Raw genomic sequence first — 418684 nt, forward strand, 5'->3', positions numbered from 1 at the left:
TTCTCACCAAGTATCACAATTTAGGGGAGTGCCAGAGAGGAGTGAGGTAAAAATAAGGGCCACCCTAATGAACCCGTGACAGTTTTCGCACAAACACCCAGGGCCGACGGATCAGCCCGCTGGCAGCGAAAGGGCTAACCCTCGAGGAAGAAAACGATCTTTTCACGATCGCCAGTCACGTTCGATGTGATTTGCGGAAATGGCACAGAAAGTGCTTCGTGAAATGCGCGCTCGTAGGTATCGAGAATGTGGGACACAACAGAGTAATTAAGAGAAAGATGATGTAAGGTCCGCGGGATTGTCGAGGAACATTAGAAATTTATTCGGAGTATGACAACTGTAAATCGTCTTTGAAATTGCTTTCGTTCTGCGATCCGCTGTTGGACACCTCAACGTTCGAGATGAAGAACGTCAAAAGACGGATCTCGTTAGACTGACGCATCGGTTCTGTCGTCTTGCACAAACGACTCTTGAATTTTTCAATTCGTTTCAATGTTTTCTTCGCACCCGGTTAAAAACCTTCGGTCAGGTTGATGGAAACGAACACTTTTACGCTTCTCTGGTTGAATTTGGAGCAGATACTGCGGTGACTGTTAAAAACAGTTCAAAATGGTAATTCGTAAAATTATTTCTGCGGTCTTATCTGAATCGTCTGATTCGTCGCGGTTTTCGACTAGCAGCAAAAGCAATTGTTAAGCGAATTAAAAAATCCCAAATGGATTTAAAAGAGTAGAAGTAGGACTTTAAAATGTGGCGAGACAAATTTCTGAGAAATATTTCATTCCCGGACAAAACCGCGTCTGAAGCGCAAGCGACAGGGCTGGGCGCGTCAATTGCGAAGGATCGAGGTGCGCGAGTTGAAATCGCGAAAAATTTTGTAACAGTCGCCGGGGGCTTCGGGAATGGAAAAGCGTGACCAATTAATTTCCCCCCGGACCGGAAGTCGCAAGAAACAGAAACGAATAAAAGCGTCCGGTTTCCCCGGTTGCTCGCGTAAGCGTCGCGAGCGAAGATCGTCGCAAGAAAGGAAACGTTCAACCGACCACGCTGCTCGCCTTAATTAATTAAAAGGAATAGCTCTAGCCATAGCGTCCTAGAGGTAACGTGTACTATTTAAAACTAAGATATAACCGAGGATCGAGTTGTTGGATTAATTAATCGACGATGATTCCGCCGGAGGGTGTGCCGTGTGTAATTAGGCGAAACGGCGGGGAAACGTAATCGGGACAGTCGGCCATTTGTAATCGTGCACGGGCAGGCTTTCCGTGCGGTTTCTCAGCGGAAAATCAAGAGTCCCGGTTTAACGACCGTCGCGAAAAATCGCGGTCGAGAAGTTTATTACCGGAGACTGACAAAGCTGCGCGATTTTTTCGCTCCTCCTGTAAAGTAACTGCCCGTTTAATTGGGTCCACGGCGCGCCGAGATATTCGTTCTTCCATGTGACGAATCGCGTTCGTTTATTACGGGAGAAAAAGAAAACTGTAACGTTGTGCTTTTCTTGCTGCAGCTTCGTTAGCACAGGAGATTTTTGTAAAACATTGGAAGAAGTACGTGTCGAGAGGCCACGAGGATTAGAACTGGCCGAGTTAAGATCGATTCAGTTGATCCAGAAGACGGAAAGTCTCTGTTAAAACCCATGGAAGATTCTCTTGGAAAAAATACCGTGGTCGCCGTTCGGCGAGAGTTAATGTTTTGGTAAATAATTTCCCGTCGATTTCTAATGGTAATGTACAGTGCACAATGTCGCTCGCATAATTGTTCGCGCACCGTTTACATAGCTTTGAGCCACAAACGATTAAAAATGGCGGATATCGCAGTTACAGGCCGGAAATCTTGAGGAAAACTGTACCAAATATTTTCATCGCTTTTTATCGTGTGCAGGACGACGTTAAACAATTTCGATGAAATGTTCAGGATGTATACAACTGATTTGAATCTACAAGATGTATATTTTAAATTTTAATGAATGCAATTGTTTCCAAACTTTTTTTTGACGAAGTCGCCTGGTCCACTATTGAAAAAGAGTATTCTGCATGGAAAGGGTGCGTGAACAATTGCGCGAGCGACGGTAGGTCAATGGTAACATGATGGCGGGAATTTCGCCAGCGACCGTAAAGATGGCCGACCGTCCGCGAGCGTTGGATTCCGTTCAAGCTTTATTTCGAAGCCGATGCAAACCAAACACCGTATACGTGTATATAGTTAATTGATTCATATTCAGCGGCAGAGTAAGACCGCTGTGTCGACCGTGTCGCCGACGACCGATACGTTGATCGATCGATCGTCGCTAAGCTTCGCCCCTTTTCGAATATCGTCGAAACCTGGAAGCCGTTGGAAAGCTGCTCAGAATCTTCCGGGCGCATCGATTCTAATTAATTTTGGACGGGGCCGGGTTCTCCGTTCGATGGTTGCCCCGTCGAAATTTCGGAAAGTTCACTGCGAGCCAAATATCCGTGAAATCGAATGTACAGCTTTCGTGAGCTTCCAACTGCTCGACCGTATTCACTCGAGGACTCCCGAGGAAAACGGGGACACCCTCTCGAGTCGTATTCGCCGCATCATTACGCATACGTGCTGATCTACGTGGAGAAATGAATTAACGATCATTGTAACGACAGAAGCGCGTCAGGAACGACAAACACACACGCGCACGGAAGCCGCGTCCTTCCGCGCGCCTCTCACTCTAATTTTCGGACCAATGACGTTCCGTTTTCTTGTAATAAATGCGTAAACGATCCCGATGTGTTTTCTTTCTTCACCGAGTACGCGTCGTCTCCGTTAACAACGCTTATTGGATTTTCGAAGAACTGAAACACTCTGCTTAATATGCATAGGTACGCTTTATAAAGGCAACTCTTAACCCTTTACAATTTTCTTTCTATAATAATTACAGCTTTAAGAATCTCTTACAATTCAAAGGAAAAGAAAATTTATATTTATTTTCTCTAATTTTGGAATTAATTTGTCCACTGATTTATTGATTGTGCCAAAAAATCTTAACTTTTGTGGATTTAGCTAATTTAGTAGATTGCGAGGGAATCGTTATGGTTGCTGATAATTGGACCGTGGAGCTTTATGCAAAATGGAAATTTTTTTTATTTGATTGTAAGGGATGATGAAAAGGAATGTTTCGGCGAGTAAGTTTGATGCTATAAATGCGTAAAACCCGCAGTCTGTTAATAATAAACAAGGTTAATAGATTCCACAACCGAGCAAATCGACTACGAATATTCATTTAACGTTATCGAACAACTATCTACTGCTACTAAATTATTCAAGGTTTTTTCAAGCTTACGATAACTTGCGATAAAAAATAGATTAAATTATTTTAATTATGAAATAATTGCAATGAGCGAAAGCAAAAAAGACTATGACACGTGGTCCACATTTATTGAATAGCAGCACGGATTTCTGCAAGTGTTAATGGAAAAATGTCGATGATAACGTGAAATTGAGCGAACAGGCGGTTTTTTGCAGGTTCGTTCACGACGACGGTGAAGGTAGGTCGAAATCTATTTAAAAGATCGGTTCGAGCAGGGACGATAAAACTTGGTTTAATTACCGGCTTTTATTTCCCCGCGATGCGACCCCTCGGTTGAAAACGAACTTTAACGTGCATCGCTGTCAACTTCCGGGAAAGAACTCCCACTCGGCGAATTAAGACATCTCCGAAATTCATTAGAGGTGACGCGCGCTAATTGACCTTTCTCTCGTTACGAATTCATCGGTGCTCGTTAGTAGTCCGAACGAGCTGCCGCGACGTATTTTTAACGATCTCGTTGAAATATTGATAAGGAACTGCATACGCATCGACTCAAGTGGAACGTGAAACCGCGGACCACATCGATTTCTTGATAAAAACGATTAATTATCTCTTCGTCTGGAAGCTTCCTTGCTCGCCAAAATTCTGGGTCAGTTCGGACCCATCTCTATGAACTGTCCATTACATTAACATAAAACCTAGAAATAATAATCGCGTAATATTTCATTTGGAAAGAACACATAAAAATAACAATAATTCATCTTTACTGCATAGTCGTAAATTAAAAAAAAATATATTGTACAAATAAACGGGTCTGAATGGACCCCGGATCGGCTGCGAGATGATTCGTCGTTCGAGACTCGAAGTGGGCAGTAAGCCCGACGGCGTAAGACTAATGAAACCTAATTTATGTAATTGCATTTGCTTATAGCCGGAAGTTTATGGCTTGTTCCGAGGGCAGGCTGTGAAACTCGCGGAATGAAAATTATAGTGGCTCGAACAGTTTTCCTTGAAACGGTTTGCACAATGATTGGTCTACGCCAGCACAAGCATGGCGGCGAACAACTCGCATTTCGGGAGGGAGGAAACCGTGAACAAGTGGAACAAGTTTTCCAGTAGAAAACCAGCTGAAACGGTGGCCCCAACCGACGCCAACGTCGACGGCAAAGTGAGCGTGACGCGGTAAAAATAAACGGTAAGGAAGTAAAAAAGTAATTGTTGTAGTTTTTTATGTTCTCCAGTGACAACGGCTCAGCGGCGGGTAATTGCCATTCGGCCGAGCTGTCCTATTACCAAAAGGCGGTCTCGTCTCCCATGGCCACATCCTCAACGAACGGCTTTCCTTATTTTTAACCTGACGGTGCCACCGCACCACCCTCAACCCTATGGTTTTTTAAAAAGTAATCAATTGTTTAACCCTGCCGCGACCCTGGAATCATTTTGACCCAATCGCCTTCCCTCAATTTTTACAATATGTTGTCATATTTCAAAAAGTGCAACACGATTTGCTGTGTTCCTACAATTACTTTTACTGAATCATCCTTTGTTTAACTCCATGATAATATCTTTTAATTTCATTTTTCCATTTTTACACCATGCTCTTGTACATCTGAAACGTGTAACACAATTTTCTGTGTCCCCAGAACTTTTCTAACCTTGTCATTTACTTTTTTTTTTGTATTTCAGTCTTCAGTTTTTGAATCGTGGTCTTAGAATCGAGAAACGTTTAACACGATTGCTACCGATGCACACGTCTTTCCTTACGTAACATTACTTTAAATGTGTAATTAGCTCGATAGCCGAGGCAGAGTTATAACATACCAGTTATAACATATAGAACATACCAGTTTTTCGAACTCTTGTTAAAAATTTCCAAACCTCTGTTCGTTCAGTTCTGTTTCGCCATATTTTTTATGGGTTACCAAATGGCGAGGGGATTTAAAAGTTAACTCGAGACGCTTCCTACAATGGACACCCGACTGAGAAAACGCGGTCGCCTGATGGCGGCCCTTTAAGGACGCGAGGCGTACTAACGAAGGAAGTTTGCCGGATGTTAAATTAGTTTCGAAAGAATAATGTCTGGAAGGCGGAAGATTTTATCGTTTGAAAAAAGAAACAAGTGTCATCCGTTCCGAAAGTTTTGTATCGACCAAAAAATGGCTTCGAAGTTCGTCTGGCAACAGCTTTGGGGGCAGGACATATTATAAATAACTTTCGTTTTATTACAAGAGGTGCAAGAACGGATCAGGTTGATCTAATTGTTTGCAAGAACCCCTCGGTAGTTTCATTTTCGTTTCTTCCCAAAACATATTGACACTGACGTGCTCTTATTAACCGCTTGAAGGACAAGCTAGGTCTTGAGAGGGATAAAGGATGGTTTCTCACGCTCGCCATTCGCAAAATATGAAGAATGTACTCTTAGTTCTGCGAAAAATATTTTCAAAAATTTATTCGCTGCTTTATACTTTCAGAGTAACCAAAAATTTTGTTCAACAGAGGTCAACAATTTATCCTGAAAGGGCAGACACAATCATTTCAACTAATACTGGTGAATCAAATAATTATAGTCAATGAAACTCGACAAAAATGTTAATACTCCAGATAGATCAAGAGATCCAGGTAATCCAATAACACAAATACGTTCGGTCGTCTGCAACATTTTTTCTCTATTTATTAACAAAGCGCAGAATCACGATCAATCGATTATAAAAACGACTATAAGTGGCTTCTGTTTAATCACAGTTGCATGCATTTTGAATGATCGTTGAAGTAAGAGCATATGCACAGCCGAACGAATTTATGACACAATCGTTCCGTTCGTGTTTGAGGGTTGCAACAATTTTTGCTGAAAGAAAAATTTCCCTGGCAGGATTCGTGCGCCCTTTACGGGAGGACCGCGACAAATTGGCAAGGATTAGAAGAATCCTTTGAGGATTCCCGTTTCTTTGCGACGATCCGAAAAGTTTGAGGACGGGGGACGAGGCCAAAGAGATTCGAAGAAGATGGAATAATGGTATGCAAGAAATGCCAGTGTCCATCGTCAAAGGAGGAGCCGACAGGAAACGTGACGGGGTTGTTGGCCGGACTTCGCGGCGTCTACGGCTCAAGTATGGAGGCTCAGACCTCATTAGAACCGGCTTGCCCTCGGCGGAGCACGCGGTCACCACAAAATTCCAGACCCTCGGAATGTTTAATTAAACTCCGCGAAGAATGCCGGGAATTTCGGACGAGGCGCCGCGAAGCTCGTGCATCATGCGAGTGTCACCTCCATCGATCCGCGGCATCACGTCGACGCAACAACAATTTTTCCGCGGTTAATACCGATCTTTAATTAAGAAACCAGGCCAGGATCTTTTTCTGTTCGCGAATGAAATTGGTGAGCACAGTTTTACACGTTTTTTTTTTAAACAGAAACCTGAACTATTAAAAACGGTGTTCGTTCTTGTGAAAATTATTTCTTTTAAACAATTCCTGATCTGTCCTTCATTTCCCCAAAAGAAAATATGGCCACCGTAATTGGAAGCCATTCTTCAAGCGGCATAAGGGGAGACAATAGCAAGGAGGGAATGGGAATGTGGAGATCTGTTCGAGACAGGAAGTGGGGGAGAAATAAGGGGAAGGTCGAGGCCGAACAATCTTCGTCGTAAATAAAATCCGGTTGTTACGAATGTCCCCGACGGTGGCCGCCGTGAAATTCTCACCTTCTGCCATAACCGCGGCCAGGACCGGGATAATTCACCCAATTCCCAGGCACATTATCTCTGCGCCGCGAGGCTGGGAATTTCAGACGGTTTCTCGTCCTCCCGCAGCGAAATTTCGCAGCTCGTTCGCGGTTATCGTTGCCAAGCACCAAGATATCTGCTATCTATTTCCCCGTCGGGAATCCGCGTGACGTGCTTCGTTACAGTTTCTCCACCCCCGTTAAAATAAAATCCAACCCCGCCGGTTCCTTGGTCCAGAACGGTTCCCGCGAGCATCCCCTATCCGCTCAAAGTGATTTCCGTTAACCTCGGACCACGATGCTACTTTATTCTTTTCCCATCCGATTACTATTCCCAATTTGGCGTATTCTATTGCATACGCGAGCGCAAACTTCCCGCGTGCAGTTCCCGGGGGATACCGGTGTCTGTATGCTGAAATGGTCTAATTGTTTCTGTGGAACTTCAGTTGCTCGAGCTCGAAACGCTGTGATCGAAAGAGGATCGCTAGATCTTCAGAGAAAAATTGGGGGGAAAATATAGGGGGATGATTCACCCCTGGTCTCGTTTTGACACTAACCGTGCCACGAACCTGTGAGATGACCGGTTTCACATTTTTTCTGTACAATCTATTTTATACGCACGATAGACAATTACGATGTCAATGTATACAGTGGTGATTATGATACATAGATTATGAAAAGTAGGTCTGGTTGTCTTCAGATGACGGTATCAAATTTAATGAGCAAGATACCCGTAGAATGCAATTGATTATTCAGTAGGTGGTACGATACATGCTAGCGAGAGGTAATTACGAGGAAATATTAGCATACGAGATGGAGCAATACATGTTGCATAATTGATAGTTCTAGTTGGAGATATTTTTAGTTGATTTTATTCGAGCGAAAGCTGAAGCGTGCAGTTATAGTGAGCGCATTCTCTCGGAAGCGTGCGACGGGGAACACAGTTTATGTCTTTTAGAAACCTAATCATTCGGCAGCGGTGCATGTGGCCTTTTGAAGCATTATAATTTCTGTATATTATACGCCCCTGGTTATCGCTACTGATCTAACTTCGCAACAAATTGCGCGATTAAAGTGACTCGTACGACTACATTAGTCCGTAATTATATCATAATGTAGCGACTATCTACAGTGTACCATCTGGAATATTTACTTTACAACTTTCGTTGCAATTGCGCTTTTTACAAATTCTACGCAGTTTTTGCGTTTCTCGTAAATTGTGCAAACCGTGTGAATTTTATGAACACCGTGAACCTTATTGTCAATTTACTGTCCGATCTTGTTTAACTTTGCAATCTTTATAATCATTGTTTTTTCGTAACTATATGAATAGTTCGTAAGTAATGAAATTTAAAAATTGTATGAACCTTGTCACGAATTTTATGAATTTTCCGAGGCTTTATGCAAAATTTTGCAACAATATTCGCAGTCTATTTACAACCTTTATAATCCCTGCGAACCTTATTCAATTTAGTGATCACACCTTTTTTTTTTTATTTTTATACCTTGATCAATTTAAGGGACTCAAAACGAGAAGCTATCGAGCAGTGGACATTATTTCCTATTAGCTAGCGACTCCTTAGCATCGCACTAGCAGAAACAAGAGAACAGAATATCCTGCGGTGAGGACAAAACCACGCCGCTACAGAGGGCGAGCCATAAACGAGGTAAAATCGCACCGCTAATAAGGACGAGTCGTTAGACTGTTAGCAAAAGACTCTACAACATCACACGAGCATAAACAAACATAAACTATCACTGACAAATGGAGGGAAAATCGCGCCGTTATAGAGAGCAAACCGTAAACGAAGTAAAACCGTGCCGCTACCGAGGGAGAGCTGTTAGACTATTATCTATCAACTCCACAACATCACACGATTATAAACAAAAGTAGCATTAACGGGTCACGGTGAGGACAAAACCACGCCGCTACAGAGGGCGAGCCATAAACGAGGTAAAATCGCACCGCTAATAAGGACGAGTCGTTAGACTGTTAGCAAAAGACTCTACAACATCACACGAGCATAAACAAACATAAACTATCACTGACAAATGGAGGGAAAATCGCGCCGTTATAGAGAGCAAAACGTAAACGAAGTAAAACCGTGCCGCTAACGAGGGAGAGCTGTTAGACTATTATCTATCAACTCCACAACATCACACGATTATAAACAAAAGTAGCATTAACGGGTCACGGTGAGGACAAAACCGCGCCGCAAACGAGAACGAGCCATAATCGAGGTAAAACCGCGTCACCAACGCGGACAAGCCGTTAGACTATTACCTAACAACTACGCAACATCTCTCGAGTATAAAGATAGATATGAAACGGCATCGACGGATCACGGTGGGGACGAAACCGCGCCGCTAGGGAGGGCGAGCCGCAAACGAGGTGAATCAACCTTTCAAACGAAAAAGCGGCTCGGTATCGGGCAGGAAACCGCGCGTGCTCGAATAGGAGCACGTGAGTCGCGCCACATCGACCTCTTCGAATCGCAGAGGCGCAAGAACACGCGCAAGCGTGCTAATATACGGTGCGTCATGGCCGAAGTCATTTTATCAGGCACGCCTCGAGTAGGATGATTCGAGAAGGAGCCTCGCGTTTCGCTCGGCGTAGCCTAACAGTCTAGCAGAAAGACCGTTCGCAGAAGTGCGCGCGGTAAAAGGAACAGGGATCCACTGTACACGGGCCGCGAAGGCCGTGCTGGCGCTCGCATAACAGCGTTAGGCGACTACCGGTACGTGGGTTCTCTTCTCTCTTTCTCTTTCGCTCTCTCCCCCCTCTCTCCCTCTCTCTCTCTCACACACTCTATACGTAGAGTGACGGATTGAGAAATTTTTGCTCGACAGTGTCAGCACGCTGCTCGTCGAGCCAGGACGCGATCGCTCGACGAAGCTAATAATCGTACTACTCGATCATCTCGGCTAATCAATCCGTGGCCAGACAGCATGGGACTGATTCTACTGTGCGCGAGAACCGCCTGGTCCGTCCGGTGCAGTGCCAATTCTACTTAATAGATCAGCAATCGGACTGCGGAGGTTTGCGTCTACCGGTTTCTAGCATTGTTGTTGTAGATCAATCTTGACTGCGTACACGTCGCTGTGAACAAACGCTTCCGGCGGAGGAAGCATTAGGTTGTAGCACGAACACGTTCGGTTGTATGTAAGTATAACGAAAACATGCGTTCGAAAAAATTAATGGCAAATGCGCACGACCGTGATTGGTAGACTGAGGATCTGTGTGCACGATCAGAATTGCGGAAGTCAATTCTGGGAGACAGAAGTGAAATTAAATATCTTTGAATCATTCGAGTCGAGAATAACATGCCAACGTCATTCTTTTAATATCTTTACAATTTGTATTTGATCACTGTTGTCGTAGATGCATAAAATCCGCAGCGTACTGATTAGCAAGGTTAATATGTCGCTTGGTTAATAAACATTGAATACAACCGAACTCGTTTACGTTACGACCATACTTATTGCGTTAACTGATTTATTTATTACTCCTAAATTACTTCTTATATTTTTGCAACGGTCAAGTCAGCTCTTTGTAATTTCCTGGTGGAAAAAGAAAATTTGTTGAGTTTGATATTGACAATTACAAAACGACGAAGACATTTAAAGAATTTAAAACCACTTTTGCATTATTTTCAGTTCTTTAATATTATTGAGAAAATAACTGAATGCGGCTCCTATATTTTCCTAGAAATCCACAGTCTGTTAATATCAAAAGAATTAAATGTTTTGGAGATCTCTTTTGAAATATTCGTCACGTGTCTTTGTTGTATGCCGTTAAGCACTGGAATTAACCAATCGTGTTCCACGTTTTTGGTATCGAGCACATTCCGTATATTTGGAAACTGTTCAAGCCAATGCCATATATAAACGCTTTTGCAATCGCTGCGACACGGACACGCGTGTGTACGAATCGAAAGAAATTTATTGCCTGGATTTGGTGAAGGTATTTCAGCATCAGCCCGCCGGAAATCTAATAATAGTCGTTTTAATGACCGTTCTATGCCTGAAGGCAGATCATCGTTTCCGTTTAAATAATAGTTTCGAGGAAAGTTATCGTGTTACGGTGTTGCAAACAACTTGTAGGCTTGCGAACAAAATTGCTACGTCCGCACTTCAGCAAACGTCCGCAGTCCGATAATAATTTTAAGCTTGACAATAGATATGCAACTGTTATCGTTAACAAAGAATCAACGTAATAACAATTCGTAGTGCGAAATTGTTGCCTGAAAAAAATTCAATTCGGCAATTTAAGCATTGCGAATTTGAGATTACCAGCAAATTGCTCAAAGTTACTATAAAAACAAATTGAGTACCTTTAATTAGCCTCGTAGAGTCGATATCAAAATTTTTGTCTAATTTCTGTAGGTTATCGGGCAGAAATTTGTATTTGCATAAATATCCGCAAATCTAATAATCAGTATGGAAATCTGTAAAAATAGTTTGACGACGTTAGGCTTTCGTAATAAGTTAGTGCCTTGCGTCGTTGTTATCGACTCCAATAATTCAATTATACTTCGAGGGAACGAGGCGACGGTGTTGTCGTTATCTAGATAACCTCGAGATAATCTCGCAGACTAGCGCCGGGTCTTTTACGAGATGCAATGTAATCATTGCACTTTGCAAAAGTGATTAACTATACTCGAACCTAAAAATCCTGTGAAATATGACCCAGACATTTTTCCGAACTTTCAAGAAATTTCAGAAAAAGTAACTCTCACTGTGCCACAGGCTTCCCGAATATAATTTGTATTCACTCGTTTAAGTATGCAAATTGATATTATATACACTGCAGATATCTATGCTAATGCACATTTTAATAGCTTTTAAACCAGGTTGAGGAGTTTACCTGCTTCGTTAAAAGTTCCCGCAAGAAACGCGATCGTCTCATTCAATTTCACTGAATGTATAAATTTGATACTTCAGCCGACTTAAATTAAACGCTTCGGCAGGCAGTAAATAATTTAATCCTCTAAATTGGCATCGCCGAATGCGATTCGCTGAGACGATTGTTATTTATTGCTTCCCCGAAGCAACTTTCTGGACAACGAAAACCGTCCAAAATGCAAACAGCGCCAATTTAACGATCGGTTTCGCTGCGTCCTTGATCGTCGGGTCCGAGGTTTAATTGCTCGTCACGACGTTACACCGTATCATATTGATTATCGATGAATCCATTGATTACAGATAAACACGTGTTTGCAGAACGCTCGTCGATCTAGCAGCGACATGATCGCCGACTAACTCTCGATCGAGAACACATTCTGCGTTTCCGGTTCGCATCGGCCAGGCAAAATGGGTGGCCGAGATCACAACGGGAGCCTCTTCACCTACGAGACGCTGGTGCACGCGATTTCCGGGGCCGCCGTAAGCATGATTCAAATGCACCCTTAGCACTCGAACGGCGGACTCGGGCGCCACTAAAAATTGCTGCATCATTGTTCAAAATGTTTCATGTTTAACCCTTTGCGGTCCGACGTGTTTCTCGTGATCCTAAAAGTATGGCATTTTTAACGAATGCAAAGTGAATCGGTAAAATAACTGGCGCAAAAATAAATCATATATTGCCGAACTTTAACCGTACGTGCAAAGGGTGAATAAATCACAATCCCCGCGCGAAAGAACTCGGCACGTTCGTAACGCGAATACCTTTTTGCAGGGTAGCGTGGTCGCCATGGGGACACTTTTCCCCCTGGACACCGTGAAAAGTCGCCTACAATGTGAGTCGATTTACACCGTTCGATTCTCTGATTTACCACCGACAGTTTCTATAACGATCTCTCTCTTTTTCACAGTGGAGGAAGGCCGAGAGGCGAAGAACACGCTGGCGGTGATCCACGATCTAGTGATGAAGGAAGGACCGTACGTATAATTTCGTAGAGCACACACGCGCGCAATCAAACAAACCGGGGGACGATAATTGCTGAAACAATAATTGCCTCGAGCTCGCATTAAACGTTTGCGCAGTCGAGTTTGCATTAGGCAAATCTCGCTTGGCGTTTCTTTGTAGCACTCCAACAGTTGCGCAACGGGCTTCGGGAATTCTTACACTTCGGATTTTCTAACTTCTTCTTTATATAATTCTTTGTTTTTTTTTTTTTTTTTCTTTGCAAAGGTACACGCTGTATAGAGGAATGGTACCGGTTCTGCAGAGTCTCTGCGCCAGCAACTTTGTTTACTTCTACACATTCCACGGGCTGAAGATGCTCAGGAGCCAGAGGAATCAGACGGCTGGGAACGACCTTATGGTTGCGTCCATTGCTGGTACTGTTCAGAATTATGATAACCAGACAGCGGATCTATAGATAAAAATGTTCTGAATTGCAACGAACTGGAGCTAAATATAAATTTATTTACTTTCGTAATATATTTAATAGATTGGGAATAATGCAACATAAATTCTTCTGACGCTTTTACTGTTTTAGATTACACCTAGTCATCTTTGTCATAAGTGCATGAAATCCGTTGTTTTATGTTCCTATTTCACAATTGTGGCTGTAACAGATACAGAAATAGGAAAATAAGAACAGCTGAGATAAAAGATAATGCAGTACAAGAGTTTCGAGAACAGTTATTTCATTCTTCATTTAACGTGATAATTTACGGTATATCCTCAGCACAGTTTCATTGTTTCAGGCATAGTCACTGTCCTCACGACGACACCATTGTGGGTGGTGAACACGAGGCTAAAAATGAGAGGTGTAGGTCTAGACTCAGAGAGGAACAACAACGAATACAACACGTTGTTAGGTAAGATTCTAAACAAACCGCGAAAACTCTTCAAATCCTTTTGTCTGCATAATGTTAAATTGAATTACTAAACGTCACCAAAAAAAGTATAAGCATTCACGTAAAAATCAAACTGTTCTAACAACAATTTCATTTATCAAAAGTAACAAATTCTACAATTTCTTCTTTACCTCTACGACATAACGTATGGGGCAGACTACAGTCCAGTTACCATAAATTTGTATAAATCTACATTTCATTAACCCTGCGTCGTTCATGATTATGTAATCACCGTTTAAAGGTCTCCGGGGTAATGTCCAAGTGCCTATTGCATCAATTTAGAGTACGACGAGATGAGTCTCTAGAACTTATAATCACATAAAGTATTTAAACTCGGAGATACATTCGAAGCCAGCGATTAATGTCAATTGCTAAGGTGACTCTGTTTGCTCTTGCTCTTCGACGCTCTGTAGTCGAACCTCCATCTTGTGTTTCAGATGGGCTCCTTCAGATATGGAAATACGAAGGTCTGGGAAAACTGTGGGCAGGGACTTTGCCCAGTCTGATGCTCGTGACGAACCCTGCTATTCAGTTCATGACCTACGAGAGCATCAAGAGGAGGATCACCGCGTCCTTGAAAGGCGCGCAGCCTCCAGCATGGATGTTCTTTGCCATTGGTGCTGTTGCCAAGACGATTTCCACCGCGCTGACTTACCCGTTGCAGTTGGTGCAAACGAAACTTAGGGTGAGTCGGGAATTTTTATTCGGGCAAGGCTCTCTTCACACTTGAGAGCTTCTTCGGTTGCCCCTGGGAGCAATAGTTTGGAGCAGATGGCGTTAAACGGGGGAGTGTCCTGAGTGGGCGTGGTTTCGTTGCTCTTGACTTTATCTGCAGCTGGGACATTGCCCCATAGAGCAATGAAGACTATTGAGGGTATTTTGAAAGACTAGAATTCCTTAAAAGAGTTTTAAAAGACTAGAAAAATCTAGGAATATTGTTATGTTATTTCCAAGGTACCAGAATTATTTTTAGGCAGTCCAGTTATCACAAACTTATCAAAATTATTAATGGTACAAACAAATTTTTATTTGGTTTATTTCTATTCTTGAGTTAATGCAATATTATTTACAAAATTGTTCTCTAATTTTCAGCAAGGTTACAAGTATCCGAATCTTCCGCCCGACGCTGGCACACTACAAATACTTATGTATATATTAAAGTAAGTATCTAACGTTCGCATAGTTCATTACAATAATTAGATTGCAGAACGCGAGTAGAAAATAATTTGCATTAACAGTTGGAGAACGAGGAGATTATTCAAATAATGTGTTTAATTCGCTAGAAATAGTTTTCATTGATCGATGAACGACTTTTAATTAAAAATGTAGTTTCCCTTGAGTCAATGAATTCGCATTCGTTCACAGGAAACAGGGAATAGCAGGATTGTACAAGGGAATGGAAGCCAAGTTACTCCAGACTGTGCTAACATCCGCGTTGATGTTCTTAGCTTACGAGAAGATATCGCGATTCGTGATCCGTATCCTCCTGCACAGGCCGATGTTGAAAACATAATCCCACCGATTCTACTGAACTGTGCTGTGCGGTGATTACAACTGGACGATGTTTGCATTTTTATCTGATAAATAACGAACCAAATAAACTGGATGGGAAGATGTTAATCCCGTGTTGCTACCTGTGAACTCCGGAAGGAAATCCTTCGTTAAATTTTACAATAATGCATAAATAAAGTGAACTTGTTAATGCTGTTCAACTTCCGTACTGTGTGTTCGCATTCTTTGTCTCCTACTTTCACCAGACTCGACGACAAATGACGTAACAAAATGTTGAGTGAGTTGTCATTTTGAGCACCCAAAAATAGTAATTTTTTAGAGCTAGCGTTAATCGTCCGCGGCCATATTCGCGCGCAATCGTAATATTTGAACGGGCGATCGAGATGGCACTGGAGGATCCGGCGAAAAGTCTTCTGTTTAACCAAAATACTGTGAACGCGATACCATCGGGGAAGAAATCTGGCTGGCATGTCGACGTTAGTCCGTAAGATGTAACAACGAGCACCGGGAATACTGGCGAACCCGAGGAAACTGCACTTCCGATTTCAGTCGCACTTCCGCCGGAAACCGAGGTCGCCATTGCCGCAACAGGCGGAAGAAAAGACGTCAGAATGGACCGGTGATGGAAACCCGAGACCCGTAACCTCTGTCGACCAAGGAAGCCTGGCCTTGAAGAAGATCGAAATCGGGTCCTCGAACGCAGTCCTGAAGCTCTGGAGCAAATTGAGGCCGCGTAGGCGCACGAAAAAACGGCTGGAACCGGAAACACGTGGCTCGATCGCTTCCGCGTACGTTCTCATATGCAAATTCGTACTGTGAATCGAACTCGAATCCCAACAGATTACTGGCGATTTAATTTAATAAACAGACAGCGGATGCAAAATAAAAATTTTCTAAGTTTGACCGTGAGAAATGAAAATTAGATGAACATGTATTAGGTTGTCTCGAAAGGTTCTTTCGCAATGTGCGCACATTTAATACTGTTAAATAACACGAGCATGTACAAAAAGACGTGATCATGGGTTCATTACTGTTTTATATTTCTCCAGACTAGTTTTTATTTATTCGTGCCATTTGCCTTTTTACGAGTCCAGTTTGAATTTGCATCGAACGCATTAATTGAAAACGAAACGAGCTTTTGGGACAGCTAAATACTTCTTCAATTTTTCTAATACCTCCACACTGTTTTTCACCCGTCCATTATTGTCGTTAAAATCTGTAGTCTGCTAATATAATATAAGAATTACGCAGAACTCGATCTATTTTCGTTGAAAAATTAAATTAAATTTTGTTTCTTTTAATCGAAGTTCCCGACAATGTCAGAAATTACTTTTTTAAAATTTCCGTGTTTTCTTAGTCGGAATCGTCGCCATGTCGAGAAAACGATGAGCGCGAGATCCCAACGCGGGCTCGGCGATCCGTCGCCGGTGAAGAAGTTGGCCACGCCTCGTTTTGGCGGGAAAGATCGTGGACAAAAGATGCCGAGTATCACGTACGATTATGACGCCGCCGTCAGCCAGCCGGACGTGCCTAATTTCCTCGATTTGAAGAAGAACGGTCGCTACCCGATGGTTAGTGGGTTACCGGTTAAAAAGAGGGCCGTGAAAATTCGCGTCGGAAGCCGATTTACGTCAAGAAAGAATTTTCAGAAAAGATATCAGGCTCCGGGGACGAAACGAGTGAGATATAACGCGCGATCGCCAACGGTCAAGGCTGCCGATTGCACGAAGGAATCGGTGGCGTCTGGAACATCCTACGACAAGAAGGACGAGAAGGAGAACGTCGGCAACGACGTCGTCGACGTCGACAATCTCACCAATTTCTTGAAGGTTCGATCCTTCGAATAATCGATGAAATTGTTGGTTCCCGAGATTTTAACTTTGAAAGTCGACGGCATCGAGAAATGCTTGCAGTGGAAGGGGTGGAAGTTCTAGCGTATAATTAGTATCTTACGATCTTCTGATTTATAGCAAACCACAGAAGCTCAGAATCTGTCGTACAAGATCACGACGATCGAGGTGATCGGCAAAGGCCACAACGATCAGACAGTTGAAAACGATGTGGAAAATGAGAAGGCGAAGGAGAACGAAGAACCGGTAGAACATAAGAACATTGAAAAATCGCCGGTTCATCCAGTTAAAGGCAGCCGAATTCCCAGAGCGAAAATTGTCGCTTTGCCGGTCCAAACGGTGCAGGAGTTTCGTTCGGTACATAGATTAGAAATCAAATAAAGAAAGATTATAACTAAAGTATGATCTATATGCAATAGGGTAAGAAAACCACGGCCAGCAGAAAGCTGAAAGACTGCACGAATGCGAAATGTCCTCCTGGTTGCGACCAGAACAAGTCAGTTCAAATCTTTCCCTGAATCATTTCAATAATTACCAGTCTATAAAAATATGAATCGATGAAATGTTCAGTATAAATTTACAGCATCGATGTACCAGAAAAAGAAGCGGCGGTAAAGTCCGATCAAGTTCAAGATAAGATTAAGAACGAAGAAGTTCATTCGGAGAAAACTGTAAAGGAGACAAAGTTGGTTCCCACGTAAAAGATTGTAACAAAGGATAATAATTTACTGATAATTGCCATGTTTTTTCCAGAATAGTCTGGGACGACGAGAGAACTTCGGAAACGGAGGCGGAAGGCACTCACGCACTGTCGCCGACCGACAACTCCACACCCATCGTCGACAGCCTCAACGATCCACAGGTTCTATCGATCTTACAGAATCTGAAATTGAATTGTCCTTGCAAGACCTGCACGAACCAGAATTTACCGTGCTCGAGTCGACCGGATGACGACAGTGACTTGAAGAGTTCCTCTCCGGAGGAATACAAGAAGAAGAAATGGTTCCGCTAATTTATAAAATTATAAACAGAACCCTCCGATCGCGAAAACAATTACTTTGAAATTTTGGAAAGCATACAAACGATGACCTGTTCTTTCGAGAAATTTGTAAAAACAAAGGATTGTTTAGCGTTTTGGTCGAAGCGCCTCTACGGACTTGAAAATTGTAATTCGATTCTCATAGTTCGTCTCTTAACTATGTTCTGACAGGCCTCTGAGACATCGCAAGTACATCGACACGAGCTCGGAAGGGACTTCGTCCGACAGGTACAACGACAAAGAGAGAAGAAGGAAACGGAGTAAAAACAAAATGAAAAGTCCGCTGCTTCTTCACGAGAAAACCAGCTCGTTGATAAACGCGAACCCGAAAGCTTCGAGTCGCCAGCGATCCAACTTCTCCTTCTTCAACACCCTCTTCGACATCGTCTTCTGGCCGTACGTCTTCCTGAAGTCGAACCGTTGATCGAGTATCGCCAATTTTCAGTGAAGAAGAGCCCGATCTCTCGTATCGAGTCGCAGCAATAATGGAAATAACCCTCGGGTTCCTTATTTTATTAATACTCCACGCAGTTGTCTTCCTATACTGCTTACCTCTTGATCTACTGCTTCAAATTGTACGATACCTTATTTTGTAAGCGCGGTATACCTTTTACAATGGAGACTCATCTACATATTTTAATATTATGACTGTACGATCCTTTGCCATCGTAATTTCATTTTTTCACGTCTCTCGTTCACCGACAGCCGGTGTAATAATAGTGCACGAGAATTTTTCGCGAAGTCGGAAGGCGGTCCATTTTACATGATACAGTCGTCGAAGCGATCAGGTTTCTGAAAATATACTTTTACTAGGAGATATATGTACAAGTTCGAAATATATTTTTGACGATGAAAGCGTGGGTGTTACAAATGCAAGTAAGCTTCGGGTTACTGGATAAACATGCTCCCAGTAGAATTAACAATTAACCCACGAGGCTAACGGAGGATGGCCGAAGAGCAATTATTTACAAGAATGTTAGCGGTGAAGGTTTCTATGATTGTCGACACTTTCGTTACAAAACCGTTTCGTTCGCAGTAAAAAAGATCTGTCGCACACAGACAACACGGGTACGCTCACGCGACTAAAAGAGCCATAGTCGAGAGGGGACTTCCTTCTCCGCAGCTTTACAACGCACCGATTGCTGAAATTGGTAATTGTTAATCACGACGTACAATCGCATACTCTCCGGTTTCTCCGATGATTACCTTTTTTCGTGGGCGTTGACATACTCCTGCGGAGTTTCTTCGAGAAGAAGGACAACGTCAGTCTGTCGTAGAGGTTCTCGATCTCCTGCACGGTGTTTTCCAGGATCTGCGTGAGAGCTTTCTCGTTTTGCACCAGAGCTTTGTCAGCGATCAGGGACAGGTGCAGGTAGCCTCGATAAGTTAACAGTGAGCATCCAATTCCAGTGTCGACCCTGAAAATAGTTCATTATTTTATTTTGCGTTCGACCAGCAGAACTCTACTGGAAGAATAAAATGAAATAAGAGCGGAGATATTACCTGTTTGGTATCCAGAAGGCAATATTCTTCACCGAATGCCCCAACACCTTAACTTCCCGAGGACCGACCAGGTTGCTGAACACTATGGTGCTGTGGCTCCTGACGATCGGTCGCATAAACCTCTCCGGAAGCACTGCCGACAGGAACTTCATCACCAAGAAGTTGACCATGTAATCTGGGCTCTTTTTGAGCGCATCGTGCGCGCTCCTAACGCCCTCGAGCCGTTCCAAAATTTGGCTATTCTCGAGCGGATTCGCAGACGCTTTGCCTCCTATTTTCGAGATGCCGAGCGGCAATATGCCGACTGAAATGTTGTTCTTCAGGGGAACATCTTCGCTCCAATCTTCTATCTTCGCTGGTAGAACGACGCTCATTGCGTCCGGGATAGGTTCGTTCGTCTGAAAAAGTAACAATTCTTTGACCAAACAAATTGAAGGTACAGCAAAGCTATTGTTTAAATTCTAGCCAAGTTCACTGCTTAACACATGCACACCGGATGACGCATATATATGTTTTTAGATTCTTCAAGGTCTGTTCTAGAATTAATGGATAAATGGTTCCATTTATGTTCAGATACGTTATAACAGATGATTTAAGAGTCAGACACATTATTTGGTTAAAAAATTGCGTAACGTCGCGAAGTCTTGCGAATTCGCTCAGCTACTGTGTCAGAAATGACCCGGTGCTGTTGTGTCACGAAGATAACGAATTTAGGGGTTGCGTACACGGACGAAGTGTTTGTGTAAGCCAACGGACAGAGCAGCCAGTAGAACGTCCCCGAATCTGGATCCAGTGATGCTCTTTATGTTCTGGATCTTGGTGAAGAGTCTCTGGTCGCAGGTGTTCTTGAAATCGTCTTCCAGCCAATAGGAGACGATCTTCTCACCTGTCAGCTTTGCTCCGTGGAGCGCACTGAAACAAGACCACGCAACATTGCTCCTCAAACTATCCCTCAAACGAAAAGTCCAAGAGAAAACTGCCAAGCGACCTCTTATCCATACTGCGGAAAGCCTGAGCGACCAGGCAAGCAGGACTCCCGACGACGATCTTCGTTAATCTCGTCAATCCCTTTACGTTTTTCCACAGAGTCAGAAGAAGGAGCCTCAAACTCTCCATCTCGTTGTCAGCGAGTACTCTCAACTTGCTCTTCGCATCCTCCCAGGTGAGATTTTGTAGAAACTTCAATCCCTCCGAGAACCGGACCACCAACACTTGCAGGACTTGAGAGAACACCGTGAAATGGATGAACGGCATCGAAGCGGACATGACGTCTCTCTGCAAAGAACCCCGTAAGCTTCTGTCCCCGATCAAAGAAGGTTTCACGGGATTGGTCTTCCTCTGTTCCAGGCTCTTCACTTTGAAACTCGTGTGCTCCACGTGCACGTAAGTCTCCTGGACCGATTCCTTGTCGACGATGACCTCCTTGAAGAACTTCAGCAGAGCCATGCCGTCCCCCAACGAATGATGGACCCTGAAAAGGACAGGGATCTTGATCCTGCTGGTCAAACGTTCCTCCAATCGCCGCAGGTAATGGTGACTCGACCTGGGGCAGCATTTTCCGACCAGGATCTCCCAAGAAGCGGCGTGATCCTCGGGAAGAGGCTGGTTACAGACGTTCCACAGGATCCTCTTCAGGTGGCCGTTGTAGACATTGTCGCATGACCCGTCGCAGCTGCTCCTCTCGTACTCCAACCACCTGACTCGCTCCTTCAGGTCAATCTCCTCGCTTCTCTCCCAATAATAGTAACCGAACCTCTTCTTCCTCTTGTAGAGAAGCTTCTCGTGAAGCGAAGAGAGGATCCGAGTCCTGACCAACTCCCTGAAGCTGTCCAGAAAGTTTGTGTTCGAATGCCTGGCGTCCTTCTCGAAGATCAAGAGGATGTTGCTCACGGCTAGGGCCGAGGGCTCCTCTATGGCCCAGATGCTGTCGGTCCCATCGAGCAGACCTGCGTACTTCTCCTTCAGCTGAATCCTCAAGACGACATCGATCACACGGCGATAGAGATATAGGCATAGCAACGTCAGGGTGATCGATGGAGCGAGAAGAAGCGAGAAGATTGTCAGAAGCACTTGGTATATTTTCGACATGATTGCTTCCGGTAGCTTTACACTCGAGGACTCTATGTGTCGCAGTGGCTGTGTGTTGGTCCTGCGAATTTTTTGGACCTGTCAAGAATGCGAATCAAACACTTTAAATACATTAAATAAATCGATCTTCCGAATTACATGAATACTGTTTCTTAGAACATTTTATTTGATTAAAAGAGCGTGTACCGAGAAGCTGAAAAGTAAAATGTAAAATGGTCGAACGAAGTTGACCTCGACGTAACTTACATGGCGACCGAGAGTGACCTGGCTCCGGAACGGTCTCGATGCTGTTCAGCACCAAGTAAGACGACTTTCAGCAGTGTTGCTCTTTTTATAGTGAAGCACTGGGCATCGATCGGCACTGATCCAATTTACCGTGACTCTTTTATCCGGTTATTACCTTCGGTTGCATAATTTTGGTGTCCTTAAACATTGGCCCCGCGTTCGGGAACGCGACCTGAACGCCTGCTCTTTCCCTTTACGTGCTAAAAAGAAGCAACTGTATGGCTTTACAGATTCTTCTTGCCTCCGTTCTTCCTTTCCGTTCTACGACGTGATCGAAGCTTACAATTTTCCTTTCGAGTTAACTGCGTGTCCTTTCGATGGAGACCGCGCCGACCCTGATGTCGCGTCTTGCTTCCTGCAAGAGGACCCTCAGGAGAGAGTTCTCGTGCGCCAGACGATCGCTCCGTCGAGTTTCTTGGGCCAGCAGCATCTCCTTGCTCGGGTTCAGCGACATAGTCATTCTCTCTGTAGTCGTGCCACTTGCTTTCTTCAACATGTCCTAACGAGTGAACATTTTCAACGTTTCAAACCGGTTCGCTATTAAGACTGCGGATCTTCGTGCAAAATAAAATGTGCCTAGCAGCGGTAACTTAATAGTCCTATAAAAATTAAAGATTAACTACCAGGGGCTTCTTAATCAATTTCTCCTAATGGCGACAACAGTTTCATTGGTGAACGAACAAGTTTCTACTTTTTCGGGTGCAGCACAATGTTTAAAAAATTTACGCTTCTGGTAGGTAATCCGTTGACGCGGTAGTCCCGATTTTCTCCGCGGTCGTGAAACAAGATTCGCACGTATGCCCCATATAAGTCTTTATTAGATATTGCAGGGCCAATGCAATTGTTCCGCAGCCTTGAACCACTAATTGATTTTGCTTCAACCTGTAGCGTCTCGATGGAACCTCGCAGCAGGGTTTCCTGCTCATCCTTCCGTTTCTTCAGCCTCAAATACTTCCTGCAAACATTTTCGACGGCTCCGTTGCTCTCCGCGAGCCTCTCTCCGAGAGCTAGCATCTTTTGCTGAAGGTTGTCGACCTATATGCATTTCATCGGTGAACATTAACACGCGATCATGCAACGATTTAGATCCGGAAGTAGACGTACCTCTGCGCATTTTTCTTTCAGAAAACGATTGGCGGTTGCAAGCTCTTCCCTCAATCGGTCGTTTTGCATCAGCAACGAGTCGTATCTGACCAGAAATTTGGCTGTTTCAATAATATTCCTTTCTTTCATTAGATGGTTAAACTTTAATACTTCTGATGCCAAGTTCTTTGAACTTCTCTCTTCAAGGACTCCGGCAACGCGATCTCGTTCCCAAGCCGGATGTCCGTCACGCTCTGCCTGAACAAGTCTGCAAGATTACTATTTTTACAGTCACGAAGTTCATTTTTGTCCGAAACTTTACGTACTCAGCATATTCTGGCTGCGCTTGTTCGCTTTCTTCAAGTCGTCCGCGACTAATTTGCTCTTCGTCTTCAACGTCGTGTGTTTCAGCCACTGTTCAGCCTCGAGGCTGCGGGACACCATGAAACTTTCCTCCAGAGAGTTCACCGTATCGCGAATACCGTTAATCTTCGTGACGTAGTCCCTCTTGGAAATCAAAATCTGTTGCAGACGCGTGTGTTCCATGATTTTCGAAAGGTGGTTCAATGTTTAGGCAGTAGACGTTAATTAACGCTGATCATCAACTTGACAACCGCTCGTGGCAAATTGAGGACCAGCGTGAACGGCTTCAGAGTAGTTGAACAGACAACGGATAATTCTGGTAACACTTCATTGGTAGGACACTGTCTTTTGTTTGCATTTTTATTAATAAATACAGATCCTTATCCCAGTTTTAATCGGTATTAGACCAATGAATGGACGAGGTATTATTGCACACAATCAATATAACAACAGAGATATCAACTATCATATTTATTAAATTACATATGTAGTTTAAGTACGGAAGAGAAGTCAATCTGTGACGATCAACATCATCAGTCAGCACTCACGCGTGAATCGCGTGCATCACGTCGACTTCCGATCTGTTTTAACGAAATGCAATCATGAGAGTACAGATCGGTCAACGTGCGAAGAAATGCGAGTTACAAAAGTTCATTCGTTGATCACTTTGTTAATGGACACGGCTGTGCCGCGTACTCTTTGAAGCTCCCATGAATATTCTCCAAGTACTCTTGACACCGGAATCTGGTGTCCTGTAAAACGGCGAGCAAATCGGTCTTCGACCCGCTATTTAAAGCCTTGTTGTAACTCTGCATAAGATCCATGTCTATTTGGGTAACACCGTCCAAATATTCCGCCATTTCTCTCGCTATCGTGACGTGGCCTATTAATACCTCCAGCGATGGCTCCCTTCTCGATTCTCTGAAAATAAAAATCCGCATTAATGCGAATGCCAAATTTCAGAGTCCGATCAGTTAAATTCAAATAAATTGTGCAAAATTAACGGATATTCCATTCGCCCGGTAAACTGTTTTACCGATCCAGCCATGTGACCTGAAAGTAGCGAATTATTGCGAAAAAATTCTCATCTCGAGGATGCGCTTGATTTTAGTGGAATAAACTTTGGTATTTGTAATATTTTGCAACCGTGTATCAATGAGTTTTACTTACGAACAACTTTCCGCCGCCTTGATAAAGTCGCAACAGGTTTTGTACAAATTCAGGCAGTTGATGCTATCCGTAAGTTCGCATTTTTCCAAGTATCTTTCAAAAATCTTTATGCCTCGCGGATGAGATAGGGTTTTATGTATATTATCTGTGATGCGGTCTAATTCTTCGGGGCTCAGACCGGAAGTGCACTTTCCGATGCAACCGACTACTTTGGTAGATAAGAAGTTCGGCATGCTTCATACCGTCTGGAAAAAAAGAAATTATTTAAAATTTATTATTTAACATTTAATTCATTTATAATTTACAAGTTAACGAAACGAGTATATTCGAGCGTATAATAACGATGTTTCTATGTAGGTTACTTACGCGTACGTACCGTGCGATAGACTGTATATACACTTAGAGTACATACGAAAATAAGACCGCAAATTTATTTATCGGGTTGATAACGTTTCTTTAAGGAGTGTAACATGTTATCGCTCGACCAACCCAGACCCAAACAAGCGGAGTTATTGATCGGAATTATCAAGGAACCGGATTCACAGTGGCTGCCTGTGTGTCTTAATCGACCAACGTTGCGTGTCTTCAACGACCGAGTTAACTTTCGTTCACAAATATTCTTATTTAACCATTCGAACGTAGCTCATTAAATATACAGTACATTAACACCAAACAAAACTGTAATCTTATACTTTGTAATTAGAATACAGTTAACGTATACTTTACGGAATATTTGCATAACCAACAAACTATGTAACCAACAAACTAAATTATTTTACACGCCACTGTAACATGTCATGGATATTGTTTATATTGTATTACGAATTCTTTAGCCGTTAAGCGCCTTGTTAAAGATGCAGCTGCCCCATACAACCTTTAGAGGGGCGGACAGGTGCTATAGTGGCCAGGGACAAACTTGGGAATTTTGTGTAACATATTGGTTGCGTGTATATATCAATTTTTTGTAAAGAAAATTCAAGTTTTCAACGGAAAAATGCCGATCCTCTAGAAGTTAAAGATTAAGTCAATGAAAAATCATATTTCAGTTGATACCTGATAGAGCTGTCTGGCGGTTCACCCTTGAAGGTTGTACAGCGGCGATACACGGAAAAGGTGATCGTTGTCTAATTCCATGAAGTCTAAATTGTAGCACTTCGTTGTCAAACTACAGCGGACCTGGTAGAGTAATACTGTCAGTCGAGGGTTTACCGAACGTATGTAGACGTTATTTTTAAACGGAACGAGGAACTCACCCTGCGATGTTATTCGTGCAGCGCTACATCGACTGACGCGGACCGCAACACGCAACGCACTGATGATTGCTATTGTCCTCTCTGGTATAGTCAACAACTGGGAGCGCTGGTTTCGACCACGGAACGCTTGGTGAAGCATTGAGTTTCCCCTTTCTCAGAAGCCGTTATTTAAAGTACCCTCTTTTGTCAGTAAATAAAATCTTCCAAATCTCCGACGGTGACCTTTCGTTCTTAATTGAACTAACAATTAAACGTTGAAAGATTTTTGTAGAGGCGACAGGTCGTATTTTTTTCTTCACTTGTAAAATGTTTAAGCGATGTATAAGCGATTTTATTTCACATGCGACCAGCACTCCGCAAATGGTATTTATCATTCGAAGCACGATGGGTGAAGTAACTGCACGTCACTCGGAATGCGAGGCATACTCACGAAAAGCGAACAGTGATCTACATATGTATAAATACTGTCGTAGATACAGAAAAACGCAATGTTTAAAAAATTTAAAATAGTCTTTAGCATAACTATTTTCACACGTATCTTTTTATGTATGCATGAACTCGTTTAAAATTGCCGCCATAAAATACGCGGGAAAGTGTAATAGAATGGTAGAAATGTACAGCTGGGTTTAATTCGATGGAATAACAATATCTAATTATTTTATGGATTCGAATTTGATAATATTTGATAATTAATTGTAATTATGGATTCAGAATTTCCTGATCCGGATGAAGAATTTGATTTAGCTCACGAAGACGAGTACGAACTTTTGAGAGAAATTGAAGGTAGGCAAAGTATAACCTTGATCTCAAAATTTAATTTCAAATTATTTACTTAATTTTCTGCGTTAGTAATCAATTATAAATATTTCATTCGAAATAATGTATTTGCTTTTATATATTTTAATTTTCGTAATAATGTCTTTATTTTAATTAATGTACTATCACATTATGTAAACAAGACAATTTGAATCTGTCAGTTTATTAGTAATTAATTTTAACTATTGTATTGCAGAAATTGAAAAGAAGAAATCGGAAATATCACAAAGATCGGAAAATTTACTTAAGGTACCTAAAGAGAAAGACGAATCCAATAATGCAATACCTAGTGTATTGAAAGAATTAAATACTCCCACGCCTAGTGTGTTTAAGGAGTTAAACACTCCCACGCATAATGTCTATAAAGAATTAAATACTCCTATATCTAATAGCCATAAGGATCTCTGTACCCCTGGTACTAGTAAAGACTTTGACTGCTCCAATAACTTTGTGTCAGAAAGTATAAAAAAACGGAACTATGATGACCTGTTTGGCGACATTTCTGATATAACAGATCTGAATGGTTATGGTAAGTAATCTGTATAATTTTATATTATTATATCCATCGGATTGATTTATTTAAATGTATTTTTAATCACCACAGTTGATATCTACGAACATAAAGAAAAGAAACCACGCTGGGATCAGCCTCAAGAGGTAATCAAAGCAGTGTTAGGTGCCAGAGAAAAATTCCACGAGCACAATAAAGGAGTGACTGTTAAAAGAAAACACTTTGAAGAGTATGCAAAATACAGGAACTATTTTATTCACTATTTTAATCACTATTGTATTCATCAATTGCCAATTTCATGTAGGAAAAAGGACACAATGTCTTTAAGAGTTCCACGATGGAATTTTGTTGCTCTAACTAGACCACATGATGCACAGCGTATATACATCAGAGTAAAAAATGATGCAGTACCCAGTGTGAATAGCAGTGAACATAAATTTTCTGATCTACTGCCTATACCTTATAGTCAGTTGAAGGCGGAAGCTGAAGAAATCGTAAGTAAATAAACAGAAGTGTTAGAAATATATTGTACAATTTTATTATAACTTTACAGATGGTACAGAATGCCAAGCGTATTAGTTGTGAAACTGTTGGAAATACTTCTACCACAGACGATGTGCAGGACTCTGAACTGTGGGTTGATAAGTACAGGCCAAGAACTTATATAGAATTGCTTTCAGATGAGAGTGTGAACAGACATTTATTACATTGGATAAAACTCTGGGATAAAGTGGTATTCAACCGAAATTATGTTGAGAGAAAAAGGAAGAAACAACATTCGATGTTCAGAAATAGGCAATTCGTCAGTGAAAAGATCAAACAGGAAAAAGATTTTGAAGAGGTAGACAGCAATGGATTCCCAATTCGAAGGATAGTTTTGTTAACTGGACCACCTGGATTGGGAAAGACCACATTAGCTCATCTGGCAGCTAAACATGCTGGCTACAACGTGGTGGAAGTTAATGCCAGCGATGAAAGAAGTCCTGACGCCTTTAGGTAAATTCACGAAAGAATGAAAGAGAATCGGTACTATTATTAATTTGCATTTTTAAACTCAGACAGGTCCTTCTTTCATCGACGCAAATGAGAGCAGTGATGGGAAGCGAGCGGCGACCGAATTGTATAGTTCTAGATGAAATCGATGGGGCACCGGCAGCTTCGATTGAGCTCTTACTCCAATTTGTGCAAGGTAAACTAGTCCAGAAAGGTAAAAAGGGAACGGGGAATAAGCAATCAACTACTTGCAACCGGCCTGTAATATGCATTTGTAACGAACCGTATACTCCTTCATTAAGGTGACTTTGTTTGATTGATTAACACTCGCACGGCCATCGGTGGGTCTCCTCAAACCCAGACATTTCTATACTACCATTTACGTAAAAATGGTTATTTAATTCATTTATTTTATAATGTATATTGGAGTGCACTATTTTTAAAATGTTTGCTTTGGAAATATTTATAAAATATCTCATCAGTATTTATACATTCTACATTCGTTGTTTTCCTTGAATTATTGCTCAAAATGATAGAAAGACGTAAATAGCAAAACTTTGATTTCTGGGTCTAAAAAGACTTACCGACGGCCGTGAGAGTGTTAACGTATGAAAGGATAAGCATCAAGAACCAGACATACATTAAAAAATTATGCACAACAGACCACTCAGAATAGCTGCGCTTATTATACCAGTACCGGAAGTGAGTCCTGCGAGGCTGGCAGACAGATTGATGGAAATATCGCGAAAGGAAAGCCTAAAAGTCAATCCAGATGCGCTTTTGAAATTAGCAGAGATATCCGGTTGCGATGTTCGATCATGTTTGGGGGCACTGCAGTACATGGGCGGCGCCAAGTTGGGAGACGATTTGTCATTTGCGTTGAAAGACAGCAGGAAAGGATTATTCGACTCATGGAAGCAAATACTAGCAATACCTATGAACAGGGCTGGAGTACTTCCTATTCCAGAGAGAGTTCGTCTTGTGTTGAAAACAGTGCAAAACGGTAGGTTCTTGCTCGTAATTAATAGACTGCGGATGTATAATAACTACAATAAGTTCGAAATAATACATCCATACTTTTAAATTTATATAATCTTGCTGTTCTTTCAAATTGCACCTACTCATTTTTACATAAAATTCGAGTCTAATAATTAATATGCTGAGCGAGTCTTATAATGTTGCTACAAGACTCATCTTGTGTACGTTTCACTAATAACAATTTATATCTTGTTTCAGGGGAGACGGATAAATTAGCACAGGGCATATTTCACAATTATCCAGAAATCTGTTCCGACAAACTGAACAATGTATCTCTGTGCTTGCAGTGGTTTCAGTTCTTCGACGAAATATTATCTCTAGTTGCAAAATCACAAGTCTGGTCGGTTATGCCATATACGAATTACGCGTTTATCTCGTGGCATTTATATTTTGCCAAATCGATAGCCGTTAAATTATCTTATCCGTCTGTGTCATTCGAAGTAAGAAGTCCGAACTGCAGATGTGATATCTATGCGACAATTTGTAAATCTAATTTATAAATTACAGATGCACCAGAAGCAAGCGAAAAATGTAGGAATTCTAACAACCGTTTATAGAAGCAGCGGGCGTGATGTCATAACATTGGCAGTCGATATTGCTCCTTTTCTACCGGACCTATTATGCCCACGATTACGAACAGTATCTGGGCATCTACATTCCGCCAAAGAACGAGAAGACATTGCTCGTTTGGTGAATGTTCTGCTCGAGTTTGGTTTGACATTCGCCCAAGAGAAAACGATCGATGGGACCTATGACTATACGCTAGATCCGTAAGTTGACAGATTACTACTAAAATCTTGCTTGAAGAACATCAATTTCATTCATTCTTCCAGGAACATATTTGAAGTTGGTATTCTACCTCAGTGCAAACATCGTCGAACCCTTGCGTACGCGGTAAAACAAATAATTGTTCAAGAGCTGGAAGCTGAACGCTTACGGCGTGCCTCGAATGCATTGCTCAAGACAAATAGTACCTCAGAAAAAAAAGATAACAATAACGTGAAAAATAAAAATACAACAAAGGTAGCAGAATCGGAAACAAAAACGAAGAAACAAAACGAAATTGCTAAGTCGCCCACTTCTGCAGGAAACCCTAAAAAAATTGAAGCAGAAAAGAAGGAAATTGTAAATTTGATCTACATATATTGTTTTTATACTTGTGCAATTTTTTGCAGATACCATATTAATGAAATTATTTTTTGTTATAGGTTTATAAAGATTTTTTTGGGAGGATCGTCACGGTGAACGAAGACAAGCAAAAGAACAAAGACAAAGAATCAAACAACTCACGCGATATTTTAATGAAAACTGGCATTTGGTACAAATATAAAGAAGGTTTTAGCAACGCTGTACGTCGAAAAATCATCATGGCAGATCTCCTATAAATTGTAACATATTATATTTTTATAAAATATTGACAATAAACGTATTTATTTCATTTTATTTATGTCTTATGTAACACAATTTGAAATTCCCTCGCAAGCAACATACTGGTGAAATATCGTCTAGTTATTTCGTTTTGCACCCACCGTAAACTCAATAATTACAGCAGATTACAGGTTAGTTTCACGTAGGAATACCAAATTTAACTCCGGTAAACATTACAGTCAAGTGTCAGTGATTTCAAGTTCTACCGCAACTATATAAATATTGTACGTAATTTTACAAAGTTTATTACTAGCAATTACAATTGTTATTTTGAATATGTATTAAGACCATCAACACAATCTTATGTAAATGAAATATTGACTAACAACGACCGCATGGCATTAATTTTTCATAATAAGCGCAGTTACATTCTTGTATAAAGTACGTATTTTTACTTGAATATATAAAATCCATTTTTTCTCTTGTAGATTGTGGATTGTTTTTGAATTTCCTTGGAAAATGGATGTACAAAGAAAGAAGAAAAATTATTACCAAAACAATGGTAATAACCAGAAGAGACGTAAACAGTTCAGCCTAGAACCAGGTTTAACGGGTTTTTTATGCACGTGCAATTTTCGTGAGAAAGATTGCGTACGGGATGCTTATAAAATACTTAATGAATTTGCTGATCAAATTTATGGATCAGAAACCACAAAGGTACGGTGGAAATCAAAGAATTAACAGTGGCACATGAAAAAGACTCTTTTTAATTCAAGGACTCTAATAACGATAACACCAAAGCTACTGTAGCAGAAAATGATTCTGTCAGTGATAAAGAACAAGGTGATGATGATGATGACATCTCAACTTCTTTGAGCAAAGAAATCAATGAATTAAAGGCAGTACACACAAAATTTCAGGTAAATTCAACGAATGTCATTTAACAAATTTAAGTATTTAACAAAATAATACATATTTGTATTCTTCTTATCAGGTAGTGGATACCGGTGTAAAAAATGTAATTTTCATAAGAAGTTCTTTGTCAAATCCTCTAGAGCTGGTTACCAAAATTGTTACAGAATTAGACAAAACTAAAGAACACCGTACAAGATACATATTAAGATTACTTCCTATCGAAGTTGTATGCAAAGCATATATGAACGACATCAAGCAAAAAGCAGATTCAGTTCTTGAAAAATATTTTGCTCAAGAACCAAAAACTTTTAGTATTGTATTCAAGTATGTTTTTTTCCAGAAAATCTATAAAAATGAAAGTTATTTTTAGTTATAAGCATACTTATACAACTCTATTGCAGTCGCCACAGTAACCATAGTATACATAGAGAGGAAATTATTAAGGATCTGGCTGAAATAATCAGCAAGAAGAACCCTGGCAATAAAGCGGATCTGAAGAACCCAGAACTTGCAGTGATAGTGGAAGTGATACGTGGTGTCTGTCTTATATCTGTGGCCCCAAATTACTACAAATTCAAGAAATACAACTTGCTGGAAATATGCAACGTCAAAGAACCTACAAATAGTACAAATGTAATAACAAATAATGATTTGTACTCGGTACTCCTTATTCTACTAAACTTTTTAATATGCGATCATATAATTGTTATTTTCAGAAAATAAAAACTGATGAGAGCACAGAGTCAAAAGACGAAGAAAACGATTCAGAGGACAAGGAAAGTTTAACAAAAGATACAATTACTGACAATACAGAATCAAATAATTGATATAAAGATTTATCAATTGATAACCATGTAATAAATGTAACAGTAATTAGCATTGTACAATTCTATTTTTAAATTGTTAACACGTTAAAATTCTTTTCGTAATAAGTTTATATTTTATATACTTAATAGTATTTTGTAACTTTACTTTATATAAAAAGAGCGTCTTACATATGTAAAAATGTATGTAAAATATAGCTTCTATCTTAATAAACGTTTGCACTACAATAGCATAAATTTTTCGTTATTGAACATATATGAAATGATAAGAACTATATTTTATATTTAATTTAAAAAGCGCTTAAGAGAGGAAATAAATCATAGCTGCAATTTTTACTCATTTAATGCTATATTCAAATAGATGTTGTTGAATGAAATTGTACAAGGTCCCATGGTGTAATGGTTAGCACTCTGGACTCTGAATCCAGCGATCCGAGTTCAAATCTCGGTGGGACCTGTATTTTTTTTCGCTATTTAATATTATCGACATATATTAAAAAATATATGGAACAAACAAAAATACATAACTAGCTGTAAATGATAAAAATGATTATTTTATTAATAAAAACCTTCAAATTAATATCTCAGTAAACGTTTGCATGAAAATTAAATATAAGTACTATTTGTTTGAATGCTACTCACGATTGTCTTAAGTTAACGATACAGTACTTTATTTTATAACAATTACAAAATGGAAATTCTTATATTTTTATTCATTATTTTGAAGGAATACATATAACGCTCCGTTTTCAACGGTCGACCGCAAATTACAAAAGCATAGAATAAATACTTAATTAGAGGCAAAACTCGTCTGAAATTTTTTGTAAATTTTCAAAACATGCATGTCAAAAGTTTTGGTAGAAGCTTCGCCTCTAGTTAAATACTCTGTGACATACGAATGTAAGGTTATGTACCCTTATAGACTGACGTTAATTTTTTTCAAAATTATTACTTGAATCAGTGTTAAATAATAATTTATAAAAAAATAGCGAATATGTCGGGGAGAAAAAACATCCAAGGAGGATTTCAGGCGGTGAGGCTCTATAACATTTACTTTTCATTCATACTTTTCATGGTTAAATTGCTTTCCTAACCTCTATCATATTACAGGATTCTGACGTTTATATTACATATGATGATCAACAGAAAATTAATAAATTCGCAAGACTGAACGTGAAATTGCATTACTTTAAAACAGAATTGAAAATGAAACAGGTATTAATAAATTTGTCAGTAACAAACGCTTCATATTACTTATAACCTTATTTGGATATGCACAGTGTTGCATACACTAAATTGTAACGCTTCCTACAGAACGATTTAAAAAATATGGAAGATGCCAGTGACGAAATAGTCCTATTAGATGAAGACGCAAAGATACCTTATTACATCGGTGAAATTTTTATTTATGAAGATATGGAGAAAACACAGGTTTGTCAATCTCTAATCCATTTAGTTTTTCAATTTTAAAGTACAAATTTATACATTATTTACTTCTTAAATTCTTATTAAACTTAATTTTTTTATTACTTGAAACGATTAAAAACATTTCTGAGCACAGTACAAATGTATTTAATGATATAGTGATTCTCCGTAATTTAAAATGATATGTGTCGGTAGGGTTACTTAGAAGATATCAAGGAGAAGAAGAAAAAAGAAATTTCGAATCTGGAAAGCAAGTGTAGCGACATGGAGGGCACCATAAGTGACTTAAAAACTCAGTTATATGCAAAGTTTGGTAGTCGTATAAATTTAGAAGCAGATGAAGACTGATCTAGTCAAGCATGCACATAATTCTTCCATGATGTGAACTAAGATTGTTTATGCATTATTATTCATTTATAAATTGTCAAATTCCCATAGTAGAACATGCATTTTATTATTCACACTATGTACAGGTAAACACTTTCACATTTTACTTATCTTATATGTATAATCATTAATGTCTCCACATATTAATTGTTACTATGTGATAAACTCTTAATAAATTTATTACACTCTTTTTATATAGTTTTTCTTATACTTATTCTATCTCCCCATAACATTATTTTACTATAATTATAGAAATCTTAAATAATTATATGAGATACTCAAACAATAAAGAAAAATTTGTATTGTATTTTAGGAATCAGTTACTTATTCTTTATATAATAGTTAACTACCACAATTGTGTATGTATTCGTTTGATTAAAGGTTGAATTCAAGACAGTGGTAACCGTAGCATGAAATTTGGATGTCTGCCAAATTGTTCTCATTACAAAGTGCTCATGCAACGTGACAGAAAAACTACCTCCTTGTTCTATATTTGTGGAATATTTTTAAATTTTATATATTATGGTCTATCTTAATATTGCTATCTCATACTTAACGCACTTCTAAAATCAAACGATGTATATAATCATTGAAAAAGTATTTAACAAGTAGGAAGATATGGATGTTAAAGAGTAGTCATAATATAATAAACTGTAAAATTTTAACTACACGTTGAAGCATGTAACAATATAGTTTTATGTTTAACATGCTACAATATTCAATATGTTGCCAAAAATTTGAAAATTACTCATATTGACTTGTTTATAACAAAACACGTGAACAAAAATGAAAATGTAATATTCTGTATGCGTTATATCACTAATTTATGACTTTAACGAATGATTTAAAACGTGGTTACACAGTCATACAGTTTCTGCCTTCCCTCTATCATCTGACTTGAGGTAATTTTAGTTTCACCTCTCAGTTTTGCTTCTGCCAGTACATAGTTCACTACAGTTCATTCAGTATCCGCTTATGTTCTGTAGGGGAAGTTTGTGAACAATTATTTTGTCTTCAGCTGATAAAAACAATAATTATACAACAATAAAAAAGAACCTATAATAAGACAATTGCGGTATAATCTATTTTATATTTATATCTATATTCAATTCTTTAATTGAAAGACATAAATCGATAAATTTTTTGTGAAGTATCTTCTCTATAGAAGCAGTAATGATGGATATGGATACAGCAAAGAAACTAGTATTAACTTTAAAACAAAGTCACACATCACATGGTGGATATGGTTTACAAAATCAGTGTGAAGCACTCGTTGGTCATATTTTGCAAAACATGTTGAGGTCTTCATTACCCACTTTAGTTCCTGAAACGAAAAACGAAGAAGATTCGATCAGCTACAGAGAAGAAGGTGACAAATATTTATTCATGAATATAGAATTTCAATTTCGATAGTATAATTTTATGAACTTTTAAAAAATAGGAAACCAGCATTTTGTGATGGGTGATGATATCGAAGCCATAAAATATTACACAATGAGTTTAGCATATGCGAACAATAATGAACTTATGTCTCATGCTCATGCTAACAGATCAGCGGCTTTATACAGAAAACAAATGTTCAAAGAGTGTTTGATAGACATTGATACCGCTCTGGATCTTGGATACCCGGAAGAAAAGAGAAAGAAGCTGAAAGAAAGAGGGGTGAAGGCTATGGACGAAATAAAAAAGAAATTGAAGATTAAAAAGGATGATTTTATTGATCCAGAGAAATTAATGAGCATGTGTTTATCAGAAAAAATTATGGAGGAACCTATAACTGTAAAATTCAGAAATGGAAAAGCCGGAAATCAAGATGCATGCAAAAATGGACATGTTAATGGAAATGAGGAAAATTCAGTTAATGGTTCTAGTGCTCCACCAAGTAATGAAAAAAAAGAACCAAGATATCTAGCAGATGAGGGCCCTCTAAAATTAGCTTATGGTGCTAGTAAAGAAGTTCCTGCTGTTAGCGACGGTATTAGAATTGCTTATAATGAAAAATACGGACGTCATTTAGAAGCTACTAAAGAATTTAAACCTGGCGACATTGTCTCTTTCGAAGATCCATATGCGCATATTATTTATACACAAAAGTAAACGATTTCTTTTCAATATAATATTTGTAAAATTGTAAATTTATACGACCATACAAGATATCTCCTATAAACATTCTTCAAATATTAGAAGACAGCAGAGATATGTGTTACGGTCACATTAATTTACAAGTACAAAAATAATTATAATTTTGTACTTGCAGGTATTATACACATTGTCATCATTGCCTATCAAGAAGCTACAATTTAATTCCGTGTCCAAACTGCCCAATGTCTGTGTATTGCTCAGAAAAATGTAGATCTATAGCATGGGATATGGCACATGAATTGGAGTGTCCAATTCTATCGGTTCTAGAAAACTTGTTCAATGTTGACAAAGACAAGGTACGAATGCTTACCAAAATTGTTCGTTTTTTGATTGTAGTAACAGCAAAGGGCAAAAGGATTGCAGAGTTGCGTGGAGACATGAAAGTAGCAGAGTGTAATCCAGGTAAACAAGAGCTTTCTTATTTTACAGCTAAAATGAAAAATATAAAGATATATATAAATCATGCTTCAAACACACAAGAAATCATAGGAAACTACAGTCGGAGACAAAGTTAAGTGGACACCCTTTAGAAACTAATCACATTTTTAAAATTGGATCAAACGACTTGGGTTTTTTGAGATGTTAAAAGGATTAGTTTACTAGGTAATCTATTGAAAAATGAGTTAAAAATAGCTTTGTGCGTGTACATAATTTATTTAGACCTACAAAAGGCATATTTTTAATTATGGGTACTTTTTTCTTCGAAAGTTCCAGCAATAACAATTTTAAACAAATTTTTTTTACACATTATCTAATAAAGTAATTATTCTAACATCTAAAACAAAACTCAAAACATTTGATAGAATTTTGAAAAAATTATTAGTTTTTAAAGGGTACCTACTTAACTTTGTCACCGACTATATATTGAATTATAACATACTGTGCAGGTATAGATTTTATAAAATATTTCATTTTTGCAGACGATAGAACTGCAGGGTTTACAGATGAAGGTATATTCGACAGTTACAGTTCACGATCTGCTTTGAGCCTTGCAACCAACATGACAACAAGACCGCTCATTGGAATCAGCGCATTCGCCTGCATCTCAGCCCTTGCTTCTATCCTCCTGGCCACACAGACTAATTTCTTCTGCAAGAAATACGAAATGGATCAATTAAATGACATTAATAATGTGCCCGAGTTACAATTCTGTGGCAGCCTCATGTTTCGCGCCTGTGTCATAATGTCTTCTAATTGCTTCACAGTAATTTATTTCATAAATACGTTGAAATATAAAATACAGTTCATAATACTCATCAAAAATTTAATAGAACACAAAATGAAAACTTAATACACCGATCGAGTTACAGTTTCTAAAACTTATTTTCCAGATACAACAGGAGCCAGGAATTAAAACCGGCTCGGGGCTATATGTAGCGCATAGCTTATACAATCACTCCTGTGCTCCGAACACTTTTCGTCATTTTGAGGGATTGACAATGATTACTCGTGCTCTGGAACCAATATATCCTGGAGATCAAATATTCACTGGCTATGGTGCTGCATATGCACATATGCCAAGATCTGAAAGAAGAGAGAAAATAATGCAGGACTATTTCTTCGAGTGCAACTGTCCTGCTTGTGAGTCTGACTGGCCAATGTATAATGAAATTCTTCAGAACCACGTTGGTTCCATCATGAAGAACAAAGAACTTGTAGAGAAACTAAAACCATATAAACAGAGATTGGTAAAGAACATGTACGACATTGACGCTGTGAAATCTGTTCTCGGTATTCTGTACAAGGAAGTGTCTCAGCCTTGCGAAGAGATAGTACACGCAGAACAGTACCTGAAGAGTTATTATTTAGGTAGATTCAATCACATGTCAACATAACACGTTTTTACGCTTATTTATACTGATATAGCTTTGCTTACCTGCTGATACTTAATACTATGCTTACCTACATCCTGCAAATCACATTTACTTATATAGGATATATTTCACTTTGTGCACTGATTTGTTTTGTCGCTTGATAACATAATACAGCTACGTTTGAGTTCAAAGCTTATACCCCTTAAGGTATGTAAAGAATTAATGTACTAGGTTTACAAAACTGAAGTTCGGTTAAACAGACATGTATTTTCTTGTTTCTAGATCCATGAGAGTGAAGCGTCAACGTTGTACTAAGTTATTAATAAAAGACAAAGTATTCCTAAAAACATTTTATTGATGTTATACACGATGTTTGTCTAATTCTTGACGTAAAAACTGTGCAAAACTTTCTTCATGTAATACATTTATGTGAATAAACTGATTGAAAGTTACGTAATAATACAGGATTCATGTAAATCATTCAATGATCTTTACTTTTTACTTTCTTTATGACAAGAACACCTGTGCTATCACAGATGCGATAGGAAACACAATATTTCATAAGCATCGTAATTTATTAGAAAAATGAAATGCTTTCTATTTATATGTATATGTATACTTTTACATTAGACAATGTTTACAAGGCTTATAAATTTGCCCACATGTTTTCTTTTGCTAAACTCAATGGAAGTCGTAATTACATGACACATTGTAGTTATCGACAACACAATCTTTTGGAACTAATAGAAGCTATAAAAGAGACCCAAGCGACAACGGGAATTCATAAAAATGATAATCTAATCAATTCTACACACTAAATTGGAAATAATAATTGTAGTAAATGATCAATTTTCTTTATAATCAAATTGTCAATCACTAAATCAATATATTACGTATTGAAGTAATCTGTTCATTAAAACAAACTATTCAAGCTTCAATGAAGTGCAGTATACAATTATATTCTAAACTTGTTCTTTAATACCCAAAGTATGATTCATGCCTTGGTTAACGTTATAGCAATAGGAAGCAAAGGGGTAAAAATAGGCATACAGTTTCGACTTGAAAATCATTAGATATGCAGTATGCGCTCGATAAGTAACTGCCAGATAAATAGCAATTTAAGACACCCTTCATTCGCCCGCATGTAAAATTGTTTTATTAAAATATTTTCACATTTCATTCAAATATTAGGTTGCAACTCATTTTTTTCAAATAAAAAGTTACCATTCCACAATAGTAATAATTATTTTGTGGCTGAAGAATTTTCAAAGATTTAAAAATCAATTTTATTTATTTATTTTTTTTTTTTTAATGGAACTGCATATCTTTTCAAATAAGTCGAATCGTGAAAATATTCTAATGAAACATTAGAATACAATGTCAAAGATTACTAATTCGTGAAATATTTTAAACTCTTATACAAAATATCTCACAAACTTCAGTTCCATTTAAAAAATGAAAGTTAATCTTCAAATTTTTGAAAACCCTTCACCTATAAAAGTTATTACTATCACGTTCTGATCCCCCTGTAATCATATAATTTTTGAGAATCAATTTGTTTAATATCTCTAAAAATAATCGAGATAATTAAAGTGATCAAACGCGTACTATACATCTAATACACAATGTCTCATCGGTTTATAATGTTATGAGTACTAAGTTAAAAGTTCTGTCCTTGGAATGAAAGGATTGAACGTATAAGCAAATATCAGAGTACACCTATGATATCGCGAATCATACAAACAATATCTACAGCATTTCATTGTTATTTGACATACGTATTATTTTGTTAAATAACCGTGGAACGTCGAATTTTCATCACATATTTTTCATTATATCCTTATGACAGATTTCAATACTTGTATAATTAAACGTATTATTCAAAATGTTTTTACATCCTGCAATTAAACATATACTACAAGGCAATTTTACATGATTCAAATAATTTCCAAAACTGATCTCATATTGATATATGGAAAAATATAAGAATCAATCATTTTCATTAGTGGTTGAAGCGAATTAGACAAGAAAGTAACAAAGAACAAACCTCGTTAAACAACAGTGGAATACTGTATAGAACTTGTGAATCCTTATAAATCCTATGTTCAAAAAGTGTAGTATTTTATGCACGTATAAGCATGCTAACACATCACCCGAGATGAATATCAAAACCACTTGATGTTAATGACGATATTAACTAGTTCCCGGTATACTATCAAATATAGCATGTAGAATATTCATTTCATTAAATAAAAATGAAACGAGATTTCCTGCTGGAGGAGACAAAACGTGATAAGAAAAATATATGATTGAAAAAGAGAAAAAAATGATCTATTAAAATCGGCCGATATTCGAGAAAGCGGCAAACAGAGGTGTCGGTGTCGTGGCCGGTTGCTGATCGCCGATGCTTTTGAGCAAATTGCCTTGCAAAAGACTGTCAAGTGCCTTTTGAACTGTCGGATCGTTAAGCAGAGGTGACGGTGAAACTCCCGTAGTGGTAGTTGTCGTGGACGCTGTTGTGGCAGTTGATGCTGCTGGCATAACATGATGTACTCATGTAGTTAGCGGTTGTGTAATACCAGCAATAAATATATTTGAAGTTCGTTCGCTTTGATCACTGCATCATGTGGGAGACAGGCACAGAAACACTACACGCACTGAGAACGCGATTTAAAAATATTCCAAAGCGTACGAAGTTCATCTTACAATCGAATCACTTACGTTCAACAGTCAGAAATTTTTACCCCTATCTATTTGTCTAAAGTATTTAGACAAAACGTGTCTGTACAATACTTTCTATTCGAAACTTCTCTGCTAGAAACCTCATCGAACAACTTCGAAAGGAATTGCTGTTTTTTTTTGGACATGTTCATGAAATGCGCACAAACAAATCCAAAAAAAATGTAAAAAAATCGAATCGTTCTCCGAATTGTTGATACGTTTCCAAAAGGACCTTTTTAAATGTGCAAAACCGTGCTGCAGAAGGTCTATGAAAATATTTCTCGCGCCGCGAATAATCGGATATCGATAATTTTAAAGAGAAGAGAAATAAATGTCACGGTTACAACACGTGACTGTTACGCGAAAAGTGAAAAAAAAAACCGAGAAGACTGCACTTATAGCGTGCATGTTGTAACGTTGTGAAAGTTTGCTGGAACAAAGACTAATAACTAACTTTGTCAGAATGGTTTCCTGATCATAAACACGTTACAATAATGCGGATCATGTAAACAATCTTTGAGTATAGAATTTTTTCCTTGAACTTCGAAAATAGAATATTGTAAGTTTTACCTGATCCCCAGGTAGCTGGTGGGACAGGTGTTGGTGCAGATGTTGGAGCTGGTACTGGGCTGGGAACAGGCGCCGTTGAATTTGCTTTATTACTATTTAAAATATTAAGTATTCTCGATTGCAGTTCAGCTTGCTTGGGGTCGTTGACTGCTATCGTTGTTGTCGTTGGCAGATCTTTCACGTCTCCCAATTCCACTTGCACTTGTTCCTCTCGCTTAATCTCGAGGTACTTTATCACGCGATCGTACTGTAGTACTGTTAATTGGTGGTTATCGGCTAACATGTTTAAAAGAACTTGTATAGCGTCGGGATGTCGTTCGTTCGCAAATGGTGTGTTCAACGGCACAGACCGACCGCCGGCTTTGTAATTGGCGAAGTCACGCGATATTAAATTAATGGCATCTTCGACGAGCATGTTTCTGTGTTCTACATGAAAATTTGAAGTTTTGTTAGTATAGAAAATTACGCGGTCGTTAAGGTACTGGAGTAAATACCTTGTGGTAAACCGTGCAGAATATTTAGCGTCAGCGAATGATGTTCTTGATTGACGGGCGTAACTACAACAGCATACAAACACCCACGACTTGCTATATTTCCTAAAACCCTACTGAGAAGTACATCTTCGTTCGGAAACAGTAAATCCACAGTTAGCCCAATCTTTTTTAGCCTCGCCTCAATGCTCTCTGCATACTCCCTGTTATCGTAGACAACAATTGGAGAGGTAATCCGAATTTATTTATTTATTTATCAGGTGTAAAGCTAAATGAATTAATCATGACTCTAACAATGATTGTAGGTAAGGTATTTAGATGTTAAAAAATGACCTTCATGAAACTTTACAACCTGTTCTAAAGAACACACACGTTTTTATACGTACGTTAATGCTTTGTTGACAACAATAATCTCACAGTCATTCTTTTCAGTTGTTGTGTTTGAATACTCACTCGTGCTACTTGTGTTGCTAATGGATAAACCAATAGAACAGTTAGTAACATGTACAAAAAATATTACCGATAACTAATGCTTTAACTTACTTAAAACTCATGTTCATATCTCTTGGTCCGTTATTTTTGAAATCTTCGTAACGATTGTTACTATCGTTAAACGAGTCTCTATTAAAATTGTTGTTTCTTGGTCTATCTCCCTGTTTATGATCCCAATCTCTACCACCTTTGTCTTCTAAACGAACATTCCTGTTCATAGGACTGCGATCCCTGAAGTTATTTCCTCCCGAATTGTCTCTATTTTTATTACGATTCTTTCCAGCTCTATTACCTCTTGTTCTACCTCCTCCACCACCACTGTTCACTCCTCCACCTCCTCCACCGCTTTGATTAAGATTATTCTGATTATTCACATTTCGATTTTGATTCCCTCCTGGTTTATTTTGATTTCCACCAGGCCCGAACTGATTACCGCCTCTGTTCTGATTACCTGGACTAAATTGATTATTCCCTTTATTCTGCATCATATTATTAAACTGATCATTTCCATTATTTCTGTTTTGATTTCCAAACTGATCATTGTTCTGATTTCCATCATTGAATTGATCATTTCTATTTGGCATGTTGTTTCCTTTTGGTGTATCGCTCATCGATGCATCAGAACCAAAACTTTGGTTCACATTGAAGGAGGAATTTCCTCCAAAACTTCCACTACTGAAAGAGTCACTCCCAGGATTGAAATGATTGTTATTAGAATTAAACTGATTATTAGGACCTCCTTGAGGCTTTGGCCCAACACCTGCAGATTGACTGTCTTTCTTTGCTGGTCTCACATCTATTTAAGACAAGATAAGCATTTAGCATAAACATTTTAGTGCCATGCAGCATAGTCATGTCGCATAATGCCAGTGTTTGGTCACAATACTTAATTGGTAGCACAAAAATTAGGAAAATAGTTCAGAAAATAGCAAGATCCGGCTTGACATTTCTCGACATAGAAACAAAACAGTGCAATCGTGCTACCTGACACTATACGACATGTTTTCGAAATAACCCCTGGTATTAAAAAGGTTAAAACTGTTGAGAAATAGACTACGTCCAAATACTCAAGTGAAAGAATCTTTTAAATAAAGATACCTATTCTTCTGCCTTTGAACATAGCACCATTTTCATTTTGTATAGCTTTCTGTGCAGACTGTTCCTCTTCGAATTGAACAAAACCGAAACCTCGATTTATCGCCGAACCGATAACCTTTCCATACTTTGAAAAATGTTCCTCCAGTTCATGTTTGGTCATATCATCCGTTTGCAAATGACCCACAAATATGCGGCAATTCACGGTAGCAGGATCCTTTAACATTCTCACACTCATCTTAACGCGATTTGTCTTTCAAGATCAATTCTTCGCAGAAAGAAATATCTGCACAACGTTGATTTTCATTCAACTAATAAAGCAAATAGAGGTTAAATTACGATGCTGACGTTTACTTCTTCCAATCTATTCCACTTAGATAGATTTCGATCAACACGATAATACAAGCCAACGCACAGTGATGCTGTATTTTTAAATTCGCTCTATTTTGCCTCCATTTGTTCATAGGAGAATAATATTGTCGAAAGATTTCAAAACAGGAGCCGTCAATCAACAATTGAAGGCTGAACGGTTCATCTTATGATGGCGTGCGTATACGAGACTTGCCACTATATACATATATACATGTGTGTCTGTTTTCAAACACGCGAAAGAACATTAAACTTACTCCACGTTCTTGTTGCCGCTCTTTATGCTACAACCAGTCTGCTACAACTGAATATATCAGAGGTGACACTCTCGTTAAGATCTTCAATGTATATGTTACCAAATTTAGCGACCTTCAAACCCTACTTACATACAACGTTGTCGGCTCTTCAAAACCGCGGCAATATTTGAAACGCAATATGGTACAAAACTACCGCAAAGTCTTTTGAAAAGAATATTATCACAGACGAGGAATAAGGATAGACCTATCATCTTATGGGACTTCATGTCTCGTGTTCTGAAATATCTACTGTTCAAAAAATCAGAGATTTTTAGAATTATTCGTTTATTTTTTCATATTCGCGAGACTTCAGTGACTATATATAGCTATTCTTAATTTTAATTCCTACCACTGAAGATGTGACACGAAAATGGTAATGGGGTTACGTGACCCCAAAAAAGTGGGCCACAAAAATACATTGGATGATAGGTCTATATTATACCTCATCTGTGATATTATTAACCCCCCGCGAATCAGACGGGGTTAAAGTGACCCCGGCGGTGTTAAAATTGCTATTTTGAAGTGCACTAATAAGAAGAAGTTGCAAATTGTTCATTTTAAAACATAAATCTTCGTCTTATTTGGATCTGATCTTATTATAAAATCGACGAAACACAATTTTAAAGTGCGTTTTTATTCAAATAATATGTAGATGGATAATGGTCGAGGTAAAATTAACCCCACATAAACAAACATTTACTTTACCGATGCTAAATTAGCCGCGCATGCGCGAAAACACCCTTCACATATCTCACCACTGGCCACAAGAGTATTAACAGAAAAAATATACTGTGTCCCATCTGAGTTGGATCGGGGTGTTCCGCGTCCTAGGGAAAATTCTATAGGGGAGAAAGGCTAGGGACACAGGTCCGTGAAATGTTGGCTAGACTACAGGTTGTTTCGTTGGTTTCGACACAGCTCGCACGGCTACGGGACGGCCAAGAATAGCAAAGAGCACGCGAATCTAGCCGCCTTGTAACCGAGTCTGGGGAAGGCGACCGACCGCTCCCTCCGTGGTCCGTCAGAACAAGCGACTATTTAACGTAAAATAATTTTCATCGCGCGACACACGCGATCCGTGTTCGTAGTCGTATATGGAGGTAAGAAGCGGAAAACGGCGGTTTCAGCGTGTCGAATCACGCAAAGTGAACTGAATGGTGTAGTGGCCTCGGTGAAGTAAGATCCAAAAAACGCGGAGAAGAGAGAAAGAGCGAGAAAGAAAGAGGGAGAGAGAACGAGAGAGAGAGAGAGAGAGAGAGAGAGAGAAAGAGAAGCACGTAGAAGAAGGATAGGGGAAAGAGAAGAAGAGACCGTGCGAAGTGGTTAGAAGGTTCTACGAGTGCGATCGTGCATGTTTTCTCGGGCAATGTCTGTCGAGAGTCGTTCGAGCTCGGCCCTGTTTAAGAGGGCTGAACAGCTCAAACGTTGGGAACAGTCCGAGACAAATCGTGAGCCGGCCCTACCACGTCAGGTCGCGCGGAAGATTAAATTTTCCGCGGACTGCGTATTCCTAGCAGCGTGTGCGGCAGGCGACAAGGAGGAGGTCGTACGATTACTCCAAAAGGGGGCGGATATCAACACCGGAAACGTAGACGGTCTCACGGCGTTACACCAGGTACGAGGAGAACCGTCTCTTACTTCTATCCCCCTTTCTTACGCGCCTCTGTTTATACACCGACGATTCCTTCCGATATACATCTCTGTCTATACAACACGCAACTACTTCCGACCGAGTTTTCCCAGTGTTCGCTTTCTCCCCCTATGTTTTTCTTCCCCCTCAATCGTAAATTCTTATCGCAAGATGGCTACTACATAACATACTCCAGCTGTCTAATTTAAGTGCGATCGCTAGCAAAACTTTTCCTCCTGTACTATCGATGTCACGCATTTAACCCACGGACGACGGACCGGCGCACCGCGGTACCAAGATCCACGATTCGGACCCACGCTGATCATTCTATGGCACCGCGGTGCGAAATTTCACTGAATTATTGACACTAGAAACTACGGAGCAACTACCAAAATCATTCGGTTTCAAAACCCCTGCGAAAACGATCAAGATCGTGGAGACTCCGTTTGACTTTCATTGTCACGGTTTTAGTAGACAATTGAAATTAATTATGCTGTTTACTCGGCTATTTGATGTTTTACATTTTGAAGTAATTCTTTCATCTTATGAAGTATGAAAGAGTGACTTCAATACGCGATAGTATCTTTTCACCAATGTATACTGATTTAAGGATGTTAGGCATAGTGAAAAAATGATCAGGCTAGAGAGTAATTAACTCAAGTTCTACAACTATTTGCTTTATAACATCTTCGATACTACCACATCTTCTAGCTATTAAAAAAAAATTCAAACAGAATTACTAAATTCATATAATTTTTACTATGCAATTAACTTGTTCAAGACTCTCTGAAAATGCAAATCTTTGTCATATCCTTTGTTTATCTATTTGTTTACTATACCTATTTTTCTTTCCCTTGTAATTCCTAATTAATCCTATTAATAATTATTTATAAAAAATAAATAATTCCTTATTACTAGCTGTATATGTAATACTGTATGAACAAACGAGTACTGCAACTTTTGGCATAATACTTAAACTATTGACACTACTAAAATAAGTTGAAGTTAGGATAAGGCTTAAAATAGCCCTGTAAAAGACGCCCGTTTTGATAGTGGCTTTAACTATAAAATCATCTAATTTCCCACAAAGATTAATGTGTTTAATCTTAAAAGTTTTTTCTTTTAACTATAGATGTATATACAACAATAATTATACAAATATATAAACGTATGTGTGTTAAATAAAATGTACACATTAATAAAAAATTGTGTCCATATTTTAAGAAAAACAATGATGCTCATCAATTTTATATAGAATCAAAATCAGCAAATTATTACCAAAGACATTATCAAAAGATCGCATTTTCATAATAATTTTTATTTAACATTTACACTAAACAGAAAATAAAAATTATTCAACATTCATGAATGAATTCTGCTGTAGTTATGTAATTACTGAATGCAATCCAAATCATTCATAAAATTCTTTGAATCGTTCTGTGGCAGACAAATGATTTATTTAAAAAATGTTTCTACACTGCAACATTTTGTATAGAATGAGTTCTATTTGTTACTGTTATTTAAGCAAAGAGGAAGTTTAGGCATTTCATGGATTTGCGAAAATAGAATGTGAAAATACATCAGGCATCAAATGCTATTTATAGTTCTCTGTTAGAAGTCAGAGGCTGCAGTATCTGTATTCTATGTGTCCTCTGTCTTCAAATGTTATTATATATAACATCCTTTTTCGTTTAGTTAGAAAGTCCCCTTCCAAATATTCTTTGCATAAATTTTCCAATTTCTATACTAAAACTGATAGAACAAGCAAACACCTTGGCATTTCTAATGCTCTTGTAGATGAATAAATTGAATATTCGAACAGTATACTTTCTTTGAATTCTTTTTGTATCAATCTCTTATATCTTGTGTTAACTCTCTATTTGTTAACTCTCGAATGTTATACAGCCGCATAACATAAGCATGAATAAGACTTTATCTTTTATCAGCACTTGAACATATCCTCCATGACTTTTCTTCCTCGTACATCTAGATATATCATTTAATTAATATGAAACAATTTTATATTTCATATCATTCGTTTAAACGATTATGTCTTACAGTTGAAAACGATTATGTTTTAATTGTAGGCCTGTATCAATGATGATTTGGACATGGTCGAATTTTTAGTAGAGAAGGGAGCTGATATCAACCGTGGTGATAATGAAGGATGGACACCACTGCATGCAACTGCGTCTTGCGGTCTTATATCTATTGCTAAGTTAGTTTTTATTTTTCATTACAATTCTACCGAGGCATTAAGCTGTAATGATGCTTTTAAACAAATATATACGTTTTCTAGATACTTAATAGAAAAAGGATGTGATTTGGCAGCAGTTAACAATGACGGGGAATTGGCTCTTGATATTGCACAAAGCAACGAGATGGAGGAAATGTTACAGGAACACATAAATGAATCTGGTCTGTATTTATAATTATTTTGTGCAAAAAGTATGTAACAATGAGATTTTTTCTTAATGAAAATTATTTCTCCATAGGCATAGACTGTGATCATGCTAGAAGTGAAGAAGAGAGGTCGATGCTAAATGATGCTAAAGCATGGCGATCGGGAGCACCAGGAAAAGACTCGGTTCATCCTAAAACAAGAGCTACCGCGTTACACGTTGCAGCTGCTAAAGGCTATATTAAAGTTATGAAGTATGATTATTTGATTGCTCTATCACATTAAATTCCAAAGATGTTTAAATAGTTTTTGGAATGAGCGAAATTTCTATTTATTATTTATTACATCCGAGATTCGTATCTTTCAGCATTTTACTGCAGGCTAAATGCGATGTTAATGCCCGGGATTGTGATGGTTGGACACCCTTGCATGCTGCAGCGCATTGGGGTCAATTCGAAGCCTGTAAACTTTTAGTGGAAAACTTTTGTAATATGGACATTAAGAACTATGCTGTAAGGTTAACATTCTCTTATTCTTTTAACGAAAGATTATCGTCTCATTCACGATTTCGCATTGGCAGGACCAAACTGCATTTGATATCGCGGATGCGGATATATTATCGGCCTTAAGTTTCCTAAGAGACAAACAGAAACTAATGATGAAATGGTTCGTACACGTAAATAATTAATTGCCGTTCGCGAAAAAGAAAAAAAGAATTGCACTAATTGTATTAATTGTTACAGTGTAACGACGAGTAATGAAAATACGATAGCAACAGAAGAATCTGTGGAAACCTTTGAAGAAGAAACGCCAAATGAAGTTAAGAATGTCGAATTAGAAATTCAGTCTGATAAAGAGAACTCTAGTACTGGAACAAACAGTGATGTTGGTATGTTCGTCATTCGTACTAGTTATTACAGTGTTTGGCAGTTTGCATGTTCACATTTCAACATTTCAATGAATTATTTAAATGAAATACTAAAAGGTAATGACATTTCTAAGCTTACGTGTGTACAGAATGTTCCAAAAGTATTACCAGGCTCCAGGGACATACTATAAGAACAGTTTGTAGTATTAACCGTTCCATTTTTGATGCAGTAGTTTTGCGATTAATATCCCAGTAATACTGCTAGAACACTCTGTGGATAAAAACGAGCCAAAATACGTGTTACGATTTCTCAATCATTTTTTTGTGCTGCTATAAATATAATAGAACATTAAACCTCTGTAATAAATAGTTGTGTATTAATCTTCATTGTTGCAGAAAGATATATTTATGTTTTTATATGAGTAGACTGCGGATTTTTATGCAGAATAACAATTGTCTGAGCTAATTGCAAGATATATGAGCTACATAGATATTTTTTTCTTTCCTGGACCTGGATCCATTTTGACCCAGTATTTGAAAGGTATCGCCTAGCTATTCAGCTCCTGGTGATGAATTTCAATTGAAAGTTAAGTTTTGCGCCCAATCCATTCACTTTTGTCACAAATGCATAAAATTCGCGGTCTACATATGAGCTTATGGAATCAAAGATATGTTGATGCAAAGAAGATTAGGATTCCAGGATTAACATTCAAATTTATAAATGATTGGGAAATATTGAATTAGATAGGAATTTTTGTTCCTTGTAAAGAATGTATTACACACCGTTCAGTTTCGCCAGTCTATTTTACTTACCTTAACAGCAATTTGTATTTCTTGTAACAATGCTGCATGGACAGAAGCGACACGTGAAACAGATATGGAAGAGAGTGATGGTGAAGGTGAATCTGAGACTAGCTCAGAATCACATTCTTCCACTTACTCCAATCAATCTGATAAGTCTAACGAATCAAACCACTCTTCATGTCTTACAGATGACGGTGAGTTTTGTCTGTAAGGCTGTTTTTACATTATTAAAGTTAAACTTCAGTTGCATGTATTATAAGATACATTACTACCTTTTCTCTATTCTATCTCACTATAAGAGTGCTCTTTCCTGAATCGAAACCAAGTTTCTCTACTACATAAATGGATAATCGATTATAGTTTCCTTCTTTCCTAGAGACATTTTATTGTTCAAATCAATGCTAAATTCATTGTATTCGTTTTACGTTTACAGAGAAGAAAAATAGAGCGAACAGGGAGGAAACAACCCAGAACAATTCATCTATTACTGACTCGAATAAAGTTCCTAATCAGGTAATGTTACTTTGCCCATACACATTTTAACACTTTATCTACCGGCAGCTTATGTCCATCACGGCACTTAACGTGTTAATAATATTAAAAATATTTTGAATAGGAATTTTTAGTGGCTTTTCAATAATTGTGCTGTACCAAAAGAAAGCTCAAAAATCTTCTTTTACATAATAATTCCAAATTAAATTATTGCATTACGTTACGGGGAGATGATTGGTTGGTTTACGATTGCATTTCCTATTGCTGTTGAAAGATCTATTAAAAATTCCTTAGCCATGAACCATAGACGTTCAAAAATTATGAAATAGTCGCCGGTAGATAATGTGTTAATTATATTTGGGTAAGTCCGTCACGTTATCGAATTTCCAGGCTCCAATAATGCCTCCAAAACAACAGACTGATAGCAACGAAGAAGGAGTGATACCATCGTGGCGGCGTTCACGTTCGTTAAGATGTAGAATACAAACAGATGCAACGAATTCATTGTCCACGAGTAAGTTCTCTCGTAAAAATTCTGTTCTTTCACCACAATCGTTTAGCAAAAAACTGAACCGCTTTCTCGTCTGCAAACAGAACTCGAAGAGAAGGACAAAAACATCAAATCGCCAACCTTGTCGAACAAATTGAACACTGAGCCTGACGTGGTATTAACTAGAACGCATAGTTTTGAATCAGACGAAAAGTAAGTTGACACCAAAAAATCGACCGTGTACCTCGTTTTCGTACTATTTCAAATTTTGCCGTTTCATTTAATACGACTTGCGAAATTCTCTAATTTCTCGACAGTATTTCGTTTTCTCTCTTTATATACTACTAGACTGCGGATCTTTATGCGAAATAAAAATTGTTTGCATCGATTGCAAGTCCTAGGAGCCAAATAGGAATTTATTTTTCTCTTCGATGATTTTGTGAAGTCGTAAGAGGATGTATTGATATTCTTGAATTCATTTAACTTTTTTCACCGTACGAAATTACACTCACCTAGTCTTTTTTGCTATAAATGCATACAATCCGCAGTCTATACATTACGATCAGTGTTAGTTTTAAAACGAAAAGAGTACGCGCGTTGAAATAAGTTCAATGTTTAAAAATGGTGCGTAGTACGTATATATTGTCGAGCTTTTATACGTCTAGAAAACAATTAGTGTAGTCGTATGCATGGCATGATGCATGTTATGCAGGTTCTATGAGCAGTACTTGGCATTACAAGCTCGCATCAAGGCGCTTTCCTGCCCTACTCTCCATTACTACAACGCAGCTACTCCTACTCACACCAATACTACGACTCGCTCTGCATCTCTACGCGAAACCCACAGGTGCGCACGTTTCATACGTGGTATATATTAATGCTTTTCAGTAGGTATCATTTTAATAGTAACTATACATAAGTACTACAAACGAGAAGATGGTCACTCGAAATTTACCAAAGTGTTGTATCAAAGGTTCGCACAATCCACAAATAGCTGTTTGAAAATTTGTGGTCCAAATCCTAGATGAACCCTAGAATGGACTTTAGAAATCTTTAATGAAGAAATCTTTAGAATGGATGAATCTTTAGAAAAATTTTGAACTTTTGACCAATGTTCGCAGAAGAATAATGCACTTTGAAATTACGATCACAAATTTTGTGGACCTTATACATTTTCTTTTACGCGCGCGCGCGCGTGTGTGTATGTGGATCGTTCATTTATTTTGTGATCATTAATTTACCAAGCCTTCCTCATTCCTTGCTTTTGCTTGGCTTAAATGAAACGAACAGTTTTTGTATGTACATTGAAACATCAAATATCAATCTGACACAATGGATTTGTTTCCGAAAGATCAAAAACATCGGGATTGATTGACTGATTGATTGATTGATTGATTGATATATATATATATATTGAGACTCAAGTAACTGAACTTAAAGATCGATTTTCTATTCACGTGATGTAACTCGTACTGTTTTAACTTTAGAAAAAAAGAAGCAAAATTAAACTTGGAACTATCAAGACTGCCACAGGGAAGCAATACACTTTCACCAACATCCACATCTAAAACAATAGTGCCGAGCACACTGCCAGCTACTACAGCTACAGCTACTACAACTGCCACAACAACAACTACAACAACAAGTCCTATTCCAGCCAATCAGATGCGCAGGTAAATATTAGACAAACTGAAAAGAGAACAAAAATTTAAGTGACATTTATTCTTATATAAGTTGAAAGAAAGAAGTAATGAACCGGGACGTCAGTCTATCTATTGTTGAAAACCGTGTAGAAATTTGAGTAACAAATTGCTTAGTCGAGGGGAACAAAAACACTGTTAGAATTCTAAAAGTCTGATGTCTCCGAGAAATCATTATTTAGCGTATATTAGAGTGCTTTTAAAATTGAAGTTCACGCATTCATATTTGCATCGTGCGATGTTGTTAATGTGGCTGAGTAGCGTTCAACCAGTGGAAGCTACGACCACAGTACTATCGAGTGCAAACAATTCGGTAGCAGTTCCGGGAACTCCTACTACACCAGGAGGGAGCAAGCTAAGTCCTGGAAATATCTTCAAGAACTTGTTCAAGTGGGTACCCTATGCCTGACATGGGAAGATTCTCTCGAAACGTGTGACTTTGCATATATTCTACAATATTTCTACACACAATGTTCAGTTATTGGCAGTGGCATGGACGGTTGCTTTGCAGTGTGATTATTTCTTTTAGTTGCATACATTACATACAATCCTCGAATATTACTTGCCCCAATAACCACTGCCTTGTCTTTGCTAGTACAAAGTAATGTTTCTAATGTTTGGGAACAATGTTCCCACTGAAAACACATAATCTGTCGAACTCAGTCGATAGCGTCACAGCTTTAAACTGATGGTCTGTTCGAAATCTTAACCCCAGCAGACAGGATACATTTATAATTCCAAATGGACGGAATCGTGAATAATAGAAACAGAATGAATATTAACAAATTGCCCTTCAGTGTTACAAGAACATGATACATCAGCATGTTTGAAACATCTTGAAATGTACCTCTGTCCACACGTGTATGTACCACTTATGAGTTCGATCAGCATTGTTGTTTTTTAATGTTACACTATAGTTGCAGCATTGATACGCGATTACAAGCGACAGCAAAACAGCAGAATTATTTCCATTGTCGTACACAAAAGGCATCGTTGTTTTATGTGATATCTGTGAACACTGCTTATGGATTTTGTTTATAATAATGCTTTTTCGAATTTTATTGTACTATTCATAAGAGACTTTCGTACACGTTCTACAAATATTACCGTGCTTTGCTGGTTTTAACGATGCGTGCCCAATATCTGTTTAGATCGTTCGTTCCTCCTGTTCGCGATGAAGAGAGTGAAACGCAAAGAAAAGCTCACGCGAAGAGGGTGAGAGAGACTCGACGTTCGACTCAAGGTGTGACTTTAGACGAGATCAAGAGTGCAGAGCAATTGGTGAAGAAAAAGCAGCAAAATAATGAAGTCCCTTCGACGATATCTTCGACACAGGTGAAACATCACAACATACGCATCAACAAAATTTGCTTTTATTTTAAGCGTTTACTTTAACTTAGAACGTAACTGTGGGAATACGAATTATGTCCATATCAACATTTACGGCAGCAACAGTCATGAAATACTAAATTTCCTATTTCACAATAACGAACGCTTCACATATATTTATTCATTTTTTTTTTCTTTCTTTTAACCAACCCAGCCTACAACCACTACCAGCAATACAGCCTCAATTACAGCTACAATAACAACTGCAACCCCTACTACAGTGACTGCGAATAAACCCTCTGAGGAACTTAACTTGCCTGAGAGGAGGCCTTCTTGGAGGCTGAAGGTAGATAACGGAAGCAAGGTTTGTGATTCGTACTGTACTTTGCTAAAAGAGTCAGAATTTTATCTTGAAAATAAACAGCTTACTTCTATATTTCTTTTCTTAATTTTGGACTCCCATACCCCCTAAAGGGATGCCCAATTTTGGACGCTGAAAACGTAGCGACTTTAGCGTTTATTTTTCAACATTAAGTTTACGGGACTTGTCGAAATGACACGTTCTAATATTTTTAGTTTACGATAATTGAGACTGTAAAGATGCATCCACGAGGAATTATTCGACAAATTTATTTAAAATGTAGTACACACGAAATTTAAAAGAAAACTTGATTGTTCAGTTTCAGCTGGAAGATGCTAGTAATAGGACTTCGACACTACCTAATGCAGACACTACAACGGCGTATATGAGAAGACCTTCGGCAGGTTCTAGTGTACCCAGACCATCATCAGCTCCGATAGAAACTATTGCAACAAGCAGCGCAGAAACGACTGTAACATTGCCACTTAGACGATCGTTGAAACAGCCTGAAGACAAGGGTATACATACCAATAATATCAGGGTCGTTTGATTGGATGGAGTTTATAAATCAGACTTTATTGATTTGTCTCTGCTGATCTGTTTCAGAACAAGATAAAGAAAACGACAGCAGAAATGCACAAGCTACGCAGGCTGTTATACAGAGGAGACGAAGACCTAAAAGACGATCTACGGGCGTTGTTCATGTTGATATGGACGTTAGTAGCATTTATTACAGTAAAATAATTATATCCGCTTTAACACGTTGACTGCCGCGGTAGTCATCCGTGACCGAAGCTCTTGACTTGCTAAAAAACGATTGTTATAAAATCATTGGCAATGAATATCAATTTTTTCTTTCTGAAATGAACTAAAAAGGTACAAACTTCATTACCCAGTGACTAATAATCATTATTAATAATTCTGATCGTTTATAGGAATTAAATACACAAATCTTGCGTAAAACAGATAGCATTCGTGTGACAGTCAACATGTTAACGACCGACAAATATTTAATTTCGTTGTCTTTATGTCTTTTAGAACAATGTATTTTCCCTTAATTTTACATTTCAATTTTTAAAATAGCACTCACACGGAACAATTTGTTTATAATAAATGTGAATTGTTGGTTTATAGGAGATTGATCCTGAAAAACAAGACTTAACCGCTGGTGGTGACTGTGATGAATCTAAAGTCAATCATAACGAGGTAAGTTACTCAATTTTCTCAATTATTTTTTTTTTTTTTGGCTATGCATAATATCTGAAATGTTTATTTTACTCGATTTGCATAAAACAAGAAAACGAAGCATGCAAAGTAAGTAATTATAAATTGAAAATTAGTTTCTGAAATACGATTATAAATTTTTTAGTAACAATCTATATGAGATATTTAATGTTCTCGATTGTCTTTACCAAAGAAATTTTTATTCAAATTAATTGTAGTAGTAATTCTATAATATATAACTATTATAATATGAACGCAATTTAGTGAACCGCAGAAGCTTTGTGTTATTTTTGGGTTAGTCTCTGGGAAGATTAACCTCTATTCGTGCATGCTTTGTTAAAAATAGTATTCCATTTCTTATCCTCCTATATACCATCCGACCATGTATTAAAACTAAATGTATAGGTGAACATTTTGTGTGATGCCATAATACTTAAATTCCTCATATTTTTATTTTATACCTGAATTATATACTTTATAATTTAATGACTGTTATTATTATGCTATATATATTTTTATGCATGTATCCCATATAGTATAAACATTATGGGCTTCAAAAATAATTAAAAGTTTATTGAAATATTGTGCTAATAAACAATCTATTTTTTTAAGAAGTCAAAATTTATTTGAATAATATAATGATTGTAATTTAAATAATGCTAATAATAACAATTAAATGTTAAGTCCAATGGATATTTCAAGAACAATTTGATGAAATGAAATAAGAGTTAAAAATGAAAAAAAAATTGATCATGAACGTGGCCTGGCAGTGGCTAAAAATATTCCATCGACATTTGGAACGATGTGACTCTTTGACATTTAGAGCAGCTTGAAATGTATTTATTTATTGTTTGCATTATAGAGTTCAGGACAGTTAAATATATGAGGAAAAAACAATAAATGTGAATAGATAATTAAAGTATCCATTATATAATACATCACATTTAACAGACTTCATCAATGTAGTACTATATAATTATTACGATTAAATTAATTAATGAGCTTTGAAATTTTTTATATTAACAAAAACGAATGTACGATTCTTTAAAAAATTTGAGAATATTTAAATAATTGTTCTGGTAAAATATACATTCCTCGCGTAATTTGATATGTTAATTAAAATTGCACGAGAAAATGACAAATTTCATAATGTTAAGTAAATGCATAAAATCTCTTAGGAGCGTAACATCAAATATATTTATTTTAAACCACACAACTTTGATATTAGTGTAAGTTTGTGTATGTGACCTATAAATAGCATACCAAACCAATGCTTTGGAGTAAACTGGCTGATGTCTTAAGTTCCTCCACCCAATGTACGTCAGTCAAATACTGACTGTCATTAGAACCAGACCGTTTAAATCCGTGTATATCGCGGACCAAGTGATACAGTTGTAAAATTATAACATTGTTGTGGTCTTTTGTTTTCGTTTAAAAATAATATGTAATAGTACAGTAACAACTTCAGGAAAACGTGTGTCCAAGCCAATAAAACTCGTGACGTAATTTCATCAAGTAAACAATGTCATCCTATAGAAAGAGATCTCAAGGAAAGCCAACAACAGCTGCAGGATTAAGAGCTCAAGCATCGGCAAATGGAAGTTCGATTTTTGGGAATAGATCGCGAAGTATAAGTGGGTTGTTTCCTTTGAATCAAAATAGCTATTCAGGCCTGCTTGGCATCAATGGGACAAGCCCTGTTGGACTACCAAATTTTTTAAACAAAACCACCAAATCAAATGATTCGTTCAGAAAGTCTCCTTATTCGAACTCTACCAGCAATTTAAATTACCAGAACCCGTATACGACGTATGGTGGGACCACGTCAGGATATGGAAGCATAACTCTGCCCTCGAATATTGCATCTTTACGCTTAGCACCTTCCACAAGTTACAGTTATTTAAACCTAAATCCGAACAGTCACTCGCACGTGCAAAGAACCGAAAGCTTTAACAAAACAAAGTCAAAGCCAAATATTCAGATTGGATCTAGAAGCTCTAGTCTGCAAAGTTTAGCCAGTTCCGAGGGATACATTGTAAGAGTTATGTTACTTTTAGTGAAATAAATCGTCCATATTGTCGTCAAAAACTTTGTGAAAAAAAATCGTACGATATTCTACCTAGGCTCAAATTGAAAGCCTCTACTTTCACATTTCTGAATGTAATTTTTCTCAAAACCGTTTTATGTTAGAAAACAGAGAGTTGCATCCAAAATATTTCACAAACGACTCCACAGAGTTTAAAACATTTTTTCGCGATTTATTTTAAATTGATTTTATGGAGGAAAACCCTGCCTTTACAACAAGCCTTGAAAAATTGATGTATGATTTTTTGTCATCGACCTCTAACTGGTGTGCAGTGTGTGTTCAGTGTATGGTATGTACTCTTGTATGTATCATTTGTTTACAAACTTTTTTATTTTGTAGAGTGGAAATGATCGCTCCGGAAGATCCAACAGACTGGGATCCATATCATCGTTATCATCGGAGACACCCTCCATGTCAGCTAGAATAAAATCCACAACGTCTGAGAACGGTGAGCTGGATTACAAAAAGCTGTATGAAGAATCTCAAGCAGAAAACGAAAGGCTGAAAGACAAACTGAGGCGATCGGATGAACAATTGAAAGAAACCAGAAATTTGTTGGACAAAGCGCAGAGCGTTCAAAATAAAACTGTTTTGTCTGAGGCAGAAAAACGGGAAAGGAGAGCAATGGAAAGGAAACTGTCGGAAATGGAAGAGGAGTTGAAGGTAGGGATCGGATTGGCATACATTTCTGTATTTCCACTTGTAACTTTTATTCATTACGCTAAACATATAAAGTTTGCAAATATACCTTAAAAAAGAAAGAGAAGTAAATCGTGAGGTATCAATATAACAAGACTTGTTTAAAATATCGTGATATATATATATATATAATATTTATATATGTTATCATACTTAATGAAAAATTGTTTTAATTCTATACTCCTTAGTTAGATTGCACGTCACAGTTTTTCTTTTCTCTTATATTATGTTTTGATTGTTGCGGCTAAATATAGAGGGAAGGTGCCAGCATTTCTGGAGTGGTTAATTCGAAAGAAAAGGAAATAAAAGAAGAAGAAATGAGAACATTACGTGGCTTTGATGCATTGCTTTCTTCTTTATTTGCCATTTCTTGGTGCTTTTATTTTTTAGTATCTTTATTGAATAATCACGCTTATTGTTTATGCAGTATAATGGTTTTTAATTGGCACTTTTGTACTTCCTTTTGATTACTACTTCCGTGTGGTTTTCATTATCCATATTCTGGTTGGGTCGGTACCAAAGACAATACTGTATCACAGTTACCGCTCGATACGTAGCTGGACTAAGGGCTCTATAGAGACGGTTACTTATCGAGCGCCTGCTGCATATCATTTAGCATAACAAGTGTTTCATAGACATTTCTTCGTTGTCTGGTGGGGGCTTTTTACGAGACAAGCGGACATATGGGCTAATCGTTTCACTGTTTACAGCAATTACAAAAGCTCAAAGCTGAAAATGAGAGATTGAAAGCCGAAAATCGGGCACTTACCCGCGTCGTATCCAAACTCACCAATACTACTAAATAGGTAAAGGACATAATGACAGCATCTGCGTTAACAGTGTACATCGTACTCCACGTACAATATTAATTCATTAATTAATTGATTACTTACGACTTTTTTACGTTCTGATCACGCAATATTAAAACTTTGAAACGATGTCGCTCACTGACTCAATCTTATAAATACAGCTTCGCAAACTGTACGCGAGTCTAATTACGAGCATTACTTAAAAAAGAAATAAACAAAAAAAGCGAATAGTTTCGTCTCGAGGAACTTGTAACAGCTTACCATGCAACGATTTGAGGGCTTGCACAAATGACTGTTTCCTAATAGAAACTGTGCTATGATTCGTTATAATTACACTTGTCTATTATTACTAATTATACTTACAATGCTCAACTTGTACGTTGACAATGTGTCCTAATTTTTTAGAAAAAATTGTGCCTATTGAAACTGGTTAAAAGAGCATTTTGTTTCTAGGAGTAAGAAGTTACGACCTAGTCAAGAACTTTTTGAGTGAAATAGAATTTAATATATGTATAGAAATTTTTGAGTGTAAACAATTTCAAACTATTGGTCACATTTTTCCAGCCAATATTTTGTAGTTTATTTATACTCCCCGGTTCCTACATTTTAAATGTGTTTTTATTCAAAGGGAGTTTTGCAGGTTGTAAACTTCTTTTATTAGTTACCCATAGCAAAATTTTTTCCCGTTTCGATACGAAAAACGCAGACTGTCCTATACTAACAACAATTTATATATTTACAAATACATTCTTCAACACAAGCTGAATTCAATACTGAACTTCGAATGCAAACACTGTTTCAATTACACATTACAAGAACACAGTTTGTTTTAGAAATAATCCTCCCAATTTTATAAAAATGATTGATAATTCTGTATTGAACACATACTTAAACAGTTTAGATATAATGATTAGAAGGATGAGCCTTATTGTGACCGAAGAATCTTTCAAATTAGCATAGATTTACCTGTCCCCTAAGAAAGCATGTTTAATGTAAAATTATTTTTTCACCGCACTTTGCATTGTTTAACAATCGTTTCTTACTGCTCATATTATGTGATTCACATATACATATATGTCATTTAACGACCGACACGATCTGTATTCCATTATAATATTTAGTAACGGAATATTTGTATAAATTGTAGATTACACTGAAACGTATTTTTCAATTTATACAGTGATATATTTTTTGCATTTTTACTACATTTATTGAATAACTATTGTGCAAAGTCGTAACTGGAATTGACGATATCTTATGTAAGAAAGTAAAGAACATGTAACAGTTGGAGTTCAAATATTGAGGTGGTACAATACGTTAATAGTAGGTCGACATTCAATTGTTTTATTTGTTTTTCTTGTGATGCGAAGTTATTATTTATGGATATGATAGGAAATACAAACTGTTGACTATGTAAGTGGATTTCAAATTCTAAAGAAAAGTATTAGAAAGTTAGGAAGACGAGCTTATGTTTTGAAGTTGAATTATTTTTTTCATTTTTGCGTAGTATTAAAATTACACCTGCCTGTTACACTTAACCACATACGTTTGGTTTTAATGCACCGATTGTTACACTGCTAATATAATTTTTTACAGCTCTAGTTGCAACAATACTCGCTTGTTTCCCGTTTCTTTGTTTAATTTCTTTTTACGTTTTTTTTTTGTCTTTTACTTTTGTGAGTATTCATCTGACCCATTCTATAATGGCATTGTCTTTGTAAATCTTTTTTGTAAAAAAAAAAGAACATCATTGAATGGTAACATAAATAAAATAGTTTATACATTTTTTTCTAGGTAATGGACCAATTAAAATGCGAAAACCAGAGGCTAAAAGATGAAAATGGTGCCTTGATCAGAGTAATCAGCAAGTTATCCAAATAACTCCGGTGGTTTTGAAATTAAAAAAAAAGAAAGAAATAAAGAAAAAGAGAAAAGTCTGCATAGCGTTTCTTCTATTGCATTACAATTGCATTGAATGAATTGTTTTAGACAATAAATTATTACGATCACGATTGCTAGTATTCTTGCAATGTATATTTACGTCATCACATTATTGATGAATTTATTCTTAACGCTAGTAATTTAATTTATTATCAAGCAAATTATTTCGCGTGGCTGTGCCAAATGCGAAAAAGAGACATTGCTCCTATTCTTAGGATTGTGAATAGCTGACCATGAAGGATCTAGAGTTTTTACTTTTTCTCACACATTTTAACTCTTCCTCTCGAAGATAAATTTCATGGTTCATTTTAGAGCCGACGCTTTACAAAGCAAAATGTACTTCATTTGAATCGATGAAAGGCAAACGTTCATGACTATTTTTTTTTTTTTTTTTTTTTTTTAAGAAATCACGTTATCGATGTTAACTCTTTATAAGGACATTTTGTAAATATGTAATAGATAAAATGATAATGTGGCATTTTAGAAATTAATAAGAAGAAATTTTTTACTTAATGAAAAAACACATCAGAAGTATATATATATATTAAATTTATTGTATAAACTTGTTTCCATAATTGTAATGCAAAACGAAAGCATTCGTAACATGTTGCGAAGTTACAGTAGAACAATAAAAAGGAGTGAATATTAAGAGGATGACTTTGATGCTATTCAAGTGGCCTTTTCCAGGAAGACTGCAACTTATAATCCTTCCAACATCGCCAATTTTACAATGAACTGAAAATTCTTGTATTAAACGTTCTATGTATCTGTTTAACGTATTCTTTTGCAAAATGTCAAACAATCAAAATTTTTCATAGAAAATATGGTAAAAGATAATAATGGTTTGTGACTGGTATCAACGACGAATTATTACTTTTAATAACTGATTTAATGTATCGCATTGGGAAAGAAAGATGTTTTTCACTTTTTAGGTAACGATAATTGTAATGCGGTTTTAGTTTATATAACGAAAACGAAAATTAAAATGTTTATAGATAACAAACGAAAGAAACAAATGACAATGCGTAGGCGACATGTTTTTTAATGATGTTATATTGTAAAGAATTGTAAAAAGGATAAGTCGAAATAGCTATTTCATAATGACGTTTGTTACAGAATAACAATTTTTGTGTAACTGTTTACTATATAGGTACCTTCATTGTATTGTATAATAGCAATATGTATGTGCTTATTGTATTTGAGAAAAGTGTTTAGATGAGAGCTAGCATCACAGTATACAATACAGTATACAGTATATATAATTGGAAAAAACGATTACGTACAACTTGTGATAAGCAGTTCAATCTTTGTCGAATATTTTTTATTCTTAATGACTACTTATAGCGTCATCTCTTCACTGTAAATATAATAGTAAAGATATCTATAAATATAACGCATAAGGAGAATACATTGTTCATAATATAATAAAGAAACCTTGAGTAATCGTAGTGAACGATTATAAACTTCTGCCAAATGTACATTATCATGTCGTCTTGCTACGACGACACAAATGAAATTATTCTTTAATAATAGTTTATTAATTTGATAAAGATTGTTCCTATTATCATACTTTGTACCGTTTTAACGAACATGTCCCACCCTCAGGTATTATGTAGATCAACGAGTCATTGAATATGGTCTGACGTTTTTTTTTTGTGAAATATTTTACGATTTAATTAACACTGTCACAAAATGAAAACTTGTGCTGATTTAGACGAAATTTCGATGTTACAGAGGAGACTGACCTCGCACTAGTCTCCGATTTGTTAGACCACAAATATTTATTTCTCATTTGATTTTGTATTTGTGACTACGATTTATAAAAGTAAATGCTAGAAGAAAATTAATTACATGTTTTATATGATATTTTAAATGTGAAGATGTGTAAATATGCTAAAAACAAAAAATAGACGTATTCAATTATTCATAGAGTTATTATTTAAAATACCATACTTTACAAAACAATACAACCTACTCGATTAACTTAACAACCTCGTAAAAATTTGTGTAACTTGAGCTGTGTCTGCGCAGTCATTGGTAGCCTGAAGTGCTGCATGTATAAATTTCTTAAATACGTTCCTTTTTCCACGCTTATACTTCGCAACCAGTTTTGGATTTTTCTCCAGTATGTCTAAACACAATTTTTCCAATTCTTCTGGATCTGCTATTAGGAACCAATTATTCTCTTCCACAATCTTTTGAAAATAGAACATAGTGAAAACTGGTTATTCTTTACGAAATATTTTATATTTTATAACTTTAATACTTTCAATCATTCTGCTTACCTGTTTCGGTGTTTTCCCCGATTTCTGATGAATGATATGCAATATTTTTTCAAATATGTTGTAGTTTATTTGTTTATTTTGTAATAAGTCAATCATCTCTCCAATATAATCGACATTGTTAATTCTAAAATTTAGTATAACAACATTTGATTAACAAATTATCAGTGTAAAATTAACATTATATTATTCTTTTATTTTACCATACTTACAAAAATTTGAAATCCAAGTTTTCATGCTGAATATAACCTAGTAGTTTAGTCATTAAGACTTTTGCTACTAATTGTGGATTGCGTTTTTTATCTTCTTTGCTTAAAGTATGAAATAGTTCTAATATTTCTATATCATTCTAAAATGTAGAAGTCAAAATAGTTATTATTCGAGTTTATCATCAATTTGTAAAGATAATAAATGAAAATATATTTCATATGCATTGCCGCCTCGCGAATACAATTTACCATTACTACTAAAATCATATGGGGTGTAAGATGAGAATCCATCAATCTGTTTCTTATTTCTTCTGGCAACTCGGGCAATTGCTTTTTCATTGCCGGCACATTAACCAAGTTATACTTGTTTTCCGTGTTTTCGTCGACGTGTAGGCGTAGAAGAGGTAAATTTGGCTCGGGCATAAAACGGTAGTCCTAAAATTGTTTTTCATTCATTTCATAAATAATGTCCGTATTCACGTATACAGAATGTTCTGGCACGCCCGGAATAATGTTGAGCATTATTATTGACAAGTATATACATTACATGATCATCTTCTTTTTCACGCATGACGATTGTCTTTTTTTTAACTGCATCCCATGCTCGAGTCTCATTAACTACTCGACCTCCGTCGTTTAGAATCGATATTTGCCTTTTTATTTCATACTCAATAGCGTTACAAACGGAACGCACACTTCCAATATTTTTTATTTCTGTACGAATACCCAAAGGTGCATTTTCTTTGCTTACAGAAACATTTGCGTCCACTCTCAGTGCACCCTCTGTATTTATAAATGTATAATATAATGAATCCGTCTATAACAATTGATTACTTCAAATGTAATTAGAGGTGTGCGAGAACCTGAATATGCTATTCCAATATATTTGAGAACCCGACTCGTCTCGACCCAATGCCTTCTCAACACGCCCCTACCATCGGGTTCTCGCACACCTGTAAATATAATAATAGTTTATAAATAAATAACCTTCCATTTTACATGAACATGTGCCTAATAACTGCAAAATCAATGACAACTCCTTTACAAGTGCTGCTGCCTCCTCTCCATCCGTCAGATCTGGTTCAAAGACCAATTCCATCAGAGGTAATCCGGCACGATTAAGATCAATCAAACTCCTATTACAGATTCAACACAAGAATGAACTGTTACCTCCAAGTATACAGATTACTGTCAAAAACAAGAATTCAATATAACAAATACTTTCCAAGCTCTTCATAGTAGTAACTTCTTCCACTGTCTTGCTCCAATTGTATTTGCTTAATCCTGGATGACTTTAAATATGGTTTTTTATGTACCGATGGATTGAACACGAAAAAATTAATTTTCCCATTCATGGCTAAGGGCTTTTTGTGTTGCGTAATTTGGAATCCTGCCTACATAGAATAGTTTTTGCTTTAACAACTATAACTAACTGGATTTTATTAATTTTTCTATTTTAATGTATTGCGTATAATGTCAATTATAACGTTTCACTTCCTTCCAGAACATAGTAAATACTTACAGGTAAATCAGAATAAAAATAATGTTTTCTCTCAAACATTGAAACATTCTTTAATTCACAAGACAATGCCAAAGCAGTTAATACTCCGTTTTCTACACATTTCTTATTTAATACCTATAATAGAAATGCAATATAAAAATGTAGGAAAAATTCGGTTTTTTAAAAACTGTTTGTTATACTTTACTGGCATTGTTCCTGGTATTGCACAATCGAACAGTGACACACAGGAATTAATTGGACCATTGAAGTTTGCTGCAGCTCCAGAGAATAATTTCGAAGTTGTTGCTATTTGTGCATGAATTTCTAAACCTATTGTAGGTTTCCATTCTGACCTTTATGAACACATTATATTATTTTTATATATTGCTTTCCATTTTACAATACATATACATAACTTTTTTGATATACTTACAGGTTTGTTGAGTTAAATCTTTTGCATATCTTTTTATAATACTTTTTCATAAAAATACGGCTCTTTCTACACAGCAACATTGTTTCGACTTCCCCAATTTAAACGAAACAATGAAAAGGTATTTTTATACCTTACTAACAAGTAAACAGTTACATAAAACATTATCATTAAAATGAAAGTATAATGTAATTAACATTATGTTGTATGTAAGATCTTTTGTCGAACGGTAAAAAGAATTTATAATTATAGAAATAAGCGTGTATATTTACCTATTTTGTTTTATTTTAAAGTTCCTCTGTCTATTTAAAAAACACTAACCGAGTTACTAGATTTACTTCAAGTAACAAACATTAGTTCCGTAACGCGATGTTATTATTTTGTTCATTACTTGACTAGAACATTTTTTAAAATATAAGTATTTTCTGAAATCGAATAAAAACATAGTGCATACATATGGCACGTGATGGCAAAGAAAATACATTGATCTTCACAAATTCGCTGTCAGAGGGCTTTGAACACAAAAGTAAATTCTCACAAGTTACTCGTCGAAATCCAGTGCTGCATTTGTATCAGAAATTCTTTTAATATAACTACTGAGAATATATCTACATTTAAATGTAATCGATACTGACTTTATTAAATGCATTTTACTAATAAATTCAAATAATATAATCCAAGTATCAAATGTTTAGGAAAATACATTTCTTTTTGGGGTTAAATTTGGTTACGCTTATCTCTAAAGCAATTCTACTGTGGCGCTATCATATGGTCAAAAGTAAAGTTTGAAATCAGATTTATTAAATCGATACACGTCACATGTTCGGACTTTTTGTTAATGTTTACATTCTTTACGTTTAACAAAAAGGGCAGTGCATTTTGAAAATTAAATACAAACTGTTGTATTAACCGTTGCATTATTCAATTACAAGATATAATTCAGTCATATATGCTTCAGGGTATGTAACGCATATAATAAGTTTATTATTCTACTAGTTAAAAGATCCTCTAATATTAAATGATATTATTTAACGTTGTCTGCACGAATGAATAAATTTGTATAAGGATTTTTGTGAAATTTTCAGATGACAAAGCTAATGGAATGGCTCTTATTTGCAACCATATTTTTTGGTGTGTGGTTCTCTGCAATTACAGGAAACATTAATTTATCGTTTATTCGAGAATGGCATCAAATTATAATTTTTCTGCCTCTGATTGCTTTATCCTTATTTGGATCATATGCGGTCATCACTGTCTTATACAGAGTTTTTACATTTAATAATTGTGAAAGCGCGGCTGTTGAATTGCAACAAGTAAGTATGAGAATAATTGAAGGATATTGAATATTTTCTATGAAATTCTTTTTCATTCAAACATTATCCTTAATTTTTCTAGCAAATCGAAGAAGCCAAGGAAGATCTTCAGAGCAAAGGTGTAAACTTAAAAGGCAAAATTGCCTAAATATTTTTCCACTAGCTAAGTAATGTGTCAATATATATATATACAATTATCTTATATACGTGTCATTTGTACAGATTTTTAAAAAATATTTTATAAGTACGAAAATAGCAAAACTTGTGTAATAAAAGTGTTTATGTTTACAAATAATATTAATCAACATAACAGAACAGATCTAGCTTTCATGTGTTTATTAAATGAAGAACAACGCAGATTGAAGGTGTATAGTGTTTTACTTTAATATTTAAATTTAAAGCATTTATTTATTATGCTACAAATAAAATTTGATAAATAACAAAGAATGTGATTTTGCTAATTAACAGTTTTGTTTTTAGTGTGTATTAGTTTTTGGCATTCAACATGTAAAGAAAGTTGAATCAAAAAAGTATTTTCTGTAATGTCTATTTCATGCCTTAACTCTTCGTAACAGTGGAAACTTTGAGATCGTTTCCAAACATTACTACATTAGTAATGGTAGACTTATCCTTACAATGAAATATTAAACTGGGCTAAATATAAACTATGTGTAGTCCATTTGTATAGGAAGGAATCTTACATACACGAGTATGCATCTTTAAAAAAAAAGATATCAACAAACTGCAGAGTCTTAGAACTTACACACTTCTCTTTAAATAGCTATATGTACCAAAAACAGGGAGACTAACATATTCGTTTGTGCATAGACTCACATAATTTTTATTTATTAAATATGCAACCTTTCAATATTATTTGTTTTACATTGTATTATATCTCTAATAAAATTTTTAATATTGGTACTAGTATTTTCAAAATTCAAACGGCTCCTAGTAAGTTACGTATTATTATATTAAGGCTACAGTACGTTGAATGCATTCTCATAATATTAATAATCTCATCGCCTCCACTTTTATAGAAAGTTAATTACAAATTTTCTTTGTAGATTCATATTTCTCATAAACTGCCTTGAATTCGTCTGCTTTTTAGATACTTTATATATGTTTATTACTTATTAACTAGTCATAAATTATACGAACTTCTGTTTTTTTTTCCTTTTTAACGAGAAAGAATGGTTTAATATTGAGGTCAAGAACAGAATTTAAAAAGATTCGAATGCGTCTGTTACTAAGATTTTCATTTTTTTTTTGTTTAAGTATTTCTTACATTTTGTTAGTTTATCATAAATGAAATGATTGGTAATGTTTTATTGATGAACAGCTGTCTTCTTAACTTTTGTTTAAAAAATACAAGACTTTTTTATACATACATACATAGGCGCAAGTTATACGCAAGTACACACATATATACATATGCAGTCATACATATACGGATGCACTTACATAATTTTTATATCAGAAAGCCTATTAAATGTACAAAGTATATGTGTCGTACACATATATACGTTTTGGATATGCTCTAGCAACGTATACAAATTTGCATGTATGTGCGTCATTGTATTATAACTTCAACATATAAATACAGTAGCGTATTTATATTTTCTTTATAATAGTTTATTAAACAATCAGGCTTTCTTACATAAAAATGTAATTACACTGCTCCATATATTTAGAAAACAAAAATTTTTTGCTGTAGGGCAATATCTCAGACTGCAAGGATGGATTATAACACTGATGCAAGCTATTCAATTTCAATCTCAATATAAATATAAAAGTTTATACTCAGAAATAAGATTATTTAAAACTACAAATAATTTGATATGTTGAGCAGTCGGTAAAAAAGAGATTTGATTAAATTTGTAGGATTCGCCAAAACTAAAGCTGACACAGTCTCTAGTTAGAGAATTAATAGAAAATAATATAAATATGTGTGCATACTTATATACAAAACAAAGTTTACCAGTCGAAAGTAATAAGTGGCGCCTGTGTAATTACCCACCCTATATCAGTCATTTAACTCCTTTATTATGAAATCAATGAAGTGCGTTGCTTCAGTCATCAACACTTTGTGACAGCAAAAAGTTAGCAGCAAGATTCTCATTTTTTTCACACGCAAAGTAAGCTTGTACAACTAAATGTTCAGAAAAGCCTAATGCTTTCAACCTCTCAATAGCTTCCTTATCTTGTGGTGTTACCTGAATTATACCGTACCCGGGGCCGGCGCCGGCGCCGGCACCGGCACCAGCACCTGCTCCTGTTCCAGTTCCAGCACCTGTCCCAACTCCAGTCCCAGCCCCGGCTCCAATTGCGGCTCCCAATCCTGCACCAGGTCTTCCAGTTAAAGCACCAGGAGCAGTAGCTGATGTAACAGACGATGCGGAGACCGGTGTGGTCCTTGCACTTGTACCACCTGTTGTTTCTACTACTCAAAAATAAAAGGTATAAAATCCTTGAATGTGTAAATGATAAAGGTGTGCAAGAACCCAAATATGCTGGGAAATCCCGAAATTTTCTAGAACCCGTCCCGATCTCGGATAACATTCTCCGACCCGACATTTCCACATTCTCGCACACCTCTAATAACCGAATTTAGATATGCAACGGGGACGGGGGAAATATTGATAGAATACTATTTTATGCATACGCTAACTGTGCACTTTCCAGTGTAATATGCAAGAAAAACTAACCAGGTTCGTTAAGCATGCGCACGAATGCTTCTTGATTTTGTGAAATAAGTTGTAACAGCGCAGGATTAGTTTGACCAATTTGTTGAAGCACAGCATTCAGGAGTTGAGGATTCTGTTGAATAACTTGACGCATCTGCTGAAATTGAGGCTGCATTCTCAGAAATGCTAGAGGATGATGGGCATGATCTTGAAGCACTTCTTGTAGTTCTGGTGGTTCTTCTGGTGGGTCTTCAAAGAGCTGAGCTGGTATACCTGTTAAAAGGTATTCGACAGCTCTATCAGGATTATTGAAGCTGGCTCTTAATGCTTGTTCCACTTGATCACGTTCATATCTGATACAAATTAGATTTATGAGACAAGAACTCAAAGAAGTTGCAATTAGGAATTTATAATATGCAGGTGTTCAAACTTATATGAAACAGACCACTGTTTCTTAAAGTATTGAAAATGTAAAAGAAATTTAATTTTTATACTACACACTAGTGATGGTCTCTTCCATGTAAGTATGAACACGCTGTATATTTTTACAATATAGATACCAACCCCATGTCCATGATGTTGTTTACCATAGTGTTATATTCTTCACCCATTAACAAGGCACTTTCGGCTTGACCTCCAACATTTTCAGTGGTAGTAATTGTTTCTGATTCTTCCTGTACATTACTGGCAGGCTGTGGTGCAGTTTGAGTAGTCGGATTTGTACTAGGTGGTGGCGCCGTTGAGCTAAGACAAAAAATAAATATATTATTTACTACAGACACATTTTGCCAAAACTTAAAAGTGTAATATAAAATTCTTGCAAATATTATATTATACCTGGTTGTACTACTTTCTTCTTTATTGTCACTTTCTGTATGTTCTTGTTCAGCAGTTGGAGGATTACTACCAGTTTTAAGCTTTGTTACCATAACAACTATGAATTTTGTCTCATCTATATTATATTCTGTTAGCGGATGATCATCCGCTAATATTTTTCCTGTAAAACGAGCAATACGATTACACAGTAACAAATTTACAAGTCATCATCACAAGAAACAATAGAATTTTAAAAAAGTAACTAAAATATGCTACAATTTCATAAAGTTCATTCTCAAAATTTGTAGCGATTAAAATAAATCTACAGAAAAGTCGGAAAATTGCAATTTTATGGAAACATTTAACAAATCGATTATTAAGAGAAAATGAGGTTATGTAAGACGTATCGCTTACCAGCATATATTAATTTCTGATGTTCAGCTGGGAAACCTTTCTGGGTTTCGATCTTTTGTTTCAGATCCTTTACCTATAGGAAAAATGTAGTTAGAATGTATATTACACTTCACGGAGTTACACATTTTGCATTCACTATATTCGCCTACCGTTTGCGATGGATCAATTTCCACTGTAAACGTCTGTTGTTGCAAATTTTTCAGAGTTATAATCATGTTGAAAGAGAAAAAAATTAAGACTACAGTGCCAGTTGACGAAAGAAACTTTGAAAAATCTTGTGTAACAAAGCTACAAAGATGTTTTGGTAAAGATCTTTTCGGCGATGAGTCGGCACTGCTTTGAGCAGCTCACAAGTGCCTAACTCGTGGTAGTATGCAACTGAAAACATATGATGACATTAAGCAGTCTTTTCAACGATGAACAGTTGACTGTACAAGGCGTGTACTAAAATAAGATTGCTTTTTAACATTAATTACGAACGTCCTTACCTTTAAGTTCACTTTCTTGAATAATAATGTAAAATTACTTTACACTTAAATATATGTTCAATATGTTAAATATACCGTAATGCCTATATGATATGTATATATTCATTAATAATAGTGATAACCCGAATTTTATTTTGATATGAAATGTTCAGATAACAGATTAAAAAAGAGAGAACGTTAAATCAGAAAACAAAATGATAAGCGGATAGTTTGTTAAAGATTAATATTAATTTTTTTTTATTTATTCTTTTATTGAGTTGTATGTATTGGGTTTATCTAAAAAAATATATATTCATGGAGATATGCAGGGTGTCACCTAACGTTTGCACCTCAAATATCTTTGTTGTTTCTAAAGATACGTAAAATATGGTAAGGACAAAGTTGAATGGTACAATGGGGCTGACACGATGCCAAAAAATTTTGTTTTTGTTATTTTTTTTAAAGATATCAAGGTCACCTTGACTTTTTTAAATGAAACCACCCCTTTTTAAATACCTATAATAATAGTCCCTTTCATTAGGAATTCAGTGACTATATTATTCCAAGTTCATTCAAGGTCAAAGACAGAAAAAACGTATAAGATTTAGAATATGAAATCAGAATACATTTATCACGGTTGAGACTTGTAGCAAATAGTAAAGACACTATGGTCGTAATTAAAGTAAACATACCAAGGTCCTTCAATGTTATAGTTATTCAGCATTCTTATTTACTTATTTTTCTTATTCTTATTTACTATCAGTTACTTCAGTTTGTTTCCAAACGCGATTCCGCTATGTCTTATTCAATGACTGAAAAGTGTGATATGATCATGATTTACTCTGAATGTAGACAAAATGCAGTGCAGGCCCGATAACTTTATGAAGAAAGGTACCCCGAGCGAAACACTCCTTCTACACTCCTTTAGACAGACTTTCATTAATACGTACAGGTTGTTTCGAAGTACTGGAAGTCTACATGCAAGACAGCACAAACTGACTCACCCTGTATATATATATAATATGTATTAATAAATATAAGAATATTTTTATTTATACATTTATACATTCATCGGTGACTAGAGTAGAGCTACAAATATTTAAAAATGTCTGGAATATACATAAATGTTACATAAAAATATGTTACACACTAAGTAAATCTTAACAATGAATTAAGATACTCAATAAGGTTTATTACACAGGTATTACATAAACACAGCTTTTCACGGAAGAGATGATGATCTTCATATAACAATAATAAAATCTTTGGCTATAACAAAGGAAATCAATTTACATGCTTTCATGGCTAGTAACAATTCTATTTTGAGTATCTCAATATGTGTACATTTAATTAAAAATCCACTTGCTGTTAATTATATTGTTGTAATATACAATCGTATATATTGTACTGTGTACACATTACTTTTAAATCTTTTCTTTTCATTATTTTTTGTACATATGTATGTAAAAAGACAAGATCTAAACGTTATTACACCTGTTATTATTATTTTTAAAGTATATATATATTTTTTTATATACAAAAGTAAACGTCCAAATAATAGACAAAACGTACATTATAAATTTAAAGAATTAATTGTTGATACAAATACAATAAAAAAACTTCTTGTTGAACTGTTTTTTAAATATCTTTTAATCTTTTTAAAACAAGGAATACTGTCTTTTGTAACTGTTTACTATATTTCGTTTCATACATTTACACCATAAGAAAAACTATACTAAAATATGTTCTAGTAACACTTACAAAATAAATGCAGAGTGACCATAATGCTCTTCAAACGTTGAGAACGTCTATGTGCAATTATTCTTGGTACGGTGTATTTGGGGTCACGGTAATCATCTCTGTTACACTACAAAATAAATGTTACTCGATTATATAAGTTCCTCAGATAACTAATTTCAACAGTATATCTTGATTATTAATGTTAAAAAAAAACAGAGAAAATTGTAAGCTGTATATAAAGAGCCAAGAAAGAAATTAATTCATTCGATGCAAACAAAAGGTTGTAATAAAATTTATAACAAAAAGTTTGTTATTATGAAATAAAATATTTAGATTTTACTCTTCAAATGAATACATGCTACATGAATTTTCATTAATTTCTACGTTTCTACAAACTAATTTGTAATATGGATATGTAACAAACTGATCAAAATTCAGTTTTTCAAAGTAACATATTTCAATGAGTGAACAGAAAACCAAACGGATTTTACAAAAAATTATTTTAGCTTCATACATAATACATGAAGCACATTTTTTAAGCAAACGAAGAACAAAAGACAAAGTGAAACATATACATTGCAGAAGTTTTAATAAACATAAAGAAACATTCAGAATAATTGTGAACTGAAATTTTATATAATCTATATATAATGAATTGGAAATAGTATATTTGAAACGTACTACATGCACATAATCTAAATAATTAAAATTACATCCCCAGGACCAACTGTATAATTCATTAAAGAATGGACATTCCAGACAAATTGATAAAGCCACAGCACGAATAAAACGAGTGTCGTTAACATTCTTACAGAATTAGACGTAACACAATATGACAAACACTTACAAGAACAATTATGGTGCCCTAAGCATACTTTCTTGCAGTCATCTTTACATTAGTTTGCTGTATAACATACATTACATAATAATTTATTGTCAACTTTGAATCGAAGATACATAATTTTATGAACTTTAGTTCATGAAGTAAAGCATAGTGTAGAGAAATATATGTTTAAGAGATATTTTTAGTAGTTTTAGTTGATACAAACTACTATTTTTGATACACTCATTCTTCAAGTTGTTAATAAAAGTTCTGAAATATTTTCTGGGATAAAGAACGTATTAATACTGTTATGAAAATGCAATCGTTGTCCCCTAACTGTTAGGTTTTTGAATTCTTTCATTTTTTATAGAAAGATTTTAAGTTCTAATTAAAAGCCTCTCTTAAGCATAACACCACTTAGTGACAGGAGAAACAAGAAAAATATAATAAGGTATGTAATATTTATCTTTACCTTTTAGAACACTTGATGTGTATTACTAATAATATGAGACCTAGTAATAAACAAATACATCCTACAACTATGTAAGCAATACCAAGAAATGGATTTTTTCCACCAAGAAGAGATGTAGTACTTAAAATCATTTTTTTCTTTCCATCAAAAGCTGATACAGAATATGCTACAAAAAGAAGATATATATTTTAAAACTATTCTTTTACACGTGAACCAACTTACTTGTTTGAAATAATTTCTACTTACTATAATTAATAGTAAGTTTATAATCTCCTTTTACTAATCCATCAGTGAACCCATTTACTGCATCGTCTACCCTACGATAAAGTTTTCGAAAAGTAGGCAAAGCGGCAGTTCTCATCCAAACAATTAAATCTTCATTTTGAAAACCATTATTACTCTTGTCATCTGGATCTAACTCATAGATATATTTATCCCAATTTTTTGGCTTTGCATATCCCTCGAATGCTTCTTTCAAGTCACCTTCAGGGTTTTTAAATTTAATGGCCTTATCTGAAGGCCAAGCTATACCAGTTCTTAATAACGGCACTTTCATTCTATGTCTCATAGAATCTAATGATAATTCATCACTGAATAACGAATTGGCAATGGCTCCACATGGTACAATTGGTTTACCTCCATCATAGGCGAATGGCTCACAGTCATTAGAAACTATATCGCTTAATTTCCCTAGTAGTTGATTATCATCACGTGACTTAACGTACCTTCTGTGATTTTGGTAAAAGTTAGTCAAACCATAATACATATAAATCTTTCCATTGAAATCAGATGGTAACTGGAAGTTTATTTCACAAACACAAGGTGTTGGAGAATGAGGCTTTTCCATAATATAATCTGCACATTTGTAAGGTATACCCTCGGAGCGAATATAGTTCGTAGAATTACAGTCTGTATAGTCTATAATATATTCTTTAACTTGATTAGAAAAGTAAAGCAATCCAATCCCTACTGGTATAAAAGCAATTCCTATTACAAAAAATGTTGGCAGCACAGTCCCAGCTGTAAGTATTGGCTGCCAAGCAGGTAAACGTTGCTGTTTGAATGCACTGTCTGTTTAAAGGAAACATTAAGTTATGACAAAATATCAGTGTAATTAATACTTACTAAGTAATAAAGTTATCATGTAATAGTTTAAAAATGTGATTTTCATTGTCTAATTAAATTATTTCGAATCGGATAACGGATTTTCATGTAAATACAAAGGTATATCAATTAATTTGTAGAAATTACTGTCAATTTATTTAATTCATTAGAGATTCTTTTAGGTTCGACGTAAAATGAGAAAATCAGTATGTTTCATAAGACTTCTTATCATATCAAATTTCATGGAATAAAATGAGTATTCTACGTATGAAGTACTTTTTTAAATGCGACAAACACCAAATAAAGTTGTAATTTTTATGTATTAAACTTACCCGATGGTTTCTTCGTTTTTGGTATTGAACTTACTTCACTGATGGAAGTCATGCTTCTTAATTGAAATGTTCACTTAATATTACTATTTTCAGCAATCGAGTGTTGCCATTTGTATTTAGAAAGATAATTATTAGTATCAATTACTCATCAGACGTTTCTAATGTATAGAACATATATATATCTCATGGCATAGAACATCAATGAACAGAAACAGGCACGATATGTCAAAACTTGAACGCGCTACTATACATATTGTATTGGCATTGATTATGCACTTACATACTGCTCCAATTATACACTTATAAATGACGCATTTGGAAAAAAAATACTGTAGGTATAATTGTTTTACAGTTCTGGTTACTGGTTACTGGTTTATTTTTCTCTTTATATTTTTTACATAAAGATGGCGTTGAAGAGCTTGAGCTCTATCTGCCCAATACAAACCGGTCCTTATGTTAAATATATATATTTTGTGGAATTGTAAGATTGAATGTCCGTCAGACCTTTTTTTTATAGATGTGGTCAGCTTGCTCACGACATTTCAATATCGTCTGCTATCTCCTGTCGACTAACCTACGTACAAATTTGGATGTTAATGCCCAATTTTGTATGTAAACACAAATTATTAAAATTCATTTTAGCTAGGCGATAAACAAAATATAGGCAAATACAAATACCATGTTTTATAAATTGATAAAACACCAAAGGATTGTTACAGATTTATATAAGAAATATAACATACGACAAATAATATCATGTAAAGATTTACTAAAATTTAAACAGAGTGTCCAGTATTATTGCACTGAAGCAAAATCGGCGAAAGAAGAAATTTGTAATGTAGGCACGATAGGACATGTAGATCATGGTAAAACAACACTAACAGCTGCTATAACAAAACATTTATCAGAAATATATAAGGATTGTAAATATGTATCGTACAATGAGATTGATAAAGCACCCGAAGAACAGAAACGAGGCATCACAATAAATATTGCCCATATTGGGTATATGACTAAGAAGAGACGGTATTCTCATACAGATTGTCCAGGCCATGCTGATTTCATTAAAAATATGATCAGCGGAGCATCGCAGATGGAAGGTGCTATTTTGGTAGTTGCTGCTGATGATGGTCCCATGCCACAGACAAAAGAACATTTATTGCTAATCAAACAAATTGGAATTAAACATGTTATTGTATATATAAATAAGGTTATAAATATTTGTTATGGACAATTATATTTAAATTATATAAATATTTTAGGTATCTCTAGCAATAAGGAAGTAGCTCCAATTTTTACGCATACTGTATTATATTTACGCAAATTACCTTGAAGCAGAGCTGCTCCCTTATTGCAGCAGCCCTATCACTGTTTACCTATAATGTATATCAAATTGTCCATAGGTTGATTTAGCAGATGAAGAAATTTGTGAACTCATTGAGATAGAAATTAGAGAACTGCTTTCTGCATATGGTTTCAATGGTATAGACACACCAGTTATTCGAGGTTCAGCTTTGCTTGCTTTGAATGGAGATAAATCGGAAATTGGAGTTCCCTCTATAGAGTTATTATTGAATGCTTTAGACAATATTCCAACACAAGAAAGAGATTATGCTTCTCCTTTTATAGTACCTATTGATAATATCTTCACTGTACCAGGTAGAGGTACAGTTGTAGTTGGAACAATGGTAAAGGGTACTATAAAAAAAGGAGAAGCAGTAGATTTATTAGGCTTCAATGAAAAGATGTCAACTTATGTTTCAGATATTCAGGTGACAATTTAGTTATATTTTGATATGTGGAATTTATCTACTTATTAAGCTGCTAACAGCAACAGGTAATTTGTAAATGTTTTGTTAGATTTTTCGGAAAAGTGTGCCAGTAGCACAGGCTGGTGACAATATTGGCATCCTATTAAGAGGTATTAAATTAAAATCTATACGCAGAGGAATGCTATTATCTAAAAGCAACAGTTTAAATCTTACTAATCACTTTGAAGTACAGTTTTATTTATTATCTGAAGAAGAAGGTGGTCGTCGTAACTCGTTACCAGTATGTACTCTTACAAATATTATGTGTTACAAATTTACTTTCAATCTGGATAATTTATATCTAATTTTTGTAGTTGAATGGATTTTGTACAATGATTTACTGCTCAACGTGGAACGTGTATTCTCGTTTCGACTTTTTATTGCCAGCTGGAACGAATATGTTAATGCCGGGAGAATTCGCAACCGCCAGGTTAACATTATTGTTTCGCATGCCTGTGATAGATGGTCAAGTCTTTACTGTCCGCGAAAGAAATCAAACAATTGGTACAGGAAAAGTCACGAAAGTATTGGAGGAGATACCAGTACACAAAAGAAAAATGCACCAAGTCAAAGTTAAGTTTGACGAAATCTGAATCATAAAATTATCTTCCAAGGATCAAGAAAAATATTCAATTTAGTATAAATTGGAAGATTGCCAAATTAGATCTAGGCGTTTGAAACTGTATGAGCAAGTTACAAATGTGAATTTAACATACATTTTAGTGTAAAAAGAAGCAATGTGCTTCCATGGTAAGGAAAATAAACAACACAGATTTGAAAAAATTCTAGAGCTTTATTACTCATCTCTTTCTGACACTTCTCCCGCTTTTGCTATGTATGAAATTTTATTTCAGGAGAAGCAACCGCTGGTAATAACCAATTATGATACTGTATAACGATCAACATGTAATGAGTACAAGTATTTGTGTAGTACTATCGTGTTTAGCGTTCGATTGTGGAATTCTTTCTTCGTAATAATATTTATAATGTGCAAGTGGTATACATTAGAAACTAACATGATAATGAATATCATTTGCACATGTCTCTTGCATAGCAGAGAAATATTATTTATTTATACTGACAATTTAATCTGAGAACGATGCAAGGAAGTCGGTGACGACTTTCTTCAATTTCGCGTCAGAAGCTTCGCTAATAGTATTTTCCTTGGCGATGGTGTTCAAAAGGTCTCGTTGGGAAGATCTGAAACATTTGAATGTTAAATTAATGCGCATTCAAATAAAGTAAATTTAAAAGCTACTCGATTAGCTACCTGACGTGTGCAAGGAATTCTTTTTCAAAGGCAGTGATTTTTGAGGGTTCCATTTTGTCGAGATACCCACGGACACCACAGTAGATAACAGCTACTTGTTCTTCAATAGCCATGGGCACTGAAAAAATATTACAGTTCTATACACATCTTATCATTCATTCATTCGACCAATACTTCCTTCAGCTTTATTGTGTATACAGCATGTTGACGACAAACATTTCTAATACAGTTGGAACATTCACTACTACATTTGAAGACCATCTTTGTTCTTTACAATGCAACGTTATATTTTTATAACCATAGTTAGCAGTTTTTTAGAGAAACAGTCATTTATACTACGAAGCCATATTATAATATAACATATGAAAATTTGCTCTAAAAGAGTATATTCCATTTGAAAAACGAAAATGACCTTCGAATGTTTGAAGTGACTGCACCCGTAAAAGATGGTTAGTGTTTAGTGCTCCTTCACATGAAGATACGTCGGTATTGCGATTCATGCGGTATATGAATAAGTATATAACATATGAACAAATGATCGAAACAAATACAAATGAGACTCGTATTTTCGTATGAAAGGACTTTTACCAAGTAATTCATAAAGTAAAGAACCTTACCATATTGTCCTTGTTTCAAAAGCTCTGTCAATCTAACACCACGGTTCAACAGTTGTTGGGTTGCAGCGTCCAAGTCAGAACCGAATTGCGCGAAAGCTGCTACTTCACGGTACTGAGCCAATTCCAGTTTCATGGAACCAGCCACCTACGATGCAAAATGTAATTAATGAAAAAGAGATTTATACAATTTTTATCACATATGTAGACAATTACCTGCTTCATGGCCTTGGTCTGGGCAGCAGAGCCGACACGGGATACTGACAAACCTACGTTAATGGCGGGACGAATACCTTTGTAGAACAATTCCGTTTCCAAGAAAATCTGACCGTCCGTGATCGAAATGACATTTGTGGGAATATAAGCAGACACATCACCAGCCTGGGTCTCGATGACGGGCAGGGCAGTTAATGAACCACCTCCCAAACTTTCGTTCATTTTAGCCGCACGTTCAAGGAGACGAGAGTGGAGATAGAATACATCACCAGGGTAGGCCTCACGACCTGGTGGTCGCCTCAACAACAGAGACATTTGTCGGTAGGCCACGGCTTGCTTGGACAAGTCGTCGTAAATGATCAAAGCGTGTTTGCCGTTATCTCTGCAGAATGAAAAGTTGTAATGATACATTTTTAATTAAATACTTTTCATGTCTATTCCAGAGAAGTTTATGTAAACTGATAATACCTGAAGAATTCTCCCATAGCACAACCAGAGTATGGGGCCAAATACTGCAGAGGGGCGGCATCGGACGCAGTTGCAGAGACAATGATGGTGTAACCGATGGCTCCACTGTCTGTCAAACGTTTTACAATTTGGGCAACAGTGGATCTCTTCTGACCAATGGCAACGTAGATACAGTACAACTTCTTCTTTTCCTCTCCGCCGTCGTTGAATCTCTTCTGGTTAATGATGGTATCAATGGCAAGGGCTGTTTTTCCAGTCTGTCTGTCACCAATGATCAACTCACGTTGACCACGACCAATGGGTACTAGGGAATCCACGGCTTTGATTCCAGTTTGCATAGGTTCCCTTACAGATACCCTTTAAAAAAATATATATAGTAAGATGTATGTAATAAAAAATAATTGTTTACCTCTTTCACAGTTGCTGATGCATATTTACACTTTATATTTACTAGGATTTGATCATTTGGATTTATAATTACTCGCATAACTTACACGAAAGTAAAAATGTTCTAGAATGTATTGGATCTCTATTAGTTCTCTTATTATTTATAATCACAGGCTGTGAAAGAGCTAATTCTCATAGTGAATAATGACAATTGTGTTAAAAAAAATAAATACCTAGGGATGATACCAGGTGCTTTAGTACCAATACGGAATCTCAATTTGTTATTAAGAGGTCCTTTACCATCAATAGGATTACCTAACGCGTCTACAACACGTCCCAACAGTTCTTCACCCACTGGCACATCCACAATAGCTCCAGTACGTTTGACAATGTCTCCTTCCTTAATGTGCCTGTCATTACCGAATACGACAACACCAACATTATCGGGTTCCAAATTCAGAGCCATACCCTTTAACCCTGAACTGAATTCTACCATCTCATCGGCCTGAATATTCTTCAGCCCATAGACACGAGCAATACCATCACCAATGCTCAGTACCCTACCGGTTTCTTCAAGATTGGTCTGCGGTTTCATTAAAAGTAAATATCCAATTAATAAAATCCATGGAAGTAATGTACATGTAAAGTACTAAGATGTCGCCAAATATTACATAACATTTTTTCAAATCAATTAATAATATAAATCTACATGCTTTTAACGTGTTTTTAATGAATGACAGAATTCCTGATGTACCTTAGGAGATGTACCAAGTATACGTTCTTCCAAAATGGAAGAGATTTCTGCAGACCGACGACTGCAGGATACATGGTATTTGCAGGAGGCAATGCTGGCAGCAGGCCATTTTACCTATAAAAAAGGTTTTTAATTTATTATTGTTACATCTCAGATGTAACACAATTCAAATGCTTATTACATAACTTGGTATACTTCTGTTTATGTAATAGACTACAAGCACAGTACTTTTGACAAAAGTAATACAACAGTTGTCAACGAATTACGACAAAGATCCTTGTTAGTCAATGAAAATAATTTTTACTTTACGAAGATAATAATTTGACGAAACACTACACGAGTTCGAACAAGTTGTCCCAAGGTGGAAAATGTCGGCGTGTTCGACGGAGCAATTCTTCCGTTAATGGATCGGTTAAAAAAGAATTCGAAAGAAATAAATTACCTGGATCGTAGCGTTCGGTAATTGCCTCGCTATCGACGAAGCCAAACGTAGGGAGAGTTGAGCCATTTTGGTGTGTCGAAAGCCCGTCAATCGGACCACGAATTCAGAAACGAAGAACGGTCAAGACAGGGACCAGCAGAAGAACGTCCCGTTCAACCCCACTCTGACATCCACACCGGCAGGAAGTCGATATCCATCGACCTGCGCCGTAACCTCGAATCCAGATGCATGCATTAATCCATAAACTACCGTATACTTCTCTTAATATTCTGTGCGCAAAGTTTGGCGTAATTTATATATCAAATAAACTCTTATGAAAGGATACACTCGACTAACGAATATTCAATATACAAGTTTCAGCATATTAGATTTTGGATACGAGGTTATACGCAGTAGCACACTCCCAATATAACGAACGAGCGCGAAATTCGAATTCGAACTGTATATTACTGTACAACCAACGTATAATTATTATTTAATAACATAGAACTTAGACCTGCGCTTGTATCAGATAATTATTTTTAAATATCAATGTACAATTAACACCTCTAAAACAAATGTCAACAACTTTTTACCAAAGGAGTAGACTTTCGTTTGTTTTAAAATAATAATTGCGACACGATTTTTTTGTGTATAATAAATAATAAAACTGTATCAAGACATTGAAGTAGGTATGAATCATGCAGTTCAAAAAAAGGGGGGTTATAAAAATATATAAAGTATATTGCATACTCGTTACAAACATTTATAAGTACAATACATAAAACTGTTTCTTTCATGTGTCATAGTTTGTAATTAATTAATAGATTGCAGATCATTCTGCAAAATAAAAATGTTGTGCATCAATTCTAAGAAACAGGGACCAAGTAAAAAATTCTTTCTTTCCTTAATAATTTTAGTATCTTGAAAATGATACATTGGTATTTCTAAATTCTTTTCAACTTTTCTTTATTTTAAATAGTATCTATTCATTCCTTTCATAAATACATAAAAGCCGCCGTTTATTCATTAATTTTGTAACATGTTACAAAAATATTATTATTGGACAGTTTTGCATTAACTGTATGTAAGGAACGTGCAATGTTCGCAGTCGGACATAAAAATATTCAGACATAATAGGGTCGATATCGCAACCAGTTGTAGTAATAGTTTAGTAATAATAGATTGTTTTAATCCACATCTATTGTTAACGATGAAGCTTTTTTTGCATGAAAAATAAATGAGCCTTTATAAAAATGAACAATATTATGGTTGGTAGAAACTGTCAAATTGTCAGGTTAAGTTGGCCGAATATGGAAGCGTCATTGCATCGGCGCTAAAGTTTGTTATTGTCGTATCGTATTGATTATTGCTGTCGACCGTGTTTAGAGATACCGACGACGATTTCGAGTGAAAACAAATGAATAATCAGCAAGAAAGAAGTGAAAAAATATTAAAAAACTCGTCCATGCAGAAAGACATTCGCTGTGTTCTCAATAATTACAATTCGGCCGTGTTTCTTGCTCGAAAGCAGCAGGTGATAAGTCTGGTAATTCATTGTTTACAATTTATACGAAAGAAGCTACAGTCTGTTTTAATTAAACAATACAGGTTACAGGAAAATGAAGGCTGATTTGTAAAAGAAGACACATTCGAATGGCACTGTCTACATTGGAACTGTTTATCTTTTATTAACAAGTACCTAGTATCATAAATCTAAAAATATGGATGGTGCCACTGAATCAGAACTTATAGAGAAACTAATGAAAGAAGCTGAAAGTTTAAAAATACGATTGGAGGAAGAACGACAGAAATTAAATGATATTACTCGTAATTGTTATATTAGCTTTGCCTAAGAAACATGTCCTTTGTAATACATATTTGGGAATTGGATTGTGACTTAATTCATATTATTATTTCAGTTGCTAGTGTCGCGGATAGGCTTGAAGCAATCAATTGTACCACTGTTAAACCACGTCGTGTTTTAAAAGGTCACCAAGCGAAAGTCCTTTGTTCTGATTGGTCACCTGATAAACGACATATTGTCTCTTCTTCGCAGGTCAGTGGCCAGTTTAATTGTTCATGTATTCCATGAAATATTTCTTCACATAGTAAATATTTCAGGATGGTAAAATGATAATATGGGATGCATTTACAACAAACAAAGAACATGCCCTTACTATGCCAACAATTTGGGTTATGGCTTGTGCTTATGCTCCAAGTGGTGCTCTTGTCGCGTGCGGGTATTAAGCATGTTTAAGATTAAAGTCAATGTCAAAACAACTGGCCACTCAAGGTCACTTTTTTGACGGTATACAAGCGACGTGTAGGTCTTTCCTCACATGAGATGTTTTGGTATAGAAGATGAGCATAGTACCCCTGCATAAACAGTTACCTTATAGATACTATAGTTTAATTTCTCCTTCATGACCTATAGTGATCAATTGACTTTGGCATAAATTTTATCTTTTTGATTTAATAATGGTGAATTGAATTTTATGTTTCTTTTTTGCAGGGGACTAGATAATAAAGTTACCGTATATCCTTTGAGCCAAGAAGATGATGTCTCAATGCGCAAAAAAACCGTTGCTACGCACACATCTTATATGTCCTGTTGCGTGTTTCCTAATAGCGATCAACAAATTTTAACTGGTAGCGGAGATAGTACGTGCGCTTTATGGGACGTAGAGAGTGGACAACTGTTGCAAAGCTTTCTCAGGCATTCCAGCGATGTTATGTCTATCGATTTAGCGCCAAGCGAAACCGGTAACACATTTGTTTCTGGTAGTTGCGATAAAATGGTTCTGATATGGGATATGCGCACCGGTCAATGTGTTCAAAGTTTTGAAGGACATCAGTCTGATGTTAACTCTGTATGTCTATTCTATATACTATTCGTTAATATACAGGGTGTTGGTATAATATTTATTATATGGAGCGTCCCACTAACTCTGTTACAAGGCAATATATCCGCTATTTTTTATGCTCCGCGAAATGTCAAAAATACAAATTATTTGGTTTGTGAGCACATATTATGGTGGGAATCATTTCTTCCTCAAAGTGTTTTTTTTTTCAAGACGTCAAGGTCATCGATGTTTTTTTGTATGTAACTTCATATTTTTATTACTATAATGTGATAGCTGAGATCAAGGCGAAATCAATTCAGTTAGTGGGACACTTAGATTTTCTGTTCAAATTCCATCGTACAAGGAAGTAAATGAATTTCGGTTTCATTTTGATTTGTAGAATCATCCCCTAAAATATCGATTACACGAGCACCTTGTATACATTACTTACTCAGATTAAGTTAACGATATTAGGAGTAAATTTTCTTTTGGAGTTTAGGTAAAATTCCATCCCGGCGGAGATGCCGTTGCAACAGGTTCTGACGATTCAACCTGTCGTCTATTCGATTTACGCGCCGATAGAGAAATAGCTGTTTACGCAAAAGAAAGTATAATATTTGGGGCAAACGCTGTTGATTTAAGTGTTAGCGGACGCCTGCTCTTCGCCGGTTACAGTGACTACACTGTAAATATATGGGACACTCTGAAATGCCAACGAATTGCATTTTTGTATGGACATGAAAACCGAATATCATGTTTACGGGTTTCCCCGGACGGAACTGCCCTCTCAACTGGAAGCTGGGATTCGACTTTACGAGTTTGGGCTTAGTTTCGATAAGACTACACTTGCCATTTCATTATACTGTTAGATGAAACTCAAAACATTTCTTGGTGCAAAATGTAAATCTTGGAAACCTACACAATGAGATTACTACATGTTGATTTTAAGTACAATACTCTGCAGAATTACACAATACATGAATTGTTGTAACATAAGAGTATTGTTATAGTCATTACACAGACATTATAGCAAATAAGTGAGATTAGAAATCGTGATTGAATGTCACGATTATAACAATGTGATAGTTTGACATTAATAATTTTTAGGCTGGTCCTAATTTATAGGAAATTGCGCGAATAGTATATCTATTTAATCGAATATGTTATTACCCTATATAAAACTTAATAAAAGATTGATTCATGCATACACTACTCATGTGATTAATGATATAATGTTTTATTTTTTTTTTATCTATTGTTCTGCATTACAATGAAATAAATTTTAATTGTATAGCAAAGATATTTTATTCTACAAATGGGGTCTTTTAAATATCGAATCGATTTGGTAAATGTTTTCATTATAATATTGTTAATGAAAAAAAATTTGATTCATCAAATAAATAACGAATATTTAACCAACTCTACCCGAAACAATATCACTCAAAAATTCAATAACAAATCGTGTGACTAGGAATCGGCGAATGTGAGAGGTCTCGATCCCGATGACGTGGTATGGTGTCCGTACGTGTAGCACTTGCTGTACGTATAATGCATAAATGTGGGGTAGTGTACATGTTGCACTTTTGCTGGTAGCGTTTGTTCTCGCGCGCGCGGTTTCCGAGTTGAGTGAATAACCCTGCAGATATACATACGTCTGTACATGTATATATATACGCGAATGTCTGACGGTGCATTTTACCCAAGTTTATAGTCATAGTTGACAAACATTGTAATAGTTCAGTTTATGAATTAACATACATCCACACGAAGTAAACACGTTGAAAAAATTTAAAGAAACATGCCTCAATACACGGGTGCGTATTGCGAAACTTCAAATTTCCGCAAGTCTAACCTAACATTTTTTGCATCGCGTTTTACCGCATAATATTTGGTTGCCGACCTTTACAATGTTTCTTTTCTAGTTAAAGTAAAATGGGGGAAGGAACTTTTTCCCGATGTGGAAGTGAACACGGACGAAGAGCCCATGTTGTTTAAAGCACAACTGTTTGCACTCACAGGAGTGCAGCCAGAAAGACAAAAAGTCATGTTAAAAGGAATAACATTGAAAGATGATGACTGGGGTAACATCAAAATAAAAGATGTAAGAGCGTGATTTAAACTATTTCGATTACCATTTTTTATCAACAATAATAGTTCGTAAATATCAAAAATTAGAAGGCCAGAATATGATTGGTATGATTTTGCAAGTTTTCACTTTGTTATAGGGCATTACTGTGTTAATGATGGGTTCCAAAGAGGAAGATGTACCTATGGAACCCATAGAAAAACCAGTATTTGTTGAAGACATGAACGAGTCTGAATTAGCTTCAGTTTTAGGATTACCAGCTGGTCTAAAGAATTTAGGAAATACCTGTTATCTTAATGCAACTATACAGTGCCTGAAAACTGTTCCTGAACTGCGAGATGCTTTAACTAATTATTCAGGAGAACTTACTCCCACCAAGAGTTATGCACATAATATAACGGCTGCTTTGAAAAATCTGTACGAGCGTATGGACAAAGGAATGTTTTACACACCCTTCTTTCTTGTGGAGCTAATGCACATAAGGTTTCCAAGATTTGCCGAAAAATCTGAACACGGAGAATTTCAGCAACAGGATGCCAATGAATGTTGGACAGAGCTTGTTAAAATGTTGCAACAACAGTTACCAGCAAAGGTTATTATAAAAGCAACTATTTTAATAAGTACTGATATCTAGATTCAAGTTCGGGTACACGAGTTACATGCTCAACATTTAGATAAAAAGGCAATTAAATTATAAAAAAGTTGTGCATAAATAGTTCAAAAAATATATTGCTACTTGTCTCATGAGAGAATTACTTTTTGTAATGAACATAAAATGGTTGCAGGACAATTCTGCACCTCCAGAAGATGAGGGACAAAGTTGCAAGCCTCGATCACTGATTGAACAATTTTTTGGAGGGACATTCGATACAGAATTAAAATGCGTGGAGTCCGAAGATGAGCCGCCTACTAAAGGGAAGGAGGAATTTTTACAACTAAGTTGTTTCATATCGACCGAAGTCAAGTACATGCATTCTGGACTTAGGAATAAAATGCAAGAACAAATCACAAAGATGTCCTCGTCACTAGGTAGAGATGCTGTATATACGAAAACGGTAAACGAATCATGTACAATGTGAAAAGAAAGCTCACGTTTGGAACAATGTCTCATGTTTAACGTATATGGTAATTTATTTTGTAGTCAAAAATTAGTAGACTGCCAGCATATTTAACTATCCAATTTGTACGTTTTTATTATAAAGAGAAGGAAGCAATTAATGCAAAAATTCTCAAGGATGTTAAATTTCCTCTTGAATTCGATGCCTTTGAATTGTGCAGTAATGAACTTCAAAGTAAACTTACGCCTATACGCGAGAAATTTAAAGAGCAGGAAGATCGTTTACTAGAAGAATCGCGACAGGCAAAAGACAAACCTGACACAGAAATTGAGAAAAAGCCAATGAAACAGGAACCATTCTGGTTTCCAAATGGTGAGAAATTTATATTTAAACTGTGTGTAATATTTAGATATCTGTAATACCTGTAATACCTGTAATACCTGTAATACCTGTAATATCTAGAACAGTATTTTTAAATTCTTCTAATATTTTTACCGTTTCAAATTACACGTACTCATTTTTGTCCTAAGTGCATGAAATCCACTGTTTAGTAATATCTTTTCTTTTCATATTATCATTGCATTATTATAATTACAGATTTAGGATCAAATAATAGCGGCTTCTATACATTACAAGCAGTTTTAACGCACGGAGGACGATCAAGTAGTAGTGGTCATTATGTAGCTTGGGTGCGACAATCGGAAGATAGTTGGTTCAAATGTGATGACGAAAATGTTAGCGCTGTAACGAACGAAGATATACTAAAGCTTAGCGGTGGAGGTGATTGGCATTGCGCGTATGTCCTTCTTTATGGTCCAAAAATTTTAGAAGTACCTGAAACAGATACCAGCGAGGATACAGCCGCCAAGTAAATCTTGCGTAACAAGGAAACTGAAACGACCATAACAAAAGTTTCCTTCCTGTATCTATCAGAGGAATGCATTTAAAAACCTCGAAAATTCCCAGCGCTATTGTACCTCCATACAGAGGGCCACATCTTTCCGTTTTATACTTAGTTCCAGGTACAGGTTTATTGAACACGTCGAAGTCCAAAGAATTCTACCATTTCTTTGTCACTTTTGTGTTGTCCTTCTTGGAAGGGAATTGTAAAGGGCGCAGCATTTCTTTTCGCGAAAATACAAAAGATTACGGGTACATTGTCGACTAACTGTTATAAAGGAATTCTGACTCCAATATGTTGTGGAGAATTGTTTTTGCATCATACTTAATTAGAATTTTCAATTTGCCAAAATATTGTACGATATATATTACATACTGTTTAAATACATAACACTGTATGCTACATCTCTTTTTCTGCCCACGTCCCCTTCCCTCCCTTCGTCCCTTACTACACTTTATAAGATAAGAGGATAAACGAGGAAATCTGATAATGTAATAAATGAATTTTATACACGTACAAATGCAAAAACACGATACGATATACTTTTACGTACACACGTATACAGGAACACTTGTAAGGTAGATAATTCGAAGCAAGTAAGCAGTACTATCGCAGATATTGGCAGTTGCAGTCGTAGCGTCAAAGTGACCATGTAATTTTTAGCAAAAAATAAAGAAAGTGCGACGCGTGCTATGATTTTCTTAACACACGAATGGTTAAAGTGAATTCTTCGAAAAAATGAACTCGAAGTCATCTTTTAGGGCAACTATACGACATATCTTCCATAAATTTCTAAGGTAATAAATATATAATCTATCGATAACATAGATAAGCATTGTATCGTTTAACAATTTACTGTCACACAGTTACCAACCATTCAAAACATGGAATATATTATCGGTACAAATATTTTATCAAATTGTCAGACATAATATTTAGAAATCTAATCATTATTTGGTTTGATGGCGATACAATAAACCTTTTAATTTGATTTTTATAAAATATATCTCGATCTTTCTTGATATGTCTCTTTCTCTTGTCGTGCATTCTAGAAAAAATTTAAAGGATGAAGTATAAAACGAATAGCAAAGGAAGGATTGCGTAACTTTAATAGCCTGTATATATACATAAAAACTCCTAATGTTTTCATACTTCTTTGTATCTTCTGGTTTTCTATCATTTTCCGTAATAACAAATTGTGCCAAGAACTTTTCGATTTATATGTTTGAACGTACGAATGTGATAGCCTAGCAGTTCCAGTTATCGATAAGATAACTATTAAGTAGTAATTCCGGCGATTGTAATCGAGGAAATAAATAATTTTGATAGTGTATCGGTAGGTATTTAGCAAATCAGGACGAGATTATCCTAAGAAGTTGACTTGGCTTGGGGATGGTAAAGGTTCGGCCGTGTTCGTGTTCGCAGCCGAACTCGTCCGAAAGCTGCATTCCGCTGGCTACCTTCACCATGGGTGTTTTCACCTCTCCGTCGGTTTCTCGTGAAAAGTCTGTTCGTCTTTCGCGTTCGTTTCTAAAGACGAGCAAAGCGATCGTGGAGGTGTCTTGAAACATTGCGCGGAATAGATTCGTCCTGTAATTGTACGTCTCGATCGTGAATCGTCCGTGCGTACCTCGTATCGCGATCCACGGTATCGCACATGTGAGAATCTGAATTTTGACGGATTCGATTTTAATGCAATGGCGACATCGTCGCTACTTTCAATTATGTTGTTCACATCGTGTGCGACGGCTGTTCGCTGTTGTGCTACGCGAGAGTCGTGTTGTAGTACGCCGTCAGTGTTAAACTATTGACCATAAGGAAGAGGAAAAAAAAAAGATGATCTTCCGGTGTAAGAGAATTTATATCGCTCGGGAATATTATGTGACGCACCGGTCCGTGAAACAAGTTTAAATCGAGCGGGCAATATTTACCCACATATAGAAGTGTTTCTTTTTCCCTCGGATTTTCTTTGTATAGTGTTTTCGCCCAAATTTTTACCACGACCTGCTCGTTATCGGTTCGTTATGGTTCGATCGATAGTCATTACCCTTTTATCGTGCGCGTAAGAAACTAATCAGAGCCGCTGGCTCGAGATCAACGTCTGGATTTTATCTCGTGTGTCTGTTCAACATCATCCGACACTTGTGTTTCACCCTTTTCGAACTACATTCAGGGAAGACGCGCCCACGCTGTTTCGTTCGCGATCGAATAGAAAAAAAAAAGAAGAAAATAGGGTATGCTCGTACGTACGCACGCATAAATGAATCTTGCAGAAACGATTCAAACACGTCATTCCAGCGGAAGCGTTTAAATTAACATCTATATCAATTCAAGCGATTTGTCATTTCTCTTAACAAAGTGTGAACAATCATAGTGGCACAGACCGGGACCGTATGTGTAATTCGATATACTCGAGATTTCGGCTCCCTTGCAAAAATACATTTAAAATAGTCGTCTTTATTGTCGCTACTCTGTATTCGTAAAAATTAGTTGTTTCAATGAGAATTTTATAGATCGAGGGGAATGTTGAGAAATATTGATAGAAGCGTTTCGTGGAAATATTATTCCGAATGGCTGTAATAGGTAACGATAAATATTACTTTAGCGATAGAATTGATGTGGTGTACCTAACCTGATATTACGAAAAAAAGGCTTATTATGCCGTCAAGCTGGGATCAGCGCGAACTCGACGAAAATGCGTACACCGATCGAGCATACCTCTGTTTTTATGTGTCGGCTTGTTATACACCGATAGGCGATGGAAAGTGTCATTATAGTGAGTGAGCGACCGTCCGAATGAATGCTCGCGCTCACTCTACTGTGTATTTTCAGCGAAACCACTAATTAATTTCGAGTGTTCGATATTTATTGTACACCAGATGCTCACGGAAGAGTCGCAAGTATCTTAGGAAGAAGAGAAAAAGCTGAGAAGCTCTCGAGAAGAAAGATACGAATTTTACGTATGATCGACGCATTTTAAAAAGACATTTCCACGATTTAACCGTAGTGATTTTTAAGACGAAAGGTTTTCGAAGCCAAAGGGCATCTTTTGTGTGCTCATTGGTACAGTCACGCTGCGCCCAACATAAACGGACTCGCAGCAGTGCGCGGACAATGTAGAACTGTGTCGAAAATATCGAGACATGTGCGTTTTGAAAATATCGCGTTGTTGCCACTGTATTCAGATATCCATGCAGAAGGATCAAACGTGAGAGAATATTGGAGGCATACATAAATTTCGAGAATCTCTAGATTTCATGACGCACAGTGACAGCTGATTTCTACAGTGGAGTTACAAGTACGATTTAAAAAACCATGGGTAATTGTTTCAGTAGCCCAACAGATACCGAGAAAGAGAAGCCTGATAGAATAGGCAATCCTAACATAGAGGCAGTCGCGTCTCAAGCTAGTCCGGTACCGACCCCTCCTCCGGATCCTATCAGGCCTATGCCGCAAATTCCAGATGCGGATGTGCCGACTGCAAAAATTTTTGTTGCTTTGTATGACTACGATGCACGCACAGACGAAGATTTAAGCTTCAGAAAAGGTGAACACCTAGAGATTCTAAATGATACTCAAGGAGATTGGTGGCTAGCTAGGAGTAAAAGGACTCGACAGGAAGGCTATATCCCTAGCAATTACGTTGCAAAATTAAAATCGATTGAAGCAGAACCGTAAGTTAAATGCACTGCTTTCTTAACATTAAAATAATTATTTTTATTGTAGAATGTTGCGTTTCGGAATAATGGATTATTGGAAATATTAGTAATAACAGAAACTACTCTAAGTAATAATTAAAATATTAGAATTTGATATAGCATAATATTTTGTGAGGATATTATATTTTTATTGCAGTAAACGGAAGCAACAGTAAAATATTGATATATGTGGTTGCATTAAGAATGACAGTCACGTACAAGTTTACAGTTATATATTCAAATGATAAATGTTTCATGTCACTGTATGGGCTGCATACCATCATAGTATTATTATTAATCGAATTTTATTATTAAACATCTCTAGCAAACTGTTCAATTTTCTTTGTTACATTTTCACCTAATGAATTTTCTCTCTATGCAGTCAGGTAGTCAATGTGACCTTGCTTTCACTAACAGTGGCTGCATTAAATCTCGAGTTTTATTAACTCAAGTTGAGCACCTCTGGCTATCAGTCAGTTTAGATAAGCAATGCTTCCTTTTACTTCTTCCTGTATAACTGTAAATAAGAATTAATAATTTCTTTTTAATGACCTGTATTAAAATTCTTATTTATGGTATCTTGAAATGACACTGTGACACTGTTATTTATGAATGTGCAACATGTTATAAAATTTGAAAAATTATGAATTTCTATAAAAAATATCATTATATTTAATTCTCACCATTGTCTAATAATTAAATTTACGTTTGTCTATTCATATTATTATTTTATAGATGGTACTTTAGAAAGATCAAACGAATCGAGGCTGAGAAAAAATTGTTGCTACCTGAGAATGATCATGGTGCATTTCTGATTAGAGATTCTGAAAGTCGACACAATGATTATTCTCTTTCAGGTAAACTAAGCTTTTTTAAATTTTGCTCGGATCAATGGAATTTAACTATTTTGTTATTTTAATATTTTTCTAGTACGCGATGGTGACACGGTTAAACACTATCGCATTAGGCAATTGGATGAAGGCGGTTTCTTCATTGCTAGGAGAACTACATTCAGAAACCTTCAGGATCTTGTAGAACATTACAGTAAAGATGCTGATGGACTTTGCGTAAATCTCTGCAAACCATGTGTACAGGTAAGACAGATTTTCTAATTAAATTAATATTTTTAATGATCCTATATCATATAAATGGAGTTTAGACAGCTTGCTGCATGTATGAAAGTGGTTTTTAATAATATATCACTATTATACTAAGAAATATGATGTACTGCTTAATTATTATTCAATATTTTACTAAAAATAATTACATTGTTCAACACTTATTTTGATTTTTAACTTTTAATTAACTTTTCTTACAAGAAAACGATATCTACAGACCTTTTTTTCTTTCGTGTATAGTTTTGAAAAAATTGATTTTCCAAAAACCACATGTGGAGTTAGTAGTTGAGAAAAAGTTAACATTTGTTGAGCAATGTTATCAAGGGGTTTCTCCAATTGTTTTGATAAAATTTTAGTAATTTATGTGGACTTTCTATTCTGGAATATAATAGCCTTGCAGAAATCCCTTGATGTTGAATGTAAGCTGGATATAATAAGATGCTAAAAGTGAAAGTAAGAACATGAGTGCATGATACTATTGATCTTTATATTGTACACAAGCATACAATATGGTTAATTTTGTACATAAAATAAATGAAATAATATCAATATTTGTACCTAACTTTTAAGTTACACTGAAACATGTATGGATACATGCAATATACGTGTGTAAATTACACACACATATGTGTGTATTACATATTTATAGCACTGTCTAAACTCCAGTTGGACTTTGCTCAAGAGAAATCACATATAGTCTAGCTAATATAATAATGATCAATATAATGGTGAGAGAGAACTATTTGAAAAATATTTGAGAGCAATGCATATTGGACAAAGTCATATTTTAGGATATAGGATGAATTTTTAAATTATTCTACACAATATTATTATGTATAAGGAAGAATAATGATTTATTATTAAATTTCTAATTGGCTTTCAAGGGGAACATATATTGACAAAAATCATATATAGTCGATTTATTACTACAATTTATTTTTGTAAAATATTAAGGTGTGAAAGCAGCTTTTAGTTTGATGAATAATCTTGCAAAGTTTGATCTCTGAATAGACTTTGTTTGTTTCTCTGTTATTGCTTACCCTACCTCCCGCTGGATTTTCTTGGTAAATTGAATGTCCCAATATGACATAACATGTTAATTTTTCATTTCAACGTAAACGCTTATCCATTATGTCTTTGGCCTGTACATTCAGCACAAGCCCGTCCTCTATGGATTCATGTTTCAAAGACATTAGATCGTCATGTTTCATTTAGAATAATTCACTTGTTTTTATAATCTTAATCTTGCTGAACTTCATAGCTTCTTCTTAGAAGAAAAGGGATTGAAAGCACACATCTAAGAATGAACAAAATCTATGTACATGTGGCTGTATGTGCTCCTTCGATGTACACTAATCGAAATTAGTCACGACAGTGCGCGGTGACATATGAATTTTTTAATGTGGAATATAATGGACAATGTACCGTCGTTTGTGTGCTTAAAATCTATTTGATATACAGGATGTTTCAAACATATATTCACAACTTTCATGCCGAATCATCATCTACAATGTCTTTCATTAAGGAGTGCACAAAAGAACAAAGATCCAAAATGAAAAGGAAAAATGTTATTATATTATATTACATTATATACATATAGTAAATAATATATTTTGTACAGATACACGAAACATCCTTTATATGAAATCTAAATTCATAGATCAGTTTCTAAACGTGCGCGTTTTAGAATTCTTTCTTGTGTCTGTACACGCATAAAAGAATTTTAAAACATACTTTCTTCTCATCTAATGAACTTTATATATTTTCTGAAAGATTTTTATCAAGCCATCGCACAAGAAAATTTCATGATACAAATAAGGAAGCATTTTTTGTCTGTCGAATTCCATTTTCGAATGCTCCCAATGACTGAGATTTTTCTTAAATTTTTACAAATTTTTACCTTTCTCTATTTCATAAACTCTTTCTACTTTTCTAAAATGTTGTGACTTTAAGGCATTGAGAGCATTTTATGTTGCCAAGGTAGTTGACGTATGGTGCTACATTCTTCTTGATAATATATATGTATATATATATACATGTATGTATACAACACAATGGAAGCAATCGTTAGTATATGAATTTATGTCTTGTATTGCATATAAGTGTTCAATTACTAAGTTCCTGGAATTATATGTAATGACTTTACATTCTCGTCTATAAAAACATACGTATTAGCGACTTTCTAAAAGTATTGTTGTACATAAAAAAAAATAAAGATCCATTTACCACACAACTCTGAGATTACACTCCATACATGCTAGTTACCACATGTTATTCAAACATCTTTCTTTATAAAGACCATGTGAATGTCAGAAGGCATGAAATTAAATAATCTAACACTCGCTTATGATCACTTGCATCCTGCCATATAGCCACTGGTTCTCTTTAGTTTCTTCTTTTATTGTACAATCACTAGATTAGATATTTTAATTTAGCAAACTATCTCTACTCGCTGTTTGTTAATTCTCATAAAGAGCGCCTCACGAACTTAACAAGCAGTTACGCAGCCTAATCGACATCTTTAAGGGGCTTCTTATTAGGTTTGTATTAAAAATTGAAGTGAACGCTCAAACTTTTTTCAAGGACCATTAGAAATTTGGTTGATACACACTTAAATTTTTTACATCTTGTTCATTAGTGTGCAAATTGTAAAAAAGCATCTGTTCTATAGTAACACCATTTCATTAAGAGAGACATTTGAATTCAGCAACCATTGACTGGCCCGTACTTGATTTTGTTGATAGGTTGAGAAACCTGTTACTGAGGGTCTGAGCCATCGTACACGGGATCAATGGGAGATTGATCGTTCGTCTCTGAAATTCGTGAGAAAATTGGGACAAGGCCAATTCGGAGAAGTATGGGAAGGATCATGGAATAATACCACCGCGGTAGCAATAAAAACGCTCAAGCCCGGAACCATGGATCCTAAAGACTTTTTGGCGGAAGCACAAATCATGAAGAAACTTCGTCACGCGAAATTAATTCAACTCTATGCTGTGTGCACTTTGGAAGAGCCTATTTATATTATTACTGAATTGATGAGGAATGGTAGTTTGCTAGAATTTTTGCAAGGTAATAAAAACATATCTGTTCAACGATATAGTTGAATTATTCAATATGTTATACGCTACAAATATTTCTGCATTTAGGGAAGGGCAAAACATTGAATTTGCAACGACTGATCGATATGGCTGCGCAAATTGCAGCCGGCATGGCATACCTAGAGTCGCAGAATTACATTCACAGAGATTTGGCTGCGCGTAACGTTTTAGTTGCAGAATTGAATGTGGTGAAGATTGCGGACTTCGGTTTAGCTAGGTTGATCAAAGAAGACGAGTATGAAGCTCGCGTCGGAGCCCGTTTCCCTATTAAATGGACTGCACCCGAAGCTGCGAATTATAGTAAATTCAGTATTAAATCTGACGTGTGGTCGTTTGGTATTCTTCTTACTGAATTGGTGACCTACGGCAGAATACCGTACCCGGGTAAATCATTTTATATTTTATTATGGTGCAGTATGTACTCGCTCGTTGCACAGAAACGGGACCGGAATTTCAGGTAAGATCCAAGGTTTTTGCAATGAACGAGGAATCGCATAAGATTTCCCACCAGGTTCGTGTAAAGGGCGGGATCGGTAGTGCAATGAGAGAGAACCTACTGTACAGTGTTTTTCCTCCCTAACGTCGCGAAAAATAAAATACTTGATATTGTGTTGTGCAGGTATGACAAATGCTGAAGTACTTCACCAGGTCGAGCATGGTTACAGGATGCCATGTCCGCCTGGTTGCCCAACTGCATTATATGATATTATGTTAGAATGTTGGAATAAAGACCCAATGAAGAGGCCAACCTTCGAAACGCTTCAATGGAAGCTCGAAGATTTCTTTACCATGGAAGGTTCTGAGTACAAGGAAGCATCAGCGTATTGAGGCATTAAAATGAAGTACTATCTTTTGTTATAGTATGCTCCGTCACGACACTGACAAGACATGATAGGTATTCTATATATGTACATGCAACGAGAAGAATGCAGATTATTACAATTAACAATTTATTCGGGACACGGATGTTTGTGATATTTCAGAGAACAGTTTATATTAAACGGTGGTCGTCTTTTAAACGGAAGGTGACGTCGTTTATTTTTTTAGCGATTACACGGATTGCTTTCATTACATGTTCTGGTGGCTGCCGTGAAATTTTAGAGCGAGTTTGTCAATTTACGAGTAACTATATACAAGAACTAAGATCAGTACTTGGACGACTTTTAAGAAGTTAGCGGCAACGTTTGAATTTCTTTTACAACACATTACTGAACGTGTAAATGTCGGATATTAATAGTATCTTTAGGCAATATTTGTGGAAGTTAACATTTTTGAAGTAGAAATTTGTTACCTATATCAATCTTGACGAGATAATGCAATTGTCAAAAATATTACGTATATTTGATGTAGGCGAGATACCTTCGATGCACAACCATTTTGAAACGATGTCTATATTCCTAAAAGAGTGATTTATTAAAATTTGAATTATAAATCTATGGTGAGACGGATAGTTATATGTCTATACTTATCATTTCTTTTGCGGCCTCATTCCCTTTTCTATTATTCGAAACTAGCTGCTCACTTTAAAGACATACAAATTCCAACAATTGTACTAACTACAAATTTAACATTCAAGCTTGACAAGCGGTTTAATCCGTGGCGATACGATGAATTTAAGACGAGTATTCTCACTTTCATTGCCGGAGGTATTTGTTTTACAATCTTGCTGAATATGTCAACTCTGAGAGAAGTTTCGAACAAGTACATGCTAAATAGAAGCAATGCATCTAATCGAGACATTCATAATTGTTCATAGTAAAAGTAGTAAATGTGTAAGATAACGTAAGAAAGTAGGCGAGGGTATTAACGTTAATGTTGCTAGAAGCATGTACACTGACAATGCCCTAATTTCTGACTCCATCGTATTGTAATATGTTTTAAATTTAGCAGTACAGAATTAGTACTACTATTAATTTTGCACTAGACCAAGTCCTCCTATTGATTAAATTTTTTATTTTCGAATTCTTAAATTCCCATTTTTATATATTTGTCTATTAGATGTAACGCTATTATTAACTTATTAGTTCGATAATTCTCGTGTTTTATTAATATTCTATATTTTGAAGAAAATGATTTTACAGCTAAACCGTATAAAATTATGCAATAATTTTCCGTATATTTTACGTATGCTTTTAGAGTAAACATGTTATACATGCTTTAGCTTATTTGCATTTTTTTTATAGAGATTTGTACAATGTGTTTAATATTTATTTACATATATTCTACTGCAAAAATCTTCATTCTTATATTCTTACATTTATGGTATGTATTTTGTTCCATTAGGTGTAAAAATGAAGTCTTAATTGATTTATGAAAAGACATAAAAAATTCGTCAAATACATATTTAGGATTTGGTGTTGTTTGTTTTTGCTTCTTACTCAAGTGCATATGCTTCATTGACATGAAAAAATGTCTTGTCGGAGACCACTGAAAATTGAATATATTATAATGATGTGAAGAATATATAAACATCTATACTGCCAAAAAAAAAACAAACAAACCGGGCGAACTGTGTTTTTATAGTGTTTAGAAACAGGTGTTTTAAATGCGTTGTTTCTTTGGAAGTTCTCCGATTATAACCGGAAAAATAAGATTTCATGTCAGGACATATTAAGAGTTAAATGGAGAACTGTATTATCGTTCAAACCGAGTATTCGTGGGTCTTTGATTACCTTCTTGTGGTCACATGATAATTGAAAGTATTTTGTCACGTTATTATTTCGAAAAATTATACTATATCTAGCAAATAATATTAAAAACGAATGTTGGGAACGATTTCAGAAATCATTTACGTAGGGTATGTGAAGCGATTTTGTACAAAAATAAATTTTTATATAAGCATATATATTTATATTCTGTACAGTTTTATTTTAACATAACTAAACTCTCTTTTATATATAGGTTTCATCGATGCATATGATATTTACGCGATTTTTATACAACGGGCTCAATAATTTCTTTATTGACATTTTTCTTCTTAATTGAAAGAAATAAAAAGCAGAGGACGTAGTGCTGCATACGTATTAACTAGGTGAAATATCATGATCCTCTGTGCAAGAAGATTGTTGAAACGAAAAAGAATGGGAAAAATTGTAATGTCAATGAAATAGTATTGTCATTGAAATTGTTCGTACATAAGCGTACCATGTAACAATTATTATACATATACAACTTTATAATTTTATATGTATGCATACATATACACAATATGCATAAACATTAGATATTGTGTAATTACCTATACATACATTACATACATAAACATGTATATATGAATATGTATACGTTTATATGTATACATATACATATATCGTATATTCAGAGATATTACAGAAAGTAATTTTAACTTCCTTCTTTGTAATTTTTTACATTCCTCGCCGCTTTTCCTTACTTCCCGAACTGTTCTGTGTTGCGTATCTTTTTCTACAAGTTAAATTATATTTTTTAACCATCTACTACCGACTGAATTTCACGAAACTCATTTATTTTGATTATACATCTTTTTTTTTACTTCCGATGCTTATTAACAATTATGTGCTGCATTTAATGTTTGTTGTAAATATCTTACCAAATATATTCAACGTATGTATAAAATCCGAATGATATATTTTGCTTTAATAAACTGTTAGAATCGCAAAATGTTACCCTGGTATAACACAATATTATTCCCTTGCCGTTGCAAGGTATAAATAAACAGTCTTTCGTAGCATTATTTTGTCATGTACCGTACTTTTAATAACACGAGAAAAAAAAATGACTAGCAATTGACTAAAATAATAACTTGCCCCTGCGGTCGCCGTCCTCGATGACTTCAATTCAAATCCATTGTAAACAGTTGCCAATTACGGCGAGCGTAAAATGGGACCAATGAGAGATCGGTCACGTGACCGACCGTGCCGCCATTGCGTTGTGTGTTGCTTCTGTTGGCTTCGGTCGATTCAGTCTGCTTCAGTCCCAAGCCGCGGCGGTTGGCAACTGTTTTGAAGCTTTCGAAAAATCACTAGGGAAAGTCACTGAACGGTCAGCCACGGCAGGTGTCTCGTACAGGTGTTCAGTCAGCTAGCGGCGCGTACTCGCGTGTCCGGTGCGTGCGTTGCTCTTTCGACGAGACTTATTTTCCATTGAACGGTCCCGCGAGTAAAAACGGAACGCGCGGCGCGCGCGTGTGTGTGTTTTATTCGAAACTCGTGACAATGTCTCGGTCGCGGTGTGAAGTGGTCGAGTCGAAATATCGGGAAAGGTGATCACGGCTAAATAACAGAGATTTTCACACGAATGAATCAACGGCAGACATCGCAGGATATGTTGTAGCTGGATATTATGCTAATCACGTTACGGTCAGAATGCGGGAGGAAGAACTCGAGATATCGCTCAAGGTGATCAAAAATCCGATTTTCATCCCTTTCTCGATATTCTACCGGCGAGAACAGTCGGTTCCCTCCGACGCCCGTGCGAAACAACACTTTTTAATTGGCGCGCCGCGAAAGATATCGAAACACCTTATATCAACCTTTCCTCGATAAGGGGAAAGTACATATTGTTTACACGCGGTGTAACCACTCTTTCTCGCTAACGAAACAGAAAAGGTTGAGAACTAAAGCCGAGAGTGTCGACTGTTTCGCCGGACGCGGGTATATTTCGCGAATGTTTGAAATCAAATTTCGGAAATGCGTATGCGCAGTGACAGATCTGCATCCTAATGTGGTGTACACAACGAAAGCCGGTTGGGACGGGCTATAGGTTAGGAATATGAAACTTTCAACTTCTCTGGCTTTTTTCCTATGTTCCCCGTCGATGAAACGAATAATAATAATTTGCGCAGAGTAATACTCACGAACGGGTAGATAGAAAAACGTTATACGGATTATCAACAAATATTGCATATAATAGTAGACAAATGTGGGGAAAAAAAGAGTGGGACATTTAAAAACGTGAATATCGGTTAATGTTTCCAGTGCGCATCGATGCCATTATTAGATCATTTCCACTCGAAAGAGAGAATGCTATGCCAGAAAGCATCTTGTTTTTACTGGTGCCCGTAAAGACTGTAATTATGTCGAACAGCTCGTACTATGAAAATTATGCGATAGTCGTGCGTAGTCTTGCTTCAATGATTGCGGTTTATCTTTCAATTGCTATAACGGTACACACTGACATTTTCATAGGGTGCGTTCATGTAAAACCACGCATTACTTTTACTCTTCTTATTGTCCACGGCTGAAACGAGCAGTTTGTGCGCCCGTACGTCGTTACATCTTATTTCGTCGCCTAGAGATATGCAACGGAATTGACTATCTCGAGTCGAATACCGATTCTCGAGGATGAAATTTCAAAGACATAAAACGCTATGTTCGAATTCCAAGGACCACGAAAAATCGGAAAATCGAAAAATTTTCTGTTTTATTAGCACGTCATAGAAGCGATCAGAGTTATTAGTGACAATCGTTAGCTACTCTATGCTTGTATTAATTACATGTACTTGATTTTAAAGCATAATGAATATTAAAAAAAAGATATTAAATTTGTTTTATTAAAATCAGTTAATATATGTGTTATATATCTCTTTTTAAATATTCATTATGCTTTAAAAATAATAATATAATAACTATTGTATAATTAATATAGACACAGTAATTGGTACCCCCACAGTAATTGGGTTCCTTACCCTTTGGGTTTCTTTCTTTTTTATTCTTCGTGTTTGAGATCAACCATTACATGTCGAACCAATGCCCCATAAATTCGCTTAGGGCGCTGTTACCTGATGAATCATGTGCTGGACACGTGCGACTGGAAACGATTAAATAACAAAATGCATCCGAACGCATGACACATAGGATTATCGATTTCTCGGTGAATCGATTGTCCCGTCAATCAGTTTATACCAACGACGGATATTGGCATTAAAAAACGATCGGAAACATCATCCGATGCAAAGTTGATACGGCTACGAAAAATTATAAAATTAATTTTTAAAATGTATCGTAATTTCTTAGGAGAGTGCGAATAGTTCCCGGCTTTTTCAACGGACCCCACAAATTCCGGCCCTGACTCGAACGGCAACGTGTGATCGCCGTTATTCAAAAGCGGAAAAAGTGTCAGCCGAAAAAAAGCCAATTTATGGCAGTTATTAGGCGTCGTTCGATGTTCCACTTAACTGTCACGGGATGACATCGATGGAATGCCCGTCGCGTTGATGAATAGACCACTCGATATATATATATATATGCAAATTGAGATTCTTCTACTCCATTTTTTACCCGTTTTATTAATGGTCACCAAATACTGCGAATCGAAATCTTTGTTTTACCGTGTTCCCTGTCGCGTGACGTATGCCATAAATTCATAAAAAAATCTGCCGATGAAACCGAAGGATGGGGGTGTTCGAGAGGTTCGCACGATTAGTATACGAAGGTTTAATTGGTGTTGCCGCTCGTTTCCAATAGGTATCGCCGTTGGAAATAGTAATTAACCGTTCGCAGGGGAGAACATAATTAAGATCGAATCATTCTCGATGATACGACGCCTCGAATATTCATCGAAACTGTCGATGTTCGGCTGAAACTTTTTAATATTAACCATATCGCTAAGGTAAGGGACCCAATTACTGTGCCTATATTAATTACACTTCAAGCATAACCAATATCAAAAAAGAGATATTCAATTTTTTTCCATTAAAATCATATATATATGTTATATATCTTTTTCTCAGTATTTATTACGCTTTAAAAATAAGTATAATTAATATAGGCACATTAAATGGTACCCCCACAGAAATTGGGTCCCTTAACTTATATCCACGCAGATACGCCATCGCCAACATGACAAGAATCGAGCGTGGTCGTATTTAACGAGTACGAGTTCATTATCCGGACGTCGTCGAGTCGCGCTGAATATTTTTCACGGCGAATGATCGACGATGAATTCGATCCATTTCGACAACGTTAGTTCAAGAAACGGTACATTCAATTTGGCCATCGGCCGTGTGTTCGCGGGAATACTTTCTGCGGCCTGCCTCCGTTTATGATAGCTATAAAAACGCCGAGAATGTTTGCACACGTTCGCGCAAATCGGGTTGCCGCTTCGTATAGTAGTTATTCCATAATAGCGTAGGATCTACGATGCGATACGGACTGGTAAAAATGTTTGTTGTCCACATCTATTACAACGAGCAATATGGCGCGACGGTGAATAATGAGAAGTTTTCGTGAATAACGGGGCGTCGTGTTTCGCTCGTGATCGAATCGATCGAACTAGGATTCTCAGGGGTGATTCCCGGTTAGAATTTTTCACGCGTGGTACTTGAAACGGAACGTTATAGCCCTTCGAAGCTGTTTGCAGTGGGATCTCGCGTGTAGATATATCGCGGAAGACAAATTAAAAAAAAAAAACTATGAACGATTTCATCGCATTGCTTCGTGTACAATCAAATGTTTGCTATCAAGCTACGAATGTCTTCAACAGTAATAAATCTGACAGTATAACATCGACGAAAATGTAATCAAGAAATACATAAAAACGTGCATGACATTTGGCGGTAATTAAAGCCAATTAATCTCGCAAGCAAAATTATGATAACACATTAATTGATTCACGAGGAGAATCGGTATGTTAACGAGTCTCTCGAAGGGCGAGAGAGATTCTCGTTAAATAGGGCACCTCGATTTGTTTATCTTGTCGGCAGTCACTTTTCGAGCAAGTTCAATGTCCTCCCGTGCAAGGTCATTCAAGGTCATGCACACATAACGAAACGTCCTTCGGAGCAGATGTCGAGAGGTTGAAGGACGAAGCGGTTTACATATAAGGAAAAGAAGATAACGCTAGAACCGTTTCCGAAGAACTGTCCGAGCACGATTACGGAAAAGACAATTAATTAGTCCAGTTGATCCGTGTTTTCAGATTTTTTATCGCTTTTCGAGATTAATCGAGATTAATGAATCTCGATCATTTTTCTTCGCTTGGTTCACAAAAATTTCTGCGCTTGTCATCTTACAAGAAATTACTTTATTCAATGCGAGTCGACTTCAAGAAAATTTATAATTATCGCCTTGGACGTTGGAAATTAATACAGTTTTCTTCGCTCGATTTTAGGGAAACTTTAAAGAACGGGATAATATGATATCTGTTATTCTCCAAGATTTTTATGTAAACGCGAAGCGTCAGAAAGCTTACTTCATTTTTATAGTCTGCTTCTCTACGTGTAAACACTGGCAGGTTTATTTTCGTCTTGAATCGTTCGTTAGCCGAGTACAGGTGTACTCGTGCACGTGTGTGTGTTGTGTACCGAAGTTCCAAAGGGGTGTACGGACACTCCGAATTTACACAGAATGTCCCTAAATTTACATGTTTCTGGAGAGGCCGCTGTAGGTTTATTGGGGCGTTCCTTTATATAGCGGGTGGTCCCTAGAAACGTATACCCTTGTGTTTTTTTGAGCCCATCTTATACATTTAATATTGTACTACTTCCAACTGGTTAGAATGATTAAAAAAGCAAATAAGTGTCTTGCGATCCATGCGGACAATTTTTATTTCGCATAAACATCCGCAGCCTATTGACCACTGTAGCTGTGAACGAAAAATAGGGCAAGGGGTGAAAGAGTGTACGAATACTCGATGCGGGTCACTGTATCGACAGAGTTTTAGCGTTTCGCTACACGCGGCAGTATAAATCCGTAACAGCGGGCTGGCGATAGTGGTCGTTCGAAGTGATCTGGTTTTAATGGGTCACCGTGTACAGTTCTACAGAAGCTCGATTCGGAGGACCGGTTCAGGAGGACACGCACGGGCCCTTATCGACTTAACCCACTTCCTCGGTTTGGGCGCACCGTTATCTCGAATTTGGCGGAATTATTTACAGTACAATGCCTTCGGCCAAACCGACGACGATCCTCGAGATTCTTCCTTCTTTTTCTTTTTTTACTGATTTCTACACGCGACGGGAACGTGTTGTTCACTCGGAACGAGGCGTCGCAAACGATGTGAATATGCAAATGGGAAGATTCCGATGCGCGCATATTTATTAATATATATTTCCTTTCTGTCTTCCTCCTCCCGGGCCCGGGCCGCTCGAATATCGTTAGAACCATGTGGATTTAATGGGTTTATGGCAGATCCGAGCCATAAAGTTTCAGTGTAGTAAAAAGTCTGATAAAATTTAATGAGCCTTTTATTTTATACGGAACCCCCGATCGAGGTCTTGATAACCTAAACAATTTGGTGGCTGGGTCGCCGTGCTCGTGAAGTCCCGTTGCGCGAGTTAGAAAAAGGACACGGTACTTAATTGCACCAAAATGAAACCCTGATATTTCAATAGGACTCACAAGCCTGTCGCACGAAGTAGACTAATTATTTCAACGTATCATGGTAACATCTGCGAGGATGCACGAAATCAGTCGTACAGAAAGAAACCGAGAATCGTGCCGCCCATCGTCCTCGAAGAGTTAAAATAATTAATGTAGCTTCAAACTATAGTCGGATGATATGCCGGGGCTAAATAAAAGCTCGCCTAGGTATCTATTAATAGAACAGGCAAGTCCGCCCGGAATTATAATTGCAACTTACCAGGGAAAAAGCACCGCATGAACGGCGAAAAGGCAGCCGACGAGATTGCAACATTGCAGCAAATTTTCATTAGGCATAGCAAGGATGGGGGGATTAAATTGTCTCCGGATGGTCGCGAGCGGATCGTTAGGGAGTTTAATGGGACGCTGAAAATAGAGTTGTCGAATGACAATTTGAAGCCGCGGCGTTTGAACGGTGCGCGCCCGTCCGTAGTTAAGAGCCCTGACGCGAAACCTTCGCGAGCTATTAATTAAATTAAACGTATCGCAATAAAGCGGGTAGGCTTTCCGCGAGGTATCGGCGGCGCGAGAGCGTATTCGTAATTAACCGCTTCCTCCGTTTCTTCCGGCTGAAATTGCAGCCGCGCGGCTGGTAACTGTACATGAAAAACTGTTAATCAACCTGAAATCACGAAAGCCATTCACACGCGTGGTTCGACCACTTTTCCCCGTGTGTGTCGCGGCCATTGTTCGCCATCCTCGTCCGAAGAATTAACATGGTCGCGGCCGTAAAGAGTCGGAGAAACGTGCGCTATCGATAATTCCATTCGGACAGGTTCCCGTCGTAGATGTGCGTTAACCATTCGCCGAGGAATGTCGTCAAATAGACGGCTTTCACCCGTGCTTTTCTTCGGACAGCATCCGCGATCCGTATCTGTCGTAACCAGCGGAATCATTTCTCTGATTGAATCGTCCTTACAATGCGTTCAAATTACGCGTTCCGACGAATCATCGACTTCCACTCGCAACCGACGCGGAGCTATCTCGATCAACCGATAATTACCATAGTCGGAAAGGAACAGATTTCGATCTCGGCCGGCCGGCAAAAGAAATTTTTGCCACGAAGGTTTCGGTAGATCGGCCGACGAAACCGTGGATTTGCTTATAAGCACGGACCGTTAATTGCAGATATTGAGGATAGCTGGGATTTTAATGGTGACATCAATCATCGAAAGGAGGTCGAATCTGCCTCTGGCCGGTGACTCTAATGCTTATGAATATTATCGTCGCGCGTGGCAAGACGGTGTTTTATCGCGATCGGCATTAATAATGAAGTAATAACACGACTTCTCGTTTCCTGGTTTCGTTGGGTAACGAAGCGATTCGTCTGCGGGGCAAGTCGAATAATGCGAACTGTCTAATGAGAGATATGTTTAACGATTGCTTGACACGACGGGGAACTTGTTCCTCGTGTGTAACTAACTTTGTAGCTTGATAGCGTGTCCCAATGTTTATTAACAAGCACGTAAGGCCGCCTTGTTGAAAACCAGCGCGGTTCCCCCGCGTCCTCGTCAATCACTTTCGACCGCCATATTGGAGCTGTTTTGGTTGTCGCGTATCGATCTAATTAATTAATCGGCGCTATCGATTTTTATTATTTACGTTTCAATGACATTTCTGTTGCGATAATTCTACTTCCCTTTTCACTGGCGTTTCTCCGGTTTTATTACTTCCACCACGCTTATTATTGTCCAGCATCGTTTTTGCTGCCATCATCACTCCCATGAGTTTCTCTCCATGGTGTTTTTCGAGGGAGCGCAATAAAGCTTTTTCTCGGCTTTCCCGCGTTATATGGTTCGAAGGCTCATTAACGCGCCAATAAAAGTCCCTCGGAATCGAAATGATTTATTTCATCGTGTAGTAATTGAGGTGTCAAGAATTACGTCAGCGTCTACTCTTACAACCTCCCTTTGCACGCAGAACGTTCCAAGATAGTTTCATCCATCGTATTACCACGAGAATGTATCTTCAAGTCCGTATAATTAATTTAATTACTATAATAAACACCCCTTCAAATTACACGAACAATGAATTACTTCAAAGTGACGCTATCGATCGTTCCAATCGGATCGATGCGCTGTTAAATTATTTTAATGCCGCTCTCCACTATTTCAATGTAGCTGACCCATTTTAAATTGCTCATTTTACTATTACGATGATCGTAAACACGATTTCGTGGGAAATCGTCGACTAAATTCACTCGTGCGCACACAATCGGTCACGCAATGTCCCAGGGAACGCACTATTATAATTATAATTACGGAACACTCCGTTCGATCGCTCGGTATTTTTACTGTTTAGAAGGTCTGCGAATGTTTTTGCTATGTTTGCATTTATTGCTACTGCCTTTTCCGTTACTGTCGCCACACGTTCTCTTATTGCCGCTATAAGTCCCGCATCGGTTCTTGCGTCTTCCGGCAGAGTTTATGGTTGTTATTTTAAGACCGACCGTTCGTAAACATCGGTCTATTTGTTTTCAACTATTTTACGAGTAAAATGTCCGGATTAGATTTACGTTAACCAAGACGAAATAAATATTTTCTCGGCTAATGCTTGCAACTGAGAATGACATTAAGTATTATTATGTAAAGAGAGTGGACCCGTAGTATGTAATGTTTGAATCTTTATTACCTTATCTATCGCAAAAAAGGATCAATTGGAAAATAACATTTTAGCGTTCAACGCGCGTAACTTTCTCCGTTTTCGCAATTCTTATCTCACTTCCCCTGCGTTATTCAAATTATCCTGAATTACGGGTAACAACATTTATTGCTCGTCCGGGGTTATTATATACTTTCGAACATGAAGCGCGCCACATCGATTTTGATTACGCGACCGATTCGGCTCGACACGTATCACCGAATTAACAGCCGACATTTAATCACGTCCGTGGAAAGTCTCTCGCGAGAAATTCACCGCGCAGCAGCACCTTTCCCTTATTCGTGCCCGACCTATGGCTTTTAGAAAGTCCATCTTCGTGATAGTCGGCGAACAGCCGTGTAACCATCTTCAATTGAATCGAAATTAGCCCCGGTAAAGAAACGCCGGTGATCTTCTGACGATTAGAAGTGATCCGGAGTGCATGGGTAATCCCGACAATAATTCTTCCACTTAGTATATCAATCCACGGTACGTTATTAATTCTTGCGCGAGCATACTATGTTCCCCAGTCGATACCACACTGTTAATCATATTTAAAGATGTTGTACGCATCGTTTCCTCAGCGAGTCTAACAATTTCCGGGGGTTGGGGCGAGAAAAGATCGAAAGTCGAAAAATAAGGAGCAACCCAGTGTACTATACGAACTTTCGCATCTTTTTCAGTGACCGTAACAAGGAAACTATTTTTGCGCAGGTGGTGATAGTCGGTAACGGCGCCGTAGGGAAATCATCGATGATCCAGAGGTTTTGCAAGGGGACGTACACAAGGGACTACAAGAAGACGATCGGTGTCGATTTCCTCGAACGGGAGATCGAGTGAGTAAACGAACACGGGCACGAACCGATAACATTCTAATCTGTTTTCTGAACCGTATAATTCGCGGCGAGGATTTTTCGCGTATCGGCGAACATCGCGGATCGAAAAAAGAACGATCGAGTCGGACGCGGTCTTCAATGTTCGAGCAACATTGGCGGGAACGATCGTCGAGCGTTTCTGCCCGACGTAATCGGATCGCATCGCCGGATCTTTATCGATCTTCCGAGAAAAATCTGCGCGAACGGGTTCCGAGCTGGCCAATAATGGGGATGTCGGTTTATATCGATCAAGAAAAATGCGTTTTCATCGGATCGAACTAGCCTCGACGAGGAAATTCTTCTGCAACGAGAGTCGCGGCGCGCCTTTCCTTTTTTTTCGCGAGCAAATTTCTTTTGTTTTCGCGCGAGTTGATCGTGGAGCGATCCTGGGATCTCTGGCGATCGGGGGAACTCGTTCTCTGTTCCTCGAAACGCTGTCGATCCCTTTTCTCGGTGCCCAGCTGCTGTTTAGGTCGAATAACCGGGTGATCGTATTAGAATGATTTTTTCGAAGTGAATAGGCACCTGTAAATAATATTATCGTTAGACCGATGATTTTTATGCAAATCGAAATTTTCTGAATCGGTTACAGGAAGTAGAAGCCAAAGGCATGACTTAATCATTTTTGCCCATAAAATCCGCAGTTTATTTATTATAATTTTGCATCTAAACGCATCCTTATCCTTTCCGACAATCATGTTCGACCAAAGTGTAAAGGATTTGTTATTATAATAACGTACTCCGTTCTCAACATTATGCCAACTACGTAGCGCGGATCAAACGAACTGAATTTATATTAAATATTAATATTAAAAATGAAAGGCTGAAGTTAATGGTCCGCGAAGCAATTATTTGCTAAACCCGTGTTTAACTTGTTAGTCTTCGGTATCCGTCATTGTATTTGGCCGAAATGCCCGGGAGGAACCCGTCGAAAATATCTCACGAATGGTGGGAATATTAATATCCGGAATAGAAAAACTGATTTTCATGGTGCTGAAAGTGTAGGAAGAGAGGTGGCGGCCTATGGTCGGACCGTAATTAAAGAGTGTGTTAAGGAAGAATGCATAATAGGTGTACGCACCACGGGCATGGTATACACACGCGTTCGCCAAGTTAATTACGTTCCACGGGAGACGACCCACTCGCTCTCGTCCTCTTGCCATTTTCTGGAAGATCGGCGAACGCGTTCCTCAACGTATACAGGGTGTTTCCGAAATGTACAATCGACAACAAATCAACCGCAAACGCAAAAATCCGCAGAAACTCCAAAACCGGCTAATCTGGCTTCACCAATTTCTCGAAGAATCGACTGAAACTGTTGTTTAATTTTGAATCTGCTCGACTGAACAAGTCGAACTTTTCGAATGGAATACAATATTTATTCCGTAAATAATAATTTGTAAAAATATCCATTCAATTCTTTGTAGAATCGCATAGATGAAAACAGACTAATCTACATCGACGATAAAAATTGTATCGTCAGTAGAAAAGGTGAGCAGTGAACAGACATTCATGTTCGAGGATTTTACGAAAAGCAAAGCTTCAATACGAAATTATATCTTTCTGTTATAATTAGACTGCGGATTTTATGGATTTATGATAAAAATGGGCACGCACAATTTAAAGCAGCGGACATATTGAAAAGATTTAAGGACATCAGCGTATTAGTTTCAGTTTAATAAGATAATTAAAGGAAGAAAAATTTTTTTATTTGCCTCCTGCGTATTGCAACGAATGCAAACATTTTGTATTTTGCATAAAGATCCGCAGTCTAGTTATCATTATTTTAGAAGCACCTTGTATATAGAATGAGGTGTTTTCCTATTGATTTTAAACTTGGATCGCAGGATCGTAAAACAGAGAGTCTCCACTTAAGTTTCTTTTAATCTACGTGCTACGATGGCTCCTCCATCACTCTTCCATCACTCTTCTAATTGATAATCAAGGGGAAACCATTGATATTACACTTCGATCAGGTTTCGTTAACGAAAATTGTTCAGACTGATCATAGGTTCAAGTAGAAAAGAAACGTTGTACGAGGATACCGATCTTCGTGGTGGTATGATAATGGAAAACGATTTTAGTTCATCTCGCAGAAAGTATACGTAGAAAAGACAATTTAAAAACCTAATTGCTGAAAGTGCAAGTGACGCGAATCTCCTGTATCAGATCCAGTTATGGCTCAATAGTATCAAACGTATTTTTAGGAATATCTTGAAAATCAGTTGACAACGTATTTCAAGGTATGGGACCGAAGGTGGCGTGAATCACCATCAAGAAGAGGACCACGATAAGTGAAACAGAGATTATTTCCGATTCGATCACGCACCGAGGATAATTCCTCTAAGGAGCTGTAAGGAGTTTCGTTCCGTAAAGCAGGCTTGTTAAAAAAGCCCGAGTTGTTTCGCCGGGCAAAACGAACGCTCGGCGTTCCGTGGCAATGGTAATGAAAGGGGAGCGGGAGGGGAGAAGAACGAAACGAAACGGACGGGGTCTGATTAGCCGGGATGAAATGGAAACGGCGAAACACTTGCGTTTTTCATAATGTCGTCGGCCGCGGCCGAGCGTGGACTGCCGCGAAAATCACGCGAACCGGAAGGTCGCGCACGAAACCCCCCCACTCGCGAATCATTATAAAATGTTTCTCGCTGAAAGAAAGTCCCCGCGTCGCGACGGCGACGGCGACGACGACGACGACGACATTACATGAAAACAGAGAGGTCTGTCGTGACGAAGGTCACCGCGGTCGGTGTCCCGTATTTCAAACGCCGCCAGATGCGTATGCATGAACCTCTCTGTTTTTTAACTTGTTAAAACTTGTATTAAATTGTTTTTTACAATTTTCTTCTTTTTCTCCGAGCGACTCCGCCACTTGGAATGATCGACAACCATGTACGAGTGCGATTTTTTTCTTTTCGTTCAACCATAATGCGCTCGCATGGAACATGCGCGCACTTATCGGCCCCATTACCTCATAACCTACGCGCTTAGCGAAAATAGTCGTCAACCCTTCGAGCAAATTTTTGGTTGATATTAATATAAGTTTAAAATATTAATACAAAGTTAAATTATATTTTCAAAATTATACATATTCCATTTCTTACCGTACCAGTGGACTGTATATACATTAGTGGACTTCCAATTACCCAGTAACCCTTCGAGCAAATTTTTCAGCAAATTTTTATTTTTTAATTTTTCGTCTAAACGGTTGATATTAATATAAAGACAAGTTAAATTTTCAAAATTATGCACATTCAATTTCTTACCGTATCAGTGGACTGTATACATTAGTGGACTCCCAATTACCCGAACCATCCAGTTGTCCTAATTGTTTTGTCCCCCCGAGCGGTTTGAATAAATGTCCCAGCGTGCTCGAAAACCGTTCGGACGAAACTCACGGTTGAAAGTACAAATACCCTTTACATATGAAATTGGAATAAATTCAGTTATGCGTGTATTCGCACGCGAGGTAACATAATTAGATTGGACAAAGAAAAAGAAAACTCCGAGAGAAACTGGAAGAAATGTAAATGACCGGTTCGTTACGGTACGATTAGCAATCCCGCAAATAAGAACGCCGTAATGAATTCGGTAAGGAATGAATGACCGTGAAGAGAGTTGTCCGAGATGCTTCGTGTGGCTGTACGAAAATACTTTTACTACCTAGTTTAAAATGTACACAAGGAATAAAATTAATTGACTCGGTTAATTGCGTAACCAGCTAGAAATCGTTTCGTTCCGAGTCGAATTGCCTTCGACTTCGAGCATTAGTCGAAGCGCTAGCTTGAAATGTTCGCTTAACCTTCAGCTGGGAATCGTGTCGCCGGTGTTACACGCCACACGAGGATAGATGATGGCAACGCAGGATCACGTTGAAGCGATCGTGTTAGCGGATAAAGCGTCGAGCGTGACAACAGGCGACTTCAGCCGCGAGCTCTCCGCGATCTACTTGAGTATCGCGAAAAAGGGAAAAAGAGAAAACTCGGCCGCGTTTCTCCCAAACGGAGCCATAACTCGGTTGCGCGATGAACCATTATCGCATTCCGTTATTTAATCGGTCAGGAATCCGTGCCCCGATATATCCGTTCATTACGTTGTACAGTTACCGTGTTTTCATTAACGCCCGCGGACATCGATGATTCTCATCCGCCGCGTCGAGGCCTATTCTTCGTCGGAGGCCTCGGTTCGATGACTTCCTGTTTCGTTCAGTCTGGACCTGATCGGCGGAGAAAGAGACCGGAGGCAAAAATTAATTAACAGAACCCACCGAGCTATTTGCAGAAGTACATTCTATCCTTTCTAACTGGAAATTGCAATTTTAACTGAATGTGGAATAAACTGAGCGAGCTGATCTTCTACAGATAATTAGACTGCGGATAAAAAATGTATTGCTTCATTAATTTTAATCGATATTCTTAAATTCTTCTAAACTGTCTACTGCTTTAAATTGTCCTTGTTCATTTTTGTCGTGATTGCATAAAATCCGCAGTTTGGTTACCGCAAGCTAGTTCAAAATAGCCTAAGCCCATCGAAATGGCGGATTTCCGATTTTTTCTTATACAATTCGTGAAGTTATAGAAATTTTTTAATATACTTCTTCTAAAAGAATCCTATGAAATCTGAACAAATTCAGCGCTGTTGCTGTTATAAAGGAATATAGATAAGTCTCGTTTATGGCTCGGTGGTTCCAGCGTTAATCAGGAATTGATAACTCTGCAAGTTTGGAAAGAGGAAGCCGCACCGGGAAGTACAATTTCGGCTGTCTCCGGTCCCGAGCAAGCGCTTCCGGTTGTTAAGCTTTCGCGAGGAACGAACGCCCGCGACAGTCTCACGGTGTAAATTCGTGTTGGAAGAAAGGGGGTCGCAAAAAAGATGCGCTTTCCTTCTGAAAAAGGCGAGCTCTCGCACCGGCAGCCTATAGCGGGCGGGCGAACAGAAGCAAACGTGAATCGGGAAGTATCCCACGATTGCTGGCGCGTCGGGACGAATAAGAGGCGCATTTCTCAAGGACCCAGAAGCGTGCAGCGTGCTCCTGGATAAAGGCTCCACGGAAGCGCGGCCATATGCAAATAATTCACGCGCGGTCGGCTATCGACGGAATTTCGATGGGACAACAGTGGCGAATTTATGGCGACGTTGGCCTACAGTCGACGAGACAACGGAATTTACAGCTGTACCAGTCTCGTAACTCAATAGCGGATAGCCGAGAGTGTCGTAACTTTTAACAGAATTCAGGAAATAGGGGATTATGAGCTAAAGTAAGCCGTAAATTTCCGAATTCTCTGCTTGCGTAGCCTACCTGTGACTCGTACGGTTCTAGAACTCCCAGAACCACCTTGTTCAGAAATAGAGTTCCAAGATTTCAAAATGTTCTGCTCTGTGAAAGATTGAAGTATTGTTCAAGGACTTCTATAGCGTCAGTTTGTTCAGAAATGGAGGATCTGGAGCTCAAGTGGTCAGCCGTCCTCGGCTACCGTTTTCGGCGACGGGAGGCCGGAGGGCGGATGATCGTCTATCTGGTATCACCCGAGGGGTTCGTCGTTCTCGGTAACACACTAACCAAAGCATTGTCTGTTCCTTAGGGTGGACGGCGACGACGTTAGACTGATGCTGTGGGATACCGCGGGCCAGGAGGAATTCGACGCAATCACCGCGGCTTATTATCGCGGCGCCCATGCCTGCGTCCTCGCTTATTCAGCCACTGACAGAGATTCCTTCGACGCCATTCCTTCGTGGAAGCAGAAGGTACGACTCTTGCTGCACCAGCAGACATACACGCCGCGGCGAACCGGTGCAAGCACGTTTCCGTAGGTAGTCACGACGGATGGTGGAATGTGAAAGTGAAGGTGCCATTAAAGCAAGGGGGCTGATTTTCAGTCGCTCCGCGTCGCCACGTTTCCATTCCCGCTGACGCTAGATATCAGTCCAGCCGGGAATGCCTTCTCTACGAGCTGTCCTGCAACCGATAATCTAATCTCATCGCTCTGCATCCGCGATCATAACGCGGGACAAGATTTATCCGCCACAAAGTCAGCTTTGCACCTCGACTAAAACGACGAAACACGTTTTTCTCTTTCCAGTTGGCCGAGCAAGGCTTCGCTTCAAGATCAACATCGACTGTCTCGTTTGATACAATATGTTTCTGGAATGATAGAGTTTTATGTATGTCCATATTTGAGGAGCTCGGGAGCCGAGCAGTTTTCTTGTACCAGTTTATTTGGGCCGTAGCGGTTCAGTTTTCTTTTCTTTTAAATTGATTTATCATAGCACAAACCTTCGTATGCACTGGCAGATTTTACAGTTTTCGCTTTCTTCGTACAGTCGACGATTTCGTAATTGATTCGCACCAATCTCCTCTGGTTCGTTAATTGAGGAAAAGGAGATATCGAAGATGAGCGAACTGATTTATATGTAACGACCGAATAGAATTCTATGAAGTCCAACATTTTTCTTCGTACCTTTTCAATATTCCGAGCCGAGAAACGCCGATCTACCTGCAAGTCGGACGTTACCGTTTTCGAGAACCTGTAGCCCGCGTATAATCACGAAATAGAAATTCTTCTGGCCGGGATCAATAATTGCCGAGGATCACGAACGATTTGCTCCGGAGCCAGGGCAGAATATCCTCTTGGTTATGTGGCGCAAAGTAATTTGCATCGACGTGTACCGGTGTACGCACGGGCGAAAAGAAAATACGACTGCGAATCCCGAAGACGTCCGAGATCATCGGACACGCTCTCGAATTCCTTTCGTAGAAACTTGCGCGTTCGCTTTTTTTTTTTCTTCGACTGTCGGAGAAACTGGCGGGAAATAGTTGCGGGGCCCGAGCCTTGAAACATGCACAAATCGCTGGGGGATTCTCGTATCCCGTCATCGTGTGTCTGCGTTTCCAGTGCGTGTCCTCTTCTTTCCGGTTGGTCGTGCGCTGCTCCAAATTGTTGCCGGTTGCTCGATTTGATCTGATAAAATACTCGACGCGGTCTCTGAGCCGCCGTCGTCTGGTCGATTAGGTGCACTCAATCACGGTAATGCCTCGGTACATGCGAAAATGGATGCTGTTTCTTGATTTTTATTGCGCCGCTAGAATCGAACGCAGAACAGGATAACGCGTAAATAAATCATCGGCACCGGCGTACCGACCAGGCAACACCAATTCACCGACAAAACTATTTTGTTTTCTAATTATTCTTTTATGAAACTTGCATCAACGCATTCGTGATACTTTTCTGATTAACGTGACTCCAAACACGACACAATTTGGATCGTATTTACTCCATGACACGGTAGCGTCTCGATTATCCGAATTAATCAATTGGAACATACGTGTTTAGATGATAGAACAGTTACACCTAGCTGTAGCGTCAGATTTGCACTATAAATCGTGTTGTATATGATTCGCTATAAATTAATTTTTATAATGGAGAATTGAGACGCTCAAGAGTCTGAGAGATATTTAGCTGCTCCGTTTCTCGTTGGCCACCCCGTATATCGAGGCAAAACATGTAGCCGAGGAACGAGATCGTTCTTATTTTATTCAGTCTTTTACTGCTTACTAATTGCAACATGAACTTTTCTTCGATTCTACAGTTACTTTTTCTTCAGAACCGCTCTACTCTATTTGTACTACTCACAGTGGATCGCTTAAGTTACAAAATGGTGCTTAACACGTTCTAACTTTTATACTGATATATTGCCAGTAAATCGATCTTTATTAGGATCCGTAGGTTGCTAAAGTGTCGAAGGACTAATTGCTACAAATAAATTTGAACTTTCTAGTTTCGAATTCGTTAAATTAATTTGATTTCGTGGGGCATTTTTGGTACTTTAACAATCCACTGATCGGTGGTAACTAGTCTATTAAAACATATCATGAAAGAAAATTAATTTCTATTTTACTCCAGTTTGTAGCAATTCAGGTAAATTTTAATTTTTCATAAAGATCCACAGTCTAGTCAACTTATTAGAGTTATTAAAGGAGTAAACAAACTTTTCATAAATTCTAGTAACTAGCTTGTAATTTTTATTTTGCATGAAGATCCGTAGTGACGACGGAAACGGTTGCATTAGCCTTGATCATCATAGGGAGCTGAGTATTTACCAATCCGACACAGATAATTACAATGATGCAGAGTCAGGGTGCCGAATGAGTCCTAGTTACGCGACAGAACGACTACAATGGCGAAGATTCGCATAAGCACATGCGATCCATTGATAGGGGAGCGATGATAAGACGAGTTTCGTTTCGCAGGTGGAGAACGAGTGCGGCGAGATTCCCACGGTCCTCGTGCAGAACAAGATGGACCTGGTCGACCAGTGCGTGATTGATCCGTAAGCGTGGCGTCTGGTTTCTTTAATTGAACCGTGTAATTTCGAGTAATCTCGAGCAGAGCAAATGTTCCAGGGACGAGGCGGAGAGGCTAGGTCGGGCGCTCGGCTGCAAACTGCTCCGGACGTCCGTGAAAGAGGACGTCGGTGTCATGAGCGTCTTCCGGCACCTGGCGTCGCGATGTCTCCACGAGATGCGACGCTGCGACGACGATTATCAGGACGACCTGAGATTGTACTCGTCCGGTCCCAGGTCGCCTTCTGTAATAAGTAAGCATAACGCAATGATCCAGAATTTCTTCGGAAACAACGCTAATCCAATGAGGAAACTTTCTTTTTGTTTCGCATTATTTTACCAACCTATTTGCGACAGTTTTATGATTCAAATGAGTCCAAACACGATACAATTCTATTGTTAAGAGTACATTATACAAAAAATATTATCGGCGCTGGCGAGAGTTCAAGGGATAGTGTCTCTACACGACATAAGCGACATTTCGAGCGAGATGGTTTTCGCATACATGTATCGAGACATTACTGTACTATGTTGACCCTGGCTGCCAACTTGCCTGTCAACTTCTTCAGCTCTCGACGACACACGATGCGTCTCACGGATAAGACGACGCCGTGTAAACTGCAACTGAACCGCAAACGTAACCCGTTGCAAATTGAAGGAGAATTCAATTATAGCAGAAATTCGCATATCAGATTACACGGAATATAACGAGGGCTAAAGCAACGACAGTGAGCATCGAGTAGTGTAGCCGTAACAAATTTGTAACAGGGAACAATGGTCCGATGCCGGTTCACACGTGGTCGATCCGACGCAGTCGTTCACCAGTCGTTTAAGACCATAATGGCTGTGCGAAAAGAACAGTACACTTTCTTGGAAACTCCTCCGTGGAGATGATGCATAATGTATTAACCGTGCCGGATACGCACGCTTGTACAGCTCGGCTCGATTCTGTCCCTATATATACTTCTCTCCTAAAGTATATCGTCATCCGCGGTGCCACAAAGATTAAAGATCGACATCTTTATGCGTTCAGGGTTCGAAAGAATTTTCGAGAAGCAATAAAACACAAAGTCTACACGATCGTGTACTTCAGTTCAGTAAAAATCAATATCAGACACGTGAATTGAATCGTTTCATTTTTGAGGTCCATTTTGGAAGCCCGCTTAGGAGCGAGTTTTAGGAGAAATATTAATGGACGGCGGATCTTTATGCGAAATAAAATTCTCGCGCATCGATTGCAAGATATAGGGGAGCTAAATAAAAATGCATTCGTCCCATAAATAAGTGCAACCGAAAATAATATATCAACATTCTCGACTGTTTTAAACTGCTTCTGCCCATTTTTGTCATAAACGCGTAAAATCCGCAACCTAAATCTCGAATTTCTACGAAAAATTTTAATTCCTCTGCAACAAAAATGTATAAAATAATCGAGGAAAGCAGCAACGGGGTCGGCGCGTGAATCTAAATGGACATAACAGTGTTTAAAAAATGGTCCAGACCAGTTTCGCGATATTTTTGCGAGAACATGAGCAATTCTCGGAAGGACTAGAAAAGTGTGTTGGCCCGTTGACCAGAAATGGTACTTGAGGATTAGCAGCTTGCCAATTTTAGAAGTCGAGCAACTAGCAGAAGATAAGATAAGGGATAGTTGGCCCAGATTTGCCAGGTGGTCTGCCCTGGTCAGTATTTGACCCGCAGTCACGTGTGCGCTGGTGTATATAGATCAGCAGGTTCTGTTTCGCCTCGAGCAGGGACGCATTCAATGAACCGACTGGACAGGTGTATGTATACAGGGTGACGGAAACGAAGACAGGATTTTTCGATCGGCTCGTCGCCGATTACTCGCCCCGATAGATAAAATATTTAATCTAACCGGTTCGCTCAACGAAAACTCTCAACGACAGGCGAGAGACGCTGTTGTACTTGCATTAGAAGAGGATGGTATTGCGCGTTCTTTCGAATTTGAATAGCAGTCCGATGGGATATTTCTAACTGGATAACGTGCTAACGACCGAAACTGAGAGTAAATTGCGAACACTTTCTTCGGCCGTTAAAGAAACAAAACTGTGTCAACAGTATCAGAGCATTTAAACCAGCTGCTCTAGTTTCTATTAGGTCACCAAATGTCCGATTTTTTAACATTATACAACCACAAATTTTTTCCTATCTAAACTTATTGATCGAAGTAACCACCATCGTGATCAACGTGTTGTAACGAAATTAAAGTTTTTTCATTTCTACCTTCTGAAACAATTATTGTTACCCATTTAGTCAGTTCGATCATCCTCGAACAACCAGAATTTCTCGAACACCCTCTATAATTTCACGGTTTAACGACCGTGTTTCGTGCCGCTCGAAGTTTCCGGTTTCCGGTAGCGTTTCAAAAGTCGATCAAAAATATATAGCGTTTTTTTGCGTGTGATATTGGGGTTTGTAGATGATCGTGAACACGGAGGATCGATAGCCGTCGGGATCGCGCCCGAGAGTCCGGGGAGTTCGAATGCGCTCCTGCACGGTGTGCAAGTACATCTTCGGATCGCGTGACTGCTACCATCGATCTTGATTCTTGAATAACGCGCCGGTGTTCGTGTCCCTTCTGTACACGTGAACACGCGCACACACGCGCACGAATAACATTTTCCGCCGGCTCGCGGCGGCTGCCGGGCATTGCCCAAAGGAAGAACTTTTCGCTTTCTACGATAACCCGATCGCTAAGACCAATTAACTCGTTCTTTGTGCTCGAGCGTATATCGAGCAACTCGCGGGCTCCTTTCAAAATTTTATTCACATTCGTGGGCTTCGAAAATACATATTAGTTTATTCTGTTTCGAATGCAACATATCCATTTGAACCAGGATGGTATATGAAAAATCCTCCGGAAGACTTCGTAAGAACCCTTAACACTAGGTTTACCATCTTACCTAAGGGACCCAATTACTGTGGGTGTACCAATTACTGGGCCTATATTAATTATACTTATTGAATGTAGGCTTACAGCATATAATTTAGAGAAAACCTAAAAAAAAGGAAAGAAATAGAACATTGTTGAAAGAAGTTGTACGAATTGTAAGTGTAAACTTAAAGTGATTATTGTTATTATGAAGCCTAATTGATAGATCTAGTAAAGGAATAAAGAATAAGAAACAAAACTTGCAGGACGATGTAATGTAAGAATCAATTTATTCATAAACAATATAATTATACAATTAACTGCCTAAACGTTCACGACCTACACAAATGATCTAAAGTACATCGATTAAACAGACGTTAACATCCGTCGAAACAAGCGCCATGCCTTTGGAATCTATCCCCGCTCTGCCCTTGTTGCTCTCACTGCTCTATCACATTTAGTACTCGTTAGAAACGACGTTAGGGTCCCATACTCTTTCCATACCATTGTACATCTTCATTAGTACGTTTAGCGTTAAATTATTTGTTACTCGTACTTAAACACTTAACGACCTACATGGTGCATTATAGTATTAGTACTATGAAAGAGTCTGCCGCCCTGTTCTAATCGCACGTACTGCACAATAAATACGTGACGTTCGGTGCTCTATAAGTGGACCACACCATAAACTACTTAAAATATTTCCAGTATTGTATAGAATAAAATAAAATTGTGATGTCTGTGAACACCGTTACCCCATGTAAACGATGTAAAGTAAAACGATAGCTACGGAGACAATGTATACTTAACATTGATTGTGGCATTGTACGTAGTGAGACAAAAAAGTATTCGTACACTGCTAGTGTTCTCTACCAACTGATAAACACTTTAACTACTGGAAGCTCATTGATAAATCTCAATTTTTTCATAACTCTACTATAGATCGAACAGGAACTCGATAATTTCCTTTTAAAAAATAATCTCAAAAGAAATAATTGAATTCTATTGTTCAAGACAATTTACTAGTGTACAATTGCTATCGATTTTTTAAGGAATTATAAAGTAACTACCAGTAGGTAAAGTGTCGATACCATTTCCAATATTAGATTGAAAATTTATACCGAATCTTTTGACAAGAATTTAGATTTATTATAGTGTTTCAGCTTATGAAAATAATTTTATATCTTGTTACATTAAAAATGCTATTGTCAGTCGACTGCGAGGGACAAGTAGTGTAGAAATATTGTTTTCTCCCATTGTATCCATTCTAAAAGAAGTTCACATAATCGTCGGGATGTAAGAGGTTGTACTATGAGCTGTGATAAAACAATCCTTTCATTCTGTTTCTCGGTTTATGAAAATATAAATATATGTATACGTATTCTAGGTGCTTTTAGTCCTAATGGATCGACGTGCGGCCGGAGTACAGCAAATGGTACGATTGTTTTACGGCCAGGAACCAAGGCAAAAAACCATAAGAAGAGGAATTTCGTGAAAAACGCATGTAGGCTACTTTAGTCTCTGCGTGGATGAATGCGTGAAAAAAAAGTTCACGAATTAATCTCTAACCCGTGTACAGACTGATATTCATATTTATGAGAGATGGATATGAGCCTACATGCACTGTGTAATTAATTTGATAATTACGACTGATCATGTAGTTGTAATTGAACGTGCTGCATGATTTCAATGATTACACTGTCTGTCCGGTTCTTATAGACTTTCATACACTATATTCCGAGCGTTCAAATTCTATAAGAATCGTCTATTAACAAATTGAAAGAAAATATCTATGTTAGGCAGTGTTATCAAAGCGCATTTAGTGGCGGTAAGCTGAGAAATTCGACTCGCCTTGAGACGATAATTTATATTAATTGATGCAATTACTGTGCTTTCCTAAGAAGAAGAACAAATATAGAAATTTAGAAAGTTCGCACGATGATAAGAATAAAATTTTATATACAAAGAATCTTATGCATTTTTCTACGTAGATGACTTTTATCGAATTTCTTTAAACTCACCGACACTATTATAATGAGTGCACTATGTAAATACTTGTAAGGTTAATCTCCACTTCAATCTGAAGCATACGTCAGTATCGTAATCGTTTAAGCCAGTTTCGCAGAGACACTTCATATTTCGAATCAAGTAAATATATTATTTGTATGCGTAAAAGACAAACGTTGACGAAGAATACAGTGTTTTCTCTTTTTTATGCATGTTGAGTCAATATAATTGTACCAAGTGATCAGTGTAGGTAATATATATATATATATATATATATATATATATGTGTGTGGTAAAGTTCTTTTTGCTAAAAATATGTTTAATATTAAAAGATGTTTTTAAATCGTTTTGATTTTTTATAGACTTTAATTTATATGTAAACAGATATCAATATAATGGCTAACCAAATATTCTACGTTATAAGAAGAAGAACATTATGTTGTTGCAAACCAATTTTCCGCGAATAGTAACAACGAGAAATAAATAAACTGAAATGTTACGATTTTTAGAGAGTTTGTTTCAATCAACACCTTCAAAAGTATAAGAGAACAATAAGTTTCATAAATATTAATAAACGCTGGCCTATTTTAGGTGTAAACAATACTTTATTTCTTTCATTCGAATCACATAAGGAAATGTATTGTACACTAATCCTGGACTTGAAACTTATACTAAAACTGAAAGAATGTACTAGACATAAATCATATTTCAATTAAAATTATAAAAATAAGTGAACAAAAATTGTACGAATAACATGGTCTGCCACTATCTTTAACAATAAACTATTTAGGTACGTAGTGTAAAATAAGAAAAAATAATTAAGTTGTTTGTTACGTAAACTACACATTCCTTTAAAACCATGCCTGGTCGTACATACATACAATCCTCATACATTTTCTTCGTCGTTTTAATATGCAATAAATTTTCCAATTTAATAGTCTATAATACTACAATAATTGGATATAATATTTATCAGGATGTAAAGAATTCGAAAGCCAGATTTATAGTGTAGAAATTGTATTCAATTTCTTTAATATGCTTTTGTAAGTTTTTTTAGTAATAGGAAGCACAAATAATTTAGAGTAATACAAAAAAAAATTGTTATTACAAGAGCATATTGACATGACCAACCAGCAGTCACATATTCATGATATTCACACAAAGATCATATGATATCCGCGCAACTCTACTAGTGCGTGTGTGTGTATCACCGTTTTTAGAATTAAAATAAAAAGAAAAATGGACAAAAATATATTTTAATTTACAAATGCCAAACCATTAAGGTCACCCTGACATAAAACAGATGTATGCTCTGCACACAGATATTACACTGCATTAAATTTCTAAGAAGGCTATTTGTTTCACCATAATTTCATTGATTGCAATACTATAATTATTCATTGAAAAGTTTTCAAACAATTGTCAGAATATTCATGAAATTTTATAGCAATTTTATCACTACAACCTACTACAATATGCAAATATAAAGTGGACAGAAGCTTAGTTGTACAATGGCGAGTATATTATTGAAAAATTATGGTATATGTAGAGAAGACACAGTTTCCATGTCTTAAGTAACGACTTCTTCTACGTTTACCATAAAGCATCACCATTGAATTCCCATCAAGCACCCTGGTTTAATTAGCTTTTATTTTCATCAAATTCTCGTTAGAACAATTAATACAAATTAATTGTTCAGTTGAAAACTTATCCTTTGCCTTTCTCAAATGCATCGATCAAAGAATGCCTTCATAGTAGTTGAATTGTATGCATCTTATCAATGTAATCCAATAAACCCTGCAGTCTCTTCTTTATCCGTTTTTGATCCTCCATGGTACATCCAAGAATAGCAGTTTCAAAGGTCTTATCTGTCAGTCCATAGCCGTGTGAAGAACAAGCATTCATAAAAGATGTACAACGTTGCCGAGTCATAGACGGATCATCTCGAAGACCAATTATTAAATTGTCGATCAGGTCATTTACCTAAAAGTAATCCATGTTAATTGGATCCAGTCGACAATATGTTAGCACAATATAAATAATACACACCTGATGTAATGCTTCCTGCTGAATTTGATCTCGTTGAACTTTCACCAAAACATCGACTGTCAAACATCGTACATGCAATCTCTCTGCATACCTCAATACATCCTCTCTATCGGCTAGATTGAAAATTAATATTAAAATGTCATTTAGTAACATCGAAAATTAGAAGTTTGACAAGGAACAAACGAGAACATTTTCGAATAATATCAGGAGTATTGTCAATCAGATTTCTAGATATTCTAGAAACAAACTTTGTGTTTATCAGTACAACTTAATACAGGCACTCACTTTCATGTAGTCCTCCCAGGATTTCATTGTTTTTAAGCGTGTCTAGAGTTGTCAAGAGGATGTCTTTCTCCTCCTCGAGCCGCCAGGCATCCTTCCTCAGCTGTTCTACATGCACTTCGATTTGATCAAGGAGATTGACTAACCTGTCTTTCGGTTTGCCCGGACCATCACAATCAGCGCTTTCTAAAATATGCGGCAACGGACTATCCATTTGTTATCGAATCCCCGAAACTATTTCTCAACGAAGCAACCTGTCACGTTACTCGACTACAAAGCGAAAAATTCTATTTGGACTGCAAAACCAGACGTAAATGCGTCTTTTGCGAATTAATTTCTGCCGTCGCAATCCTTTGCGTACACAAAAAAGATGACTGACGGAACACATACACTGACATACACCAACGGAAAATTACGCAGACGGTGTTGTCCATATCAGAATTGCGACTTGATTTGCCGCCAAATTTAAACGGTGTATTCCGTGCAACCACTTTATTTACACCTAATAACTTATAGACTGCGGTTTTTATGCATTCATGACAAAAATGGATAAACAATTGTGTACCATATTTTTTCCTTAATTTTTTTTTACGTAGAATTACCCTCTGGTCGGTTGTACCAGAGAGGATATCCTCTCTCGTTGTACTACGATTTTTCATCCACCCTTTATATTTTGAAGAAAAGATACAAACATATTAAATGTTACTATTTATCTCTCCTTTCTGGAGAATAGTAGAAAATATACATAATTATGTTCTTTATTTTAAAGAATTGAAGAGACATGAAATTTCAAGCATGAAACTGTCCTAGCTTAAATATTTTGTCACGGATGGCGCTAAAGCTTTTTCGAGCAAATTCGTCATAATACAATTTAAATTTTAATTAAAAACGATGCGATGAGTAATAATTAATGCATGATATTAATTTTGATAAATTCAATAAATATTTTTACATCGTTTATACGATATTTCATCGTAATTTCAAAAAATGGAAATACAAATTCTCTTAAGCTTTTGTTGCTGATTTGATGCGACATCTCTTTTTCCGGTGTTAACTCAACGGGGTACGTGTTGGTTTAATACTCCGTTCCACAAAATCCATATTTTATGGAAAAATCCTTTTCTATTTCGATTCCAAACTGTTAACGTGTGTTATATGACAATATTTTTTGATATCTAATATAAACATTTTTATGATTTAATAATATTTAAACTTTTTCTTACATTTTCCAGGTAGCCCAATTTGCCCTACATCGGATCACCATGGTGAGTATTAAATTTCCACTGACATTATTATCAATATTTCTTATTTGAGATGTTACTTTATTTTATTTCATCATCTAAAACATTCGTTTTGACAAATTTGATACATGTTACAAAAAAATGTGTGCGTACGACTTAACCTCAATGAAATGACAAAATATTTTTGACAAGTTGTATGTAACTATTTCAATGATTTCAAATATTATTACAGCCACGTGAAATCAAAGAAATTAAGGACTTCCTCTTGAAAGCCAGGAGGAAAGACGCAAAATGTGAGTGTTTATATTGTGTCATTTTAATCATTCGTACGATTACTAATTTACTAATGTACTGTCTATTATGATACAGCTGTAAAAATCAAGAAGAATGCTGACAATGTTAAGTTCAAGGTTCGCTGCTCCAGGTTTCTGTATACCCTTGTAATTACAGACAAGGAGAAGGCAGAAAAATTGAAGCAATCTTTACCTCCAGGTATTTATTGATTCAAATTTCATGTAATTCTAAAATCGTTGCTTCTTGTTTAACAATTCATCTTTAATTTTTAAGGTCTTCAAGTGAAAGAAGTAAAAAGGAGTGAGCGCATGTAATTAATTAAATAAAATAATTTTTTTAAAACGTACGTATGACTATTTATTTGCTGTATCGTTATAACAAAAAATTAAGGATACTAAAGGGAAATAAAAGACATGATCGTTAAGAGATACTAATTTGTATATCTCATATTGAATTACATTTATATTTTAGACTATCTTGTTATTATAAAATTTTGAACCGGTATGGAGCATGGTTGATTTAAAAATTCTTTTCTTCTATTAAACATGCATTGATAAATATTGTTTCTTTTCGAAGGTGATGTGCACATTAATTTTAGTTCGTCGTATGTGTCTGTGCAAACATTTCCACTGTTACATGCAGGTCTTTGATCGTAAGGATATATTTGGTGATAATTCAATTTCTTTTGACACTGTCTTGTACTATGTTTAGATCTTTGCTTTAAGTGCCTTGAAAGGGGACAAGCTTTTCTTTGACACAAATGAACTTGGTGCTTCAGGTATTGAGAAAACAACATTCCTAGTTCATTGAAAGTTTCACTTACTTCTGATTGTTGGTCTAATATTGCATGAGTGCCTTCATTGCTATGGACTAGACTTTCGGTTAATGTGGTGAAGTCTCTAGGAGAAAAACAATTGTTTATGCTACTTCGTACTGTGGGAGATATAATACCGTAAGTAACATTTTCATCTGATTTTGATTTTCTCCTAGGATTCTTTATTTCTCTGAAACAATTTAACTGTATATCTACCGATGACTTCATACTCTTTAATTGTCTAATGTACTCGTACAGTCTTATTTTTGATTCAGTTTCTTGTAATTGTTTTGTTGAATTTGAACCATGTTTATCTGTTACATAGTCAGAATTTTTTCTTGATTTAACATTTAATATTTCTGAATTATTTCTAACGATTGCTTCATTGATTAATGGATATTTAATTTTTACAATATTTGTAGTACACGTGCTTGATGCTGTAGATGGATTTATAGACCTAAAATATATACAACACAAAATAATATTTATATACACATGAACAATCCAATTTCATTATAATTTCTTAAAAACCTTTGAAGATTTTCGAGTTTTAAGTTCGGAAAACTGTCCAGCCTGTTTATTACAGAATCCGAAAAATATTTCGAATCACAAGTTTTAGATGTAAAAGAACTCGAATTTCGATTTTCATGTTTATGCATGTCGTCATTAAATGAGTCCGTATCTTGAAATTTAAGTTCAATTAATTTAGAACCTGTGTCGATATGTTTTTTATAATAGTCATCAATGATTCTCGAATTCCATTCGCAGAACAACATTTTTTCATCGTGTTTTTTTATTTCAGACGTTTCTGAAAATATTGGTTTCGTCAAAAACTTTAGATCCGTGTCTGAGAAGCAAATACTTTTCTCATTCTAAAAAGAAAAATCATTAAAATGTAATAGACAGAAACACGATTAGGGCAAGTGAGAGTTTATACCTTGTTATGATCAAAAAGTGTTATACTTGGAGTACTTGTTTCATTATCTTTATTTTGTTCTAAATCTTTGATATCCCTTTTGTTCAGTGTTTCGCTATTTGTAATTTTAGATTTCGTGGTAGCTGATAAGAAAGATGCAGCAGATATTTTTAATGATAATCGTTTTCTCAAATCTGCACTATTAGTGATATTTTCAGTTCTATTTCCACTAGGGTTGAGTAGTTTTACTTTTTCCTATTAGTTTATTTATCATTTAGTATTTCTTAATATAAATATTCTTACATCGTGTCGCAAAAAAAGAATATGGTATTCTAAAATATTTTATACAATACCGGTAAAATTGTCTTTAATTCATAATCCGTATTTTCATGTTGCCTATTTCTTTGATTATTAGACTTTTTGGATCTTGATGTTTTACATGCATTTAAACATAGGGGTTTCGAGCATAATTCATTGTTGTCTTCGTTCAATATAGGCATACTGTCGTCAATATTTCTTTCCTTGTTTTGCCGTGTAAGACACCTTTGTTAACGTAATTTTAGGATTGCACCAATAACTGAATACAGACATAGGTATAGTAAAAAAATATAAATGTGCTATATGTGTTTAAATGAAACAGTGGTGAACCTTTTACAAATGGAAATAATTCGTCCATGAATGTACCAGTAACAGAATATGCACAGAACTATTAGAAGCAATACGATGAGGACTGGAACCCATATTGTCCACAAGTATCCCAAAAATGTTTCTGACTCATCAAGTTTATAGAATTTTTTTCTGGTTTTATATACTTCCATTCCCGTTCGTTTGAGTTCTACGCTATAATTGTACATTAATTAGAGCTTCAAATAATTTTTATCCTTATACAATATCGATGCTTACCTGTACACGTGTAATAAACTTTTATTACCATTTTCATCACCGTTGTGAGACATGAAATGCTACAGAACTATTCAAAACTGAATTTAAGAAAGATAACATGTTTTTGTGTATAAATTAATGATAAATTTGTTTACACAATACTACAATATTTATTTGTGCAGGCTTTGCGAGTACATGTATTTATTTTTCACACGATTAAAAATTAATGATTACGGAACATTAGAGTTACAGACAATGAAGATAACTTGAATGTTATTTTTCAGGAAACATTGCTTAGAACTATACGTAAACGTACCTTTTTACACGATTAGTTCTTAGTATTGATATGAATAATGTTTGTAAATGTAGAAACGTTATTCGAGGTTTGAATTTTTATTATAGCTTCATCTTGAAACAAGTTATCATGTTCATCGTTCATTCATAAAACAGTAAATGCATTTTCACTTGTTATATAACATACATGTTCACAGTATCACTAAAAGTAATAGTCACCGTGAAAGTATAATAAATACACCTTTTTCGCGCTTTGATACTTATAAAAATGTGACATTTATTAATAAAAATAATATCCCGATTAGAAATAGAAACATTCGAGGCTCGCACGTCTCTATCTTTTTGTTTTGTTTATATAATGGCACTGCTTAATACAAACTGTAATTTCTATGACAGCACATCGAAGGTAGCGAAACTAAATAATAAACGTTTGTATGTTTCCGCTCTATCTAATTACCCTCGAAATTACGTGTTACAGCACGGACGATTTTATTATATCCTTCTATTCGTTACAAATTATTTTATACATTGCACTCCTTAGTCTAATTGTAGCCAATTACTGACTACGAGGTTCTGTTTCAAATGAATCAAGTAACATGCTTGATTTACATCAAAGTAAAATGTCCGTTTTAAGGATATTCTAATCTCTAATACATGCATAACATTCAGTAAAAAAGTGTTATACAGTATTTATTTTTTAAACATATTCCTTTTTCAATACGTTTCAACATGATATATGGAAATATTGATTTCATAGTATGAAAATTATAAGTAATCTATATTGTCGATGTCTCATGAAATTTGCTGCCCCTGCCCCTGTGCTATCCCATGTTATGAGACACTGACAATAACTAATATTAATTTTTACAATGTATAGCATCATAATATGATTTACTAGACTTTATAAAATTGAAAAAAAGTAAATGAAATAGCACAGTTTTAAAGTTGACATTTCATAGTGTATAGTAAACGAAGCGATATAATATGTACTTAAGACACACACAAACAATATTACAGTTAAAGTGCTAATCTTACTTTAAAATTTTATAAGGTAGAAAGTCACTTATATTTACTGTTTTGAAGAAGTATTACTTTTTTTTTTAGAACGCTACAGATTCTGTCTGTGTCTTGACATGTTTGCGACTACTTATTCATCACATTCATGATACGTAGCTCTATAAAAAGAAAATAAACATAAATTAAGAGATACAAAAAGAAGAAATCATGAAAATAATAGGTAAAACAAATTACCTTTGCTTATTCATATTTCGACGTGATAATCTTCGTCCATGTTCGTGTGTGGTTAATGTGTATCGCTTTGTATGAGGACGGTTTGTCCGGAGTTCGCGTACATCTGCGGTTTTAGCCTTTTCTACCTTTTGCATAAACTTCTCGATGAGATCAGGACAATTTAAGTTCTCTTCTGGTTCCCATGTATCATCTGATGGTGAAAATCCTTTCCAACGAATTAGAAACTGTTTTGTCTTGTTTTTCTTAAAATGCACCTCTATAATCTTTTCAACTTCAAACTCCTTCTGGTCATCTTTATCGTTCTTTGTTTCGTCCGAAGTAGTTATCTCTTTGTCTGAAATCAAGTAAATATTAAATAAATCAACTTCTAACAACCCCTAAATAAATACTGGGATTCACAAAAAGAAATTTACCATTTTCTGATAGTTTCTTTGCATTAACTTTAGACTTCTTAGCTTTCTTATCCATTTTCAAAGATTTAGCTTTCCCTCCTTTTGGAGAGTCTTCGGATTTTTTGGATTTATCTTCTACATTCTCCAAATCCTCAGCCAAAAACTCTTTGATCAATTCTGGACAATTCAAATCCTTCTCCAATTCCCAAGTGTCTGAATTTTCATCGTACCCTTTCCATCTGACCAGAAATTGTCGTCTTCGTCCTTTAACCAAACGTTGTCCAACAATTTTTTCTACCTGTTCGACAAACGTATTTTATATTACTAACTTAAAAAGAAAAATAAACTTCAGCTCCCGGAATGATATCGATCGTCAATGATAAAAATCATATATGACGCTACGTATTATTAAACAGATCGAAATGTTTACCACAGGAAGAAACGTTTATGTTTCATTTGTATAAGTGAATTTCTAAAAGTTTCGATCACATTAGCTGGACGTGACTGTCTACTATCAGAGATATACTTGGATATATTACGGTTGCATAAAACGTAGTCAGCCTACTGACGCGGTCCTCGGTTGCCGCGTAAATATGTTAGAACATATATATATATATATATTTTTTTTATATATATATATACATAAGCGCGAAAAAAATTAGAAACAAAAACGAACCTCGTATTCTCTTTTCTCGTTTCCGTCTTGTCTTATTGAGGAGGAAGCTCTCGAATCGTCCTTTTTAAGACGCTTGTTCGCTCCACCCTTCCCGGTATTCTTGTTTTCATCTTCTTCCATGACGTTTTCCTGCGCGTCCTCTTCGTCAGCTTTGGCGGCATTATCGTCGATACCTTTGAGGCTATGTCTGCTACGGGAGGGCCGTTTCTTGGTTGCACTTCTGCGCGACGAGTCCATGGATTCACCGTCTTCTCTGCCTTTCTTCATTTCGTCGATCTCGTTAGCCGCCGAACGCCTGCCGCCATCTTCCTCTGAGTCTCCTTCGCTCATCGTTTCGGACTTCCTACGTTTACTCTTCATACTCAATCTTCGCATACTATTCCAGCCGGCGACAAAATTCGATTTTTCCTCGCGGATTACGTTTTAAACGCTTCTAAAAGTCGTGCGTTCCCGTTTGAATTGTTTTTTTTTAACCGTTTATCTTATAAACCGTTTCCACTTCGTATTCCTGTAAACAATTCGGAATGGCAATACAAACTTCTTGCGCAGACGTGCCGGAGCAGATACTTCCAATCCAACGCGGCAGACGCGGATCACTGTTCTATCCGTTGGGATATCAACAAATTTGAAAACCTTCCCCCGACTATGACCATTCTTACCGTCAAAATTCATGAATTTTCATTTGCTATTACAAAAGGAAATTTCCCGCCGCGTGAGTTTCACAATACAATGCTCGAAATTAAAACCGGTAGAAGTCCGGTTTTTATTTGTGTGAAACCTAGCATATGGCGCCATATTTTTCCCGGCATTTTCATTCTGACAATATATCGATCGAAATAGCAAGATTTGATGTTAATGCATCGGTTTCATCGATAATTCAATGTTTCGACACAACTTTGTTAATAATATTTAACTGTAATAATTAATTCCAATGCACAAGTCCGAGCAGAAGTTACAAAATCGGGTAAATTTCTGGGCTTCCGCTTTCTGTATTTACAGAGGATATGTCGATTGACGATCTTTTTCTGCTATTTCTTAGTCGAGTACAAATTATATATTAAAGATTTTGATGCTGAAAATTTTTTCTTTACAGTACGAAATATTTATTTCATCAGGAACGACAACAACCCTTCGAACGTTGTTAATGTTCCAATATTGCGCAAAGTTTGAGACTACAGCCGTTACTGTTTGATCAGATAACTTTCAATGCTCTGTCTTATCGAATAACGGTGCTCGTCTTATATATATATTTTAATTTCCTCTCTGTATATACACATTACAGGACTGCGGATTTTATGCATTTAGATCGTATGCAAAATAGTAAAAACTTTTAAAGAATTTAAAGATAATGCTGTCCTATTTTATTAACTTGTTTTTATATCTTGTTCATTGAAGTCATCAAATAATTTAATGAAACCGATATAACGTTTCGTATTGAAACTGAAATGTAACAAGAAAATATATTCACGTTTTATTTAAAAAATCTAATTTTTTGATTTTGCATTCATTTGGTTTACATTGATCGGTTTATCATGTAATCATCTTTATGTAACTTCATCGCGACCCTTATCAAGTCTATAAATCGGAAGCAATACGATAAAAGCATAGGCGAAGTATCTTGTTAAATAACTGCTAACAATTAATTTATATTATATACAATATTATGAACAACACATTATTAAATCGATATTTAATAGAGTATACGAGTGACTTTGGTTGCTTTGGTGACCGATAATAACATATAGTATCACTGTCACTGTTAGGACACTATTTCGTCTGCATTACTTTTTTATATACCTTTACCGTCCGAATAAAATTTTTTGAAAATCATGGCTAATAAATCCGTGACCACGTATGAAAAACCTCTACCACATATAGGTAATTATAATTTGTATCTATTTATACTTTCTATTCGTATTTTTTACAGATTAATGTTTAAATCATTTTGTGACTGAAATATTAATGTTCCATAAAATAGGATTACCAGATTGGTATGCTAAACAATGGGACCTTCAACAAAATGCAGATGCCCAAAGTGCAGAAGCATTTGCATTGAGGAATTCAGGGAAAATTATTCAGTCAGAGACAATGGTGAAGACTATATGGGATACATATATGAACAATGCTCGCCTTGCTGATAGGCAAGTGATACCTTGTGTTATTCCTAAAAAAAAAAGAAGAAATTCACAATTTTTCATGTTTATAGGGTAACAGAATTATCAAGATGGAGAGATGTGCTTCAGAATCTGTTAGACAAACTGTTGTCGGAGATTCGTTCTCTGAAAGATGAAAAGGCTGATGCAGAAAAGGAACTAGAAAATTTAAATTATTCTTTACAAGTAACAGCACAATGTATTTCTATGAGAGACTGTCGTAGAGGAACAGAGCTCACATACGATGAAGCTGATACAGAGTTGAAAAAAGAACTTTGTGTTATAGAGAATGTGAAACAATCACTGACTAGCAGGTACGATATTAGTATATAGATGATTACAAATAGTTTCAAGTGTGTTAGGTCAGTGCAAAAGTTCGTGCCCGATTTCATATTAAAATACAACAGGGATCGGGCACGAATTTTTTTACTGATCCAATATTTTCTACAGAATCCAAGCTGCATGGGAAAAACTAAATCGTCTAGAGGAAGTTCGATTCAAAGTATCATTGGAAGTCGAGGATAAGGATGAAACCATAAAAATAGATAAAGAAAACCTCAGTTTGGATCGCACATGTGCGAACATTAGTTATAAACCAAACGCGCTGAGGACTCCAAAAGAGTAAGGACACTGCTTTTAACTCGTACCGTGTCAATATGTTCGCAGTATATTATTTTAATCTTTTGTTTTTTTTTGTACGACTAAAATATAATTATAGTCTCCAATAAAACTTGATAAGCTATTGGTGTCATAATAAGCAGTTTATTGAGGCTTTTTGTTAGCACCTATGTATGGCAGGATAAATATAAAATAGTAGCTTTGCTTTACAGTGCAATATCTTATGAAGCTTGGTTGGAACACTGCCAGTATACCAAAACGTTAGCCGATAACGAATCGAACGATGTGTACAATTTCCGCGAGTCTATGAACGTTATGCGAGAACGCGCACGAAACGATATCAAGGCTCAACAGGATGTAACAGACTTCAGTTTAAGGAAAAGAATATATCAGACACAGAAAGGTCGTAACGAACTGGAATGGCAGAAGCTTAAGGTATACGCAGCAACCGCATCTACACGAATAGAGACTGCCGACGAAGCAATTAATATGCAGGTGTATCTAATTGCGATTTACAGATACAAAAAGAAATGGAGACCATGCAGAAAGAAATCGTACGGCTGGAGGATGCATTGTTGCATAAGGCTGATTCGATCAAATGCGCAGAAACAAGATTAGAGAATCGCACTTATCGTCCTGGCTTTGAGCTCTGTCGTGACGAAGTAGACGGCGGTTTGAAAGATGAAGTATTACAGTTGCGACAGACTGAAAAAGATTTGAAGAATACTCTCATCGACTCTAAGTAACTGCGCACAATTGCCACAACGTACCAGTTAATATGGCTGCCCAAAATATTTTTGTTACTTTTAACGATATCGCGAACTCTATTGTTTTCAATTGAGCGTTTGAAAGATGTTTTGGATGGACATATTAATTGCAACAGGATGGATATGCAATAATAATTTTCATACAGTTATTCTATTTTATATTTATATTCTTTTTTTTCAGAGGAGTGTATAATAATCTCGAAAGTTTGCTTCTAAAAATTGAGGGAAATCTGGATGATAAAGAACACTCATTAGCAACGGATGTGATGTGCTTAGACATGAGAGCAACATTAAAAACCGGGGATAGAACGCGGTTACCTAATGAAACGGACCGCAACATCGTTCTCACGCGGATGGAGAAGGAAATACCACTCGAGACTGCATAATGTTTATGTACTTCTACTGGACAGAATTCTGCTTAAACATATCAAATATGATTGTTTTTTGCGTCACTCAGTAATATATTCGTCCAACGGGTTTCACTATATTTTATTAATGCTTACGTATCCGTGTTCGCAACATCTGGATCTGCTTTCATTAAACTGTATTCTGAAATAAACGAATCCGTTAGCCCTGGCTCTAATGTCTTCACTGCTCTTCTGTGTAGGTCTCCAACTTTTGTTGGATCGCCATGTTTCATTTCGAATTTAATGTAATCTATCCAGACACTCGTGTCATTTTTGCCAAACTGTAACGTTGACATATCATTGCATTTTCTGAGATGCTTCAACGATATTTCAGGTTGCATCAATTCTAGTTCCGCCATCTTCTTATGCATTTTAATGGAAAATGGTGGTTGTAAACAGAGATTGTCATAAACTTTCCGCGTCGCTTGTATGCCTGAAATAAATATTTCGTGTAATATAAAAATCACTAATCATAATTTCATTATGTGTACAGACTTTTTGTTAGAATCAGCCACTCAATGTAAATAGGTTTTATTTCTTGAGCTACATTTGGGTGTCCTTGTAAAGCTGCTTGGAATACTTCTTCTGTTCTTTCAGGAGTTTTAGCTTGCATGTGTAATATCCTCATTTTCCACAAAGGTAATGATTTGTCTCCAAGAATTTCAGTTACCTATTAGATACATTATTATACATGCCAATAGGCAGATTTAGGGTTGTTACAATACATGATTTAAATATTTATACCTTTGGAAAGATAGCTTCAGCTTCCTCTTCTTGTCCAGAGGCCAACAAGTACCTCAGTCTAGCATGCCATAAACTTACACTGTTTGGTATAGTCTCTGTAGCATTGCATAAAATTTCTTTTATCTTCTTTACAGTACTTTCATCCTTTTGCTCAACATTTAACATGTTAACCTGCGGGAAACAATTATGAAAAGATCGAAAAGTCATTGTGCACTATATTGTTAAGTAATACAACAAATGGTAATTGCGAGTGTTACCAACCCAAAGCAAATAATATTTTTCTTTCAACTTTTTTGCTTGATGAGCTTGCGTAAATGCAGTTTTTAATAACTTTCTTTTAAAATTGGGCAGCGATCCATCTTTCTGATTGATTTCTAACAGACATTCTATGTACAGGGTCCACATTTCTTCAGTTTTAATTTTTTTAAGTGCTGTTTGGTATACTTTATTACAAGATGTTATGCGATCTCTTAACGAAGTCTGTTCTGAACTATCAACTTCCATAGCATCGTCATCAAGAGAAGGCTGAACAAGTCCTTCCAATTCTCTTCTTGCCATTGTATCCCACATTAGGGGTTCATGAGCATATTCTTGAATCATGTCACTATTACAGAGATTAAAATGATGCATTTATATACCCTATTAATGCATTGTTTGTCTTTGCCTACCTAACAATTTTATTTTGTAGCTTTTCTGCATTACTGTGCTCCTTTGTAATGTTGAGCAATTCTACTATGAACTTAATATCCTTGACACATTTTGATGCTTGTTGATATATAATGTAAGCTCTTTTTAACCCTATAGTCATGTCATCTTCTGCTGCTGATGTAGCTGCAGAGTCACTGTTAGTTTCATTTTTTTTATCGTTAGACGACGCCTCATCCAATTCTAATCTGAATCATATATATATAGTTACTAACGATGTACACAAAATTTTTAAAAAGTTGAAAACATTTCAGTATGTGTACCTGAAAGCATCTGTAAACAATAATTGAGAAGTCGGGTGTATATGCAATCCTCTAAGCAGAAATTGACGGGCAGTCTGCTTGTTTTTATTTTCTTCTAGCTCCCAACGAGCAGCAATGTGCCAACACTTTGGTTTGTCTTGATGTACTTGCAACATTCTGCCTAATATGTGACTAACACTGTTTTGAAAATGCTGTCAAATATCATATTATACTTGCTCATTAAAAAATAAAAATACTTTGTAGAACTGTCATTATTTGGAAAAATACTTACAACATGCTTACAAAATTTTATATAAGCAATCCAGAAACGTATGTCATCTTGAAACTTAAATATTGCATCTTTGTACAAATAATTAATTTTATTTGTAATAATGTGATCGATCTCCGATTTTTTTTGGTGAATGCCGAATTTCTAATAAAATTACAACACTGATTACTATCTTCTTAAAAACTTCTTAAAAACTATAGAATACTTACATCTCTACGTTGTTTGATCAACTTAAGAAGGTCCATCAAGTATTGTATATATCGCAAATAGTCCTCTTTAGTTTTCGAATGTCGCTGAATTTTGTACTCATTTTCCTTCAATTTCTTTGCGATCCCCCTATAGAAATATTTTATGAGTATTTTCAAATAAACAACATAGATGACCAGTACCGAAAGATAACCTGCTGTAGCTACCGAATTTCACTTTTATCAAATAATTTGATTTTCTCCATTTGTTCTAATTCGGGGATCATATCCTCGCATCGTTTCTCTACAAATTCCGCCATCGTTACTTCTGTTCAATTATCTGGTACACAAGTTAACAAATTAGAACTTTTCAATGCAAGTGTAAAGATTGTTTCATGACGATCAACCACGTTGTTGACGGTTTGATCTGATGATTGTCAGTACAGGTTACATCACGGTAGTATCAGCATAGATCAAGAACAGAATAGGGCAATCACTCGATATACTTTTTTATCACACACTGTTAGGCATAGACTAGACAGAAGTATAGATGCCAGAGAGAGCTGCCCGGCGGGGAGCACGTAATCGTGTATGGGGTTCAGAGTCGTATCTTCATCATTTATCATAGGTATATGGTCTAAACCTTTCGTGGATCTAGTTACAAGATTTATTGTTCGTCAGAGTAGAGGGCGTAAGAAATCTAGTTGTTGTTAACGATGTCGGTATTTCAGATCGTGAGACACGAAACCCCATATGGTGATTGGTCTACTCCTATACCTCGTCTGCGCTTAGACAGAGAAGAGTCTGGTTAGGTCTGTAGACTCATCAACAATCCTCTCCTCACTGAATCTCCGGATGGGAGACCGTTATGTAAAGCAGAGGAGCTGGGGTACGGAGAAATCTCTTGAAGATACCTGTTACCAATTGGTCCTAAAGTTTACCGCTAGATAACGATGAACTTAAATTACTGGACGTTACCATGTGCGATAACACAGTTACCGACGCGCAATCCACATTACATGTAAACATTAATATTGTATTTTAACACAATCATTTTATGTAAGAATCAGCAACGAATAAGTAAAGAAAATGTAATGAAAAGACGTCTCTGCGTATATAGTTATTGAAGCCTTAATTTTTCCTTAACTTCCGACTTGTCGTTGACTTATACTACTGAATTTCGTGCCACCTCTTTCAATATCATATTCTCCTAATACAAATTTCGATTTTCGGAATTTTCGAAAATTTTTCGCAATTTTCGGACTTCTACTAGGAGAACATGACAGCGAAAGAGGTGGCACCAAATTTTCGTGCCACCTCTTTTACTATCATATTCTCCTGATACAACACTTAATTTCCCTAATTTCAAAAACTTTGCTGTTCCCGGAATTTTCGAAGACATTGAAAGTGGGAATAGAAGAACACATTAACTGTTGTAACTAATATTCTTTATTTCTCACTAAATAAATTACAATGTTAAGCATGTACATGTACAAAATAAAACTAAAATGTAGCATGGTATGGGTCGTTTTGCATGCAGGTCGAGTGGTAGTGTACAGGTGATTGTAGCTTTTACCATGTTTAGTGCTGAACGCGAAAGATGCTCGCAGGAACATAAAGAGGAACGAGAGTATACGAGGGAGGACGAGGTATAAGACACAGACTTTACACAGAAAATTACACCAATTTTCTTGCGAGAAAGAAACTAATTATGACTTAATTATTAATTTTACGTGCTTATAATTTCAGTCGGAAGTGGTTGATTGGACTATTACTTGCACGCAACCTGTACTACTGTAATTTATACAATTCATGTGGTAGTATAAAACAAAATGCATTTGTCTGGATTATCTGGAATATGGTAATCATACACAAGGGGTTAGCGTTAGCCTATGCATCCGGTTGCACGGGCACGCATTTCTGTTTCCTTCGTCTCTTACTCCTCGCTTATTATCCGTGTTCTTTCTCGGTCCACTCTAGAATATAATACATGTGTGCCAGAATGAGAGGACAAGCAATACTACACGAGACACTGTAAGACTGTAAAGAGGCGTAGAGTTCGCTATTTTTACAATCAAATAGTAACAATTTTTTTAAATTTTGCAGGGTGATCGAGGGTACATACCCTACTATATCCAGAATTTTACTGGTGCTAAAATCGCCGCGAATGCGCGAGAAAACCTGAGCAAAATCTCATCGCTGATCGGCGGGGGGCCGGGTAAAGAGTGCCGCCGGTTTTCCGCGAAGATCGCGGATTTCCTCCGGCTGCGAAAAAGCGCGAGCATTCGAACAACGAGTGTCTCGATAGATAGATCGGGAGCTGTCGGTGTCGCGTAATAGAAAAGGGAGAGGGGCCAGAAAGAGAGACGTAGGGAGAGGGGGAGAAAGAGAGATGCTCCCTGATCGGCGGGTGAGCAGTGAGGGGGATAAAGCAGCGCGCGCGATAGAGGAACGCAGAAAAGGGAGAACACGCGTGTTCTCGAGTGCACAGTGTGTTCGATCGCCGGCAGACAGCGGCTCGTTTTATGCTGCCGCTCACTACCGTTCACGTTAACGTTCGTGTTCCCGCTGTCGTTGTCGTAAATATCGTCTGACAGAGAGGGCCCGGTGGCCATGCCCGCGACAATTCCGCCAGCGAGCACGCGTTCCAATTGTCCCGGACTGTTTTGAATGGACGCGGATCGGATTCGCTCAACGTGCGTTCCAACCGCGAGCCGAAACAACGAAATAAAATTCGGTGCGATCACATCCGGAGCTGTCACCGAAACCGGAGAGATTTACTGACCTGTTATTCGACGACCTTGAGGTGAGCGACTCCTAGACCACGGACGCCGGTTTCTCACGAAAGTGTACTTCCTCTGCGACCGCGACACTTTCACGATCGTTTTCACGCAACTTTTACGACCGAAAGACTGGTTTAATTAGCCGTAAAAGTTTGCGGCCCTTTTATCCCGTTGATTCAGACCAGGCCAGTTTTTAAGTAATTTCATTTCACGAATTAACTGTGGTCCCGCCCGAGAAAAGAACACGATCAAAACATTATAGTGCCGCTATGGTTGCCGCGTGTCTGCAATGTCATTTCCGCGCACAATAATCAACGACGATGACTGGGAGCGTAAATAAACATACGGCTTGAATCGCCACAAATTCTTTTGGGAAACATGTTGTTAACGCAAAATGAATCTATTTACCGAATTTCAGCTCAATCGGATTTGACCGATTTTCGGAACTTTGGCCTCGGATCTGTTTCGACTGGTTATGCTAATCGGAGGTGTATGGCTACGTCGAATTGGATCTTGGAGAAAATGTTGTGCTACCGCTCCTGATTTATTTTTCGATAGACGATTTTCGGCACACGGGAGCGCAAAACGACAATGATGTTTGACCGACATTTTCGTAACGAATGCTCCCGACGTATAAACTAGTTTAATCGTAATTGCGCACGCCACGATGGAGAAAGTTTTTTCGCTGACTAACCGGATAAATGCGTGACATAAACAGTTGATCGTACGGGGCCTCGATCACCGGTAACTCGGACGGGCAAGGATTTGTCTTTTTATGTCTTCCGACCTCCTTGTAACGGGTAATTAATTAGCTTCGAACGTGAAACGTCCACCGTTACACTGAATCATCGTGGAATCATCATATATGGTTCACTGTGTTGGCAGTTACGCGATACTTTATCTTCGAAATTTCCCGATTAAGATTCCAAGAGGTCTAGCATTTTTTGTACCGTGCACGTGGAAGCAAAATTCAGTTCGATGATGTAACTTCTAAACGCCGTCGTTGCAGATTTCTGTATCGGTTGCTCAAGAAAAAACGCTTAGGATGCACTTTATCTTACAACGTGTTTACCAAGCAAATTCTGGCCGGCAAATGATTTTTCCTGCTACGTTATACAAGGTGTCCCGTTTGGAGTTTCGCACGCAATTATTTCCCAAACTGTGGCTCGTTTTTAAAAAATATTTCAAATAGAACTCACTCTGTTTCCGGGCGAGATGGAACGGCGCTGAATGACCTTGAACGACCTTGGAAGACGGAGACGTCATAAGTCAGTGGATTCGTCTCGGGACATGCATACCTAAATAAAAACATACAGTTCCGTATAAAAAAAAAAAAAACAGAGGTCACTTCCTGCGGAAACAGACTATATTTTATTTAAAATATTTTTTACAATATAGTTTGTTTCAATTCAGTATGTTTTCAATTTTCATTGTAAGCACAGATGGAAAAGTTAAAAATCACGAACTTCACTGTTTTCTTCATAATTCCGTTCGATAGCAATTTGAAAATAGTTTCTTTTGCATATTACCTAGTAAACGAATCCTTCCAACATCTCAAAAGAGCTCGGGTGGTTTGGACCAATCTTCAAAAACTTGGATGCGCGTGTGACCCATCTGCAATTTGTGGGAATAATTAATGAATGCTTGCCCATGATACAAATTGTCGTTGTGATACCCAAGCACACTATGAGTAATGGTCTTGACAGTTCTGTCCATAATGATATACTTTAAACTGAAAAGATGCGATAGCTGGCTGTCGTAATATCCTGACTGCGAGTAACGCGAAGCGATAACGCCTAAGGTTTTCAAAGAGCTCTTTTCACGTGTCGCAGCGATGAAAGAACTAGTGTCGATCTCGATCGATGCGTCTATTTTTGGTGATTAATCAGCGGAAGTTATCGGCACACCTGTTCAAGATATTTCAGCAATCTTCGAGTATCGATAGCGATGGAAAAATTCACACCGGTCCGAAAAGTGCTGGCTGATCTTAATAAATAATTCGGGGATAAACAATTTCCGTCCGGCGCTCCTGTAATTGCGCACAAAGCTTCGCGTTCCAATACTTGTGCACACCTGGACGTGTTTTACATCTTCCGACAGTGAAAGTCGGTGACTGCATCTTTTAGCGGTTGCTTTGTGCGCGCGGACATTATGGCAACCCAAAAATCTCGATGGCTTCCAACGCTCCAGAAATTACCAGCTCGATTTAAATCTTTGCACTCGAAGCTATTTTAACTTCAAAAGAAAACATTTCTTCCGAAATTGTGCAATTTACTCATACAATACTGAAGTGTTTAGTAATTCAGTAAACACAAATAAATGTAATAATGTAAAAAATAGTTTGAATAACGATACAGCAATTTTTAGTGGCGCCTTACAGTCGCCATTCGAGTGCTAAGGGTTCAATCGCTCGCGCAGAGTTACCAAAATCACGCGACCCACGTGCATTTTCAACGGTATCGGCGGCCATAATTGCGTGTCGGTGTCGTCTCGCGAGGGGGATCGAAGTGGAATATAGATCGAACGTTCGGGAACCCGCGGATCGAGATCGAATTCGCGCGAAACGACCGATTGAACTTTACGCGTGCACTCTGCACGCGGTTTATTTAATCGTTCCGTTATCGGGGTTGCGTTTAAAGGGGATGCAATCTAAATGGTTGTTGGAAAGATCTACTGGGACGCGCGACAATATGTTTTTCGTAACCGGGATACCACGATATCGGCGTTCCTATTCTTCTTAAGAGTGCACGAGATAATGGAGCGTGGAATTAGATGTTCCCCGAGCGATACACTATACCATACCGTTTCTCTAGGGCAGTGAAGTAGCCCAACGAGATTAGTCGATCGATCACCGTGGACGATTATTTTAATTACAATTTCTATAAACGCGCGGCCCCGCTATCTGTCTCTGAAACTGCTACTGTTATTTAAAGGCAATCGAAATTTTCGCAGTATTTTTTCATCCTTTTATCTATTACGTGCTCAAATTCCTTCGGGGCCTTTTTCTTGTGTTGTCCATTCGAAGCCTATTTATTTCTTTTCGTAAATGCTATTTACTTCTTTTTGTGAGGACTGTTTACTTGTTTTTGTGAAGATCATTTCTTTTATTTACATATGTGCCAATTAATTCTGTCCTCGTTCCTCGCACGTTTGTTGTTCATCGGAAGACAATCGAAACGGATTGACGTTCTTTTTGTCGTTTTGACGTCCGTTCTCATTGTTTGTCGTTTTTACGTCCGTCCTCATTTTTTGTCGTTAACAACGGCTTGTTTATCTTCAGTTTAGTGGACCAACTATAATTAATTGCTGATCCTTTTACCCGTGAATTTACTACCTAGTTGTAGGTAATTAAACGCGTAATTAAGTACCCTGTAAACATCGTTTTTTTTTAATTTATTTTTTGGTCAGTTCTTGAGTGGAGTAGAGCGAATTTAATGATGAATTTCTAAAGAAGAGTCAATGAATTATGAAAGTTAGTTCCTACATGTGATAATTAGATCAGTAATCGAGTTCGCTGCTATCGTCGCTGTTCTTTTTTCTCTCTCTCCTCGCGGGAGATAATTTTTTAATCGATCTCGGAATTTCTCGCGTCAAGTGGGACACGATTGGAGAAACACCGTCGTGAACCACTTGCTCGTTCGTGGATGTTAATTGTCAAGAAAAAAAAATGGTTAAACTATTCTCTTCTGTTTAACGATTTTATATATTCCTTTCGGGATAATTACCGCATAAATGACAACGGCGAAAATTCTAAAGGAGAATTTATTTAGCATACTAAAATTGTTGATAACGCGGTGTGCTGAATTTTATGTTACTACTGCACAGTGCGGTTCTATGTAAAACACAACGAATCCCACACCGAGCTTTCCATGCCATTTTTGGCACGCGAATTCTCCGAATCCGCCAAGCATACTCCTCCGGTATCTCACAAAATTATTCCTATAAATAACAACTTGCGCAAAGTTCCGCGATTCAACAGAAATCCCGGATGACGAAAAATGGCGGAAGTCGTTTGAAACTTAACCCGAGATTAAGCGTTATCTGCGCTGAAAGTTAATCGGCAACGTTTCGTTTGGTCCTTGATAAAATAAGAACAACTTATCAAATTGATTTCTTGCGGTGGAACACGACAATTTCTAGAATCGGTCATCGGGGACCTAAAAACATTGACTTGCACCACTTGGCTCTGCGCACAACTCAAATTCGCCTGTTTTCGACAGCGTATCGTCCATGAAATATTCAACGTATAGCGGCAGGAAAAAAACCCCGTATTCTATTTTCAGTCACTATAGACGTTTACAATTAGCGGCGGTATTAGATTGTCGATTCATGCCTCTTCAGAAAAACCTGTTGACACTTCGTGTTAGTGTTTCCTTGCGAGCAGTTATGTATGTATCATACTTGTTTAGTAATTAGTATTTCGGAATACTAACGATTGTAATCGATTTTTTGAAAGTCATCGCCGCATTGCAGATTTTTACACAAACTTTTTTTGGTCTACTGCAACTATGGGCACGGTAGGTGAGAATGATAGCTGGCCACGTGAAAATGCATTCTCGCCCGCGGAGGCGTGGCTTAGTACCCGCAGGGGCGTGGCTTCGTGCCCAGGGCGAGAGAATCGCTGCCCGTACGGGCAGTCGTTGGACACAGCTCTGACGTAGACACTTTCCCAGGTTCTTTCCAAGTGGCAGTTAGGCTTCATTCATGCGTCGAGGGGAGTGAATTTTTTTTCAGTTCGCCGGCAGTTAGTATGTTAAAATTGCCACAGACGTTATCCCGCTGGCAAACGTAACTCTCTCGCATGCCTCTTACATAAGGAAGCGTATCTCTGTTATTAATGTAACTAACGGTGTAAAAGCTACTCAATTGTTGGTTCGCTTCGCGTTCTCTTGACAAGTGGTGTTCCGCGCGCCGGTGAATGCCGCTCGCGTTTATTGTTCGCAAGAATAATGCAACTGCGTAAGACCGACCCCCGGGGAGCAATCCAGCTGCGTACGTTTCACTTTGAACCCGCAGGCACCGATGCACTCGGTGCACTCGGTTATGTATCCTCTCGGTGAAAGTGTCCTTGTTGGAAACCCAACGCTGTCCAGGAACCGCTTGAACACAAATATTATAACTGAGCTGTCATGCGTGAAAACATGCTCGAACTTTTTATATTTAAAAATCATTCTAGATTATAAAGAAACGGGATTACACGGAAGATAATGCTAAACAATGCTCACTTCGAATCACGATGTGTTCCAGATAAGTGTCCAGATCTAACCACAAGTTATATTATTATAGTTAAGTACAATTAATATTTAATTAAAAATGATCGAACGGAGAAACAATAAGAACATTGAGCAAATTACTTGATCGGAGAACGCGGATAAAACGATCGTGTATAAGCTCGAACAATAAAAATATAATTGGTTCTGTCGCCGGTCCATTAACATGTAATGATGTCATGGTAAACAATTGATTCGTCACATTATCATATAATTGTAAATATTTAAAACTTTATTAATCCCAGTTTATTTCCCCGTCCGATTCCAATGAGAAATGATTCATCATTCCGATGAATTGTTCGGTTTCCGTACAAAGTTCAAAAATCATTCCAGCCGCGAATGATTAACACTGGAATTACATCGAAACACGTGTTTGGCATACACTTTCAAATTCATCCTGTCTAATTGCGCACGTAAATGTAATTATGCCATAGCTAATTATTCCTGTCATGAAAAATTATTAGACTGCAGGTCTTTGAAGATCGAGTAAAAACTTGCTCCTTGCATTAACATCATAACATTATTTCCGATAAGAATGCGAGACTTTGTCCGATTCCGGGTAATCGCGTGCGCGGATCGAGCGCACACATGTTAATCGGATGGCGCGTCATTGTTCGTCCTACCCTGCTGTTTCAATTAATTAAGCACATGTTAAATAAACATGCCAGATACGCGTAACAAATTATATCGCCACGAGGAGCGAGCCGACGCAATGGACCAAAGTCGATGCAGCTGGAAAAGAATCCTACGCTGAGTCAGACGATACCGTAATTATCGGTGAGCGTGCAACTGCATGATAAGTGAGCGCGATTAGCGTTGCTAGTTTGCATTTTCGGCACATCCTGCGATATCGTGGCGTTTCCATTCAGTACACCCAATTTGTTCAATTAATGATTATAAAACCTGGTTTGCCGAATTGTTATAAATTAATTTGTCGAAGGTGTTAATATTATTTTGGATTTTTCCGCCCAGGGCTGTAGCCCCTATAGCCCCCCCCCCTTAAATCCGCCACTGGATGGCACACAGTAGTTGAATAAGGAATAATTAATAGAATTTAATGTATAATTAAAAAGACAGAGTCTTGCAGAAATGGGACGCATCGGTCTCGCAATGCACGTAAAAACGCAAGATTTATCGCGTTCATGCTTGTAAAGTCGTGAATCATAATGATTTATTACGTCGGTGGCTCGACGTCACCTTCGGAACCCCTATTATCGTGTTTCCTTCGACGGGCTCCAGAGTGAAACAGACGGCAAACGTTATGGTAATTTTTTCGTCGGAAATGGCACATCTCGATGGTTCGAAGAACTTATTGTCTCTGCGTAGGTCCTTACAGCTATTTGAAGTTATAAAAATGAAAGCGTACTGTCGAAAAAGCTATCATTGGAAAAATGGTAACTATTGAAAAATGTGTTCGCACTCTGTGCAGTAACCAGATTCCAATCGATGTGATGCAATTTTTATAATGATCTCGGTGCATGGACACTGTGTACAAAGAAAATAAATTTCTCCTTCCAATCGACCTTTTTTCTTTTATTTTCGAAGACTGGAAATCGCACGAACATCTAGGGCAAGGGAATAAAGTAACAAAACGGGAAGGATAAATGTTGCATCATTTGCATACCCAATTATGACCTGGGCAGTGTATGGTATAGGCAAGCTTACTATAAATTCCAAGAAGAAGATAACCTTGGCTGGACCAGTTACAGTCACAGAATTATAATTACGGTGTATAAATTTTGAAAATGATCGCAGAAGACTCTTAATACACAAGATAATCGGCCCAGCCATATTTCCTCGAGAGTATCAAGCCTAAAAAGGCAACGGAGACGCCACGAAAGACAACATTTCCATACTTTCCGCATAAAACAGATTCGCATGTGGTTTCACTATACAAGGGCGACAACAACTACCAGAAGCTAATATATTTTATGGAATACCGGCAGAGAAAAAGTTGTTCTGCTGGTTTTTCCAACGATCATGTTTCTTCGAATATGGCTATTTCTTTGCTGGTCATCGTATGCTCGTGTTGGAATTCATATATATATTCTGAGTACGTTAATTACGCTGTTTATGCTTCCGCAGAAATTCATTTGTCTTACGAATGTTCGTGTGACGTACGTACAATTACTTCGACGAGCTACCTGTAGTAAAACGCGTCTGTAAACAAAGCAATTGATTGATATTTGACATATAGAAGGATTAATCTAATTCCGCTATTGATCGGCTATTACTAGTCTCCGTGGCAAATGAATGAGCATATTATTCAGTTTTTATTTCTGTTAATGAGTGTTAATGAGTTACAACAGGCAATTTTCTCACGTAATTCTCATTAATTTATGTTCGCGTGGAATTACTTGCGTTCTCGTATACGTATTACGTAGCATGCTAAAGATCTACGACATCAACGCGTAGCAAACAAGAAGATCTGTTTGAATCGTAGCAGGTTGGAAAGTAGTGCAGAACAACGGATCCTATGGTCTCTTATAGAAAAAGATTCTGATCGGACGCGAAGAACACGGTTTTTATACGTTCCACCGATTATTCTCGAGATTCATTGTTCGGTAGAACAGTTAGCTCGCACGGCGGAAACAGCGAACGTTGAACTTGAATTCACCGCGTTCCGTTGAAGCGCCGTGAATCGGATCTGCGATGATCTCCGTTGGACTTTCATTGTTGATTCATTGCGAGCGATAAGATTCGCGGGTGTACTTCGACCAGCGATATTGTGAATCACAACTATCAACATCCGAACGAAACGGCAATGAGGAATTAATAAAAACATTGTTTACCGCACGGTGCACAATGTCCTAATTTGTCACGAAGCAGATAATGTCGTGAAGTAAATCGTACAAATTAGCACAGAATTTCGTTCCGCACTTTGATATTGCATTAACGAAGGACAAAAAGAAGCATAGCATTCGGTTCTTTTATCAGTTACTTGTAACTGTAACCCGTCGGTCACAGAAGTCATTCGCGGCCGTAGCAAAAATAAAACGGAACAAACTATTGTGAGGAGGTCGGTGACCGGTGTTTTCTCCGCGACAGAATTTTCCCCGCCGGTCACCGGTGACCGGCGCGGTGTTCATAGACGTGGCTATTAGACACAGACATAGACGCTTTATTTACATTCGACTTTCGTCGAATAACACGACGCAAACGTAAGCATCTTGCCGGTCACCGGTGACCGACGCTATATTTATAGTCATAGTCATTAGACATAAACACAGACATCTTATTTACATCCGAATATCATCGACTAACACGACGCAAAAAGAGGAATCGCGCCGGTCACCGGTGACCGGCACACAAGCAGCGTCGTTTTAGTTGTAATTGTACAGTTTTTGTTGGTGAAATTAGTTTCCGTGGGTATTACAGTATACCTAACGCGAGTTCACTGGCGGTCACAGGTGTCCGACAGTGCTTTTTCTCTGCACTCGGAAAATGTTCAAACCGTTTTCTAAGTCTGATGTTTTCGGTGAAATTGATATCATACCTAACAAAAGTTTGCTGCCGGTCACCGGTGTCCGACAGTGCTTTTTCTCTGCACTCGGAAAATGTTCAAACTGTTTTCTAAGTCTGATGTTTTCGGTGAAATTGATATCATACCTAACAAAAGTTTGCTGCCGGTCACCGGTGTCCGACAGTGCTTTTTCTCTGCACTCGGAAAATGTTCAAACCGTTTTCTAAGTCTGATGTTTTCGGTGAAATTGATATCACACCTAATAAAAGTTTGCTGCCGGTCACCGGTGTCCGACAGTCTCCTCTTTCGTTGTGGCTGAAAGATGTCTAAACCGTTCGGCGAGTCGTTTTCGGTGAAACGAGTGCACTGGAAATTCATGCGGATCGACGTAACTAGAGTTCGATTCCTTTCTGAAACAATGACCGCCGCTTAATTCTATAAACAAGATTACGGTTATCGGCAGCGGCGATAGAGCACTTTGTTCTCTTTGAGGAAGTTTGCTCAACGGTCGAGCGTTTCAATGTCGTCGATGCCCTCTTAACATCGCCGCACACGCGTTGCTCCTCCAGCCCTCTCTCTCTCTCTCTCTCTCTCTCTCTCTGTATCGAGTACGATTGCACGGAGTTTCGAGTTATTTATGATCCGATGATCGTTGTACAATAGCAACGAACAAAAACGCCGCTGATAACGGGCTTTCGCGAAGCGGGAGAGCACGCGCGAATCGCGAAGCGTCATTGTCCTGTATCTTCCTATTCGATACTTTGACTGGCAACCCAGCAGTCTCAAAAATTAAGGTACTGATTACTCGACCTTCTTGAATCTTCATAGATCCTAATCTGCTGCGATACGCCGGATTAACACAGATAATCGTTGTTAAACTGCACTGGTCTTTGCAGTGTGCTTGCGCGGATCTTTATGCAAAATAAAAATTTTCTGCGTCGATTTGAGGACACTCGAGCTGCACAGACAATTGTTTCACCTATTCACTTTTGTCATAAACGCATGAAATCCGCAGTCCAGTTGCAGTATTTCCTCTTAGTCTCTATATTGTTGAGACGTCAGTATGGACACGGTTGCAGATTATACGGTTCTATTGGTGCAATAATATTATCGAACTTTTCGTACTCGCGGAGGTTACGCAAGTATTATAGAAATCGGTATGCCATTAACGTATCGGGAACGTTTAATGTTCCTCCATGTCCAGGAGTCCGGCGGCTTACGTCTTATCGTGAAGTTCGATTGCAGCCACTTAGCGTCTGCTTGCAGCGTAATTACGTGCCACAGCTGTAGTTGCACATGGGTGTGCCCTTACGACAGCCACGACTACCAATGAAATAAAAACGATGAATTATTTAAAAATTTGATATACCGCGCTTGGTCGAGCGTCATTAATCTTTGTTCAATCTGCGCGCGGATTACAATTCTCTCGGGAAGTTAAACGGTGCAAGGTACATAATGTTTCCTAAAAAAATTGTTTGCGGACCTCAAAGCAAGAAAAAAAAAAATTGCGATGCGTAGATGGCGATGAATACAAATGAACGGAAACGATTGGCTTGTCGGATTTCACAGAAGATAACGGAAAGAGGATTCTCCGTGTTTCGCGTCTAGTCACGGCGAAGGAGCTATAATGTGTAACGGACGTGTTTGTGTCCCGGAAGCCGCACAAACTTGGTGTTGACACCACAATGAAAATATCCGGTTATGGTAATCGACTGGAGTATCGGGGTATCCTATCTCGGCCTATTCTTCGGCCGCAAACGTAATCCCTCGGGCACGTGGTTTAACGAGCGAAAGTTCCAAGTCCACGAACCTTTGCGTCTCGCGATCGTGAATCGATTAATCTAATAATCTAATCTAATCGCGGATCGGGAAGAAGCTCTCGCTAGATTTTCGTCGGAGCCGCGCTCGCCAAGTCCATTCTCTGCCGGCCAGGCAGGTACGGTGTCGCTCGTACAGTGATTCGAAAACGTTCTCGCGATTAGGCTCGTCTTCGCGTTGACCTCTCGATCGTTTGGCCTTTTCGTGCGACACACCGGAACGGGAATTGTTCAGCGTCGATCGCGCCCCGTCGATCGATTCGTCATTCTCGGCCGGCCATCTTGAACCGAGACAAGGACGAGCGATCAATGTCGAAGGTGAATGAACCTTTTCGTTGGTCTCTTCTTTTACCAACCACGGAAACATCGTTAACCCATTTGCATCATTAGCGTATATATACGCTCAATTTTCCTGGCCACTATCACCGGAGCCGTATGCGTACGCTCAACTTGGTTGGTCACTATCATTATTCGTTAGCTAAAAAATAGAAACGGAGGGTATTGTTGGAGATGAAAGTAGTAAGTCTGATTTTTTCTTATAATGCTGAAATATGAAGTTCTTTTACTCGTAGTCATTTTTGTACTTAAATATAATAAAGAAAAAGTTTGGTGATCAAGGCCTTCATTTCATATTTCCTTATGATGCAAATGGGTTAACGATGCGAATTTTCGCGCGTATCTTCGAGAGGCGAAATGGAAAGCATAATCGTCGCCAGTAACGGTTTCATGCATTTTTCTCCGTTTTCTACGGCGTATGCGATCATACGTCGAAGACCAATGGCGGGAATTGTGTCGGAACGTGAGAAAATCAGATTTATTATTGTTTCTAGTCTGCGGATCTTTATAGAAAACAAAAATTTTCAATTTCTCTTAATTATTTGATTGAACCTACTCAATTACCTATCTACCTCTAGTCACCTACTCATTTTTGGCATGAACGCATAAAATCCGCAGACTAATTTTACAAGTACTGGAAACAAAAGCATGACATTTATGACATTCTAAATATATCTGTGTTGACGATTTTCTATCTTCGGCGTCACAAACTTGTTTTCCCGAGCGTGGACATCTCAAAGTGCATTATTCGACCGTAACGTCAACTATCAATTAGCAGGCATTGGTTTAGCATGGTTGATTAATTAGCTCGCCCCGCTACCAACTTACTTGTTGTTGACGACGACGATGCTCGGCTAGATTAAATTTAATCGTGTAGTTTACTGTTTGCAAACGTCTTCCGTATTTTTCGGTGAATTCTAAACGCCTCGGATTTCTACTGTTGAAGTCGCCGTTGACAGTGACACAAAACATACTTTAATCTCGTGACGGTTCTCATAACGCTCGATGGCCTAATCGAAGCAGGTCAAATCAGTGTTTAGGAAATCGTTGGGACAACTATTTGGAATCGTGGATTACACTGCGGATCTTTCTGAAAAATAAAAATATTTTACATCGGTTGCAAGTAATTGCTTTCCCTCTTGAATCACTTCAAGTTGCACCTATCCGTTTTTGCCATAAATGCGTAAAATCCGCGTCGCCTAGCAGGAGCTCATGACGCTTCTGCGTTCGTTATTCGTTTCTTCGCGGCCTGTGAGAAAACGATCCGCAGATTAAGGGGTTAACAATAACGGCTATTTCCTCTTGTTACAGTCGCGCGGTGCTGGTTCCCTTATGTTGAATTAATCGCCGAGCGTGTTCAACCACTAATACTTCTACGGGGCACTCGACGAGAGCTCAAACGAACCGCGCACCACCATGGAGGTATTGATGCACGAGGCCAGCAACGGCCAGGGAATGAATGCGGACAGTTCATTCGGTTATGAGAAACAGCTGGCCATGGAGAGGCTGCGAGATCCTCGGACAATCGGCAATGGAACACGGTTCATGGAAACGGCCGCGGCCGACACGGTCGCCATCTCCTTCGAGAAGATCACCTACACGGTGTCCCTCGGATGCAGGAAAGGTCAGTTCAACGTCGAACACAGCACAACTCCCAAAGGATCTAGACTCTAAATCTAAAGGGCCGTGCCCCACAGTAATTGGGTCCCTCACCTTAGAGTACAAGGGAATTGACCAATTTTTCGGAAAGAATGATTTTCTCTAAATGTGCACCTTAGTCAAAAGTACAAATTCTAGTTGTAGTAATTTTCCGAGTATCATAACGAGAAGGAGGATTTAGAGGCATACATGCAAACGCAATTGAACTGCATATGCGGAGTCACACTTTCCAAATCGTTACACAAGCTCGATAAATCATGGTTACGTGGACGAGAGAAACTTTTCTTTAAATCTCCGCGTAAGTCCATCGACGCGTATCTAATGTCTGGTGATCGTTGGTAGCTCGTTGCGCAGACCCGAGTCTTGGGAATACCGTTATCAATTTCTCTTTTAATCTACCATTATACAATGTGTCGTACACGATGTTACATCATGGTAATGCTTGAACTTTCACATCTCTGATACCTATTTTCCACAGTTTAGGATGTTTCTTCTAGTCATTCTCTATTGCGCATCATTAAATACGATACTGTGTTCAGATTAATGAATCGATTGTGCTTACCTTAAATCCCCCACTACGTTTCTGTTGGCTCTTTCAAGCTGCACTTATTTATTTTCTCCGCCCTCCTTCTATCAGTTCACTTACTATACTTTCAATCTATTTCTATCAATTCCCCCACTCTTTTTCCATTTCCCATTCTTTTTCTATTCGTTCCCCACTCTTTCTTTATTTTTCACGCTTTTGTGCCCCCATTCTATACTTCCTACTTTGTTGTATTAGGTTCCCCCACTCTCTCACTATTCTCTATTTTTTTTTTCTATTAGTTCTCCCAATCTTCCTCTAATTCCTACTTGTTTCTACTGATTTCCCACTCTGTTGCCACTAATTACCGCGCTCCTCCACTTTTCACTCTTTTTGCATCAGTTCCGCCACCCTTCCTGTATTCCCCACTCTTTCCCCATTAGTTCCCCCATCCTCTAATTCCTATTTTTTTTTCCATTAGTGCTTCCACTACCCTTTCATTAGTTCTCCACTCTTTTGTCACTAATTCTCCCACTGCTCCTCCATTAGATCCCTCATTCGATTGTTATTGATTCCTCCGCTCTTTCTCTACCGATCCCTCCACTATATCGTCATTGTCTTTCTCACCCTTTCCGGATTACATTCTTCACTCCGTCTGCACTAAATCTCTTACTCTTTTCCCATCGATTTTCCCCTATTTCTCCATCCATTTCACCACAGTAATGTTCAGACACGTGTAGCCAATTGTTCATCATTTTATCAAACATATTTTTAGAGCCGTTCTACACAGATCTACCAATCTTCGTATTGTCACTACAGTTGAAAATCAATTGTTACTACAACCTATTACGTAAACCAAACCATATTAAGATGCACAAGAATGCTAGTGATTGTTACGATAAACCGTTTTACTCTTGTACCATTAAACAAGTCGTTCTGCTTTTTTCGCGCGACTTCTATGGGCATCGAGGTGCGGCGCTCGACATGTTAAACAGCCAGGAGTTTAATTTAATCGCCAGATTTACATGATGAGCCACCTACATGGCGCTTTCCATCATGTTCGGTCAAGGTGGACCACTGCGCCGCCATAAAGGTCCACTTTCTCCATCGCTTGATCGTTGACTAAATATCAACATTTCTCCTTAAACTGAAAATTGTCCGCATTTTTACAGCTGCCTCTATCTCTGCGACAAAAAGAGATCGTAAGGATTAATGTTACCAACGAGGAATGTAACCGCGAACATGTTTCTAGCACGTAACCCCGATAAATCCACGGAAGTATCGCGCGGCCATCATCGTAGCATGACGTGTTCGCAGGTCAAAAAGAGATCTTGCACGGGATCAACGGAAGACTTCCGGCGAGGCGGTTGGTCGCGTTGATGGGTCCATCGGGAGCTGGGAAGTCAACGTTGCTGAACGTTCTGTCGGGATACAAGACGACCGGCGTGCACGGTAACGTCCTCGTGAACGGACAGACGCGGGAGATGCACTCGTTTTGGAAGTGAGAGCCGACTTATTTCTTCTCTTCGAGTCTACCGAACTAGAATAATTTACTCGGACGCCGCGTGGCAAACGTTTTCTGATCGTGTGCAATTGAACGTCGCAGATGCAGCGCGTATATCACGCAGGACGATCGGCTGGAGCCGTTGTTGACGGTCATCGAGAACATGAGGGTGGCAGCTGACCTCAAACTGTCCACCAAGATCCCGCGATACGAGAAGGAAACGATAGTGAGTAACGTTCCGAGGCCCGATTAGCTATCAATATTTTGAACTGCAACCGTCCCCGCACGGACACACCGCCGCGGATTGATAAGATAAACGGTTACATGCTCGCGGAATATTGCCATTGTTCGGTGTTCAAAGTCGCTTAACCCCTCTGTGTACAGTACCGTAGCTGTAACTGTCGCAAAGGTCTCCACCGTAACTGTCCAAATGTTTATCTCCACCACCGGGGGACCCCCCTTGCAATTAGTCGGGCGGCAAACACGATAACTAGTTTAATGAAAAAAATTGATACGTCTGCAAAACCAACAATTTTTACGATTTCGACAAATCCTGCGTCACTACAACATGTCCTTTGCATATCCCAGCGTGACAATGTTTCGCCCCTTGCGTAAAGGATCTAAAGTGTAACCCTTCGAGTCAGTGAACTCGGCTCGCATACTTGTTCTCAAATAAATTCCGGTTTTCGCGTGGGTTTCGCGGGGACAGAGAAATGTGCGAACGTTTCGCCCGAAATGTTGTACGCCGCCGGTTAGGCACGCTCGTTTGCATATCTCGTGGAAACTAATAAATTGTGGAAGTCTGGAACTGGAAAGGTGAATGTTATTTCAGATCGAGGAGATCCTTAAGACACTGGGCCTACACGAGCACATTAACACGCGAGCGGAGAGACTTAGTGGTGGACAGAAAAAGAGATTGTCCATTGCTCTCGAGCTGGTTAACAATCCCACCGTTATGTTCCTCGACGAACCAACCACGTACGTGTAATATATCACATTATCTCCTAGAATCTCTCGTTATAACGGTATAATCGAATGTTTATACCGTTACGGCTAGACTGCGGATTTGGTGCATTCGCGAGAAAATATTCTCCTCAATTTACTGGAATTAATGGAAGAGGAAATTAATTTTTTTTCAACTCCCGCCTCTTAAAGTTGTTCCCGAAAATTGTGTATATTCCTGTCCTATTCGCCAATAATTAGTAGACTCCAGATTTTATGCATTTATCACAAAAATGATTGGGTAGTGTGCCTATACTGATATTCATTATGCCTTAAAAACAAGTAATTGGGTCTCTTATGCTATTAATATATTATTTTGACTAGATTCAAGAATTATCAGTGAAAAATATAAAAGCTCCTGTGCCTTGCAATTGATACAGAAAATTTTGGTTTGGCATAAAATTCCTCAGTCTAATAACTAGTTCCGTGCAGAAGAGTTTATGGAATTCTCTACTTTGAGAAACATTTGTTTCTATAATATTTCCACCAAGTTCCACCTAGTTTCCGGGTAATTATCCTTGGAACTTTCGTTGGAAGTATCAAGTCTCGAAGGATTACGTGTTTCCACGTCGAAGGATAGTATTAATTAAAGCGTGTCTAGACATTGATTTATGACTCCCGCGGGCAAAAGAGTGATGAATGATGATCAGCTGCAACAAATGATCCCGTAAGTGAACCAAATCGTGCAAGATCTTCTCTCGTCTTTTCGCAGGGGGTTGGACAGCTCGTCTTGCATGCACGTGGTGAATTTGCTGAAGCTGCTGGCGCGTCAAGGAAGAACGATTGTCTGCACGATACATCAGCCCAGCGCGTCCCTGTTTCAGCTGTTCGATCTGGTAATGATGAGATCAAGGAGTCATTATCTTCTCTTTGACTTAGGGTGACCCGATTTTTCGGGATTCATCCTGATCGTAGTGAAATCAGAATTTCGTTTGAATCCTGTTTCCTGTAATCGACGCAGACAATTTATATATCGCATAAAAATCCGCGGTCAACTAATTACGTTTGAACGGCCCCATCCGGTGACCCGGTCTCTACCTGTCTCTTTAGTATCACGAACGTTTTGTCACTTGAATTCTGAGGAGCCTTTCTACATTTTCGAGCGGTTCAACGTGTCATTCATATTTGCTAATGAGCGAAGCATGTTATCAAAGCTTCCGTTCCCTTGACAGGTTTACGTGCTGGCGAAAGGGGAGTGCCTCTACCATGGTGCAACCGATAAGCTGGTGCCTTATTTGGAAAATATCAAACTGCCGTGCCCTATGTACCATAATCCAGCGGATTACAGTACGTACTTTTTACGAAATTGAATGGCATTCGAACTGCGGACTTCTGTACGACGGATCTTCTTTAATTTAACGCACGACAGAACAATTTGCTTCAAACTTGGTGTGCCATTATCCCCAGGGTACTGACAACGATTGCATGCAATCATTTTTTCGTTTATCCCCAAGGTCAGCAGAAGGACGAAATTACGCTGAAGTACGTATTTCGCTGAAGATACAAGGACTGTAACTTTTCATCGATAAAAGATATTGACGTGTGAAAGATTAAGATTGCGTCAAAGGTTCAAGAAAAAATTAGATTTTTCACGGCGTACAATTTTACGTTTCCCTAATCTTTTTGTGCACAGCTTCCTCGCGTTTCCGCATCGATAATTTTCAATCTAAAAATTTTTAAAATTGCAGTCCCAAGAAAAGAAAGATCTAGGAAAAGAACTCAATAAAATACGTTGGTTTCTCGAACAGTAGAGAATTGAATAAATAATCATTTAACTTTGTACTTCGCCGTTTTCCGCGACGTTAATCGTCCACTAATGAGAATCTATAAGTCAGTGATTATTTACGAAGATATTCTGCACGGTTTCCTGTATTTCTGATTTCATAGTAATCGAATTGGCCTGCGGCGAATACGGAGATGACAAACTATCATTGTTGATATCCAGCTCTCAAAACGGCAGGAACACGGAGTGGTTCAACACTACAGACATAGACGCAGCGAATCTAAAAGGTATGCAAACAATCTTTTTTTTTCTTCTTGTTCGCAGTAATAGGCGGATGTTACTACGTTTTCTCCGTTTTGCAGCGTTGCATCCTTCGAGGAAGAACATCGACGATAGTGCCAGTCTGCAAGCGACTTCTTTGACGTATCAAATCAGGATCTTAATGTGGAGGGGTTTTCTTATGTGCAAAAGGGATACGGTAAGTTTGCATTATGTTCGTCGGACTTGCCAGAACCGCTGCAATGATATTTTAATGGCTGGCTGGCTGTTCAAGTCTGACATCACTGGTCCAGACCAAACACTTTCTTGTGTTTACTTATTTGCACGCCTTCACTTTCTCTCGCGCCGTCTATTTGTTAATTACATTATCGTGTGCAGAATAAACGTGGCAAACGTGACTAAAACGTTTTATTTCATAGAAATAATGAGACTGTGTTTATTTCAACTTTCTGCGATCTTTGTTAATATATCTGCTCGAGTAAATAAATTTATTGAATCGTTTACCGACTTTAAACATTTAAGATAATCGATGTTTGTTCAAAACCGTTGACCTTCGTTGCTTCGGTCCCTGAAAACAGCTTTGAAAAATGCTTCTTTATCGCAACGATGATCAACGTTTTTTTTTTTTCTATAAATTATTACATGCGATTTTTTGTTGAGATCGCTCACGAGGAACTATAATTACCATTGCAGACTCTAACGCACTTGCGAATCCTAGTCAACATAGCCGTCGGTTTCATGCTCGGCTCAGTGTTCCTCGAAACTGGCATGGATGGTGCCCGAGTCCTAGATAACTATAATCTTCTATTTTCCATTCTCATACATCACATGATGACCACGATGATGCTTACCATAGTCACTTGTAAGTAGACATTATAGCTTATTATATATTAAACCTTATTGAATAAAACCTTGTTCATCGCGCTAACTGCGCACACCGTGATAGATTATTAATATAAACCTACAAATACAGTGCAACATGAATGTATTAATATGAACGAGTATTAACATTTTCTAGCAAGAAATAAAATGTAGAATACGCGAGAAGTAAAGTGCTTCGGTTTTGCAAACTTTTTAGCATATGAAAAATATGCAACTAGGACGAATCGATTAATTCAACCGATCTCGATCGATGCTAGGATATGCACGTATTGAAATTTAATTTTTCACAATTTCTGCCACAGTTCCCATGCAAATGAGCATCCTGCTGAAGGAGCACTTCAACAGATGGTACAGCCTAAAAGCATTCTACACGTCCCTAACGTTGATCGACTTGCCACTGTCGATATTCTGCTGCCTGATTTTCACGCTGATAGTGTATTTCCTAACGTCGCAGCCACTCGAGATGACACGGTTTTTTATGTTTTTCTCGATCAGCTTGCTGGTATCTTTTATAGGTCAAGGAACTGGTCTCATGATCGGAGCAGTATTCAATGTAGTTGTAAGTGTGCTTGCTCTGTACATAGATCGATAACGTCACGAAAATGTCGCCGAACTGAAACCGGAAATATTGCAATTTCAGAATGGGACGTTCCTGGGACCGACGTTATCCGTACCGATGATGATGTTCGCCGGATTCGGTGTGTCATTGGGCGATATACCGAGCTATCTGAAATGGGGTACATACGTCAGCTTTCTGCGATACGGCCTGGAAGGGTAACATTTCCTAATTCTTATTTCTATTTTGTGAAAAGTGTTCTAATGTTTCATCATCCTGTTGACATTCTTTTATAATTTTCACCAGAGCCTCTACGGTTTTATTAACATTCTCTTTTACGTGTGCAGACAAGCTCTGAAATTAAGACTAAAGAGTAAGACGAATCATTTGTCAATTTGCAGGTTCATCAGTGCCATATACGGCTACGATCGACCGCTATTGGACTGCAAAGCGAACAACAACTTCTACTGCCATTACAGGTACACGTCGAAGTTCCTGTCGGACATTACTATGGACGCGAATCAATTTTGGAACGACGTAGCGGCGCTGGTCACGATACTCATCATAACGCGAGTCGGTGCTTATCTGCTCCTCAGGTGGAAGATCATGTCCATGCGATAGAAACCATCGGAAGAGTACGCTAATCGAGCTCGTTGTGTTCCACGCGACTCGTGTTTTGACTGCCCACCGTTTCATCGTGATATTACTAAATAACTGTTCCCGATCGTTACGACAGAGAAGACGCGACACGAACCTATTTATCGTTAGCTAGGATGGGGGACTCAATTACTGTGGGTGGTACCACTTACTGTGTCTATGTACTTTTTTTTAAAGTATAGTGAATATCAGAAAAGAGACATTAAATTTTCTTCATTGAAATCAGTTAATATATATATATTAACTGATTTCAATGAAGAGAATATATATATATACATATTAACTGATTTCAATGAAGAGAATATATATATATATATGTTATATATCTCTATTTTAATATTCATTATGCTTTAAAAGTAGGTATGATTAATATAGGCACAGTGATCCCTTATCCTAGTACAATTTAACTTCAGGTGTGAATCCGGATAGTTTTGCGGCTTAATGTAATTGAAACATTTTTAATAACTTTCAAGTAGTCTCGCAAGGGAGCATATACCAACGTAATGCGACTTCGATCGATTTTGCGAAAATGACAATACATGTACGCAACTTTTTTAAATAGCAATCTGTATTTTTATACTTTAAAGTCGCCTAGGTATGACTCCTTGTTAGAGACGACCAGTCGATTTCAATTAGGGATTAATTGAATAAATAAAAACGTGACTAGTGTCTATTGTAATTATTAAGGCATTTAATTGTAATTATCTTGACGCTCCGCCCGTACTGTAAGGCATAATTGCGAACAACGAATTTTTAAAATGAAGACGAAGTTGCTACCACGAGATACGAATGTTAGGCTTAAGTTTTAGGAAGAGTACACCGAGATCCAGGAATATTCCTACGTCTCGGATACTCTAACGAATTCGCTAATCTTTTCGAATCGAGATATATATTTCCGCACGTTATCGCAAACGATTATGCTCCTGTGTAAGTAACGAATTAGGTGCAGTCTGATCGCAGAAGATCGAGCGTGTTACAAAGTAAATAATTTAGTGTAATCTAAGGTGATATCACTCCGGGACGATATCTTCGGAGATCGAACGTGATATTTAAGAATTGCTCAACGAAAAGTCAATTAGCAAGACGTGCGAGCTTCTTATTGCGGCGATTTTCCGTCGAAAATGATGGGAAACGTTCGCGCGTTAAGTAAAACTATTGTATATAATAACTATACAGGGTTCAATATCGATTTAATTATTTACCGAGCTACTTCATTATTTCAATTCATGCGTCCAACTTTCAGCCACATTATGTAAAAAAAACTTTTGTACGATTATTTTGTTAAGATTTTTATACTGATGGGACCAAAAATATAATTATTCATCGGTTATTACGAGCCTCTTTCATTGCCTACCACACCCGATTCGTGATCTTGAGTTGAAAGAAAATCAGACGAAACCTCGATTAGATGAACTTATTATAGCGGGACGTGCATTAGTGTTTACAGAAATGCTGAACTCGTAGTCTTATTGAACTTTTGTGACGCATCGAGAATTTTACCGACGAGAACGAACTCGCTTATCGGCAGTGTCGTAACCCGCTCTTAGTATCACGCATTACGCATGTTTTCAACAATGTAGAAAGCATTTAATAATAGACAAGTACTTCGAACTGTTGTTTTGTTAATTTTATGCTAACTTCAATGTTCCTAATCAACGGCACAGAAACAATGAAGCACGAGTATTTTTTTAAGCATTGTGTCATACTAAATGCGTATCAAGATCAGCATGCGATGATGCAATCAATTTATAAGCATTCCTGATGTACGATGTTGAGATCACTTAATGCTACAGATAAATTATGTACATGTGACTATGATTATATATATATATATATACCTACATTTAATGTCGTGTACAATCGCATATACGTTCAAATATAAAAAATACATTTTTATTAGATTTAATCTTCTATATAGTATAGTCTAATTAAATATAATCTAACAAAATATATGTAAGCACCCATTCTTTTTGGCACCCATCGAATGAAAATGTTTTAAATGCATACTAACTTCTGGCATCGGCTTCAATTACTGTTCAAATAATTTAAGTTAAAATCGAGGAATCGTTATGAAGTTTTTCGACGTAATAATTATTCCGCGATGTTAGAGAATCTTTCGGTGAAATAATACTTATTTGTTGATATTTATCAGCGTCTTATCTCTTAGCCACGTGCGCTTTCCACTTCAGAACTAGATAAGTAGCAACCTGCAGACATACTACCCAACTGCACAGAGCAAGTATAGCCGTGAGAAAAGACACTGTTGGCATGTCCATCGCCTCCAGGATTCTGTCCGGAAGACGTAGTGGACAATAGACTTTCGAGCATGGTAGCCTTTGCCTATCCCCATCGTAAAGTGCTTGTAGAATACCTTCGAACGCATACCTGCAAGTACGACGCATGATTCTTATGCATTCTACCTAAACCGAAAGCACTCCAAAAATTCTCTTTTCGAATCACAGACTATATCAAATACTTGAGAGCTAGACTATGCCAAATATTTGTGGCTAACCCTAAATATTAACCGAACTATGATGTGTAGAAATAACGACGCTAATTAAATATAATCAAATGCTTTTTATTTAGAAAAATACTTTAACGCCTACAAGAACGGAATAAGTGAAATCTAAAGTTACAAATCACGTATCATCTAATGTCACTAGATTCGAATATTTTGATGTTATTTTTTACGAAAACTTAGTTATCCAAAATGAAAAATTTTGGAAAAATGTAAAAAAATAAGAAAATGCTACAGTGTTAATAGCAAAAATAACACTCCTACAAAACATAAAAAGTTAATAAGAAAAAAATAAAAAAGAAACAGAAAACAAATAAAAAATAAACAAAAAATATGTAAGAAATAATGAAAAAAACATATATAAAAATTAGTATAGAGTGCAATCATCGTACCTGAAGAAACTGATGGTGCATAATGGTTGAAGATAGCTCGCCACCTCGCTGAATTTCAGGAAAAAACCGGCGAAGAGAATTATTGGCATGTTGACGGCAGGAATCAAAAATACTCCCAACTGACAAAAAAAATTAAAAAATATTAGCGTACCGTATTAGCAGGCGAGGTTCTATTATTTCTATAATTAAAATAACGTAGGTCACTGCGATTCGAATTGCCTTGACCAATTGATTTGTATGCGACCGTGGAGAGATATTTTTTACTGACATCAGCATATTAAAACACAATGTAACTATCATGCAATTAATCGCCAAAGTCAAAGTTCCCGTAAAACTCGAATAAATTCATTACTTGCTGATGGAACGCAACGCCGACGAGCATGCCCGACGATTGTCCCAAGATCGTTGTCAGGATGCAGATCAACCATATGCGGAAGAGCCTGTTGCATTCCATGAGTTGACCAGTCATGTAGTATGTTATGAAGATGAACACGGAAGGACAGAGTAACTGTACACAAATAAATAATAATAATGACTGTACTGTAACTGTTGACATGAAAAATTAGTGTAATCGCTTCTTATTAGCATTGGCTTACTTGCAACGGCAAATCCGACACAATCTTTGCTACATAGTATGACCTCAAACGGTACCAATTGTTCAGATACTCTCGCAAGAACACCATAGCCTCTATAGGAACTGCAAACAAAATGTACAATAACTACTGGGAAGAGAGTAAAACATCTTCTAATGAATGGGCTAATTTCTAACTTACACATTAGCACAGCCGGCATGGAGCTCGAAAAATATAAAAACAGCAGAATGAAAAATGTACAAGCAATGTTGCTATTTACTCTAGCAGCGTCGTTACCGGTATCGTAAAACACGGCGCCTAGCAAAAAAGCTACTACCACGTGAGCGACGAACCTGAGCTTAGTCAGTGTCTAAAAGTTAAAAGGCAACATAGCAAAATTAAAAAATATATATATAAAGCTGTGTTCACAATGAAGCAACATCGAGCAACTTTTTGTCGCCTCTTGTTGCCTTCTTCTTCTTCTTCTTCCATTCGGTAAAAGAGGAAGAAGGTAACAAGAGGCAACAAAAAGTTGCTCCATGTTGCTTCAATGTCGAAATAGCTTTATAATATGGTTAACGTTGCTTAAGTGTACAATTAATTAGCGCATTGGATGTAACCGTACTAACATTGTCCCGTTTGTTACAGATCATTCCTCTCATTAACAGCACCTTCAACTCTAACCACATAGGCGACTTTAATTTGGTCGCACTACTTTCGATTTTCGGTGCATCGGTTGCATCTGAAACTGAAGCGCGAATCGCGATGAGTAACAGTTACAATGCTCGAAAGGTCTCACATACCTAAGTCACTTAAAAATTAATTGTTACAAGCATTCCAAATATTTGGTAAAATCGATTGGTCTGACCCACCTAGGTACATGAGACCCCTTTTAATAATTCAAATTGCTTTCAAGTACTCATTGCAGGACGCCGGAACGATGTTCTGGATTTCTGATAGTTGTTGCGACTTATTTCGTACAGGTGGTCCAAGTCACCGCCCCTTTCGGCGGTTACGACCTCTAAAACTGTTTACGCAGTAAACTATCAGTGTGAGGAGTTGTTGAATTCGAATATATTGCGACTTGAGTGAATTACCAAATTCGGCTATGTTATAAAATTGCGGGCATACATATTCCGCCGCGTGGAAGGTAGCTAGAACATTGTCCCAGGCACCACAGTAGAACGATTTTCCCGCGTGAAGGACCAACAGGTCGTCGAACTTTGATATCATCCGACTGCTGGGTTGGTGAATGGTGCAAGCAACCGTGCAGCCGAGCCTTGCCATTCTATGCAGCAGACTGATCACCTGGACAAAATGTGATTTTATTAAAACCGGCTCCACATGATACTCCACACACTAGTCACTAGACTGCGGATCTTCGTGCAAATTTCCATAATCGTGAGCTGCTTCGTGAACAGCAGGATAAATGCAAAACATCTTCTATCTGTTGTCAGATTTCCTCCAGACGTTACAGGCGTTTCTTTGCGTTTTGCAAATTTTCGATACAAATGCATACACAGAAACAAAATTCTACTGGCTTTCTGGTTAGAGTGTAAAATTATGGATTTGTATACACGTCCGTTGTTTAGCTGTGCAAATTTCCATTAATTACTGTAAAAGACCTGCCACGACGAGGTGCTGTCAAGGCCGCTGGTTGGTTCGTCAAGCAGCAACAGCGATGGTCTCGTCACCATTTCTATGCCTATCGACAGCCGTTTCTTCTCTCCGCCGCTCAAGTTCTCCACCATTGTGTCCAAACAGCTCGGCAAATTCAGATTGTCTGCTATTTCCTCGACCTGTTTAAACATACATATATTTACGTCATGTTTATTGCTCTTACCGGTATTGCATTGAAACATCATCATTTAAAATCACAAGACATACTATGATAGATGATCTTTTCTAACGAAGGAGGTATTTATAGTTAAACGTATTCAATAAAACAGGCACGCTGCGTTCGATTAAACGCTGGAACAATAAAGACTGACAAGGAATGATCTCGAAGCCGATCATTAAAAAAATTATAAGTAAAGTAATTATATCATATATAAAGAATTAACAAGTATTTCAGCAGGCGATCTTCCGCTTCAACTTTTTCAAAATTCAAAAATTAAAAATGCTCAGTCCTCGTTCCGTATGCAATATTCGGCAGCATTAACCACGACCTCGCGGACTTTTATTAATCCGTCTTGAGCTTACGATTAAATTGAAAGCTCGTCGGTCACGGATCCCTTGGACTTTCAATCGTGCAGCAATGTAGAGAGTCTCCCGCGCGGTAAGCAACGGCAGCAACGCGAATTCTTGCGGCAAGAAACAAGTTTGCTTGCGAAAAGTATCAGCGTTCCATTCCCGATCGTTCACGGTGATAGAGCCTTTCACGTTGGCCGACTTCAGGGTAGAAATTATGCGAAGTAATGTCGTTTTCCCAGCGCCGGACGGCCCCATGATTGCAGTGAGTCGTCCCGGGCGAAAACATCCGTTGACGTTCTCCAAAATTCTTTTTTTGCCTAGAAAAAAATAATTTTTTTGCTGCAATTATTACCTTTCTTATATGTGTTGCTTAGCATGCTCACGATCAAATACACAAGGGCATGCACACACGCGTCATATAAAAATACAAAAAAAAAACCAAATTCTAAACCAAGTTCACTATTTTTCGCACTTTTTTTGCATACGATTTAACAATCAATTCTGTAGTTCTTTGTGTGCACTGAATTCGTAAATCTTTTCTATTGTTACTTACATTTTCGGGGAAAAATGATTGCAACTGCAAAATAGATGCAGCTGAAAATCTAATCGGTTGCGTCAAACGTGCATAACAGTTGAAAGCAGACGATTATTGTATCACCGTTAAATGTGATTAATAGACTGTGGATTTTAGGCGTTTATCAAAAAATTGAATAGGTCAAATTTGAAATGGCCGGTGAATTGAAGGAATTCAAGAATGTCGATAGATTCTATACAATCGATTAAAATCATTAGAGGACGAAAGAATATTCTACTCGGTTCTCGTTTTCTGCAATCGATGCAGATCATTTGAATATGCGCAAGACTCGTAATCTAACGATTAAAAATATGCACAATCATCTTCACTAAGCTTCTATTGAACATTCGAATGCGTCGTCGAAGTGCCGCAATTAATAACCGAATATGACAAACCGTTCAACGTCATTAACGGTTTACCGCAGGCATTAATCATTTTCTTGCGCGTGGCACAATGAATTGTAATGAATTGTGTGACGCAATTAAAAAATAACCGTAGCGAAAATATTCTGGGGAACTTTTCTCAAATAATTTTTTAATATTCTTTAATAGGCCCGTACAATTTTTTTGCAACTTCTAGAATTATTTCCTTGAGCCTTGCCTTTTGTCTAGAGGCCTTGTATCTTTTTAATGGGCTATGCAGTATCAATATTAATATTACGCGAAACCTAGATACTGTGTCCAAGGTGCATTGGATAAGACTTAGACTTTGACCTCAGCCTGAGCTTTAATCAATGTGATTTTCTACTGCAACCGGTCAATGGTAAATATACCATTAATACAAGTTGATACTTTAATCGTGAGCGACTAACAAAGCCGGATGAATGAAAAATACGAATAAGTTAACGACACAAAATAATCGGCATATGCTTTGCACGAGCATTAACAACACAGTTTAACATGCATTTTATTCTACACTCCAAGAAGTGTTATTATTCTGAAAAAGACTCAACTTATATTTTAATGTGGAATTTCTAAGAATCGAGGATCATGTATTTCCCGTGAAAAAATTCTGTGAGAATTGTACGGTAAAAGAAAAAAGAAAATCGGGCGAGAATCTTCCGCTAAATTGTTCCCCACTTGTTGCCCAACAACGTGTACCGTAAACCGTAAGTACTTTCCTTACATGCGCAAACGACTTGCCTTTCTTCCGACAAACCTCGTACGTGAGATCGTCGAACTGGACGTGCATGTTGGTGAACGTTCGCGTTTCAGGATTGAGAAAACTCTGATCGTCTTTCAAGTCGATTCTGCATTCCTCCTCCGTCATACTAACGGTCACGTCGCCGGTCGCACCGTTGTGATTGTGATTGCGCGCCTCCATCTCGTTTCTTTGTGTTTTCGTTTCTCGATAGCTAGCTAATCAGCCTCAGTCGTTTCGGTTGTCAGTTGATCCATTGGTCGTTCGAGATAAACGGCTGAAAAAAAAGCCTGTTGCATAGTACTCGGCGTACGTTACCGGCAATTTCTGCGAATCGAATTTCAAATTATCCGTGAAATTCGAACGAAGAAATATTATCGTAGGATGACAGCCTATTAACCCATTTGCATCGTAAGGAAATATGAAAAGGAGGCCTTTGTCACGAAACTTTTTAAAAATTATAAAAGTACAAAAACGACTACAAGTAAAAGAATTTCATATCTCAGCATTATAAGAAAAAATAAATTCAGCGTATTTATATGCTAATGATGCAAATGGGTTAACAATCATTTTCGAACAATAGACAACGTCATCTCGATTGTACGGAAACGGAAATTATGTCAAGCGAGCCACAGAAATTCAGAAAACTGACTCTTGGCTATTGCAAGACAACTATCGTGCACTAGCTCCGATCGTAACAATCCAGTTTCGCCCTTGCATCCGGTGAGATAAACTCCGAGATAAACACCGGACCGCAACAACGTAGACGTGGTTTGTTTATGTTGCTCTGTTTCTCACAGGCAATTCAGAATTCCATAAAGAGGATAACCCAGAGGGAGGGTAACTTTTCCCCTCGATTCGTGCTCCCTCCCCTCCTCTGGTGACACTGGACATAGTCGCCAGATCAAGACCTGCTCCCCCACTCTAAGTTCCCCCTCCTTCACTCTGATTCCCCACGCTGCTGCGGCCCGGTCACGTGACGCGTTCCGTCTCTGTCGTGCATGACGCACAACGTCACGTGACTAACCCGGTATTGGCAGAGAGAGGGTAAATGTTCCCCTCAATTCGTGCTCCCTCCCCTCGTCTGGTGACACTGGACATAGTCGCCAGATCAAGACCTGCTCCCCCACTCTAATTTCCCCCTCCTTCACTCTGATCCCCCCACGCTGCCGCATGATGCACAACGTCACGTGACTAACCCGGTATTGGCAGAGAGAGTGTAACTTTTTCCCCTCAATTCGTGCTACATGTTACTCTATGCATGTCGGTAGTTGAGAATGTAAAAAAAATTGTTGTTTGAAGTATACTGCTTATTACCAATAAATTTGCTTACTAATTTCTGTTTGTAACGGTTCGAATGGTTACTTTTATCTAGGAACGATTCCGTCGCGGTAACGCTGGTACATATTTATGCATCAGTGTGATCATTATAAATCTTAATTTTACGATCCGTGCAAAGAACTTAATTAACCCTTAGCACTCGAATGGCGACTGTAAGGCGCCGCTAAAAATTGTTGTATCTTTATTCAAAATATTTTTTACAATATTAAATTTGTTTGTATTTAATAAATTACTAAACATTTCAGTATTGTACTAGTAGATTGTACCATTTTCGTATGTATGTATAACATGAAAAGAAAAATATATAGAAGGTAAATATATTCTAGGTCGGAAGAAATGTTTTGTTTTGGAGTTATAACAGCTTCGAGTGCAAAGGGTTAATTGGCCTCGAAATCCTTTCCACAGTAGTATATATATATATATATATATAAACAAACGATGTATCTTCCAAACGATTTCCGGAACAGCAATTTTTTGTATCTTCATCGACCTAGTCTTTGATATTCAATTTAATAAAAAAAAAAACGCACACACAGATACACTGTTGTGTCTTGCACCGGCTGCTTACGAAGTCGAACGATTATTTTTTTACCGGTATTACAATAAAAACTAGACGATCACTGTTCGAAGTTTATGGTGAGAAAAAGTAGCGACACTGTCGTCGCATAATTTAATTGCAGCAACAACCATGTTTGTTCATTTAAATACGTTGAAATATACGAATAAAATGTACGGTACGCCAGAATATAATATACAATAAGACATATTATTTCATTTAATAGTTACGACCACAATTTAAATTAATTTTGATGCGAATATGACATACATTTTATTTTTATATTATTCTACAACCACTTCCCTGTCTCTGGTTGTACTAATTCCGTATTCTGGTCACGTGATTGTGGATTCAAACAGGTAGCAGCCTTTTGTTGTCATTTCTCGAGGAACTTGTAATGCTCACAACACATCTCTGCTTAACCAGTTAGCTGTTGCGACCACTTTGAAAAATGTGTACCTAAGTTGCGTCGCAAAAATTAACCGCTGTTTGAATTATAGCTGTTTTGACGAGTATACTCGTCATGACACAAAATATTGCCATTTCTTCATGACGTGTATACTCGTCAAACACAGTTAACTGCTCAAGAAAAACGCGTTTCTTAAACTTTCTGAAAATAAACGAAATTTCTATCCTGGCCTCTATCTACTACCAACTGCCTATGAATACGTACGTAACTGTTCAACACGGACGAGAAATATGTCATTTTGTTGTTTAATACTAGATTTACGGAGGACTATATATTCATCTTTGCACCTTTATAATCTCAATAATCGTAGATTAAATATATTGGAACGCGTTCCGTAAACCTAGCGTTAAAAATGAGCTCGTGCGCTGAACATTGCTATTTTAAATTTATTTTGAATTCGTGTGAAGCAAACTTACCAGATTGTGTGAATAATGGCAGTTAACGGCAGAATATGTCAGTGACATATCAGACAAGAGTTCATTGCTCCGTGGTAGACTTTCTCCCGCCAGGATTTCACCTAACCACCCGAAAAGTCTGCGGATTCCGTCACCAAACACAGTGGCTTACCCGATCATGGTTGCTCGAAACCCGCCAATCAAAGTGGAAATAGATTGCGGATGAAACAAGCACCTCAGACCGCGTGTTGTTTTGTGGAGGACAATCTCGAACGAACCGGTTGATCCGACGCGAATGAGTTCGTTGTAGCGACTGCCGATTGCCGCCGGTTTCTCGGCGCAACTCTCTCGCCCTGCGTATCACGACTACACTACATTCGTAATTCGACCTTGATTTGCGATTAGATGCTTGCGCTTCGCTTCTTCAATACTAATCGGGAATTGTAGACTATATATACAAACGTTGCATTCGCAACACTCCCACCGAGAGAACTGGAAAAAATCTGCGAGCGAACTGGAAAAAATCGCGATGGTGCCCCTCCCCCCACGTATGTTTACGTTTACCGCTGAGTGGTCGACTATCTTTACCCTAGCGTCGCGCAATTAGAATCTTTAAACAAATTGGAAAATTGTTTGGACGTTGCTTAATTCGCTCAATGAAAATGATTTTTTGTACTAAGCATTGATAAGAGGAAGAAAATGTCCCGTCCCACTCACAAAGGCAACGACCTCAGCAGAAGTGGAAGATCATCGATGAACAGGTGTTGCAGCTTGCAGCTAACAGTTGACTTTGATTTTAACGAGCTTTCATACGTCGGTAGTATAGAAGCCCCTAATGCTGTATATGAAATATTAGCCGTAGTTACTTGGTAGTTTTAAGGATATAAATAATTAAAATTACGTACCCTCCTAATGCGTTTGGAATATAAACGCCGATTAAACAAGCATCGCTGGTGCATCGGGTCACCGGGAAGTTCCTGGGTTCGAATCCCCGTCGAAGAAATTTTTTTGGCAATTTTATTACGTTAACATTGTGCAAAATGCAAGATGATTCCGTTGCACCAGCATCGCGTTGTATAAAAAAAAATAAACATTGACCTCAACTCATTGGTAGTAATAAAACAGACAGTATCGTTTTTAATAAATGACAAGTAACAGATGTATTAAATCATTGTTATCACAGTGACTATTATTGTAATATGTATTCATTCACCCTTTTAAATCGTCATGATATCGGTAGGAAATAACGACACCTTTTTCCGATTTAAATTTTGGTAACACGCTAAAAACAAATTGAAGGAGGCTGTGGGTGGGTATTCATTTAATGTTCCCTTTAAATACGAGATGATGCAAATACAAAAGATACAGTTAATTATATTCTACATATATTAAACGTTCGCTCTCTTTCTCTCTCTCCCTCTCTCATTTTGTTTCTTTCTTGATAATCAGTATCAACGTGATTCGTACAAAAAAAAAGAAAAATATCAACTCTTATCGTTTAAAATAAGACACAGCATCAAGAAAATGTCATTGATTCACGATACCATGCTATCTCGAGATAAGAAGAGTGTTTCTATCTACTGGGGCACGTGTGTTTATCATGCACGTACAATGTATAACAATTCGCGATATTGTATATGTGTGTATAGATATATATATATATCCATCGCATTTGTACCAAAGTGCAATAAATGCAACGGTAATGGTTTCCTTTTGGCGAACAGTCTTGATATGACATTACATATCATTTTACATTGCACGAAATACATCTCAAATAGAAGGTCAGTCTTTCAGAAGAATTCATTTACATACTGTTCTATTTGCACTAAGCTGAACACAACACGTATCTCAACCATAGAAAATCTGATTTCACAGAATCTCACGTTGATCAGTTTCGATTTACAATCGTTTCTCCAGTTTCAGTTTCAACAACGCGAACGCCCCAATGTCCAGCACGAAGTATAAGCTTGTCAAAACGATCATGCAGAACCAGTAATCGGCTTGTTTCATGTCCACGGCACTCAACAGTTTCTCTGGCACTGCGAAATGGCAATATACGTCCGAACACGACAGCTTTGGCCTGTTGTAACTGTAATTAGAGAAGATAATATTGCGTTGATTGAGCATCATAATTTATTGCTCAAGATGAACACACCCACTGTGCTATGTTTATATCGATGATAAGATATCGGTACCTGAGCTAAGTTATAATTGCGATCATCAATTGATACATTAGAAAAGAAGTAATAGAAAGAGAGAAGTAATAGAAGTACGAAAGTAGATAATTTGCAAACAGCTAATAATATTGGCAGCATGGGGAGTTTAAGTGTAGTTGATAGAGATGCGCGAGAACCCGAAGATTTCGGATCGGGATGGGTCGAGAATTTTATTCGAGATCGGGAGGGGTTCTCAAATATATCGAGATTCCGGAAAATATTTGAGAAGCCAACCCGTCCCGACCCGACATTTTCGAGTTCTCACACAGCAATTGAGCTAACTAACAAGCTCAGTTTAATACTGAAGCGTTCTTACCCATAGATAGCAACCATTACACCCTCAAAACCGTACTTAAGAAATGACAAATGAAACAGCCAGCGTAGATACGGATGAGCATCTCTGAATTGAACAAAGAATCCGCTAAATATTAAGAAAGGAAGAATGAAAAGAGGTCCGAAGATCATACCATGCTGAAAGAAAACAAAGTGGTCTACGTATTAACGGAGCATCAATAACGCCAACATAATTACACGATCATTAAACGAGAATCGTAAACAACGATGTGACTCGACCTTTTGCTTTGCTTATACAGACCTGTAATTTCATTCCAGTTCCAATTAACAGACCGATCATTTGAGCAACCATACTAATGGCGAAGCACATTAAAACGTAGAGACAGAAACGTCGGAGTTCCAACAACTGATCGCTCATGTAATACACTATGAGAATGTACATGGAGATTGCCACGAATTGAATGGGAAAATCGGCCACCTTATTGGCGATGTAAATAGAGGGCAATCTGTACCAACGATTAAAGTGTTCACGCGTGATAATTGGCAGCTCCGAGGGAACTGTAAAAGATAAACACTAATGACCGTTGGGGCGAAATGACAAAATGGACAGAACAAATTGCAGGTATCAGCCGCAGCGGCGCGTTACAATTATAGTCTTACACGTGGTGACGGTCGCGCTAAAGGCACTGAACATGAGAAACATTATGTTGAAGAACAGAAGATTGAAGTTGTCCAGGACGTACACCGCATCCTGTCCAATCTTGAAATATATTGTCCCAACGAGCAGAGCTATTACAAAATGCATTGCGAGCCGCGTGAAAGTTAATACCTGAAAACGAAACGATACACATTAACATTTTCGGGTTCTTGCACACCTCTACCACTATTCTTACTAGAATATTTTTCAAACGATTTACCTTATCTCTAGACAGTTTAATGGCATTTCGTTTGAGAAGAATGAACACCTGATTCAAAGAACTGATAGCGTAATCGGAGGAACTTTTGGCTCTGGCATGGATAGGATCCATTTCCATCGGGTGTCGTTGTCGAAGCGCTTGAAACGATGCTGTTACATTTAAAGCGATAACTTCCTCCTGACAATTGACGTTTATATTGCTCGTTGACCTCCAAGCGTTATTTTTTCCATTCTCAATGGCTTCCACCAATTCTGGTACGTATTTGCCGTAATCTCCGTTACAGATTTCCATCACTGCAAAAAGGATGACGAAAACGGTTTGGAAAACACGCTTTGGCAAAATACGATGTATCACACTTGCGATAAATTAGTATTTGTAGAAAAAGTAGATCGACGCGCGAGTGCATGTCGAAACACGGCGATTTCCATTTACTTACAATAGTCAGCTGGATTGTAATGCGTCGGGCATTGCAATCCGAGGCTGCTCAAATAAGGCACTAAATTCTGCGTGCTACCACTGTAGACGCAACTTCCGTCAGCGATCACATAAAGGTGATCTATCATGTTCAGAAGCGAAGCGCTCGGTTGATGAATCGAGCAAATTACCGTCTGCCCCGACTTCGCCAATTGCTTCAGCAACGTTATACAATACTTTGAGGTGACGCTGTCTAATCCGCTGAAAGAAAATAGACAAATTTCAAATGAAATACAAATTAATAGCATCAAGGTACTGGGTTTTATCCATCCCTTTTTTAAACAATTTTAATGAATTGGAAATAATACAACAGTGTCATTGGACGCTTTAAATATTTTCTCTGTTCTTGTGATTCGTCTACGCATTTTGATAAAAAATGCGCGAACTCCGCAATCTATTAATAACTTAATAAATATTGCACCGATAGGCAAGATTTCGACGTATCTATGAATTTGCATACTATTGTAACATATTCAGCTCTATGCAATCAAATTTCTCACAGTTTTTGTACTGCGAAGAGTACGATGAAAAATCTTTTAAAAAATTCTTATCGAATAAAGTGGAGAGTGTGTTCTGCTTCTAGATACCTAGTAGGCTCGTCGAGGAATAAAATTGGTGGACTATTGAGTAATTCCAACGCAATGGCCAATCTTTTCCTTTCCCCGCCGCTAAGCCATCCTGTACGCGTGTGACGAGACGTGTCCAGGTTCATTGTGACTAAAATTTGGTCTATCTGAAAAACAATACGCGATTATTAGTAGGGAAGATCGGGGTTGACAGTAACTTTGTAAATAATTTAATATCTATTACAGCTATTATAGCAAATTTTACTACAATTTTACTACAACTTTACTACTATTTTACTACAATTTTACTACATTTTATTACAAATTTTACGTTACTCTCAATCAAGTTACCTTCCGCTTCTTCTGTTGTCGGCTTATGGAAAGTTTAAGATCTGCAGCAATGACCATGGCTTCCTGTACGGTCAGCAATGGCTGCAAATTGTCGTCCTGCATTATATACGCAGACGATCTTTTAAATTCAGTGAGATTTCTGGTCCTCGAGTTCACCATTATGTTCCCGCTCACGCCAACCGTTCTGTAATTTAAGAGATTCCTGTTTTCATTCATACGAGAACACGTTTCTCTTGTTCTGTTTTGGGACGGTACACCAATTCATTCAATGGACCCATTCATTGAATTTCAGTCAATGGCCTCGATCATTCATTGCTGGTCCGATAAAGTATAAACGGCATGATTTAAAGCGTATTCAACCTACTTAATAAGTCGCTCAAAGTAGCCACGCATTCAATCGTTTAAATCATCTTATCGTTCTGTAAAACGTAATTCGGACTGATTGAAGTTGAATTAAACGCTCCGTACAGTTCATTGTTTAACAATTCAATTTTCTCATTATATGCCACCTAACACTCGGAGGTATTAACTCTACCAAAAAAAAAAAAATGTCTCGAAGAATTTATCCATTTTTGTTTCTAAACTTACAGAAATTAAAAACAAAACTATATAATTGAAAACTTCCTATTCCTTTAAACAAATAATTGCATAGTTCGCTCTAGCTACTGAATCTATTCATAGACTTTTCAATGATCATATTGTATCTGATAGAGGCTCGACAATTTTCTTTTCAACAATATGCGTAATCTTGAGAGCTCGGAGATTACGGTTACTCGAGATAATTTGCGCTTTTAAAGTTGAAAATGATGTCGTTTTCTTGAACAAATCCTTAATTATTAATTGTCCTTAACCGTTCTTAATTTATTAAAAAAGAAAGTCCTCAATTTGTTTATCTTCCTGTTGAGAAGCGTTAATTCCTACTTCAATCGCGACACGTCGAGCGAACAAGAACACAATTTATTTCTTGTTTACCGCAACCCGTGCGTCAAAGCGCGATGAAAACACGCGTTTATCGTTCTTCCACAGAGTTTAAAAGATTTCTTTGGTCACCCAAGGTTTATCGGTGATAACCGTATTACCACGAGTGAAAGACTCGCCGTCGGGTATCACAGTGCCGACGTAAAGTCAGCGGAAATGCAAACGATTGTGCGCGTTCGATTCAGCGTTCAGACAGTTTTACGCGTCGCGACTCCTTTATCTAATCGCTGCCAGAATTTTGTTCAGCCGCTCTCGATTAGTAACCCTCAATCACAGAGTTCGTATACTTACTACAGATCGGACGGAATGCATTTCTGATCGGCGACTTTAACGATCGCACATAAATATCAAGACATAGGATAGGGGACCGAATCACTGTCGGGGTGCCCATTACTGTGCCTATATTAAAATTACATTTATTTTTAAAGCATAACGAATATTAACATTTTTATATATAGATATTATACTTTTTTTACTTTTTTTTATATGTATAGGCACAGCAATTGCTACCCCACAGTAATTGGGTGACTTACCCAATTGCAGGACGAACATATTGAAGCCTAATTTGTTTTCACCCACCCTGTACGTGAAATAAGAATTTCTCTGGGGGATAGTATAGCACAAGAAGTCAAACTTTTTGACAGAGATAAATTTTTTTCCTACGACCGATAGATTTAAATGGTTTTTCATTTTGTTTTTCGATGGAAATGTGTATAGGTTTCGTAGGAAATTTTTCAGTATTTACTAATTTCACTGTAAGATATCTGCATGACTTTGAATGGTTCGCGGAGACGTACCGTGCATAAATTTACGAAAGGAAACGAAATAAAACCGACCGAGTAGGAAGTATCCCTGACCTTCTGGGGTCAGTGTTTCGAGTGTTGCCTTTTAAAACGATCAGGCTTTTTGTTGAAAACTCTCTCAGCACATAACTGTGCCAGGTCTAATGACCCAGATCATCGTCGGTACTTCCTCCTCGACCGGTTTTGATATATCTACTTTTGCAAATACCTGAAATATACGCGAATTCATATGTAGGACACATTCACATACATGAATTCAAACGGCCCAATAAATTCACGATATAAAAAACACTCGCCTTCGCAATAGTATTTTGCTCCGGGTCGTGTCAAACAATTTACTTTTTGTGTCTCTACGTTCAGAGCGCTCCTCAATCTCCAGGGCGCCCTGCTCCACCAATGCAAAGAAAAGAAACGTAATTTAAATTTTATCTGCTGACGTCAACCGATAAAATGACGAGGGTTAAAAGAAGTGGTTAAGGGGCAAAGATGAATGAAGAGATCAGCGACTGGTTCCCGGAACATAATTGTGAACCCTTAAGTGAGCTTTCAAAAATGCAATAACTCAATTAATATATTTAACCTCTTGCACCCCGTTTGCGTCATTCGTAATCTACTGCTCGACAATAATGGTACCAATACTGTTCTAATTTACATTAAATGTAAACAGTAACAAGTAAATAGTTTCAAGTTCCTCTCCACAAAGTATTGCTTCGAAAAGTCCTACAATATTCATTTCTACCATATTGGTTGATGGAAATTAGTTTTCTTTTGTATCTACATCTTCGAGTAATATCAGATTTGAGTCGAATCATAGTGACCCTTATTGTCCGCTTAAGGGGTAAATGTTTCGCAGAATCCGGCTCCGTCTTTGAAAGCCAACAAGATGAACGTTCGCGGATTTTGGAAAACCCGACTGAAAGAGGATCAGGCCAATTAACTGTATGGCAATATTTTACAAACATGGTAAGGCTAACTGTACTAACACGAAGCCTGCCAGCACGTTCAGCAGCGTTGACTTTCCCGCGCCAGACAGTCCCATGATCGCAGTGAGTTCGCCAGCTCTGAATTCGCCGCTCACATTCTTCAGCAACTCCCGATTCGCTGAAAACATCAATGGGAATACAATAATTATCTAATAGCAAAATATACGAAAAATTAGTCCCGCGAAAAACCACACCCGTGAACGGTCTAGAAAACAGTGTGGAACATCTTGAGTATGAACTGGGGCACATTAACATTCTCATTCCGCGCGCACTTAGCTAGCCACACCCTTTTTCAACTTACCCAGTTATGCGAACCTCGCGTCCTAATCCCGTACAATGTTAATTGAAATATTACATTATAAACGTAAAAATTAAATTTTTACTTGTAGGAAATTACTAACACTTCTGGAATTTTCTTTTAAATAATAATCTCAGAATTACTCGATAGCTTGTTTAGAAGATCCTGAATTATTTATCTTCGATTTACAAAAGACTTCGGACGCTTCTAACTACTGTATGTTTACTTATATACATTTTTTCAAATCATACTTGGTCTGCATATGGTGATCTTCTTATCGTTCCTGATCGAGTAGCTACTAATACCATTTTATTGCCACAAAGTAAATAATTGAAGTATGTTTTCAAAGCACTTGATCAAAGGGACTCCTCGAATAAATTACGAGATAAGGGGTGTAATGTAGGCATATTGGCGCTTAGTATAGATATCCGGCCCTAATGGATATACTCGCATGGATGGAGTGGGCTATTTTCTGATTTAAAAATAGATAAAATTCGAGAAATCAAATAAAACATATTTTTGTTTATAAAACAAAGTAAGGGCCCATAGTAAGGGACTCAATTACTGTGGGGGTACCAATTCCCGTGCCTATATTAATTATACTTATTTTTGAAGCACAATGAATATTAAAAATTTAACTTTTCAGGCACAGTAATTGGGTCCCTTACCCTAACTGTATTCGAACGAGGCTTGCTAAATATGGCTAGCTACTAGCTCCTTAACATAATGAAGCTAAACGAAATCTTAAATGCAATATTATTCAGTTTTTGACATGTACGAATGTCAACGACCAGATCACACTGCAAAAAACCGATTCTCGTCCGATCATCGAAGTTAAACAGTGTTGAGCGTGGTTAGTACTTGGATGGGTGACCGCCTGGGAATACCGCGTGTTGTTGGCACAATTTTTTTATTTTTCATTCATTCTTATCTTTTAAAACGGTAGACACCATTGCGTAGTTCTTTTCATCTCGTTTTCAGAAATTAAAAAATAGCACAGTTACGCTGACGGATTTTGATAACAGCGACAATGTGCCAAAACTCATCCAATGGCATAAAAATGCTTGGATACCACGGCATGCACGTCGTCAATTTTTGGCCTACTTCTAACCGCTTGTATTACCAAATATCTGCATAATCTCGGCAGCTCCTGACCAGCGCGCCTTAGATTGAACCTTCCTCTTTCGAACAAGCCCTTTACCAGCGACAAAATATTCTTATATAAGGACGAAAACTTGAGGCACGTAAAATCATTTTTTGACGGTAATGTAGTCACTCTACCTTATCGCGAATTTACAAAGACCGGGCCCAGAGACAAGGATTTTTCTTAAGGATCTTATGATGAAGGCGCGAGGACAGTGAAAGTGTCTATTAGTTTTCGAGGAGAAATACCGATTATCCGCTGAAACCAACAGGCTTTCGCGATATCAGCCTTTGCTTTCACCGTGCAGAACCCGTGCATTTCTCTCATTCAGCGAGAGAAACTCCAGAATCGAAGAGGACGCCTAAACTCCAAAAGACTGGAAACACGGTCAGATCTCGACAGATCCACGGCCACCGGTGACACGAGAATCCGAGAAAAATGTCACGCAAACCTGTACAGCTATTACACGTTGCCCATCCGATAATTAGCTGTTAATAAAGATTCGTGACAACGACGTGTCCTCACAACTAATTCACCATGTCCTGTTTGCGTACTGATCCAATGTCGCGGCATCGACGTTCCTCGATCATGCTACCGTGAAACTTCGAACAACTGGTCGAAGTGTTTAAAATTCGAACTATGAATCCCACCGGATATTTCGAACTATTCGAACATTACTTCTTATCAACAGCTGAATTCTTATCGCTAATCCTCTGCCGCGACCGAACACCAAAGAACTTTCAAAACATTGTTTTTTTGGTAACTAGCTGATTTGATAATTTCGATAAGAGCTCGTATAATATGTATACCCACGAGGCCGGTAAAATGAGTTTAGAAATGATTGGGCAAGTATCTCTGGCCGATAAGTCAAAAATGGCTGCGTTTACGGTGCTTGATAAGACTGGTATTCAATTAGCGAAAATTGTTTCTCTTCGAACGCATTCGATTTAGTTTGAACTTTATTTTTTAGCTTCTTCGACTACCGTACTCGGGATTATTTTGACTCGGCATCGTCTAGGGTAAGGGACTCAATTACTGTGGGGGTGTCAATTACTGTGCCTCTATTAATTATACTTATTTTGAGAGCATAATAAATATTAAGAAAGTGCTATTGATTTTAGTGACAAAATTTAATATCTCCTTTTTAGTATTCATTATGCTTTCAAAATAAGTAGAATTAATATCAGCACAGTAATTGTCACCTACACAGTAATTGGGTCCCTTACCCTATGTGGACCCAAGGATTACCAAGTGTGGCAATGATATTAGAAATTAGTGTTTGTCGAACACTCGATGTTAAATAGTCGGATAAATAGTGGCGTAGAAGGGAGAGGAAAGCGAGGGCAATAGAAGTTAACCAATACTATGAGATTAACAAAGAACTCCGTCATACGCATCGCGAATACTATGATAGTATAGCAACGTTGGAGAATATGCGAACTGTTCCCTGGGCAGTTGACCACGAGCTTAACAAGGGTCCCATTCAATTTGTTACAGACGATACGCCGGCGTGCGTAATATATATTTTTTAAAAGAGTTCTTAACCATGTTTATCCTCGTGTCGTTCCTCCAGTGGTCCAGGGTTAGTAAACTCATAACAGCCCGACAACACACGCGCACATCTGCGACCACTATTGTGCACACTGTCTATTTATACCGCTGTGGGACATATTCTCCGACAGCATTCGGAGCTGAGTACTAAAGGAACGCTCAGCGTATGTTGCCCTCCAAAAATAACTGCGATACAACCGTAAAATCAAACTGTGTCACCATTTTTCACATCTTTGTCCCTATCTCTCAATATGCAATACGTTGAAGGAAACTTTTAAAGGCAGATTTTAAAAGGAAGCTGTTTTATTGGCCGAAAATTATAAAATTAACGCGTTCGCTGCCGGCATTTTTTTTTTTGCTATAAAACGTACCTCCTTTATGAAATATTGAAACATTTTAACAGAAGAAATTAGTTAAATCATTCGTTAGAATATACTAGAATTCAATAGAATATACTATAACATATCAGACTATACTAGAATATATTAGAATATACTAAAATATACTATAGAGTGCTGTTACGGCGTAACAACCAATCATAAACCCGGACCCCTATTAAGGTACACCAGAAAATGTAAAATTTTGAAACTTCCCAAATGCCGGTCAACTAAATCACTTTATTACCCCGACGTGACGAAAACGAATATTAGGAGATTAAAGATCACTTTACAATACGCTAAATTGTTATAAGACCGAAACCCGGCAGATGGTCAATTTTATGACCGTAACGCACAATACCGTCGCGTTACCTGCGTAAGGCACCCCACGCGGTCTTGAGCCGTTGCAAGGAAGTTTTAGCCAAATCAAACTCCTTCAAAAACCGACCGCCTACAATCCCCATTGACCAATCACGATCTACCGACCAGCAAACCATCCCCCAACTCAAACTCCAAGTCCTCCAAATAAATCATTCCACGACATCAGAATCGATCAGTCCGTCCACCGGAAAACACCTACCGTTAAATCACATTCACTCACTCTGTAACCTAACACCTAGTCGTTTATATTTTTATAATAAAGTTAAGTTATCAGTTCTTCGAATGCACCTTATTTATTAAGGTGGATGCGTATGCATCCACCTTAATTAAAAATAAATATTCCCTCGCCGTTAAGTCAGCGAGTGAAGCGGAGCATGCAGTGAGAGTTTCTCTCAAGATTAGACAACCCCCTTTTGCTCACGCCACAACAAGTGCCAGAATATACTAGAATATACTATAATATATCAGAATATACACTTGAATATGCTAGAATATATTAGAATATACTAAAATATACTATAGTGTGCCAGAATATACCAGAATATACTAGAATATACCATAATATACTATAATATATCAAAATATATAAAAGTATACAAGAATATACTAGAATATACGACTGTAGAGCCTGGGAGTACGAATGTTATGTCAGCACCCATTCTCAAAGGCTCAAAGTTTAGCCGCGAGACTCAATTAATTATGACAAAACGTGTCACGCACGAACGAGAACGACGACAGATAATATGTTAAGTGTATCTTCGGGAACGACATCATTATTGACGAGTTCAACGTTTCCCATTGCGTCAATCTCTGGCGTGCACTTCACCCATGGACGACCCACTTGTTATTCGAGTCAATTGTAACAAGCTGTACATTATAATTGTTACAAACGAACGCCTCTTCGCCACGTAACTCGATCGAAAATGACGTTCCACTTGTATCGATGCTAGATCATATCGCGGAGCAACTGTTTCTAAATGCCCACACTTGAATGCGTCCGATCGAGTAAGTCGATTACAAGACAAATTTAATTACAGGTAATTGTTTAGCGTTTTCCGTTTCATTCAAGCACGTACGAAGGAAATGTTTAATACGAACACATTTTACTTGTACGATAGAAGAGCTATGTGTGCGTTTATCATTCGATACGAGATCTATTTATAGACGATTTCCGGAAAAATTATGTTTTCATCACGTCGCCACGTGTACTTACTCGCATATTCATTATAGTACCGCTGATGTAAATGGCATTGCGTGTAGACCTCGGTATCACGCTTGTATGTCGGCTACGTGCACATAATGCTAATTAATTTTCGATAATGGATACCGAAACTTTTCGTACAGCAAGTCGATCCATCGTTACAGTATTTTGCTGGATCGAATAGGAGCATGATAATTGATCATTTCCAACCAAAAGAGATCATTAGATGATACTTTACGCAGGGTCATTTATCAGTGTACGCACGAGACTGTCATTGCTGTTAAAAAATTAAGAACCTCCCAATCGTCAATTTCCAAAATGATTTACTCAAAATGGTTTACTTACAATTTAAAAAACAAATCAAAATGGTTTACTTAAAATCTAAAAATGTCGAAATGTCGACAAGAAGCGCGTTAAAAAATATTCAAATATATGTACAGTTACACATCCTGTCGTAAAGTTCTAACTCTTCTGAGTTCTTAAAAAGTTATTGCATTTTCAAACGGTGTACAAAGACTCTTTCGCCTGACTGCAAATAACGTTTCCATGAATAATCTCGAGCGGTATCAATGTAACAAAGTGCAATTGTAAAAAGTTTCACAACTTCGTCGTGAAGCATTGCAGAGTGTCTGCGACTCGATGCAGAAAAATTAGGGATCTGTGTTACCGACGTTTCTAAAATAAGAACCACGCGCCGCGGGGATTATACATATATAGTGTTACGATTAAAACGAAGAGAACGAACGATACTCACTTTTGGACAGAATCCAGGGTCGCGCGGTGTAGGAGACATCCTCGAAGACTAGAAATATCAAATCGTTGATGTCCATCGCGTCGTCCAATTTTTTGGTGCTGGTCGGCGCGTTTTCCGAACTACGCATGGCGTGCCTCAGCTGCTGCTGCATCTCGATGAGTACTTTCGTGCCCATTCTCTATCTTTTTCCCGGCACAGGCATTCGAGTGTTCGTCGGCGCGCTTTCTCCTTCTTTTCCGAATGCTCGGCTTTTCCTATCAGGCTCGCTAAATACACAACGAAATGGTTGAGAAAGTTATACATACCAAAAAAAAAGCGGCGTGCACGCGCGCGCGCACGTACACGTAGGAAAAAATTAACAGAGAAGAGGCCGAGGGAACTGGTTATTGCATTTCGCAACCGATCGTGGGCGGTGTTACGGGTTTCGGGCCGAGAGAGCCACGTTTGGACACAATCTCCCGATCATCCGACGACTCGCTCGCGACATGTGACACACTAATTGCTGCACGGTATCAAACAGTTTGTACTGCGATACCAGCGCACACGCGGCGAAAGTATCGAAAGAAATGTTTCCACAATTTATGACCGCAGCTGCTGCCGCCGCCGCGCCGGTTTTATTTAACCCTTCTGCAACATTCCTGTCCACGTGACCCCAAAATTAATATTTTCTTTCGATCGTATCGTTCGTTGCAGAGACACACACCTCTGGCGAAAAATAGGGTACACCCAATTACCCAATTAAGATCATTTAATTTCTGTTTCCGACGACTGAAGAGAACGAATACAATTTGCCATTAGGAACACAAAAGATTGACTAATGAGAAAAGATTGATGTTTCAAGAAATTGATATGTAAAGGATCAATTTGAAAATTGCGAAGAACGCACGGGGAATTTTAATCGATTACTTTCTGCCAGGGTCGGCACTAATTAGTTCAATACCACCCGGTTTATATAAAAGTGTTTCCCCTTTATTGAATATCAACTTTGATCCGCTCCGATACACAGAACATCGATGTAACTACCTGACGGGTGTAGCCTGGTTAATCTGCATTGCAAATAGTCGTTTCAGACAATACCGGAGCACTCGACGCGAACTTAGTGTCCCCTTTAGAAGGAATAAACGTAATTTCTGGACTGCGGATTTTATTTAACTGTAAGAAAAGCGAACGGGTGAAATACAAAACAAAGGGAAATTTCACTCGTTCAAATCACTGAATCATTTTCGAGAAAAATTAATTTTTGCGTTATTTATGCTTCTCGCAATGGGCTTACGACATTTTTATTTTTCGCGAAGATCCACGGTCCGGTGAATTCCGTGCGAAAATCTGTAGAGGGCCGAAATGTTCTCCACGTGCCAAAGTTTGCGGTCCGAAGGGCATTCGAGATTTCAGGCTGTTGCTGTTATCGTTCCTCAGGAGGATTTAATCCGCGCGATTAACTCCGCGCGAGTCACATATGATTCACTACAATGCTTCGTTATCGAAGCATTGTAAACTCGGTTGCAAAGCCGGTTTCGCTCGGACCGTCTTGCACACGTTTCTCCGCGTCCTCAGCGCACAGGCGCGCGTCGTGTACTGCATGCGAAACGCTTGGCCAAGGAACGGCAACCATAATCGCAAAAAACAGAGGTCGTCTTCGACGGATAGTGTTCGAGTAGCGAGTCTCTCGTTTTACCTCATTCGCAGGTAAATTACTGTTTACTTGCTCTTTTTCCCCGGATTTATTTATATAACGACGCGAGACGATTCTTCGTTGCAACCCGCGGTTCTGGATATTTAAAAAATCAGTTCCGGTTTGCTGTGTGATTAGCACCAATACATATTGCAAAAAAGTGAAATAAAGATGTCATGGGACAGTGGTCGCTAACGAGTAGATTGCAGATCTTTATGTAAAATAGAAACTAATTGTAATAACACTGGAGCCAAGTAAAAATCGTCGCCATCAATTCTAATAAGCAGATGTTTATGCATTTTCCAGATCCTAACGAAATTTCCTACACTGAATGGCGCAAAGGACCCAATTACCGCGTCTATATTAATTATACAATTCTAACAATTCCGTCTTCTATTTCTGGGATTCGCGGCGCTCGAAATGTTCATCAGTTAATAACACGTTCTGCGTTAAACTGAATAATTTTCACCGCGTAACAAGGTTTCCGCCGCAATAATGCTTTTGTGAATTTTCTAGTGGAATTTCATTCAAGGTCATCGCCTCGGGACTACGGTGATCCCTTTGAGGCTTTACTCCCACACACCGTCGAACGCAGGCGATGGCAGCATGTGCAGCGAGGTAGTAATAATTCTCTATCAAATTCGCAGACTACAGTCTGGTTTCGGACCGCGAAATCAAGTTTTCGAATTGATTGTTGTCTAGTGCCACCGTGTCTGGCAAAAACTTATTTGTCCGACGTTGAAGAGCCTTGCATCGCACGAGACTTTCGTCGAAAGCTATTGTATACAGCGTCGTACAGGCGATCAAGAAGCTGACCTTGTTTGAACCGTTTTCGCACACCTCCGCACTTGTACAAAGAACAACACTGGAAACGCGAAGGCGCAGAGGTCGTTTGTAACGTATTGGTTAGGCTCGCGTTGCAATACTGTCGCATCCGACGCGAGACAAAGCTTCATATCTCATCCCTACCTCGTAGTTAAAAACCAGTTAATAATCAAGCACGTTGGAATGTATCCGTAGTGTGGAGCACAGTTGACAGAATCGTCTCGTGTGGTTCAATTGTCGCGCGGCGAATTGCTACACGAGGATGCACACCATTTTTCCCCAAAAATGTGTAAAGCATATAAAAATATAAAATATTGAATGTTCCATCGAGTATTTCATTAGAATTTTATTAAGGTCCACACCGGATTTGAGAAAAATTGAAACATGCAAGAAAGCGCTTTCTGCCATGACAAGGGACCCAATTACAGTGCCTATATTAAAGATACTTATATCTAAATTTTGTTTCATTAAAATCAGTTAATATATACGTTACGTATCTATTTTTTATAGTCATTATGCTTTAAAAGTACGTATAATTAATATAGGCACAATAATTGGTACCCTCACAGTAACTGGGTCCCTTAGCCTAGCAGGGAAGAATTTCTATTCTTACTTAAAGTTTAGACTAGCTTTCTAAGAAATTTTTTCTTGATAGAATATAGATTAGGATTTTTAAGGCGTGTTGAAAGATAAGCGCCGGGCGTGTGGGCGCTGGTAAAACACTTTTGGGAGAAATGACGAATCCTTGTAAAAATAATCCCACTGGTTAAATTTACGACGGAGCAGTGCATATTTTGCCAGTATTTAGGACTTCTTGATCCTCCAAGGATTTTTAGTCTCTTGAAAGGTCGTTGACCGAAAAGGTACAGTGAAAGGACGTAAACGTTTTTCGGTTGCAGAGGTAAAAAAAAAAAACAAGGATCGTAAGACCGGGGTTTTATACTGTGGTAATTTCGTGCAGCAGTTTTAGGGTGAACGACGAGCCACCTCGGCTTCAGCGAACGGAGAGGGTGCGAGTTTCGAGTGTACCTTGTGGGTGTGCTTGTGCGGATAAGATTGTATGGTCTGTCTGAAGAGTATCGTCGGAGCCGGTAACGGACAATGTATCCTTACTCATTCACCGTCGTTCTCAAACTAAAATATTCTCTAATTATATGTTAAATGAATTCAGCACGCGACGAACCTCTTCGATCAACTCGTACGGTAAACAATTAACGAGGACTGCTGATCAACGCGTTCGCAGAACGAACGGTTGATAGTCACTGCTGTACGGTGTCGGATGACCATTTGGTGGTGCGGATGTAGGGAGCGTTACGAAGATACGATTGGATTTGTCAACGAATACCGAGCGAAAAGAATCGGCGAGGGAAACACGTCGAGAGCAACGAAATTTTCGTGTATTATTTTTTCATGACTCACGGAAATAATCAGCGAAATGGGTGTTATCTGTTTTACCATCTTTGCCTGTACCTGGAACTCTATCGGGTTGTCTGATATTCGATATCCTATAGTTATCTCTTCCAGGATGCTTCCTTGATGTCTTTGTAAACATTCAACGTTGTATTGTAAACGTGGGCACACAGGAAAATCACGGGGAAAATGGAGATTCGAGAATGAGCTTCGTTGACAATAGTTTGCGATAAACCGAATTGCTAACACGTGCAAATGTTTGTTAATAAATACCCGTTCGTGATTCATAAATTGGTTAATGTAACCGCCGTTCTGTGCAGAGTCACCAGATCAAGACTTGTTCCCCCACTCTAATTTCCCCTTCTACCGCGCTATTCCCCAGGCTTTCGCCCGGTCACGTGACGTGTTTCGCCCCTGGCAGAGAGGGGGTAACTTTTTCCCCTCGATTCGTGCTCCCTCCCCTCATCTGGCGACACTGGTCCTGTGTATGCCCAGGGAAAGAAAATCGCTGCCCGTACGGGCAAATGCTGAACAGCTCTTCAATTCATATCGCACCGATGATAGGAAGCCGTCACACGACCGCGATAACAGAAGTTGTCAAATTATTCTTAGATAAAATAGCAAGTCCGCGAGTTCAATGAACGAAAAATGTTCGCAGTATGAATCTGGACAAACAGTGTCAGTAACGGAGTGTCTATATGTCTATATAACTAACGATAACCGAGAATAATATGAATTGTTATTAAAAGACTACCGATTTTCATGTATTTATGAAGAAATTAACTGGGTGAAATATAAAACAGTGAAACATATAGAAAAATCCAAGAATATTGCTACATTGTTTTCAACGTAAAAAGACCATTAAGGAACGAAATGAATTTTTATTTAACTACTGCTTTCCACAATCGATGCAGCATATTTTCAATTTGCATAAAGATCCTGGTTTCTGAATAAAGAAAAACATCTCGCTCGTACTAAAATCTTCGCTACACATTCGGACTATGTATTCGAGATTGATAAAAGGAACTAAGCAGATGACTTATTCCGCGATATGAGAATGTGTGAAGTGACAATTAAGAAATTGCGAGGTTGATTATGCGAAAAATTGCTGGCATGTTTGTACTTCATCCGCCACTTTGAATAATGTATTCCTCGAGATACGATTCGAATGTTTTCGAATGCGAGTGTCGGGACCGATTATACTATAGTTCGTGTCTCAATTGTCGTTCACACGGAAACTTGTCGATAAGAACATAATTAAATTACGATTAAGAGAAACAGCTTCTCGTGTGAAAACTGCATTACGGTTATCGCATTTTGCGACGAAAAATGCTCGTTAAATATACAAATCGAGATATCGAAGAAAAATGGACTGTAGACAGTTTTTATTCTTTAACCCTTTGCACTCGAGTGGTGACTCTGAAGCACCACTAGAAATTGTTGTGGCATTATTTCAAAGAAATTACAAAAAACATTACAAAATATTTGTAACATTACAAAATTTTTATCCAATAGATTACTAAACATTTAAATATTATATGTGTACATCGGATCAGTTTCGTATGAATAAAATGAAAATATTCTAAGACGGAACAAAAATTTAGTTTTAGAATAAAAATAGCGCCGAGTGCAAAGGTTTAATAGCGTCCCCCCTCTCTTTCTTTCTATCTCTCCCGCGTAACTGTCGTAACGATGCTAATAAAAAACGAAATTAATTGTAAGAGCTACTTACGCAGAGGCGAGATGGAGTCTGCAGAGAAGGTTAGCGCAACGCTCCTACGCAACGTCCATCTTTAATCACAATATCCGCGGATCACTGATTTATCACACTGTGTATCAAGTCGAAGGGAGTTCCGTTGTGCCGCGACTGAAAAAGAGAGACCACACCGGTCGACGTTTACAAAACAACGTTGTACAGGTCATAGAGAAAGATCTTGAAACATGCAGGCTACACAATTATCGATCAGCGGAAAACGGTTTCTGTCGATCCGGGAAGCGCGCGAACTGCCTACTCTCGTAGCTACACGTGCCGACACAACACACTTACGCGACTCGTTCCAGAAGGGAGAGAAGAGGGTGGAACGCATTGGTGCGCGCCAAATCATAGTCCAGATACGCGGGTAACGAGCAAAGAATTTATTATATCTTAAACCGTGCTTTATTTATCAAATGCTATCGTCTTATAAAGCATCCATCAGTTCAAGAAATCGATCGGCGATGATAAAGTAACAGGTGTGCAGTTCGAACGGCGGAAAGAAAAAGCCGGCGGACGACGCGCTTCAACGATCTTTTGTCACTTTATCAAAAAATCTCTCGCGATGTATGCACAGCTGTGCCGCGAGTTTTGTTCTTTTATAAATAAGCGTTTATCTTCGCGGAATCTTTATACGTCGCAGAGGTGAAGTTGAAACGTTGGACTTTCTTCGGCTGTGAAGATTGCGACCGTCCGCGAACTTTGTTATAAACAAGAAGGCAATTATGCGATTATACCCGTTCACTGGACAAATAAGACTGCTCCGAAAGGAAAAGCCACACACGCATCGAGCCGCGACGATGCGATACCATCACCCTCGACGCACTCGACGACGACTGAACCATAAGCGCCTCCTATCTGCCCGCGCGTCCTTGTCCCGGCACATGTTGAAAGTTAGCTCACGACCGCGCATGCCGACTGTCAGCCGCTTTATAATCACATTCAAGAAACTTGTATTATAGATTGACGGGAAAGCTCTGTCCGTCAGATTGTAACACCACGTTTATCACTTTATCGGCGGACGTCCATAAGTCGGCGCCATTTTATTTCAGAAATTCAGTCCTTTTCGCTACGAAAGACAGAAGTTTTCTATTCACTTGCGATTTTCATTTGGACGTGGAACGGATACGCACGTACCGTTTACGAACCTTACCGTTTTTGTACTCTTACCGAGCCTGAATCGTTCACAGTTTCTTTGTTCATTCAAGTGCTCGGACCCAGGTAAAACTGATAGTTCACATTGACCGTACATTGTTCGTGTATTCTGCGTATTTTATAGAGGTCTCGCTTATTTAACACTAGGATTACGGGACCCGTCAAAATGACGGGTTCTAATATTTTTAATTTACGATTATTGAGATTGTGAAGATCCATCTACGTGGAATTACTCAACAAACTTATTTCCTTAGGTATATATTATTTAAAAAATGGCTGAAAACTTGGATAGACACATTCTTCTTATTTTTATAAAGTAATGTAGCATACTCACTTTTAATGCTCCGTAAACCTAGTGTTAAACGGTCGGGATTATTAACATAATTGTTGTTGTTGGGGTTTTAATAATAATTTGTTAATTACTTGATAAAGAAGTGTACACCTTGCACTTTAATTTAGTTCATTCCAGAAGGAATAAACTGATACACTCAGGACTACGGTAAGGGACCCAATTACTGTGGGGGTTCCAATTACTGTGCCTATATTAATTATACTTATTTTTAACCAGTTAAGCGCGTTTGACGTGTATACACGTCATCCAACATTCTTTCTCATTTTGCTTTCCTTTGTTCGTAAAATTTATAATAGCGGCATTTGGCCTGCATTCGACGTATATACTCGTCATTGCTTGATTTTAATTCCACAGTTAACTGGTTAAAGTAGAATGAATATTAAAAAAGAGATATTAAATTTTTTCCCATTAAAATATTTTTCCATTAAACTCTTTTGTAATATTCATTGTTGTGGCGTGAGCAAAAGGGGGTTGTCTAATCTTGAGAGAAACTCTCACTGCATGCTCCGCTTCACTCGCTGACTTAACGGCGAGGGAATATTTATTTTTAATTAAGGTGGATGCTGAATAAGGTGCATTCGAAGAACTGATAACTTAACTTTATTATAAAAATATAAACGACTAGGTGTTAGGTTACAGAGTGAGTGAATGTGATTTAACGGTAGGTGTTTTCCGGTGGACGGACTGATCGATTCTGATGTCGTGGAATGATTTATTTGGAGGACTTGGAGTTTGAGTTGGGGGATGGTTTGCTGGTCGGTAGATCGTGATTGGTCAATGGGGATTGTAGGCGGTCGGTTTTTGAAGGAGTTTGATTTGGCTAAAACTTCCTTGCAACGGCTCAAGACCGCGTGGGGTGCCTTACGCAGGTAACGCGACGGTATTGTGCGTTACGGTCATAAAATTGACCATCTGCCGGGTTTCGGTCTTTTAACAATGTAGCGTATTGTAAAGTGATTTTTAATCTCCTAATATTCGTTTTCGTCACGTCGGGGTAATAAAGTGATTTAGTTGACCGGCATTTGGGAAGTTTCAAAATTTTACATTTTCTGGTGTACCTTAATAGGGGTCCGGGTTTATGATTGGTTGTTACGCCGTAACATTCATTATGCTTTCAAAATAAGAATAATTAATATAGGCATAGTAATTGGATCCCTTACCCTGCAGTGAACGTGTTAAAACAGTATTCTGCATATTTAATCGCTAAAGCCATAAATAAAATGCGTTCTCGTATGGATGCTACCAGCATCGCGCTGATTAGCGATTGGCAGTTTTTAATGTGAAATGCAACGAGCACAGTCGCGTTTATATTGTTTTATACGCAAACTTGTTCGAATCTGTCCCCCTGTTCCGTCAGTAAAGATTTGAACGAGTCCGAGCGTAAACGAAATCTATCACTATGCATAGCACTCTCACATAGAAAGCGTCGCCTGCAGCTTGATTATTTTCGTAATGTCGGGTCGCAGACCTTATCTCTAATGTGCTTGTTTGAATCTGTCGCACAGACGCTACTAACTAAATCTCATACATTTCATCCGTAACATTAAATTATTCTATTCACGATTACGACTATTTCCCGTTGCTGATTAATTTTTGTTTTCTTTATATCCGAACACGCAACACATTATATTTTCCTTAAAATAAAAGCGTTTTTATGTATGCATGTTACATGTATACAAATAATTTAACTCGTGTGCATCATATTTATATGTTGCTAGCTGGTTGTAATCCTCGCCAACTCGACAAGGTTACCCGCAAAAAGTTTTCTGGTATTATTTTACCCGTGTGTCATTCATTAATGCATCTCGAACGTTCGTGCAAATAATATGAGAAACTTATTCGAACGTTTCTACTTATCACGATGTTTTCTATGATTAATATTTTTGGTAATAGAAAGTATATATAATAAGAAATTATAAATTAACCATAGATAAACATTTGTTTCTCTTTCGTATTAATATAATAATTCAGTAACATCTATTATAGCTACCTATGTTTCTGATGGTGTTTTGGTAATTTTTCAACTCTGTTGCTCGTGCTCCCTCAAATTATCCGAATTTTGAATGATCATCCTTACCGAACAGATCACCAGGCAATAAGTGCATGTACGAGTTGTTGCGTGGCGCTGCCTGTACAATAAAACGCGAAATGTGATAAAACGCACAGTAATCAAACTGTACGGTAACTGTAACGGTAGTTTCTTAATTTTTCTAACTTCTTTAGTGTTTATCGATCAAGAACAACAAAAACAAAGTTCCTAATAAAACAGCTGTATGCAGAAGAGATCATTCGAAGCAACGAAAAATATCTTATAAACACATGCATCACTTATAACGTTGTATGCACCATTCACTACCAAATTTCTGCAAATTATTTTCTTCTGCTGTGGTACAAACATTCACCGGAATACTAAAAAATGTATGAAATAAAAATTTTCTTGTTTAAATTACGGTACATACTATGTATTCTTTATTTTTCACAGTTTCCAGTTATCCGAATGCACTTCTAAAAGTGACACCGTTCGCACTAATTATCATCGACTTTGTGGAAACTCTTCGAACCGATGGTATACGCTTAAATGTTTACGTAAAAGCATGTACGTGACAAAATGCAAAAATTTGAATTTGCCGCTTTGTGCGCACGCGTGGTGTTCTGGCGTCCGTGGATTGATAGAGCGTCGAACGCCACCTTTATTAGTGTTACATGAGACGCGCGGGGTATAGCGTCGAATGTGTCAAATCGCAGAATCCACGACGATACTTGGTTGAACATGGTGTTTATACAGGAAAGGTGATTGAATTCACGTTTTATCCCGACGTAAGTAATGCGCGCGACCTGGTGACGATGAAATCTGTGAAAGTTCTTGTACGGTTTCGCTAGCGACAATTTTTTTGTCGGTCAATAATATTGCCAGCACGAGATTTCGCGTCTAGCCGTCGTATCTGCGGCGGAAAGCCAACTGGAACGAACGGAACGTGTCACGGATATTGTTGATAGCAGCGATTCTTATGTTTTCTCGGTGTCCCGTTGTTTTTCCGCCGAGATATCGGCGACATGTTGGTCATTAGAGGGGGCAGTTCTTGACAATAGCCATCATCCATTTTGTTTATGCACCTCCGGCACGCTTCGTTCCAAAAACATCTCACCTCGCGCACACATCAACTCGTTTTTTCGAATGTTATTCATGAAAACATGAAATTTACGGACAATTGATTCGGCCCGTTTTAACCATGGTTACTATTCCGTTGATACTTCTTTTTGTGTACGGGAGTAATTCATGATAAAATGATGCAGTCGTGTGTGCGGGTGTGCGGGCGTGTGGTTGTGTGTGTATATATGCACGCTAGCGTGTCATGAATGTACGGGATGTTTTGATTTCGTGTTTATCGTTATGTGTCACGAATCGTGAATGCAATTTTAATTACTATTACCGAACGTTTCTGTTGACTGTTAAAAACTAATCACATTCATAAGTTTGTGTCATAATAGCTTTCGGTGACACATTATTGTTGTTTTTTTCTTTTTAGATGATTACCTGAGAAGTTGTACGCATATTCATGTACGCGTTGAGAATACTCATTGAAATTTTAATGCCGACTGTGACATTGAATTTGTATTTGTTTTTTTCAGGTATGTAAATTAAGGAAAAATGGTTAGCAACATTTCGCGGGGTACCCCCCGCATTCAGGTCTTTAGACCTACGTACGAGGAGTTTAAAGATTTTACCAAGTATGTGGAATACATGGAAAGCAGAGGCGCGCACAAAGCAGGTTTAGCAAAAGTGATTCCACCTCCCGAATGGATTCCACGGAAAGGAGGCTATAATTTGGACAACTTGGATTTGACCATTCCTGCACCCATTTGCCAGGTGGTTACTGGCAAGCAGGGTCTGTACCAGCAAATTAATATACAGAAGAAGTCTATGACTGTGAACGAATATAGCAAACTGGCTAATTCGGAGCGCTATAATACTCCACGTCACTTCGACTATGAAGATCTGGAAAGGAAATACTGGAAGAATATAACTTATGTGGCTCCTATATACGGAGCAGATGTTTCTGGTTCCTTGACTGATCCGGATGTGAAAGAATGGAACATTAATCACTTAGGGACGATACTCGACTATGTGAACAAAGATTACGGTATATCTATCGACGGTGTCAATACAGCGTATCTGTACTTTGGAATGTGGAAGACCACATTTGCATGGCATACAGAGGACATGGACCTGTATTCAATAAATTATTTACACTTTGGTGCTCCAAAGACTTGGTACGCTATACCCCCAGAACATGGACGAAGACTGGAGAGACTCGCCAGTGGTTTCTTCCCATCGAGTCATCAAAGTTGTCAAGCATTCTTACGTCACAAGATGTCTCTTATTTCTCCTCAAATATTAAGACAGTATTCTATTCCGTGCAATAAGGTAAGCATTGTCTTCTTTATCCATCTCTTATTAATCCAATATGCACACATGATAGTCATATACAATGTGCTAATGTTTTTTTAGATAACACAAGAGGCTGGAGAAATAATGATCACTTTTCCTTACGGCTATCATGCTGGCTTCAATCATGGATTCAACTGTGCCGAATCCACCAACTTTGCTACACCACGGTGGGTAGAGTATGGAAAAAGGGCTATACAGTGTACCTGCAGTAAGGACATGGTCAAAATATCTATGGACACCTTCGTGAAACGTTTCCAACCAGAAAGGTAATGAGATTTCCACGAGAATACACACAGTCGGGGACAAACTAAGTGGACACACTTTGGACTTGTTCGCTACCAGCATTCGTTTTGCTGCTTACCTTCTCTGTTAAAATGTCCTTAAATACAACGTACCACTTGTACCACGTATTTTCCATTGTTGGGGACAATTTGTTAATTAAGAACACTTAATTGCAGATATGAATTGTGGTTGCGCGGAGAGGATATTGGTCCACATCCTGAAGATCCTAGGCAGACAGCTGCGCCCTTGCCGTCTCAGATGGACCTGCTATGCAGTAACAGCAGTAATGGTCAATTACCACAGAGTTATTTAAGCGCCGCACCTAAGAACAAACGTCACACGATACACAAAAAGAAAAATATCATGGCGACGAATCCGGATGTTGATATGGAAGAGCTAGTAAATCGACCGGATATCCCACCGGATGTCAAGAAAGTTTTACAAGACCTTGAATTAGAAGAAGCCGACGATCAACCCGACGAGCAGCAGCTAGAAGTTTTGGAAGATATTTGGCTGAAGGCAGGAGAAATGGGTAAACATGTTTGCTGTGTACTTTCTTACCAAGTTTGTGTTTTTTAATGTAATTGAAATAACTAACCGCCGAACAAATTAATGTAATGAATTGTTTTTGCTGTAGATGTGAATGAAGCTACCGTGTACGACGACGGCTACAACCGTAAGAAAAGTCGTAAGCGTAAGAAGAAGAACGCAGAGAAAGAGAAGAAGTTGAAAAAAGACTCTAATAAGAATATTCCAGGGTCTGTAACAGTGAAGACTGAAATTAAACTTGAGCCTGACGATGACTTGAGCTTCTTGTCTCCGTCGTTCCCGAATCAAAGCGGCCATTTGGAAGACGAAGAGCGTTCCTCTAACGTTATACCGGGTCACGATAACATCATTGAAAGTATAAAAGTGGAGGACGCTCCGGACTTCTCCGAAATCGCTGGAAAGCCAGTTAAAAAGAAGAAGAAACATTCGAAGTCTGGCGAACCAAAAAAAGCGAAATCAAAGGGTTCTAGTAAAAAGAAGAACAAGCATGTGAATATGACCATCTTCGACACTGGCGAACCTTTGGACGTGTCCGACGCTAATGTGCAACGGCAGTTAATGGCCATGCCTAGCCTAAATCAGCAAAAATCTTTAACGGTGAAGGACGTTCCTATCGTTCCAGGGCAAGGAAGTCAAGTTACCGGAAACATAATTTTCCCTAGCAACGAACCCGCTGTAAATGTTGCAAGTACACTTGTAAGCTCCGTGTACGGTGACTCGAAGGGAAATGAAAAAGTTATAGATTCTGATTTGGACGAACGAATGAGTGTATTTGCGAAGAACGCTAAGAAACTCAACTTGACTATCGTCAAGTCAACGCTATCTACGCCAGCCATGGTGAAAAATGTACATCCTTCGGATCAAGCGAAGCCTGCTAAAATCGACAAAGCTGTGGAGTCGGAATGTATCGGTGATGACGCTAAAGTGACCGTGCAGGAGGTAAAGCCGTTTAATCAGACCAGTTTTAAAAGCGTAGGCACAATTTCAACCGAGAGATCTAATTATTCAAAGAAGGATATTATAAAAGCTCCGCGGTTGAATGTACTGAGCGCAGCGTTCAATACACCAGCCATCGAGGGCTCTTCCAAAATTAACGTTGACAAACCTTCGGGAGAAGAGAAACATCCGCGTACAGCGACGAATAACATTGTAGTTTTACCAAAGCCTTGGCCTATCGCCAAACCCCACGAGCCTAAACTTGCAAATATCATGTATTTGAACCAGTGTTTTTCTAGCCCACCGATTTTACAGAAAGAAGTACCTACGCAGGAACCAGGAAACGATTCTAAGAGTCTAGAGTTGTCGAAACCTCTCGTTTCCCCGGGAATTCAAATGTCACGGCTTGAAGGATTTTTCACGAAGAACGCAGTCTTGGGTCAAACAATCACGCAGCCGATTACTTGCCACAGTATTAACAGTCCCAGCACAGACGTGAAGGTTCTAGGAAAGAGGTCAACGACTGACACGTCGAAAATGATGGCAACAAAGTTCTGGCAACTTCCAAGCGGTAGTAACAGCTTGTTTTATTCGAAGGACATCAACACGGATGATACGCCGATCCAGTCTTCTGCTGCGAATTTAGATTCCTCTCAGATGTCTACCTCGTCTTCGTTTAGTCTATCAAAGAATATCTTCTTGCCTTCAGCCTCGAAGTGTACGAACGTCTCGATAAATCCCCAGTCTTCGATGATGTACGACTTCAACAAGAAGTACTTGCAGAAGCCTAACCTGGCCACCAGTTTAGTGGACTCCTCGTATCTGAAGATCTTGTCGAAACCGAAGGAGTCGTTGCTGCTGAAGAGAACGTTAAACCAGAAGGTTGAATCCTGTAATCGAAGACTTTTCGGTAAGAGCACAAGCACAATTGTCAGTAACGTAAAGACTGTGTCCACTCAAGTAGACAATCCGTTGGAAATTAGTCAACCCAGCCAGGTTCTGAACACTGTAAGTTTCAACGACGGTTCATCGCCCGGCGCGAATCCGTCGACTTCAGAATTGCAAGCTTCGCAAAATGTTACCACCATCTCGCTCATTAAACGGGGAGATGACGAAGATAATGTTGCGGTTCAGGGTAACCAGCAACCTCAAAGCATAGATAAAAGTTTGGAAGATATATACGCGAACATGCCGCCATTGAAACCCATCAAATGGTCGACGTCCAGGCGAAAGTCGAAAGAGAAGTTGAAGAAGGCGACCACTAGGAAAAAAGATACACCTGAGATGGTTGCGCCAATGCTCAGTCAGGAAGACACCAGTGTAACACCTAGTCCCATGGATAAGCCACCCTGCGTTTCTCATCGTGTTTCGATGATACCGGGACATATATCCGACATGTTGTTTCCCTTTGTTCCGAACAACGACTTACTCAAGGCGTTCAATGACTATTGGAGCGCTCAAATCTCACATTGCGCTATTTGCGCACCGTTTACCTCGAGTTACAATGGACAAGGCAGGCTGATGCCAGCAGACTGGAAATACTGCAAACCCACCGTCTTACCAGAAAGCTCACCGATATGGGTAAGTGTAGTATCTCTAGTAGTAGTATCTAAGCAGGTCAATATATTAAACAATATTTTTCAGCATAAAATTATTTTCAAAGTTATACACACACTTTCAAATAAATGGAATTATTTACTATTTAAAATACTATTTTACCCAACACTGGGCTCATCTTATATTGTACTTCGGGATGATTATCTAAGTTGTTTTTTATTATCTAGGTGTCCGCAAATATATTCGTCGCGAACTCGAAGGAACAAGTGGTGGAACCAGACAATGATAAGCTGCTGCGTTGCAGAGAATGTCATGTGACCGTACATGCATCGTGTTATGGTATTACCGTAGTGCCCACGGATATACGAAATTGGGCGTGCGATAAATGTAAAGCCGGTAAACAACAGGTGGTACGTAGGCTCTGATAATGTTTAGCGAACAGAGAACAATTTCGTTTAATGCCGGCAATACGGTTTTTTTATGGGTATATTTTTTTGGCAGATGTGTTGTTTATGCCCCATGCGTGGCGGTGCTGTTAAACGTACCAGTGACAGTAATTGGGCACATATATTATGCGCTCTCCTATTACCAGGAGTCACATTTAAGGATGCTGTCAATAAGGATCCGATCAATGTACTAACTATCAAACCTGACATTGTTAAGCAACAATGTTGTTATTGCGGCCAGACGGACGGGGCATGTCTAAATTGCAGCCAGTGCAATAACCTGTTTCATCCGTCTTGCGGACTAATTTCCGGCGCAATGTTCTCGATACCCGTCTACAATTCACTGGAGCTTCAGGTATTTGTAAACATGTTGACGTTTATGGTTGAATGTTGAAAACTTGAGGTCTTGGATATTTTTTTCGTAACGAGTGTTTTTTGCAACAAACTGTTTTACTGTTTTTGGTTTTTTTAACTTCTATGTAACAACGAAATTTATTTTTAGGTAACTTGTGACGGACACGATGACGGAAAGGAAAAAATTCCAACCATCCGACAGGGTGAGGTTGTTTGGGCGAAACATCGAAATTCCCGATATTACAAAGCCAAAGTGGATTCGATACACGACACTCTGTTTTATATGGTCACGTTTAGTGACGACAGTTTCAGCGAGGATCTGTATCCATCAGATATAACGGTACGTTGATGCTCCTAAGAAATTTTAATTACCCATTTACCAATTTATTTTACCCATTCCCACCAGCGGCTAATTATATATAGTTCTAGTGTCTTAGTTATGTGTAAAAATTAGTTACCATTCTTTGTAGAATTATGATCCTGGAAACCAACCGCAACGGGGTGCTGCTGTCGATGTGAAATGGACAGATGGGAAAATGTATACCGGTATCTTTGAGGGTACGAATCACAGGATCATGTACACTGTGAGTAATGAGACCATTTATTTTACTTACTTAATCGTGAACAGTCTTTTATTTGTAATTACGTTTCTTTTTTTTTTCATGATTTAGGTAACCTTCGAAGATGGTTCGCAGCTGGTGCTGAAGCGAAACGAGATTTACAGTTTACAGGAAGACATGCCAAAAAGAGTGCGTTCACGTCTGGTATGTTTAGTACTAAATTAATTTTTATGCTACGACAAAATAATTGAATGTTACCCTAGAGAACGGTTCACCTGCTTCTTCTTTGCTTTTTATCGTATCTTCTCATTTTTTTTCTTTATTTCTCATTGACCACGATCGACTCAAAAGTTCACGTTTGATTTTTCTGTTTCAATTGGTTTCATTTAAAGTCTTATGCGACCGAAATGAAGCACCGGCATCATCTGTACGGCATGGAGGATGAATCCGAGGCGCAAAGAAAGGTGAAACAGTCGAAATATTGTGATTAAACGCAAAATTCTATATGGCCCGATGTAAATAATTAATAGAGACAAGTAATAATTAACATATAACTGTAAATATTACATAACGTATAATGTACCTATTCATTCGGTCTCTCTAAAACGTTCCCTGGAGCAGACCAAGCGGACAAATCTATGTTTCACTTAGTTCTCTTCGTTTCTTTTATATTCTACTTTATGTTCTCTCTTTCGTTCTTTCTTTCATTCTTTCTTTCTTTCTTCTTCTTTGTTTCTTTATCGATTTAACACCGATGCGTTCATCGGCGTCACTCTTTCCTATTGTTTAGTACTTTCTGTTGCTTGTGCCTACTGAAAGAAGTATTGAAAAGTAAATTGAAATTCCTATTCGATTACGAATTTCGAATTATTATTCATTCGGATTAAAGATGATTTTAATCTTACTCAATGACGTATACATGACAAAAATGATGGATTCTAGGATCCAAACAAGTATTGTTAAACGAAAAAGATGAGATACGTTTTCGTTTATGCATATATGGAAATATTGGGGAGAATTCGAATGGCGGGCACCAGTAACATTTGCATTAGATACATCTTTCATCTGATTGAATAATTAATATCGCAACGTTTTATTAATATTTAAAAAAGTAAAAGTATTATAGGAACCGCGATATGGATCACGCGTCAATGTAACAAGCGTCCCTTTTGTGGCTATAAATAAGCACGTTCAAGTTTTTAACTGTTTATCACGTAACCAAGAGATAGTGCAGAGATCTCCTCCGCAGCATAAAACAACACGTAGGATCTTTCTGACCCCCTTGTAATTTACAAGCAGCTGTCTACACAAGTTTATATCGGACTGCCTCAAGGCACAGATCAAAGAAACGTTTAGAAGTCCTCAAGATCAATTTCTGTACATATATAATAATCAAGATACGGTATAAGATGTATGTTCTTAACTTCTTCAGGGACACCGACACATATTTGTACGTTCGTTTAATTTTTAAATTAAAATCATTCTCAGTAAAACAGATTGTCAGAGAACAACAGAATCACTGCAGAATCGTTCAACGATAAAAACAAAAAAATTTGCCGTAGAGAAGCACTAATAATCTTCTAATCGAACAAGAAATTATATATATCTTGTTTAGACTTCAGAAATTTCGTCCCTGAAGAGGTTAAACAAACAGTCCACGTGCGTAGTTTAAACGGCATTTTTTACTTTGTTTTACGGATAAGAATCGAAAGTTTGAAATATCTGGATGTTTGCGTTGCGTATGTCCGACTAAGAATCACAAATACTTGTAACGTCTTACTGGAAACGTTAGTATAATTAAGCGGAGTGCTTCTGAAACAAGATTAGCTTCTTTAGAGGAAGTACGTTTAATATAGAATGGAGTAAAAAATGTCCTGACAACGTAGCACATTTTTTATACCATTTTGCATTTTTCTTAAAGGGAGACCACCTCTTGGGATCACTTTGTTTCTAGAAATTATTCATCAGCATACGTTACGTTCAGGAAGAATTCAACCGTTATTAGTGAAACGATCGACAAATAGTTAAGGCGAAAAGCAAACATTTCTCTTTCAATCATTTCAAACTGAAATGCAATTTTGCAACAGTCTATCCGAAGACATAGTTTGTGTCCTACGCAAGTTCAGTTGAATTTTTCACCTATGCTTATAGTTTCAACGTTATCAAAGTGGTGATAGCTTTCCTCTCTGTATTAAGAACTTACATTACTTTACACGAATTAGATTTTTGTATAAAGTAATGTAACATTCTAACAGAATATTCAATAGTGTTCGCTCAGGACTTCTGGATTCTTCTGATGCAACGTATCGCTTAAAGTCATCATCAAGCCGAGCACCACTGATAATAAGCTTCAGTACTCGATTGCGCACGTGTTCATCACCGATTAGTCTGCGAGGGGAAGAAAAACGAAGTCTTTTTTAAATACTAAACCGAGGCGACGAGACGTGCGTCGTCCTTGTGGGCGCCTTACGTTCAGTACGCATTAGCATTTGAAATCATATGAATACTCTCCGGCGTCCGTTTGAATTGTTTCTGTGGTACGATAACACCCTTGAATGTTTCTTCTGTCACTCACTTCTTCCGTTCTTCTGCGTTCTCGAATCACCTAGACCCGCAACCAGCGAACGTTCGACGAAACGCTAACGTGTATGTATGTACATTTCTAGAGGGGATTCGTCGTTCGATTTAATAGTGTTCATATGATCTCCGAAAATTCGTTCCCTAGATGTTTTATTTATCATGAATAGGCAATGCGAAACAAACGATAGTTCTAACTATAAAAAGATGTGTAATTTATCCGAAAGACAAATTATCACTTCCCTCGGCCACTTTATATGCCTGTTGATTGAACTAGGTCGCGGAAGTTGTATTAGCGTTCTATCTGTATATGATAATAATTAAAAGGCCAAAAAAAAATGGAAAAGTTAACAATGTATCCGAATTGTAGAAACATAATGGATACAGCGTACAATAAAAACTACAAATATAAAACCAGTTCTTTTTCTCTTTGTAGCATATAAATAAATTCTACAAAGTTCGCCATGCGGCGAAGGAAGCTCCTGCAACATAAAACAAATTTTTATTGGATTCCACAAGGTTACAAAAATATTATGGACATCGGCAGCTTGGTGGAGGAACTCTCGACTTTTGATAAAAAAAAAGTACGTTTATTGATTAGGCTTTCACACAACCTATAATACTAAACATAACATTTACAGTGGAAAGATCGTGTCTCCATCGAGATAGATCGAGTAAGAATGTTTAACGTGCCTCTCTCCACTCGATTGTTTACGACGTAGTTTGTTTAAAGCTTCGCGTACATCACTTTTCCAGTGTCTATTGGGATACCAACTTCTCTTGGTAACGAGAAAACGAATTTCCTTCGGTACAAAAATTCTTGATAAAATGAAAACGGCAATAAATATTATAAAAAGTGAGAATCTGAAGTCTGACACCTCATCGTGCCCTTGTCGCCCTTCTAACTTTACAGTATAACGCGTACGATTCTCCGTTTAAATGTAGTATTACATTTATACAATATTGACTTGAAATTTAGACTTGCAGGACATCCTACATAGTAATATAGAAACGATTATTCACGTGCGTGTGTGTGTGTGTGTCGGTGTATAGTAATCTTAAGTAACGTTCTAAAACCTTTTAGTCGATTTCTTCAACTACTCTTTATAAATATCATTATTTGATTAACTCTGAGAAGATCTGTAACAAATATATCACATACAACTGTTAGATCTATTACAAATACATAAGAAGTGGTTTTCTTCAATCTTTTCCTTCTCGAGGAAGGTTCTCATTCATTCATACAACAATCTTACCAAGGCAGTTTGCCGTTTGTTACTATAGTAATTGAACATGTGTCTCATAGAAGAAAAAGTAATGTTCTATCAAAAAGTAATATACAATGCACCGATGTTAATATTATGATCATTGTAGTATCACGTATCGTTCATGCGTATGTTCTGATTGTACTCTAGGCACTTAGGCACAAGTGTGACCCCCCCTCCAAAAAAAATTCTACTCTACGATCACGCGTTTCTCGTGACCGCGATTTTCAAAACGGTCATAGCCGCAACAAGATAATTACGACGAACATATGGAACGTTTAAGTGTAATCGTGATTGTTACCCGGACCGTTGCACGGCAAATAACGGTTATGGTACGGAAAAAATAATAAAAAAATATGTTTCTCTCGCCTTTATTACAACGCACGCCTATCGCTCGCGTAACATATTAACGTACGTTCGCTAACAACGTCTTTTTCGGCAACACAGCCTTTTCAAATGCAACGTATCCCCCTGCTACTGGGAAACATATAATTTCAAATAACGATCTGTACAAAATAAATTTGATTTTCTTCAACGCGAAACACAAAAATACGGTCGTCGCGCGTGCACGATGCTAGCGAACGTGTTACGGTTGAAAAGCTTTCGCGAACGTATCATTTTACGAAAGTCTTGAACCCGGGGAACACGGACACACGTTTTGACAGAAAACGGTGTAATAAGTTAACAGAGGCCCGTGGCACGGTGATAAATCTAAAACCGGATGTTTTACGTGCCAGTAGCACGATTAGGCTAACGTTCGGCCGTTAGAACGCGTCCGGCATTTCCAGTCCTACTTTTACTTTGCATTCAATGCCGGCACGTCGATAGCGGGAGTCTTCTCGCGATTAACCCGTTGTACTAAGATTTATCTCACCGGTTACCGGCGATGACAGCTTCTTCCTCGCTTATAATTCCCTGGAAGGAAATTAAAGTGTATACTTATCCTAGTATATTCTCCAATATCGATAACAACAAAATAGAAGTCTATTAAAGGAAATTAATAAGATCCACATTCAGCAGATTCTGCTCGAAACCTTCATCACGAGTCCGTCTATAGTACAAGGGGTTAATAAGTACGGTATAATTTCAGTCGTCTCACTGAACAATTTCGAGCGATAATCAGGGCAAGGGACCCAATTACTGTGCCTGTATACTTATTTTTAAAGTATATAAAGTAAATTTTTTTCCATTAAAACCAGTTAATGTATATGTTATACATATCTCTTTTTTAATATTCATTACGCATGAAAACTAAGTACAATTAATGTAGGCACAGTAATTGATACCCTCAGAGTAATTGGCCCCCTTAACCCTATCCTCCCTCCGTACTCGTCGAAATAAATAGCTTTTCCCCATGCGCAGTGTCAACATCCGTCGCGTTTGTCAATTTGTTCGTTACGGTCCCGAGAGGAACTCTTGTTTCAGCGTCGTGTCGCGCGTCTGTGTACACACAGATTCATCGATAGCAATACTGGAACACCGAGATCGGTAGACCGGTAGTCTTTATCTTCTGTTCAGCTTGCACCAGAGCGCGCTGGCCGTGAGCAAATGCATCAGCACGCCGATGCCCACTATCAGGATCAGATTGTTGATCACGTTAGTGTCGGCGATGTCCATCTCTTTCAGGAACTGCGTGGGCTTCTTGTAATGACAGTAGAAGTCGTCGCACTTCAGGTCCATTCGGTCGAAACCGTAGACGGTGTGCAGAAGACTGTGAAAACTGGCGCGGAAGTACGATATGTGGAACATCCAACGGAACATCAACGGCGTGTCCATGTAACGGATGCAAAATCCGAAAACCGAGAACAGCACCGCCAGTATGGGACCGGCGAACACGGCGATCTGAAAGTACACAGACAAAATGTGAGACATTACATTTAAAAATAATTTTTGATTGACACTTTTGCGAAATACAGTGACAATTCCCGGGGTGTTTGCACATGTAATGATTTTATAATAGTAATGTAGGGTTTTTCGCGAATATCTCCGAAACTAAGCTAAGTGGAAAATGTTGAGATTTATGACATATCGAAAAACCATCGAAGTCTGAGGGTAGCTACACCGAAGGGACCCGTAACACTGGTTTCGCAGCGGCATAGCTTTGCTGATATAGTACCAGTGTCAGGATCACGCGAGGGTGTAGTGTCCCCAGTCTTGTAACGTAGAGGGTGGAATAATAAGTCGATAAAGCGCATACCTTCACCGGCGTGGTGGCTCCTATGAAGAAGCCCCAAGCCTGAGCCGTCAAGCTGGCGGCTATGCTGACGACCATGAAAGAAATAATGCGAGGTGTTTCGACCGGCTGTCCCGTCAGCCAGTAGCTAACAGCCAAATAGGTCGCCGCACAAGCTGCTTGGAATGGTATCTCCACCAGCAGCATGCTGATGTAATACGGCGCTAATCGATACCATCGGTTGAAGTGTTCCCTCGAGAGGATCCGCATTTCCTGCGGAACTGAAAGAAAGGGAACTTTAGTACATGTCCGCGGGGTATAACGTTCGCGGAACAGAAACGCTTTTGTGATAAAAATAGTAGATCGATCCGGAAGAACTCGTTCCTGCGACCGTTATATGCACAGACGCACCCCACCAATGCTTAGCTGTATTCACTTTCTTTCGAGCATATCAACCGTGAAGTTTAGACCACATTCACCTTGAAACACTTTCCATAAAAGAGCAATAAGAATGAAATAAGAAAGTGGCTGGCACGATGCGGTCCGCTTATGGCACCAATTAAAAGAGACACGCGGCGATTATACGTATACACCGTGTGCTCCTTAAATTTGTGCTTTTGGCAGCATGACGAGCAAAACTATTTTAATCAATTCAATTGACTCGATCAATTAAACTCAACCGATACAAATAATCGGCATTAGTTATATCGAATGACCAGGTCGACTCAACTGACTGAACTGGATTAACTCAACCGGACAAACTCACTCAATTCGCTCGATTAAATGATTGACTAACTCAAACAATGCAAAGAAGTGACTCGATTCACTTGAATTAATGGGCTCCATTAACACAGGCTGCAATGACTCGGCTGGTTTAATTCGACGAGCAGAAAAGCCACTAAACTGGACCAACAAAAATTGTTCAAGTAAGCAAACACACGGAAAAAGTAGGACGAGTTACTCAAAGCGACTCCAGTTACAGAGCCAGTGGCTCTCCATTCGAAATCGATAATCTGTGTTCTGAAACGTTAGATCGTGAAAGCATCGAATGCTAGCGATCTCTAAAAAACAAAAAAAGAAGAGACGTGTACGATAAGAGTGAACGGACGGACGCTAGGCTCTCCCCGGGATTGCGAATAGAGATATAAACGTGTTCTGCGTATCTTGACCTAGATTTCAAGCACCTAAACGATGCGGCAAGCTCGAATCCCGACGAAACCGTTACCGAGGTCTTTCACACCGAGTTCGTGGCGATTCGCGATCATACGCTGCTTATATTATCGAAACGACGAATCATTGCGCGCACGCGAACGCCTGTCCATCCGTCCGTGCATTGTTTTCTCCCGCGGCATGAATCGGCTGCGCGCGAGCGCGTGAAAAATGTTGAGCAATTCCGAGATCCGGTTTTCGGCGACCCAGTCGTAAAAAGAAGAAACTGTAATTTATGAATCCCGGTCGCTGAATTAATAACGATGGGTTGCGGATTGCTTAACCGCGTGTCGCCCGCTTGGTGCAATTGGTGAGGCTAATGGTTCGTTATTTTTTATGGCACGCGCTATTATCTTGATAAATTTCGTAACAGGGCCGTCAACTCTAGGTACCTACAGGCAAGGGTAACAGCCATTTTTCCTGTGTACACGATCAGCAACAAGGACCCGTAAAGGTAGACGTAATTCGCTAGGACACCGTTCGCTCTGTAACCGCTTCCCATGTACAGGTAACCGAAAATTACACCGATCAGCAGGTGGCAGAGAAGTCGAACCACCAGCAATGTATAGTCCCTCTTCAGACACAACAGATGCCTCTTGTAGAGCAGGTAACACTGTGCGAGGAATCCCGCAGGCGAGGGTGGTTCCATGGAGTTGTCTGAATCTAGAATTGTTAAATTAATCGTCTTGTCAACGGACTGAAACATTTTTTGAACATTTTTGGTATACATGTACAGGGTCGGCCACTCGCGGGCTATTCAAACAAATATTACATGATTTCCAGACGGAAATGCAATCTTTTTTTCTGTTTGCTTTTTTAACAAGATGCGAGGGTCACCTTCAGTTTCTTAAAAACTGAACGCTGAATATTTCTGAAGCCTAACATTCTGCTTTCTAGATGCATAAAATCCACGAACAAAAGAGAGTTGAACTGCAGAGGATCGTTTTTCTTTTTTTAAATATTCGTCGAACGAACCTTAAGAGAGGTGGAATGTGAAGAGAGGAGAATAATCGCGCAAGGGCGAAAATAATGTACCTGTATTTGGCTTCGTCGGGTACGTTTTTACCGTCTTGTCGTCCATGCACATGGACTCGGCGGCGGCTGCCAATTTTTCAACGCTGATACCGTAATCGCCTATCGCGACCTCTAACACTGTAACACACCGTTGTCCTCGTGAACTATGGCTAACCAGACGGTACTAATTTCGACAGGTTCCAAGGTGTAACTCACGAAAGTCGGCCGGATTGTGGTAAGATGGGCACTCGACTCCGATCGAGGACATGTGTGGCAGTAACGACTTGACTGGACCCGAATAAATGCAATAGCCGCTGGCGACGCAGTAAATCGCGTCGAACATCTCCAGGAGCAACGCACTCGGCTGGTGTATCGTACAAATGACTGTACGCCTCTCTATTTTAGCGAGACGCTGTAAAAGCGCGATGCACTGGCTGCAGGACGCGGAGTCCAAACCTGAAACAAGTATCGTCTTCCTGTAATCGAGTCGTTTCGTCATTGTGTTCTAGCTGTAACGTTCGCGAAAATATTCCGCTAGCAGTGCAACTGGTATATTTATTGCAGTGTTTACTTTTTTTAGTAATCTTGCTTTAATTGCGTCACTGGATTCGATTAGCCCACGCAGTTCTGATTACCTTCAGATAGGTAAACCTTAGTCGTGTTATCCTACCCATTCAAGTTATTTAATTGAATCAAATGATAAATGATACTGGGGAGAGATTACTCAATCACTCTTAACTAACTGAATCAGCTCGTTCGAGTTTCTTATGTAATTCGACTAGATTAACCAAGCTAAGTAGGTCAACTAAGTTAATCACTTTGGATTAACTAATTCAAGTAATTCGACCAATGGAATTATTGTAGACGAACTAATTCGAGTGACTCGAATGACTGAACGTCATTGCAGACGACTTAAATCGAATGACTCGATTGACTTAAACACTATGGACCAGCTGATTCAAGGGACTCAATTAATTTACCAATTGTAGATGAGACGACTCCAGTGACTCAACTAACTTAACAAATGTGGAGGAGAGCTGACTCGAGTGACTCAATTGTTTTACCAATTGTAGATGAGACGACTCAAGTGACTCAACTAACTTAACAAATGTGGAGGAGAGCTGACTCGAGTCACTCAATTGTTTTACCATTGTAGATGAGGTGACTCAAGTGACTCGACTAACATAACAAACGTGGACGGGATAACTCAAGTGAGTCAATTAATCTACCAATTGCTGACGTGCTGGCTCAAGTGACTCAACTAACTTAACCATCGTAGATGACTAAACCCAAGCAACTCAATCGACGTAATGTAGACGAATTAAATCGTCTTAGTTACATCATCCACCTCAAGTGATTTGACTAACTCAACTGTCGTCGAGCGATTAGCGCAAACGACTCATCAATTATCTCGATAAATTGATTTCGACTGACTCGATAAAAACAAGGTTTCGCCTCGGGAGGTGCAGCGATGTCCTCGAGCTGTGCGACGAGAGCAGATAAAGAAGATCAGAATAAATCGTTGTTCTGTGTGTGTGCAGCTGAATGATAAACGCGGTCGACGTGCAACCACGTACGAAACCGGCATTAAATAATAGAAACTATGCATCACGATCAGCGAGAAGATGTTACGAAACCCTTCGGTGTGCCTCATCAATCAGGGACCTTGTGCGTTCTCACGTGAAGCGAAACTCCGAGATGCATATTCTTTTATCGGTCTTGTAATCACGCGCAGATATTTGCCGTCCGTTTTGCCATTTGTCGCGCGTGTATGTATACGCCGGTCATTTCCTTTGTCCCTACGTTTCCACCTTGTCACGTAGTTCAGTCTTATCATTAGCCTGTCGGGATTGCTACGGCTGGCTAGTAACTCGATGGGTGACTTACACAAGGCTAGAAACAGCTCTCCTCGTTCAATATACTTAAAAGTCTCTCCCGCTTCTGTTTTTTCCCATAATACACCGTTTTGAACGCATGTTTTACCGTTATTATTTACTACGGATAGTAAATAATAAGCGGTACCGGCTCCGCGGTACCTGTTCGATGGAGTTATTCTCACAATTGTGTTCTTCCTATTACAACTTTTAAATCGCCTTGGCAATACATACCGCGAACTTGATTAATCGTTTTCTCCGAGAAACGCATTACGAGTTATACTGGATGTCCAAATATTTTTCTGAACGGTTAGCAATGCGGGATGCATTCATTTCTTCGCGTCATCGATTAATTAATCTGTCCGATTGAAAATTCATTCATTTTTGTGTGTTTGGATTCTACAGAATCTCCGATTAAGACCCTGGCGATTAGAATCGATAAGAAAAATGATTGAGAATGCTCTCCGCGCTCAGATACGCAGCTTACCGAGGCTAACTTCTTTGCGATTGTCCCCGACCTTCGGAACGATTTCAATCGATTTGCATTGTAGAACACCATTATCTGGACAACGCTAATTACACGGAAATAATGACACCTGTGCAGATATAATCGATTTACGTCATACGCAACAGTCGGTTCTCGTTCTAGCTGTTCATTTTTCATCAAGCCGGCGCGCGACGTAACATTGAGCAATAACCGCGGATACAAAGTTGTGCAAACCTGTTTTGTCCGAGACATTGAAAGCACAATGTGTTCAAGACGATGTAAATGCGATTGCCGTGTCGTGTCGATTAGATTAAACGAGAAGTTATCTTGTTTCGTTTTAATTGTGCTGTTTATGCGTTTCCCGGTCGCGCGGCGCGCCATGCTGTGAACAACAATCGGGCCGATCGTTGTTCGATTTTGATCTAATTGCTCGGTGGTTCAACTATGTAAATGTGAACAATAACCCCCGATTATTTAAACCCTATTATACATTTTTTTATTGTCGTCCCTCATTTAAATGCCGGCACTGTGCGCCCCGGTCAGATTTATTTATCGCGAATTTCGCGAAGTTTTGTAACATTACCTGTTGTTGGCTCGTCGAGGAATAATACTGAAGGATTGCTCAAAAGCTCCAGGGCGACGTCGAGACGTTTCTTTTGGCCACCGGACAATTTTCCGCACAAAGTGTCGTAGCAGTGGCTCAGCCCTAGTATCTCGAGCAGCTCCAGAACCTGAGAAGGAGCAACGCCTTTTGTAAACATAGCGATTCTTAATTATTCGAGTGACGTTTGGTAAATATATTTTTCGTTAATATTAGGTCGTCCCGTAAGTTCGTGCCGTTTACTCTTGTACCATTTAAATTCTAAAAATAAAATATGTAATCACCCTTTCACTCCACAACCTCTTCTGACCTTTTTGGCAAAGACATCATACCGTCGCTATAAAATTTCGGCGGTTTTTCATTACAATACTTTTCAATGGTGAGTAATATAAACATATCCAGGGCACGAACTTATGGGACGACCTAATATTTTGCTACCGGAGGCCAAATTGGATTGTACAAATTTCTAATCTTGTTTGGTGAAAATAGTTTTAAAAAATGTACGGAACTGTTTGGAAAACACCAACCAGTGCGTGAACTTGTTATACTGCTACAAACTTCGTAGTACTGCTGATAATTCAAGTCAGAGAATAAGCCGCTTAAAACAGGAAAAAAGTCGATCTGGCAAATTTATGCACTGTGCACGATTATCTGCATTCTACCGATCAGAAATATGACTGGTCGGATGACTCATGCGACGATTGACTCGCAAACAGTCACTCTTAGCACTGCTAACATTTTGCGATGCCACTGGCAACACCAATTCAGCCGTTCAACGCAGTGTTTGTGAATTTGTTTACGTTGGTTTCTTTTATCATACTACGAATAGATGTAGTATTGATACTGTGAGCCAAGGATGGGCATTTTTCTCTCAATTGAGACAAGACCCCTTCCAGTGAGCGCCGTTACCGTGGGGCAACGAAGACGGGGACGTCAGATCAAGACTTGTTCCCCCACTCTAATTTTTTCCCCTCTATTCGTGCTCCCTCCCCTCACCTGGCATCACTGGTGGGAGAATCGTCACTGCTTAACCCCTAAAAATGAAAATGTCTATAAACCTGAAAAAGGCTATATTTTATTCTTGAATAAATAAGTGTTATAGCTTACAATCCCATATAAATGATAAATATCAATAAAACGATTCTTTTTTCTTTGCTTTCACATTGTCATTTTCAATTCTCGATTATATTCGAGTGTGAAAAGTTATAGCAGCATAAAATACAGCGCCGCTCGAATTATCTCGAGTGTGCACAGTTAAGGGGTTAAGCTGATCGCGAACGTCGCTTTGGCGGTGTCAATGGAGCAGAATGCTTTGATATTTTTTCCAGCAATGCAGTTTGTAGTTCAGATTGGTTCGAGTGTGTTTTAGGTGGAGTAGAAGGAGATCGGAGACCGGCGTAATTAAGATAAATTTCGAAGACTAACTTGAGTGTGCTTGTAGGCCGAGCTGATCGTGTAGCCGAGTTTCAAATGAGCGGCTAACGTCATCGCTTCGCCGACTGTGATCCTGGTCCTCATCAGGGCGTCCTGCATTATGTAGCACGAAGTTCTCTTCCACCCAGCGCTGTAGGGCATCCGAACCTTACCGTTCACCAGAATCTTCCCTTGGACACCCTTCACTCTGCAACGTGATCGGTTTTCTAAGTATCCAGCGATTTCGACACCGATCGCGAGAACGTCGGCACCACCAAACGAGCTTCGAATGAGTTTACAATTGCAACAAAAAATTGATTCGACTCAATTCCCCGTTGCTATATCCTCGAATTCCTCAGACGCATCGAGGACACGTTTCGATATAATCGCATAGATCTTGAGCAATCGTGGCTGCCGGTTCAAGCAACACGTCATTCTTGCACGCATTACAGCAGTTGCATAAAGATTGATCTCTTTTTCGAATAATTGTAATATGTAAAAGATAATGTAAATAATGTAGAAAATACTCTTCGTTGCTCCAGCAAAGACTGAGAGCTAATTCAATGTTTTATACTCTGAGCATCAGCGATTCAAAGCAAAAGGGGCGACAACAATTTTTTTACGAATTTATATAAAATAAACATTTTATATGCCAATCGCAGATTAGAAGAACAGAATAATTTTAACCGAAGCGAAATAAAAGCAACAACAATTTTTTGCGAATTTATATAAAGCAAACATTTTATATGTCAATCGCAGATTAGAAGAAAAGAATCATTTTAAACGAAGCGAAATAAAAGCAACAACAATTTTTTTTTAGGAATTTATATGAAGCAAACATTTTATATGTCAAACGCAGATTAGCAGAAAAGAATCATTTTAACCGAAGCGAAATAAAAGCAACAACAATTTTTTACGAATTTAAATAAAGCTAACATTTCTGTATATTACATTTTAATTACAGGTTCGAAGGGAAAAATAATTTTAATCACGGACGATCGAAAATACAAAAAGTCCGTGTGATTTACAAATATCCGCGAGAGATCACGAAGCAAGAACATTGGTAATAAAAATCGTAGAAAGAAAAGCAGTTACAGTTGCATTAAAAGGTGACATGTTAGATGAACGACATGCGATGAAACAGTTATGTTCTTTGCATGAATGGTGTCGATCTGTTAATAAGGAAACAATAAAAAGTTGTTGCCGAGAATCCGGTTCTAGGATTTCAATCGTGCGATTGGTTGTAAACGTGACAAAAAGAGCCTGAGCAGTAATGAAGATCGATAATTAACGTTTATTTCGAATGATTTAATATCTGTTTATCCGATGGAATCGGTCACGGTGAAACAAATGTCGAGCAATTCTTCAGTCCCCGTCTAAAAAAGTTTACTCTCCGGTCACACGATCTTGCCCTTTAAATTCCTGATCGCCTCGGCTCGTTCGTTGTTTATCGAAGACTATGAAACGTCTCACCTTTTCGCGACATTTGTTCCTCTTATACTTCTTAAAGTATTTTAAAGTATCGCGGAATACATTATCGACCATAAAATTCTCGTTACCGGTTTAGTAGACGAAAAAAAGAAAGGAACAATGATATCGCATGGCTAATTAATACCATTTCGATCCGAGTGGACGTTAATCAGGCGTAAATCTTCGCAGAAGCGGGTATAAACATTATGCTAATGGGGAGACAAGAAACATCGACGCGACCGACGAAACGCATCGAAGGACAGGTGTCTCCTCGAGATGTTACGGTTAACGTGACTGGAAATTTTTTCGTTTGATGACCGGATCATCGAAAAGGCGAGCTAGCATAATTCGATGCTGTTTCGGCGAATTTTATTGCCTCGGGAAGACATTCTACCGTCTAGGAATTGACTGACGCTGATCGCTTGGTCACGTTCGCATTTAGCGCGAAACGGCTTGCATTATTCCTGGGCGAAACTCGGCTGTTAATTTTTCGCGGAAACAATTCCTCCGTTCATCAAGCATGCTTCCACTGTGTTCCTCTGATTCGTCATCCTGCCCACGCCATTCGTGTTCCGGCCATTTTTAATTGAACATTCTCCAACGTTAAACGTACCATTTAATGCTTTCAGTATTTTATTATTGCGAAGTTCAAGGAATTTCTTTACTCAAGCACATTGGACAATAGAAACCCGTGCAACGCGAGCAATAAATTGAGATTATGTAAATGCATCTTTTGTGCCAGTAACTGTACACAGTCTTTTTAAACAGTTCTTGTTACTGCACATTTGTTCACACATGACACACACGTGCGCGGAGAATGTTTTCTGAATTTCCCGTCTCTTGCAATGACGCTAAACGACCGATAAGATTGAACTTACAATTTTTATATCTAGTAAAAATGATAGCAAAATTTCCAGCGGAGAACTACCGCTGTTGACAGGCGTCAGTTTTTCAATGATCATGTTGCTCTTTTCAGTAGAAATCACGTGTTCACCTGATTCCCATGGAAGGCACGTACCTGTCCGGTTTCCATGTAAATCAACGCTACACGTTAGAAATTCTCCGAAAGATTCTACGGACGGTCGCCTACCATTACCGGCGCGAAGTGTTACGTGAATATCTCGTATTCACGCTGATAAACAATTACTATTCCGCAAGAATAAATTTTCGACAGTTGCGCGACTGTTTACTTCCTCCGCTCGGCTCATTATATTGGATTCGTAATGATCTTATCGTTGTTGTTTTTCTAGAAAAACATTCTGAACTGAATTCGGTGGCGAAGTGGGGTCGGTGTTTGTCCGTTTATGGCACGAAGTATAGCTGTCGTTTATGATCCAATCAAACGCACAGTCAGCGCGTTTAATGCGCGCCTGCACAGCTCAATTCGTTGCAGCGATGCAACCAGTGTTCCGTTTAAGACGAAATATTTAGAGAGTATAAACAAGCTTGAAGCTTCAATCTTTAATTTAATTATAGGAACCCAGGAGACTGCTAACTTTAGTTAATTAAACTATCATCCGGGGTAGGTAAAACGAGTGGGTAATTATCCCCCAATTACTGTGGGAGTAATTAACTGTGCCTATGTTAATTACACTTCTTTTTAAAGCGTAATGAATGTTTAAAAAGAGATACATAACATATATATTAACTGAATTTAATGAAACAATTCAATATCTCTTTTTTAATATTCATTCTAGTTTAAAAATAAGTATGTAAGAACAGTAATTGGGTCCATAACATTTGTATTTGATCTACTCATCTTGATCACAAATGTCTAAAAACCGTACAAATATCTGAGAAAAATAAAATTTTTTTAACACACACAGGTCATCGATATCGAGCTGCAAATAATTCCACAAAAAATTGTTTTGTTTCCATTGAAGAAAGTGGAAGTGACCTCGAAATTTTCGAAAATCCTTCGCCCGCAAAAAACCTTTTACGGCCCCCGTTTTCGGCGTAGAATTTTCATATAAAACGCTTCTGCGTGTCTTTAAAGATAACAAAAATCTGCAAGATTATCCTGTTTTGCGCTAAGACAACAAACACGCCGTCGTGCTTGGTGGTTTCCAAAGTGGCGAAGTGGAATTTGTAAAATGTAAAAGGAAGACAGCGGAAGGAGAATAACCCGAGAACGATGGGTTCACGACTACCAAGGGCACTGACCCACTTTCGGCGGTCTGAAAGGTCGACGGTTCCCTAGCGAGCACAATGGAGGAGCGATTACAGTGCGTTTAAACGCGTCGTGCATCGCTCGAAGCGTGTTATAGACCGAACGACGTGTACCCGTATGAATAATGAAGCTCGCGGCGAGGTTTTAATGGTGGGCGTTCTACGATTAGATCGATGACGAAACAATATGTCGCACCGCGGTCACCGATGACCCAGCGCATATTACGATATGCGGATTTCCGTGCAAATCGAATGCTCGTGCGTAAGCCGAATCGAAGAATAGTAATCGGTCCCCCAATCGAAAGGCTCTTATCTTTCCCCAATTCAGCAATTCCACAAAAACAGGAGCTACAGTTTGCCATAACTCACTATGCCAAGCGTCCACAGTTCACGGAAATATTTTTGTTTCGTTTAGAACAGAACGAATTTTAGGAATTTTTCCGGGCAGAATACTAATCGATCCCCTAATCGATAAACTGTTATTCTTCCCCAATGTATCATTCAGCGACTCCACCAAACAAAGAGGCTACAGTTTGCCATAATTCATTATGCCAAATTCTTACAGTTCACTAAAATACTTTTGTTTCGTTTAGAACAGAACAAATTTTAGGAATTTTTCCGGGCAGAATACTAATCAATGCTCTAATCGATAAACTGTTATTCTTCCCCAATGTATCATTCGGCAATTCCACAAAAACAGAAGCTACAGTTTGCCATAACTCACTATGCCAAGCGTCCACAGTTCACGGAAATATTTTTGTTTCGTTTAGAACAGAACGAATTTTAGGAATTTATCCGGGCAGAATAGTAATCCCCTAATCGACAGGTTGTTATTCTCGCCTAACGTCTCATTCAGCAATTCTACAAAAATAGAAGCTACAGTTTGCCATAATTCACTATGCCAAGCGCCCAAGACAGAAGGCCATAGTTTACCAAAATGTTTTAATTGCATTTCATTAGGGAAGGAACAATTTGTAGAAATTTTTTTCCGGTAACATTAATGGACCGTCTGTCTGAACGAATCGCTTATTTAACAGTTCATATACTGTACAAGTTGTAGACATTTTTTGGCCATAAATTATTTTAAAAAACGCTCGAAAGACAGCCTCATTATTGGAGGACGTTGAGTCAAAAAAAGATCATCGGAAATATTTACCGAGAAGATTAGTGGACTTTCTTTTTAAACGAACACCTAATTTAAAAGTGTATACATTATACAATTCGTATAAAAATTTTTTCACGATATATCAAAAGATGCCCGAGGTGTCATCCTCGCTGTCGGAAGACGCCGTTTCATTAATTCTAGAAAAAAGTTCGAGAAAAAGTTCATTAATTCTTTTAGAAGAACTTGTTAAATATCGCATTTTTTCAGATCTTAATTCTTAGCTCGACTGCGAGGATACCGTTGTGGAATGTCCAATTGATTTATCGGAGTTGAGTTAAAAACTCGAAGACCGCAGCTGAAACGTTGCGAGTTACAAGGACGACGTAGTTAGGCTACGCTCGAAGGTTAAACGCGAGAACATTGTTGTAGGATCACTCGATTAATTCATTGGGACTGCGTTAAACATTATGAAAAAAAACACTGTTGCATTAGAGTTGACTTACGTGTAGCCAGCCAGTACGTTCAACAAGGTTGACTTTCCGGCGCCGGAGGGTCCCATAATGGCGACCAATTCGCCAGCTTTGAATTCCCCGTTGACGCCATGGAGAATTTCTTTGTACTCTGCGGCAGAAAAACAATCGATTGTCACACTTATACCGAATGAAAAATACAATATTATTTTTTAAATAATCTGTTCCTCCAACACCATACATATTTCACTCGTCGAGATTGTAATAATTTCGACAAACCCCCACAGGGTCCACTACTTCACTCCAATTTATTGCAATTCGGGTAGAAAATTTTTATTTTGCTTAACAAATTAGACACTGACACATTTTGATCTGAAGAATGTCAGTACTGATCAAGTTTATTAGAAGATGGATTCTTCATGGATACATGGCGCCGGTAAAATTTTATTTTGACACAGATCGAGATTCTCTTTATTTCATTCTGCCCTGAAAAATCATTTCCGCCGACGAAAGAAATTTTTGTGTAATAATTCGCACTGTTTGTTCGCACTTTGACAGATTGTCTTATAAAAACTAGGATAAGCGTGACTTCAACAACCAGTTGTTTCGTGTAATCACCCGTTCGCCTAGAAAACTGAACAATGTCAAGGCGTTCTTTAAATTCTGTGAGTTAGCAACAGAGCGCAAGTTGCACGGTAGATGCTAATAACATGGGAACCGAAACGTGAAGTATGACAGAGTTCGTTGTGTAATGCGATACAACCGCCTATTGTGCATCAGCGATCGGAAGCCGAGCACTTTTGCGATGCAGTTACTTTTTATCCCACGGTCCAACGATTCGTTTCCAGGCGAACGTCGGTGTCGTCGCGAAGAAAAAGAAACAAAACGGAAATCGATTAACACGATTGCGTAATAACTGAGATTTTCTAAATTTTCAGAATAAAATCCTGATAAAAAAATTCTTGTCATTTTACACTCGAAGCAGAAGCGTCGTTTATGGTGATTTCGGTGTAATATTTTGTTAGTTTTATGGAAAATACTGCTCGACAGTGTTTCGAATTTAACGCGGTTGAATCCTCAGTGTCGAGGAAAACTATTATTTCCTGCTCGAAGAAGAAGGCACCGACGACATATAAAATGGATTTACAGCGCTTCTGCAAATTGGCTTTTAAAAATTCAAATTGCCACGAACGTGCGCTGGCTCGTTAAGGTTCTCGATAGTAAAATAAAAACTATACGCAAATGAAACGGAACGATAGTCGGATACGTTGCCAGTGTAACATGATTCACGTAACGCGCGAAATTCGGCCGTTATCGCGAACAAATGTCATCGCTCGCGACCCTCGATAACATTCCCGATCAGTATGACAACTCTCTTCCGTAAAAGAGGAATCGTGGATAGAAGCCAGCGATAACGGACAGTAGTTGAAATATTTTCGAAAAGGAGGGGACAACGGCGGGACAACGAGGGCAATTGAAATAATCAGAAAACGAAGAGACCATTACGAGAACGGTAAGAAGGCGAAGAAGTTGAAGAATAGCTCGAGGACAAAAAAGCCCCGGAAGAATAGCTCGAAGACGAGGGTGAAGGAACAACGGAAAATAACACAAAGACAAAGCAGAAACAAGTGCACGATAGCGGAAACAGAAGAGCGCAGAGAGAAGTGAGAAAATGGAGAGACTCCAAGTGGGCCTACTTAGGGAACCAATTACTGTGCCTATATTAATTGAGCCGTTTATTTTGAAAGTGGCCTAAGTCCATTTGTCAATTATTTTTTGTTGCCCGTAATTACGTGTACAAATTCAGGTTAGCTGTCACAAACAACATTTGCGGTTAAGTGTATTTAGAGTATACACGATCATTTTGGACACATAAGTTTTCGCAGTCAGTTCAATAATTAAAACCATCACTTTGAAAGTGGCCCAAGTGCAATCCATTATTGATGATGTCCGAATGACAGGTAATAACTTTGTTCTAAATGAAATGAGACAAGAGGATATCGTATCGACAAAATTTCTCGAGGACGCAATTTTTAAAAGGGTAAAGAATTCTAACGGAGAAACTATAAATTGGTACACCCACAGCAATTGGGTCCCCTACCATAGGAGACGAAAAAGGAACAAAACCAGAAGGAGAGAGCACTTGTGACTTTCTCTAACGAAGAAAATTCGTTTTCTTGTACCAATGGCGCGGACAATACATATTCATGTTATTGGTTTTCAATTAGATGGTATTTTTATGGCTGGAAGCTTTCAAGTTTTTCCACCTGTTGGCCATCGAGTCGCGAAGTGAGAGTGACACAAAAATGTTCGATTCTCGCAGAACTGGTTTCCACAGTCGGTCTAAAGTTTGAACACCGTAATTGGCAATCGATCCACGCCGCCACGCTATCCTTGACTTAGGAATACCGGTCAGATAGAATTCGTGTGCCACCCACGCGGCTGACCTGCATACCAGATCACGTGGGAAGAATCATGCTACTTCGGCACGTTCCATCGATTAAAATGATCGTTTATCATGCACCGTCGAGCCCGCTTGTCGACACATCGTTTCATGGAACAATTAAAGAGTAGGTGAAAGTACAATCGGAGAATCGCGCGAGTCCAACATTTTTGGGACACCCGGTAGAAACAGCACTCGGGAAATTAACACTGGATTTACGGGACCAGGCAAAATGACGGGTTCCAATATTTTTAATTCACAATTATTAAAGATACATCCGTGAGGAATTATTCAACTTTATTTGATTGAGTATATGTTATTAACCAGTTAACTGCGGAGTTTAGTTTTAAAAATCTCTCACGTGGAATTAAAATCAAGCAATGACGAGTATACACATCGAACGCGGGCCGAATGCCGCTATTATACGTTTTACGAAAAAAGGGAAGCAAAATGAGAAAGAATTACAGTTTTACTCGAATTAAATTAACAATTCATTAACGTCAACCGCACCGCAATATAATTTTTGGATTGACGTGTATACACGTCGAACGCAGTTAACTGGTTAAAAAGAAATGGCTAAAAATTTGGGAAGCACATTCTTGTTATTTTTATAAAGCAGTGTAAAATAGTCACTTTCAGTGCTCCGTAAACCTAGTGTTAAGCAACAATTCGCGAATACATACTAATTTCAACAGACCCGCGCGTTCGTTCACACTGTACCGTGTGTTCAGTAGATTCTGTTCGAAATCTTCAGCCATTGAGATCGTTAGGCGATTCCGTCGCGTTGTTACCGCGGAAACGTAAAAGAACGTCGCTCGCCGTGTGCGGTCGTCCGCCCGCGTTTAGAATAATGTTATTCCGCTTCCGTTTGGAGGTCGATAAATACGTGACGACACGACGTTAGCGCGTGACGACAACGCGTGCATTTCATGCGAATAGAGCCGGTATGCGAAATTCGATTCGCCGGCATGCGAAATTCGATTCGCCGTTGCGCCGTCTATCGGAAAAACTGCGCTGACCCTACGAGAAATGAAACGCTTACGCCGGCGATTATGCGAGAGAGAACCAAGCGCGTTGAAATATGTGATAGAGGACTGTCTTCAGTGGTAATTGGAGAACACCGAGATAAGAAGACTAAGCGAAAAAGTGAACGAGAAGTTACGACAATAATTTTGTAGTGATAATATTGATATAGAAGCAAAGCGATCATTTAGTTGTATAGTCGAAGTAGGATAGATCTAATAAGGCAAAATCTAATCCAGACCTCGACGTGACCTTGACAAATTGCAGATTAAAAAATTATGGTAAAAGTGTTGTAACTTTCCTGTCGTATCACCTTCGGTAGTTGTATTTGTACTTTGTATATAAACGTAAAGTATGTAATAGATAAACTGCGGATCTTTAAGATGCATTTACAACAAAATTGAGTAGACAAAATTTGAAATTGCAGGAAAATTTCCAAAATTTCAAATAACAATATACTATTTCTCATCTATTAAAACTGGCAAGTGAACAAATAACATTCTACTTGGTTTCTGTTTCTTGTAATTAATGCAGACAATTTTTATTTAGCATAAAGAATGGCCACTGAGATTGACGATAACCTAAACTAACTATTACCACCTACATTTTTATCTAACTAGGTTTGACAGCAAGTGTCCGCCATTGTCGCTCATATTTTCAAAAAGGATGCCAGCGAAACGATATCGCGTATTTAGTGTGGGAATCATGCATCCCCGATTATTCCCTTTTCCGTGTCGCGACGTCGCATCGTCGTCGATGACGTACTTTTTCCTTTGTTAAGCGGATGCGATCGACTAAACTTTGCGTACAAACGATGATTCGAGCCGCATGCGCGGTGGCAACCATAAAAACGCAGAGACATGGTATGTATTCGATGGTGATAAAACGCGCGATTTATCTCTGCACGTTTGGAATATCGTGCGGGAATATCTGCGTCGTGAGTAAGCAAGCCGCAACGGTCGCGTTTGAATAAAATATGAGCGGCAAACTACTTCGACTACTCAATGATCCAGCCACGAAAAGCTTGATGGTCATGTCCACCGTGTGGCAAACGAAGATAATCAAACCTTAATTACTGTAATTCTGATGCGATTGTGTCCTAGAATTTCTTGTCTGTTCTCCGATATTCTTCACTTTCTCAGATACTAATTTTTATCAAATTCTCGGACTTTCGAATCATAGAAGTCTCCATTTTTAAATTCCCAGATACTTAGATCCTCAATTTCTGAACTCTCAGACTCTCAACTCCCCAATTTTCAAATTCTCAGATACCTGGATCCTCAATTTCTGAACTCTCACTCTCAACTCCTCAATTTTCAAATTCTCAGATACCTGGATCCTCAATTTCTGAACTCTTAGACTATCAAACCCCAATTTTCAAATTCTCAGATATCTAGATCCTCAATTTCTGAACTCTTAGACTATCAAACCCCAATTTTCAAATTCTCAGATACCTAGATCCTCAATTTCTGAACTCTCAGACTCTCAACTCCCCAATTTTCAAATTCTCAGATACCTAGATCCTCAATTTCTGAACTCTCAGACTCTCAACTCCTCAATTTTCAAATTCTCGGACTCTCAACTCCTCAATTTTCAAATTCTCAGATACCTAGATCCTCAATTTCTTAACTCTCAGACTCTCAACTCCCCAATTTTCAAATTCTCAGATACCTGGATCCTCAATTTCTGAACTCTCAGACTCTCAACTCCTCACTTTTCAAATTCTGAGATACCTAGAACCTCAATCTTCACCTTGCAAATTTTCACTCTCAGACTTCCAAATTCTCAAATTTTCAGACTCGAAAATCCTCAGACTCTCAGCTTGCTGGGTACTCATAGATCTTCAAATTGCCAAACTTCTAAATTCCAGGACTTTCGGATTCTCACAGTAGGGGGCTCCGAAATCGTGAAAATTGAAATTCTCAGAGTGCTAAAATGTTGAAACAGTGTCGCAAATTCTCGCAACTCGAGTCTTTTATGCAAACCACAGAGGAAGAAAGAAGCGATACTCATCGGACTCGCGAGGAATATTTAGGCCGTGAATACGCGTCAAGTAGCATTGGCCTTTGAATAAAATATGAGGCAAATCACCTCGTCTATTTAATTGTTTGTAACGGCGACAGAAATAATCCGATGACAAGGAAAAAATCGCAATCCCGCAACGTTTCACTGAAAGTAGACGCTCCCCGAGATCGAAGCTTTTCCTCGCGAGACGTTTCTCGTGTGATCGATAAACTGAAACCGACGAGGTTAATTTCACGATGGCAGTTATTGGCAAAAAACGATCGGGGCAGAAAACATTGATGCATATGAGAAATGCGTGGTCGACGGGTCAGAAGTCGGATAGAAACGTACGCTTACGATAGTATGTATAATAAATGCGCATATTTGCTGAATGCGTGATACACTTCTGACATATAATCACACCTAAGCAAATCGAAGAAGATGCACCGATGATGCGGTCAAAACGAAAAAATCGACTATTCTGAATTCGCAGATATTAGTAGTAGAAATCTTTCTTTTCACTTTCTTCGCTCATTTAAGCAAGTATAATCTGCATCTCCGAAACCTAGGGATTTTTCAGAGTGAATCTGTCGATGAATTGATCTTGGTGACTCTCGAACACCATTTCGCGCGTTCGGTATCGAAACGGACCAGTTTGGCGTGACTATTCCGTTCATCGGTTTCTAACGAAGAAAGGTCTCTTCTGAAAACGCCCGGCCGCTTTCTCCGTTTAAAACTTTCTTCGCCACTCGCAGGACCACTTCATCCGCTTTCTCTCGACGTCACCGGTGACATTTCATACGCTGAAACACACAGCCTCGGAATCGCGAGCTCCGACCGTGAACTGACCTATCACTGAACCCCGAAATTCACGCTTTCACGAGGAAAAAAGGGCGGCCATCTTATCACAACGAGATCAAACGATCCGGTACATCCGACGCGACTGATCCCCTTTCCATCTTCCGCGCATCTACAATTTTTACTTATGCAAATGGACATTCTTCTGGAATTGGAATTAATTGAACTCTCGTTTGCGTTTTGTTTGGATATTATGTCACGTGGACTGAATGTTTAGAATTCAGAGAGTACTGGGGAGATCTCGAGAGACGAGCACTATGATAATTACAGGAGATGAACGCTAACAAGTTAGAAAAGAGCACTGTAAATACTTTTAGAGGCGATCACTATGAAAATGACAAGAGACGAGCACTAACGAATTCGTTCAAAATTGTTTCAAAAATCTTGAACCCTATGAGGATCTCGAGGGACGAGCACTATGAAAACGACAGGAGATGAGCACCAACAGAATTATTAAAAAAAGAAAACATAAAAATCTTGAGAGCTATTAGGATCTGGAGGACCGAGCACTGTGGAAGTAACAAAAGATTACCGACAAACGAGTTGAACTGAGTTAATTAATTAAGCAGAAGAACGGCTCGGTCCTCGCACGAGGTTCGCTAGTAGCTACGTGAACTACGGTTCAAGGTGAACTTACTTGGTCTGATGTTCCGGATGTTCCATTGGCTGACCGTGTACCGTAGATCCTGGAAGGCGAGGTTGACTTCCGGCCTCTTCGGGAACGAGTGTTTCTCCTTCAGGTAGTAGTTCTCTTTGGAGACGATCGCGACACCGTGCACATCGTCGTGGCTGGTGTGATCGATTTGGCAACAGCTGAGTGACGACCGGGACGGTGAACAGTGGTTCGGCGAGGTGGTCATCGTGTTCCTGTTAGGCGAATCACCAAGGCGGTTCTCGTTTCGACGCGGTTGCCCGACGCGGTCCGTGTGTTCACGTTCACGGGGGAACGGGTGTTTTCCTTCTGACCGTGATTCACGTCCGAAGACGCATGTCTAGCGCCGGCTACTCCTTCTCTTCCTCTTTCACGTCCACGTGGGTTCACTGTTTCCTTCCTCGGTCGATCACAGTTCTTGCATAATTGCACCGCGCGCGACGCTCTGCAACAGAAACATCGAAACGATGCACCGGTAAGGTCTCGACACATGGGAAACGGATGCACGCCATATTTTCGAATGATTTGTCCCTGCGATCGCGGACTATGTCTCGTCGGAGGCTTTGCTCGATCGAGAAGTGTAACCATGATATCCAGAACATTCAAAGAGTATACGTACCATTGCGCGCGCTACTTTCTAATTTTTATTTTTCTTGAATTTAAAAAGAATTTTTCAATTTTTCTTGAAAATCCGCATCGTTTGAAGGTTCTAATTAAGCAGTTACGAAGGACACCTTTATCTAACGGTGTCATAGCCGTTATCGTTTCAGTCCTGCGTTTTTGCAGTGAGAAATGCGCAGAATAAAATGGCTACGATTTGATTATAGAACGGTTGTCGTCCGCTTCTACGTTTTGGTAGAATGGACAGAGTCATCAGCGTCTCTCGCGCGTGTCGATTGGCTGTTCATCGACCGATCGTGACTATGAGGAAGAATGGGCGTAAGGTCTGGGGTGTTACATGAAAAGTGGCGTCCGTTTAACGTGCCGCGAAACAAACCCGCCACGATATTCGTGTCGTAATAGTAAGCAAAACCGGCTTCAACGAAGGTTGGGAAAGAGCGTGCAAGGTGCACTGCGTGTCCGTGAACCGTGAATTGCCGATGAAATTCATTGCGACCGGGAAAGAAAAAAAAAAAAAAGAAAAAAATATGCCCCGTAACTTTAATCACAGCGGTCAGAGCAATTCCTCGGTTTCTGGAGCGGATACGATTAGCATTCGTGTGTTCGGAGATGAAATTATAACGTGCTACTTCGTTTTCACCCTTAACTAGCAACTACGCGTAATTAGATACCTGATTCTCTATCCTGTCAGTTCGCAGCGCTGGCACACAGTTTCTGCTTTTCACTGTTCGATCATAAAATACCCTGATGTAATAATATCGAGATGTCGATGCATTGATTCGACCGATTGCTCTAGAAATACGAATTACCAAATATACGGATAGGTAATCGTTTTAACGATAGTAACGATAGTTGACAGATACTGTTATTGGTAAGACGAAGTAGATCGAGTAGAAGTAGTCAGACATGCTGGCGGTAACATTTTTGAGAAAAGTAGGAATTATACTGGGCCGAGTGGTGATACTGATACTGGTACTGGTGGGAACGATAGCAAACCCAATGTTACAATTATTAATCGTATAGCAGTAAAAAAAAATTAAAAATGTTACTAGTAGGGGAAATACTAATATTAGATCTGGCACATATGACCGGAAAAAGTGCTACCAGTAATGGAATAAGACTATATTGATACTGTAAGTGATAAAATTATATTGTTAAAAAAGAAATGTGAAGAACCTCCATCGCTACAAGTCGTGAAGTGATTAACCAACAACAAAGACGATATTATGGTTATTGAAAGGCGAGTTGAACACAAATTTTAAGCAGTGTAGTATTAATGCAACGTAGGAAGATCGTGTACAGAATAATAGTGAATAGTAAATGCAATAAATAGTTAATGTAATATTAAATAGTAAATGTAATAATAAGTAAATGTAATATTAAATAGTAAATGTAATATTCCGGAAGAGGTGTCGAGGCAATCAATATGTGTCGCGTTAATACTTTAATCTGAAAGAGCACAATGAGCATTATTTATTGCTGCTCGTTAATTTGAATGTCAAATGACGTCTCCATCGTAATCGGTCATGTAAAACTGCCTGTGACACTACGGGAAAGCCAGCTACGTCATATAAAAAAATATCATGTCGTTGTTAGACTCGATTAAATCAAACGGTGAACGTCACAATGCATAAATCGCATCGGCGACATTCCAACGTCTCAACAAGGAAAACGGAGAATTAAATAGCAGACAAAAAAAGGACGATAAACTATAATTACTGAAACGAGTGAAACAAAGACATTCAATTCAGGGTTAAATTAACCGAGTACCACATATTTCAAAACTATGGAAACCAGATTACGTATATCATCATTTATTGTAAGATCCGGTTGGATATCTCCCTCGAATGTTGTAACTACTGTCGCGGACAAAGAGAATTACAGATCATTAACTGCACGCAATAATCGAAATATTTACTGAAAACATTGCAACTGATAGGATCACTTTTGTAAAAATGTATACAACGATCCATTGTTGTCAGGTCTCAAACTTGTCTGAGGCTCTTAAATTTTTTTCCAAATTCTTGGACTCTCAGCTCTCCAAAATTTAAAATGCTCAGACTCTTAGGACTCTAATTTTCAAATTTTTATATCCTCAGGCGCCTAGGTTCAAATTATTGGACTGTCAGACCCCCACTTTTTAATTCTCAGACTCCCAGTTCTTAAATTCCCAGACTCACAGACTCCCAGTCCTTAAATTCCCAGACTCTAAGACCTCCACTATTCAATCCTCAGAATTTGAGACCCCCAATTTTAAAATTTTCACACTCTCAGACCCCCACCTTCCAATTCTCAGACTCTGAGACCACCACTAATCAAAGTTTCAGACTCTCAGATCCCCAGTTTTCAATTCTCAGACTCTCAGACCCCTTGTTTTTAAATTCTAAGACTCTCAGACCCCCAGTTTTTAAATTCCCAGACTCTCAGACTCCCACTATTCAATCCCCATCAATGTTCAACCTCTGACATTCTAATGCTGGTTTTCAAACATTCCACCTCCGAAATTCAAAATTTCACGCAGAGCCTAATTTTAACGGTTCCTACGTCACAGATTCCGCAAAACTTTAAATTCCACACATTGTTGAATTTCAAAGTTCAACAAACGATTCGGGAGCCCTAAAGAATGATAATCCCTCGGAGCAATGGTGGAAGCGAAACACAAAAAAACATTTACACGACAATCTATTCATCGACTTTCGCCGGTGTTTTTTTTTTTTTTTCTTTAGGACAAAGTATAGTCTGACGTTATCATGACCAAGCAAAAACGTGATTTCCATACACGAGCCGGTGACGCCATCTTAATTCGTCGATTAATTTTTATTCATTAATTTTCATCATTCGTGACAAACAGCTGCATTAATTAAGTGGTATAGCATCCGGAACCGCCACGCGAATTGGTCCTCGTTCGTCACTGTGGCGATGTATGCTGATAAACCCCGTGTAATTACCTCATTAAGTATGTCATTAAGGCACCGAGGTGGCATTTCTTGAATATATCGGCACTAAGTCATCGCGCATTAATTTATTTTTCGATTTAATAAGTGGCGCACACGTGCAACAAATTAATTAGAATCTGACTTGTAAATCGTCGCTGTTAATAAAATAATCTACGTTTGAAGTTAACGATTCGCCGCAGGAAAACATAACAATTACAACGGCACCGATCACGAGACTTAATCAATCGGATAACAGATTGAAAACGATCAAATTCCGATTATGTCAGAGTCCTCGGTGGTCTAATCTCAAGGTCGCGTTGTATACATTGTAATGAGCGACGTCATAGATATCATAACGAAGTGTAAGAATGATTCGCATCGGACTTTGCAAATATTTTACGATACGCTAAAACGGAGCTGTTCAGCGTCTGCCCGTACGGGCAGCGAGTTTCTTGACCCGGGCATACACAGAACGGCGGGCGCGAAGCCACGCCCCTACGGGCAAGGGCTGCATGTATTTGTCACACGCATTGTCTCAGCTACGGCTTCTATTCCGCTAAGCCACTTGCCCGTAGCTTTGCCCGCAACTGTGCCCGCGAGCATCGGCGGGCGCCCTTGCCCTCTATTAGACATGTCGAGCAGCTCTGCGCTAAATGAGTGGCGACTGCATTTAATGCGCGTAAAACGGCGTTACATAAAACGAATACATTATCGCTTTTTTCTGTCAGAAAAAAAGTGTCAACGCGACTCGTATAACATTTCGTCGGTAAAGCACTATTTTCGAAAAAAATCACTGGTTTTGATATGCGAAACAAGAGTCGCCCCCAAAGGATACGTGTCAGCGACTATTCGCGATAACAGAATATTTAAAAATCGCAGATAGACGATTACCCGGTCAGAGTACGTGTTCGTCAATGCATACAGTTGTTGCCAGTTCAAGATCATTGCATTTACATGATTAAGCACTATCTTTGTTTACAAATGTCCTTGATCTTTTGCGTGTTGTTTGATAACATTTGCAGTTTGATCGGATCCGTCGCGTTCAGACGCGCGGAGCTAGCGCATACCGCAGACATTAATCCTTTTTAATGAATGAATTTGAATTAAAATTTTTGCATCTAGTAGGCGTGCATTCGTTGTTTAATATTTTACGGAAACGAATTCGCTCAAACTAGACGGTCCCTGAAAAATAACGACGTTTTTATACTCGTTTAGAAGCAAGTACGAGGGGACTAAGTAAAGTATGTTTTCATAAAACGGAGAAATAATACGACTGAGTCACTTGTTTCCAGCTAAACGAAAATAAGATGTATCGCTTGTGCTTCTTAGAATCCGTTGCAATTGAACCGACGAGTCAATCGACGTGCGTCAAATATGCAAAAATCTCTGTTCTTTCGGAAATGTTTGGTCACGCGCAACATGTTGATCCACATTCTAAAACATTAGATGAGGAGACTCGTTTAATGGGGATTTAATTACATTTAAATTGGGGACAATTGATATACTCAGGGTCGGGAACACGATATCTTTTCGGGATCGGGACGGGTAATTTCGACATTCTCGAAAGAGACGGGATTCCCGAAAAAATCAGGATTTCGAAATGGGTCGGGTTCTCGAAATATTCGGGAAACCGGATTCCTTCGAGAATCACGAAATTTTGGGAAATCTCCATATTTCGGGAATCTCCAAATTTTCGGAAATTTCCAAATCTCGGGAATCTCAAAATTTCGGGAATCTCGAAATTTTCGGAAACCTCCAAATTTTCGGGAAACCCGATTCCATCGGGAATCTCGAAATTTTCTGAAAACCCGATTCCTTTGGGAATCTCAAAATATTCGGGAAACCTGATTCCTTTGGGAATCTCGAAATTTTCGGAAAACTCGATTTTCGGGAATCTCCAAATTTTCGGGAAACTCGATTTTCGAGAATCTCCAAATTTTCAGAAATCTCCCAATTTTCGGGAAACCCGATTCCTTCGGGAATCTCGAAATTTTCGGGTCCTCGCACATCCCTATCCGCGACAGAAAAATTACGAGGTTTGATATTTCGAATTTCGGTCGTTTATCCATCGGAACATTCTGCAGTCGCGAATTGATCTAGTGGCCGTCATCTATTGGCAAACAAAATGAAATGAATAAACACGTCGCGAACGTTCGCGGCGGCAATGGAAAGTGGATGATAGCGATCATTTTTTCCGATGCGCCAGTGAATCGTCGGCGATAGTACGGGAAGAACGGCGATACACTTCGACTGCATACAATAGCCCCTTTTTAAACGTTCTCTGTCAAAGTCACGCGACAGTTTAACCTCTCGATTCGGACGAAGTTGTCCGACCATGAACGTAGTTTGTCGCTCGTCCGATCCAATCGAAAGTAACGGCACATAAATCGAACGCCTCGACGATAAACGTGATCGCGCAACACGCATCAAGAAGAATCGGATTCGCAAAGTTCATTGAAATCTCTGCGGACGGGTTACACATTTTTCACACGTCCGCCGATTGTTCCTCAGTTTCAATCACTTGACCGTCGGGACACTGACAGCAACAGGCCGGTAAATCTTTAGACAAAATAACATTCCAAAGTGCGCTCGTTCGATAATGTACAGACGTCGACAACAAACATAATTTTATGCGAAATTAAAATTCTCTGTATCAATTGCAAGATACGGGGGCTACATTTATTTCCCTCGTTAATGGTTTTAATCAGTTCGAAATAATAACAACACGATTCAGATATTCTATCAATACATTTCCTGTTTCGCATTTTTGTCGTAAATTTAATATAAAAATAGAGATCCCTTCGATTATTCGTTTTTTGCCCACGGGCATCGGCGGGCGCCTGCTAATAGGCATGCATATACATTGAGCAGCTCCCAGTTTAGCAGTTATTAATTTTCTGCCGCCTCGAACATTGCGCGTCAGTGGAGAGGCCGATTTCACATTATCCAACACTTTCGGTGCACAAATTAGAAAACAAACGGTATTTGTTTACAACTTTCGGTGGTTTCCTAACGCGTTGCATTTCCATTTCGCGCTCGACGAGAAGCGAGCACGCGAGAGCCTTTTGCAACAGCGATTCCAATTTTGTTACCTATCTAAAAACTCGATCTCTTAATTGTTCGCGAGCATGAACGCGTGGATCGGTAACCGTACGAAATCCGAGAGAAAATCGAGCGCTTTCGTGGTGGGCCGGTGAACCGTGGAGTCGCCGATGAAATCTCCGTGATCGAGCCTCGCGAATCGAGGACATTCCAGCGATCGGTCAGTTTAATGACTGGACTCGGTTAATTGTCTCCGCGAGCGTTGACCGGCCTGGAACCAACACGCGTTCCAAACTTTTCGATTATGGAAAGTCCCTCGTCCGTGCGTCCTTGCGCAAAAACCGGCACGGTTGTTCTTTTGCAACAACGTGCACACGCGCACCGTGGAATTACGAAAACGAATCGCGAATCACGAACCCCGCGAACCATAATCAGCAATAATTTAGTTACGTTGCGCACAGTGTTGCAGCTCCGCGAAAATCTCTGGCCGCGAAACGTGCCGGTGCCCCGAAGATTCTGGAGCCTGAAAAAGATCTCTAGAGAACTGTTTTGAATTTTCAAAAATCAATCCAAGGCATGTCGAATGTTAAAACATTTATCTTTTTTTTTTTTAAGAGTGCCCGAATATTAATGGGAGTCACTGTAAATTTGAATCATAATCTCGACTCGACCGAATCGAAATGAGAAGAAATGCAGGATCGCTTTCACTCTGCTTCCGGTGAAGAAAGCAAATTCTATCTCGCCGCATATTTTTAGAAAGTTCTTGCGATTGTTTCCGCGAAGGCCGAAACGTTTTCAACGACTCTGATACATGACACAGATACACGACGATCATGCCTAACGTGGTTGATAGTTTGTAGATCTTTATGAACAACTGATCAAAATTTTCCGAATTGTCAGAAATTCTTTCGTGCGCTTCGTTGATTAATTTTAACAAAACCAAGTGTGCAATACTAGTTTTTATTAAGTTTCCACTGTTTTACGGTAATTCTTTTAGTCTTTCTATCGTTCCAAATTACAGGCACTGATTTTTCTCATAAATGCAGAAAATTACCAAAATGATATTAAATTATATTTTTTCAGATATTTATTTATACGCACCCGCTACCGAAGCAACAAACATATTTGATTCCGAAGGTTTCTTATCGAAATCGGTAAGATCTCCGGTTCAGATTCGAGCCTTCGAGATTTGTTGAGAAACTTGAACCTACAGCTTTTATCGCGAACGTCATCGTCAGGGGTCACGAATGCGCGCACCTGTTCCGTGCAAGCCACGTTAATTATTCTCGCACGGCGGCGTGCTTAATTGCGCAACACTTTTATACCTCGGAACCGGTAAAAACGCGCGATTTCGCGAACTCGGTTGTTCCAGTCTGCCGAACGCTTTCAGAACTTTCTTGATCTTCGGTGGATCGGTTTCCCAACGATCGAAACGCAAAAATCGCCTCGAATTCGTTTCGTCAAAAAACGAAGGAAGGAATCCAGAATTCTTTTTATTTCGAGCCCTGGGACGTGCTATTAGGCTGTATAATATTATAAGAAATTGCCATTTTTTTTTTGCCGATCGACACACATCTTTACATATTCAAGATGTGCAGCATTAGCATATCTATAATATCAGGTGATTAGCATTTTTTGAATGCGTACATGATTGCCATTATGACTTCCCGATGAAGGGGGACAATTTATCGAATTTATATTCTAATTCTGCTAAGTTTGCGATCTCTGACCGAATTCGAGGATTAGGATATATGTAGAACTGTGGAATATATAAATAATGTAGAATGCTGCACGGAAGTTTACTGCCATATTTTGGACTCCATTCAACGTTGATACCCATGGAATTTTAATTAATGTCGAGACCGACTACTAAATTGAACCCTGTATCTAATTTTGTAATTTCCTGGAGATAACAATTCCGAGTCCCATTTTACGTATTTCTGCTCTAACTTGACGTTAATCGTTACTATACTGCTGGTCTTTATGCAAAATAAAAATTGTCTTCATCAATTGCGAGAAATCGGTACCGAATAGATACAATAATATTAAATTCAATAATATTAGGATAATAATAATATTAAAATATTTAATAATACAATATTACAATATTATTATATAAAAAAATAAATATTATTATATTAGAATATTTACTATTATTTATCTTAGTCATTGTACTCTTTCAAATTGCACAGACCCATTTCTTCCGCAAATGTATAAAACTTTTTGTGTTTCTATAAACAGAAACTGTCCTTGATATAGACGCCGTGACATATTTTTTGAACAAATATTTCTCCTCGTGCCAGATACAGGATTATTTGCCGTGTACTCGGTAAAGTGTCTTTTGAGACTGAAAAGCCTATTTGAAGGAAAACGTTTGCATGTCACCGTATGAAAATGAGAGAACTAATTTGAACTTTGTAGCAGTCAGACAAGTAGTTACTTCTGAAAGCTGCCAGGCTACTCTTAGTCACTTATTGGATTATTGTAATATGCAACAGCTCTATTGACATCGGTTACTCAAACGCGTGTTGTTGATACTTATGTAATAGCAAATTTCTAAACAGTGCGAAGATCATTCTGCTATCTCGCAGCCGGCGAGAGTGTCATTATCGATCTCTCTCTCTCTCTCTCTCTCTCTGTAAGTACCTTAATCGTGGTACACTCTTTTTTTACATTTTTATACCGAACGAATCACTGTATTGCGAGTGTACGAAGAGCAACGATTTTGGTTCAGCCAAGAAAAATCCGAATTCTGTTGAAGAAAATTATTGCACGTTAATGGACATTGCTCGAACGATAACAGAGACGATCGTGAACTATCGTGATAACATCGACAACCTTCCAACGCAAAAAGAGATGATCGATGTTGCATGCGGTATAGGTTAATAACGCTCCGCCTTTATGTAGAATCTTTCTGAAGGTTTTGTCGCGCGAATCGTCAGTGCTATTTTCACGTTTATTTGCATTCAGTAGTGATTAGTTAGTGTCATAGTTTAAACGCCGCAACTTATCCAAATCACTCGAGGCCAAGCACAGTCTCGGATCGAGACGACTATTATCATATTATAGTTAGAGGTGTGTGAGAACCCGAAAATTTCGAGATTCCCGAAGGAATCCGATTTCCCGAAATTTTCGAGATTCCCGAAAATTTCGAGCGAAAATTCCCAAAAGAATGAGGTTTCCCGAAAAAGTCGAGATTTCCGAAAATTTCGAGAACCCGTCCCGATCCCGAAAAAATGTCGCGTTCCCGACCCGACCCGATATTTCGAGTTCTCGCACGCCCCCAATTTATAGTAGTTACTATGATTAGTTTCATTGGATTCTTCCACAAGGAATTAATTGTTGTTTATTGTTTTTCTGAAGGCTTGAAAAAGTCTCGTGACTTCGGTCACGTATCCCATCAGATTCCGCGACTCTTTCGGTTGGCCAGCAGACCGAAACGGAAACGTGTTTCCGAGAAAGACTTTGATCTCTTCGAATGCTGCACTTTAATTGCTAATCGACTATCATTCCGTGACAACGGAAGCGACGTGATTCATTTCCCTGGATCGCCGCAGAGTTACGTGCTATCAGCCACTGGCGATCTTTTGCGCGAAAATATCGGCACTAACAGACAGCTACGTCATCGTAAAATTCGAAGAAGGGGCCATTAATATGTACCTGTTCGCGGCCATCTCCGGAAATGATCAGTGGAAATAAAAAGTTCGTAACGGAAGCCGAGGAAAGCAGTTCGATGCGTTCGGCGTGCAAAGAAATTTACAAATTACGTGGTCGATTGTTAAACCGTCTGAGGATCTCCCTCGGGGACGCGACTTAACCCATTTGCATCATAAGGAAATATGAAAAGAAGACCTTTATCACCAAACATTTTTTTTTTATCATATTTAAGTACAAAAATGACTACAAGTAAAAGAACTTCATATTTCAGCATTATATGGAAAAATCAGAATTACTAGTTTCGTCTCCAACAACACCCTCCATTTCTATTTTTTAACTAACGAATAATGATAGCGACGAACAAAGTTGAGCGTATGCATACGGCTCCGGTGATAGTGACCAGGAAAATTGGCCAGCAAACCGGTTAATAATTTCTTTTGAAATGTTTATGTGAAAGAAGAGTTTTGAACTACATTTTACTGTGGTCGAATTCTGTTCGATCGAAGTCTATTTGAAAGGTAAAGTGTGAATCGCACCGATGCACAGGTGACAGAACTAGTTCGCGACTCGCCTTGGAATCGTAAATATACGTAGTTATTTATACATATAAATGGGAGAACGAGGCTCGTGGCGGGTAGCAAATCTTCACGTACAGGCGCGACGCGACGGGACGGTTAAAACGCGATGACTAATTCTAGGCGCGTTCAAGATCAATATTCAATCTCGTATGGAATGAACTTGGCAGAATGCGAATTCTTATGACGGCATTGCCGGCGATAACGGTGGACGATCAAGATCGGGCGCCCACCTGTAATCGGTCAACAATGATCGACGCGATCGATAAATCGTACCGTAATCGATAACTTATTTTACGCTCCTAAACAAATTCCACGTGCTCCCGTGTTCCTCTCTCGAACGTAAACAATTTTATAACCGTACGAGACAGAAAAAAAGTTGATCATTTTACATTCATTTATCTCTGTGCCTTCTTTTATTGCAAAAATGTATCTGCCTGGCGTGCAATGTAATTACTCTCATAACACGAAGAAAAGTAAATAAATAATTTACTTCTACGTTATTTAGGATTGTGTACTTTTACATTATTTTGCGAGGAGGTAATATCAATCTTCACAGAATTTTTAAGTTCTGATAGTTCAGTAAACAATGGGAATAGTGAGACAATTTCATAGATACGGTGAAATGAAATTAAAAATTATCGAACCGTTACAAAAATTGTACCGAAAGAAACGGTAGAAAAATTGAAAATTTCCCGCCGAAATAATTGTTGGATTTTCAGTGGAATTGAAGTGGCTTTACTTTTTCATTGTAGCCGGTTCCCAATGAAAGGCTTTGCGAAATCGCCTGATCACACTTGACACATTCGTTCGGAACACCCGAATGGTGAGTTCGACAACCTTAAGAGGCTCGATGAAATCGATTTTAATAGATCGAGAGACCTGAAAACCGTGACTTTGATGCTTAACTACATAATTGGCGAAACTCGGTCGTAGAAATCGCTTGAATACGGTCGTAACGTACTTTTTACTACCGCGCTCTCTCTCTCTCTCTCTCTCTCTCTCTCTCTCTCTCTCTCTCTCTCTCTCTCTCTCTCTCTCTCTCTCCTCTCTCTTTTTCCATATTTTACCAAGCCGCGTAACTGTATGTCATTCGAATAGAATTATTTTAAATTGTTCCCAAATTATCATCCATCGAATAGGACAACTATTTCAAAATATTATTTCGAACGAAGCCTAGGATAAGAGATCCGATTACTGTGGGGGTACCAATTACTATACCCATATTAATTATACTTATTTTTCAAGCACAATGAATATTGAGAAAGAGATATATATTAACTGATTTTAAAGAAAAAAGATTTAATGTCTCGTTTTTAATATTTATTATGCTTTAAAAGTAAATATAATTAATATAGGCACAGCAATTGTTACCCTCACAGTAATTGGGTCCCTCACTCTTATCCGATTTCAAATAAAACTAGTTATAATGTTTTAAATGTTTCTTTACATGATAGTAAATATTTAAAATTTCTAATTGCGTCATCCACAAACTGCGGAAAATATGACTTCAAAAAGAGTCTCTTTTCTTATAATATTTACTTATTTAAAAGAAATATTTCTTGGTTTAAAAATTTCATCATGTCGCTAATAGGTAGATATTTTATGATTAATGTGCTCCTATTTAAAAGTGCGTCGCTTATGTCAAGCTGAGACACGTGCACGTGCTCGATCTTCAGATCTCAGAGGTTAACAAAACACGTGTGGCATTAACGACACACGTCAGAAAGCAACAATCATATGACGCTTCGACGGTGGCGGGGAATTAAAAACAAATCGAATAGGGTGTAAACATAACCCGAGTCTAATGCGACATTGTCTACTTCGTCAAGCTCCGCGTAAGAAAACAAACAATTATACCTGACCTCGTTCAATGACGTATCTATAATTCGCTGTGCCTATATTAATTACACTTATTTTTAAAGCATAATGTATAATAAAAAAGAGACATATATATATTAACTGATTTTAATGAAAAAAATTAAATATCTCGTTTTTAATATCCATTATGCTTTAAAAATAAGTATAATTAATATGGGCACAGTAATTGCGTCCCTAACCCTATGTCGCGGATAACCTTAACACACGCTCGTGTTAACAATTGGCAGTATAATCGGACATCCGAAGGCTTGCATCGAAGCACAAGGAGGCCATTTTGAAGCCCTCGTATGCAACTGCGATATTAACACGATTAAAAAAGTTTCCTCCTGTTATTCCCCCTAATCGATTTTAAATCGACGATCGGGCCGTGATCGATACGCACGAACGTATGCTCAACCCGAATTTCGTTTATTTGATCAAATGCGGGCGTTCATCGGCTAGGCCTATAAATAAAAGCGGTCGTCGATGTAACGCAACTATAAGTTGCACGCGGACCACTGAATCCTTCCCTAACTTCGCGACTGACGCTCCTGTGAATAGAAACCGGTAATATGTGTACACAAACGCTGACAAACTTAAAATCGTTCAACCGCAATATTCCATTCCCTTGCACGCGACAACGCTCGCAAAACTTCCACCCTTGAGCATTCAATCTCATCGAGTATAAGTCACATTAAATGCTGATTGTACTGACACGCAAAAAAAAAACACAGTACATGCAATGTCAGGAAAAAATGTCGAAACACTAAGCTGTCAATGGCCTGCTCCACTTCGACACGAACAAGTTCGTGCTCGTACAAAAATATATTTTCAGTACGGAGGAGCGATTCTGTCAGCATTGTGAAACGTTGCCAAAAATCGCTGGCGATTACCAATGATAATATCAATGAATCGAAACTGATCGCACAATGAAAGAATTGTATAGATGACAGTCGGAAATTGTCTTACGTTGTTGTTGGTTGGGCTGTCAGTGGACGAACTGGTTCTCGAGCAAGCGTGATACCAAACAACCTGAAACTCCAATGACAGACGACCTGTCAGTACCAAAAGTTTGCAGAGGACTGATCGTGCCGTTGTTACGGCGTGCCGTCTTCCTTCCTCTCTCTCTCTCTCTCACTCTCTCTCTCTCTCTCTCTCTCTCTCTCTCTCTCTCACGCCCTTGCGCGCGTTCTTTTTTCTGTGCAATGGAACGCAAGCGTACACCACGGTGCCGCTTGCGGATCGTTGATTGGCGCATGTCCCTTGAACGTTCTATGGGTATCTTTTGGGAACGCTCAACAGTGTCAAATAATCATAATTTGACCAATTAAATTTTAAGAGAACTCGGACTTTTATCTAAATCTATTGTGTCACGATACCTATATATATATATATACACCCATACACCTATATATACACCTATATATATAACCTACTTATACTTGAATATTTGGCGGGTCGTAAAAGAAATCACATTAATGAAAGTAGAGACACGTGAAACGAAACAATAGGAATAACTATTACAAACGTTTATAAGAATTCTAAAGTTCTACGGTTTAGATGCAGATTATTATTATAGGAATTCTGAACAACCCGCGAATCATAATGCGAAAATATTTATGAACTGCACTGAGTAAAAGAAATTAAATTATTGTAAGAAACAGATTTAAATAATTTCGAAATAGTTGATGGTGTGCACGTTGAATGCCAGTGAAATTACAGTGGAGCACCAATACAACGGAGATTTGAATTGAGCGCATAAAAATTTTGCAGGTAGCGCCACTGTAAGGTATGACCACAGAAAAGGTACGCGAATAGACCAATCAGTCAATGTATTTTTCTGCTACATGTTCATGGTGGGGATCTAGAGCCGGAGCCGTAGAGCCTGGTAGAGCCCCATTACCAATTTCGTGTCGCGCTCGACGTTACCAACAACTCATGAATCCGGGAATGTGAACACGAATTTTGAAGTAGATACCTGTAGATACTTTGCCTTTGGATTAATAACTGAAAACTGCTGCTGAAGGAATACTAAGGTAAAAGAAGATAGCGGGCTGCCCGCGGCCTTCTGCCCGAGCTGCCCGCGGGCTCCTCCCCAGGCTGCCCACTCGGGCAGGTATGACCGCTCTGCAACTGGCTGCCCGCTGGGCCCAACTACGGGTATGTGATCCAACGGTGGGGGAGTGGGTCGTAGCACTGCCGCAGCTGGCTGTTTTGCGTATGTTTTGGGCATGTTTTGGAAATGTTTTCCGCATGTTTTGAGGTTGTTCTGCGCATGTTCCTCACATGTCATGGGCCTGTTTTGGGCATGTATTGGGCACAATTTGCCCAATACAAGTGCCCGTCCCGACTGGCCGACTGGCTGATTGAGCGCACTCGCCGAGCGTATATAGGTGCGCAGCGATGCGCAACTCTCCCCACCTCAACTACTTTCGCTAGATCTCGATTGCCGTGATAATAATTATTCATAAATTTATTATTTCTGGCTGTTTAAGTGTATAACAATTCGAATGACTGGTCTAATAAAATACCTTGTCTGTGTTTCTTATAATGTCGGTATTTCAGACCACGATTAACGCGACTTACCTAACATGGGTTCTGGACCATGCTACAGAGGAATCAGTTAGGTTCTGGTTCGCTGGGGTGCAGCACTATACAGAAATCCCGGTCGTCAGCACTCTCATTTAGTGTTTGTTACTAATTATAACAGATTATAATTAAAATACAATATTCTATTGTATTCGCGAGACTGCAGTGACTATATCTAGCTATTTTTAATTTTAATTCCTACCACTAACGACGCTGTCAGCAGATTTTAGTTCCAGTTGGTAATACAGGATGTGACACGGAAATGGTAATGGGGTTACGTGACCCCACAAACGTGGGACACGAAAATGCATTGGATGTTAGGTCTATCCTATACCTCGTCTGTGACACAAGTAGCAAAGATTTCGACAAAAGTTACTATACATGCAATCCAAATCAGAGAGGAAACCTCTAGTTTCAGTTTATTTCTAACATCATTATACAAAGTCGTTTTTTCGAGGAACGTTTTGAATAACAAAGTTGTATAATAAATTGCATTTAAAAACACTTCTCTTCTGAGCTATCCATCATAAACGCGATGCGCGTCACTTCTGAGTTACCCTATATCGCGAACAATTAGAGCATAGACCACCACGCTCTTGTAAATCCGCCATAAGATTACATAAAGAGAGACAACGCTTCATTGACAAAATTCCTTGTTTCGATAAAAAATCACGTAGTACGTTCAGCGATTTAAAGCACCCATAGACACACGAGGCATAGGTTTACCAAGGGACAGCCTCGAACGTGTTTTCGAATCTGTCAGAAACGGGTTGAATGTTAAATCCCCGTCAATTGCACCGCGAAACAACGGAAAGAGGAGGAGGAAATATTTTCCAGCGCCATCTTGCCTCGTAGCTCCTAATTCGTCAGTGCCTGTGAATGGACTTGTCATAAGTGTTTTATGTTATTTTGTTCGTTGTTTCGGTTGCAAAAGTTAGTGTATTAAATTCCGAGTACACGTCACGGTGAGTAGAACGGCTCTGCGTTAAATCGCGCGAATCGAAAACCCGGGAACGAAATGTTAAATTGAACACGAGAACTAACGAGTGGTATGGTCCGTCGAATAAAAGTGTGCAAGAGCTTTCTGTTACATTCCAACGATAGATCACGATTCCATGAATATTTCTAATCGCGATGGGTTCTCTCCTCTCTCGGTTACTTCCATTCGCCGTGTGTCAAACTGTGTTCGGGACGAGTTTTTTTAATGTAACAAGACCACGAAGTCACGCCCGTGTGTAAAAAGGCATACGAAGAAAGTTTCGAAATTGACATATATCGCGTATTTTCATCAACTAGTCTGGCAGCGAAGTCAACGTGTGTATACCATTATTCGAGCTACGTTAATGATTCATTGTTCAAGTGCTTCACAAGTAATCGAATATTTAACATAAATATTCTTCCGTACACATAACTGTTCTAACGGATAGTATTCATGTACTGGAATATTCGAATCGTGTTCGACAGAGTGTTCAAACGCCTAATGTTATTATGATATCGTCTGTACGGACGTACAAATGCAACGAAAGTTCGATGAATATTGGGATACAGAAAAATATAATGTAGAGAAAGTGTGTATCGTTTGTAATAATCAACTATTAAAGGATATTCAACGTTCGAGCGCGTGAATATTTTGTATTCGACAATAGATCAGTTCGAGAACGTAAATCATAATGTTACCGATTATTTCGATCATTCGAATGTAACACAAATTTAAATTTAATTCGCCAAATATTTATATACTAATTTGATGTGCTATACTACGCTGTAATCTATTGTCTCGGATTGATATGGAAAGTAGTGTATACACAAAGCATGTGCATGTCCGACGGCATTGTTCTTTCAACACATTGGACGCCACGTCGGTCACCGAAGTCTGACAGCAATCTTTCTGATTAACCTGTGACGGACATCGGTGACCTACGGTCCCGAATTTACAAAATTTTTATTTACTGCCCGATGCAAATCACAGGAAAAACTGGTAAAAAATTAATATCGAATTCGTATTAAAGATTCTCGTCAAATCTCGTTCTACGTGGTGTGTGCTTTTCATTAACGCGTCTACATGGATAAATCGGTATTCCCAACCTATCTCGACTTAGAAGTGCTGTCGAGGAACGAATGTCATAAAAACACGACGAAAAAACTATGCTAATGAATTTCACAAAAAATTTGCTGAGTTATCGTATGAAACGTTCCAGCTTAACGATGACATTACAGAAAGATGATACGTTCGTTATAGATTATTTTAACGCGATATTACAATCCTTGTAATCAGTTCACAACTATTCTCTGTTTATTCGAAAATTTGTTAAGCGGAAAATACAAAACAGAGATCAATAATTTCACGGTCATTTGTAAGTCTAATACCATGTAACGCTCACCAGGAAACCATACAATGACAATCCTAAATAGATCTAATGCGTAAATAATTCCTTTAGCGTATCATATATTATAGTATTAAACTGTTCCTTTGGAGGTGTATTTGCTTACAGAGACTCCTCCAAATGATAATTCCACGTTTGATGTAACTATGCAAACAAATGTTCAAAGTAGATATCTGACAAGTGCACATGTACTTGTTATCACTGATATATGTTTTTATGGCTAGAGAAAAGTTGTAAAATGTAATTTGATGTTTTATTAATTTTTAGATGTCAAAGTAGTTTTTAAATTTTGTTATTGTCGGATCATTTATGTTATTGAAGATATTGCTGTACAAATTGACATTGTATGCCTGGTGTGATAAGATAAGAACTGAATACAGTGATATTGACTGATAGATGATAATGGTTTCTCTTATTTTTTCAGTTTAATAACAAGACTATCTTGAAGAAAAATTCAAATTCTCCATTTTATCAATGTAAGTAATCGGATTTCTTATATAACTATTGCATGCAGTCTATTGATTTTTAAACAAGTAGTTTGGTTCAGATTCTTTTTCCTTTAATAAAAGAATTTTCTTCTTTTTTTTTTGTTTGTTTTTTTTCCCAATATCTTACATTAAAGTGCTTGCGACAAGTTTCACAATGAATAAAAGTAGTTTCAAGAATTAATCTAGTACTTTACATTTTTCAAATAATATTGCAGGATACTATATCAATGAATTCAGATATTGCACAAAAACTGGAACTTTGATATCTTTGTTAATATAGAATCATATTTTTAGTGTTGCCTTTACCATTAAGTGAATTAAGTAAGTTTATATTTTCTTTTTTGTACAAAGTTGCTTTCCAGAGAAGAGAATTTGTAATTACATTGTAGAGACTGTTTTGCAGATAGTAATATAAATTTTTTCGATAAGAAATACCTGCTTTAAATGTTTTGTATCCGTTACGTATAGTTTATATACCTCTATATATTATCTGTAGAGATAAATAGTAATGGTAATCGTATCGATTCTTTAGAGATAAAATATAATTACATCTAAAGCTGAAACAATAGCGTAATTTACTTATCAATGAAGTATGAGTTGTGCCTATTTAATTGTTAGGTATTCTTCGAATGTGACATCTTTTACGATACTGTATATTCAACGGCTATACACAGATGTGTGTCTCATTTGATATGCAGTATTCTGTGCAATATTTATTTGCATAATATTTAGTAAGATTGTTCAAGTTACACAAAGTGCCCTCAGTTAGTTATTTAATCATTTGCGCATTACATAAAAATTCATTTATCATCCACAGGTAAATATAACAAATATTTCTTGCTTATTTAGTGAACAGTCTAATAGTGTAGGATATTATTCTGATTCGAAGAGTGTTCGGGAAGTTTTCTATATTTCTGGACAAGAAGTAGCTTCATCGACAACTGCCAGCAGTATTTCATATGCCAACAATGGCGATGCAGAAGGTAAATTTCACAACTGGCCACAGTCAACAAAATAACAAGTGTTATTACCTTACTAATCGACGATGTTGTTAGAAAATGTTTGAACGAGAAATCATGTAGATAAATGTTTTGTGGATTACCTTTTTAAATAGTATACAGGATGTCACAGAAAGTTGCTTCGTAATGGCAATGAAGAATAACAATTTACGATCAATACAATGACAAAACTTTTTGTTTCCAACAAATGCACACAATGGAAAAACAATCAATTTGAAATCAATCTTAACGGCACAACATCCTGTGTACACAAAATGATATATGAAGTATAGTTTTTTAGTAATCAAGTTTTTGCACATACTTGAACTCATTTATGTTTTATTCTTTACAAAATTATAAAGACAACAATACTTGTGCACATTATGCAAGTCAGTATTGCAGCAAATGTTATTTTCAAAGAAGTTTTTCAGTTTTTGTAGAGAAATATAAGATAATGACCCTCAAGAAGATTGTTGGATACAGTGAAAAGAATGTTCTTGGAAAAAAGCTGTCATTAATTAAAAAAAAAAACGTGCCAGTCTTCTTTATATTAATTTGGAATCTATGCGACATTAAATGCACTGGTTTAATTGAAACGTTTTATTTGGGGTATACATACATAGGCACATCTCAAAAAAGAAAGTTGTTCTACTTTGAAGCTGTATATATTACGCATTTAAAGTAGTTGTATCCTGTTTTACTACCTTATTGCATTCTGCTTGTCATATGAAAGTTTTAATTTGCGAGTAATACGGTAATACAACCCATAGGAGAGAGAGAGAGGAACATTATTGTATAAGAGGGGTTTCTTTACTTTGTTCTCAATTGCACTTTTACTTTAGCTACTTTCATTCATCTTATTACTAATCAAATAGAAAGTAGTGGTAACGTATTGTTTTGGTAAAAGTAGACTAGTGGAAATATTGTACAAACGATTTTTTGCTTTTCTGCTAATGCATACTTAGTCGCATGGCTTTGGTATGTCATGATTGCCCATATTTATTGGCGAACCATATATTTGTTTTCTTCATTTTTCTTTGTACATGCCTTTAAACGAAATTGTGTTTCAGTCGTATTGGAAATTCATAGCATCTATTAAATCTAATAAACAATAAACGTGAATGTATATGATGATAAGTATGGGCTTTTGAAAGAAGCATGAATTTTACTACCTGCTGGTAATATACAGTGGTAATTTTTTAGATGAGAAGGCAAGGTCAGGACGTCATGCAGGTTAACCTGGCGGGTATCAGGCGAGACATTGTAAATCTCGCCCACAACTACAGCAATGCACAGGTAATTGAACAACACTTGATCTAAGTGCTCTATTCGCGCGTTTAATAAAAAAAATGTCTTCCACACAACAGAAAGCTGTGCGTAAAGCCACCAGCAACGATCCATGGGGTCCGAGCAGCACACTTATGGCAGAGATTTCCGACCTAACATACAACGTTGTGGCTTTCACCGAAATCATGCAAATGTTGTGGAAAAGATTGAATGATCACGGTAAAAATTGGCGGCATGTGTACAAAGCTTTAGTTCTCTTGGAGTATCTAATTAAAACAGGATCAGAAAAGGTTGCACAGCAATGTAAAGAAAATATTTTTGCCATCCAGACTTTAAAGGGTAAGTTGTTTCATCCGATACACTATAATAGCATAATATAAACTTTCCTTACATGCTGTTCTTCATTGTTTTTAGATTTCCAATACATGGAAGGGTCTAAGGATCAAGGTGTGAACGTAAGAGAGAAAGCAAAGCAACTAGTGGCCTTATTAAAAGACGATGAGAGATTAAGAAACGAACGAGCTAGAGCGTTGAAAGCTAAAGAAAGATTTACACAATCCGTTAGCGGGTTCGGAAGCGATGGATTAGATGCTATGTCACCAGTGAGCAGTGATGTATGTCTCTTAGAACTAATAATAAAAATATCAAGTAATTGTGTTATTAAAAAATGACGATACTTTACTGATTCAGTTCCAGGATTGGGAGCCGTGTCGTCTGGGATCCGAATCTACAGCTAGACGTGCGTATTAACACTAGTATATTCTATACAGTGTGTCTTTTTTCGTAAACAGAGAACGCAGGAATATCCTGTTGACAATCAAACTTCGGCCAGCGGAACGGGAAATATTTTCTCATGTAATAGAGCTGTAGCAATGTGCGTGAGTTCAGCAGTAGGCAGCTCAATGTGTGTGTGTGTGCGTGTAGCTAGAGCTATCGGTGCGATGCTTTCTTAGTAGTAGTTAGCTCGGGCAATGCAGCGTGCGGCCGAATAACATGTACAGGCGGGCACGGAGTGATTTCTTATGAAAAAATAATAGAAGAATATAGGATACAAATTTTTCATCTGACGCTTCGTTTCCCGGAAAATCGAGTTTGAAAATGCAGCGAATACGCGTGCCATTAGATAGGCGTCTGGTCATGACCAACTGATTCTACTTCCTGCGTATAGTAAAGCACGCGTCAAACGTAAACCGCTGTCCGCTTATACACGTTATTCGGCCGCACCCTGTATATGCCCGGTTCCGTTGCGCCGATGTACAAAATTCGACACCGTCCGAGGGTTACAGATGAATTGCTGTTGTAAAAAAAAGATACATTGTATAATTTTGCATGCAACATACAAGTAACTATAATCTGTGCGCTGATTAGCCGAATTGGAAGCTGCAAGGCCACAAACAGTCGGAGAGGAGGAACTGCAATTGCAATTGGCTCTGGCAATGTCTAGAGAAGAGGCGGAGCAGGAAGAACAAAGAAGGCGCAGCGACGACGTCAGACTGCAGTTAGCTCTCAGTCAGAGCCAGCAAGATTTTAAGTTAGTGTCAGTTATTGCAAAACTTCGAATATCGGAAATATCTTGCTCCAGAGTATCGGAGATAAGAGTTTAGATTCATTTCTTGCCTAAGGATACAAATGAATTTTAGAGCTCCACAAACCGAGAAACAAAGTCACATGCTGGACTTGTTGGACGTTAATCTCGGAGAAGCCAGCGGCGGAGCCAATGCACAAACTGATCCTTGGGGTGTGCCCGTCACCGCACCGCCGCCCAGACCACAGGTACATATGCTCTTCGGTTGAACGATACTTGCGCAGTCGCTTATTGCATGTTAATACGATATTGCGTACTCTTTGCACGTTGCACAACAGTCTTTGGATTTGTCTCAGTTTTATATGTACAAGGTATGTTTGGCTAATACAGCAAAGGATACTATAGCACTGCGCTATGCCCCGAAACATCTGGAAAACTTACAAACCCAAACTAACTCACCGATTTTTATTCTGCAGCCGCAAAACGATCCATGGAGCGCTCCCACTACAAGTAGTACGTCACCCATGGTCGATCCATGGGCACCTGTACCGCCACAAAGACCATGTAAGACACTAAGAATTACATAATGAGTCATAAATGTTTTTCGATGAACCTGCAGAACAGCTATTATACTTACGCATAAATTCCACTGTCCATTTATAACATATCCAACATTTATCGATATCGGAGGGTAGATGGCTATTCTGCAGATCCATATGTTTTTCTAGTGATTAACTGATTCGTCCAATTTCAGCGGCTGCGATTGATCCATGGCGGGCACCCGCACCTTCGCCCGTACCAGTTACATCTCCACCTACAGCGGATCCCTGGTCGCCTGTGCCCGCTACCGCCGAAGCTGAAACAAATAAGAAACCAGTACAGTTCTCCAAAAATTAAAGTTATTTGAGAGGTGTGCGAGAACCCGAAAATGCCGGGACGGGGCGGGTCGAGAATTGTCAGGATTCGGGTTCTGAAATGTACCGGTATTCTCGACAATTTTCGGGATTATTTCTTAGAATATACAGGATTGTCGGGTACTCGAATATATCGGGAATCCCAATATCCGTTCGTGTTCACGCACACCTCTAGCATATTTCCATTCGTAACGAATGAATTTGGGTATTCCAATGTATGTGTGTTTCAGGCTGGACGAGAGGGTGCAACCTCTGCTTCTCCGTCTTTCAACAACCCCACTCTAACGCAAAACATTGGCTTCGCGGCGCAATCGCCGCAGAACATTGGCTTTGCGGCGCCGTCGCCGCCAAACATAGGCTTCAATCTGCCTACCACTGCGAACTCTTTCAACACAACAAGCAACGGCTTCAACGGCACCGGATCTAGCTTTAATAATTTCCCCGCGGGTAATCAAAACAATTCTGGAGCCAGTCCGCTGAGCGACCTAGACGAGTTCGATGTAATTACTAACAGAAATAAGCTTGGATCTAGTCCACAACCAGTAAACAATGGTATTGCTATTGTTTCATTTCTAATGAAGAACATAGTTTGTCCAACGAGACGAGGCAGTGAAACACCAGCGTACATCCTTTGCTAACTATATGAGGAGGGTAACTTCAACTCTGTCGCACTCGAATGGTTATGTTTACGTTTACTGCCTCGTCCCGTTGGACAGACTATAGTTTTGTAGGCGTTGCAAAGCCAAATCTTATCATTTTCATTGGCATTATCTTCACGGGACGCGTTCTAATATTTTTAATCTACAATTATTGTGATTGTAAAGATGCATCCATGAGGAATTATGCAACAAGTTTATTTCGTTGGGTATACATTAGAAAAAAAATGTTATAAAGTAATATAAAATAGCCACGGCTCCGTAAACGTAACGCCTATAATGCTACATAGTGTGTGTTAACCATGAGACACATATATCATCGAAACAATTCTTGTAGGAGGTTCGCTATCACCGGATCCATTCGATTTGGGAGGCATAGGTGAAAATCTTCCTACGAGTACGGGAGCTGTTAAAAAGACACCACAGTCGTTCCTCGGAGAGAACTCTGCTCTGGTTAACCTTGATAATCTCGTCAGTACTTCTGCGATTAAACCAGCCACACCAACACCTACAGGTAACGTTTCAGTCAAAAGCAATAATCTTGTGTAGTCATTTTTTATCTCGGAAAAAATCGTCGAGACTATCTTTCATGAGAAATAACTGCGACTATTGGTTTCAACCTAATCATTGCAGCGCAATGGTTCTAGGCACAGAACAACGTAGTCTCAGTTACTCTGTATTTAACACTCGCACGACCGTCGGGGCGGGTCTTTCTAGACCCAGAAGTCACAGTTTCAAGAAAAACAATAAATGCAGAATTTATTATTTAGGCCGTGCGAGTGTTAAAGGTGACTAAATTATTCTCACCGACAATAATTACTGTTGGATGCTGCGTACCGTTTACAAAAATTTCAAGATACAATTCCAACGTGAACACAAAATTCTAACCTCTGGAGTATTTAAATTTTGTCGAAAACAAATATGTATCTTTTTTTTTTTAACGTATTCTGTCTGCAAAATAGCATTTCATTGGGAATAAATTCGTGAGTATCAACAAAGTGATTAACTGTATACTGCATGGGTGCATGATTCAATTGTTGTATTTGAACATTTGAAGTACAAGGATTTTTGTTGTAAATCTTGTTTTACAGCGAAGACCGACGACGTACTATTACAGGTTTTTGACCGGACTGTACATACACGTGTGAACTGAATGCATTATCTTTACAGCTTAATGGATGCGTTTACCCTTAAAATGATTTGTTTCTTATTGTAATTTTCGGTGCTATAAGCGCTGTACGAATAATTGCCGTGTGTCGATTAACGTTGTGAACGATTTTCCAGCAACCATCTCGTATTCAGCAAATCCATTTGCGACGGTAACACCACCACCACCCCGTCCTACGATCAATCAGATTCGACAGGATCCTTGGGCAGCGAATGCACCTACTACAGCGAATCCGTTCCTCTCGTAGCTCGGCAATAGAATTGTCGATGACGTCAGTCGATAAATCAAGAGCACCGTGGTCTAAAAAGTATTCGAGGTTTTTAGCGGTAACCCTGTACGGTATAAGTTTCTTGCTCGCTATAAAATAGCTTTATTTCAAGATATAGGTGACACACACACACATACACACAGACAGAGAGACGACAGAGTGAAAACGTCCTATCGCAATAAAAAAAAAAGAACAAAAAAAAAAGAAAAGCTATTCTGAACACGCTAGTTTTAACATTTGAAAGTAATACGAGTCTTTTACGAATGATTAAAGCGACCACCACCGACCTGTTAGGTCCGCGAGTTGATGATCAGTGAGAAAATAGAAATGTTTAAAGAAGTACGCTAGTGGGCTCCGTTCAAAGTTTCAAAACAATGGACACGGCTAACATCGACGTTTATTTTTACATAGCAATTGAGACAGTCTAGCGAACATTTATTTCTATCGTGCTTATTGCGCAGAAGTGTTTTTCGCGTCCGCTACGATCGAATCGCTTGTAGATTAATCGCGTAACGACGATGAATGGGGAACTGTTTCGAGGATAACGATGGACGCGCAAGAAACGGGTAAAACGATGGGGTGTAAATTAAATCTTCGGATGCTTGCGCGGCCCCAATGTGTATAACTAGATTTTATAATCACCTTTTTCATATATAGTATATTTTTTAAGTATGACTCGATTTGACTCGGTAATAGGATAGAATCATTGAACAATATTTTTGGCGGACTATTAACACGTGAAGCGGAGGGACGAGATGGGAGCAGTGGTCGACGCGTCATGAATCAATTTCTTTGTCCTTGTATTTATATATATATATATATATATACGTCTTTTTCTACGGCTAACGAGATCGTGAGACTGTAATCGTGATTTGCAAAAGCATATTATATCGAACAGGGTTCTTCGGTTTGAAGTTCATACGCTTAACAATGTGCATCGATCGCGGCTCGTAACAAGAAAAAAAGCAACAAAAAATTAAATTAATATACATTCGCGTTGTAGCATGCTTTTTAATTGAGGGGGGAAGTGTGAAAGGTGGACACATATTTTGCTTTCCGTGAACTCGTGCGAAAGAACGTTTAAAATGAAAGTGCATTTTCAATTTGCTGGGAGACATCGTTGCCACACATTCCATTCATAGTCTTGATTAAGGGAATGGTTGTGAAATAGTGACTGGACTGTGGATGTTTATGCAAACACAAATCTTCGTTGTTCGATCTGGAAATGGCATCCAAAGTCGCTGAAGTTTCTCGGATTTAATCAAATTGTGCACAAAATCCACAGCCTACTGTTAATACACTAATGTGTATCCTATGAACGGTTTTACGGGTTCAAATGACTTATCACACGAGTTCGCGAGACGCAACGAAAATGTGCTTCCACTTAAATACTCATTTTGCTGAGAGAGACGTGTATGCTATCAAAACAATGTGTCGTTCGCTGATTATTCACCGCGTTTACCAATACCTCGAAGTACTTGCGGACGGGGCAGTCTGAAAGCAATTCACTGCAAAATGTAATGTTGTCTTTTACACGTGTAACGTACGAGTCGAGTTTAGTTCGTGAGATTTCACACACGTTTCATTCCGACGACCGTTCAGACGTTATTTGCACAGGCTTCGTGCACCGCGGAGAAACAAGCGTGGGCTGGTATGCATTTTCTTATCGGTGAGGAGTCGCTGTTTAACTAAATCGGAAAGGTTTTATAATTTCACGGAAACTCACGTGTCGACGCCGGGAATGGGTTACAAGTATGAGGCGTTTTTACTCGTTCGACAGTCAATTTAACCTGTTAACCGAGAGAAGGAAACCGATACGGGTGAATACTATTTATATTAAATGCAAGCGCCACGATGCCGGTTGTTAGGAGAATGTAGATGATGGAATTTATGCAATATATAGCATTCATTTGTGTGCGCAGAATGCAATTTGATAATATTATTAATTCGTTTTAAATTAGGGTTAGAATTGACTTGTATATTTTGGATTTTAACGAATCCAAGACGTTCGAACGAGCGTCTATGAAAGTCGAAGGAGAATAAATCATTAATTTATAAAAACGAAAGAAAATACACGCATCTTGGTGGGTGATTTCATCAACAAGAATGTTTCTCAGAATACGATACCTCCTGGTTTTTACGGATTAGACTATGAGTGTCTATATTTGCATAAATATTCGTAGTTTTAATTGTTCATAAACGAGACACTGGGAAGCTACGAAAGATCGAACACGAACGACGAGTCAACTCGTCTTCCCCGGTTAACAGGTTGAGGGTATCAAGTATAATCTGAGGACAGTAAAGTGAATCGCATTAGCTTTCGTTCCACACGAGGCAATTTACAATTGTACCTTGATTTATATAATGAAAGAAGATGAAGAAAACAAAAAACGAGAAATTGTAAATACGTTTAACAGCATATCGTTCCCCAATTGTCAAGTCAACTTCTTTTCGTCTGTGCTCGATGGACGACGGGTATATAAGGATACTTTTAACGAAGCCTGAAAGTGTTTTCTAACATCGTTCGCTCGTTCTTTCCCGTTTTATCGAGGGAAACGTTGCTGAGTTCGTTGGTTTTACATCGATACTTTCTACGCTCGAACGAGCGCGAGTCTCCGTTGACGGCTCAGCGGAAACACGACCGTACGACAGTCGCCATTTTTATCCTGTTAACCGGCCAACTTTCCAAAGAACAAACTCAAATGATACAGATTTTAGTGCGGACATAACGAAATCAGCGAAAACACTTCCGGATATAGCCACACGCAATACAAGGCCATCAAGCTCGACCGTATCACTGCCATTATCAGCGATATACAAAGTACAAATAATTTGATCTGTATTAGTCTGATAACGGTACCATTCACGAGCTACAGGCCACACAGAGATGGCTTCCTGTAAAACTATCAAGAGTCCGGAACCAGGATGACTCGCTGGATCATAGCTCCCAAAACTGTACCGGAAGAACAGTGCTCCGGAATAAAGTCTTTCAGAAAAACTCAAATTATTTGGCTTATAAAATACAACTATTCGAAAGTAGACTGGAAGCTAATCTAAATGTTATGTAACCAGGGTGTAGTGAATCGACAGAAGAAGCTCAAACTCAAGAGAGACCTCATCCTCAATACTTAGTGACAGAGATGCATGACACCACAGCATTCACGAACCACTAATTGAATTAATGAGGACACAAAGTTACGGAAAGACGATGTCAAACGACTAATTAACTCGTCATCCCCGGTTAACAGGTTAATGACGACAGTCGACAATCAAAACGCGTGTATGTATTTATTAGCGAGTTCTTTATTTAACACGTCCAGGACGGATGACTCAATTATGCATCACGTCGGCAAACCGAAGACATCACAACAAGAGCCGCGACATCGATCAACGCCGATTCTTAAAATTTTCTTTATCTTGGTCCGAGTTCTGTCCTGGATGTGTTAAAGGAATACTTTGCAGGTAACGTGAATACCGACTCAGCATTTCCTTTTTTGAAGCAATTAACGCATTTTACAATTTTTATACAAGAATACAACATTGGCAAATGGGGGAACTGTGTTTGCCTGCTTCTAATTGAATCGTACGCGATCAATTACACGCGCGATTCAAATTCTGTTATAAGTGAAATATTGCTTAAATAATTCCATTGTATTATTCTTCGTTAAATTAATGATTTCTGTTGCATTATGCATTTTCAACATACTTGCTTCTATGATTGAAACTGTATATTTAATATGTATTTATCCGGATGTTCGCGAAAATATGAAGTTATTATGTGATAGGAATGTAAGTCACTGTATACCACTCGAAGTTGTATTACACTGATTTAATAGACTGCGTTCACCGCTTTTGTAGAAAAAATCTTGTATTTAAGCGAACATATCTTTCGCATCTGAAATTCGACACGTCGATCAAATACTAAATCTTTTATTTTCGTTTACTAAATGATCAAGCCACTTGCTTCTTTCTTTTTTCTTTTTACTTTTTGTACAAAGCCATAGATTGGTATTCTTCTGTACGTACATGATGTGATGCACGAGCTTCATTTTTGCGCGAACAATGGAACACTGTTTAGTTTTTAGTGTTGGTGTAAGTGCAGAGCAAATTCAAAGAACATTTAAGAATGAATATTATATATTTTAGTAGATTATATTATTATTATTATTATACAAATAAATGTAAAAATTTTTAATTTTTCTGATTAAATATTTAATTTGAAGTTTCCTTGTATATATCTTTCCTCTATACTGGATGCAAATTATGATTCTCGAGTTCAAAAGTATTCATAAGGGGAAGTAATAATTATTATTTGTATGGCGTGAATCACATGAAAACAGTACACTTGAATACTCATGTTGGATCTGAAGTTACAGAAGCGCTACACGATCCTGAAGAATGAGCCGACAGAATGATTTCTCGTTTTATTGTATCGAACCTTTGTAATTGTGTGACTTCTTTTCTGTACATAATTCTGTGTTCCCATATCCAACAGAGGTAGTCAATTTGTTCTATTTGTCATGGCTCGTGTCATGAAGTAAAGAAATTACAAACAATGCAGATCACTCTTATGTGCAACATATTTTATTTTAAAGAGATGCCTCGGTCGAAGAACTTATAGTAACTGGAGGAAGGAAATACGAGCGAACTTGACTATGTAATTGTGCTATTTCAGGGTCTTCCCTTTCTAAAGCTCTGAGTAATTGTGCAAACTGAACCGTACCTGTAATGTATGAAAGACTAATAAATTATTTGTAAGGAAATGAATTTTTGACTTAAGACTGTATAGAATTCACCTTCCCGTCCTTCTGCAAATCCGTAGTTCTTAATAACGTCCATTTGAATTTGAACAACAATGGGAAATACGAATTGCATCATTTTGAGCATTTCATTTCCTGAATTTTCCTTTGCTTCTGTCAGTTTCTGAATATTCTCTGGAGTGCTCAGCGCTGTTAGAACGTCTGTCAGAACAGCTAAAGCAAAATCATCGAGTAAGATTCTTACACAAATTCATGTAAATTTCACTATGAGTGTTCTGCTTGAAATATTAAATACCTTTCGCTATTTCTGGAGTAAAATTGGGCATAGTAGTCATGGAAAGGCAAATTAATGCGAACGGACGTGTCAATAATAATTTAGACAACTGTCTAGGTTGCAAATTGCAATATTATTGTTCAATACCAGTTTTTACAATGCTGAAGCTGTTTTATTGTATAATTCTGAATACACTCGAGTCCTTATTATTTTATCCCAACAGATATTTATTTACTTCCTGCCGTTGACTTTTAGAAACGTCAAAACAATGTAAACAATGCATCAACTCTAGAGGGCGATACAGGTTATAGTTTATAGAATCAAAAATTTGTTTCCCTGCACTGTAATTGGTCGTCGACTCGCTGCTGTGAAATAGTCCGCCAATCGGTAAACTGTGTGGGATAAGAAATTGATAACAGTCAAGAAAATCTTGCAGTTATGAAGTCGTTACTGTAAATTGAAAACACATAACAGAAAAGTAGGTTAAAAAAAATATCTAGCAAATGATCTATGAAAATATTTTATGAAACGCTAATTGTTAAATTTTATTGGAAGATTGCATTGTTTCAGGAACATTCGATAAGAATACGCGTCCGCAATGAACCTAGACTACGATCAAACACTTTTAAAAATTTTTTTGAAAGAAAAGGCCAATTTCTTCGACACAATTTTTGGATTTCTTCATCGAAAGTAAGTGATCATACTGTAGCTAGATCTATCAATTTATTTTATATTTTTAACGTAAAATATGTCACTGGTAGAAAAAGTGATCTTTGATTCAATCGCAGTACAGATTTCTACGATGAGTATGGACCAGATAAGAAATCGGCTCTTCCACCTGGAGAAGCGGAGAGGGTGGTGTTAAACAGTTTTAGGAAATGGAAGAACATGCCTAAGTTTCAGCATCCGAGTAGAGACTCACAGGAAAATCATAATTCGAATGTACAGACCATCGAGAGAACCGAAGACCATGCGATGGTGGTTGCAGAAGAAACCGATCCTCAAGTTGTACAAGAAGTTGAAGTAGAAACTAGTATAGAACCACAAATAGTAGACAAACAGATTCATTCAGAAGGCAAGGATAAAGTTTCTGATAGTTATAATGGAGCAGTAAGGGATGATTATACATGGTCACAGTCCATTAATGACCTAGACGTTCTAATTAAACTGCCTTGTCATATAAATACTGCAAAGGATCTTAGAGTCAATATAGATTCAATGCATATCGAAGTAGAGGCAAAAATGTCAACACTTCAAGATAACGATTCAACATGGCCCATAATTTTTAGTGGAGAACTTTGTCATAAGATTAAAAAAAATGAATCTGTGTGGTCGGTGGTACCTGGAAAACATATCAGCGTACGTTGAAACACCAATTAATTAAACTGCCTTCTTATTGTTGCAATCCCTTAAATTTTTTTACATAAATAAAAGATATCTTTTTTACTTTAGATTCACTTGGAGAAAGCCTCTGAAAGATGGTGGGACGCATTGCTTGTCGGCGAGCCAAAAATTGATTTAAGTAAAATTGACTGTTCGAGACATCTTGATGACATGGGATTAGAGGAGCAAATGAAAGTTCAAGAGCTAATGTGGAATCATCAGCAGAAGCTTCTTGGCAAACCAACATCTGAGGAAATTGTGAGTGTAGTCTTTTTCTTTTCATTTTATACGAAATAGAAGGCCCGACTAGTGATACGTAACCGTAAATTGTTTATTTATAGAGAATGGAGAAGATTTTGAAAAAGGCATGGAACGCAAAAGGTTCTCCCTTTGAAGGCACACCGTACGACCCCTCTGTTTTAAAATTTAGCAACTAATTAATGTGATTTTGTATTCAAATAAGTGTTAGTACTTAACGAATGATTTTGTACATTGGTCAAAAAGTTTATGTACATATGAACCTATTTCTACTCAACTGCAAATCACAATGTGTCTGTGCTTCAGCACAAATGGACCAATATCTCTCAAAGTACTATTTCATATTACTAATTTATGCGAAAGGGCGGTCAAGTTCCATTCTCTACATAAAATCACGTATTTTTATCAAATCATTTGATAATACATCTGAAAAAAATTGTCCATCTTACGTCTTAAACTAATAACATAGAAAAATTTTTCTGTGAAAAATATCTACTCTTATCTTCGATATAAACATCTTTTTCAAACCGATGATACTTTGAGAGGTAATAATCCGAATTAGGGTTAGTAAATTAAAAAGTTTTATTTGTACATAAAAGTCTGAATACATGCAACAATGTTTTTTATTAAGAACATACTGAATCTAAACCGAAAATCCGTTCAATACAGCCCAAAAAGTGTACATTGAAACCGAAATTTGTTAATTTGTCCATCCTGGTTAAAAGGTTTATTTTATTTTTTATTAGAAACATCAATGGAATATAGAGTACGTTCTTATAAGAAGCTCCAACCGGCCACCTATTCACGATCCTATTGAGAAACGAGTTCAAAACAAACGGAAATAACGGAACCCCGCTACGATATAATAATTTATACGTTATTAAGCCGTGCATGTTAAAGAACTATAAAGACCCTACTTCGTTTATTTAGCATCATCATAGAGCTACGATCTTATTAATTAATATTCCGGTTACAGAATTGTTACAAAAAGAATGCGTAACGGTACATAAACAATTGCCCAGTTTGTTTACAAGGAAAACGAGATTACCCAAGTATTTTACGACTCTTCCGTTTCTAAATACCATAAAACATTTATTTCTCTTCAAACTGTGCTGTAACACAGCGTCTCTTTGATTTCAACCGTTTGCCAGTCGAGGCTATTTTGACCTTAGAATGCCGAAATTTTATTTTTCAGCCGATCAGAATATTTGTTAAACGAGAACACAGCGAAAACGAGTTTATACGTGCATTGTTGAATTTTTAGGAATTTGTGAAATACAAATAAATCGAATAGTGTCAAAATTGTTTTCGAATTATGCTATTGTAACATTTAATGACGTCCGATGGTCGCCATTCGAGTGCGAAGGGAATCGGACAAGCTGAAAAATTCCGATTTTCTTGGATCACGCGTGTTCTGTTGCCGTAATCTCGCTCCGCGGTTTAATCATTGCAAACGGCCGGTCTCCGAACATCATAATGCATTGTACGCACTGATTGTTCGATGCAACAATCATCCAAGCAGCCTGGTAAAATTCCGGCGGGCAATTAAGGTCGAAGTGGCATTAGCCGCGCAAAAATTCCCGGTACCTGCATGTCCGCGATTTCACGAACCCGCAGGTACGCAGGTGGTTCTCGCCGGTGATCTATCGTCGACAGGTATTCAAGGGAAAGAGAAAGAGAGACAAGGCGAGAGAGGGGGGAGAGGATTACCCGCGGATCAAAATTAATCAAACACGGCAAAAAAGGTGGATCTCGCGGTATCCAAGGCTGCCGAGGATCTGCGAAACGAACGGGGAGCCGCGCAGAATGCAAGGAATTCCTCGCTTTTCCCCGGTGTCGACTATTGCACCGACTTTATCTCGGTGGTGGGACCGTTTGGTAAAGGAACAAGGAAGGAATGCTTTATGGTAGCAGGTAGACAGACGAGCACAACGCTGTTCTCATTTCCCCTGCATCCCCTGGCACTGCCGTGCCACCATTGTGCTGCCATATTCCTCATTTGTATCTGGAATATTTATTAATGTTGCCCGGCGCAAACATCGACTGCTTGCGAGTGTTTCAGGTGTTCAAACTACTGTCTTGTAATTTGAAAACCTTCAGAAGCATACTGTATTCTGCTAATCACCTCTACCGTATCATCTTGAAAATTTGTATCTAGTACAAAATAGGAACTCGTGAATTTTTCTATGCGTTTAAGTGGATCGAATTATTTCATTTGAAGTTCAAATAATGAAATAATTTAAAAGAGGAAATTATTTGACTCTTCAGATTATTCGAAATGGCACGTAGCCGAATAATGCATTATCGTAACGATCATTTTCGAAAGAATTTATTCCGATGATGCTGAGGCCTGGTTCGAAATACTGCTTCATGCTCGCGGCACAGAATCGCACGCATCGAGGAATTCGCGCACATGCATGCGTCGAAGTCTCCCCGGCGCATCGACGGACTGCAGGTTTCGCTGGATATCGCGGTTGCGGGGAATGCGGGACACGCGTTCCCGAAGGAAAAATCGGTTCCCAGGGAGCCACCCACCCACCGTGCGATTCCATTATCCCGTGGGGGCAGCCAATCGGCGAGTTAGGCTGTGCGCGAATGTGCACGAGCGTGTTGCTGAAACGCGTTCGCAGCGTTCTCGGTTCTCGATCGGTGGCAGTCGGTTCGCCGTCGGAGCACGTTCGTTGAGCACCGCTGCGGGTAAAACACAGGTAATATACCTGCCCGGGGCTACGTGCATCCCCACCTTGGGTCCGGTTCTCTCTCCTTGGTCGACTCTCGGCTTTTCTCCGAGGTGAGTCGGGCCGTTAGTGTCGTTGTCGTAGGAGAGAATGGTAGTAATGCGTATCGCGGAGTATCGTGCACCCTGAAGGACGTCCCCATCGTCGAGCAAGCCAGTACCTGCTGCTGCCTTGTCTTCTCTTCTTCTTCCATCGAACGACGGATCTCGCGCGGTGTTCGCCAACCCACGATCCTGTGATCCACGCTGATCGAGAACGCGCGTTCGATCCGACCCGAAGGAAGGATATTTCGCGAGGCTGGACCGATTCGTGTACGGTTCGTGACCTGTTTCGTGCGGATACCCCTCTCTCTCTCTCTCTCTCTCTCTCTCTCTCTCTTTCTTTCTCTCTCTCTCTCGTCCCTTTTCATTCGGATCGCGGATGCTCGACAACCTCGAGGACGACGACGACCTCTGTTCATCGTAGCTGCTCTTCAGTATCGTCACAGTGGTACCGTGTTAGGTGAACTTAACGGAGCGTGGTGTGCCGTCGATAAAATTGGTAGATTAGAAGAGAGAAGAGAACGTTGGTTGGTTTGAGAAGAAGAAGAAGAAGACGAAGAAGAGGATACCAAGATGCCCTGTTCCGCGGTGACGCTGTCCCTCGCGACCATAACCGGTATCATTGCCAGCGGCCTCCTCGCGATCGCCTTTTCCACCGACAACTGGCTCTACACCGAGGTCAAGCGCGCCCAAATCCAGGTTCGTAAGGTCCACTTGTTGGAAATGCATTTTTTAATTCGAGAACGTCCCACCGCACGCTCTCCCCTCCCCCGAGCTCGCCTAAGGCCCGAGTCTGCCACGTTGGGCCCGACGAGAGATCCGACTCTAACCCCGTTATTTGATGGACAACGTGTTCCCCTCGTGATTTTCTTGCCTTTCGTCAGGGCCTTCGATCTGCGACGTCACTCGATCACACGATCCAGTATTTTCGCGAGATCCGAAGAAAACTGATTAACTGGTTTTCGGCTTGGACGTGGCCGTTCGGAACATCGGCGTGTTGCCTTGCAGGAGAGTGTTCAACCATTTGTGGTGGAGGATTTTTTAAAAAGAGTCCATTCGAGTCCGTAATACTGGGAAAAGAGAAAAATACGCGTCTCCTGTTGTCTGAGCAATTAAATTATTTGTTTGCAACTCCAGGAATTCGAGTAGAATTTTTTTGATGCATAATTTGCAATCATATCCATACTAAATGTGTTATGTACTTTAAAGGTTTTGTAACCTGTAGACGTATAAAGTGGATTCTCATTGCTAAATGGACTTGAAACAGTCTCAATTAAAACCTGTTTGTTTTCTTTTTAAATGAATGCTAAAAATAATGCTTTAAAATCAAGTCAACGCTTGTACCGTATTTTCTCGGACATGTCGCGACTCGAAAGGTTAGTATATGGCCCTGGCGTGACCGATTTCCGAGCAGGTGAATTTTTGAATGTGAAATCAGGCTCGCGTAGAGCACCGAAAGTTTAAGCGCTTCGGCGCGAGTTTATTTTCGTCGTGGAAAAACTGGTTTCCATGTGTCGATGATTGTGTCATCTCGGATACACCTAGCACCGTGCGTGCATGCAGGATATTTTAGCGAATTAGCTCATAAAATCTGTTTATCGTTCGTGAACGTTGGGAAACCGATCCGAGATTTTTCCCGATAATCCTTTTGCGAGGCGTTGGAAAATCGAAGATCGAAAGGACGTCGCGCTATTTCCTCGTTTCGATTTCCACTTTCCGTAGCACGAGGATTTACAGGCTGAAGAAAGTGTCTCGCCTGGAGCCGAGACAAAATTTCCTCGGTTTATCAACGGTAAACGAACACCGTGGCACACGATTCGATTAATAACACGTTACACGGACGAATTACGGTAAACGCGTTGGAAAGTTCGTTCGTCCCGTAGCTACTTGTTGCCTACTGGTTTCTTTAGTTTTTCAGCTTTTCCGATTTGCTCTCGAATATTCAAACTTCGTTACATTAAAATTATTTACTGGATTGATGTGGAATTTAAATTGATTTGAAAGAAATGGAGGGAAGAGACAGATCGAAGGAGTTAATTAATGAAGTTCATCGGCGAAACGGAAGAATGTTGAAAAAGGGTGCCGGTGCGAGAGGGGGAGGCCGTTAATTCCGAGTGTCTAGAAAATTGCTGCGTTCTTATTAAACGAGCCAGACCGGAAGTGGAATCTCCTCGGCTTCCGTCGTCCTTGTCACAGGTGAACGTTCGGGTCGAAGGTCAAGTTCATCCTCGAGGGCCTTGCGAGCCTGTTCGAAGGAGGATGGTTCTCACGAATCTTTCGTGAAATATTCCACGCGGAAGCCGTACCACCTTTACGGCGGATGATACCGTTCTTCCGTGGCAATACCGAGCGTTATGGGAGCTTCTCACTCTCGATTCCCGTGAAATTTTCATGGCAGCTCGTTTTAGCTCCGGAGCCTCTACGTTTTCAACGAAAAGTCCCACTTCGAAACGCTGTTGCATCTGCGAAACAATTTTCTTGTCCATTTTGCACATTTTTGCGTTTCTTTATAAAAGCAACACGATTATCGGTCTTTTATTTGGTAGCAGACTGTGAATTCTTATGGTACTTGTGCGCTTGTACAGGGTAGCCCACAAATCACTAGATCAGTCAAGATTCGAATTTATTTATGAAAGAATAAATGCGAATTTTTAAGAAATAAAAGGGCAATTTTAAAGTTCTCTAATTTGTGGGCCACTCTGTAGAATAGGTACAAGAAAAACTTGATGTCAACAGAGACTAGGGTGGGGGACCCAATTACTGTTACTACTTATCTTTAAAGCATAATGAATATTAAAAAAGAGAGATATATGTATTAACTGATTTTAATGAAAAAATTTGATATCTCGTTTCTAATATTCAGTATACGTAAAAATAAGTGTAATTCACATAGGCTCTAATTGGTACCCCCACAGTAACTGGGTCCCTTATCCTATGAGTTCGCACAAATGTTTCTCCTGTTTCTCTGACGGCACATAGGAACAACTGATCCGAGATTTCCACAGATTAGCATCCTTTCGACGAGAGAAAAAAATGGTATCAGACCCGTGATCAGCTACAGCGATTTGAGCCACGAGAAATGTCAGCGGACGTCGAATGGTACTTTTACAAGTTAAATCTATGGGATGAGCGACACGGGGGTTGTTTTCCTTCCCGTTGAAATATGCACCACAGGGACAGGGAATGAATTGCGCGCCGTGATCCTACGGTAGAAAGTATGGTATTACAGAGACGTTAGTTTCGAGATACTTTCGAGCACATAAGTCTTTACTTTCGTGGACTTCTTTTGAGACGGTATCTCTTCGAGCGAGATTTCACAATGACTCGTTGCTACAAGTGAAGATTTCATCTTGATCTCTATTTTTAAGCGCATACCACTCTGTCGGGAAGAATTTACTACCAGTACAACAAAGATCGAAGGTAATGCTTTTTCCGAGACATTGTTAAATAAATTCCTTCGTTCACACATCTTCGTATCAACGATTCTTCTGGGACTATTCAAGTGAAGAATTATGGTACGACTGCTTTCTTTTTCTGTGTACGAAGAAATCTGTTGGTTGTGGAAGGGTGAAAACGTTGTTGGGCAGGCGAGAGAATTTCCTGGACGTTTAGGGGGCTGATCGTGGGGAAAAATGCGGGGCTCTTTCCGTGTCATTGTGCACGAGGATCGTCAGCTGTGGAATTTAGCCGCGAATCTTTTCAGTTCGGCCATGGGCTCGCCTCGGTCTAGCCTCCGTCATCCACAATCCGCAGGAACGATCGACATTCCGAGCCGCGCCCATTTTCAGCGCGTTGACTCGACAAGTCTCGCGTTTAGCGCAGCCCGGTGCGGTGCACGCGCAATCGTGCACGCGCTCGCTCTCCTTTACGGGAATCGGTCGCCGGATCGAGACAACCGGAGACTTTTCTCTTAAAAAGTACCGGGATTTCGTTGCGCGCCGCTTTCCTGCGCCTCCTTTATTTGGGATCCCGAGGAAAAACCGCCGGATCGATCCTGCACCGAGAACTTTCCTGTCCGATTCGATGGAGAGTTGTACGAGCTGTTCGAACCTGTCCGGACCCACCTTGATCACCTAATCACCCAAACAACAATGCCTGGCCTGGTTCCTAAAGTCGAACATCGCTAATTGGAACCTCTACAGAGTTTCCCGAAAATGTTTTACTTCTTTAAATGAACTGATTCCTGAAGTCATTTGAAGTAACTTTTTCCTTTACCAAAATGTTCTCCGCGGCTTCGTTGAGGAGTTATTAACGAAAAACACGGACCAATCAGGGCGCCGGTACTGCGGACGGATTCCCACCCCTCGACGGGGCCCGATGAGCGTGGCGTTGGCATTGGCCGAGCCGGAATCCGTCCGCTGTAGCCGCGCTCTGATTGGTCCGTGTTTTTCGTGAATAACTCCTTAACGGAGCCGCGGAGAACATTTTCGTAAAGGAAAAAGTTATTTCGAATAACGTTGGGAATCACCCTTTTTAAGGATATACACTTCTGGGACACCCTGTATCTAAGTTTGCCTTTATCAGCTTTTTTGACGGACAGTAACTAATACATATGATAACGCACCGAGGGTTTTTGTTTCCCGAACACGTGGGTAAAATAAATGTGTTCTCAGTTTGTCATTGTCAGTGTCGCTTTTCGTCGCGATCGTCATTTTTCAAGTGTATTACAAGCGTCGGTATATCTACATCGGTGACATGCGCATTTCTCGTGTGACGCGATATTCCATTCATAGCTATTGCACACCTCATCCATATGAGGCCGACGTGTGATAGTGTTCACTTTCATTCTTATTAGTAGACTGCGAATTTTGTGCAAAATAAAAAATGTTTGCATCGGTTGCAAGACACAGGAGCGAAACAAAAATTTCTTTCGTCTTTGAATTACTTTATGAAGCTGAAACCAACACGTGATATCCTTAAATTTTCTTAATATGTCCACTGCTTTAAGTTGCGGTTACAACTTAAATTAAATTTTTGTTATAAATGGAAGGAATGGAAATTAAATTTTTTGTTAGGAATGGAAATTAAATTTTTTAAAAATGTTTCAATGTACAATTCAATTATTTATTTTGTTCGGAAAGCACTTTCTCGCTATTTCGTGAATCTTTGACATATTTTCCAAGTGAGACTTTTTTTATGCGGTCCTTCTCCACCACATAAAAATAATTTTCTTTAATATGTTGCAAAAAATTATTTGTTACAGCTATTTACGAAGTTTCTGAATATTTTTTTGTTTGGTTTCTTTTATGCGGTCCCTATCCACCGCAAAACAAAAAACAGGTTTGGCTGTATCGGCAAAAGGTGAAATTACGGTTGACTGTAAAATGGAATAAGAAAGGGAACGAACAAAGAGAAAATGCAAGCGATACGTGTTAAAAGAGTCAACAGCGGAGGAGCTGAGAAAAGAGCGCGTGTCAAAAATGTGAAATCGAAGGCCTCGGAGGGAGTGCTGAACAAAGAGTTGCTTTAGCGATTACTGTGATCCGGTTCGGTTAAAATCGGCGGAATATTATTCGATCGTGCAGGAGGCAACAGGCACAGGCTGTATGACGTACGCCGCTCTGTTATTTCTAGGAGCTGGAGCCTCCGGAGCGCGTTTACCTTGGCGAGCACAGCCGGTGCGCGCGCCCATTAGAATAAAAATGTCGGCTCGGCTCCCCCTTTTGCCGACGCTGGACGATCCGTACAGTTATGTTACTTGCACCGTCTCCTTCTTCCAGCCAGGTGAACGATTACACCTTCTCCCGACGTGCTCGTAGACGAACGCCAGAGATCCCAGGGACGCGAGGATGCCGCGGCGTTCTACGCTCGTGAAAACACGTCCGTGTCTCGGCCGTTCGAACGAAATCTCCCCCTCTTTCGTGCTTATTCGGCAGAGGAATCCCGTCGACCTCTGCACCCGTTTCCCTTTCGTAATATCCTCCGCCGTTCCTTTTTCTATTTCTCCGACCTTCGGCCCACTGTCGCCGATTATTCAACGATTTAGGAAACGAGACTACTCCCATGCGGTTCGCTGTTTACTGGCCAAATTAATTCCCACCTCTCGCATTTCTAACATTTTAATTCAATTGTTTAATTCCCACCTCTCGCATTTTAAAGGAATTTATGTTCCATAAAAATCCGCTAATAATAATTTCATCTATTCATTTTCGTCGCACACGAGTCCGCTACTCATCAGGGGACGGTATCTAGGGATACAATCTAGAAAGGGGGATGCTCGACTCGATAGTTAACTGGGATGTCTGCATTAGCATCGCAACGATCAAGCTCACGACAAAGCAAACAAATTCCGCAGTTCCAGCGAGCCCATAAAATTCCAGGACTGGAACGAGGGGTTGAAGTAAATGAATCAATGGGGGGTCTAGATAAGGGTAACAAAGCGAGAACCAGGAAGATCTGCGGCCGGATACCAACAATCGCGGTTCGCCGGCGGATACCTCGTCGGTAAAAACCAGGCTGCCACAATGAGACAAAGGAGCGTCGTTCACACGTGCACCTCGAAAAACCTTGAATCCTGAGAACCTTGGTTTTCGATGGTCCAGTGATCTTCAGCGTTCTACGAGGCGGTCACGCTCCGGAGCCGTTGGTTTAATGCTCGACCGATCCACCGATTCGCGATCCTCGGCGTGACCGTGGATCTCTCGCGCTCGTGTCACCTCGGGCCTAATCGATCGCGGACGAGTCGACGGGATCGGATCTCCTCGGGATTTTTTTTTTTTGCTGCGCCGTTCGAACCGTTATCTGGAAACACGTTAAGTGTTTCGTTTCTTTGCACCGAGTTGCTCAACGCGACGCCGGTTCGCGGGCTTCATTGTCATTGCTCGACACGCGATTCGGGCGATTGCGATGCGCGACGGGTAATCAGAGTTGAAGGGATCCCGACACGAACTTTGCCCTTGCGAAACTGCCGTTGGCCCCGGGGAGCTCGATCGATTCGACACGATCGGCATTCTGATCGGGTGACGAAAATCCTCGGAATCCGTTGCGGAACGACTTCGGTTGCGTTAGAGGCGATTCTGGGTAATTCTGGGTAATTCTGGGCGGCTCTTTGCCCCCCGGAGCATTCCGGATTGCCCCCGAGGGCCAGACCTGCGCGATTTTATTTCGCAATGTTATTTCCGATACCGCTGATCGAAACAAGAAATAATAGAAATTTCAAAATAATTTATTATTTCTTTTCGTGATAAAATTTTTCACTTCTTCTCATTTTGAAAATAATATGCAACATTATCTTAAGTTTCGAGTCTCTTCTAGCGCTGCTCGTTTACCATATGATATTCGCATTTTCACCAAAAATCGCATAATATCGATTAACCGACATTGAAAATGTCATTACATGTTAGCATAATTATGAGCATACTGCGGATCCTCGGCGGATTGTCGCGGCAAGGACGCGTCGACTTTACAATTCGTGGCCTGAATCGATCTTCCGGTTATGTCACGGTTTCTTCAATGGAGGCGCAATTACACCGCACCAATGCAATTCCGCCGGTCGTTGTCGACACAATAAATACATGCTCGCACGAATTGCAATTGGCTTGCGCAATGCTCCGGATCCCTCCGTATTTAAACCACTTTTGCTCGCATCGCCGAACGAAATCGCTGACGCTTTCAAAAACGTTTGAGACCCTCTGTAATCCGTCATTCCTTTCGTTAAAATGAAAACGAAAAGAATTGCAACGAATTCCGAGTTTGGCACGCGCCATAACAGGGTGAAAGCCCCGGCAGCAACGTTTGCTCGAGCTCTCCAGTATTTTTGCAATCGTTTCGAAGATAGCCTAATCACGAGTGCATCTTAATCTCTACGAGCAAAGTGAATGCCGTTCCGCGCAAGCCATTTTGCTAACTGATGGTCATGTGAACATTCCACCGTCGTTTGATTCAATGTTAATTCGGCTGTGAGTTAATTGTACTCGTCAAGATCAGCAATATTGTGCTCGTTTAAAATGTGGGTGTAAAGTTGATGAATCCATTGTTCCGATCCACGATCCAGGAGAGCAGCATTCGCGTACAGTTGCGAAAATCCTAGCCGCACCTTCAAAATTTAAAATTATAATCTGCTGTCTAAAATTGACTATCAAAATGTGCCCGTAAATCTCACACATTTTACAGAAAAAAACCGGGCAATTTGTAGCTGACATATCAGTTTACGAATTCTTTCCTGCGTCTTCGAGATAGCATTCATAGTCGTTCGGTGTTTTCATAATTTGCTTACAACCAGTTATAACTTTAAATATCGGATCTCGTCTAGTAGGTTGCAGTCTGTAAATCGGTTCGATATTAATCTATCCGGCATGCAGATTGGACGATCTGAATCGAATAACGACGGAAATATTGATCGCGCTCGCTCGCAGCTTTCGAGCAACGTCACGATCTATACGGATTCATTGCACCAGACTTATTCGAGGAACGAGCGGAATGTCGTTTTCCGCGAGAAACCTTTACCCTGCCACTTTCATTGTTGCGCAAACCTAGCTTATTCAAACGGCCGCGGACCATTGAACGGTGGCCTCCCGGGACAATCGTGTCGCGTATTTATCGCCCGGCGCGAAATCATTTTCATATATAATTCTCGCCTCTGAGCGATCGCCCGCGTGGGCCAACGATCGAGCTCGGTGCCTCGTTCGTCGAGGATCCGATTTATCAATCGGCACAAACAGCTTGCGCTGCTTCGAACTTCCATCGAAAAGTGCAAAAGGTTTCGCTCATGTTCGTCGAACGCGTTCCTCCTCGCGGTAAATATTTACCGGTCGAAGAAGTTTGCGGTGTAATCGGACCGATCGCTGAAACAAACCTTGCGGGCACTCGCATTTTCGCTCGACGACGCAATGAATCAACTCCGCGGCGATCATGGCAGCTCGTAAATGTAGACCGCGGAAGTTGTGCAAATATGCGGCCAAATGTTTGCAGCAAGCTGCGATTTCCCGTTGCTCCAGTCAATGGACATTCACACGGACGGTATTCTATTATTACGCGTGCAAACTAATTTAGCGCCCGCTTTGGCAATAGTCCTTCTATCCGTGAAGGAAGTATCCAAGATTATGTTTCGAAGTATTTACACGGACTCGCTAGAATTGTCCAGAGGGAAGATCTTCTTGGCAGATAACCTGGGAGGTTGATATTTTCCAGGAAAACTCGCGGGTTACGGGAGCTTCCGGCCGCGTGATTCCCGAACAACCATAACGGGTGATTACGGGAGGAAAAGGAATGCTGGAAACAGCTGAGAAATTACATCCCCAGTCGTTTCCCTGTTGGACGCAACGAAATTACATTCCCCGGGGTAACGGGATCGTTTCGTTTCACGTTGCAGCGGACGCAAATTGTCGAGAAGTTGAAGAACGAACCGAGTAAACCGGACAATAAAGACGTAAAACTCGCGAAGGGTTGCGCGGCCGATTGTTCCCCGCGCCTTGGAAAAGATGATCGGTTTCAATTAAAAGTGGCACGTCGCGTTCGAACGATCGTCCGTCGCCGTTTCATTCGATGTCGATCCGCCGTTGGAGGATGCATCATATCGGCAAAAAGATGTTTCAATGACCGGAATGAAAGGTAATCGCTCGCTGCAAGGCCGGGGGAAAATGGTGGATGCGGTGCCGGCGGAAAAACGGTCATCATCGGTGAATCGCGGAGGAATTCCGTTCCACCACGATCATGCCAGGCCACACACGGCAGAGACGTCTCCGGGAAAAAATTAAATGTTACAATTACGAATTCACACCGCATCCGGCATCGTTGCCCGATTATTTCAATCGCGCAATCTTTGAACCGATGAATACTCCAATTTTAATAAAAAAAAAAAAAACCAGAGCCACGAACCAATTTTTTGTCGTATGCTTAGGACACGGTTCCCACTCTAAGAAGCGGGTGATTGTAATCTCTGCGGATTTTCATGCAAAATAAAAATTGACATGTGCAATTCTCAATTCGTGCTAATGTTCTGCGCAGCGCGTCGAGAAAAAATATCACAATTTCGAGAATTAATGGAAAATCCTCTCTAGCAAGACCGTTTCGCGGATTAGCATAACCGCGCTCGGTCCACTCGTGAATCAACGCGTCCAGCGCAATCGAAGCGCGTGCACAGAAATTTCTACACGCTCGATGGAAACTCGACGGCCGGTTCAGTGCGTAAGGGTGTTGAAAAAACGGTATGAAAGTTGCAGCGCGTTTTGCCTATCTCGCGCGGCTCGCAAAACTGAAATGTTACATGGAGGAACGAGTTCCACGGTGAACGGTGTGCCCGCGATTTTTACTTCTCCCGCGAATTCGATAAGCCGCGATCAACGAACGCTTTCGACTAAACGTAGGACATTGAACTCGGCGGCGCGAGTCTGCTTTTTTTGTTTTAGAAATCTGTGCTACCGGTTGTCGAAAAGCGGAAAAAGTGTCTGGGAGACACGTTCGCTGGATCTATCGGCGATGGAAATCTCCCTTGATCGCGAATCAGACTGATTTATGGCTCGTTTTTGCGCCGATATGATACTGTTTTTTGTCTTACGTAAAGCGTCGATCGTTGATCCAGGAAAATTGAAAGCGTTCGCTATAGATCAGCTTAATTAATCCATCTGTTAGGCTGCTGAAGAGTTTTTGCTCGTGGAGGATCTGTAACATTACGAAGAATTTGGTTATTGCCAGTATTGTTACGTGTATTGTTTGTCTTTCTCAATCGTTTCTTGCACAATGACTTATGATTATAATGTCATAATCTTCCGCCTTTATGAACAATTGTTTGATTGCCAACGATGTTATTGACTTATAATTACAATGGTTGTAACCTTCCGCCTCTTTGCGCAATTGTTTGTTTGCCATCGACGTGTCTACATAACCGACTGCATCATCGATTGGCAACATACCTCGTATTTATAAATAAAAGAACTTGCTGTAGTTGTTTCCTGAATGGTAAAAGAGACGGTTCAATGTGTAAATAAGGTACCTATGTCCATTAAAAAATTTGTTATGTGTTCTAACATTCATAACAGATGATTTTTGTAAATTTTCATGTACCAAGAAATTCGTTTCCGGTTTTGAGAGATTTCGAAGAGAACGCAGGTGATAGGGAAGGGTCATTTCATGCGCATTGTAAGGGTTAGGACATTCTCCTCCGACGTCCGTCTCCGGGCGCGACATTTTGTCGATTCATGTCAAGATCGTATCTTAGCAGACTTTTAAAAGGAACTCTCCACCGACATCGATTATATCGACCTACGCATTGACGTATGTACGAGGGAGTTGCGAGTTCTGTGCCGCCCACGCGAGCATATTTCGCGCTTTATCGTACGCAAGGTTGTTAACATTGCCGGGCGTTATGTTCGCCGCGATAGAAGTGCATTAATCATCCAGGAATTGTCCGCTCAAATTCTACGTATCGGGTTTCCGAATACTCTTCGGACGTTTCGTCGACGGGCTGCATTAATTCCTGACAGAGGGACGTGCATGCAGCACTGCAACCGCATTGCATTAGCCAAATTCGAACTTTCAACGTAATTTCCACAAAAATATCTAACACAGATTAATTACACAGGGTAATTAGCTGTAAAGTTAAACAGTGAAAGAAATTAAAAAATCTCGAGATCCAATTAGTCGACTACCTCGATAGGAGATTAAATCTCTTTCTGTATGACCTCTATTTTCTTTTTTTAGAGAATCTAGAATCCACAGAAACGGTGTGATACGAATATTAAAATGTAAAAACGATGGAAAAATAAAAAAATAAAAGTAAGAGGCGTGGAGTCCAATTAACGCACTTTCATCGCGATACTAGGTTTCTCCTCAAATTACCGCGGGACCGTTTCACCTGGAGGACGAAGCGGAATCGGCCATGTTGGAAAACAACGCAGAGTGGCGCGGACCGGTAATCTGGCCATTCAAATTATCTGGCTATTAATTTTAACATTAACAGTTCGGTTTGTCGGTCAACAATCGAGGAAACTTTAAACTGGGAAACTAGAAATTCTCGCTTCTGCCAAGAAACAGGGGAACTTTGGTTTCCAAATGTTTCAAAAATGGTACCCAAAAAGAGAGAAATTGCGTTTCAATTTATTCATCTGGTTGAAGACTGTTTATAACATTCGTGCAGGTTCCATGTAGGTTACGTTGACTTTTTCTCGGTCAGATCGGCAATTGAATCGATTGTGACACGGTCCCGGCGACAATCGGCTTCTCAAATGAGATTGCGAGGGAAGAATTGCTCTTTCCAGGCACTTTGCAATTCCCATTGAGTCGCGTTTTCCTTTCTATGTCAAAGAAATCGCAGAGGCAGGACGACGTTCCCGCGCTCGAGGCGAGCGGAGCCTCCGTGGCGAAACAACCGCGTGAAAGCAGTTTCGAGCGACCTGGTCGCGACCTCTTGTCATTTTTCAACCACCTGGCCGATAATATTGCCAGAGAAAACGACAATCGAGCCGCTTCTGCTCCTCGAGCCGAAATAACTCGCCTGCAATTCCGCAGTCTAGCAATAACGTTACAATTGGATATTTGGGATCATAGGGACAATGTTGTATTTTATATTTTTATAGATATTTTTACGATAATTTTCGTACTTCGGCACTAATTTTTTAGAGACATGTTAGTGCTTTGGAATTAATTTCTTCACAGTGTCGGTGCTTTGTCATTTATTTTGTGGACATGTCGGTGCTCCGTCGTTTATTTTTACAGACACGTTAGTATTTCGAGATTTTATTGTTCGGACACGCATTAGACACCGTCCATCCTCGGAACACGTGTTCCCCCAGTTTCCCCACCATATCGTCACGCGATCGGACACAGTAGCGTACGTACCTGTTGGCTAATGGCACCGGAAGCTCGGTTCATTTCACGGCGTCAAGAGGCGTTTTCAGCACCATGGATTCTCGTGAAAGCTGACGACGAGGACTATGATATGGGAGGATCCGGATAATTGAACCTGATCATTATTCCGTATGGTAATTTTTACGGGGACTTCTGCGCACCAAGTGTCTCATATACAGGTTGTCATTCAATATAGTAGGTCACCCGGTATTTGATAGATTGCGGATTTCAACTTAAAATTTAATTTCCATTTCTTACAATTTAGGTCCGCAGTCTAATTATTAGTCTGTTTATTATCACTTACGTCAATTATATTTATGGGTAAAAATGTCTTTGTTGGAGAGGTGTACAATTTTTCTGGTAATTAAATGGCGTTTTAGAAAAATGTTTCTTTTCTAGTAATAAAAATGCATTTTAATCTTTTTTATGGATAAAATATTGTAGGGAAAATAAGCTTGTGAACTTCACTCTGTCTTTCATAAATTATTAGGGAAAGAAAGCAGTTAACAAAATCCTCCGAAGGAAAAGCAGAAGACTTTAGAATTCAAGTAGAATCAGACAGCAATAGACAGACGCGCTGACTAGACAGCGGATCTGTAAGCAGAATAAAAATTTTGTACCTGAATTGCAACAATCCAGAGTGAAACGAAAATTAATTTTCCATCTTAAAGTGTTGACCAAGTTGCAAATAATCTCAGTATTTTAAAATTCTTCGAATATTTTTACTGTATTAAATTATTAAATTAAATTACTACTGTATTAAATTACCCACTCACTTTCATCACAAATGCACAAAATCCGCTCTCCGGACATGACATTTTCAAAATTCGCGAAAATCTTCGAAGATGCTTGCGAAACAACATCCAAGCTTCCACGCGGATGCAACCGATAAAAATCGCGGTTCTGAAAGCCGCTCGAAACGTGCATTAAACTACTAACGCAACTCGTGTGGCAACAAGCGGAAAAGTGGGTAGAAAACGAAGGGAAATTATGTGATTCATCTAGGACCTTGAAATTGCATTAATCGTTGCTCAATTAGAACCGCGAATAGTATCGATTCCGCCGGGAAATGCCTGCGTGCGCGATCGATCAAACGAAACGGGAGAATCGAAGCAATGTTAACACAACAAATTGAAATTCGTAAACATTTTCTCGGCGGATCGATAGGACGCGGAAAAAATCGCGCGATCTTTGCCCAGTGTCGTCGAAAGTTCATCGTGCGTGGTACGCCGGAAAGTATGCTGCGGGAGGCATGGGTGTGTGCGTCAAGGTTAAGAAGATCTTGGAACTTGCAACACGCCAGCATTAGGCATCCGATTGTCGCATTGTGATCGGGGAAAACCGTGGGACGCGGAATATCTCGGGTTTCCTGCACGCGACCGACGTGACTCTTCTGCATGATCGATCGACATCAACAAACCTAATCTCCTATCCCGGAAATCCCGAAGACACGCTTACAACATAACAACATAATTAATGTAATTTTAGTTAATGTCGCTTGTCAAAAATCACACATGTACTTGGAACACCGATAAATACGTGTACAAAATTTCACCACAAAAAGTTTAACGGGTCCCCGAAAAAAAATTTCTGAAGATTGTCAAGATACTATCTGAACACTAGGTTCACGGATCACGTCAAAATGGCGGGTTCGAATATTTCGAATTTCGAATTATTGAGATTGGCATCCACGAGGATTCAACGAGTTTATTCAATTGTCAATAAATTAGACAATTGTTTTCAGTATGGAAGAGTAATTGAAATCGAACGGAAGCGCTGTTTGCACGCGAGGAAAACGTAGAAACGGATTGCAATCGCAAGGTTAGAAGACAGGTAGCAGTTTCCAGGGGTATCTTCGGCGTCGGGCCGTTTTGTAGAAAGTGCAATGGCGATTTTCTGACGGGTGCACCGTAGAAAGTGCAATAAGCCGGAGGTCGCGCGCGAAATGATCGGCTACGCGCGCTTTAGCCAGCGCGAGCGCAGAAAGAAACGTTTTCCACGGTCCGTTTCAGATCCGCGTTTTAATGGCGACGCTGGGTATCCCGTGTGCGTGCGATCCGTTTTCCATCCGAGGCTGTTTTCACTGTTCCCGAGGCAGTGCACTGGCAGCAACGAGAGATCGTATCGGTATCGTATCGCATCGTTTCTCGTTTCCCGTGGCCACCGGAGATCGTTCTCGGATACGGGCACGTTGATGCGACGATCACGGCCCGATGACGGTCAATAATTATCATCGTTCGCCTAACGGACCCTGGTCTCGCTTGGCGACCAGCGTGTCGCGTTTCTATCGCAACCCTGCACGAGGATCAAGGCCGACACTCGAGAGTCGCGCGATAAGTCGATTACCGGCTCATTCAAAACTTGCGCCCAAAGTGGGCGTGACTTGTTCAGAGAACTATGAAAATTATACGTAGCCCCGACCAGATCGAGCTCCTGTTTAGTATTTTGTACCGAAGCTAGGAATTGAGACTATTTGTTGTACCACATCTGCTTCTGCTGTTGTTATACAGGTGGAATGAAAATCTGGTGGGCGTGACTTGTTCGGAGAACTATGAAAATTCTAAGTGGCTGAGATCAAATCGGGCTCTTTCTATTTAGTATTTTATACTGAAGCCAGGAATTGAAACTACTTGTTCTGCTACATCTGCTTCTGCTGTTTCTGTACAGGTGGATTCAAAATCGTTGTCCTTCTCATTGTCTGATACGACACAGCTGATGAACATAAAATGGCGTCCTTTCTATTCAGTCTTTTACTTGCTGTGCTGCATCTGTTCCTTTCGTTGTTATACAGGTGGAATGAAAATCTGGTGGGCGTGACTTGTTCGGAGAACTATGAAAATTCTAAGTGGCTGAGATCAAATCGGGCTCCTTCAATTTAGTATTTTATACTGAAGCCAGGAATTGAGACTACTTGTTCTGCTACATCTGCTTCTGCTGTTTCTGTACAGGTGGATTCAAAATCGTTGTCCTTCTCATTGTCTGATACGACACAGCTGATGAACATAAAATGGCGTCCTTTCTATTCAGTCTTTTACTTGCTGTGCTGCATCTGTTCCTTTCGTTGTTATACAGGTGGAATGAAAATCTGGTGGGCGTGACTTGTTCGGAGAACTATGAAAATTCTAAGTGGCTGAGATCAAATCGGGCTCCTTCAATTCAGTATTTTATACTGAAGCTAGGAATTGAGAATATCTGTTGTGCCACATCTGCTTCTGCTGTTGCTGAACAGGTGGATTCAAAATCGTTGTCCGATATGACAGCTGATGAACGTGTTACATTATTTCACAGTTTTAATGGACGTCGCTCACACGTGAACGCAGAAACCAGCAGAACGACTCGTGTTGCGCGATAAACGAGGACTGCGAAAAAATGTAGCACGCCCAAGAGCCGCGCGGATAGCACTTATCCACGCTAGATTTAAGTAACATCGTTGCTCCCGTTAAGGCGGATTGGTAATCTTCGAAACGCCAGAGTCGCGAATAATTAGCTCGTTGCTCAACGATAGCCGGTTAAGGGTCGCCGACGAGGACGAACAGGCACGGTTTCTTGGGTAACAACATTCTTACCTATCGCCAAGCGAGATGCAACTAGGCCGTGAAACAGATTCACAGAGCCATTTTGCCGTCGATTTAATCGCGATGTCGCTAAATTGCAAAACGCGAGACACAGGACGCTCGAAAAAAACGCGCGCGCGCATTTAATTAACGTCCTCGAACAAACGTACTCGCCGAGCCTCAGATCCTCTTTCCCGACACTGCGCGCGCGTAATTTTTGTTTCGCGGTAATAAAAATGGCGGGTTCGCGTGGGAGCGTGTACGCGTCCAAGTTCATTCTTCATGGAAACCGCGGAGGAAGCTCGCGTTGTCGACAGTCACTCTGTAAATGACTCTGCACGACAACGTTTTCTTTCGCAACACCGCCGGGAGGAGGACCACACCTCGCGGGACAATTCTCTCAGGCTCACGGCTCGCTTTCAATTGTCTTTTTCCCCAAACGTTGCACTCTCGTCGGTGTCCTCGGCGAAGTGTGTTAATTGTTCGGGGGGGAGTAAATGAAGATCGTGGGGCTCGGGGAAACGCTATCAGATTAAACAGTGCGTTACTCACGTTGACGCCGAGGCGGCGTCAGCGGTGGCAGCTCCCTGACACAACTTATGGCTCCTCCCGGAGACTTGAAGTTCACCAGCGTACTTTAAGATCTTCGTAATTAGCGCGTCTGTCTGGGTCCGTTTTATCCATTAATATTATCAACTTTTTCCGTCCATTTAGTCTGGAGGACTGGCGTCTACCCTTCTCGGAGTCCCTAATCTATTCCTCAATCTGTAATCATGAAAATATATATACAGGGTGTACCTCCTTGAAAGGGGTGATGTCTGAGGTCATTTGAAAGACCTAATTTTAATTGATTTTAATTTATTTCATGACACGAACATTTTCGTGGGAATTCCACAGCTTTTTTGTAGAAACGCGGCCCGCAACGCACGACGTTTAGGAGCAATCAAACGGACAATGTCTGAGCCGTAATCTATTCGTTAGGGGGTACCAAACGTGGGAATAGGGAAGGCGCAGCCGAAGAGAAACGCGTGTAAGAAAGGAAAAATAGAAACTAGTTTCCATGCCGGCGAGCGTCTGTAAAAGGATTCTCATACTTGGCCGACGGTGCAGAAGAACGGCTCTCCCGGCGCGACCTAAGGGGGGTCTCACCGGTGTGCGCCAGCTGTCATAGAGAATCTGAAATTACATTTAATTTCGAGGGCGGCATGCGAGGTGCATCCTCGATCGCAAGAAAGTCCGGAACTTGAGCCGACACGGCTGAGTAAACGGCCGCTCTCCAGGCCTCCTTCCAGCCGAGCACACGGGCTTCTTCGTGTTACTTCAGGAAGTTCCTCCGCGTAGAACCAGAAAATTCGTAACGCGAGCACCGTTTCCTTTCTTTCCGCAATTTCCGTTGTTATCGCTTCGCAGGCGGAGGCGCGCCGGCGACACACGCAATCGCCGATGAACGTTCATTTGGCTGCGCGGTGCGATTACTCCATCGTTTCGAAACACGGTCATAACGTCTTTCCAAATACGACGCGATTTCGGAAACAATTGATTACCACACGAGAGGAAGCCGAGACATACGGGGCACGGATTTCAACGTCCCAGAGAATGTCCTTTCAGAGGGACGATTCGTGGGGTCATTTCAAACAACTTTTCCCTTTGCGAAAATGTTCTCCGCGGCTTTGTTGGGGAGTTATTCGCGAAAAACACGGACCAATCGGAGCGCGGCTACAGCGGACCGATTCCGGCTCGACCAACGGCGTCACCGCGCTCTGATTGGTCCGTGTTTTTCGTTAATAACTTATTAACGAAGCCGCGGAGAACATTTTCGCAAAGGGAAAAGTTACTTCAAATGACCTCGGGAATCACCTCGGTCAAGGAAATACTCATTTACCAAATGACACTGCCAAGAAAGAAACGAAGACAACACTTGAGAACCTGATGAGTAGACTGTGAATTTCACCCATTTATGACAAAAATTGAAGAACTTGAGGCTTTATCTTACTGAAGTTACAAATACATATTCGTCTAGCCTCTGTCGCTCGTTTTTCGTTAATAACTCATTAACGAAGCCGCGGAGAACATTTTCGCAAAGGGAAAAGTTACTTCAAATGACCTCGGGAATCACCTCGGTCAAGGAAATACTCATTTACCAAATGACACTGCCAAGAAAGAAACGAAGACAGCACTTGAGAACCTGATGAGTAGACTGTGAATTTCACCCATTTATGACAAAAATTGAAGAACTTGAGGCTTTATTTTACCGAAGGAACAAATACATGTTCGTCTAGCCTCTGTCGCTCGCGATCAACTTAGCTTTCAATTTGCCAAAAGGTGCGCAATCTCCTGAATAATTTCGTAACGGTCGAGCTGTACCTGATCATCAATTCGCAAAGGTTAAGATGCAAATTTATCCGTTGTATCGTCGTTGCGAAACCGTGGCTTCCTGAAATTGACCAGGCACGGTTCACGTCTAATTTCCCGTAATCTGTTCGCCGGTGTTTTTCGCAGCTGCTTTCGACGAGGTCCGATCGAATCCGCCGTTTCCCCGCGTCCGTTCGGAGCGAGAACGATTCGCAATCGTTACTTTCCTACTTTCTAACGATCATAATATTCGTACGAGGCGAGCAGGCTCGCGGCGGCTCATCTGCGTTCGAAAACCGAGCCCGTTCACTTTTTGCTCGATGATTTTCAGCGTTGAAAGATTTATTTATCGCCGACAGGTACTCGATCCCCGGAGCGTTTCGTTGTCGATGAAAACGAATAGAGATGTCGTGTTTCATAGGGCTCCGCTCCGCGGAATGAAAGGGATCGTTAACCGCGCGAATCATTTGGATAAATTCTACTGTTGCAGCAATACGCAGCCAAGCATGCCGAGCAGAGCCACTTGGTGGAGCAAATGAACACGAAGTACTACTACTACACGAGGACGCAGGGGCTCTTCAGGATATGCTACCCCAAAGAAAGACCGCCCACTGGTAAGCACGAAAGCAATCTTCGTTTTAACCCTCTTTGGCATGCAATAACTAGTGACAGAAATCGAACATTCCTTGTTAATTTATATAATATACAGCGTTTACTCGATTGATGTCCAAAACACGGGTCTAGCCAGCGACATGTATCGGCCAGGAGGCACTATTTTGATCCACGCCGAACGTAGGAAAGGAAAGCGAAGCTCTATAAATTTAGTAATTGTAGAATTAACAATCTGAAGCGATCGATCGGTGGTTCGGTGAAATGCAGGGGTATTACCGACACCGTGAAATTGGGGAGCCGAGGCGGATTGAATGTAGCATGATAGGATCTCGGGACAAATCGCTGTGGTTATCTCGCGGATGCTGCCCCGGGACTTTCTACGTTACGATAATGTAATGTCGCGGGTTATCCGCCGGCCACGTAATAGGTTAAGAGTTTAGAATCGATGGTTCGGTTGCACGCAGTTCGCTCAGAGAAAGGAAACGTCCCGCGAAATTGCTCGCGTGTACGCGATGGCCCGGAGAAGCGCGTCTTCCGTCTTTCCAGGAGTTTGCTCGGTCGATGTACCCTCCCGTTCATTTTTCCTAGCGAGGAATATTAATTCCGCTAACAGTCGAGAACAGAAATAGAATTATCGACAGAGTAACAATTATAAACAATCTCTAATTCTCTGACGTCTCGATCAATTCGACATTTTCCGCTGCTTCTGAGCTTCTTACGTGCAATTAAATTCACAACATTAGGAAATATTTTTGCTCGCAAAGTTCGTGTTGCTGTACAATTTGATGCATTGGAAGATGGACGATAACAACTGGGAACAGATTGTTCGCAAATCGAGAGAAGTTTCTGGTCGGTACAGCCCCGCAATCGTGGACGATCTTGATCTTTTTGCTAACGGAGGAGTCAGGGCACATCAAAATCGCATTTACTCGAGACTCGGCCACCGTTAGACCGTGAACGCTCTGAATTACTTAATTCGCAACGAGACCGAGGAACCTCCGATCGTTTTTACGAGGCGAAACCCGACGCTTCGGCGACGTCGTCAACGTTACCTCGACAAATAGACCGTTGCGATTGTAATTGCATTTAGAACCGGCGCTGCAGTTCCTTCCCGTCCAACGATTTCGCGAATGAAAGAAAAGACGACTCTCGAAGAAGAACAGTGCGCAATTTTAAATCGATGCCGCTCCGAGAGTTTTAAACTCGGAATTTCAAGTAATCATCTTTCTCCTGCAAAACCTTCTTCCGTGAGAAAATTATTATGCCCGTTCTTACTGTAATTACATTTAGTATCGTGGAACCGCAATACTTCTTACTCCCATATTTTTAATTTACGATTACAACCATTTCGGTGGGTATATATCATTTTCAAAAATGGCTAGAAAATTTGGATACACTTTGTTATTTCTATAAAAAAAAATGTAAAATAGTTGCTTTTAGTGCTCCGTAAACCTTCCGTAGGCATACTAGGTCCTTTATGTCCTGGACTATTTTTATTTTACTGTTCTCAAAATGTCTGGAAAAATTCTAGGATACTTATTCCAGTTTTTACTTTAAAACTGTCATCGATCAAAAATAAAAATTTTACGGATTCGGGGAAAATGAGGGTCTCCACTTCTTTCCTTTCGAAAGGGTTCAAAAGTGAAATATTTGCCGAGACATAAACGACGCAGCGTGTCCACGGGTTAATAGTGAAACTAAAACGAATTGCGAGACCTTGAGTCACGAATTTCGAAGCGGACCATTGAAGAGCAATTGTTGCCCGCGTGACATGAGACGAATAAAATGGAATTTCGCGGATCGGTTCGAGAGATGCGATCGTGATCTGTCGCGAATGATTCGTTAGTTCATTTCACGCGGGTAATGTCCGCGAGCCCGCTACGCCTTTTCTTCCGTTCAACTTTCTACGGTAATGACGCGTGGAAACGCCCGGACAAACACTACCTGCTTTCAGGCGCATAATGTGGGAGCTAAACACTTCACCTAGCGGAAGCTTGTCGATAAGTTTCTCAATGACTGCACTGTATCGAATGGGAACCTGATCAATCATTATATCATATCTATACCAGATACTTTAACCCGCGGTCTAGACATCCAATGCGTTAGTATAAAGCTGACGAACCGAATGCATAGTATCTTAGAATATAAAAGTGTCAGAGGTGATTTAAGCAGTAGGAAGTTCATTTAAATATTTAAACCAGAGAACATTGTACATGCTTCTTCGCCGTTTTTTCTATCCTAGATTCATACTTGAAACCGTGTGCACCACCGTTAGGTTTAACGAGCAGCCCGGAGACGTTATTATAGTAATGTTAGTTTAACTTCGCTGTTGAGATCGTCTTCAGACATTTTTGTCTCGAGATATAGTAATTCGACGTGCAAACAGATTTTGGCTTGTGTCATTATGTCTTGGAATCATTTTTGTTAATGACAGTTAGCACACGAGCAAAAATAAAATTCCTGTTAGGAAGGATTGCGTTCTTTTCGCTCGCAATTACCGTGTGTCCACGGTAAGAATGCGAATTCGCGTAATCATTCATCGTCAGAAGACGAGAAACTGATGAGAGAGGGACAGAGAAGTGAAACCGAGTTTCACCGAATTTTCAGCCGTTCACTCCAGTTTTCATTCCATTCAGCGTTGATCCTGGCACAATAGTTGGACAAATGGAAAGTTCGTTTGCATAATAAAAGAAACCGCGTTCGTGAAAGGGAGCCAAGTGCAGCACCTTCACAATAAACAGCTGAACGCTTCCCAGTGATGGCGGTGCGTACAATGAGCGTTATCGTTTTCAGCTGCGAATGCCAGAAACGCGATCATTCCTCCGCGAGTACAATAGCGTACACACGCGTCTCCCTCTGGAACGATTCTTGCCGCTTTCGCGTGCGCGATTTATGCTCGAACCGGCGATGATCATTCGATCTATCCTCGAATAAAATTTCAAACTTATATTCGAAGAAAATTAAAAGCTTGGTGCGAAGAAAATTTGAAATTTGTTCACATCTTCTCGATTGTTCGTAAATACGGCACACTCGCAAACAAATTAATTCCGAATTCATCGGCTCAGCCCGAAACAAATTCCCGGTAACTATACTAAACCCGCGTCGCGCCACGAAGACAACAATAAGTCCGTGGCGACATTATGCGAGCCGCGTAACTATGATCGAATCGCCGCACCTGCGCGTACAATCAACCCTGTCATTCGGAGATGTATATTCATGGCTGTCGTAAACAAAGTAGCAGCGGTTGAATTATGCAGTCGGCGACAGTGCTGTCTTTATGGTTCATTGTGTCAAGGAATCTTGTTTCTTGCGAGGAGGATGTTGTCTAAACGTCGACGACGATAATTAGCCGATGACCTTGAGCATGTTGGAAGCTCTTGCCGCGATTGGAACTCAACGCATTATCTACCGGCGATCATTTTGCAATTTTAGAAAGTCCATGGCTAAGACTTAATCCTGCAACAGTAATAACGAGTCCAATCGTGAACAGTGCCGGAGTAAGACCATTTGGGGCCTTGAGCGGTCAAAAGTTTTCAAAGTGCCCCTTATAATTTCAGTGAAAAGTGTTTCCACTATTCTCTCGTTGAGAAATGTAATTACTATGCAGAAGAGGTAAAATTCAGAAAATTTCTATGGTGCCCCCTTCTTCCTTTGTCCTAGGTACGTGCTTACTTTTCCTATTGGTTAAGCACTGAGGGTGAGTTGTTGGTTCACGATGTGAACCTTTGGGATTACTATATGAGAGACGATTTCCAAGCATTCCTTTGGTGCAGCAGAATTGTTGAAAATTCTCTCGATAGGCCTCCTACGGTAGATAGTGTTAATTAATCTGATACTCCGAACGAAACTGTAGTAATCGGTTTCAGGATGGAAACGTAGACGCGTGCGTACGTTTACTCGCGCAGAGCCGAGGCCTGCACGCTCTACGGGCCCATTATTCGAAAAGGTCCGCATTTTCCCACGCGTTTTCTAAACTTTACCGAGCAGCAACGGTGGTTCCAGTTTGTCCGGAAGTCTCGAGTTTCACGGGGAACCTGTATCCTTTGAGGAAGAGCTGTCCTGTCGCCACGCGTCGAGGGTTCCTTATTCCGATACTAGATAGCATTCGGCATTGTTACCGCAGTCGCATTCAACGCTCATCGTTTCCGCAGATAAAGTGCTCGATTTTCTTCCTCTCGGATTCTACAGTCCATTTTTCTGTCGTACATATTGCAAGGTGTTGTTAATATTTGATTGAAGATTAATAATGACAATAAAAACCGATTTCTTCCCTTAATAATTTTAACGGATTGCAAATAATGCAATCGCATTATGTTTCTTCTACTTTCTGTTTCACCTACTCATTTTCCCAAAAATGCACGAAATCTGCAGACTAATCATTTCTACTGTGGTTCAAACGAATCGGGGGTATCGATCAGAGCATAAGATCATTTCGTAATACTAGGAACGTTCATTAACATCTTGTTTTTCTCCTTCCCCCTGAAGAGAAAGCCCAAAAACCACATTGTTCGGTCAAGAGGCGACAAATAGAACAAACGTTAGAGAAAGGGGAAAAAGGGGGTATAAAGTCTGACAAAGTGAAAATCTCCCAGATTCGTTCACGCAAGATGGCGTAGTTGTACGAGACAATGCGCTTTATAATTTGCGTAAACGGCGACGAGATCGAAGATTGTAAAAGGAAAAATGACGAACCGTCGAATAGAAAGCGCCCGCGGGATTCTTGAGAATCGGAACACAACGGTGGACATTGTTCTTGTTGTTCGGGCGGAAAACAATCGACATGATCGATACATCGTGTGGTATCGTCTCTTGTACCGTTCTTCGACCGCGAGCTCCTTATCGGCAGCGACGTTCCGTTCGCTTCCGGCGTTCCGCTTCCGGCTTCGTCTTTGATTTATTTAGCCTACGTGAGAGGTCGTCGGTCCCGATAGAGCGAAAAAAGGGTCCCTTTGTTGCCGAGAGTGTCCGTACAGAATCGTTAAACCGGCGAATTCGACGTAGTCGTACTTAGACTTGAGTTTTTAACTTTGGGAGGTCGACCACCTCGTAAAATAAATTATTGCTGCGGGAATCAGACCTCGGCGCAACTCGTTCTTCCGTTTTAGACTTTTGTAACACACGTTTAGCATGGTTTCTGAATTGTTAACTCTGGAATATTTAATTTGACATCGCCATTCCCAAGCATGATAGCCTACAGAGTTAAGAGGTTAACCCAATACTATTCACGATTCTTACATCCTTGTCTGGGATATTAATCCTTCACGATACCTACATTAATTTTTCCATTTTTCGCAACTGAGAATTTCTTGAAAAATTAATTACTTAGAAGAGGATTTTCAATTTTCTTTTCTAATGTAGCACAGCTACTAACATGCTATTAGGCGTACGGTAAGTAATGAGTTAATAGAAGTGCACGAAACAAAATAGTCGAGTCTCGCTAGCCGTATCAGACCACAAAAGTGAATTACTTTAATTGGACAGCAGCGCATGCATCGCGCGGTGGCAGCAGTGAAATCAGTGTCACTAATTCCGAGTTAAAAAGAAGCGAGAGAATATGTACAACTGTGGTCGCATCCTAACGCAATAGAGTGAGAATTGAACGGGGATTCGAGGTCGGCGGACGAGCAGGAGCGAAAATATTCGCCGATATTCCCACCTTCGGGCAGAAATGGTCCTACAAAATGGAGGTCAGGTGTACGCGCTCGTGCTCGCGCGATGCACGGCGTGAAAAATTTCAGGAGACCAGTCAACGACCGGTTTCGGGGAATTTTTATGTGTTCCGTCGCTTTGGCCTTTCCTTTTGCTTCGTCTCTTTTTTTTCCTGTCTCATCAACTCTCTTATCCGGTGGTAATTACGAAGTCGCGTCGACCAAGGGGACAAAGTCGGGTCCTACCAGTCCACGGTTCCTCTTCCTGAATGGCGGGGCTGACGAACATGGCTCTCGACTGGTGTTGTACAGTTAGCCGAGAGTCAACGATCTTGGCATGGCGCCTCGTTTAGGCGAAACTAGATTCGAAGAAGGCCGGGGAAACCAGTGCCACCGGCTGAATGTCAAATATTTCAAACGGTATGGTTGCGCGACGCATCCCCCGTCGACAATCGATCAACCAGAATCACTATGATACCGTTCTTTTGTGACGATCATGACTGTTAGATGTGCGCCAATAGGTCGCCTCTTTTTATTCTGTCTTCTTTAGGTCGGTCTAGTAATGTTATTAGATTCAAAGGGGTTGCTTCAAGAACAGCGACGTATTAGAGAATCTTTAGCATTCTTTTACCGCAAAATTGTGAGACTTTTTGGTCTGGAATTTTTTGTATAATTTCGTGTATATTTCAGTATGATCTACACATTTTTTGGTAAATGTAACATTAAAATTAGGTTTGCTAGAAACGATTATAGGTGTGTCTAGTCTAAAACGTGATACTCCAAGCGAACTTTGACATTTTTTTCTATGAAAGTACGAAGTCGTTTGCCGTTGGGCTTTCGTGTACAATTTTGTTCATATTTCAACAGGACTTGTACATTTTTCGCGCAAAGGAAAAATCAAAATTGAGACTATTCCGAAGCCTCTCAGAAGCCAGAGAGCTCTTCTTCGGTTATTTCTATCTCACCGAGTATCTATTCCGAAGGAGTTCATCGACTTTCTCTCAAAACACACTTGAGAATAGATGGCCGAGGTGTGTCCCATATTTTTTTGGTCGGCGTGCACAACGTAGAAACAAGTAATGATCGAGCAGTGTTCGGACACTCTCGTATTCACCGGCGCGGCGTGTGGACCGTTAAATGGAACACGGACTAGAAGATGGTAGTCTTGTTGCGATTCGCCATTGAAGGGAAAAGAAGAGTAGCATAGGAGAAGGCCAGCCGGCGGCTCCGGCTTGCGACGACGACGACGACGACGACGACGACGCGTCGCAATTAATCCGATTGCAGTTTTCTCTGTCGGGATTCCGAGAAAGACAGGAAACCGTGAAAGCATCGCGACATTAGCCTCCGCGACTTTTTCTTTTCACCCGGCTGTGAAATGCCTTTCGAAAGTAGTATTTCGTGGATTAGGAATGGCCAAAGAGTACCGTTGCCCATGAAAGACCACGACCGGCCCGGCTACAACTTATGTACACACGCGCCGCGTGTTGCATTCTGGGTCACGTGCTTTTCGATACGCGTGCACGGATCCTTCGGGCTCCTATTTGAAAGAAGAGTGCACTTCGATGTACGCAACAGAAGCCCCTCGATGCAACCCATAACGCTTGACTTACCGCAAACCGATTATCTCATAATTTTTTACAGCTCTTGGCTGAAGGTATTTTAGCAGATTCTTTAACAATAACAATTGCGTAACAATTTAGCAAATTGCTTCATTTCAATTCCTTTCATTCATTAATCCCCAGATAATGAAATTTGTACCATGCTCTACCACAAACCGTATCGAAAACAAGAAACTCGATTGTAATAAGAACAAAGATACAAATAATTGCAATGACGAAGTTTATCCAGAACTGTTCAGCCTGACTTGTCGCGCGCGAATTATTCGAATGCTGAGCCGGTGTTGCTCAGAGATCCGTGTTAAGTTGCGAAAATCGATGCCGATCCAGGACGACGACTAATTGGTCAGACATGGAAATCCGCCACCGAGACGGTCTAATTTCAACGAATTGAACCGCACACGTGTCTAACAGGTGCTCGCGAAATGGAAGCTTGAATTCCATGGAAACCGTCGACGCAATGCCGTCGCAAAATGCGTCGAACGAATTTCGATTTACCAAAACGACGAGCGTTTTATCACTTCACCGTGAATGGTTAGTGAAAGCTGTTGTGGCAATAAGAATGGCTATAACTTTGCCAAAGCAACACGTTTACCAATATCCGAACAATTTTTGTTGGTTGCACGCTCGTTCATGTTTTGCTTATATAACTACAGATTGCTAGTGGTATCTTGAACTTTTTCGTTGGGATGATCGATCCATTTAGTATCGACCGATAATGAGCCTCGTGTAGAGACCTAATTGGTAGCGGCACATTCTTTCTAATTTCTATCTGATTCTATACGCTTAAAAATATGAATTTGCATAAAATGCCTAGTCTACTAATTACTTCAATTAGTAGTGTTAACTATAAACTTGGATATAAGAGAATTCTTTCTCGTTTCTGTGCAATTCTGAAGATTTGCGTATGAACGTCTATTAATTATTTCCATGTAAAAATTATTGTCTAGAAAATTGGATAGATAAAATTTGTAAGAGTTCAAGATTCGGTGTACGACTCACTAAAATATTGCACAGAAGCTTTCTCCTTAAGTGGTGCGTTTGTTTGATGTGAAAGAATAGGTTCCACTATTGTTGTTAATAAAATTCGCGATTGTTGTTTCAGTCCAGACGTATCTGAGCCCGGTGGAGACGCACTGTATGAACGTGAACTATTTCATCCCCGACGAGGAAAATCTGACGAGAGGATTCTCCGACGATGCCATGACACGACTTCGTAAGTGGTAGAGATCAGTGTTTCAACCCTTTGAGGACGAATGGTGGCATATCGGCGACACGTAACAGACATCAAAATAATTTGATTATTTAAACAACACGAATTCATATGTTTCTCCTTTTCGCAAGTATTTAAAATTCCAAAGCGAAATCTGGTGCTCCGAGAAAAAATATTTCCAGTTTTTTAAAAAATCCTTGTCCGCAAGGGGTTAAATACTTTTTAGAGTCGAGCAGCGTTGTAAATGTTTTTGGTATGTTTCAGACATGGGCAGATCGGTGATAGCGCTGTTCATAGTAGCATTCGTCGCGGTCTTCACCGCCTTCTGGACGGGAGTGGTTGGCTGCTGGAAGAGGTCGCCTGGAAATATCACGGCGACCGCGATTTTGATGCTGCTCGCGTGTCAGTAGTACTCATACTTAACGTAACACTACTCGTGCGAACCTCTATTCCTCGCCAATTAATCATAGCACGATGCACGTTGCAGAAATTCCTCCTAGAATACCTGCAACTCGGAAGTCAGAGGAATTAAACGCCATTACCAACAGGAAAAATTCGGAAAAACATACTTAAAGACAGCAAATTTAAAGACGATGGCACATTGAACAATTTTTTAGAATTTTTCCTGTGAGAGAAACAATGTTCAACACGTTCGAAAATCAAAATGATTCAAATAACCAAACCGGAACTAAAAAGATAAAATTAGTAGCAAAATAAAAATTAATTTATTGGACTTGGTCAAAGTATAGTGTCGTCCATGTATGATCAACATAGCATTCGACGTGTTAAATCAATTTTTCTGACTTGTAAGAAACGATACACTAATACTGTACTACCTCTTCATCCTTAATAACATGTTTAATATCATTTTTGGTCCGCTAATTTGTGTTTTTCGAATGATCCAGGTCTACTTAGTGCCAGCGCGATGGGACTCTGGCACGGGGTCGAATACTACGAGAAGGAGAAGGTGGTCGGCGAAGAGTATTATCAACAATGGACCAACGTGAGTACATTAATTAACGCCCAACGTGATTAGCGAATAGAAAGAAACATCCGACTCCCAGCAGCTCCGCCACCGGTTAGAAGAATCGCATTGACCATTGACATTTATCCGACATTTTCTCTTAGCACCTACAGGTTTCCTAGCAATTAAATAGTCATATCGGTTACATCATTGTTCAGGGACTTCCGGCGACAATTAACGCGTCGATTAATATATGATAAATACCCGAGCCGGACTTGTGTAACGTAGAAAGTGGCGGGTGGCTTTAAATACCACACGAAAAGTTTGTTGCTTCTCGTTTGACGAGATCTTGGGACTTGATCTTGATAGTGTGTGGTCGAACCTGAAGCACTGGGACTCGGATTTTTAATCAGAAAATTTCCTTCATTCCATCGTGCAAGAATTTCTTTAATTGTTCAATTATGTTTGTACTTTTCTTTGGTTCCTATCAATTCCCATCAATTTTTGTTCCTAAAAATTTTCCTATCCTGAGGACTTCTATCATCCCTGCTACACCACACAAATTTCCTATGGATCCTAAGCGCCCTTATCATCCCTATACAATACGTAAACTGCAATCATCCCTGTCATTCACAATTCCCTTCTTTTACATGGGAAAATCTTTGAAAGAAACCTCCAACTCCTGAGGGAGAGGTTGAACAGTTTAATCCTTATGATAAAGACTCTTCTTCTTCGTCTAACAATCCTCCACTTCACAGTTAATCCCTGCGAGGGGTGTCGCACAGCAAGGGGCGTCGCACTCTAGGTCTAGGGATGTTTGTCGTTTCGTTTAGAGGCGCAGATGATGCTGCCGGGGAGACAGCAGGATGACGAAGATGATCCAGAGGACGCGGAGAGCTACGGACTCGCGATTTGAAATGTTCACAGAGAAATTTGCCCGCAGGTTTTAAGGAGCAACGCTGTGCAGTGGTACGGCTGGTCGTTTTACCTCGCCTGGCTGGGTGTCGCGACGTGTTTAGGCACGATGACGCTATTCCTGATCGCGGCGTCCTGCCTGCGGCGGGAGCATGCCCGCGAACAGGCACAGAACGTTCAGTACATCATGCCAGGTGTGCCACGATAATCACGAACCGAACCGGACTAACTTCCCCCGTGTCTTGTCTTTTTTGTTTTTCTCGGAACGCGCGGCGCATCCCACAGGTCCTGAAGGACAACTCACTAATCTCGTACGACTGGTCGTACGTGGTCGCTTGGGTCGGCGTCGGTTGGTCGTTGGTCAGCGCGATCTTGTTTAGCGCCGCGGCGATTTGCTTGAGGGGCGAGAGAATGCGCGAGGAGGCGATGAACATGCAGTACCTCATGCCTGGTACATATTTAACACCGTTTTGCTTGCGCCACGAACGCGACTCACGCACGCAGACTCCTGATGACTGATTTAGCCTCCGGGATCGCTTCGACGAGGTTCAAAAAGTTTACACCGTCGCTGATGCATAGTCGACTAATCGCTACAGACGTCTGGAACATCGGAAAGGTTAACAGCATAGCACAATGTGCAGAATTTAATATTTCGTAACGAAGCCGCGTTGCATTTACCAAACCATTTCAATGAAGATAGCGAACCGCGAAGATTGAAAGGCTTAAAGTGCTTCGGTTTCAGTTCGAAATTGAACGTAATGGCAATATGGAAATAGCCGGAAGGTTCGTTGTCGATGAGACAGAAGTCTGCGTGCACGGCGTGTTCCACTAACTATGATTCATGATTACTGGGTTGACCCCGAAAACGACGTTCCACTAACTAGAAACAGTTCAGGTAATAGAAAACCGTAGACTAAGGTTGATATAGAAGCAATACAATAGATGGTTCGATACACTATATTAATTAACGATTGCGTAAAAGTAGAAATCGCCGGTCTAGAATGCGAGAAAATTGCACCACGCTTTAGAATGCACCGGGAAATAGCGGCTTCGAATCTGTTCGCTTTAATTGCCGTTTCACCTAAGCATATTAGAGGCATTTTATTCTGAAATTGTGCTCCTCTGGGTTTACAGTTAACACTCGAACGAGAATATTAAACGATGCTTTACATACCAGAGCTCGTTGAGATTCTCACAAAATTTAAATAAATTCACCAAAATGTTGAATCTCCCTCGTTGGATTGCTTCTACGTCAACGGATCGAAAGATCCATTACAGACTGTAAAATTGCTCCCCTATCAGTAGATTACCAGCAAGTCCCTGTATCGAATTATAGTTTTAATTAAGGAACGATATTCTGGTCAAGTGATACTCGCTGGTACATAACGTGTTAACAAACAAACCCCGAACTAATCTGAATACCGTACTTAAGAAGAGAAAACGAGACGATACTCGCTTCTTTAACATCTTAACCGGAGGACGTTAAAATCTGTACATAAAGTACCAGACGACTGCGACGTCCAGGTGGAATGATTAGAGGTATGCGAGGTCCTGAAAATGCCGGGCCGGGCCAAGTCGGGTTCTGGAATATTTCGGGATTCTTGACCGTGTGGGGAATCCCGAAAATTCTCAGGACTCGCTGCAGTCCCGACGCAAATTCTCGACCCGTGCCGACCCGACATTTTCGGATTCCCGCAGACCTCTGGGAACGATGCTTGTCGGAGGATCCGAAGGGACGGACATCGTCAGAAAAAGGAATACTCGATATTCGTCCTCGCAAAACTCTTACTCGGCTCACGCTCTGTTTCCACCGGTGGATTAGAGCGATTCTGTCACGGTCCGCTCCTGCGGGAAACTTTCTAGAGACAGCATAGTCTCCAGCGATGATCGATAATCATCCTTTACGACACCTCTAAACGGTACTTTGTGCCTCGTCTCCGAGGCCGCCGTGAGTTCTCGTTTCCTCGCGGAAAACGGGCTTCGCTGCCCGATTAATTTCATCGGGGAACACGCCGAACGAACAGTTGTTCCGCTAATTTGGGTCTCCATTAGCGAGTACACGGCACGCTCGGATCCTGCTTGGCACGGCGATACGTGTAGAAGGGGCTTCTCGAAACCGGAAACCTTCGCGCAATGTATCCGCGGATATCTTTCGAGTCGATTCGTCGAAAGCGACACACTTGCCTAATTTTGCCTCCTCCTGCTACGGGAAATTCCTGCGTATTCGAGTTTGCGTATTCAGCGTACAGTTCGCCGGCATAGAGTCGCGTTCGACGGTGTGGAACTATAGTCATTTCGGCCTTCCTGCGAGTTAGGCCAAGGCAGGGTATAAATTGTTTTCAGTTTTCTTCGTGCGTACACTTTTAACCCTTAACACGTTCTCTACGTCACAAATATGCGACGTCCATGGTCTCACAGTTTCCTTAAAAATAGTTAAATTAATTTCATGCACTTCGTTGTTTAAAGTCATGGTACAAAATATAATATTCAGAGATCCATGACTTTCTCCTTGTCCACAATTTTTAATATAAAATATTTTTAATATTATTCTACATCATTCTATCCGGATATTTGCGAAACTAATCCTGAAGCATGTTAGCGAGCCTAATCCCGCAGGGTCTATGAGCTTTGTATTGCGAAGACGAGTAATCGAGCACGCTTTGTATCCCGTGAGGGAACGATGGAATGCATTTTAATAATATTGTGGATGTTAAATATTCGAGAAGTTTGCTATAACGAGGATTGCAATCACCGAGCGATCGGAGTGCACGCTCTGGTACAAAGGCATGATCCTAATCGGAATCGAGTGAATTTTTTACCAAAACTGTGAGAGGATACTAGACAAGCGGTAATACTAATTGAATTGCTTGTTAAGTGGGGCTCGCATTAATGGTTCTTAGCCTTGTCTTAAATAGTTGCAGGGTGTCGTGAAGATTTCTAATTCGCTGGTTTAAAAAGCAGAACTTAAGAGTGAAAGTTTCCAAGACAGTTTCCAAGCCAGTTTTCGTGTTATAATTTTGAACGTAACGAGAAGTCCCGTAAAAATTGATTAAACCATAACTTTCTAGTATATTATACTTCGAAGACGGGCGAAGTTTATTTCCGATCATTACCGTAACGTTTTCAAATTATAGGCTAACACTCATACGTAACGTAATACACCCTGCGAGAGCTTCTGTTTCAATTCCCAGTTTCTTTTTTCTTTTTCAACGCACCAAAGCATTCTTTGAATAATAACAATCCGGTTGGCACGGCGAAAGCATAATTACCCGCAGGCTAAGAACCAACAGCGGAACGAAGCGACCCAACTAACTAGGGCTCTTATTATTATTGCTCGGATCCACGGGTACCCGAACTTGAGTGCTTGAATATCTACAATCCATTCAATTTAGTACTGAGCATCCACATACAGTAATGTCTCCGTATATGTGAAAGAGATGTGCATGATATTTGTGAAAAATGTATGCCCACTATGTTTCCCTTGAGAGACCTAGAAGATTGATTGGTGTTTGGACTCATTTCAATCAGAAGAGCGTCAGGAATATGTTGGTGAAAGTTTCCTAAAAGAACGATTAAAAATAAGAAAGTTTCATCATTGGGTTAGTATTCTGTTTACTCACTAACCTTTTCTACGTCCGGTGCTAGCCGCGAGAGATCAATGAACAATGTCTGTACACGATATAAGTCAAACTTCGGTCCCGAAGTTTTCACATACATGCCGGCATTACTGTGTGTCCTTGGATTCAAGTGCGGGTACTCGGATCCATGCTCTGATAGCACAGTACTCGTATCCGGTTCTCGAACCGACCGAGCGCTTCAAGTATTGGAATAATAAATGTTCTAGAACTAACGTGATCTTACGAATTTTCCAGTGTACCCTCAAAAGCAACAGTACGCGTATGCCGGGTACCCAGCTCCGGCAGCGTATCCAGCGCCATACTACCACGGATCGCAATACGGGCCCTACAACTATTGAGAAGAAGCCACGTCCGAATCATGCGTCGACAGAGGAAAGAGTCTCGAAGAGAGCCCGTGAACGTGCTCGGAACGAAGAGAAAGGAAATTCGGCCAACGACGTTCCCCGGGGGGAACGATAACAAAACAAAAACGCAGATACTATAAATAAGCTAACGAAACGAATGAGACACGAAACCCGAAAGCCAACGCTCTGAGACCGATCCGAAACCGATCCTCGCGCGAACGAAGAGATTCGAAACGGAACCAGGACGACCTTGGGTCCCGCCCTAGGCATAATTTATCATTTATCATAGACCTTAGTTACTTTACGGACAATTCTGGTGCGCACCCCGGCGGGTCCCACGGTCCCACGACAGTATCGCCAGATGAGGGGAGGGAGCACGAATCGAGGAGAAAAAGTTACCCTCTCTCTCAGTACAGGAGTATGCACGACAGGGACGAAACGCGTCCTTGACGCGAATAGCGCGGTAGAAGGGGAAATTAGAGTGGGGGAACAAGTCTTGATCTGGCGACTCTGGTCCCACCGTGTTTCCGGTTCGGCGAGGATCCCGTTTCACCACGTGATCGTTCTCGAAAATGGCGTACAAGTTCGACTCGCGAGAGAGACAGTTGCTCAAAAAGCCCGCGTATTTACCTAGAACCGAGATAACCTTATACCGAGGGCTGTCTGTGATTCCTGGTGCAAAACCTGTCGATGATTCGTGGCGTTGCTTGTCGTCCTCGACGTAAACGAGAACAACGGCTCGACCAGTCCGTTTTAATATTATCGGATTATCTTCATCAATTAACCCCAGCTTTCTCAAATCTCACCTTTACCTGCCGCCTTTTTGTAAATCAATCGGTAATCGAGTTTGTACGATGTCACGTGGTTTTGTTTACCTCGAGCCTATCATTGAGAAGCACTGCACCATGAATTTTGGCGCGCTCTGTATATATATATATTTTTCCAATTTAATAACTGTATTGTATTATTCTTCGTACTTCGTGCTGACCGTGCTAGGACAATAATGATAGCTAATGGTATTACTGATAATTATAAATGATAACAACAGTGTTTCGAGCGTGGGAAAGTTCGTTGTTTTCCTCGGTCAATTGTTCAAACGAAGTGAAAACAACTTTTCCGTCGTAGATCCATAAAGATCTGCGGTCGGATAACGGCTATCAAAATTCAAATCGTTGATTTCGCGAATTCAAGCGCATCGTTCTTCCAATTGGCAGCACTGCGCGAAGAAAGCGTCCCACTCTGTGTTTACGTTCGCACGGTGTGACCGCCGATCCGTAGATCTATGGTACTAAACAGTGAAGTGAAATCAACGGTTGACAGTCGAATACCGAAAACGATTAATACGACCGAAACAAGAGGAAAGCGTGTTTCATACGGCCAGCGAAACTTTCGTTTATCGATGTCCCGATCGAATAGAAATCATCGAGCGAGACACGTTTAGAAAAATTCGACCAACATGGTGCAAGAGAAACATCCGGTCAGTCAGACCAATGTAAATGGCAGAAAGCGCATAATGGGTGCATCGTTTCATTCGCAAACATCTCGTATCATACGAACGATTCGCGTCATCGACTCGCCAGACTTTCTAACGTATAGATTCTCTCTCTCTCTCTTTCTCTCCCCACCCCTTTCCCTACCCATTTATAATAACGACAATTTGTAAGACTTCTTATTGCGGTATCTTTACGTAAGGTATTAAGAAACAAAAAAAGGAAAGAATAATTTTCAGTTCTCTTATATACGCATATCACAACCTCGAGCAAATAAAACGACATCGGACTTATACCTTCAACCTCTACGTCCCGTCTTTCGCTCGTTCATCGACGTTTAACGTTCGATTTGTTCGAACCATGACCGTAAGTTAGGCAAATTAAGAGAACTTAGCGTAAGCATGATTGTTCGTTCAAGCGAACTCTATTTTTTATCGAGGAAAACATTCAGACGATTGTGTAAAGTTCAAATGTTTTCAAAAAAAAAAAAAAGAAGCATAGCTAACCCTTTATGTACTATAAACGATGCGACGTATCGTTGAAAACTTGTTTAATATATTCGATACGTTACAAACAAGCGATTCTCTTTCACTCACCCGTCGGAATCCAGCGTAACTCTTTTGTTTGTTTTCGTCCCTTGTTGACAAGCGTACGCGTAAAGGTGAACCGGTTTCAGCCAAACTGAAATTTGTTTACTTCGGTAAGCGCCCGTTCGAGCTTTATAAAGTATGGAAGCTTCATTAAACTGTGCTTACCTTTTTCCTAATATTTTGACGATTTAGTGTGCCCTTCGCGAATCAAATCCACAGACTACTCGAAACTGTTCGTAACAGCTACGCGTAAGAATAAGAATTAGCCAATGAACGCATTGCCTGCTGCGTTCGACCAATAGGCATCTACATTCTTGCCGCCATCACGTGACCACGTTTCCAACATGGCGTCGCTGTTTCAAATCGTATTAAATATTTCGCGAGAATCTATATTATACAACTATTAGCACGATCGCTTTTCTGTGACAATGTAAATTTGAAAAATTGCAAATTGATGCGATCTGGACTTTTTAGATTTTTTGTTGTACTAAGAAATACTATGCTAGATCGAATGAAATTTTTCTCAATTATTAACGTTTCTAACCCAGTATATTATGCCCCTGTATAAGGAAGACATCAAGAATCCAAATAGTAACAATACTTTTTTTCTGGATCGAAGAAATGAAGGTTGCTAGCTTCGGGTACATTCGGGTAAATTCGAGTTTTGGGGAAAACCAGGCGGGAGAACGAATTACAGACAACTTCAGGAGTGGGGGGCGTCTGATCTGTGCGCTACTTGCAGAATTCCAGAGGAAGCAGTAGCATAACAGTACTCGGCAAAATTCGTCCAAGTTCGCACGTACTTGCTTGATGCGGAACACTAGTCACAATGTACGAATTCTTCATACAACTTCTCCTGCTCTTCATCGGCCCGAACATAATCGATTCGAATGCTGTAACGCGAAAATTATTCCGAGATGAAAAGGTACGTGACGAACACCATACGTCCGAGAAATCGTTTCACTCTACCTTCACTCTTCCTTCGAATATTCATCTTCTGTAACACATGTGCATCATTGACAATCGTTCGCATACATCGGTTACAGTCATGAAATAATTCCAGTACTATCACAAACCAATTACGTTATCCAGCAGTCAGGTAAATAGTTTGGCGGATTTGACAAATGTTACACATACGAACGAGGTATTAGATAACATATGTGTGGTGAGAATCGTCGGCACTCCGGAACACACAAGAGTGAAAAATGTGAGTATACTGAATAATATATATTTATATTTACGGATTTGATATTATTAAATACATTGACTTTCTAATAGAATTCAGAATTCTAATGGAAAAGTACTTATTTAGCTGTCATGTTCTTAATTTAGAATAGTGGTTTACAAACATGATAGCACACCGCATATGCTGATAAGGAAAATGTATCTTTTTCCTTGTAGTATATCAAAACATCGATGCAAGATCTTGGATGGAATGTTGAGTCTGATATCTTTGACGAGTTGACTCCAAACTTTGGGACGTTGCAATTTGAAAATATAATTGCCAAGTTAAACCCTAATGCGAAAAGATACTTGGCATTGGCTTGCCATTATGACTCAAAATACACTAGAGAAAGAAATTTTATTGGTGCTACAGACAGCGCTGTGCCATGCGCTCAGCTGATCAACTTGGCCAAGGTTATGAAAGGTCATCTGGAAACTGTAAAAAATGTAAGTGATACATCCTTAAAAATCTCATGCAGTTCTTTACAACGAAACTGTATTATTTTCAGAACGACGTGAGTTTAATGTTTATATTCTTTGATGGTGAAGAAGCATTTAAAGAATGGGGTCCGAAAGATTCCATTTATGGCGCAAGGCATTTAGCTAAGGCATGGCATCAAAATTACACTGCTTATGAAAATGGTGAAAATGTTTCAGAATTGGCCAAACTGGTAAGTGCTTTTAGATATAATTTGTCGTATACAATTTAGGATTGTTTTTTTGTTTCTCCAGGATATGTTAGTCCTGTTGGACCTGATAGGTGCTGCCGATCCAACATTTTATAATTACTTCACCAGCACAGAGAAATGGTATTCCTTGTTAGTGTCTATTGAAAATAAGTTAGCTGCTGCTAGAAAGTTTTCGTCGTACAGTTATGGGCAACCTGCACAATCCTATTTTCAACCTTATTCCATGGAGGCCTTTATCGAGGACGACCACATTCCGTTCTTACAACGAGGTTGGCAATGATTTTTACACGTTTATAAATTATTTCCAAGGTTCGTACATAACGAAAAATTTCTATTCCAGACACTCCTATTTTGCACGTGATACCGTATCCATTTCCAACATTTTGGCATAAACCAGGTGACAATCGTGATAACATTGACATGAATACCATAGAAAATATCAATAAAATCCTAAGGATTTTCGTGGCGTCCTACTTACACATTACTAGTTAATACACAAGATTTTATATTGACAATTGTTAAAAGTGTTCCACTTTCGTAAGATTTTTACATAGAGTAAAACAATTATTTTGATTACATGCGAATCAATGTATTTATATCTACTTATACATACTTCGAATAGAAACGTATACATATCTGTATACATTTTGAGATCTGATATAAAAAAGAAAAGACACGACTTATTTAAAAGCATTCACTGCCCTTGAATTAAAATATTGTTATAGCACATGTAAATGCAGCTATAAATTTTCATTAAAACGAAGGCGCGGTACAATGCAGGAAGCTATGCGACGCAGGAAATCGTTTCAACACGTGACTTCCTGAAGCATGATCGGAATAAAAATTTCAGTAACCATAAAACTTTTCGTTTAGGTAAACATCTCTGTACCGATACGAAATGTTAATAATTCGTTTCAATTATTATAATTTAATTAATTCTACGAATCGATATCGGAATATTCATGAATTATAAAATGTACCTAATTCTTGCCCCGCGTGGAAACCGTAAATAAATTCCTAAATAAATGCGGTTCCATTTGCGTTCAAATTTATACGTATACCCTCTTACCACGGACTGTAAAAAAGACTTCTCTAACAAATTCAATTCCGATGTTTCCTGGAATTGATAAAAAAAAAGTTGTGAAATTGTTTCGCAAGATACCGTTTACGGAGTTAGAAGCGCGGCCAAACGTATTGGCATTGGCAGGTGGGTTATCCCCTCTACGTACAGGGTGTCAAAAAATTACATGTCACGGCCACCATAGCGTGATTCTACAGCTACTATTTGGTGGAAATTGACATAAAAAAACTCCCCGCAAAATTGACCTTGACCTTGAAAATCAAGGTCAAAAAACAACAATTTTTTTTTAATCGTGTTCTACTGGTCATAACGATCAACTTTGTGAAAGAAACCATGGGTCGCATCTCAACCGTTCTCTTAAGAAATGATGTTGCATTTCTTATAATTTTTGCAGCTTCTTTCTTTCATTCTGTAGTTAGGGAAATAGGAGTATCATGATTATGATAATTTCATACCCAACGAGATAGCTTACCGATGGTACCCGCTGTATGATAGTACGCTATGTACTTATACATTGGCGCTGGATGTAAAAAATTTACAAATAAAGAAGCTGCAAAAATTATAAGAAATGCAATATCATTTTTTAAGGGAACTGTTGAGATGCGACCCATGGTTTCTTTCACAAAGTTGATCCTTACGACCAGTAGAACACGATTCAAAATAAAATGTTTGTTCTTTTCGCCTTGATTTTCAACGTCAAGGTCAATTTTGCGGGGAGTTTTTTATGTCAATTTCCACCAAATCGTAGCTGTAGAATCACGCTATGGTGGCCGTGACATATAATTTTTTGACACCCTGTAGAACGAGCCCGGCACAGCGCCTCCCTATCGCGGCGATCGAATCAAGTGAAAGTGGGTATTCGATCGTAAGGTTTGGCAGGCCTGATCGAGGTCATTGTTCGTGCGGGCGCGCCCGAGCAGGCTTTCGTGGCGAGGTTGGACGAGCGCCGCCGAGAAATACCGAGCGAGTACGAGCGCGACCGAAGCCCGTGATTGGCGGAGAGAGCCGACGCGACGGCAAAAGACACGAGAGACGCGAGCGACAGACGTGGAGGGACTTCACGCCTCTGTCCGTGTATTTCGATGGTTTTTACGTGTCCGTACGTATCGTGAGTCGGACAGCAGGCCACGGTATCCTGGTGCACGCCTTCCGAGACCGTTCTCGAGCGGAACCGTGACGAAATTCGCGTAACGTCGCCGAAAAACGCGAAGCGGCTGACACATCGGCCGAGGAGAAGGCAGGTTGGACACACGGCGAGGCGAGATAGACCGTTTGAGCGAGAGGGACGGAGCGTGCGCGCGAAAGGAGGAGAAAGAGAGAAGGAAAGAGGAGGACACGGCGTGAAAGACAGGGGACTGACGTGTTGCAGGCGTATCAGACGGACGTGTGTAGCGGTCGAACGCACCGACGGGTATACACGTTATTGTTGCGGCACGGGGAGAGCGAGTGAACTCGCGTGCGCGCGCGCGATCCGCAAGAGTTTCACCGTTCCATTCAAGAATGTTTTAATTACGGGGAGGTGCCGCGGTCTTAGCGAGCCCTTCGCGACCACACTGGATGATACGCGTCGCGTGTGCGCCTTACACACCGGGAGTGAGGATTAACCGTCTTTAACGGACGTGCGTGTGTCGTCGCGCCAGAAGCAAAAGAACAACCACCCGTGTGACAGAGATGCTGAAGTTCATCAGGGGGAAGGGCCAACAACCCACGGCCGAGCGACAGAATCTTTTCGCATTTCAAAAGGTAAGTCCGTACTCCCCGCTTTATGTAGGATCCTACTCGATCGGAAAAAGGTTCGCCCACACCCGGCTCGCCGGAACACGCAGGACACTTTCTTCCGTTCATCCACTTTTACGCGCGCGCGCGAACGCGTGTGCGCGCGCGCGTGTGTGTGTGTGTATGCGTGTATATCGCAGCGGCATATTTGCTTTTCGTTTTTCTTTTTTTCGTTAACGTCCCGATTACAGAGACCGATTAGATTCGTATTCCGCGAGGAAACAATGTTATCGTGCCTCCGTACCGCGTTCGTCGATAACATCGATACTCTCATTTCGAGTGTGAAGGTAACGGTACAGAGGAGACAGAGTGGTCTGCACCGTTTTAACCGTAACCGGAGGAAAGTGAGAGTGAGAATCGGCGCGATGCTGGTTCTCGATTAAACAAATAGGTACATAGGAAATTCCGAAAAACCTTGTTGTTCCCTTTTCTTCGATTTCCATCCTGCTATGCTTCCAATGCACCGCGACGTGTGTGTGTTTTTCTTTTTTAGTTCATTCCTATAGTACGCATAGTTCGTACGCTCAACGTGTCAATCGAAACGGCGCGCAGTGGTTCGATTACGCTTGGCGCTGTGGCTGGACAAAATTATTTCTTCACGGTTCCGAGCTTACCTGGGGTTTTCACCCTTTGCACTCGAATGGTGACTTGCGAGGCACCACTAAAAATTGCAGTATCATTATTGAAAATATTTTTTACATTAAAAAATTCCTTTCCTTTTTGTTTGACATTTTTTTGTTTGTATTTAATAAATTACTGAACATCTCAGTATTGTACGAGTAAGTTACACCATTTTCGTATGTATAACATGAAAAAAGAATATATAGAAGGAAAGAAATGTTTCGTTTTGGAGTTAAAGTAGCTTCGAGTGCAAAGGGTTAATTGTTAGAACACAAGTCGGTTTTGTATTGCAGTTCCTGTAGCCGCATTGATAATGTTAACAAGGTCCTATGTTTGTCATACATTTAAGATTCAAGCGCATTTTGATAATTTTGCAAGATATTTAAGGAATCTAAGAGCGTTGATATATTACCATTGACTCGTTAAAATGATTAATCTGTATAACATGAAAAAAAAAAAATTAATAGAAGGAAAGAAATGTTTCGTTTTGGAGTTAAAGTAGCTTCGAGTGCAAAGGGTTAATTGTTAGAACACAAGTCGGTTTTGTATTGCAGTTCCTGTAGCCGCATTGATAATGTTAACAAGGTCCTATGTTTGTCATACATTTAAGATTCAAGCGCATTTTGATAATTTTGCAAGATATTTAAGGAATCTAAGAGCGTTGATATATTATCATTGACTCGTTAAAATGATTACAGAGAGAAAGACATTTTTATTTCGTTTTAGTGCCGTATAATTAATTTTTATTCTGCTTAAAGATCCACAGTCTACCATAGATTGACACAGTTACTTTTTGTCGATGTGAAAATAAATTTTATCCAGCTAATTACGGCCAGATAAACGCCCCGTCAGAGGGGTTAGTTTTTATCGGCCGGTGCCGGCTCTTAAAACAGATCGATCGTTTCCCTTTTTTCTTACAGCTTCATTTGAACATTGTTATTTAAAGGTCGACGAGCTCGATCGAAAGTTTGCCCTGTTACCAGCCCAGATAGCGATCTGTTGCTTCCCGCGATACCGCGATGTTGGCACGCGCCGGATTTTTCGATCGTTCGCGATTCTCGATCGTTCGCGCGGACGAATCGCGGGCATCTTGAAAAATCCCGCGAACGCATCGAGTTTCAAGGAGATCCATAAATATACCGCGAAATCACTTTTCGAGCTGTAGGTATCTGTTCGGCGATTACTATTGATCGCTGACCCTCGCAGACGGTCAAAATAAAATTTGTATTATCGGACGACGACGGGCCGCCTCGCGTCATTGATCGAACGAAAAAATTGAACGCGCCGGATCGAGCGGAATCGACGACCGCGTTTGCGCGTCGATTTACTGATCGTAGGCAAAGAGAATTTTGGTAATAAAATCCTTTGGCCCGAGGATCTTTCAATAGATCCATGAATTTCTTAGATATAATTGTTATGTATTTGTTTTCTACGAGAGCTATAGTACAGATAGTAACCCACGATTCGCCGACGGTAAAGCGGCCTACAAAATAGAGATCTCGTAAATGAAGAACGCGTTGACGACCAAAAAATGTAATTTCTATCCTGATACATTGGAGACCGTAAATATATAAACTATCTTAGGGAACTGTGAACAGCGAAGAAGTCCTAATGACTGTAACTGTAAAGTCAGAGGTAGTGCAAGAGGTTAATAGGCTTCCGGTAGATAAAGTCGACGACCGAAGACACGTCGTGTGCACGCGTTGCGTAGCGATCGATTAGATTCGGACGACCGGTGCGGCGCGACTGCACCGGTTGATACGCGTGAGTCATAAAAACCACTTTCTCCGCGTACTTCGGTGAAAAGAGTAACTTCATATCCGAGGACCGGGGGAAACCGTCTTCGCGGAGAACACGATACAGCATGCCGTAGGAGCGAGCGCGTCGCGGAGAATCAACAGGTCGATACCCGAACGTAATCGATACCGAAAGTCTAGAAGACAACTAGCCCCGAGACGCACGGTGCACAGTCCAGGATTATTGTGGTCTGGGTTAGGTTGTGCGGTGTGTACGCCGCGTTTCTTTGGTGGTTCTGTCTCCGACCGGCTGTCATGGTCGCCAGCCGTCGAGCGGTACCGTCCCGCGAAACCCTATCGCGGTGTAATTCCCCGTCTCGTGGATTCGATGTTTGACGACACGCGGATTGCGAAAAACGGCCGGCCGTGCAAATCAGGTCGCGCCGGCCACGATCGATCGGTTCGCGATAGATGTTGATCAATCGGATCGATCTCCCGCTCCTCAAACCGTCGAGAATCGGATTCCTCAGCATCCCTCCTCTCCCTAATTTTCTGAAGTCGAAAACCCATCCCCGTTACGTCACCGTCGATACACTTGAGGATAGTGTTCCTTCTCGAGAATTTCTCGAGAAATTGAAATCTAGGAAAATTCTTATGAATCTCATTTATTTTATAACATTTAAATTCTCTTAAATTCTTATTAAAAACTTTAGAAAAACTGAATACTGAATTGAGTAATGGAGTTTCTTGTTGTTATTAAAGAAGAAATATCTGAAAGAAGAGACAAGATTGTTGTATCCCTTATAAAATATCTGCGTAATCCAGAATCTCTGCAAAAATATTCGGATATATATACATTTTTTTATTTAACATCTAAGGCAGAAATGTATAAAATGGCAAAACAAATTCTAAGCAGACTTTTTGGGAAAATATGACGATGATCCTTATGAAAATAGTGAAAAACTTTCAGATTCTCAGAATGAGGAACTATCACTGGAAAGACAGTTAGAATTAAAAATTGCAGATAGCCTTCAAGAATTTAGTGTCAGGAGTTTAGCGGCAGAAGAAAATAAATTCCGGACTCTAACACAGGAATTCCAAATTTGTGAGTCCACTGAAAAAAGAACACCCGATCTTCAGCAACTTTTGGATGTTCTGTGTACGGTAAAGCCAACATCCACACAAAATGAAAGAAATTTTTCTACGGCTACAGATTTTGTTACAAGAAAAAAAAAAGAAGTAGATTGTCTGATTCTACATTAGACGCATTATACTTCTTAAGAAGTCATTTCAAAACAAAAGTTTGGTAAAAGTTTCCCAATATATGTATATCTCGAGAATTATCGAGAAATATAGTCTTATTTCTCATTTCTCGAGAAATGAAAAATGTTGAGAAATCAGGAACACTACTTGCGGATCTTCATGCAAAACAGGGATCTTCCAATTTAATTGTAAGAGGAGAAAATATATTTTGGGAACCGAGCAAAAAGACTGTTTCCTAATTTTTTCTTCCACAATGACCGATTTGTAAAAATGTTTTGGTCAGAAATTTTCAAACGAGCTTCTTCATTGAAGCGAATATTACTGGTCGTTATCGCGAAGCAACATACATCGGTGCTAGTATTAATTGTATAGTGATACGAAGTCTCCTATTATCTTGTCACTCGTTTAATAGCGTGTATATACACCATTATTATGTCAATTAGATGATCGCTCTCCACATTTGTAATGTAAATCCTTTATCTTTCGTTTACATGTTGCCACACCGTCATTCGGACATGAAATGGAATAAGAAATGTAGGTTAATTTGTTTCGTTGGGCAATTAGAAGCGGAAGTAGCGCGCTCTTCGTGTTAAGACGCACGCCACGGAAAAAGAATAGAAAGCCCTTAGTGCGGAGGGTGCTCGTTGTCTCAATTAACCTCTCCGGTTTTTCTTTTTTCTGGAACCGCGCGGTGTTCATGCCGCGGTCGGTCCCACGAGAAAACAAATCGTCGTTCCGTTGCGTCACCGATTGTTGTTATTTCGTTGTCGGACCGGAACGAGGTGTGGAGAATTGACGACTGCAAGATGACAGTAATCATAGCGCCGCGCGAAAATCTTGACGAACACTGAAACGAAAAGTCCCACATAATTGTATTCGCAATTTATTTCATCCACCCACGATGAAAATAAAATTAACTTCAGTTATTTTTCCGTTTCACATAGCAGTATCAAGGGCGTCTCTTCGAGTCGATAAAATATGGTACTTGATGTCTCACGAACGATTAGGAAACCTTGGTCTTCCATTCTATGATAACGTTTATCTGATCCTGTTTTAACGATATTCCGTTTATACGTAATTGGATTGACACTGTTCCCTTTTTCCGGACGATTTCGAGAACTTCATTGTCTCGGCCGTTGTTGAGGCCATCCACGAATCCACGTACTCCCAGTAAAGGGAAACCGTGATACGGGCAAGATAGTATCGGTGCTTCGTGCAAACAAAAATACGATAAGGTGCCCAACCCTTTTTATCCCAGGCGCAATATACGAGCGAGAGTGTACCGTTAGCTTCTCCCGGCCATGACTACGTAACCGACACGCGTCAGTTATTCCGAAAGTTCTACCGTAATCTATTGTCGAAAGTAAAAACAATTTGCGAATGATGTCTCGTCTGCCTTGCGTTTCCATTACACCTTAGACAAGAAACAGTCATTTGTAACTAGATTGTTAAATGCGCCTGTAGTGTACGGAAATCGTTCGCAAATTATAGTAAATCTACCTCATTTTCAGTCTTTAAAAGCATGAAACGTTGAGTTTTTAAAGATTCTAGACTCTAGGCTGGCATAGTGTCGCCAGGGGAGGGAGCACAAATTAAGGGGAACGCGTCACGTGACCGGACCGCAGCGGAAGCATGGTGGAATACCATGGTAGAAGGGGAAATTAGAGTGGGGGAAAACGAGTCTCGATCTGGCGACTCTAGGCTGGCATAGTGTCGGCTAAATTGCGACCTCATCTTTTTTCTGCCTACGTATGTATCTTGCATGAAATCGATTGTCATAAATTATACAACGTCGGTCTATTTATTCGACGAATCTGGCCGAACAACGGACAAAAAATAGTCCAAAGATTCTGGACAGAGGACTATAGCGCCAGCGTAAAATATTTACGCCAACACTACCGCAGCGGGATATCGATCCGAGTAATTTCTTACGTTTCTTCGAATCTAATTAGACCATAGCGTCATACTTAATCTTGAGCTGAGAATATCGTTGCTGTTATTATTGTATTATTGTTCTGGGCTAGGTACAACATCGCGACTATTGTTACATGTTAAAATAGATCGCTTTAACAATTAAATTAAGTCCTCGAGTTAGGGTGATTAGAAAAAAACAAGAAATTGGAATTCAGCACCGTAATCGATTGTTGCGCACCAGTCGGGCCGGGTCGGGCTTCTTGCTTTAATTCTTTCGATCGCACCTTCCCGAAACTCGGAAGCAGTGACACCTTTTCTCATGGAAATTACCTGGGCCAAGGTCTCGCCCTCTTTCCTTTCATCCCCCCCGCCCCGGGCGTACCCAGAACGAGCAACCATTTTTCTAATCACGTAGTGGAAACACGCCGAATCGATATTACCATGGCGCAGCCCTAAATCTGGGGGGTTGCAGCGCGCGGTCGTACCCACCTAAGGATCCTCTGGACGCAGGTAGAAAGGTGTTTCCCTGTTTCTCTGCGAACTATGCGGACCACGTTCGACGAAAATCATTCCTCGGGAAGCTGCGGCCTGAACGTTCTTCCCGTGCAATTTGAAAAATCTGTAGCCCGCGAACGCTTTGCGGAGGAACGTCGCCATGTTGGCGGCAGGAGGACCACGTGTCCGATTCGTAAAATTGCAAACAAATAATTGAACTATTCACATTCCCATATATTAGCACACCCTGTACACTCCTAGTATTTTCCCGTACAATTTAAATCCCGATTTCTAATATTTTCGGAAATCCTCGTTCGCTGATTGCGTTCTCAATGACTGTGCCATATCGAAAACGAACTTACCAGTGAAGGAACTTTTGTTTGATGTTTTCAGTGAAACACCTCGAGCGAAAAGGATTTATGAATAACAGAAAAGAAGTTCCCGGCGCAAAGCACCGTGGGAAGTTGGATGAGTAAAGGGGTTAAAGATATTTTTCCAGCTCTCTGTCCGCACGCGTTCATCGGTCGACAAAACCGCTCGATTAACGGGAACCAACGTTACATCTGACTCATCGGTGACTAATGCGTTGTTGCGCACACGATTCGGCCAAAAATCGGCGGCACCTACGAGCCGAACGTTGCCCGTCCGGGAAAAGTCGGAAACGGATGATGCCCGTAATTACTGTTAATTGCATTCGTAACGAGTCGCGGAAGGGAAGCGCCGCGATCGTTAGCCTGCCTCTCTCGCTATTTGCCTCAATTAAGCGCGCCTCGTAGTCCATTTAAAAGTACAAGAACGCGCGACCTGTGCGTTCTGTTTCTTTTCTTCTTCAACCCCCGGGACGTTCGACACGCGCCTGCGCACGCGTACCGTTTCAACTCGAAACTCCGGAAATTCTTTCGATATTCCTCGGATCTTTCCACTGACACCTTCGAATTACTATACAAGTCCGTATACTCAAACTACGAACTGCTATAAAATCCTTACAAAATCCATCCACGTAATTTTTGAAAATATGTTCACACTCTTGTAAGAATGGCAAAGCTGAAGTATAAACTCGTTCATATTTTTTATTTGTTTAAAGAAAGCTTTGTTTCGTGATCCCTTTCCCAGATACACTGATCGGAACTTTGCAGTTGATAATTTCGTATAAGCGGATATTTATGCGTTCATAAAACGATTATGCGATCCGATCAAAGTAAGATATTATAAGACACATTTTAAGAGACGTCGACCGTGTTCCTGAGAAAAATTCGAGAGTGTTCGATCCAAAAATAAAAAGATATTGTAAGAAAGTCGTTTAAAAAAAAAAAACTCGAATCGTACCCATTAAAAAATGTGAAAGTAATGAACGTTGCAATTTAATGAAAGCGGCGCTGTAACAGGTGTTGTATCTTTCCGAAAGATTGCGGAGCGCATCGGTTAAATAACAGATTTATCTCGCAAAAATCAGAAGATTGCGAGCAATCGATGGGCGAGACACGCGTTGCAAGTAGAAAACGAAGATCTCGGGAACGCGAAGACTGTGTCTGAACGGGACGTTATCACCGGGAAACCCGACGCGACTCGTTGGCGTATCTTGGACAAAGATCATAGTTCTTTCTAAGAGACACCTTTTTCTCACGCTCGTCCGGGTCTCCCCGGTAAATTGATACGCGTCGTGAATGAAAGTTTTTCATGCGCGCGACCGTACTCCAACAACGGATACAGATAGCACGGGCTATTTTTAGCGACTTTCTCGTATAAATAGTATGTTGATTACCGCGGACAGCGCAATTATTGCGAAGGGACGAGCACGATGACGGGTCCGATTCATGAATCGAGCATACTGCGACGCCGGTTTGCTTCGAACGAAAGGACGGCGGTTACGTTGCCGTGAATTTGATAGTCAGCTTTTCCTATTTCTGATAAAACTCGGCACAATCGATTCGACGAACTCTGTTATCGCTAGACTGCGGACCTTCGTGCTAAGGTTCGCCGCACTGCTTGCGAGAAACTCCCCTCAAAATCTATTTCGTCTTCTACCAGTTGCTTTTCTAAAACTCAAAATAATTAACCCCTTTGTTTCTTGCAACTGATGCACACAATTCTTCTTTTGTTAATTCTAAATTCTAAAATCCTGTTTTGGTAATGCATCGATACTCAGAAATTCTACTTTCCTGTACTTTTGTAACGAATCCAAGCAGTTTTGCATAAAAATCCGCAGTCCAGGTATGACTCATTGCGAACGTGCATAACTGTGATTAAAAAGAAAGGCAGAAGCGGAAATTATGTAATTGATTGACTATAATTCTGTAATTCGTGAATAATTCATGAAAGCTGGGAACTCTTTTTACCGATATGCAGTTTACGCGCTTGGTGTGCTCATCAAAATTATTTAGACCCACTATTGCCACAGGTTCCCACGCGAATAAATTGTTAGAATGTCGCGATCTTGAAATTAACGCTAGAACTACCGGTCGAAATGACTGGTTCCTAATTTTTTCTTTTACAATTACTGAAATTGTAAAAACGTTTTCATCGGAAATTTTTTTAATCAACCTCTTCATTGAAGCACATATTACGATAAAAGTTGTATGAAGTCTGAATGGGCACAGTCTTGTCACTGTTACAAAGCAATATACGTCGGTCGCATTTATTGCTCGGTAGTTCTAGTGTTAATTACCTTGGACAGCTAATTCTCTAACGTTCAGCAACATTTTTGTAAGATTCGCCCGTCTCGAATCTCTGTTGCGAGAGGACCGTATGTAGTCTGGACAGCGAGGGATAAAATTTCACCCTCGAGTAACATGATAGACGCTTACACGTTTCAGCGGTACAAACTTGGTCGTTCTTTGCTTAACATTTATTTAATTACCCGCCGCTAAAAACGACGGACGATGAAACCAAAAAAAAAAAAAAAAAAAAAAAAAATACATCCATAAAGTTGTTACGTCTTCGATCAGAGAGTAGTTGAAACAACGAGCATCACTATAAATAACTTTGATATCCAACTTGATAAACATTTTTACCGTCCCGTAATCCGAAAGATTAGAATGTACCGCGGGCGATAAGTATATCAAACACGATCGAATCGTCGCGGACATTTCAAAATAATCAACCGTCGTCGGTAGATAGCGTGTTAACCCTTCTGTTCATAACACATTTCGAACTTGGAGCTAGAAATTCACGATCCAGATGAAATATTTTTAAACCGTGCATCGCGGATGAATCATCCACAATGAACGCGAAAGATGAAAACCCGGAGTATTTATACTTCTTCGATGATCGAGTTCAATTCACTAGTTCTCAAAATGAAAGTGAACGATTCGAATCAACATTTGAACAGCATTAGATTGCCATTTCACCGTCTTGATAAAGATGAATCATCCAGTCGATTCTTCGAGAGTAGACACTGATTCTTCATACTTGTAGGACGTGCGCTGGGGGACCCGATTACTGTTCCTATATTAATTACACTTATTTTTAAAGCGTAATAAATATGTTTTAAAAAATAGATATATAGCATATTAACTGATTTTAATGAAAAAATAAGTGTAATTAATGTACGGTAATTGGGTATTGGTATTGGTACCCCCACGGTAATTGGGTCCCTTAGCCTAGCTGTAACAATTTTTCATTTGCGGCCCGTAGCAATCTTAATCAATTGAAACTTTGCGTATAATTTACTTAAATGTACGAATATTTTGCGATATTTTAAATTCTAGGCACTGATAAGAAAGCTCAAAATCGTGACCATTACTTTCCTCATCGCAATTCCGACTAGCAGCAGTTTAAAAACAAAATTATGTACAGATTACCTAGTGAACTAATTCTTCTTACATCTCAAGAAACAAAAACTCAAATCGTTCGGTCGAGTTTTACAAAAGTTGTTTGTTAGGTGTAAGAATTTGTGAAATTTCGATTGTCTGAATTTTCCTCGTCTTTCGTTGCTCCTTCGTGCGCGTTGATAATCGCAAAGTAACTCGAGCGAAAGGTTAATCTGTAGCGTCTAATGGGTGGGCGCATCGACTGACAAAACGTTTTCCTTTTTGTTCGCAGACGCTGCAGCATGGGTTCCCAAACAATCCGACAGCCCTGGCCTGGGACCCGGTATTGCGGCTGATGATGATCGGCACGGCATCCGGCGCCATCAAGGTGTATCCTTTTGCTTCTGTTTCGTTCGGCCCCGAGACTCGCGTCTCGTTTTTTCCTGTCGGTATTTATAATCTGGTCTCGTCGGATCCCGATGACGTTCGGCCCCGCGCGTCTGCCGATAAATCGTCCGAAAACCGGCGAGGCCGAAGGGAAACGAGAAAACGTGATTGACGTCGATTCCTTCGACGAAGCCTTCCCTCTCTCTCTCTCTCTCTCTCTCTCTCTCTCTCTCTCTCTCTCTCTCTCTCTCTCTTTCTCCGCCTTAGCCATTTCTAATTTTAGTGACCGGCTCGCACGATATATGTTCCGCGATTCGCTATTCTGTACATTTATACTCATCGATTCTTCCGATAGTCTTCGGCTTATTGGATAACGATGCGTTCCGTTTAGCGTGTTTGTCTCCTCAAGGTTTCGCGTAAGATTTTAAGACACTTACCTGTATCGACACAGTTCTCTGCGCGATCTTTTTCCGGGCGTAAATCACTTTAACGAGGATTCTCCCCGATTGACCAAGGATTTGCAGAGAGCGGGAGGGGGAAGTACTGTGATTAATGTTAGGAGATTATGCTGGATAGTGGAGTCGTCTAGATGGATGCGCGAGGAAGTACAGATAGGAATAGTTGTCGAATTATAAATGGAAGAGCGAATTTGAGTGAAAGCTGCGAGATCGACCGTAGAAAGTGAAAGGGAACGAGAGAGTATCGGAGAATTTTATGGGAGCAAGTAATATTAAGGGATAGGGCGTTGTAAGATGGCAGTGTACGAGGGAATTACGTAATCTCATTTGCATTGAAGTAGGGGTTGTTTGGAGGTATCTCAGAATTGTGGGCAGCTGTGAGAGTGTAGCTGCAACGTATTCTTTTAGAGCTGAGAGTAACCAGAGATGCAAATGTGTAGGGCTATTGGAAGGCACAAAAATCTGGGAGTGCAAAGACGTACTGCGACCTAGAGTCCTTAAGAGAGGCAAGAGAAATTGAAAGAAATACAAAACCCAAGAAATATCAAGAAGTTCAAAAGCCTAGTAATAGCAAGAGGTACACGAAGAAAACAGAAGACGCAACAGCCCAGAAGTATTAAAAGATACAAGAGCCTAGGAATACCAAGAAGTTCCAAAGACGCATGAGACTACCATTACACGCAAGAGGTACAGAACACCGGAGGTCTGCAGGCAAGTCAGCCGTGTCCTGATACCCTGAAGATCAGCAGGTGTCGAAACGCAAGACCTGGTTCCATAATCAGCTCCAAAATAGAGCACAGGTCTCCGAATAAATTGTGAACTAAAAATACGCCCCCGGGTACCTTCCAAAGTTCAAGTAGCCCACCGAAATTAACCGAGGAAAGATGGTGCGCGTCGAACGATTGTCCGATCAACAATTTTCTCCCGGTTTTCCAAGAAGCCGGCAGAACCAGCGTCGATAAATTTCCCGTTGCATTTCGTCATTGCTCGGACTGGACGTTGCAACGCAGCTCCTCGTCGAGGCCTGAAGCCCCGTGACCGGTTTCTGGTTTTGGTCCGAGTTAGGCACCGCGGAGAGGTCGTTAAAACCATTCTTAGAACAGCGGGAATATATTAATTTCATATCACGCGAACGGAAAGCGCGGCGGTAAACAAGCCCCGGCTCGAGAAACGCGGCACCGTCGGCCGAATCGAAACTTTTATTGGCTCGTTGAACAAATGTTTGGCGGTTGATCGATACGCAGAAACGCTCCGGGGAACTGGAGTGCACTTGCACTTTGTCGGGTAACGTGTTGCTCGTTACCTCGTTACCCAGTTTGCTCGCGGTTCGCTATCGATTCGACGGAAAGAGCGTCCGCCTATCCAGTCCACCTGTTCCCCGTTTGTTTTACCGATAGCGTTTCGGCGGGCCGAAATGTTCCACGAACATCCTCGTGGGCGAGCATGATCTTCGTCGGAGCTGCGTCTCTCTTTATTTTAACGAACGCTTGTCGCCCGACGGACAATCTATTGCTCGATTCCTCGTTCTGGACCTTACAGAGGTAATGTCACGTTCGCGTGAGAGTGGATTTCGGAGTCCATATCGATCCTGACGAACGGACTGCGGAGTTTATGCATTTGTGATGAGAAACGAGTGGATCAAGTCCAAAGTAGAACACGCATGCGAAGCGTTCAGAAATTCTGAATTTATTTGTGACCAGAAAGATCAAATTCAAAGCAGTGGAAATATTCCAAGGATTTACAAATATTGTTGTATTATCTTTTTGGGTTTGTTAATACGATTAAGAAATTTTTGTATTTTGCATAAAATCCGCAGTGCTCGTTGTTCGATCCATTTCAACGGAAGACCTCGGAAGAGTTAACAGATAGCGTCGCGATGCAAGTTGCGAGTGGAAATAGCAAAGTATCTGGTTAATCAATTCGTCGGCCATCTAAAATCTAGAATCCGTCGCTCACGTATGTCACGTGGTGACTTATGGCAGTTCGGAAACTCGGGGACCGTCGCAGAGTTTCCTCGAGCGTCTCCTATCGACTTCGAGCAGTTTTTCAAGTGCATCGTGCACAATCGAACGCTAAGGGAAAATGCTAATTAGCCTCGCGCGCAGCTCGATAGACACCGCGGCTCGTCGGCCGGTTGCATACTTTGTTCAGGCAACGATGGCAGATGTTCCCGCCGCTACGTAATCGAGAGATCATTATCGTCTCGCAAGGCTGGTAATGAACGTCTTCGCATAATTTTTTTTATCGACGTACCGTTCTAACATTAGAAGAGCTTTCTGGTGATTCGATGCTCGATAACTGTTAGACGTTCGTCTTTTCGATGAAACATTTCAGCTCTTCTATTCGTCGGAGGTGAAGTAGAAGATAGGAGAGAGATTCTTGCAGAATTCGACAACGATGCAGAGCGGTTGCAGAGCGGTGCAGAGCGGTGCAGGATTGTGTGCATTCCTCGGTCCGCTCGGCGAGCACAAACGGCTCGGTCAGCGCGTTAAGTCGGTCATTTTCGAAACAAGACCGGTGTTTGTTCATCTGTCTGGGTGTTCGCCACGTTTTCAGACCAAGACCGAGTCTTTTCCGCCATTTTCCTTGACTAGACAACGCTCCACAGATTCGGCAGGCCAGGTGTCGAGTTCTACGGTCAACATGTCGACAGCGGGGAGAGGGCGGTCAAGAGAATCGTCGCCGTTCCAAATCAGGTGAGTGTGCATTTTACCAAAATTTACCAAAATTTTGTCTACCCGAATTGCAACAAACTGGAAATAACAAGAAATTTATTTTCGGTCTCAGTATCTTCAATAGATTGAAAATAATGTAACAGTGTTTTTAAATTCTTACTGTTTTAACACTTTGACTGCCAAACTAGAAACCTCAAAAATTCCCTAAAAGCAAGATATTTAATGAAATAAAAATTGAAAGAAATTTAATGTATGATATTGAGTAGTGCTCCAACTTTCTTGAATTTTACAGCTCCCAATCAAATTTGGTGCAGTGAATATATTAACGTAAAAATTCATTTCAAAACGTGGACAAATAATTCCGTCATCCACATATGGGTGACATGGCAGTCAACGTGTTAAAGCACACCTATTCCAGTTACAAATTTTTCTTCCGCGTCCAAAAAAACGTCTCTTCTTCGCTACAACCGCAAAATAAATCGTGGTTCAACGAAGCGTTCCCTCCACGACGGAATAGGATAAATTCATTAATCAAAGTCCATTAATCCATTCGATCCGTTAATCAAATTATATAATTGCATTGCACGTAACGTTTAAGCGACATCGACAGGATCAGACGCACGAGCGGAATTTAATCCCGAAGAGCGTGCTCGCGGTAGAATCTTACGTCACTCGTGAATACCGATGTTCGTTTCGGTAGTAAATCCTACGCGTTACGTTGAATTTTTCAATGATCCTATGAAAAGAAGTTTCATAATTTCCTTCGGAATAATAGCTCCGTAAGTAATTACTAATCTGTGTGCATCTTGAGATAAATTGTTGATTAATTGTTGTTTACGAATGAAAATGCTGTCGCCGTCGAAAAATTTCCTCAGAGAGAATTTCATTGAAAGACTTCAATAATCTGTAAACCAGTAATATATTCTACAAAATTGTTTATGCATCTCGAAGTATAAAAGCGTTAAAAAACCGTATCAAGACTGCACAGTACTTTGTGCAGTTAACTTTCTGCACAGTACAATTGTCTGCATCGACCCGCAACTAAATCTGACGAAATCAGAACACATTTGCAACCGAACGAAATTATATTGCAAACGCTAGTGCACACCACTTGAAAACTACAAATTGATCGTTACAAACCCGGATAATTAGACCCGCGGATTTGTATGCAAGATAAAAATTGTCCGACTCAATTGTGAGAAACACAAAATGCATAAAATGCGCAATCGCGTGATAATCGAAAGCGAAGGGTCGAAAGACTGCCCGAATGATTCGTGCCGGTCGTGACCCGTCGTCGCGTGTCACGAACGGCAAGGATCTATTGGCGCGTCGGTGGGTACATTGTAACCAAAGAGGCGGATGCGTGAAGTTACGATTGTTTTAAAAGTCACACGCGCTGCGCCGGTAACGCGACACCGTGTTCGGCTTGGTCTGTCGTGCTGAATTGCGTAACCGTGTGTACGACACGCGCGATGCATTTCTGCACGCGTGTGTGCAAGGTAAATAATCCACGGACCGGCGGATCCTATTGTGTCTCCGATCGCAAAGGCCAAGTATGACGGCTGCCTGGGCCACACGGTTTTCACCCGACGCCTGTCAGACACCGATCAATCAAACTTTATTACAGAATTCCGCGTCGCGTCGTTCTGGAACGCACATTTTACCCGGGTTCCCTTTCACCGCGGTTGCCGGGTTCGTTTAGGTTCGTGAACACTGTTTCGATCCAAGGAAACTTCATAGAAATTATTCTATCGTCTTACTCCTCGTCCTTCTGAAAATCATTTTACTTAAGAAATCTGTAAAAATTCTTTTCTTTAACTCTATAAGTGGGGTACAAAAGCGTAATACTGTTCCAGTTCATTGTCTTCCTTTTCGCATTTTTCCCATCCTTTTGGAACCGATTTTCAGAGCTCCGGTCCGTTCAGGTTCTTTTTAGGGTTGAATAAACATTTTGTCCTTGCATTTTTCTAGAAATTATTCAGATTTGTTGTTTTTGGGAACAGCTGAGCCAGATCGACGCGCGCGTAGACCTCGCATGCGCGCCGAAGGAAGAGGATTGCGTTGATAATTAATTACCGAGGCGGATAGAAAAAGAGGCGAGCGGTAATAGGGAAAAGTGGTGTGCAATTACCGGGAGTATAATGCGAGATTACTTCATCGCTGCGTCGTACGTACGTAAACAACGACGAATCTTTTTCACGTTCGTTTACCTTAGCGGTAAACCGTTTTTTAAATAAGTTCTCTGGTTCGCGGAGTACACGTGAACGAGAGTGCCGCGTCGATGGTTCCGAGTCTCTCGTTCATTTCATCCGGTATCGCGCGTCTCGAGAACAAGACCTTGATTAAGTGGCACACGATGATTAAGAATCACGCGTGTTTCGTGAGGACTGTAATGTAATACCACTAGATTCGACAATTCGCGCCAGATTTTCGCCAATTGGATACTGAACTTTGAACTACGACGAATCGCGAGAGAACGAGTCGACTTCGAATCAATTTACAATTAACTCCCGCGACATACGATAATTATTAGACCGCGGTCTTTTCCACCGTTGAGAACTTATTCGGCTCTCCTAAAATGTTCGTTAATCTCATTTTCATGGGATTCTAAGCTCTCGTAAACCGTAGGCACCGAGTTTATGATCATTCCGATAAAACGACCTCGGTTTCCACGTTTCCTTATCTGTTAACTATTATTTTATACAGGATGACTCACGGGAAACCGAATTCCCAAATATCTCTGCTAGAATTGAAGATGCATACAGACGCGATGACTCAGTCCGTATAGCCCGACGGGTTTCTTTTCAGCGATCGATAATAACATTAACATCCGTTTTCTGAAAATATCTGACGACGTCGTCGAATCGAGAATTAATTGATACGATTAAATCGAACCCCTTAGTCGCCGCGTTACGGGAAACGCAGAACCGTTATCTTATTTCTCAAGAGAATCCTGCGATAAGATAACGAGTCCCACGATTATAATCTCATCGCGACAGAATCAAACGAGAGCAGATAGGGGAACTTCCACGATTATCGCGCCATGAGCCGTGTCGTTCACATAACTGTTCAAAATCGAACTCTTTCCTCGATGCAGCAGGAAAATAATTTTCGTCTCACCTGCCTGAAGCAGATTTTTAAAAATCCCTTGAAACGCCTGTCGATGATCAAACATATTTATTCCAATGAAATTTTGGATTGGGTTTTGTGTCGATATCACAGAAAAATTAGTAACAAATACCATGAACCGTTATTTTCCTAAACAGAAGTTGTTCGAGAAAATTGTTAATGGCACCCAGAAGCGGCGGTACAATTTATTTACCAGAAATCTTTTATGGAAAAAATTAGGTAGTTTTGTGAACTCTAAAATATTAATATTTCTATTCGATTTAAGCTAGTTAATAAGCTAGCAATGGCTAGTTGAGCAAAATTTTTTCGGCGAAAAGTGAAACGACACCACGCGCGTGTCCCGCGAACAGATTCGCAATCTTGTTAATCGCGTTAATTAGGGTTCATCTCGTCGTTGGAAAGTTCACGAAGTCTCGAGTGTCTCGGGCGAGCATCGCGACGCATCAACCGCAGAACTAGAACAGAACAGAGCAGCGCCGCAGAGAGGAGAACAGAAAATGCTCCCGACCGCAATCAGAATCGTTTAACTGCACGCGTTAATAACGCGCGAGACCCGCGGGGCACTTTTCCACGGAGCGGAAACGGTCTCGTGAAAAACGACGGGGCGTCCGATCCGCGTGAAAGTAAGGAAACGACGGAGAGGCTCGCGTTTTCCTCGAGTTTTCACTCGGCCGTGATGAATCGCCGCTTGCAAAAAAAATAAGGGACGCGGGAGTTGGCTCGTGAGAAACGACGGAATTGCGAAAACCACTCGGCGTACAATAGTTCACGCGATTATTTATATATGCTGCGATACCGGCGAGATCTCCGGAATTGCCAGCACAACAAACCACCTTTCATTCGAAACCAAACGATCTTCCGCCGTTTCAGCTCCTTTATTTCGAAACTTGCGTTCTTCAGTCTATTAATTTACTCTGCAAATTATTCTATAAATAGTCTACTATTCTAGTAAATTATTCTATAAATAGTCTGCTGCTAACGAGCTAATGGTTAAAAAAAATATCGGGATTTCTCCCGCGAGGAAAAGAGGATGGTGGGGTCGAGCCCAGACCTTTTAAGCTTCGGTTGAAAGAGGATTTTCCATTCCTGAAAACAGGGCCGACTGGTTACGCTGTTGGACAAGTCCGTGCACATGTGGGAGATCGACGAGAGCTCGATCATCGAGACGGAAACCTTCTCGCTGGAGGGTAAATTCAAGGTGTCAGCGTTATGTTTGGAGTCGAGCGGCGAGAACCTTCTTCTGGGCACCGAGGGTGGCAACATCTACCTCTTGAACATGAAGACCTTCACGACGTCGGACAACATCATCTACCAGGAGGTCGTGATACAAAAGTAAGAACACCTGTGTGCCGTCTTCGCAGACTTGGAAAATGCATTCATGCTTTTCGACTGTTTTAAACGCTTGCAGGTGTTTTCGCCGTTTCTAACATGCTCGCAGTCGCCTAAATTTTCACACGGTTCTCGACCAGCGTCACGAATTGTGGGATTTTGTGAAAATCGATTTGGCGGGGAAAAATTCGGAAAAAATTCACAGTCGTGTGTGCTGTTACGTAGAATGTTCGTGAATTTTTTCGTAATCAAGCAAAGTTCTCTAGTTCCAAAATGGCTGCCAGGGGTAATTACATCTATGCTTGCTGAATTTTTCCCCCGTGAGATCGTGACCCGGTCGCAGGACTGCGATCGCGTTAGAAACGCTGAAAGGTCTCCGGGAAACGATGAAATTTGCATGTCTTCTTTGTGACAGCGTACCAAATGATTACAAGATAAATCCGCGAGCGGTCGAGGCGATAGCGGAACAACCAGGTCACCCGGACAATATTCTGATAGGTTACAATCGCGGTTTAATGGTACTCTGGAACAAAGCGACTCCGGGTGCTCAACAGGTGAGTCTTCGTTCTTATTGTTCCCCCGTACCTTCCTTACATGTCCGTCAATGTACACACGAAACTATACTTGTACTACACTATACTGCCGTGGAGCGTAACAACACTGCTTACAGTCAACACAAAATGAATCTAATACTACACACATACAGCTTGTGTCACCAAATATTTGTGGGGAAACGCTTAACCCATCGGTGGAGAAAATTGTGTTTTAATGACCGCTCCTTTGCCGGAGATAGCGCTTAATCTACAGCAATCGGGGCAAATAGGAGACCCGACGTCGCCGCCCTCGTTAACGAAACTCGAAACGGTAATGGCGATTTGATTAGACTCGCTGCTCTAATAATCGCCGGCGACCATGCCCGTTTGTGCGAAACCGAATTTGAAAGGAGAGCTCGGCGGAACTTTCGCAGAATTTTTAGTCTCGCGAAGGCTCGTGGAAAATGTCGATTGAGTTCAGTAATAAATCTCAAATTTGAGTTCTGTGATGAATCTTGTATCGTGTAGCTTTCTTCCTCTGTCTTCTTCGGCATCGAGTATCGCTGGTATCGGCTATAGTCTTCGGTCTGGAAAACAGGAGATCCCTGTTGGGTTGTTGGAAAAATTGCAAACTTCGTTCTAAACATTTACGATAACACAAATTAACTATGCACTGATGTATAATTTACCGAAAAGTGTGCACCCTACAATTTCCATGAATGAGATGCCTACATCTTTAACAAATGCGATTAACTGCACACACTTTTGCGCCAGACACTCTGCTGAAGATTGGTGTTACCTTGATTACTCCGAGATTGGATCTATTTTGACCCGGAATATGAAAATCCTCATTTAATTACTCAGTTCCCATTAAATTAGATGATCATCTCTTACTACAGAAACAACAGAAAGACGAACATGTTCGCAAGAAATGGCCATTTTTTTGTGAATTGAAATAAAATTGAACATCGGCACACAGCACACGGCCCATGAAACGACCGTAGTTTACCCTCGTGTAAAGTATTAGAATTAAGTTTTTTAAAAACATTAACGAATTCCTGATTTGTCCTCTATTTTCTCCAAGAGAATATGGTCACCGTAATTGCATAGTTGTAAGAATTGCTTAACTAAGTGGTGTGCGAGTTAGCGAGAGATTATGAGAACGCTGATCAGCCAACTATGATAGAATGGGAGGAAGCGTGCCCCGATGGGTTAAGCGCGACACGTGAAATGGTACCGTTGGATCTGATTGTCGTTTGTTGTGTCTTTGGTGGTTTTGGCGAACGTGTACGTGCAGCTGATGGGTTTGTTTTCGCGTGCGCAGACGTTCGTCTCCACGCAAGAGCTGGAATCGGTGCACTGGGTCTCCGAGACCCGTTTCGTTTCCTCGCACAACGACGGCTCCTACTCGTTCTGGAGTTCCGGGAGCGATACCATGCTGGAATCCACCACCCCGTACGGGCCGTTTCCATGCAAAGCGATCACCAAAATTCTGGTCTACCCGACCAAAGAGTGAGTACCGTCGAAAACTTCATCTCCAATCACTGATCTAACGAACGTCTATCTCTGTAGGCACGGGGAACTGGTGTTGTTCTCTGGAGGGATGCAGCGAGCCAGCTACGGGGACCGCGACACCTTCACCGTGATGTCGAAAGAGAAGCACGTCGTCTTCGACTTCACGTCGAAAGTGATCGACTTCTTCACCGTGTTCCCGAATCCGGAAGAAGGCAAAGACCCCGCAGACGGTCCGGAAGCCCTCGTGGTCCTGGCCGAAGAGGAGATAGTGGCCATTGATCTAACGCACCCTGATTGGAAGATGATGGCGTTGCCTTACCTCGTGTCCCTTCATGCGAGCGCTGTAAATATCGTTCAACTTAATCGATAGACCCTTGCGTCCATAACTAGTCACCGAATCAACTAGAAATTTTGTTACACCCCTGTTAAATAATTATACAACCATTTTGTATGTACACTCTTTCAGGCACATAGTAGACGATCAAATTATTAGAACCGTTTGCATAAATCGACGATTCTGCGTTCGAAAACAGTTTCGAATTGATAGTATAGCTATGTAGATAATACTTTGCTGTAGATGACGTTTTATATGATCGACAAACATAGTCTAACGGGCCATTATTTCAGGTCACCTGCTCGCACCACGTTCCGAACGTTCCCGACGAGCTGTGGAACAACATCGTGGCAGCTGGGAAAGCGCAAACCGAGCACTTGTACTCCGACAAACCCTGGCCAATCGACGGCGGCATCGTGAGTCCCAAGACAACCGGTGACAAGCCGAAGGGCAGAGAGTTGTTGCTCACCGGCCACGAGGATGGGACCGTCAGATTCTGGGACGCCTCGGACGTCGCTCTGACACCGTTGTACAAGTACACCACGTCCATCTTGTTCACCGGCGAGCACCTGGACGTTCTGGAGCAGCCGCCGGAGGACGACGAAGACGTGTGGCCACCGTTCAGGAAAGTCGGAACTTTCGATCCGTACTCGGACGATCCGCGACTCGCGGTGAAGAAGGTTCTGCTGTGTCCGTTGTCCTCGACGTTGGTGGTGGCGGGCACCGCCGGTCACGTTATCACAGCTTCCATATCTTCCGAGCCGGTGAACAAGGAGATCAAAGCCGTCACCATGAACATCGTCAGCGACCGCGACGGATTCGTTTGGAAAGGTTACGATCATCTGCCGGCGAGAACCGCTAGCATATCTTTCGCAGTCGGTTTCCAACCGCAGAGTCTTCTTCAATTGTACCCGCCGGCTGCGGTCACAGCCTTGGCTATGTACAGCGAGTGGGGACTGCTGGCTGCGGGTAACGCCCACGGTTTAGCGGTCTTTGATTATACCAGGTCGAAAGCCGTCACTGTCAAATGCACTCTCAACCCTAATGGTACTTTTAAAATTACTCGCAGCATTGTTTTTCTTTTTCTGGTAAACTTTACTCAAAAACGTACGCTTTGTAGATCTCTCTGGAGCAGGGGACACGCCCATCTCCAGAAGAAAGTCCTTCAAGAAGTCCCTAAGGGAGTCCTTCAGGAGGTTGAGGAAAGGAAGGTCGCAGCGTAGAATGAACGCCGGAAGTCCGACGAGAAACGCACCTCCGGAGAAGAAGGAAACGTAGGTTGCTTCTCTTCTCGCCGGTTGTTTGTAACATGTTGTTGATACCGAATTTTTTGATTAAACAGCACGAGCGTTGCCTCTTCTCCAAGCGGCGAGCTCTCGCCGGTAGAATTGAAGACCGTGGAAAGACAGGTGGAAGCAAGACCAGTAGACGACGCCCTTGGTTCGATGGTTCGATGTTTATACTTTGCTAGGAGTTACATAATCAGCAGTAAGTGCAGCTCAGACAGTCAAGAAAATACAGACGGATCTTCTCGGAAAGATTATTTAATATGTTTCTCTATTACAGTGAGGAACACCACCCCCACGCTGTGGGCAGGTACCAACAACGGTACGGTCTACGTTTTCACATTAGCGATACCAGCGGGCGCCAGGCGGACAGAGGAGGATGTAAATTGTACATTAGGGAAAGAGATTCAATTGAAGCACAGAGCACCCGTGATCGCGATAACGATACTCGACGGGTCGAACGTGCCGTTGCCAGAACCGTTCGAAGCCGAGAAAGGCATATGTCCCGGGCCCGACATGGCGTCCCCGCACAGAGTGGTGATCGCCAGCGAGGAGCAGTTCAAAATCTTCAATCTTCCGTCGTTGAAACCGTTCTGTAAATTCAAGCTGACCGCGCACGAAGGTTCCCGCGTGCGGAAAACCGGCTTCGCGAAATTCACCTATCCCGCGGAATCAACGGGCACGCACGAGGAAACCTATCTGCTGTGTCTGACAAATCTCGGCGATTGCTTAGTGCTCAGTATTCCGGAATTCCGAAGGCAATTGAACGCTGCTGCCATCAAACGCGAAGACATCAAGTGAGCATTGTCTTCGGCACAGACTTATCAAGCGTTGGGGGGCTGTCGCCCGCTTAACAGATCGACATCGGACCAACGTCAACGCGTGTACAGTATCATATGTATGTAGTCCAAATGTGGATGCGTCCGTCTGTCCATAACAGCATCGATACTATTTTTTTCCTTCTTTTGGTAGGAATGAATACGTTGACGTTGGTCTGGTGTCGTTCATGTGATGTGGAGTGGCCGATAGCCTCAACACGTTCGCTACCACCGTGCGTTTAGCATGCTGAGTTTACCATCATGAGTTATTTCTATCGTTCCCTGTCTTTTCAGTGGCATTTCCTCGTTGACGTTCACGAAAGCTGGCGAAGCTTTGTATCTACATTCGAGCTCGGAGCTCCAGCGAATCAACCTGTCGGCGAACAACGAGTCGAAGATGCATTGCTCGCTGAATCTGCCTCCGAACGCAAGGTCGCACACCAATAAGACCACCGGCAACGAGAAGGTGCAAGATCAAGGTGTCGTGGAGGGTGCAGCGGAAACCGAGGGCGAGACCCAAGGTAGCCAACCGGTCGCTCCGGTACAGAGGACGATCACAGAGAACGGTATCGTCGGTTCCAGTGAGTATACCACGCATTGATCGCCGTGGCTCCACGTCAATCTTGTATATCTAATTAATCGATGGATAAGTTTACGGATCGTCTATAGGAAAATGTTTAAACGTGCTACTACTAAAATATGCGTATAACCGCTTGCATATTTTGTAACCTGTGTATACATCTATACATTCACACATACAGTGACTCACGAAATTGATCACATAGTAGTTTGTTTCTAGTTTTTCTTAAAATACAGTTTTCTTAGGACAGTTAACGCTTGAACAAAGTCACGTAGGTTGTTTGTTTACATCTCCCCTTGACGCTGAATACAATGTTAGTTGATCTGGTCCTTCAGATCTAGCTAGTAGTGTCCGAACTGTTGCTTGCTGCACTTGATCGATTTTGTGAGTTTAGATTTTCAAAGTGTAAGAATTTTGTTTGGTTCCTGTTAACCTTTTTCTTCGCTTATTATACACTAGATTATTCAACTGTAGTCAGTAAGTAATATATAATAGTCAGTAAGTACGCACGAATTGTGTAATAGCTTATACGATATTATTTTTTTATTAATATTTAATAATATTTTGTATAGTGAAACCAATCGCTCAAAACGTCGTACAAGAGATCGTAAAAGAACTTAAGGCAGGTGTTTCACATAGAACACTAGCAAATAAATATCAATGTTCGGTAGGAATGATTAGCAATATTAGAAAAAAATATGCAGAGAATGTCACGAGGAATAAAGCTGGCCGTAAGCCGAAACTTTCCGACACTATTAAGCGTAGTATAATTCGTTCTATAAGGTCAGGAGAAGTAGATAATGCCGTACAAATAAAAAATAGGTTGAAAACATTTGATAACATACACATTAGTGCTGAAGGAGTTCGGAGAGCATTACGAGAAGCTGGTATGAAGGGAAGAGCCAAAGTGAAAAAACCGCTCTTAACAAAACGCCACATGATGTTACGTTTAAAATTTGCCAAACACTACGTAAACTTTTCTTTACAAGACTGGGAACGCGTAATTTGGTCGGATGAGACTAAAATAAATAGATTTGGGTCTGATGGAAAAGAATGGATCTGGAAAAAACAAAATGAAAAGTTAAGCCGGCGACTTGTTCGTCCTACAATAAAATTTGGAGGAGGAAACATTATGGTATGGGGCTGCATGACTGCCTTAGGTGTAGGTATGGCTCATCGTATAGATGGGAGAATGACGGCAAAGGATTATGTAAATATTTTAAACACTTCCTTGGTAGGAAGTATGCAAAAGCTGCAACTAAATATAAGGGATACCATTTTCCAACACGATAATGATCCCAAACATACGGCTCGGATTACCAAATCATGGCTCCAAAGTAAAGGGTTTAATGTTTTAGAATGGCCACCTCAGTCACCAGACCTAAACCCAATCGAAAATCTTTGGAGCCAATTAAAAAAAGACATGGCCGATTTCCAAGAGACAAATTCCAACTTGTCTTTATTATGGGAAAATGTTTTGAACAAGTGGAACCAAATTACAAGTGAACAATGTAAAAACCTCGTTGAAAGTATGCCCAGGAGAATTCAAGCTGTTATTGATGCCAAAGGCGGATATACAAAATATTAAAACTATTAGATGCTAAGTCACGTTATTGATCAAATTCAGTATTCTGTTTATTGTTTAATTATTGTTCTAATAAATAATATTTCCGATACGTTCTGTATTTTTTTTATTAAGAGAACAACTTCAGTTATTGATCAGATGCATTTCCAAAAATCTATAATTAGTCACTACATTTTGATTAAATAAAAAGTATGGCAAAGGAAAGTATTTGATCAATTTCGTGAGTCACTGTATATGTGTCGCTTCGCTATGATCATCTCTGTGATTCATTAAACGAGAGCTAGCCGCTATATCGTAATTCACACAACCCCCCGATTAACATCAACGGGAGATGCTGTGTCCTAACCGCAACCCCTCTAGTACCTATTCTTGAACACCTGTCTTTTAGCCGGTGGCGAAGAGTCCCCGAAAGAACCGTCCCTACGGCCGGCAGCGAGCACCAACGACGTCAACGGGGACGACGATCGTCAAGACTTGAGTTCTATAGGGGATATCACGATCGATAGTGTCAAGGACCATTTACTGTAAGTGAAGACGCCACCGCCGAGCCCAGCTTCTTATTGTTTGATTTTATTGGCGCTACCAATGTTGCTTCTATGTTCATTAACTCGGACAGAAAATCTCAGTGAATCATCGAGAGGCGTTAGAGAGCCTCTGCTTCATGAGATAAATAACAATAGCAATATTGTCTTGATTATATCGAACAGATTGAACAAGTATTAGTAACAGAACAGATTAGATGATACAGATAGAGAAATAAGATCTTCATTGTTACAAACAGAAAAAGTTATTGGCAGTATTAACCCTTAGCACTCGAGCGAGGACTCTGAGACGCTACTAAAAATTGCTATACCGCTACATTATTAAATTTGTTTGTATTTAATCAATTACTACACAGTTTAAGCTTTTGTTTCCCAGTTGAAATAGCTCCGAGTGCGAGGGTTAAGCAACTGTGGATTTCTAATGGAAGTCCAATTTAGGAAACCAAATTAGGCTACTTTCTCCTGGATTCCGTCTTTAGACAAACAGATGCGCGAGAAAAGAAACTTAGATCGTTGAATAAATGAATGACGGTACAATAGGAGTATAGATCTTCGAGCATGTAGCGAGTCCTCGGTGTCTCTAAGAAACCTCGAATACCGGAAATTAACTTCGCGCAGAAGCTGGCTTCGTAACGACTTTATTTTGCTCTGCTAATGCGTGTTTTCGTGTACTCGCCATTTTCTTGGCAGTAACAGCTCCCTTTTCAGAAACGCAACGTCTTCCGAAGAACTTCACAGTCGTCTTGCAGGACTTAAGATGGAGGTGACCTCGCGAACCTCGGAAATTTCCACGCAGAATCAGTCGCTGGTCGTGAAGACCACCACCGTTGTTTCGCAGACGACAAACAACACCACCGCCAACGGGGAGGTCGAAACGAGTCAAACGAACGAAACCCAACAAATGAACAGTGAGTGAAACCGTTGTTAACTCTCCGAGCCACCACGAATTACCAATGAACGATGGTAATTAAATCAATTAAGGTTCACCGGTGTGCGTTCTATAAATGTAATTTTTGTTTAGAACGAGATCTTTTTTATCGTCTCGAGAGCACATTTTTTAAATGTCACGTTTTAATCGAATATTTTCTAGGTCGACGAATCTAACAATTTTTGGCAGGTTACGAATAATCTATATATCCATATGTAATCAAAGTCGCACAATTCATCGACCGCTTGATTATTTATTGTGTTCGTCTTTCCTCGCTTTACGATAATTTGTTTCCGTTTCTTTTTCTCTATTCTTCTTTCAATTCATCTTGTCCATCACCCCTATCATTCTTTGTTTTATTATTTGTAGTTGTTTTTGTTATCGTTTTGTTTCGTGCTATTTATTATTGCGCAGGCACTACGGTAGAGAGAGAGATACGCAGCGGTACCGAGACAACAACGACACACGCTACCATCACTCTGCCCCCAAACGTCGAGGTCAGCAAACGGCACTGAGTCTATTGCGAATAATTGGTGTCGGACCTTACCTCGATATTTAAACCCAACCGATTAATGCTTAGCAAATATTTGTCCGCTGCTAACACACTAACAATGCCTGTTCGCACCTAGATCCGTTAACGTTAGAATTATCAAAAAGTCAAAATTGCTGTCCTGTAAATTTTTTTACAAAAACTGGCTCTTATTTGGTACTTGGGTCAGCCATTTTCGGTAACGAGGTAGTTCTACTATTAATATATAAATATATATACAGTAATATCTAATTAATTTATAATTCCTCTTGCAATTGACACTCGTGCAAATTTTAATAACATTAAATATTATGTTCCCTAAAGGCAATACCCTATTCGCATAGCACGGCAACTTTGCAAACATTGACAAATGCAAAAAGTTGAAAGTATTACTGTATTTCTCTAACAAAGTTTTATTTCCTTTTTCCCATGAACTAACAACTTTTTGCGTAGACGTAGTGAAGCTTTTTTTTCTAACTAACAGGATTGTCAATAGACTTTATAAATTATTCATTAGAGGTGAGACAGCGGGTCAGATTTTTTAAGATGGTTTTATCATATTACAGATTAGGGCAGCTGACTTGGCAAATCTGGAGGTGACAACAACCACAGTGACCACCGAGAAATCGAAAGCACCATTGGCCAGGCCTGAAGAAGTTGGTTCTTAGAAATATCGTCCGAATTGTTCCCGCGTTCCGATCAAACACATTTTTGATCACTCTGATTAACCAGAGCCACGAACATAAAATTAGATGTTTTTACTTAACGAACTCACACGTGTACACAGCGGCGATAGGTAGAGTTTATAATATCGTAGTTGTTTTTAAAAAAAAAAAAAACTTTAGATTTGTACGCGGCACTAGCGTTAGCCATATAAACGATAAGAAGAAGACGAGCGAGCAAATTTTTCAAGTATTGTATAACGACAAATCGCTTAAGTTATACGAACTGCCAAAATCGTCGACTTGCATTTTATTCCGTTTTAAAAAGAAAGAGAGAAAGTAAAAACAAAAGAAAATTTAGTCTTCGTCAACGCATTTACAAACACACTCGACCAAAAGCAAAAAAAGAAAAGAAAGATAGATTTTTGTATCGACAAATTTCGACGGTTTAGTGGAACTAGGCCTAGCTAATTTTACCGTAATGCATTTTTATTTTACGATTAAGCGACGGAAATCTTTCTAAAAAAGATTAGCAACGTTTTTTAAGATTGTTTTTATCTGGAGCCAATTTGGTGAAATATACGGTTTTCAAAAGAACGACTATTTTCTAACGACACGTAATCTGTAATGTGAAAATCGGTGTGATCGAGAGACTTCGGTACGTTGAACAGATAACACCAAAATACATCACAAAACGTGAACATGGCAGCCATATTTGTAACGCAACGCGCGTATCGTTGCGACGCGTTCTATTTCTAAATAATAAAATTGGAGGAAAAAGGGAGGCGACTTAAACCATTTATAGTATTTCGAATGTTACGGGCGTGTCGCGATGGAGGATAATAAAACTGTTGTGTAAAGAAACAAAAAAAAAAAAAAAGAAACAAATCGATACGCCTAAACGAATACAGAGATAGCTACTTAAGTAGTATTAACGATTGTAATAAGGAAAGTACAGAGATTGAGGAAGGGAAACTTATGACGCGACTATTAATGGCCATGATGTGAAGGGAGACAAGAGAGCCGTTGTGAAAAGAATATATTTTTTATTGACGTTGGTTAATCGTTAAGTTTTCCTCTTTTTCTACAAACGACCATGGTACAATGAGACTTTCTCTATCGAAAAGCATCGAAACAACGTCGTCATTAAGTGGGTCATAACCGAAAACAACCCATGTAAAACAACTACATTAAAAACGTATTTTTGGAAACGAAAAACTGTGCACTAAATTAAAACTATGAACCCTCGAACATTATATACATTATGCGACGGTACACTTCTACGAAACATTTTAAACACGGAACAATGCCCTGTTTATAACAAAAAAATTCCTTAATATTTTATTTATAATTCTATCGCAACAATTCATCGAAATATCCCCTGTACTTTTTATCAAGGGTTGTTTCCGTTACGATCCCCTCCATAGATCGAATCGAATGCAAGAGGGAAAAAAGAAAGAAACAAAGCAACAATGCATTTTATTAGCGCGTATGTTCGATCTTTTGGATAAAGAAGCCACCAATTGTTGTGTTATTATTTGGTGGAGGACAATTGCTACATATTACTTTTTGCGCAGGATTAAGTCGTAAAATTCCACGAATCTATCCGCATATATCGTTACAGCGATAGAACAGAAATATTCGTACACTGCAATTCGTGGTTTTCAAATGGTTGACAATGATTTCGACGCGATGCTGTATTGACAATTATTTTATTCGTAGGAATTCACCTTTCTACTCAATTGCACACAGTACTTTTAGCGTCTAGCAGAGCGTTGAAAATATTTCGTAGGAATTCATCTTTCTATTCAATTGTATTTCGATGCATAGAAATTGTAGTACAGTTTCGCGCAAGACAATTAATGTCGATTCATACCGAGAGGACGCAGTGCACGTATACATCTTTCTTTTTTTTTTTCTGTCGCCTGTATAGGAATGTATAACGTAGCTCCGACGTCTGTTCCCCGAGGGTGCAGACCGTATTTTTTAAACCACCCACACTATTTTCGATCTCACGCCGACGTTTTCAAGCGAACACGTAACTCCATTCCTCGGAACGATTTCGTATTCGGATCGTTGTTTTGCAAGTGTGTGTGTCGTGCGAAGAATTTCTTTCGTTCTTTTTCGATTCTGTTTGCCCTACGCGGAAAGAACGCACGACAAGCATAGAGAGATATCCTGAAATACATTTCCATTGAAAACGACAGACTGACGCGCGGAAAGAGGCATATCCGTTTCTCTTGCATTTAATCAATACCATTCACCGGCAGATCCGAACAAAAACTTTTCTTCGTCCGTTTATCGTCTGTCTCTCGAGTCTACGCACACGTTCGAATCACCGTCGATTTTATTTTTAATTAAGCGTCCGACGACGGGACATTCTTGACGTCCGGACAAAAGGCGGAGCTGGGTCACTTCCGACCCGCAACAAAGTTTGCTACCCACGCGTGCGACGTCACTTCCTCATATTGTATCTTGATATTTCAAACTACATTTTTATAATGACCTTTTCTTCATTGTAATAATTAATTAATCGATGACCTAGCTCCACCCTGGAACGATTATTAAAGCGATAAACGTGAGGCCTTTGTAGATAGATATTTTAATGATTCGTTTTTTTTTTGTTTTTTTTTTACTATTCTTTGGGAAGAGATTGTTTGTCTATACGGTAACTACGATTCGATGTTATACAATTGGTTACAACGGTGAAAATCCCGTTGACTCGTTTCAGCACTCGTTGACAGTTAAGTAATCCCGTTTACTTAGTACTTAATGCGTGTCGCCATTCTTGTAGCCAATTGTACAATCTATTCGAAAGATTAAACATTTCTCCCGCTTCTGTTTCTGACGAAACGAATTCTGAATACGAATCTTAATCCCCGATCGACAATAATTCGAAGAAATTTCTATTTTAAACGAGAATTCGCCCGTGTCCGTGATTCTTGTAATTGAATTTGAAATCGTAGGAGAGCTGGTTACGTGTACTGTGCTTTTAGATCATTCTAAACTTAATTTTTTTTTTATTCTAATCGTAAACTATATTAACGAGGCGAAGTAAACGCGTAAAATAAGATATCTAAGAATGTATGAGAAAGATATGTGCTTCTGCTAATTGTACAATTCATTGGTTTTTTACCTTGATAAAATATTACACACTGTACACAGTGGATTGTCCAAACACTGCCCTAAATATTTCCTACTTGTTACTCTGTCTAATATTTCATTACACTGATACTTACATACAGAATGTCTGTTTTAAAAATATATACAAATGATTATCAATGTTTTGTTTTTTTAAGACAAGATATATATATATATATACATATATATTTATCTTGAGTTATTTCATGCTACATAGAAAACTTAAAATCCCATGCATTTAGTTTACCTCCTCACTCTAAAGCAGATTAAGTTTGTATTTATAAAGAATAAGCATACACACATTGACAAACTAATAAATATATTGACTAGAAAGTACCAAACATGTATTACACTTTTTCAAAACGTTATTACATAATTTTTGCAAAGGATCCAATGTATTTTGTACATAATTCTACATCTCATTGATTTTCCTCCTTCCTTTTAAAACTAAGCGAAATCGAAGTTTCAAACAGCAGAGAGTAAAAGATATTTTTTATTAGATATTTGTTCTGGACATTAAGATTTTATCAGATTAAAAATACAATAAAATTTTACACTTTCAGGAAATTGCTAATTTTATATTCTGTTTCAGTGCAATTAATTCTTGGAATTTAATAATCGAATTAATTTGCATAAAATATGTAGAGTTACTGCGCAGTTAGACGAAGTAAAACGTAAATGTTTTAATACGTCGAACTAAGATTGACAACAGTGTATTGTTGTGCAATTGAAATATTTGCTTGGGACTATTGATTGATCATGTTGCTATTTCATCATCTATTCATTCAAATGCCTTTGAAAATCCACACAATACGAACGATAAATAAAAACTTTTTTATCTTTTTAATACATAAACGCATTTTTCTGGCAATACGATGCTATTTCTCGATAATTAGTACACATTATATGAAATACGAAATTGGTAAGAAATCGTGTAACTTTTAACAATGACGTCTCCTACGCTTCTTAATTAGGGCAACGTTCATTTAAATGCGGAGTATAGAATACAACCGTTGCAAATATCATCTAACGTTCAAATAATTATTCAGAGCACATGTTTGAATAGTACTGTTATCTTGTAATCAAACTGCTCACTCCATGAAACAGCAAATTATTTTCTAACCTTCGCATAGCATATATATTGTATAGAAAAACTAGAAATAATTTTTCTAAAATAACACGGTGGTAATATGAAAATCGAAGAATCGAAATTCGCAATATCGAATCATAAAGCTTTCGGAGCCCAAAATCTTTAATCAGTGTTGCAGACAAAGCCAAGATACATATGCGATCAAGATTAATTCGACCTGTGTTCGCCAGATGACGCATGAGTTTTTCAGGTGTGGCGGAAGTGGGATCACTCATAATGGTTTATCTTACAATGTTTTTCAATTTTTGAATTTTCAAATATTCCACGCGAAATCGGACATTTTTCGGAGTACTGTTCTAAATGCGGGACGCGAACAAGCTAAAACGATTCTTGGAACACGAAATTTCTTATTTGTTTATACCAACGGACAGCGTACAAAAATAATTCAATATTCAGTAAAAAAATATTTGCAAAATGAATGAAATACAACGGAATAATTTTTATTAGATACTCTCATGTTTCTACAATAAGCACCCAGAAACTCATTTCCATCGGTTTGTTAGTTGAACTGCTATGATTGGAAAAAGGTCGACAATCCTTAAAATTTTGAAAAATCATTCGGAACGTATCCGATTTCTCGTGACAATAAATCATCAATTGGAGTTAACAACGGAAAATACAATTTTAACCGTGCTCGCTCCGAAGACATACAACACGTTTTACAATTAATCGAAAGATGTCAGGCAGTGGCAATTAACTGGACTTTACGTGGAAACTGGATAGTAAACAGTAAATTAATAGCGATTCTAGATTCCGGAATGTATGAGCACGCGTTTTCGTGATCAATATCTAAAAGAAGGGGCTAAAGAATAACGTGAAAATTCAAAAATTCAAAAACACCGGAAAACAAAAAATTGCGAGCGGCCTCACTTCCGTCGCACAGGCGTGTCGGAGCACGTTCGGGTGTTCGTGCTCGGTCGCGATCACTCGTGCGAGGTCGGGAGTCGGGTGGCGGTGAGCGTGTGCGACACTTGGAATACGGACTCGTCCAGTAAACGGCGTCGTAGAAAGTGAGCGAAAGTGATACAGAGTGTAATGATAAATCGCGCGAATGTTTATTCCTGTATCGGTGGTCGGTGGTTTGTTGAAACGCGAACGTGAAGAACACAGGCGGATCTGGTACGCGAGTCGAAGTTGCGCTGGTGGAGACAGAGCGCGCGAGAGAGAGAGAAAGAGAGGGGTGAAAAGGATCGAATCGTTGTGGTTGGTGGGACGGCCATAACTGGTGTTCTGCCGTTCGGTCTCCGTTGGTGATCGACGCAGCGAAAGGGCAGATGCCCTTACGCGGTTCGCGTTCCCATTGGCGGGTACTTGGCGCTGTACAGCCCGGATCGACGTACTCGGCTAGATCCGGTGTTAGTGTTGGCCGTGACGAGTGGTTCTCGTGCTTACTAAACTCGCGAAATACAAGGACGAGCGGTCAGCCGCCCCCCGTGGGGGGCAATCGTCTCGGACACGACAGTCTTGGCCCTGTGATCAGTGATAGTGCTCCCTGTCGCGGTGATCTCTGTCTGGCAGTGACGACGAAGACGGAGACGGAGCCAGCGCCGTCAACAACAACGGAGACTAGCAAAACGATCGCAGCGCCATCGACAGCGCGGCCGCCATCGCACCGAGAAGAAGTGGCAGCAGCACCACCACCGCGAGCACCAGCGATTCCTTCGAGGAGAGAAAGACGAAGAAATGCCCGTAGGTCCGCGAACGGCGACGCGATTAAACATGGAGGCCCCGTCCGGTTTGTAACACGGTGGCCAGGTCTCGTTTAAATCACCGCACCACCACCAACGGAGCCTCTTGCGCGAGAGCGCTCCTCGAGTCGGGGCTGCCTAAAAGTCGCCTTTCCTTGCCCCGTGCTACTTTTCTTCGCGAGGGCCCGCGAGCCTCGAGGATGGAGCTGCGCGTTGGTAATAAGTACCGGCTCGGACGGAAAATCGGGAGTGGCTCCTTCGGCGACATTTATCTAGGTAAACTTCTCTCTGTTTCCCATTTCGACGTTTACCTTTTACTTGTGCCTACTTCCCTCCCCCTCTCGTCCCGCTCTTCCTCCTCCTCGCTTCCCTCCTACATACACATTATGTACGCATAGACGCACATACACACCGTACACAGACCACCTACTCACGCTAGTTTGCCACATATTTGCCCTACGACACGCATGAACGCGCCAACTCCCCCGTTGTACACGCGTACACGTTTTTCCCCCTCTTGTTCTTTTTTACCCCGTTATCTATCCGTCTTTCTTTCTCTCTCTCTCTCTCTCTCTCTCTCTCTCTCTCTCTCTCTCTCTACCTGTTTTTTTTCTCTCTATTTACCTCCGCCGTTTAACCCCCTCCCCGCACCGTCCAGACGTCCTGCTCTACTGATTTTTGGTTTGTTTTGTTGTGGTAACCACGCGTTGTGACCCGGGCCTTATCTGGCCTTTTTTCTCGTTGTTTCTCCAGGTACCAACATCTCCACCGGCGAGGAAGTCGCCATCAAGCTAGAATGCATAAAAACGCGGCATCCACAGTTACACATAGAATCGAGGTTCTACAAGATGATGCAAGGAGGCGGTGAGTAGAGTTTTTTTCGGCTGGTAACCGCGTCGTCCCGCGGAATGTCAGTCGCGGCACACGATCATATTTCGAAATCCGCCCGTTGTCCTACACGAACCGTCAGAATTTTCAGTTTGTTTGTTGGACAGCTGGTTGAGCCTCCTGGCCACTGAACCTTCTCTCTCTGTCTCGCTCTCCCACCCCTTCGTTCTGTCCCCTCCCGCTCCCCTTCCCGCCCCCCCCCGCCCCGCCGACTGTTCCCATGTTACTCCTTTCTTCCCCTACCGCGGTCTCTGTTCCTCTTTGTGACAATGTAATATGGTCTTTACCGTTTTAACGATTACATATTTCTGTTCGAAGTTTTTTAACGTTGCACTCGTGTAAATGTTTACTTCACAACCCGTCGGCAGATCGACGGTTGTTTTTACGCGAGATTATGGCTCTTTGAGAGCTAATTTGCACGAGCAGGTACACCCGAATTGAACGGATTTTTCGAGGAAAACAATGGGAAACATTTAACGGAATTTATTCGTGTATTTTAAATAGTCGTCGCTTTTACAGCGACTTTATAGCATGCTCATAAGTGATTTCCCACCTAGATGAGTAATTGTCTCTTTGTCTTGAATAAATATTTGGATAGGGTATGCTGGAACAAGTCCTTGAACGGTATCATAGTGTTTATGAATATTCTAGGTGTATCGTTGCCGTTCGAACAGTTGACTTTTTCGTCGGTTTATGTTACTGTACTAGATATTTTTTTTTTATGCAAATCATGTAAGGCTGTTTCAACAACAGATGACCCTCAATCTATTTAAAGCAGTGCATACAGTATTGTTGTAGCAAGAGTTCTTCCGAGAAGAAGGTCACATGAGTATTCCTTTGTGATAATATAATATAGTTGCATTATTCGAGTTGGTTAAATATTTATGTATAGCTGGCTGGAGGTTTCATATTCTTCGAACTGATTTTGAGAGAAAGGGGGAATGAGCTTATTCAGCATATTATTTTGATGAAATAAGATTATTTTTTTCTGGGTTTAGTCGTAAGTAGCTTAAATAGGCAAGAAAATGATCACTTAAATCGCCAAGAAAGTCAAAATTTATTAAATGATAATAAGTAATTAATTTAATTGGTAATGTACAAACATCCTATAAGTCTAATTATGACTAAATCCAGTATATATAATTGTTAATGATTTTGGTTCTGTTTTTCATTGTGATCAACAACTTTATTGTAACATTCCAGTTGGAATACCTACGATAAAATGGTGTGGCTCAGAAGGTGACTATAATGTGATGGTAATGGAGCTGCTCGGTCCATCTCTGGAGGATCTATTTAATTTCTGTTCAAGAAGATTTTCTTTAAAAACAGTGTTGCTACTCGCCGATCAATTGGTAAATAACAAACATATGTTAGCTTTGTAGTATAGAAAAAATATCTTAAGATAACAAAAAGATGTTTTTATAAGTAGTTACATTAGCCCATTCTTTAATAACAGATAAAAGATTATGCGTGCAATGTCTGCTCTTAAACTCTATCTTTGAGTCTATGTATTTATGGTGGCTATGCAAGTGCAATGCATTATGCTGTTCAAAGTTCACAGTCTGATTATATGCAGTATTCCTTACTCTGTTCTCCTTTGAAACGAATTACAGTACGGGTAACATTCTTATCAGCAAACACAGTCAGAGCCTGATAATGCAGCTCGATGGTCTGAACAAAAACAGTGTTTTAAAGTAACAGATGGAATTTAGCGTGTAAAACTTTGCTTCCAAGAAAAATGCTTCCAGCGAAGGACTATTTTGGTGTCTGTCTAAATGTGGAACAAACTCAGAAAAAAAAAAAACAAGCATATCCCTGAAAAGTTTCTTTCGATGAGACATCATGGATCCCCACCGAACAATCTGCATTTAATACTAAATCTTAGTAAAGTCATCTAAAGTAGTCATCTTAGTAAAGTAAAAGTATTAGAACGCTAACGTTAAAAACGTAAATAACCAATGCGCTAAATACTAGAATCATCGATCGAGTCGTTGATCGTATAAATGTTTACAAGATGATGTTACGATGATTCTTATCTTCTTTGTTCCCAGATATGTAGAACGGACTATATTCACAGTCGCAACTTCATCCATCGAGACATCAAGCCAGACAATTTCTTGATGGGACTGGGAAAGAAAGGAAATCTCGTGTACATTATAGATTTCGGGCTGGCCAAAAAGTATCGCGACGGCCGCACTCACAAACACATACCCTACCGAGAGAACAAAAATCTGACGGGAACGGCCAGGTTCGTTGATCGATTCTCAAGCAACGAGACTATTAAAAAGAACCCTTCAAACCTTCTTTCTGATTCGACTATAAAGCTCAGCTTTCATTCCCGCTCACGCCTGTAAACCTTACTGAAACGATTCCTTTGTCCATGAACAGATACGCAAGCATTAATACACACTTGGGAATTGAGCAATCACGGCGGGACGACCTCGAGTCTCTGGGATATGTCCTGATGTACTTCAACAGGGGTAGCTTGCCCTGGCAAGGCTTGAAAGCGGCGACCAAGAGGCAAAAGTATGAGCGTATCTCGGAGAAGAAGATGTCCACACCTGTCGAGGAGCTGTGCAAGGGTTATCCCGGTAAATTGACAAATCACTAGACTGCGGATTTTATGCATTTACTAATGGATGAGTCGAGAACCATACTGTTGTAAAGACGTTAGAAGAATTTAAGAAGATTGCTACCTTCTTATCGACTTACTGAAATGATCGAAAGAGGAAATACATTTTTACCCCGACTTCTATCTCTTACGGTCAACTTGGAAAATTTTTAGTTTGCATAAAGATCCGCGTTCCAGCTTGAATAGACCTTGTACTAAAAAGTAACTGCCCCGTTCATTACAGTCGAGTTCGCGTCATATCTGAGGTATTGTCGAGGGCTGCGTTTCGAGGAGAGGCCCGATTACTCGTATCTTCGGCAACTGTTCCGGACGTTGTTCCACGGACAGGGATTCACCTACGACTACGTGTTCGACTGGAACATGTTGAAGTTCGGGAACGTGAGGCAACCGACGTTGCCGTCGGCGCAACAGGCGCCGATGCACTCGCAACAGACGAACACGGGGCTGCCCTCCGGGACCAATAACGATCAGGAACATCGATCAAGGTTGGTGTTCGACCGATCCGAATTAAGCAGGACCTCCGCGCAAACGCCCCGCATACGAAATCAGACGTGAACATGTCGGCGGTCGCTCTACTGCCATGCCCATGCCCACCGTCCTTCCATGCGTAAAAATAGCATGGTCATTTCATTACCCAGCGGGATTCTATTTTCGGCGGCTGGGTCAATGAATCGGGAAATATACGCGTTCGAACAACAGAAATAATCAAATATACAAGGAATCCTTTGTTCCAGACTCTCTTTTCTTTTCTATCTATTCTAACGGGCCCTTAACGGTGACTTTATGCTGCGTTTATTAAATTAATTTGACTAGTTTCACGTAGACTACAAGATTGTGAGCGTTATTTGGATCTTCTGGAAGGTTTTGATGTTCGTATCGATCTAATTTCTACCGTGTGTCGCGCACATTATGTATCAAAACATGGCGCAACGAAAGCAACATTCGAATTTACGTAGAACCAGAGCAACCTCGAGATCAGCTGGAGGATTGGTATCGTTCCTTTCTTCTTTTTTTTTTTTTTTTGTTCAGTTACAGAGACGTGTTCGACTGTAACCCCATTTATTTAGACACCCTGTTCAGAGGTGTAACGATACTTTTACAAGGACCGGAAGGTATAACCCTTTGCACTTTATATTTACAAGGGGAACCACGGGTAGAATGACTGTAGATCGATTTTGTTTTGTTGAACTTTACCATATTATATGATATGCGTCTTTTTCGTTCGACACTCGAAGTGCAAAGGATTGATACAACGTCCCTCAGAGAGTCATGTTGTTACTAGGGCTGACGATTATGACGAACCTTGTAACGTAAACGTGTCAAACACGAATTCATTTGTAAGTGATGATATATCGCCTTCTGATATGTAAATATGTGCAAATAAAATACAGTGAAGTACGATCCATGTGAATTAATTGAATTATCATACAATCACCACTTTGGTAACAACATGATGCGTTTAAAGATATTTGTACGTTGCTGTGAATGCTCGAAGAATCTGCCACTTGAACGACGGTGCTCGTTTAAGGTGGTGGGAGTAGGTCAAGAACAAACCAATTGGCCAATCTTCCTACGATATTCAGTAGAATCTTTCAGTTTGGGGTGAATCGGATGTTGTCTGAAATCACTGATTCTTTATCTCCATGCATAAGAATATTTGTTCAATCTTCCCGTAGCGCTAGATGAGAACAAACGTTACTGAAAATGACACGTTGAACGCTTCAGTCAATATTGTATTTCCGATTCGGCTAAACTGGACTGCTCATTTGCTTGAAACGCAATCTCATTTGCAAACACACTAGAACCGCGATTATCCGAACCTCAAGATTCTTTAGAATATGTCTGAGCTCAACTCAGTAAGGACTTCAGCACTTAATTAACTGTTCCATTGTGCGAACGTCCATATTCCCCTGATTAATTCGGATAACCAAGAAAACTAAACTGTTGAAGCAGTTCGTCGTCTGATGAGCATGTTCGTTGCAGGCCCTACACGCGGCAGTGTCTAGCGAACGCGTCGGTGACGACGGTGGTGGGTCCGACGGTGGGCACGACCTCGAACCTGAGAAGTCTGCGGCAGAAGCGCGAGGCGATGGACGCTCTCCGCGATCAGGACAATCAGGAGAAGATTGACCTGCAAGGTAAAATCCAGTTCTACCAAAAATTATCGGTTAGCGGTCAGCAGCAGCAACAGCAGGTGATCGGTGAGCGAAAAACGCAGCTCGTAGTTAGTCACGCGCAGCCAGGCGGTAGCGAGATCGTGCAGCAACGCTCGACCCCGTGTCAGTTCAGTACGTTCAAATCGTCCCCGGTTAGGGTAACGCCGGATGTCGTGTCGCTGGACATGTCCGGTTTGAGTCTGGGACAGCGGGACGCGGCCGCGTCGCCTAACCGCGACTATCAGCCGGTGAGCCGACTGCGCGAGCCGAGTCCCCAGCTGGAGAACCGTAGCAATTTTTTTTCCTGGTACATGGCGGACAAGGACGTAGATCGCGAAGTGGTGACGTTCGACGGCAGCCCGGGGGCCAAGCGTGATTGCAAGGAGGATCGCGCGGCTTCCGCTGGCTCTTTGAACTGCTTCGGCAGCGTCGACAGAGACCCCGGGGACAAAAAGAAAGGCTGTCGACGAGCGGACGTGCGACGTCACTCGGGCAACGTCGAGTACCTCGACAAGGAGACCGAGTTCTTCAAGAAGATCATCCTGAACGACTCGTCGAAGCCGAGGAAGAACTTCTCGTTCACCAGCAAAGAGGAGAAGGCTCACAGAAGTCTGGAGTCCATGGACCGGAGCGTCGACCTGTCTCGCCTGAACAGACTGGTGCTTCTGTTCGACGACCGGCCCAAGACCTTCTTCAACTGCAAGCTGAGGAGCCTCGACTACTCGCAACGGTCAAAGAAGTCGATCGACACCTCCGCGAACAAAGCGTCGCCCCAGCCGAGGCGGCCGAACTTTTTCCAACGTGTCCGACGTAGCTGGCATTTTTTACTCAAGCAACGAAGAATCCGGCGACGAAATAAATACGAGCGGCCGCAGAGCGTCCAGGAGAAGTGCGAGTATTTTTTACAGAAGTACCAGAAGAACGAGTTCCTCGTGCAGAGCTCGACGCCAGCGGACAACAAGGAGGAGATCGTCGCCAAGCTGGAGGACAGCACGTTTCGCGTGAAGAAGGACAACGAGGAGGACAATTTGCTCGATGGAGACGCCAGCGACCTTGAGAAGGAGCCCGAGGCGAGTCCTTCGATCGGCAACTGCTCCCCCGATGGGTCCAAGGATCGGAAGAACAGCGATGTTAGCAACGTGTCGTACGAGACCAAGCCTCCGGATCCTCCTAGCAACGCTCAGGACCCTTTGAACGGGAACAAGGAGGCTGACGTTGGATACTCGACGAGCCAACTGGGCAAGCTCTGTCTGCAGAACATGAAGAACGCTAATAGAAACGACGCTCTCTATTCGCACGAGGTCGCCGGCAACGATAAAGAGGAACAGTTCATGGACTGGATCGTCGGCGCTCGTTTGGACACCGTCAGCCGCGGAACGAACACCAGCGATTCGCTGGGACACGGAAAGATGGATCGGAACCTGGACACTCTGACGGGTATCTTGCTGGATATGTTCATCTGCATCTGCATCTAAGCGAACCCAGCTGTCCAACGCACCGCCGAGCGATCTACGTCCCGCAGGTCCTTCTCTTACGCTTGAGCTGGTTTCGTCGGGATTCCGGTCTTATTTTAGTTCTTCTTTTGTTCCGCGCGCGCGTATCGGTGGAATCGATAATGGTTGTCGTCGAGTCCTAACGAGCTGCTCACCGTACAGGTCGGCTCGAACCTGCTGACGCGTTTCTACGCTCACGTTCTGTACCTCGAAATTCTCAAATATTTTCTTGACACGTTATCTACCTGCGATTAGAATGTCTTTGTCGTTCATAATTTCGTAAAAACGGAAGAAAATTGATCAGCCTTTGTATTCTCCATTGCTCGTGTATCGACAACAAAAGGGATTTCAGTTTGAGGGAAATGGATAACTAGACGACGACAGATTTCATTCATTCACGACAAAAACGAGTAGATTAAAATAATTCAAGAATTTAGTAGATCTTGCAACGAATTCGGACAATTTTTATTCGGTATAAAAATCCGCTTAATAATATATTCAGTGAATTTTCAAAGTCTTCATAACTCGATGCTACAGTACTAGGGGTTGACGAGTTTCCGGTAGATAAAGCGTTAAGAAACGCAGCGCAGAAGCATCGACTTTTCAGATGCTGTTTCCAACGACTTCAAGGTACAGAGTTTGATTTTGTTGCCCCCTCGAGAGTCAGCCTGTACAACGATGCCTCGGAAATCATTAACTTCGCGCGAGATGTTCGCTTTTTAACCAAAACTGCCAGGATCGAGAGAGCGTAACTGCCGGGAGGTACTGTTAAGCGGAGCACGAAATTCGCAATTTGATCTCATTCCGTAATCTATTCGAGTTGAAAATGAACGGATTCGAAAACGAAAGGGCGAGCGAACGCTCGGAAGCATCACCGCGATCGACGCGTCCCGTGGTTCGACACTCTCTCAACTACACGTATATATTTTTCTGAACTATTTACGCCGTCTATATACACACGGAGGTTGCACTTTGAGAATATTCTGGCCGCGATACGCGGCGCACAACTAACGGAACCGGGACTCCCTCTTCTCTTTCTCACGCGAGAGCGGAGGCTCGATTCCTTTGTACGCGACACGTGTGCCCTCGCATACCAAACCACAGCGCCTAACGTATGTTAAGGAGCTACCAGTATACATAACGAACGGAAAAGGGAACCTTCAACGATACCGCGACGATTGTATTCGATTTAGGAGGGGTGGATAGGTGACAGACCCGGGGAAACCGGAAAATTCGATCGCCCTGGGATCTCTAGAAAGGAAACCGTGGAAATCGTTGATCAGATTTCAATCTTTCGAATTTTCCGAGACAGAATCGGACGGGAGAAATTGTCGATTGGTTACCGGGTGTTCCGAAGATCGATTTTTCACCGAGCCTTTCCGTTGCAGATCGGGACAGGCGCGGTAGATCTCCGTTTATTCGGGACTCGATCGTTCTAGCGCAGCGCGTCGAAGTATTAAAATTATAGTTCAACGCAGTTCGCTACCAGCGTCACAAATGCGCGACTACGATTTTCTGCGTCACGTAAAGAGTATCAAATTAATTTCGCGCGTGCCGTTCTGGAAAACGATTACACAGGGTATTCGGAGAATTTATCGCTTCTTCCGTGACAATATCCTTTTCACGAGTTTTGTTTCACACAAGCCCATTTCAATTAATTATTATCAGTTATTCGACAGTGATACCGGTACAATTTAATTTCCATTTGAGATCGAACGAATGCTCGGTGCCATTAATTTGATAACAATTCTTTTTTAACACAATATTGTAAAACGATGAGGGCTGTCGTAGAAACAAATGCTGGTAGCGAAAATATTAGGAGAGCAAAGATCAATCGATAGTGTCTACTGCGCGTTAAACTAAAGTTAGATTAAAAGTAGGATTAAGGTGTTATTTTTTCTGAGCTTCTTTGATGATCAAATCGGTGGGTACTTGGTTGAATCATTGTTGAGATAATATTCTCGATTTTTCTATTTTTCATTTTACAATTGTTTGACGGTTTTCATAGAATGTAGGTTTATGAAGATCCATGGTTTATTCGATCAATTATCATTCTAATTTTCTGCGATCGCGGAATCGGTGGAACATGCAATTTCGTCCCGATAAACGATACTCTACGAACTTGAACATCCCTGTTCAGGAGATCTGCGACGCGGGCCGTTCGAGTGATAAAAATTGACTGAAACCCAGCAGAAGTTCCTCCTATATTTTCGAGTAGTTATCGCAGTGACGCCTGCCGGTTTCTCTTTTTTTTTCTTCTTTTTATACAATTAAGAAGCTCCCGGAGAACGCACCATGATGTCGTTCGTCGTCGACCTCGGCCGTCATCGGAGCCTCGGGGCTCGCGTTCGACGCTTCGAAGAATTCATAGACAATTAAAAACGTGTTCGAACAATAACCAAAGGAGTCGAGAGATCCGATTCCATTCTTGAGACGAACAATAGCAACGACCAGACTGCGATTGTTCAATCGTAGCTTGAGAAAATCTTCGACGAAATCCGACTCAAAGAGATCTCGTTCTCGTTATCTATCGTTTCGAAAAGTAAAAAGATAGAAACCACCTCGACCGGAGAATAAAATCACGGACCAGTTGATCGGCGGTAATTTGCATAAACATTCGCAGTCTAGTGATTATCATAATGTGTCGGCGGAGCCGCGAGAAAACAAAATGGCGGTCTATGAGAACTTCGAACGCGAGGCTCGAGGCTCGCAACGAACTCGCGTCGCACAGTTAGCTTTACTAAATAATACTCCGTATTCATTTATTTAACCGTCGAGGGTCTCCATTGTTTCGCCGCGGTATTTCGCAATTGGTTACAAAAGTATCTTCCGCGGCACGGAGTCGACCTCTCGGGTTCGTCGACTTCGATTTCGTCATTTCCGCGCCGATGAAGCGGAAAACCGATCGGTAATCGTAGAAGCGATTGTGTGTCTGTTCCTTTGTGACTCGTTTGTACGTGTTATTTATTTTGAAAATATAGGTGGCTCGTCCCCGGGTCGCCTTCGAATCTGCAACGCGTTTTAAAAGATTAACGATTGAAATTTTCAAAAATTTTTTAAACCATAGATAGATTTGCTCGGCTACTTTTGTAACCAACTGCATCGAACATTGTAAATTAACCGGAGCGCTTATTGTCGTTGTTTCCGCTAATCGTTCGATCGCTTCGCGAGAAACAGGAGAACGGAGGATTCTCTTCGACCCGTTGACTCACGTCGCCATTCGGCGGAAATCAGTATTAATCGAAGCATCCGACACGATCGTGAACAAATTCCTCAAAAGAAAATATTCCACGGTGGTCAACGCGTCGAACGTCGACGGCCTTCGGCAGGGAGCGTGTTGACTCTTCGAGGCCTGGCGAAATCGATTCGAATTCGAGAGTCATTCCTCGAAGAGTCAACGAGGCGTGTCATCGCGTTCGTTTCGTCTTTTTGTTTCTCGGGATTTCGGCGCGACGGAAGAAGAACCGGAAACGCACGAGAGGATCGGACGCAGAGGACACTTGACAAATATATCGTTCGTCTGTCTCATTTTTAGCGGTGTTGTTGCAAAACGTTTCGTTTCCATCGTCGAAGAAAAATCATCATCTCATCTTTGGTCAAGCATTCGCAAATTCTATTATTCAGTTTTATAAATACTAGTCACTCTTTACAGTTCATTTGAAATTACAACATTTTCTTAAGAGACATACCGAATGATCGGCAATCGTCTCGGTCATTTGCAAAATTGATGTTAACAGATCATCTAATCTAATCTCATTCAAAGATATGATATTCATAGTTAGTTAACGCAATGAATTAGTATGCATCGGAGAATATCACGTGTAATACACACAGCTTCACTGCTCACACACACTGCCATTATTTTACGAACAATTACAGTAAGAAAGAAAAATAACGACGAAAAAGCTGCACGTGATATTTTCTGCGGAACCATAACAATCTATGACAATCAAAACGGAAAGTTGCTTTAATAATTAAAAAGTTCAGTGATACCGTTGAATGGATCAAAAGTAAATGTACCTTTGTGGGAGATTATTGATTAAAAAAGGAACCTCGTCGAATGCACTGTCAATAAATTAATATTAAGAGACCACTGCCACTTCGACTGGTACTTTTAGCATTAAGTTAAGGAGAGAAAAAAAGACTACTCATTCTTCACATTTGTCATAAGCGCGTGAAATTTTCAGTCCATTCATTCTCGAAAGAAGGTGGCTAATCCTCGCGTCGCTCGATCCTCTCGTACACTATTACCCGGCGATCGATCGTGATCCAACGCGGCGAAGTTTTCCGAGATGTCCGGACAGGTTACCAAAGCTTAGATAGTGTCCTAATTTTTCTACGCTCGAATTACGATCTCGAGGACTTCGCTCGTTCAACAAATTATAGCAATCGAGACGATCGACTTCTTCCAAAAAACAAAGCTGAATCCTACATATGTACACAGTGGCGAGAATATAAACAGCTTATTCAATTACGTTGCCATAAGTCAGTTAAACCTTATCATTAGTGAACCTAAATTAACTTATTTTTAGTAGAGTGTTAGCTCGGCGAAGAAGACGCGTTCTATAGGAAACATCGTAGTCGGAGGTAAAAATGACATAATCAATGGAAAGGGTTTGCAATTACAATTAAGAGACTTGAATGAATTCTCGAATCAAGAATTCTTTATTTATTTCACAACGATGGCTTAAGCTGCCATTTCTTATTGTTCAATTTTCAAGATCACTTGTTACTTTGTACAACGATTTTCCCTATTTATAATCTCGCCGCCTGTGTATGTATACGTGAAAAAGAAACAAAAAGTCGTCGTTACTTCGTTGTCACGCGTTACTTCATTCATGTTTGTCGCTTGTCCCAGAGAATTCTTCGTAATCGCGTATCTATTTGTAATCATCCTGTTTTCTATTGATAGTAACGATGGTGATGATGATGATGGTGTTGATGATGATGATGATGATGATGATGAGAAAGTAGCAAATAAACGTTTTTCCATTCAAGGACTGGTCTTCTTTATTTATTTCACCACACGACATTGTCGAATATCCTTGTCAAAATTCTACTTTTTGTTTTCTCACTTGGCTTGAATGGAAAAACCAAAATCGTACCACGCGTCTCGAATCCAATCTCGCCACGGATCATCTTTTTCTGGGATCCGCGAGACAGAGGCTTCCCCGGACGTGTCCGATTCGATCCGGACGGGGAATCCTCTTTCTCTTTTCTTTTTTTTTTTTTTGGGCAATTCTATCGCATCATCTGAACGCCTTTTCTTGTGTCATTGTCACGATCTGCCGGAAAGACTTTTTTCCATTTCAACTGCCAAGCGTGAAAGATCGCGTCCATTGATCCTGTGCCCATCCGTCGCTGGCTCCTCGAAGCTCAGGAAATCGAATTTTTCCAGACGAATCTCAAAAGAAAATCCTACGAGGAAGAATCGCACTTTTGTACAGGGTATAAAGAAATCTTCGGATCGGTGAAGATCTCTGAAAAAGTAGTTGCAGCAAAATTTTCTTGACCTTGAATCTCAAGATCAGTTTTCTTTTTTTTTTTTTATTGCATTAATTCTACGCATCGTGCCGAGACCAAAAATTTCTTTACACCCTGTACAAAATTTTCTGTAAAATTAGTTTGGGACAGTGCAATTATCGATAACAAATTTGTAGCTTCGGTGCAGATATGGTAGAAAAGTTGCAATGCGAGAAATCATACTGAACTTTGAGGAGACCATGTAACAAATTGCGAACATCCTTGCGCGAGTGCGTTAATTAAATTCGTAAATGGGATTGAGGAACCATTGCGATTTGGTTAGCCTCATTAAAAATCGAAAGAGCTTTTATCCACACGTTTTCTGCCACTCGATTTTAAAATTGTAGAATTTTATTAACCCTCAACGGACCAATGCCGCCATACAAGCGGCATGGCACTTATCCTTACTGTACTTACTATATGGCGGCAAAAATCAAATTAATTAATAATATAAATATTTTTCGTTCTGTACTTCATATAAAAATGTTGAGTCCTCTTCGTATGAAAAATAGCTTGGATCTGGTGGGAAGTAAACTTGAAATCCTTCCGGACCGTTAAGGGTTAAAACATTAAATAAACATGTACATAAAAGCGAAATACGAAATGATAGAATAATCAGATAAATTCGCAATGGCTCCTTAAAGGAACGTTCTACTGTGATGGCTTCAAAAATTCGGTCTGTTTCATTTTCTTAAAATATTTCCAAAAAAGTAATCGCTAGACTTTGGATCAGTTGCGTTCATGAGTATACTCTAAAATTGGTGAAATGCACATTCTAGGAAAAGTACAGTTTTTTAAACATTTTCTTCAAGAATTAAAATTCCCACAAACGTCCACAGTCTAGTTATTACTATGACAAATTCTTATCAGAAAGCAGAAAGGTGCAAACAAAAGTGCCTTGATCCAATTTTCAACTTGTAAGCTGAACTTGTGAAAAACGTGCGAAGCTTGGAATTGTTCCTCAAGGAAATCGCTATCTTTGTAAACAAAAGATCTCCTGAACGCGTTAAAAAATGTGCAAACCTAAGAATTGTTATATTTAGTGATTTTCCTCGAGGAAATCGCTGTCTTCAGCTATCGGAAAGCAACAGTGGCGCAATTTTTGTCTTCAGTGCGGCAGATTAACGTGTTAAAAAATGTACAAAGCTTGTTATCCAGTGGTTTTTCGGGCCGTCGCAGTAGGAGAGTGCCTTTGAAACGTGTCCTCTTCGACTGCACGCTCCGCCGTCGGAATCGGCGTGAAACTATCTTGCAACTAATCGGAGCGTCGCGCACGGTGGATGCATCTCCTGACATACCAACGGTGGTCATTCAAGACGCGCGCTCTTTTGCAATGCGAGCACCGCGTTCTCCAGTTTCTTATTTTTATTCTGCGTCGACCGGAGCTACCGCACGACTGCGAATGCGTTTCGACGCTCCTCTCTTCTCTCGGGGGAACGACCGTACCGCGGAATTCCGCGAATTCCCCGTTTATACAAAAAGAGACACTCGGCTTCAATTTGCTTTTTACCCGTATCAAACAACGCGACAAAAAAAAAAAAACTGTTCTCCCGAGACAACACACTAGATGCAGACTACAAAGCAGGTATACTCTTGGGACGATCACAGACACGTTGCTGGTAATAATGACTGTTAATGATCCGTAGTATTTTACTTCGATGAGTGCAACGACACGAGAAACTACAGTGACTCCAACTAATATTCGGACGGTCTTAAACTTTGTCAATATTGGAGTATACTACTTGAATTTTTTGTTGAGAAGTTAGAACAGTTGGATTGCTAAGTAACGTGGGAAAAATGTTTGATTAAAATTGCAATTCGTCGAAATTACAAAGTACCAAAAGTTGTATTTCGCAACTTTTTTATGCGGGCTTATATTAGACATTTTAAAAGTACGATTTGTACATCTTGTATCAATTATACATATTCTGAATAGTTCATCTAAATCAGTCAACGTTGCACTGAGCTACAAACGTTTCACGATGAAAACCTAAGGGTGAAAGTCGCAGAATAACAAAGTTGCAAAATACAACTTGTAGTATTTTCTGTGCAATTTCGACCAATTGCAATTTTTGTGAAAATTTTTTTTTCACTTTATGTAGCAAACCAATTGTGCTAACTTCTTAAGAAAATCCAAGTCGTATGGTCCAATGTTAACAAAGTTGTACGATTTTTAAAAGCGTCCGAATATTAGTAGGAGTCACTGTATATTCAAGACCTGGTTATAGTCATCTTCTTGAAAGGGAATCTATATAGAATAACAGTTCAAGCTTTGAATTGTACACGACTCAATCAATCATAAGCGTACCTTAATCAAAATATTCTGAAAGTTAGAAGATGCAAAGACTCTTATGAGCACTCATGAGCATAACAGGGTTGAACTAAATAAGTTGAAAGTTCATTGACTGATTTGAAAGATATTGAGTCATGAATTTGTTACAATTCAAGGCGCGAATTGCTCGAAAGAATAAATTTTAATTATGCTGTCCTAGGGTTAAGGTACCGGAAAACACATTCGACCTTAACCCAGTGATTTACGCTAGTATACCGTAGATGATTTTCGAGGCACTTCCCGATGTATCATACGATCTGTTATTTTCTTACTGGTCTATTTCAGTGACGGGCTTGCCCGGCCCGGAGCGAAGGGTCAGCATGAGGCTGCACCGTAGGGATGCAGCCGCAGCTGCGGGCGAAATGCAGCCGAAGTCCAAGTGAGTTGCTATATCACGCAAGCAAGCAGTATCATCGCCGCGCTAAAGCACCTAAGTATAACTCCGCTCTCTGCCTAGCATTTAGGGTGTGGTCTTTCGCTGTACGTGGCTTCGTATAACCGGTTGTACGTTTCGGTTCCTCTCGATGTTTCGCGAATTTCAAAATCGTCGACACGGTGAACGCTGCACCCGCGGGATCTAATTCGTAGCCCCTCGATCTCGTTTCCTTTCGATCCTCCCGGATCTCGCTTGGTTCAATGAAGAATTATTCGTCACCGTGTTCCGCGTCCTGTTCTTTTGTTTCTCCGTTGTCGTTTGCCGTTCCGAAAGAAGACACCCCTGCTATCAAGTCGCAGATATCAATTTTTGTTCAATGTTTCAGCTTGTAGAGATAGAAGTGCTAAGGAATTGTGATCGATTGCAGTTTTCATTTTATTAACAGAATTTCTCCGATTTTTTCCGTTTTTCAACCAGTTGTGTTTCGCTAATGTTAAATACGAGCTGTGAAATAATAAGAGAGTTTCTTCTTTCGGAACAGATTCTAAAGAATAGGCAAAATTGACGATCGAACGTGTGCAAACAGTTTCTGGCACTTTCTAATAATACTCTGCTTCGCTGTCGGCCGTGATGAATGCTCAACCATAACACGTTCGCTGCTATCATTTGTTCTGCTAACAGTCTTCGCAATGTTCCATTAACACGTCGATCAATCTGCACCGAATCTTATCTTTTCAGTCTCTTCCTCCTAAAACAAATTGCTTACGAGGGAACTTCCGTAGACTGCGGATCACTATGCGAAGTAAAAATTGTCTGCATTTCTCAATCATTTTAACAAGTCGAAAACAATGCAAAAGTATTTCTGAATTTTTTGAAATACATAATTTGTTCCGTAACTGCATAAAATCCGCAGTCTACGCGTAACAAGTACAAAGAAAATCGGACAGGAAGTGTCTGAAACTTTCGGACCGCGGAACTACAATGCTACTGTTATACTTTAATCGACTTTCTTTTAATATGAGTGTGTGATTGATGATCTTTCGTAGCGAACGTGTTAACTAGATAATAGTTATAAATGGATTACGGCAGCCGCCAGCAGTAATTTCGATAAAAACGAGAGAACGAAAGAAAGCGAGATGCACCGAGCTCGTTACGCTTGGTGGCTACGTCATCGAGGATTGCATGGAACGGTCATCGAATCATCGCGAGTTCGGGACTCCGGCGAAATCTAGACCGACAATTCTTCATTCGATCAATAGCAGAGTTGGGCAAAAGTAATTTCGAATAACCTATATTTCTCATCTACGTAAATAGAATTTATTCTTTATGTGCAAAAACTAATTCTCGAGTGACGATAAAACTTGGTAGGACAAAGTAGACAAATCACATTCGTTATTCGTTATGCGAACAGTGCCCAACTCTGATCGATAGCTTGTGTTTCTCTATCGGTACAGCCTCGCGTGTTCCTCGCATAGCTTCCGGTGACTGTTATACCGTTTCGATGCACTGTTATACGAGCGCACGTGCGATTTTATGGTGGGGCAACTGCAAAACGAAGTGTTTGCGAACGGACGCTACGACTACACTACGCGATTCGCCACTTCGACCACAGTATTCCCTCTGTAATGGACTCGAGAGAATCCGCTACGGAGACCTACCGCCAGTTCAGCGACGATAGGGAGGGAATACTGTGTCATTCTCTTTCCTTTGTAGCCGACTGTGGAGCAGAATTCGGCGAAACATAATCCGATTATCGCACCGTGTACCTTTCAAAATTATATTCAGTCAGACAAAAATTATTTATCCACACAAAAATTTCAAATAAATGTTAATTTCTCTGGAACAAATTCGACATTTTGCTGAGCATATTCACCTTTCTGCAAACCAAATTGATCCTCCCGCAAATCGAAGGTAAATTTGATTTGCACAAGAATGAATTTAATCTGTTTAATTAGGAGTACAAAAACCGAGATGAAAAAGCGGAAATGGAATTGCATCGAGTTAGATATCAAATCTCGCCGGTTTTCTGAAAACTTTTGTGCCCGGCAACTGCAGAGAATTTTGCAATCCGGTGACAATAGCCCCCCATTCTAGTTTCGCAACGAATAGTGGGATCGGATATCTGTCACGACTGCCGCGGTGTACGTCAGGTTTCTCGTGTCGAAAACCGGGCCGCGATCGGATCGCGTTTCGCCGAATTCTGCCGTAGAGGCTCCCGGTACTGCTTGCGAACTAGATCTCGATGTGGATGTCGGTGTTAGTTGCATCATTGGCTCGGCCACTGATTTTTTGCCGGGTCACACACATTTTTGGTAGATTGGTGTCTTGATACCGTGGCATGGTTCTCGTCCGGATCGCCTAGAGATCCGGCGAGAAGTTGAGAGGGGAAAGGGAGAGCACTGTCGTCATTTGGAAAGAATGTTGATCACCGATTCCGCTAAATTGCCGCCCCGTCATTTACAAGGGTCCGAGCCGAATTCATTACGAAGCCTCTCGTCTCACGGGTTCCGAATGCTGCGCGCAAGAAACAGCCTTCCTCCGATTGTTCTTGCAACGTCCAGAACAAATAGAGTAATAGCAATCTTTTGAAATTACAGTCAGTCGACATCCTGAAAAATTTTCTGAGGCATCTGCCGAAGAAACCGGAACGGTCAACAGGTTTTTTATTCGATGAATCTCTAGTCTCCATTGAAGGAGAAAAATTGAATTTTTACAGGAAATAGAGCGAGGACATTCTTTCCAAATGCAACGTTCCAATCTATTTGCCTGCTATCGGGTGCACTGGGATGGTCTTCTTTCTTCAATCGCGGTTGTTACCAGTCTGTATATTTAGCGTAACGCGCAGGGACTTCTTTTGGGTCGACACTTCCACCACCGACTTTTGTCCGTTCGATTGTCACATCGGTAACACCGAATCCCGGATGCGTAACGACGAAGACGGTGCTGTGCGTCTCCGCGTGGAAACAATGTTCAAATATAGGACAGCGAATGGAACGAGTTAACCAATTATCGCGCGGAGACGTCGCACGGATCTTGCAGCGATCGAGATCCATTGGGTCGAAGATTCTCTTTCTACGTGATTTCTTGGCTTCGCAAAAATTTGTTTGGGCTCGTTTTAATCCGAATATGTCGATATTCGAATGACGATTTCGGAGTCGAGGGCGAGCAAGGGTTTGAGAGCTCGAGGATCTCGATCGCGCAGGATCGTTCGCTGTGGTCGGGATGTCCAATGGCTGGAAGCAAGATCTGAGCTCGGCTGTGCGCCGACACGGGTTGCGAAAGCGCTTTCACGTTTCGGTTTCAAGATATTCGGCCGCCTGTCCGGCGAATAGGAGCGTGACGAGAAGCGGACGATTACGACACGCTCGGTAACTGGTTACTGCACTTTATCGCCGGTCGTCCCGTAACCTTCCGATAAAACGCTGTTTACGAGCCCCCGCGCGATGATTTACGAGCCGCCGGACAGTGGCCAATTTGGACAAAATCGGATTCAAAATCAAGGAACTTTCGATAGGAATGAGGTAGAGCGATGACATTTTTTTTAAATTAAGGCTGAAACTTTGTAGAATATGAGAAAAATAGAGAGATTGTGGTACGAACGTTTTTTAACCTCGAGAAAATTCGTTAAACGCGCACAAATTCAAGAAAATTTTAGTTTTCCCAATACAACGCGCGGAAAAATTTTTTCTTTAACATGCTATACATCGTTTCCCATAGATTTTTTCACGCCGATTTCAAATCTGGCCTCAAAATTTGTCTACGATCTTTGGATTTTGCAAAAAATAGATTTTTGTGACAAAAACTAATGAAATCATTTTTTCGTTGAAATGATTGGGTGGTAATAATCTCCTTATTTTTCCCATATTCTACAAAGTTTCAGCTTTGATTTAAAAAAAAATTTCATCGCTCTACCTCATTTCTATCGAAAGTTCCTTGATTTTGAATCCGATTTCGTCCAAATTGCCCACTGTGTGCAATGAAAATTCTGCTCGTTCGGACAGAATCGAAAGGAACTTCACCCTGTGCCGCGTTCTTAACCCCTTGGCATACAAATTAAGTGGAGAGATCCTGCAGCCTTTGCGTAAGCTTATTGGCAATATTTATTGTTAACCCCTTGCCGTATCTTTTAGCTCGGAAGAATTCGGGCCCAAGCGCCAATTCATCTTTGGTTCGAACTTTCGAATACGAGTCAGACTCGTGATATTTATGTTTGACGTGATATTACGACTACGAACCTGACTCGCAATGTTAATGTTTACGTTTGGTCCGAAATTCTCATGACGAGCCAGACTCGTCAAAGTACGGCAAGGGGTTAAGGTCATTTCCATTCTTTCGCGCCGCTATCGCGATTACCTAACATGTTTTCAGTTGGTCGCGCACCAACTTTTCCGACGACGAAGAGCACGGGACCGCCCGCTCGATAAGCACTCGAGTTCGGGGCTCTTATACTCTTATCGGTGGTTCGCATGATTTCGATAGAATCACGGATACAAGGTGGGAGATCTTGAAACCGACCATTGGACGGACCGACGTCGACCATTCGAGGATTGCGCATGCAGGATATGCACGTTTCTGTTCACTCTGTTATCTCGATCTGTCGGGAACAATCGAACAAGAACGAACAACACAGTTCTCACTGTTCTCGCGTCTGCGCGGAAAATTCTCTGAATAGTTATCAGGTTTCGACAGCTTCGCTACTCAATCCTGTATCAAAAATTATGCTGGTAGCGAGATAGTTGCCGTCGACATGATTTAACCAGTTAAGCGCGTTTGACGTGTGTACACGTCAATCGAAAACTCTATTGCGGTGCGGTTAATTGTTAATTTCTTATCGAATAAAAATGTAATTCTTCCTCATTTTGTTTTACTTTTCTCGTAAAATTTATAATACCGGCATTTGGCCTGCGTTCGACGTGTATACTCGTCATTGCTTGATTTTAATTCCGTGCCCCGTGAGGCATTTTTAAAATTAAACTCCGCACTTAACTGGTTAAAAGTTTGTACATAGATGCCTTAGATCACGTCCACAAATCTGAACAGTAAGAACTGTGACGTAACAGGCTACGGGGGCCTCGAATTTTCGATAAGAATACAGACACATACATACGGTGCACCAATCCACGTTCATGACAGAGATGTACGAGAACCCGGAAATGTCGGGTCGAGAAATTTTCTCGGGCTCGGGACGGGTTCTGGAAAATTTCGGGATTATTCTCGGGAATAATGTTCGAGATTGTGAGAGTCCCAAAATTTTCGAGAATTCGGGTTTTCGGGTTCCCGCACACCTCTGTTCGCAAACCATGACTGTTGTCACAGAAACCCATCGTTGAAGTAGTGATGGGACCGATACGATATTGTCGATACTATTCTATAAGTCTCGAAATCTGGTAGCGATATATATCAAAGTTTAGGGTACTTGGTATTAATTGTCGATTGCGATTCTTCTCCAATTTGTACCAATCCAATACCGTACCGAAATCAAAACGAAAGTATCGAGACTTGTTCGATTCCGAATACAGTGAATTCTCGATATATGTCAACAACACGGGTCTTGCCAGCGTCATGTATCGTCCAGGACACATACCCGAGCCGTGTTATGTTTGCACTCCTCGGCGTCCGAGGCCTCTCGAGCTTCGTGGTCCCTCATGGGGCATACCGCGATAGTGGGGATAGTTTCGCGACGTTTATCATCCAGGCCTTGGCGACATATATAGAGAAGTCACTGTATCGATCGATACGTGTACGAAAATACACGGATCTCTTTACCCGTGTGCACGGAGAATAGGCTGCATAATTACATGTGTCCTTTCAGTAAAAAAATTGAAGACTCTGTTGGGCACTAGACTAGAATAGGTATCGAACACGGGTCGATTCGTTTTGATTTCGATTGTATTGGTACCAAGTGCAGAAGTATCGGTATCGATAATTGAGCCGCTCACTTGCCAAATCGATTAACTCCATAAAACAGAAAGCGGAGAAAGAAATAATGTACATACGACTGGACCAAGTGCTTTGACGCTTGAATTTAAAATATTTCAAAAAGCGGAGTTAATCGATTCGAACGGCTCAATTGATGCCGAGCACCTGAAATTTCGATGCGTATCCTGCCGAGTGCTTTGCTATGGGATTGTATCGAGCGGCGCCGACGGCACAGTGAATTCTCGTTACGAGTCAGTTGCGCGGTTCTGGCGACTGACTCTTAGACGAAATCCGAGGTTCTCGCCGAGCGTCGCTATAAGTCATAAGCCTATGACTACTGACCGATAGCGACAAGAAGCCTGAGAAAATGTCTTTCTCCGATACAACGTTGCACGTAGCTCGAGAGACGACTTCCGAGCTTCGGCCCCTCACCGCGATGGTGTGGGTAGTTCCACCGACTCCAAATCGTAAGGTTGCCACTGACTCTTAACGAGAATTCACTGTATTGGCATCGATCGCATCGCCACATTGAAGTTCACCGGAAACCCCGCTTTATGTTCTTTCGTTGACTGTTTTTTCAGGTAACCGAAAGCCAACACACTAATTCTAAATCACGAAAGTAGGCAAAGAGGGGGCGAAATAATCTCCTGTGCCACGGTAGCGGACGCCGGCGAAACGCTGAAAACGTGGATAAACGATTCGCCTAGCGATCCTTCTCTCTGACGACGGCGGCCCGTCGGTCTCGAGCCACTCGCTTATCCGATCGATCATCCCCGTTCGAGCATCCGCCATTCTCAAGAGACAAAACAAAAACCAAACAAAATAATCGATTCCTTCACCGACATCAAAAACAAAAACAAAAACAAAAAAAGATCTCCCGAGACAACGAGAGAAAGCAAAATTCCATGTGTGTGTCTTTCTCTCTCACTCTTTCTCTCCCTCTCTCGAGCGTAGATCGAAGCGAAGTTTACCCGATCGTCTAGAAAACAAACAAAAAAAAAACAAAACTGCTCTTTGCTAAGAACAAAACAAACAGAAACGGGGTTCGTTGGGACGAGGGAACGAAAGACGCTAATGTCGCTGTTTTCTGTGTCTTTTGTTTTGGAAGCGCCAATGCGACGGCAATGGCCCCACCCATCCGGATGGACAAGCTGCCAGCCGTAAAGCACAAGTGAATCAACTACTACTACAACGTCAACAGCAACCGCAGCAGCAGCAGCAGCAATAGCAGCGTCAGCGTGATCGTTAGCGGCGTGGTCGTCGACAGTGTCGTCGGTGTTGTGTGCCCCGCGTGACGATCAAACCCGTTGTCGATCCACGGGACGCTCTTCTCAAGAACCCGAACGAGACCCGACCGTCGCGTACCCGCGAATCCCAGAAGAAGCCGGTGATCCGAACGCTCGGAGGATCGCCAGGGACCTGAGACGGAGGATCGAACGCGGCACGAACACCTCGACGAAGATCAAGGATCGTGGCAACTGTCCCCAGGTTTAGCGCCGTCATTCTTGATCCCCCTTCCCCGGAACTGTTCCAGGCTGATCGGCCCCGAGCGAACTAGACGCAAGATCTAGAAGATCGTCTGGCTCCCGACGAACCATGACTCCTCGGAGCCCGCGTGATCATTGGTGATCGCGAGTGTATAGCACGTGGCTTCCCACCGTGATCCTGGACAGCCCGGAACCGAACCTCCTGGTCTCCTGGAGACCTCCTCCAGATCCCTGGACAGCTTCGGAGAGAAAAGGAATCCTCTAGTGAAGACCGAACTTCCTCTTGCCGTTCTTGCAGTCTCAATCAAACGAAGTCTCTTCGGGTGACCCTGGCGCGGTCCCGTTCACTATCGCCGACGCGCTCACTGCCACGACAAGTGGATCGTTGGGGGTCGCGTTAGCTTCGCGGCCTCGTTGTTAAATTAAATCGCACCTCGGTCGATTCGAATTCGAACCTGTTGATTCGCTTTGTTGCTCGTGGACCCGCGGGGTGTTTGTTCGTTTATATGAATGTTAACGTTCCGAAGCAGTCGGCGGAGGAACGTCTGTAAATTGCATCGAGAAACCGTTGTTTTCTTTCGCGTAAACGGTTGCTTAGTCCGACCCGTTCTTGTTTCCGCTTTCGAGAGGATTAGGATCGTCGGGAGATCTGGCAGGAATTCGCGGAGGTCTGTTTTTCTTTTTTAGCGTGTCGTGGCGAGCGAACCGAGGCGCCGGTGAACGTGTCAAGAACCCCAGGATCGATCGACTGTATAAATATGTAACGTACCCGATCAACCGTGATTTGTACATAGACAAAATCGCGATAATCGATGGCTGGACGAAGCGTCCCAGGCGTCGATAGCACTCGGAGCTGTGAATGTCTCAAACGAAAACGCGCGAATTTCGAGAAGCTCGATTATTCTTTGAACGGTCCACCGACTACGACGTTAAGAAACATGGCCGATCAATGGCCACACCCGGTTGTGATGAACGCTCGTTACTATGAATCGTAGGCCAACGGTGCTCCGATTTTTACCATAGACCAACACATTTCCGGAAAATCTCGAAACACGGCGGACGCAATGAAAATCAAAATGTTAGCAGATCTTGTTGCGGCAGATCGAGTCGTAGGAATTCTGTGGATGTTTATAATTTCGTTCCGTTTGTCATTTATAAATTAAACATCGTTTCGTTAAGCTCCATCGAAACCTGTGTAAAGGATGACTATACTACGGATTTTATGTATTTAAGACAAAAATGAGTTGCAATTTGAAAGAGATTTGAAAATTCAAAAGTATCCATATATCAGATTTGACCTACTGAAACGATTAAATCAAGAAATAAATTTATTTGTTTCTTGCAACGAATGCAGATCATTTTCATCTTGCATAGAGATCTACGGTCTAATGATTACCTATAAATCATATAACTGTTTGTTTATATCATTTATATGTCTGTACAGGTTTGGATGAAACTGTCGTCGAGTTGGATCGAAAGTAGTCTACGGAGGAAAAAAAAATAAAATAGAAATTTGTATTTTCATTCTTTTTTACTGTTGAAACTGTCGATCCAAACGATGTTCTACCCTGTTGATACTTGGCCGGAAAAATGTAAATTTGTATCGACATTCTCAGTCTATTCCCAAGAGAACTTGCACACCTGCAAACAGATGTTTTCGTTGTTAGTTCGTTTAACAATCGCGTATATCATTAAATCGACCAAGGAATGAGCAACAAAATTGTTTTATTAATTTCAGTGATCTGATTGACCTTCGTTCGCTCCTCAAACACGGTTGCACAAATAATTCTAGAACAATACTCCACCCATTTTCTCTTAAGCAGAGTACGGATTTCATGCAGCTACGACAAAAATGGGTAGCTGCAACTTTAAACGATAGAGATTAAAATTTGTAATCCTGCTAACAGTATTAACACGTTGAACGCCACGTCAGCCATATGTGGCCGACGGAATTATTTGTGCAGGTTTTAAAATGAATTTTTACGTTGATATATTCATTGTACTAAACTTCATTAGGATCTGTAACATGCAAGAAAGTTGGAGGATTACTCAGGATCGTACATTTAATTTTTTGCAATTTTTATTTCACTAAATAACTTACTTTGATTTTATGGAATTGTTGGGGTTTCTAGTTTGGCGTTCAAAGTGTTAAAGGAAGAAACAAATTTTTATTTGGTTCATGCACGATCGATCAAGAATATGTTTATTTTGTATAAAGATCTACTCGAAAGAAGTACAATGAAAATTTGATGGCATCTGTGAAAAGGGAAAATGGTAGAACTCTCACCCCCGAGGAGCGTGCGAGGGTTAAATTCGTATGAGCTTGCGCCGTGCGAAAATGGACGGAAATGTGAGGCTGGTTTATGCATCGGTTCACGAAATGGCCGGCGATTATGCGGCCAGTGCGAGGAGGAGCATCGCGCGAGCCTTGCCGACATCGATCGAGCGTACTGTACAGTTCGTGTCCTAGCGACGTTTTCGCGTTTTCGCACGCGCGACCCCGTGAACGATCGGTTCACACGAAGAAGAAGGCGATCGTTTCAGCACGATTCAAGGCTTCCCGTTCCATCGGCAGCACGCCTCTCCTCGACATGTCGCGTCCTCTTTCGCCCTTCGTTTTTATACTAATTAAGCCGTGCCCGGCGAGAGATCGTAATCACACGGGTTTGGTTCTGTTCACGGTTGTCCCCCTGAAGAAGGCGGGCGTAATTCGAGCGGGTTCGTAGCGCGAGAGCTTTCTGTGAACAGCACTGCAACTCTGTCAATTATCAGCTCGCGTGAAACGGTTCAGCTCTGTTCGCAAGGCGTTTCCGGAAGACGAGCAAGGCGTAACTGTAATAGAAAAAAATCGATTTAGAGGAAGAAAAGGTGCGCGACGCGACGGTCGACATCCTAGGCGAATTCGAACGATCGTTTTGCGTGATTTGAAGAATTATCGGGAAGCTCGGAAATTCTGTGAAACGTTGACGGAACTGTGTACCAAATTATATGTGTTCTCGTTGTTAGGACTTGGTCCAGTTCAGTGTTCTCTTTTTTATTATGTAGACTCGCAGGATTATTTTTTAACACGCGCGACGTACGATGTGCAGCTTCATTGTGAAATTAAGTGCGAACGCGACCGTTCGTCGGCCTTGGGAAAAGAAGGCTGTGAACGAACGGCGCCCCCCGGTTCGTAGTTATTGTTCGAACAAGCGAACGAGATGTCGGATTTAGAAATAATTGTCGATTATAATTGGATGTTAAGGAGCGGCAGGTGACTATAGGCAGGAAGTTGCCTAAGAATAGAAATTGTATTCTTTGTATCCGGAAGAATTGATTCTTTTTGTGATCGTTTGTAAAAAGGAGGAGGAGAGAAATCAACGTAGGGTAAGGGACCCAATTACTGTGGGTGGTGCCAATTACTGTGCCTATATTAATTGTACCTATTTTTAAAGCATAATGAACATTAAAACAGAGATATATATAACATATATATTAACTAGATTTTAACGGTAAAAATGTCATATCTCTGTTTTAATATTCATTATACTTTGTAATTAATATCGGCACGGTAATTGGTGCCTTACCCTAATCGAGAATAAATTGAAAGGATGTCTGTCTGTGTCCAAACGGGCAGAAACGCGTAGTTTTACTGTTGAACGCTATTAAGAATTCAGAAACGTAAGGCATTTGGTAAAAAGGTTTGCCAGTGAACAGCACCAAACTCTATTCTTGTCCAGCGTGTTAGGAAAGTCCCGTGAGTATTTATTAAGCTTCATGGAAAATTGATATATCGATTAATCGATCGAACCACTAAACCTGCATACGAGTTCGAGTACTCGGGTCAATTTTAGTTACTTGCCTGTTATTTGTATGATCTTTACATTCGATCAAAATCGCTTGCTGTGGCGAAAACTATGAGCCATCACGCTGCCATTTTAAACGAAAATTAGTTGTATTCCGTGAGAGTTTTGCATACTTCGACACGTTTCGCTTCGAATTTTTGTTACAAAAAAAAAAAATGTAATTGACGCAGGCGTTCGAATGTTGAAAAATTAAACAAATATTAAACTCGAAGGGTATATAACGACGCCGGAAATGAAAATGGCGGAAGGACCGAGATCATCTCGACGATCTAGACGATCAGTTGCTGACGACAAGGATTTTCCTAACACTCTGTTCCCGCTAGACTGCGGATCTCTATGCGAACTCCCATTTTTATAGATTATTTTACAAATTCGACGGAGAAACATTTCTTTCGACCGTGATTCGCAAGAACCATGTAGAAATGTTAATTTGTACGTCACGAATGCATAAAGATCCTCGGTGTGGTCTCGCAGTGTGTTTCTGTGTGCGTGTCCCGTTTCTCTTCGTCCCGTGTGCTTGTATCTCGACTTACGTGTTCGTGTACGTGCGTAATTTCGTGTGCTCGGACTATGGAGACTTTGTGGCGGAGGAGAGAAGAGAGCGAGAGAAAGGAATAGAGAGAGATTGCTCTCGGACTTGCGTGAGAAGCGAGCGAAACCGCGTCGAATTGAACTTTGTAACTCGTGGCACCAAGAGAACTCGCTGTCCCCGGTCCAACAATAATTGAAAACAAAATGTGCAATACATTCTTTTGTATGAGCCTTCGTTCGCAATGATACAAATTCTAAAATAGCGTCTACGATATCGGTAGCTTTAAGTGTTTTGTATCTACTTTCAGAAGAAAAAAAAAAATAATTATCCGATTAAGTAAACATCTCACTCGTATTTATTGCAATCATCCATCAAAACGGAGGAAGCATCGGAACGTGCGGCGCGAGTCGGAAATTAGTATGCAACCTCGCGGCGATCTAAAAGTGCGAATTTTTAATCGGAAAAAGGATTAATGTTTTATTAATCTCTACAAAATTGTAGAGTCGATTATTCTAGATCGCACAGATACAGAAATATTTGTAAAGATGTCATTTTTGCGTTTTTAGACTTTTGTTTATATTTTTTTGTCATTTTGTATACTTATTTCTGAGTCGCTCCGTGCGTAGCCTCGTCTCGATCGCATTTAATACCTCGTCAGAAGTTTCTTTGCGTTTTATAAACATATAGAGCCGCTTTATGACTAAGTCCCTTCGAGACCGGAAGTCACGCGGCAGCCATCGCTCGAATCTTCAGGCCCGACTTACAGGGAATAACGAAGACTCATACAAGGAAATTCGACATTCACCAGAAATAAAATTAGACACCATTACCAAAAAACTCATCGAGAAATCATGTTTCTCTTGATCACAGCTTTGCCTTGAGTCCTCGAGTTCTCTTGAGCGCGAATCGAGACTGTCGAGTGAGCTGTAAAATACTCACGATAATTTGCCATTGAGATCGTGTTGTTTCTTGATTCGAGAACACGGAATTTTTATTAATCGATTTATAAGCTATCATTGTAGATGATTTGTTGGTCGATGCGTTAAAAAAAAGAAGAAGAAGAAGAAAGAGGGTAAGAATAAAATACGAAAGTCCGAGAGACAGTCCCGGCAAATGAAGAACATCTTGATCGACTGCTATTTAGCGGAAGTGATTTTTCAAAATGAATTCTCGAAGAACGATCAACTCGACCGATGAACTAATCAAGCATTACCGAGAAACAACACATCGTACGCCGCCATATTTTCCATTCCCCCGTCACTTCCTGTTTCGCCGTCATTAATTTCCCCCTCTCCTCCCCATTAGCCCGCCGAATTAACATGTCTTGTGTAAAAAAAAATAATCGCGAACGCGTTGCGTACGAGTAAAAAGACAAAAAACGATAAACGAAAAACAAAAAAAACGTGATAAGAAATGGTGTGTATATATATATATATATATTGACGCATAAAATATATATACACGCATACAACAAAAAAAAAGATATATATATATATTATACCGACACGTGTTTTTCTATGTATGATTTTTTTTCATAGGGTACACTACTACCGCTACTATTAATTACTATTACCATTAACTATTAACTATTAACTACTACCAACTATTACTACTACCAATTACTACCGCTGCTGCTACCGCTAATTACGCTATTTACTATGTTGTAACTCGTATAGGGACACGAATTGGTCGCGCAACGATCTGCTCGGGGAACGAAACGGATGGGTCTCGGCCGACCCGGGAACCGGAAGCGGCGGGTTTTCGCCGTGTGCCCCCCCCCCCCCATCTTATCGCGTTTTTCTTTCCCGTACCTTGCATTCTTCCGTTTTTCAATTGCAAAGCGAACTGAAAACACTAGCTGTTCTACGCCTCGACGATCTAGAAGCCGATTAATCCGATCGTTCGCCGAGTCCCTCTGATTTATCGTCTGCTCGCGTTCCCTGAAAATCGGTGGATCGCGGATGTTCAGCGAATTCCTGTTTTCTAATCATAAGGATCGGTGGTCGTTTGCATTCGATCGAACTGTACCTCAGATTCGAAGATGGATCGAATCAGATCGGATCGGCGAGATCACTCTCGAGCTTGCAACACGGAGGAAACGAACACTGCCAGCGCGAGCTATCCTTGCGTTTTACCGTCACGACTGAAAGGCACACGGCCGCATGATCGATGAAAACGATCGATCCGCCGCTTCCGCGTCCCTAGATCAGGCATGGGCAATAAATCTCTCAATCTTTACTTGAAAACGGTCTTGGGAGTTCTTCGAGTCGCAGCTTACGATTGTAGTATTATTTTTTCTGTTAGGACGAGAAACTACCCTTGAAAAACTATCCTTAAAATTATCCTTTTATGGGAACTACCCTTGTCGTGACTTATAGCAAAATTTATGCACACTGTAATACAATATTTGACAATCTGTAACAAAAATTTCATAAATCTTGGAAAAAGTTTGACGATTCCAGACCAGCGTGGGCCGGTGCGTGCCGAAACCGCTAGATCCTTGCCCCGAGGACAAAAGATCCCTCTGCCCGTGCCTGTCCTAGACCGACAACGGCATTTACGAAATTCTTACGAGACGAAGGCCATTCTCGAGGAGATCGGTGCTGGTGTGCGAAGGGAGGACCGGCAGGCTCCTCCTTTTCGGTTCTTTCTATCTCTCCTTTCTTTTCGTTTGAATGAACCTCTGAACGCCGAGTGGATGGCTTCAAGGAGACGTTTCTCTACGAACCTTTTCCTTTCTACCGTTGGCATTATCTTATCCTTACAATTCTACTCGTACACAACATTTCTCTTCGTACTTGTACCTATCGTATAGACTATTTCGTTCAGCACTCGAACCCTCGTCAACTCGCACTATTTACTCGCACACCCTTTAGGTTTACTCAAATATAAATCCTTCAAACATCACAAAAGTTGCAGTGGATCTTTTTCGTAAAAGAGATGTCATATTCTTTTACACTTCACAAAACTTTTACTTCATTTCATTTACTTTCTGCAAAATACAAATCTTCCAAGACGATTATATGGATTTTATTCATTCATAACTAAAATAGAATGGTCGAATATAAAACTACAAAGTCATTGGAAGAATTGAACGATGTTATTATTTTTGACTTGCTAAAATTATTAAAAGAGGTCTTCGTTTCAATCTGAAGAATTCTTTTATATCTGCTCTCATTGGAACTGATAATATCAGACAATTTTTTAAGAAAGTACCACGTGTGGTAAATGCCAATGTAGCCGATGAAAAAGTTCCGAAACCCTGAAATAAAGGGAAGGGGTCAGGTGGGACCCAGTCAGATGTCCAAATTTTCTCCGCTGTCCGAGGGTGAGCAACGCATCCGGTTATCCTCGTTCACGCGACCTTCATCCGCTCTTTTCGCCCCTAACTCCCGGAAAACCATCCACTCGGTTCCGGCAAGCTACGAGAACACGAGAGCCATGATCGCGAGGATGCGACCTCGCCGTTGAATCGATCTTCCACAGCCAATCCACGAGACAGAAAAGCGATCGCGCGTGCTTGATTCCGCTCGGCCTAGAGGAGCTTCCTCTTTCCCCGAAGAGGAGGTTGTCCCGTGCCGTGAGATTTCTTTCGAACCGCGGGAAACGAAACCGGAAGCAAAATTCAAACCGAATGGTAACCCTCGAGAAAACACGTACACAAATACATTAATAGGGGAGTGCGAGAACCCGATGGTCGGGTCGGGTCGGGCTACCGTTTCTCGGACTACTCTGCAATGTTGTATACTTAGCGTACAAAATATGTAAATACACGGTCAAACGTTTGTTCATACGACACTCCGAATCGATGAATGTATTCATTGAAACGAATACAAATGGTTAGTGGGTTCCCGAAATTTTTGGGCACCCGATCCGATGTTTCGGGTTCTCCCACACTCCTGATTAATACACATAAGAAGCGAGAAAGAAAGAAAGAGTGAGAGTGATAGTGATAGCAAGAGAGAGAGAGAGAGAGAGAGAGAGAGAGAAAACAAAAAAAATGTGAAAACTGGTCTCCGGATCCGAGCAGCAAGGAATCGTCTTGCGAAGATCTGTATCGACGAGGCGTCGCGACGATCCCGGCATCGAGACAGACGCGATTTGCGGTTTTAATTGTATTTTAACTATACTAATATCGAGCAATTGTATCGAAGAGACCGGTTTGTATATGTACATAACATGCAATTAACTAGGATCGATTAAGTCGGAGAACGAGGAGAAGGAGCGACGGAGTAACGATTAAGAAAAAGATGGATTATTATTATAATAAGCGATCAAGCGAGCGCTCGAGTGAAGTCTTCTTCTCCGCGCTCGCGGATGTTTGCGTGCGCGCGTGTGTCTGTGTCCCCGTGTCGATTATTGCGTGTGCGGCGTCGAAATCACCGGACGAAAGAAAGATCCAGGGCGATTTAGCTGACGAATAAATCGTGAGAACGAACGCAGACGAACAGTGTGAAAGACCTGTTACTGTGTACCATAAAAGAAAGATCGTTTCGGGCGGCGTCGAACTGTTTCCCTTTCATTCTTCGTCGCGACTCGTCGAGCTTCGCGAACGGTATAGTTGTATGCATTCGCTTCTGGGAAACAAATACTTGCTACAGAGAATGCAGCGAGCTGGCAAAACTGAGATCATGAACATTCCTCGCCGTAGAAATCCTCGATAACAGAAAATCCTAGACAAATGGAATGAAACTTCTTATTTCACTCTGAATTTTCCAATTTTTTTTTAGTTTTTTCTTCTTTTTCTTTTGGTCACATTTATTACCAATAAACATCTTCAAAAACGCACAACCCTGGAAGTGAAATCAAATTTCTTGCAGCCTTATTTCATTTTGAATTTACTAATCGAAACCAATAACGAAGAAATTCGAATTTTCTCTCTGAAATGTTCAAAAACAATGCTGGACGAACGGAATGAAATTTCGTGGAATCTTATTTTATTTCCGATTTTCTTAGAAAAATATTTATTCCACTTGTCGCAGCTCTGGATCAGTGCCGAGACGATTCCACAATTCCATCTTCTGTATCTACTTTCTGAGAGATAGAATTTACTCGGGAAAATGGAGAACAGTTTCACGAGCTCGCTGTATCTCGCAGAGCGATTGTAAAAAGGAAATCGAGAAGAAAAGCGATCGAGTGTGCGAGCGGGCACGTGTGTGGCGTGTCGAGGAACCGCGGAGGAGAACGTGATATTCGTGGTTTACATTTGCACCCCCGCGATATCGAGATTTTTTCGTCTGTTTTATCATCGCACGAACCGCCTCTTGCCGATCAGCCAGTTTCGAGCTTCCTCTTACAGATATTGACGGTTTTCCTTTCTTTGTAGGTTGATGAAAGGCACGAGCGGCTGACCGTCGACTCGATCGACGCGCCCCTAGCTATCCGTGGATCTCGATCGCACCCGTAAGTGATCTACTTTCCTTTTCCGTTTCCGAGAGGGGTTCACGGAGGACCTGCACACGAGGAGTCCGATCGATTCCCCGACGATCTCCATTTTGTTTTCACGCTGCTCTTCGTGATTCTTTCGGACAACACCGCAGACTGCTGAGCACCAAAGGTTGCCTACTTCGGGGGTGCACGGTACTCGCAAAAATCAAATCTTTCGTTCCTCGAACACAGACTCGTTTTGAGAGGATAGAAAATTCTGATAAAGCATAATGATGTCCTCAGTGAGCGTGTAATAAATTTCATAGAAAATGGTCATTGAGATATACAATTTCTACGCACGAAGAGTTCCTGAAAAAAATTATAAGAGATTTAAAATCATAAAATCTATCGTATCGCTCAGCGTATGATAATCTCCTTCGATTTAGCGAGTTCCACGTGCTCTCGAACAAAGGTTAACTGAACCTGTTATGTCCCTTTTTTCGAAGTTGTCTTGTACCCGCGCTGGAGGGTACGAGAGGAGATTTCATTCTCACCCAAGACCACGAGTCTTACGTTCGGTTCAGGTTCCAGACCTCTCCTTGAGGTTCGTCGACCCTAAGGGCTGTATAGAACACCCTAGTTGTTTTTTTTTTGGTAATTACAGGCTGCAGTAGTCTAATCTCCCCGAATCCGAGAATTTTGTGGCAGTGTTGGGACCTGATCGTTGCGAATAATGCCATTAGAATGAACACACTCGGTCGCTTGGCTAGCTATACTTGCAGACGGTTCGCCAAACCGCTGAAGAGTCCCCTGAAGAGTGACCCCTCCGATAGGACTTGACTAGGCCGGTTTGCTGGATTGCCGGTTCCTGTCAAAGAAATACAAAGTTTCTTCTTCGTGAAAGGGCACGAGCGTTCCGCGGCGTTCTCCGCCGTCCGCTCGCCGAGTTCTAGTTGAATAATAAAAAGAGAAAAGAAGAAACGAAGCATTTTTTAAATTAAACGAGATAAACGAACGACTGCGTTTTTTTCAACCCCGTCGCTGTCCGAATCTCCGTTTCCCTTTTTCCTCCAGCAAGAGCTAATAACAAATTCGCGAGATCAATGCACAACTAGAATTAAAATTTCAACGCGAATGTAATATTCTCTTATTATTAATACTCTCTGTACACTGTTTTCACTATTCATAACGAATTGGAAAAAGTTTGTACAGTAAAACAAATATTTCCATATAATACGTTGGTCCGCACATTAGTTGTTCGTTGTTTGTTTATTTCTATAACCATATTCATGGTGAGATTCTATTAGTATGTTGTATATGAGATTCGTTGAGCATCGACCGATCGTTTACGTTGCCAAAAATCCACCGTCGATCGGCAACATGGTTCCGTTGATCATAGAGCTTCGATCGCTCAAGAAGAAGACGATTGCGTCCACGACTTCGTCCACCTCTGCAAACACGGTAATACAAAAGTCAGAATTGTCGATGAAATCATTCTATAAAATATCGTCGTACAGATCAGACTTTATCTTACCGGCAAATCGGCCCAATGGTATTTTACTTAGCATGCTTTTCGCCTTCTCCGGATCGCTCCAGCCCAGTTTTCCCATTTCAGTCATGACCACCGTAGGGTTCACAGAGTTCACTCGAATCTTGTGTGGACCAAACTCAAGAGCCATCACTCTGAAAAAGGTAGATTTGTCTCATTCTAAAGATAAAAAAACTTTAGCTATCTAAAGGAATTTTACACAGTAATGCCTCGACATATGCAGTATAGACGTCATCAGTTCGGATAATCGAGGTTCTACTAAATCGTCGATTGAACAAACAAACATGATCTGAATTATGTCATGTTTCACAAGAAAGTTTGTCCGTTAGTTTAACATTGTCTCGCCAAATTCGAGACTTTACAGTATAAATAAATAGATTTTCTTGAGATAAGGCATTAACAGCATGAATTATTCCTTTGTTATCAGTGGTGCAACGTTAAAGTGGCTCAGGAACGATCCACAAAACAGTTTTGTCACTCTATATCGAGACATTACTGTAACAGTCTTTTAAGTATCTATGTCGGTATATAATGTCGCAAGATATTAAAATCTGTCGCAGCAGAATCGGTGTCTACATGCGTAATTCAACGTTTCAGATAAGAGGGGTCGAGGAAGTCGATTTCCATACTTGGACAGCATGTCCACCGCTGCCTTGGTAGCGCAATAGATAGCATGATCCGCCAGAGCGGCCTGGCTAGCCTGCGAAGATACATTGACGATGCTGCCGCCGACCTTCCTCTTGATCATATCCGCGGCGACAGTCTGAGTGACATTCACGATCGACTTCACGTTTGCGTCGAAGCTTAGGTCGTAGTCTTCCTCTGTGACTTCCATGAATGGTTGGAGAACGGCGACAGCGGCATTGTTCACCAGCAAATCGATAGGCAAAACGCTTTGGACAGCTTTCTTGGTTGCTTTCCAGTCGAGGAGGTCTACGCAAACGGTTTGGATGCTGGGATCTTCGGCAGTAAGTTTGTCCAGGTTTGCCTGCGTCTTGGATAGGGCGATTACCTGACCTTTGTACTTGGACAGACGCAGCGCCACCTCCCTGCCGATACCTAGAATTGATCGATATGTTAATTGGGGAGGATCAATTAAATCGTTCTTTCTATTAGATAAAATATGTTGGCTTCGTAATGATAGGTTTACGGAGTACTGTGACTATTTTATATTACTGGATAAAAGCCATTCTAGCCATTTTTTCATAATATATACCCGAAGAAATAAATTTGTTGAATAATTCCTCGTAGGTTAATATTTACAAGCTCAATAAGAGTGGTTTATTCGGTGCAAAATGATAATTCATAAAAAAAATAGAGCCAACAGCACGCGGTGTTCCCAGGCGGTCACCCATCCAAGTACTAACCGCGCTCAACGTTGTTTAACTTCGGTGATCGGACGAGAACCGGTTTTCTGCAGCGTGATGTGGCCGTTGGCGTCTATACAAGCTTAATTACTACATGATGTGATACAAAAATGTCGTAAAATATACATTTAGAAATCAAAATTTGTTAACAAACTTTATAGAAATACAGTTGTGTCTGTTTAGAGAAATAGGTTTATTGAAAATGGCGCCTTCCCAACATTTACAACTTCATTTTCGTATACATCCACTGAAATATTTTCTATTCCTGCCTCTGTCAAATTCAAAGACGTACGAATCGAGTTTCGATGTTTCATAATTTCGTATCTTATATTTTCTTAATAAAAAGAACAAATTTTTAATGTATATTTATAACTTTGGGTCTGTTATTGACAACGATTTATTAATGTGATCATTCCGAGAATGTTTAAGATTGACTAAGATTGATTAACATCGCTAATAAATTCTGTTTCGCATGACAAAACGTTTCCATTCACGTTTGTAAATAGAGATTACTATTAATGTCATTTACTAATCGCCGTTTTGTACGCGAAAGAATCGTTAGATCTGATTGGTTCGCTTCAAGCTCTTGCCCAATTAGCGATAACCTTCTTATCAAACCGTATAGAAATAAATCAGCATGTTATTAATGATATTTGAAGCCCGAATGGAATGAGATAAAACAAAAAGTTAATCTTGTATAAGTGAAATAAAAATATCGTGTCCATTTCTTTATTCGATGGCTTACCTTGACCGGCACCTGTTACGAGGATACGTTTCCCTTCGAAGTTGATGTTCATGGTGGGCTAATGCGTTACTGACTGATGCGAATTATGGCTGCTTAAATATATATGTATACTGTCTGACCCCTCCAATCACTGTCAACGATGTACATACGTTGATATCAGTCTTGTTCGTTGCTAACCCATTTTATATTCAATCACAAAGGAGGTACAGAAGCAGACCGATCACCCAATGTGCTTTTCTGTCTCGCATGTGGGGGGCTCTACACTCTGCACCACGAGAGAACCGTACCGTTTCGCGCAGCTTGACTGGCCGCGGAAGGCGCTGCGAACCTCACAACTCCCACTCCACTTCATATACGCGGCGTACCGTAATTAAACGGATTAGCATGGAAATATAGGGTATAGGAAATCGTGACCATACTGTGTAAACACCCGGTATGGCGTGGCGTCACTGCGCGCATGTGCTGTGCATTGGGAAGGGAGCGTACGGAGTGGGAATACCACCAATCAGGGCGAAGATGCGCAGCGACGAACGAAAATCGGTTTTCTCGCGGTACGGTTCTCTCGTGGTGCAGAGTGTAGAGCCCCCTTACCATTCCATGTCACATCCTGTCATAATGTAAGCGTCTCACCATCGCTTCTTAATAGCAATAAAATGTTTTTTACAATTCATAATGCAGCCATGGAAACATTATCAATTGATTGCAAATGGTTTGCTGATGAAAACAAGTCGGAACGCGTCAGAAATCGGATAAAGTAGACGGTGGCAGTATTGGAACGTTTCCTTCGAAGTTCATCAACGAACTTTATTTGTAACTTTCGACGGCGCATACACTCGAAACTGCCTCGAGGAGTGCTATTAATTCCGAAGCCTGGTCTACTCCTATACCTCGTCTGTGCTTGTACAGAGAAGACAGTAAATTACTAGACGTTACCATTTGCGATAACACGGTTACCGACGCGCAATCCACATTACATGCAAACATTTATATTGTATTTTAACACAATCATTTTATGTAAGAATCAACAATGAATAAATAAAGACAATGTAATAAAAACCCTCCATTTTTCCGAACGCCTTATTTGTCATTGAGTTATACTACTGAATTTCGAAATTTTTTCGAATTTTCGTGCCACCTCTTTTATCATATCATATTTTCCTAATGCAACACTTGATTTTTCTCTAATATCAAAAATTTTGCTGTTCCCGAAATTTTTGAGAACATTAATTTAATTTTACTATTGAATATTGATGTCCAGGGCGGGGAAAGAAGAACACATTAACTGTTGTAACTAATATTCTTTATTTCTCGCCAAATAAATTACAATGTCAAACATGTACATATACAAAATCATTTCAAGGCAATGTTTAACTAAAATTATTCAAGTCCTTCGCGCCACATATTTGGAATTTTGCGATAGAAAGCGAAAGGAAATATCGATTGTGTATCGATAGTGTAATCGTCAGTGAACTGTGAAAACCTATGTCATGTCCATGTTTACATTAAAATTTGACGATTGCATTATCGATCTTTCTTTATTCAAATTATAACAGTTAATGGGAATAACTGTAAACATGTATTATAAAAGTTTTGAACATTGTAAATGTTCCGATTATTGAATGTTGTTTGACGTTTAACGAAACATAACCTCAATACGTCAACATTTTATGCAAAACTGGTTGCGTGGAGACAATGTTGACGGTTCTCATCTATACGAATTTAAGATGGAAGTTGTCGCCCATAGTGTGGTGATTTATTTGCATGGTTGGAAGCAATAAGAAGAATATTGGCAAATATTTTGAAGTAGGACCACCTGTGGATACAATACAAGAAATTGTTTCTGTCATGAATTGCATGAATGTTCAAAAGTCATATCAGTGTACTTAACCAACTGTATTCAAATTGAAACAGCAGAAAGATTAAGTAATATCAATAGTAAACAACGTTGGTATTCGTATTAATTACCAAGGTAATGAACACAATGGCGTTCAAGGTGTTCTTAGCAACTGGTAGCACGTTCCATCGTGCCTTAATCTTCATGCTTAAACTTGGTTGGCAATCACGCTTCCGTTTACCAATGCTTCTGGTCATGTTGTTCGTGGCCACGGACAACAGGATTCAAATGGTAGTCGATTTTGGAAATACGGAACAACATAATCATTTGTGATTAAGGATGTAAACAAATTATCGGCCAAATTATGTAGCTGAAAGCGTCAGCTCGATATAGAAAATGTAAATTGTTATTTATTTTTCAATTTACATAAGATAAGGTATTTTAAGGATGAAAGGGTATTGTTGAAACTTCAATTAACTTCTGTTGTAATTTTTAAATGTTGTAAACTGATCTCTGCATTGGAATTGCATAGAGTAAGACAATGAAGAGCTAGTATTAGTGTAAAAAGAATATATATAGATATATAACATAAATACAGGGCGTTAAAAAAAACCATTCAATACTTATGTGATATATCGAACACACTGTGCTGTGTAAAAAAGTCTTGGTAAACATAGGTCAAAAGGTCAACCGCTTCTGAGATATGAACATTCTTGTTTGACCTATGTTTCTTGGTTGAATGGTTCTTTTTAACACCCCGTATATACTCATAGATGTTGTTCATGTGAAACACATACGATTTTATATGTTATTACTATTTAGATTAATATCTGGGATAAATCTATTTGTTACATCATGCGCGAAATAATTTCGTATTTACCTAAACCTGTAGTATTAAGAGAACTAACTTATTCCTGGATTAAGTTATACATTTGAGACTGATCGGTTTTTATTAGAATATTAAAGTTATATATAAGTCGGAAAATCTATTGAAGTAACAAAAATTATAGTTGTTATTTAGTATTGTTATGTATATGAGGATATTGTGTGAATACATATATTATCATTGCTGTGCACATCTATGCGAACATACATGACTGTAAAATTCGTCTCATATCGATACTACCTTCTTAAACAGACTTAAAATGTTCATAATAATCAGAGAAAAATGAAGGTTTAAGTTTAGGTAATGAATAAAGTAGGTAAATAATTTTCGAAGTAGCAGCTTAGCGTTCGAATAATTCGACCATTTAAATGTTAAATGTTATACGAGCCACTAGCAATGTAACTATTACAGTCAAAGTTTAGTACTTGAATAAAGTATAATATGATTATAAATTACATGTCATTAATTAAACCTATCTCCAAATGTATAATCGGTATAAATAAGTGAATTCCGAATAATTTACGTATGAATATTTCTTCTTTATTGACAAATCTTTGTATATTATACTTTGTTTTTCGTTAATTATTTATAAACTTTTTACATTAGCCTTGAATAATATTATACAATGTTTCGTTTCGAATTTAACGATGCCTCCTACTTGTCTACAATCTAGACCCACGAAATCGGTGATTAAAATAAGATCTGGTGAACTGTATACTCGTTATTTTTTCGTTTTCATAACAATTTTCAATATTGGCAATTCTCGAAAAGTCTAATAGAACGTTAGACAAAATGAATCTTATTGACGTTGGCTTCCTCCCGAAAACTTTTTTTTGTAATTTCGCGAAATTCGTTGGAAATGGTTGATTTTTCTACGTTTAAATATGACAAGCGTGAACAACGTTAGCTTTAAAAATGAGAAATACAAGAATCGCTGGTGGAAACTGATAGCTCAACTTGCAAAAAGTGGAATGACAGTTTTTTTTCTCTATACAACACGTTCTCTATTTATTCCAACAAAGTGGTAGCGACAAAATGAATAATCAATAGTATATTCCTCAGTCGATTAAACGTGAGTATGCGACTTCTAAACTCAGTAATTAATAACGGGTAGCGGCAATCATCCACCCTTGTTCTCTCTTCTCTTTCTTTCTCGGACAACAATTTCACATTCGCTCGAATTTACAATCGTTTGAGAGCTCCCAAGTCTCGCAATGGTACTACAATAGTTCCCAATCGATTCCTTAAATTTATTCAAATTTAACATTACTGTGGCACCCGATTTTCCATTATCAAATCTAACAACCGAATCCATTTATTATTCGTTTCTTATACAGTTGAAGAAAATTTTTATAATCACTCGTTAGTTGGTTTTCAATTCTTAGACTTGACCAGAACAACTTCTTCGGATGCCTAAGTATAAAAATATTTGAAGTGCACGAGTATTACCTCTTTTGGGACCACCATGGCACTCTATACTTGACCCGGAGACATACTATAGGAATCAACTTGCGCAGTGAAATCTTTAAAAATATATGCTTACAAATTAGAGGATACGATGCGAACGAGCGCGATCGAGTATTAACGCGAAGAAAGTGTAAAATGTTAAAAGCACCTAACCAGTTATGTTTGAGTCGAGGTAAAACAAGACTTCGGATAAAATTAGCTTAACTACAAATAGTTGTGATACTCACTGGCGGGGAAAAAAAAACAGAACTATTTTGTTGGAAGTTCTAAAATTTTCTAAGCTTCTAAAAAATCCCTGATATTTGGCACTTTTAACATTTTACACTTCGATCATACTCATCCATACACATACATGTTGTTTTGTCAGATGCAGGCCACGTTGTCTGGCTTTATCGAACAAGCTATTTTCGCAATACCGAGGGCTTAGCTTAACGCTGACTTCACAAATTGTCTCATGCACCAATTTACCCACACTACCCCACCGTCCACGATACGTGTGACTAGCAATAAATGTTACTTGAATATAACTTAAATAATCTTTCCCTCGCTACTTATACGCGTGTGCATGTATGTACACATGTACGTCTAGAAATTTGTTTCACTTTCAGGCTTCCGCTTTCCATCGCTTTCTATTAAAAAAAAATGTCTAAGTGGAATGATCGTTATAACTGGGAGCTTAAGAGTGTTGAACGCTAATAAAAAGTAGGGTCGCCAAAAAGGTATGGCAGGTTCGACCCACAGGAGACAGAACACGTTCGAGTATCTGACGCACTAATCTGTATGCCTGGTAATAAATACTTCTTCGTCGTGGCTATGTATATGGTTATAATTCGAATGCAAGTAATGTTAAACAAAATAAATAAGAACGAGCGATATTCGAGAAGGATACGATTTAATAGAAATAATGAGTTAAATCGTCCTGCCCGACTTACAGATTAAATCTACCAGACCGTGTTCTCAACTATCCCGTGTTTCCTGTCATACCCTGTACAAATTACACTGTCGAACGAATTTCAACCTCTTCTGCGTGTTCCCACGTTCGCTGGTGGCTCTTATAAAATATTCTAAACCGCATACGAATCTAAAAAACCGATTTTTTTCCAACGCTATAATTTCTGAGGAATTTCATTAGAAAAGAAGCTATGTTTCTTTCAAAGAGACGATTGTATAGACTACTCCAAATGCAATGATAAATATTTTTAGCATTCAGACTATCGAAATCTATCAGAATCACCTATCAATCGTTGAGACCTAAAATCAGTGTTGGACAATGTTATCAATGTAGGGGAGCCACCCGTGCTACCAACGTTCAGGCTTTCGTTTTCGAACATTAAATTGTGCCAATCACAGGAAGAACGAGAAGAGTTAATAGTGGAAGTATATTGATTTTTTTGGTCAAGAAAAGATTGCCAAAAAGAACAATAAAATAAAAAGGTTGGCCGTTCTGTAATTCGGTGGCTTCCGGATACAATGTCAATGCTTGACAATAGATCGCTGTCGTAGTTAGTAAGTATGCTTACACGATTGCAAATGACATATATATATATATATATGTTTATGTGTGTATGTGACTGTATGTATGTTGTGTGTACGCGTATATATATATATATTAATTATTGAGATAAGGCCACTAGTGGGTGATAAAAATATAATATAAATATTCCAGTTAAGCGATAGTTTCAAAGCAATGGTTAGCGACTACAGAGTATGTCCAGAGAAGAATAATTTTTCTTCTTGTTTGGATACGAATGAATCGTAATACGTGAATCCTATCGCACGCAAGATTCAACTTATTGTCATAGTTTCCATCGTGAACCACGACTGTATTCTGTTCGATGTACTAGGGCATCGATTCGTGCGATAAAAAAAAAGTCGCGGTAAACTCTTTGACACGGGCACATTCTTCCCAGACATATGTAGGATTGGTTACCTATTGCATTGAAGATCTAATATATTATTATATTAACAATAGACGACTCGTAATGAGGGACTCGTAGTACTCGATACTAAATATAATAATTTGTCCTTTCTTTAAAAAGTTCTACTAACTGCTACAATGTACAATACAGTTCGCGCAATCTGTATACAAACACGTTATAAATTACAAAAGAATCACTAATGCCACGAGTTTCGCTCCCGCACTCGGAAGAAATACTCGTCGAACGCCGCCATATTGATTTTCCCTGGAAATATAGTATAATATCAAGAGAACTACGTGTGGCACTGATATTTTTTCTTCGCACGTTCGACGATTACTTACAAAGAGAAAGCATATTTTTCGCGTAGAAATTTGGAGCGACGGTACTTCAAAGTTTTCTTTTTTTTTTCTAATCTAGATCTTACTTCTCTTTCTTTCTCTCTCTCTCTCTCTATCTATCTATCTCGCGATATGAAACGAATGTACTTAAGCTTCGCGGGTAATCGTCTGTGTTCTGGTTATGCTAGCTTTTTTGGAAAGTTTTGCGGCACACCAGGTTCCAGGCACTACACGTTGAGCGACGCTCCAGCCAGATCGCGTCCGGCTTAGATCGTGTGTTACAAAGTTGACTCGTGGATGATCGTTGTGTCTGGATCACTGCTACTGTGGATGATCGTCGGCTGTGGCACATGTGGTATCAACGTGATGGACGACATTTTCCGGACGGGTTTTGGCGAAGCCTGAAAGAACAATCGCGATTATAATCTCGAAAAATTTAATATAACGAGAGTAAACTGTTGATCGTAACACAACCTATAAATGTTCTGGATCGACTGCGTAAATCCCTGTACAAAGGCATTGTTTGCGAACAGTCTGTAGATAGCCTGTATACAATGGCCACCCACTTGTATGCGTACACATGTCTGCAGACAATGTCTCTGAGTTTGTACAGGGTTCAACAAACAAGAGTCAACAAACATACCCATTCCCTTCTACAAGGCGCCTCATCGTCCGAGTAGTGATCTATCTGACCAACGTCCGTTTCGGTCGCAACGTTCCTCTTCTTTGGTTGCAAGGTGGCATAATTGCGGCAGCCTCTGTTGAAGTTCGTCATGTTCTTCTCCTCCACGATCTTCTCCTGGCAAAGTATCTCCTGCGACTTGCTTTGGTTATTGTTCGTCACGTTGCTGTTAGTCTTATTGTTGAAATAGAACGGTGGCATTTTCGAAACCCAGTGGTCCAGCCCGGAACCGGTGGAACTGGTGGAGGCTGCCGAAGAGGTTCCCGAATTGTTGGTCAATCCTCTCCGCTGATAGAACAGCATGTAAGCAGCGTTGGTTATCAGGTTCGTGTCGTTCACTGCTTCCACTCTGGTGTCGTCGAAGCAATACCACTGAGTGTCGTAAGGATTCCGACAGAACGCGGTGTAATGTCCACCCTGAAGATCTTGGCCGTGGTGATTACATATCGCGTAAAGGTCGTAGACATTCTCGTCGTACTTCGGTATATTTTGTTGGCGTGGTCTGGGCTTCTTCCAGGGTGACCAGCCCAAGCCGCCTAAAGTGCTAACGTTGTTGTGAGTCTGAACTCCGTTGTGGGCCAAGTGCGGCGTCATGTCGAAACCGTACAACGGAAAATCGACCAGCATCGTCAACTTCGAGGTGGATCTCTGTTTGGACTGTTGCCGAAATCTTTTCAAGTGTATCACCAAGATGTCGGGCAGGGACCAGAGGCCTAGCTTCTTCACGACTTCCTGTTTTTTGTTACAGTAGGGACAATGCCACGCGTCCTCCGCTCCCAAAATCTCGGCTCTGGTGTAGAGGTCGAAGCATTCTTCCAGAGTGACAGCTCCTCCCAGCTCGGAGTTGGTCTTCAATTGTTTCACGCTCGCGTGTTCCTCGATCTGATCGGTGTCGTCCTGAATGATATTGCGCTTCGTAGCTTCGTCCCATTCCAGGATCAGCTTCACGTGTTGCGGACCGGAGTCGTCGGCGCAAAGAGCCAACGCTTGCTCGATCTGCTCCGTGTACAGAGGATGTTCGACGCAGGGATCTATGCAAGGGTGTTCATCCTGAACCGGAGTGGCAGCCGGGTCCGCGACTCGGATGTTGAACAGTCCAGGGCTTTGACTAGACGTAAGAACATCGTCAGCCAGAACACTGTGCATCTCCTTCAGCAGAAGCTTTTGCAGGTCTTCGTAGGACGTCTCTCGGGAGACTTGCATCGTGTATGGACTGCCGAAGCGTTGCCTGAGGTCTCCTTTCACGTGGACATTGATCCATACAAGAAGAATATAAGCCTGCTCCGCCGGTTCTTTCAGTTGTGGCAGTTCTATGCAGTAGAGTGGGTCGTTTTCGGTGATCACAGATAGAGGTTGGCAATCTGAGAATGTTCTGGAAAAGAATGAACAAGAATTAGCAACTGTAAAAGTCGCGGTAAGTTGAGAGAAAAGCAGGCGCTGGTATACACAGTCGTGTTTACCTGTGAAATCCTTCGTCGTGGACTTCCGTGAGTAACATATGATTCTCGTCGATCCCGGTGTCGCTCGCCAAGATCTCTCTCAGTTCTCTGACGTTAGCCGCCTGGTTCACGCTAACGCCGATTTTAACTTGTCGCGGCTGCTGTGACGTGTACAACACGTTCACGAAAAGGTTCATCTGCCGGTGGTTCTGGGGGACTGGTACCGACACGCAGAGGAAAGGATCGAACGTGTTCGACTGCCGATGACATCTTGGACAGGTCAGACTAGATCGGAACTGGGCTTGGAACACTGCGTGCACGAACGAGTTGTTGCACCGAACATGATTCGCCAGCGTTTCCGCTGCAACGATATCGTCCGGACGGCCGAACGAATTCTGCAAACGAAAATCATCGAGATACAATAAATGCTATAAACATAAACAAATAATACATAGGGCAAGGGATCCGATCACTGCGGGGTACCAGTTACTGAGCCTATGTTAATTATATTTATTTTTAAAGCGTATTGGATATTAAAAAAAGGAAAAAAAGTATTAATACTAAATAGGTATAATTAATATAGGCCCAGTAAATGGTACCCCAACAGTAATTGACTCCCTCACTACGTCCTTTCTAAATTATATTTAACATGTTTTTTGACTCTTTAGCAAAACTGGGAACGTCGACATTATCATCTAATTAAATCAAGTTATTCGATTTTTAACTGTTTCTATCTTATCTCTTTTCTGTATAATTTACAGAAATTGCTCAAAATACCTGGAAGCGCGAAATAAATTATTAACATTTTCTTTTTTTTCCGTTGGCCCAGATACCGTGCACCAATTTAACGGAAACGAGGTGAGTGGACAGTCCGAGAGAAAACGGGGGAAACTTTCTATTCTGCGAAGCATCGTTTTTATTCAATCATCAACGGGAAGAATGTTTATCGTTATCAGAATTCATAGAATTCGTTGAGAAATCCATAGAGCGCAAGATCGCGAACGCGATTTTGAAACGTTCCTCGTAGATGCATTGCGAAGAACGGCTACTGCGTTCCAAGGTAATTGGCGGGAGTTTCAAACTTTCACATTGTAATTAGAATCGCCGCGGACTGGTGATTTGTTTTACATTGCACGTGTAATTGAAAATATTTCACAGTGAAATAAATGTCAGCGAGGCCTTAATTGAATGGAATTTAAATTAGTTACAATTTCTCCTTGATTGGTGGTACCATTTTGGCGATTGTTTAAACCGCGTACGACGACCGTATCGCAGGAAACTGTTTGGGTGTGCGCGAAAGCGATGACGAAACAATTAATCGTTATCGTTCGTAAATTATAGAGAGCACCGATAACGATGCATGGAACCATAATGTAAGTACCCTTCTATGCACGCGTAAGTGCAGCTGCATTTAATCGAGCCTAGAGGACTTTCTTTTACTCTACGTCATAGGTCGAGCCAGGTGAGAAGCCAGATAAACAACGCGTTACTAAAACTAATTGCTAAAACGATGGAAAACCACTGAAAGGGAGACGTAATCAGTCGTACGATTATAATCTCGCAATCTATATATATATATACACACGGTGTTTCACCTAACTCGGGCATCTAAAATATCTCGCTAAAAGGTCACGTGAAGGTCATAATATTACAGATTGTTGGATTCGTCTTGACCTCGGCTATCACATAGCGATAATAAAAGTATATCATTACATTAAAAAAAACTTCGATAACCTAGAAATCTGAAAAGATATAACCTCGAACAAATTTTTTTGCCTATCATAATATTTGCCCTCCTGAACCAACTAATGTTTTCCTCTGCAATTTTTGTCTATCATAAAAAACAAGCGAGATATTTTCGGTGAAACACCCTGTATATAATAATCTACGAGCGCTTCATGGAAGCGTAATCGATTTTTGATAATGTTTCAGAAATTCCGATGAAGTAACCTTATCTGTCGATTAGAGAAAACATATATGTATACTCGAGAATGTCCGATGTGCCTTATCCCCACTCCTTTAAGTCATTTGCCCGTAGTTGAGCCCCCGAGCATCGGCGGGCGCCCTTGCCCGCTAATATGCATGTTGAGCAGCTCCGATCTAGTTAGACATTATACGTCGCGACGAATGTGTATGTTAAACAAATTATTACCCTTTCACATTTAATCGTACATATCTGTTTAATAATAGATTTAATTATTTTTCTCCGCTATCGCAATTGCTCGACTGTTGGCAGAACACGACGGCTCGTGGACCGTCTAATAGATCTTCTGTTTTGCAACGACAAGGAGGTGGCGCCGCCATTGTTGCGATTAGCAGTTACACGTGCGTCCAGCGTGCGGATTCACGTGTGACAAGCCGTTCCGTGGGCATATTTTTTGCTGATTGGACGCGTGAAAATCACGAAACCAGTTTACCTCCTAATGTACACAAAGACGAACGCTTATAACGCGACCGTTCTAATAATAACTGTCTACCCGGCGGTTCGCGATTCTACGGTGCCTCTCGTCTGTCCCGCGCATCATTTTCTGTCCCCGAGTTTCGCAACAGGCCCGTCGGATGGGGTAAACCGACTGGAGTATGCTAATAAACGTCAGACAATTGTCGCCGGCTCGCTAAAACTCACAAAGTTGTTTGCGTTTGATCGGAGCGCAACCTCGCCCGGCAGACAATGCGGATTAGAAGATCTCAAAGTCCGCCTTCAAAGTGTCAATCACCTCGAAAACGTCGAGCTAACTATCGTCGCGCGTGTAATTGCTTATAAATAGAATAATGCCGACCGGAACGGTTGCAATAGCATTTGCATCTACTTGACTTTTTATCAATTACGGAACAAATGTTGAGAACCACGACTCGAAACAACAATTCGTTAAGCGCGTCAGAGCATTCCGCGAAGATTTTATTTGCTAGGTACCCAATTACAGTGCCTATAATAATTATACTGGTTTTTGAAGCATAATGAATATTAAAAGAGAGATATTGAATTTTTTTCATTAAAATCAGTTAATACCTGTTTTGTTAGCATTGATTATGCTTTAAAAATTAACATAGGCACAGTAACTGGTACCCCCACAGTAATTGCGTCCCTCACCCTAGTTTGTGGTAAGTCACGTTCGAGAAAACGGTGTATCAGTTACGCCGCGTTTGACTGGTATCGATCGGAAATTTTTCAATGATAATTGAATTAGTTTCATTGGTAGCGTTTAGCGAACCGCCTGCAAAGCCTCGCGTGCTTTTCCTCTACCCCCTTTTCGGTCAGTGGATTCCCAGTACAGAGTACTCGATCGGCATGGAAGGCTTCATTTAACCAGATCACGAATCTTCTGTTTTCATGACCTTCGAAATACGCTGTTCCCAAACAACGCCCACGTATTCTCCGCGACCAACGCAGAAATTACAAAAGGTGACACGCGAGGGATGTCCGTCGAAATATTACCTACAACCTTAAAAGGTTCTTAATGGATTGAAAAATACAGCTGTACCTGGCCACTTTCGATCCATCAACATTTTTATTACACAAACATTTCATCCACCTTTCCGACAAAAAAACATTATTTTACCCTTCGCATACGAAAAGAAGTCACTTGGAAACTCCACTATACAGGGTGTACAAACGAACGAGGGATGATTCTACGGGGTGACCCATGAGTCAATTTCCCATTAAAAAAGATGAATAACTCTTTCTTACATGTATATTTTCGAATTCTTGTTTCGGAGTTTTAAAATTCTTTCTTTGGAAATTTCTCATGGAGAAATTCGCAACGAGTCAACGAGCAAAAATAATTGAACTGTATTTTGAAATTCTTGTTTCAGAGTTTTAAAATTCTCTTTTTGGAATTTCTCATGGAGAAATTCGCAACGAGTCAACGAGCAAAAATAATTGAATAATATTTTCAAAGTCAGTGCTGCATTATTCTGCGGAAAATTCCTTTCTCTCTCGACTTATCTTTACATGTATCAGCAACTGTTGAAAATTCACTGGTTGGTACATTTTAATATTCTTTACAGCGAATTCTGAAAATAATTCGAATTTTCCGTGAAGGTATAGAAACGAACGTTTAAATATATCGGTTTGTTTTATTTCGTACCGTTGTGTCTCTAGATAGATACACTTAGTACTTTATTGATATGGATCAGACGTGACTCAGTGTTGAACAAGATTTGAGGACAGTGACTTCAATGAGACAAGTATTTCGCAGTAGATTGCGCGAAGCATTCCGCTTTCGAATGACTGGGCCCGCGTATTTATATTGTCTGTTTTCACGAAGACAACCGGTCTTCCATTACAACATAGATAAGGCTAATTGTTTCGAGCAGGCGATAACTGCGAACGTGTGCATTCGTAAGCCACCGGATTGGGATAACCGTTGAGCCATCCGCAGGATGTATCGCCGATCCGGTTGCCGGAAGTAATTTTCAATGCTTACAGGTTGTAACGACTCACGCTACGATTCGCGACTCACAATTGGTCAATGTCAGGTCGGTGCACGTGTAGAGGGTGTCACGAAAATAATTCTCTGTTCTAGGGTTGATTCTCTTCCACGATGCCTATTTGCTACGGGTCAAACAGATGTTCGCGATATTTGCGAAAAATTGTATCCCCACCCTTTTTCAATTTTTCTCCTACGAAACTTACATCAATGTATTTGTGGCACTTTTCTGATTAAAATGAGTCCAAACATGATATAGTTCGGAGCAGGTTTGCTCGTTTAATACACGATTCAGTAGAACCTCGATTATCCGAACGTATCTGAATTTTATTCGTTATCCGAATACGTGTTTCACATTTAAAGCTGATAGTGTAGATGAGTGATTATTCTATTATCCGAACACTCGTGTTGCATCGACTAGTTCGGATAGTGGAGGTTCTACTGTATCGTGATTTGAACAAGCATGCTAGTTCCGAACTATGTCATGTTTGGACTCATTTCAATCCGGAAAATATCACGAATATGTTGGTGAAAGTTTCACAGAAAAAAAATCATTAGAAATTGTAGGAACAGTTTTAATGCCTCGCCGCAAAGCCACAGTTACAATTTTCAAATTATAGATCTGAAATGAGCCATCTTGATCCATCTGATCAACTTGAAACTTAACTTACGAACTTGCTCTATGCACAACCGTGTATGTATCATCGTTCAGAAAGCGTGACGAGGTGACTACTATACGGACATGAGAAAATGCCTAGGTAACGAAACGCTGGTTTTATTGTGGGCATATGCATTTTTTCAAAAAAAATTCTGCGAGCGTAAGTAAGTCTTCTCGAATTTAGGATGGCGGTAATTGTTATTGAAACTTGAGGACGCGGTTGTGCACGCGCGCGTCGGTTTTTTGCCGATGACTATGCAAACGCCGATTACGTCAGAATGGACCGGCGCGCGGCGGTGGGTCTGTTGGGATGAGAGAGAAATTGTGACCTTGGGACGACCTCGATGGACCCAAATAATTAGCGGCAGAGTCGAAGTTTCTAAACCCGAAGAATTTCATTACAAATTGTCCTAGTCACGCGATTCACTTCCTGTTGACTCTAAAAACAGCATAACTATTAATTCTTGTTTACTTTCAATTATTCTATTTTTTTTTTCAATACATTTCTATTTTAACCATTGTTTTGATTTTATATTATAATTGTAATTCGTTGGACAGGAGCTTTGCTCCAAAAACAACGGAATCGAATGGTGTCCGAATACCTTCACGTAGGTATGTAAACAAATTGTTCATATCGGCAATCGATATAAATCGAAGCGCGATAGGAATGTCGCGTGGATTGCGCAACGGATTTCGTGTCGATTTCAATTAGATTCGCGCGTCGTGATATCCTTTTCCCGAGCTGCGCGAAATGCGATCGCGATGCAACCGTTGCTAGAAAAACTGCAACGATATCCGAGCGCAGGGACGGATCGTTTCCTATATCGTTGCAAAACAAAGGACCGGAAGTCGGACGCCTCTAAACATTCTTTACGTAACAGTGGCAATCAACGGCTCTCGGCTCGTAACTTATAATTAACTTCTTTCGACCTGACAAACACGGAACGCATTCGGACGTATGCATTTCGATGCACAATACACTTCGAATCCGACACCGCTCGAATTACCTTCCGTGTCCCCCCATGTACCCGGTGTAAAAAAAAAATTCCACACCGACGCTGCAGAAATTTCTGCAAATTCCCATTATTATAGCAAGTATCGCAGGAATCGAGTTTGTAGAAGATTCAAAGAATAAAATGCAAAAAAATAAGCGTTGACTCGTCGACGCGCGAACTAAATGACATTTAATCTCGCCAAAGATATTGTTCATTTAATTGTAACATACACTCGTTCAGTGGAAAATATATGTTCCAATTTTAACGATATAGTTGTGACTCATTGCAAACGCTGATAACTGTGATTAAATAAAGACTACTTGTAGCCAACAATTTTATAATTGTTTGTCTTACGACCCAGTACTTTATCACTTGTACAAGCTTATCAACCGTACCGAGCACAAAATAACGAGTGAATAACGAGTGAACGTTGCCTTATAAAAATCACAAGACTGAATTCATTTAGATTTCGCGCTTTAACAAATAAGGGGTTAATATTCATTTTCAAAAGCGTAATCAATTTTGTAGAACACTTGCTGCGAATGACACTGACCCGAGACCATTCACTTTTGTGCGTCCTGTAGATTCAACAGATGATTCTTGCCGCTCGGACCATAGTCCCCGGATCAAGGATCGTTCCCCCACCCTAACTTCCCCTTCTGCTATTCCGCCACGGGCCGGTCACGTGATGCGTTTCACAATGGGGAAAGAGGGTTACTTTTTCCCCTAAATTCGTGCTCGCTCCCCTGACGACTATGGCTCGGACACAGCTGCATCCAGGTGGAACCGGCACTAATCATTCGCACAGAGCCCCGGAGCTCGTTAATGCCGGTATCATCAATGACAGCGTGTCAACGAAAAGATTTCCCGCAAACACCGACACGCGCGTACACGCGTAATGTGTCATTCAGAAGACAATTTGTGCACGTGCGGCCTACGGCTGATAGATGAGCTGAATCCAAATAAACTGATCGCGTCGACTTTAAACCGGTGTTTGTAAACAATCGGCGCAAAGAGCAACAGATGTCTTCGAGCGCAAAGATACTGGACTCGTTGCTATAGTTTCCTTGTTGTCATAGAATCGCGCCAATATACGGTAGACAGATTAAAAAAAATGTAAGAGCACCAACGCATTATGAACATTATTAGAGGATGCAAAAAAAAATGTGTTTAGCTCTTGTATGTTGCGGCGGATGCAAAGAATTTTTATTTTCCATAAATATCCGCGGTCTGCTTATGAATTATGTAATATCGAATTGTGAGTAAGTTACGTGGTAAATAGTTTAGCGAATATTGCAGCGATGTAAAAATGTAGGACGATCGGTTTCGCAGGACTGCGTGAAAAAAAGTTGGCTATCGGATTCCGTGGATTCCATTTAAATTCATCCCGCCGCAAACGTGCCCGCGTTAATTGGATTTGTTAATAAACGGAGGCTGCAATTCGTCAGGGTCATTTAGCCGTCGCGTGGGTGGAGATAGTAATTAATTCGATAGTACGATTCAGTGTACAGAGGAAGGTCGCCACGGAGACGGAAAGCCATGATTAATCTGTTAACCAGCTGGTTTTTCGAGCATAAATGCGCACAGAGGCGTGACGCGTGTTGCGAGCAAAATTAATGTAACGAACATTTTCGGCAATAATTCTCGTGCGCGCGGTGTTTCGTTAAACAGGTCATCTATTTAAATACGGGCAAATGTAACGAAGAGAAATAGAAACCGCTGAAATTCTCATATTTTCACAAAAGTCTTAGTTCGCCTGATATCGTTACTCGACAAAATAAGACACACGAATTGGGTGGACAAAGAAGAAAATAACAAAGGGGGTTACCGAGGGATGAAGTCACACACGAGCCGCGAATTAACTCGTTCGAGTCCGAACGATTAGGTTATCGGCGTTTATCCGGTTGATTTTACAACAGCAGTGATTTGCATGTTTACCAGTAACATTTATTAGCGGCTGATTCGCTCGAACGAAGATCCACTGTTATTATTCTCGGGTCGTGACTCATTCCGCACAGTCGTCGAACGAATCGAGGAAATAGTTGACGCAAACAACAAATAAAAGAGGGCGGACGGTTCGTCTCCAGCTACGCGTGTTCGGGCATTAATTTTTCCAACGATCGGATCAAATAATTAGACGTGAAAAAGATATTCGAAATCCTCGACACGAAACCGGCGATTCCGTGGATGCCGACCCGATAATTAAGACCGAGTGGGAAAGAGAAAATTACACCCGCCGGCAGCAATTAACTCGGCCACGCCACCATGGAAAATTATACGCTTCTGGTCTTCGCATTGCGATACTGTATGGCATTCTTCGCTTTCGCGCGCCGCATGGAATCTATACTGAACATCGCACGACCGGATTCCATCGATGATCCAAACGACGTATGCCAATAAAAAAAAAACTGCCATTTGTCAACGGAAGCTGCGAAAAAGGTCGCGTTGACCGTGTTTCGCAAAACGGTCGTGCCGCGGACTGGATCACCGTGGCCCCATTCAAGGTCGGTCCTTGTTACGGTACTGCTTCATCCGCTAGAATTGTACAGGGTGATCTAAAACATTGCGATGCAATGTCAAATCAAATCAAAATAATCAAAATAATCTCCACCAATGTGCTGGGTACAACATTCGATTTTAACACTAGGTTTACGGAGCATTAAAAGTGAGTATTTTACATTGTAAAGATAAGAAGAATCTGCCTATCCAAGTTTTCAGCCATTTTTTAAATAATATATACCTAAGGAAATAAGTTTGTCGAGTAATTGCACGTAGATGGATCTTCACAGTCTCAATAATCGTAAATTAAAAATATTAGAACCCGTCATTTTGACGGGTCCCGTAAACCTAGTGTTAAAATAAAGTTGTAATTGATTTATTGCGAGCCACGAATATTAATTTGTGAAGGATTGGTCGTCGACGATAAAGAATATCTTTAACTGCTGGAAACTTTTGAGTCTTTTAAAAATCGAAGATTAACAATTCAGCATTGTCATGGAAAAATCTATCGGCAGGCTATCTGGGTAAAATGTAGATAGACTTATTTATGACAGTGGTTGCTAAATGACGTTCAATAATTCTCTTTTAAATGATAATTTCCAAAGAAATTGTTGGACGACGCACACTTCAACATTTTTAATGGACACAATTGCCAGCAGGCGAAGTGTACAAACGACTTATTCTTTAAATCTGATGAGACTCTAATTTGACGAGAGAAAAAAGAGGAGGAAGCCTACTTAACGAAGCGTATATATTCAAATTGAATTGAAACGATAGTAATAGCCTTATCGCGTGTAACAGACGGAACTGTTTGCAACAGGAAGTCGCCTGCTTTGCGGTTAAACGTTACTCAAATTTGATCAGCCAGCGATAAAAGGGAGAAAGGAGTGTATTTTGACAAAATTGGCAAACAACGAGAGACGGTTCCGATTTAATCTCACGAACTTCTCTTTTGTTTGTGAAACAGTTCCGCCAAGCGTGTTAGCAAGTGTCAAATGTGGAGCGATTTCGCAAGGGCAATTATGGTCGCAAATTTTTCAATGTCAACCAACAAGGAAAATTATGCTGTACTCGCGGACGCGGAAATTTATGACGGCGCCCGTCGACGCCTAAAACCTTTCCGCTTATCGGGTGCCGATTTTCTCGCCGTTTTTTAGCAGAATTCGCGAACATAAGAGGTTATTTATAGGCAGACGGATGATCCTGCCGGCGACGACGAACATCGAAAAGCGACGAACGTTCCCGATTTTCCTCCCCGTCGATAAACACTGGTGTTTACATTGACGAGCCCTCGATACACTTATCATCTGTCTTTGTTGTCCTGCACGATTCTTATCAAACATTCCGCGCTGCAACGGAACCGTTCGAACGAGAAGACACGGCGAAAGTCTGCACGCACGTTTGCGAATTTTGTAACCGGTTGTCCAGACGCTTCCGATCCCAACCGTCGCGAATTAAGATGCTCATTTTTTAAACCGTTCACCCGGATGATTTTTTTCAATTCCATACATTTACCAAAATGTAGCTCGAGCAAATAAAATTGATGAGCTGTTCATTTGCCAGATCGATCAGCACCATAAAAGAAACAGTTCAGAAAAACGATGACAAAAGTGTACATTTCAAAAGTTAAATTTCGTCTTTTAGTAGCGGAATTTTATAAAAAATTCGGAAGGTGGTCAATCGGTTTGGCTAAATTTTCTAACAATTAACGCGAGTAGAATAGAGTCGATGCCAATATGGACACCCTGTGACTAGAATGCGGATCTTCCTGCAGTAATTCCTCTCTTATCTTCAGGCACTTGCAAATTTATGAAATACAAGCCCACGTATTATCAAGAATTAGTGGTAATCTTATTTTTAACAAGAAAAGTAGTCGCGAACAAACGATATCTTTTCCTCGTTCTTTAGCTTATCTAAATAGGAACTTGCATACAGATCCACAGAGTAACTATCACACAACATAATCATCAAATTATTCGTTGAATTAAGCAGACAATGACGAATTAACTCGTCTTAAACATTCGTTAACGCTAAACGTACTGGGCACTAAAACTGACTGTTGTGGGTACCTTGGGAAAATTACAATATTGAATTTATATAAATATTTCACAATTTTTATAATGCGTACTTACAAAGGTAATGTAATTTTGCCCGGTGCCCGCGAGTATAGCTGAGAGCAATGTGACGTCAGAAGGAGAAATATTATTACAGGCTGAGCCATCGATAGGAGGCGTCAAATGAGGGGAGGGAGCACGAATTGAGGGGAAAAACAGACACGTCAGAGGCGGAACGTGTCACGTGACTGGGCCGTGGCGGAAGCGTGGGGGGATAGCGCGGTAGAGAGGGAAATTAGAGTGGGGGAACAAGTCTTGATGTGGCGATTATGGGCGTGGTTCGTTGCTCGCCAAATCGTTCATGCCCGGGCAGCCAAATTCCCTGCCCGCACGGGCGATAGCTGAACGGGACTGAGTGTATGCGACGGGGGCAGCTTTATAATGTCAACAATTGTAATATGAAAAATCTGAAACCGATCATTTGACCGGAAGTGATACGTTCGGTGGTGATAACGAAACTAAACGAACAGAATAGTTATTGTCGTGGACTGAAAGCGTGATCCAGCTTCGCTTCCCATCAATTAAATCCGCAGGGCATTGCTCTATCGCATTTTCTTCGAATGAATATTTATAATTGAAAATGAAAGTCGCGAGAGAAAGTTCGGTACGTTGCGCACCGGCATTGTCCACGGAACGTTGGCCCCTGACACGGTCATAATATGGAATGAGAATGCGTCGTTAACTATAAATATTTAGTGTTGGAAATGTAATAGAAAGCTGTTTTCACTTTTTCATCTACGCCGTAGATGGAGAAGATCGAATGGAACTACTTGCGTTCGAAGAAATCGGTCAGACTGCACCTAACACGTTGAGTGCTATGCCCATAAAAGTCACACAAAATCAAAACGACTTATTCAATAATACAAGACTAGAAAAGACAAAGTATATCATAATAATCATTTTTGTAACAGTCTCACACCTTGTAGATCTTAATGAAATTAGGTCTACCTAATAGATGGTTTTCAAATTTAGTAAAAAACACTTTCTTCTACACTTCCTCCGTACTTTTCTCTGGTAAATTGTTGTAACACTTCACGAAGGAAGTTACATTTGATAAAATATTTTAACGACGAGGATAGACAGTAAAAGAAACGGTGGTAGCGAATGCGTTAAAAGCAGTCTCGCCTTTTGTTCCGCGTGCAAAAAATAGAAAGTGAGCTTCTGTTTAACCAACGTTTAATTCTGTCCATAAATTGCCTGTCTCCACCCCACTCTGTAACGGTTTCACCCTCATTTAAAGTTACAAATTAAGTTTGTTTGGAAAGCGGAAGTCCTCTGCTGTCAGCCGTCCCGCTGATAGTTACACTGCCGTCTGCGGGTGTATAAATTTTCCATAACATTTCTTCTTGGTACCCGAACCGAGACGACCTCCGGCATGAAAACACGCGTGTCGCGTTTCACGCGTGCAAGGTCTCGTCCAAGGTGGCGCACGTTTTCATAAAACGCGGCTGCACAGTGACGTTTCAATGTTGAACGACTGCACACCGACGTTTCAATGTTGAACGACTGCGCCCAGTTGTAAATTAAAAATATTCAATTCGGCCATTCTCTTTAAAGGTTACGCGTCGAAGTTGGTCGACTGCGTCTAGCATAGTTCATTCTAACCATAGTAGATATAAGGTAACTAAATAAACTTATAAAGTTTAACTTAAAGTTAAACGTATAAAGTTTGAAAATAAGAATAGGAATAGGCAGAATATAGGTAGAGTAGTCAGAGTAGGGATGGGTGAGTCAGAGAGAGAAAGGGAGAGGGAGAGAGAAAGAGAGAGAGAATGCGTGGATAAGATAGTTATTTTGTTGTAAGTACAGGATATTGCAAAACCGAGTCCGATTCTTGGCTGTAAGGCTGAATAAAGCAATATTATCATTATTGTTATAAAGTTTGGAGCCCGTTGTTTCGACGTCAGGTTTCAGCGTTAATGGAGTGTACAAATAAATTATGAAAATTTGAAATTCCATGTTTGCTGCCGAATCTCCTTCACCCGGCGCACTATGCGATGCGTCACGCGTGATTTGCACGTTTGAATTACGACCCTCTTGGAAGAATACACGAGGCGCCGAAGGACGTCTGCGAGCACTGTCCCGGATGAATCGTAAACGATCGCGTAAATGAGAGTTCGATAGGAGCGACCTGCGATGGAAATCGGAGCACGATTGGCTAAAGGACACGCGTGATGTTTGTACACACCAATACTGTTCACCGCGAGATAACAGAATCCGTAATGAACACGCGTGACTCCATCGTCGCACTGATTTCACCGAACCGACTATACCAGCTTGCGCAAGATTCAGATGTTCTTTCAAAATATTTTTATTTCAATTCGGGAACAAGGCTGGCCTATGCAAGCAAATATTTACTTTATAGCTTCAATAGTGGTTCGAAAAAATTTAATTATATTCGAGTCATCTGGGTACAGTCTCGTTCAGCTATCGCCCCGTGCGGGCAGAGAATTTGGTTCCTCGGGCGTAAGCGACTTGGCGGGAAACGAACCACGGCCGATGGTTCAGCCTATGTCAATATTTTTCCCGCTTACGTCACCTTGCCCTCGGCTATGCCCGTGGGCTTCGGCGGGCGCCCTCGCGAGTTCCTGACCGGGTCGAGTATTGACCTTAATTTATCGCAAGACTGCCGATTTGGTGCATTTATACTAAAAATGTGCAGTTTAAAAAATTGTAAGAGCCTCTAGTTGCGACTTATTAAAATGATTAAAGCAGGATAGAAATTTCTGTTTGGCGTTTGTTCGTTGTAAACAATCCGAATAATTTTTACCTGGAAAGAGTAGCTTAATATAGACTGCACCTGTAAGTCATTGCGAGCAGTCTAGACTGCAGGTCTTTATGCGTACGGCACGTGCACAGGAATTGCAACTATTTATATTTCCAAGAAGAAGTACCACTATACAATGCAAGAAATTTGTCTCTCTAATCGTTCAAATCAGATAGATGGACGAGGAAGAATTTAGGATTCGTAGAGAAAGTTCGATGTAATTAAAATGTGCAGTAACCGGTGTAAGTATCGACGATGCGTGTAATTGATCACTTGAATAAGGTTGCAGCAAGTTGTTCGAGGAGCCTATCGGTACGCACCGAGCGTTATCCCCGGAGCCGAGCCTAAAAGGATAATAAATTATTCACACGGTTGCCTTTCCCTATGCTAATGAAGTCTGCGCGTCGGTCGCCTCGTTACACCTTAATGTATGATAAAAATTCACGGTACGGAGATAGAGAAGACCTTATCGATAACGTCACCGAGGCCGTTTATCTCGAACCACGCAAACCGCGTATCCTAATTTTAAAAGGACAACAGAGCTAACGATCTTATCGCAAGGTCAACAATACACGCGGCGGCAATCGCACCGTGGTTCCAGCACGTGCCCGAGTGGCACGCCGAGCATTTTGAGAACCGCCTCGAACTGGTCCCGGATGCTCCGAGACCCGCCAATTCATCGGCCGCAACAACGTTCACTGCGCTTGACCGGCGCGACGCGACACGACGCGACGCGACGCGGCGCGACACTGCGACCGGATTTACGGGTTACTAATACAGCTCACAATCACCTGCTCCCGCAAGGGAAGTTACGACTAGAATGTTAACCCGTTTAGAGCCGATACTAACTCGGCCTGGAATTTGGGTTTGGAATTTGTATCCAAACGCTCTTTGCAATAGAGTAACTTTTCTCAAATTGACCAGACGATTTCAATTGTTTTAACAATTGTTGGTGTCCTACTAACATTTGTTTCATTGCTTCTCCTCCTTGTTAAACTGTCTTATCAAATGCAGTGTACCTCCTTTATGAGTCAAAACAATTTAGCAGAAGTCGTACATTCTCTGAATACTGTCTCGTATACTTTACACTCCATTAGCGCCAACTGTGGAGACAGTCTCGTGGATCATATTGAATATATTTTTATACTTTCAGAAAGAAAAAATTCGGCACCAGTCATTTTTACTTGTTCGGTAGTCCTTTCACGATTACTGAAACTATGAAAACGTTTTCGCGAGAAATTTTTTAATATGTCTCTTCTTTGGGGTACAAGTTACCATAAAAATCGTATGAAAAATTTCAATCTTGCTGTTATTGTAAAGGGATAAGTCTGTTAGAAACTAGGAGTTTCTGGTCCCAAGGTTCTGGGGTAAGGGGTCGTGGGGTTCATCAGAGTCCTCTTACCAAAAGGCATAGCCTTCCCCACTCCGTGGCCAGATCCTTCAGGACAAAGAGTCCCTTGTCTTTGGCAATACGACGTCGGGTCGCTTGCCTTTTCTAAACATTCTCACCGTCAATAAACAGTCAATGCTTAGACAATCGATAGCTGTGAGACCCAAATCGGTCATCAGCTGTCGCGTCGCCTGCTGCCAGGACTGTTTAGCCTCACGGGCCACAGACATTATAAAGCCCTGCCATAAATCTGTCAAGGAATAAACATCCCTTCGACCATCCCACCAAAACCTCTCGTTAAAGATGCGTTGACGCTAACACGTCTAAGTCACGTTTCGGGCTCGGTAGTTCTAGTGTTAAGGGGGCCGGCAGGGTTTGAAATCCATATGCTTATGCATGGGTCAAAACCTTTTCAAACTATCGCTTCAATATTGCAATGAGCAGTTTAAAAGTGGTCACTTGTGTTTCCTAAAAGTCCAATTTATGTCTGTATAGAGCCCAAATTTCGAATTTCTACCTCATCGGGGAGTAATTAACGATATTCGGCAGAAAATTCGAATTCTGAAGCAAGTATGACGTCACAAGATGGCTGCCGCTGAGAGATTCTCTTAATTTCGCGAGATTTAGTGTTCGTATCGAAAAAAGGGCTCTATACAGACATAGCGAAGACATGTACAAACACGGTGGTATGCATTTTTAATTGATTACTTACTTATTTAAGACGTAAAATGTCTAGAAAAAAGGCACAGGATAACATAGCGTGACAGTCAAGGCCAAATGCCTGCCGGCCCCCTTAAGAAAGAGATTTAGCACCGGGTCATTTTTTACCCGGGCAACGGCGTGTGTGCCGAGTCGGACCGAAGGTCAAGAAGATGCTACGGGGAAAGAGGTTTCCACGAACGTCTTCGAATTTTCAAGGCGTCTCGTTGACCGGTTCCGAAGAAGTCGGTCAACGTGTCCGACACCGAAGGGCACTCGACGAGGAGGGAAAACAAAAAAGAACCGGCTACGAAAAAGTGGCACGAGGCAGCGGCCGTTAACAAGAGGGGGCGACATGTCGGACACTGTCGGTTACCGATCTGGATTATCGACTTCGCTGGAGGATCGCTTCATTATCTGATGACCGGCAAATAACTTGGACCGCGCGCGTAAGAAACAGCTGATAAGATACAGCATCGAGGAATCTCGAGTCGCGTACACATGGCTAGCTGTGTGAAACAGCGTGTAGGATTAACACTAGATTTACGGAGCACTAAAAGTGGTCAGTTTGGATTATTTTATATAAAAATACCAAGAATATATTCAGCCAAATTTTTAGCAGGCTTTTACTATAATATATGTTCCAAGGAATAAATGTGTTAAATGAATTTCCTATAAATGCATTTTTACAATCCCAATAATTGTAAATTAAAGAACATAAAACCCGTCGTTTTGACGGGTCCCGTAAATCTAGTGTTAAAGGAGGACACCAATGTAGGATCATGGGAAATCCTTGTAGGTGTAAGGGCTGTCCTGGATTCACCAGCATAGGATTACGAATGTGGACAGAATGATGAACTGTGCATATTTGAAAATCACAGAGTATAGGAAATTGGAGAGCCCCGCATTCCTCTCCACGTGTTCAAAGGGACATCAAAGATGTACAACAAGATGTTGCCACAACTGATTTAACACGTTGACTGCCACGTCACCCATATGTGGCTGACGGAATTATTTGTGCAGGTTTTCAAATGAATTTTTACGTTGATATATTCATTGTACCAAATTTTATTAGGATCTGTAAAATGCAAGAAAGTTGGAGGACTACTCAATATCATACATTTAATTTTTTTCAATTTTTATTTTATGAAATAACTTACTTTGATTTCATGGAATTTTTGAGGTTTCTAGTTTGGCAGTCGAAGTGTTAATCACGTCGATGATTAAACGTAGAATATCACAATATGTAACGAGAGAAGTATAAATCCAAAACCATATATGCATCAGCTTGATGCACGCAGCAAGCATCGAGTATATGTAAACTTGTTAAATTCGACACGTAGACTTGGCGAGAACGCAGACAACACGTCTCGATTGAGAGTTCGAACAGAAGGCTGTGTGAAAAAATAAAAGGGGAAAAAAGTCGAGATATGGGAAATAGCTGCAACTGTAATTCTAGAACTGTGCAGCCGTGGAAAAAATAGTTGGGGCCCGGAAAAAAGTGGTTAGCGATATATCCGAAGGCGGTTACATCGAATCGGTCCCGCAGGCACAAGCAATATTTATAGTTTCGAAATTACTTCCTCGAATCGGTTATGTAAATTTTTGAAATTTTATACAAAAATGTGGTACCTCCTTGAAATGGGCGACTCGTTAATCGCGTGCATAATTTCTTAGGAATATTAACACTAGAACTACCGGACCAGTGAAAATGACTGGTTCCTAATTTTTTCTTTTACAATTACTGAAATTGTAAAAATGTTTTCATTAGAAATGTTTTAATGAACCTCTTCATTGAAGCACATACTACAATAAAAGTTGTATGGAGTCTGAATGGACACAGTCTTGTCACTGTTACAAAGCGATATACGTCAGTCGCATTTATTGCTCGGTAGTTCTAGTGTTAAAATCAGATGACTCTGGTCAATCTTTATGGCAAGACAACCTAACAAAAGAATCGCCCCGTTGTTGCCACGAAACATAGCCAGTAGAAAGTTCGCGCCCAGGAGAAAAGAAAAATCCGTTGTTCCTCGTAATTAGTAGTTTTTACTGAATTTATCTCGGCGCTTATTAGCCACGCCAGGGAAGTAATTGCCCGGATGGCGAATGCCGTACAATTTCACGACGTTTTCTCCTCTGTCAGGGCCGACGACCGTTTCTTTTTGCGCGACGAGTACGCCGCAGCAGAGGTGTAAAACTAAAGCGTTGAACAAATACCCAGGAAGTCGGCGTGTATGCAAATCGGAAACAATATCGCGTGCACGCATGTGTAATTGCACGTTCGCTAAGTAATATATTCGAAACGGCGATAAAAAAAAAAGTTGGCGACAGTCAATAATTTATGCCGCATAGAAAAAAATAATCGATCACACTGGTTGTGTAACACCTAATCGGCGCGAATAAGATTAAGAATCCTTTACTGGAACTAGTCGAGGCTCTATTTGTTCGGTAATTAGTCCATTGTAATACGTGTTAATCTTCCTGGTAATACCTGTGCCTATTTAAGTCACCGATAGACATGACAGTGGATCTCTACAAATTCGTAAACCTGTATAGCCTCCCCTGAACCTCTATATAAAAACATATGCAACTTGGAAACTGCAAATATCCTCTGCATACAAATGAACCCCTTCTACGAATTGTTTTACAGTGAACAGAACTTGTTTATCGTTCACAATTTCCTAGAAGAAAAAGAAAGCCTATGTTTATCATGCTATGCCTGTATGTATACAGTATACTCTACTCGATAACTGTCCCAAATATCTAGCATACAATTGTCCCAGAACTATCTAGAACTGTGCCCCCGTGAGGGGCCGCGAAAATAATGAAACATAAAGAAGTTTTTTCATTGCATTAGTAGTGGCTTCCTGATCTCACACCGATACATCCGAACCGTGTTATGTTTACACTCCTCAGTGACCGAGCCTTCTATTAAAAAGAAAAAAAAAATTGACATTGAGCCACAACAGGATGCTATTGTCAGGTTGTTGCCAGAAACGAGATTGGACCCAAAAACATTGATAAATCGGTACGCGAGTTCAAAGTGAGACGGAGCAGCGGCGAACATGTTGACAAACATTAGTAATTAATTACAGTCGGTCAGGGGGGCAAAAGAAAATGGAGAAGCGACTCGAGAGGACTGTGTTCCAGCTTTCATCGGGTCAGCCGTTTGTCCCGCCGTGAACCGTTCCCTCTTTTGTTCGACGCGCGGGATGATTCACGGTTCTGTTTTGCAGCCGTTTTTCTCCGCCTCTCTTACCTCACCGTTCATGTAATCGTCGTTGTACCGTTGCAGACCGCTGCGGCCGCAAATATTTCGCAGATCGTTTCAACGGCGCACCGTCGTCTTTTTTCCCCCGAATTTCTGCTAGACCCGTTTCTCGTTGCGAACGATCAGGTGCCGGCGCACCGGCGAACAATCAACCGGGGCGCGCAATGCTGCGCATTTTTCTCCAACCGTTACGTCATACTTATCGTACACGAGCATCTCGTGCGGTGAATCATCGAGCTGAAATTCGTCTCGTGAGGTTCGCTCTCCCCTTCTACGCGTTGTGACACAAAAACGCGTGGCACAGCCGATCATGTTCAAGTTCGTGCTTATTGAGTGTCTACTATTTTTAGCGGCAGAACACAACACGGGCCGTCTCTCGGCCCTGTATTTTTACAAATGCCCTTCTTTCCTGCCTTCCTTCCTTCCTTCCTTCCTTCCTTCCTTCCGGGGAATCATGTGTGTATTTTTAGAGTTTCTTGTAGTACCCGCGTATGGGATGGCTTGGGATTAGCGTAGGGACCCAATTATCGTTGGGTACCAATTATTGTGCCTGCTGTTGGTCCCTTACCCTATTCTAGAATAGGAAATCTATGATATTAGGGAGACCCATAAGTAATGAATTGAAATCTAAAACAAACTTTGTAGTAAATTTAAGTCTTTATTTCTTAATTTATTATATAATCTCCGTCATTATCAAGGACAGTTTGCCATCTTTCCTGCAAATTTTCAATCCCCTAGAAATCCAGGGTTCGTGGAGCAAAATATGACTCAAGGTGCCTCCTTACATCTTCTGCAGAAGTGAATGTTTTATTTCTTAAATAATGCACCGGAGATCTGGAAAGATGATAGTCAGAAGGAGCAATATCCAGTGATGGGGGATGCGGTAAAACTTCTCATTGCAATCCTTTGATTTTTTCCTGAGTGAGTTTCGCTGACCGGGCATTGTCAATTTGCAGTATTACACCTTTTCTGTGGATTAAAGAAACCCTCTTTTTCAATAGTTCCGAATACAGCCGTAGTAATTGCTGGCAATACGACTCAGCAATAACTGTTTCTCCAGGTTTCAACAACTCAAAGTGAATTATGCCACGACAGTCCCACCAAATGCACAGTAACACCTTTCTATGTGATAAGCTATGTTTAGGGGTTGATATTGCGGTTTGATTTGCAGAAAGCCACTGCTTGGAACGCTTTATGTTATCATAAAGAATCCATTTTTCATCTCCGGTAACGATTCTGCTAAGAAATGGATCTCTACGAAATCTGGATAGCAATGAAGTGCAAATTGATCGACGAATATTCTTGTTGGTCTCAGATAATTGATGCGGTACCCATATTCCTTGCCTATATGCCTTTCCCATTTCGTGTAGGTGTCTTTGTACAGTTGACCATGTGGACCCAAGGCTTCTCGATAATTCTTGTATACTTCATTTTGGATCAGCTTCCACTACAGATTTTTCGGTGTCATTATCAAATTCAACTGATCGTCCTCTTCGAGGCCTGTCAGAGAGATCATAATCACCAGCAGCAAACCTTGTGAACCAACGTTGACAATTGTTGAGCTTCAATACATCTCCATAAACATCGCAAATTTTCTTTGTTGTTACCGTTGCATTAAATTCCGCATGAAAATGAAAAAGTATGCGATGACACCGCTATTTTATTGCAGGATTGTAAAAATGATACTTTTTAGAATATTTAGAACACAGGCTGCTTTACCGAAAACTGTAAAAGAATACGTGTTTCAACGATCGGTACAGAACTAAAGGCAAAACAAATTCTTTGCAAATAATTGATTACTTATGGGTACCCCTAATATAACTGTAGCGAGTCTACGAGACTGAATTTTCATTAATCTCTGCTTCTGTTAAAGTTTTGCCAGATGGGGTGAAAGATGACCTGGGTCATACTCGTAAAACCTTAACTCCAGGTATCTCGGAATTTTCTCGATCGGTAGGGTTTCCTTTTTACAATTATTGGGGGCTATGAAATGTCTGAAATTTTACCCGTAATAAACGGATTGTATCTATAAACTAATGACTTCTGAATTACGGTTAGGGCGTGCGGCAATAAGATTCTCGCTGGTTTTTCCGTTACATTGGGTGCGTAACAGCTTCCCCCCTCCTGCATACCTATCAAGTAGAATTTAACAGTCAATGGGTAATTACTGACGGGTTTTTTCATTCCGAACTAGTCCATTTACGTACCTAATCTAAAATTTTTTAGAGCGCGTGAGATTATTATTGCAGCAGCAATAAACACGCGGAGTAAGTATGACTATCAATTTTGTTTTATGGTTTTATGTCGCATCAACTGCTTGTTCATGATAATTCAGAATTGATATTCGCAATGTTGTAATTACGTTCTGTATGATGCGTTTCGCGGAGATTTCTTTTGCATCGTGGGCGACGAACGCGAATAAGCGTTCAACGAATATGGTCTTCGATTTTGCAAGGGAATTTTTCTGTACGCAACCGAGCGTTCAAAACATTCATGAAAAGTTCGCAACCTGAATAAACACAGTTTTACGCACGGCGGGCAAAAAAAAAGTTCAGTTTGCTGACGTTTGTTTTTATCCGCTAATACCCAATCCGGCTTAATGCCTGATTGTATCCCGTGTTTTCGCACGGTAATTACGAGACGAATTTTATACGAATATTATTCAATTTTTTACTCATTTATTCTTTAACACTAAACCTGCCAAGCATTAACATTGTCTGATAAATATTGCCTTATAAAAATGGCAACCCTAAATTTATTAAGATTGTCCGTCATTTTCAATATAATAAATGCTTGGATAAGAAAATTTATTCCACTATTTTCCATGAATGAGTTTTTATAGTTCCAATAATTGTAAAATGCAAAACCGGTGATTTTAACCGAGGTAGGTTTAGTGTTAACAGTGATTCGTCAATTCAATATTTCTGGGAAAAATGTATTCAATGTAAAAAAAGATTAAATTTACGATATAAATTTATAGATCGAAATTTAATCATGTGTGGGAATAACGAAAATAATATAAACAATTACTCCTCGATAGTATAGTGGTTAGTATCCCCGCCTGTCACGCGGGAGACCGGGGTTCGATTCCCCGTCGGGGAGACATTATTTTTTTATTTTTAAACAATTAAAAATTTTAACAACTCATTCGACATTATTCAATTGCGATAAATTCCTGATACTAAAATTATAGACACAAAACTATTTAATATTTTAATAATCGTGTCCTATTTTGCACAAAGATAATTTCAAAATGATTTGAATATGACAAAAAAAGTGCAATTGTTATAATAGATGTACAATAAAAGAAAGATTTTTCTCGAAAAAGAAAAAAATTATTTCAAAACAAAATTCCAGGAAATAATTACAAGTGGCAATTAGGAAGAGTAATAGTTTGCCGCAGAGCTCTTTTCCTCCGTAATTTCTACACGTTCGTACGATCGTGTGCCACGGATTCAGAGAAAAGGAAAAACTCCACGACAAACCGATTTTCGTCAATTTCGAAATTTTGCCTTTCCCGAAGTGATCATGCCATTTCTGTGACATCGTCCAGTCCAGACTCTGCCTAATGGCCTCGATCAAAAAGCGCGGCATGTAGCGTTCAAACGCGAAATAAATTTAGGTTAAGGCCTCGTCTCGATCGACTGACTCAGTGTGCTCCTAAAAAATAAATAAAATCCACTCGAGCCTGCCATGAACGCGATTCCCACTAATCGACACGACAAACACCGATAAGAACAAGTTAAAACATCTTCGAACGTACACTTTTTCTTCTACTTGTTCGACAGTGGCTCGAAAGAGGAAAAAGAATATGTGACATTTTCATGGACCAATATCCCACATTTCCGAGCGTCGTTTTTAAGCATGCTCCGGTGGCTGCTTAATGAGTATATTCGTATTATGTAATCAATCGGCAAGAACGATTACAAACCTGTCCGTCACACGCAACGCGTGAAACGATACATCGCACGCGGGCAAAGGCATGCACAAACATTGACACGGAGACCACATGAAGCGTTGCGCTACGTCTTTTAGCTGTCACTATCGAAGTGACGGTAAGTTGATACGACACTGAAGAATCCTTCTGTTGTTTCAACTTGCGTGTGGCACTCTATGTTCTGTGTAATAAAAAGACCGATATTCGAAGAAAGATATTCTTCGAAACGTATTTGAAAAAAAAAAGTAAAAGCAAGTAAAGGTAAGTAAAAAGCAATGTGCAATCGTTTAAACAAGTGTTAACCTCACAACTGGATAACGAACATAACTCGAGATAAAGATTAAAATTCGAGTTGACAATACGAATAAAATTCGCGCCATTGTAGCTCTTCGAAGAGTTCAAATTGCACGAAACGATTACATATTCGAATATTAATGTTGTGAAGACTAATTGATTAAAATATGCTTACTTGGACTCTTACCCAATTACTGTGCCTATATTAATTATACATAATCACGCACTCACCTTAATAATCTTATATTTCTTTTTGGTAGCCTGATTCAGGTCCTCGTGCACTTTGTCCAATAGCCACAACAAGAACTCCTGAGCGTCGTGCTGCAAGTTCCCGCGGTACTGGCTTCCGTATTTGTCGACGACGCTTTTGAACGCGGTGCTCATCTCCGGGTCGTACTGACAGCTCCATATAGCCTTCAATAGGAGGGCCAACTGTTCGGTGATCTCGCCTTTCGTCCCGTACTTCTTCGAGTTCAATTTGTTCCGTCTGGACAGATCGACCTTGTACTGGTCCAGCACAAAGTACTCGGCGAGTATGTCCGTATGGGAGAGACACTGCAGCACGGCGTTCATGAAACACGTGTTACCGTGGTTGCGTAAACCTATGACCCCTGGCACACGGTCCGGCGGTATATGCGCGGGCCGAGGTGGAGGGACCCTAATGTCCCCAGCACTGGACCCTAGATCGTCTCTATGGGAGGTTTTATGGTTTTGCGCGCCCACGTTGGACATGTGCTGAACCATCCTGTTAATGAACTTCCTCCAGGACGGCCTGCGAAACACTTTCTTCTCGGAGTAGATTTGCCCGTTGGTGTGCAGCCTGCCCATATGGGGCTGCTGCATGCTATCTATTTGCTGCTGCATATTGTTTCGGTCCTTGTTGCAGCTCGTTCCGCCGCTGTTGTCTTTCGAGTCACGGTTCTGTTTCGGACGTCGCCGTGACATCTTAGCGTTCTGAAACGGATTACGCGGCAGCGTGAAAGTACGCTTCAGCCGCGAAACGGACTCCCGTGTCTTCGCCTCGGACGATTTAACCTCTTCCACGCCCAGCTCACCCTCCGACACCGATTTCATCACCGCACTATTGGCCTTCTCACCGTCCATCGCCGGCCACGGAAACAACCGTTCGAGCCTTCCGCCTGCCTACCTCGCCCCGTTCACATCACGATAGGATCCGTTGTTTCACGAGACACGATCGACACCACCGTCGGACACGTCTAAACCATGTCGCGCCCGTCAACAACTGACCCGCGGAGAAAAAACGTCATACGCGTAACCCGCTCTCGTACGCTGCGGCGGCCATTTGCCTTTTATCACGGGCTTCCACGATTCCGTGACGCCTCCGTCATAAACCATGTAATTGGTTGATGGGAGTCGCGACCCCCGCTCCTAACTCCTGCGACCTCTGTGCCGATGGAATCTCGTTACCGCGAATCGGTAATGTAGGGTGCGACTTGGTTCATTGTTGTTTCGTGAGGTAGATGTTAATTTGCATTTCTACCACTGGTAGCACTGCGGTGTCATTCTAGATCCAGTCGATACGATAGCACAGACGAGGTATAGGAGACTAGAGCCCCCGTACCATTCCGTGTCACATCCTACCGTATCATCCAGAACTAATATTGTGGAACCGATATTCTACAATGGCGCTGTTGCTGATATAATTTTAAATCTCATGTCGAGGATTCATATGATGAATGAAGCAAAAGAATGTTGTTTCCTCTTAATTCCATTACGGCTGACACGCGAGTGCATCGAAGGAGACGTAATGTAATAATAATAATAACGTAACGTCTCCGGCTGAGAATATTTTGGTCCCGGATCGAATCCCGCATGGAATGATTTTTTTTTTTCGTTAAACACTTTTTTCTTGTTCTTTCTACTACGTCAGCCTTCTTCCCTGTGCAATTACAACTACAACAGTGTAATAACATAATTATAAGAAATTAAATTAGTTTAATATTAGCCAAAAGTAAGAACTTAGTTTAAATTTAATTTAATAAAATACGACGTTGATATCACTAATTTCATTTGACTATTTAATAGCTACCTACTCAATCTACTTCTGATATTGCTTTTCATTTGCAGCGTATATATTCTAATAAATTTAATTATTTGGGATTAATAAAAGATTGAACAACAATATTTATAATAACTAGTTTTGAACATTTTTTAAGGGTAATTAAATTTAAAAAACAAAAAGAATTATTTAAAAATACAAAATATATTTCAGTACATACCATTAAACCCGATTCTTTTTAATTTTTTCAGTTTAAATTTCACTTTGATATCTTTTTTAGTTCAAAAGTTATAGCAAAATATGCGCCTCGCCGAACCGGGAATCGAATGCGCTACTTCCAGACATAGTTGGGCACTATTTAGATAACAAATTATTTAAATAACGATTCGAATAAAAGATACTTTAACTTTATTCGTTATTCGAAGGTTCGAATAAAAAAAGTATCTTTGTCGAATAAATAATTTTATTCGACGAGAATTTATCCGATGAATAAAGATAATTTTTTTTATTCGAAGCGGATTTATTCGAACTTGGAACAATTTTTTCATCTTTTATCTGTATCGTTTATTCGAAGGCTTCGAATAAACAGCAACGAGGTCCGACGAGAGCCGAACTTCAAAGACCCAGCGACTGACAAACGGCATACAATGTAAGCAGATGGAGAATCACGAACGAATGCAAGTTTAACTTTTAGATTTTTCAATATACCACCATAAAATTGCGACGAGTGAATTGAGGGGCTTTTCCTGATGAAAATGAGTCCAAATTCGAGTGTAATCGAACAAATTTATTGATACGTAATGTTACGATAAAAATTACATTCTTATTGAAGATAGTCCAAATGATGTCGTGTTTGGACTCATTTTGATCGGGACAAGCTCCACAGCTCATTCGTATTAACAATATTATTCTGATTAAAAACATAAAAGCATAAATTGCCAATAATGCACGATTCTCCATCTGCTTACATTGTAGGCCGTTGGTCGGTCGCTGGTCTTTGAAGTTCCGAGCTCGTAGAGTCGCGAGATAACGGTGTGAAACAACTACCAATCAAATTGCAAAACTTCATTGTTTTTCAGGATTTTTTTATGGGACTTGCGCCAACTAATTCGTGGCATTCTTCTGATTAAAATGACACTAAACACGGTACAAATTGGACTGTATTTAGCATTTTTATCCGTAGATTTATTCGAAGGCTTCGAATAAATCTTCGGATAACTTTTGCCAGCTCGACGAATAAACGGCGACGAAGGCCGACGAGGACCGACGAGCGCCGAACGTCGAAGACCCAGCGACTGCCAAACGGCATACAATGTAAGCGGATGGAGAATCATGCATTATTGGCAATTTATGCTTTTATGTTTTTAATCAGAACAATATTGTTAAGACGAATGAGTTGTAGAGCTTGTCCCGATCAAAATGAGTCCAAACACGACATCATTTGGACTGTCTTTAATGAGATTGTAATTTTTATCGTAACATTACGTATCAGTGAAACTTGTTCGATTGCACTCGAATTTGACCTCATTTTCATCAGGAAAATCCCCTCCATTCGCTCGTCACAATTTAATGAGGATATATTGAAAAATCTAAAAGTTTAAACTTTCATACGTGCGCGATTCTCCATCCGCTTACAATGTATGTCGCCTGTCGTCGCTGGGTCTTTGAAGCTCGGCGCTCGGCAAAAGTTATTCGAAGATTTATTCTATAGTCATAACATCAGATATGTACATAACTCGTCAATCATTTGTATTTGACCAGATTTGATCATTTTTGTGGATCTAGTTCCAACATTTATCGTTCGTCAGCGTAGAGGGCGTAAGAAAACCAGTTGTTTACATGTGAGACACGAAACCCCATATGGTGATTGGTCTACTCCTATACCTCGTCTGTGGTGGAACCAATATCACAGACGAGATGGCCAGTCACAATATACTGTTTCGTGTCGCACGGTATGAAATACCGAGTAATTAGAAATCTTAATGAGAATCGAGTATCTTGTATACTTCGAATAATCATGCATAAAAGTTACTTTAACATGCTTTAAGACATGCTCAAGACATGCTTTAAAAGTTACTCTGTATCCCGAGTACTATTAGCCATTTTTACTAAAAAGATTAGGTGGTAAGATAGCCAAGAGGGTATTCGACAGCATCATTCGTAAGAGGAATTCTTACAATCGTTAAACAAGCAGAGACAATAAATTTATCAGTGTACATTTATCCGTGGTTCAAAAGTTATTCTGTACCTTGAGTTTTATCATCTTTCTTTACTAAAAAATTAGGTGACAAGATGGTCAAGGCAGTGCTCGTCGACATCATTGGCGAAAGGAATTGTTATAAACATTAAACAGCCAGAAACAATAAATTTATCAGTGAATTGTGCACGATAAAATAATGCGTACGAATATTCATGATTTAAAAGTTATTCTCTATCTCGAGTTCTATAATTTATTTTTACTAAATAATTAGATGGCAAGATGGTCAAGGGAGTGCTCGTCGACATCATTGGCGAAAGGAATTGTTATAAACATTTATATTATAACAGGAGGTAAGGTTTATACAAACGGCGAGATGATAAGGCGGTAAATCAAGCGAGCCAAGGACGATGGGCAGCGGATTTGATATTTCGGAATTTTGGAAACGATGGCCTCGCGACAAGTATGACAACAGACGTAAACAAAAGGTTTACGTTCACCCGAGGCCGGCCTCGAGCTCGACCAGCTGAGCTATTGTCAACGCCGGGACACGGTCGCACCGAAGCAGTTCTTATATGGATGCCATAAACTTTTTGTTTGGTAATCCACATAAGAACTGTGGTGGCCCGAAATGGTTTTTGCGTTACCGGAGTTACCTGTACGATAAATTAATGCGTGCGAATATTCATGGCTTGAAAGTTATTCTATATCTCGGTTTCTATAATTTATTTTTACTAAATAATTAGTTAGCATGATGGTCAAGGGAGTGCTTATCGACATCATTGGCGAAAGGAATTGTTATAAACATTAAAGAGCCACAAATAACAAATTTTACAGTGAACTGCGTACCAATATTCATGGCTTAAAAGTTATTTTATATCTCGGTTTCTATGATTTATTTTTACTAAATAATTAGTTAGCAAGATGGTCAAGGGATTGCTGGTTGATACCATTACCAAAAGAAATTGTTATAAACATTAAACAGTCAGAAATAATAAATTTTACAGTGAATTGCGTACGATAAATTAATACGTACGAATATTCATGGCTTAAAAGTTATTCTATATCTCGGTTTCTATAATTTATTTTTACTAAATAATTAGTTAGCAAGATGGTCAAGGGATTGCTGGTTGATACCATTACCAAAAGAAATTGTTATAAACATTAAACAGTCAGAAATAATAAATTTTACAGTGCATTGCGTACGATAAATTACTGCGTGCGAATAGTCGTAAATTAATAGTTACTCTGTATTTCGAGTTCTATAATTTATTTTTACTAAATAATTAAATGGCAAGATGGTCAAGGGAGTACTTATCGACATCATTGGCGAAAAGAATTGTTATAAACATTAAACAGTTAGAAATAATAAATTTTACAGTGAATTACGTACGATAAATTACTGCGTGCGAATATTCGTAAATTAAAAGTTACTCTGTATTTCGAGTTCTATAATTTATTTTTACTAAATAATTAAATGGCAAGATGGTCAAGGGAGTACTTATCGACATCATTGGCGAAAAGAATTGTTATAAACATTAAACAGTCAGAAATAATAAATTTTACAGTGCATTGCGTACGATAAATTACTGCGTGCGAATATTCGTAAATTAAAAGTTACTCTGTATTTCGAGTTCTATAATTTATTTTTACTAAAAAATTAAATGGCAAGATGGTCAAGGGAGTACTTATCGACATCATTGGCGAAAAGAATTGTTATAAACATTAAACAGTCAGAAATAATACATTTTACAGTGAATTCCGTACGATAAATTACTGCGTGCGAATATTCGTAAATTAATAGTTACTCTGTATTTCGAGTTCTATAATTTATTTTTACTAAAAAATTAAATGGCAAGATGGTCAAGGGAGTACTTATCGACATCATTGGCGAAAAGAATTGTTATAAACATTAAACAGTCAGAAATAATAAATTTTACAGTGAATTCCGTACGATAAATTACTGCGTGCGAATATTCGTAAATTAATAGTTACTCTGTATTTCGAGTTCTATAATTTATTTTTACTAAAAAATTAAATGGCAAGATGGTCTAGGGATTGCTTGTTGATACCATTACCAAAAGAAATTGTTATAAACATTAAACAGCCAGATATAATAAATTTATCAGTGAATTGCGTTCGATAAATTAATGCGTACGAATATTCATGGTTTAAAAGTTACTCTGTATCTCGAGATCTACTACTTATTTTTGCTAAAAAATTAGATAGCAAGATGGCCAAGGGAGTGCTTGTTAACATCGTTACCAAAAGAAATTGTTATAAACATTAAACAGCCAGATATAATAAATTCATCAGTGAATTGCGTTCGATAAATTAATACGTACGAATATTCATGGTTTAAAAGTTACTCTGTATCTCGAGATCTACTACTTATTTTTGCTAAAAAATTAGATAGCAAGATGGCCAAGGGAGTGCTTGTTAATATCGTTACCAAAAGAAATTGTTATAAACATTAAACAGCCAGAAATAACAAATTTATCAATAATTACTATCACGGCGATCGAGATCTACCGAAATTAATTGGGGTGGGGGAGTTGCGCACCGCGCACCGCGCACTTGATCTCGGCGGCCGCGCTCAGTCAGTCAGTCGAGCGGCGCACTCCGGAGGGAGCGGAAGTGCTTCGGGACCTCAAGGGCGAAGGACCTTGGGAGTTGACCAGAGGTTCTCCAGAGCTGCCCTGGCCTACCCTGACCTCCCTGGCTTACTCTTGCCTGCCTTCGAGTTGACCAGGGACCCTCCAGAGCTGCACTGGACATCACTGGTCAGCCTTGAACCACCTTTAGCTAGCTTAGGGTGGACCAACGGTCATTTAATACTTCCCTGGTCCACCTTAAGCTAGCTCGGGGTGGGCTTCTTGGAAACAGCGAGGTTCTCGGAAGCTTTCTCCGCTCACCTTGGTCAACCTTCAGCAGCTCTATGTAAGTAACAATTCAAATATACACTTTCTGTTTTCGAATGCCTATTCATTCAACGAACGCCGTCAATTATTATTACTGTATTTCTAATTAGAATTTGCGTCGGGACTTTTTAAAACTATCTCTTCTCGAAATTATATTATATTACATTTTTGACATAAAATTGGTATTCCTCCGAACGGAGGTCCCTCGAGGGGCTCACTCACGGTCGGGGCCGTGGGTGAGTACAGGTATTGGCAAACCCGGGGCTACCCTAGTCTTAGGTCGTTGCGTCCCTATCTCGTTAGATTTATTTTCGATTGGAATTGTTATTCTTTCCAATTGAAATTTACCCCAGAACTTACAAAAGTTCCTATTATAAAATTTATATATTTGGTTTTAAATTGGTATTCCTCCGAACGGAGGTCCCTCGAGGGGCTCACTCACGGTCGGGGCCGTGGGTGAGTACGGGTATTGGCAAACCCGGGGCGACCCTAGCCTTAGGTCGTTGCGTCCCTATCTCGTTAGATTTATTTTCGAATGGAACTGTTCATCTTTCCAACTGAAATTTACTCCTGAACTTTTAAAATTTATCTATCTGATTTAAAATTGGTATTCCTCCGAACGGAGGTCCCTCAGGGACTCACTGCTGTGGGTGAGTACGGGTATTGGCGAACCCGGGGCGCCCCGAAGCGCCACCTCAGTAGATTGAAGTTCTGTCTTCATCTACTCTTAGTTTGTTGTCGGTTAGGCCGTACTCGTGTACGGGGTTGTTATGGCTCCCGTGAGCCGGTTAGATTCGCACTCTCGTGCATATTAGGTAGGCCGTACTCGTGTACGGGGTTGTTATGGCTCCCGTGAGCCGGTTAGATTCGCACTCTTGTGCATATTAGGTAGGCCGTACTCGTGTACGGGGTTATTTTGGCTCGCGTGAGCCGATTAGATTCGCACTCTTGTGCATATTAGGTAGGCCGTACTCGTGTACGGGGTTAGCTTGGCTCTCGTGAGCTGGTGTTAGGTTTGGCTCTCGTGAGCTGGTTAGATTACGCACTCTTGTGCGTGTTAGGTAGGCCGTACTCGTGTACGGGGTCATCGTTTGTTCTTTATTTCGTCGTCTTCTATTACTTCGATTCCTCCGTTGTATCTTGCCTAATTATTATTAGTCTGTTTCAGAGCGAGTACAACAGATGAGAAATTTTATCGTCGAACGAAGACAACACGTGGTACGAAGACGTCATATTATTTATAAGTTAGTATTAGTTGTCGAGCAATTATTGTGTTAGATTCACTTTGTTAAATTCGCTTGCTTTTATTTTGTCTCGCATTGTTCAAAGACTTGTCTGATTTAGTTTCCTTCTTTTGTCCACAATAATTGCTCGACTTGCGTGCGTACGTTAGTTTTTAAGATTTGTTCATCGTCGTTGTAATAATGTCGAGTAATGATTGCCATAATTTCACTTTGCTCGGTTCGATTTTTGACTCCGACACAGCCTTAGGCTGTGTCGGCCTTGCTTGTATGTACCAGACCGGTTGGTACCGGTAGTCGGCGAAGAAACATTGAGAGGGATGTACGAGAGACCTGTTCACTCGTGTAAAATCCTCTCTGCCGTAAGTCCACCCGAGTCGCCTCAACGCTAGTCGTTGCCTGGCGACAGGTGGGTGGGGGAAATGGGTATCGTTTGAACGCTTCTCTCGGCCATCGTTCTTCGTGTGGACACGTCGGGTATCGGTACTGGCTGGAGTTGGGCTGCAAGCATTGTACGCGTCGCGTCACCCTCGAACCAGAGCCTTCTGCTCTGGTTCGGTTTTGTTTCTCTCATTGAAAGAATCAGAGCCTTCTGCCTGATTCGTTCTTGATCCCTCGTGGATCGGAGACTTCTTCTCCGATTCACACCTTTTGCTCCGCAATAATTACTCGACATACGCTGCGAAATTTAGTTTGTAAGACTCGAAAGCGACGTTGTAAGAAAGGGAGTCAGAAGGAAGCGTATAGAATTCGTTCTGGCTTCCTTTCGGGTCTCTTGTGCAGCAACCTCCTCGTGGTGAGACCCGGGCAATCGGTATTATTCTCTATTTGTAACAACTTCAAGTGTCTTACAAATAGAGAATAATATCGAGCTAATAGCTGCTCATTTATAATTTCCGAGAACATTGTGAAATAGAATTTAAGACATACTGATTATAAAAACTTGTGTACTTAATCGAATTGTGTCTGAATTTACTTTATGCTAGCTCGAGACGGGCCAAGTGGCCTTCATGCTTCCCTTGTTTACCCTTGGCCCACATTCACCTTCTCGGTAAGCCCCTTTCAATTATTAACCGAAACACTCAGTTTTTGTTTCGGATTACCTTCGGGTTACGGATTACCTCATTCAATGAACATCGTAAATTTTTTTGTTTATTTCTCATCGAAATTTACCCCTGAACTTACAAAAGTTCCTATTATAAAATTTATATATTTGGTTTTAAATTGGTATTCCTCCGAACGGAGGTCCCTCGAGGGACTCACTCACGGTCGGGGCCGTGGGTGAGTACGGGTATTGGCAAACCCGGGGCGACCCTAGCCTTAGGTCGTTGCGTCCCTATCTCGTTAGATTTATTTTCGATTGGAATTGTTATTCTTTCCAATTGAAATTTACCCCTGAACTTACAAAAGTTCCTATTATAAAATTTATATATTTGGATTTAAATTGGTATTCCTCCGAACGGAGGTCCCTCGAGGGGCTCACTCACGGTCGGGGCCGTGGGTGAGTACGGGTATTGGCAAACCCGGGGCGACCCTAGCCTTAGGTCGTTGCGTCCCTATCTTGTTAGATTTGTTTTCGAATGGAACTGTTCATCTTTCCAATTGAAATTTACTCCTGAACTTTCAAAAGTTCCTCTTTTAAAATTTATCTATCTGATTTAAAATTGGTATTCCTCCGAACGGAGGTCCCTCAGGGACTCACTGCTGTGGGTGAGTACGGGTATTGGCGAACCCGGGGCGCCCCGAAGCGCCACCTCAGTAGATTGAAGTTCTGTCTTCATCTACTCTTAGTTTGTTGTCGGTTAGGCCGTACTCGTGTACGGGGTTGTTATGGCTCCCGTGAGCCGGTTAGATTCGCACTCTCGTGCATATTAGGTAGGCCGTACTCGTGTACGGGGTTAGTTTGGCTCTCGTGAGCCGGTTAGATTCGCACTCTTGTGCATATTAGGTAGGCCGTACCCGTGTACGGGGTTAGCTTGGCTCTCGTGAGCTGGTGTTAGGTTTGGCTCTCGTGAGCTGGGTAGATTTCGCACTCTTGTGCGTGTTAGGTAGGCCGTACTCGTGTACGGGGTCATCGTTTTGTCTTTATTTCATCGTCTTCTTATACTTCGTTGTTCCTCCATTGTTTTGTGTCTAATCATTACTAATCTGTTTCAGATTGAGTACAACAGTTGCAGAAATTTATCATCGAACGAAGACAACGCATCGTACGAAGACTCGTTTCTTCTTCGATTACTTCTGTGTTCCTCCATTTTGTGTCTAATTATTATTAGTCTGTTTCAGTTAAATCGCAACAGTTCAGCATGATCATCGTCGAACGAAGACAACGAATAATAAGAAGACTTCACAGTATTTATAAGTTCGTATTAGTTCTCGAGCAATTATTGTGTTAGATTCACTTTGTTAGTTTTGCTTGTTGATTTGGGTCACAGCCTTCTGCTGTGACCAGTTGGTAGCGTCACCCTCGAACCAGAGGCTACTACTCTGGTTCGCTTCTTTCATTTTTCTTTCTCGTAAATCTGAGCCTTCTGCTCCATTTTTATTTTCTCTGGAATTGTTCAGAGACTTGTCAGATTTAGTTTTTTTTTTTGGCTCACAATAATTGCTCGATTCGAGTGCGTGCGTTAGTTATTAAGCTTGTTTATTAGTATTGTATAAATGTCGAGTAATTATTGCCGTAACTTCACTTTGCTCGGTTCGATTTTTGATTCCGACACAGCCTTATGCTGTGTCGGACCTTGCTTGTATGTACCAGACCGGTTGGTACCGGTGCTCGGCGTAGATCCATTGAGAGGGATGTTCGAGAGACCTGTTCACTCGTGTAAAATCCTCCCTGCCGTAAGTCCACCCGAGTCGCCTCAACGCTAGTCGTTGCCTGGCGACAGGTGGGTGGGGGAAACTTAGGGTATCGTTTGAACGCTTCTCTCGACCATCGCTCTTCGTGAGGACACGTCGGGTATCGATGCTGGCTGGAGTTGGGCTGCAAGCATTGTACGCGTCGCGTCACCCTCGATCCAGAGCCTTCTGCTCTGGTTCGGTTTTGTTTCTCTCTTTGGAAGAATCAGAGCCTTCTGCCTGATTCGTTTTTAATCTCCCGTGAATCGGAGACTTCTTCTCCGACTCACTCCATTTGCTCCGCAATAATTACTCGACATACTCTGCGAAATTTAGTTTCTAAGACTCGAAACCGTCGTTGTAAGAAAGGGAGTCAGAAGGAAGCGTATTGAATTGCTTCTGGCTTCCTTTCGGGTCTCTTGTGCAGCAACCTCCTCGTGGTGAGACCCGGGCAATCGGTATTATTCTCTATTTGTAAGAACTTCTAGTAATCTTACAAATAGGGAATAATATCGAGCTAATAGCTGCTTATTTATAACTTTGCGATAACATTTTAAAATAAAATTTAAGACGTACTAATAATAAAAACTTGTGTATTTAATTGAATTGTGTCTGAATTTACTTTAGGCTACCTCGGGATGAGCCGAAGGTCCTTCAATGCACTCCTTGTTTACTCTTGGCCCATCTTCACCTTCGAGGCAGCTCTCTTTCAATTATTAATCAAAACACGCTGTTTTTGTTTCTGAATACCTTTCTATTCAATGAAAAAGGGTTAGCTTGTCCCTGTTGAGCAAGTGTTAGGTTAGTGTTAGGTTTGCTGTCCTCAGCGGGTTAGATTTACACCTGTTTTCACCCGTGTGCGTAAACGGTCGTGTATTGGGTTCAGAGTCGTATCTTCATCATTTATCATAGGTATATGGGCTAAAGTTCTCGTCGATCTAGTTACAAGATCTATCGTTCGTCAGAGTAGAGGGCGTAAGAAATCTAGTTGTTGTTAACGCTGTCGGTATTTCAGATCGTGAGACACGAAACCCCATATGGTGATTGGTCTCCTATACCTCGTCTGTGACGATAGTACCATTTTTGTGTCACATCCTACCGTATCGGTCGGAACTAATATTGTGGAACTAATATTACAGACGAGATGTAGGAATAGGCACCGACGAGATCTACAGGGTGGCCCACATAACTCTGAACAGCTCAATATCTCGAAAATTATGCCATCGATTTTAAAGTTCTTAGTCCTAAATTGCATGGAACTGAAGGGCCTTTCCGACTACATAAACGTGAAGTAGCCTCCCTTCCCTTTTAACGGGGACCCTCTTTATATATATCTCGTCGGTGGAATAGGCCAGTTCAGTTATCTCATCTTATGCTGTTTCGTGTCGCACGAAATGAAATACCGTGAGAATGTTCTTTTCGCGCGCCTCTATGACGTATACAACAGACACCTCTGTTGTTCGGGTTGTCGCATGTTAGGCGGATTTTTAATTTTTAATAGACGAAGCCGAAATCGCAAATTTTTTATTCTTCATTTTCGTCTGATATTGTCGTGGAGAACCACCCAATTTTCTCCCGCCTGTAGTCCAACACTCTGTATATACACATGTACGTTCACATAAATCATAAATAATCTACAGAATAATAGTTCTAAAAATTTTTTGTTTTGTACATATTATTAACAAATGCTAACATATCAACATAATTAATTTGTATTTGAATATGAAGGATATTATTTTCGGACACAAAAATATTACAAAAGCAATCATGGCATGATAATTGTTGCAATGCGCACGTGCATGTGTACATAAATAAATTATACTCGGTAAACGCAATCGCGAAAGTAATACATAGGTCAAAAACAGAGTAAGAATGAATAACCATCGTGGTCAAATGGGGTATAATATTTATTCTTCTTGTACAACTGTTGTTTTCTCAGATACATACAGACCGTCCAAGAACTTTCTGATATCCTTATTCTTTACAGTTGTAGACTGCTGTATTAGGGCAGCTGAAACATAGATAGCAAAGGGTTAGTTATCTTTGATACTCGAAGAAAAGTTTCAAGCACATGGTATTCTGATCGAATATTTACCGGAACGGGAGACATCTTCCAACGAGTTTCCTTCAATAATCAGTTCGTCCTTTTGTTTAGCTGAATTCGTAACAGTCACACCTGGTGCCATTTTTACACGACGAATATACTTCTCTCCCAAGAAGTTACGAATTTCGATGACTGTGTTGTTTTCCGTTGTAACACAATTGATGGGGAAGTGAGCATATACGGCTCTCATTTTGTACTGATAACCCTTAGTCACACCTTTAAGCATGTTTTCTATGTGAGAGCAAACTGTACGTACAGCTGCTAATTCTTTCTTCGTGCCAAACCATTTTTCTACTTTCAGTAACCTCTGGCTGATCATCTAAACAGAAGTAATGGTAACATTAGTGAAACGGTGATAAACCATTGTAAAATATACGCTTAACTTAGAATTTATCAGGAAAGGATTTATCATTTATAGCAAATGAAGGGGAATCCACATTATCATCATATAGAAATCTAACTATAAATATAATTATGAACTATTTGTGGGAATAATATAATTACTTACACGAATGTCAAGTGCGAGGTGCTTAAAAGAGCGTTTAAGAACACCCCTTGGTCCTTTGACAGTTACCAAACGGGACTTGACCGTCACGGTCAAGTCCTTAGGTATTTTCACAGTTTGACTTGTCACAATTTGCTTCATCCTGAAATAAAATAAAGCATTAATATGCAATAAAATCAAAAAACGAAATCCGAAATTAAATCCAACACGAATTTTACAACAAACTACTTTGCACACAGAACACAAGTATACAAGGCATAATGGATTGTCACATGTATTTTCGATTCTCAACTGAATATGTTTTTATAGGTTATACGCAACTCATAACACCAAGTCGAGGATTTATAAAATTTTGAGAAGTGAAACAGAGAAAAACAAATGTAATCTGTACAGTTTTCTATTTTAATAACATATTCATGAACACTGATTTATGTGCAGCCACAGGTAAGAGAAATATGAATTTTCTTCCGAAATTGGAATGTTGACAGAAATGGAAAAAGCAAGGTTATCTTTCACTCTGCAAAATTAACACTTTTCTCAAAAATAATACTCAGCCTTGCAAAAATATGTCATATTACGCAAAATAATACAATTAATATGTCATAGCGTTTATTGCATTGCTGGATTGTTTCGGATTTCACAAAATATCCCTTCTCTTCAATAAATCCTTTACCTCGCACACGCTACGGGATAACCGGAAAAGACCGACGCGTTGAGAAATCATGTCTGCATACTTTCCGGGTAAGTGAAACTTATAGATCAGCAAATCATGATCCGCCACCAGCCCCGCTATTCTCAACTCATAGATGGCGCATTTTGAAACTTCATGTTCTAACCCGAAGACTATTCTTCGACTAATAGCGTGCCCTACCATTGCGTGCACCGTCGCTATTGGCTAAAGAATTGTCTTGGAGTTAGAACGAATACACTTTGCTAGCCATCATCTAGCACGCACACGATACTTTACTAATTGAATTAAAAACTCCAATGCATAGCTCGGCTTGAATAAAAATCAATTATATTTTATAAAATCAATAACTAAGAAGAGACGTTAATTAATAATTTTTTGTTCTGTACCATAAAAATCTTTATAATCTTTATAATCAATACATAAATAATTAAACTACATAAATTTGTCTGAGTCTGAACATTGGTTCTCAAGTTTTGTATCAAAAATACTGGAATAGACAATCAACTATAGTTTAGTTGTTTCGTGGTTGAATATTGGATCATGATTGGAACCAAATCTCCAAATGCAAAATGGCCGATTACGTTAACGAAGTAGCTAGACACGACTAGTGTTTTTTGTGGATGTATTTTCGGTTTTTACTCCCGGTTTAATTTAAAATGTTTGTAACATTTGGCAGCATAACATTTTCAAATTGGTCAAACGTTTCAGGAAATTTATAAATTTCTTATCTGTAAACCGAAGTCCAACCGTTTGGTTACTTTTCCTGCACAGTAAACATTTCAAGAAAATCCCGAAATATCGGGACAAATTCAATTACTCGTAAGTAAATTTGTCGTGCGCGCTTTAATATTGTTTATATTATTTAACGTATGCATTATATTTAGTTTGTAATATTTGAAAATTATTCATAATTTGAAATCGTTTTATAATTAACAGTTCTTGTTTCCTATCTGTGCATATTTTCCTTTCTAAGACAGTTTTGTTAATACATCGACGTTGGGACTGTCATCAAGGATAAAAACGAATGGTCGAAGGATTTCTTGGAGAACTCGGCCAACGAAAATATGAATGAAAAATACTTTATGCAACATAGGATCAAAACAAACACGGAAGTTTCGTGTTCACCATTAAGTAATATTTTGAATCAATTTTCACGATTTGAATATTTGAATTCGACGTGAATTTTCCCATAAAATATGAAATCTATAGTTTTACATAAAAATATAAAAAAGGATAAAGTTGAAGCATCCTACTTTGGAGACTATAAAAGTTAAAAAAAAATGTGAAATTTGATTATATTATGGACAGTGTAATACTACTAATAAATATTGAGTTAAATTTTTTTACATTAATTTAAATAAAAGTATTTCAAACTTAATGTGTTAATAGTACATAATACATTACCATTAAATATGGATAATAAAATTACAAAAGATATAAATGTAATTCGGAAGGGTAATGCAGAGGAATCATCAGCTGCATTAATGACTAAGGAAATTGTAAAAAAACCAACATTCTCTACTGAAAAATTTGATGAGAAGGATATGTTAATAGCACAGTTGCAAGAACAGATTTCAAAGCAAAGAGAATGCATATTGTACTATGAGAGTATAGTGCAACTCATGAATTACAGACTCATGAAATTAAAAAAAGTTCTTAAAGCTCACGAATTATTAGAAGAACTTGATTAATAATTCTGGTTAACAGGAACCTTACTAAAAAGAAAATCTTTTTAAGCAATCCAGTAAAATTAAATTTTTTATAAGAAACATATATATCTTTTTTATATTTTTACTAAAAAAAATATGTCTCTACATATATGCTGTTATGCATCTTTCTGATATAAACAACTATAGTTACATTAACAAATATTGCCATAGTTCTAGACAACATGTAAATATATATGAATGTAAAGAGTAATGTACATATTATTATAGAACATTGTGTTTATTGAAAACTTTCTCCTTTTCTGTAACATATAAAAAGTTAAAGTGTGTTGGATTATTTTCAAATTGTGAATTTCGTTTAACTTCTATATACAATTATAAGATAATATTAGTGGCAATATAATTATACAATGTATTTATAGAAATTAAATTAAAGTAAGATTTTGTTCCTTGATCAACTATAATAAATGTCATCTAAACGAGTATCGTATAGCCATCAAAAACTAATTTTTTGCAAATCTACTTTTTCAAACAACATTGTACATTATAGAATTGAAGATGTTGAATGTCTTCGACCTTTTTCTGAGCCATTTTCTTTATTGTTTTTAAATTTCATCAATATCAATACATCTTGATATTGAATCTGTATATACAGTGTGTTTCAGTATGATAGCTAAATACATGTTTAAAATCAAACAAAATGTTTTCAGTAAAGTTCTGTTCTTGAAGAACTCGAAAATGTATTTTTGTTATGGCTAATGTGTCTGATCATTACTCATTATTTCTACTCGTAACAAACGCTGACAGTAGGGCATTATCTACTTTATTATTTAGAAACAAATAATATCATTTCACTGTTAATATTTACAAACAGTTATATAAGTGGAAATTATTAGTAATGGAAAGGCACACAAGTCAATCGGTACACGCACAGTACCTGATAAATATTCGAATTCGATTTTTTTAAAATTACGTTTTCGTTTATTTGTACATATCGACTACTAATCTCTTGCTTGGATCCACTATCTGTCTTGAAACACCTTGTATTAACTCAGTTCACTAATAACATACTTTGTGCAGTTTACGAAGCGTTCATGTAATGACTATACTTAATTAAACATAGTCTTTAAAAACAGAATAAATTAAGTCTCTCCTTGTTTGTGTAATAATGTACATACGTTCTATCGTTCGAAAGAATGTAGCATTATATGAGAAAATCATATATTCATTCCTACGTAAACATTTTTCGTTGATTCATTTGCAAAAAATATGTTTTAAATGCTTCGCCGTGACATTTCAATGTATATATGGATGTTATAAAGTTACTGAGAAGTACACAAAATGCAAAAGTTTATTTCATTTAGTACTTTAAGTAGCAATATACGCTGTAATACGTTAATGTGCGTAAGAGAAAGTACTAAAAACATCGATACTACAAAATATAAAATAAGATGTATTTTACAATACTTGTGTACTGAAATACAATAAATAAAATTATGAGTAAAATAAGGCAATACTATAAATGTTTAAGATCATGTTTTTGCGTTGTCCGTTTAGAAAACAATATCCTCATAAATTTATTACCTAAATGTTAATTCTAGTTTGGCGGTTGGAATGGATGTGAAAGGTGAAGGAAATGGAGATCAAGGTATGAAAAAGAAAAGGAGCATTTCCTGCTAGTGGGCCCTTAGTCGTATACAAGGTGTCTTCAATTTAGTGCTACGAACAGGGTTGAATTATAGCTTTTTCAAGCTTGGAAAAATAAATAGAAAATTTAGAATAACATTTTTTGTACTTCGTTGCATTTTAAATGTTTAAACACGGATCTCGCCGCGCTTTTTAACGGAGCTAGGTCGAAGAGTCTGTTAATTATTTAATATTTCTACTCATTATAAATGAAACTTCGTACGGAAAAATGTCGTTCTATATTTTTAATATTTGCATGTCGTCTCATCTCTTTGATTGTACCATTATTTCATAGACACCCTATATGGAAATTGTTAAAGGACTGAGAAACCGTGGAAAGGATATTGTCTTAGGAGTC

General features: G+C 39.8%; 44 protein-coding genes, 4 long non-coding RNA genes and 4 other non-coding genes across 118 annotated transcripts; 28 read left to right on the forward strand and 24 right to left on the reverse strand.

Moving 5' to 3' along the window:
- Positions 1-9532: 9532 nt before the first annotated feature.
- Positions 9533-15510, forward strand: Pmp34 (Peroxisomal Membrane Protein 34). 5 transcript variants are annotated; one of them, XM_076793997.1, is made up of 10 exons: positions 9533-9721; positions 9834-10146; positions 12189-12368; positions 12661-12721; positions 12797-12863; positions 13117-13265; positions 13638-13751; positions 14228-14475; positions 14883-14950; positions 15156-15510. In XM_076793997.1, exons 3-10 carry the CDS (start codon positions 12297-12299, stop codon positions 15301-15303), a joined length of 927 nt encoding a protein of 308 aa, XP_076650112.1. In that variant the 5' UTR covers positions 9533-9721; positions 9834-10146; positions 12189-12296; the 3' UTR covers positions 15304-15510. The 5 variants fall into 5 exon arrangements, with proteins under 5 accessions (XP_076650112.1, XP_076650114.1, XP_076650116.1 ...); XM_076793999.1 differs by having other exon boundaries at positions 9834-10022; XM_076794001.1 differs by having other exon boundaries at positions 9834-9976.
- Positions 15511-15962: 452 nt separating this feature from the next.
- Positions 15963-18851, forward strand: LOC143357472 (uncharacterized). 4 transcript variants are annotated; one of them, XM_076793994.1, is made up of 8 exons: positions 15963-16090; positions 16660-16873; positions 16952-17131; positions 17273-17509; positions 17572-17648; positions 17736-17837; positions 17906-18154; positions 18363-18851. In XM_076793994.1, exons 2-8 carry the CDS (start codon positions 16688-16690, stop codon positions 18613-18615), a joined length of 1284 nt encoding a protein of 427 aa, XP_076650109.1. In that variant the 5' UTR covers positions 15963-16090; positions 16660-16687; the 3' UTR covers positions 18616-18851. The 4 variants fall into 4 exon arrangements, 3 of the variants coding, with proteins under 3 accessions (XP_076650109.1, XP_076650108.1, XP_076650110.1); XR_013082818.1 differs by having other exon boundaries at positions 16660-17131; positions 17736-17823; positions 18363-18497; XM_076793993.1 differs by having other exon boundaries at positions 16660-17131.
- Positions 18852-19018: 167 nt separating this feature from the next.
- Positions 19019-22173, reverse strand: LOC143357470 (uncharacterized). The gene is made up of 6 exons (XM_076793992.1): positions 22029-22173; positions 20683-21860; positions 20420-20606; positions 19695-20092; positions 19398-19609; positions 19019-19333 (listed from the first exon to the last, which is right to left on the reverse strand). Exons 2-6 carry the CDS (start codon positions 21780-21782, stop codon positions 19317-19319), a joined length of 1914 nt encoding a protein of 637 aa, XP_076650107.1. The 5' UTR covers positions 21783-21860; positions 22029-22173; the 3' UTR covers positions 19019-19316.
- A 192-nt stretch (positions 22174-22365) lies between these two features.
- On the reverse strand, positions 22366-23696 carry LOC143356986 (uncharacterized). Its single transcript, XM_076793100.1, has 5 exons — positions 23477-23696; positions 23322-23418; positions 23172-23256; positions 22950-23102; positions 22366-22566 (listed from the first exon to the last, which is right to left on the reverse strand). Exons 1-5 carry the CDS (start codon positions 23694-23696, stop codon positions 22366-22368), a joined length of 756 nt encoding a protein of 251 aa, XP_076649215.1.
- Positions 23697-24163: 467 nt separating this feature from the next.
- LOC143357476 (uncharacterized) lies at positions 24164-26041 on the reverse strand. 2 transcript variants are annotated; one of them, XM_076794003.1, is made up of 4 exons: positions 25937-26041; positions 25737-25859; positions 24684-24928; positions 24164-24434 (listed from the first exon to the last, which is right to left on the reverse strand). In XM_076794003.1, exons 3-4 carry the CDS (start codon positions 24914-24916, stop codon positions 24176-24178), a joined length of 492 nt encoding a protein of 163 aa, XP_076650118.1. In that variant the 5' UTR covers positions 24917-24928; positions 25737-25859; positions 25937-26041; the 3' UTR covers positions 24164-24175. The 2 variants fall into 2 exon arrangements, with proteins under 2 accessions (XP_076650118.1, XP_076650119.1); XM_076794004.1 differs by lacking the exon at positions 25737-25859 and having other exon boundaries at positions 25937-26001.
- A 462-nt stretch (positions 26042-26503) lies between these two features.
- On the forward strand, positions 26504-30737 carry Cutlet (chromosome transmission fidelity protein 18 homolog). The gene is made up of 11 exons (XM_076793124.1): positions 26504-26719; positions 26949-27281; positions 27357-27492; positions 27568-27757; positions 27817-28259; positions 28322-28558; positions 28919-29259; positions 29493-29734; positions 29802-30064; positions 30128-30419; positions 30503-30737. The coding sequence occupies exons 1-11, from the start codon at positions 26638-26640 to the stop codon at positions 30677-30679; spliced, it is 2736 nt and encodes a 911-aa protein (XP_076649239.1). The 5' UTR covers positions 26504-26637; the 3' UTR covers positions 30680-30737.
- A 205-nt stretch (positions 30738-30942) lies between these two features.
- Positions 30943-32629, forward strand: LOC143357008 (THUMP domain-containing protein 1). Of its 2 annotated transcripts, none has more exons than XM_076793127.1 (6): positions 30943-30946; positions 31151-31379; positions 31439-31582; positions 31657-31901; positions 31979-32210; positions 32294-32629. In XM_076793127.1, exons 2-6 carry the CDS (start codon positions 31182-31184, stop codon positions 32402-32404), a joined length of 930 nt encoding a protein of 309 aa, XP_076649242.1. In that variant the 5' UTR covers positions 30943-30946; positions 31151-31181; the 3' UTR covers positions 32405-32629. The 2 variants fall into 2 exon arrangements, with proteins under 2 accessions (XP_076649242.1, XP_076649241.1); XM_076793126.1 differs by lacking the exon at positions 30943-30946 and adding an exon at positions 31031-31103.
- A 157-nt stretch (positions 32630-32786) lies between these two features.
- On the forward strand, positions 32787-32858 carry Trnaq-cug (transfer RNA glutamine (anticodon CUG)). The gene has a single exon. It is a non-coding gene; the product is annotated as a tRNA-Gln (tRNA).
- Positions 32859-33265: 407 nt separating this feature from the next.
- Positions 33266-34403, forward strand: Pfdn4 (prefoldin subunit 4). The gene is made up of 4 exons (XM_076794076.1): positions 33266-33434; positions 33512-33616; positions 33716-33832; positions 34022-34403. Exons 1-4 carry the CDS (start codon positions 33396-33398, stop codon positions 34172-34174), a joined length of 414 nt encoding a protein of 137 aa, XP_076650191.1. The 5' UTR covers positions 33266-33395; the 3' UTR covers positions 34175-34403.
- A 154-nt stretch (positions 34404-34557) lies between these two features.
- LOC143357510 (protein-lysine N-methyltransferase SMYD4) lies at positions 34558-38576 on the forward strand. Its single transcript, XM_076794054.1, has 6 exons — positions 34558-35582; positions 35655-36306; positions 36471-36757; positions 37276-37559; positions 37687-38164; positions 38452-38576. Exons 1-6 carry the CDS (start codon positions 35387-35389, stop codon positions 38457-38459), a joined length of 1905 nt encoding a protein of 634 aa, XP_076650169.1. The 5' UTR covers positions 34558-35386; the 3' UTR covers positions 38460-38576.
- Neos (nuclear receptor coactivator protein neosin) lies at positions 37306-57027 on the reverse strand. 3 transcript variants are annotated; one of them, XM_076794055.1, is made up of 7 exons: positions 56766-57027; positions 43542-43849; positions 42495-43239; positions 42338-42421; positions 41955-42154; positions 41461-41886; positions 38507-40703 (listed from the first exon to the last, which is right to left on the reverse strand). In XM_076794055.1, the coding sequence occupies exons 2-7, from the start codon at positions 43774-43776 to the stop codon at positions 40504-40506; spliced, it is 1890 nt and encodes a 629-aa protein (XP_076650170.1). In that variant the 5' UTR covers positions 43777-43849; positions 56766-57027; the 3' UTR covers positions 38507-40503. The 3 variants fall into 3 exon arrangements, with proteins under 3 accessions (XP_076650172.1, XP_076650170.1, XP_076650171.1); XM_076794057.1 differs by lacking the exons at positions 38507-40703; positions 56766-57027 and adding an exon at positions 37306-37444 and having other exon boundaries at positions 43542-44139; XM_076794056.1 differs by lacking the exon at positions 56766-57027 and having other exon boundaries at positions 38507-40700; positions 43542-44140.
- Mbs (Myosin binding subunit) lies at positions 44982-61430 on the forward strand. Of its 10 annotated transcripts, none has more exons than XM_076794046.1 (22): positions 44982-45818; positions 47921-48051; positions 48133-48251; positions 48329-48488; positions 48602-48746; positions 48815-48900; positions 48978-49123; positions 49924-50100; positions 50340-50419; positions 50789-50912; positions 50993-51101; positions 51601-51735; positions 52376-52561; positions 52850-52978; positions 53740-53923; positions 54132-54263; positions 54598-54796; positions 54885-54994; positions 55413-55484; positions 57928-58251; positions 58998-59093; positions 60891-61430. In XM_076794046.1, exons 1-21 carry the CDS (start codon positions 45555-45557, stop codon positions 59091-59093), a joined length of 3108 nt encoding a protein of 1035 aa, XP_076650161.1. In that variant the 5' UTR covers positions 44982-45554; the 3' UTR covers positions 60891-61430. The 10 variants fall into 10 exon arrangements, with proteins under 10 accessions (XP_076650161.1, XP_076650165.1, XP_076650160.1 ...); XM_076794044.1 differs by having other exon boundaries at positions 44993-45818; positions 54132-54281; XM_076794047.1 differs by having other exon boundaries at positions 44999-45818; positions 49960-50100; positions 54132-54281.
- A 1252-nt stretch (positions 61431-62682) lies between these two features.
- Positions 62683-65979, reverse strand: Gatb (glutamyl-tRNA(Gln) amidotransferase subunit B, mitochondrial). 2 transcript variants are annotated; one of them, XM_076794060.1, is made up of 11 exons: positions 65851-65979; positions 65463-65550; positions 65235-65382; positions 65051-65164; positions 64750-64922; positions 64516-64664; positions 64076-64311; positions 63778-63963; positions 63532-63668; positions 63323-63446; positions 62683-63232 (listed from the first exon to the last, which is right to left on the reverse strand). In XM_076794060.1, exons 2-11 carry the CDS (start codon positions 65540-65542, stop codon positions 63017-63019), a joined length of 1563 nt encoding a protein of 520 aa, XP_076650175.1. In that variant the 5' UTR covers positions 65543-65550; positions 65851-65979; the 3' UTR covers positions 62683-63016. The 2 variants fall into 2 exon arrangements, with proteins under 2 accessions (XP_076650175.1, XP_076650176.1); XM_076794061.1 differs by lacking the exons at positions 65463-65550; positions 65851-65979 and having other exon boundaries at positions 65230-65365.
- Positions 65965-68473, forward strand: Dpm3 (Dolichyl-phosphate mannosyltransferase subunit 3). Its single transcript, XM_076794079.1, has 3 exons — positions 65965-66418; positions 66545-66772; positions 66855-68473. Exons 2-3 carry the CDS (start codon positions 66545-66547, stop codon positions 66918-66920), a joined length of 294 nt encoding a protein of 97 aa, XP_076650194.1. The 5' UTR covers positions 65965-66418; the 3' UTR covers positions 66921-68473.
- On the reverse strand, positions 67132-71064 carry Rad23 (UV excision repair protein Rad23). Its single transcript, XM_076794071.1, has 6 exons — positions 70836-71064; positions 70687-70759; positions 70294-70453; positions 70021-70200; positions 69478-69809; positions 67132-69212 (listed from the first exon to the last, which is right to left on the reverse strand). Exons 1-6 carry the CDS (start codon positions 70899-70901, stop codon positions 68842-68844), a joined length of 1182 nt encoding a protein of 393 aa, XP_076650186.1. The 5' UTR covers positions 70902-71064; the 3' UTR covers positions 67132-68841.
- A 1116-nt stretch (positions 71065-72180) lies between these two features.
- Positions 72181-75806, reverse strand: Cdc50 (cell cycle control protein 50A). 4 transcript variants are annotated; one of them, XR_013082826.1, is made up of 6 exons: positions 75625-75806; positions 74435-75259; positions 74189-74354; positions 73741-73797; positions 72915-73020; positions 72181-72422 (listed from the first exon to the last, which is right to left on the reverse strand). XR_013082826.1 is itself a non-coding variant. In XM_076794073.1 (5 exons), exons 1-4 carry the CDS (start codon positions 75674-75676, stop codon positions 73785-73787), a joined length of 1056 nt encoding a protein of 351 aa, XP_076650188.1. In that variant the 5' UTR covers positions 75677-75806; the 3' UTR covers positions 72181-73020; positions 73741-73784. The 4 variants fall into 4 exon arrangements, 2 of the variants coding, with proteins under 2 accessions (XP_076650188.1, XP_076650187.1); XR_013082825.1 differs by lacking the exon at positions 73741-73797; XM_076794073.1 differs by having other exon boundaries at positions 72181-73020.
- A 70-nt stretch (positions 75807-75876) lies between these two features.
- LOC143357517 (elongation factor Tu-like) lies at positions 75877-78082 on the forward strand. 3 transcript variants are annotated; one of them, XM_076794069.1, is made up of 6 exons: positions 75883-75955; positions 76142-76216; positions 76333-76834; positions 77028-77396; positions 77485-77676; positions 77750-78082. In XM_076794069.1, coding segments are annotated over exons 2-6 (1344 nt in total). In that variant the 5' UTR covers positions 75883-75955; positions 76142-76214; the 3' UTR covers positions 78029-78082. The 3 variants fall into 3 exon arrangements, with proteins under 3 accessions (XP_076650182.1, XP_076650184.1, XP_076650183.1); XM_076794067.1 differs by having other exon boundaries at positions 75877-75955; positions 76142-76834; XM_076794068.1 differs by lacking the exon at positions 75883-75955 and having other exon boundaries at positions 76129-76834.
- A 126-nt stretch (positions 78083-78208) lies between these two features.
- Positions 78209-81767, reverse strand: Blw (ATP synthase subunit alpha blw, mitochondrial). The gene is made up of 8 exons (XM_076794059.1): positions 81587-81767; positions 81145-81258; positions 80624-80973; positions 80004-80360; positions 79536-79917; positions 79323-79467; positions 78706-78823; positions 78209-78635 (listed from the first exon to the last, which is right to left on the reverse strand). Exons 1-8 carry the CDS (start codon positions 81650-81652, stop codon positions 78521-78523), a joined length of 1647 nt encoding a protein of 548 aa, XP_076650174.1. The 5' UTR covers positions 81653-81767; the 3' UTR covers positions 78209-78520.
- A 591-nt stretch (positions 81768-82358) lies between these two features.
- On the forward strand, positions 82359-85622 carry Gbeta5 (guanine nucleotide-binding protein subunit beta-5). 2 transcript variants are annotated; one of them, XM_076794074.1, is made up of 7 exons: positions 82360-82836; positions 82955-83102; positions 83177-83395; positions 83488-83624; positions 83690-83808; positions 84081-84438; positions 84911-85622. In XM_076794074.1, the coding sequence occupies exons 3-7, from the start codon at positions 83290-83292 to the stop codon at positions 85238-85240; spliced, it is 1050 nt and encodes a 349-aa protein (XP_076650189.1). In that variant the 5' UTR covers positions 82360-82836; positions 82955-83102; positions 83177-83289; the 3' UTR covers positions 85241-85622. The 2 variants fall into 2 exon arrangements, with proteins under 2 accessions (XP_076650190.1, XP_076650189.1); XM_076794075.1 differs by having other exon boundaries at positions 82359-83114.
- A 346-nt stretch (positions 85623-85968) lies between these two features.
- Positions 85969-88856, forward strand: Usp14 (ubiquitin specific protease 14). The gene is made up of 6 exons (XM_076794066.1): positions 85969-86225; positions 86334-86512; positions 86637-87089; positions 87283-87552; positions 87639-87927; positions 88153-88856. Exons 1-6 carry the CDS (start codon positions 86210-86212, stop codon positions 88425-88427), a joined length of 1482 nt encoding a protein of 493 aa, XP_076650181.1. The 5' UTR covers positions 85969-86209; the 3' UTR covers positions 88428-88856.
- Positions 88857-88980: 124 nt separating this feature from the next.
- Src42a (Tyrosine-protein kinase Src42A) lies at positions 88981-99976 on the forward strand. Of its 5 annotated transcripts, XR_013082824.1 has the most exons (8): positions 88981-89253; positions 91789-92130; positions 92890-93011; positions 93085-93248; positions 96017-96344; positions 96422-96757; positions 96993-97268; positions 97357-99976. XR_013082824.1 is itself a non-coding variant. In XM_076794065.1 (7 exons), exons 2-7 carry the CDS (start codon positions 91772-91774, stop codon positions 97199-97201), a joined length of 1518 nt encoding a protein of 505 aa, XP_076650180.1. In that variant the 5' UTR covers positions 88981-89253; positions 91336-91771; the 3' UTR covers positions 97202-99976. The 5 variants fall into 5 exon arrangements, 4 of the variants coding, with proteins under 4 accessions (XP_076650180.1, XP_076650177.1, XP_076650179.1 ...); XM_076794065.1 differs by having other exon boundaries at positions 91336-92130; positions 96993-99976; XM_076794062.1 differs by having other exon boundaries at positions 96993-99976.
- LOC143357522 (uncharacterized) lies at positions 89934-91289 on the reverse strand. Its single transcript, XM_076794077.1, has 2 exons — positions 91175-91289; positions 89934-90260 (listed from the first exon to the last, which is right to left on the reverse strand). The coding sequence occupies exons 1-2, from the start codon at positions 91226-91228 to the stop codon at positions 89934-89936; spliced, it is 381 nt and encodes a 126-aa protein (XP_076650192.1). The 5' UTR covers positions 91229-91289.
- Positions 99977-100354: 378 nt separating the features above from the next.
- Rab23 (RAS oncogene family member Rab23) lies at positions 100355-121988 on the forward strand. The gene is made up of 6 exons (XM_076793987.1): positions 100355-100749; positions 109066-109187; positions 114809-114971; positions 117475-117554; positions 117628-117821; positions 121848-121988. Exons 1-6 carry the CDS (start codon positions 100717-100719, stop codon positions 121976-121978), a joined length of 723 nt encoding a protein of 240 aa, XP_076650102.1. The 5' UTR covers positions 100355-100716; the 3' UTR covers positions 121979-121988.
- A 1064-nt stretch (positions 121989-123052) lies between these two features.
- Positions 123053-125193, reverse strand: LOC143357466 (BAG family molecular chaperone regulator 2). Its single transcript, XM_076793988.1, has 3 exons — positions 124802-125193; positions 124517-124629; positions 123053-124450 (listed from the first exon to the last, which is right to left on the reverse strand). Exons 1-3 carry the CDS (start codon positions 125010-125012, stop codon positions 124217-124219), a joined length of 558 nt encoding a protein of 185 aa, XP_076650103.1. The 5' UTR covers positions 125013-125193; the 3' UTR covers positions 123053-124216.
- A 628-nt stretch (positions 125194-125821) lies between these two features.
- On the forward strand, positions 125822-126679 carry Rpl38 (ribosomal protein L38). 2 transcript variants are annotated; one of them, XM_076793668.1, is made up of 5 exons: positions 125822-125861; positions 126031-126063; positions 126272-126332; positions 126409-126531; positions 126607-126679. In XM_076793668.1, the coding sequence occupies exons 2-5, from the start codon at positions 126061-126063 to the stop codon at positions 126645-126647; spliced, it is 228 nt and encodes a 75-aa protein (XP_076649783.1). In that variant the 5' UTR covers positions 125822-125861; positions 126031-126060; the 3' UTR covers positions 126648-126679. The 2 variants fall into 2 exon arrangements, with proteins under 2 accessions (XP_076649783.1, XP_076649784.1); XM_076793669.1 differs by having other exon boundaries at positions 125823-125944.
- A 126-nt stretch (positions 126680-126805) lies between these two features.
- Positions 126806-129226, reverse strand: LOC143357283 (uncharacterized). The gene is made up of 5 exons (XM_076793662.1): positions 128712-129226; positions 128417-128640; positions 128085-128318; positions 127679-128019; positions 126806-127604 (listed from the first exon to the last, which is right to left on the reverse strand). Exons 2-5 carry the CDS (start codon positions 128561-128563, stop codon positions 126806-126808), a joined length of 1521 nt encoding a protein of 506 aa, XP_076649777.1. The 5' UTR covers positions 128564-128640; positions 128712-129226.
- LOC143357284 (tektin-B1) lies at positions 127164-135508 on the forward strand. Of its 3 annotated transcripts, none has more exons than XM_076793665.1 (7): positions 127164-127285; positions 133486-133699; positions 133765-134025; positions 134162-134332; positions 134542-134764; positions 134848-135071; positions 135278-135508. In XM_076793665.1, exons 2-7 carry the CDS (start codon positions 133521-133523, stop codon positions 135480-135482), a joined length of 1263 nt encoding a protein of 420 aa, XP_076649780.1. In that variant the 5' UTR covers positions 127164-127285; positions 133486-133520; the 3' UTR covers positions 135483-135508. The 3 variants fall into 3 exon arrangements, with proteins under 3 accessions (XP_076649780.1, XP_076649779.1, XP_076649781.1); XM_076793664.1 differs by lacking the exon at positions 127164-127285 and adding an exon at positions 133051-133436 and having other exon boundaries at positions 133537-133699; XM_076793666.1 differs by lacking the exon at positions 127164-127285 and having other exon boundaries at positions 133544-133699; positions 133773-134025.
- Positions 129705-132206, reverse strand: LOC143357285 (uncharacterized). Its single transcript, XM_076793667.1, has 4 exons — positions 131559-132206; positions 130904-131180; positions 130491-130824; positions 129705-130414 (listed from the first exon to the last, which is right to left on the reverse strand). Exons 1-4 carry the CDS (start codon positions 131931-131933, stop codon positions 130387-130389), a joined length of 1014 nt encoding a protein of 337 aa, XP_076649782.1. The 5' UTR covers positions 131934-132206; the 3' UTR covers positions 129705-130386.
- Positions 135473-138127, reverse strand: LOC143357282 (U3 small nucleolar RNA-associated protein 6 homolog). Of its 3 annotated transcripts, none has more exons than XM_076793659.1 (10): positions 137897-138127; positions 137693-137819; positions 137487-137627; positions 137216-137406; positions 136916-137140; positions 136509-136851; positions 136248-136418; positions 135999-136173; positions 135600-135936; positions 135473-135510 (listed from the first exon to the last, which is right to left on the reverse strand). In XM_076793659.1, the coding sequence occupies exons 1-10, from the start codon at positions 137986-137988 to the stop codon at positions 135486-135488; spliced, it is 1827 nt and encodes a 608-aa protein (XP_076649774.1). In that variant the 5' UTR covers positions 137989-138127; the 3' UTR covers positions 135473-135485. The 3 variants fall into 3 exon arrangements, with proteins under 3 accessions (XP_076649774.1, XP_076649775.1, XP_076649776.1); XM_076793660.1 differs by having other exon boundaries at positions 137884-138010; XM_076793661.1 differs by having other exon boundaries at positions 137873-138010.
- A 972-nt stretch (positions 138128-139099) lies between these two features.
- On the reverse strand, positions 139100-152763 carry LOC143357054 (uncharacterized). Its single transcript, XR_013082755.1, has 2 exons — positions 152622-152763; positions 139100-140448 (listed from the first exon to the last, which is right to left on the reverse strand). It is a non-coding gene; the product is annotated as an uncharacterized LOC143357054 (long non-coding RNA).
- On the forward strand, positions 152754-161450 carry LOC143357050 (ATP-binding cassette sub-family G member 1). Of its 2 annotated transcripts, XM_076793225.1 has the most exons (12): positions 152754-152961; positions 154837-155020; positions 155126-155249; positions 155856-156001; positions 156738-156861; positions 157198-157312; positions 157913-158035; positions 158111-158226; positions 158721-158889; positions 159212-159468; positions 159550-159683; positions 159867-161450. In XM_076793225.1, the coding sequence occupies exons 1-12, from the start codon at positions 152754-152756 to the stop codon at positions 160084-160086; spliced, it is 1920 nt and encodes a 639-aa protein (XP_076649340.1). In that variant the 3' UTR covers positions 160087-161450. The 2 variants fall into 2 exon arrangements, with proteins under 2 accessions (XP_076649340.1, XP_076649339.1); XM_076793224.1 differs by having other exon boundaries at positions 157913-158226.
- Positions 161451-161989: 539 nt separating this feature from the next.
- Positions 161990-170769, reverse strand: LOC143357053 (ATP-binding cassette sub-family G member 4). Of its 3 annotated transcripts, XM_076793234.1 has the most exons (12): positions 170294-170769; positions 167514-167788; positions 165807-166114; positions 165230-165403; positions 164702-164912; positions 164524-164631; positions 164234-164352; positions 163806-163974; positions 163629-163729; positions 163385-163540; positions 163033-163151; positions 161990-162507 (listed from the first exon to the last, which is right to left on the reverse strand). In XM_076793234.1, the coding sequence occupies exons 2-12, from the start codon at positions 167692-167694 to the stop codon at positions 162279-162281; spliced, it is 1875 nt and encodes a 624-aa protein (XP_076649349.1). In that variant the 5' UTR covers positions 167695-167788; positions 170294-170769; the 3' UTR covers positions 161990-162278. The 3 variants fall into 3 exon arrangements, with proteins under 3 accessions (XP_076649349.1, XP_076649351.1, XP_076649350.1); XM_076793236.1 differs by lacking the exon at positions 170294-170769 and having other exon boundaries at positions 167530-167657; XM_076793235.1 differs by lacking the exons at positions 167514-167788; positions 170294-170769 and adding an exon at positions 166351-166822.
- Positions 170770-171406: 637 nt separating this feature from the next.
- LOC143357051 (ATP-binding cassette sub-family G member 4) lies at positions 171407-192794 on the reverse strand. 5 transcript variants are annotated; one of them, XM_076793227.1, is made up of 12 exons: positions 192718-192794; positions 189200-189334; positions 183561-183826; positions 177855-177972; positions 175091-175274; positions 174761-174906; positions 174136-174374; positions 173700-173992; positions 173443-173611; positions 173084-173340; positions 172805-172959; positions 171407-172361 (listed from the first exon to the last, which is right to left on the reverse strand). In XM_076793227.1, the coding sequence occupies exons 3-12, from the start codon at positions 183733-183735 to the stop codon at positions 172172-172174; spliced, it is 1926 nt and encodes a 641-aa protein (XP_076649342.1). In that variant the 5' UTR covers positions 183736-183826; positions 189200-189334; positions 192718-192794; the 3' UTR covers positions 171407-172171. The 5 variants fall into 5 exon arrangements, with proteins under 5 accessions (XP_076649342.1, XP_076649341.1, XP_076649343.1 ...); XM_076793226.1 differs by lacking the exon at positions 192718-192794 and adding an exon at positions 189958-190107; XM_076793228.1 differs by lacking the exons at positions 189200-189334; positions 192718-192794 and adding an exon at positions 189958-190103.
- On the forward strand, positions 178935-179054 carry LOC143357581 (5S ribosomal RNA). Its single transcript, XR_013082856.1, has one exon. It is a non-coding gene; the product is annotated as a 5S ribosomal RNA (ribosomal RNA).
- A 630-nt stretch (positions 192795-193424) lies between the features above and the next one.
- Positions 193425-204030, forward strand: LOC143357049 (lysine-specific demethylase 4C). 2 transcript variants are annotated; one of them, XM_076793222.1, is made up of 11 exons: positions 193425-193544; positions 194358-195153; positions 195238-195443; positions 195636-195991; positions 196097-198525; positions 198729-198911; positions 199003-199302; positions 199450-199641; positions 199772-199885; positions 199973-200065; positions 200254-204030. In XM_076793222.1, the coding sequence occupies exons 2-11, from the start codon at positions 194377-194379 to the stop codon at positions 200350-200352; spliced, it is 4749 nt and encodes a 1582-aa protein (XP_076649337.1). In that variant the 5' UTR covers positions 193425-193544; positions 194358-194376; the 3' UTR covers positions 200353-204030. The 2 variants fall into 2 exon arrangements, with proteins under 2 accessions (XP_076649337.1, XP_076649338.1); XM_076793223.1 differs by having other exon boundaries at positions 193425-193517.
- LOC143357052 (ATP-binding cassette sub-family G member 1) lies at positions 203243-238454 on the reverse strand. Of its 2 annotated transcripts, XM_076793233.1 has the most exons (11): positions 238329-238441; positions 225961-226081; positions 224654-225113; positions 217722-217839; positions 212487-212682; positions 211044-211191; positions 208316-208555; positions 208121-208237; positions 207482-207748; positions 205901-206157; positions 203243-205545 (listed from the first exon to the last, which is right to left on the reverse strand). In XM_076793233.1, exons 3-11 carry the CDS (start codon positions 224874-224876, stop codon positions 205207-205209), a joined length of 1905 nt encoding a protein of 634 aa, XP_076649348.1. In that variant the 5' UTR covers positions 224877-225113; positions 225961-226081; positions 238329-238441; the 3' UTR covers positions 203243-205206. The 2 variants fall into 2 exon arrangements, with proteins under 2 accessions (XP_076649348.1, XP_076649347.1); XM_076793232.1 differs by lacking the exon at positions 225961-226081 and having other exon boundaries at positions 238329-238454.
- A 2108-nt stretch (positions 238455-240562) lies between these two features.
- Lqf (epsin homolog lqf) lies at positions 240563-252034 on the forward strand. Of its 13 annotated transcripts, XM_076793605.1 has the most exons (15): positions 240563-240913; positions 242757-242808; positions 243710-243803; positions 245022-245114; positions 245186-245444; positions 245520-245719; positions 245796-245844; positions 246474-246636; positions 246728-246878; positions 247107-247194; positions 247385-247506; positions 247775-248096; positions 248538-248714; positions 249163-249183; positions 249485-249621. In XM_076793605.1, exons 3-14 carry the CDS (start codon positions 243780-243782, stop codon positions 249177-249179), a joined length of 1665 nt encoding a protein of 554 aa, XP_076649720.1. In that variant the 5' UTR covers positions 240563-240913; positions 242757-242808; positions 243710-243779; the 3' UTR covers positions 249180-249183; positions 249485-249621. The 13 variants fall into 13 exon arrangements, with proteins under 13 accessions (XP_076649720.1, XP_076649715.1, XP_076649713.1 ...); XM_076793600.1 differs by lacking the exon at positions 249163-249183 and having other exon boundaries at positions 245802-245844; positions 246486-246636; positions 249485-252034; XM_076793598.1 differs by lacking the exon at positions 249163-249183 and having other exon boundaries at positions 240564-240913; positions 246486-246636; positions 249485-252034.
- On the reverse strand, positions 245851-247211 carry LOC143357257 (uncharacterized). The gene is made up of 3 exons (XR_013082792.1): positions 247090-247211; positions 246291-246399; positions 245851-246259 (listed from the first exon to the last, which is right to left on the reverse strand). It is a non-coding gene; the product is annotated as an uncharacterized LOC143357257 (long non-coding RNA).
- A 1054-nt stretch (positions 252035-253088) lies between the features above and the next one.
- LOC143357256 (protein C10) lies at positions 253089-254947 on the reverse strand. The gene is made up of 3 exons (XM_076793610.1): positions 254692-254947; positions 254433-254609; positions 253089-254359 (listed from the first exon to the last, which is right to left on the reverse strand). Exons 1-3 carry the CDS (start codon positions 254729-254731, stop codon positions 254226-254228), a joined length of 351 nt encoding a protein of 116 aa, XP_076649725.1. The 5' UTR covers positions 254732-254947; the 3' UTR covers positions 253089-254225.
- A 60-nt stretch (positions 254948-255007) lies between these two features.
- Positions 255008-257242, forward strand: LOC143357255 (nudC domain-containing protein 3). Of its 3 annotated transcripts, none has more exons than XM_076793607.1 (5): positions 255008-255148; positions 255241-255360; positions 255459-256029; positions 256123-256311; positions 256395-257238. In XM_076793607.1, the coding sequence occupies exons 2-5, from the start codon at positions 255269-255271 to the stop codon at positions 256488-256490; spliced, it is 948 nt and encodes a 315-aa protein (XP_076649722.1). In that variant the 5' UTR covers positions 255008-255148; positions 255241-255268; the 3' UTR covers positions 256491-257238. The 3 variants fall into 3 exon arrangements, with proteins under 3 accessions (XP_076649722.1, XP_076649723.1, XP_076649724.1); XM_076793608.1 differs by having other exon boundaries at positions 255053-255148; positions 255226-255360; positions 256395-257242; XM_076793609.1 differs by having other exon boundaries at positions 255098-255152; positions 256395-257242.
- A 1829-nt stretch (positions 257243-259071) lies between these two features.
- On the forward strand, positions 259072-294515 carry LOC143357391 (uncharacterized). 2 transcript variants are annotated; one of them, XM_076793853.1, is made up of 7 exons: positions 259072-259789; positions 278270-278393; positions 286764-286874; positions 287136-287273; positions 287777-287874; positions 288779-288944; positions 292623-294515. In XM_076793853.1, exons 1-7 carry the CDS (start codon positions 259664-259666, stop codon positions 292724-292726), a joined length of 867 nt encoding a protein of 288 aa, XP_076649968.1. In that variant the 5' UTR covers positions 259072-259663; the 3' UTR covers positions 292727-294515. The 2 variants fall into 2 exon arrangements, with proteins under 2 accessions (XP_076649968.1, XP_076649967.1); XM_076793852.1 differs by lacking the exon at positions 288779-288944 and adding an exon at positions 289036-289201 and having other exon boundaries at positions 259080-259789.
- LOC143357392 (uncharacterized) lies at positions 276176-295396 on the reverse strand. Its single transcript, XR_013082805.1, has 3 exons — positions 294978-295396; positions 294819-294903; positions 276176-276192 (listed from the first exon to the last, which is right to left on the reverse strand). It is a non-coding gene; the product is annotated as an uncharacterized LOC143357392 (long non-coding RNA).
- A 140-nt stretch (positions 295397-295536) lies between these two features.
- Positions 295537-297309, forward strand: LOC143357390 (glutaminyl-peptide cyclotransferase). Its single transcript, XM_076793850.1, has 6 exons — positions 295537-295737; positions 295876-296019; positions 296214-296483; positions 296546-296707; positions 296769-296994; positions 297066-297309. Exons 1-6 carry the CDS (start codon positions 295642-295644, stop codon positions 297215-297217), a joined length of 1050 nt encoding a protein of 349 aa, XP_076649965.1. The 5' UTR covers positions 295537-295641; the 3' UTR covers positions 297218-297309.
- Positions 297310-298651: 1342 nt separating this feature from the next.
- L(2)gl (LLGL domain-containing protein l(2)gl) lies at positions 298652-329930 on the forward strand. Of its 3 annotated transcripts, none has more exons than XM_076793030.1 (16): positions 298652-299549; positions 309653-309750; positions 312814-312901; positions 317106-317341; positions 317754-317892; positions 319169-319383; positions 319444-319729; positions 320014-320767; positions 320841-320994; positions 321063-321208; positions 321287-321803; positions 322119-322405; positions 324378-324513; positions 325222-325439; positions 325874-325956; positions 326555-329930. In XM_076793030.1, exons 1-16 carry the CDS (start codon positions 299478-299480, stop codon positions 326654-326656), a joined length of 3531 nt encoding a protein of 1176 aa, XP_076649145.1. In that variant the 5' UTR covers positions 298652-299477; the 3' UTR covers positions 326657-329930. The 3 variants fall into 3 exon arrangements, with proteins under 3 accessions (XP_076649145.1, XP_076649147.1, XP_076649146.1); XM_076793032.1 differs by having other exon boundaries at positions 319196-319383; positions 325240-325439; XM_076793031.1 differs by having other exon boundaries at positions 298653-299549; positions 319196-319383.
- Positions 329931-332772: 2842 nt separating this feature from the next.
- On the forward strand, positions 332773-366187 carry LOC143356956 (casein kinase I). Of its 5 annotated transcripts, none has more exons than XM_076793037.1 (9): positions 332773-332905; positions 333383-333493; positions 334721-334869; positions 335569-335765; positions 335906-336108; positions 336373-336634; positions 338133-338287; positions 347939-348032; positions 365139-366187. In XM_076793037.1, exons 1-9 carry the CDS (start codon positions 332830-332832, stop codon positions 365161-365163), a joined length of 1272 nt encoding a protein of 423 aa, XP_076649152.1. In that variant the 5' UTR covers positions 332773-332829; the 3' UTR covers positions 365164-366187. The 5 variants fall into 5 exon arrangements, with proteins under 5 accessions (XP_076649152.1, XP_076649149.1, XP_076649150.1 ...); XM_076793034.1 differs by lacking the exon at positions 365139-366187 and adding an exon at positions 355048-355249; XM_076793035.1 differs by lacking the exon at positions 365139-366187 and adding an exon at positions 355057-355249.
- On the forward strand, positions 338293-340078 carry LOC143357333 (uncharacterized; the record flags this gene model as incomplete). The annotated part of the gene is made up of 1 exon (XM_076793744.1): positions 338293-340078. A coding segment is annotated over one exon (1488 nt), but the record flags the coding sequence as incomplete, so codon positions are not given.
- Positions 366188-366402: 215 nt separating the features above from the next.
- LOC143356957 (L-xylulose reductase) lies at positions 366403-369109 on the reverse strand. The gene is made up of 4 exons (XM_076793040.1): positions 368841-369109; positions 367358-367787; positions 366714-366862; positions 366403-366629 (listed from the first exon to the last, which is right to left on the reverse strand). Exons 1-4 carry the CDS (start codon positions 368890-368892, stop codon positions 366526-366528), a joined length of 735 nt encoding a protein of 244 aa, XP_076649155.1. The 5' UTR covers positions 368893-369109; the 3' UTR covers positions 366403-366525.
- On the reverse strand, positions 368047-368166 carry LOC143357584 (5S ribosomal RNA). Its single transcript, XR_013082859.1, has one exon. It is a non-coding gene; the product is annotated as a 5S ribosomal RNA (ribosomal RNA).
- Positions 369110-375389: 6280 nt separating the features above from the next.
- LOC143356955 (ubiquitin carboxyl-terminal hydrolase 31) lies at positions 375390-401768 on the reverse strand. The gene is made up of 4 exons (XM_076793033.1): positions 400691-401768; positions 377427-377800; positions 375928-377338; positions 375390-375685 (listed from the first exon to the last, which is right to left on the reverse strand). Exons 1-4 carry the CDS (start codon positions 401561-401563, stop codon positions 375563-375565), a joined length of 2781 nt encoding a protein of 926 aa, XP_076649148.1. The 5' UTR covers positions 401564-401768; the 3' UTR covers positions 375390-375562.
- Trnad-guc (transfer RNA aspartic acid (anticodon GUC)) lies at positions 399259-399330 on the forward strand. Its single transcript has one exon. It is a non-coding gene; the product is annotated as a tRNA-Asp (tRNA).
- An 11794-nt stretch (positions 401769-413562) lies between the features above and the next one.
- Positions 413563-415059, reverse strand: Rpl9 (ribosomal protein L9). Its single transcript, XM_076793826.1, has 4 exons — positions 414956-415059; positions 414286-414424; positions 413769-414096; positions 413563-413684 (listed from the first exon to the last, which is right to left on the reverse strand). Exons 2-4 carry the CDS (start codon positions 414421-414423, stop codon positions 413581-413583), a joined length of 570 nt encoding a protein of 189 aa, XP_076649941.1. The 5' UTR covers position 414424; positions 414956-415059; the 3' UTR covers positions 413563-413580.
- Positions 415060-415543: 484 nt separating this feature from the next.
- On the forward strand, positions 415544-415985 carry LOC143357442 (uncharacterized). The gene is made up of 2 exons (XR_013082811.1): positions 415544-415792; positions 415947-415985. It is a non-coding gene; the product is annotated as an uncharacterized LOC143357442 (long non-coding RNA).
- The last annotated feature ends 2699 nt before the right edge of the window (positions 415986-418684 follow it).

Source organism: Halictus rubicundus, chromosome 9 (genome assembly GCF_050948215.1).
Source record: "Halictus rubicundus isolate RS-2024b chromosome 9, iyHalRubi1_principal, whole genome shotgun sequence".
Taxonomy (NCBI): domain Eukaryota; kingdom Metazoa; phylum Arthropoda; class Insecta; order Hymenoptera; family Halictidae; genus Halictus; species Halictus rubicundus.

What these genes read in the sequence shown, in the direction of transcription:
- Pmp34 (XM_076793997.1), top strand. Translation starts at nt 12,297, where the DNA reads ATGGGTGGCCGAGATCACAACGGGAGCCTCTTCACCTACGAGACGCTG. An exon ending in CGTGAAAAGTCGCCTACAAT is followed by an intron (nt 12,722 to 12,796) that starts GTGAGTCGATTT and finishes TCTTTTTCACAG; the next exon opens with TGGAGGAAGGCCGAGAGGCG. An exon ending in ATACTTATGTATATATTAAA is followed by an intron (nt 14,951 to 15,155) that starts GTAAGTATCTAA and finishes ATTCGTTCACAG; the next exon opens with GAAACAGGGAATAGCAGGAT.
- LOC143357472 (XM_076793993.1), top strand. Translation starts at nt 16,688, where the DNA reads ATGAGCGCGAGATCCCAACGCGGGCTCGGCGATCCGTCGCCGGTGAAG. An exon ending in ATCTCACCAATTTCTTGAAG is followed by an intron (nt 17,132 to 17,272) that starts GTTCGATCCTTC and finishes TCTGATTTATAG; the next exon opens with CAAACCACAGAAGCTCAGAA. An exon ending in GAATACAAGAAGAAGAAATG is followed by an intron (nt 18,155 to 18,362) that starts GTTCCGCTAATT and finishes ATGTTCTGACAG; the next exon opens with GCCTCTGAGACATCGCAAGT.
- LOC143357470 (XM_076793992.1), bottom strand. Translation starts at nt 21,782, where the DNA reads ATGTCGAAAATATACCAAGTGCTTCTGACAATCTTCTCGCTTCTTCTC. An exon ending in TACACAAACACTTCGTCCGT is followed by an intron (nt 20,093 to 20,419) that starts GTACGCAACCCC and finishes TTACTTTTTCAG; the next exon opens with ACGAACGAACCTATCCCGGA. An exon ending in GCCTTCTGGATACCAAACAG is followed by an intron (nt 19,610 to 19,694) that starts GTAATATCTCCG and finishes AACTATTTTCAG; the next exon opens with GGTCGACACTGGAATTGGAT.
- LOC143356986 (XM_076793100.1), bottom strand. Translation starts at nt 23,696, where the DNA reads ATGGAACACACGCGTCTGCAACAGATTTTGATTTCCAAGAGGGACTAC. An exon ending in GCGCAGCCAGAATATGCTGA is followed by an intron (nt 23,419 to 23,476) that starts GTACGTAAAGTT and finishes GTAATCTTGCAG; the next exon opens with ACTTGTTCAGGCAGAGCGTG. An exon ending in TGAAAGAAAAATGCGCAGAG is followed by an intron (nt 23,103 to 23,171) that starts GTACGTCTACTT and finishes AAATGCATATAG; the next exon opens with GTCGACAACCTTCAGCAAAA.
- LOC143357476 (XM_076794003.1), bottom strand. Translation starts at nt 24,916, where the DNA reads ATGCCGAACTTCTTATCTACCAAAGTAGTCGGTTGCATCGGAAAGTGC. An exon ending in AAGGCGGCGGAAAGTTGTTC is followed by an intron (nt 24,435 to 24,683) that starts GTAAGTAAAACT and finishes TTTTATTTTCAG; the next exon opens with AGAATCGAGAAGGGAGCCAT.
- Cutlet (XM_076793124.1), top strand. Translation starts at nt 26,638, where the DNA reads ATGGATTCAGAATTTCCTGATCCGGATGAAGAATTTGATTTAGCTCAC. An exon ending in AGGCGGAAGCTGAAGAAATC is followed by an intron (nt 27,758 to 27,816) that starts GTAAGTAAATAA and finishes ATAACTTTACAG; the next exon opens with ATGGTACAGAATGCCAAGCG. An exon ending in TATGACTATACGCTAGATCC is followed by an intron (nt 30,065 to 30,127) that starts GTAAGTTGACAG and finishes TCATTCTTCCAG; the next exon opens with GAACATATTTGAAGTTGGTA.
- LOC143357008 (XM_076793127.1), top strand. Translation starts at nt 31,182, where the DNA reads ATGGATGTACAAAGAAAGAAGAAAAATTATTACCAAAACAATGGTAAT. An exon ending in ATGGATCAGAAACCACAAAG is followed by an intron (nt 31,380 to 31,438) that starts GTACGGTGGAAA and finishes TTTTAATTCAAG; the next exon opens with GACTCTAATAACGATAACAC. An exon ending in AACCTACAAATAGTACAAAT is followed by an intron (nt 32,211 to 32,293) that starts GTAATAACAAAT and finishes TGTTATTTTCAG; the next exon opens with AAAATAAAAACTGATGAGAG.
- Pfdn4 (XM_076794076.1), top strand. Translation starts at nt 33,396, where the DNA reads ATGTCGGGGAGAAAAAACATCCAAGGAGGATTTCAGGCG. An exon ending in TCCAAGGAGGATTTCAGGCG is followed by an intron (nt 33,435 to 33,511) that starts GTGAGGCTCTAT and finishes ATCATATTACAG; the next exon opens with GATTCTGACGTTTATATTAC. An exon ending in CAGAATTGAAAATGAAACAG is followed by an intron (nt 33,617 to 33,715) that starts GTATTAATAAAT and finishes CGCTTCCTACAG; the next exon opens with AACGATTTAAAAAATATGGA.
- LOC143357510 (XM_076794054.1), top strand. Translation starts at nt 35,387, where the DNA reads ATGATGGATATGGATACAGCAAAGAAACTAGTATTAACTTTAAAACAA. An exon ending in CATATTATTTATACACAAAA is followed by an intron (nt 36,307 to 36,470) that starts GTAAACGATTTC and finishes TTGTACTTGCAG; the next exon opens with GTATTATACACATTGTCATC. An exon ending in TGTCTTCTAATTGCTTCACA is followed by an intron (nt 37,560 to 37,686) that starts GTAATTTATTTC and finishes CTTATTTTCCAG; the next exon opens with ATACAACAGGAGCCAGGAAT.
- Neos (XM_076794055.1), bottom strand. Translation starts at nt 43,776, where the DNA reads ATGAGTGTGAGAATGTTAAAGGATCCTGCTACCGTGAATTGCCGCATA. An exon ending in GATATGAACATGAGTTTTAA is followed by an intron (nt 42,422 to 42,494) that starts GTAAGTTAAAGC and finishes TTTATCCATTAG; the next exon opens with CAACACAAGTAGCACGAGTG. An exon ending in GTTGTCAACAAAGCATTAAC is followed by an intron (nt 42,155 to 42,337) that starts GTACGTATAAAA and finishes CTACGATAACAG; the next exon opens with GGAGTATGCAGAGAGCATTG.
- Mbs (XM_076794044.1), top strand. Translation starts at nt 45,555, where the DNA reads ATGTTTTCTCGGGCAATGTCTGTCGAGAGTCGTTCGAGCTCGGCCCTG. An exon ending in GGTCTTATATCTATTGCTAA is followed by an intron (nt 48,052 to 48,132) that starts GTTAGTTTTTAT and finishes TACGTTTTCTAG; the next exon opens with ATACTTAATAGAAAAAGGAT. An exon ending in AGTTTTGAATCAGACGAAAA is followed by an intron (nt 51,102 to 51,600) that starts GTAAGTTGACAC and finishes CATGTTATGCAG; the next exon opens with GTTCTATGAGCAGTACTTGG.
- Gatb (XM_076794060.1), bottom strand. Translation starts at nt 65,542, where the DNA reads ATGTTGCTGTGTAGAAAGAGCCGTATTTTTATGAAAAAGTATTATAAA. An exon ending in AGATTTAACTCAACAAACCT is followed by an intron (nt 65,383 to 65,462) that starts GTAAGTATATCA and finishes GTGTTCATAAAG; the next exon opens with GTCAGAATGGAAACCTACAA. An exon ending in ATGTTCATGTAAAATGGAAG is followed by an intron (nt 64,312 to 64,515) that starts GTTATTTATTTA and finishes TTATAAATACAG; the next exon opens with AGGGTGCACTGAGAGTGGAC.
- Dpm3 (XM_076794079.1), top strand. Translation starts at nt 66,545, where the DNA reads ATGACAAAGCTAATGGAATGGCTCTTATTTGCAACCATATTTTTTGGT. An exon ending in CGGCTGTTGAATTGCAACAA is followed by an intron (nt 66,773 to 66,854) that starts GTAAGTATGAGA and finishes TAATTTTTCTAG; the next exon opens with CAAATCGAAGAAGCCAAGGA.
- Rad23 (XM_076794071.1), bottom strand. Translation starts at nt 70,901, where the DNA reads ATGATTATAACTCTGAAAAATTTGCAACAACAGACGTTTACAGTGGAA. An exon ending in AAATTGATCCATCGCAAACG is followed by an intron (nt 70,760 to 70,835) that starts GTAGGCGAATAT and finishes TTTTTCCTATAG; the next exon opens with GTAAAGGATCTGAAACAAAA. An exon ending in GAAGAAAGTAGTACAACCAG is followed by an intron (nt 70,201 to 70,293) that starts GTATAATATAAT and finishes TTTTTGTCTTAG; the next exon opens with CTCAACGGCGCCACCACCTA.
- Cdc50 (XM_076794072.1), bottom strand. Translation starts at nt 75,676, where the DNA reads ATGACTTCCATCAGTGAAGTAAGTTCAATACCAAAAACGAAGAAACCA. An exon ending in AAAAACGAAGAAACCATCGG is followed by an intron (nt 75,260 to 75,624) that starts GTAAGTTTAATA and finishes TCCTTTAAACAG; the next exon opens with ACAGTGCATTCAAACAGCAA. An exon ending in TAAACTTACTATTAATTATA is followed by an intron (nt 74,355 to 74,434) that starts GTAAGTAGAAAT and finishes TTCTTTTTGTAG; the next exon opens with CATATTCTGTATCAGCTTTT.
- LOC143357517 (XM_076794067.1), top strand. Translation starts at nt 76,304, where the DNA reads ATGTTTTATAAATTGATAAAACACCAAAGGATTGTTACAGATTTATAT. An exon ending in TTATTGTATATATAAATAAG is followed by an intron (nt 76,835 to 77,027) that starts GTTATAAATATT and finishes AATTGTCCATAG; the next exon opens with GTTGATTTAGCAGATGAAGA. An exon ending in CTTATGTTTCAGATATTCAG is followed by an intron (nt 77,397 to 77,484) that starts GTGACAATTTAG and finishes ATGTTTTGTTAG; the next exon opens with ATTTTTCGGAAAAGTGTGCC.
- Blw (XM_076794059.1), bottom strand. Translation starts at nt 81,652, where the DNA reads ATGGCTCAACTCTCCCTACGTTTGGCTTCGTCGATAGCGAGGCAATTA. An exon ending in GCACCTGGTATCATCCCTAG is followed by an intron (nt 80,361 to 80,623) that starts GTATTTATTTTT and finishes ATTTTTTTAAAG; the next exon opens with GGTATCTGTAAGGGAACCTA. An exon ending in TTTGAAACAAGGACAATATG is followed by an intron (nt 78,824 to 79,322) that starts GTAAGGTTCTTT and finishes ATATTTTTTCAG; the next exon opens with TGCCCATGGCTATTGAAGAA.
- Gbeta5 (XM_076794075.1), top strand. Translation starts at nt 83,290, where the DNA reads ATGGATGGTGCCACTGAATCAGAACTTATAGAGAAACTAATGAAAGAA. An exon ending in ATATTGTCTCTTCTTCGCAG is followed by an intron (nt 83,625 to 83,689) that starts GTCAGTGGCCAG and finishes TAAATATTTCAG; the next exon opens with GATGGTAAAATGATAATATG. An exon ending in ATCAGTCTGATGTTAACTCT is followed by an intron (nt 84,439 to 84,910) that starts GTATGTCTATTC and finishes TTTGGAGTTTAG; the next exon opens with GTAAAATTCCATCCCGGCGG.
- Usp14 (XM_076794066.1), top strand. An exon ending in ATGCTGTATATACGAAAACG is followed by an intron (nt 87,553 to 87,638) that starts GTAAACGAATCA and finishes TTTATTTTGTAG; the next exon opens with TCAAAAATTAGTAGACTGCC. An exon ending in ACCATTCTGGTTTCCAAATG is followed by an intron (nt 87,928 to 88,152) that starts GTGAGAAATTTA and finishes TTATAATTACAG; the next exon opens with ATTTAGGATCAAATAATAGC.
- Src42a (XM_076794062.1), top strand. Translation starts at nt 89,195, where the DNA reads ATGAACTCGAAGTCATCTTTTAGGGCAACTATACGACATATCTTCCAT. An exon ending in AAATCGATTGAAGCAGAACC is followed by an intron (nt 92,131 to 92,889) that starts GTAAGTTAAATG and finishes ATTATTTTATAG; the next exon opens with ATGGTACTTTAGAAAGATCA. An exon ending in CAATGATTATTCTCTTTCAG is followed by an intron (nt 93,012 to 93,084) that starts GTAAACTAAGCT and finishes ATATTTTTCTAG; the next exon opens with TACGCGATGGTGACACGGTT.
- LOC143357522 (XM_076794077.1), bottom strand. Translation starts at nt 91,228, where the DNA reads ATGACACTTTCCATCGCCTATCGGTGTATAACAAGCCGACACATAAAA. An exon ending in GCCGACACATAAAAACAGAG is followed by an intron (nt 90,261 to 91,174) that starts GTATGCTCGATC and finishes TATGGTCAATAG; the next exon opens with TTTAACACTGACGGCGTACT.
- Rab23 (XM_076793987.1), top strand. Translation starts at nt 100,717, where the DNA reads ATGCGGGAGGAAGAACTCGAGATATCGCTCAAG. An exon ending in AACTCGAGATATCGCTCAAG is followed by an intron (nt 100,750 to 109,065) that starts GTGATCAAAAAT and finishes ATTTTTGCGCAG; the next exon opens with GTGGTGATAGTCGGTAACGG. An exon ending in TTCCTCGAACGGGAGATCGA is followed by an intron (nt 109,188 to 114,808) that starts GTGAGTAAACGA and finishes TCTGTTCCTTAG; the next exon opens with GGTGGACGGCGACGACGTTA.
- LOC143357466 (XM_076793988.1), bottom strand. Translation starts at nt 125,012, where the DNA reads ATGGATAGTCCGTTGCCGCATATTTTAGAAAGCGCTGATTGTGATGGT. An exon ending in CCTGGGAGGACTACATGAAA is followed by an intron (nt 124,630 to 124,801) that starts GTGAGTGCCTGT and finishes TTTTCAATCTAG; the next exon opens with CCGATAGAGAGGATGTATTG. An exon ending in AGCAGGAAGCATTACATCAG is followed by an intron (nt 124,451 to 124,516) that starts GTGTGTATTATT and finishes GATTACTTTTAG; the next exon opens with GTAAATGACCTGATCGACAA.
- Rpl38 (XM_076793668.1), top strand. An exon ending in CAGGAGGAAAGACGCAAAAT is followed by an intron (nt 126,333 to 126,408) that starts GTGAGTGTTTAT and finishes ATTATGATACAG; the next exon opens with CTGTAAAAATCAAGAAGAAT. An exon ending in GAAGCAATCTTTACCTCCAG is followed by an intron (nt 126,532 to 126,606) that starts GTATTTATTGAT and finishes TTAATTTTTAAG; the next exon opens with GTCTTCAAGTGAAAGAAGTA.
- LOC143357283 (XM_076793662.1), bottom strand. Translation starts at nt 128,563, where the DNA reads ATGCCTATATTGAACGAAGACAACAATGAATTATGCTCGAAACCCCTA. An exon ending in CACTTTTTGATCATAACAAG is followed by an intron (nt 128,020 to 128,084) that starts GTATAAACTCTC and finishes TTTTCTTTTTAG; the next exon opens with AATGAGAAAAGTATTTGCTT. An exon ending in AAACTCGAAAATCTTCAAAG is followed by an intron (nt 127,605 to 127,678) that starts GTTTTTAAGAAA and finishes TATATATTTTAG; the next exon opens with GTCTATAAATCCATCTACAG.
- LOC143357285 (XM_076793667.1), bottom strand. Translation starts at nt 131,933, where the DNA reads ATGCGAAGATTGAGTATGAAGAGTAAACGTAGGAAGTCCGAAACGATG. An exon ending in ACGAGAAAAGAGAATACGAG is followed by an intron (nt 131,181 to 131,558) that starts GTTCGTTTTTGT and finishes TTTGTCGAACAG; the next exon opens with GTAGAAAAAATTGTTGGACA. An exon ending in CGAAATATGAATAAGCAAAG is followed by an intron (nt 130,415 to 130,490) that starts GTAATTTGTTTT and finishes TTCTTTTTATAG; the next exon opens with AGCTACGTATCATGAATGTG.
- LOC143357284 (XM_076793664.1), top strand. Translation starts at nt 133,388, where the DNA reads ATGGCTAATAAATCCGTGACCACGTATGAAAAACCTCTACCACATATA. An exon ending in AATGCTCGCCTTGCTGATAG is followed by an intron (nt 133,700 to 133,764) that starts GCAAGTGATACC and finishes TCATGTTTATAG; the next exon opens with GGTAACAGAATTATCAAGAT. An exon ending in GCGCTGAGGACTCCAAAAGA is followed by an intron (nt 134,333 to 134,541) that starts GTAAGGACACTG and finishes TTTGCTTTACAG; the next exon opens with TGCAATATCTTATGAAGCTT.
- LOC143357282 (XM_076793659.1), bottom strand. Translation starts at nt 137,988, where the DNA reads ATGGCGGAATTTGTAGAGAAACGATGCGAGGATATGATCCCCGAATTA. An exon ending in TGATCAAACAACGTAGAGAT is followed by an intron (nt 137,628 to 137,692) that starts GTAAGTATTCTA and finishes TAATTTTATTAG; the next exon opens with AAATTCGGCATTCACCAAAA. An exon ending in CTGAAGCTATCTTTCCAAAG is followed by an intron (nt 136,174 to 136,247) that starts GTATAAATATTT and finishes TGTATCTAATAG; the next exon opens with GTAACTGAAATTCTTGGAGA.
- LOC143357050 (XM_076793224.1), top strand. Translation starts at nt 152,754, where the DNA reads ATGGAGGTATTGATGCACGAGGCCAGCAACGGCCAGGGAATGAATGCG. An exon ending in CCATAATCCAGCGGATTACA is followed by an intron (nt 157,313 to 157,912) that starts GTACGTACTTTT and finishes CTGATTTCATAG; the next exon opens with TAATCGAATTGGCCTGCGGC. An exon ending in GAGCAGTATTCAATGTAGTT is followed by an intron (nt 159,469 to 159,549) that starts GTAAGTGTGCTT and finishes TTGCAATTTCAG; the next exon opens with AATGGGACGTTCCTGGGACC.
- LOC143357053 (XM_076793234.1), bottom strand. Translation starts at nt 167,694, where the DNA reads ATGGAGGCGCGCAATCACAATCACAACGGTGCGACCGGCGACGTGACC. An exon ending in TGTCGGATTTGCCGTTGCAA is followed by an intron (nt 163,541 to 163,628) that starts GTAAGCCAATGC and finishes ATTTGTGTACAG; the next exon opens with TTACTCTGTCCTTCCGTGTT. An exon ending in TGCACCATCAGTTTCTTCAG is followed by an intron (nt 162,508 to 163,032) that starts GTACGATGATTG and finishes TCGTACTTGCAG; the next exon opens with GTATGCGTTCGAAGGTATTC.
- LOC143357051 (XM_076793227.1), bottom strand. Translation starts at nt 183,735, where the DNA reads ATGGGCACGAAAGTACTCATCGAGATGCAGCAGCAGCTGAGGCACGCC. An exon ending in TTAAACTGTCTAGAGATAAG is followed by an intron (nt 173,612 to 173,699) that starts GTAAATCGTTTG and finishes TTTCGTTTTCAG; the next exon opens with GTATTAACTTTCACGCGGCT. An exon ending in GAACTGGAATGAAATTACAG is followed by an intron (nt 172,960 to 173,083) that starts GTCTGTATAAGC and finishes GTTTTCTTTCAG; the next exon opens with CATGGTATGATCTTCGGACC.
- LOC143357049 (XM_076793222.1), top strand. Translation starts at nt 194,377, where the DNA reads ATGGTTAGCAACATTTCGCGGGGTACCCCCCGCATTCAGGTCTTTAGA. An exon ending in CAGAAAGCTCACCGATATGG is followed by an intron (nt 198,526 to 198,728) that starts GTAAGTGTAGTA and finishes TTTATTATCTAG; the next exon opens with GTGTCCGCAAATATATTCGT. An exon ending in AAGCCGGTAAACAACAGGTG is followed by an intron (nt 198,912 to 199,002) that starts GTACGTAGGCTC and finishes TTTTTTTGGCAG; the next exon opens with ATGTGTTGTTTATGCCCCAT.
- LOC143357052 (XM_076793232.1), bottom strand. Translation starts at nt 224,876, where the DNA reads ATGACCACCTCGCCGAACCACTGTTCACCGTCCCGGTCGTCACTCAGC. An exon ending in CCACAATCCGGCCGACTTTC is followed by an intron (nt 208,238 to 208,315) that starts GTGAGTTACACC and finishes GGTGTGTTACAG; the next exon opens with TGTTAGAGGTCGCGATAGGC. An exon ending in GAGCCACCACGCCGGTGAAG is followed by an intron (nt 205,546 to 205,900) that starts GTATGCGCTTTA and finishes GTGTACTTTCAG; the next exon opens with ATCGCCGTGTTCGCCGGTCC.
- Lqf (XM_076793593.1), top strand. Translation starts at nt 243,780, where the DNA reads ATGCCAACAATGGCGATGCAGAAG. An exon ending in ATCCGAATCTACAGCTAGAC is followed by an intron (nt 245,845 to 246,473) that starts GTGCGTATTAAC and finishes TGCGCTGATTAG; the next exon opens with CCGAATTGGAAGCTGCAAGG. An exon ending in AGCCACACCAACACCTACAG is followed by an intron (nt 248,715 to 249,484) that starts GTAACGTTTCAG and finishes ACGATTTTCCAG; the next exon opens with CAACCATCTCGTATTCAGCA.
- LOC143357256 (XM_076793610.1), bottom strand. Translation starts at nt 254,731, where the DNA reads ATGACTACTATGCCCAATTTTACTCCAGAAATAGCGAAAG. An exon ending in TACTCCAGAAATAGCGAAAG is followed by an intron (nt 254,610 to 254,691) that starts GTATTTAATATT and finishes ATTTTGCTTTAG; the next exon opens with CTGTTCTGACAGACGTTCTA. An exon ending in ATTTGCAGAAGGACGGGAAG is followed by an intron (nt 254,360 to 254,432) that starts GTGAATTCTATA and finishes CATACATTACAG; the next exon opens with GTACGGTTCAGTTTGCACAA.
- LOC143357255 (XM_076793607.1), top strand. Translation starts at nt 255,269, where the DNA reads ATGAACCTAGACTACGATCAAACACTTTTAAAAATTTTTTTGAAAGAA. An exon ending in TTTGGATTTCTTCATCGAAA is followed by an intron (nt 255,361 to 255,458) that starts GTAAGTGATCAT and finishes ATTCAATCGCAG; the next exon opens with TACAGATTTCTACGATGAGT. An exon ending in TACCTGGAAAACATATCAGC is followed by an intron (nt 256,030 to 256,122) that starts GTACGTTGAAAC and finishes TTTTTACTTTAG; the next exon opens with ATTCACTTGGAGAAAGCCTC.
- LOC143357391 (XM_076793853.1), top strand. Translation starts at nt 259,664, where the DNA reads ATGCCCTGTTCCGCGGTGACGCTGTCCCTCGCGACCATAACCGGTATC. An exon ending in CGATGCCATGACACGACTTC is followed by an intron (nt 286,875 to 287,135) that starts GTAAGTGGTAGA and finishes GGTATGTTTCAG; the next exon opens with ACATGGGCAGATCGGTGATA. An exon ending in CGTTCAGTACATCATGCCAG is followed by an intron (nt 288,945 to 292,622) that starts GTGTGCCACGAT and finishes CGAATTTTCCAG; the next exon opens with TGTACCCTCAAAAGCAACAG.
- LOC143357390 (XM_076793850.1), top strand. Translation starts at nt 295,642, where the DNA reads ATGTACGAATTCTTCATACAACTTCTCCTGCTCTTCATCGGCCCGAAC. An exon ending in AATTATTCCGAGATGAAAAG is followed by an intron (nt 295,738 to 295,875) that starts GTACGTGACGAA and finishes AAATAATTCCAG; the next exon opens with TACTATCACAAACCAATTAC. An exon ending in TTTCAGAATTGGCCAAACTG is followed by an intron (nt 296,708 to 296,768) that starts GTAAGTGCTTTT and finishes TTGTTTCTCCAG; the next exon opens with GATATGTTAGTCCTGTTGGA.
- LOC143356956 (XM_076793034.1), top strand. Translation starts at nt 332,830, where the DNA reads ATGGAGCTGCGCGTTGGTAATAAGTACCGGCTCGGACGGAAAATCGGG. An exon ending in TGCTACTCGCCGATCAATTG is followed by an intron (nt 334,870 to 335,568) that starts GTAAATAACAAA and finishes CTTTGTTCCCAG; the next exon opens with ATATGTAGAACGGACTATAT. An exon ending in GCTGTGCAAGGGTTATCCCG is followed by an intron (nt 336,109 to 336,372) that starts GTAAATTGACAA and finishes CGTTCATTACAG; the next exon opens with TCGAGTTCGCGTCATATCTG.
- LOC143356957 (XM_076793040.1), bottom strand. Translation starts at nt 368,892, where the DNA reads ATGAACATCAACTTCGAAGGGAAACGTATCCTCGTAACAGGTGCCGGT. An exon ending in GCGGTGGACATGCTGTCCAA is followed by an intron (nt 366,863 to 367,357) that starts GTATGGAAATCG and finishes TACCTTTTTCAG; the next exon opens with AGTGATGGCTCTTGAGTTTG. An exon ending in ACCATTGGGCCGATTTGCCG is followed by an intron (nt 366,630 to 366,713) that starts GTAAGATAAAGT and finishes CCGTGTTTGCAG; the next exon opens with AGGTGGACGAAGTCGTGGAC.
- LOC143356955 (XM_076793033.1), bottom strand. Translation starts at nt 401,563, where the DNA reads ATGGACGGTGAGAAGGCCAATAGTGCGGTGATGAAATCGGTGTCGGAG. An exon ending in CACGACGAAGGATTTCACAG is followed by an intron (nt 377,339 to 377,426) that starts GTAAACACGACT and finishes ATTCTTTTCCAG; the next exon opens with AACATTCTCAGATTGCCAAC. An exon ending in CGCCTTGTAGAAGGGAATGG is followed by an intron (nt 375,686 to 375,927) that starts GTATGTTTGTTG and finishes TTGTTCTTTCAG; the next exon opens with GCTTCGCCAAAACCCGTCCG.
- Rpl9 (XM_076793826.1), bottom strand. Translation starts at nt 414,423, where the DNA reads ATGAAGCAAATTGTGACAAGTCAAACTGTGAAAATACCTAAGGACTTG. An exon ending in ACCTCGCACTTGACATTCGT is followed by an intron (nt 414,097 to 414,285) that starts GTAAGTAATTAT and finishes ACTTCTGTTTAG; the next exon opens with ATGATCAGCCAGAGGTTACT. An exon ending in GGAAGATGTCTCCCGTTCCG is followed by an intron (nt 413,685 to 413,768) that starts GTAAATATTCGA and finishes TCTATGTTTCAG; the next exon opens with CTGCCCTAATACAGCAGTCT.